This window comes from Rhinolophus hipposideros (genome assembly GCF_964194185.1).
Source record: "Rhinolophus hipposideros genome assembly, chromosome: 1".
Taxonomy (NCBI): Eukaryota; Metazoa; Chordata; class Mammalia; order Chiroptera; family Rhinolophidae; genus Rhinolophus; species Rhinolophus hipposideros.
The window spans coordinates 10,879,563-11,400,106 of NC_138047.1; the positions used below are offsets into that span (position 1 = coordinate 10,879,563).

Here is a 520,544-nt window from a genome sequence, read left to right on the forward strand (position 1 = left end):
CTTCATTCCCAAGTCCTCTGAGAAGCAGATGAAAGCAACGTGCTCTGGCGGATCAGAAAAGCCATCCCCAGATCTTCACAGTTACTCACGTGCTGTCAATCTCTGCACATCCCAGTGTGACTGAGGAGTGAAGAGAGGCCGGTTTCCTTTTTTATTCTTTTCTTTTTTTTTTTTTTTACACATGGGAGTACTGAGCGTTTGATTGAATAATTCTCTATTAGATTAAGTGCTTTATTTCCTATTTAATTGTTTACGATACGTTTTCATAAAAGCTTAATTATATCCGTCTCCAACAGGAAAGTATCGGTGTGGTATAGAATATTTGATTTTATCCTATCTACTGTTCAGCGAATATTTTCAATTAATACAAGCATAGGAGCCATGATATCAAACACTATTTCCCGTTCGGCAAATTCATACTGTAAAAGACAAGATGTCACCCATGAAGAAAATTTTAACAATTTAAACTTCAGAAAAAAAAACCAAAACAAACAAACAAAAAAAACTTCAGGGCTAGATTGCTCTGCACAGACTGGTTGACAAGCCCTGAAGAGAAGGAGCTCAGTGAGAGTTCGAGCAGCCAAAGAAAGCTTCGCAGAGAGGAGAACATGGGAGCCGGGGGTCCAGGGGCAGGGAAATAAAACACAGGCTCCCACCGTAACTTGTAAACTAATATTCACAGCAGAATTATTAATAGCCAAAAAGTGGAAACAACTCAAAGTTCCATCAACTGATGAACGGATACGTATTTTATCAACAAAGTGAAGTAACTTTGGGCAATAAGCAGAAATAACTAACATACTGACATGGGCTTTAACAAGGTTGTGCCCTGGAAACGTGATGTTGAGTGAAAGAAGCGAGACACAGAAGACCTCATATTGTGTGATTCCATTTACATGAAAAATCCAGAATAGGCAAATCTTTAAATACAGAAAGTGGATTGGTGGTTGCCTGGGGCCAGGGGACATGGGAAGCTGGGGGTGAAGGCTCAGTGATGCGGGGCTTCTTTTGGGGGTGATGGAAACCTTCTATAATTGACTGTGGTCATCGTTGCACGACTCTCTGAATGTATTAAGAGATTCTGAATTGTACATTTAAATAGGAAAATTATATAATATGTGAATTATGGCCTGATAAAGTATTTTTTGTTGTTGTTGTTTTTTTAATCCAATAGTGAATCTAGAGCTTGTCTATTATGGGTGTGTAGGCCTCAACGATCTACATATTCCCATACTTTTACAATATTTTAAAATGGAAAGAAAATTAAGGAAATGCTGACTTTGTTGGCTTGTACAATGACCTTTCTGTAAAAGTTAGCCTGAAATCCATGAAATACATACAGATGCTGTAACCATTCACAAATGTGGCAATAATAAGATAATTTTCTGGATTGTTCTATTAAACAGTACCCTCTGATTTTAAATGGCTGCCTCATCGTGGTAATGGAACTATCACTACAAAATACTGTTTGGTAGAAAAAAAAGTCTGTCGACTTCTATGAGGAATGGTGCATATTTCTCAACTTTCCCAAGTATATACGTTATAATAAAAAATATACAATAATAATAAAATAATACAAATAAATAATACAAAAAGCAGAATGAAAGCCAGAGTTTAAGGAATAAGTGCATTGTAAAGATCATAAAACTATAATGAATTAATTGCAATGAAAATACAAAAGAAAGATGCCCTTGAAAATCAGGATCCTGAAACACTTTATATTATTTAATCAGCTGGAGCTTAACTGCTGACATGTTAGGTTTCATACACAGCTGTCTTGTTATTTGTTCTGATGCCGTCATTAGCTCCTGTCTCTCAGCTTCTAGAGTCATGCGATCATGTGCTGTAACTTCCAGTGAAGCCTCTGACAGAGATTGATTTTTCAGGTTATCAGCTAGCTGTTGTTGAAGTTGTCTCACAGGCACCTAAGAAGATGTTTCTGTTACTGATTTTATATTCACGTTATATTAAATTATGTTGACAAGCTGTAACTCTAACATGTTAATATAATATGTAGCTTGAAAGAGATCACCACATGCATCAATTCACCTTCTTTTCCTCTCGTGGACAGTCTGTTGTTTACTGAATCCGCAAAAGGACACAGAAGGTGTTATCTCCAGTCACCGTTAGGTTATTTGAACGATCCATTCAGCCCCACTCCCATGCTCCCCTGATGAATCTGCAGAGCTTTACAGTCGACTGACATCTCCAAGGGAAATGGGTATGTCGGTGGCACTCGTGGTAGCACAATCTACATTGTGGAAAGTGTCCCTCTTCTTTATCTCAGGCTGACATTGACTTCAGAGGTCCTCACATATGCAGTCCTCTGCTCAAATCCTTCCTAGAGATTCCTATATCTTAGAAGAAAACAACCTCATTCCAACGGCCTTCAGGGCCCCAGGTAACCTGGCCTCGACCTCCCTCCATTTACACATGAATCCTGCCTCCCCTCACTCCTCGGAAAATGGAGACCCAATGCCAAATTAATAAACCACAGAGAGCTGCAAGTCTCTTTGAATTGAACAGACCTGTGTCCAAATGACAGTGATTGGGCCTTCTGATGAGAAATGTGAACAAATCACTGGTAAAAATAGTCAAAGAAAGTTAAATGTAGCAGTGGGAAGATTAACTCACATGTACTTTCGCTAAAACTCAGCACAGAGGTCCCAAATTGTAATTTAATGAAAATGTATCTTCCTTTAAAGAGTTGAGCGATCATAAGAGTACATTACTTGAAAAGGAAATATTTCCATATGTAAATCAAATGGACATGACTATCAACCAAATTATAACAACTGAAATATACAGGAAGCTGCTGAAGGAAAGGAGCAATATATTGAGGGACAACAACACTTCGGGTCATCTGGGAAACCTAGGATGAACTGTATAGGTAATGCACTGAATTGAACCTGAATCTCCAGAAACTTTGGCGACAGGAGCCTTTCTATTGATCTGCTTCACAATGGTATTTCACTGTGGTGACAGAAAGACTCAATTATTATTTTAGCAGTACAACAATAAATTGCTAATATCAATCTGTATCTATTAACAAATTCTGCTTTCGAATTTTAAGGGCAACACAATGTCTTTCCTCAAAGTGAAGCACCTCAACGGGTCTAATTTTTTTTTTTTATTAGTTTCAGGTGTACAAGACAAGGTAATACTTAGACGTTCATCATTTATATCCTTCACACTGTGAACCCCCATTCCCCTATCCATTAACAGGTCTAATTTTTATTTGCTGGATACAATGTATGCTTTTAAGCTGCTACAGCAAATACCTTTGTAGTATACATAGTTTTAATATTCAAGTACATTCAACATTTCACCATCATCAAAGATCTGAACATTGAATTTTCTTTCAGGAAATTTGAAAACTATTTATCTCTGTGGATACATACGTCTCTTTCTGCTTCAATATTTTCAAGCTGATGCAATCTTTCGTATAAGTGAGTGAATTCATTGATTACCTCCTTATTGGTCTCCTTCACCATAAGGGCTACTTTCTCAGCTTGAGCTTGAAATAATTTTAGGATATCCTGAATCTGGTCTTGGATATTAATTACTCTCTTTTCATTGTGACTTTTGTTGCGAGAATCGTCCAGTTGCTGTTGAAGCAACATATTTTCACTTTTTAGGTAAGAATACCTCTCCTCTAGGCATTCCAGCTTTGCAATGTATGTATTCACTTTTTCTCGTTCACTTTGATACATGTGTTCAATTTCCATTTTTTGACACTGTGTTTTGCTTAGGTCTCTGCGAACACATTCTAACACCAAATTAGCTTATTTAAGAACATCTCTTGTGTGATGGAACTCAGTTTCTCAGCTACGGAATTTACTTTCAGTATTAGAAAGTTGTTGAGAAAGAATCTCATTGTTATGTTTGAGGTTAGATATATCGAAATTCAGTTTGTCCTGTAAACCAAACAGTTCCTCTCTTGCTCTCTGGAAAGTAAGCTGTATGCCTCTTTCCAATGCCTAACTCTGCTCAAAATCTTGGATAGCAGTTGCCAGTCTACAACGGTAGAATTCAACTTCTGTTTCCAGTCTTTCTCTGTTTTGTTTTAGACTCCTCAGTTCAGAGGTTAGTCTTTTACTCTCAGCTGTCAGAACATTCAGCTGGTGATGATATTGAAATATTGTCTTCGTTAGCGTTTCCTCATGCAGTTTTATTGTGTTTTGAAGATGGTCGGTCTTTCCTTCTACAACTGCAATGTGCTCAAAATACATATTTTCCATTTCCCGTTGCTCATTTTTAGCTGTGTCTAGTTTCAGCCTTAATATGGCAATTTCACGCAACAGATCTTTTTGTATTTCATGACTCTCAGAAACCTAAGTAAAAGAAAAAAAGACTTGTAGCTAGTCCTTAATGAAATGACATATTGTGATATCCTCTCAAATTAAAGAAGAACCTATATGTTTATATAATGAAAAGCTTGCAATAAATGGCTATCCCACTGATTGCAGTAAGTAGATATCCCAAATCTCCAACTTTATACGAGCATAAATTCCCCAACATTCAAAAATTTAATATAAGATGCAGAATCCATGAAAGTGAAAAACAGAATTTTCAAAAACAGAATTTTCAAAGAAGAGAATTTTAAGTCTCAGATTTGGAAAAGATACACAATGAGAAGGCATACATGCTTAAGAAATCTCAACACACTTTGAAATAGAGTTTACAGTTTGAGAATATAGCAAATCCACAGTAAAAGTATAAACTCTGCATATATTCGGATACATTACATTTCCTAAAATTCTTTTTTCTGAGAACATTCCACTGATGTTCTAATTTCCTAATGTTTTCATAGTCAGTTATGAAAATTACATCTACTAATAACTGATAAATATAGGCATTACACTAAGTTGTTATATACATGGATGAACTCATTATTTATCACAATCTGAAACAGAGAGATGGAAAAGACCAGTACGTTCAGGATTTTCCCCAGGACTTCTTATAGTAGTTCACATAATGTGTAAAGTAGTTATAAATATGAAGTAGGGGAAAATACACTGACCTATTAGACTAGGAATAAAATTCTCATCAGTAAATTATCACTTGGGATATATCGTGGCATATCATATTCCTCAGAAGGTCATTGTACTGAAAAAGGATGCTACTAGGAGCAAACTGGTCCTTTTCCCACAAGGAGGAGAATGGATGTAATACATGGTCTCTGGCCTGGCTGCACAGCAGCATCAGCGGAAGGGAACACTAATCTCTCCATCAATACAGCAAGGGGATAAAATCTCTGCCGAACACTGGAACACCGTTGATAATAGCAGTAGTTTTGAGACTACAGAAAGCTGGTCGATTCCTACACAAATTATTGAAAGCCTTCCGTATGGATGAGACCACTGTGAATGTCACTAGTTGTCTGTTGGGCATAAATGGATTTGAATCAAGAACATCATTTACTGCAACGGACCAAAAATGTCCCTGCACATAGAACACACACACACACTCACACACAACACTCTCTCACACACAAATGCACTCTTACACACACGCACATGCACACACTCTTATACACCCACACACACACACACACATTCTTATACACACACACAGACACACACACACACAGACCCACAAACACATACACGCATACATATGCTTTTAAAATCATGAAGATTTCCCATATGTACTGTGTTGGTTTTAAAAATATATATGCACACAAATACACATGTGTTTGAAAATGACTAAACAAAATACCTCAGATTTCTTTTTCTTAACACCTATTTCTTTCTCCTTTTGTTTGCAAAAGGCATTAGTCAGAATTGCGTCTTGCAACATACTGTCATTTCACTCTGGAGAACGTCTTCTCTGAGTGTCATTTTGCTCCAGTGCTACCTAGAGAATGGAGTATGAACCAAGAAAAATGAGAATATAATTAAAATTTAATTGTTAAACTTCTTACTCCCAAATTAATGGACTACAACTAGGAAGTGGCAGATAAAGTGCCTTAGTCGAAATTAAGAGAAAAACATGAGCCCGCCAATCTAATTCTGTCCGTTTGAACCAAACAATTCGTTAGATGTTAAATCCACCCAGAAATGAATAAGCAGATGATTGTTAATGTTACAGAGGCTTCCTCCCTTAAAATATTTAACCCCACCATATCTTAATTAGTGAGTACCTACAGAGAACGTAACAACTTTTTTAAAGATTAATACCTGGAGAAGAGGCAAACTTTAAATTATTAGGAGCGAAAATCATTAACATGAAACAGAAAGAAAAACAAATTCATAAACAATCATTCAAAGTATATACTGTGGATGGGTTATGCATTTATAGAGTTACCTGGTGCCTCCTGTTCCAATTGATTCTAATACCCGCTGAGGTGAGCGGAGAGAAACAATGAGTACTACGGACTGATTTTCTACACCAAAATGAAAGGAACTACAAACTGAATACTTGTACGCCACCCAGAAGTTCTCATCGTGCAGGGTGTGATTCTCTTAATCGGCAGGTGAGTTGATTTCATGCCCCCATCCTCTCCCTGAATGTAGACTTGGAAGTCAATTACACAGAGGTCCCAAGGCAGAGTCCATCTCTAACCTCGGCCTTAGTGAGTCACCATACAAAACTCCCAATTTTGAACTACTGAGAATGATGACTCCTTTCACACGAGTCCGACTGGGTGGTCAGCATTTGCACAGTGTCCATAATTTCAACCACTTAATCGTCTGATTCAATAGTCGATGGTACCTTCTTTGTCATGTAAGAAACTGATAATAATGAAGAAGCAAACAATATTCAGGACTTTTTGTTTTGTTTTGTTTTTTGCTTATTGCCTCAATTCCAGGAATAAAATTGATTTACAAGTAACTATAGATTCTAACAATATTTCTAGTTTTGTAAGCAGTTCAAATGTGATGAAAATAATATTCAATTATGACCTATTGACTCTTTTTTTTTTTTTTTTTTAAATATCTTTTTTTTTTTTGTTGAGAGCCCACTGGCCCATTTGGGAATCGAACCCGCAGCCTTCGGAGTTAGGAGCACGGAGCTCTAACCTCCTGCACCACCGGGCCAGCCCCATGACCTATTGACTCTTAAAAGGCTACCTGGAAAGTGAATTTCAATGGCCGTGTTACACTATTGATGCATAAAAAATGACATTGTACTAGAAATTTAAAAGAAAATTTTCACGTACATGATAGTGGTTATTTTCACTTCCATCAAGCCTCACTTGCTCTTGCTCTGATTCCATGCTTACGTGTATTTCTGCAGATAAATCTATACGTTAGTTATAATGAACTACTCAGGACACTGAGATAAAAACAATAATCGCTATAAAAACAGAAAATAACATGTTATCAATAGAGAGTTTAAATTAAGCTTAGTCTTTCATGAACACTGACTGAAAAATGCTTCTGATTATCTAAACCTGCAACAAACTATTTGGGAAATAACTGATGTCAAAAAGTTGAAGGCATACAAACACGTCAAAATCCACGTATCGAGTCGCCATGTACTCTGTTCTCTACCTCCTAAGAGTAACTTTTGATCAATACCCTACGATTAAACTGCAACACCTCTCACGGTTTCCAGAATCTGTGTTACTGTTTATGCCTTTATCAGTGTACACTTTTCCTCATACCTGAAATGTTTTCCTCTCCCATTCTGACAAAGGCCCTTTCATCTTTGAGGATTCAGCACTGGGCTTTAACGAAGGACAGAGGGAAGAGGGGACAGACTACGTGGACACAGCTGCGAAGGAAGTACAATGCAGCAAATTCTCACTGATCCCCCTTACGACTGGAAAAGTCACCTCTGAAATACAGAAAGCCATAGAAAATCCAAGGAATATTTTAATATTTGGTTTCAGAAGGTTCTTTTTCAGTAACACCGATTAGAGTTATGACTAATACTTGGGAAGTAATGCAGAGCTATAAAACTAAAGTTAAGAAACCTCATTTCCTCTCAGTAGACAATCTTTAAACCTCTTCCTATGTTTCCCATCTGGTTCAAACATTCGACATATAATCCTGCCGCCCACTCCCCAGTGTACGCTCAATGTTACTCTGAAGGAAATCACACTGTCAATGCATTCTAATTCTTATTTACATACATGTTACTGCGGCTATAGCAAGAATGCAAATGTCTGGCTGAAAGGTGTACCGTTTGGATGTCTGTTGCATAAATGGGGTGAACACTAAGTAGGTTTGGCCACAAAATGATTTTGGGAATTCTGAAAACAATGGTGAAGCTGCACAGAGGTGGCATAGGGTGGAACGCGTTCTGTTTCTTTATTGTGTTCTTTGCTCTCTCTGTTTTCTGGTAGCTGTGATCCACACGAGTCTCAGAGCCTATAACATCCTAACAGAAACATACCTCCAATGTGAGTCTTTCCTTTTCCTACGAAGGTCACGTGTCCAAACTCTGTGTATGCTGACGGATTTTGCGTCATTGGGTGTGATGTGAATAAACATTGATCATCACCTTTCCAATCCCTGGGACTTTCACAAGCATCTTCACTGAAGCTCAAGATTCTAGGATGCCATTCTGAAGAATCTTAAAATAAGTTTTCATTGATTAGAATGGAAATGATGACACAAATTTGACGATCATTTAAAACTTCCTCCTTCAGATAAGCAGTCCTATATCCTCCCTTTCCCCAACACGCTACTCATAGTACACGTTACTTTATGTGTCCTATACCTGCCATTCACACAGATGCAGTCCATGAAGTGTTGCCATTCAGCAATTTCTGTTACATAATGTGTTTCCGATCAAAGCTTTGGTTCTTAATAGTTAAGATTGTTCAGGCTATGGATGCCTTTCTTATTATCAAAAGTTATATCCAACCACCTATTTTAACTTATAAATAGACATGTAAAATGTGGGTTTCAAAACTTTTCATGAATGGTACTACGTCAATAAGAGACCACTTATTCCAAGGAAATGGTCTTTTCTAAATGCACCAATATCTTCAGAATTCATCCTTTATGCCTTACATAAACAGAACTTCATATGACAAATGTAAGCCTTGGGTGACCTTATGTCTTCCAGAAAAAATAGGATCAGATTAGGTCTGAACTAGCTACCTCCAAAGGGTACAGAGTGTCATAAAACACAGAAAGGAATACAGAACAAAATTATTTTCCTTTTTTAATTAACAAAATTCTGCGATTAAAACTTTTTCAGACAAGGGCAACAGAAAAGAAACGACTCTAGAGGTGAAGCTTTAACCTGTTACATCACGAGGAGTAGCTTTGTCATGTCACATCCATGATCCCCGTATGGGGTTTCAAAAGGTAGCTCTCAATGCAATGTGAGTGTCCCTGAAGTCGCAAGATGTATCAGTTCAGGGGCTCGAAGAGGTCAAAACTATCTTCTCAGGAATACTAAATATCATTTGCCATTTTCACTCTCATTCTCTTATAAGTGTCCCGAGAGTGATCCACAACCACAATATGTGGTAACATCATATTTCTCGTGGTTACTGGGTCATATTTCTAAGGGCTGATGGAATGTATGACTACCTGTTCTAGTACTTTAAATTGCTCTGTTTTAATTTCTAATATTGCAAACATCAACAGATACTCCCGACTTACACAAAACTCTTTGGAATCTCAATAATTCTTTCTGTCTTTTTTTTTTTTTTAATTCTTAATGGCAAAAAAAAAAACTTCTTAAGACCCCAAAGTTTCCAAAGATTGTGTGTATCAAATATTCATTATGATTAATTCCTGCGGGCACTTTAAATAATCAAACACACCATACAGCTCGCCAGGCCCCCCCCCCCCCACACACACACAGAATCTGCTAATCAGAACATCAGGTTAGCCTAAGATCATTGGTGTAACAACACTAAGATGACGTAAAATGAAAATATACATTGACATGTTAACAACTGGGCGTTTCCTTTAGGTAAAGATCAATATTCAAATGAGCATTTTAGGATACTGGAAAAAAGTTCGTATATGATAATAAACATCTGGCAACCCCTATTAAATACATGAATTCCAAACTGGGAAATTTAGAGTCTCAAATCACAAATAGAAATGTGTGCTTAGTTAAAGCGCACATTTTTTAAATCTCTTCTTCTTCTTGTAAATATCTTTTTTTCTCAAACATGGATACCAGCAATGACATCTATATTATTTATGTGAAATCAATTACATTTGTAAAATGAAAAAAAGGAATTAGTAAGAAGAAGACTGTGAGCACATAAAAGATAATATTTTTTATCTGAAGACTTGGTCAATAGGAAAGCTGAGGATAGAATCCACAGCATATCTTGACTCCAATGCATCAGAAACATTGATACCATCACGCTTCAAGTGTTTATCATGTTCTTCAATTTGACTGTAATTGAACAAGCACACAGTTGTGATAAGAGTTCTGTTGAATGCATAATTCATTTGTCAAAGGACAGAGTGTTATGAGTCCATCAGCTGGGATATACAATTATAGAATACCAGTTTATAAAAATATTCATTTCTTTCCAAACCAATGTGGGCTACTAGTGTGCCTACACTTCTTATATCATCTACTTTACAGCCATCGAGCAGTTTCTCAATTTGCTCGTGCAAAAAGGTGTATCTAACTTCTCTAAGAAATGATGTAGGATGAGATATCAACATGAAATATGATCCTGAAAGAGGGAAAATTGATTCAACAACACAGAAATATTAGATATAAAAAGACTTCTACATTTCAAAATCGGTGTAACATTTACTGAAAACAAAAATCTTAGCCCTTAGGGAATGAAATCTATACTTTCTTTTTTTTCCAATCTTACTTTCCTTTGGTATCTCATGCTATACACTAAGTGGTTTTATAAAACAGCCATTTTATCAAAGAATTAACCCCTAAAAAACACAGCCATGTGCTCTATTCAAACTCATCTCTTTGGAATTACAAATACCAGAGTAACCTATGTATCTTGGCTGCCTGAGAATCCTGAGGAGTTAAATGAGTGGCTACAGTTTATCCCATTCCAGCACTTCCTCCTGCTTCCAGGATTCTCTGGAGCAGCAATGATCTCAACTTCTGTTTCAGAGCAAATACACTGAAGCCATTCAAACGAGGTCTCTCACATTTCCTCATCAAGTCCAAAATTACCTAGATGAAGCCATTTTCATTCTTTCTGTGGATTATCCCCACAACTTTTTCTTTCCTCTCTGTTTAGTGCTAGTATCTTATAAGTATCACTTCTATTTCTTCATTTTCTTGCTTCCCTTTGGTCATAAATAAGGTCAGAAAAACACACACAAAATAATGCTGTTTCTCGATCCTGTTATGTCTTCACTATCAGATGCCTCCTCTTCCAGAATTCTCTGAAAAGAAGTCACCACCCTCTCTGCACAGAGCATGGTCTGTGGAAAAGCACCTTGGTGCCCCCTCATTCCTTGTGAGACATGCAGATACGAGACCTGCTGCCATCATTTCTCCCAAAAATGCAACTGCATTTGGAGTCATGGACTCTCTCATGGACGTTTGGTCAGGTTATTGCCACCCGGAATATCCCATAACTGATCCTGCTCTCTGCTTCCGTCCAATGCTCTTCTTTTGCTCTGTACGATACTACCCTATGAAGTCACAGCGTTTTATATGGCATTAAGTTATATACATTTACAGCTGACCACGTAGACTTAAGGTGATCGATGGTGGATAAATAGAGTTCTACGTGGCCACGTATCTCACTCCGCAAACTAGTCCCAATGTGAGAAAAAGCTCGGACACGTTTTGGCACTGGAAGCTCTCTTTCTATTCTTCCCACATTTCAAAAATTCTGCTCCTCCTTTTTCCAAACAATTATTTACTACCTTATACTCTATATACCTGATTCATTTTTTTTCATTGACTCCCCATAAATTCTGCCTTTGTCATTCTTCATTCCTCTTTTATTCTTTTGTTCTTCTTTATTTCCTGACTCTCCATAGGTGACAGAATGTCTTGAAATGGAACAAATAATTGAGCTCCTGTGGTTGCACTCCCACTTGAATCGGTTGCTTATTCCAGAGCACTATACAAGTTTTGTCCTTTTCACATAATTTTCCTCAGTAGGCATCTAATAGGTGATTGTCTTTCGCTCTTAGACTATGTCATATTCATGTTTTAAGTCAACAATCAGGTGAAAGACTTTTTTGCACAATCCAGGCCTTACCTTCTTCTTCTGCAGGAAGTACAAATTTTCCACTTTGATTGGCAGAAAACAGGAAAGGATCCACATATTTCCGGGGACGTCTTTCAGGAAAACTCTGTTAATATTTATATCAATCATGTGTTGCATAATGATGTCTAATCCCTTCTAAGAATATATCTGAATTCCCCCCTTTAAAAGGAATTAGATTGAACAATAAGACAAGCATGTCTTGAAAACTAAACCATCGAAACAGAAAAGCCTAGAGATGCTGTCTAACTCAGCCTCCTCTTCCATCTTCATTTGGCTCCTGTCTGACTCTAAAGTGTACATGGAACCAGAGCAAAGGCTTCCACAGACACGACACTGCTGACCATGCTCACTTCACCAAGGAACTAACTTCAAACACCGAAATCTACTCTGCATCCCACCAGCATGGTAGGATACTTTGAAAATAAGTATGTACACAAAAACGTTAACAAGTGCACTTATTCAAAGTTTTAAATATTTCGACAGACAGAACTGCTTTAGTGCCAAAATAAGACGGTTGACAGGGTAAGAAACGGTGGTGTACATCGCGTTGCGGGTAAACAGAACTATTGAGAACCTACTTCATTTTGGTAAACAAGGGCTTGGAAAAAGCAAACTATTATTTGATAAAATATTTTGATAGGAAAAGTGGTTGAATGAAATGGCAAGAAAGTCAGAAAAATATTTTTTTAAGTTATCTTTAAATAACAGCCAAAAATTTTACATAGTTATGCAACTCTTCAAAAATATTATAGTTTAATTGAGCAGTGCGATCCACTGTTGTCTCTGTCTAGCAGGTTTTGCTTCTAGACTTTCACATGACTCTCATGTTTCACTGGGCACCTTTTGTCACACTCAGAAAGGTCTTTTCTGACTACTTAAATTCTACTCCCACTCCCATTCTAACTGTAACACCCCCTTATTCTCTAACCTAACATTCTCCATTTCCTTTATAGGAAGCATGTATTGTGAACTTGTTTTTCTGCTTCTACCACTGTAGCTTAACCCCTCAACTTCTACACTCACTGCCAAACAGCCTGGCACACAACTGGTATCTAATAACTGATATTTGCTTCAGTTCAAAACATGTAAGATCTCATCTAGAAGGCCTCTGGCCCCAAACCACTTCAGACCTTTGGGACATGGCCAGTCACAATTATCCTGAACCTTAACACCCCCAAATTAGAAATCCACATGCCCTTTCTAACTTTCCTGTTCTGTTCTTGTCACCACTGCCATTCCTTGTCCTTCAGGTTACAGAAAGTCCCGCTATTAATAAGTCACTACAAGCCACTGTGATCACTGTGTCTTATATTTCCACAGCACCCTTTACAGTTTACAAAGTGTTTCCACATTTGTTATCACATCTGTTCATTACACATACCTGAAAGGTAGGTATGACTGCCATCGTTATGAACCAGATCACTGACATGGGCAGGTTAAAAAGTTTTCCAAGGTCCCATAGCCAGTAAGTGACCAATCCAGGATACTAACACATTCTCAGCCTTCAAATACACTGCTTGAATCATTAGGCAGCAGACGCATGTATCAAAATCACTCCCTTCCTATCTCTTTCCACAGCTTTCACCTCAGATTTGCTCATCATTACTTTGTATTTATATTACCACAAGTTGGTTGGCAGAAAGTTACTCAATGCATGCTATTTTAACTGAACAAGACTGTATGGAAGGAGCGAGTAAATGCTTTCCCAGACACAATACTGATGTATGTGCACATTAAACCAGCGCTCAGCCAAAGTGCTATTAGAAGAATCCTATCTACTTATCACTATGCACCATGGTCTTCCTTCCCTGGAAAAGCTCCTTGCAGATCTACTTGACAATACAAATATAATAATACTTTCAAGTTACACGCATTATCTTGTCACGTTCCCAGTTATAAAAAAAAACTGCACTCCAAACGCTTTCTTTCTGAATCTCATTAGGACATTTACACCCCCACAAAAACCATGATCAGATATCTGGCCATAGGTAGACTTGGGACAATTCTTGAGTTTCGGGGAAAGTTCACTTCAGAACCCAAACTGATTCCTTATTATCTTGAAGGCTTCAGTGTTTTGCATTATACTACACTGCCTTCTTTCAGCGAATGTTGCAAGTTAGCAGAATTGTGCTAGGCAGGCTTATTATATTCAGCACATAGGTCTTGTATTAATAATAGGTTAAACCATGAGAAAACAATTTGTATGTGGAAATGCAGCGGTGAGAAAGTACAGTCAAAGCATACCTTCTATGTTTCAACATCACTGAATGCTGATATTTAAATAATAACGATAATAATAATAATAATAATGAAAGACATTACCTCAGAATCCCCGGGTGATTTTACGTCTTCTTCTCCTAAACCTGATGCTGATATTTTGACTATAAAATGTAGTCACAGAAACATTACTGTGAATATTTATTACTATGCATTTTAAATACACATTCAAGTCTATCTCCATTTTTGAATATCAGATAAAAGTAATAGTAGAGAAGAATTACACAGGTTGAATAGTTGTAAGAAGAAATGTTGGTAGTAGTCGTGATACATTTGAAGAAACTTAGGAAAAACAAAAGTACTTAATAGAAATGAATATCACCTTTAGATCTAAACAGGTTATATTTTTTCTACCAGCATTGAAGCTATTAAAAATTCATAGGTAGTCACTGAAATGCCACTTCTATTATTTTGGTGAACTCCATCAACGTGAGTCAAATGATCGTTATTGGTGAGCTCTTGGGAAGCACTTTGAATGATATCCATACCATTTTCTTGTTTTCTAATTGCCGGTTTTGTTGGTTTGTCCTATAAACACAAAACAAAACAAAAACCCAACTTAATAAAAGAGCACATTCATTTACTTGCTCATCGACTCACTCATTCCATCAGTTTTTAAGACCCCAAATATTAACTGTATTCATCGAATCATAGGAACTAACCCCAGAGAAGCTGAAAATATAAATAACAGATGTTGTCCTAATTCTAGTCTGGGTAGAGATACATGAGAACCGTTAGCAAAGTATCACTGGCTCTTTGGACACTTGAACTGAATAAAGCACAGTAAATGCAGCTCAGCAGATGCTGCAAAGTTAGGGCTGCACCTTGGAGCTATGCTAAGTACAGAGGGAAGGCGAGAGAAGGGATTCTAGAAAGGGCAGCAGGAACAAAAACATGAGGTATGAGTCGATACAGGAAGGGAGGGTACTAAAGGAATTGGGTAAACCAGAACCACTGAGAACAGGATGGAGAGATAAAAGTGCAAGATCAGAACCAAGCCAAGAAGGCAAGTGTCAGGTAGCACATGAATTGTACCCTCATGTAATGGAGAGCCATTCATTAAACAGAGGTGCTGCATCATTGGAAATATATGTTAGAACAGTGATTCCAGCTGCAATTGAAACGGGAACATCAGGGATTCAATGCTCCAAAAGAGTACTTCAAAATCAAATGTGAGAAAGTGAATTACGGTCATAACTTCTAAAACATGGTAGGCACGTAGAAAATATGAAAGGTGGTGAGTCACTGGATGTGGTGATTCCAGGGAGAGTTGGGGTCCAAGATTTTTCTTGCTTCGGTATTTCAATGGTGCCATTTGCAAGGTTGGGGAAAACAGATGACACAGTAGAATAGAGACAGTCAGGAAAAAAGAAAGGTTCAGGGCACTGAGTTTACTTTGGGACATGTCAAATTTGAGTCACCCAGGGGACTTAGAAGGAAAACCTGGATAGATACATTTAAGTAAACACAGATGACTTTACTCAGAAAAAGCGTGTGATTTAAGGAAATAGATTTTTATAAAACATATTCAGCTGATTTCATTCAATAATGTAAAGCCTACACAGATCTTGTGAAACTTTAAAAATAAAACAAGAGCAGAACTATAGAAACGTGGGTTTCAATTCTTCAATTACATATTTCAAAATCTAAAATATAAATACCCTTTTATGGATATATGTAACTTCTTATTTCTGGGATATTATCATAATAAACACTTAAAGTTTAATGCAATAAAGGTCAATCACCAATTCATGATGTTACTACAAGACAACTATTTAAAAATAATTTTTGAAAGATAAGTTTAAAATAGTAGAGGAGAAATGCTTATGTGATTACAGAATCACGAGTCATTTTGAAGCATTGCTATATGTATGAAAGATATACAAAACCCCGTTTTAAAATTCACGTGGTTTCCTTATTTCCCTGAGAACAAACACTACAATAAAAGTCTAATTACCTATCCACTGCATATAGCATGGTAGTTAAATATTGCAGGGAAAATCTAGGTAAATATAGTAATAAAACGAGGATTATCCAAGTTGAAGATTTAAAAGTCTTCAAATACATCTATGATTGTCATGCAGGACTGAAAGAAGAAAGGGACTAAAAAATCAAGTGACCAGGATGTCTGTGAGTTTGAGATATGAAAGATTTTTCAACTTAGCTTTAATAACTATGGACACCAAAGTTAATAAAGTTTCTTAAGAATAATATGAAATGAACCGATTGCTGAAGAGGATTTAAAAAGTAAAAAAAATCGTCTCAGAGAGAACGTTGTATACTCTGTTGGTAATGTTTTCTTCCTTATGACTTTACAAGAACGAGTATTTTATATTAGAAAAATATCATGAATTGTGATTTCATCCTTTGATGTGTGCATATGTGTCCACTAAAGTGTCCACAGATATTATTATGAAAAGATCACTCAGAATCCCTAGCCCCCAAAGCTAGGTGTCCTGCCCATCGTCTCACAGCTGGGAAATGGTCCAGTGTGGGCTCAAGCCCAGGTCGCCTGTCTCCCAAGCCAGACACCAAGTTCTGCTCAACCCGTTTTCTCCCCACCCAGCTCCCATGTCATGATGTCCTCTGTTTTGTTCCTCCCTTTTGTCCCCCCTTCCCAAACAAGGTTTGAAGGGAAGCCCTGTGCTAGACACACAGGGAACAGAGAGCCAGGGCCTGCTGAAGTCTGTGTGCCCTCGCAGCCCGGCTCAGTCCGATCCTCCCCCCGAGCACGCTGCAGACTAGAGCCGGGAGAGGTTCCCCGCATCAGTGTTGACAGTGGCAAATCAGCTGGCTGTCCATCCATAGGGGACTGAATAAATAAGTCATGTGACTTCTGCACAGTGGAAATCTCTGCAGCCACTGCAAGGAACAAAGGAGCCCCTTCAAGAGCAACATCTAGACATATTGTAAGTGAGGAAGGCAAGAGCAGAAGACATGTTTTAAATGCGCCATTTGATTGTTTTTAAATGTATACCACCATCTTAATGTCATCGACTGAATAGTGTTATGATAGTATTCTTCTTTTAGTGAGGTCACAGTCCACAAAACATAAAATTGACCATTTTAAAGGGAAAAATTGAGTAGACTTTTGTACATTCACAATTTTGTACAACGATCATCTCTAGTTCTGAAACATTTCACGACACCAAAAAAGAACCCCATTCCAATTAAACAGTCACTCCCCATTGCTGCCACCACCAGCCCCAAGAACTACTAACCTGTCTTCTGTTGTTATGGATTACCTTATGCTGCATATTTAGATAAAAGGACTCATATATTTAAAAACTTTTAAAAATAAGTTCTACTGAAAAGATAATTGATGTACTTTTTTTCTTTTAGAGTATTGCAGCTTAAATTTATTTTCTCATTCAATGAATACAGATTAAGAACCTCATTTACATAATCAGAAATTTTAATTAATGAGAAACTGTACAAAATTCTCATTTATTTGTGCTGAGTTTATCTTAAATAAACTCAAAAACTTCTACCAAATTTATACCAATCAGTAAGACAAGTTAATTAGGCAAGTGTAGTGCATGTCAAACAGTAAGATGATTTAGAAACCACAAGACGGCCAAAATTTCATAATAATCTGATAAGACCTAAAATAGACTTTACTTTGAATTATAAATGAACACAGGTTTTGCTAGATTCAATACAAGAAGTCATTGTATTAACTTTATAAGTAAGAATTACAAAAAAATTAATAAAGAATTCAATAACCAAAGAATAAGTGAGAATTAAACTTTCCTTGAGTTCTTCATGAAATCAGCTATATGAAGTTCAGAGAACTGAGCATTTTTTTCATGACTTGGATTTTTAGTCTTAATTTGTACATAAAATAATTCTCTCACATTTTATAATACAGCGAGCTCCTGCTCTCATTTAACCCACCTATTTAGGTTGGGTCATTATAATAATCTCATCTTGACTCTTACTAAATCTTAGCAGAAATCGTCAAGGTATGGAAAGCAATAACCTAAAACCAAGATTACTGTATGTAGCAAGGCTATCATTTAGAATCGAGGGAGAGATAAAGAGCTTGCCAGAAAAGAAAAGGTGGTCGAGTTTATACCAACGAACCAGTATTACAAGAAAGATAAAAGGTATGTTTCGAAGAAAGAGAAAAAGAAGGAAGAAGAAGAAAGAGAAGGAGGAGAGAATGAATGAACGAACGAATGTCTAATAAAATGGCAATACCCACATACTTATAAGTAATTAATTTAAATGTAAATGATTAAATGCTCCAATAAAGACACAAGGTGGCTGAATGGATAAGAAAACAAGACCCATACATATATGACATCAAATTAAAGAGTTTTGCACAGCAAAGGAAACCTTCAACAAAATGAAAACACAACCAAATGAATAGAAGATATTTGCAAATAATACATCTAATAATGGGTTAATATCCAAAATATATAAGGAACTCATAAAACGTAACACCAAAAACACAACAATGAATGAAAAAATGGGAAGAGAACCTGAATGCATTTTTCTCCAAAGAAGTCACACTGGTGGACAAGAGACATAATGAAAAGTTGTTCAATGATACTTATCATGAGAGCAATGCAAATAAAAACACAATGAGCTATCACTTCACAGTCAGAATAACCATCATCGATAAATCAACAAACAAGTGTTGGTGAAGATGTGAAGAAAAGGGATCCCTCGTGTGCTGTTGGTGAGACTGCAAATCAGTGTAGCTGCAATGGAAAACAATATGGAGGTCCTTCAAAAATGTAAAACTAGAGCTACCACGAGACCCAGCATTCCTGCATCCAGGTATTTATCCAAAGAAATGCAAAACATTAATTCGAGAAGATTCTTGAAGTCATAGGTTTGTTGAGCATTATTAGCAATAATCAAGATACGGAAGTAAGCTAAGTGTGCACTGAGAAATATTGGATAAAGAAGAGTGGTACCTATGAGAGGTCTCACAATTAAGTTTGTGAACTTCCCACCTAGCTCTGACGTAGGCAGCACTGTACCAACAGCTCGGTAAGGTTTCATAACCTTGGTATATCAGTGTCTCACAGTTCTGTTTGTGTCGATGGGGTGGAATCTGGCTGAGTGGTAGTCATCATTGTTGCTGCATGTTTTTCTGTGCTGTCGCGAGAATGTCTGAACTTGAATCAGAACAACAAAGAAATATTAAATTTCTTGTTAAACGTGGCAAGAGTTGAAGTGAAAACTGCGACATTTTAGTACAAGTTCATAGGAATAATGCAATGGAGAAAAAGACAGTGTCTGAATGGATTAAACATTTTACCGAGGGGACAGAATGCGCCATGATGAGGACAGGTCAGGGTGGCCAGTAACAAGCAGAGCTGATGACATAAACATCGCAAAATTCATTGAACTGTGCGTGAGAATCGTTGGCTGATTGTGACTTTTTTCTTCTGTACCAAACTAAACATCGATACAGACACAGTTAGGAAAATCTGAACTGAAAATCTTGGCATGAGAAAGGTGTGTGCAAAAATATTCCCGAAGTAGCGTGAAGTTTGCCAACACCTTTTGGGGAGGCAGGACGATGTCTTGGGCCATGTTGTCACTGATGATGAAACATGGGTGCACCAATACAACCCTGAAACAGAGCGTCAAAGTGAACATTGGATGTCAGCCAATGCACCACGACCAAAATTTCCGTCAGCCCAAAGCAACAGTCTAAACAAGTTGCTAACCTTTTTTGATATCACAGGGATTATTCATTATGAATCTGTACAACTGGACAAACAGTTAACCAAGTTGATTGTCTGTAAGTGCTGAAAAGGCTGCGTGAAAAAGTTGGATAAAAACGACCTGAATTTTTTGAGAACGATTCATGGCTCTTGCCTCACGACAATGCACCATCTTACACGATACTGTGTCTCAGGGAGTTTGTAGCCAGTAAACAAATAGATGTTTTGCAACACCCTCCCTACTCACCTGATCTGGCCCCGAGGGATTTCTTTCTTTACCCAAAGATGAAGAAAATATTGAGAGGTAGACATTTTAATGGCATTCATTATATCAAGGCTAATATGACAACTGCTCTGATGGCCATTCCAGAAACAGTTCCACAATTGCTTCGAAGGGTGAACTAGGCGCTGGCTTAAGTACATGGCTTCCCAAGGGGAATACTTCGAAGGTGATATAGTGATATTCATCAATGAGGTATGCAGCATTCAGTCAAGGATGAGTTCGCGAACTTAACTGTCAAGAGTCGTATACACTAAAATATTACCTGGACACTTAAAAATATTTGAAATCTTACCACTGGCAACAACATGGGTAGACCTAGCTGGTCTTATTCTAAGTCACATAAATCACATAGAGAAAGACAAATACCATATGATTTCACTTATTTGTGGAATCTAAAACACAATAAATGAAAAAAGAAAAGAGAAAAAACCATGAATACAGACGACAAACCGATCAAGGCCCGCCGTGACGGCTTTTGGGGCCTGGGTAAAAAAGTTAAAAGGATTAAGATTCCAAATAGGCAGTTACAAAAAGGTCATGAGGCTGAGAAGTACTGCAAAAATAGTATAGTTAATACTATTGTAATAACTACGTATGGGGGCCGGGGTACCATACTCATAGGGGATCACTTTGTAACGTACATAAATGACGGACCTCTGTGGTGTACACCTGAAGCTAACATAATACTGAATGTCAACAGAAACGGAAATAAAAAAAATTAAAAACAACAAGAAAAAATTTCTGAAAACTGACATTTTACCATACGGTTATTAAGAAGCACTGCTTCTAGAATCATCATTTTAGGCAGAACATGTATTTTTCCATTAGATGAAGACATTTAAATATATTCATAATACAATGATTTAGAATACAGTGGAATCCCTTTTAATACGGGTTTTGAGATAAAGAACTTCAGTTCTACTTTCCACAATTTCTACTATTATTTTAATCTAAATGATGGGCCCAGCACATATGCAACTAATATAAAATAATATCAAATGTTAAATGAATGTAATGGAAGAAATAAGTAACAAGAGAGAAACAAGAAGACATTTCCTCCTCACAACTATATGATACCAAAATAAAAAGTGTAAAAAAAATGAACCTATATATTATATGCTATATACTTTTAAAACTGCAAGGCTTCAGGAAGATTTCATGACTATTCCAGTAAGTAACTGGATCCATTAAAGACTTCATTTAGGCAAGTGTATAAAAGTCATCTTGGTGTAAATAAATGTCACATTGAGAATCTTTCCCTTTCATCCAATATCATATCTCCTCTACTGTGGGAAGCTTCCCAATATAATTGTCCTATCACTGTATATTTTCCAGCCCATTCTGTTTTTTCGTCCCTATCTTCAGTACTTACAAGAGTTTAAAACAAAGAAACAAACAAACAAACAAAGAACACCTCAACTGGTCCTATCTTATAAACTGGTTTACTGCACCCGATTTTCTATTACGAACATAAACCAATGCTAGGTGGACCGCTACTAAACTGTAAGAGAAAGTACTACACAAAACCAAATCCAGAGCAGGAAACTTAATTTCACACAGGCGCACTTTACCTTGGGATCAACATTGCAGACTTTATCCTGTGATGTAGACGGTGACTCCTCAATGCCAGGTTTGCAGGGAAGACTGTGGGGTAAAGAAAAATAAGTGAGTTTCTTCCTTTACAAAAGCAACAGCAACAAAAATGGTGTGGTAGTTCAGCTATCTGCGTATCAAATGAAGGGTCTGGATAGAATTAAAATTTGTTCTGTTTTAAAACAATTTTCCGTGCTCTATTTCTGCCTCCAACTCTCCCAACCTATGAAATAATGTGAAGATACACTCTAAGTTTCCATAGCAAACAGTCACAGCGAATGTATTGGCAAAGCCCGAGATTACTTTGTGTACACCGGAAGTCCTGAAGTCTGAACTGAAAATCCAATTAATGGCTGACATAACTTTTGTAACCTGAACTGTGAGGAATCTCATGACCTAAATCGTGGTGGAAAGATATGCTGGCACTTCTCCAGTGTCTGCCCCTGCTTCAAAGACTAATCTGTGTGACTCAGAAATGGCAGTCTTGCTTCTTTAACATGGAAAACACTAAGTCGACCCCATTCTTTCCTCGCACCCTAAAACAATACAGTGAGTTCCCTGAAATGTTTGCAAGTTACAAGCATAAAAGTCAAAGAACAAATGTGTATGTTGTTAGCCTTCCCACTACCAGACCTCTCATCCTCAGGGCTCCCTGGCAACCTCCAATCTTGAAATCTTCAGCCTGTGAAGGCACAGACTCCTGAAACAAGGACGACCTCAAATGAACCACTATTTCCATGCTCCTGTGAAGCAGGCTAAATGGAATTTCAGTTGTCCACTCCCAACGCAGGCATGTTAGCAAATTCCCAACTCCATCACTGATCTGACAGTCAGTCCTTCCTCTGCCCAACCCTCCATGCACCTGGGAAGGACATGAGCGAGTTGGGAAAAGCGGTGGAGGTGACGAGACACCTGCCTTGGGCCTCAGATCTCTGTAGTTCCAAGATCTCTCCAGTAATCTAGGGTTGGAAGGGATCCAAGGCCCCTCTGTAAGCTGGGGTGCAGGTAGGTGGTACCACATTCCTACTTCCTATAAAGAGAATCTTTCTAGTGGCCAAATTATTTTAATATTTCAGATAGTAACTGAATTTTCCTGTTTTGCCCATTCAACAAATAAAACAGCAGCAACCTGAGCAGTATGCCCTTGAAACCCTTACTTTAATCTACTTTCCTAGACAACTGCCAACATCCTGTGTCAATCTTATTTCGATTTGTGTTAACTTGTCACAAACCCCACTATTCTGATCTCTTGTGCCTGATTGGATTTGTGATCTCTACTCTAAAACCCGTATTTCTATTGCGAACCACTGGTGTCTTGAAACTTGAATTCTGCTACTAATTCCATTCTGATCATCTTCCGCTGGGTTCATTAGACCTTTCTATTAGTAAAACAATCACCAACAGGATGATCAAGTAGGAAAGGCATGGGCTTAGAAATCTGAACTCAAATCTCATTTCCATCACTCATTTAGAATCAAATAAGTCACTTTAATCTCTTTGAGTTACAAACTCTCCAGGTGAACAAACACTTGACCAAAACATTAATCACAGCATAAATTACTAGAGAGTGTTTTAAATAATTAACTCCTAAGCTTCCTTAAAGCCCTGAAATTCTAGATGCTTTTGCTTTGACCAAATAGTGGACGACTTAGCTGGCAGGAATGGAAAAAATAACACAACAAGAGAAACACCAAAAAAAAGCAGGTAAAAAAGTAAAAAATGAAGAAAACTCATGGAAGAAGAAGAAAGACTTTAGGCAAGAAAGGAAACAAACTTGATAGAACCAGGTAAAGGAACGAGCCTGAAGGGAAACCCAACCGGGAAGTCTGTTAGTAGAGATATAAATTAGAACTATCCTCTAATTTGATGCTGAATTTCATTAACCCAACATGGCCAATACATAGCTATTTTTCATGTACAGAAAAGTAATTCATCTCCAGAAGGGTAGATGGCATTACACCCAAAACCACCTGACTGATCAGGTCTTGCTCAGGTAAAGGCTGTGGTTTTGTGGCCACAGCTAACTCACATCTGGGCTAAATTCTGATGCTGAAAACAAGGTTCTCATTACTGCTACAACTGTCCAGTATATGAAGACAAATGCTTGGACTAACCGGCTTTCTTAGGAACAACTCTAAATCAGCATTAACATATGACTAAATTGGACTCTCTGAGCTCCTCTGACCTGCATCTGAATCCTGACTCCAGAGTTGCCCAGGAACTTCTCAGTACAGGCTGAGGGACAAGAGAATGGCTTTGGGAAGCCAGGCAGGCTGAAGGTCAAATCACAGGTCAGCCACTTGGTAACTATGGAACCATGGGTCAATTCATCAACCTCCCAGAACCACAATGTGTAATTGTGTAATTAATAAAAAGTAGCCTGAACAGCACAGCTACTTTGCAAAGCTATTGTGGTGACAAATGAGCTAACAACTGTTACGCAAATAAGGCAGGGTCTCGCCCAGAGCAGAACACTCAATCACTGTTTGGTTCTGTTATCTGCAGTCCCTCATTGAATGTGCCATTTTTAGAAATCCACAAAATCGTACCTGCTTGCAGGGTCCTTCTTAGAACACTTGCCCACTATTAAAGAAAAGAATTAAAATACGTTTTAAATCCACAATAGAAAAATGCAGAACTTTAACTTATCAGACTGATATTGTGATAAAAAGGATTTCTGGAGAGTACAGTAGAGTGCATATTAATCATACTATGGGTAGGCAATTCATACATTATGAATTTTTACTTCTCTTAGATATACATAATATATATGTGAGTAAAATCAAATGAGATCAAACATAAACGGTGTGTACCAGGTTTGAAACCTAAAAGTCAACTACTACTGCACTGATTATAAAACTCAGCAGCACTCATCAGATGGAGAGAAAATGGTTCAATTAGTAGAACGAGTATCCTACACTGACATTGGCAAATGGAAATCGCGTGACATTCCTCATTCCATCACCACGCCCACTTGCAGCAGTGTACACTTATTTTCCTGTTACGCAGTACAACGTGCCCAGCTCTTCAGCCTAGAGTGTTCACTTTGGGATGAAGCATCCTCTCATTAGGAAGCTGGGTCGATGGGCACTGTGCTTTGCAGCACCGCACAACACAGGAAGCAGACTCTTTCTGCCGTATGTCCATCGCAACATAATATAAAAGACTTTGTGAGTCCAGTGTTATCTGTTCACCCCCTGCTACGGTTTCCTTCCCCGGTAGAGAGTCTGCCTGACTGCACTGCAGTCACCGCTGCTGGCTCCCTGCCCACTAGCCACTCCCTACTCTTCATTCTTTCTGGAGAACCATGACTCTGTGTGGATATTTACTGTCCCAATACATAGAGAAGGTGGCCTCTGCCCAGCTCCAGAAAGAAAATGATTGTACTAAGATAATCACAGTGATTGGTTTACCACTAAGTGTTGTAGGAATGAGCGTGTGACGTACTCCACCTGTAAATGTTATGGGGGGGGGGTGTAATGCGAGCCCCTCTGTTTTCACCCTAATTAAAGAAACGCAGAGCTCAACCTCACTAACCATCAAAGAAACGCAAAGCAAAACACAGTGACATATGACCTCAGAGCTGTTAGATGGCTATGATCAAGTTGACAAGAAATAACAAATATGGCCGCGGAAACAGAAAACAAGTTTTGTGCACTGTTTATGGGGTTATATATTGGTACAGGCACTGTGGAAAACAGTATAAAGATTCCTCAAAAAATTGAAAACACAACTGCCACGAGATCCAGCAATTCCCCCTCTGGGTATTTATCCACAAAAAACAAACACGAGTTTGAAAAACAGTGTGAACCTCTATCTTCACTGCAAGATTATTTGCAATAGTAAAGATGTGGAAGCAACACAGGTGTCCTTCGAGACGTGATTGCATAAAGAGGATGTGTGTGTGTATGTGTGTGTGTGTGTGTGTGTGTGTGTACCTTTATATACAGTATTACTCATCCACAAAAAAAGAAGCAAATCTTTCCTTTTGCAATTACATGGATGTTCCTACAGGGTATTATGTGAAGTGAAAGAAGACAGAGAAAGATAAATACCGTGTGATCTCTCTTACATGTGGAATCTAAAATTACAAAAAAAAAAAAAACCACACCAAACAGACCCTCAGCTACGAAGAACAACCTGATGGATGTTAGGGGAGAGGAAGTGGAGGGGATGGATGACAAAGAAGGAGAACAAGAAGGACAAACTTCCAGGTATAAACTACCTCAGCCACAGGGATGTAGTGTACAGCACAGGGAGTGTGTCCACAATATCCTTGTAACTTTGCTGGCTGATAGACAGTACTACGTGCAACATGGTGATCACCTCGTAAGGTACAAATGGCAAAGCACTGTGTTGTCCACGTCAAATTAACATATATCGTATGCCAACTATAATGAAAATTTATAAAGTAAAGATGACCTCATACAGAAACGCAGTCCTTCCAGCCTTTGGATATTGTCCTGAAAACATGTTTGGTGCAGTTGCTAATTAGCTGACAAGAAAACAAGACTTAAACAAAACACTGACAGTCTCACAGCTGAAAAGGGCCAACATCGGGTGTCCTGATGGCCTCACTGAACCCCAACACCACCCTGGATCCTTCTTGCAGCCACTGTTAACTAGGTCACCTGTTATCTGCAGCTGAAAGCATTCTATTGGAATCATTTCCCAAGGCCTACAGGATCAGAGCGACTCCTACCTCTAGTACTAAAGACTTTCTGGAGCTTGCCTTACCTAGGTATTCACCTCCTTGCCAACCATCCCCTCAGCACACTTTTGACACCATCAAAACTGAGCTGCTCAGACATCCTGCAGAGTTCACTTGGACATTGGAGCCTATGTCTGCGGCTCCTTCTGCAACCCTGTAACCTTGAGAGTTGTTCCTCCTGCCCAACCGGTCCTTCTGCCTCTTTACCTGGCCCCCTTCACTCGCTCTGCATGCTTCCCTTCATCCTACCCCGATTTTTACAAATCTACTGCCTCATCATGGACGTAGCACACGTCAAAAGAAACAACATACAGTGATCATTCTAAGGCCACGGTGGGCTCTGGTGTCTAGTAAGCACTGTGTAAAGTACAGTAAAGAATAAAAACGACAATGATAATCACAACCCCTGGACGGCAGGGACTGTGTGTTTAAAACGCTTGTGTTCTGCAGCATCAGAGTAACACTTAGTACCTAAAAGACACGGGATGGACACATAGCAAACCGTGACACAGACAAACGAGTGAGTGAATGAAAAGGTTGTCTCTGAAAATGCTGTATAAACGACCACAGAAATAAACCAGGAACAGCTCTGTAATACGAGGAGCACTTTAAAAACAAACATTTCTCCCATCGCTGTGTTTCCTATAACACGAAAAAGCACCGACTGCAGTTCTGTGACAGAGGTCTCCTAAGTGAAAGGGGTCCCCAATGCAGTTCAGATCGCACAGGGCACAAGCTGCCACATCCAGCGAGCACAGAAGCGTTTTTGTCATTGTGACTCTTCTGTGCCTTTCGTGTAAACTGCTGAGTCCCGGGTTAGCCTATGGGAATATTTATTATGATTACCTTTTGACTGATGGCAACAGGGCATCCTGTTCTGGAGAAATTACACTGTCATGACATTTGTCCAACAAACACGAGTAAATATCATATTCTAAAGAAGTCAACATGTCTCATTCCGTTTTGACTTATGAGCATCGAAGGTGATAATAGTGACTTTGTTGGTATATCTACGTGGAAAAACTACACTTCTCAAAAGGCGTTGCTTTTCTGACTTGTATTCTACGAGTAGATAGCTTTAAAAAAAATGTTTCTGGGATGGCTGCACACTGGCTGGTTTTGTAGTTCTTGTTTGCAATTTGTTTATAGGACCGGGAAGATACTGTTGAGTTCCTAGTTTTCATTACATTTTTATTGAGACCAAGAACTGTGTAATAACAAGTACTCATTTGCTAGATGTAATCCATTTGCAGTAAACGTTAAAGAAAAGATTCCATTTTTATAACAAGTCCAATTCATTACAAGGTGATGATAGAGGGAAATACAACATACTAACTTAAAAAATCTTCTTTCTCATTTACCCAAAGGTCATAGGGGATTTTAGGGATCATGATAAAATAAATGAATTTTATAATAATTCTGAATGCTGGACTATTAGAAAAATTAAGTAAGAAAGGAAAAATACAGATGCAGTTTACACATTTTTTTCCTTACATTTCTTTCATTAGCAAAAATGTTTTATTTTAGCTATGGTAGGACCACCAGGAAAATTCACTATCAGAAGTCTTACCTGGTTTGCTGTTTTCAGAAATCACTTTAGAGATCACTGCTTTTTCATAATCAGTAATCTGTTGATGGATGCTATGTATAAAAAAGGTGATGATATTACTGTATTAATACTGATATGAAAAACATTTATCCAACACATGAAATTCTTAGAGTATTTCAGATAATAGCAGAGCTAATATAAAACTTTAATCATCCCATATGCTTCAAATTTGTACGTTCTACAAACTTCTTATTAAGCATGTGATTAAAGAAGACAAAGAAAGTAAGGTGAACCAGTCATGAATTGAGGGCATTATAGTTCAATTTGTGGGAGTTAGCTTGACACAAGGGCAAGTGTCTTGAACTCAGAAGTCCTGGCTCTATGATCCACAGCTATTCACAGTTCTCGGATAAAGCGCTTCTCTCTGGCTCAAAGTCCTCCTCTATAAAACAAGCATCCACTGCCTTATTTTACCAGGATGTTAGAGGATTAAATGAAATAATGAACGAAAAAGAGGCTCAGAGAAATAGTAAGGCAACGGAATGAGTTTTCTTGAGCTTTAGTTTTGGAACTATATTGGATTCCCAAATGAACCCCAGTGTGCATTTTTCATAGATTCTAACATTCAAATGTTGCAGTTTTCAGAAAACGTTTTCAGTTTTAGTTATTAGCTACTCTTTCTCTCTGGTTGTAATTCAGGACATCTCACCTATTATATAACTTGTACCTAAGTGTATTTAGAAATATGTTACCTCATTAACTAGATGACATAACAGTCTCCTATTCCTGTACCTACTCACACCAGAGGCAGAGAACTAACAGAAGTAAAACCTGGCTGGGACTGCTAGGGTCCCTTCTCTACCTCCTCCAACTCTGAACCCGCAGGCCTTATTAGAATGATGCTTAACCTCCCTGTCCATCCCCATTGACTGGGAACATATCACCCTCCTTTTACACATGCATACTGATGAGTCATGGGTGGGCTCAGCTATTCTCCTGTTAAATAACCCACTTTAGATTCCGATTCAGGGCTCTCTGTTGACTGGCTTCCCTGAGAAGCACAAGGGAAACCATTTTGAAAACTGAGGGAGATTGAAGTCACTTGAGAGATTTTCAATATTTGGAAAACAGATCAAGGTTAGTTAAGGGCGAACCTTAACTAAGGGATCTCAGGGAACTTGGTGCCTACTACTCTGGGAAGGGCGATATGGGAACTTCCGGGACCTAAGGGAAGGAGCTCTGGGGATACCAAGCGGCCTCCGGGTACAGATCTGGTAACAGAGGAGAAAGGAAAGTCTGATCTTTTCCTGCACATTATTTGACCCTCTCTGACAGCTCAGAATGGTGCCAACTGACATCTGCTAGCAGAAGACACAACAAGACGCTCAATGGGTAACTCATCGTGTAGGTCTGGGCTGAGACGTGGGCCCTGCATAGGTTTCCAGTCTGGGGCAAAGGCTGTGTGTGGCTAACGCTGGGAGGCCCAGCTGCCGGGCCAAGGTGCTGGTGCTTCGGAATAGGGGCTGAGCACACAAGTAGGAGGGTAGAAACTAAGGAATGTTGGAACTTTGAAGTCCAAATGTGGAAAACCAGGGACACGGAGGACTCCGGATCAGCAAGGGAACCTGGGAGCAAAAGTCAGTCATGACTACAGCACTCGTTCCTATAGCAACCGTGCAGCAACAGAATCAGTGGAAACAAGAGATGATCACAATGACCTTCTTTCCCTCTCCATCTGACTTGTGAAAGACGATGGTCTCCCTTGGACTTAGGGAACCCTTTGGCTTCTAGAAACATTCAAGCGGGAGAGTATAGCAGATGGCTTCCAGAAAGTACAGTATTTTCTGCAATGCTGAACCTTTCACAACCCCAAATAACTAGTTGGAAACTCAGAGAAAAGACATTATTTGTACCCAATGCACACAGGTTGTACTTGGAATGAAATGGAGAATGTTGGGAACCCTGGGATAAAGGTCTTCAAAGTTCTGGAATAAGGAATCTGTGCCGTGTGCTACTTCTAACTCGTCTGACCTTTTGTTTGGTTTCTAGCTGAGGACATCCAGTAACTCACTGCCGTTCCCCAACTGCCTGAACCAAACTGTGACATCTCACCTATTATACAGGAAGTGACAGTTAACTTATTCTAAAGCCCCTTTTGCTGATCACTAGCATTTTAATGTAAACACTTACATCTTCAAACCTTGAATACGAGCAAAGTCTTCTGCAGCCCGCCCAACACAATCTGTAGCAAAGACATCAGCGCCTTGCTGAAGCAGATGTGTGACTATGTTTGGGAAGTTATCCCTTGCAGCAAACATGAGGGCCGTTCTAAAATAACAGAGAGATAACTTCACCCTTAGGAACTTTAAGTCATGTAAACAGCTAATTTGGTAAACTTTACCAAGTTCAATACACTGCTTGTCTGGTTAGAATGGACCATTTACATTCTTATATGATCATGTTTGTAAATTTTGTCTAAGGCTTAAATGAAGGGACACAGAAAAAAACAAAAGAAAAAGAAAAAAACAAAACAAAACAAAATAACTCTTGCCCTAGCTGGGTACTGCACAGAAGTTGCTAAGTTAAAGTCCTTTAATAGACAAGCAACTATGCTGAGGTCACTTATCTGAAGTAGGTGAAGATTTCAATGAAGAATTTCCTGTTTCTTCCTTGGTCTGATATTTGGTACTTCCAAGGCAGCTGGAAGTCAGGTAACTTAAAGCTACATGGCAGGCTTGAAACAGTAATACTAATAATAATTCTAGTAATAACACTCAGAGTTGTGCTTAATTATGCTAATAAGCCTGTGCTGGGCACTATGTTAAATCCTAGATAATCTGACACACAAACACACTTGAAGGATATATTATTATCCTTGTTTCATATCAGGAAACATATTTAACGATGATCAGTAATGTTCCCTAGGTCACACACGTGACACATAGGAAAGACAGGCATTAAACCCAGTCTTGTGTGAGTTGAAATCCCATTTCTTTTTTCTTCATTATGCACCTATCACTTGTGTTCATTAAATAAAATGTTTATTCAGTTAAAGTTGTCTCTCTCCCTTCTACTCACACCAAAAAATGAAAACATCAAAATAGACTAGAAATAAAAAAAACGATAAAAACTGATGAATGTCTGCTAGTGGTCATTCATTGTCACATAGGAAAATTCCAGTAACATCAGAATTCTCCAAAGAAAACGGTTTAAAGCAGAGTCATCCAAAAGACGAACTCAACTCCTATTTATGTTTAATGTGCAACTTTTAAGGAAAATTGCATACAAAGTAGAGGTTAAAAAAACTATGAGAGAGACTAAGCCCAACGTTGTATCATAAACTAAAAGTTAGAGCCCATACTATACAAAACCAGTAAAATTAACATGAATACCCTTTAGCTAACATAAGATCATACGAACAAAAATTCCTTGACAAATAACATCAGTGAATATTATAAATAAATATGAGTATGAATCCTGCAGGGTACTTTTCTTCCTCTCGCCCAGTCAGAATAATTGCTTTTCAACCCAACAGATGACGTGTTGGTATTTTTCACTATATAATTATAAATTAATCCTCTTCTTATTGATTGAATCTGACATGAGCGATTGTTACCACTCTAGAATAATACTAAGGTTAAGAAAACGAGAAGAAACAACTATACCTTTTCATCTTATCGGCTGCATTTATGTTTGCATTTTTATTTATTAAAAATTCCACCATTTCCTCATTGTTTTTATATGCAGCACATATAAATGGTGTGAAACCATACTGTAAAACAGAGAAGCAATTTATTTAAATTACATATTTCTAAGCTGAATTTTAAAACTGACAAAAGATCCTCTGAACTTATACACTAAGGATAGGGAATAAAAAGCAGCCCCCTGTGCTGTGATCTGCTGCTCCTTCCCTTTAAAATACCCTCCTTCTAGGTCCCCAGCAGATGAACTGCAAGCTCATTCCCCAGAACTCCCTTCAAACACTGACAGGCCCAACGTTCCGAGAATCTTTGTGCCTATCACAGCCTCTATCGTAGTATGACTGCAGTTATTTTATTATTCCCCGTCTGAGCCGAGAGCCTTTGAGGGCAGGGGCTATGTTTCATCTCTGTAACTCCAAACTCTAAAACATAGTAGTAAGTGCGTTCAGTATTTTTATTGAATTGATAACTTAAATGATTATCTCTGGAGTAGTGTTTCTTAAATTATATTCCAAAGAACATGTACTTTACCAGAAGTTAAGTACTGAGCCCCAGTAGGAAGATTCCAGGAAGATTATCTCTGTGTGAAAAATATTATAAAACTGTGATTTATATGCCTATTACTAAAGAAATATTTCACTTTTGCTTAATTCCGATTTGACAACATTTTTCTGTGGCAAAGAGAAACGTTTGAGAAAAGATAGAATTTCAGGGACACAGCTTTGAGAGCTTTCCAACAGAAGTGAAGTTTTCTCCAGCTTATAGAGATGCGCTTGCTTCTCTCGAATCAATGCTCTCAGGACCCAGATGTCACTTTCAGGCTCTCTTGCTCCAAAAGGATCGCTAAGGGAATGGACTTTAAGTTAAAAAGACTTAGGCTTCAAATGAACTTTGATTGCTTATGACTAAATGGCCCATGAGTTCTCTCCGATAGAAAGATGATAGATTTTTAACTTAGGGGTCGGAAAGCTCAATATGAATTTTTTCTCTCAGTTATAATGATAATAGTGGGATGCTAATGGATATCTACTTTTTGAAAAAAATCTGTTTTTTACCTACTGTTCCATTTCAATTGCTACTTAAAATTATTCCATATTTTAGGAAAAATATAAATCAGAAATGAAACTATCATAGCTTATCAATCAACATTTTAGTACTGATTCATATAGATTATTTTTAGCATAATAAAAGTGACTAAATCACTTGCACTTTTAAGGAACAATTTAAGGAGAAAGATATAAAACTATCTGCAATATGCATAAACTCTCCAACTATAACTGTGATTAAACTAATAAAACGTATCGACATCTTAATGGTACTATTATTATATATAGGATACACAAAGAGAAAGGGTTTTAAAAAAACTTGGGAATTCTAACTTGAAAAATCCAATCATCTAACGAGACTAATATAAATAGACATAATAAGTCAACATAGACTGTCTTGAAAATCTTGAAATGTTTATCAATATAAGAGTTCTGACACACTAACCATCAGAGAAATGCAAATAAAAACCACAATGAGATACCACCTCACTCCAGTCAAAATGGGTATCATCAATAAATCAACAAACAACAAATGCTGGCGCTGATGTGGAGAAAAGGGAACACTAGTGCACTGTTGGTGGGATTGCAGATTAGTGCAGCCACTATGGAAACAGTATGGAGGTATCTCAGGAATCTGAAAATGGAACTACCCTATGATCCAGTAATTCCACTCCTAGGCATCTACCCGGAGAAATCCAAAACTCCAATTCAAAAATCTGTATGCACTCCTATGTTTATTGCAGCACTTTACACAATAGCCAAGATATGGAAACAACTGAAATGCCCATCGGTAGATGACTGGATTAAGAAGCTGTGGTACATTTATACAATGGAGTATTACGCAGCCATAAAGAAGAAAGAAATCTTATCATTTGCAACAACATGGATAGATCTAGAGAACATTATGTTAAGTGAAATAAGTCAGAAAGAGAAAGACAAGTACCATATGATCTCACTTATATACAGAATCTAAAGAAAAGAATATGTGAATGAACTAATCAGAAACAGTTTTGGGGACACAAAGAAAAAACCGAGAGTTGTTAGATGGGCGGGGGCGGGGGGTTGGGGATGGGGGGAAGGGTGAAGGGATTAGGAAGCAGCTGGTAACCACAAGATGGTCTCAGGGTTTTTTGAAAATTAATTTGGGGAACGTATTCAATAATGTTGTAAAGCTTTTGTTGGGTATCCGATGGACATGCGTGCTATTTGGGAGACCACCTCAGGGATACTGTGGATGTCTGATCATGGCATTGTACACCAGAAGCTAAACATTAATGAATGCCAACTATAATTTTATATATATAAAAAAAAAGAGTTCTGACAATTAAGTTTGAGAATTTACCACCGAGCATTTACATTGTAGCACTGTACAAAAGTTCCGTAAGGTCTCATAACCTTGTTGTGCCAATGTCTCAGACATGTGCTTGTGTCGACATGTGGCGGCGTCCTGCTGAGTGGTGTTCATCACTGTTGCGTGTTTTTGTGTGCTGTCGTGTGAATGTCTGAACTACACACATTACAGCAGCACATAAACATTAAACTTCTCGTTAAACTTGGCAAGAGTGGAAGTGAAATCAGGGACATTTTAATCCAAATTTATGGGAATAATGCCATGAAGAAAACGGCAGTGTACAAATGGGTTAAACATTTTTCTGAGGGGAGAAAACGCACCACTGATGAAGAGATCAGCGTCGCCAGTAACGAGCAGAACTGAGGAAAACATTGCAAAAATTCATCAAATTGTGCACCAAAATCAATGGCTGACTGTGAGAAGCACAGCAGAGCAACAAAACATCAATAGAGAAACAGGATAATCTGAACTGAAAATCTTCGCATGAGAAAGGTGTGTGCAAAAATGGTCCAGAAGGAGTTCACTGATGAACAAAAGAAAAGGAGAGTCGAAGTTTGCCAAGACCTTTTTGAGAGTCAAGATGATGTTTTGGGCCGTGTTATCACTAGTGATGAAACAAACACGAGTGTACCAATAAGACCCTGAAACAGAACGTCAAAGTGTACAATGGAAGCCAGCAAATTCTCCACAATCAAAATAGTTCCATCAGTCCAAATCAAGAGTTAAAACAATGTTGCTAACCCTTTTTGACATCAGAGGGATTATTCATTATGAATTTGTACCAACTGGACAGTTAACCAAGTTCATGATTTGGAACTGCTGAAAAGGCTGCATGAAAAAGTTAAACAAAACTTATCGACAACAATTCATGGCTCTTCAATCACGACAATGCACCAGCTCACAGGGCACTTTCTGTGAGAATGTTTTTAGTCGGTAAACAAATAACTGTATCAGAAACCCACCCTACTTACCTGATGTGGCTCCCAATGCCTTCTCTCTTTACCCGAAATTACAGAAAATATTGAAAGGAAGACATTTTGATGACATTCAGTTTATCAAGGGTAATATGACAACAGTTCTGATGGCCAATCCAGAAAAAAACGTTCCAAAATTGCTTTGAAGGGTTGATAGGCGCTGGCGTCGGTTCATAGCTTCCCAGGGATAGTACTTCGAGTGTAACCATAGTGATATTCAGCAATGTGGTATGTAGTACTTTTTCTAGAATGATTTTGTGAACTTAATTGTCAGACCTCGTATACTATAAGACAGGAATCATAACCTCCAGTGCTAATGGAGGCAAAGTAGTTGACCCAAGTAAAAGAAGAACCCAGGTGAGGACAGTAGCAAACTAGAGAACACATGTCTCATGTAAGAGGTGCAGCATAGTCAAGGCTCAAGGGGGACTAGGTTTGATTCTGTAAGAGATTCTTGACATTCAGATCGCTGTGTGAGTCTCCAAAATTGTCAATATTGACTCAATATATGGAGGAAACTAAACATACCCAGAGGACACGTTTTGTCTATAGCTGACATGGATTTTATATTTGCTGTTTCCAAATGTTGTGTATAATGTGCATATTTGTATGTAAAAAGAATTCCTTTCTTTGGTATCATACTTGTATGCTTTATGAAAACTTGGGCACCAACATGCAACGAAAACTGTCATTTAGACTCATTTTACCCACTTGAATAATTTTTCCAATACTTATTCAAACCACAGTCTATTTGTACTTATTTTTCACAGATTGTTAATCAAATGGAAAATTATTCATAGAACCACTGAAGCTAAACTTTTGCAACAGTTCCCACCTCTATCGGTACAAACTTCAGGTTCTTGATGTTTTGATGTTTAAACCTGCCATCCTGATTATGCCAGGGCTCTAGGAATTTAACAGACATACTGAGACAGTCTATCGCACAGCTTCAACTAAAAGGAAGGTTCACGATTTCCTACTATTGCAGGAAAACCCTGTTGGTAATAATCTGAGCATGAACTAAGACGCTAAATTCTTAAAGGGTCATATGCTACTTGTTAGAAGACCACCCATCAGCAGATTTCTAAAGATTCTCTGAGCGCCAGTAAATGAGTAATGACTGAAAGGAAACAGGTGTACTTCTTTAAGCCAGCAAATATCGCCAATGATACTCCCTTTCGCTGTTTGAGCCCACAGGTAAAGACAGTTCAAAGTCAGGCCAAGAGTGTTGGAAAGAAGAGAGCTGAAGGAAGTGTCCCTCCCAAACTGTACCTCTTCTAGAGATTTCTTACGTTTTCGAAATTTGTGAAGTGATACATTACACTTATCCATTTAGTGGTTTTGAACCAAGAGTTGTGTCTGAATCTCTGGGAACTATTTCTAAATACACAATGTCCAGGACTTATTAGATTTACTCAGTCAAAACTTTCAGGGAAGAGCCCAGGCCTCTAAATGTTTGTTCAATTCCTCAAGTGACTGTGATTCGCCAGCACAATTCTAGCTGAGAACGACAGCAGCAGCCGATCCCTTCAGTCTGTCCTTTCGCCTACGTGGCCAATTCCCTCGGTCATTTGAGGATTAGGGCAAATAACAGAAAAGTGTGAGAGACATGTCAATTATCCAAACTGCACTTAATTTCCTGGGTTGGAGTGGAAAAAAAGACTAACAACTCAAAATGTAACTGCATTTCATTATTGATAATTCTCCATCAACACATCTAGATTGCAGAGCAGAGTTTAGAGTCTTAATCTAGGTGGCTCTTTCCGCCAAAATAAGATTGTATGTCAGTTAATTATCTGTCCCTTCCTCCTGTTTGCCACTTACTCGCCACCGTTCACTGAAATCTTGTGGCCTCAGTGTCCTCCTAGAATCTATCTCCAGGCAAGCGTACATCTCAGTAACTCTCTCTCTCCTCAACTAAGGATTACTATCCCCCAAAACTGGAGAGCCCCTTGCCTAAACATAGGAATTAATGGGAAAAATAAGTAAGAACCTCTCTTGTATTTCTCCTCCCAGGCCAAACTTCCAAGCCGGTCTGCACAGTTCCTCTGAGTGCTCTCTCCTCTGCCCTCTTCAGCTTTGGCCAACGAGAGCTAAATCACCTTTATATAAATCACCTTTTTATAATATAGGAACTTGTTAAGAGTATGAAGATTTCTGTGAAATTGAGAAATGTTTCTGTTAGTTTTAGTTTTAAGATAAAGCCTATTGCCAAGGCAAATTTTGCTTTCCTGCATTGTTTCCCATTAGTTGGTCAAAAACTCAGACAGAAAAAAAATATTGGAAAAAGAAAGTTTTCCCTGTGACAAACTGTGTTTTGACAAATATTTGCCGTAAGCACATAAAAGACAGCTGTGCCTTCTACTACTTCCTTAGAAGTATCATCAAGTAAAGTGCAATCTTCGGCAACTAAGTTCAAAATGTTTTCATTCAGGGAACTGTCTGACTTGCAAACATGTAAAATTGACCCTACCGGTGCCACCCGAGAGCATTCCTGCTGGGGTTGCAGTGACGAGAGGATGTACATCCAGGAGCAAAAGCGTGTGAACGTGTCCCCATCATCTGCTCCCTCTGTACACCTACAACCCCCCAGGACCTGCGCGAGGCTGAGCAGGAGCCTCACTCTGAGGGGGGAGACCCCGAGGGAGGCCGTGGCTGGCAGAGGGGTGCCGAGCACAGGCAGGTGTCCTTGCTGGGTGCCCAGACGTGACTGACCCTCCTGCCCAGTCTTCAGAACCCCGGGGTCCTGGGGTGCCCGGGACCTGCGGCCTGCTGCTTCTCCTCCCCACACACACACCCCCAGCTCCCCCTGCCGGGTCCAGGTCTCCATTCCTCCTCCCACCCGTCCCCAGCAGCGCCCATGTCCTAAGGCCCTGCCTGCACAGAGCCACCCCTACCCACATCATTTCCCTCCCCCCAGACCTTCAGTGCTTGGTGGTCTCTGAGCCTGGCACCCTCTCCCACACAGAAGAGCAGGTGCTTCCTTCTGGAGTGGAATGGGAGCTGGGAGGCAGAGCTGGGCCCTTTCCGTGGACACCTCATTTCCAGCCTCCCTGACTTGGCTTTGGAGTTGTTTTCGTGGTGACCGGGCCTGATGTGCAGTATGCAATACCTATCTGCTAGAAACACAACGCTTGGGGCTACAGAGACGCGTATTGCAAATGTTGTGTAAATGCACCTGTTGACCGGTACCTTGTCAGTTGCTTCTATATCTGCCCGGTGTTGCAGCAGCTTTGCGGCAATGGCTGTGTTCCCAACCATGACCGCGTAGTGCAAAGCGGTGTAGCCACTCATGTCCTTTATATTGGGATCGGCTCCATGTTCCAGCAGGAAACTCACACACTCCTCTTCCTCGGCCTGTACGGCCTGTGGATTATGTGCAGAAATAGATGGTAAATTCTGGGTATTCAAAGTAAGTATTCCACAACTTTCCCCAATTAGTTCTAAGTAATCGGGACACGTTCATTTCATTCTAAATCATTAAATCCGCGTGGTGTTGACACATCTGGGTACCACGTACCTTCATCAGAGCTGTCCACGTCCTGTTGTCTTGGAGGTTCAGCTCGCATTTCCTGTCTGTTAACAGACTCACCACTCCCAGGTGACCACGAGCACAGGCCAGATGCAGAGCGGTCCTATGAGGGTGACAAGGCTTTTAAGGACATTACAGGGCATTTTCTCAAACATGCAATTCCTCACGTAACTGTGAACGTGAGATGCTATTCCTAGGCCTTCTAAACCAATGTGGAGTTTGCTTCTGGACAAAGGACAATATTTACTAGCTCTTGTCACTCACCACAGGTATGAAAGAGCAGCCTATGTGAGTAGAGAGGACATGACCTGGGGATTCAGCTCAACATGGGTTTGATCCCACTTCAACTCTGTCACTTGCTAGCTATCCCTTCGCCTTTGTGCGCCTGGATTTCCTCAGCAACAAAATGGGCATGAAAACAGTAGTTACCTCGCAGGACACAGGACTGCTTAACTGACATGTGTGCAAAGAGTTTACTACACTTCCTACCACAAAACACAGATGAATAATTGTTAGATAATATTATTATAGTGGTTACTGTTACTACTACTTCACAAAGACAACCTTTCAATTAAGCAAAATGATATCACTCTAAATACTTTGCAGATTATGTTTTAAGGATTAGGAAGGACACTGTATGTCAGTGATTCTAAGATACTCTTTTCTCAGTTTTAACACCTCTGACTTTGGAAGACAATTTATGATTCAGAATGTCTTGTAACTATGATTGGCAGCCATTTAAAACCTTTCTTATTGGTACACACAAGAGTGGACACCCTGCCGTCCATGGCACCTTAAATGGAAGGGAAATAATTGTACGTACAAAAGACCTATTGTGTTCTAGTGCTGCAATTCCCATTGAAATAAATACTGGTTCTTAAAAACACTGTGGGGAAAGAGGAGTAAAATAACAAAACAAAAGAAGACAAGTTTTTAAAAGTAATTCTTATTTTCATTTTCAAGAAACTTTAAGCCAAGGGAAACTCAGGATTCAAATGAATAGGGAGGGCTCATTTCATTCAATATTTAGTTTTATAGATTATATGAAAATCAGATGTTTCCATTGATCACTATTAGTATTTGTACACTTTCAAAATGGCCGGTTTGGTTACCTTTTACAACGTCCTAACTGCAGAAATCCTTTTGTTTGAAAGGCAGAAGGAAAAGGTTCAACTGAGATTAGCTTCTAATGCTTCCATGTCAAATTTTTCATTTGGCTCATACTGGTCAACAGAAAAATTTTAAGGAGGAAAAGAGCCTGAGAGATAGATTGAAAAGGTCCTGAATAGACTACATCTGGTACATAATAGGTATTCGGGTTATAGTTGATGAATAAATGAGTTAAAATAATGGATAACTACAAATGGAGAGTTCAATAATTTTAAAGAAAAAATTTACACAGTAAAGCAATACTTCTGAGATAGTAATAATCACTTTTATTTGCTATTTTTGATTTTTGATTTTCATACGGACACAACTAAAAAGATTAATGAAAAATCATGCACATATTATAGGCAATCAAACTATATGTAATACAAAACATAAGTGTATATAAAAACATATATGCATGAACTCTACAGGCAAGATAAAAAGGTTCCCTTTACTCGTGAAGGGGCTAAAAGTCGTCCGAAAATACCAGTCTTCAAAACTGTTAAAAAAGAAATAAAAAAGTGAGAAATCATTTTTATCTGCCCAAGATTCATATTCCTGGAATCAATGAAATGTTCTCCTGGATTATTTCACTAATAATAAGCTTTTTCTTGAATTTCTATATATGTTAATTGTAGAAATCAGTTTTTAAAAGGAAACGAAAGTTTCACTTATGAAACAAATGCTCAGCTGTCAATTTTATCCCAATTTGCACATATTTTTGGCTAACATAAAATAATAATCTGTTTGTGTGTGTGATGAAACCAATTTATTTTGTCCCTTTCCGATCTTCCCCAGTATATCTTTGCACGTCAACATACATCTATTATCTGTCCCCCCTTCAATGGTTGTATATTATTTCACAGTACGGATGCACTGCTTATATGAGTCCTTTATAATGCATTGCTGTTTTAAGTAGTGCTGAGGAAAATAAATTGTATGTAATTTATCTAATTATTTCGTAAAGATACTTTAGTATTTGGAATTGATGGGTAAAAGCAAATATATTTTTTAAACGTGGTCCTGATCACCAAGTGGCCCGCTTGAAAAGCCAAAAGCAAGTTAAACTTGAAGCAGCAGTGTAAGTTCCGTGGCTCCTGTCCTGCACACACTTTGTGGCTAGGAAAGGGAATTTCCTTTCTCTTTCACCTTAAATCCCCTTTCTCACTATAAACACGAAATATTTCCCCTGAGTCCATCGGTCACTTGTAGGTACACACACATAGGTGGACACGGATACAAAATGGATACTGGGTTTGATCGGAAAATTTTTTTACCCACAGGTCGACCTATTATGGGAATTTTCTTTCCCGTTATGCACTTTTCTATAGGATATAACATTACGTCTGAAGTTGTGAACATCACAAATAAAATGCTGTGTGCACTTAGTTCACGTCTATTACAGACACTTAGTTAAATCCCTTCGAACTTGTCAGCAGAGCGCTGTGCAAGGGGAATGATGAGTGGGTCCTCAGTGTTTATGTCTGCTGCCCGCAGAGTCGGCCTGGGCCCGGACCCCAGGTAGGGGGCGTCCCCACCGCGGGGAAGACAGCGCAGCGCCCTGGGGGACAGAGCGCCGGCGTCCTCCTGGACGAGCCCCGGCAGGGCGGCCCCTCTCCCAGGTCCCCGCCCCCCCCCGGGGCCGCCCGCGGCCACCGGCCTCGCAGGCCCTCTCACCGCTCCATCTTGTCTCTCTTATTCAAGCGTCCCGGACGGAGCAAGAGAAGCCTCTGCACTTCGGGGACGTCCCCCGTGCAGGCGGCTCTGTGGATCCTCCCGAGGTCTCGCACTTCGACCCGGTAGCGCCCTCTACCGGCATTCTTCATGATAACGCCCTGGCTCTGCGGACTGTTGGTGGATTCCGAGGGCTTCACTTGATTCTCATGCCTCCAGTGAAAACGCTTCTTCCCGGCCGAGCCTGGGGGCTTCGCATCCTCCTCCTTCGCACCGCTCATGCTTTGCAGTCAGCTGAGCCCAAACAACAGTAGCTCCGGAGCAGCCAACTACCTCTCCCACAGTGTCCCAGCAGGACAGTGAGGCGGTTTGGAATCTCTCAGCCCAGAACGCCTGTAACCGAGCAACGGGCACGGGTCAGAACTGATGTCACTGCGCCCGTGCTCAGAAGCCTAACTCCCAAGGGCCAGGCGCCCAGAGCTCACGGGCCAGGCCCAGGCGGCTCCCATCTCAGAGGCATTTGTAGGCAGCGCTGGGTTCCCTTCAGACCATGCTGGGCTTTGGCCCAGTCTTTTGCTGGGTCACGTGGGGAAAGTGAAACAGGAAATTCCATTTCCTGAATTAGAAAACCAGATATGTAAGAGGCAGAGAACTTAGGAGAAGCAAAAAACGTAAATGAGAAAATAGAAAAAGCTTATGTACTCTAAAAATGTGAAATCTATTAATTTCTAGCAATAAAATAGAAAACCACTTAAAAGTTTGGTTTCCAAAGATAACCCTTTTGTCTTTTCAAACGTTCTGTTTTGAACCTCATAATCTATCACCTAGAAAAGTAATTACCTTAGACAAGAAAGCTACTTTAGAAACTTAAAGTACAATTTGTATTTATGTGCTTCTTGAATAAGGACAGAACAGACTAAATTAGTTTACATTTCTCGTTGGGGTGGGCGGTCGCGAAGGACTGAAAAAAACGGGGAGGGGAGAACAGGCCCCCGCAGCCTCTTTTACACGTAGGGAGAGAACTCCAGTCCCTCAATTCTGCTTCAAGCACCCATTGACCCTGGTTGGCCACCAGCTGTTGGTGGCAGGGCCCACCCCCGTCGTTACAGAGGAAGTGGGCGGTGGTCACTGCCCTCTAAGCGTCTGGTTGGTTGGAGGATTTCCCAGCGGCCCCGCCCTCACGCCCATAGGGTCCTTGGGCGTTTACGAAGGGCGGGTGACAGGGGCGGGGCTGCGCTGGGCTGGGTTTCGCCCGGGCATCGACGGGGTGACGTCACCGCCGGCGGGCGGCGTGGGCGGAGCTTTACTTTGAACCCAGTTGGTGGGAGTTGCGTCCGGACGCGAGATCTCGGCGGCTGCTGCAGGCTTCAATCTGGGCCGGCCTGCCATGGAGCCCCCCGCCCGGACGGAGAAGGAGAGTGGAAGAGGCGCGGCGTCAGGGGAGTGCATGAACAGGATCTCGGTGCCGAGGCCGCCCTCCATTGAGGAATTCACCATAGTGAAGCCCATTAGCCGCGGTGCCTTTGGGAAGGTGTATCTGGGGCAGAAAGGCAGCAAATTGTATGCGGTGAAGGTAAGAAATCACGGAGTAAAGCAAGGGAAGGAGTGCAGCCCTTCGGCTCTGCTTCCTGACGCCTGAATTGGGCAGGCCCCGGGGCCGCTGCTAGACGAGGTGGCCCGGCTTGCGGACGCCGCCCAGCCCCGCCGCTGCCTGCCCCTGCCCCCTGGGGGGTGACAGCGCGGCCGAGTCGGCTGTCCTTCCTCTGCCGCCGCCCGTCTCCGCACCGCCGGTGCTCAGGAGACGCGAGAACTTCCGAATCCTTCTTCCTGGTTTGGCCTTTACGAGGATGAACTTGGACACTTTTAAGTTTGAAAGTTATTTTCCAAGTTATGTTTTAATTCTATCAGTTTAATTTCTCTAACCTATACCACCACCAGATCTCATTGCACAACTTCATTTTTTTTTTCTCTTCAAACCTTTCATCATAAATCTAGAATGTGCTTCTATTTAAAGACTAAACTGAAATATGTTCTAAATCAGTCCTTCATCCTTGCAGCAGTAGTGTAGCATTCCAAAAGCATTCCGGAGATTTCAATGTGTTGAAGGCGTTCTGGCCACTCTTGCTTATCCGCTCCCATCGGTTCAGGTTACTCACTTTTCAGCAGTGAGTGAACGTGATCAAGGGAAGAAGCCAGCAGTCTGAGTAGCAAGAGACATTTTCAGCTTTTTGTGGAACGTTGCTCTGTGAATATATAACAAGAACCTCCAAATTGTATTTGCCTAACCTTGACCGACCTGCTCCAACTACCTGCCTAAACTCTGAACCTCCTGTATTCCCTCTCCACTTAATCACACCACCATCATCCCTGTCATTCAAACTAGAAACCAGTGTCATGGTAACTTCCCTCTACTTCATGTGTATATCCTATCTCTTAACGAGTCTTGTCATTTCTGTCTCATATTCATTATTGCCCCTTCCATTCCATTTCCAAGTCTGCCCAAGTAGAGCCCTTTATTTTCCTTCCTCCATTTGTTTGTTCATCCTTTCTTCCTTCCTTCCTCTTTCAAAGTACAATTAGGTTTTTTTAGTAGATTAAAGATTGGGTAACCATCACCGCAGTCCAATTTTAGATCATTTCCATCACCCCCAAAAGATCTCTCCTGCCCATCTGCCTCCCCCGTTTAACACCGCTACCCCAGGCAACCACCAATCTACTTTCTATCTCTATAGGTTTGTCTTTTCTGGACATTGCATACAAATGGAATTATACAATAATTCTTTCGCATCTGGCTTTGTTCACTTGACATGATGTTTTTGAGGTTCATTAGGCCTTCATTTCCGTACCTAATCTATTAGAATAGCCCCTTGGAATCACTGTTTTATTTTTTCATCCATTCCTTAGGCTGTGACACAAGCTAAAGTCCAAACTTCTTAGAAAAGCATTCACGCTGTAAGTTCTGGCTCTAAACTTCCACTGTATCTTCCACATATCCTGTGTTCTAGCCTCGCCAGACTATTGACTAGTCACTGAATGCTGTGTATTTTCTTGCATCTGGGCTATGTTTATGCTGGTTCCTCGTTGAGTGCTTTCTTCCACCCTTCTCTGCTCTTCTCCACCTATGTTATTTATGTAGTAGCGTTCATCTTAGCTCCCCTTCAAACTGTCCCTGACCTTTCAGACCCATCCCATTAAAATGAACTCTTCATTGCTTCATATGTTCCCAAGATGTTTGCCTTTACTTCTGCTGTACCTACTAATCAGTCATTACATTTCAGTTGTTGAAATAAAAACACCAATTCACTTACATACATATATATATATATATATATATATATACATATATATATAATATATGTTATATATTATATATATGGAGGGAGAGAGAGAGAATCCCTTTCTTTGTAGGATCTGGGCTACTGTGATGAGTAAACCTGCCCTCATACAGTTTCCAATCTAGTGGAATGCCAGGTGAAATCATGTTACATACAGGCTTTGTCAATTTCCCTCAGTTTTCTTGTGGAAAGGATGTTAGGCTGGAATTTACAGTGTATTCATGATTTTATTAAATACTCCAATGAATCTTTAGAAGAAATATGCCTTTTTTCCTTGTAGTCCTGAGAATCGGTCTCAGTGTTACTATTCAGTTTAGTGCTCCAACTTTAATGTAGATTACAGTTTTGCTTCTGTGCCAATTACCTAGAAACTCGAAAGGATTAGTTATTTTCTATAATACATCATTAGAGACTGTTAAGTTTCAGTAGTTTTAATCATTCTTAAAAATTTTTTTTGATAGGCAAACTTCCCACATTCTTCCTCTTTCTGATTCTATTCCCATCCATCAAAGTATCAAGTAAAATATATATTTATATTAGTCACTGTTTCTCTGTGCCTAGGTTCCTGCTTATCTGGGAGACGTTAGGAACATGACTATCTTTTGACTTTGCTATAAGAGTAGCAGAAAAGCATTATGCTAACTGAAATAAGTCAGTTGGAGAAAGACAAATACCATATGATCTCACTTATATGTAGAATCTAAAGAATTGAATAAATGGGCAAAGTAAACAGAAAAAAATAGCAGAAAAGAATGTTTTTTCTACTAAGATGTACAGCAATCAGGGAGCATTTGTTTACTTTTTCCATCTCATAAGGGAGGTGATACTTTTAACACTTGATTTCAAGATGAACAGCTCTCTGTTGAAGAAAGTTCTGTTTTTATTTTCATCATATTAGTTTTTCTGGCAGAGTGTCCTTATGGCACCATGAGGTCCAAATGGCATCTGTATGTTTTCTCTCTCTGGTTGTTTCATGATGGTAACTTTAAACCCTGAGAACACTTTGTAATAAAAAAAATTAAAAAAAAATGTCTATTGTCATGTTATCTACTATAGGTTGTCAAAAAAGCTGACATGATCAACAAAAATATGACTCATCAGGTACAAGCCGAGAGGGATGCACTGGCACTAAGCAAAAGTCCTTTCATTGTCCATTTGTACTATTCACTGCAGTCAGCAAACAATGTCTACTTGGTGAGTAAACAATTTTACATTTTTTTCTTCATTCAGCAATCACTGAACCCAGTGATTTAAGATGATTTAAGATGGGCTCAGAGTCTTGGGGTTTGAATTCCAGCTCTTGCACTTACTAGCTTTATGACCTTGGCCAAGTTACCTTACCTGTCCTATTAGTCAGGGTTGTTCAGAGAAAAAGAACTAATAGGGTACATATGTATGTGGGGGGAGGGGTGGTTATAGAGAGCGGGGGGTTTATATTCAGGAATTGCCCTACATGATTGTAGGAGCTGACCAGTCTGATATCTGCAGGGTAGGCTGGCAGGCTGTAAATCCAGGAAAGAGTTGGTGATGTAGCTCCAGTTCAAAAGCCGTGTAGAGGCAGAATTCCGTCTTCTTGGTGGGGGTGGAAGTAGAAGGGGGGTGGCTACTGTGGGGAGGACATCTCAATCTTAAGGCCTTCAACTGATTGGATCAGGCCAACAAATTAGAGAGGGTAATCATCTGTTACTCAAAGTCTATGTTAATGTCGTCTAAAAATACCTTTGCAGCAACGTTTAGATTGGTGTTTCACCAAACAATCTGAGTACCATGGCTTAGCCAACTTCACACATAATATTAACTATAGTCAGGCATCGTTCGTTTTGGTCAACATTGGACCACATATACCATGGTGGTCCCATACAGTTTTAATGGAGCTGAAAAAATTCCTATTGCTTAGTGACCTCGTAACATTGTAGTGCAATGTATTACTCACATGCTTGTGCTACTGGCATAGCACTGTACTCCCTGTCATGTAAAAGTATAGCACAGGCAATTAGGTACAGTACGATATAATACTTGATAATGATAATAAACAACTATGTTAGTGGTTTATGTATTTGCTATGCTGTACTTGTTATCATTATGTTAGAGTGTACTCTTTCTACTTACGAAAACATGTTTGCGGTAAAACAGCATGCTGTGTTATACTGGCAGCACTCATACACATCTCACGTTTACCACATCTCTTGATTGCATCATTTTCTCTTTTGCTTCATTTAAGCTCTGCGGTTTTGTATGCTAACATGCTGTGTAGGCTTGCAGCCTAGGAGCAGTAGGCTATCCCACATAGCTAGGTGTGTAGTAGGCTGGAGCATCTAAGTTTGTGTAAGTGCACGCTATGATGTTTGCACAACCACAAATCACCTAATGATGCATTTCTCAGAGTGCATTCCCATCAGCAAATGGCACATGATTGTATTACACCTCAACTTCCTTGTCTGCAAAATAACATATCATGTTTCCCCAAAAATAAGACCTTGCCAGACAATCAGCTCTAATGCATCTTTTGGAGCAAAAATGAATATAAGACCCAGTATTATATTATATTATATTGTATTATATTGTATTATATTATATAAGACTGGGTCTTATAAGAAAATAAGATTGGATCTTATATTAATTTTTGCTCCAAAAGACACATTAGACCTGATTGTCTGGCTAGGTCTTATTTTCGGGGAAACACGGTAATAATATTATCTACCACAAAGGTTATTATGAAGTTTCAGTAGCTTAATATAAAGCATGCAGAATAGTGTCTGGCAAATAGTGTTAAAAATATTTGGTAAGAAAAGGACATACTTGTATAATAGAAATATGCAAAAAGTGATTGTGGTTTAAAAGGTTGTGTTGATGCAAAAGTGATTGTGGTTTAAAAGGTTAAAAATAATTGCAAAACAGCAATTACTTTTGTGCCAACCTAATATATAAGGTTTGATGTATAATAAGGAAAGATATTAGGAAGTGATGGACGTTGGGTGTGTGGACTTTGAGAAGTACTTGCTGTTCATTTAAAGCAGCAGCTTTCACTCTGTAAATTCTAATGAGGAATTACAGGGGACTGGCAGGAAGAGGTGAGAATGGAAGGTAATTTGACTACAAATTCTAGAGATTTTTCTGACTTCAGAGATGATCTGTGCATTAAATGCTTGGTAACTCCGGTAGCTTGTTTAGTATGTACAAGTGGTATCTGTGAATGGATGGGTTTTAGGATGTACTAGGTTTTAGACCTGGGATTTATGTGTTCATCAACAGAAGATTCATTCGTTTCATGATTTCATTGCCTTCAAGAGTGAAAGCCGTTTATCCTTGATACGCTAAAGATTTGTTGCAACTCTGTAAAACATATGAAAGGTTGGACAATTAAATTCACAAACTTTCCACGTACATTTACATGGCAGAAAGTTTGTGAACTTAATTGTCCAATATTTCATAATTGCACCGCACATCAACTTTTTACTATACCAGAAGCCTGAGATTGAACGTGACATACAGCTTCAAGCTATAGACCTGAAAATTCAGGATAGGTTATAAAAATAGAATCTAATGTAAAACTCTTTTGGTACCTGATGGTTAAATCCATTTCTAATCTTTCAGTAAATCTGTGAGTATATTTAGACTGATGGTAAATATGGTTGCAAAGATTTAATGGAAAAGTCAAAGAATTTTAAAAAGTGAAAAGTTTATTTAGAACAGTGTTGAGCACCTTTTTTGCGTTAGGACTAATTCAGGAAAAATAAAAGTTTTTTACAAACCACAGTTGTTTAATGAATGCATGAAAGGTGATCATATTGTAAATACTATTCTTCTACCTGTTTTTTCCACTTAGTGGTGACCTCATCCTTTTCAATGACTACATAGAATTAGATAGATTTATATATGAATTACATAATTTCTTTAACAAATGTCCTGTTGCTGAGTTGGTTTAGGGTTGTTTTTTTTTTTAACTGTTTGGGTTTTCTTTTTACTATTGTAAACAACACTCCAAAGAATACCTTAGCATGAATTGCAGTTATCTACTGGTAGTTGTAATGAACTTCTCTGTGGAACATAAGACCTGGTAATATTGGGGGACGAGGGAAGATTTTGGAGTAAAGATAACAAATTTGTATTGGAATTCATGCTCAGAGCAAGATTAAAGACAGCCCCTCAGGAGACCCCTAGGTTCTAAGAAAGCATGAGTCGGGGGTTTCCTTTTTAGGATGATTCACTTCTTCAGTCAAAAATAATATATAGTAGCTGTAAGAAGGTGAAAACCAAATACTGTAAGAATAATGACTTTCCATCTTTTAAGCCAATGGTTGGCAAACTCATGACCCATGGGCCAAACCTGACATACTCTTTCTGTACAGCCTGTGAGCTAAGAATATTTTTACATTTTTATTTTATATTTTTAAGATTTTTATTGAAAAATATAGCTAACACACAACACTGTATCAGTTTCAGAGGTACACCATAGTTGTTCAACCTTTATATACCTAAAGAAGTGATCACCCTGTCCTACAAAGTCATGTCTGTAGTGCCCTGACTTTGGACGCGTAAGAATTGGAGGCACAGAAATGTGGACTTGAGAAGTCTGGAGCCAGCTTGCTTCCGGCAGGCTCCAGACCAACAGAAAAAAAGAAAAAGTGATCACCATGAGTCCAGCAACCGTCTGACACTGTACCACGCTATCACAATATTACTGACTGTATTCTCCATGCTGTATGTTACATCCCATGACTTACTATTTTTATACCTGGAACTTAGAAACTTTTACTCCCCTTTCTGAATTTTTCAATTGCAGTTAGCATTCAATATTATTTTATATTAATTTTAGGTGTACAGCAGAGTGGTTAGATATTTGTATAATTTAAGGAGTGATCCCCCTGACTAGTCTAGTCCCCACCTGGCACTATACATAGCTATTACCATACCGAGACTGTATTACCTATGCTTTACTTTAAATCCCATGGCTAGTTTGTAACTGCCAATTTGTACTTCTTAATCCCTTCACTTTTTAAAAATTTTGTTGGGGAATATTGGGGAACAGTGTGTTTCTCCAGGGCCAATCAGCTCCAAGTAGTCCTTCAATCTAGTTGTGTAGGGCGCAGCTCAGCTCCAAGGCCAGTCGCTATTGTCAATCTTTAGTTGTAGGGGGCACAGCCCACCATCCCATGAGGGAATTGAACCAGCAACCTGGTTGAGAGCTTGCGCTCTAACCAACTGAGCCATCCGACCGCTCCTCTGGAAGCTCAGAGGCAGCTCATTGTCTTCAATCTAGTTGTGGAGGGCGCAGCTCACTGGCCCATCGGGAACCGAACCGGCAACCCTGTTGTTCAGAGCCTGCGCTCCAGCCAACTGAGCCATTCGCCCACTCATCCCTCCACCATTTTTTACCCTGTTCCTTAACTTTCCTATCTATCACCCTGATAAATCAGACACCATACATAGTTATTGCAATATTATTGATTATATTACTTGTGCTATATCCTACATACCCATGACTGCTTTGTTACAACCAATTTGTACTTCTTAATACCTTCCCCTTTTTTACTCACCCACTCAATCCCCCTCCCATCTGGCAACCATCAAAATGTTCTCTGTATCTATGAGCGTGTATCTGTTTTGTTTGTTTGTTTATTTTGTTCTTTAGATTCCACATATAAGCAAAGAAATCACATTGTCTCTGTGTCTTTCTCTGTCTGACACTCCACTTAGCACAATACCCTCCAGGTCCATCCATGGTGCCACAGATGGAGAGAACCCCTTCCCTTCCCTGGCCGAGCAATATTCCATTGTATATATGAACCACCTTCTCTTTATCCATTCTTCCGTTGATGGATACCCAGGTTGCCTCCACATCTTGGCTATTTTAAATAATACCACAGTGAACATATGGATGCAAACATCCCCTCAAAGTAGAATTTTGGGTTTCTTCTGATAAATACCTTAGAAGTGAGAGTACTGGCTCCTTCTTTGTCTCTTGTTATAGCCTTTGTTTTAAAGTCAATTTTGTCTGGTAAAATATTGCTATCCCAGGTTTTTTGTTTGTTTGTTTTTTATCTATTTCCATTTCCATGAGATAACTTTTTCCATCCCTTTACTTTCAGTCTGTGTGTTTCGTTCAATCTGAAGTGAGTCTCTTGTAGGCAGCATATGTAAGAGTTTTGTTTTTTTATCCATTCAGAAACCCTATGTTTTTAGCATTTAACGCATTTACATTGAAAGTAATTGTTGATAGATACGTAGTTATTGGCATTTTATTATTCATATTTTTGAACTTTTTTTTTCATCTTAAAGAAGTCCCTCTAACATTCCTTGTAATACTGGTTTGGTGGTGATAAACTCCTTTAGCTTTTTCTTGTCTAGAAAGTTCTCTATCTGTCCTTTAATTTTAAATGATAGCTTTGCTCCGTAGAATAATCATGGTTGTAAACTTTATTTTTCATCACTTTGAATATTTTCTGCCAGTCCCTTCTGGCCTGCAACATTTCTGTTGAGAAATCAGCTGAAGTCTTATGGGGGCTCCCTTATAAGTTACTAGTTGCCTTTCTCTTGCTGCATTTAGGATGCTCTCTTTGTCTTTAACCTTTGCCATTTTAATTTTAAGGTGTCTTGGTGTGGGCCTCTTTGGGTACATCTTGTTCAGGACTCTGTTCATTTTTTGGGCTTGTATGTCTATTTCCTTCACCAGGTTAGAAAAGTTTTCAGTCATTATTTCTTCAAATAGGGTTTCAATCCCTTGCTTTCTCTCCTGGTACCTCTATGATGTGAATGTTGTTTTGCTTGATGTTGTCCCAGTGGTTTCTTAAACTATCCTCATTTTCTAAAATTCTTTTTTCTTTTTGTTGTTGTGATAGGGTGTTTCTGCTATCTTTCTTCTAAATTGCTGATTCGATCCTCTGCTTCATCTACTCTGCTGGTGATTCCTTCTCGTGCATTCTTTATTTTAGTTATTGTATTCTTCCCTTCTAACTGGTTCTTTTTTATGGTTTCTATCTCTTTTTTTATGCTTGCTATCTCTTTGTTGAAGTTCTCACTAAGTTTCATGAGCATCCTTATAACCAGTGTCTTGAACACTTGCCTGCATTTCATTCAGTTCTTTTTCTAGAGTTTTCTCCTGTTCTTGCACTTGGGATGTATTTCTTTGTTTTGTCATGTTGGCTGCCTCTCTCTGTTTCTTACTATATATTAGGTAGATCTGCTGCATCCCCGAGTCTTGCAGGTGGCCTAATGTAGTAGATGCCCTGTGGCGTCCAGTGGCAGTCTCCTGGTCACCTGAGCTGAGTGCTCCAGGAGTGTCTTTGTGTGGGTTGTGTGTGTCCTGTTATATTTGAGCCTAGATTACTATTGGCACATCTGTGGTGGGATTGACCCTCAAGCCGACTGGCTGTGGGGTTTGGCCACATCCACAGCTTAGGCTGTTGTGGAGGGCTTACTCCATGGAGCAGAATTTGCCCCAGCAGGCTCTGGTGCCTGTAGAGACCTCCCTTTGGGCTTGCCACCTTTGGGGCTAATTGGTGCTCTGCTGTGGTCTGAAGCCAATCTCCAAGTATGTTGGTTCTGGGGCCTCTTTGGATGGGCTTCAGTGCAGGCCCAGGTCAGCCACTGCCTGTGACCAGCTGGGGACTACCTAGTAGGGGCTACAAAGTGATCCACAATTGTTCGCTGCCTGTGCTACCGTGTTTCCCCAAAAATAAGCCCCACTTAAGATCATCATCAGGACGGACGCATTTAGTATGTTATGATGATGTTCCAGAAGAAGATGACATGACTGTATTTGAATAAATGTAGATTGTGGTACATGAAAAAATAAGACGTCCCCTGAAAATATGCCCTAATGTGTCTTTTGGAGCAAAAATCAATATAAGACCTGGTCTTATTTTTTGGGAAACAGTGGAGTCATGTGGGAGAGGCCACATTGTATATACATAGTAGTTCATGGGATAGGGCAAGCATAGCATTTATATACTTCGCCATCTTGGATAATATCACTACATGTGGTCTGATTGATCAAGAAAAAGAGGTGGACAGTCACATCTTACTGTAACTTCCCTATTGGGTTTATAATCTATCCACAAGATAAACAAACTCGCTGGTTTTCTATCTTAGATAGTTTTTACATTTTTAAAATTTTAGAAAATGAAAAGAAGAATAGTATTTTGTGATACATGAAAATTATATAAAATTTATATTTCAGTGAATAAGTAAAATTTTATTGGAATACAGCCAGCTTCTTTTGTTTACATATTACCTATGGCTGCTGTCATGTTGCAACACAGACCTGAACAAACAAAGCCTAAAACATTTACTATCTGGCTGTTTACAGAAAAAAGAGGGAAACATTATGGTGTGTCATTTTCAAAGAAAGTAGGGAACAACTTGACCTTTTAATTCTTCCTCGGGCTCTCTGACGCCTTTAGCACATACTGTTTCATATGCAGTGTGTGTGCCTTCCCCAATGCCATGACTGGCTGTGGCATCAGTCGTGACAGCCATGTGGCAGCCAGGGGGTTCCACAACCCTAGTCTAACAATGTTGGTTGAAGGGCTTGGTCATCTTGCTAAAGTTGGTAGATTTTTTTTTTCAATGCTGTGTCCTAGAATTGGTGGAATAGGTAGACAGCTGTATTTTTTCTTTCCTATTCCTGGAATTAGATAAAGGACCATATCTTGTCTACTAACTTCATCACTGGCTTAGATCTTTGACACTCAAAATACGGTCCATAGACAAACAATGTCAGCAGCATCGGGCAACTTATTAGACATGCAGACTCTCAAGCCCCACTCCAAATCTACTGAATCAGAGTCTGACTTTTAACAAGATCCCCAGGCACATTAAAGTGTGAAAGGTCCTGGGTTAGGCAAAACAAAAGTTTCCTAGAAATGGGAAGTTACTCTGAGACAGAGATAAGGTATGACTGAACTTAGCCACAGTAATACACAATAATTGACTACTACGTATATGCCAGGTACTATACTAGGTATATGAAACATAAAAATGAAAATGTTTATTATGAAAACATTCAGACATACACAGAAATCAAAAGATCATTATAATGAACGCAGTCAACCTTTCATGTAATGGTTTTGGCATCCTTTGATTCATTGCCTGGATTTATTATTAAGGCTTGCAAAATGATAATGTTTACATTTTTATTATTCGTTTAGCTTTTATTAGCTGGAATTCTTCTATAAAGAACTTTCCCTTATCATCTAATTCATTATTCTGGAAAACAGCTTGTATGAGGAAGACAGAATAAATGCTTGATTCTTTTCCTTTTATCACCCGTTTTCAGAAGAGCAACCTGAAAATGTTTATAGGTTTATTTTTAGTTTTTTAAGTATCATTATGAATTCATGGAATTTTATAGATTTTATGTGTTTTAGTTCACTGTAGTCCTTATTTTCTATGTTCGAATTGTCCCATCTTTAGTGAGCAGTAGCCCCTTTGGCTAATTTGTCTGTTTGTACTATCCTAGTATTCTGAGAGCATTCTTGCTTTCTGGTATGACAAGATGCTTAAGGCTCATTTTGTAAGTGTCCTGTAGTAGACCTGAGGGAGGTAGTCTAGCTCCTTTTATTGGGAAATAGTGTTTAGAGACCACAATGTAGGTGGTAGTGAGCAGTAATGCTCATTGTCACTAGGTTGTCATTCCGTTTAGGCTTTTTGTGTGGACAGACAAGGAAACACGTAGTTTTATAGAAACAGAAAAATGTATACAGCTATTTCCAATTTAATGGAAGATATAGAATTGTTACTTAACATCTTTGAAAAAATATATAAACTATAAAAATTTTTGGAGAGAGTATTTAGATACTTTTACCCTAAGAATCTGGGATCCTGCTAACATTAACAGACTCACTTCTTCACTTTTACTTCCAATATATGTATATCTAATATTTTGAAAATGACAATTTCAGTATTGTTTTACTTACACTAAAACAATTGGATTCAAAATTAATTCAAAATGGATCAAAGACTTAAGCATAAGACCTGACACAATAAACTGCATTGAAGAAAACATAGGTACTAAACTTATGGATCTTGGGTTCAAAGAGCATTTTATGAATTTGACTCCAAAGGCAATGGAAGTAAAAACTAAAATAAACAAATGGGATTATATGAAACTGAAAAGCTTCTGCACAGCAAAAGAAACTATTGACAAAATAATGAGGCAACCAACTGAATGGGAGAAGATTTTCGCAAACAGTTCCTCTGATAAGGGGCTAATATCCAAAATATACAAGGAACTCATGAAACTCAACAACAAAAAAACAAACAACCCAATTGAAAAATGGACAGAGGACCTGAAGAGACATTTCTCCAAAGAGGATATACAAATGGCAAATAGACATATGAAAAAATGCTCAACATCGCTAATCATCAGAGAAATGCAAATGAAAACCACAATGAGATATCACCTCACCCCAGTCAGAATGGCTTTCATCAACAAAACAAATAGTAACAAGTGTTGGAGAGGCTGTGGAGAAAAAGGAACTCTCATACACTGTTGGTGGGAATGCAGACTGGTGCAGCCGCTATGGAAGGCAGTGTGGAGGTTCCTCAAGAAATTACGAATAGAATTACCATATGACCCAGCAATCGCTCTCCTGGGTATCTACCCCAAAAATATAAAAGCATTTCTCTATAGAGACACGTGTACGCCAATGTTCATTGCAGCTTTGTTTACGGTGGCCAAGACATGGAAACAACCAAAATGTCCTTCGATAGATGAATGGATAAAGAAGTTGTGGTACATATACACAATGGAATACTATTCGGCGTTAAGGAAAGATGATATAGGAACATTTGTGACAACATGGATGGATCTCGAGAGAATAATGCTAAGTGAAACAAGTCAGACAGAAAAAGCAGAGAACCCTATGATTTCACTGATATGTGGTATATAAACCAAAAAGAACAAGACAAACAAATGAGAAACAAAAACTCATAGACACAGACAATAATTTAGTGGTTACCAGAGGGTAAGGGGGTGGGGGGTGGGAAAAAAAAAAAAAAAAAAAAAAACAATTGGATTCAATTTAGGATTCTTTTGCTGTTCTTTTTGTCTTTGGGAGGTACTGTCAAGATCTGTTTTTTGACGTTACTTGAAATAATTCTTTGTGTGGTTATGCAACTTGATATAACACTAGGTTCATTTATTCCCTTTTCATATCAGAGATTTCTACTTCAAAGGGGAATCTATAAAAGTATTAGAGGAAAACTGACATGAATATTTTTATAATCATAAAATAGTGCAGGACTTACTAAGTACAAGATAAAACTTACTTAAAATTTTAAGACATGTGACACAAAATACCATATACAGAGTCAAACAACATGTTTGGAGAAAATATTTATTGTCCAGAAGACAGACAAAGGGCTAATTTTACTAATATGTTGTGGGGACAGAGCCCCAGAGAGCAGTTTCCAGGCTCTCGGCCTCACGTGGAAAGGTGCTGGCTCAGGTAGTAGATGGCCATCAGCTGTTACCGGTTAGCCATTGGCCACTGACATAACTGCCACAGCTGAGCTAGCAGTAGGGTGGCGTAGTGACGTGGCATGGTGGAGTGTGGATTACGGATTGCAGAGAGGTGCATTGCAGTTAGCAAGGGGTTGGTTGGTAGGCAGAGACAAGTGGACGGCGAGTTGCAGGTCGTGTGGCTCCTGCCTCCTGTGTCTCCAACCCAGCCGCCAGCGAGAATATAGTGATATGACTCCCCTATCTATGGCTCCGTGGGTGTTCCTTTTTGGCCTCTCCATGTCCTGCATTACTATGGGGGGAGTGGGACCAGAGACCCCGCATGCCATCCCATGTGACATATGTAAACAGAGTTTATAAGTCAGTAAGAAAGGATAAATACCCCACTAGAAAGTGGGCAAAGAATAGAAGTGGTTCACAGAAGAAATATGAAAGGACAAAAACAATGTGTAAAGATGTCAAATCTCTCTAAAAGTGAAGAACGTAAACATTTAAATATGTCCAGCTTTCTTCCTTAGGTTGACAAAAATAAAAAGGATTGATAATCATTGTTAATGAGGGCATAACATATTAGGTTGGTGCAAAAGTAATTGCAGTTTTTGCAATTACTTTCAACCTTTTAAACCACGATTACTTTTTGTACCAACCTAATAGTAATTCTCATCATGAGCTTAACTACAGTATCTGTTTATTTCCCTACTACTGAATTATAAACTCTTTAAATGCAGTGACTACATTTTATTTATGCTTATGTTCCCAGTATTAGCACAGTACATAGCACAGATTTTGTGCATAAGAAATGTTAATGATTGATCGCATCAACAAATATTGACTAACCTCTTTGTACCAGGGAAACTGCTAAAGAGAAAAGAAATGGCTTTGTTTTATTATGGTCTTAGTAGACAGTATTGTATAGCTTAAAACTATAGAAAATTTTGAGACTAATGACTAGTACATGTAGAAGGAATAATAGACCGTAGCAATAATGGAATCATCTGTAGTTACGTGATGCTAAAATCATTGATTGAAACAGTTTGTTGGGAAACAGGTTATTTACATAGTTTCAAAATATCTTCCCCAGAGTGTGTATTAAGTATGGGTTGGGGGAGGGAGAGTTCTTGAATGGAGGAATCTGAAAGTAACCACTTTACCTAAGTGATCGAAGCGAGTATCACTATCACGAGTATCACGAGTAATGGAACACGTTGATGTCAGTTAAGTGTCTCGTGTGCTGGGAGTCACTGACGAGGCCTCAGTATTGCTAATGTGGTTTTCCTGCCCAAAGTGCGTAACCTGAATCAAATCATGAAGAAATAATCAGATGCCACTCCCCCCTAAAAAATGCTAAAAACTGTTTCAGATTAAAGGATACTAAAGAAACATGACAATTCAGTTCTGGGCGTGAACCTGTCTTGACCGTGGGAGATGAGGAGAGATGGTACCAGGGACAATATTGAGATGAGAGAAATTTGAAGATGAACTATACATTAGAGAATCGCATGATGTTAGTGTTAAATTCCCTGAATTATGTCATGCCGTAGTTATGTGAGAACGTCCTTCTTGGGAGATACATGATGAAGATTTGAGTGGTGACGGGTTATGATCTCTTCAACTTTATTCTTGAATTATTTAGCAAAAAAATTAAAAGTTATACATTGATATCAGTTGCTAATGTTGCCATATAGTTTTTTAAAAAATTAAACTGTTTAGTCTGAACAAAAATGCATGCATAGGAGATATTAATATTTATGTTAATGATTAACATAAATATTTATTTTATATGTGGAAAGGAAGGAAAGCAAATGTAACAAAGTGCTAACAATGAGTGAATCTAGATGAAGAGTATATGGGAAATCATTCTGTTTTTCTTACACCTTTTCTGTAAGTCTGAATTTTTGTTCAGATGAAAGTTTAATTCATATTGAAAAATCTGTAGGGCAACATGACTAAACCTGGTATTAATGGGTACTGAGTGGTACCAAGAAAATGTGTTTTGTACAGAACCATGCTAAAATATATACAGTTGTGATGCTCAAATTATATATATTTTAATGAAATCATATTGTTTTTATTTTACAATGTTTATGTTCCTTTTTGATAGGTAATGGAATATCTTATTGGTGGAGATGTCAAGTCTCTCCTACATATATATGGTTATTTTGATGAAGAGATGGCTGTGAAATACATTTCTGAAGTAGCATTGGCTCTAGACTACCTTCATAGACATGGAATTATCCACAGGTAAAGACTGACTTTTCTCCAGACTATTAAACACAGATCATCAAATTATGTATTAAATATTTGTATAACCCCTTCCCCATCTATCCAGGTTATCTAAAGTTTAGTACTGACTTGTGTGAATTTACAAATTCCATCAACTTTAATTTTCGTATCCTGTGTTGTTTTAATACCATGTTTCCCCTAAAATAAGATGTAGCCGGACCATCAGTTCTAATGCATCTTTTGGAGCAAAAATTAATGTAAGACCCAGAATTATATTGTATTATGTTATAGTATAGCATATTATAAAGACACAGTATAATATAATATAATGTAATGTAATATAATATAATACCCAGTCTTATATTAACATAAGACCAGGTCTTCTATTCATTTTTGCTCCAAAAGACACATTAGAGCTGATGGTCCGGCTAGGTCTTATTTTCGGGGAAACACACTATGTTGCTTTGATCATGAGTATACACCATTTTATTGTGAAGAATATTGAATCCTTTTTCCACTCCTTTACCATCATACAAAAGTATTATATTTTGTAATCCCAGCTGATTTACAATGTTTTGCTCTGTACAAAGAGAGTCAGGTTAAGTGGCTCTGCTCTATGAAGGCTTAATCTTAACCTCCTTAAAAGAGGCCAATAGGATTTTTACCTGGCTTGAGGTTTGTTTTAGCTAACAAGGTTTGTTTCTTTTAATGGAATATCTAATGAATAATGTGAAAGATAATCATTAAATCAGTTAACTTTCTTGTAGATTCAGACATACAGAAGATGGTTTGTTTTTTAGAGTTGTGTTTTGCAATTTCAAAGCCACCAATGAGGGCCTTATTTTAGAGAAAATAAATAGTGTTTGATTCTTCTGTAGCTTTCTCTGTTTTTCACCAGGTAATTCTAACAGCAACACTAGCTCTTTATTAGTTATCTGCTATTTATCTTTTGTATGTGCAGGGATTTGAAACCAGACAATATGCTTATTTCTAATGAAGGTCATATTAAACTAACAGATTTTGGCCTTTCCAAGGTTACTTTGAATAGAGGTAAGAAAAATAACAAGTAAGTACCTTTTTAAAAATCCAACAAATTTTAGACACTACATTTTATTAACCTATACTGTTTTCTTTGTCAGTTTATGTGGAATAAAATTAGGTGATTATTTGTTCCAAAATAGACCAGAAAGGTATAATTGTATCTTTTCGTTTAATTAAAAATGTAAAAGTGGGTATAATTATTTTTAAATCCTCAAAGTTCCTTGAAGATCTTTGGCTCTGCAAAGAGGATTTACAATTTCTGTTCTTTTGACTTTTTATCCCTACTGAAACTGTCTGACCAAGAAAACATCAGTAAATAACTAAAATAACTACAAACTAAAAATGACTAAATTAATTGTAAACAATTAATACCTAAAGAACTTATTCAAATATACATGACCACCGCCAAGACCTTGGTAAACAAGGGGCGAAGAAAATGAACGCACAGTTCACACAGACACGGGAGTATATTAAATTCCATAGTAGCAATGAAATAGATTCTAATTTAAAAAATGAATGAATCATTTTACACTATTAAGCTAGCAAAAAATAACTTATTGGTTCATCAGTATAAGGTAGAAATGAAATTTGTTAAGTTCAAACCTTCAGTTTATCTTTTAAAAAATCTTGTATCACAGAGTATTACTTCTCTTACCAGTTTTGATCTCTAAAGAAAATAGCACAATATTATGTGTGAATGTTGAATTATTTACAGTGTTATATACTGAAACCTGATAAAAATCTGTGCCAGTTTCTATCTTGACCTACACTTGCACATGTCAGTTAACATGAAGGGTTCATAATTTGTATTAGTTCCTTACATAGATTCTGATATTGAAATTTAATTTATATTTCTACTATAGTGATTCCTTTCTGAGTTTTTCTCACTACCTCATTTTCTAATATTTGATTTACCAATAATTATTTTGTTGCCAGTTAGATAACATTCTTGTTTAGGGACTGTGCTCCCTAAAGAAGCTAAGACTTCGGGTCATTACACTGTGTTCTATTCGTCCCAGAGCAGGACTCTGTTTTATCAGACTTTAATGATTTTAATCAGTTGCTTAGTTTGATATGTTTACTCTATGGCATCTGGCTTTCCTGGGTATATTTGTGTTGCACAAGCCTATTTGTAGGTAATTTAATAATGTGGAAGGAGGAGCAAAGATCAGAACAGATGATTAGAGAATGTCATATACTTTTCATTCCGTACGTAGATATCAACATGATGGATATCCTTACGACACCTTCAATGGCTAAACCTACACAAGATTATTCAAGAACCCCGGGACAAGTATTATCTCTCATCAGTTCTTTGGGATTTGTAAGTACTTGATAAGAAAAAACTCTCATAACATGCCGTTTCATGATTACCATTTAAATTTTTAAATCTTTTTTTTTTTTTTAATAAATGATCAAAATGAATTTAAATATCAAGCATGTTGAGTTACTTCACTAGTTTCTCTGCTTAGGTGGTATAACCATTTACACACTTACGTGGTGTTTTTGTGAAGATGAATGTCAGCATGTGTATTTGTTTTTCTCTTTAATAGCATCCATCAGTTGCAGAAAAAAATCAAGACTCTGCAAATACCCTTTTCACCCATGTATCAGAAACATCACAGCTTTCTCAAGGACTAACTTGTTCTATGTCTATAGATGAAAAAGATGCTACTCCTTATTCTAGCAAACTACTACAATCATGTGAGTATAAAAGAAAAGGTAGTTTATTTCTACCATCGTTGTAATAATTTTAAAATGGAAATATTCGAACAGTCTGTGGCATTCCTGTATTTCATTATGTAGAAGCCATTTCTGATAGGGGTTGTTGCAGATCTTTATGTCAACAGAACAAAACAACTAATGACATCTTCTTCAATTAGCTATATTATGAGGATGATCATTGGGTAGATGTACTATATTGGATCTGTGGAAATCTCATATAGAGAAGATGTAGTACCTGTAGTACCTGTAAAATTATTTCCAAAAGATTTTGAACTAAAATAGTCAAAGTAAAGATATAAACTAGCTCACAATAAAAGACAAAAAAAGTCAAGTAGTAGAAGAGGAGAGCTGGACATTTGTATGGCACTTAACTTCACCCTTTATAACTTAGCAACCGTGGACAATGTAGTTTTCTGCACTCATGTTCTTCATCTTGGGAATGTGAATAATGATGCTTTGAAGTGGTAATCAGTGTTAGTTGTTCTCGTAGATGTTACCTCACTTTGAATTCGGTTCTCAACAAATCTGTACACATCTAGACATTACATATGAGGTCAGACAATTAAGTTCGCAAACTCATCCTAGGAAAAGTGTTACATACCTCGTTGCTGAGTATCACTACAGTCACCTTCGAAGTGCTCCCCTTGGGAAGCTATGTACCGACACCAGCACCTTGTATACCCTTCAAAGCCATTTTGGAACTCTTTCTGGAATGGCCATCAGAGCTATCATTGTATTACCCTTGATGTCCTGAATGTCATCAAAATATCTTCCTTTCAATATTTCCTTTATCTTTGGGTAAAGAAATAAGTCATTGGGGGCCACGTCAGGTGAGTAAGGAAGGTGTTCCAATACAGTTATTTGTTTACTGGCTAAAACTCCCTCACAGACAGTGCCGTGTGAGCTGGTGCATTGTCGTGATGCAAGAGCCATGAATTGTTGGCAAAAAGTTTAGGTCGTCTAACTTTTTCATGTAGCCCTTTCAGCACTTCCAAATAGTCAACTTGGTTAACTGTTTGTCCAGTTAGTACAAATTCATAATGAATAATTCCTTTGATATCAAGAAAAGGTTAGCACATCGTTGCAACAAGTTCACAAACTTAATTGTCCAACCCCCTCATATATGTGTGTGTGTGTATACATATATATGTGTATATATATATGTGTGTGTGTACATATGTATGTGTGTATATATATATATATAAATGCCTTCTCTTTACAAATGAGAAAACTAATATTTGAAAATGTTTAGTTGCATACTAGTGAATGGGTAAGCCAAATCCTGATTGCATATACAGTTGTCTCTCCCTTTACCCTTTCCTCCATATTCAATGAATCGTGTTTCTTCTATCAAAATCCACTCTGAAAAATCAAAATGGCTGAATTTTATATATACATATATGGCTCTGATTACAGAAACTGTTAATGTATAGAATGTGCAGATATTACTTTATAGCCTTATTCTTAAGGAAAAATAATTGCATCTCCCTTCATCAGTCTTTAGAGAGAATTCGATAGGTGAAGGCACTGTGCTGGTCACTTGAGTGGGTATGAAGATGAGTAAGAGACGTCCTTATCTGAGAAGAACTTGTAATTCTGTGGTGATTACAGGTATAAAGGGATAACAATAACAATGTTATAAAATAAGTGCCACAAGAGATATAATTGGATGTAACACAGAAAGTGACAAATGTTAACTGGAGAACTCAGGAAGAAAATACAGCAACAACCAAGCTGGAGCCAGAAAGAGAAACAAAAATGTAACAGCTCCAAGCACAGTGGGGAAGGACATTTCCTATAAAGCACTAGCATGAGCAAAGGCTTGGACACATGGACGTATATTCCATCTTCAGATCATGGGATAGAGTATTATGTGAGAATGTTTTGTGCAATGGAAAAGAAAGCTAAGCAGGTAAATAGGGAAGAACAATCATTGAGAATTGCCTAATGTCTAGCTGAAATGAAGCCCTACAACTAAGGACACACAGAAGAAGCCACGCTGAGACTAGTAGAAGGGGTGGAGATGCAGCACGGGCTGGTCCCACACCCACATATGACCATTAAAAATCAGGAGGTTGTACATATGAGTATGTACAATGGAATATTGCTTCACCATGAAAGGGAGTGCGTTCTCGCCATCTGCAGTGGCATGGATAGAGCTGGACGGTATTGTGCTGAGTGGAGTGTCAGACAGAGAAAGACAGATGCAATGTGATTTTGTTTATATGTGGAATCTAAAGAACAAAATAAACAAACAAAACAGAAATACACTCATAAATACAGAGATCTTTTTTTTTTTTTTTTTTAAGATTTTATTGGGGAAGGGGAACAGGACTTTATTGGGGAACAGTGTGTATTACTTCCAGGCCTTTTTTCCAAGTCAAGTTGTTGTCCTTTCAATCTTAGTTGTGGAGGGTGCCGTTCAGCTTCAAGTTGTTGTCCTTTCAGTCTTAGTTGTGGAGGGCACAGCTCAGCTCCAGGTCCAGTTGCCGTTTTCTAGTTGCAGGGGGCACAGCCCACCATCCCTTGCGGGACTCGAGGAATCAAACCAGCAACCTTGTGATTGAGAGGATGCGCTCCAACCAACTGAGCCATCCTGGAGCTCAGCAGCAGCTCAGCTCAAGGTGCCGTGTTCAATTTTAGTTGCAGGGGGTGCTGCCCACCATCCCTTGCGGGACTCGAGGAATAAAACTGGCAACCCTGTGGCTGAGAGCCCACTGGCCCATGTGGGAATCGAACCGGCATCCTTCGGCGTTAGGAGCTCGGAGCTCCAACCACCTGAGCCACTCAGCCGGGCCAATACAGAGAACATTTTGATGGTTGCCAGATGGGAGGGGGGTGCATTAAAAGGAGAAAGGGATTAAGAAGTAAAAATTAGTTTGTTACAAATTAATTATGGAGATATAGGGTATAGCATAAGGAATATAGTCAATAATATTGTAATAACTAGGTATGGTGTCATATTGGTACTAGATTTGTTGGGGTGATAGAAGGGGGTTAGGGGTAGGGTAAAAAAGGTGAAGGGATTAAGAAGTACAAATTGGTAGTTACATAATAGTCATGGGCATGTAAAGTAAAGCATAGGGAATAGTCACTAATATGGTAATAACCATGTATGGTGCCACGTGGGTACTGGACTAGTCACGGGGGTCACTTCTTAAATTATGTAAATGTCTAAGCACTATGTTGTACACCTGAAACTAATATTGAATGTCAAAAAATTAAATAAATTAAAACTATAGTTTTAATTAAATATGAATTGAACTGGGTAAATTTAGTCACATTCCAGCCTTACGTCACATGTGGATATAGCATATCAATAGGAGCCCTTTATTAAGAGGTGTTTCAAATTGGATAATAGATATTCAGGTGGATTTCCTCCAACTATAAATTAGTTCTCTTGTCCTGATTTTTACTTTAGGAATGTTGACAGGTTTTTTGTTTTTGTTTTTGACTTTCGGAACAGTACTTGCCCCAAACCCCGGAAGCCATCATTGTTGATTGGATCATTTTTACGCAGAAATAGTTCTGATGTGCATGCAGTACTTAAAACTTTTCCTAATGATTTGTAAAGATTCAGGCTTACTGAGAAACTAAGAAAGAGGTGACATAAGCTTCAATATTTTCTCTTCCCTACAGGTCTTGAAACAGTTTCTTCGAACCCCAGAATGCCAGTGAAGTGTCTAACTTCTAATCTACTCCAGACTAGGAAAAGGCAGGCCACGTCAAGTACCAGTAGTCAGTCCCACACCTTTATATCCAGTGTGGAATCTGAATGCCACAGCAGCCCCAGATGGGAAAAGGATTACCAGGTGAGAGTGAAGTTTGTCTTAACCCAAACCAATTGTGTGTGTGAAACTAATGATAAAAACACTTTACTTTTTCATACAAATTCTGTATGGAAATGAATTGCAGTCAAGGTAGTCTTTATTTTTCCTGCACATTCTGTCAAATTTTTTTGAAATATTTCATTTCTCATTCAAATGTGAAATTATTCTTGCTTTGTTTTTGTCCCTTTTAAAAGCTTTTAAGCTAATATTAATGCTGAGAGGAACTAAAAAGTTAAATTATAATGAAGTTTCCTTCATAAAATGCCAATAAAATGTTAGATTAGAATAATGGTAATAAACAAAGAATAAGCCTTTCATTTGCTCCTTATTCTCAGTCATATGATTTTATTCATTGTTGGATATTGGCATTTTAGGAGGAAAGTCAAATTATTTTTCAGTTAAGACAGGGTTGCTCGATTTTTATTCCTTCTCTCCTTATAGGCTGCACTATAGGTAATGTGTATATACTACAGCATTACCCATATTTGCATTCCTAGTTCTATTATTTCATTTCTTTCCTATTGAAGAAAGCATATTCTATATTGTTACAACTGTACACAGCTTTACTTTCTTCCTCCCACTTCTGCATCCCTGTCGAATGCAGTGATTGGATTATAGTGGTGCTTCTCAAGTTATGATCAGAGGAGGGGAAGCGGACCCCTGATAAACCCTATGGTAATCCCCAAATGCATCATTTTCTGTGCTTGAACGTCAATGAATTGTAATTCAGGAATTTTCTTTGGTTCGTGACTAAGTAGTCCTTGTTATTACTATGTAAGTTAATAAAGTTCGATTTTCACATGTCACTAATAGGCACTATTTGAGTTACTGAAGATTCCTTCTAACTTAGTAATCTTGCAAAAATCCTGATTACCATTCAGCAGTTTGCGATATTATGTACAAAGCTCTCATCACCCAACAGCACCTGCAGAGACTTTGAATTCAGTTTTCAAAAAAAGCAGTTTGTTATCAATATATCATCAATGCAACCTGACAATGGATTTTTCACTCCTGTTATTTTGGGTTTTTAATTATAAATTACCACTAATTTAGTTTCATCCTTTCAGCTTGGTTTTATTATACTTGTATGAAGTGATACATGTTACGTAACATTAATAATATTTTTGGTCTGTAATTTTCCATTAACTATATTTATATCAAGCCTTGTGCATTTTGCAATTCAAAACAGAGTCGTCCATACTCCTCTTGCAAAACAGATATGTACATAATGTAGCCATAAGTCCAAATTTGCCTAAATATGTTGCCTGTAAATTAGTTCTATTTAAATAACATGGAATACAGTATCAAATAAGCATTATAGAATAATTGATTCACATTTTAGAGCAGTGTTTCACTCAAAATAATGTGTATAAATGTATACTATAATTGTTTACATGGCTTTTTAATTCTCTGTTGTCATTGTTTTGTTCCATTGGAAAGTGGGAATAAGTAGCATAATAGCTTATTGAGGTCATTCATTTATTCCACCGAAGTGAACAGAGGTTTAAGAGGTTAAAGAATCTTAATTCTATGCAACTAAAAAAAGGTTTCTCCCCACTCCTAGGAAAGTGACGATGCATCGGGCACTACAGTGATGAGTTGGAATATGATTGAAAAGCTTTCATGCACAAAATCTGCAAATGCCATCGAAACCAAAAGTTTCAGTGAAAAGGATCTCGAGTTAGCCCTTTCTCCCATTCAGAACAGCAGTGCCATTCGTGCCACTGGAAGCTCTTGTGTAAACTTTGCTCAAGAATGCTTCTCTGGAGAAGTTTCTTGGCAAGCTAGAGAACTGGATATAAATAATATTAATATGGCCACTGACATAAGACAGTCTGGTTTCCATCAGTCAGTTCAGTGGCCTTTGGATTCTGGCGGTATGATTCAAGAGCATCTTGGGGAAAGCAGTAGTAAGAGAAATTTTGAGTTAGTTGATTCCAGTCCTTGTCAGGAAATTATACAGAATAAAAAAAGTTGTATAGAATATAAGCATAGCAACAAAATGAGAGGTTGTTATACAAATCGAAGTACAGGCTTAACGACTGAAGTCCAGGACCTTAAGCTTTCGGTACATAGAAGTCAGCAAAATGACTGTGCTAATAAGGAGAACATGGTCACTTCTTTTATTGATAAACAACAAACACCAGAAAAATCACCGATCCCAATGATCGCTAAAAACCTGATGTGTGAATTGGATGAAGATTGTGAGAAGAATAATAAGGACAACTCAAGTTCTAGTTTTCTTTGTTCTGATGATGATAGAGCTTGCAAAAGTATTTATATGGACTCTGATTTATCTTTTCCTGGAATTTCTCTAATGGAAAGTCCATTAGAAAGGCAGTTGTTAGATCCAGATAAAAGCGTCAAAGAATCTTCTTTTGAGGAATCAAATGTTGAAGACCTACTTACTGCATCACCCAGCTGCCAAGAAAATACTTTGCCAAAGGGGGATGATAATACTGCTGGCCAAGGCAGTAACCAAAAAATGTTAGCTCCTTCTTCTTCAGAGGTGTTGAAAACATTCACCTTCTCTAAAAGAAATGCTGTAGCCTTTCGAAGTTTTAACAGTCATATTAATGTATCTAATAACTCAGAACCATCCAAAATGAGTATTAATTTAGATGCAATGGATATTTCGTGCGCTTATAGTGGTTCATATCCCATGGCTGTAACCCCTACTCAAAAAGGAAGATTCTATATGCCATGTCAGGTATGTGATAACTTTCTACCACTTTGTTCTTTGAATTTTAGAAAAATAAACTGTGAAGGTCAAACTCTTGCCTCTCAGCTAGACTATATGATATTAAGAATATAGTTTTGCTTTACTTGTGGGAATCTATGGTTTATTGGAAGTTTTAATGTTGGTAAAGCTGGTAGTATTGTTTATTATTCTTAACTACAATGCCTCCTTCATTTATAACTATAGTGCCTCCTCCATTTGTAACTACAGTGCCTCCTCCATTTGTAACTACAGTGCCTCCTTAATTTTAACTACAGTGCCTCCTTAATTTTAACTACAGTGCCTCCTCCATTTGTAACTACAGTGCCTCCTCCATTTGTAACTACAGTGCCTCCTCCATTTGTAACTACAGTGCCTCCTTAATTTTAACTACAGTGCCTCCTCCATTTGTAACTACAGTGCCTCCTCCATTTGTAACTACAGTGCCTCCTCCATTTGTAACTACAGTGCCTCCTCCATTTGTAACTACAGTGCCTCCTTAATTTTAACTACAGTGCCTCTTTCATATGTGAAAATACTTTCACATATTTATCATCACATATTTTCACTTGATCCCAGAAACTCTGTGAGTTATAAAATTAAAGTCCACTGTATTGTCTTTTTAGGATATATTTAAATGATCTCTTTTCTGTATCGAAAAAAGTTTTAAAATGTATTATGTCAAATCTTATTTTGTTTTCATTTTCCAACCCTTTTTTTTCTTCCTTTGAGGAGACATTATAATGTAAAAAATGTAAAACCCAAATTTAGTTACAAGATTTGGGTTTTCTATTCAGAACTTAGAGGTTTCTTACCTCTCTTTCCCATCTGTCTGTAGAATACAATGATACCTGTCCTGCTGGTCTCCTAGAGTCCTTGTGAGATGACAAAATAGCTGAAAAATTTAAATGCCAATTAGCACAAGATTATTGACATTTACTTCTATCTTATGTATTAGCCCAATAATTCAATCATTTCTCAGCTGACGCCTTCCTCAGTGAATGTTCTTATGCTAGTATTAATCCATGCTATCAAAAAATTTTTCTTGTGGATTTTTTCATTGTTTCTTGCATATCCAGATATTATTGAAATAATTAGTGTTACCTAAGCTATTGCATTTCATTATCTATATCAGTATACCTTTCATAAGTATAATCAGCTATGTGTCCATTTTCAAAACTGATCAAAAGCCTAGCTTTTTGTTTTGGCATTTCTGTTCACTGTAAAAGGAATTAAGATATTTATCGTCTCTTAAACTCTTTTTAATTCAGCAGACCCCAAATCAGGTCAAGTCAGGAACTCCATATCGAACTCCAAAGAGTGTGAGAAGAGGGGCAGCCCCAGTGGATGGAGGGCGAATTCTGGGAACCCCAGACTACCTCGCACCTGAGCTCTTATTAGGCAGGGCCCATGGTAAGGCATGTGTGTCTTGAGTTTTTGAAGTGTTGTCTACCACTATATTTTCTTTTCAAGCAAAATTGTTTTAAATTTCTTTGGTACTTAGATGACCTAAAGTAAAAGAAAACGAACTCATGCAATGCTCTTTCCTCATATGTATGGCTTTTATAATAGGTAAAGAAGACATGCAATAATTTGTTCTTTGCTTATGGTTCAGTTGAAGTGATCAAGAGAATCCCCATCTCCGACCCCTTGGTTATCTTTGCTCTAAATGTCTCCGCAGGTCCATTCTGGTTTGGGCTCAGAAATATAAAGTTGGGCCTACATTTCTGTTCAGTCTGCAGAAACCTGTTCCTGTATAGAGCATACCCTCACCAGAAGGGGCAAGCCAGAAATGAGCCATCCTTCATAATGCAACATAGGGATAAAAGGATGATATTTTCACTTATCTTTTTTTCCCTTTCGCTCTCTGAAGAATTTTCCCTTCCTACATTCTGAAATAAACTGTATTCGTTTTCTGGGGCCACTGTAATAGAGTACCACAAACTGGGTGGTTCAAAACAGAAATTTATGGCCTGACAGTTCTGGAGGCTAGACGTCTGAAATCGAGGTGATAGGCACAAGTTCCCTCTGAAACCTGTAGGGAAATCCTTCTTGCCTCTTAGCTTCTGGTGGTTTGCTGGCCATCTTTGGAATTCCTTGGCTTGTAGATGCATCACTCTATAGTCTTTCCGCTTTACATGGTGTCCTCCCTGTGTCTCTATGGTCACATGGCTGTGTTCTTATAAGGACACCGGCCATACAGGATCAGGAGCCCACCCTGCTCCCATGTGACTGCATCTTAACTAATTACATCTGCAAGTACCCTGTTTCCAAATGTCACATTCAGAGGACCTCAGAATTAGGACGTCAACCTAGCTCTTTTCTAGAGGACATAATTCAACCTATGACATGAACCCCTTTTACATCTTGATGTTAATTACTCCCCTTTTTTGGGCTCCTTTGGTGATCATTTGTCTCATCTTCCCTGCCCCACTCCCCACACCTTCTTGTTTTTATTTCCTTGCTGACTTTTTTTCCTTAGTCTGAAAATAATTTTCTACCCTTTTCTTCCCCTCACCACCTAACTTCTCAAAGGTTGCCTCTTTTCTTTTCTTAATTAGTTTTGCTTTGGCAATCCGATTGTTATCCCTACTCTTTAATGGATAGTCCCCAATGACATTATTGTCAAATCTACCAGCCTCTTCTCCATCTCATTCCTCTCACTTCTATTTCTACCCCTCAGGGTTTTTTTTCCTCATCTCTTGTAAATGTGGAAGTTCTTCAAGATTCTGACCTTTGGGGGCAGCCGGTTAGCTCAATTGGTTAGAGCTCGGTGCTCTTAACAACGTTGCCGGTTCGATCCCCTTGTGGGCCACTGTGAGCTGCACCTTCCACAACTAGATTGAAACAGCTACTTGACTTAGAGCTGATGGGTCCTGGAAAAACACACTTAAAACAAATAAAATTTAAAAAAAAAAAGATTCTGCCGTTTACCCTTTTCCCTTGCACGTGCTGTTAATCTCCTCACTCCCATGACTTCAGTTGCCCCCTCTACGTTACTGTTTCCCAAATAGCTGTCGCTAATCCTTACTCTTACTAGGCAGCAGACACGTGGCCAGAGTATCTTCTTAGTACCTACTGGTCTTTCAGATGCTGCCTGTCAAAACTGGACTTGTTACCCCACTTACACTTCCTCTGTTCCCTGTCTCAGTTTCGCCATCGTCGTGGTGACATATTGTCTCTACATTCAGGCATTTAAATCTGGTTGGTTATATCTCTGCATTATTTCTCCTCACCTTGGCCTCTCTGCCATGACCTTCGCCTCATCTTTCCCTTTCATTAATTGAATAGCGTTCTTTCTGGTCTCCTCAACTTCATTCTGTTGTCTATAATCATTGCCACCAGATTTTCCTCTTAAAATATAATGTGGCTCATGCTACTTCCCTCTGTGAAAAACTGTGGTGGCTCCTTAAAATCGGATTACTGATTACGGCAGTTGAGGCTCTAAGCGCTCAAAGGCCACGTCTCTCAGAGAATCTCTTTATAGGCCTTCTATTCCTATTCTACTTGTCAGACACCTTTTTTTTTTCAAGTTTTCCTTATTCTGCACAAGTATTTTACCATAGTTTAGAAAAGCCAGGCCCCAATCTATTTCATGCTAAATTTGTTCTCATCATCAGTTCCCTTGATCAGTTCTGGACAATTGCTTATTCACTATTCTCTCACTTAATTAGAAACACTTAATTTAAAACTTATGTCATTGTCTATGTTATAATTAGTTATTATATTTGTCTCCAGTACAAAAGCTTACGAAAGTTTCTTAGGACTGTTGTCAGAAGCTTCCGTCTAGCTCGCGTGCCAGGAGTATTCCTGGGCAGCACTTAGTACCCATTGTGAATAAGCTCTGCAGTGGTGAAAGTGGACACATTTAATACTCCCCTTTCTTATTAGCCAAAGCCGTTAAGTTCCTCTGGGCACTTCACCGATTTTTGTACAGTGCTCCTATTTTGCTAAGTCACAGATTCGCTAATCCTTACTCTTACTAGGCAGCAGACACGTGGCCAAATCCCATATTACAATTTACATTTTCTGTAATTTAGGACACAGGATGAAATGTAAAGATGTACTTTATAAGATCTTGCCAGTTTCAGTGGCACATCCATCCAGTTACCTCAGCTATCTAGTGATATGTTTTAAAATGTGTATTTTCTACCAAAGTAATTTGATGTAGTGTTTTTAACATAACAAACAGTATAAAGCAATTAAAAAACACACAAAACCCGGCAATTCCCTGTTGTCTCCGTCTTCCCCTAGATCCCAGGCCCCAGGGGCAGTGCTTCCGCTCCTCTGTTTCTTGTATGTACCTCTCTTTCCCCACATCGTGCTGAGACACAGCTAGACTCCTCGGATTCCTGCTTGGCCTCCCCCCTTGGCCAAGCAGACTTAGAACTCTGGCCTGCTTTCCCAGTGCTTCTTGTGCATATTTTTGTTTCATCTCTCTTAATATTTGTATTAAAATTGTCTATATTGTCTCTCCCAGGCTGTTTTCTCTTTGGGAAAAACTTAGTCTTATTCATCTTTGTATCCCTTATATCCATCACAATACCTGGTTTCTAGTTCAATGAATGATGTAAGAATAAACTCATAATTTTAATACAATGTGCCTAACTACTGTTTTCTTACGTGCAGGATTTCTGACTTCAGGTGAGTGAACTTCTCTGTAAGGGGATATGGCAAAGCACATTAAACTCAGCAGTCAAAGTATAAGTAGATCACATTGCATAAAAACATTTTTTTCCCTTTCAGCTCATTTATAAAATACAAAAATGAACTATCTTCCGTCATTTGAGCAGGAAGACATCCAGAAAGATTGATCTTCTCTGTGAAAACAAACGTAGGCATTCGACATTTTTTGTAACTTTTAAAGGTAGCGAGAGTGAAGATACACAGCCTTTTTATTGCAACAGAGGAAAGAGGCTTGATAAAAATAGTAAAATTAGCAGGCTTAAATTTTCTAAACCATTTAATTACATTAGTATTAGAAAATAGAAAGTTATTTAAAAAAAGAAAACAGAAAGGTATAAACAGTATCAGCATACAAATTGCAGAAGTGGCTTTTGAATTGGAAAGCCAGTAGTACAAAACAAATTCGTTCCATTTCTCTGGCTAATGGTATAATTGCTATGATGTATCACAATATGTGATCTTATTAGACTTTGACTCGTGTATGGGTATGTATGATATAGTCGTAGAGGAATCTTACATTGTGGACGTGGGTACATTTTGGCTGAGCTGGGGAAAGGGCCCTAATTCCTAACCTAAGTAAAATAAATAAAATGTATGTTTTTTTCCTGATTTCCCCTTACTTTTCTATTCTTTAATTATGTTATCTAATCCATTGGAATAATTGTTTTTCAGTGCTGCTTAAAAGGTCTACTAACTGAGGTGGTTTGTATGTTTTTAAAGTGATTACTACAGAAATAGAAGCCTAGAGACTATTTGCATTTTGTGTTCTTAGGGAAAATGGGATTATGTGGCTTGCAGATTAAAAAGCACTATATGCATGCGATGACCTCTCCTAACGGCAGATTCCACAATGCTTTCCTACTTGTTTTAAAATGGAATGGTGGCAGTTGTTGAATCACAATAATGAATTTTGTGAAGTTGAACTTAAAGAATAATTTCCAGGCAAATTTAGCATTAGACTAGAATCCCTATTCTAAATTTACATTGAAGTTAACCATTTTTGGTCTAAAGTTAACCTTTGCTTAGTAAACATTTTATTCATAGAACTAAACAAAAGTATAAACTAGATTATAAAAATCATGTTTAAATAATCCTTTAAAACATCTTTGTACATAAATGATGCTTTCAATAAAGATATTATTTAGAGGGGCAGCCAGATGGCTCAGTTGGTTGGAGCGTGAACTCTCAGCAACAAGGTTGCCAGTTCAATTCCCGCGCATGGGATGGTGGGCTGTGCCCCCTGCAACTAAGATTGAAAACGGCGACTGGACTTGGAGCTGAGCTGCGCCCTCCACAACTAGACTGAAGGACAACGACTTGGAGCTGATGGGCCCTGGAGAAACACACTGTTCCCCAATATTCCCCAATAAAATTTAAAAAATACATGTATTATTTAGAAACCAGTTTTCCCTATTTATTAAGACTTATCTCCTAATTACCTCCTCAAGCCATAGTTTAAGTGAATATTCTTTATTAAGCTAATTTGTCCCTTTATGATCTTAAAAGGAATAGAGCTACATGGTAACACTGTAAGGCTTTCCCTAGTTACCAGCTATCCTCCAATTAATATAAATGTTGCTACCTCATCTCATACCTTTGTGAAATAAGTGGGATATGGAATCATCTAAATGTTGTTTCCCAATTTGAAATTGAGATGTACTCTATTTTAGAGAATAATCTTTAGATTAAATGCATTCCCTTGGTTGTGTTTTAGGATTTAGAACAAATGAGTATTCTAGAATATCAGAGGTTATTAATAAATGACCAAAGATAGCTTTAATTAGCTGTGTTAATTGCTAATTTAAACTTCTTGGAAAATAGAGAAGTAATTGCCATATTACCTACATGAAGGTAATAATGGATTTTTGCACCTTATGAAGGAAGCAGAAAGTCTTAGGAAATGAATACCTTGAATATGCCCAAATATCCGTGTATTAATATTTCAGTTGATCAAACATTTGTAGAAAATGCTTGCAAGTTCAGCTACTTCCTCTTAAATCCCAGGTCCTGCAGTAGACTGGTGGGCACTTGGAGTTTGCTTGTTTGAGTTTCTAACAGGAATTCCCCCTTTCAATGATGAAACACCGCAACAAGTTTTCCAGAATATTCTGAAAAGAGGTGATTCTTTTTCTCCTATTTATATAGATCCATTTATCTCTGTGTATTATTTTGAGCAATGATCGATAAGCTTATTTGTATTTGTAGATATCCCTTGGCCTGTAGGTGAAGAAAAGTTACCTGATAATGCTCAAAGTGCAGTAGAAATACTTTTAACCATTGATGATACAAAGAGAGCGGGAATGAAAGGTAAGGTTTTGTATTAATAAACCCTTTTACCCTTGATTAGTTTCAGGTGGTGAATGTTAAAAATAAGATCAGGTTCTAGTACACTACTACAGATAATCTGACTGCTAAATTGGTTTTAAAGAATTTGTTTATTTTTACCATCTAGGTATCTATTGATATATTTGTCCTTATTCTACATTAAAATTTAATGTGGTCAGGTTGTGACAGTCTCCTTGAATTTTATTAATCTCAAGCAGGTAACTGAAACAGTCTTACCTTGTCAGTGTCTTAGGTTTATCAGAGCCTGATAGTTAACATCAACAAGTAGAGGAAATTTTTTTATCAAAACTTTAATTGTATAATTTCTTACTATTTTATTTCTGATACCTTTATTGGTTGACAAATGTACCAGGTGCCAGGTTACCTCACATAAGACAAATTTGGAGCATTGTAACCCATTCAATGGTTTTTTTCCACTGCAGGGATATGTTAAACTCCAGTTTTGAAAGTCTAGTAAATCTCATTATCAACTGCCTTAAGATCCTTTTGTAACAAGGTATACAGAGAGACAAATAAGCATTTTGTCTGAAAATACATTTCCATATGAAGTAAGGTATATGAGTATTGAGAAAAATGTGCTTTAGTAATATTATCATTTGCATCAGCTTCTAGGTGTTCCCTCTAACAAGAGCCATAGTTTATTTATTTAACAAACCCTATAGGGTGACTTCTAGGTGCAAGGTGGTGGTGTTACGGGCACTGGAGACGCTCTACAGATGAACCAGATTAATATCTCTGTGCGCGTAGATCTTACATCCTAGTGGCAAGACAGTAAACCAATAAAACCATAACAAAGTGCCATCTAGTTATAAGTACTATGAAGAAAGATAAAGCGGAATGAGAGGATACAAAGTGATGGCAGGGGATTTCTTTTTTTTTAGATGCAGTGGTCTGAAAGACCTCTGTGAAGAGTGGGATTTGAGCAAAAAGCCTTTGTAAAGTGAGGGTGCAGACACTTGATTGTCTGGAGATATTTTTGGTTGTCACAAGTTTTTGGAGCTTCTAGTAGGTAGTGGCAGGGATTTGGTTCAACATCCTCCAATGCACAGGACAGTCCCCACAACAAAGAATTATTCGGTCCACAATGTCAATTGTGCTGAAGTTGAAAAACCATTGTTTAGAAAATGGCTTTAAAATAAGTACCTTGATTTGCTCAAAATAAATGGAAACAGAAGAAAAGCATTCTTACCAATGACCTCTGATTTTTTGTTTGTTTAACAAACAGTTTACATAGTGAAGCAGATGATAGGGTATTCTTCAGTTTAAAAACAGTTGCTTCATCAACTGTTGTTTAATCATAACCTAGATTAGAATTCCTTTGTGGATTCAGTTTAAATAAATAACTGAGGAGCGGGTGAAAAAGCATCACATCATATACAGATACCACAGCTTAAGGGTTACTGCAACAAGTAACTCTAAAATAATTCATGCTCAGATATTTATTTTGAATAATTAAAATACAAATAAATTCTCTAAATGAGAATTGTTTCTGCTGTTTTATATCCCATCCAAACAGTCTTTCAGTTTAGGAAAACAAGCAACGTGTAGATATACGGACTTCCGAACCCACCCCTGCCGAATACAGCCACATGATTCTTTCCTGTGTAGTCTTCGCCAATATTTTCTTTAATTTGATTGCTGCTTCTTTTTAACTGTTTACTGCCTTTATTGTCACTTCATTTCTTTGTTAATGTCTTCATTGTTGCTTTATGAAGTGAATGGTTGAGTAGAGGGGAGGTTATGTATAGTAACTAAATATCAGTGTGACCAAAGAGCATATTTTCATTTTAATAGGTAAAAGGAAATAGGAAAGATGACACGTATCGAAAATGTAGTTCAAGAGGTAAGCCAAGTTGAGATTTTGTAAATAGAAGCAGGAAAGACTCCGGATGTCACCATATTACTAGATCGTGTGAAGATGCAAGTCAGTAAAATGAAGGAAGTCAAAGAATCATGGAGAGAATGCGTCAGAGGCGTCATCAGTGTGTCTGTTGCAATCACCATGGATAAAGGAGCAGCCCAGGGAAGACAGCAGGCTAGCGGAGGATGAGCTTCTCGCTACAGCACAATCTAGGGCAGTAACAGTGCTAAGGATTGCAGAGGTGTAAACAGGTGGCAAGGACTTGGCGTGAGAGACAGGGCCTTCGTCATGGAAGGTGAGTGGTGTGGAAGCTCTACGGCAGAGCAGTAAGTCGGCCAAGCTCTCCTCTCTCATCAAGTCAGGGATTATGGGAGAAGATGCAGGCAGTGAGAAAGATACGCTTCTGTTATGGCAAATCATTCACTCACTCGTTTGACAAATACAGACCGGGCACCGGTCACATACCAAGTGATATACAGAATGACAGCATGCGCCCTTGTGAAGTATGTGGTTGAATAAAGAGACAGACATTAAACACGTGTCTGTGAAAGTGACATAATAAAGTAGGGCAAGAAATATGCCAGACATTCTCGTCTTCATTCCTGTGGAGCAGGACTTACTTAGGCAGTGGTGGCATTATATTCTGTTTTGTTTTATGTTTTTCCGCAGAGCTGAGACATCATCCTCTCTTCAGTGACGTGGACTGGGACAATCTGCAGCATCAGACGATGCCTTTCATACCCCAGCCGGACGGCGAGACAGATACTTCCTATTTTGACGCCAGGAATCATGCTCAGCACCTGACCGTGTCTGGATTTAGTCTCTAGCACATACATTTTCCCTTTAACCTTGTCTTATAGAATACGCTAGCATAATTATATACTCCTTAATGCTAGGTTGATCTAAGGGGAAAACAGCATTATTTTACCTGGATCGGGGAGCTTTTAATGTCTGACTAGTTTCCACAGCAGTACAAGGCTATCAAGAATATAATCAGGAACTTATCTTAATCTCAGAGCTGTTAACTTTTCAAAGCTTTTTGCATCTTATTTATTTTATTACTGCACTTTATGGAAATTCATGCATCAATCAAACTCGCAGTGGCAGTACCACCTTAGAGAAAGAGTGAGCCTTGAGCTCGGTTTTCTTTCTTGTGTTGATTTCAGTCCACCATTCTGTTTGGTATGAAAATAATGAAAACATAATACAGTTTATTTTAATGTAATTTCTTTGTATGTATTGTCTGCAAAAGCTGTAGTCTCCAAGGCTGTCATTGAAGGCAGCATATGTGAGCTCAACATGCAGCTGGAAAGTTCTTCACTCAGTAATAACTCCTTTGGGGAATGAGGAGGAAACAAAAGGACTAAGGTTTTAGCTTACTTTCCTATGAATAGTTTTGCTGCCTTGACTGCTTCTGGTATTTTCTCTGCAATACATATTTATTTATTTAAAATAGTACTGGAAAGCTTAGGTGGGATTACTGTAGCAATTTTAACAGCTTGTTTAGTTTTACTAAAAAAATGTGATGGCTTACATCTTAAAATAATTTGTTTAAAACATATGCAGCATTACCAAAAACAGCTTGATCCTTTTAAAAAAATGTACTTTTGCTTAATAAATATAATTGTAACATACTTCAAATCTATTATCTGTCAACATTCTTTTAAATATGTGTATACACACACATACACACAAACACACTACGATTGAGCTTCACAGGTCTTATCTTAAATTCACTGAGGCTCTCAACATACCCCACAAAATAGCAAAGTTCAAATTTAAATGTACCATATGTAATTCTTCTGCTTACCTATTAAACACTATTGTTCTTTTTGCACTTTGGCTTTAGTGTTTTTACTTTCCATTACCATCCCGGTAAGTGCCCTGCTAATGTAGTTGAGTGTAAAACTGTTACAGTGAAAGATACACCTTTAAAATCAGCGCTATGTAATTGAATCCACAGTTTAATATGGATTCAACTATGAATGGCTTCAATTGAACTTGTCTTAGTAAATGACTACCCAGATTTAATGCTTCCAATCGTCACCTCTTCTAATAAAATATAGAAAATAAGTTGTTAAAACTTTAATATACATTGCATCTTTCCCTTAATTAGGTAAAAGCATAGCATTATTTATTATCCTTTTTTGGTATTTTCAAGTAGTGGAAAGAACAGTGGTCTTGGACTCGAGCACAAACTATCTAAACCATTGCTCTGCCACATTAAAAGACCTTGGGCAGGTGAAAAACTCTGACCTATTGATTGTTCACCTGTAGAGTGTGGATTAATAATAAGGAACATGCAAAAACATAAAATAATAAAATGGAACAAGCCAGCTCCTTAATGGAACTGCCCAGGATACCAGTCTTATCAGGGACTTGAAACATTACCGAGTAACTGGGGGGCATGTATAGTGACCCTATTCCCAATGCAGGAGAAGAGTACCCGTAAGTGGGGAAGTTAAAAGGCTTCCTGTTAGAGACCTAGCATGGGCAGCTACTGTAGTCACCTGGAATTCTGCATGCTGTGATGGTGTTGGGAAAAGGGATTTGTTATCTAAACCTAAATTCTAATACACCTGGCAAGATGTTCTGGGTTCAGATACTTGTTAAGGAAAAATACCTGAGACAACAAGAACAATAGGAAATGGGAGTGGTTTTGACAGTTGGTGTGTATGTGTCGTGCGGGGTCTCAGCTCCTGCTCCCCACACCAGAACACAGGATATGGTGAGGCCAAAAAGGATGATCCATGGATAGGAGGGGGCGGGGGGTCACACCACTATGTTCTCGATGGCAGCTGGTCGAGACACAAAAGCAAACATCTGCCAGTACCCCAACAAGGGGTCTTCCTGCACCCCAGTCTCGCCTGCGGCTGGGCGAGACACAGGAAGTATGATCAACACAATCCGCAATCCACAATCCACTTGCTAACCACACTTGCTAGTTGCAATCCACCACCCGCTTCTCTGCCAACCAACCCAACAATCCCCTAGTGTAGCCACAGCAGTTATATTAGTGGCTAATGGCTAACCGGTAACAGCTGACGGCCACCTGCCACAGCAGATGGCCATCTGATTACAGCTGATGGCCATCTAATAACCGAGCCAGCACCTTTCCACGTGAGGCCGAGAGCCTGCAAACTGCTCTCCGGGGCCCTGGCCCCACAGTATGTATATGCATACATGTCTTTAAAGAACACTCACTGCTTCTGCCAGTAGAAATCTGTATATCTCTTGCTATATACAATTTTCACTAATAGGAAATAATTTTCTCCCCACTTTTACTAAGTGTTAAACAAATACAGACAATATGCTTGAAGAGGTACATATGGTATTTACCCTGGTGTACTTGGGTCAGAATTAAATAAGATGAAGTGTATAGCAAACATAAAAGCTGTTTAATAAATCATCATTCTTTGAACCCTAAGTACGCTGCTACTTAGAATATTTGTCTTAGTTTTCAGTTTGGGAAATGGTCACTATATAAAACTTTGCTATTCTCCAAATCATCTGGAAGGACATTCAAGTGTAATCACTTTGCCAGAAAGAACCATCTTACTTTTAGGCAATTACAAACATACTCAGAGTCTAAAAGATTGTGCAAACATTTACTGTTTCCACCTAGTCTCCTTTCAGTTACCAAGCCAGCCATGGATATAACATTCTTACAACAGTGTGGAAAGTATTAGAGCAATATTTGAAGGACGGAGACAGAATAGAAGGCTATTGAACCAACCCACCTGGATTCCAGATATATTTTAGAGGTGGAATCAGGGACTTATTGATAGATGGGATGAAGAGGGTGAGACAATGGGACGAACCCAGTTTGACACCTAATTTCTGTCTTGAGCAACTGACTGGGTCAGTTGTGGCACTAAACCCTTCAATGGGGGAGTGAAGGTCAGGCCTGGTGGACATACTAAGTTTGACATGTCAGAGACGTCCAAATAAAGAATTCAAGAAACCAGACTTCTAGGTAACATGGTGGATTGAATACATGCAGCTACATTCTTTCATGAAGTCCCCCTAAAAGAACAGAGTTGGTGTTTTTTAAGGCATAAACCAAACACGGTGGCTTTATACAATTTTTTGACTCTTCCACAAAAGAAGTGAAGTCTAACTCCCCTCTTCTTGAATATGAGCCAGGCTTAGCGACTTCCTTCTCATGAACAAAGTGGTGAAAGCAACTTTATCGCTTCCAAGGCAAGGTTGGAAAGGGCAACACAGCTTCTGCCTGGCGCTCTTCGTACATGGACCTTGGGAGCCAGAGCTGACACATAAGAAGTCCAGCTATTCTGAAGCCAACACGCTGGAAAGACCACATGGAGAAACCACACATAAATAGAGGTACCCACGGAACCCCAGCTGTGCCAGCCCCCAATTGTTTGAGTCTTCACAGAAGCAACTGCCAGACAGGTGTGAGCAAACACGCGAGGCCCCCATCCTGTCACCTCAGCTATCGTGGAGCCTGCAGTGCTGTGTCCAAATGCTGAACGCACGTAACCCCTGAACACAATAGATGGCTGTTTGATGCCACTAAGCCTTTGGATACCTTGTTCTCTAGCCTTAGTAACTGGAACACTCCTCAAGTACAGAGAAAACAAGAAGGAAAACAGCAAAATGGGTGACTAGTAAAAACTTAGAAACACTGAATCCTTGGTGAGTCGTGGAGAGAGCCAAGTCAATCCAATTTACGCTTTACAAGTCCTCAGAAAGGCTCAGTCAGCAATGAGTACCAGGAACATCTCAGAATCAGAACGAAAAGGAGTGGTTAAAATAATTACAGGCATACCCCAGAGATAGTGCTGGTTGGTTCCAGATCACGGCAATAAAGCAAATATCCAGTGACGTCAGAAACATCGTGCCGGGAGAGGCCCCTTCGAGCTCTCCCCTTGAAGTTACAAGATGAACAGCTATAATTCAACAGAGGATTCCCTGATCAACACACTGACATGTCTGAGAAACCCACACATGGCAACCTGAAGTTGGGCAAATCTGGGTGAACAAGGGAGGAGGGAAGGGAGAAGAGCAGGGAGGGGGTCCAGGGGCGCAGCCTGGCGCTCACAGCGGTCCCAGGAGAGGGGAGGAGTGAGGCGGCAGGCTCTGCGCAATCCTGCCGGGGAGGTCAGCATGTGATACAGCAGAACCCAGCAATCCGGGCAGAGAACTCGGGGCAAATACCGAATGCAGAGGAGCTACAACGCTGCACTGACAGCCCTCACTGCCGGGCAGGAAGCAAAGCCGTGAGCGTTGCCGCTCCCGCCATCCTCCCAGAGCTCGGCTCCCCACCCCATCTCAGTGCTAGCAAGGGGCCCCAGTAAAAATGGGAGCAGTGTCAGAATAAAGAGCAGAACACCTACAGCCCTGAGAATGGGAAAGAGCAGAGACACACACGGCGGCTAATCCCCGGGAACAAGGGAAGAGATACAGGGACCGGGCAGCTGTGGTCTAGCAGTTGCCATTACTCAGAGTAGAACAAAGACAAAAACACACCAGTCCCCTCTCCCAGCCCACCCCACCCCCAGCTTTCCCAGCTGGTCTCAGTGGGGGCACCCAGGGCTAATGAGGCACACAGCAGTGCATCCCGCTGCAGGGGCAGCACTAGGATTTCAGGCGCTCAGGACCCCATCGCCCACCACATCCTCCCATGGGGATGGTGCTTTGAGACTGACGCGACCTGCTCACAGAGGAGAAGCCCACTTCCCCAGGAAAACTCCCACTGTGCAAGAAGCCAGAACAGGGCAAGAGAAAATAAAACGCTCCAGCACTACCCACTGGAAAACAAAAGAAAGACCTCTTTATATCAACCTGGTGCAGAATTCATTCTGGTACTGTGTTTCCCCTAAAATGAGACCTAGCCAGACAATCAGCTCTAATGCGTCTTTTGGAGCAAAAATTAATATAAGATCTGGTCTTATTTTACTGTAATATAAGACCAGGTCTATATAACATAATGTAATGTAATATAATATACTACTGGTCTTATGTTCGGGGAAACACAGTAGATGCCCAGGAAGAGAAATAATTAATCAGTTACCATGAATAACCAAGGTAACAAGGCAGTTCAGAAAGAAAATGAAAAATCTCCAAAAATAAACTTAAAGATGTAGAAATATGTGACTTAAATGACAGAGAATTCAATACTGCAGTTCTGAAAAAAATCAACGATATAAGAAAACTCAAGACAGTTTAATGAACTCAGACATAAAATCGACAAACAAAATGAATACTTTACCAAGGAGATTGAAAACTTTAAAAAGAACCGAATAGAAATTCTGGAGCTAAAGAACTCAATAAAAGAGATGAATAATAAAATAGGCAGCTTAGGAAATAGAGCTGACCAGATGGAGAAAAGAATTGGTGATATCGAAGATAGAAATCTGGAAATGACACAGATGGAAGAAGAGAGAGACTTGAGAGTCAAAAGGAATGAACGAACTCTACAAGAACTTTCTGACTCCATCATAAAGAGCAATATAAGAATAATGGGGGTGGGGACGGGTGGCCAGTTAGCTCAGTTGGGTAGAGCCTGGTGCTAATGACACTAAGGTAGCTGGTTCGATCCCCGCATGGACCACTGTGAGCTGCGTCCTCCTTAAAAACAAACAAACAAAAAACCAAAAAACCAAACAACAAAAAGAATAACGGGTATACCAGAAGGAGAAGACAGGAAGATGGGCACAGAGTATACTCAAATAGTCGACAAGAACTTCCCCAACCTGTGGAAAGAACTGGATCCTTGAATCCAAGAAGCAAACAGAACATCCAACTACCTCAACCCCAACACGCCTTCTCCAAGGTACATTGTATTGAAGCTGTCAAAAATTAATGACAAAGAAAGAATTCTCAAGGCAGCCAGGGAAAAGAAGACGTTAACCTACAAAGGAAATCCCATTAGATTATCATCAGATTTTTCAGCAGAAACTCTACAGCCAGGAGGGAGTGGAACCAAATATTCAAACTATTGAAAGAGAGAAATTACCCGCCAAGAATAATATATCCAGCAAAGTTATCCTTTAGATATGAAGGAGGAATAAAGACCTTTCAAATATACAGAAGCTGAGGCAATTTCCCACCACAAGACCTGCATTATAGGAAATACTGAAGGAGGTTATTCTACTTGAAACAAAAAGACAAAAGGATACAAAACTATGAGTAAGATTACTAACAGACAGACAGAAGCAGGAAATGGCAACCCCTACACAGAATAGGGCACTAGACACTTAACCATAATATAAAGGGTAAAGGAGAAGAAAACATTAGAGAGAGAGAGAGAGAGAGAGAGAGAGAGAGAGAGAGAGAGAGAAGTGAATTTGCTACTGCAACTCAGAAATGAACTCACAGAATAAATAGGGATAATTTGTAAGAACAAAAACATAAAAGGGGAAGGGGTAAAGGTGACAATAATCAAAACTGCATAGTGTTGGCAGAAAAACAGGCACATAGATCAATGGAATAGAAGTAAGAACCCAGAAATAAACCCACATATATATGGGCAGATAACTTTCAACAAAAAAGCCAGAAACATAACAAAAGAAAGCCTCTTCAGTAAATGGTGCTGGGAAAATTGGAAAGCCACATGCAAAAGACTGAAACTAGACTGTTGTCACCATGTACCAAAATTAACTCAGAATGGATCAAAGACCTAAACATAACTCAGCAACATGCAGTATATTGTATAGAAGAAAGCATAGGTACTAAATTTTCCTAAATTTATAGACCTTGGGTTCAGAGAGGATTTTACGTATTTGACTGTAAGGCAAGGGAAATAAAAGTAAATGAACGGGACTATATTAACTTAAAAGTTTCTGCACGGCAAAAGAAACCATCAACAAAACAAGGAGGCAACCACCGAATGGGAGAAGATATTTGCAAACACCTTCGATAAGGAACTAATATCCAAAATAAAGAACTTGTACAACTCAACAACAACAAAAAAATCGAACAATCCACTGAAAAACTGGGCAAAGGGGAAAAAAATGGGCAGAAGAACTGAAAAATGCTCAACTTCAGTAGCTATTAGGGAAATGCAAAGCAAAATCACAATGAGATGCCACCTCACCCCAGTCAGAATGGCTATCATCAACAAGACAAATAAAAACAAGTGTTGGAGAGGCTGTGGAGAAAAAGAAACTCTCATACACTGTTGGTGGGAATGTAAGTTGGTTCAGCCGCTATGAAAAATAGTATGGAGGTTCCTCAAAATATTAAGAATAGAATTACCATATGACACAGTAATCCCTCTTCTGGGTAGCTACTCAAAAACCTGTGAAAATATTTATCCGTAAAGATATATGCACTCCTATGTTCATTACATTATTCACAGTAGCCAAGACATGGAAACAACCAAAGTGCCCTCACTAGATGACTGGATAAAGAAGAGGTGGTACATATATAAAATGGAATATTACTCGGCCATATGAAAAGACTTCAGTATACGAAGTCCTAAAACTCTTGTAATTTCCTAAGTGATAAGAGCACTTGAGGCATCCTTTGTTCTGACATTTGGTCTTTGACCCCAGTTCCTGCCACAGGGCTCCTAGAGCCCTTGGAATTCCTGGGTGATAGGAATCTCTTTGGTTCTAATGAGCTGATGCTGGGTGGGCTCCTGGATGAGGGCTGGTCACCAGGAAGACGAAGCCACGATTAGAAGCTTGGAAGGTTTACCTCTACCCCACAGCCTCCAGAGAACAGAGAGGCTGGAAATAGTAAGTGATCATGCTTCCCTGATGAAACGTCCATAAAAATCCCAGCAGTCCAGGGTTAGGAGAGTTTCGGGCGGGTGAACACTGGGAGAGCAGTGCACCCACAGAGGACAAGGAAACCCCTCGCCCCTGCCCACACACCTGGCACTACAGCTGGGTGTTCACCCGTACCCTTTACCACATCCATTTATAATAAGCCAGTGAACAGGAAGTAAGCTGTTCTCCTGAGTTCTCCAAGCCACTCTAGAAAATTAATCCAACCCAAGGAGGGAGTTGTGGGGACCTCCAATTAATACCCAACTGGTCAAAGCATAGGTGACCATCTGGACTTGCGACTGGCATCTGAAGTTGGGTGGCAGCAGTCTTGTGGGACTGAGCCCTTAACGTGGGTGATCTGATGCTAGTATCTCCAGGCGGGCAGGGTCAGAATTAAGGTCAATTCTAGGACGCACAGCTGGTGCTGCAGGATTGCTTGTTGGTGTCAGAAACCCCCCACATCTGGTTGTCTGAAATACTGTGAGTGCGAGTAGGGTGAGAATAAAGAAAAAATAGGGCTGACCCCACGGCTCAGGCGGTTGGAGCTCCGTGCTCCTAACTCCGAAGGCTGCCGGTTCGATTCCCACATGGGCCAGTGGGCTCTCAACCACAAGGTTGCTGGTTTGATTCCTCGACTCCCGCAAGGGATGGCTCCACCCTAAAACTAAGATTGAACACAGCACCTTGAGCAGAGCTGCAGCTGAGCTCCTGGTTGGCTCAGTCTGTTGGAGCGCGGCCTCTCAACCACAAGGTTGATGGTTCGACTCCCACAAAGGATGGTGGGCTGTGCCCCTGCAACTAACAATGGCAACTGGAGCTGGAGCTGAGCTGCGCTCTCCACAACTAAGATTGAAAGGACAACAACTTGACTTGGAAAAAGCCCTGGAAGTACACTCTGTTTCCCAATAAAGTCCTGTTCCCCTTCCCCAATAAAATCTTTTTAAAAAGAAAGAAGGAAAGGAAAGAAAAGGAAAGGAAAGGAAGGAAGGAAAGAAGAAAGGAAGGAAGGAAGGAAGAAAGGAAGAAAGAAAAAACAGAGGAGGAAGACTGAGTTTCTTCCTACACAACTGTTGTTTTATTTTTAACTTCTATTTTAAGTGTGTTTTTCCAGGACCCATCAGATCCAAGTCAAGTAGTTGTTTCAATCTAGTTGTGGAGGGCGCAGCTCACAGTGGCCCATGTGGGGATCTAACCAACAACCTTGTTGTTAAGAGCACCGTGCTCTAACCAACTGAGCTAACCGGCTGCCCCAACATGCAACTGGTTTTTAAAAAGCATCTGACATGTCTGCAAACTTACGAGTTACACCTGCAAGCAAAAAAGCAACAGAACAACATCTGCAAACTTCTGAAAGGAAGAATAAAGGCATTTCCACACATGCAAAGTCCCCAAATACTTTCCTCCTGTGTACCCTTACTGAGAAAGACACTGGAAATCATGAGCCATCAAAATAAGAGTAAACCAAAAGAAGAGTCCATGGAATAAGGGAAGCAGACTCTCTACCAGAGGAGGAAGGTAAAAAGAACCCTCAAGGATGATGGTAACATGTGTGCCTAGGATGACAGCTGAGTGACAGGCAGAGAGGGCAGCAAGCTCAGAGCAGGTCAAAAGTCTACAGGAGAGACTTTGAAATTGATAGGAAATCAATGAAATCGATAGAGTATCTGGTGTATTTGAATGTCTTGATAGTTTATTTAGACAGCTAGGGAATAATTAGGAATTGAATTATTATTGATAAGTAGAAGAAAATAAGCAAATGAAAAAAGAGTTAATTCCAACAATAATAAAAAGCTGTGCAGGAAAGGGAAAATGACCATAGGTTAATCAATTGCTCAGCTGTGAATACTGTTTGCATAATCTAATAATGTGAAGCCTGAGTACTGACCTGACCATAATTATAATACAAGTGTGTTAGGAGGACAATTCTCCATGGCTCTCCTGCGTTTCAGCATGTCCTGTGAGTGAGCATGCCTGCCCTTCATTCTGGACCATCTTGGCAAGGATGTTTGTATAGTGAAGCGCCTTACGAGATGCGATGGTATCTCCTCATGCACAAAGGGCAGGATACTTACAAATATAGGTAAGGTCCCTGTCCAGAGTAAAGCTCGGACTTCCTTACTACCCATTATAAAAGATTCAGATTCCTAAAGTCCTATAATGTACCTTAGGCATGTGCAGGTGTCATGAGGTCTCTTGGCATTACCCTTCGGGAACTGGGGCTTGGAGCACCAGTACAAAATACCAATACTGTAGCTACTAATATTGCTACGTGTAATAGACTCCTTCCTTCTACTGGCATCCATAAAGCTGGCAGGCAAACTTGTTAGCTTGCAGGTAGCATGAAATCTTAGACCCTTCACAGTTTTTGACAAACTGTCTTTCAAAGATTGGAGAAGTAGAAAAGATACACATGAGCAGTGACTGCAAAGGAAAGAAAAAGAATGACAACTTCAATTTCAGTAGAGCCAAGTAGATAATTCCCCAAACAGAAACATCCAAAAGTAGCAGTTCAAGAGCTTAAGTTAGGATCCTGGAAGTAAGTACCAAAACACTCAAGACAAAAGTGATGAAAGCAGTTGCCTCGGTGAAGAAGAACGTGGCAAAGTCCTTGAAGAAAGAGAGTACGCAAGGATAAGTGGAAGACATTGGCTCTTGTTTTAAAAATAAAAGTCATCATCTCCATCATCATTAGTATCTCTGCAACGTTTCCAGGGTCTATCTCTGCAAAAGGGATTTGGATTTTGAGGTCTTCTTGCCCTGCTTCTGTAAAAGTACTGATAGTGAAAAAAACCAAACTTATTAGCATCACAATAGTTCCTGGTTACAAAGTACTCACTGCACCTGAGCACTGTTGTGTGTATTTTGTATGTATTAAGCCTGAGATACTGTTATCCAAATTTTACAGATGAGGAAACTGAGACACAAGTTAAGGAACTTTCCATTGACTGCACAGAATCTGAACCTAGACAGTGTGGCTCCAAAGCCAGCACTCAGTCCTTAGAATCAAGAGCTACCTATACTAATCAGGACTCTGGGTGTGAGTGTCAGAAACCTAACCGAAACTACTTTAAGAAGGAAAATTTCTTAACCCAGGTAAACAAATTGCATAAAGAGAAGAGCAGTGTTTTCAGAGTTAACTGGATTAAGGGACTCGACTCACTGTTTCTGACTCTTGTCGAACTTCCTAGGTGTAGATGTTATCTAAGGTGCCTCTAAGTGACAAGATACTCTTACATGGCCCCAGAATCTCCAGGGTAATAACCTAACTGGCTATAATTCAAAAAGAAAGAGAATGCAACAATGATATAGCACTACACACCTATCAGAATGACTAAAATTCAAAAAATTGACACCACCAAATGCTGGCAAGATGTGGAGCACAGAAACTCTCATTCACTGCTGGTGGGGATGCGAAATAGCACAGCCGCTTTGGAAGACAGTTTGGCAGCTTCTTACAAAACTAAACATAACTTTACTATATGATCCAGCAATCACACTCTGTTATTTACCCAAATGAGTTGAAAACTTACAGCTACACCAAAACCTGCACACACGTTCATAGCAGCTTTATCCATAATTGCTAAAATTTGGAAGCAACCATGACGTCCTTCAATAGGTGAATGGATCAATAAACTGTGGTCCATCCACACAATGAAACACTATTCCATGCTAAAAGAAATGATCTACCTACATCAGAAGTCAGCAAACTATAGCCATGGGCTAAATCTGGCCCCCTGCTTATTTTGTAAATAAAGTTGTACTGAAATAGCCTTAAAGAATATAAAAAGAAATGCACTATGAAGCCATGAAATTACATGGAGAAATCTGAAATGCATATTGCTAAGTAAAAGAAGCCAACTTGTAAAGGCTACATACTGTATGATTCCAATTATGTAACATTCTGGAAAAGGCAGAATGCTCTTTCCTCGCCTCATGAAATGAACACAGAGAATAGTCTGATTGCCTCACTGATGGTCACATGCTCATTCCTGGCACTGTCCCTATGGTCAGAACGGTTTATGTACCGGTCAGGTGTCACATGCCATTACTGTGGCTTGGGGCAAAGCAGCAATGGGCATGGCTGGCTGTTCTATTTAGCAGTCTCATCAGAATCACCTGACTAGAGTGAGGGAGGGAGAGCTCTCCAAAGGGGGGAAGGGACAGAGGACAGTGGTGCTCTTATCAGAAAAAGGAGGAAAGGGTGCTGCGCAGATTAAAAAAAAAAAAAAGGCTACACCCTCCCCTGTATTATGTATATATTTATGTTTTATTTTTTAAAAAAGGAAAAGGACATTTATCATTTTCCAGGTTATAAAACGTGGTACAGAAGGATTAATGGACAAAGAGAAAGTCAGTGGGAAAACAAGGGAAGAGAAGCAGGAAGGAAAAGCAGAGAGAGAACTTAAGGGGGCATTGAAAACCAAAGACAAGGCCTTTCCTACCATGAATGTGTAAAATTAAATTGATAAAATTATATCTATATAAACTGGAATAATTTTATTTTTTAAGCAATATTTTTATAGACAATGACCTAACAATGAGACCTAGTTCTAGCCAATGAGATGGGAGGGAGTGTCCTGTGAGACTGCCAAGAAAATCAGTTTTCTGATCAGATAAGGATCTGTCCTCCTGTCGGGTAGATCTTAGACCTAGACATACAGCAGCCATCTGGCAAGCACAAAGCCAAAACCCGCACACTAACTCTGGCAGAACAGAAAGAACGAACCCGTGTACCTAGCGGCCTTGCAGAAGCACCTTACCAGCCCTGGACTTTCTACCTCCGGACTTCTTTTATATGAGAAAAAAAACCAAAACTTACTTGGTCAAGCCAGTGCACGTAGGTTTCTATTACAACGCAGTAAAACTCTGGTATCTTCAATGATACAAATAGCTAACATCACCTTTATCACTATCTGTAGAAGTTACAAGTTACATGTTTGTATTAAAAACACAAAAGCCTCTCACCATTTTCCACCTAGGACGAAAGGTATGTACAAGGTGTGATCACAAAAATATGGTATTTAAATTTTTAAAAAAAATTTATTACAGTAAAAGACACCTTGCCAAAATACTCTCAAAATACTCCCCCTTGCTTCAATTACACTTATCCCATCGTTCTTGCCACTTTCTGAAGCAGCTCTGGAAGTCCTCTTTCGTGAATGTCTTTAGTTGCACTGTCATGGCTGCCTCAATGTGCTGAATCGATTCAAAATGTTTCCCCTTCATGGTCAGTTTGACTTTGGGGAAGAGCCAGAAGTCGCACAGTGCCAGATCTGGTGAATAAGGTGGATGAGGACACACTGTAATGTTTTTATCTGACAGAAATTGCTGTACCAAAAATGATGTGTGACATGGAGTGTTGTCATGATAGAGGATGAAGTAAAGACACTCATGAAAGAGGACTTCCAGAACTGCTTCAGAAGTGGCAAGAATGATGGGATAAGTGAAGGGGAGTATTATGGGGGGGATTAATGGCAATGTGTCTTTTACTGTAATACATTTTTTATTTAAACATTCACCATATGTTTCAATCACTCCTCATATTTAAGACATCGGATTAGGGTGCACTGAATGGCTGTGGGAAGCTGTTTGTTTGGTATAAGAATTGAAACTAAGATTTTGACTGGATCAGTAACATCCCCAACTAAATAACTAAATGAGTTAAACTTCATCCCAGGTTCTGATATTTACAAAATATATGTAATAGCATGGTTTTATTTTGAAAGACGCATGATTCCTTTCTATGAATTCCTACTATTTATTCTCATTTAATCCTTAATACATATATATGTGTATATATAAAATCCATGTACTTCTAACACTAGCAAATAATAAAAACCATATCATTTCTCATTAACCTTTTATTTTTAACTTAGTTTTACAATAAAGAAACAGAAAAGAAGATCATTAAAAAAATACCATAGCTGTCGATTTAAAATTTTAAGTGAGGTTCTTGTTAAACAAAGCAGTAACAGTATATATTAACTTACATCTTTACTTGTACATATAGGAACTGTGTGTAAAGTGCTTTTCAAACTATAAAATAAAACTTTGGAATAGGATACAAATGGTTATCCCTAAGAGTTAGTTACCTCCGACTGCTTGTAATGAATCACAACTGCTTACATTCTTAATCTGCATTTTATTTCCCACCATTTTCTGATACCCAATATCTAATTTTTTAAAATAATACCTGATCCACAGGTTTAAACTTTATTTTTTACATATAATTCAGTCGTTTCATTTTTATTCCTAAATACATAAAGGAGAGTTTTAAAAAGCAAATGTTAATAGATCCCTTTAGACAGACACATTTTAATTAAGATGGGATTAAAAAAACAAACAAACATGTTATATGAAAGAAAAAAATAAGGAAGAAAAGACTCTTGGGAAAAGCAAATTGCATTCTTATAGTGTTTTCTTTAGGCAAACAAAGAACCACTCTCTATACTAGGGGTCGATTAGTTTTTCCTATCGAAAACGCTCTGATCATATAATACTAAACTCAACATCATACCTACCAAGAATGCTTAAAAAGTATTCGCTATAAGCCTGTGAATCAGAGACATCTTTAAAGCACAAGGTACATCTAAATGAGCAGAGAGTTTTTGAAGGTATACAGGAAGAATATTTCCAAATAAAGCTTTCAAGGATCTAAATAACAGTCTTCTTTTTAGTTTGAATGTGGGAGGTGGGGGAGAGACACAGTTACGTTAGTTGGGTATGCCTTATAGAGAAGCATATAGCCTACTAGCTTGCAAATCCTTTGACTACCCCGATGAAATAGATATTTTTCAAATATTATACTCTGAAGGAAAAACAGGCACTAAAGAGGTTAAGAATCTAGTCTGTGTAGTTTACCAGTTGCAGAAAAGTGATTTTCATGTTTCCTTTTTGACCTTTGTAAAAACAGTATAAATAAGTTTTTTCATGTTATAGTTCAAAGCACCCTATGAAGCAGAAACAAGTTAAAGACAAATTATTACAAAGGAATAAATGTAAAGGATTGAATACAAATCTTATGAATGATCTACAGGCTCAGAATAAACTTTCACACCTACTTTATCATTTGCACAAGCAGATTATGCCCACCCTGTGAATCATTTGTAAAAACTAAGCCTCGTATTTAGGGCTCTACTTTATAATAATGATGTCTGAACATTAAAATCAGAGCTCTGAACGCCCAACAAAGATTATGAGCAGCCCACAAAGTGGATGTGGAGAAGATTCTACCAGCAGTTTTCTACTCCTTGGCATGGCAATTCAGTGACTAACATATAAAGCCAATTTCATCTCATTTGAAATTAACTCCTGGTTTGTATTCTTTCTCACATTTAATTTAGAAAATTAAAAATACCCAGTTATAAATCTGATCTCATTATCACAACTGTACCTAAGGAACTTATATTTCTCTATGGGAGATAATCAGGTAAACATGTTACCAAACAATAATCAATAATTTATTGTCCTTCAAGTTCAGGGTAAGGTAAATCTATGTACGCTATTTATAGCCTAGTTGAGATTAACTATTCAAGTATCAGCAATATTAGTCCTTAAAATGTTATCATTTGTGTAGTGTAAAATAGATATGTATATATGTACGCAAACCAAACTACTGGACAACAAAAAGAAATGTAATCATCACAAACTAAGATTTTCTTGTGAGCTCCACAATCCATTTCATTCTGAGGTCATCCAGCCCAGTAGTCTTCTTGAGTAAAATAGCATTTTCTTCAGTTCAGTTTTCTTTAAAAAGAAAGTAAAAACCAATTTCCTATGAATAGAAATGCAACCTGAATATAAAACACATCCCACATCAAAGAATTCTCTAAATGATAACATTATCGTGATATTCAATTTCAAAATAAAACCACAACATTACAAATAATCCTTATGAAATTACATCATGTGACTTATAGCTCAATAGGAAAGATCCAATTTCAAGTGCTGACATTATCAAATGGTTTTTAATAAATAATTTAAATGTATATTCCTCCACTTGTAGTTTCTAAATTCTCATCCTTTCCTAGTCGGTTAGTCCGCAAGTCAGATTTTTGCAACTTATTCTGCAATCTTTTCAAAATGACAAAGCTGTGAAACAAAAAAAGCTTAATAAAACTACAAAAGGTTGATAGATGTACAATCTGGGCTACCCATTAAATCAACAGATATTATGTATCTGCTGCTTTTCAGGCAATGTGCCGGGTACTGGGGATTCAAACATCAATGAGGCAGGTTCTCAAAAGAGCTCTAGTTTAGCTGAGGGCTGGGGGAGGGGGGACATACAAACCAACAATTCAGATATGTATACCTTGCCGGTTTAAATGATAGCAACGTGAATGAGCTCTCAGAGAAGGCGGGCTGCTTGGCACGAGACAAGTCACATGATCTGAGTTCTGGGAAATGTCCCACACCTGTAAAATCTCTATCTCCTCCTCAGGATGCCAAAGCGCCTACAACTGTCTCATCACACATTCCTCTCTTCCGTAGAAGTGCTCTTCTGCAACCCCTTGGCAGGAGCGATGAGATTTTAAATAATGGGATCATTCCTCATCCTCTGTAGAAATCTTCTTATGTAGACCTCCTTGGTAGGAGTAACATTTTAAATAATCAGATCAGTGTTCACATAACAGAAGGAGATCACTCAGGACATGAAGAAAAAATGCCCTTGAAGCGACAGAATTATGGATGGTTCGAAACACTAATGCCTGAGTGAGGTTTTAGCTGGTATGTTAGCAGGAAGGTACACCTGAACAGTTAGCAAATTTATCAAGAACCCATGTGATTCGGATTACTACACAAGGTCCTTTGCAAATTTACAAAAAAGTACACAACTTGGGTCTATGAACCCTGATCTATCTATTACAACAGGGAAATAGAACACACACAAATCACTATTTTCAGAACTTTAGAATGTTTTTCAGGATCTTAATGAGGTCTTTCTCTTGTTTTTTAAAAAATTAACTTGTAAAATGTGGGGTACAGTGTGGTAAGAAAAGTTACAGAAAGGAACAGATAAGAGAACGGAATAAAATCCTGCCTTTGCCCCAGCCCGCTGCTCTAGCCGTACTGCGGGGCTTCTCCTCATAGCTCGAGCCTGCCTTCCTGAGTCAGGCCCATCTTCCCCAGGCTCCAGGTGAAGAATGAGTCTCCTGAGATCCTCCCCACCCCCATGCAGTTTTTACTGATGACCTCTCTAGTGAGAGCTCACTACTTCCAAGGAAACTGTATGACAGCCAATTTATGAATCTGGGCAGACTGATAAAGAAAAGGAATAAAGAAAAAGTAGATATAGAAATAGTAGAAAAGTAGAAATAGTAGTAATAGATTCAGAAAAAGTAATAGATTAAGAGCTGTCTTTTGGACTTCATAGGTCTGCTTTCAGTATTTAACTCATGGATAATTTTCACAGTCGACTATCAGGTTAGGTAACTGGGGAGAGATGGCACCACAAAAGGCTATTCAGGGCCTATCTTTCAAGAGGTCTGCAGGTGTTGTTCTTCGTATCACATAGAGAAAGAACGTTTTTCTGATCCACTGCAGAGATATGAGAAATCTTTTACTTTTACATTTATATTCTCCTATACTGGAAAAAAAAAATCAAGCAGTGGACCCTAAGTATTAATGTCAAAAAAAGTTTTTTGAAAGCTTACCACAAAGAGCCACTTATCTTACATATGCATAGGACTACTTTAGCTTGTCTGTCTGTGTCAGATGCATATTTATTAGATAAAATGAAAGCTTTTCCATGTCATGTGGTACTTCAGTTTGCCATCCTGCCAACAGTGGGCATTCAGCCATGCATTTAGCACGTATTTACTGAAAGCCTACTATGGCCAGACACTGTACCAGGATAGGAGGTACAGGATGGTCCCTATTATGAGTAGGGCACACCCTCTTCTGCCCACACTTTTCCCATCCTAACAGGATTTCTAGATCTTTTCCTTCATCTCTAACATAGACTTGTCTCCTCTAAACCATATATGTACTCTGCTCTCTAATCTTCATTCCTGTGTCAGATTAAAAACTGTTAAACCCTCCCAGATTAAAAAACACCTAAATCCCCTTAAGACCAAAATTTGTTTCCAATATAGCTCTATCTCCAACAACAGTTCATTTGTTACATACATAAGCAAACAATACATAAAAACACCGTATCTCATCAAAATGCAGTTGTGCAATGCTAAGTAATTTGCAATTTGGAAGGACTAAACACCTAACATACAGTGGAAAATTTGATAAAGATTCAATAACAACAAAGCAGAAAAATTTAAATAGTAAGGTACATTAAAAAAAAATAATTTTAGGGCCGGCCCGGTGGCTCAGGCAGTTAGAGCTCTGTGATCCTAACTCCGTGGGCCAGTGGGCTCTCAACCACAAGGTTGCCAGTTCAATTCCTCGAGTCCTGCAAGGGATGGTGGGCAGCGCCCCCTGCAACTAAGATTGAACACGGCACCTTGAGCTGAGCTGCCGCTGAGCTCCAGATGGCTCAGTTGGTTGGAGAGCGTACTCTCAACCACAAGGTTTTGAACCCCGCAAGGAATGGTGGGCTGCGCCCCCTGCAACTAGCAACTGGCAAATGGACCTGGAGCTGAGCTGCGCCCTCCACAACTACTGAAAGGACAACAACTTGAAGCTGAACAGCACCCTCCACAACTAAGATTGAAAGGAAAACAACTTGACTTGGAAAAAAGTCCTGGAAGTAATACACACTGTTCCCCAATAAAGTCCTGTTCCCCTTCCCCAATAAAATCTTTAAAAAAATTAAATAAATAAAAATAATTTTATAAAAATTGCAATTTTTTGCTGACTGCTGAAGCAAAGTACAGTTTTGTTTTTCAGTCTTTAATGAAGTAACAAGCTGCTCCAACCTTGAGCATAAAATAAATTATTAACCAAAGTAAGCTTTAGGGTTTTTTGTCTTATGTCAAATTTCTCTTCCCTCCAATTCCCTATTTTGTACATAGGAAGCACAAAAGGGAACCCAGAAATGCATTGCGAAATCTGTAAACACCTGCCTTTAGTGCCACTGTTCCCTGTAGCTTATATCTAGTATTACTACGTGTTGGAAAAAGCTTTGGTTCTTTTTCCCTCCTATTGTTTCCTATTATCAGGGAAATCAGAATTTAAAATACTGTACAGCATTAAACCCAACCATCACAAGAGAAATGTAAAATGTGTGAAAGAAGAAAAGAATGAATTTAAATTAAGGTCTACATCTTAGGTGAAATGGCACATACACACGTGGATTAGAAAGGAGTAGTATTTACAATACTGAAAAAGCAACTTATGCTTCTGAAACACTATTAAGTTTTTTTCAAGTGGGCAGGTATAGTCCAGGAACATTAATTTACCAGAAAACTTACTGAGTTCATTTATGAACATAAATTAAACTGTCTTAACATAAGCAGAGAACAAAGAAGACTGAAACAATTCACCTAATGTCACAGGTCTTTCATTTTCTCTACTACAATATATTATAATACCGTACATAGCACCTACACTAATGTGCTGAGAATCCCTTCTATATCAGAGAAGGGTAAATGTTTGGCTTTGCTTTTGTTATCACATGTATTAATTAGAAACTTGGGTTCTTTCGTACAGGAACAACATACCTGAAATCACTTAACTGTTAGATTTTTAAAAATGTGTTTCTACTCACATTTTTAAAAAAGCACTTAAACTCTTATTATCAAATACCCTATTTCTTTTCCCCATCTGTGTTACTTAAAGGGAAATGGTGACAAAACACCAAAAACATAATCAGTGAGGCCATCATTGAGGTAAACAATTATGGAAAGTAATTCAGTTTACATAGTGTCCAAAAATATGCTTTAAGAATTTTCTTGAATCCAAGAATTTTGGCCTCAAGTTATTCCCAACTTAGACAATCTCAGAATACTTTCAAGGACTCCAATCTATTATTCTCAGGCTTATTTATCTCCTGGCACCCTAAATTGGAATTTCTCGCCCTCAAATTAGAATAATCCCTATTTCTAGACATAGTCAACCACCAGGTCGAACATTTTCTGAAATGTCAATGTCTATATTTCAAAGGTATAGAGAGCATCCTAGCAACCCTATCCTTTCAAATTAGCAAAGAGCCCAAAATAAACATCAGACTTTAAGAACATCGTTTCCTCATAAGCCAAGAAATGTAAGCCTATAAGCCTTTTCTTGTTGTTGCCCAAATCAAAGATGTACAAATCCATCAGATGCTCTTAAGTGAAAACATCTGAAATCTAACGAGTACTTAGAAATCCACCAGATACCATTTCCAAGGTAGTTTCAATCTCAGCATCAATATAGAATGTTCAGTGTGACAATGTATCTTTAAAATTGGACCTATCCCTTTAACTGCAGCTGAAAGCTCTGTCTACTGTAGGGTTTACACACGACTTTGAATGATAAAACTACAGTATTACCTTCTCCTTCTTTGATAATATAAATGCACCAACCATTGGGCGATAAAAGGCCATATGATAGCAAAAGTTAATGCACCAGGAGACATCTCGAAGGGCCACCAAGATGGTCTCTGAGAAAATAAAACAAGCTGATCATCAGTCTATTACATAGTGCATGTATAAACTTAAAAACACACAATTCATAATTTTGAAAATATATAACTAATAATAAATCTGCTAAAGACAGGGAGATATTCTGTATTTCAGAGCATAATTTAGTAATTGGACTTTTGGGAGTACTACGGACTTAAAAAACACACAAAACAAACATATATATGTGTGTGTGTATATATATATATATATATATATATATATAAATATATGTGTGTGTGTATATATATATATACACATATATATTGTTTTCAATTATAGTGGACATTCAATATTATATTAGTTTCAGTTGTACAACATAGTAATTAGATATTTATATAACTTATGAAGTGATACCCCCAATAAGTTTAGTACCCACTTGGCACCATACATAGTTATTACAATATTATTGACTATATTCCCCATACTGTACTTTATGTCCCCGTGACTATTTTGTAACTACCAATTTACACATCTTAATCCCTTCACCTTTTTGATCCTGCTCCCCAATACCCTCCTATCTGGTAACCATCAGTTAAAACAAATATATTTTTAGCTTCAGAGGTTTACAGGTAGATTCACTTGGAATACTCAAGGACCTCATAAAATCTAATTGTAGCTTATTTGAAACACCAGCACTTAGATTTAAGAAGAGAATTTCTTACCTGTACGGGAGACTGTAATGTTGATGATTTTGCCTATAAATACAAATGAAAGTGATTTAGCTTTGACAAATGCAAAAAAAAAACAAAAAAACAAAAAAAAAAAACCCAGTAATTTTTCAGTTTCCTATCTTAAAAAAACTGAAACATTAGTTTATTCTCTTTCTCTGCTAATTATGCTTCGATTATCCTGAAACCCATATTGACCAAATGACAAGGTCCCTAAAATTACTAGTCAAATAAACACCTCTGGCGTTTTATGTTTTATAGTTCAAATTTTAGAAAATTATCAAAATAAAACCTCAAATTAACCTAATCCATTACTTTTTTTATATTCTTATTACTTAATCAAGTTTTCTCATTAATTCTGGTAATTTCCATACAAACTACCAATTTACAAACAAACATTTGAGAACTACAGTCTTGATTATCAATTAAAATTGGAAAGATTATGTAAATAATATTGAAAGATCTGTTTTGGAAATTCATGTGAAGTTATAGCAGAAGAGGTATCAAATAAGCTGTTACTGTTGTAGGTTTTTATTTTTTTAGTTCTCCCAGCTTTATTAGACGTAATTGACAAAACTGTATATATTCAAAATATACAACTTGATGACTCAATACATGTGTATATTGTGAAATGATTACTATAATCCAGTTGATGAACACATCCCTCACCTCACACAGTTACCTTTTTTGGGGGGAAGGGGTGAGAATTGCAAGTTTTTTAATGAGGAGTATAAACTCAGCAGAAAAAATTCAAACTAATTTAGGAAACTCAGATTCCAATTTGGCTCATCCCAAACAAGTTTCCTGAAACTAGGTGTTAGAAATTCATTACTCCAGTTTTCTCCATTTATTATAACTTTAGAGAAATGGTATGAAGATTAATGAGATCATTCATTCATTCAATAAATATTTACTGAGAGTTTACTACATACCAATCACTATTCTGAGCATTATAGATATAACAGGGAGCAAAATAATAGAAATCGCTGCCCTAATGGAGCTTATACTCTAATGGAAGGATACAGATAATAAAAGGAAAATAAAACAGGGAAGGAAGATGGGACATGTCAGAGGAGGGGAGGCTTGGAAGCAAGAGTGGTCAGGGAAGCTTTTGCTAACATCTGAGCAAGGACCTAAACAAAGAAACACTGTAAACTATGTGGCTGACTGGGGAAACAGCATCCTGTACCGAGGAAACAGCAACTGCAAAGACCCAGGTAAGAGGGAGCCTGCTATCAAGTGTGTGCGTGTGTGGCCCAGTACGACTATACCTTACAGGTAAAGCTAAGTTAATTTCCTCTAGATGTTGCAATAATCCTTCAGACCATTAGGGTGTTAAAGAAGTTACAGTTCTAGTATATTCAAGTTGCAAATGAGGAAAGAATCTAGACAAAGTAATGATTTTTATGATATTAGTTGTAATAGTACCTTGTAGGCCTAGCAATATTTAACTAAGAGATTTACCTTAATGGCACTTCTCCAGACTTAATGGAATAAAGGGGAGATTTACAAAATTGGGCTCCCAGGTATCTGATGACTTATTTAAGGTCACATTAGTCTGTCATTTAGAATGGAACTTGAGGTGACCAAATCCCAGTGTTATGACACAACTACTCTTCATTAATGTAGAGACTACCAATAAATACTAAGATAGACTCACAACTAACAAATGGAACTGTTGGTGAATTTTAAGTAATAAATGGTCTCGAAAAGCAAATGAAGAGTCCCACTGCTTATACTTAAGAAGTAACCGGCAGTAATGCGTGATTAGCAGTATCATCTTTTGCTTTAATGATATTTACTCATACATACTGTTAAAGAAAAAAATTCAATGACACTTGTTAAAGGCATGGTAAGGAAGATTTTACTCAAGGGAGCAGGGGCTATCACTGTAAGTACAGGGACCACTGTAGTGGGGGAGAGAGATTAGGCCCAATTACCAGTAGAGCAGGGGCAAGTGGGAATTTACAGTTAAGAAATAGGGTGGGGGCCGGCCCGGTGGCTCAAGAGGTTAGAGCTCCCTTCTCCTAACTCCGAAGGCTGCTGGTTCGATTCCCACATGGGCCAGTGGGCTCTCAACCACAAGGTTGCTGGTTGAATTCCTCGAGTCCCGCAAGGGATGGTGGGCTCTGCCCCCTGCAACTAAGATTGAACATGGCACCTTGAGCTAAGCTGCTGCTGAGCTCCCAGATGGCTCAGCTGGTTGAAGCCCAGGCTCTCAACAACAAGGTTGCCAGTTCGACTCCCACAAGGGATGGTGGGCTGCGCCCCCCTGCAACTAGCAACGGCAACTGGACCTGGAGCTGAGCTGCGCCCTCAAAAACTAAGACTGAAAGGACAACAACTTGACTTAGAAAAAGCCCTGGTAGTACACACTGTTCCCCAATAAAGTCCTGTTCCCGTTCCCCAATAAAATCTTTAAAAAAACACACACACAATAACAGAATGCCTTTAAAAAGAAAAAGGAAAGAAATAGTTCAGTGGATGGAAAATTATTAAGAGGGAACATCAGGAGTAGGGAGATTAAGGGAGATGCTGGCTAACCCAACCTAACAGGATTCTTGCTAAAAACAGCCGAGGGTGATTAGATATCACCTGGGAGATTGTGGAGGATGAGGAACCTAATCAGATACTGAAGGTAGGCAGTTCTTGTTAAACTGAGTTAGCAGGGTTTTTGCTAAAACTGGATTCTCTAAGGAAGACACGAGCAGATGGGCCTAAGTGAAGGTTTAGGAGCCTGACTAAAGTTTGGTCAAGCAAGAAATCTTTGTCAATATCAAGTAGTTTTCATGTAGCTTTTATATATTTAGAAATTCTATTATCATTCTAGTGCTAGATTAAAATAAAGATTACTAAATTTTTTGCTAAATCACTTTGAAGGGAAAATTCTTACATAATAGCAACCATTGCGAAACAAATCAAAGACAAAAAATTATTTAAGTTAGGTCTTCCCTAAGGCTGTGAACTTCCTTAGGGAAGAAAGCAAACTGTTTTACCATTCTTGTTCTCGTCATCATCTCGTGTGATGACAATACTTAAGTGCTTAATATGTTCTAGGCACTGTAGTAAGAATTCTATTTTATTCTCTGAACAAGCTTATGAGGTAGGCATTAATATTTCCTTTTCTAGATAAGAAAAGTAAAGCACAGAAAAATTAAATAACCTGACTCAAGATTGGATAGTAAGTGGCAGAGCTAGGATTTGAACACATGTAGTTTGCTTGAAGGTCTGCTACACTCTGCTACTTCCCTTTTCATTTTTGTGTCCACTGCCTAGAATAGTATCTGCTATGTGGCCAGTTAACAAATATTTATTGAGAAAGTAAATTTAAGGAGCTATTTTACCAAAAAAAAACCACCCAGAATAATAATACATCTCAAGCAGCTTACTGATGTGGAAACCATGTTGCATGAGAAATCAGGAAACTTGAATTACAGACCTGGCTCCGCTATTAATATGAAAGCATCTTCTCAGTATCTCAGCTTCTTCATCTGCTGAACTAAGGATGTTGGACTAAGTTTCCTTCAGTTCTACGACCTACTGCTATCCTACCATCAATGTATTTCCTTTATTTATGCAAATTAATCATGCAAAATTTAATGCATACGAATGAATTCTACAAATTTTAAGGTGAAAAGTCCCAATATGTCAGAATTTCTTCAAAGCTTGTTATATGTAAGACAAGAGTGAGAAAGATAACTTCTTTAAAAAAATCGAAAGGAAAGGGATTAAGAAATATAGATTGGTAGTTACAAAATAGTCATAGGGATGTAAAATACAGCATAAAGAATACAGTCAATAATGTTACAACAACTATATATAGTCCCTGGGGGTACTAGATTAATCAGGGACATCACTGCATAAATTATATAAATATCCACTGTGCTGTGTACCTAAAATTAATATAAATTAATATAATATTAATGTCACCTATATCTGAAAAAATAATTTTAAAAAATCAAAAGAATTTTTAGCAGAATTTAGATACATTAGACATTAGATACAAAATATTCTTTAAAAAAAAAAATCACGGAACAAGAAAAGAAAGATTACCAAAACAATAATGTTCAACTAATTTAACAAATGAGGTTTCCGGCATGGGTTAGCTCTTTTTGCTTCCTTTAGATAGTTCTGTACTAATCAAGTGATTGTTTGAGGGGATCATGGGCCTAAATTTCTCAAGCTAATATAGAATAAAATTTTCTTACTAATGAAAGATACAAATAAAATAGTTTGATATCAACAACCTACACTTACTTGGACAAACAAGATAATGTCATTTATTTAAGGCACTATTCTTTTTTTGGGGATTCATATTTGTCAACAATTTATTTTTTAAAAAGGAGGAGGGTCCTGGAGGTGCAGGGAGAAAAGGCACTGTTCTTAATCTCTTTTTCATTACAAGTCCAGTGGAAGGCAACAAACCCTCTCTAAAAATGCAAAATCAAACAGAAATTTACATATTATTTTAGGGTGTTCACACTCTTGAGAGTCTACAGATTACTAATCTAAGTGATATTAATAATAAAATATAATTGAGAATCACGGACATACGTATAATTGAGAAACCTTGTGATAATCTGAGTAAGTTAAAGGGTAAGATATTTACAACGGTTGTTTAGAAAGCCTACAGTACTAGTTTCTTCACATATGAGGTGCAATCATAAAGTACGGTGAATGTTTAAATAAAAAAATTTATTACAATAAAAGACACATTGCCATTAATTCCTCTCAAAATACTCCCCCTCGCTTCAATCACACTTATCCCATCGTTTGATGCCACTTTCTGAAGCAGTTCTGGAAGTCCTCTTTCGTGAGTATCTTTATTTGCACTGTTGTGGCTGCCTCAATGTCCTGAACAGATTCAAATCATTTCCCTTTCACATTCATTTTGCCTTTGGGGGAAGAGCCAGAAGTCGCACCATGCCATATCTGGTGATTAGGTGGATAAGGACGCACCGTAATGTTTTTATTTGACAGAAATTGCCATATACCAGAAGTGATGTGTGTTACAGAGAGTGTTGTCATGAGGGAGGATGAAGTAAAGACACTTATGAAAGAAGACTTCCACAACTGCTTCAGAAATTGGCAAGAACGATGGGATACGTGTTTTTGAAGCGAGGGAGAGTATTTTGAGGGAGATTAATGGCAATGTGTCTTACTGTAATACTTTTTTAAATTTAAACATTCACCATATCTTTTGATCACACCTCATATATCTATATTTAACGTATTCATCTTATAATGAAAGCACATTTTCTTTGATTAATCCCTACAAGTTCTTCTTAACATCTGCTACAGCGTGGTGCTTGGACGTTATATCACGTTTGAAGCTAGGTCAGACAGCAAGGCCAGTCGTCTCATTCTTTTCTCCAACCAACACTACCCAAGGAGGAATGAGTCGGGGGCAGATCACTAGTAGGCATTTGAAAGCTCTGCAGCTGAGTCCAGAGATTTTCACAGCCCAGTCAAAACTGTGAACCAGGCTGAATTGTCCTTTCCTATGACCCCCTCTTCCCTTCTTTCGGGATGTTCTCCGGGTGCACCTGCCTGGCTTTATTCAGCACAGGAAAGCAATCTGCCACAGCACAAAGGGCACTGCCCTCATTTGCATGATGTCTAGGTTCTGCTTGAGTTTCTGCAACAACAAGCTGTGCTGCCTTTTCAAAGGCTTAATACCTTTGATCCTCCAGGATTAAATAATAGTGGAGGTCAAATATAACTCCACACCACTCTCTGGCTTTCAAGTTTTGATCCTAAAACTAATTTACACTAAAAAATTAGTAGCTCAATATATCATCTGTACAGTATTTTAAGAAGAAGTCAAGATAGAGGACAAGGATTCCAACAAAAAAATGACTCTCTAATGATGAACTCTAGGGTATTAGGTACGGTCTCTTTATTAGTTCCTCAAATTGAACTATTTAAACAGCTCTTATTCTTCTAACACCAAGCAACTTCCTCGTTCCTCCAGAATGGTACTGTGAATTTTACACTCTGAAAATTTTCTATGCCTTAAATTGGCATTTAGCTTTTGGGTCTTTTCTTAAGCAATATTTTCAAAAGTACTTGTAGGTCCTATTTATTTTTTTAAAAAATCATTAAAATACACGACTTGTGTAAATCTGATCAATACAGATTACACACTGTTTTACAGGATCAACAAGTAGAAGGCAAGACAAATATAGACGCTTACCTGGGACGCCGTTAGCGTTTCCAGTTTGTGAAGTCTCTGCAGGACATTCTGCATGTCCTCCTGCAGTCGCAAGAGCACGAGAGCAATCTGCTCGTTGAGGCTGCCTCGCGTCCCTCGGTCGGAACCCCAGCGCTCCCCGTCACCTCCACTTCCCACTTGCCAACCCTTGGTTCCTTCGCTCAAATGTTGCATCCTCTGCCCTATTTTAAGAGAGCGAAACAGGTTAGTTGTAAATTAGTGCTATGATAGTAGAAATAGCGTGTTTTATTCATTTTCCTCTGTTATTTCTGAGATCTAAATCTCCAAAGTGGAATGGAGGCAATCTCAGGAAGTGCAGAAAATAAATTATTGAGATCAAAGAGTACATATGTAAACTTCTATTTATACTGATATATTCTTAGATTTTTTTCCCCCAAAGGTTTTATAATGTACCTAATGTCCTAGTACATGACTAAATGCGTATAATTCACAAACAATACATACATATTCTGGGTGCATTCCCCCCAATTTTTTACTAAACAAGGTAACAAGACTGAAAAAACTTGAAGACTTGTTTCTTTAGAATATTAAAAGCTACACTAAATAGCTGTATTTTCCTTTTTGGTTATTGTAAGCCTCCCAAAATGTTTTGAAATGCTTTTCTTATCATAAATTCCATTACACTTATAGAGATATTGAAATCTCATTACTTTTAAGATTTTGTTGTATATCCATCCATTCTTTTTTCTACGCATAGACTTATAGAATTGGCATTACCCCTTATACATGATTTTGTATCCTACTTTAAAAAAAACACTGTAAACCTTTATCTGCAACATTAAATTTTATTCTAAAAACATTGAAACAAACTCCCTAGTAAGATATGAAGTAATTTACTTGATCATTCTCCACTTCTGGATAGTCTGCAAGATTCCAAATTTTTGCCATTACAAAAAACACTGCAATGAATGTCTTTGTATATGAGTATTTGTCCAAATCTCTGCTGATTTCTTTAAGACAGATTCAAAATACTGGGTCAAAGGATAACAACTTGGTCAAGGTTCTTAATGAGTGTTGCCAAGTTTTTCTCAGAAAGGCTGAAACAGTTTTATCCTGCAGCATATAAAAGGTAGTACCATGTGACCCTACCCTCGCAGAAATGGAATAGTGCATGTTTTTACATTTACTAATATAATGGGTTTCTTTAATTTTAAATAATAAACAGGCATTTATCTACCTCGTTGCCATTTGGCATTCTGGAACCCTATAGCAGCAGCATTGCTGAAGCTGAACTGGTATTAAGCAATGTTTGGGCTTGTAAGAGAAACATAACGAGCTGTTTGCCAAGTTAAATCCCCAAGAGTACATTGAGGTGCTTGCTGCCATTTTTAAGAAAACTACTACTTTTATATCAAAATGAAGTAAATTTTGAAGTGGTCCTTGGTGAAAGGACCACTTCAGCTATTGGTATGGAATTTACATGGTGGGGTGGAGAGAGTGGGAAATCCAGTTTGAGGCTGTTTTTTCCTGCATCCTTAAGAGCTTGAGATACTCTATGAAGGCCTATCAGTGAGTACTGACAATGCTAGAGAATTATTCCTGTCTCTGCTTACTTTACTACCCACTTTAAAACCAGCCTTCACAACAGGATTACTCAGACCATTCCCACGTTACGCTAATCCCCACCTCCAGTCACTATCTAAATACCCTATTTTTTCCCCCTCAGAGCACTGATCACCATTTGCAACATAGCTGAACTATTTATTTCTTCACTGTCAGCTCCCCTATACCAGAAGGTAAGCCGCACTGAAGGAGGAGCTTTGTCGTCTCCTCTACAGCAGCTCTAGGACCCAGAACACAGCCAGACAAAGAATAAGGGCTCAGCATTTGTTTACACGAAGCTCCCAAAGCTTAACTTTCAGGGTATGCCACTTGCATGGGTCCCTGAGATTGCTGGAAGTTGTAGCACGTTGTAGGTTGGGTGAAGTCAGGATGTAAATAGGATGCCTTTCGTATAAGCAGTTTTGATAAATTGCCTAAAGAAAGGGACCTGAATTCAAAGCTCTAGAAATATGCTGTGATCTTCCTTCTCTTAACTAAATATTCACAATTCTGTTTGTGTTCAAATGGTTATTTTTTAAACTATAATTTTCTTAATCCCATTAATTCTTTTTTTTTCCCTGCCATGCCTTAAAATTTGCTTTATTTTGTGTAGGTTTTTTAAACTAGATACATAGACAATCCCTTAACATTTTATGACCTCATGAAATTAAACAGGGGTTTTCCTTTTTTTTCAGGTGTAAATTATAATCATTAGATATTTATAAATACTGTGAAATGATCCCCACAATAAGTCTAGTTAACATCTATCACCATACACGGTTCCAGATTTTTTTTTTCTTGTGATTAGAATTTTTAAGATCTACTCTCTTAGGGAATATAATCAATAATATTGCAATAGCTACGTAGGGTGCCAGATGGGTACCAGACTTATGGGGGAGGTCACTTCCTAAATTATTTAAATGTCAAACCACCATGCGGTACGCCTGAAACTAATATAAAATAACATTAACTGTCAACTGTAATTGAAAAATAAAAAGATCTACTCTCTCAGTAACTTTCAAATATACAATACAGTATTATAAACTGTCATCACCATGCTGTACATTACATCCCATGAGTTATTTATTTTATAACTAGAAGTTTGTACATTTTGACTGCCTTCTCTCATTTTGCCTACCCTGCAACTCCTGCCCCCTTTCCACCTCCGGGAATCACCAATATGTTCTCTGTTATCTACAAGTTAGGTTTTTGTGTTTGTTTTATTGTTTAGATTCCATGTAAGTGAGATCATATAGTATTTGTCTTTCCATTAATTCTTTTTTGACAATACCTATTCATTCCTTACTATAAACAATTATAAATTACTTACTTTTCTTCCCATTCAACTCTATTCTATTACCTCATCACATTACTATTTTTAATGTTTACCTTTGTATTGTTACATGTTCTTTTATGTCTATTATTTGAATTGTCAGATTTAAACATCTTTTGACTTAAGTGGGGAAATGTGGAAGAAAAAAAATTCTAATTTTTACTAATAAGTATAAAAATATCAGCATAGTTGGAGCAACTGGTAAGTGATTTTTCAGAGGGGTGATAAAACACAAACTAGGATACCTCAAAAATTTGCATAAAAGATGTAAACATAGAAATGTTCTCCCCCACGCCTTCAGAGAACACACTACTCTGCCTTGTTCAATCAAAGGTAAGAATCAGACACAAAGAAAAACGATGTTATATACGGTTAATTTTTCACATTCCCTTTGCAGATTGATAATTCTAATACCACTCCTACCTAGACACTCTGTTTCACTAATCAGATTATAAAGATCCAAAAACACAAGTAATACACACCTCTCCCTCTTCTGACATTGGAGAATTCCTCATTTTCTCCACCCCGTTTCTCTCGGTGTGGGGCCCCACTGTCACTCCTGCCATCTTCTCCTCCATGCTTTATTTCACCTTTTCCTTTGACTGCTACCACCTGCATATCCCCGACAATGCCCTTCCCAGGAGGTACCCGAACATCTTCAGGAAAACCACAATTTTCCAAGGGCTGATTGGGATCACTACCCAAGTAATATCGAAATGGTCCATTGTTTGATGTAAAGCTGTCTAAAGACTACAAATGTAAAAAAATTAGTTAAAAGCTACAAACATAAATTATACATCACAAAGTTTTCATGATAATAAAAGAATTAGTCTTCATAAAATATTTTTTCAGTTTATAATAGAAAATACTACTTTTCTAAAAAATTTCTTCAATTAATATTCTGCCTCCTACATGTAAGGGAGAAACGGGAAATGATTCATTTATGAGGAAACAATTGAGAAGTTATGGCAATGTATTGTTCTCGTGAGTCAGTCATTTGTCCAAGGAACATTTAAATAAGTGTCTAAATTAAGGAGAAATTTAAAAATGGGGAAATTAATGAGAAAAGGAAATGTTCTAATGGTAATAGGCAAACAAAAAATGTGATCTTAGTTGTCCACAAAAAGAACTTGAAAAACACCTTGATTCCCAAGGACTCCAAAATTTATCAGAGAAATTAAAAATATTTTTAAAAGAACCCACCTAGGTAACCTGTAGATGACAACCTATAATTAAGTTAGACTTGGTGAGGATGGTGATGTGGTAAGGCTCTGGTATCCTATCTAAAGAAGGTTTCCTTCAGGAAGGGATATCTGCATCAGGGTTCACAGGATATGCAAGCATTAACTTGGTGAATGGTGAATTACATTCTAGCAAAATGAATGCCAAGATGTTGGTGCTGGTGGAGAGAAGCGGAAGGGACTAGACATATTAGAGGAACAGAGAGAAGGCCCCGGTGGGTATGAGCAAAGCCCAAACAGGACAGCGGTATCAACAGCAGCCAAAAAGATAAGTAGGAGTCAGATCAGGCAGAACCCCATGAAAGATTTTAGTCCATTAACTGACTTACAGAGAAAACAGGAGCAAACCTAGAATTTAGCACCCAGATGTTTACTGAGATTAACCCCTATCCAGTCCTTTTTCACCAACCTTCGTCAACTAAATCTTCTTAAAAAGAGAAAATAAAAGGAAATCTGGATTTTTATCCCTTTTCATTTTTGATTAATTTCAGCTAATTCTCAGTTTAGCCTCCTTTCCATTATTCTTCCCATCTATGCTAGTCATTTGTGTTTGACCTTAGAAAGTATTCTGTTCATTCGTGTGTTTTTAAAATTTGAGAAAGTTAAGAGGTAAATTTAATTACATCATAAAATTTTTTAAAAAGGGAAACACAAAAAGAAAAAATTAAAATCATTACTTCAGGCAGGCAAAGGATAAATGATTTTCTATAAGACACACATGAACGATATTAGAACAGGGGTGGGGAAATAGTAGGGGAAAAATACAAAACCACCAAACATAAATACAGCTGTCAAAACCACCCCTAGCCATTATAAGAAAAAGTTGTCAAAGCAAGAAAAAAAAATTCACGTACTTTTAACAATTTTTTCAAATGTTAGCTTCCCATATTGAATCTCAATTAACTGAAATTTGAAAAGTATTTCCACTCAAAATTTCAGTTCAATGTATTAAAGTCAATGTGAAAAACAGATTCGCTTGAAGATTAATCAATTTTTTAATGTTTATCAATGTTTCAGACATACGGACTAGCACAAAGAGTTTTCCTTCTGCTTCCCCATCTCACTTTTCCCAGAATATTTATAAATATAAATATATTGTAAGTTATCATGTAACATTTAAATGTTATTTTTTGAATATTCAGGAATTCTACATACTTTTTAATTCACAAGAACTAATTTGAAATACAAATGTTTAAACATTTTAGAGGTATGTTTTCAAAGTGATGAACAACATATACATCTGCTATTAACAGAAGTTATGTACCGAATTCTGACATACCACTTTGAAAACTTACCAATTAAAAAATGTCATTTTTACCTCTTCTTGTCCAAATTGCTCCATGGAATCACAGTAAACTTCACTGTCTGAATCACTTGTCAAATGCTGAATTCCTGAAACATCTTCAACATGATCATCATTTATATCTAAATATGAATAAATAGCCAGGTAGAATAATTATTCTCTAATTGAAGAAATATGCATTTATTCAATTTTCAAAATGTATTAGCTCTACACTATTTTCATACTGGGAGACAAATTTGATTTACCAAGCCATACTTTTTTCTTTTAACTTAACAAAACTTTAAATTTAGTTGATAAATTTCATTTGAAAAGATTACAAAATATTTTATCATAGAATTATACAAAGACTGTCCAGATCAAACCTTGCAAAACTTAACATTATAAGAGAAAACTGACAATCAGCTAGGAGGTCTAAATTTAGATGCAAGTATTCAAGATTGGTTGTTAGATGAAGAAATTATATTTCTTGGTTTCTTGGCTGTATTGCAACAATGTTAATAATTCACCATATACATATTATAGGCTCACCCCTACAGCCCTAAAATATGAAAAGAGTACAACTTATCTTGCTGATTGGAGAACAAAGGTATCATATAATCAGAGGTTTAAATTAAAAGGAACATGAGGAATAAAAGTAAAAATTTCAAAATTTTATTTTAAAATGCCACACACACAAAAACAACTGAAAAATCACAGAGTAAAAATATAGTATAAAAAAATTATTAATACATTTCTTTCGAAGATATATTAATAAAACCTCCTAATATTAACAAACCTTAAGATATTACCAAATAAGTGGTTTTTAAACTCTAAATTTGCTGCTAAACATTCTGAAATTATTAAAAGAATATTTTATTCACAGGGAAGAGGCTATATTATTATTCACAGGGAAGAAGCTAAGTAATCATTATGGGAGAATACCTTGATGAGTGCAGACAGCAGTTTTGTCAGGTTCGTCCAAGTTTGCATCTACAGATTTCATTTCTTCAGCGCTGCTGCCACTCGGGGCAGAACTGGCATGAATATCACACTGTACATCCTGAATAAGGCTGTCTTCATCATAGCCATTAGTCACAACGATTTCCAAATTCTCATGGTCTGTGGGTTTCTTCACCATTTTCTTATCTTTTATGTAAAAATGGAAAAATTCATAAAAGTCCACGAGGTCAATTTCTGTATATGATGTTCTAATGTTAAGTAGTTGTTTCCCCAACCTACCATAATTCCTTTGAAGGGTTTCCTACTTAGATCACAGAGATGGGGTGCTCCTAGAAGAGGGGTTTTTTAATATGCTGAGGGCTCACCCAAACTGTGGTTTCAAAACTGCTTCAGTTCCCTGTGAATTTTCTCTCTTTTAAGAGAGAATCTCTCAAGGACTTGACATTCCCTCAGCATAGGCAAATTGTTCTATGAGACCCAGCAGTACAAAAATAGCCAATAAAAACATCCTTCAAAGAAGGTATTATCACACCTTAACGGAACTTGAAGGCAAAACTAAGTTGTGCAGTTTGTTTTGGTGTTATTCTGCCTCCCTTTTCTAAAACAGTCTTCCCCAGAATTACCAGAACTCTTACTAATAAGGCCCCCCTTACTACTAAAGCCCCTCTAAGCAGCATCCCATGATTCCAATATTCCCTCTTCATCAAAAGTTCTGCCTGTATCCTATTCTCAGGATTCTATTCTTGACAGGATATTCAGAGTTTAACTTGTCTCCTATTCTTGGTAACATATATTCATATTGGAAACAATACCTTAAATGAATATATTTGTTTTTTTATTTTTTTGCTTTTCTTTTTTTAAGGAGGGCGCAACTCACAGTGGCCCATGTGGTGATCAAACTGGCAACCTCGGTTTTATCAGCACCACGCTCTAACCAGCTGAGCTAACCGGCCAACCCAAATGAATGTATTTCTAATGCAGCATTTCAGGCATTACATTTGGAGGAATGGCCTAGTCTCGTTAGCTTTCAACTGCTATCTATTCCACCTATGAGTAAGGCTGGCTGTCCCTATAGTAGAGTCTTTTGGTCCACAGCAAACCTGATTACAGGGTCAACAGCCCACATCCCACTATACGCATACAACACCAAATCAGCCAAACTTCTCCATATCCTTTTGTCTTATTTAATGTAGAATTATTAGCCCATCATCCAAAGATTACCATTATCACTTCGTTCTGCTTCTTTCACTTCTTCTTGGGCCTCTTCTTCCTCAGACTCAGCTCCACTATCACTGCTTTCAGCTTTACCATTAACAGTTTTGGCATTTGGAGTAGAAGTTAGAACATTACCAAGATCTAAAATATGAAATGACCATTTAATCTCTAACGCTATAACATACAATAATGCTATAATTTACAACACTATAATTTACAATAACTAGTAAAATAATTTTGAAGAAAAAAGTTATAATCTGATATGTAATTAATAGTATTCTTTTGACTATAAATTATATAAATACTAGATAAATTAGTTTCAATTAGTTTACAACAAAATGATAAAGCAATCTTAAAACCTTTCTGAACAATGCAGAGGATAAATTATTTTTAGTTAATATCAATCAAAATAGTAAAGTTAGAGATGAATTATCTTTATAGATGGTAAATGAAGATAGTTGCTATACGCTAGCATACTAAAAGTATAAATATAATATTTTTGGCCCTAACAACAGTCACCTGTCAATATTATAGGTGGACTATATTTAAACATTTAAAAAAATCATTTTATAACCTTTAAGGCTTCAGGTGCACAACTTATTATTATGTCTTTATAGTTAAACTTAAAAAAAAATCAGTTAATGCTATTAATCACTTTAAAAGACAACTGTCTATTGCCCAAAGTCATACTTTGAGAGTAAACACATCAGAGCTTTCCCAGCGCTAACATGCATAGGAATCACCTGCGATCTAGTTAAAATGGAGATTCTGAATCAGTAAGTCTGGGGTGAGCTAAGATTCCGCCTTTCCATAAAGCTCCCATGTGATGCCAATGCTGTTGGTTACTTGACCACATTTTGAGATACAGGGAATTACATTCCCACAACTCTTTAAGATACTAAACGCCTCCTAAGTGGCTACTGGCCCAAAACAGTGGTCCTTCCTCCATAAGCTTTTGGGCTTTATTTTCACTATACAAATGCATTTTGGATGCTTCCCTGCATCCCAAACAACATAATAAATTTCAAAATCTCTGTATATCTTAAACAGTCAGGCCTATATTCTTATTTAAGTCTACCTAACTAATGGAACAAAAGACTACAAATTCAACTCTTATATAACGCATTGTGTTCTATTCTCACTTAGAGAATCGTGGTTGTTTTTGAATCTCTCTTACTTTCCCCCGACAACCAGAATAAAATAATAACAATAAAACAAAAACGAAAACAAAAGCACGCACCACCCACAGATATCTTCAACAAAACTAAGTAACAGGGAAACCTCATCAAACGCTTCCCTCATCAAATGGATAGCTGTCAAAAACTACTTAACAACAGCAAAAACAGCATCACAACAGTTCTGTGATGAGTTGTAGAAAGCATAGAGAATTACTAAAAAGCCCTACTTCACATCCAAAAATCAATTAATGTGATATACCATATTAATAGACTAAAAGACAAAAGCCACAATTATGACAACAGATGCAGAAAAAGCATTTGACAAAATCCAACACTCTTTCATGATAATAATGCTGAAGAAATTAAGAATACAAGAGAATTTCTTCAATTTGATAAAGGGCATCTATGAAAAGTCACAACTAGTCTCCATACTTAAGGCAAAAAGATTGAATTGTGTACTCCCAAAATAAGGAACAAGACAAAGATGTCTGCTTTTACCATCTCTTTTTAATATTGTACTAGAAGTTCTAGCCAGGGCAGTTAGGCAAGGGAAAAAAAAAAAGATTTAAAAATCCAGATTGGAAACAAAGAGGTAAAACAACCTCTGTATATGACATGCTCTTCTACATAGAAAATCCTAAGAAATCTACAAAAAATTATTAGGACTAATAAATAGTTTGGCAACGTTGCAGGATACAAGGTCAATATATAAAAATCAACTGTATTTCTATAAGCTAACAAATCAAGCCAAAAATAAAATTAAAAAACAATTCAAGTTACAAAAGCCCCTAAAAGAATTAAATACTTACTACCGAGTTTCCCCGAAAATAAGACATAGCTGGACAATCAGCTCTAATACGTCTTTTGGAGCAAAAATTAAGACCTGGTATTATATTATTTGTTATGTTATGTTATATTATATTATACGTGGTCTTATACTATAGTAAAATAAAACCAGGTCTTACATTAATTTTTGTTCCAAAAGACGCATTAGAGGTGATTGTCCAGCTAGGTCTTATTTTCGGGGAAACATGGTAATACATTTGAAAAAAGGTATAAGAATTATACACTGCAAATGGCAAAATGTTGAAATTAAAGATCTAAGTAAATTACTTGGAAGGCAATATTGTTGTGATGAAAATATTCCCCCAAATGATCTATAATTCATTGCAATCTCTATCAAATTCCTAGCTTTCCTTTTTTTGCAAAAATTGACAAGCTGATTCTAAAATTTGTATGGAAATGCAAGGGATCCAGAATAGTTAAAACCATCTTGGAAAAGAACAAAGTGGGACAGTTCCTACTTCCTGATTTCAAAACGTACTATATATGTCTATTCTGAAAAAGCCTATGTGACACAGCTACATCCTACATCTGTTCTCCTGGGCCTAAATGACTATTTTGAAAAAAAGCTTTATTAAAAAAAAGTCAACCCCACGCATCTTGGTGGTGGAGCGGCCTCCAGTGGACTCTTCTGCAAATGGGCTACGTGGCCTAGAGCCTGGGTCCCCCCCCACGCACCCGTGATCGTGTGCGGAGGAGGCCCGCTAGGAGTCGCTGCCGAGGTTTCCACAAGCAAGAGCACGGCAGCCATCCCCTCCAGCAGATCGCCAGCGGCCACCTACAACTACTAGTACCAGTGGCGCCTGGGTTCCACTTCCAGTGGAACAGCTGCTTTGGAAGTGCTGAGTACCCTGGGGAAGCCACCTCCCATCACCCCGGTCTCTCCAAGGCTGACCCGGGTCACTGACGGAAGAGCTTCTGTTTTGGGAAGTCCACTCTCCCGTTTACGGCCAGTGATGGGTGTTCCCAGAGCACTCGCCACCTCCCCAGATCTCCAGCAGCATGATCACCTATGACCCGGCTCGGGAAGCCACAAGGAAACAGGGCTGTTGGCCAGTCCAGCAAAGCCAATGCTGGGCCCCCATCCTGAGCGGCTTCCAGCAGCCACCAGACTTCCAGGGGCAGTAGGCTCTGTTGAGACCCTCCCCCCTCCCCTCCTCTCTACCCCTCTCTACCCTTTTCCCAACCCCGCCCCATAGACTAGGCCAGCTGCAGCAAGCAGAAGCAGTTGGGTTCTTTTATACCAAAAGAGCAAAACACCAAAATGGAAGTTGAGAGAGAGCATCGCTCTTTACTATCCAAGCCACACACAAGCCTTCCTGTCACCCATAACCACGTGCCTTGCACTAAGTGGAAAATAAACCAAAGCACTAGCACACATACACACAAAAGTCAAGATTGCAAACTGTCTTGCAATGTGGCGCTATCTTACAAAATTGCTAACACCCATCAAATACCCATATCCTTTGATCCAGCAATTAACTTTTACATTATTTCTTACAGATATCCTTCCACATATGTAAAATGACATTTGTATACGGTTAATTTCAGCAACATGTTCTAAAGATTAGAAGAGGAAACAATCTAAGTGTATATTAAAATGGTACAGGTTAAATAATGCTACAAGTCCATATCCCTTACCACCCTTGGATCCAGATATGATTCGAAATACAGAATTTTCTAATTTTGCAAAGGTCATACATTATATATACTGTATATTACATACATGCATAGATATACTGTATATACTGTAACATCTTCAACAGAGTCTAGGCAGCTCTCAGTAAAAAAAATTAAGATATTGGTAGCAAAGCATGAATAATCACTAGATAGGATAAATAAAGACTTAAAATAGCTTCATGTCATTTCAGGTCAGGGCTTGCTCCTCAGTTCATGTCAGGACAAGTTTTGCTGCCAAATGAGTTACAAAAAAACACAACGTTTCTCAAGCTTATTTAATTTTTCAATTATACTTAAGGGATGTGGACCTGAACCTTTATTATTATTATATTGTTATTCATTCTTCCTTGTTTTTATAATTAGTTGTTTAAACATCTGGCTCTGGCCTGTAGGCTGGACACTACTAAAGCAGGTCCAGGCTTATTCCCCTTTGCACCCTAAAAACATGCTTTATACAGAGAAAACACTTAATACTTTTTTGATTGAATAAGCATGAATAAGGAAGATTATCTGATCACATCTGACTTCTCTAGGCAAATCAGATATCGAGAGTGTGGTACGGAGTATGCCCAGTGAGCAGTCACTCTCAGTTACTACGGCAGACACGTCCTGGAGGCCTCATGAAAGAACACGATGATGGCTGAGCTGAAACACTGTAATTTCCATCAATTACTAATAAGATGCCTTTTAAGTAGGGATGACAGAAAAAAAAGGGATACCATATGTATCAAAACACATACAATTTTCATTTAAAATGACTCTATGGGCTCATTTCTAAAAAAATTTAAAAAGCAAATGATTACAGTTAATACCAGCAAATGTGTATGTTATTTTCAACTCCTGCTAGTATGTTAAAGATAGACCTTTCAATTCTTTACTGAGAACACGAAAACAGAATTCTAAAAAGAGAAACCAAGCTAAGTAAATTCATTGATGTCTTATTTTAGCTTGCTAAACTACAGTTAAACCATACTATAAATGTGTCACTTTAAAATCAGCTTAGAAAATTATTTCAGCCATAGTATTGCTAATATAATTCATTAAGCAAAATAGAAAATATAATCCATCAAAATAAAACTATGAATTCTGTTATAATTTTGAATGTACTAAGAGAATCACTTATTATGTCGCAGTAAGTTAAGGGTTCAAACTTAAGGGTTCATAATATTATTGAACTTTATACAATGTGTTTGCTTAGATTTAAAATGCTGAGTGACAGGAAAAAGACAAAAACAAAAGAAACAAATAAAACAGAAAGAAAACTCTTGAGTGACAAGCTTATAAATTATATAAATTTGAGCAGAATTCTTTGGCATGTAAATTTTAAACAAAATTTATACATGGATTTCTTTATTCCTACCTTCTAAGTATTTAGAGATTTTCTCCAGTCGGACTAGCATGTGAAATTAAAAAGAAATTAGACATATAAATATAACACATGCATAATATATCAGTTGTTGAATTTAAAATGAAGTAAAACAGTCCAACCTGAAGTTAAATCAGAACTTCTGCCACTCTTTTTGTCCTCTACAATTTCATAAAATGGGCCTATGACCTGTAGCAATTCTTCAACTTTCTCAGTCATCGGCATAGTTTCAAGAATCTATAATCAAAAGAAACAAATCTTGTGAAATCAAAAACTATTAATCTGATCTATATTAGTATCAAATAATACAACATTTATAATTTAAGTCTTGATAACTGTGAGACATGAGATTCATTGATAGACTCCCAAAGTATCTATATTAATTACATACTTAACATATATACCCTTCTAGAAAAGTTTCAAGTATATTAAAGATTTAAAAGTGTTTTCATTTTAAAGGCTATTTCACATAAGCTTCATTTGCAATTTTACACAATAATCTACATATTATGCATTAAAAACTAAGGGCACTAAGTTCCATTGAAGGTGGCGAAGTAGATGCACACATTTTAAAAATGTGTACTACATATCAAATATTTTCTTTAATTCAAATGACGACTAAAGCAAAATAAAGACACTTAATATTTGGTTACCTGTAAAAAAATAAATAACTAAGCACTAATGTTAAATAAAATAGAAAACTATGGGGTTAATGTAAATTATGTCTGTTGTTTAATACTATGGTATTGTTCTTAAAAGGGCACAAAAGTAGGAAATAATAACCACTTTCAGACACCTTTATAACTTTGGGCCAATTTAAAATCATCAAATTTAAAGAGCAAGGTATGTTAACTGAAAAGACATTGAAATAAATAGCCATCAGTGGATGACTGATAAATTAAAAGTATTTCCATATATGGAATATTTTGGAGATATTAAAAAGACTAAGGTTTGTGTTCTGATTGGAAAAATATCCATGAATTTTTTTACATACAAAAAGCTAGCTGCCAAACAGCATATTTAATATGATACCACTCTTGGTTTTCTTTTTTAATATATACATATGTATATCTATATACTGTGTTTCCCCGAAAATAAGACCTAGGTGGACAATTAGCTCTAATGTGTCTTTTGGAGCAAAATTAATTTAAGACCCAGTCTTACTTTACTATAAGGCTGGGTCTTTATAACATAATGTAATAGAATGTAATGTAATATAATATAATACAGGGTCTTATACTAATTTTTGCTCCAAAAGATGCATTAGAGTTGATTGTCCGGCTAGGTCTTATTTTCAGGAAAATATGATATATATATATGTATATATGTATATATACATATATATATATTTCAAGAGATATATATATATCAAGATATATATAGAGAGATATATATCTTATGAATCAATCTATAAAATACAATTAAAAGTAATTACTACTAAAGAGTTAAAATAGAGGGAATGGGGAACTCATCTGTCACTTTATACTTCTTTCAATGTTTGGATTTTTTTCATTTACGCATCTTACCTGTATTAATATAAACGAATTTATTATTTTAAGCAACCAAAGTCCTATATCATTCTTGCACATTTCTTCAGCTCATATGCAGTTTTAAAATGATCCCTTGTATCTTTAAAATTAACAACAACCTCGGATTTGTTAAGTCACGCTCCCTGCTTTAATGCTCATTCAGTACCTTTCACAATATAATGTAAACTCAATGTTTTTGATCACTCCTGTATTTCCAGTGTTGTGCACATAGGAGGTATTTAATAAACAATATAGTTTACAACTCTAAAATTTTTGTTCAAACATGCTTTTATTTCTAAACCAGATATATAGTCCATGGTAATCAGCAAATCTGATATGATTTAGAGCTGGGATACACCCATCACCATTACTACCATGTGTGTATGTACATGAGCGTGCGTGCATGCGTGCTTGAGAGAGAGAGAGAGAGAGAGAGAGAGAGAGAGAGAGAGAGAGAGAAAAGGGGGGTTATTGACAGAGACTATACAAAATGAACTATGTTAACAATAACTGGTTTTAGTGATTATAATTTAATTTTACAGTTCATATTAAATTATCTAATCGCTGCTCCTGTCAATGGATAGGACTGACAAGAATGCTTTATTCATAAACTGTCTTTTTGCTAAAGGAAATACTTATTATAAGGCTGGGACCATTAGGGAGAGCATTTTTATAGCTTATTATAGATACGTGATTTGTAATATATTTGAATTATAATAATTACAGTTTTCCATTCTGAGAATTAGATTCAAACCAGAAACTGAAACCATAGGTAGTGTTTACTTTGGTATGACCAAAGACACAGCTAATCAATGGCAGAGATATGATTCAAACACAAGTTAGTATCCTTTACACTATTCCACAGTGGATATAAAGACTTGACTGAGCAGAATATGGAAAGCCAAACACATGTCCCATCCTGACCCCCATTCAACACCTCCTTTGTTCCTCCTCCAAACCAGATTTCTTTTGGTTATCTCTCAATTGAAGATTATTTTTAAAATCTCTTTCTCAAATAGGCCAGTTTTGTTCAGTATTTGGGTTTTTTATACCCCATAAGGTAAGAGAGTGAATTATGGACTTGAAATGTCACAACTAAATAAATAGAGTATGTACTCTTGCTAAGCGAATATGCGGAATAATGTTTTTTTCAATGACCTACAATTTCAGTAGTCAATACAGTCAGGACACAAGTGGCCATACCAAGATACACCCAGAATTTAAGAGATTCGTCTGTGAAGAAGAAACTTTAAAAATACAAAACCCAAGGACCTTAGCCATTTGCAAAATTCTCTCCCTCACTCCAATACTGAAATAAAAGAAATGTCATACACACAGGTCTCACACACACAAACGAGACACAGGCAGAGACAGAGAAATACAAGCAGACAGAGGCAAATCCCAGTCTAGGTAACTACTACTTACCCTCAGAGATTTTATTTTTTTTAAGTGTAAATTAATTCAATACGATGTAATGCATCCAAATGAAGAACGTGTTAACAGAAATATATGGTAAGCTGCATGGACTCTAGGAAATCAGCGCTCAAAGTACAACAATTTTTCCAGGTTTATCTAGCACTTTGCCTTAGTGAGAGACACCACTGCTGTATGATGAAAACATACTGGAAAGGTACAGGTAAACTGTATTGTAAAGCAAAGACTAAATTCCTCGGGCTTTTTGTGTCAGATGGTCACATCTCTTACAGCCATCCAAATCCACTTCTCTGATCTCTGTTCAATAGACAATCTCAACAAATCACCAATCAAAGTGTCCCAAATGCCTCTGACATTCTGAGGAGTGTCCTATATCTCAACCCTGAGGATGATGATCACGAGAAAGCCGTATCACCCACTGTAAGTAAAGCAATTGGCATTCTGGTTTTTCCGTAAATCTCCAAAAGATGGTTATCATGAGTCAAGCCTTAAAAAGCAAATCAACCTTCAGTACTCAGAGAAAGCCAATGTTCTGGATTTACAGAGCAGGACCAGAGACCTGCAGTCATGGTAACTTTCATGTCCCATCCTTTCTGAGACTGTTCTAATCTTCCCTCTATTAGTGATTATCCCATCTTCTTAGAAATCCTGAAACAACTAGTCTGGGGTTTTGTCTGGGGCATTTGGTTTTTTCTTATTTTCCTTTTAACAAGAGTCCCTAGTGATTCTATCGTGCAGCTAGAGTTGAGTACAGTAGTCCCCTTACCTGTAGCTTCACTTTCCAGGGTTTCACTTACCCACAGTCAACCATGATCCAAAAATATTAAATGGAAAATTCCAGAAATAAACAATTCACAAATTTTAAATTCACGCGTGATAAATTCTCACCAAGGACATGAATCATCATTTTGTCCTGTGTTTCCATGCTGTATATGCTCCCTGGCCCTTAGTCACTTAGTAGCCCTCTCGGTTATTAGATTGACTGTCAGGATATCACAGTGCTTGTGTTCAAGTAACCCCTTAATAATGGCCCAAAAGTGCAAGAGTAGTGATAATGGCAATTCAATGTGCCAAAAAAGAAGCCATAAAGTGTTTCCTTTAAGTAAAAAGGTATGTATGTATAGGAAAAAAATAGTATATAAAGGGTTCAATACTATTCACAGGTTGAGGCGTGGATTAGGGATCTTGGACTATATCCCCCACGAATAATGGAGGACTACTGTACACTGATATCTCTTTAAATCAACAGACATACTATGTATTATTCAAGTACTAGCTGAATTTTCTGGAAATACCCATAAGATAGCTTGTAAAATTGTACAGAAAATAGAATTTCGTATTTCCTCTTGATTATGAATCAAAATAAACTTTATTTAAAAAAAACATGGGTTATTGCCCCCAAACCACATTAGTTACTCTCAGTCCCTGAAAGCTAAAATCCTATTATATTATTTTAAAACAATTTTTGATTTTGGCAAGTTTTTTGGTGATATTTCACTGAATGGTTTACAAATTATGAAAGGCAATTTTCTATAAAACATAACATATAAGTTAAATAAACAAGGTTCCTTAAATCCTTGATTGCATAGGCATGGAATTAGATTCAGACTGAAAGACTAATTCTAAAGAGCAATAGTATAGGGATTTGTGAACCATATTTAAGAATGTAATTTAATGACTGCTCCAGTTAGTAAATTATTGACATTAGATAAAGTCCCAAATTCAGTAGTGAAATCTTTGGGATAATGTACTATCCTAACTGATTATTTAGAGTCATGAAAATTTATCTACTGATGTTCACAAAGCTAAACTCTGAAACAAATTTTAAAGACTAATCAAAATTTTAAACTACGCATATCCTATTATTTTAGATTTACCTCTAAAAGTTTCCTATAAACTGTATTGTATTCACAGTATGAATTGAAAAGGTTAAAGTCTTACTGAAAGTAGTTGGTGAATTCTTTTAATTAGAGAGTTAGTTACAGAAACCTACAGGTACAGTGGAAGTATTTTAAGACAGCTAAAAGGGAGATGTATAGTCTTTGTCTTTCTTGGGGGAAAAAAGTGGAATACACATTGTTTCACATCCCTCCCATTTTAAACTGTGGCTACATCATGAATTAATAAAATTGGACAAGTAAAATGGGTAAATTTTACTTAATGTGTCATTCAGCTTTACATTGCAGAATGTCCTAACATTTATAATGATATTTAAGGTAAAGAAAAAGCAACAGTTATCAACCCCAAAAAACTTTATATTCTCTTTCTCTCTCTGCTTTTGAAAGGCTCCTTTGTTGTTGTGTTACCGATACAGTTCACAGCCAAAATAACTAAACTCTGCCCTCTATTATAAACAAAGTCCAGAAAAAAAATTGTGAAAATGTAACAAAGGGCACAATTTTGGCAGTGTAAACAGGAATAAAACAAAGCAAAAACTAGTTTGAATCTACCAAACAGAAGTTACTAATACTGTCAAACGATCTGGGAAAACGAAACAAAACAAAACTTTATTCATTTTTACAGATTTTCTTTGAGTTCAAAGATAATTTATTTAAGATTGTCAAAAAGACCTACATTTCCCACTTCCTGATTCTTCTCCAATATAAAAATGGTCCTTTATAAAAAAGGCACTCAGATTATCTTTAAAATCTATGATTTCTTCATAAATTTGTTCCTCTAAACAATTCCTTGAATGGACTTAGAAGAGCTAGTGAATGATGAATGCACTTTTTAGAAGTTACCAAAGAAACTAAAAGCATTCTTACCTATTTTGCTTTGCAGTCACAGAAATACTTGTTACTGAGAAGTACAGTGATGGGTATATCTCAATTTTGAGTTAAAATGTGTACAAGAACACTGTTTGGCAGTCTTGTTAACTATTTCTCCTAAATAAAAGGTTCTAAAGAAATGCTTTCAAGGCAGGCCAGGTGTTTCCCAGACTCCTGAGTTAGGGACTCCTATTTTTAAAGATTCCTATTTCTATACCTTCTGCAGAAGTCAACTACATAGAAAGATAGGGAAGGTGAAAAATACAAAACAAAACAAAACAAAATCCCCAAAGTATCCACAATGTGATGTATCTTAAAGAAAAAACACTTACTTGAGATGAATTTTGGTAAAACAGATAAAGAATAATTCAATAATCTAGATTGTGTATTCTAACATATTACAATCTCCTTGTTCCTTAAACTAAAGCAGCTAATTTGCTTGATGATAAAATTAAATAAGAACTGCTCTGAATCTTTTTATTTTCTCCTGTGAATTATTTTCCCTACCTTTTTCATTTCTTCAACATATGCAATCATGGCATCCTCTTTGGTCATATCACCCAATGAACTCCAAGCATCCCTAAAAATGAAAACATTCAAATAACAATAAAGACACCTGATTTTCAATTGTTCAAAATACAATTTATAGTTGACACTATAGGGTCATTATTTAAAACAAGCTCTACTTAAAGCCTTATTATATTTCCAAAGGGTCTCTTTAAATGCATCACCTTGAAGAGTATCGCAGTAATAAACTGGAAAAGTAAATAGTATTTAAAACTAATAAGTATATAACTCAACCATAGATTATACAGATTATATAAGACCAAAGAAAGTATAGACTATTCAGAAATATTTGCTAAGAACTCTTTAATAGCTTGTCATTATATAGAACAATGACAGAAATGAATACTTTAGAAGATACATGTGTTAGATAAACAGAAGTTTGGGTTAAAAGTTTCCATTAATTTGGGTCAGCCCTGTGGCTCAGGTGGTTAGAGCTCCCTGCTCCTAACTCCGAAGGCTGCCGGTTTGATTCCCACATGGGCCAGTGGGCTCTCAACCACAAGGTTGCCAGTTCAATTCCTTGACTCCCGCAAGGATGGTGGGCAGCGCCCCCTGCAACTAAGATTGAACATAGCACCTTGAGCTGAGCTGCGGCTGAGCTCCCGAATGGCTCAGTTGGTTGGAGCACGTCCTCTCAACCACAAGGTTGCCGGCTTGACTCCCACAAGGGATGGTGGGCTGCGCCCCCACTGAAAGGACAACTTAAAGCTGAACGGCACCCTCCACAACTAAGATTGAAAGGACAACAACTTGACTAGGAAAAAGGGCCTGGAAGTACACACTGTTTCCCAATAAAGTCCTATTCCCCTTATCCAATTAAAAAAAATTTTTCCATTAATTTAAATAAGAGTCTAACTTACACATTTGAAAAATGGAAATAGTTTCTTCCTTCTAACAAGCAAAAAAGGAAAATGTGAGGGGACAGGAAAATTTTAACCCCCTAGATAATGAGTATAGTCCTTTAAAATTTCTACCTAAAGTGAAAAACTCTTTTTATACCTTTTTTTCCAGAAACAGTTTAACTCCACCAAAGATCAATGTCAAGGGAAAATTATAAAGTAAATAAGTAAATTTTCTGAAAAAAGATAACATGTTGCTATTATACTTAACCTATTATTTTGTGACTATGCATAAAAATCTTAGATAAAAGTATAGTACGGGTAGTTAAATCCTCAAAGGAGTTCAAGGACTTCAATTCAGAGTGAAGAAATTTAGCCATCAACATGTGTGGCTCTTAAGATATGCTTCACCAATCAGAACACTGTTTATACATACAGTCTATATTAGACTAAGTTACGTTTCGTTAGACATTTATAAAGTCTTCAACAGTATTTAGAACATCAAATGTTAGTTAACTGGAAATATGGTAAAAGTATCTCTGGATAGTTTATGATTCTCTTAAGTATATTAAAACAACAAATTTCTATTCAAGTATAGTGGGACATTCGGCTTAGATAAAACGTTAGTATGACAGTACCTAAGTCATACTCCTAGTTAATTATTATCTTAAAGTCTCAAAGCAAACAATGTCACCTCACAAAAGTCACTATTTTTCATGGCAGGTCAAAGAGCCAGGAGAGTTTCTTTCTTTCTTTAATTTAGTTTGGGAGTTTTTCTTTGCATAAAAATGCCATAAAAAGTAAGACTGGGGAGGCCCGGTGGCTCTGGAGTGCCGTGCTCCTAATGCTGAAGGCCGCTGGTTTGATTCCCTCGTGGGCCAGTGAGCTGTGCCCTCCACAGCTAAGACTGTGAAGAACGGCTCTCCCTGGAGCTGGGCTGCGGTGAACAGCCAGAGGTCGGTGTGAGCTGCCACGGGCTGCTGTGGGCTGCTGTGTGCTGCGTGAGCGGCCAGTGGCTGTGCTGGCCGGCAGCCATGAGTGGCCAGCAGCGATCGTGAGCCGATGAGAGCAGCCGTGAGCTGCTGTGAGCAGCCAACCGATGACCGGCGACCGACTGCCTCAGCCAGGGAGGAGTGCAAGGCTCAAAATACCAGCATGGGCCAGGGAGCTGCGCCTACAACTAGACTGAGAAACATTGGCTTTAAAACCGAGGGATGGGGGCAAAAAAACCCAAAAAAAAACAAAAACAAAAAGACTAACTAAAAAGCTTATTATCTTTGATGTACCTACCCTTTTTTATTTTATTGTTTTTTTCTCTTCCCCAAGACTTCCCCATTTGTGTGAAATTGTGTTAAGAGCACATGGAGGATAAAAATTGTATCCTGTACCTAGACCACTTTATGCACAGGATAATACATAACCACATAAATAACAATCCCATGATAATTATATCCTTATAGTAAAATGCCTTTCATAGCTTTCTATGTAAAATTACCATTTATATCTTCCAATAGGATCCCAGAATGCAGGCCTTGAGTGTTTACAGGGTCCTTCGGTTGCTTGCTTGTAGAAGCTATAGAACTTGAGCATCATTTCATTTGTTGGCTGAAATGAACCTATTGGAAACATACATTAAACACAGATCACCTGGAGAACACAATTGATAACCTAAGACTAAATTATCTTAGTTATACTAATAGTGATTTTTAAATATTTCATTAATAGTTCAGATAATTATTTATTTCTATCTTATGGAAACAAAAGTTATGGCTCTGTTAGTTGCTTTACTCTTTTTTTGGTGCCCCTCCCCCCGTTGCTTTACTCTTTGAATATTAAAAAAACTCTTGAAATTTTAGAGTTTAATAACAATGTTAAACACAGTTCAATTAATAAAAGAATAAATGAACACACATGCTATAGGTGTAACCAAAAAAACTGGCAAAAGTCATTTAAAAACACAAATACAGAGAGGGTGCAAAAAAAATGTATACACATTTTAAGAAAGGAAAAAACTGCATTAAAATCACACTGATGGTAAACACTTTCAGCCTCTTTTATAATTGCAGAAGTCAAACGTGACTTGTATTCATCGCTTGTTATCGGTATATATTGAGTATTGCAATTTTAATACATTTTTTTCCTTTCTTAAAATGTGTACACTTTTTTGGCACCCTCTGTATATTAAAATATATAATAACTGTATTATGCAACTGTAAATAAGGTATTTTTATTCAAAGATTGTGACAAATCAAAAATGACTAGCATAAATAAAAAACTTACACGTATATGCTGCTTAATAAAATTGTAACAGTAAGAAATTCAATTCCTCTTGGCCAAATTTCAGTTTCTCAATGGATAAGGAACTTTGCCTGAAGCCAACCAAAGTGTACTGTGGTTGAAAAGGAATTAATCCAAGATAAAATAGATTTGTCACTGCCTACCTCTGTAATTTTGGAAACATCAATTTCTTTGAATATCAATCTTCATATATGTTTCAGCATATCTATAACCTTTTTTATGTTTAAAAATTTCAAATTGTATAAACAAGCCGTAAGTTACAATACTCTTAGTAATAGGGAAAAACTGGAATGTAAATGTTTTATATAAATACTTGGCTAAATAAATACGATATACTTATATAACAGGATAATTGACAACTATAGCCCTTAAAATTATATTGTAGAAAAATGTAAACGTCATGAGAAAAGTTCCATGATCTACTATAAAATGAGAAAAAAAATGGCAGTTTAAAAGCAGCATATCCAGTACAATTCATTTTTTCAAAATAAGTATTTACATACATAAAACACAAGTAGAAGGAAACACATCAAATAGTTAAAGACAATCTCTCTGGATAGTAGGCATACAGATTATTTTTATTACCCTTTTTGCTTACATTAAGTTTGTATTACTTTTATACCAAAAATAAAATATTGTTTATAAAAATAAAAATTAAAACTGTAAAAAGATATTTTAAAAACATTATAGGGCGGCCGGGTGGCTCAGTTGGTTACAGCATGAGCTCTGAACAACTGGGTTGCCGGTTTGATTCCCACATGGGCCAGTGAGCTGCGCCCTCCACAACTACACTGAAGACAACGAGCTGCCGCTGAGCCTCCATAGGGGTGGCTGGATGGCAGAGTTGGTTAGAGTGCGAGCTCTCAACAATAAGGTTGTCGGTTCAATTCCCACCATGGGATCGTGGGCTGCACCCCCTGGCAACTAAAGATTGAAAATGGGGACTGGACTTGGAGCCGAGCTGCGCCCTCTACAACTAGATTGAAGGACAACGACTTAGAGCTGATGGGCCCTAAAGAAACACACTGTTCTCCAATATTCCCCAATAAAATTTAAAAAAAAACAAACAAGAAAACTTTATCGATTGCGAAATAAACAGATAACATGGAGTAATTGAAAGCTAGTAGTCAATAAACACAAAAATTACAACATAAGAAGATGAGAGCTGGTGTTTCAGGTTTGGCCAAGAGTGAATAATTAATTCCAAAATCACAATAATTATCTACGTAATATATGCTCACTTAGGTATATCTACTAGATACAGTATTTCAATGATATAGTCCTTCTTTACATAGTAGAGGGAGAAAAATGGAGAAACTACAGTTAAAAATGGTTATTTATTTAACACAAATCTAAATTTAAAACACCAAAAGCCTCATCTTGTAATTTTTTCAGGAAGTTAATCAAATAAGATTTAAAAGTTTATTGGTTAAGGTGAATGATATATACCGTGTTTCCCCGAAAATAAGACCTAGCTGGACAATCAGCTCTAATGCGCCTTTTGGAGGGAAAATTAATATAAGACCCGGTCTTATTTTACTCTATTGCTTCGAAAGACGCAGTAGAGCTGATTGTCCAGTAGATCTTATTTTCGGGGAAACACAGTACGTTAAAATAGGTTACAGCAAAAACTGGTAACATATATACATATATTGAATATATTCTGTGTGGAAGACACTGGTAAAGTATAATCTCTGTCCTCAAGGTGCTCACGCATTGATAAATTTGATATGTGTTTGAAATATTATCTAAGAACTTATATTTCTAAAGGCCAAGGGAACACCAAACATTGAAGCTATAGGATTCAACACAACCTGACACGTTAGATAAAGATTAAGCAAAAAGGAACAAAAACACTGTACGATCTTACTCTTGACAAAGCAATCCAGGGCAGAGCAAAGAATTTAAAAATATTATTATAAAAGTAATTAATAATTCATTATAACAATACTTCTGCCTCAGTATCAATGTAGTTTCAGGGGACAACAGGATACTGATATTGTCCAACATAGTTGCCATTTGGCAGCGTATCTTAACTTTGCAATACCTTCTTAAATGTAAAGTTATAGAAACTTTATTTACATTTACACGGGTTTCTTAATAAGTAATATGTAATGTCAACAAAGGTAGAGGGCTAGAGATATCAAGTCTAGCTTTATCAACTTTCATGAAATATATAAAAATGTATAGTTTAGGAGAAAGGATGAAGGAACAACTTACATAAAACTCTGAGAATCATGCCTTTCTATAAATCCTCCTAATTGGGCATTTAAAAAAATCAATACCAGGGCGGCTGGATGGCTCAATTGGTTGGAGCGTGAGCTCTGAACAACAGGGTTGCCGGTTCGATTCCCACATGGGCCAGTGAGCTGAGCCCCCCCCCACAACTAGATTGAGGGACGATGACTTGGAACTGATGGGCCCTGAAGAAACACACTATTCCCTAATAAAAAAATTAAAAAGAAAAAAAAAATCCTTTAAAAAAATAAATACCTAAATAAGTTCCTATAATATTTCTTTACATTTTCTTCACTCTCATCTTTCAATTCCCCATATGTCCTTCTCCAACTTGATGTCTGAGATTACAAAAGGAATACTATTTTGTATATATTTGTTTCCAAACTTTTTGAATCTTCACTTAATGAATTTTTATTGAATGTGCTGAAGATTCATTATGTAGCCAACTGGTGATTAATAAAAATAAAGGACATGATATTAAATACTATAGTAATACATTAATGCTATATTCAGTTAGTTTTACACTCTGGCACAATAACTGCACTTTATTGCATTATTAAAAAATACAAGTTTATTGTGAAAAATAATTCATATATTGCAGGAGGATATGAAGTGAAAAATAAAAGACTCTCTCTACAAGCTTTTCTACAGAAAAAAAAAAATTGAATAATAGCCTTAAACTTCCCAACATTGGTCAAAGGCATAAAATTACAAATCAAAAAAGCTCTCCAAACCCCAAACAGGATAAGTATGAAGAACACCAGACTTAGACCAAAGAGAAAAAGGAATAACACATTAAATACAAAAGAACAGCTCCAATGACTTTTCTACCACGCTGCAAAAAAGGTCCACCCAATAGGAGTATAAAAAAGAGAAACTAGTACGATAGTAAAAAATGTAGCAAATATGTATGTATATATTAAAATAAAAACATAGTTTTACAAATGAATATAGTTGTTCTGTCGTTTCTCCCTTTATATTCAAAAGTGTTCAAAAGACTTTGTCAGTATGCACCAGGCATCCCCATGCCAGTTTTAAAATTTTTTTTTACATACAAATCCACAGTCAAAAAGTGACAAGACTTTTGTTTTCACCGACTATATAAACTACTTAAAACCGGCATAATATATTTGTCTCTGGCTTGAAAGGTCAGTAGGTAATTAATTCACATTCGATATCTTCTCCCCTTCAATTACAGTCCTTTTAAGCGCAGAAAAGAAGTCGGTAAATAAGCAAGAATAGAAGCAGAGAGGTGCAAGGAGGTTAAGGTTCAGAAACTGGGGCCCCAGGCCTCTGCAGGAGGCTTCCTCACCGGGGGAATCCCAGTGCACGTACCATTTTTCGGCAAACTCTGGATCACCTTCACCGCCGCCTCAAACCGGGTTTCATGCACCGATCTCCTGTCCGCCATCTCCAGCCGCCAGCGCCGGCCCCCGTCCCAAGGTCTGTCGGCCGGAATCAGACAGCAGCAGCACCAGCTTTCCCAGGAGCCTGCATGAAACTAGAACATGGAGCGCAGCCGCGGATCAACATGCCCAAAGGGAGGAGGCCCAGGAGCGCAGCTGGTCAGTTCCCCTGCCCTATCCAGGCCACACAGACCGAGGTGGCCCGACTCCTTCCTCCTCCCGGGGGCGTGACCAAGGCCGAGAAGCCGGCCCGCGAAGACGGACCAACTCACCGACAGGAAAAGCATCTCTAGCATGAGGCGAAGAGGCTCCGGCCACTGGTGGTCTGGGAGCCCCGCTTCCACCCGCAAGACCCAGCGGGAGCAGCCACCCCGCCCATCCCCGCGGGGTCGCTCCGTCTGCCCGCGGCCTCCTCACAGCCCCGCCCCAAAGCTGCCCCGGACCCACTCGCCGCCGCCGCCGCCGCCGCCGCCTCGCAGCAAACTCCACCCACCGGCCCGCGGCGGCGGGGCTGACGCGCGCAGTCGGTCAGTCCCGGAGGAGGAGGAAAGGAAGAGAATCGGGGTGGGTCGGTGGAGGGCCGGGTGCTGGCTTTTGGAACAGGCCGGACGGACGTGTCCCGGAGCGCGAACCCAAGCAGCACGTCGGCACCGCTGGGCAAAAAATGACTGTGGTCCTCAGCGCCTGCCCTCTGTTCGGTTAAAGTTAGAGGGAGGTGATGGGACAGAAGCGAAGGGCTGCAGGTAGGGAGAGGGTTGGTGCGAACCTTCAATTCTGCCATTTAATTTCTGTGACCTAGGTCGTTTTTTCTCTCCCGTGGCCGGCATTCTGTATGCCACCCGAAAGGGTAGAGGAAGGGAGTAGGGATGCTGACTGGAGGTGATGAGCAGTGCTTGGCTCGCACGTGTTCGACAGCTTTAGCCGCCTCGAGACAAGGGCACGCGAGCAACAACCCAAGGAAAGAAAAAGCCTCCCGCTACTAGACTGGACCTAGGGAGGGAGACCACCTTTCCCTGCACCACCTCTAGTGTCGAGACCCAGGACCTAGGCCAGCTCCAGCTCGATTTAATAGGCGACAGGGCGTGGGGGCGGGGCGAACGAGGAGCTAATAGGGATCGCCACCCCTAGAAAAGACTACCCTGGGCCTCCACCTTTCCAGCACAGCACCCCGCGTCCTCATGCAACTAGGAAGCGCCCCCAGGCCCGTAGTGGGGGAACTGATATGGGTCGTGGGGGCGGAGGGAGTCCTTGATCTGGAAACCCCAAAGTCGCCAGGTCTTTTTTGTCAGTTCGGGATGGGTTAGGAGAGTTACTAGTACAGGTTTAGACACAGACTACAAGTTACTCTCCCCTCAGAGCCGCAGTGCCGGCATTTACCTTGGTGTTGCCCTGCAAGGCCTGTCCGGTATTGTCCCCTCGCCCTGCCCCCGAGGACTTGTGGGAAATGTAGTCCCCCAGACGCGGCGCTTCCGGACACTTCCTCTGAGACGGGGGCGTTCCTCTCACCTGTTCCGGTTCGGTTTCAGGGTCCCGCAGGCGGTTGAGCCCTTCTGGCGGAAATCCCTCCTTCCTACTGCGTCGCATTATGTGCCAATTTACAATACCACATCCGCTTCCGGCGAAAGGGACACTTGGTGGCTTTCGGAAGTATCCTGGTGTGACTGGACATGAAGCGGAGAATTGGGGTCTGATTTCTTGCTCCTGATGCTCACTAACTTTGAGATTATGTGTAAGACAGCAAAGAATGACGTTCGGATAATAAAGACTATGGCTTGTTGAGCGCCAGGTATTTACGTAGCGTCTGAGATGTTCCGCAAACGCCCGAGGGTTGTTTACGGAGGAGGAAATTGAGACTAAGTTTTAACTGAGTTGCCCAAGGCGCCACAACTTAGTAAGTTGCAGAACCAGGAGTCAGTCTAAAAAACTCTCTTGCTTTAAATCTTGGACTTTTAGTGGGACACCAAAATGTAAGACTAAAAATTTTTCTAATTTACTCAAACTAGACTTTATGTGTTTAATATCTACTGCTTTCTCTTCTCGTTCTTTGATTATATATTCTTTTTTTTATTATTATTGGAGGAGAACAGGACTTTATTGGGGAACAGTGTGTACTTCCAGGACTTTTTTTTTTTTCCAAGTCAAGTTGTCCTTTCCATCTTAGTTCAGCTTCAAGTTGTCCTTTCAGTCTTAGTTGTGGAGGTCGCAGCTTAGCTCCAGGTCCAGTTGCTGTTGCCAGTTGCAGGGGGCGCAGCCCACCATCCCTTGGGGGAGTCAAACCGGCAACCTTGTGGTTGAGAGGACGCATTCCAACCAGCTGAGCCATCTGGGAGCTCAGCCGCAGCTCAGCTCAAGGTGCCATGTTCTTTAGTTGCAGGGGGCGCTGCCCAGGAATTGAACCGGCAACCTTGTGGTTGAGAGCCCACTGGCCCATGTGGGAATCCAACCGGCAGCCTTCCGAGTTAGGAGCACGGAACTCTAACCACCTGAGCTACCGGGCCAGCCCCCGATTACATATTCTTTTCAGTTCCAATCTACTCAGTCATGCATATTTATAAAAGAGCTTGGGTGTTTTATTTCCAATCTAGGACTTCATTTTGACAACTTTTCGTTAAGCTGATGTAATAAACTGATTTATGGTAAGTTGGTCTCTAGATAATGATGAATAAAGATTTTCTGCCAATGATTTCTATTGAATTTCCTTTTACTGGTAAAATAGTCAATGGAGAATAGCATGAAAAGAAAGAAAATTGAGGTTATTCAGGTAAAGGTATTTAAATAAGATAAATACACAAAATCAATAGTTTTCTTGTAGAATGTTGGAATACAGAAATCAAGCCGATGTAGTTTTAAAGACTTAAAAAGTAAAATTACAAACTTTTAGAGAATAATAATCTTGCAAAGAAATATGAATAAGATATAAGAATCAGGAAAGAATAATTAACTTTCCTGAACAATTAACTTTCCAATTTTATTATTTGCAGATGATATGTTGTCTACACAGAAAATTTAAGGGAAGCTACAATTATAACTAAGAAAGGTTTCATCAAGGTTGTTGGACAGAAGATCAATCAGTAGTGATCCTTTAAAGCACGAGTAATCAATTAGAAAATGATATCAAAAATTCATATTCCAATAGCAATAAATTCCACTAAAAATAAGTAAAAGATGTATAAAAACTTAATGGAGAAAAATTATAAAATTTACCAATGGGCATTAAAGACCTGAATAAATGGACATGATAGTTATATCCAAAATTATAAAGATAAAAATTCTTCCCAAATTAATTCATAAATACAACCAACTATTATTACTATAGGACTCTGAGAAACTTTACAAACTGATTCTAAAAACCTTATAGGAAGGCTCAGAATAGGCAAGAGGTTTCCAAAAAGAACATGAAGGAAAGTTATATTAGGGTGGACTAACTGCTACAATCAACAGCTGCAGTAACTCAGACTAAACACAATAAAGTTTATGTGTCACACAAGTCAGTCTGATACTAGTAGGTGAAAGAAGAGCAAGGGGAGGGTGGATTTTGTTCCATTTAGTCATTCAAGAATGCAGGATCCTTCTGTTTAGTGACTCCATCACCCCATAGGACCTCAGAGTCATCTGCTGTACCCAGCCAGAAGAAGAGGTTAGAGAGAAGGCACAGAGAATCTCAAGGGAGATTTTAAGCCAGATCTGAAAGTGGCAAATATCACCTTCCACCAACATTTCATTGGTCCCACTTAACTTCAAGGAAGACTGAAAATTTTCAGTTTGGCTAAATGTGTGGAGGGGGAAAAAAAACAGAAACTGGGCTTGATGAACAAACAGCGATCTCTATCACAAAGAATAGGCCTGCAAAATAGCATACTTAACAATTATTAGTAATTAATAAGAGTTTGATATTGACTTGAAGAAAAAATATTTAGTTTAATGGGACAGATTAGAGACCCCAGAGATAGGCAGGCATTAAAAGTTACTGGAGAATAAATGTCTAACCACTATGTTGTACACCTGAAACTAATATTGTATGTCAACCATAATTTAAAAGTTAGTGGAGAAAGGATGAACTATTTAATAAATAACAATGGGACAATTCCACATAGGAAGCAAAGATGATAAGATCCTTACCTTGGATATACACATAATAAATACCATAGCGATTAAGACTCTAATGTGAAAATATGTCTTTAAAATCATTAGAAGAAAAATAAAAGCTGCTGCATTGCACAACTCCAGGGGCCACTATTCATGTTGTAATCTATTTTGATTGGTGCTCTCCTGAAGTTGTGTAGCATAGGGGTCTTGCTTATGATTAAATATTAAGGAAAGATTTACTTAAACCCCAAAACTAGAATTGCAAAAAGAAAATATGGATACATGTCTTAGCTTAGGCTGCAATAACTAAATACCACACACTGGATGGCTTAAATAACAGACATTTATTTCTCACAATTCTACAGGCTGTGAAGACCAAAGTCAGAGTGCCAACATGCTGGGATTCTTGGTGAGGGCCCCATCCATGGCTTGTAGGTGGCTGCCTTTTTCCGGTATCCTCATATGTCCTTTACTTAATGTAATGTGTGTTCCTTGTGAGAGATCTTTCATTTCATCTTCTTAGAAGGGCATGGATCCCATCCTGAGAGTCCCACCCTCATGACCTACCTAAACCTAATTACCTTCCAGAGGGTAAAGGTAGCTGCTAATGTCCTGAGAGCTGAAATGGACCAAAATTAACTGCAGTTTTCCATCACATCATTTCCTGGGAGTTGCAAACAATCTGGAGTTTCCAACATAGTTACATCAGGCAGATTCTGCCAGTGAAATTGTTGTCTCGGTGGCCAGACAGATTCCTACTCTGCCATCTTCCCAGAATCCTCTCCTGAACACTCACTTTTAAACTGATGTGCTAAGTAGGTTATGGTTCATCTCATTTATTATTCTTAAAACATAGAATTTCTATAACTTGCCTAGGGTCTCACGGCTGGTGAATGATCACACTTAGACTTAAAACAACTGATTGGAGGCACTTCCAGAACAGTGGAGTAGGGATCTTCAAAGACATGCTCTTCCATAAATTCAGTAAGAACATTGGCAAAAATTGCAAAGACCACTTTTTTCCAAACTTTGTGAATTAACCAAAGACTTTCAACAATCAAGGGTTGTGCACATACCCAGGAGACACTGACAGGCCCTCATGTGTTACCTCGGGCTGAATTTGAGAACCAGGATGTGAAGGCTAAGGCAGAGTTTAAACTGCCTGCCATAGTATTGGAGGCCCCAGCAAACACAGAGCTGCTTGGTGAAGGCCAGGACACTTCCTGGTTCAACAAATGAAATTGCTATCCTATTATTTGCTGCCCATTAAAGTAACTGGGTAGATATTTTAATGGTCACACATAACAAAGAATACAGCTATTACAGAAATACGTGGAAAAACTGTTAAACAAACAAAAATGACAATAAACAGCAGCAAATCCTGGCGGGATGGAGAGAAATCTGGTTTTCAGAGTTGCTACTTATATTAATTAAAATGTCCAGTTTTCTACAAAAAACCGAGACATGCAAAGAAACAGGAAAGTATAAACAAAAAGAGCAATCGATAGAAACTGTCCCTGAGGAAGTCCAGACATTGTACTTGTGGGATTTTATCCCCTCTTTAACTCTCAGTCAGATGCTGTTGCATGAAAGTAACCTGCACAATTGTACATGGTAATCCTGGCTTGCACCCAGGGCACGTGTATGTGTTGCAAAATTTTTCCCAGTTGTGGTGGACTCCTGACACTATTGTTTTCTTTGATTATCTGCTCTCCCTGGACATCTTCCATATCAGTCTCATAGTAGTTCAAATAGGTATGTTACTGCTGTTTGAACATTGCCAAAGCTGATGATTGGGAAGAAGAGCTAATTAAGGATGGAATAATCAGATTTTCTTTTTGAGGAATTTGAGTTTGGAACTGAGAGATTTCAGACTTAGGATGGGCTTCTTGAATGGAAGAGATGAAAAACTAGGGAGCCAATTTTGCCATGATTTCCACCATTTAAAAAGGGTAGGGAAAATCAAAACAACAACAACAAAACATTTTGGCAAAGAACCAAGACACTAAATGGGTTCCTGCTAGCCTTCAAATAATTTGTACTAGTACTTTCTTAGGACTAAATGCATTTCTGTTTTAGAGTTCTATGACTAAGCCTGAATTTTCCTGATAATAACCATTTTTTTCTTTTTCTTATTTTTTCTTTTGCTGTCTTGTCTTATTTTCTGTAATTTCCAACTAAAGAAATACTAACTTTGTATGGACTGCCATTTGTCTTCAGAACTCTTAAATATTATTTTGTTCAGTTGTGTTATTCAGGAAAAGAGAAATTACTGTAGATATTTCCAACAGTAAGAGATTTATAAAACCTTTGGAAGGGTTGGAGGGACAAAGCTCGGTGAAGGGCCATCTCTAGCCCCACCCACCACTAGGTTAAAAGTGTGAAATACCTGTTATACTTGTGGATTGTTCCAGAACCCACTCAAATTGTCATAGACTGCTGCAGCATCTTACTAAAGTTGAGAAAGGGAAGTGGAGGAGGATGTGTTGATTCAGTAGCTTCCAAAATTAACAAGTGATTAATTCATTCAAATCGCACTGGAAATATTGCAGCTTCTGGAAAAGAAGAAAAACACAACATGAGATTTCACTTAGAGGCTGTATTTTTCTCCCTAAGACTCCAGGCACCTTGCATTTTTAGCCAATGCCAATTTTTGATTATTTCAAGATAATAGCTTGCTACACACTAAAATAACACTGGCATTTTGCATTCGCTTGGCTTAAGAAAGATCTTTCCCCCTGTGTTAAATGAACAATAAGCAGGCCTGCCCGAAAACTAGCGTGTGGGTCAAGCCTGCTATACAAATGTCATGACTCTGCATAAAAGGACTTCCATCATCAATTATGATAAAATTTGAAGGCGGGTTCACCATTCATTTTATCCCCTGAAATCCTCTTGTTCTCTGTGGGCCTTGCTGAACTGTCGAACAGAGTGTTCCATTAACTTTCCCCTTTTCCTGGGGATTCCTGGGTGGTATTGTAGATTCCAAAAGAAGCAAGGGGAGGTAATAATGAGGGCTGCAGAATCCTAAAGTGTCGGTTAACTCCACATAATGAACAGAATTGTGTCCCCCATACAAAAACTGCACACGTTGAAGTCCTAACCTCAGTCACCTTAGAAAGTGACTGTGTTTGGATATGGGGCCTTGAAAGAGGTAATTAAAGCTACATGAGGTCATAGGGTATAATGCAAATCCAATATGACTGGTATCTTTATCCAAAGAGAGATTAGGACACACGGGCACCAGGGAAAAGGTCACGTGAGCACACAGTCATCTGCGAGCTAAGGAGAAGACACCTCAAAAGAAATGAAACATGCCCACACCTTGATCTTGGGCTTCCAGCCTCCAGAACTGTGAGAAAATAAATTTCTGTTGTTTAAGCCACCTCGTCTGTGGTAATTTATTATGGCAGCCCAAGCAGAGTAATACACTACCATTTCTTTTTTTTTTTTTGTAAAGAATGTGATCGCGTCACATAGTTGTGGTGGATGGGAACAGTAGGGGTTGGGGGTGGACCCTGATTACCTGATTCCTGGTTTTTTTCCACTATACCACACTGGCACTCTACATTTTGGTTTGTTGACCACCTACTTCCACTTTAGTATCCTGGGATACAACATTATGAATTAACTTTGCAGAAGTCTAAGGTTTACTAAGTATGCAATATCACTCCTTGTCAGGTAACAAAATAAGCAATTTATGTACCAAGATAAACCAAATTATGATTTTGCCTGGCACATCTCTTAATTCCCCTGAAGTAAGGTATTTATGATTGTCAACAACCTGCTATCTCAAAGTGGAATACATGAAATTTCAATTTCTCCCATGCACATGTGCAGAGCTTGCAGTTACAAATGGGTTTTCATGACTAAATTGATTAGCTCAACTAGACATCCATGAAATGAAATGTACGAGGTCTGATTTTTAGCTTGAGCCTAAGAAATACATCACTAAGTTTAATACAAACACTAGAAGTTCACATTATGGGAGAGAAGTTGGATTCTGAAAAGTTCACATGATGCTTGTAATTTACTGTCACAATGGCTGCAGTTCTTAATGTTACCTCTTGACTGTTTCTTTGTTTTGTTTGGTTTTTATTTGTTTATTTTATTTGTTATTGGGGAATATTGGGGAACAGTGTGTTTCTCCAGGGCGCATCAGCTCCAAGTCACTGTCCTTCAATCTAGTTGTGGAGGGCGCAGCTCAGCTCCAAGTCCAGTTGCTGTTTTCAAATTTAGTTACAGGGCTCGCAGCCCACCATCCCATGTGGGAATTGAACCAGCAACCTTGTTGAGAGCTTGTGCTCTAACCAACTGAGCCATCCAGCCGCCCCAACTCTTGACTGTTTTTAGTCACCTTTATTACTTGGAAGAGCAAGTTGTCTCCTATCTTTTTGGAGTCTATGATTTTTCATTATATGTCAAAGACAACAAAAAAACCATAATTTTTTCCTGTTTTTAATGTTTGAAGCAAAGGAATTTTCTCCAGCCTGTACTGTTTTGATCAGCTTCAGTTAGCTGTAATTTAGTTACAATATAACTCAGATTTTAAGCGTGCAACTCCATGTGCTTTGACAAATGTATATAGTCATGTAACAGCCACTATAATCATGATTCAAAACATCTCCATTACCTCTAAAAGTTCACTTGTGTTTACTTTGGAGTCACTCCCACCCCACTTCCCCTTTTCACTCTTTGAAAAAGTCTGATCTGATTTCTGTCACTGTAGTTTTACCTTTTCTAAAATTTCATCTAAATGGAATAATACAGTATGTAGTCTTTTGTGTGTGTCTTCTTTCACTACGCACAATGATTTTGCAATTCATTCATGTTGTCACATGTATCAATTTGTTTCATTTTAGTGTTCAGTAATATTGCATTGTATAGCTATATTATAATGTTTAGCTGTATTATAACATGTAGCTATATTATAATATGTCTATATTATCATATAAATTATTGCTATATTATAATATGTCTATATGATTACATAGACATATGGTTCTTTTCAGGTTTTGTCTATTTCAAATATTTGCTTTTAAGTCTTCGTGTGGACATAAGTTTTTGTTTTTCTTGGGTAAATGCCTAGGAGCAAAATTGCCGGATCATAAGGTGAGTGTTTTACCATTATGAGAAACTACATAACTATTCTCCAAAGTGGCCTTACCATTCTGCATTCTTATCAGTAGTGTATGAGAGTTGCTCCACATTCTTGACAACACTAATATTAGCAATCTTTTAAATTTTAGTGGTTCTATTGGTTGTATAGTAGTATCTTATTGTGGTTTACATTTTTATTTACTTAGTGACTAATAGCATTGAGCACTCTTTTGTGTGTTTGTCATTGTATATCTTTGGCGAAGTATCTGTTCAAATCTTTTGATCTTTTTTAAAAAATTCAGTTTATTTTGTCATCCTATTATTGAATTGTAAGAGTCCTTTATATATTATGAGTACATATATTATGAATACAACTCCTTTACTAAATATTTGTTCTGTAATTATTTTTCTTCTAATCTATGGTTTGCCTTTTCATTTTTTAATGATGTCTTTGAGGAACGGATGTTTTAAATTTTGATGAAATCCAATTTATCATCCTTTTATTTCATATTTCATGTTTTAATGTACTTTTTAGTTTTTGCTTAACCCAAGTGCACCAAGATTTTCTCTTAAGTTCTATTATAGAAATTTTATAGTTTTATCTCTTTCATTTAGGTCTATGACCCATTTCAATTAGGCAAGGCCTTTTGGATCTCAAATTAAAATATCTTCTAGAAAATAGTTTGAAACCCACACCACTGCACAAATAAAGAACATGAACTGATGCACACAATTTGTCTCTACCCCCTTCCTCCCAACTGAAGGAGATACAGATAGAATTCATATTTATTATTCATCCTTGTAACTCCTGGACATCTGAAAATTGTTTAGTTTTCATTATTGTAATTTGTATTATGCCCTTGTTTTCATCTCTAATATTGGTTATTTGTGCTTTTGTTAATTTTACTGTTCAAATATTTTATATAAATTTTTTTGCTTGCTTCTTTGGTCTCTGATGGAGACATGTTAAAATTTTCCATGTATGAAAAATACAAATAAAGATAATAAAAAAATCTTCCGTTTATGATTGTTGATATGTCAGTTTTTTCTTGTAAAGGTTTTGCTTTATATATTGATTGGCTGTGATGTTGGCTCATAAGAAGTTATGCTTGCATCTTCTTGATGAGTTGTTCTTTTTATTATTATCTAATGTCCTCTTTATGCTTTGTAATGTTTTTTGGCCTTGATGTGATTATCTTGACATTATTATTGCTATAACAGTGTTGACGATAAACAAAAGACAGCCAGATATTTCTCTAGCAAAATTAGTTTATTTGGGAACAACAAAGAATTGCAATTTGGTTCATGTGGTGTGATGGCGAACTACATGCAAGTCCGGAGAAACAAAGGAGAGAAAACTCTTTTATAGAGAAGAGGAAGTTGGGAAAATGATTATAAACAGAATTCTTCCTGTTCTGCTCTGCAATCTATTTAGGATTGTGGCCTCCTAACTTCATTTTAAGTTAAGTTTCTGTTTATTAATTTTTACAAGTTTTCTTTAGGTTAATATTTGCATGGTAAATATTTTGCTATCCCTTTATTTTGATTAGGCTTTGGAATGACATTTAGCTGGGTTTAAATTCTAGGTTTAGTCATTTTCCTTCAGCGGTCTCAGGATATAACTTCCTATGTTTTGTATCTATTATTGTTGAATAAGAGCTCACTAATTGCAATTCTTTTGTAGAAAAATCTGTTCTCTCTGGTAGTTTTTAAGAATTTTTATTCTATCCTTGACATTCTAATAACCAGTTATTTTATTAATTCAATTACGACTTACTTTGATGTTTAAACTTTGCATTTAGATGTTTTTATCTTTTACTAAAGAATCACTGAGTCACATCAATTTCATTTCAGGATTTTATAGACTTTGTTCTACTGTTTTTTTGACATCTATTGCAAAGGAAAAGGTCACCTTGATACGTTTTCTGTTGACGGTAACCTGTTTTTTTCTACAGAAGATTCCTTTATTTTTTCTATCTTTAAAAGTTCAATAAATTTGCCAAATTTTTTCTTGGGAAATTTTGTAAGTTTTGTTCTTGATTTTGTCTGTTGATTTTCCCTTTTTGTAGATGAGATTTAAAAAAAATACTATTTTTTCTTTATTCGTTTTTAAACTGAGGTATAACATACAGTAAATTATATAAAAACACACTGCTTTTAAGTGTACGGTTTGATGATTTTTTAATTTACATATGCACCCTTATAACCACTAACCAGATAAAGGCATAGATTTCCTTATATTGCCCCAGATTTCCTTATATTGCTTCCCAATTTCCTTATATTGCTTCCCAGATTTCCTTATATTGCTAGTGCCCCAGATTTCCTTATATTGCTTCCCAATTTATCCTTTACAATGGTTGACTACTATTCTGAATTTTTGTCATCATTGATTACTTTAACCTTTTTTTGAACTTCATAGAAATCATATGGAATGTACTCTTTCATGTCTGACTAATTTCACTTAATAAAACAACTTTCATCTATGAAAGTGCATCTAGCAATGGATTCATCTATGTTGTTGCATGTATCAGTAGTTTGTTCCTTTTACTGCTGCATAGTATTCTATAATATGAATATACCACTATTTATTTTTTTCTTTTGTTGATAGGTCTTTGGGTTTTCATTTTTTTTGGCTACTATGAATAAAGATGCTATAAGCATTCTTATACATATCCTTTCATGGACATATTACTTATTTTTCTTGAATAAATATATAGGAGTGAATTGCTGGGCCTTAAGAAGGTGTATATTCAGTTTTAATAGGTATTGCCAAAGCAAATAGTCACTTCTAAAGTGATTGTGCCCTTTTATACTTGTATACATATACATAACAACATATATATTTTTATATATGTTTTATGACACATATATATATTATGTTGGTACGAAAGTAATTGCAGTTTAAAAAGTTAAAAATAAATGCAAAAACTGCAATTACTTTTGCACCAACCTAACATACTGGGTGTGTATGTGTATGTGGGTGCTAGATGTAATACATTCTTGCCAACACTAGGTATTGCTGGTGTTTTTTTGGGAGGTGGGTGGGTGGATATCTGGCTTCTTTCATTTATCAAAATGCATTTGCGATTCATCCATGACTTTGTGTGAATATATAATTTATTACATTTAATTGCTTAAGAGTACTCAATTGTTTGGATGTACCAGTTTTTTTATTCAGTAACTGGCTGAAGGACATTTGAGTTGTTCCCAGATTTTAGTGATTATGAATAAATTTACTGTAAACATTCACACCATGATATTTTTGTGAACGTAAATATCTAGCAGTAGGATTGCTAGATTATAAATTAAGTATGTTTGGCTTTATAAGAAACTACTAAACTCGTTTCCAGAGTGGCTATAGCAGTTTGTAGCCAGTAATGTTTGAGAGTCCAGTTACTCCACATTTCACTAGCACTTGCTATTGTCAGGTTTTTTAAATTTTAGCCCTTGTAATGGGTGTGTAGTGTAATCTTTTAAATTTTATACTACATCCTGGTAGAGTGTGGCGATTATGGTTTTATTTTGTACTTCCTTGATGACTAATGGGTTGAAAGCCTTTTCATATATTTATTGGCCTTTTGTGAAGTGCAATTGTCTTTTTTTGTCCATTTTTTTTTCTTGGATTGTCTCTTTATTGACTTGGAGTTTTTTTAAAATTTTATTTTGGATATGAGTCCTTTGTCAAATGTATATGTTGTAGCTTTCTTTTCCCTTTTTTAATAGTCTTTTAATGAGTTGAGTATTTTAATGATGGCTATAGTAGGCTAACTAATGGCCCCCCAAAGATGTCCACGTCACAGTCTCTATACACTGAGTATATTACCTTACGTGGCAAAAGGGACTTTGCAGATGTATAATAATCCAGTTAAGGATCTTGAGATGGGAGATTATCCCGGATTATCCAGGTGAAATCCATGTAGGCACAGGGGTTTTATAAGAGGGAGGGATGATGGGTCATAGTCAGAGAGAGATTAGAATGTACTCTGGTGCTGACTTGAAGATGGAAGAAGTGGCCATGAACTAAGGAATGCATATGGTCTCTAGAAACTGAAAAAAATCAAGGAACGATTCTCTACAGTCTCTAGAAGGAACAAAGCCCTATTGACACCTTAATTTGAGACAACTGACTTCTGATGTCCAGATTTGTAAGATAATAAATTAGTTTTGTTTTATCACTAAATTTGTTACAGCAGCGATAAGAAAAATGTCTTTTCATTTTATTAAAAAACATCAATTTTATTAGTACTTAACTGTATTCTAGTTAAGAAATTTTTGTGTAACCCAAGCTTGTGAAATTACTGTTTTCTTGCAGAAACTTTATTATTTTACCTTTTATACTTGGATCTATGATATATCCTGAACAAATTTTGGAGCATGGTGTGAGATAGATTTAATGTTCAAAGTTCTGCCAAGTTTCACAGGCTTCTCCGGAAACAGTTTCATTCCGGGGAATCACACTCTGTGGCGCCATCTCCCGGAGATGTCAGGAAACTCCGGATTTAAACCACCACCAAAGGTCGACGTTCTTAAATTACACTCCCTGGGGTTCTTTTTCGGAGGTTCCCGGGACGCATGCGTTTTTGATGGGAAGCCTGGCCTGTGAGAAACTACAATTCCCAGAAGGCCATGCTAAAGGGGGCGGAAATCTTGTGGTGGGGGAGGGGGAGGGAAAGGCATGAAGACTCGCGAGAGACGGAGGTTGAGGCAGCAGTGCGAAGTGGGTGGAGGTGGGTGGAGAGAGTGAGGAGGAAGAAGGGGAGGTGCTGTCCCACAATACCAGGCGGGAGGGCGGGGAGGCGGTTTGTATCCGGGCTGTGAGGTGCTCGGAACCTCCGCGGACCTTGCTGTTTCTGTCTCTTTAACGCGAGAGGAAGCGATGCGGAGGGGTGGAAAATGGCAGAGCTGCAAATGTTACTAGAGGAGGAGATCCCGTCTGGCAAGAGGGCGCTGATAGAGAGTTACCAGAACCTGACCCGGGTGGCGGACTACTGTGAAAACAACTACATACAGGTGAGGCAGCGCGGGCGCGCGGGCGGGCGCTGCCTGGCCGGGCCGAGGACCCGCCGCCGGCCGCCCGAGTGACCAGCCTCCTGGGCGGGGTGGGGGACAGCCCTAACCTCCGCGGCCGCCTCCAGCCCCAGCCCCAGCCCCGCCGGGGACGGAGCGAGCGGCCGGGCTCCGGGCGTCGGGCTGCGATACAGGAAGTGGCTGTGGTGGTGGAAACCGACCGAAGGGGAGAGAGACAACGGGCGCGGGCGCAGGGAACCCGCCGCGGCCCGGAGCGCCCCACCGTCCGCCTGCCTGCGGGCTCGGCTCCCCGAGTCGCGCTGCCCCCCGCAGCCTGCCGGTCGCGAGGTTTCCGCTGGAGACCCCGCCGCCACCCGCCGTCTCTCCGCCAGGCGAGGGGTCTACGGCCGAGACCGAGGGGAGAGGAAAGGGCAGGGACGAGGCACGGGGAGGAGCAGCAGAAGCGAGAGGAAAAGCGGGGTGTGTGTGTGTCGGGGGAGGGGAGGGGGGGGCGATTATGTCAGTTCAACCCCAGAGGGTGTGTCTTTTATTTATTTATTTAAAAAAATCTGTCATGAGTCACATTACACAGACCTCCCCGAGGAGAGGAGGAAGCGGGTGGGGAGTGAGGGAAGACGTCGGAAGAGAAGTTAATCTCAAAATTCCTTTGATTGAAGGTTTGTGAATCTGCCTGCCTGTCCGTTTTCAAGTCGGGTTTCTTCCCTCTCCTCGTTTTCACTTGCACCCCACCGGAACGTCTGTCTAGAGGAGGTCACAGCTGTCATTGTAAAACACAAATTAGTCTTAGCTACTGGGAAAAATGTCTTAAATACTGTCGTCCCCAAAAGTTCTTGAACTGTTGGTTTCATAAAGCGACTTAAAATAGAACGGTGTAATCGCCGGAGGCTTATTTTCTGAAGGTTTCTCTTAACCAATCTAAGTGAATGTATAGATTCTGAATCCAAATAGGTTACAGAACATACTTAGTGTTAGAACCATAACGTAAAATGTTACTGTAAATTTATTAGAGAATTCTTGGGACCTTAACTATGGCAGATGCTTGTTTGTTTTTAATGATTGAAAGTGAATTATGGTGTGATAGTTTGGTTTGTAGATCATTACTGCATAAACCAACAGTTTACAGTAGAAGCAGATAAAGTACCAGAATCCTTTCTATCAATATAAGGGCACCAAAAATTCACTTTTTAGTGGTAAAGCATGGCCAAAAAGTGCTTTGAAAGGTTAGGGTTATTGCAATTCAGAACTAAAGTATTTATAGAAATTCCTCCCATGTGATTGTCATTTTAAAGAACCAATAGTTTCTGTGTTGGCAAATGCTTTTCCTCCTTATTTTTAGAAGGAGATACTGTTTTCAGAATATTCTGAATATTTCTCAGTTTCCATATTAGTAACATATCTTCAGTAGCACTAGTAGGAATTTATCTCAAACTTTTTCAAGCTTTTACTTTAGGAATTCTGATAAACTTGTTGAATGCCTGCCACGTCTACTAAATTTCTTGTTTTTGCAAACTTTATATGTAGCCTTTAAAAAATAGTCTAAAACCAAGTAGAAATGTAGATGTAGTTTTCAACTAGAAAAGTGATCTTGTAGTTTATTGATATTAATACATACAGCTTTTATCCAATTTAACGTGAAAAATCTTAAAATTGAGGTGAATCTCAATTTACTGAAGATTTTAAGGACTTTGAAAGTCAAAGGGAAAGCACAGGAAGTTAAATTGCACCTATTCCAGAAGTCATTTCTTTGTAGAAGTCAGCAGATAAGTACTTTACAAAGGGTGGCTTCTTTTTGTTTTGCATGTTGGGAAATCTGACAAATACATGATGTGGTAACTGCTAAGTGTTGGCAAATGCAAACATGTTTTAACCTGTCTGGTGACTGTTTTTCAGGTAATTGTCTGCTGCTGTAAGGTTTTTTTTTTCGTGTTTTTTTTTTTTTTTTTCTTTTCTCCCTGACCCCTTTCCTTTTCACCTCCTGCCACCATCATGTAACTTGGAAGCACTTTTAAACTTCTTGGTAATATTCCTAGTTAAGATAAGTCATTTTATTTCTCATGCAGTCTCTTACTTTTAAACACGTTAGTACAGTGGTGCAAAGTACCACTGTCAGTGGCCCCAAGTTTTTTTTCTTTTTTTTTGGTGGTCTTAAATTGACACTAGAGAGGTATTCTGATCTTGCTGGGGAAAAAAGATATTTATCTTAGTAGCCTTTAAACTTTGGGGGGGCATGATGCAGGCCATTAGCTAGCTGCCTTTCTGAGGCTCAGACAAGGTCAGGCTCAGACAGGCTTAGAGGATGCTGAAGACTTTGTAGGAGAAGTGGGAGCTGACTTTGTGGTGTGCTGTGCTGCTAACTGTGGTGCTGTGAATAGGGAACAAAAGTACTAGTCGTACCCATTTGGATGTCTTTTGAGATCTTTCTGTATCCTTTCTATGATCCTGATTGGGTTATAATGAACAGCCTTACGTAAATGTACCCCCTCTCAGGGAAAGTATGTGGTTACTTGCGTTTTGAGATTTTTTTACCCAAGATGAGTTAAGTTACTGCCAGGGTGATTTTTATCCTGAGAATTCAGTTTTAATTTTGTTGTTTTCCTACATTTTGGAAGTATAGTCCAATTAGGTTAAGGTGTTTAGTTGACAGGTTCTTTTGGCTCTAGTGCAATTGAGTCCTAGAGTACTTCATTAGCTCTTTGGGTCCTGTTGACTTTTAAGTGTTGTAATTTACAACAGAACTTCTCAAAGGAGTACATTATCTTAAAAAGGACAGAGTTTTTGAAATTGTTACAGGGAAATAATATTCAAAATAGAAATTTTTTTTTATATAAACGTTTATGTAGACATGAAGAAAAATCTTTGCCTTTTTCCATCTTTTGATTCCTATTACCAGTTAGAATTTTTCTAGTAGATTACGTCAAGGACAGTCAACTCCTCAACACTTGAATGTAATTTATCTGGCCAGTTCTCTTTGCTCTACTTTAGGGTCCATAATGCCTTTAGCATGAGAACTATTTTGGGGAATAGGAAGCGGAGTTGATTTAGAAAGAGTAGAAACTGCTTAAGAAAGATTTCTCAGTACGCAAATTGCTAGGTTGGGTAAGGACGGAAAAGTCTTCTATGCAGCTAACCTTTTAAACTTAGTTTTCTGCTTGGAATTCTCCCAATAAAATCTTCATTTGGGTTAGCAAGTATATTCTAATTCTGGGAGTGTGAAGGGGATCACATCAGTACTTAGTTTAGCTTGCTTTCTTACTCCTATGATGTTAGCTTATGCTCATTTGTTCAATATGTACATTTGTCCTTAGAGGTCAGATAATTTTTGAGCAGGAACACTTTGAAATAGGGAAAAGCTAGCATTTCTGGTGCCATATAGTTTATGTCAGTTTATAAGTGAAGTCACTTAATCATTACAATACTTGAATGTTTTCTTCCCCCCCCCTTTTTTTTTTTAACAGATGAGCCATTTAAAGTTTAGAGATATTAAATACCTAGCCTAAATTTCCATATCTCATGAGATAGTGCCAGGAATCAAAACCATATTTTCTGATTGCATGTTCTGAGTTCCTTTTAGTGAATACTAAGGCTGCTTACCACAGCATAGGGCATAAAACCAGGTGGTACAAAGGAGGGTCGTAGAGAGAAGGGAAGAGGGTAATACATGTCATTGCTTCTGTTTGAGTACCTACTGAGTCACAGTCTCTGCTGGTTGATTTGTATTATTGTATCCTTACAAAAATTCTCCATGATAGGCAGAATTCTCTTACAAATGAGGATATTAGGACTCAGAAAAGTTAAATGAGTTTTGTTTGATGATACAATAAGTAATTGGCAGGCAGGATTTCTGCCTAACTCTGACAGGTTCCACAGGCTATGCTCTTTCCGTATCATAGTGTCTCCAGACTCGAAGAGTCTAGAGCTTGGACTAGTTCAGAAATGTCATGGAATAGACTCTTTTGGGGCCTGTCTGGGAACCTAACAACTATTTTACCATGTTTCTTCTGAGTTTGAAGTTGCAAAATTGTAAGAACAGGTATGTTTTTAGTTTGGGGACTTGCCTGGATCACCAAAGGATGGTAGTAGCTTTGGCATTTGAAGTGTTGGATTATAGGAATCACAGGCGAGTTTTTCATTGAGCTCAGCGATCCTTTTCCTTTCTATGCATCCTGGCCTATTTTTTCTATTCTGATTCAGCTTTGCAATTGTGATAAGAAAATTTGTAAAAGAATTAGTGGAAGTTAACAAAACAAAATGTTTTGAAACATTTTGATACCCATACAAACTTGATTAAGCTAAAGGTAGTCAGAATGATTGAGGAGATTGAGGAGATTAGGACAGATTGGAAGTGGTAGACTTATAATTGCACTTTGACATTTGAGTAAAACAGTGGCTAGCAAAATCAGATATACGATGGAAATCTAAATGAATTAAGCAGGGTTCTATTAGAAATGTACAGTAGCAATGTACAGCATGGTAACTATAGTAAATAATACTGTATTGTATATTTGAAAGTCGCTAAGAGAGTAGATGGTAAAAGTTCTCACCACAAGAAAAAAAATTTCTGTGTGGTGATGGGTGTTAACCAGACTTATTGTGGTGATCCTTTTGCGATATATACAAATATTGAATCATGTTGTACACTTGAAACACCTGAGATATAGAGTATGTCAATTGCATCTCAAAAAAGAGAACAAAACAAGGTTTTAGATAATTTTATGGAAGATCCTCAAGTAGTTGTTAGATTGACTCATACAATAACACACATGCTTATTAATGCTTCTGTCAGGCAGGCAGGATCTGACCTTGTGCATTAGGTCTTAGGAAAAGTCCATTCATAAGGATGCAATATTACATCAGTTCTTGCTAATAATACTCTCAATAATACTGAATATTCTTTAAGACTGTATGTCATTTGCAAGTTTGTATTAAAACTAATTCCTCTTTTTCTTTTGTAACTTTAATATTAATAAGAGCTTTACATGTGGTACTTTGATTTAGTCCTAGTGTGTTTAGATCCTCAGTTTTAGCATGTTTTTGTCTTTTGGAGAGGGTTTAAAGAAAATTGTTGAAATAATCCCTTAGGATAATTCCTCCTATGTGCTTTTGCTTTGTATAGTTGATTCTGATAGCTAAAGAATGCAAAATACTCCTTGGAGTGGAGAAGAGGTATTTGGGCAATTCGGGGGTCTGATCTGTGGCCATTTAGAATAATCCTATTTATGTTGGCTGAAATCATGTCATAGGAATTAGACATTTGTGAGTTAACACACAAGAAAAGAAGGAAGAGTACTAATATTGGGAGAAGAGGTTGAAGGAAACATTATGGGATCATTTAAATGTAATTCCATGAGAAGAGTTTTGGTATGAAGAGTAAGGTAAAAATAATAGTTAATTGCTAATTTGGGGGCATTTAAAAAGTTTGAATTTGGGGGGAGCTGTATACTTTTTCTAATGTTTTTCTGTGTTGATTATAATTTTTATTGAAGTTATGATTGATTTTAGAAGAAATAATAGTCAAACCCCGAAACTACAAACTTTTTAGACCTTAATATTTAATAAAAAATAAAGGATTTTTTTTTTTAAAAGTACAGCATTGAGAAGATAAGCCACTTGGAAAATGGCAATTATTGGATTTTGTGTTTAAAGGAAATAGCTGACCAGATCATTTTATCAGTAAACATTAATTCCTTAGAAAGGAGACTTGAAGTTTTTTAGTATCACCACTGTGTGAACCCGAATAACTACAATTAGTCTTGGATCTACTAATTTTCTCCATTTACAAAATGAAATTTTCTCAGAGATAGTTGGTAGTGAACTAATGTTTACGAAGAAAGTCTGGAAGCAAAACAAAACATCTTAAGGAAGATAATGTATATTTGTTTTCAAGTAGATTCTAATTTTGATATATATCCACAGATACAAGTTCAGCAAATGTTTGGGATTGTGATTTATGTCGACTAAAGAATATTCGTAGGACCATCTCCAATACAGCTTAAAGTATAAAAGGAAACTAATTTTAAGTCTTATTTTACTAATTATTAGTATAGTACTTAAAAATTTACGGAAAATTTCAAACATTTTCAGAAATGGAGAGTAGTGTAATGAACCCCTATGTGTTCATTGCCCAGCTTTAACGGTTATCAACTTAAAACCAGTCTCCTTTCATCTAATATTTCTCTCATATTTCTGTACCGTTATTGTAAAGCCCATCTTTGACATACCATTTCATCCATAAATATTTTAGTGTGTATGTCTAAAAGATGAAGGCTTATTAAATCCGTTGCATAATTTCTATATGTGGGGAAAATTAATGAATGCTATTATAATTTATTTGTGACAAAAATGAGAGCTTTAAAATAGTTTATGTATATATATATATATGTATATATATATATATATATATATATATATATATATATATGCACACACACACACACACACACACTTTTTTTTTTATTGGGGAATATTGGGTAGCAGTGTGGTTTTCTAGGGCCTATCAGCTTCAAGTCAAGTCGTTGTCCTTCAATCTAGTTGTGGAGGGCGCAACTCAGCTCCGAGGCCAGTCACTGTTTTCAATCTTAGTTGCAGGGGCACAGCCCACCATCATCCCATGCAGGAAGGCAATCTTGTTGCTGAGAGTTCGGGCTCTAACCAACTGAGCCATCCGGCCGCCCCATATTTTTAATTTATAGCTAATTTTGTAGTGATTTCTGCCACAGGTTGGTTAGAATGCAGATGTATTGCTTCATAATGGAACTTTGTTTGTTGAGTTATAATTCATATAATATAAAACCAACCATTTTAGAGTATATAGTTCAGTGGTATTTAGTACATTCCCAGTCTTGTGCAACCACCACTTTGACCTAGTTCCAAAATAATTTATTACTCCTTAAAAAAAAAATACCGCATACCCATTGAGCAGTTTGTTCCTATCCTACTCCCTCAGCACCTGGCATATACCAATTTGCTTTCTGTCTCTATGAATTTACCTGTTTTGTATATTTCATATGAATGGAATTATGCAATATGTGGCCTTGTATTTGGCTTCTTTCATTTACATTAAGCATAGTCTTGTATGCATATACCATGTTTTGTTTAACCATTCATCTATTGATGGACACGTTGGTTGTTTCTATCTTCTTGGCTATTGTGCATAGTACTGCTGTGAATGAATAGTCATGTATGGTATTTGAGTGCCTATTTTCAGTGATTCATTATGGTATTTTGTGAAATATGTAACTGTAAGTTTGCACTTAGATAATTTTGAATTTCTATCACTGTACTTCAGTGTAATGAGGGAATTCCAGACGTGAACACAGGCTCATTTTCAGTGTGGATTGATAGAAATTATTAAGGCTTAGAGCTTAATTTTTCACTTTATATATAAGCTTAATTTCCCCCCAACTACCAAAGTAATATTAAATATGGTTATAGCATAAATTTTAAACTTTTTTAGAAATATATATGGCTTAGACAGTAAAGTGCCTTGTAATATCACTCTTATGTATAGTCTTTAAAGAATGTATCTATGCTGTACAGTTGGTAAACTCATTGTTTATTGTAAGGCAAAATGTTTCCGTTGCAGTATATTGTAGAAAACTAAAAAAAGTTCTAACAGTTCTATGAGATTATATAATTATTAAAGCAAATGTGAATTATGTTCTTAGAGCTTAAATGAAGCATAGTATGCAAGATGTGCAGTTGGATATGCTCAGCTGCTTTTAATTGGAGCAAAATTTTTCTATTTCCTTGAAACTTAAAGGGAATAAAAATACTATGTTAATGAAAAACTTTATTGAAAAACTTGTTTACTTTTAAGTCACTCATTTCCTGAATGCTTTATATTTAGTTCCTGTTATTAATTTCTATATGCTGTGATAGAATTACATTTAGTAAATTTTTTATTTTGTGGAAAGGCAAGAGTAGTGCTTTATGAGATTCCTTTCTATTTGGGCCATGGGGAATTAATACCCTCCACTTAAATGCCAGAAATGTATGTAATGCATCATATGGGAAAAGATACTTCTAAGTTTAAATATTGGCAACCTAAGACTTATAATAATACGTTCTTATTTTAAGAAGGCAATATAGTGGAGAAAGTTCATGAGTGCCATTTAAACTTACGGTTACCCCTCAGTGTGGGCCCTCAGCATAGCCCAGCAATCCCACTACATTTTTCATGTCAGTTTATTCTTCCACTCACCATAAACTGTTTTAAATCTTATCTTCCCTTTTAAAATCTTTCCATCCTCAACTTTTGTCTTATAGAGAAAATAGACCTCATTATATAGGACATATAATTTCTTACCACTCCATCTCCAAGCCTCCTGGTGTCCTTGTCCATCCTGTTCTTCCTTTTTATTATAATGGAGGCTAGATGTCCTTCCTCCTAGCTAAGGTCAGTACTTATGTTTGCTCTGGGTCCCATCCTCTCTTGCCTTTTTCAGAAATCTTGTACTTCATATCTCTTTTTCTTTGACGTTTTTATTCTCATTTATTTCTAGGAACAATTTTATTGAGATATTATCATAAGTTTCACCCATTTAAAGTGTACAATTCAATGGTTTCTAATATTTTCACAGAGTTGTGCAACTGTATTAGTTTCCTAGGGCTGTCATAACAAAATGCCACAGATTGGTGACTTTAAAAACAAAACATTTTTTTCTCTCTAAGGTTGAGAAGCTAGAGGTTCAAGATTGAGGTCTTGGCAGGTTTGGTTTCTTTAGAGGCCATTCTTTTTGGTCTATAGATGTTTACCTTCTCTCTGTGCACAAGATCATCCCTTCGTGCATACATGTGTCTGGTGTGTCCTCATCTCTTCTTTTTAAAGAAGTTTTATTAAAAAAGTATGGTTACATACACGATTATATCAGTTTCAGGGATACACTGTAGTTCAACATTTATACACCTAAAGAAGTGATCACCGTAAGACCAGCAACCATCTGACACCGTACTACGCTATTGCAATATTATTGACTATATTCCTTATACTCTGCATTACATCCCCGTGACTTACTTGTTTTATAAAATTTGAACCTCTTATTCCCTATCACTTTTGCCCCCACCCTTTTTAATTTTTCAATTACGGTTAACATTCAATTTTATTTTATATTAATTTCAGGTGTACAGCATAGTGGTTAGACATTTATATAATTTGAGAAGTGATCCCCCTGACTAGTGTAGTACCCACCTGGCACTGTGCATAGTTATTACCATATTAGTGACTATATTTCCTATGCTTTACATCCACTGACTATTTTGTAACTACAATTTGTATTTAATCCCTTCACCTTTTTCACCTTGTCCCTCAACCTCTCCCATCTATCACCCCAACAAATCTAGTACCCGTCTAACACCCTACATAGTTATTACAATATTACTGACTATATTCCTTATGCTATACCCTACATCCATGTGACTACTGTGTAACAACCAATTTGTACTTCTTAATCCCTTTCCCTTTCTCATTCACTCCCAACCCCCCCACCCTCAATCTGGCAACCATCAAAATGTTCTCTGTATCTATGAGTTTGTTTCTGTTTTTTTTATTTATTTTGTTCTTTAGATTCCACATATAAGTGAAGTCACACTGCATCTGTCTTTCTCTGTCTGACACTCCACTCAGCACAGTACTCTCTAGGTCCATCCATGTCACTGCAGATGGTAAGAACCCATTCCCTTCCATGGCCAAGCAATATTCCACTGTATATATGTACCACCTCCTCTGTATCCATTCATCCATCGATGGACACCCAGGCTGCCTCCACATCTTGGCCGTTGTAAACAGCGCTGCAGTGAACATATGGATGCACACGTCCCCTTGAAGTAGCGTTTTGGTTTCTTCGGATAAATACCCAGAAGTGGGGTTACTGGATCCTTCTTTGTCTCTTGTTACAGTTTTTGTTTTAAGGTCTATTTTGTCTGGTGTAAGTATTGCTATCTCAGCTTTTGTTTGTTTTTTATTTCCATTTTCATGAAATATCTTTTTCCATCCCTTTACTTTCAGCCTGTTTGTGCTTTTTGATCTGAGGTGAGTCTCTCGTAGGCAGCATATGTAAGAGTCTTGTTTTCTTATCCATTCTGCCACCCTGTCTTTTGATTGGAGCATTTAATCCATTTACATTTAAAGTAATTGTTGATAGATATGTAGTTATTGCCATTTTGTTATTCATATTTTTGATCCTCTTTGTTTTCTGCTTCTTTTTCTTTTTTTTTTTTAAAGGCGACTTTTTATTACTTTTATGTACAGAAAACGCCAACAGTGTACACTCAGCCCAGCTTGGTGGCCAGTTCTTTAGCCTTTGCCTTTTCCAGCTTGGCAATGCGAGCCACCGACTTGGGGCCCAGGACGTTGCCTCCCCAGGGACGGCGGATCTCATCGTATTTGTCGTTGTAGTTGGTCCGGATAGCTTCCACCAGCTTAGCCAGCGCTCCTTTGTCTTCCGAGTTAACCTGTGTGAAGGCGACGATGGTGCAGGTCTTTCTGTGGACTAGACGCCCCAGCCTGGCCTTCCCCTTGAGAATGCAGTAGGGAACCCCCATCTTACGGCACAGGGCAGGCAGGAAGACCACCAGCTCGATGGGATCCATGTGCAATCACCACCAGCTGAGCCTTCTTGTTCTCCACCAAAGTGGTGACAATATTAACCCCTGCTCGAAGGACAGGTGGCCTCTTGGTAGGAACATCCCCCTTGCCAGCAGCTTTTTTCTCAGCCCGAGCCAACAACCTCTGCTTCTTTTCTTGCTTTGTCTCTGGTCTGTACTTGTGAGCCAGCTTAAGCAGTTGAGTAGCTGTCTGGCGGTCCAAAGCCTGGGTGAACTGGTTAATGGCAGGAGGCACTTTCAGACGCTTATAAAGAATAGCTCTTTGCTGCTGCAGCCGAATGTACCGGGGCCATTTGACAAAGCGGGTAAGGTCCCTTTTGGGCTGGATGTCCTGTCCGATGCCGAAATTCTTGGGCCTTTTCTCAAACAGCGGATTCACCACCTTCTTGGCCTCCTGCTTCTTCACGACGGCAGGCGCTGGCGCCACCTTCTTCCCCTTGGCCTTCTTCCCTTTCGGCATCTTGGGCAACGGAAGGAGAGAGTGTTTTCTGCTTCTTGAAGTCCCTCTAACATTCCTTGTGATACTGGTTTGGTGATGGTGATCTCCTTTAGCTTTTTCTTACCTGTGAACCTCTTTGTCCTTTGATTCTAAATGACAGCTCATCTAAAAGATTACTGGGTAGAGTAATCTTGATTGTAGGTCCTTGGTTTTTTAATCACTTTGCGTATTTCCTGCCAATCCCTTCTGGCCTGCAAAGTTTCTGTTGAGAAATCAGCTGACATTTTTATGGGAGCTCCCTTGTAGGTAGCTAACTGATTTTCTCTTACTGCTTTTGAGATTTTCTGTCTTTAAACGTTGGCCTTTAATTGTGATGTGTCTCGGTGTGGGCCTCTTTGGGTTCATGTTGTTTGGGACTCTGTTGTTCCTGGGCTTGTATATCTATTTCCTGCTCCAGGTTAAAGAAGTTTTCAGTCATTATTTCTTCAAATAGGTTTTCAGTTCCTTGCTCTCTCTCTCTTTTCCTACAATGCGAATGTTATGCTTGATTTTGCCCCATAGGTTCCTTAAACTCTTCTTACCTTTTGGGATTCTTTTTTCTTTTTGCTGTTCTGGTGGGTGTTTTCTGCTGCCTTATCGTCTAAATTGCTGATTATATCCTCTGCTTCATCTAATCTGTTGATTCCCTGTAATGTATTCTTCATTTCAGTTACTGTATTTTTTGTTTCTGACTGGTTCTTTTTTATGTTTTCTGTCTCTGTTATTTATTTATTTATTTATTTATTTTTTGAATTAAATTTCTTTTGGTTTCAATGGTTAGTAAAATTACATAGGTTTCAAGTGTACAATTTTATAATACATCATCTATATATCACCACTGTGTGCTGTATCTCTATTTTTATGTTTCCTGTCTCTTTGTTGGAGTCCTCACTGAGATCACTGAGCATCCCTATAACCAGTGTTTGGAACTCTGTATCTGGAAGATTGCTTGCCCCATTTTGTTTACTTCTTTTTCTGGAGCTTTGTTCTGTTCTATTGTTTGGGACATATTTCTTCGTCTCCCCATTTTGGCTGCCTCCCTGTGTTTGTTTCTATGTATTAGGTAGACCTGCTATGCCTGCTGGTCTTATGAGAGTGGCTTTATGTAGTAGGTGTCTTGTGGGACCCAGTGGTGCGATCTCACTGGTCACCAGAGCTTGGTTCTCCAGGTGTGTCTCTTGTGTGGGTTGTGTGTGCCCTCCTGTTGGAGTTGAGCCTGGGTTGTTGTTTGCATGTCAGTGGGAGGAATTGACCCTCAGGCTGACTGGTTGTGAGGCCCTGCCATGAATACAGTGGAGGACTTGTGCCGGGGCTGACCCTGCAGAGCAGGCTTCTCTGTAGCAGGGCTCTGGTACCTGCCCAATATGTCTTTTGGTTCTGTCATTCTTGGAGGCTGTCAAGATGATCTAGCTTGTTTGGAAGCTGGCCACCAGGTCTCCCAGCCCTGGGGCCTCCTGGGAGGGGACCCACTGCAGGCGAAGTTTAGTCATAGTGTTGCTTTGCCCAGGGCCACGTGGTATGAGCCACAAAGCAGTCCACAGATGGCCACTCCCTGCACTGGGCTTAGAGGTGCCTCGAGAGGCCAATCTGCAAACCGAGGCTGGCGTTGGCTAGTGCTGGCCTTAGAGCTACTCAGCCGGAAGTTTGGGACATGCCACAGCTACATGTTGCTTATTTGGGTTTTGTGAACCTTTGAGTTAAAGTCTGCAGCATGAGCTAAGACAGGTTGTACAGAAAAGGCATTGGAAGTGGCTTGGGTGTCCCCTAAAGTTGGGTGGTCACAGTCTCCAGGATTCACTAGGGCTGGGCAGACAAAAGATAGCCAGCTTGATGGAGACTTAGCTATGGCGTCTGCATGCAGAGAGAGGGGAGCGCTCAACAAAAGCAGTGGCTTCCACCAGCTCCTCCATCTGGGAGAAAGCTGCCCCTCTAGCACTCACCTTGAATTCCGATAATTCAGTTTTCCCCTCGTATATCCCTGGCCCCTTTTGAGCCACTGCCCAGCTTTGTAGCTCAGACTGAGTGAATCCCTCAAGTTATGCGCGGTTCCTTTAAGTGGAGCGCCTGGGACTCCAGCTGCTTTTCCTCTCACTCCGGCATAACCTCTGCTGGGTTCTACAATCAGAAGTTATGGAGACTTCTCTCCCTGCCAGTGGAAGCCTGGGCTGGGGAGCCTGGTGTGGGGTGGGACCCCTCACTCATATGGGGGGGGGGATTGAGTGAGATACCCATCCTGATTTTTAATGGTCATACGTGGGTGTGGGACCACCCCTTCTATAGCTCTGCTCCTCCTGCCAGTCTTGAGGTGGTTTCTTTTGTTTGTCTGTAGTTTTACTTTCAATGATGGTTGTTCCATAGTTGGGTTGTAATTGATGTGGTCCTGAGAGGAGGTGAACAATGTTTACCTGCTCCGCCATTTTGACTGGAAATCTGCATTTGCTCTTTATTTTGTCTGTTATTTCCACTGCTCACTGACTTTATGCTCAATAACCTACATGGTGCAAAATGCATTGAATATTCTTTAGTTCTCATCTCTTTGTCTTAGCATCAGTTCAAAGAATTGACCATTCCCCCTTTTTTTGTTTTTGGAAAGTTAATCATTCCTCTGGCTTGTGTGATGACATTCTTTCCTGTTTTCCCTGTTTCTCTCTGGCTCTTTGTTCTCCTTTACCTTTAAGTATTAAAGTGGGTTTGTATGAGCTCCTTTCTACACATACCACCCCACGCTGTTTTATTTATTCCCATCTGAATGATCTTTCTTCCACTGAAGTTTAGATCCATATATCTAATTGCCCATTTGATACCTCTGCTTGTTTGAATCACAAGTGCCTCAGACTTAAGATACTAGAAACTGAACTCATCACTTCCTCCCAATCTCTTACTGCTGTCCACTTACTTAATAGAAACCCGGGCATCATTCTCGATCCCTCCATTACGCCGCCTCCCCCACTAATTCATCTGTAACAGGTCCTTTTGATTATTCTTTTTAAATATTTCTTAAATTTTCTATTCCATCTCCACTGAGAGCTGCTATAGCTTCCGTCATCTATATAGCACCACATATCCCCCTCTGGTCACATCCCCACTATTTATACTGTGGCTCAAGTGGTAGTTTCAAAATGGAAATCTGATTATGTTACTCCCCTGCATAAAAATTTTTCAGTGAATTCCATAAATACACAATCTCCCACTGAGGCCTGAGAGACTCTATATAGTATAGTCCTGTCTTTCTAGTCTTGCTACATTATGTAGGGCCTTGTAGGCTTTGGAAAAAGGTTAGATTTTATTCTAAGTGTGATGTGGTTATCATTAGAGTACTTGATTTATTATTTTTTTTATTTTTTTCCTTTTTTTAAATTAAATTTATTGGGGTGACAATTGTTAGTAAATTTACATAGATTTCAGGTGTACAATTCTGTCTTATGTCATCTATAAATCCCATTGTGTGTTCACCACCCAGAGTCAGTTCTCCTTCCATCACCATATATTTGATAGATTTATTTTTTAAAAGAATCATTCTTGCTACTGAGTGGAAAACATACTGCAGGGAAGGCAAGAATATAATCAACCAGCAGGGAAGGTATTATAGTCCAGGCAGAAAATGACAATTGCTTGTACTTTAGTGGTGGGCGAGGAATTGAGGGGAGAGGTTGGGTATTTTAAGGCAGAGCTGAACAGGACTTACTGGTAAATTGGATGTGGAGTATTAGGGAAAGAGAAATCTAAGGATAACTCTTAGTTAACATTTTTTAAAAGTATGTCAGTGGATGGTAGCACATGGGTAGGAGAACATCAAAAGTTGTGTTATATCTAATTAAAATTTTGTATTTGAATCAAGATATGCTGTAAATAAAAACTAAACACTGAATTTCTAAGACTTGGTATGAAAAAATACATAAAATATCTCATTAATAATTGTTTATGTTAATCATATTTGAAATAATATTTGGGATATATTAGGTTAAATAAAAATATTAAAGTTAAAACGGTACTGTTGTGGACGTGTTAAGTATGAGATACTGACTGGACAACCAAATAGATAGGCCAGATAGTTGTTCTGGAGTTTAGGGGAGAGACTGAGTTGGACATCAACATTTCGGATTTCAGATTCATCACAGAATAGATTAGCGCTGTCTAATAGAAATACATTGTGAGTGACATACGTAATTTAAAATTTTTCTCATAGTCATATGAACACATAGGTTCAACATTTATTTTAGTAGCATATTTTATTTAATCCAGTGCATCCTAAATATTATTTCAATAAGCAATCAGCATAAATAGTTTTTTAATGTGATGTATTGCATTCTTTTATTTTTTGTAGTAAGTCTTTGGAATCTGATGTGTGTTTTATACTTTGAGCACATCTCAGTTCGGACATGGATAGTCAAAAACTGGGAGCCTTAATAGGTGGGAAGTCCTGTGATATCAAAGGATAGTTGGAATTGATATACTGGAGTAAATAAACTGCAGAGATAGAAGTTGGGTGTTTAGAATGTAGAATTTTTGAAATCTAGATGTTTGGAAATGGTATAATTATTAGTAATGACCATGGCAGTTTTTGACTGGTGGTGAAAAATGGCAGAAAAAAATTGTTCAGTTTAGGAAGTCAGGTGACTGAGAAGCAAGGGTTTTGGGTGAATTATCTGAACAAATGTTGACAGCACTAAGAATAATGATAGGGATAGTTAATTAGTGAGTTAGATATTAGAGGTTCTTAGTGGAAGGAGGGGAGTGACGAGGACGGTGGTTGATGACAGTAATGAGGTCACTTCTTGGAGACCTCTTCCCTGTTCCAGCAGGTCAGCTTATACCCTGTTCGATGCTCCCATAAAATCCTGTGTATTTCTTCTGTAGCACTCATTACACCTGTTTGACGCTTGATGCTGCTTTCCAAGAAAACAGGACTAAATTTGTCTTGTTTATTCCAATATCTCCAGTGCCTGCCCAATACCTGGCATTTAAAGCTCTCAAAACTTTATATGATCTGTACAGCAGTCTGGAAGCTTGGTTCTAGTCCTCATTTTATCATGAATTAGTTGTATTTTAACCAGACCTTAACTCTCTTTTATCTTCTATAGAAGGATGAGTTTGAACTGGATTATGTCCAAAGTGACAATTCTGATAGTTTTTAGCAGTTTGTTTCTGTGACTCCTAGCCCTGCAGTTCTGATGGTTTTCATTAGGTTATTTCTGAGTTCCTCAGTTTTTGCTAAAAAAATTTGTGATTTACTTATACCTATTCCTTTTATTTCGTTAGCAAATGTTATATTTAAATATTTACTTAGTTGTAATGAAGACATCAGGATACTGAATAAATAGGTTGTTCAGAAAATGGTTTAATTGAAATTGTTGAATTAAGATTCCTCCTAAACATTCTTAAAATCTTTACATTAAAATCAATTTTTCTGAGTCTTACTGAAGAGAGAAAATACAGGGAGGGAGTGTTAAATTAGAATATCTTTGTCTTGGGGGCTGGGCTGGTGGCTCAGGAGGTTGGAGCTCCGTGATCCTAACTCCGAAGGCTGCCGGTTCGATTCCCACATGGGCCAGTGGGCTCTCAACCACAAGGTTGCCAGTTCAACTCCTCGAGTCCCACAAGGGATGGTGGGCTGCACCCTCTGCAACTAAGATTGAACACAGCACCTTGAGCTGAGTTGCCGCTGAGCTCCCGGATGGCTCAGTTGGTTGGAGCGCGTCCTCTCAACGTCAATGTTGCTGGTTCACAAGGGATGGTGGGCTAGCAACAACAACTGGACCTGGGACTGAGCTGCGCCCTCCACAACTAAGACTGAAAAGACAATGACTTGACTTGGAAAAAAGTCCTGGAAGTACACACTGTTCCCCAATAAAGTCCTGTTCCCCTTCCCCAATAAAATCTTTAAAAAAATAAAATAAAAAGAATATCTTTGTCTTTATCCCTTGAGTAATTTTCTAAAATACAGATCAACACTGCCGAAACTTACGGTCTCAGGACTCTTTTATACTCTTAGAAAGTATTGAGGACCCCAGAGAACTTTCCTTTAGATGGGTTATATCTATCAATATTAACTGTATATTAGCCATCAAAAATTAAAATCAAGAAGTTAAAACATTAATTCATTTAAAATAATGTGTAATGAATTTGTTATTGTTAACGTAGGTAATACAGTTTTTGAAAAATAACTATAGTTTCCCAAACTACAAAAAGTCTAATGAGAATAGTGGTATTGTTTTACATTATTACAAATTTCTTTAGCAACTGGTTAATAGAAGACAGCTAAATTCTCATATCTGCTTCTACATTCAACATGTTGTGATACTTTATTTTGGTTGCAGTATATGAGAAAATCTGGCTTCATACAGTTACGTAGTTGGAAAGGGAGTATTTTAATAGCTTGTACATGTAATTGTGGACGATTTTCTTTGATTCTATATCAGAACTGGGTAGATAGTAATTTTTTAAAGATTAGTTATACTGTAGACCCTGTAACCATATCACTGAACATTTTATACCTCATTCAGTTAAAAATTGTTGCGTGGATCATTTGAAAATTATTTGTTCACTGAATGGTACGGATCTGAATGTTGATACATTTCATTGTATGTTATGGAAAAAACTCACATTCATTAATATCACAGATTTTATGATACAAGTGTTTTAAGTATTGAAAAGCTGCCAAGCTCACGTTGATGGATACAAGTTTTCTGAAGTTCTCATTTTTGCTTGAAAGCTTGAATTTTACTGTTGGCAACAAATATTGCCAATTATTTTCTTTGAAGTGAAGGCTCACTTCATTCATTTTTAGAAAAAAAATGTCTGCCAAATATCCAATCTGAATAATCATAGTTTGTCATTTGTTTTTTTGAAATAACAGTGAAGTTTTTTTAAGTTCCATGGAAAAGTGGCTTGCAAATAAATTGCACAAGTGCTGTTTCCTAAAGGCATCCATTATTCTTAGAATGAGGCAAAAGTACTTTATGTATACTTACCATTTTGTCACACACAACATTAAAAGGCATTTTAAGGGTCAAAATTTAATAAAATTAGTATTTTTTCCTGCTTCATCAAGAACATTTTAAAGTGAAGCTGGCTTTTCTTTTCCTGTGAGTGGCTGGCAGTACAGAACATAATGATTATTAGAACAGTTGGAGTCATTGCCTTGATTTATGCTAAGAGGCCAGTAGTTCAGTCACCTTAGATTTTTGTACCAGCTGTGCAAATGTCAACATACAAAAGACAGAAAGTAACATTAGTATTGTTATGAAAATAGTTGTGACCTGGTGAATCTCCTGAAAGGGTCTTTGGAATTCGCAGCCTTCTGAAGACCACACTTTGAGAAACTTTGGTATAGATGATTGGTTTAGTAGACTTAATGTCTCCCTTTTGTGGTAATAATGGGAGTCTGAATTTTAAATATCATTCTGTAGCACTATGTACATTGGGCCTCTCTGGCTAAAGTAACTTGACTAATACTTCATAAAAATCTAAAGTATCTTGTGTAGGTATTCTCTTAGTATAGCATATGAATATATTAGTTTGTCACACCTATTCAGTTATTCAGCAACATTTTACCGCCTATATTACGTACCAGAGTGTTTTGTGAATCAGATGTAATGTCTGCCCTTATATAATCTCTGCCTCCTCCACTAATCAAATAAATCACATACTATAGTAAGTTTTATCTAGGGAAGTACATGTTGACATGGGGGTACATATCAGGTGCGCCCACCTAGCCTGGTGTGTCGAAGAAGTGAGGGGGACCAAAGTTTTGACACCCCAAAATATGCTTTTTGGGATGTTGATTTTAAGCTGGTTTCTTAAAAAACAACAAACTCTGAAAGAACCTATGATCTCCCCCTTTCCCTGCTTAAAAGAATTCAGATAGAGGGCGGGCCAGTTGGCTCAGTTGGTTAGAGTGTGGTGCGTGTAACACCCAGGACGCCAGTTTGATTACCACATGGGTCACTGAGCTGCGCCCTTCACAACAGAGTGAAAACAGTGGCTTGCCTTAGAGCTGATGGGTCCTGGAAAAACACACTGTTCCCCAATATTCCCCAATAGAAATTTAAAAAAAAATTCAGATAGAAAAAGGTGCTGATAGGAAGGGAGCGGCAGCATCTTAGCTTCATAATATAAACTTAAATGTGGCAGACAGGGAGAAATCTAGCAAAGCCTGTTTGTTGAACTCCCTCTGCGTCCCATGTTTTCTGGGTGACCTAGCAAGAATTTGTTCACCATGTTTGCTCTTTCTCGTCTACCTGTAAATTACCTGCTTTCCTCCTGAAATCCCAGACCCCTGCCGCCTTTGTCCAGAATGGCATATAAACCTCAACTGCCCAGGGTGTCTTCAGGGCTCGTATCACGGCACCTCTTCGTGCGCGTCCTTAATAATACATTTTGGAATTTTCTCCAGTTAATCTGTCTCCTGTTGGTTTGAATATTAGCCCAGCTAAACAATGTAGAAGGTGGGAGGAAAATTATTTTTTGCAGCCCACAAGAAGTAATGTTGGAGTTGAGATCTGAGTATATGTATGTTAGCCAAGAAACTTTGAGGGAAGGAAAAACAACGTCCCTAGTAGAGGGAACAGGAACATTATATATACAGGCCCAGAGGTGAGTGAAAGCAGAGTGAGTTTGAACAAGACCTGTGTGCTTTAGATGATAGTGAGCAAAGAAAGGGAGTGTGATTGGTGAGAAGAGGGGACCAGAGCAAATAAGGCTTTAAGGCTGCATTAAGATGTTGGTCTTTTTTCTGAGGTTGATGACAAGACAGTGAAAGTGTTAAGTATTTAAGTAGTAGGATGACATTATCATTTTTACTTTTTAAAAAGATTGCTCGTGTTTAGAGTGGAGAACAGATTGGAGATAGGCTTGAGTATGGATTGGAAGGAGTGCAAGAAGAGTTTGAGGGGAAGCGAGGCTCGAGGCGATGGTGAATGTCTAAGATCTAGTGGCTGGAATCATCGTGGTAGACAGACTACTTATTTTTCTTTTCTAGAAAGGAGTATTTGAGGCTATAGGGATGTGTAGAAGTAGTTCAATAAATAGTTATTTGATACTCAACAAGTAGTTATTAGTTGCCTACTCTGAGAGGCTATATGCTAGGTACTGTGATAAGGCGTTCTAATGTGCTATGTGATGTGTAATATAATTATGTAGAAATCATTTAATGATACAAGATTATAAAGCCTCAAATGTAGGGAAGAGGAAATCAGTCTATAGTATTTATATTTAAATGAGGAAATGATCTACATAGAAGAAAATAATTGTTATTTTTAAAAGGTTTTTAATTTCACTTTTGGCAGTCAGTAGTAGAATTTTGCTTATAGAAAGAAAAATGTCAAGCAGCATTTTTGAAAAAAGAACATCTAAATAATTAATACATTTCCTATTAAAGATTCAAGTAATACAGTTGCATTAAAAGCAAAATCTACGATTCCCTTTTCTTCTCCCCATATTCCTATTCATCCCTTCCCCCAAACTGTTGTTAATGTTTGTTTTGTATCCTTCCATTTTTTTGCACAGAGGATGAGGTGGTTTAGGAAGGTTGACCTAGCATTGGTGTAGGATGAATTTGTCAAGGGACAGACTGGATGCAGAGTGGCCAGTTAGAGGACTGTCATATTTGTCCAGTTGTAAAGTATTCCTTGAATTGACTTAGCTGCAGTTAAAATTGAAAAGGAAGGAATAGATGCGAGAGTCAGGAATTCTTGGTGAAAGAAGTAATGGGTGGATAAGAAAGGGAGAACTCGAAGATGACTTATTTTATCTGTAGCCATTCTCTTGCAGCATAAAACTAATATGCCCGCAGAAGGTAATTTGCAGTCACAGAAGTGAATCTGTAGAGCCTCTCTTTTTCAGCCTTTAGTATACAGTTGGTTCCGACGCTTTCCAGCTTTTACTCCTCCACAATTGAATTGATTGGCATAGCAGTGGGTTGGAAAATCGGAATACGGCTTGACTGTTAGCTGGCTGTGTGGGCAGAAACAGTGAGAGGGAGGAAAGAGAGGAAAGGGACTCCGAGGTCTCTGACTGTACACTACTGGGGCGTGAGTTTGGGGTGCAAGTTTCTCCTGCTAATGTTAATTTTGGTGTTTTGTCATAATCTTCTGTATTATAGATCTTGGCACTTTTAGACATTTTTAATAAATATTTTCAAAATATGTGTGACTTATATGTGGATTGAGAACTGTCTCTTTTAAAATGAACTTTTAGAGAGAATGATAAGGAACAGTTCCCTGTTTGGGGTTTTCAGGGAAGGCTTCTCATAAAGCGTGAGTTTAGCTGAGTCGTGAGTTTACAGAGAAGGAGAAGGGGAAGTTGGGAGGGAAGAGATCGCGGTAGTAGAAACAGCATGCATACCCAGGCATGTTGGAGAAAGCTACAGGTAGCTGGCTTTTGATAAGTGTCAGATATAAGGGAGAGGGTAGTAGAGGAAATGAGGTCTCAGTGAAAATTATACCCGAACTGCTGTCGTTGAACTGTAGAAAACCGGTTCGGTGTTTCCCACATCTGAAAACAGAAACCATGTTTTAAATTTAACACTGGTAAGATGAAATTGTGCTTTTGCTATGTCCTGATACATATTCTATTCTTTTGTCTAGATACATTTGGCATAATCAACAGAGACCATTGAGTAAGTGGGTACATGCAGGAGAGATGAATTACAGATCTGAATAAATCACTTTTGTATGAACTAAGTGTCGTAACTAGGGGACTGCTTGCATTAGTGGATTTATTAATGTTTATTAATAGCTTGTGGAATATAGAACCACTTATCTCCAATTCAGTTGCGCCTTTCTTCCACCCATCTTTACTCTCTACCACACTCCTACACCCCCCCAAAAAAGAAGGAAAGGCAGCGTGGTACTATCTATATGGAAATGCTTTCATTCTTGGGGTTTTTATTTAGTTTTGTTTTGTTGTTGAGTGAAGAGGTGAGGTGTTGTTAGGTGAGGGGACAAATGATATATTTATGTCACAGAGAAGAATTGCAATAAAACATTCCTTTCCCAGTCAGACAGAAGTAGTCTTAGAAAAAAGTGTGCTTCCATGAAGATGTTTTGACTTCATAGATACTATAAATCATATAATGATCTTGTTTCTTTATCTTTGTAGATTCATGGATACCAGAGCCAAACTTATGGCTTCAATTTATTGTGTAATAAGCTGTGGTCTCTGTGGTCTGTGTATTAACATCTTGCCTTTATCTTTCATATTATTGGATATCCTGATTTTTATCTTGAATATTTTCCTGTTTCATTGTACACATTTTTGTGCTGATACACTAATAGCTAATGGTCCTACCCTAGACCAATGTGATTGTCATCTTAAGGAGTGAGCAGATGTTTTCAGCAAAGGGCCACAGAGTACTGTTTTAGGCTTAGTAGGCCATATGATCTGTCACAGCTGCTCAACTCTGCCATTCTAGTCAGGAAGCCATGGATGGTATGTAAATTAACAGGTGTGACTGTATGTTCATGAAACGGTTTGCAAAAACAGGGCCAAGTATTTGGCCTGGGGGTCATAGTTTGTTGAGCCCTGTTCTACAGCCTGAACTTCAGTTACTGTGCTATACAGGTGATGAACCAAAACTGGGTTTGGACGTGCGAGTACGGATATCTCTCTGAGATCCTGATTTCATTTCCTTGGGATATATACCCGGAAATAGGATTTCTGGATCATATGGTAGTTTTAGTTTTAATTTTTTGAGGAACCTCCGTATTGTTTTCCATATGGGAATGCCAATATACATCCCACCAACAGGGCACAAAGGTTCCCTTTTCTCCACATCCTCGCCCAAGTTTACTTCTTGTGTTTCTTTTTTTCTTTTTTTTTATTTTTTAAGATTTTATTGGGGAAGGGGAGCTGGACTTTTTTGGGGAACAGTGTGTACTTCCGGGACTTTTTTCCAAGTCAAGTTGTTGTCCTTTCAGTCTTAGTTGTGGAGGGTGCTGTTCAGCTCCGGGTCCAGTTGCCGTTGCTAGTTGCAGGGGGCGCAGCCCACCATCCCTTGCTGTGCTCGAGGAATCTAACTGGCAACCTTGTGGTTGAGAGGACACGCTCCAACCAACTGAGCCATCCGGGAGCTCAGCGGCAGCTCAGCTCAAGGTGCCGTGTTCAATCTTAGTTGCAGGGGGCACAGCCCACCATCCCACCATCCCTTGCGGGACTCTAGGAATCGAACTGGCAACACTGTGGCTGAGAGGACGCGCTCCAACCAACTGAGCCATCTGGGAGCTCAGTAGCAGCTCAGCTCAAGGTGCCATGTTCAATCTTAATTGCAGGGGGCAGAGCTCACCATCCCTTGCGGGACTTGAGTTGAACTGGCAACCTTGTGGTTGAGAGCCCATTGGCCCATGTGGGACTCAAACCGGCAGCCTTCAGAGTTAAGAGCTCGGAGCTCTAACCGCCTGAGCCACTGGGCGGCGGCCCGACCTCTTGTGTTTTTGATGATAGCCATTCTAACAGGTGTGAGGTGTGGTTTTGATTACATTTTCCTGATGATTAGTGATGATGAATATCTTTTCTTGTACCTGTTGGCTATTTGTATGTCTTCTTTGGAAAAATGTATTCAAGTCCTCTGCCCATTTTTAAATCAATAATTTTTTTGTTATTGTGTGAGTTTCTTATGTATGTATTTTGGATATTAACCCCTTGTCTAGTAGACGGTTTACAAATATATTCTCCCATTCTATAGATTGCCTTTTCATTTTGTTTTGCTGTGCTGTAGCTTTTTAGTTTTTATAGTCCCACTTATTTATTTTTGCTTTTGTTGCTTGTGCTTTTGGTGTGATATCCAAAGGGTCATTGCCAAGATTAATGTCAGGGAGCTTTTTTTCTGTTCTCTTCTAGGAGTTTTAAAGTTTCATGTTTTAAACATAAAGATTGAAGTCTTAAATCCTTTTTGAGTAAATTTTTGTGAGTGGTATAAATAGGGTTCAATTTCTCTTTTTTTTTGCGTGTGAATATCCAGTTTTCTCAACATTGTTTACTGGGTTCAATAAACTGGTCGGGTTTATTGAAGAGATTATTCTTTCCCTATTGAGTATTCTTGGCTCCCTTGTCAAATATTACTTGACTATATATGCGTGAGTTTATTTCAGGGTTTTCTATTTTGTTCCATTGATCTATGTGTCTATTTTTATGCCAGTACCGTACTTTTTTGATTAGCTTTGTAATATAGTTGAAATTAGGTGATGCCTCCACCTTTGTTCTTCTTTCTCAAAAATGCTTTGGCTCTTTGAGATCTTCTGTGGTTCTGTACAAAATTTAGGATATTATTTTTCTATCTGAAAAATGCCATTGGATTTTAATAGGGATTACATTGAATCTATTGATGGCTTTGGGTATTATGAACATTTTAACAATACTAATTCTTCCAATCCATTAACATATGGGATATCTTTCCATTTATTTGTATTTTCATCTTTCATCAAAGTCTAATAGCTTTCACAGTACTGACCTCTCTGAGGCCTGCAGATTTGAGCTGCTTTCCTGCGCATGTTCACTGGCCTTTTGCAAACGCTCACTCTTGCCTCAGGCAAGCTATGAGGTGAGGTTTTGTGTGGATCAGGCGCAAGGGGCACTGGCGGTGCCTGTAGGTCAGCTTGGGAGGCTCTGCAGGCAAAGCGTCCCCAGCAGGTCTTGGTTGAGCCTCTTGATGAAGTTCTTGACGTACTTGGTGGGATCCACGTCCCTTTGATATGTTCCATTCCAAGGTCTGGCTGCTGGTTTTCTCCCTGCTGCTTACCATTCCCTACTTGTACAGCTCATGACTTGGTGTCCTGGAAGGGGCAAGAGAGAAATGGGCGTCTTTGGCAGTGTGTCACCCAGCGGGGGACGTGGGGCCCTCCCTCACACACTCGCACTTTACCTCACGGGAGAAATCATCTGGCTGAGAAGGGCTTTCTTGGCACTAAGCGGTGCTGCCTTGGGGGGGTATTGGGAGTGAAGTCAAACTCTTCCTCTTACTGCCCTTCCCACTGCGCTGCACCTCAGCTGTTGTTTGCTCCAGCCGTGTGCTGGGGCTTCCCCACTGGCCTCCTGGACCCCACAAGGCTTCTCTTGTCTGGGGGCGATTTTCTACATCAGTGTCCTCCAGCAACTGCTGACCTCGGGCTGCGAGGGACTGAGAGGTTTCCTGGGCCCTTCAGGGTCCTCATCTGGGACCAGTGTCTGTATGTCTGTCATCTGATGCATGAGGGGGTGAGAGTCCTCCCGGGGCCCTAAGTGTATGGTGCTGGTGTCAAAGCAAAGTTAAATGGGGCTGAAGCCGAGTCCGCTGGTGTGGAGCTGGGTCCAAGCCTCTAGCTGAGACCATGGTTGAGTCAGCTGCCTGGGTGCAGGCCTGTCTTTCTAAAAGAGCTCTCCTCCATCTTGAACTCCATCGAGATTTCAGTTTCCTCCTGGATCCCACGACTCCCACAAAGGCTCTTTGGTCCGTGGATTGATGCCAGATTGTTGAAGGTGGATACGATGAGGGAGGTCTTATTTGGCTACCTTGCTGACATCACCTTTTCATCTAAACTTCAGAAGCACTTTGCTGATATTCACAAAATCACTTGCTGGGATTTGATTAGGACTGCATTGAATCTATAGATCAAGTTGGGAAGAAGTGACATCTTGACAATAGCAAGTCTTCCTGTCCATGACCGTGGAGTATCTCTCCATTTACTTGGTTCTTTAGTTCATGCATCAAAGTTTTGTCATTTTCCTCATGTAAATCTTGTACATGTTTTGTTAGATGGCTTTCTTTTTAATGTTATTGTGTCCCCTTAATTAGTATTCAGATACATCTTGGTTAAATTATTTGATTTGGATTCAGTATGTGGTAATTTATTAATAAAATGTTTTCCCCTCTTTGTCTCTATTTCATGACTGATGTGTGTGGACAGAATCTTCCTCTGCTCACATCTTTTTGGAATAGCTATGAGAATAACTACATCTTAGAATTTTATGGATTAGTTGTGATTTAGAAAATTCAATTGATTTCAGTAAAGATTTGTTAATTGATTCTTACATTTTTGTGATTGTTTTACTTTCATATAACAGATTAAGAAATTAGGGTAAATGTAGTTTGTCAGATACTATCATACTGGTCTTGATTTTTGGTTTGGAAAATGTGGTTAATGAATCACTAGCATGGAGATGCCAAGACTGATTCTGTGAGGCTGTACTGTAAGCTGGTAGAAGTGAGGAAATAGGCAGTCAGTGGTAGGACAAGGTGCTTTTGTTGGTATGGATAGGAACTTGATCTTTTTTTTTTAAAGCAGAAGTACTTTGTTTTTCTCAAGTCTGTTAATTAAGGGTGGTGCTGATTGTGACAGTGTTACCTAGCAGTTTGTAAAATGATGCGGGTATATTCCTTAAGTGATTTCCTAGCAAAGTCACATTGATTTGGGTATGAATTAAAGATGTGAACCTGTTACTTTGGTGAAGAATAACATTGAAAAGTGTTACATGTTTAATTTTTGTTTCTTTCTCTTATAGAATTCCCTGTATAGAGTATTAATTGTTTTGTAGGTCAAAAAAATATTCTCCGCTATCCTGAGAAAGTTAGTTTTCTCCCTTTATTCTCTTTTCCCTTCCAGTTAATTAAAATTCATGTGGTATACAAATTAGTTAATGAGACTTGGAGTGGTTTATCTCAGAGAAGATACTTTCGTAGTTTCACTCTGACACATTAGGACTATACTTTGCTCCCTGTTAGGATGATAGACTGGGAGGCAGTGTGGCGTTGGCGGAATGCTGGGGCCTGTGGAGGCATAGTGGCTCTTCCTTCCTAGCAGTGCTGCTTTGGGCAAGTTACTTCACCTCACCAAATTCCTTTTTCCTCGTTGTTAGGTAAAGTGGGAATGTTTAACATAAAGATGCTGGTTCCACCTGAAGATGGACATCTGTAGCCACACTCACAGGTGACTCAGGAGGGCAGTGATGAAGGGAAGTTTCCTTGTGGGTAGAAGCTTGAGCAGTGCACCTAGTTGTTAATTTTGCCTAGAAAGAAAGATGGTTAGAGGTGTGGATCCACCCTAATTCATGGCAGTAGCTAATCATTCGGCTGCTTCATTATGGACTTAAAAGGAATGTCATTGGTAGTGTGGGGAATACCTTCTGAATGGACACAGGAATATTTTTGATCTTTGCGAATCACAGAGCGACCTCAGCAGAGAAGGACAGTAATAATCACATGGATGTCACCTCTGGATTTCAGCCTCTTTTTCATCCACATCTGTCCTTGCCTGGTGGGCTCATGGAAAAGATGCCATGGTGGCACATGCATGCCACCAGAGTGGACTTCCACTCACCGACACCAGCCCGGCTACACTGACTGTTAAATGACCACCTTGCCAATAGCAAGGAGCCAACGCCAGCCCCCTGAGGCAGCACTGTTCCTGTGGGGACCAGCCAGACACCTGGTGGCAGGTGGCTTATGTTGGGCTACTTCCCATTATGGAAAGGACGACACTGTTCTCCCTGGAATAACTATTCTGGGTATGGATTTGCTTTCCCTCCCTGCATTGTTGCTGCCAAAGCGATGTGTGACTTTCAGATGCCCCGTTACGTCATGGTATTACATACCACATGGCTTCTGACCAGGCGGCTGATTTCACGCGAGTGAAAGGTGGCCTGTGTTCGTGGAATGCCTGCCCTTACCATGTTCCCCCTTGTCCTAGGGCAGCTGAACTGGTACAACAGGGGAATGTCTGTTTGAAGACTCACTGCACCAGTGGTGGCAGTTCTTTGTGGTGCTGGGGTAACGTTCTCAGCAGCGTGGTCTAGTCCCTAAGTCAGACACAGTGTGGTGTTTCCCTACGCCAGCCTTCATAGCTTAGGGAATCAAGGGGTGGAAGTGGAAGGGACTCCTCTCACTCTTAGCCCTTGTGATTCCCTAGCAGAATAGTTGCTTCTTTTCTCTACAACTCTGGGAAATGTTACTTTAGAATTCTTAGTTCCAAAGAGAGGGTGCTTTTACTGACGAATGTGGTATTGGGTCTATTAAACTGGCAGCTGAGCAGCGGGCCCCTTTGGCTTCCTCATGCTGGGGTACCAACAGGCAAAGGGGGCGACTCCTGTATTGGTTAGGGGATTGATTTATCCTGACTGTCACGTGGACATTGAATCGCTGCTACAGTGAGGGTAAAGCGGGGCAGTCAGTGCGGGTCTCTGGAGTCCCTCTTAGACTCCCAGGCACTGTGATAAAAGTTAGTAGAAAGCGGAAACAACCCACTACAAGCAGGAATACTAGTGGCAGAGAAGGTTTGAGTCCACCCACCAGGCGAGGAGCAACAACCAGAAGAAATGATTGCTGAGGGACATTATGTGTGTAGTGGAGAGTGGGAGAAGAACAGAAACACCACGGTGACCTTAGGACCAGTTACAGAATGAAAGCCCTAGTAGTTACGAATATTTCTGCTGTACCTTAGTATTTGTGTAAACAGTAACCACTTCTTTTTCTCCCCTCCCCCACCAATTCTATATTTAACTTAAGATATGTTAATTGTGGTTAAGCTAGTATTTTATTATTTAAGGGAAGTGCGACTCAGCTAGCTAGATGAAGAATGAATGTTAGAGAGTAGACTTTGTATTCTTTTTGGAGGAGATAACAGCTTCTTGGTTGTGTGAGGGACGGTTATATCATGTTAGACTGAAGCATGATTTTACTGTTGTCTTTATTCAAGAGTTCAATATTAAGAAGTGTGTCTGAGTACCATATTGACAGCGTACTGGGGCGGTTTGCACTATGTCAGTTTAGTTCAGCTGGAACTGTGTATCCTGTGGTTCCACAGTATGATGCCTTCCCCGGATGGTTGGGGGTTAGAAATTGGCCAAAAGAATTTGTGTCAGCAACACTCATTAACTTCTGAAAGGTTTTGTGGGTAGATGCCGTGAGACGCAGAGGTGTTGGTAGGCTCCAGCGTGATCTTGGTGTGATTTGTTGACAATTTGGTCAACAGCAGCATCAGGCCCTTCACCTGGGGGACACCTAGAGCTTCCCAGGTCTCCCCACGAGCCTTTTCTTTGCAGTCTGATTTCTGCAGCTGAATGTGTTTTGGCTTCAATCAATAAATAAGATCAATGGTTCTGTGATCTCTCACTTCCCTGGTGGAGCTTCACAACAGCTATTCCTATAATTGCGTAAGGTAAAATTCTATCATAAATTTATCCTTCTGTTATGACAGTGGCTCTGCTATTCAGTTTGAATACTGACTAAATACACTTGCCTTGTTGGTAACTATATCACTTTTATTGACTACATGGTATTCCAGTATATGAACATTTTTTATTAGCCGTCATTGGCCATTTAGATTGTTCATAGTTCTTTTTGCTGTTACACACAAAGGTTGTGTGACCATCCTTGAACATACAGTTTCTTTGCATTTGCTCTTTTATTTCTCTTGGGTAAATTCCTGGAGGTGAAGAATACATGCATTTTGAAGAACTGTGATACATATTGTCTAACTGCAGCCTCCAGCGTTATGTGAAAGTGCTTGCCCAGGTACACTCTTGGTCATCATGACTCTTCCAGTTCTTTTTAAAAAGGAGTATACGTGAGAAGATAGTTGGTTAACATGGAAGGAGCTAATGGAAGGGAGTGAGTGCTTGGACTAAGTATGAAATATATTCTGTCAATAATACTTAAACTCGTGACTAATTTTGTGTTTAAGTGTAATTGCTCTTTCTAAAAATCGGTTTTTACAGGTTTTGCATTAGACCTGTTTTTAAAAATATGAGTCTTGTAGTATGTGGTACAGGATGGTAAAGGAATTAGTCTGGGATAAGTGTCATTGACTTCGGCTATAATTAGGGTAAAACTTAAAATTTCAGTATCTAACTATGTAATTATTGGAAATGTCCTGTGAATATAAATTGACTTGTAAAGGTTTAAAAACATATTTTACATTAGGGTTGAATTTGGAATTTTATATAATGAGTATATTAGCTATTGATTGTGTTCTTCAATTAAAGAAGCGAGTGTGTCACAATGCCGCTTCCGATCCATCAAAAACCTGTGACACAACAGGCAGTGGAGACTTCCCCTGGGTTTTGCTGGGAATGAAAGGGCTCACAGGCCTGTTAGTAGCAGTTATTTAAGTGGGAAGTGATAGGGAGGGGCTGTGCGAAAGCTACCGTGACTAGGTTGCAATCTTGTTATGAAAAATATTTATTCTTTTTGCTGGATATTTGCTGTAACCTGGAGGGCTTTCTTTTTATTTAGTTTTCACTTTCATTGGAATGGGAATTGTGTTGAAGAAAATTAGATCCTTTCAATGTTAACTAGGTATTGAGTACATGTATCCTAATCCCCAGGACTTCATACTTAATAGATTTGTCAATATAGTGAACCAGCATTTGGCCTGTGTGCTATTTTCCCCCCAAATTCTCTCATCCCTCTCCACAAAGTGATTATGGATTCCTCCCGATATTTTTCTCAGGTCTCAAACCAACCAAATCCTTAGGTTGGCGCCTTTAGCAAAGTAGATATTTTGTATACTTTATGGTAAATAAACCTCGCTCTGTTACAGGTAGTAAACTTGAACTTTTAAATCCTTTCCATTAGCATTAGCATACTTATTTTTTTTTTAGAAGGGGTACCGTAAACCAAAAGTGTTTCATATATGCTATATTTTATCAATTCTAAGAAACATCCTCCTCACTCCCACATTTTAACATTTCTGAAATTAGGATGCGTTTTACAGTTAATGATGTCCTTACAAAGCTGTCAGCCAGGCAGAAGTTGTCATTGTTTGCACTTGTGTGAACTTGTTTTTTTTGCTGGTGACTTAAGTGGATTATTGTAACCTGTCAACAGACCATGTAGGGAAAAGACTAGATTCCTGGGTTTTGTCTTAAATTTTTTTTTTTTTTTGAATCTTCTGGTAAGATTAAGATAGCATCAGCATCGACATGTGCAGCATTGGTGTCAGCAACTTGGAAGACAATCCTGGAAGTGATGGTAGAGCCTTATTTTAAAAGATGTGTCGCCTACAGTGGGAAATTCACGGCATTAACTATATAGTGTGCCTGCCACTTTGTTTAATCTGAATCTAATCATGAGGAAACAGACAAATCCAGATTGTAGAACTTTCTGTAGAACAACTGGCCTTGATTTTTAAAATAATGTCTATGTTTTGATAGAAAAAAAAGGTTAGGGTTGGAGGGGGTATTCTAGATTTAAGGAAACTAAATAGACATTGCAACAGCTGTGAAGAGTCTTTGGCTGGATCTTGGATCATACAAAATAAGAGATGTAAAGGTTTTTCTTTCGGAAGTTGGATAAATTTGAATATGAACTCTATAGCAGGTATTATTCTATGGTTAAGAGTGACATAAAGTTCACTGCCTAAATAAATAGTGTTTTCTATAAGTACAAAATAAAAATTCTTCATAAGAAAGCATTCTGACATAATTGACTTGGCAAAGTGATACATAACAATGCTCCGTCTAACAGTGCTGCTTTGTTGAAGTCATTGAAATATGGTATTTTTAATAGATATATGTTATTTTATAATGGACTGTCATGAAATTACTTCCATAATATAATTGGAAAAACCTTACTTAAACATTTAAAATATTTCTGTGGGAAAAATACTGACTTTGGAAAAGTTTCTGAGAGGTTTGGATCAGAGGTAAGTTATTAAAAAGATATAATGTGACATTTCAAGAAAGAGGGGGAGGAAAGGTAAAGACGCAGAAGCAAGATGACAGGAAAAGATTTTTTTTTTACATGAGACTGTCTTTTGTTACCTAAGTAGGGTCATTAAATCACTTGCAATTAGGACTCAGAAAAATGATTGTTCCTTAAAGAAAGCAAATTATTTTCAAGTCCTCTTAGCAGACTTTAAGTAAGGGTTCAAAATGAGTAAGAAACAGACCATTTAAATTTAAGGCATATTGTTATTCTGAAATGTTATTATACAGGCTAACACTATAGGATGTGTTCTAGGTATAGGCTCTTTTTTTCTATCTGTCAGTAAAGTGGGGCCCTAACTTAGAAATGGTACTCTTTAAAAAAAACTTAGAAAAAATTTTCGATTATGGTTGACATTCAATGTTATGTTAATTTCAGGGTACAGCATAGTGATTAGACATAGAAATGGTCCTCTTAAAGTTGGCTTGTACGTTGGCGTTTGGAACTTACTTATACAAAATAATGTTATAGTGAAGAGTTGGAAGAAAGTGATTAGTTTTATGAAACATGTAAAATAAATAAGTACTTTTAATAAGTCAACAGTGCTAGGGTTTGAGGAAAACATTTCAGACAGGACTAGAGCAAAATGACAGTATCAGTGTTTTGGTATTTATTTCATATGGTATAAAAATATTAAAGTTGATATTTTATTTTTAAGATATTTTCTAAGAAAAGTGGTCTGAATTCATTTTACAAATCAGTGAAACTTAGTTTTTAATGTATAATATAAAACTTTGCAGGCATTATAAAACCAAGTAAAATGTGAATTTATAAAACTAAATCTGATACTTCATTGGGATTATCATATTATTCTTTCTACTTATATATATATATTAGACTATACTAATCAGGGGTATTTATAACTAACTCGACATGCTTTCTTTTGAATTCCTATAACTGCTAAATAATGCCATCCATTGTTTGGTCATTTAGAGGAAGTTGGATTTGAACTTGTTTTTTAACAGGGCGCAATACATTGATGCCCTGATGAAAATCAGGGTCTTAAAATTAGAGGAATTAAAATGAGAGTAAGCAACTAACAGTTAAGTGCTGTAATTTAAAGCTATTGGAAATTGCTTTTCGAAAAAGATGCTAAGGAAGGATAGCACATGTTACATTATTAAATGAAAGAAAAAAACACACCAGGATATGTAGCTGGTATCCCGATGCCAAATTTTACATTCTTGTGTATGTACTTATGTTGAAATACACTAAAATGTTAACATGGTCTATTTAAATGATAGGGCCGTCACGAACTTTTTATTTTTCATTATACTTCTCTCTCTTTTTTGTTAAAAATAGGCAGAAATTTAAAAACCATATTGTATTTGTTTTCATTTAGAGTGCATTACTTTTAAAACATAGTCATGACAGGATGTTCTCTTTGTCTTTTTGGGGTTCAAGTATTCTCATGTAAGAAAGAAAGGGAGAAAGATCTTTCTTATTGGTAATAAGGTAAAGATTGAGAGACTGAGGGAGAGGAAATGTAGTTAGAGGTAAATATATTAGATTGCTTATAGCTAGTAATTTCCACTTTAGGCAGTGCAAAAGAAGAGATTGCCTGTGTAGTCACTTCGAGGGGCAAGGAAAAAACTTAGAGGGGTATGTACTGCGAAAAGGCTTTTTTCTCCAGATAGCGGATCCTGACTCAGTAAAGCTTGGGTTCTGCTGGTGGATAAGAGAGGAAGAAGAGAGCTGATTTTATGTATGGGCTGTTCATAAAATTCAGTTATCTAAGGAATTTCCTGTTTAATTCTTGCCTACATTGTGTATTTTGGATTTAGCTCCTTTAAATAGTTAACTTTTTATTTTAAAGCTGAGAATGTTTATTTCCACTATAAGCAAACTTCATTAGTGGCATAAGGCAGAGGTAGCAAAATGGGCTTCATATCACACGTCAACTCCTAGAGTGCTTTGTTAAGAGTATTTAGACGTTGCCAGGAAGACTGCTATAATTGATTAACAATGTCTGTTTTAGCCCCTTGGAGAATGCTGGCTATTTGTCTCCTAGCTTCTAATCCATTTTGTATGATCCTTGGAACACACATACTAAGGCTGCTTCATAGTTATACAGTAAAAGCCTCAAAGAGTGAGGGAGACCAACTATTGGATACTAAATTTACAAACCTGAAATAAGTGACAACAGCAATTCCTGTGCAGATTAAAGTTTTCTCCCCTTCTTCTGACCCCCGCTGCCCCCTACCCCGGTTCAAGCCATTGTTTCTCAGTCTAGTTGTGTAGGACACAGCTCCCTGACCCATGCTGGTATTATGAGCCTTGCCCCGCCCCCCTCGCTGAGGCAGTCGGTGGCCAGTTGTCCGTCGGCTGCTCACGGCATCTCTCGCCCGCTGCCGGCCACCCACACTGGCTGCCGGCCGCTCACGGCGGCACACGGTAGCCTGCAGCAGCTCTTGGCAACTTACGGCAGCCCAGCTCTAGTGAGAGCCGTTGTTCATAATCTTAGCTGTAGAGGGTGCAGCTCACTGGTCCATGTCGGAGTTGAACCCGCAACCTCGGTGTTAGGAGGAGCACGGCGCTCCAACCACCTGAGCCACCAGCCGGCCCCTACATTTTAAATGGATGGTCTATAGGGGAAATTAACTGTAACTAACTACATTCTCTAGTAAGGTAGCCACAATCCACATGTGGCTATTGAGCATTTTAAAATGTGGCTAGTTTTGAAATAAGTCAGGCAGAGAAAGACAAACACCGTATGGTTTCAGTTATATGCAGAATCTAAAACCAAAACAAAACAGAAACCAAAAACAGATTCATAGAAACAGACCAAAGGGATGGTTACCAGAAGGGAGAGGGTAGGGGGACGGGCTAAAAGGAGAAGGGGAATAGAGTCAATAATAATGTGGTAAGTTTGCACCGTGACAAATGATTGCTGGAATTAGTAGGGTAATCAAATTGTTAGGTATAAAAATGTTGAATCACTGTACTGTATTCCTGAAATATAACTAACATTGTATACCAACTATACTTAAATAAAAAAATAAATTGAAAAAAAGTGGCAAGTTTAAGAAAATTTTTAAAATTTTAATTTTAATTTAACTTTAAATTTGAAATGGAAGCAGTGTAAAATATTTTCTGTTAAACAACTTTATCGTTTCAGTAGGACGGCATTTTACATTAGCTATTGCATGGAACATGCATGGGAGGTTTTTATGACTAGGCAAAGAAGTAGCACCCATTTCTGCTATCATTCCATTGACAATACTTAGTTATATGATCATGCAATTAGGCAAGCTGGGAAATAAACTAATTTTATGCCCTGGAGGAAGGGAGAGTAGATTTTAGCACAAAGCTAGCAGTGTCCACTACTTTCATGAAAGAAGAAAGTGTGCAGTGTGCAGCCTGGACAATGAATACAGGAACAGAAAAACCATGCAGATGAAACTCTAGAATATAATGGATGATTGACAATAATCAAATCTTATTCAAGATTAAATCTGCCTAGTTTGGTAAGCGAACTAAGAATAGATGGCACTTCCTTAAGCTCAAAAAGGGTATCTGCAGAAAAACCTACATTTGATGTTTTAATGATAAAAAACTGAATGTGTTCTCGCTAATGTTGGGAAGAGCTACTTCTGTTCAACATTGAAATGGGGTTTCTAGCCAGTGCAGTAGAGCATGAAAAAAAACAGAAAGCATACAGATTGGAAAGGAAGAAGTAAAATTGTCTTTATTTACAAACAGCTTGACTTTTTAGGGAAGATGGCTGTAATTGATTAACTACATTATTGCCTGTGTTGAATATCTTAAGGAATCTAGAAAAAAGCAACTACAACTAATAAATGAATTTAGCAGTGTTGCAGGATTGCAATGTCAATGTTCAAAAATCAATTCTATTTTGTTTTATTGGGGAATATTGGGGAGCAGTGTGTTTTTCCAGGGCACGTCAGCTCCAAGTCATTGTCCTTCAATCTAGTTGTGGAGGGCGCAGCTCAGCTCCAAGTTCAGTTGCCATTTTCAATCTTAGTTGCAGGGAGCACAGCCCACCAGCCCATGCTTGAATCGAACCGGCAACTTTGTTGTTGAGAGCTCATGCTCTAACCAACTGAGCCATCTGGCTGCCCCAAAAATCAATTGTATTTTTATAAGCTTGCAATGAATAATTGGCAGTTGAGATTATAGAAACAATCCCCTTTATGATACAACAAAAATGTATAAAATATGTAGGGATAAATTTAACAAAATATCTGCAACTGGTACATGAAAACTAAAAACTTTGCTGAGAGGATTTAAAGGAAACTTGAATAATAGGAGAGAATTATTGTGTTCATGGATTGGAAGATTTAACATTGTTGAGATGAAAGTTTCCCCAAATTGATATATAGATTCAGTACAGTCCCAGTCAAACTCTCATTAGGCTCCTTTGTGGAAATTTACAAGCTGATTCAAAATTTATATGAAAGAGCAATATACTTAGAATACTCAAAAAATATCCAAAAGAAAAACAAATCTGAGAAACTTATAGTACCTGACTTAAAGACTCATTAAAGCTTTAGTAATCAATACTATATAATATTAGATGAGGCTCAAGATATATTTCAGTGGGATGCAGAAGATTCCAGAAATAGACCCATACCTATGCAGTCAACTGATTTTTGAGTAAAATGCCAAGATAGTTCATTGAAGAAAAGATAATCTTTTCAACAAGTGATGCTGATGCAATAGGATATCTATATGGAAGAAAAGCATTCTGACCATTATCCTAACTCACACCATATGCAATAAATTAATATGAAACACATCATAAGCCTAAATGCAAGAGCAAAAATTATAAAACTTACAGGAGAAAACATGGGAGAAAAATTTTTGTGACATTGAGTTTGGCAAAGATTTTAAAAAGTAGGACGCAAACAAATCATGAAATATAAAAGAAAAAATTGGTAAAGTAGACTTCATCAACAGAAAAAACATTTTCTTTTTAAAAGACTGAAAATAATGAAAAGGCAAGCTACAGACTGTGAGAAATATTTGCAAAATATATTTGACAGGAGACTTGTATTCAAAATAGACTAAGGAACTTAACAGTAAGAAGGCCAACTACCTAGTTTAAAAAATGGGCAAAAGATTTGAACAGACATTTTATTAAAGAAGAAACGGATGGTACGTAAGCACTTGAAAAGATGCTCAACATCATGATTTGATGGCAAGATGGAAATTAAAACCACAATGAAATACCACGGTATAGCTATTTGAATCGTTAAAATGAGAAAGACTGACCATACCAAGTGTTGGCAAGGATGTGGAGAAATGAACTGGCATACATTGCTGGTGGGAATGCCAAATGGAACGACACTACTTTGGGAAATAGTTTGGCAGTTTCTTACAATATTAAATGTATGCAGTATTTAACTTCCCATGGATGTAGCAGTTCTACTCCTAGGTATTTACCTAGGTATTACCCGAGAGAAATGTCCAAAGAGTTGGACTCAAATATTCATAGCAGCTTTATTCATATTAGTAATCCCAAACTGGAAATGACCCAAATGCTTATTAGCTGATGAGTGAATAAGCGAATGTGGTAAACCCATATGTTGGAATGCTGTTGAGCGGTGACAAGGATGAATTTCAAGAGCAGTATGCTAACTGGAAGAAGTCAGACACAAGACTGTATACTTTTGATTCCATTTGTATGAAACTCTAAAAACTAAAGGCAAAACTATAGTGACAGAAAGGAAATCATGGGTTTTCCAGAGTCCAGAGAATTGGGAGGGAGTTGACTAAAGGACAGGAGGGAAGTGTTTTTGATGAAGCTTATGATGGTGGTTACATTACTGTACACGTTGGTTGAAAATACGTTGAATTGCATACTTAAAGTTTTTGTATAGTCTGTATTGCGTACTTTAATAAAGCTGCCCCTCCCCCTTCCCCAAATGAGATGGTCCCTAGCATCCTCCAAAACTGGCCAATGACTTTTTTGGCTTGTTTTTTATTTTTTAATATTGCTACAAACTCTTAGATACAAATATTTTGTTTCATTCCATTATAGTTAAACTCATTGATGTTTACGTTTTCCCATCTTTTGCCTATAGCAGCTTATTCCAGTTGATTCCTGAGTCCTTTTGACATGACCCTAGAGTAGTCCTTGGTGGCTTCCACATTGTTTGTGATTACACGTTCCAAGTGCACCTTGTACATTTCTTTTCCTCGACCTGTAGCCATTTAGGAGTCCTGATTCCTTGCATTGGAGAGTGGTAGTGGTATCAGAGATCATAATCTGGATAAATGGTGCTCTTTGGCTGGTGGACAGTCATTATTTTCAGACCTTTCTTTTGCTCCCCCACCTCCAGGTTTATTGAGGTATAATGGACAAACTGTAAGATATTTAAAGTATACGTTGTGATAATATAAGCATGCATTGTGAAAGGATTTCTCTTGTCTTGTTAACACATCCTCACCTCACATATTTATTAAAAGAACAGTTTAAGTTCTCTTCTAGCAAATTTCAATTATACAATATTGTGTTATCAGCTATAGTCACCAGGTTTTATATTTAGGCCATTTCACTAGACAGAGCTAGGATATTGGTATATGATACCCGTATGATAAATTACAAATTGGGTTCAAACTCATGGTTTCAGTTTAAATCCAGAACTACAGGATTTTACTTAACTTTGTTCTTATATCAGAATCTCTTTTGAGCCATGCCAAAAATCTCAGTTCTCAATGAGAAGCATAATTAATGACTTCCTCTATCCCACACTGCATAAACAACATTCTCAGGATAATAATTCCAAAACTACCGTCAGCAATGAAGTGATTGAAAACATCTTCAGTTTTTCCCCCCTTTATATTATTTTTGTCCTATGAATAAATCCCATTAAGAATATACAAATTACTGTGCTTTGAAGTCACTTTTAGACTATTTCCTCTCTGGTTAAGCCACTAATTGGATGCATATTTAGACTCAATGATTAATTTTGCATTTAATTTTGGGGAATTCCTTTTTTTTCCTTTTATTTATTGTTTTTATTTATTGGGGTGAGGATGTCCTTTTTAAAATTTAATTTTGTTTCATAATTGTATAATTTACATAGTTCCAAAAACAAATGTATAAGGCAAAGTAATGTGTAAAGAATTCTGTCCATGTTGCTTCCAACCTATGTACCCCCTCCCCCATGTTTAATTTTTTTTTAATGTTAGTGGTTTATTCTTCTTAAAAATTATAAGCATATATTTTTCTATCTTTCCTCGTTTTTTAGTTAAATGGTAGCATTCTATAAACATTGTTTTTCCACCTCAGCAATATTCCGGAGATCATGGTGCAGTGGTAATAACAACAACATTCCTTATTATAGTAGTCCCCCCTTATCCACGATGAATACATTCCAAGACCCCAAATGGTGTCCCAAAACTGGGGATAGCACTGAACCTATATATACTATGTTATTTCTTATACTACGTGCATACCTATCATCAAATGTATAAATTACTTATAGTAAGAGATTAACAACGACCACTTACAATAGAACAATTATAACAGTATACTATAATAAAAGTTATGTGAATGTGATTTCTGTTCATGTCTTCCACCCACAAATTTAATGCCTTCTCCATCTTAATTGATAAGCATTTATCACTGTGGCTGTAACTTTTGTAGATTGAGGTGAGACAGCAAAATTAACATGAATTTCTCTTTCCTTCACAATTTCATGGATCAAAGATACATTCTTAGCAACCTCAGATACAGTTTTCCTTAGGTCCTTATTAAGTCAAGAACTTCTCCTTTCCCTTAAAGGGAGCACTTGACAGCTTCTCTTTCGCATATCAAAATCGCCAGCCTCACTGCTCTTGCACTCTGGGGCCTCATTAAGTAAAAAAGGGTGACTTGAACACAAGCACTGCGTGTCAACTGTCCGTTAGATCTCTATTCCGTATTTTATACTATTGATCTTGGCCTTCATTTTTAGATTATATATTAATAGTATTTACCTTTGTGATATAAGTTGCTCCCCGCACCCCAAAGTTTATCACTTGTCTTTGAATTTAGCTCTGAGCTTTGCTTTGAACTTTGCTCACCATCTTACTCTGAGTTAGGTGCAGGAGTTTAGGAAGAATTGGGTGGGTAGGATTGGGTCATAAGGTTCACAGTTTTTGTGGAGATCAGAGGTTTGATCATAATGGATAAGAGGAGGTTGGATTTCTGATGGGGATTGAGTTAGAATGGATTTAGTCCATGTCCTTGTTAGTGGGTGTTGTGATTTTTGGGTTAACATTTGTTAAGTGAAACTCCAGGGGTGTTATCAGATGGTAAGCCAAAGTTCAACAGAAGACTGAAGGGAAAGTGAAATAGAGAAGTTCACTACTCACAGGTCTGGGGATGGGGGGCGGGGGAGGTATACAGTATGCCCCGAGGGTCCACAGGGGAGGTCAGTGTAGGCTTCACACAGAGTGAGCAGCAGGGCCCGGGGCACAAGCCTGTGTTAGGGTCTGGGGGTGGAGTGCTTTGGGGTTCCCGGGTGAAGGCTGGATGAGTCAGTTTAAACCCAAAAGGGGGGAAGTGGTAATCTCAGATTGCGATCCTGTTTTATGTAAGGGGCACAAAAGGGAAGGAGCTGGGAGGCAGGAGAATACCAGCTGTTACAGTGTGCCTCTGATGTCAGTGTTTGGTGGCTCCTTCAGTGGATCTCAGTGGACGAGCTACTCAGGAGGGAGTAATTCCCACCTGGTAAACAGGGATTTCCGCCATGGCTTCACAGGTGTCCTGGGACTATCATCAGATGGGTTCGTTAAGAGTTTTGATTCAGTTGGATTTTTCTAATAAAAAATATAACTGCCTTTCTATAGGGTGATGTTTAATGAATGTTAACCTAAGTGAGAATTGTTATTTTTGTTCTTATTTCAGGCTGCAGACAAGAGAAAAGCTTTAGAAGAGACCAAAGCCTATACAACCCAATCCTTAGCTAGTGTTGCTTATCAAATAAATGCATTGGCCAACAATGTGCTCCAATTGCTGGACATCCAAGCCTCGCAGCTTCGGAGAATGGAGTCTTCCATCAATCATATCTCACAGGTAACTGCTTTAAATTCACATTTAAGCAACTGGCAACATATTGTCAAAGAAGATAACCCTGGATGTATGGATTTCTTACTCATCTTACCTATTGACTAGAGTTATTATCACTTTTCACTGTAGCTTTGAGTTCAGCAAACCTATTTTTTTGAAAAATTTTTTTGTGGTAAAATATACACAATATGAAACTTACCATCTTAACCATTTTTAAGTGTATAGTTCAATGGGTTTAAGTTTATTCACATTTTTTGCACCATCACCACTTACCCTATTTGTCTTTTTAGGTTACATATTTTTATTTTCTTAATACTGATAAGTTTCTTTTTAAAAAATCTATAACGGCATATATTGTAAGACATTAAAGCAACTTGGGGAAAGAGAATATCTTAATGTGGTTAAAATGATAACTTTTATCAACATGCATTCAAACGCTTCTCATCTTCTGTAACTACTAACAAGTCCTCGTTGAACATTCCTCTCTCCCTAAATGTTATTTCATTTGTGGTAATATCTCTTAAATCTTTTTTTTTTCCTATTAGTTTCAGGGGTATAAAACAAGATAAGGATTAGACATTTACACACCTCACAAAGTGATCACCCAACAAGTCTACTACCCATGTGACATCATACATGGCTGTTACCATTGACCGTATTCCCTATACTGTACGTTACATCCCATGACTATATGCCATATTTTGCTGTGTATAATGTGCACTTTTTTGCCCAAATTTGTAAGGGGAAAAATAAGGATGAGCATTATACACGGGAAGTACTAATTCCATATCTATGTACATGTTTATAATTCTTTTATTTAGGCTTATGAGTTAAAAGTATAACTATAGAAATCAAAAACGATATCTGTATGCAAAATAATACTCTGGAATATGATCATAGGTTTTGTTGAATTTACGATAAACTTGCAATGACGAAGAGTTCTTGGCCTTCTATGATGTGTAAATATTGCAAATTTGTTACCGGTACATAAAATTTCTTGTACCTTGTATCTGTTGTTGTGTTTCACAATTGTTACATAAAATTTCTTATACTGTAATATGTTAACAAATAAATACCTAAATGTAAACAAATAAAATTTGAATGAAAAAAAATTAAAATTTTTTTCCCTGAAAGTTTGGACCAAAAATGTGGGTGTACATTATACACGGAAAAGTACAGTATATATTTTTCAATTATAATTGACATCCAATATTATTCTGTATTAGTTTTAGGTGTACAGCTCACTGGTTATGACCTGATCCCCCCGATAAGTCTAGTACCCATCTGATACCATACATGGATTTTACAATATTACTGACTGTATTCCCCATACTGTATTTAACATCCCCGTTACCATTTTGTTACTACCAATTTGTACTTCCTAATCCCTTCACCTTTCTCACTCATTCCCCCAATCCTCCTCCTATCTAGCAACCATCACTTTGTTCTTTGTATCTGAGTCTATTTGTGTTTTGTTTGTTCGTTTATTCTGTTCTTTAGATTCCACGTATGAGTGAGATCGTATGGTATTTGTCTTTCAGTCTGACTTACTTAACTTAGCATGAACCCTGTAGGTCCATCCATGTTGTTGCAAATGGTAAGACCCTGTTTTCCCGAAAATAAGACCTCGTTGGACAATCAGCTCTAATGCGTCTTTTGGAGCAAAAATTAATATAAGACCCGGTCTTATTTTACTATAAGACCAGGTGTAATATAATATATAATACACATGTATAATTTAATGTATATAATATATACTGTAATATATATTTTATTATATATTACAATGTTATATATACATAATATATATTATGTATTATATTATAATTTATATTATATATGTATATAATGTAATATAATATAATACAGTGGTACCTTGGTTTTCGAACGTCTCTGTTGACAAACATTTCAGTTTACGAACACCGTAAATTTTATGGATCTATGGTATCATTAGATAGTAAAATTCATGCTAAATTTGCAGTTTTAGGGGTTGATTTTAAAGGTCTGGAATGGATTAATCCATTTTGCATTACTTTCTATGGGGAAACTGTGTCTTTGTTTTTGAATGTTTTAGAACTGGAACGGTCTTCTGGAACAGATTATGTTCGAAAACCAAGGTACTACTGAGTAATATAATAAAAATATAAGACCCAGTCTTATTTTACTATACTATAAGACTGGGTCTTATATTAAGTTTTGCTCCAAAAAACACATTGGAGCTGATTGTCTGGCTAGGTCTTATTTTCGGGGAAACATGGGATTTCATTCTTTTTAAGGCTGAGTAATATTCCATTGTATATATGTACCACAATTTCTTTATCTAATCATCTGTTGATTGGCATTTCGTTGTTTCCACATCTTGGCTATTGTATTTACAATAGTGCTGTTTAGCACTGCAGTAAACATAGGGTTTATACGTTTTTTTTGAATTACTGTTTTGGATTCCTTTGGATAAATATACCCATAAATGGAATTGCTGGGTCATAAAGTAGTTATATTTTTAATTTTTTGAGGAACCTCCATACTGTTTGCCATAGTGGCTGCACCAACAGTGCACAAGGGTTCTTTTTTTCCCCAACATTTATTGTTTGTTGATTTATTGATGATAGCCATTCTTTTTTATATTTTTTAAATTTTTATTGGGGAAAATTGGGGAACAGTGTGCCCCTCCAGGACCCAAGAGCTCCAAGCCAAGTTGTCAACCTTCAGTCCAGTTGTGGAGGGCACAGCCCACCTCCAAGTCCAGTCGCCACATCAGTCTTGTTTTGGGGTGCGCAGCCCACCATGCCATGCGGGAATAGAACCGGCAACCTTGTTGCTCCAACCAACTGAGCCATCCGGCTGCCCCGATGGCAGCCATTCTGACAGGAGTAAGGTGGTATCTCATTGCAGTTTTTATTTGCATTTCTCTGATAATTAGTGATATTGAGCATCTTTTCATATGTCTGTTGGCCATCTGTATGTCCTCTTTGGAGAAATGTCTATTCAAGTCCTCTGCCCATTTTTTAATTGGATTGTTTGTTTTCTTGGTATCGTGTTGTATGAGTTTTTTAAAAAAAATTTTGGATATTAATCCCATATCAGATAATCACTGGCAAATATATTCTCCCGTTTGGTAGGATGTCTTCATTTTGTTGATGGAAACCACCAAGTTTGCTGTGCAAAAGCGTATTAGTTTGATACAGTTTCATTTGTTTATTTTTCTTTTATTTCCCTTGCCTGAGGCAATATATCAGTAAAAATATTACTAAGGGTGATGTTTGCTAGTTTACTTCCTATATTTTCTTCTAGGAGTTTTATGGTTTTGGGCCATTTAAAAAGTCTTTAATCCATTTTGAGTTTATTCTTGTATATGGCGAAAGAACGTGGTCCAGTTTTTTTTTTGCCTGTATCTGTCCAGTGCCCTCAGCACCATTTATTGAATAGATGTAAATTCTTGCTTCCTTTGTTATAGATTAAATGGCTGTATAAGCATGGACTTATTTCTGGGCTCTCTAACTGTTCTATTGAGCTGTGTCTCTGTTTTTATGCCAATACCATGCTATTTTGATTACTATGGCTTTTTAGTATAATTTGATATTAGGTAGTGTGATACCTCCAGCTTTGTTCTTCTTTCTCAGGATTGATGTGGCTGTTTGGGGTATTTAATAGTTTCGTATAAATTTTAGGATTATTTGTTCTAGTTCTGTGAAAAATGCTATTGGTATTTTCATAGGGATTGTGTTGAATCTATATATTGCTTTGGATGGTATGGACAATTTTACTATATTCTGCCTATCCATGAGTATGGCATACATTTCCATTTATTTGTATCTTTTTAAAATTCATCTCTACAATGTCTTACAATTTTCTGAGTACAGGTCTTTTACTTCCTTGGTTAAATCTATTCTTAAGTATTTTATTTATTTATTTATAAAGATTTTTATTGGGGAAGGGGAACAGGAATTTATTGGGGAACAGTGTGTACTTCTGGGAGTTTTCCAAGTCAAGTTGTTGTCCTTTCAATCTTGCTGTTTTTAGCTGCAGCCCACCATCCCTTGCTGGAGTTGAACTGGCAACCTTGTGGTTGAGAACCCGCGGTCCAACCAACTGAGCCATCCGGGAGCTCAGCAGCAGCTCAGCTCTAGGTGCCGTGTTCAATCTTAGTTGCAGGGGGCGCAGCCCACCATCCCTTGCAGGTGTTGAGGAGTCGAACAGGCAACCTGTGGTTCAGAGCCCGTGCTCCAACCAACTGAGCTATCTGGCACTGGCCCAGGTGGGAATCAAACCAGCAGCCTTCGGCGTTAGGAGCACGGAGCTCCAACCGCCTGAGCCACCGGGCCTGCCCTATTTATTTTTTTGATGCAATTGTAAATGGGGTTGTTTTCTTAATTTCTCTTTCTGATAGTTCTTTATTGGTGTATAAAAAATGCAACCGATTTTTGTATCTTGATACTTTACTAAATGTACTTATCAGTTCTAATAGTTTTTTGGTGGAATCTTTGGGGTTCTGTATAAATAGTATTGTGTCATTTGCAAACATTGACAGTTTTACTTCTTTCTTTCCCGTTTGAATGTCTTTTGTTTCTTTTTGTTGCCTGACTACCGTGGGTAGAACTTCCAATACTATGGTGAATAAAAGTGGTATCATTGCCTTGTTCCTGATCTTAAGGAGAATGCTTTTAGCGTTTCTTTCTTGAGTATATTAACTGTGGCTTAGTCATATATGGTCTGTGTTATGTTGAGACGTGTTCCCTCTATGTTTATTTTTATCAGAAATGGATGCTGGATTTTGTCAAATGCTTTTTCTGTGTCTATTAATATGACCATATGATTTTTATTTTTCATTTTGTTTATGTGGTGTATTATATGTTAATTGATTTGCTTATACTGAACCAACCTTGCACACTAGGAATGAATCCCACTTGATTCTGGTGTATGATCTTTTTAATGTGTTTCTGAATTTGGTTTGCTAATATTTTCTTGAGGATTTTTGCACTTGTATTCATTAGGGATATTGGCGTGTGTGTGTGTGTGTGTGTGTGTGTGTGTGTGTGTGTATTATTTTTTGGTAGGTAACACCTTTGTCAGCTTTTGGAATCAGGGTAATGGTGGCTTCATAAATGACCTTGGGAGCCTTCCGTCCTCTTGGAGTTTTTGAAATATTTGAGAATAAGTGTTAATTCTTTTTTGGTAAAATTCACCTGTGAAGCCATCTGGTCCAGGACTTCTGTTTGTTGGGAGCTTGTTGACTAGTGGTTTGATATCATTGGTAGTAATCATTCTGTTCAGATTTTCTTCTTGATTCAGCCTTGGAGTATTGTATGCTTCTAGGAATTTATCCATTTCTTCTAGATTGTCCAATTTGGTCACATATAGTTGCTCGTGGTATTTTCTTAAAATTTTTTTTATTTCTGTGGTGTCTTGTCACTTCTCTTTCATTTCTGATTTTATTTCTTTGCGTCCTTTCTCTTTTTTTCTTGATGAGTCTGGTTAAAGGTTTGTCAGTTTTGTTTATCTTTTCAAACCTTTTGGTTTCATTGATCTTTTGTATTTTTTTTTTTAGTCTCTATTTCATTTATTTCCACTCTGATCTTTATTATTTCTTTCCTTGTGCTCACTTTGGGCTTTGTTTGCTGTTTTTTCCCCCAGTTCCCTTAGGTGTAAAGTTAGACTGTTTATTTGAGATTTTTCTTGTTTCTTCAAGCAGGGCTGCATTGCTATGAAGTTCCCTCTTAGGACTGGTTTTGTTGTGTCCCATAGATTTTGGGTCATTGTGTTTTCATTTTCGTTTGTCTCAGGTATCTTTTGATTCTCCCCCCACCCCCATTTCATTGTTGACCCATTCATTATTAGGTAGCGTGTTATTTAGCCTCCCTGTGTTTGTGTTTTTCAGTTTTTTTCTTGTAATTGATTTCTAGTTTCATACCATTGTGGTCAGAGAGGACACTTGATATGATTTCAGTCTTCTTTAATTTATTGGGACTTGTTTTGTGGCCTAGCACGCGGTCTATTGTGGAAAATGTCCCAGATGCACTGGAAAATAATGTATATTTTGCTGCTTTGGGTGAAATGATTTAAAAGTATCGATTAAAACCATCTGTCCCAGTGCATCATTTAAGGCTGCTGCTTCTGTGTTGATTTTCTGTCTAGAAGATCTGTCCATCGGTGTCAATAGAGTGTTAACGTTCCCTACTATGATTGAGTTATTGTTGATCTCTGCCTTTTTGTCCGTCAGTATTTGTTTTGCATATTTAGATGCTCCTATGTTGGGTGCATAGATATTGACTAGGGTAATAGCCTGTAGTTGGATTGATCCTTTATTGTTATGTAATGTCTTTCTTTGTTTCTTATTATGGTCTTCATTTTGAAGTTTGTTTCATCTGGTATAAGTATTGGTACCCCAGCCTTTTTCTTGTTAATGTTTGCGTGAAATATCTTTTTCCATCCCCTTTCTGTCTGTGTGTCTTTTGATCTGAGGTGGTTCTCTTGTAGACAGAATAGGCATGGGTCTTGTTTTCTTGTCCATTTAGTCCCCGCATGTCTTTTGATTGGAGCATTTAATCCATTTACATACAAAATAATTATTGATAGGTACATAATTATTGCCATTTTATCATTTGTATTTTTAGTCTTCATTTGTTTTATCTCCTTTCTTTTACTTAAAGAGGTTCTTTTATCATTTCTTGTAATACTAGCTTGGTGGTAGTGAATTTCTTTAGCTTTTTCTTGTGTGGGAAACTCTTTATCTGTTCTGCAATTTTAAACGATAGCCTTGCTGGTTAGAGTGGTCTTGATTGTAGGCCCTTGTTTTTCATCACTTTGAATATTTCCCGCCCATCCCTTCTGGCCTGCAACGTTTCTAATGAGAAATCAGCTGACAATCTTATAGCTGTTCTCTTACTATAAGTTACTAGTTGCCTTTCTCTTGCTGCTTTTAGGATTCTCTGTCTTTAACCTTTGCCATTCTAATTACAGTATATCTTGGTGTGGGCCTGTTTGGTTTCATCTTGTTTGGGGTTCTCTGTGCTTCCTGGACTTGTGTGTCTGTTTCCTTCACCAGGTTAGGAAAGCTTTTAATCATTATTTATTCCAACAGGTTCTCAATCCCTTGCTTTCTCTTCTTCTGGTACCGCTGTGATGCGAATGTTGTTACGCTTGATGTTGTCCCAGAGGTCTCTTAAACTATCCTTATTTTTTTGGATTCTTTTTCTTTTTGCTGTTCTGATTGGGTGTTTTATGCTACCTTGTATTCCAAATCACTGATTCAGTCCTCTGCTTCATCTCCTCTGGTGGTGATTTCTTCATTTCAGTTTTATTCATTCAGGTGCTTTATTCATTTCAGTTATTGTATTCTTCACTTCTGACTGGTTCTGTTTCGTGAGTTCCATGTCCTTTTTTTGGTGCTTGCTGTCTCTTTGTTGAAGTTCTCACTGAGTTCTTTGAGCATCTGTATAACCATTGTTTCGAACTCTGTCTTTGGTAGGTTGCTTGCCTACATTTTATTTAGTTCTTTTTCTGGAGTTTTCTCTGTTCTTTTATTTTGGATATATTTCTTTGTTTCTTCATTTTGGCTGCTTCTCTGTGTTCGTTTTTATGTATGAGGTGGATCTGCTATGTCTTGTAGTCTCGGCCGGGTGGCCTTATGTAGTAGGTGTCCTGTGGGGCCCTGGCACAGTCTGTCCGGTCACCTGCTCTGGGTGCTTCAGGAGTGTCTCTTGTGTGGATTGTGTTTTCCCTCCTGTTACAGTTTAGCCTTGTTTGCTATTGGCATATCAGTGGGTGCGATTGACCCTCAGGGTTTGGTCATGTTCCCAGCTTCCGGGCTGCTGTGTGGGAAGCTTACTCCCATTGAGTGGGGTTTGCCGCAGCGGGCTCTTGTACCTATTGAGATCGCCCTTTGTGTGTGCCATTTGTGGGGCTAATTGGGCCTTGTTCTGCTGTGGTTTGGAGCCAGCCTCCAGGTATGTTGGCTCTGGGGCAGGGCCAGGTCACCCACTGACTGTGACCGGTCAGGATCCGCCCTACACAGTGATCTGCGATTTTTTGCTGCTGGTGCTAAACCTGGAGGCATGTGGGAGAGTCTACACTGCCAACTGAGGACAGCCACCACCAGTATGGGACCTGAGGTACCGCAAAAAGCCAAGACACCCTGAGTCCTGTTGCTATCTGCTGGCTTCCTTAAAGTTCCCAGTGATAAAGCTTAGTGTTATATTCATGTTGGGTGAGGCAGGGTCTCAGGGAGTCACTAGAGTGGGAAGAATGTGTTCACCAGTTTAATGTAGATTCTGGTCTGGTGCCAGTGCTGAGACTGGAAATACTCAGGAAAAGTCTCAGCGCACCCAGAGGCCAGTCGTTACTTTCCTGGTGCCTTGGACTTTGCAAGTTTTCCAGGAAAGAGTGCAATGTGAGTGGGGCTGGTTGCTAGCTGAGCCTCTTGAGTGCCTCTTGAGTTGGGGGAGTTGGGTTTGGCATGGTCCCAGTGAGTCAGCAGGGTGGAGCCCTGGAGCTCACCAGACCAGTCAGGTTCAGATTTAGCTGTAAGGGTAGGGGTCTGCTCAGCATGTTTATGATGGTGGCTGCGTGCCTGGCTGCATGGAAGGTGGACCCCACACATGGATAATGGCAACTGTCCTCAAGCCCTGGCCTTGAAGCCACATAGCTCAGTCTTCTCCCTGTATGCCTCTGACGCTTCCCTCCCCAGTCACTGTCTCTCCACTGGAGCCCAAGGTGAGTGCCTGTGAGCTAGTGAGTCCGTGCACAGGCTGTCAAAGTGGATGTCTGGGTTTCCTGCAGCCTTCCGTCCCACCTGGATGGTCGGAATCCCCACTGTTTTTCACAGCCAGATGTGGGAGCTTCTCTTCCAGACATCAGTACTCCAGGCTGGGGAGCCAGAAGTGGGGCTGGGGTTCTTTGCTCCTCCAGGGGGACCTTCTGTGGCCGAGGTACCCTCCCTATTTTCAGTCCCCACACGGAGGTTTGGGACCAGCCTCTCGCATCTCTGCCCCTCCTGCCAGTCTCCAATGGCTTCTTCTTTATGTCCTTAGTTATAAAACTGATTTTCAGCCAGACATCAGATGGTTCTGCAGGTTGATTGTTCTATAATTTAGTTTTAATTTTAATGTATTCATGGTAGGAAGCAGGCACAGTGTTTATCTCTGCCATCTTGGATCTCCAGCGAATATTCTTTATATGATTTCAGCCTTTTAAAATTCATTAAGAATTTTTTTGTAACCTAGAATGTAGTCTTATCTTGGTAAGTGTTTTGGGTGCACTTGGGAAGAAAGTGTATTTTGTTTGCGGTTGTGTGGAATGTTCTGTAAATCTCCTTAGGTCAAGTTTGTTGATAATATTATGTAATTCTTTGATATCCTTATTGATTTATTGTCTACTTGTTTTATTGATTATTGAGGAAGGCATGTTGTAATCTCTAGTTAGAATTTTGGATTAATGTATTTCTCTGTATTTTTATTTTATGTATTCTGAAACTGTTTTGTTAGGTGCATAAATGCTTAGGCTTGTAGTGTCCTATTGATAAAAAATTGACTCCTTTATCATTATGAAGACTTTCTTTTATCATGGTAAACCTAGATTTAGGTTTGACTATCGAGGCAGTTAGTACAGGCACTAGGGAGATAGTGTTGTTCCTATAATGGAATTGCTCTGGGTGCTTAAACTTTTGGTTCCTGGGTTCCCTTAGTATCTTAAATTATTGAGGATCCAAAAGGGCTTTCGTTTATAATGGGAAGATCTTGCAGGACTTATAGCAGAAATTCAACCTGATAAATTAAAAAAAAAAAATTTACCCATTTAACAATTAAATTAACTTGTTACATGTTAATACAAGTAACATATTAATGGAAAATAACTGTTGTCCAAAACAAAAAAATGTGAGATGAGTGACATTTGTTTTTTACATTTCTGCAAATCTTTTCAGTATTTTGTTTAGTAAGAGCTAGAATCTTATATGTATTTTTGAATTTAGTATGTTGGGATAAGTTGTTTTGGTTGAAGTACATGAAGAAAGTCTGGCATACCTCCATAAGTAGATTGAAGGACAACTGCTTGGAACTGATGGGCCCTGGAGAAACACTGTCCCCCAATATTCCCCAATAAAATTTATATATATAAAAAACGTCTTGCATACATAGATAAATTGAGAAGGTAGGATTTTGAGGACCACAGGGGTCTTTGGACCACAAGTTGGAGAACCATTACATTATGGGTTATTAACATAATGTCTCTATGGTACCGCGTTTCCCCTAAAATAAGACCGGGTTTTATATTATTTTTTGCTCCAAAAGATGCAGTAGGGATTATGTTCAGGGGATGTCATCCTGAAAAATCATGCTAGGGCTTATTTTCCGGTTAGGTCTTATTTTCGGGGAAACACGGTCTGTATTCCCAATATCATATACTGGCCATCATACTTTTATTTATAAAAATATCCCAAATATGTGATATGTCTCCATGTATAGTTTTTTCTCGCTCTTTGTTATACAATTCTTGGTCCATCCTTACTGACTTTAGTGGTATTTTTGGCACCTTTATCCATAACATCAAGGCTGCTAGGCTGAGTAATGACTCCCCAAAGATACCCAGTTCCTAATCCCTGGAAATGTGAATGGTATTTCTTCTGACAAAAGGGATTTTGAAGATACACGTTAAGGATCTTGTGATGGGGAGATTACCCTGATTATCCAGGTGCTATAAATGTAATCACAAATGTCCTTTTAAGAGGGAGGCAGAGGAGAATTTGATACAGAAGAGCAGAGAGCAGAAATTGAAATGACAGTGAGAGCAGAGATTAGAATGATGTTGTGACAAGCCAAGGAATAGCAGTAGCCACCAGAAGCTGAAAGAAGCAAGGAAGTAGATTCATCCCTGAAACTGTAGAAGGGAGCATGACCCTTTTGATACCTTGATTTAGTACACTAGAGATTTGGTTTGGGTTTCTGGCTTCCAGAACTGGAATAGAATAATAATTTGTTGTTTTAAGCCACAAAGTTTGTAGTAATTTGTTACAGCAGCATAAGGAAATTACTACACATGTTATGACAAATCAGTTCTAAATGTGGTATGACTTTATATTTGTGTAAATCTTCGGTAGCAATTGATTCTTGTCATCTTCATGATACGGATTCAAATTGTATTTTTTAAAGGATATTATTATATTGTATAATATCCTCAAAATCATGAGGAAAATGTGAAAAATTCTCCAGATTTCCTGCCAAAGCCCTATTATATAGAATAGTAGTTGTTATCTTTAACTTCATTATTTCAAGACTGATATCTGACCTAAACAGTTGCTCACTTTTCTCTGTTTTTCTTGTAAATGTTGAGGCCCCAAATCAAATGATTTAGGGCAAACTTCCTCAGCCCCTTTTTGGAGGGAGGACACTTGTTAAATTCAGATTAATGAAGCATTCTTGATTTAATTATAGTTATTAACAAGGTAAACTTTAGGGGAACAAACTGGTGAAGGTATACTAATATAGGATATAGATTCTTTTCTGAATGTAAATACATACTGTAGAGCATAGAAATGTTTGGGGAAGTTGGAGGAATAAAGTTTGTCTTGGCACTAAAGCTTGTCTTATTACTATCTAAAATAAAATTTAAAAATTCACTTACTTACATGAATAACTGTTTCAAAATTAGTTATTCTGCCAGGGACTCATAGCATGTAGCATAGTGCCTTGTGCCTTCATGATAGTTGATGGAAGTTTTGAATTTTAATGTTTTAAACATCTGAAAATTTTGAAGTTAAATAGAAGTACTGTAAAATGTAACAAAGATTTCTGGAATAGCTCTGGTCCTCTCTTCTTCCCTTTTTTCCCCTTCCCATTACACATACACAAACACACACACACACACAAACACATACATGTTAGTTAACATATGATTACTATTATTAAAACATACATATATTAGCCAACATACGATTTGAATCATTAAAATATATATTAGCTAACATGATTTGTATCATTAAAATTGTATGTTATTTAACATGATTTGTATCATAAAGATACATACATTAGCTAACACGATTTGTATTGTTAAAGTACACGTATATGTTTACTTTAAATTCATTTTCTTAAAATGTACTAATCCTGTCTCTAAGGCTATTAGTTATTGGTGTGATACTAGAGCTTCATGCCATCAAACAACTTACATATATTGTTTGTTTGAATAGTTACCCACTGCAGGGACCAGTAAACTATGATTTGTGTAGGCTAAATCCAGTTTACAACCGCACCCCCTCCCTTTTTTTTAAAAGGAGGGTGCAGCTCACAGTGGCCCATGCGGGGATTGAACCGGCAACCTTGGAGCTACCAGCTCCACGCTCTAACCAACTGAGCTAACCGGCCAACCCCCCCCAGCCATTTTTGCAAATTAAGTTATACTGGAATATAGCAGTGTTCCTTTGTTTACATAGTGCTATGACTGCTTTCACCACTGTAGTGATATAGTTGAATAATTATGACAGAGACCATATGGCCTGCAAAGCTTAAAATATTTACTCTCTGGTTCTGTCCAGAACAAGTTTGACGACCCCCCATTTAGTGTTATATAAACATTATTTAAAAAAATTTTTAAATGTATTTGGGATGTAACACCAATTTTTCCAATTACTTATAGTAACTTTTTTAAAAGAGAATTTTCCTGGAGGTTGATTTGCTGGTATTTCTGAAGAAGCCAGAAATTGTGAGGAATGGGGTTGTGCAGATTACATAACGATACAAATTCTGTAAGTTTATGGCTTCATTGCGTGATATCTTTAGCATATAGAGAGAGGTTAGCTTGTGTAGGAAATGATGGAAGCAGCTCCAGTAGAGCTTTGGTATTCTGACACCACAGTGCTATTTTGACACCAACCACCTGGAGTCCAGACTGCCTTCACTTCAGATGCCACTGGCAAGTTGAAGCCCCTTCTACACACACTTTGGACCATCTGGTTCTCATCTGGGGGGTTTCTACAACCCCCATCAGGTTTGATAATTTACTAGAATTACTAACAGAATTCAGGAAAACACTGTCCTTGTGATGACACTTTTATTTAAAAGGATACAGCTCAGGACCAGGCAAATGAAGAGACACACAGAGTGAAGTCCTGGACAGTCCTAAACACAGGGTTTCTGGGCCCTTTGGGAAGTCAGGGTATATCATTCTCCTGGCACTTCACTGTGTTCACCAGTCAGGAAGCTCAGCTGAACGTTGGTGTCAGATGTAGACGTGATGGGTCAAACCAGTGGCTACATGACTCAGCTCCATCTCTAGCTCTTCTCCCCACCCAGAGATTGGAGAGACTCAAAACCTTAACCCTTCCATCACATTGTTGGTCTTTCTAGTGACCAGCCTCTGTCCTGAGCTATTGTGGTAGCATAAAAGACACCCCTGTCTGTCACTGGGGAACTCTAAGGGGCAAAACCTTCTTCCTAGGAACTAGGGACAAAAGCCAGTCAAATTTTCTTTTTTATACAGCAGATACCAAATTCAAGGTTTTATGGACTGAAATAAATAAGAACCAAGGGATAATGTGTTTGTTTTATGGTTGAGTCTGTGATTTAATTCTGTTCATATTGAAGTTTGTGTAAAAGTCATTTGAGGATTGCTTTGTCAGTTTGTTTTATAAAATTTTTGCTGCTATAGAATGAACATTAGATCAAAAGATGTAGTTTGTAGGAAGTTTCTCAAAGCTACTCTTCATGTAGTGAGTGATGCTTGAAGGGTGGTGTATTTATATAAGTAGATTTCTCAAATTGATAATTCTATAGAAGAATAGTATTTTAGATAACTGAAATTCCCTATTTTAATCACATTAATGGTAATCTTTCTAACATATGTGCCTTGTTTTATTTTAGTTTTTTAGGATTTTTATTAAAATATAGCTAACATACAATAGTTATACCATAGTCATTCAATATTTATATGCCTGAAGAAGCGATCACCATGATAAACCCAGCAACCATCTGACACTGTACAATGCTGTCATAATGTTATTGACTGTCCCTGTGCTGTACTGTGCACCCCCATAACTTACTTGTTTTATACCTGGCTATTTGAACGTCTTATTCCTTTCTTCTTTTTTCCCTGCCTTTAAAAATTTTTTCTATTACAGTTGTCATTCCGTATTATATTAGTTTCAGGTGTACAGCACAGTGGTTAGACATTTATATAATTTAAGAAGTGACCCCCCTGACTAGTCTAGTACCCGCCTGGCACTATACATATTTATTACTATATTATTGACTAATTTCCCTATGCTTTACATCCCTGTGACTATTTCATAATAACACTTTGTACTTTTTAATCCCTTCACCTTTCCCACTTCACCCCCAATTCTCCTCTCATCTGGCAACCATCAGCTTGTTCCTTGTATCTATGAGTTTGTCTCTGTTCTTTTAGTTTGTTTCTTTTGTCGTTTAGATTCCACATATAAGTGAGATCAGATGGTTTTTGTCTTTCTCTGTCTGACTTATTTTACTTAGCATAACATCTTCCAGATCCATCCATGTTGTCGCAGATGGTAAGATTTCATTCTTTTTTATTGCTGGGTAGTATTCCATTGTATATAGACACACCACATTTTCTTTATCTAATCATCTATTGATGGGCATTTAGATTGCTTCCATATGTTGGCTGTTGTAAATAATGCTGCAATGAATGTAGGGGTGTATATCTTTCTGAATGAGAGTTCTGATTTCTTTGGATAAATACCGAGAAGTGGAATTGCTGGGTCATAAGGTGGTTCTATTTTTAATTTTTTTTCACCAAATAATCCAATATAATATCACAGTTCATCAGACCTTTTTAACAGTATGTGTGTCCTATTATGATGTACCGAGAAATCCTCAATATTTCTTTGTATCGCTACAAAAGGTACACAAGCTAAATGTAATCGTAAGAAAACATGAGACAAATCCTGTTATTTACATGATTAATAATAGAGAAGAGCTCTGGTTTATAGCTACTGATCATTCAGGATATTGTCAGGAGTTCCCTCCATGTGACTCTTCTGATACATACCCACTTGTCACTTTTCACAGAGGTCACAGTCATAGCTTGTGAGAGCTGAGGAATGTCTAAGACAGGTCAGTAACAGGTAGATCCAAACCTATAACAGCTTAGCAGAGAACAAGTTTTTTCTTCCTTGCAAAAGTCACAGGAAGAAAGTGTTCCACACAGTAATTCTTGAACCCTGCCTGACTCCTTCCGTGTGCTACTTTTCCATCATCATTGTAGGGAAAAGAAACAGCAGAGAATATATAGGATGAAAATGTCTTCGTGGGACTTGTTTTACCACTGATAGTCACATTCCACTAAATAGAATTTGATGACATTACCGCATGCAGAAGAAAGAGTGATTGGGAAATTTAGACGAGTCGTGGGCCTAAGGACAACAGTAAATAGTTATTGGTGACCATGCAGTATATGGGATATGGGGCTCTATTCATTAGATTTATTATTTATATATATTAATTGTGGATGGACTTCTGACAGGATTTCCCAAATCCATTATCTTCATAAGATTTCTTTCATCTGGTCCATCTACTATGAGGTCTCTACTGCTCTACGCATTTTCTCCTGTACTGAGAAGGGAGGCTTCTGCCTGAAGTTATCACACATTTATTACAGTTTACATTTTCTTCATTACGTGAATTCTCTACTCAGTGAGATTCAGTCTTTGATAGAAAGCTTTCCCATTTTCATTACACAATCAGAATTTCTTCACAGTTGAAGTTTGCTGATGGTTGAGTTCATACAGAATATTTGCTATATTCATTACTTTCGAAATGTTCCTTTCCACAGAGAATTCTCTGATGTCCCAAAAGGACTAAACTTAGCCTTAGTGGCTGAAGACTGTCTCTATACATTTCAAGCATTTCCTGCAAGTATAAGTTCTTGCTAGACTAAATGTCTGTGTCTTCCCAAAATTATTCTGTTGAAATCTTATCCCCAAGGTGCTGGGATTTGGAGTTGGAGGCCTCTGTAGGTGATGAAGCCATTAGGGCAGAGCTCTTATGAAAGAGGCGCCAAATAGTTCCTTTGCCCCTTATGCATTTTTTTCTTCCCTTGGCTTCTTTTTAAAATATATTTTTTATTAGTTTCAGGTGCACAAAACAAAGTAATACTTAGACATTTATCATTTATATCCCTCACACTGTGGACCCCCCTCCCCCATCCATTATCTCTCTGACATCGCACCGAGCCATTACATTTCCACTGTCTCCACTCCCAATGCTGTACTCTGCCTCTTGTAAATATATACATACATACGTATACATATATATATACATATATATATATATATATAAAATTATGGTTGGTGTTCATTATTGTTCAGCTTCAGGTGTACATTGCAGTATTTTTAATTTTTTGAGGAACCTCTATACTGTTTGCCATAGTGGCTATACCAATTTGCAGTACCATCAACGGTGCTTGAGGGGTCCGTTTTCTCCACATCCTCACCAATACTTGTTGATTTATTGATGAGAGCCATTCTGACAGGTGTGAGATGATATCTCATTGTGGTTTTAATTTGCCTTTCTCTGATGATTAGTGACATTGAACATCTTTTCATACGTCTATTGGCCATCTGTATGTCTTCTTTGGATAAATGTCTATTTAGGTCCCCTGCCTATTTATTAATTGGATTGTTAGTGAGGTTTTTTTGGTGTTAAGTTGCATGAGTTCTTTATAAAGTTTGGATGTTAACCCCGTACTGGATTTATCATTGGTGAGTATCTTCTTCCGTTCAGTAGGTGGTCTTTTTGTTTTATTGATGGTTTCCTTTGCTGTCCAAAACTTCTTACTTTGATGTAGTCCCATTTATTTATGTTTTCTTTTGTTTCCCTTGCCCAAGGCAGTATATCAGGAAAAAAATTACTAAGAGCAGTGTCAGAGAGTTTTTGCCTATGTTTTCTTCTAAAAGTTTTATTGATTGGGGACTTAGGAGTATATTTGTCTTTAATCCATTTTAACTTATTCTTTCTTTCACAGGATTTATTTTACACCTGTTATACCAAACCACATATTAAACACTGACATATAAACTCCCTAATAAGATGAAGCAAAGACAAAATTATTTATCTTATGAGAAACAAGATACACCATCATTTAGTCTTCAAACATTATTGTACTTTTAACTTTCATAATTTGACAGTCCATTCACAAAAACAATCTGCAGACTAGTTTTAACAAATTAAAGAACACGTTTAAACAAACATGACTGTCCTAAATTGTTTATTAGGTAAGAATTTTATAAACATTACTCATATTAGTAGTAACGGTGGAGCTGGAGAGTATTGTGTCTTCTCCAAGTTGCACAGCGAGAACCACCAATAGTGTGGTGGCCCTTTCCAAGGCCATGGCTCTTTTGGCCTTCAGATGTCAGCTTTCACGTCTCCCTTTGCTTGTGGACTGGTCTGGTGATATATTTTAGGATTATTATAGTTTTATGAAAAATGACATTGGTATTTTGATAGCTATTGCATTGAATCTGTAGATTGCTTTGGGTAGTAAGGACATTTTAGTGATGTTAGTTCTTCCTATCCATGAGCATGGAATATGCTTTCATTTATTTGTAACTTCTTAAGTTTCTTTCCTCAATGTTTTATAAATTTTTGAGTCTTTTACCTCCTTGGTTAAATTTATTCCTAGATATTTTATTTTATTTTATTTTACTTTATTTTTTGATGCGACTGTAAATGGATTTTCTTAATTTCTCTTTCTGACAGTTCATTATTGGTGTATAAAAATATAACTTATTTCTGAATATTAATTTTGTATTCTTCTACTTTACTGAATTCACGTTATCAGTTCTAATAGTGTTTTGCTGGAATCTTTAGGGTTCTCTGTATGTAGTATTGCGTCATCTGCAAATAATGACAGTTGTACTTCTTTCTTTCCAAGATGGATGCCTTCAGTTTCCTTTTCTTATCTGATTGCTGTGGCTAGGACTTCCAATACTATGTTGACTAAAAGTGTGAAAGTGGGCATCCTTGTCTTGTTCTTGATCTTAAGGAGAATGCTTTTAGGTTTTTCCTTGTTGAATATGTTACTTGTTGTTATATATGTCCCTTATTATGTGACATGTGCCCTCTATTCCCACTTTGCTGAGTGTTTTTATCATAAATGGTTGCTGGATTTGTCAAATGGTTTTTCTGTGCCTATTGATATCATCATATGATTTTTATCCTTCATTTTGTTTATGTAGTGTGTTACATTAATTGATTTGCAAATAGTGAATCAATGTTGTATACCAGGAACGAATCCCACTTGATCATGGTTTATGATCTTTTTAATGTATTGCTGAATTTGGTTTGCTAATATTTTGTTGAGGATTTTTGCATCTATGTTCATCAAGGACATTGACCAATATTTTCTTTGTTTGTAATGTCTTCATCTGTCTTCAGTGTCTGGCTTCTGGAATCAGGGTAATGGTGGACTCATAAAATGAAGTTGAGATCCTTCCTTCCTCTAGAATTTTTTGTAATAGGCTTGAGTAGGATAAGTGCTAATTCTTCTTTGAATGTTTGGTAAAATTCACTTGTGAAGAAGCCATCTGGTCCAGGATTTTTTTTTGTGTGGGGAGTTTTTTGAGCACTGATTTGATTTCATTAGTAGTGATTGGTCTGTTCGTATTTTGTTTCTTCTTGTTTCAGTCTTGAAAGATTGAATGTTCCTAGGAATTCAACCATTTTTTCCGGATTGTCAAATTTATCGGCATGTAATTTTTATAATCCTTTTATAATCCTTTTATAATCCTTTGTATTTCTGTGGTGTCAGATTTCACTTCTCTTTCATTTCTTATTTGGGCCCTCTCTCTCTTTCTTGATGAGTCTGGTTTTAAAGGTTTCTCAATTTTGTTTATAGTTTCAAAGAACCAGCTCTTGTTTCATTGATCGTTTGTATTGTTTTTTTAGACTCTTATTTCAGTTATTTTCGCGCTGATCTTTATTATTTCCTTCTTCCTACTCACATTCGGCTTTGTTTGCTGTTCTTTTTCTAGGTCTGTTAGGTGTAGGGTTAGATTGTTTATTTAGGATTTTTCCTGTTTCTTGAGGTAGCTCTGTATTGTTATGAATTTCCCTTTTAGGACTGCTTTCGCTGTGTCCCATAGATTTTGAGTCACTGTGTTTTTATTTTTGTTTGTCTCAAGGTATCTTTTGATTTCTTCCTTGATCTCATTGTTCACCCATTCATTGTTTAGTAGCATGTTATTTAGCCTTCTTGTGTTTATATTTTTTCAGTTTTTTTCTTATAAATGATTTCTAGTTTCATACCATTGTGGTTGGAGAGTTAATGCTTGGTATGATTTCATCTTAAATTTATTGAGACTTGTTTTATGGCCTAACGTGTGGTCTATCTTGGAAAATGTTTCTTGGGCACTTAAAAAGAATGTATATTCTGTTGCTTTGGCTGAAATACTTTAAAAATATCAATTGAAAACCTTGTCTAGTGTGTCATTTGAAGCTGTTTTCTTGTTGTTTTCTGTCTGGAAGATCTCTTGATGTCACTGGGGCTTAAAAGTCTTCTATGACTGTATTACTGTCAGTCTTTCCCTTTATGTTAGTTAATATTTGCTTTATGTATTTAGGTGCTTCTGTGTTGGGTGCATAAATGTTTATAAGGGTTATATATCCTCCTGTTGAATTGATCCCTTTATCATTATGAAATACCCTTCTTTGACTCTTATTATAGCCTTTGTTCTAGTCTGTTTTGTGGGATGTAAGTATTGCTACCCCATCTTTTTTTGTCCGTTTTCATTTGCATGAAGTATCTGTTTCCATCCCTTTACTTTTAGTCTGTGTGTGTCTTTTGGTCTGAAATCAGTCTCTTGTAGACAGCATGTGTATGGGTCTTTTTTCTTATCCATTCTGCTACCCTATGTCTTTTGATAGGAACATTTAATCAATTTATATTTAAAGTAATTATTGATAGGTACATAGTTATTGCCACTTTATTATTCATGTTTGTGTTCTTATTTTTCCCTCTTCTTTTCTTTTTTTTTTTTAATAAATTAGATTTGTTGGGATGACAATTGTTAGTAAATTTACATAGATTTCAGGTGTACAATTCTGTATTATATCATCTATAAATCCCATTGTGTCCCTCTTCTTTTCCTTAAAGAAGTCCCTTTAACATTTTTTGTAATACTTGTTTGGTGGTGATGAACTCCTTTAGCTTTGTCTTGTCTGGGAAGCTCTTTATCTGTCCTTTGATTCCAAATGATAGCTTTGCTGGGCAGAGTAATGTTGGTTGTTGGTTCTTACTTTTCATCACTTTGAAAATTTCATGCCAATCCCTTCTTGATCTGCAAAATTTCTGTTGAGAAATCATCTGACAGTCTTATGGGTATCCTCTTGTAGGTAACCAACTGCCTTTTTCTTGCTCCTTTTAAGATCTTTGTCTTTAACTTTTGGCATTTTATTTATTTTTTAAATTTTATTGTGAAATATTGGGGGACAGTGTGTTTCTCCAGGGCCCATCAGCTCCAAAGTCGTTGTCCTTCAGTCTAGTTGTGGAGGGCGCAGCTCAGCTCCCAGTCCAGTTGCCATTTTCAATCTTAGTTGCAGGGGACTCAGGCTGCCATCCTATGTGGGAATTGAACCCTCAGGCTTGTTGTTGAGAGTTTGTGCTCTAACAATTGAGCTATCTGGCTGTCCCTCTTGCAGCTCAGCTGTAGCTCGTTATCTTCAATCTAGTTGTGGAGGGCATAACTCGCTGGCCCATGTGGGAATCAAGCCAGCAACCCTTGTTCAGAGCTTGCGCTCTAACCAACTGAGCCATCTGGCCGCCCCAACTTTTGGCATTTTAATTACAGTGGTACCTTGGTTTTCGAACATCTCTGTGGATGAACATTTTGGTTTTCGAACACCCAGTGGATCTATGGTATCATTAGATAGTAAAATTCATGCTAGATTTGCAGTATTAGGGGCTGATTTTAAATGTCTGGAATGGATTAATCCATTTTGCATTACTTTCTATGGGGAAACCATGCCTTGGTTTTCGGATGTATCAGAACTTGAACGGTCTTCTGGAACAAATTATGTTCAAAAACCGAGGTACCACTGTATGTGTTTTGGTGTTGGTCTCTTTGGATTCATCTGCACATCCTGGACTTGTAAGTCTATTTCTTTTGCCAGGTTAGGGAAGTTTTCAGTCATTCTCTTTTTTTAAAAATATTTTTTATTATTAGCTTCAGGTATACAAAACAATGTAATAGACATTTATACCCCTCACAAAGTGATAACCCCCCTTTGTGAGGGATATAATGTACCCTCAATCTAGTACACCTGTGATATCATATATAGCTGTTACAGTTCCACTGACTATTCCTTATGCTATACTTCACATCTTGTGAATATACATATTATATATAAAATTATATTTAAATATATATATGTAAATATATAAAATTATAGTTGACATTCATTATTATTCAGCTTCAGGTGTACACTGCAGTGGTCAGGAACCTACACTGTGCATGAAGTGGTCTCCCTAATAAGACAAGTGTCCATCAAATATCCTATAAAATCTCTATGTTATTGATAAATATTCCCCAAACTGTCTTTCATATCCCCATGGCAATCTTGTGGTTACCAGTTGTGCTTTCTAATCCTCTCACCTTCTTCCTCATCCCCACCCCTCTCCCATCTAGCAACCCTGTTTTTTACCTATATCTGTGAGACTGTTTCTGATTGGTTTGTTCATTTGTTCTATTCCTTAGATTCCACATGTAAGTGAGATCATATAGTATTTGTCTTTGTCTGTCAGTCATTATTTCTTCAAATAGATTCTCAATCCCTGTACTCTGTTCTGTCCTTCTGGTACATCCATGATGGGAATGTTGCTATGCTTGATTCATTCCAGAGGTCCCTTAAGCTATCCTCATTTCTTTTTCTTTTTGTTGTTCCGAATGAGTGTTTTCTGCTACCTTCTAAATTGCTGATTTGATTCTCTGTTCTGTCTAATCTGTTGATTCTTTCTAGTGTATTCTTATTTCAGTTATGTTTTTCGTTTTTGACACATTCTTTTTTTATGGATTCTGTGTCCTTCTTTTATTCCTTACTATTTCTTTGTTGAAGTTCTCACTGCGAGAAGTTCTGAGTTCTCACTATAACTTCATTATAACCAGTATGTTGAACTCTATATCTGATAGATTGCTTGCCTCCATTTCATTTATTTATTTTCCTGGCATTTTCTTTTTCTCCCATTTGGGATGTTTTTTTGTTTCCTCATTTCGGCTGCTTCTCTGTGTTTGTTTCTTTATGTTAGGTAGATCTGCTATGTCTCTCAGTAGGGTGGCCTTAAGTAATAGGAGTCCTGTGGGCCCAGTGGCACAGTCTCCCCGTCACTTGAGCCACATGCTCCAGGAGTGTCCCTTGTGTCGGTTGTTGTGTGCCTTCCTATTGTAGTTGAGCCTTGATTTCTGTTGTCACATCAGTGGGTGGGGTTGACACTCTCAGGCTCACTAACTGTGAGGAATAGCCACAACCTCAATGTATGAACTGTGTGTGTGGGCTGACCCCATGGGTCAGGATTCACACCACTGATGTCTGGTGCCTTTTAGTGTGTTGCTTGTGGGGCAAGTCAGGTGGTGGGCTGTTGTGGTTTGAAGCTGGCCATGGGGTGTGCTGGTTCTGTGGCCTCTTGGGAGAGGCTGCTGTGCAGAACAGTTAGCCACTGACTCAATGCCCAGGGCTACTCGGGAGAAGCTGCAAAGTGACCTACAGTTGGTCGCTGCCTGTGCTGGTGCTGGAGGTGCCTGGGAGAGACCTTCCTGCAATTTGGGGCCTGTGTCACCAGTGCCAGGCCTGGGGTAGCTTAGCAATAGGCCCAGTATTGCCCCCAGCTGCCGGCTCTCCATAAGTCTCAACCGTTAAAGGAGCCTCGGGTGGTATGGGAGTGGGGTGGGGCATAGTCCTCGGGAGTCATCAGCATGGGAGATGGGTATTCACTGGGTTAATGCAGGTTCAGATTTGATGCCAGTTCTCAGCCTGGGGCCACTCCACAAAATGCTCAGAGCACACTGAGGCTCACCATTCTTGCCGGAGGCCTGCAGACCCCTGAAAGCTCTCCTAGAAAGACTGCTGTGTGGGCCAACACGAGTTGCCCACAGGCTGCTGAAACAGCTTCTGGAGGTGCATGAAATGGGTGGGGCAGGGTCCCAGGGTGGAATAAGTGGGACTTACCAGGCCAGTGAAAATTCAGATTTGGCCTTGTGGGGAGGTCTTAACACAGGAAAGACAGTGTCCGCCCACCAGCCACATGGGAGTAGGCTGCCCCAATACAGGGACAATGGTGGTTTCCTTCGTCTTGAAGCCACACAGCTATCCCTCCCTGTATGTCTCGGACACATCCTGAGCTGCTGTCCCTCCTCCAGAGCCCAGGGCGAGTGCCTGGGAGCGAGGGAGTCTATACACAGGCCCTTTAAGAGGACGCCTTTTGTTTCCAGCCACCTTCTATCTCACTTAAACGATGGAACTCCTGCTGATTTGCACAGCCAGATGTTGTGGGGGCTTGTTTTCCTGATAGTCGTGCTCCAGACTGGGGAGCCTGGTGTGGGCCTGGGACCCCTTGCTTTTCATGGGGAACCTCTGCAGCTGAGGTACCTCTTCTGATTCTCAACTGCCACACGTGGGTTCCGGGCCAGTCTGTTACATTTGTCTTCGCCTCCTACCAGCCTCGACGTGGCTTCTTTTTTATATGCTTAGTGATAACACTTCTGTTCAGCTAGACTTCAGATGTTTCTCCAGGTTGATTGTTCTATAATTTAGTTGTAATTTTAATGTGGTTATGGGAGGAAGTGAGCACAGTGTTTATCTTTTTTGCCATCTTGACAGGAACTTTCTATATGTGCCTTGTTTCGTACTTAAAAGTAGGGTATAGGAAATCTAATTTCTCCATCCTCCTCTCCTCCCCTCTACTCCCCTCTCCACTTCCTCCTCCCCTCTTTTAAACAATTACTGATCTGTAAAATTCATAGTTATAATAATCCAAGCTGTTCCTTATTCTAGTTACCGTCTAACATGCATACACACCAACCCATCATCCCCCTTCTGAATGAACAAAGAATGAAAGAGACTTGGACCATCAACCATAAAGGACCAGAGATATTATTAGTATTTTTTTAGGCTAATGAGAATAGGGGCAAAGTTTTGTCTTTAGGTTCTATTCCAGAGTAAGCCAACCAAGCATTCTTCCTGTGGTAATGATACAGTACTTGCTCTTCAGCCAGCCTTCCTCTGAACAAAATGTAAAAGACAAAGATGACCTCAGGCGAACCAACAGCAGGCAGAAACAGCGGGCGAAGTAGGTGTTAGGTGATGCTGGGAAAAAGGAAACAGCACTGATGGGTGAGCTGTTTTTATAGCCAGTTGGCATCATGCATAACTAAAACTCAGATATAAAACTGTGTACTGCTTGATGAACCAGAGGACAGAGTTCTTGTGACCACAGCAGCCAGAAAACGAGAGGGAAAAGAGACCTGAAGAAAAAGAGCCGCCAATTTAGCAGTAAAAGTTTACCCATATCGTAGATTGATCCAGAGCTATGCATGTGTGGAACAAACTGCAAGCCACCTCGCGAAGGGTAAAAGAAGTGACCGAGTTCGGCTGCTGCCCATCTTAGAGGGTACAGTTTGGAGTTTAAGTCCAGCTAAGTTTACTATCAACGCTTTTCAGAGGACTATAACAGGATTTAGAGTTTCTGCAGAGTATCATTTATTAATGTACATCGCATCCATGATTCCTAGACCTGTGAAGAAATGGGAAAACGTGACCAAAACTCAAGATAAAGGCAATTGCTAGAGATCTACCCTTAGATGACATACATTTTGGACACATAACTATTTATCTGATCTATCCTGAATTCAGGGACTTGAAACTATGGTTAAAGGGAACGTCAAGATGCTGATTCTAATTTCATTCTTCAGTATTTTTTTCTCATGTATCTGAAGGTCTAACCTACACTTAACAGTTTGCTAGTTTTTGTACTAGTACCACTCACTTTGATGTGCTTCTTCCTTTGTAAGTCATTACTTGTTTAGTTAATGTGTGAATCAAGTTCCAGAAAACAGAAACCACTCTAGGTATTTTAAGTAGAAATGAAGTCTCCACGAATAACTCCCAGAACTCTAAGAATGGACCCACTAGGGAAACTATAACTTCTGATGATGCCATTGGAATTACTGAGTTTAAGAACCTGATTCAAATATTTCAAACCAAGAGTATGAAAGTTTCTGTCACTGTTGTTGCTGCCTGAGCTGCCTCTGACACTCAACACAGCTGGTGACTGGGCACTGGAACTTGGGGGCCAGCTGTTGCGTCCACTGCAGTTTCCTCTCAACATCCAAAGAATTAGAGAAAGGATATTGGAGCCCACTCTGAAAAAAATATCTAATTTCTCAACTTGCTTGCCAATAGGAAGTAATGTAAAGGGGTAGTAACTGATTTCCACCTCGCTTTCAATTTCCATGTCCCATGCACATGTATGTCATTGACAAATCCGAAATTGCATCCAGGAGCCCAGCTGTAAGAAGAATTGGGCAATGTTGTTTTCAGGTCTTTGGCTTCTGTAGAGCAGGAAGGTACTCTTGGGGTGGGGAGGTGGGGAGGGTGAAACGAAGATTGAGTGAGTTAGTCTTGCAGCATGCATTGACATTATCTGCACTCCACTACCACTTTTAAACACCAAATGCTATATTTACTGTGGAGCATTGTGTTTTCATTGTAGTTGGGGACCTTTTGGAAGGCAGCATCTAGTACTGTTTTTAAAATTCTAGAACCTAGCACTAAACCTGCATAGACTAGGCATTGAGGTTTTGTTAAAAAATTTCATTTGGGAGGGGTTGGTATGTATACTATTAAATATAATACATGGAAATTTTTAATAGACACTTTATCAGAGTAAAAAGCCCAGTGGGCATGTAGTTTGGGTGGCATGGAAGGAGTAACATTTAAGTTGGGATTTGAAAGAAGGCTGTGTATTTATCATGTTAACCCGGAGTGAAATGCATTCTAGTCCGAGGTAATGGCATTAAACAGAGACGGGTGGCTTGTTTCAGGTGCTAGGATGTAAGGTGGAATGTTTGGAATGGGGAATGTACCTGGAGTTTAGTTTGTAAAAATAAATCGGAATTCTAAATTAACCTTCATTTTCCTTTGGTTTGGTTTCACTCATGAGGCTGAATGATGGCTTGTGTTGTCTTAGGGGAGTAGATGGTGTCCTTTTGCTTTTTCTCTGCCTCAGATCTGCTGGGTGCTGGAAATACACAGTTCCTGAATCAGAGCAACATGCTTGGAAGAAAAAGTGTCTTCTTGAACCGTTGTCGGATGGCAGACTGACATGATTAAGCCCTGAAGCAAAGGAAAGACAGTATTTTATGGAAATTGGAGAATCTGTTCTTTGCTTTCAAAGTAAACAACAGGCTAGCTTGCCTCTCTTCAATATGCTTTTTGGAGAAACGAATCACCTAAGTCCGCATTCTGCCTTAGATGGGCTGTTTGTGGTGTTGAGGAAGCAAACCTCCGATCACAAAGTTTGGGCTAAACCAGTTTTCAGTTTTGTCCTACTGAATAGTACGATAAGGGACTGTTCTCGTCTCACTTAGAGTCAGAACTACCTTTTTCAGAAAGAGACTTTGGAGCCCTCCTTCTTATAGCTTGATTATAAATAGCTAGTTTGGGAATCTCTTTCAGATTGTATGTTCTTTTGGTGTCTAAGCCATTCCCCAGCCTGTATAACTCGAGCCTCCTAATCGGGTTCTCAGTCCTCAGAGCAACCTAATCTTGTTTCAAAGCCTGGAAATGGTGTTTTATTTATTTTCTATAGTTTAAACCCCAGATTCCGTAGCATGGCGTAAAAGGCTCTCTCTGATCTGATCTCTTCCAACTCTCATTGCATTCCTGCCTTACCCAACTTCTACAAGTGTTCCAAACATAGTATGTGCATTGGTGCCCCTTTGCCTTTCTATACTCTGTCTCCTTGGAATTAACTTTGTCCTGTTTCTCTTCTGCTTAACACAAGGACCATGTGAAGTCTTCACTGATTAGCTAGCCCAGCACAGAATTCTGGCTTGCTCTTTGTGCTATGCCATCTAGCTTATTCCTACTTTTATCAGTGTCTTGAGGTACGTGTTTCTCTCCCCTTCCTCATTCTTTAAAGATAATCCATCTCTGTAGCCTCAGACTTAGTAACTGGCGCTTAAGAAGTGGTTTGTGAAGTATTTGTTGAATGAATAAGGCAGTGTGGTATGGTATGCTTTTTAGTCATAAAGATCTGGGTTTGTTCAGGTTACCTAACTTCTTTGAGTTTAGTTTACTCAGGTATAAAATTGGGACATAGTGCTAACCTTACAGATAAAATAAAGAATTGCACAGAAAGCACTTCGCCTGACTCCTGAATGTAAGTGTTGGCATTAATCATCATCCCTATTACCCATTCCTTCTCTTACATTCAACCTCTCTTGCACCCCCCTTTCCATTCAACATGCAAGCATGTTTGTTTTTTTCCATCTTACAAAAGCTTTCTTACCATCTTTTCTCTCTTGACGGTTCACAACTCAAGTTCTTGAATCGCCTATCTCCTGGGGTGAGTCTTCCTCCAATTTTGTTTTTCCCCCACTCTGTGGAGGTTGCTTTTGCAAAGAACAGCAATGATGTGTTTGCTCTAAATCTAAAAGCATGTTTCTTTTTGACTTATTCATCTTGCTTTTACTCGTAGCATGTAACAAGTTTGTAATCTTGTTTATTTGTATGTTTACTTATTTAATGGCTGTTCCTTCTATTAGAGGTAAGTTTCATGATAGCAGGAACCTCCTCTGCTTTATGCATCACTGTCTCCCAGAGGGCCTTGCAAGGAGTAGATCCTTGGATCTTTGAATGATCAATGTGGCACTTTTGAAAATCTATAGTCCTTTGCAAATAGGACAGAGGTGTCAGTGTGGTTTTGAGGAAGTTCTCCATTTCAGAGCAAAGCGAATATACCCTAGTGTCACTTTTGTATTGCCAGTGATTTGTTGGAGAATCTTAAAAAGGTTACTTAATGTGGTCACTAACAATATCTTTCCTGTTCTCTGAAAAAGTCTAACTGTGGAGAATTTGAAAAACAAAAAAGTATGAGTGGATTAGAAGTTGTAATTAGGTATTACCAGTGTTTGCATTCTTCTTCACACTCCCCTTCTTTCTTGCAGTGCTTTTGAAATGACTAGGCAATTGCTATTCAATCAAGAAATAAGAGAGAGAATGACTAATACCATATGTAAAAGAAAATCTCTGTGCCCATTGTTTTTATTAAAAACTCACACCTCTATCAGTTGATGACATGTCAATCCTTAAACTTTGCCTTCAGGATAAAGGCTGGATTGTTAGCCTGGTCTTGATGCGAGCCCGAGCTGGTCTCCCCTTGCCTCCAGCTTCATTCCTTTCCCTTGCGTGCTTTATACTGTGCTTCAGACATCCTGATTCACTCACTCTTCTAGCAGTGTCCCTTTGCAGTGGCCGATCCCCTTGCTTGGAAGGTCTGTCTCCCCTATTTCCTCTCTCTGGCTCTCTTCATTCTTTAGGCTCCAGCTTCATTGCCCCTGCTCTGGGAAACGGAAACCTTTTCCTTGGTCCCAGAAGGCCAGGTTTGGTCTTCCCCAGTACTTCTGTGCATACTCCTACATGACAGATAACTTCTGTGTGATATCCGCCCCCCACCCCCCCCTTCCCTCTGGGGCGCTTACCTGTTTGGATTATGTCAGCGAGCATCTGTGATTTCTGGCTTCAGACTGAGCGCAGCCAGGGTGGAACTCAGGCAGATCCAAAACAGCAAGGAAGTTACCTTCAGAATGTTTATTTCCTTGGTTTCTTCCCTGTGGTTTGGCTTTGTCCCAAGACAAGTCATTGCTCCCCTCAAGGTAGCCTTCTGTGTGTGACTTGCTCTTCCAAGTCACGGAGTCTCCTGCCCTGGACCCTTTTGGATTTAGGGATACTGCTCCTGCTGCTCACACTCCTTCCTGTACCTTTTGCTATGTTCCCGTCTCACCATTCCTTTAGGTTTAGCTCCTTTGTCTAGAAATGCTCTTTGAATTATTCTAATTGGAATATTTCATCAGCTTCTGATTAGAAGTCTGGCTCGTGTGACCCACTATGTATTATTTTGTGTATAGCAGTCGCCTGTTTTGCCTTTGCCCTCACAGGTAGATAGGCCCAGGTACAGTTCTAAAGCACCCTCCTTTCACTTGAGACAGGACAGTGCTGCTTTTGTTTATGTTATATTGAGATTTTTGTGTAAGAGTGGACTTGAAATTAGGATTGAACAGCAACAAAAAAAAGGTTTGAAAATCAATGACTGCAAGGAAAAAAATCTTAAAATGTTTTTAATGACATTTAAGGCTCTTTAAAGGCCTGGCATCTGATTTTATTTTTCGCCTCATCCCTTACTATTAACCCTCTTGGACTTATAAATTCCAGGGATTTAGTAAATGCTCTCCTGCCATGTCAGTGTCCTAGAATGTATTAAGACATGTTTCACCCGGCGAACTCTCTTATTCAATCTTGAGGTGTTATCCTAAATTCTATGAAAGGTTGGTTTTTCTCTAATGTACCTTTCTGTCCTGTCTCCCACCTGTACACATTATTAGGGTTCTCTATTAACTCTTTTTTATAGCATCCTATACTTTGCCTTCATAGCATTTATTATTAGAATTATATAGTTTTTTGTCCTGTTATTCAATAGCTGCCTTCCATCGTGGTCAGTTGTGATCATTGCTATCTTCCCATTGCCTAGCATTCATGCATATTCAACCAATAAAAGGGAAGGAAGTTAGAGAAGGTCACCGAAGCTCTTTAGAGGAGTGTGATTCAGAGCATTTAGGGCCATTAGAATTTGTCACAGTTTGAATGGGGCTATTCCTTTTTAATTTTTTGATTGATTGATTATATTCTTCCATAGATGAATGGAACATCGATCACTAAATACCTCTGAATCAGTGAACTAACAAAAAAAGCCCTATTCTCATTTTTATGACTAAGTAATAAAGATGACTTAAAACATTTTGGGGGCTACAATTTTTAATTTACAGAAAAGTTGCAAGTACACGACACAGAAGTTTTTGTTTTGAACTGTTTGAGAATAACTTTCTGTTATGACACAAGTATATTCTGTATAACCATAACACAATCATCAAAATCAGGTAATTAACATTGATACATTGCTACCAGCTAATCTTCAAATTTTGTTTAAATTTGCCAGTTCTTCCAAAATTTTTATAGCTAAGGGAGCCAGAATCCTTTACCGTGCTTCCCCGAAAATAAGACCTAACTGGACAGTCAGCTCTAATGTGTCTTTTGGAGCAAAAATTAATATAAGACCCGGTCTTATTTTACTATAAGACCGGGCATAATATGATATAATATGATAAATATAATATATATACCGGGTCTTATATTAATTTTTGCTTATTTTCGGGGAAACATGGTAGTTACCATGTCTCTTTCGCCTTCTTCAGTCTGTAACAGTTCCTTAGTCTTCCCTTGACTTAACCTGACCTTGACACTTTTGAAAATTATAGGCCAGTTAATTTGTAGAATGCCTATCAATATGGGTATGCTTAATGTTTCTTCATGATTACATTAGGTGATAAACATTGTGTTTTGGAGGCAATAATAGTTTCCTATTTACAAATCACTCCCGTTGTCTTAATTTTTAAAAGAATGTCTCTGTTGTTTACATTTTAAGTCTTTTTTCAAGTGTTTTTAGTTTGGGGGCTTGTAAATACATAGTAATCTTTAAAGAGAGCGGAAACCTATAAAGAACCTGGAATGTACATCACAGCATAATATCCTTAAAAATATTTTGTAAGAGATGAATGAAATTTACTGTCATAGGAATTTTTATTTCAACTACTCGATTAATTTATTTTGCTATATTTTGTCATTAAGTTCATTCTGATTTAAAAATTCTTCGGCTTCTGAATTGCAAGTGGTACTTGAGAACTCCTGACATAAATAAGTATATGTAATTATGATAGAATTTATTTCTGAAATAATCTTGGTTAAAAACAAACGTACACAATTTAGGTGTCAGTTTTAGCTCTGAAATAATTTGAAAACCCAAAGGTAGTCAGAATCACTGTTTTAAGCCTATTTTTAGATATTTTTCCTTTTAGCTGATTTCCTTCCTAGCCACCTGCAGTTTTATGTGCTGCCGAACGTGTTCATTTCTTAAAAAACTGTTCCCCCTACCAAGCTTGGCATGTAAATAGCTTCTCTTATGCTTTTGGTTTGCTCTTTTTAAAGAGCAAAGTGTAAATTATAAAACCTTCATTGAGTGTTTAAATTGATTTGAAAATATTTTAAATAAAATGCAGCATTTGAACAGAATAAAGACTCTGCCTCTAGGAATCCTTTTTGATTATAGTTTATTTTGTCTAGATATTATTATATTAATTTACTATACATATTAATATATAGAATATCTTTTCCATTTTTTTCTTTCAACTTTTTCCTGCTTTAATGATTTGTCTCTTCTAAGCATAACTGGATTAAAAAAGTACAGCATGATACTGCTTTTAACTGGGGCATTTGTTGCATTTATACTTAATGTAGTTATTGCTATATTTGGATTCAAATGAACCACCCTTATTTTGTACTTTTTATTTATGTCATCTATTCTGTTTTTTCTCTCTTGTCTTCTTTCTGGATTAACATTCTGTTTTGGATTAACATTCTTTGGAGGCCTGTGTGTGTGTGAATGCAGGTTTGCATGTGTGTATGTGCTGCCTCTTGCTTATGGTGAATTGTTTCCTTATGTGTTTTATAAATTTTGAGTGTGAACTCATCTTAAGAACTCATTTTTGAGGTATCTGTGCAGTCTGAGGGGAACAACATTAATAAAATAAACTGAAGGTATGTTCCCAGACAGTTTTGTTCTGCCAAGTGTTAGGGATAACCATCAATACAGGACTATTTAGAGTTCTGAACCTGAAAACTTCATGGGAACATGTTATATTTTCTAGGACAAGTGCCACACCCACCACATCCAGGGTGTGTGTGTGTGTGTGTGTGTGTATGTTATAGCTGCTGTAACAAATTACCACAAATTTAGTGGCTAAAAAACCATAACTTTATTCTGTTACAGTTCTGAAGGTCAGAAGTCTAAAATGAAGGTTTCACTGAGCCAAACTTAAGATGTAGACAGGAATATGTGCCTTTTGGACATTCTATAGGAGAATCTGCCCTCTTGCCTTTTTTCACCTTCTAGAGGTCTCCTTCGTTTTTTGGCTGATGGCCTCTTCATCCTCAAGCCAGAAATGGCCAGTTGAGTCTTGTCACATGGCAACGTTCTGATCAGCGCTAACCAATGCCTTCCTCTGTACCTTATAAAGACCCCTGTGATTGCATGAGCCCACCTTCCCAAGCTCAGATAACACACCCATCCAAGGTTCTTGGTTTAATCACACCAAACAGTTGCCTGTTTGTTCTGTGTCAGTTCTACCTTCCCACCATCAGCAAGCTGAGACCTTATATTTTGTTGCTCTTTGGCAGAAAAGTCCAGACCCCTTCATTAGTGCCAAAAAGTCCCTAAGAGAGTGGGTTCTTGCATGTTTTCTTCTCTGGGTTTTAGCCCTCATTCTTTCTGGATTTTCTTAACTCTTTAACATTGAACTACGAGTTAAAAAAAAACAAATGCCGTTTTCATCTACCAAGCATGTTTAGATAGTTTGTAGTAGGAGAGTTTTCAGTTACCTAATCTGCCATATTGCCTCGTCCCCGTTGGCATTCCTTACGTTAGCAAGGCATTAATGAGTTTTAATAAGACATAAAATCTGACACTTTTATTTTCCTATTATTCTTGAAAATGGTTTTGTTTTAGCCTTAATCAGAAAACAAACCTCCGTGAATCTCATTTTTGAAAAAGCTTGTCAGTTAACTGTGATTAAAATCGGTTTCTCTTTTTGAACATACTTTTACCAACAAACTTTTCTTCTTTAATCTGACCCAGCCTGTCCTGATTTAGTCTTCTGCTGCTCGACCAGACCAAGAATCCTTCACCACATCCTTCCTCCAGTCTTGACTGTCTTTGGTCAGGTGGTTCTCTTTCAATTAAAGTTTTTATTTTCTGTTTTTTTTTTTTTTTGTCTTATTTGACCTAAAGGCATGTAGATACTCTTCTGTACCCAGCTGTTATCAATGAGCTTCATTTCATAATTTCCTTCTTCCCTCTCTCCCTTCAATAATATGTGAATGTGGTTAAAAGCCAGTCAGATACTGTCTAAGGGATTATAATGAAGAGCCAAGTTCTGTGTCACTGCTTTCTATACCTCATCTTGCTCTCTAGAGCACTTACGTAGTGGATACCGTGTCTCAGGCTTTTTACACCACGAACACCTGCGTATGAATTAATTCATCCTCAGAACAATCCCATCTTGCAGATGAAGAAACTGATCCACAAAAAAGCTGTGTGACTTGTTCAGGATCATACAGCTATTAATTGACTTTATTTGAACCAGACAATTGGGTTTTAGAATCTGCTTGTTATCAGTATGTTGTACTGCCCTTAGTTTTAGACTAAAATTATTTTCCCTCAGACTTGTAAAGGCAACAGTCCATTTCTTCTGGCTTCCAGTGTTGTAACTGAGATATCTGATCTCTGTCGCTGATTCTAGATATTTGTGTGTAACTTATATTTTTCTCTCTGGAAATCTTTGGGCTTCTCTTTAGCTGTGGTGTTTTGAAATTTCACAGGGATATAACTTGTGTTTGGTCTTTTAAAATACAAGTGCTGGTACTTGGTGGGCACTTTATATCTCAAGTTATGCTACTATATTTTTGGGATATGGTGTTATTGGCTTGATAATTTCTTTCCCACTATATCTCTGTTCTCCTTTCTCTAACGTTCTGTTTAGATATTAGACGTTTAGTATTAATATTTTAGTACTGTTTTCTTTTCCTAGTTTCCATCTCTATGGGAGACCTATCAAATGTTCTTTATTTTTCACAAGCTGATTTCTTATTTCTTAATGCATTATCTTTTATTCTGCATATAATAAATCTTTTCTTTTTTTAAAAGTGTTTTTCTAGTCTGCAAAATGTTTTCTTCAGGTTTTTTGTTTGTTTTAGTCCTCCCCCCACCCCCCTTAGTTTCCTTAAATAATCTGGTGATCCTTAAGTAGAAAAAGTTCTATTTAAGAATGAGGAACTAAAATGTTTAGGTAGAAACTCCATAAATATGTTCTAGAGACTGTCATTTGGTGGTGGTGATGGGGGGTCACTGGGCTTTGAACACGGGTTCCCCAATTTTTCAATATGTAGGAGTCTTTTCTTTTGCCATTCTATTTTGCAGTGGAGAATTTTTCTAATTTCTTTCGTGAGAATTGTATTCGTGAGGGAATGCTGGCATTCTGAGAACATGGTGAGTGGAAGGACTGGGAACTTCTCTCTTTTGTATATCGACACTCACTGAATTCTCCTCACTTACCAAAAAAAAGCAGTTTTATTGGGATAAATTCACATGCCATACAGTTCACCCACTTAAAGTGTACAGTTTGGTGACTTTTGATAATATTCACAGAGTTAATGCATCTATGTCACTACAAGCCATTTTAGAACATTATCATTACCCCTGTGCTGTTAATTCTCAATGCCCGCGTCTTCTCTACCCATCCCTAAGCTAGTAGGAATCAGCTTTTATCTCTATAGATTTGTCTGTTCTGGGTATTTCATATTAATGCAATCTGTGGTCCTTTGTGATGGCTCCTTTCACTTAGCGTGGTGTTTTTAAGGTTCATCTATGTTATAGTATGTATCAGTACTTAACTTTTTATTGCCAAGTAATCTTCTAGTCTATGGAGATGCCACATTTTTACTTACCTGTTTATGGACACTTGAATGGTTTCCACTTTCTGGCTGTTATGGATAATGCTGCTATGGAAATTTGTGCACAACAAGTTTCTGTGTGGGCATATGTTTTCAATTATACTGGTTATACACTTAGGAGTGGAATGACTGGATCACACGGTAACTCTTTAACCATTCAAGAAACTGCCAACTGGTTTCCATAGCGGCTGTACCGTTTTCCATTTCCACCAGCAGTGTATGGGGGTTTCAGTGTCTCCACATCCTCACAAACACTGTTCTGTCTGTCTGTCTGTCTGTGTAGTCATCCTAGTGGATGTCAAGTGGTATCTCATTGTGGTGCTGATTCTTTCCTCACTTTTGTATTTTGTAGAACCTATTGCTTCCAAAGTCTCAGCCTCTCAAGGGTTATTTTTTTCTTTACTTTAAAAAATATTACTGAAATATTTTTTACAGTGGTGTATTAGTTTCAGGTATACAACACAGTGATTCAACATTTATATCCCTTATGAAATGATCATCGTGGTAAATCTAGTAATTATCTGTTACCACACAAAGCTCTTAAAATATTCTTGACTATTCCCTGTGCTGTACATTACACCCCTGTGACATATTTATTTATACCTGCAGGTTTTGACCTCTTAATCCCCTTCACCAACCTTTTTCACCCAACCCCCACCCCCCCTTATATTTTTCTTTCAGGATAAATTGCCTTGCAGTCTGTGAGTGTTTGGGGTTCTAGCTTCTATCCTAATTAGTTAATATCCCCAAATGTGGTCATCACTTGTAAGAAGAATTATAGGATCAAAAAATACTCCTTGATGAAGATGAAAGAAATGAAGCTCAAAAAGGGGCTACTATTGAGTATAATCCAAATCCTTTCAAAGTGTGTGATCCAACTCTTTTGATAATACTGATTTGTACTCCTTGTTACATGTTTAATATAGCTAGGGTGTCTTCAATGAAGTAAGTTAAGAATTCTTAATTTCTAAGATTACTTGTAAGAGTTGTATATGTTGTTGGCTATAAGCTTTAACTGGTTTAGTATCATCTAGTAAAATCAGAGTTAAACACTTAAATGTAGATTGTGGAACAGAGAATAATAATAAAAGCTGCCATTTATTTTGTTCTTTATGCATGCATGCAAGACACTTAAAAATCCTCTTCCCCATCTCTCTCTTCATATTCTCTCTCTCTCTCTCTCTCTCTCTCTCTCTCATTTAATCCTCATAATAACGGAGACAGATACAATTTTTTGTTTTGAAATCTCATCTGTATGGTAAGAAAACTGAGGGCTTAGAGTGGTTAATTAACCTGCCCAAGGTCACAAGCTAATAGTGGTAGGGTCTAATTTTAAATATATGCATTCTGGTTCCTAAGCCTGTTCTCTTAGTCATTAGAATATAATACCTTACATATCTACAGACTTTTAAATACATTATTTTTTTTAAGAGTGGAGAGACATTCATGAAATTTTAAAACAAAGTTAATACCTAGTAAGGAGTAGTGGGTTGGGGAATAAGTTCAAATTCATGACCTGATATTCAGAAGATAAACTGTGATCTGATTTTCTCTTAAAAGTCATATTTACCTTAGATCCTACTTTGGATCAAAAATGGTTATCACTACATTAAGCACAGATTTTTTTTTTGAGTTGGATGTCTAATTACCATGTGGAGTGTTCTGTAGTGTGTCTTCTTAAGCAGGAGGAGACAGAACAGAGTTATTGGGTGACACTGAAAAATTGGGTATGGGCCAAAGTGTTAGTGACAGATTCAGTTTTCGCAGGATAAAATATTTCAGAATAAATCTGATCCTGGTGTTTTACATTACGTTTTCCCACCAAAGTCTTTATTTTGTAGCTCATCTTTTCTAAATAGATCTATTTTATAGTGTGCATATATAGGTCATTCTGAATCAAGTTAACTTCACAGTTGATTGGGACCTTGTTTCAAGCTTATTAAACAAAGCTCTGTAACTCAGAATTTTGGGCATACAGCCATTTCTAGAGCCTGGTCCAAATAAGCAGTAACAGACAAAGATTGTCTCTTTCTTGGCTGAAGACTTTCTCTGTGTGGCTTGTCTCAGGACTCTTTTACACTTTTCCTACCCGTTTCATACTCCTCTCCTTTTTCTATTCAGGGCAGAAGTGTGTTGATTTTCATTCTGTACTCTTGCAGCAAACATTTCTTCTGCCTTTTACTTCTATACGAGGTTCTTTGCTTGAAACCTATAATGCCGTCCCTGTACTGGCAGAGGTGGTAATGAGGACAGCAGGCCTTCCAATATGATACTGCAGAAAATACGTGAAATATTAAGTAGGTTTCTTATGTCATACTTCTTTCCTGCCTGCTTTTTGGTGTTTTGATAATTAGAAAGGGTTTTTCTGAAGATCTTTAAAAGAATGTTTTCTTTTTCCCCTCAAACTGATAGGGAAAGGAAAGAACATAATTAACATAGCATTTCTGTACAATAGTTTTAAATAATCATATCTTAAAAGATAATCTTAAAATCTTGTCTACTTCTGAAATTTATCTTTTTAATTCAACATTTGTTTTAAAAGTATTTTCCTTTCTAAATAGAATCAGTTTGGGAATATTTTAATCATTCCTTTAGGACCTTTGCTTTCCACAAAATTTATTTTATCTGTTTAATTCCTAATTTGCTCATATTATAAAGGACCTGCTTGGCCCTTTAAAAAAAAAAAAGTGAGGTTTCGTTCTTCCTTAGTCTTTCTTTAATAACTCTTATATAGAGTTCAACTTATTTTTATTCATGCTATTTAAAATTGTCTCTTGTCTCTGAGCAGGTGTTGTATTTTCATGCCTTTTTGCCTTTGCTTATGCTGTTCCCTCTACTTGAATTTTCCTCTGCCCCCATCCTCCTCCTTTTTGGCATGCCAAATGTGGCTGGCTAAAATGAGGTTTCTTTTATGGAGTCTTTTAATGCTGCTCCAGGAATTTAATAATTTTTTTCTCTGTGCACTTGCAAAACTATATTATACTTAATACATTCAAAAGATTAAATATAATGTATGTTACAAAATTTGTAACAATAAAACAAACATCTGTGAATCCACTCCAAAGTTAACTGGAAAATGATGAATTCTGTTTCTTCTACCCTTTGTGTTTCAATCCATACCTCCAAGGGAATGTTTATTATTTCCTTGCTCTTAAATTTATCACCTGTATGTGTATCCCTAAACAATTGTTTAGTTTTGTTTGTGTTTGTTTTTAATAAAAACAGATTTGTGCTGTATGTAGTTTAGCATGGCTTTTTTAATTCAGTGTTGTGTAAAATTTATCTGTGTTTCATAATAGTTCATTCATTATAGTTCATTTTTTTCTCATTAATCATAATGTCTCAATTATAAATTATGCCATTTATTTTCATTTACATTTATTTAATGGATCTGGAATTGTTTTTTCCCTGTGGTGTGAGGTGGGGATCCGTTTTCAGTGTTTCTTTCTATATGGCAAAATAGTTGCCATATTTGAATAATGCATTCTTTCCCACTGTGCCATCACTGTATATAGCAAGTTTGTTTCTGAGGTTCTCTTGTGTTGAATTGGTCCATTTATTTAACCCTGTGTAAGAACCCATGGTCTTATTTACTATGGCTTTATAATCTCAATGGGCAAGTCACCCTGCCTCTCTCTTAATTTATTTTTTAACCATGTCTTGGCCATTCTTCCCCCTTTGCCCTTCTATATATATTTTGAAACTGAAAAGCCCTGTTGGAGTTTTTATTGGGAGGCATTGAAACTGTAGATCAGTTTGGGAAGATTTGGCATTAGTAGTACATTGGAGTGGGGGAAAATGAGAGAGGTGTGATTGTGAGTAGGTGGGGGTGTGTTGTACCTGGCTTTGAAAGCCAGCCACATAATTATTTTTTTTCAGGTTAATATGTCATTTAATTGCTTTCTTATTTCTTCACCTTATTCAGGGTATTTGATAATTTTTTTTGGAGGGGTAGAATATTTCTGTTGATGATCTTATGTTCCCCGTTGCCTTCATTCTTGCTCACAAATCTTTATATTATTGAGTCATATTGAGTCTGTCAGAAGAGGTTTCTAGTTGTGTTATATTGGCTCTAGATTATGCCTCGCACATTCCCCAAATTCAAAGACCTTGTTTGCGCTGTATTAGACTATTGTAGTTATGTCTTTGTTACCATGCAGTGCAGTTTCATTTTATGTGCTGAAAGTGCAATATAACATATTACCAAAATTCAGAAAAATGTTTTTTAAATGTAAAGACTTCAAATTAAAAGAATTTTGTGAACCATTCCTTAATTTCAAAACTGGCCAAAGACATTATTAAACTACTTATTTTATTGTCATTTGATGTTAAAACACTATCCTATATTAAACTTAGTTCTTGGACTTTGTGAGCTTTGCATTTATTTATAAGGTCTCAGGCATGTACTCAAGCCTTACGAGGCGATCCCCCAAACATGTTCAGTCTATCCATTACTTCCAAATTTATCTCATCTACATTCTATTTTGACTTTATCACTTCTCCTTCAGATGCTGAATCATCAAGCATGAGCTTCATTTACCAGATTTTGTCTTTGGGGTTCCATCTGTTCTCTAGTTTGTTCTACTGATAATCCACATCTGTAAGATCTGCTTTCTTCTTTCAAGTGAGTTTTTTTTTTTTTTTTTTTGCCTTTAGGGCTTGTTTACCTTGGAATCATTGAGTTTCAGGCTTCCAGAACTTGAATGCTCATTGGACTGGCTCTGAGGAGTCCTCAGAATGCTGTTACTGCTAGTGGCAAAATTGGAGATTTGAACATAATTCACATTCATAATCCTTTTTATTGTGTTTTTAAAAGTAAAAATTGTATATATGTAAGGTGTACAACATGATTAGATATACACATACATAGTGAAATGATTATAGTCAAGCTAATTAATGTATTTTCTCACATAGTTTCCTTTTTTGTGTGTGTGATAAGACCACCCGAAATGCACTTTTAGCAAATTTCCAGTATTCAGTACAGTATTTGCTGTAATCTTCATGCTGTACATTAGATCTCTAGATTTATTCGTCCTGACGTAACTGCAACTTTGTAGCCTCTGCCAAACAGCTCTCCTTTTCCCCCACCCCCAGACTCTGGTAACCACTGTTTACTCTGCTTCTATGCATTGGATTTGCTTTTTAGATTCCTTGTATACGTGAGTTCATGCTGTTTTTTTTTTCTTTCTGTGTCTGGCTGAGTTCACTTAGCATAATATGTTCCCGGTTCAACATTCATTATGTTTCTGATGCACAATGTGATGTGTCCATGTTTTCATAATAACATTTTAGAAATACTTTACCTTAATTGCTGGGTTGTAGGTTGGATAGTTTAAAATAAGATTCAGATTTGGTTAATTTTTGGGGGGTCCTTTTTTGTATCAAGCAATATTGTAGGTTCTAATATTTCCCATTCCCATTTTATATGAGCAAAATGGAATCGTAGTGAGTTTAAAAGCTTGTATAAAATTTCACAACTAGTAAGTGAAAGAGCCAGTGTTCAAACCTAGGTTTTCTGATTTCACGTTTCTACTTTTTTTTTTTTTTTTTTTAATTAAACCAGTGGTTTTCAGCTGTGCCTCATACGTCCAGGGATGGCTGCCGGGTGATCACCTGGGCCTTCTAGTTCTTCTCAACTAGGGTAACTCTTAAATTTTATCTCCAGTATATTAGAATTGAAAACTAATTTTCTTTATATCAAACTGCCTTTTTTGCTGTCTAAAGGTGAAGAAAAAAGTGTGAAAGTGAGGATGCAAGTATGTGAAGGAATTAGTCTCCCTGCGAAAGCTGACTTCGTCGTGGTGACCACATGCATCTGTTGTTACACAAATGTTCCGAGCCCGTCCCCCTCCTCCTACCTGCTGATCCACTCCCTGCCATAGGGAGGGTTGCAGTACCGGATGGATTCTGGTTTGGACTTCCATGATTCTTAATTGGGAGACTGGGGCAGAGGTAGACTCAGATAAAAATTGTCAAGTAATTTGAAGTAGTGTTCTGAATAGTTTCACAGTGTGAGGGAAGTAGGAAGGGTGAAGAAAAATGATTTTAAGGAGAGTTGTGGACACTGTGATGTTTGAGGAAAATAGGGAAAGAACTTGAGCCATTTTGAATTTGTTTTTCCCTTGAAGACTGGAAACCATGTGCAATGTTCTTTTAATAGGATTTAAGAAGGTGAGATATCTTCAAATTTTTTTATTTTGTTTTCCCAAGTTTACTGGTTTTGTAAAGATCACCATGGTTACACCATGGAGGACAGATTGGAAAGAGGCTAGATTGGACCCGTTCGAAGGCTATTGCAATAGCCAGGTTGAGTGATGATAGAAGATTGACTGGGATTAAAGTGTTGGAAACAGGAGACAAATTCCTGGTATGTATGTATGTACGTAGGTTTTTTTAAAAATTAAATTAGAGGTATAATTGACATATAACAACACGTTAGTTTCAGGTATACAACATAATGATCAGATACTTGTATATATTATGAAGTGATCACCACAATAAGTATAGTTAATATCCATCCCATACATAATTATTAAATTTCTTTTCTTGTGATGAGAACTTTAAAATTTACTCTCTTAGCCACTTTCAAATATGCGAGTCTCCATGTTGTGCATCACCATGACTTACTTGTTTTGAAACTGGAAGCTTTGCTCTTTGACCTCCTTAACCCTTTTTGACCACTTCCCACCTCTGGCAACCACCAACCTGTTCCCTCTGTGAGCTTGTTTTTATTGTTTGTTTAGATTCCACATATAAGTGACATCATACAATGATTGTCTTTCTCTGACTTATTTCTCTCATCATAATACCCTCGAGGTCTATCCATGGTATCACAAATGGCAAGATTTCATTCCTTTTTTATGACTGAATAGTATTCCATTGTGTGCGCATGCATGCGTATATACAGAGGGTGCCAAAAAATTTATGCACATTTTAGGAAAGGAAAAAACGATTAAAATTATGCTGATTGATGGTAACCACTCTGAGCACCTCTTGTCATTGCAGAAGTCAAACGTGACTTGTATTCATCTTTTTTGATCTGTATATGTTGTGTATTACAATTTTAATACAATATTTTCCCCTTCTTAAAATGTGTATATGTTTTTTTGGCACCCTCTGTGTACACACACACACACACACCACAGCTTCTTTTCCCATTCATCCATCGGTGGACACTTGGCTTGTTTCCATGTCTTGGCTGTTGTAAATAATGCTACAATAAGCATGGGGGTGCATACATCTTTTTGAATTACTGTTTTCCTTTTCTTCAGATAAATACTCAGAAATGGGTATCTAACAGAGCCATAAAATTTTGAGTCCCTCCCCTTCCCAGAGTTCTCTGGTATACCCAGGTATGTTTGGTCCTCAGTTCCCCTTGGAGACTTAGGGAACGCTACCCCCCACCCCTAATCATGTTTCTCTTTAAAGCAGCTGAGGCTGGGGTGGAGGGAGGGGTTGGGAGAGAGCAACTCTATATCAGTAAACAAGGTGCATTTACTTGCATTTTGAGTGGTGCTGTAGTTGCGTGCTGATCAACCAATTTACCCGTGTTGGTTTTGGTTCGCCCAAAGCCCTGTATTTTGCGGCAAGGTCGTCATTACTTCATTCATTCCTGTTTGGGAACACCATGATTCAGCAGCTGCAGACACACTGCTTTCTTGAGTGGGGGGCATGGGTTTGTACCCTCTGGCCGTCTTGGGCTTGACTGGCACAGTGGCTTCCTTGTTTTTTTAGGAGTCCACCTACTTTGGGCTGCGTGCTGCTCCATTGTCAAGATAACAAACATCTCTTCAAGTTTTGTTTGATTTCAGTGTAAGGATTAGGGAAGTTTTCTAAGGCTGGCAGGGCTGACAGCAAGAGTTCATCTAGACTTCTTTGGGCCAGTTTCTCATTCTCCAGTGAATCACCTTCACCAGTATTTTCAACCGAATTCAGTACAGTAAGAGCCAGAAGACTAATCAGTGCCAGGGACATTTCCCCAAGGGGGCCAAAGCTCTCTTATAGCAGACTTGACGCACTGTCAGAAAATGCTGAGGCCTTTTACTCATTCAGTGGATAGACTAGACTGTACGAGGGGCTGAGCAATATATTAGGTAGCCATCTGCTGCCATTCTTCTTTAACATGCATTATGTGCCCACCCCAAATGTCCCCAGCAAACTAGCCCAAGTTCTGAAGATTCTCCTGGTTCTGACCACAGTTGCTGCCCTTTCTTCCTTTCATGCCTATTGTAGATGCATTGCTGTTTAGGATAGAACCTTATCTGCTTTCCCCCTCCCTCTACCAGACAAATCTTAGTACTAGATGTTCACAGGACAGACCTGCTGAGGCTGGTTGTTAGCTTGGTGGAGAGTTGGCAGTGAGCAGGGCGTCATTCAGCCTGCTGCCTCTGAACCTACTCCTGGTACTCAGCTCGAAATTACCTCCTTAGTCCAGTCTCTTTCTCAGGCAATAAAATTGAGGACCATTCATTGCCTGGTTGACCATACAATTTGGGAGAGAGCAATTTGGTCAACATGTTGACTCAAATTCCCATGGAATTCTCTCAGTTCCTGTTAATTGGCCTCTCATTCCATTTCTAGAAAGCTTTGTCTCTGTCAGCATGCCATCCTCAAGCCAAAACTCAAAAATTGTGAAGGGTTTAAGATTTTACCTTTCATGCAAGCTAGCCACTTAGCTTGCTACAAACAATATCATGCATACTATTAGAAGACACGAGACTCTTGAGTCAGAGAAGAGATGTCATTACTCATGGCAATAGCAGTAGCCAGCGCGTCAGCATTTGTGCCAGGTAATCAGCCCCAATTTCCATAGGATTCTGTAGAGAGAGCCAAGAGATGCCTACACACACAACTGGGTGCATTAAAAGAAACTAACTCCCAGCTTAGGGAACCAGATCTCTTGTATAACGGGCAGTAAGCCTTCCTCACCTTTGCCCTACAGGGTGACATTATCTTTATTATACTGGACAGTAAATAAGCCTGCAGTTTGCTTTCCAAGAAGACCCTATATTTTCTAAGGCTGTTTACTATATAAATATCCAGAGCAAAGGGAGTCATTGTCTTTTCTTGTAAGATGTGCAAAAGTGCTAGACACCCAAGGAGAGTGTCTCCTCTACCTTGTTTTGGAGCTGGGAGAGCATTGTTTTTTAAAGATATTTATTAAAATATAGCTAACATACAATATTATATTAGTTTCAGGTGTACACCGTAGTTATTCAACATTTATATACCTAAAGAAGTGATCACCGTAAGTCCAGCAACCACCTGACACTGTACCATGTTATCGCGATATTACTGACTATGTTCTCTATGCTGTACATTACATCCCCATGACTTATTTGTTACATACCTGGAAATTTAAACCTCTTATTCTCCTTCCCCCCCCTTTAAAAACACTTTCAATTACAGTTGACATTCAATATTATTTTATATTAGTTTCAGATATACAGCATAGTAGTTAGACATTTATATAATTTAAGAAGTGACCCCCCTGACTAGTCTAGTACCCACCTGGCACTGTGCATAGTTATCACCATATTATTGACTGTATTCCCTCTGCTTTAAATCCCCAAGTCTATTTCATAGCTACCAATTTGTACTTATTCCCTTCACTTTTTTCACCCTGCCCCTCAACCCCCCTCCTCGCTGGCAACCATCAACTTGTTTTCTGTATCTATGAGTCTGTTTCTGTTTTGTTTGTTCATTTATTTCGTTGTTTAGATTCCACATATAAATGAGATCATATGGTGTTTGTCTTTCCCTGTCTGCCTTATTTTAGTTAGCATATAATACTTTCCAGGTCCATCCATGTTGTTGCAAATGGTAAGAGTTCATTCCTTTTTTATGGCCGAGTAATAGTCCATTGTATAAATGCACCACATCTTCTTTATCCAGTTGTCTATTGACGGGCACTTAGGTTGCTTCCATGTCTTGGCTACCGTAAATAACACTGCACTGAACATTGGGGTGCATGTATCTTTTCAAATTAGTGTTTTGGATTTCTTCAGAGAAATACCCAGAGTTGCTGGGTCATAAAGTAGTTCTATTTTAATTTTTTGAGGAACATCCATTCTGTTTTCCACAGAGGCTGCACCAATTTGCAATCCCAGCAACAGTGCATGAGGTTTCCTTTTTCTCCACATCATGGCCAACACTTGTTGTTTGTTGATTTATTGATAATAGCCATTCTGACAGGTGTGAGGTGATATCTCATTGTGGTTTTAATTTGCATTTCTCTGATGGTTAGTGACGTTGAGCATCTTTTCATATGCCTATTGGCCATCTGCTTGTCCTCTTTGGATAAATGTCTATTTAGGTCCACTGCCTATTTGTTAATTGGATTGTTAGTTTTTTTTGGTGTTGAGTTGTATGAATTCTTTATAATTTTGGATATTACCCCTTATTGGATGTATCATTGGTGAATATCTTTTCCCGTTCAGTAGGTTGTCGTTCTGTTTTGTTGATGGTTGGGAGAGCATTTTTGATTACAGGTTCTTTCCCAGTCAATTTAAAAAATTCTGATGAAATAGAGTCTTAAGCATTAATTTTAAACTTGTTTTTTTCCTAACAGTACCTTTTTCCCCCCACTCCTTGCTTCAGTTCAGTTCAGTTCCGTGCTTTTTCTCACCTACACTACCGTAATTACCCCCAACTGGTCTCCTTGCCAGTAGTCTTGTTCTGGCTATCCTCTCAACACCTCTGTCAGAGGGCTCTTTTAAAATGCAGATCTGATGATGTCACCCAGTTTTGTTATTGGTTCACTATTACTACCGTGTTTCCCTGAAAAGAAGACCTAACTGGACCATCAGCTCTAATGTGTCTTTTGGAGCAAAAATTAATATAAGTTCCAGTCATATATATATATATATATATGTATAAGACAGGTTCTTATATTAATATATAATATAATACAATACAATATAATACACATAATATATATAATGTACTATATATTATATAAGACCTGGTCTTACATTAATATATAATAATATATATCAATATATAGTATATTAATATATAATATATTAAGGCCGTGTCTTATATTAATATATAACATAATACAATATAATAAGACCCGGTCTTACATTAATATGTAATATAATATATGATATATATTATTATAAGACCCAGTCTTATGTTAATATATAATATTATATATATGTATTATATAAGACTGGGTCTCGTATTAATTTTTGCTCCAAAACACGCATTAGAGGGGCGGCTGGATGGCTCAGTTGGTTAGAGCGCAAGCTCTCAACAACAAGGTTGGCGGTTCAATTCCCACATGGGATGGTGGGCTGTGCCACCTGCAACAAAGATTGAAAATGGCGACTGGACTTGGAGCTGAGCTGTGTCCTCCACAACTAGACTGGAGGACAATGACTTGGAGCTGATAGGCACTGGAGAAACACACTGTTCCCCAATATTCCCCCCCCATTAAACACACATTATAGCTGATGGTCTGGCTAGGTCTTATTTTGGGGGAAGCACGGTAGTAGTACAAAGTTTAAATTGTTGAGTAGTTGTGTAATTATTGCTCACGTGCTATTATCCAGTTTTTAAATGTTGGCAGCTAAAGATTTTTAAAGCCATAAAAGCCAGTACTATGTAGGCTGCATGCTGCCAGTTTTTAACTTCTGCTTACTGATCATCTTTTCTATTACACCTTTGTTTATAACATGAAGTTCTTTCTGCCTTTAATAATTTCCGTTTTTGCCTCTTCTATTTAAAACCTACCTATGCTATGAAGCCTGTAAGTGAACCCATCTCAACCTCGTTAGGTATCTTGCTCTGAACACCTTTAGAGTAATTTGTAATAAACTGTGCATGTGTCACTATAGCAGACCTCATTGTGTTTTGTTTACTGATTTTTTCCTGGTTTGCATCCTCACTACATAACAGTGTAAGCGACTCAGAGCAGGACCCCCTTCCTTCCCACAAACACCAAATTTCTTTCCTGAGAATTGTTTTAGAATCAAATCCATTAAATTAGTTTGTGCTTGTAATTACCTTTAAGATATTCCCTGTTTTGAGCCTTGAGAATGTTATCTTGCTTAATTTTGAAGGGAAAGATATAGTAGTCACTAGAAAGTAGACATGTGACAAAACCATATGGTTCAACCTATATATGACCCAGTATATATATGGACATCATATATATTATTTACTATGCTTGACAACATTTTCTTGCTTTGTTTAAATTTAAAATACAGACCGTGGACATCCATAAGGAGAAAGTGGCTCGAAGAGAGATTGGTATTTTGACAACAAATAAGAATACATCGAGAACTCACAAAATAATAGCACCTGCTAATATGGAGCGCCCTGTAAGGTATATTCGGAAACCTATTGACTATACAGTTCTGGATGACGTGGGCCATGGTGTCAAGGTAAGCGCTTTAATATTACGTTAACTTGACATAATTTATCCAAGAAATATTTTGGATAGGAAAATGGTGATAAAGATAATTTTCTTAAAGAATTAATAGATGTTCTTAGCTGTCAACTCGCATTACAGTTTTCATAGTACATTTATTTATTAGTTATGTATTATACTAAGCTTGCGGCAGACTTTTACCTGTGGAATAGGTTCTGTTCAAGAAGGTACTGTCTTGAAACGGCTATTCATTAAGCCATTTGAGTCCTAGACTAATATTATAAATTTGTGTTGTGAATACCATGTCTTGCTTTCACTAATGAATAAATATGTAACAATAAAAAATGTATATGATTTCCAGATTGGCTTAGGAAATAATTTATAAATACCTTAAACCTTTATTCCTAAATATGTGCTTATATTAGTGCATCTGTGTGGATGTGGATGTAATGCCAGCAACGTAGGAAAAATAAAAAATTTTATGTAATTTTGTTCTCTGCACCATCCCCCACTCCCCACCCCAGCGGACTTTTAGGAAAGAGATTATTTTTTGTCCATGTCCATTTCTTAGCATGGGAGAATCAGCTGTTCTGGAAGGACATCTTGTAGCTTGTCAACTTTTCAGATATTCCTGGGTCGTTTTACAAACATCTAGAATGATCTGAATTCTTTAGCCGTCTCTGCTCAGGATAAACTATTCCTCTGAAATTTCATAGTCCCTTTCCTAGAGGACCAGTATTTGATTTGGTTCCTGGTCTTCAGAATATTTATAATAGTTTTTTTGGAGTCAGCTAGAATTTTGACACTTTTCCTAGGGTTGATCTGACTGGTGCTATTCCTGGACCTGTTGCATTCTGAATTATCTGGGGTTCCTGGCCCAGAGGATAGTATAGCTGGTAACACTGACCTACATTCTACTCCCTTTGAGACCGTTAGAATCTCCCCTTCACTGTCATGCTTGGAAGTTATATGTAATGTTGGAACACTTTGCAAGTGTAGCGGAGACTACCTGTTTGTTTCTTGTATTTTTACCCAGAGATGTGGCTCTGGTTGTGTAAGAGCTTAAATTCAGTTTTAAGATTTTTAGACTAGATTGATGTACAGGATTTGGATTTTGAGAGCCTGAAAGAACTTCTTTTGTATTATTACGTGCCTTTGGATTAAACATGATAAACATATACACACACGTATATGTATATGTATATATACACATACACATATATACATATACATATACATATACGTGTGTGTATACCGTATTTCCCCCAAAATAAGACCTAGCCAGACAATCAGCTCTAATGTGTCTTTTGGAACAAAAATTGATATAAGACCTGGTCTTATATTATGTTAGATAAGACCCAGTCTTACAGTAAAATAAGACCAAGCCTTATATTAATTTTTGCTGCTAAAGACGCATGAGACCTGATGGTCCAGCTAGGTCTTATTTTCGGGGAAACACTGTATACGCACACACACATACATACACTCTCATACTCTCATATTCACTTCCTCTTTTGTCTAATCTTGCTTTTTCTTTCTATTAAAGCAATACATACTCATAAACAAAAATTCTGTCACCATTTTCGAAGTGAATATCCTCTATTATCCCTCCACTAATAATTGTGTTTAAGTTTAATACATACGTAGTACTTAGTAGGATATAAGATGAAACCTAATTTTACAAGGAAATTTTGGGTGAGAATATTCAACTGTTTCATCCTACATGTATAAACGGGAAGTATAAACACAGCATAATACATTCTGAGAGTATACAGATGTGAATTTTGGCAGTTTACTTTTTGTATATATAGATATTTTAGACAGGGTTTTTTTTCTAACTTAAAAAAATTGTGGTAAAGTTTATCAGTTAACCATTTTAAGTATACAGTTTTGTAGCTTTAAGTACACTCACATTGTTATACAGGCTATTTTAAAATATATTTTTGAGTTAATAGGGTGGTCTGTGAGAACAATATGTCTTAGAAGCTATTATATGGCATATTTGTCCATATTTTGTTTCTGTGTTATACAAATATAAACACAATTATTTTTTCCCTACTAGTCTCATTGCTGCTTTGTTTCTCCAGTTTTCTGATTTCTCTAAAAGATCATCACTGACAATATTTCTAGTATATCTTATCTTCAAGGATAATAATGTTATTCAAGTTTAATTTCTAAATCCAGGTGTGAAATGTAGTGACTCGGTAGAATTCCAGACATTTATTTCCAGATAAAAATAAGCAATATCATTCTAAACAAACATTAAAGAATACCAAAATTCTGGCAGTTCGTGGAAATGATAATTTATCTAAGACAACGTACATTCCTCCTTTGGATGATTTCCTTAATGTTGTGTTTACTATCATCTGAAAAATGATAGCTACGTATTTAAAACAGCAGATGTTATGGAAAGAACTTGAAACCGCCCAAAATGTAGAAAAGGTTAATTCTACAACTGGACAATCTTTTTTCTTAAGTGGGATAGTACAAGTAGTGATGCGTTAGGACTGTACACATTATTTCATATTATTCATATGTACACATGTTCATATTATTTCATACGTACATACTATTTTACAGAAGACTATTTATGTGTCATAGAAGTAGGCTTTAAGATCAAAGCAGTTTTTCTGCAGTTTTGAATTTTGACTAAACTGGTTCAGAAGAAAACTTAGAACTAAACCTATAACTTCCTGCTAGTGTTGGCCTGCTCAGATTTGGGTTCGTGAGTTACAAATAAGATTTCCAGACCGTTTATTCTGTAGTTAGAATGTGGCCAAGTTATTGCTGTGCATAATGATTTCGTTCTTAAACATTGAGGTGTTAGGTCTTTTTCTGAATTTGGAAGCAACCTATTATTTTTCATTTTAACATTTGCAGTTTATCACTTTTTAAAATGGTATGCTACTGTTCAAATAATGAACACTTATACTTAAGCATTTATTATCCAGTGGAGTCTTAGGTCTCATAAGCTGATATGTTAAAGTGGCCTCACATTTCATGTGTTACGGCATTTATGTTTAAATCAAAGTTTATCATCTGTGATTCAGTCGGATAAAATACTGACCTAACATTATTTGACCTGTATGCGATTGGCATAATTAAGTCATAGTTTCCTTATGAATATATTCTTTAAAAAATATGTGATACATTTCCCTGCTGCTTATGGATATCGTTTTCTTTACGAAATATTGAAATAATGGCTGGGTAAAAGCTTGTTAACATGAATTGAATAACTGTAAATGTAAACCTGTCCTATCAGATGTGACTTATTTAGAATTAATTTCTACTTTTTCCCCCTTTTTTTTGCCAACGTAAAGTGGCTAAAAGCCAAGGTAAGAGATACTACTTATCATTTGATCCACAGTATTACCTCTATATTGATAGAGGCTGCAGAGCCACTAAAATTTGAAAACTCTTCCTATGTCTGTCTGCTTTTTCCCCATAGGATTTATAGTAGATTAAATAAACTCAGTTCAAATCAGCAACATTTAGCTTGGATGTGTTAATATATCAAAGATATATTGACATCTGCATTTATATAGGAACATTAATTTTGCTAACATTTATTGCTTTGCTCATTTTTTGATAGTTGCCTTGCTTTTATTGACTTACAATTAGGAGGTTTCCCAGACATCATGTATGACTTTGTTACTGAATTGTTAGGATAAAGATGATTTTTCAAATTTTAGCAAGTTTTACTTGCTAAATTTTACTGAGATCTGTAGTTTATATTCAGAAATTTTGGGAAACCCAGTACTTGAATGCAAATAAGTTTGATCTCAGTGAACATGTTTAACAAGAAAATAATATATAAAATCCAATAATCTCACCTATATTTTACCATAAATTGGTACGAATAGCACAAAATAGTAGGAAAAGCCAAGTGCAAGTTGTTTCATGACTTTTTAAAATGTGGTACCAAAGTCTGTTAAAACTGTCTGGGAATCCTTCACATTCTGATATTTAAAAAAATAATAATACATGGTATCAAAACACCAAGGGAACAATTTGATATAAAAATAAAAGCTCTTTTTTCTACATTTTAGCATGGAAATAACCAGCCTGTAAGAACTGGCACACTGTCGAGAACAAATCCTCCTACTCAGAAACCACCAAGTCCTCCTATGTCAGGCCGGGGAACTTTGGGGTAAGAATTCAACCACACTTTACAAGAAAATTCATATGCTAAAGGAAGATATTTCTGTGGCTTAATTAAATGTATGGATCCTTGCTATGGGACCTTCTCAATGTGGCACTACCTTTTATAAATTCATTTTGGTTCTTATTTTGTTGGACAGAATCCAAAATGAATTGGCCTGTTTTATAATAACATTCTCTATAGATACCTGTACCAGACAAGTTCTTTTGTATATGTATAAATGAACATTATTTATATTTTATTTTTACTTCCTCTTCTAAAAAATTATAAATTTGGCTTAAATTTATTTCAAATGAACTGACCAGAGGATTCCATGTGGTGCTTTCACATGTATTTACAATATGTATATTATAGAACTCTGAATAAGTGGTCTATTTTGTGTAGTTTGGCTCGGTAACCTGTAGGTCTCCTGTTTCCCCTACTCCTCACCTGAGTGAGACTCTACCTGGAGTACTTCTAACTGCTTCTGCTGGTAATCGTGGAGCCCTTATGGGGAAGGCCAGCTCACAGAGAAGTAGAAAAGGGAACAGTTGGTGGCTTCTTCCTTCTCAGTTCTCAATGCAATTAAAATATTGAATAATTGGTTACGCCTTTCTGGAAGATTGTTCATCTAAGCATAGGAAATAATGTATTAGAGTCCTTGTTTTTAGTGGAGGATTGGGAAATCATTATTTTATAGTAATACAGATCAATAATCAACTTTTTAATAGAATCTTGGTTATTATTTTCCTTCCATAAACCCCTTACCTCTGGGGAATAAAAACATTAAGTTGTTAAATAGAAAAGTTAAAATCATTTATTGAGAAATTAATGGCATTACATGTGGGATCAAAATGTACTTGTCCATATATTTCCATATTGAGGTAGGAATATATTGTAGAGGAGATATTTAGCTTCCATAATGGCTAAGGACAGTAGATTATGGGTGACTAAGCTAGAAATAATGTATATTTAAAAGTTTGATATTCTTGAGCATTTAAAAAAATTGGAACCAAGATTTTTAGAAAGAAGGCTAGAACTTTTAATGAATTACCCTTTCCTATGGCTTTCCCAAGAAAAGGTAACAAATTTAGTTTTTGCACAAAGTAACAAAATTCATATACCCCAATTAAGAATTTTCCTAAAACTTTATTGTTACAAGATAAAAAAGTCGTGTTATACTTGGTTACAAAGGGACAGTCACAAATTTGGGGGAAAATAGCATTTTATCTTTTGTATTCATCATTGCTCTCTATAATGCTTCTTTAGACGGAATACTCCTTACAAAACCCTGGAACCTGTTAAACCTCCAACAGTTCCTAATGACTACATGACAAGTCCTGCTAGGCTTGGAAGTCAGCATAGCCCAGGCAGGACAGCTTCTTTAAACCAGAGACCGAGGACACACAGGTAATCCTTCAGGTTGAGCGTTTGAACATTTGAGAGTGGGGGTTATGGACTGGTCACAGACTCTGAAGTTGCTGAGTAAAGTACTGCTCTAATGCTAACACAGAAATAGAGGGGAAAAGTTGGGGGTAATAGTATTGGATCTGTTCCTGTCACTTTGTGTCATAACTTCTGTTTTTTAGATTTTTTAATACATACTTATATTAGCAGATTGCTACTGTATCTTCCTTTTGACAGAGGTACAGATGTACATTTGGATCAACGCTAAAGAGTGTTTTTTAAAATAATCTTTCAAAAAAGATCAAGGCAGCCACTCTTAAATAGTTTTGGATAAGATGTTAAATATCAGAAATTATACAACATGATTTAAACTTGAAGAGATTGGAGGAAAGAAGGCTTAGCTTAGATCTGACCAAGAATTTATTAAGAGAATTGATATACTCTATATGGATTTTTATAAACTTGCTTATGGAGCATAACATACATTTAGAAAAGTATACACTTTATTAATTATACAACTTAATGGATTAATACAAATTGAACATACTCATATAGACATCACCAGGTCAGAAAATGGAACATTACCAATAACCCAGAAGTCTCCCTCAGGTCCTTTTCCCTGTTATTACCTTTCTCTTCTTTCTTTCAATAGTAGCCACTCCATTTGGGGACACTTTTTATAAAGCCAGACAAATTTATTGTATAGCTTAATTTGTTTTATTCTTCAATTTTACCTCTCACTTCATACGTTGGGCAAGAACCTCTGCTTACCTTGACTTTTAGGTTGGTATATTACACATACAACTTAGCAAAATCATTTTTACGGTTTCAACTAAATAAGAGTATCAGGCTGTTAGATGGTGTGTAATTGGCATTTGTTATTGCTGCTGTTAATAAATAAATTCTTATATTGATACCTGCCGTTATTGTATCAGGTTAAGTTCAGTGAAGACCAAAATTGTTCTTTTTTTGTTTGTTATTTGAATTATTGTATTCAAGCATGGTTTTTGTCTGCAGTTTAATCATATTTAGCAACCAGTTAAGACTTCATTAGATGCTAGGGATATACCGGTAAGATATAGTTCTTTTATTCAGAACTCCTTCTGTTAAAACAGGATCAACAAACTTCTTTATAAAGGGCCAGATTGTCAGTATTTTAGGATCTGTGGACCATATGGTCTCCGTTGCAATTACTCAGCTCCCCATTGTAGCACTAATGCAGCCATGGACAACATATAAATGAATGAGTGAGGCTGTCTTCCAATAATATTTTATATACGGTACTGACATTTGACTTTCATATAATTTTAATGTGTCATAAATTATTCCCTTTTTGATTTTTTTCCAGCTATTTAAAAATGTAGAAAATGTTCTTAGCTCATAGGTCATAAAAAATTGTATCATTAGTCAGATTTGGCTTATGGGCTGTAATTTGACAACCCCCATATTAGAAAAAAGGCAGATAAGCCAATAATTGTAGAAGAGAATAATAAATGCAAACATTTTCATATGTCTGTGATGCATTGATGGCATAAGGCAGAGAGTATTGATCACCTGGCTTAAGGGAATTAAGGGAAGCCTTCACATTGAAGCTATTTTTGTTATGTAAACAGCTTTCTGTTTTTCTTTCATTAACGTGATAATGTAATTATAGAATGATCACATTGGAGGAAAAAAATAAAAAGTTTATTTTTTAGGCAGTGCAAGTCTTTGTCCTGTTGAATTTCTGGGCCTATTGAGCGAATGATGTTGATTTTAAAACATAATACGGGGTGTAAGACTACGCATGCACATATGTACATTTGCATACATGTACATGCACACATTACAAAAACAGTTGGGTAGTACAAGGTCTTTTACCTAAAGGGACAGTAAATCCATAGGAATTACTATGGATTCCCTATTACATAGGGAATTGGCTAGAGTGTAACAGTAGCAGCTATTCTAGAATGCCTCACTCTGAAACTTCACTACTATCTTTTTTTTTTTTTTGCTCATTTTCCAGAAAATTTCCTGTTTTATCACCGTTCTTTGAGATGAGTGGAGGTTTTCATACTAATTCCAGACAAAAATTGGTTAACCTTTTTATTGATTTCTATAGCATCTTGTGCATTTTTTGTGTGTGGCATCAATCACACTGTTTTTTAATGTCTGTTTTCCCATTCTCACTATGAACTCCATGGCAACATGGTTCATGTCTGGTTTATTCACTGCTGTTCATAGTAGGTTTTAAATAAACCCTTATTGACTCGTTGTGCTATAAGATTTTATTGGTCATTCACTTCTCAATAGGATGATCTCTTCTGATACTTCTGAGTACTATGTTATGATTGTATTGGTTTCCAGTATGATTGAGAGGTAGAGTGAAACACAAGAACCATTTCAAGTATTAGGGTTAAAATTTGTATTGAACAATTTTAAAAATGTATTTTTATATATGTATCGTAAAAGGGAATATTTAGTGACTGAGTTGAATATTGTAATGTTTTTGGATAAATCTCTAGAATTGCTTTTCTCACATTTTTTTCTTTTCAGTGGAAGTAGTGGGGGAAGTGGAAGTCGAGAAAACAGTGGAAGCAGCAGTATTGGCATTCCCATTGCCGTGCCTACACCTTCACCACCCACTATTGGACCAGGTATGTTATTTATAAATCTATTTTAATATGTGGTAGTATTTATGAGCTTGATTATGGAAGTCTGAATTTAGTTTTATTAGATAAGATTATTAAATTTACGCGATTGTTACTAGAATATAAACGCTAACCACAAATTTGAAAGCATTTTCAGGTTGTTTTTCACAGTTTTGAGGGTTTTACCAGCTATTTCTCCTTACATATAAAGCATATTAAATAACTTTATTAAATAACTTTTTGGCCATTTTGCTTTAGAAATACTTGCCTTGGGCTCTAGTCAAGAATGGTATTTATTATTTTGAGAGCAAACCAATATTGTTGTTATTCTAACCAAAGGATCAGTGTCTATATTGTGAATTACGTATCAATTGAGTTTTGATGTTGTCTTACAGGCTAGTATCTCAACTCTGGTGTTAGTTTGTTCTGTGACTTTACTATATTTATATATGATATTCAATACATAGTTCAGTAAAATACCATGAATATGAAATGGGATAATAAAAATAAAAGTTCTTTTACTTTTTATATTATATAAAAAATTTAAAAACCATTGCAGAGTATTAAATTAGTCCCTTGATTTTTAGTAAATGAAATTAAGACTTTGTAGTGTTAAAAATATACATTTTAAAAGTAGTATGATAATCAGTACTGTTAGGGAAAAATTACTAGCTTCTCAAGGATGTTGTTGAAAAAAGGAGAAAAAGTTACTTATCAAAACAGGCATATTTTATAGTTAATATAGGTACGACCTCAGTGGTCTCTTTACCTAGTAAAATTTTTACTCATTTGAACATGCTTTACATATGGGTGTGTCTCTCTTTTTTTTTCTTCTTTCCAAAACATTGTACTTTCTTACTGTTTCAGAATGTTTAGTTCTCTTTCTTGCACTCTGACCTGAATTATAAACTATTTTATTAGAAAACATTTCTGTCCCTCCTCCTTCTGGAGCTCCACCAGCACCACCTCTTCCACCACTTCTCCCAGTGAACACTGTGATAGGTGAGATTGCATAACCATTGGAGTGATTTAACTTACTTTGCATAATTCATAATAAACTCCTCTGTTAGACTGCTAGCTTTTATAGTCATTAGGTTGCAAGTGGTTATACAAAGGTTAAAGTGTTAAATCTAATTTACACTAATTTCTGGTGAAAGGCCTCTGAAGTTACACAGAAAACAAATATAAAACAAATTCCTCTATAAAATGAAATGCTTCTGTGCTTAGTGTATAACCAATTTAATGTGGTTTGTATTTGTTGTTTGTTTAGAATTTTCTAGGAAAAGTATAGCAGTGATTGTTCAAAAACTGTTTTAAAATTAGTAATGTAATTTTTTTTAAAGTGAAACTTGATTTGGAACTCCCTGGTATATGCAACAGTCAAAATACTGGAGTGAAGATGGGGGACAGGATGAAGAAAAATGGAAAGGAAAATGATGTGTGTGGTATGGGGTGCTTTGAGGCTTTCCTATGGATCACAGTTTGAAAAACTCCAATATAGCCCAGTACTTATGGCATCTGAAGATGCCATGAAACAGTTTTTTTCAGTTAAAAACCTTTTAAATTGTTCCCAAGTTGAGGGTGACTGAATTGATCATATAAAGAATTCCATATATAGACTCAGTATAAAACCATTCAGCCTAGAAATACACAATAGCAATAATCTGGGTAGAAATGGATAATGAGATGTTTCAAATAATGAGAGCTGAGTTTCGTTACGGTGAAATAAAGCCGTCTAGCAACATCTTTCCAAAACATTTGCACTTGTGCTCAAAGGAAAAGGGGCAAAAGAACGTAATAAAAAAAGACCCTAATAATAGAAATTGTTGGCAGAAAGTCCGTGTGGAAAAAAAAATACCCTCAACCTAATTGATGATCAGGAAAATGAAAATTCAAACCACAGTGAGATACTACTTTTTTATCCACCAGATAGGTAAAAATGAAGACAGGTAAAAATGAAGTGGAATCACAGCCTTCCTGTGAGGCTGTACAGGGAAGCGCTTCCACAGGGAAGCTTCCACAGCCTTCCACAGGGAAGCGCATTGCTAGTGGGAGTTTACCTGGTGATGCACTCACTTTGGAAAGTGATTTGTTAGCTAGTCAAATTGAATAGATTTCTCCTTAGATTTATCAATTTCATCTGTAGTTATTTACCCTAGAGTACTGATTCTCAAAGTATGGTTACAGGATCCTGGGGGTTGCCAAGATTCTTTCATGGAATTTTTGAGGTCAGAACTATATAATAAAAATAAATAAATATATATATAAAAAAATAAAGTCATAATAAAATTTATTTACCTTTTTCATCTCATTCTGGTACTGTGGGATTTTCCAGAGGTTACACGACATGATAATATGAATGTATATATGTGTATTCATGTGTTTTAAAGATATCTTAGTTTTAATTTCTGATATAATTACCTATTGCTTTCACTCACCCAACAAAAGCTTTTTGAGGTTGTCTAATTTTAAAGAATGGACCCTAAGACCATAAAGTTTAAAAACCACTGTCATAGAGCACAAGCTTTTGGAGTGTGACCTTGGCCCCCCAGCATCATCATTGTGGAGGAACTAGTTAGGAATGTGAACTCTCAGGTCCCATTCTAGACCCACTCAGTCAGAAACTCTGAGGACAGAATCCAGCAATCTATATTTAACAGTCCCTCAACTGGGCTTGATCTGGTCAACACTGAAGTTTGAGAACCACTGTTCTAGAGAAACTCAGGAGTCATATTTAGGAATGTTAATTAGTAGTAGTATTAATAATAGCAAAACTCTGGATATAATTGAAATGTTCAAGAGAATGATAAATTGTGGCGTGTACATGTAAAGCACTAAAATTGGATGATATATTGATATACTTATCAACATGGATGAATCTTAAAATAATATGAAGGAAAAAGAGGAAGCCAACAGAATACATAATCATTTTATTATAAAAACTTTTAAATTTTCAAAATCTCTATGTGTATTGATTGTGTAAGATTATATATCTGTGATTTAAAAAAAAAAGCCATGTATAGTAAAGAAAGCAAATTTTTAACACATACCTTTTGGGGCTTGGGATCCAGAAGGGGACATATGGGAAGCTTCAGTGATACTGGTAATCCTCTTTCTTGGAGCAGGATATTTATCTTTTTTTTAAAAAAAAACTATATATTTATGATATTTATGATATATTTATGATATAATGGTATATTTATGTAAATAGGTTCTATATAATCATTACATACAATATATACTATAAGCATATAGCATATGCATTTATAATTTATACATAATATAGTTATGTATATATATCAATCACACACCCTTTCTTATTATAATTTATTTTATAAATCATTAAAATAAATTCTAAAATAGTCATAGTTTGGAACTGATAAATAGTTGGTGTTTGGTTTTAAATCACCAAGAAAAATAACTTAGATTTTATACACATTTTATTACATATCAGAGAAATGTAAAAATGATTTTACAGAGATTTCTGTTAAAAATGGTTATAGAGTTACATCTTATATTTCTAGAAAACCTAGCTGTCCAAAATTACTCATAAAAACTTTTGAATAGACAATATTTTTAAGATGTGTTTCTATTTAGAAAATGAGCTTGTGGATGATTTAAGTAATTAGTGACTGCCTATGGCTTGGGAGCTCCAAAATGTTCAATATTAGCACTGCTTCTAATGAACAACCTCTGCTGTACGGTTTTATCTAATACCTTTGATGTCTTCTAGGGGAGGTTAAATTAGACAACTGAATGAAAATAAACTAGGATGCTGTCTTTTTACTTACTCAGTTGTGGATGGATTGGGTAAAGAGGATAATATTAATCCCAAAGTTATACTTTGGAAAGTATAGTTAACTTTAGAGGCTTTGAACTTTATTAACCTTTTAAGTATTAAACTTTTGAAATGTTGGTAAAGGTGGCATTGAATAAAATTTTAAGTATTAATATTTTAGTCAGTTTATGCATTATAATTTTTTTAAAAAGATTGCTTTGGGTGTGGTATGGAAAAACTCTCCAAGTATGGAGAAAGAGAGTGGATTTTCTACACAAAGCTGCTTTACAGTTTAAAATTTTTAATAAAATACAGTCTATTTTGCAGTCTAAAATTTTTTCCAGTTTTGTCAGTTACAAAAATTTAAGTGATAGGGAAAAGTATGTTATTAAAGTTTGGAGATATACAAGGAATCTGACAACATATTTAAAAGCTTTGAATCTAGAAGTTGTACTCCTTTTAAAAATGATTCTCCTGTAATATGTATTGATAACTGTTAATACAGTAAATTCAAATAAATATAGTGCTATGTATGGAAATATGCTTACCTGTTTACATTTTATAACTTAAACTGGATTTGGCTGGATAGAATCTTACACTGTGCTTCTGAAGATTTCTCAATAGCGTGGAAGAAGTTTGTACACCAGATAGAAATACATTTACATTTAAAAACTGACGCTTTTCACCTCAGACTATATTTTGTATCTATTTTGTTGGAGAGACACAATTTACATATAAAAGCTATGTGTTCTAAAATGATACAGAAAAAAAAAATATATAATATTAGCAAAATACGATTTGGAATTATGCTAAATTAAAGGTTTAAGAATGTTACATATTTACTTTTGCAGCTTTCCACACTGTATCTGTTTTTCCTTCTGTTTGTAACTTCAGAGCTAGAGCTATTTTTTACCTTTACTTTTCTCTTTATTTTGTGCTGTGGGCTTTAAAAAGTGATAACGACTTCTTACTGAGAGTCCCTCTCTCTTTGTTCTGCTATTGGAGGTGACAAACAGTGCTCAAGTTCTTTGTTGGTTGCCTTTGACTAATGCTTTTCAGCGGCCCCGGGCTCAGCTCCTGGCTCCCAGTATGGCACAATGACCAGGCAGATTTCTCGACACAACTCTACCACTTCCTCGACTTCTTCTGGTGGATACAGACGGACTCCCTCTGTGACTGCTCAGTTTTCTGCTCAGCCTCATGTTAATGGAGGTCCACTTTATTCTCAGAATTCAAGTAAGCTTGTGCTTTGCAGGCGTACATCAATAGTGGAACTCCTTTTGAAGGAAACTGAAACTGTTATTCTTACCAGTGATAGACAGCAATGGAAACCATACTATTTCATGTTCATTTTTGCTTTTAAGAAGTTAGTTCTTGAATTATACCACTTAAAAAATAATTGCTTATCACTTTTTCTCAAAAAAATTCAGGCTTAGTATTCTTGTATACTAAAATTTACCTTTAATATGCTTTCCTATATTTTTATTACTATAACTAGAACACCACTGAAATTAAATTGAATTAATTTTTATTGGCATATTTGAAGTTCAATAACAGTAAAATTTAAAACACTGAACATCGTCTTTCTTTTAAAATAATATAACGATATTGCTGGCTATCACTTTTAAGTTTGTTAACCTATGCTGAAATGAGTTCAAAACTATTAAAAAACATTTGTGGTGTGTGCTTATTCTGTTTCTGAATAATTATAACAGTAAGGAGGATTTCCTTTGATTTCTTCCCTTTTCACCTCAAATTGCACATCTTAACACTAACTGCAATCAGTGTTTAAAGGTGATAAGATTAGAAAATAGTTTGGGCATGTAATGTTAGGAAGTTTGAATTACTTACAGTAGTCATTAATTTCGCTTTCCATAGTCAGATGCTTAATCCAAAAAGGAAAAAACAGATAAATCTGAAATGAGCCTGTTGTCCAGCATTTGTTACTGGCTTGAAGTGGTGATCACTGGGCCTAGATTAAAACACTTTTCCCATGTAGTTTTTGTAGTAGCTACTTTCTAGAGCTGTATGTTTTATGAGTTTACTTATAAAACACTGAATACTCCCCATGTGTACATAGGAAGTTGGTTTAAATTCTTTTTATTTATTAGGTTGGTGCAAAAGTAATTGCGGTTTTTGCAATTTTTGTTTGCTTGTTTTGGTTTGTTTTTATTGGGTAAGGGGAACAGGACTTTTTTTTTTTTTTTTTTTATTGAGGAACAGTGTGTACTTCCAGTGTGATACATTCTTGTTGACTTTTTTCCAAGTCAAGTTGTCCTTTCGATTTTAGTTGTGGAGGGTGCTGTTCAGCTTCAAGTTGTCCTTTCAGTCTTAGTTGTGGAGGGCGCAGCTCAGCTCCAGGTCCAGTTGCCGTTGCTAGTTGCAGGGGCCGCAGCCCACCATCCCTTGCGGGACTCAAGAGTTGAACTGGCAACCCTGTGGTTGAGAGCCCACTGGCCCATGTGGGAATCCAACCGGCAGCCTTTGGAGTTAGGAGCATGGAGCTCTAACCGCCTGAGCCTGAGCCACCGGGCAGGCGGGCCCCGGTTTTTGCAATTTTTAACCTTTTAAACCACAATTACTTTTGCACCAACCTAAAATAATGCATGTTCTGAACACATATTTATTTTAAAGCAGAGCTGGGGGAGTTACCTTATTTATTTTTTAAAATTTTAGAGTTAAAGATTAATTGTGTTATAACAAAAAAAAACTCATAAGAATTGAAAACCACTTTAGCAGAAGTGTCAGATATCCCAAATTTATACAACCTTTTTCTAGACTAAAATTGTCATCCAAGCTATAATACTAAGAAACTTTACCAGTTAGAATTTTACCTCACATTTTCCCTGGTCTCCTTTGGTGGTGAAAGGTAGCTAAAGTCTGAATATTCCACAGATTATCTGATTATTAGCTCACTAGTTTCATGAACTTTTTTTTTCATATTATACTGCATTTTTAGATCCCATCTTTATGTTTCTTATTTTTCTTCTCATTTAGATATTTAATTTACTCTGCAAATAGGACTTTTGGTGACTTTTCACCTAATCCATGTTTGTGTAGTTTTATTTTAACAGTACTTGGGTGGATTGCTTATTCTTAGACAAAACATTTTCATTACTGAATATTTATCTTTTGGATATTTTAAAGCAAATTTAGCCTTAAATTTTAAATATATTATTATATGTTGTCAGATTAATTTCCTTCAATCTGAGTTACTGTTGGTGTTGTAATAGTAGTAGATATAAATGTTGTTAGTGTTTTGATGTGCATATTTGTTTTGTCTAAATGTGGTGGTAATGATTAGTAGCTTTTCTTTTTCTTTTGGTACTAACCAGCCTGGCTAGTTAGTAAGGGTTGTTTCTAAAAACATTTTTTTAGATTTGTGGGAGTTCTTTAAAAATCAAAACCTGTAACATTTTATTCATTTAAGATCTTTCTATATACAGAGTATCAGAATGAATGAGGACCAACTTCATAGAGAGTTGAATGCTATTTTTAGCCATACAGTGGATATTATTGAACATATTGCTTTGTTAAGTAATTGCTTCTTTGAACACAACTTCTTTCCAATTTTTATGCTTACCAATAAAATTTGTAAATTGGTTTAATTGAAACTACCTTTTGATTACATGATCCTTGGGAACCAATAATTGTTTTTCTCTGTTAATTTAATGTCACTTATTGGTGACTACCAGTAAAACTGAATTTTGTGATACATTCTTGTTGACTTTTTGAGCAATCTTTGGCAATTACTGTCTTGCTAAAATGAGACAAAGTGGTAAATGTATGTATGTTTACTTCCAGTTTGTTACAATTTTTAATACATTTGCTGCTCACATAAGCATTTGGTATCAATTTTTTTATAGATTATGTCCTCTCCAGAAAGAAGTTGGAATATGTTTTCAGCTACCCAGTAACTTGTTAGAAATTACCTCAGTGCAAATAATTCCATATTTTAACCTATTGTTAGATCAGGTTTTCTTTTTTAGAACACTGATAATAAAAAGGTCACTCTTGAAGTATATCCCATAAAACTCAGTGAACAATTAACATGGTATATGAAGCACTCTTATTCTGTAGTAAATTTAGGAGTGATGTCTTTAAAATTGTCAACTTAAAAAGTAACAATAACCTTGTTTTACAAACAAGAGTTTTTCCTGGAGAGCTATGTGTAAATTGAGATATATAATAAGAACTGTCTTTAAAGGAAACCTGTGCTTAATGCAGTTATTTATACATGGAATAAGTAGCTATTTCATGACATATTTATTTATGTGGGTTCTAATTTGCAACATTACCTGAAAGTTAGACAAACCTGTTGGGTTATAGAAATATGGAAACACAATATCCTGAAAACCTCTATCAATATTTCACTATTAACTATTTTTGTTTAGTGTTTCCTTAGATTTTGCAAATTACATTGCATGAAGTGAATGTGATGGTAAATTTAAATCTTCCCCAAACAATATAACATTAGGATTAAATAAAATGTATTTGTTTTCTAGTTGGCTAAGTACAACTCACCTTTAGGTTTGCTAGTGGGTAATGAACTTGAAGAAGGTTCTGCAGGTTTTTGTTTTGTTTTTTGTTTTGTTTTGTTTCATTGGCAAACTGTTCTTTGCATACTTATGTTTGTGGTCCTTGTAACTGACTTCTGCTTTTTGTTTGTTTCCTTTTCTTTCCTTTATCTGTTTTACTTCCCCCCATACTGTGTTGTTGCTACCAGTTTCTATTGCTCCACCCCCTCCCCCTATGCCTCAGTTGACTCCACAGATACCTCTCACAGGCTTCGTGGCCAGGGTGCAGGAAAACAGTAAGTTTGGAAAAACTGAGCTATCAAAGAGTAGAGGCTGTCTCCTTATAGCATGCATGGCTGATAAGTCATCAGTTTTCCTTACTTTTTTTGGGACGCTAATCTTATCTTGAAAATAGGTGCAGATATGTTTTTGAAACTGAAGAGCACGGTCTTCAGTTTTTTTTCTCTGGTGTGCATGATTACTGACCCATCTAAATTTCAAAACTGCGACTTTCTTACGTATCTACATGATCTAAAACATGAAATCTGATCTTTGTAGATTCTTAAGGAATGAATAACCAAACACAGAAATTCACATTGGATGGAAACTGCTAGCTTCAATAATTATTAGGGAAATTAGTTAGAAGAGATTTTGTATTCTGTTGCCAGCAAATTCATAAAGGCATTTAGTTACACTGTGCGATTAAATTTATTATGTGCTTGGGACAGTTTTTTGTTTTTCCTTTTAATTACACAGGTTTTTGGAGAAAGTTTTGTAGCCTCAGAGTTTGATACATAAATAATTTTGAACCTATCTAAAGATGCATTGTTAGGATGAGAATGAATCTGCAAGAATAAGTAAATTATATCCATGATATCTATCCGTGTAAGTAAGAGTGATAATTATTGTAGAGCCCTCTTTATGTTTTTGGCTACATGCAGGCTCATTAGGATTATTTATGAATATGCAAATCTGTCAGTTATTTTTAGGTCTTCTCTGAAGGAAGGTCAGAATTAATGAATTTTGGAAATGCTTTTGAATATGTGGATTTAATTAGGATAGAGTAGTTTATATTGCTGCCTGATTAAGGCTCTGGAAGATGTATAATCCTAGTTACATGATCATAGTGAATGTTATTTGGCAAAATGAAGACTACCACGATCACAGAATTCCATTGCTGAGATTAAGATGGTAAGGTGGTCTGGGAGTAATTTACTGCTAGTAATTTGGGACCATCACCATGCAGATAATTCTCAGAATGGTTTGAACAAATGTGTAAGCCACTTGACCAGCCCATCTTCTAGGAGACTCCATTGTGGCAAATTCCATTGTTCAGCTTGTGCTGACCCTGTTGTGTTACTCTACCTATTTCCTCCTTTCATCTAGTCAAATATTTGTTTATGCAGTGCTATGTGCTAGTCTTAGGGAAAAATACAAATAGTCTAAGACCAAGTCCCTACGTTCAAGAAATGTATGTTTTAATGGATTTATAAAACATTGTACTTTCAAAATACTGAAATTTCTGAGTGTAAACCAACCTTGAAATTTGTTTATAAACTCTAATGTGTTTAAATATGTAAAAATAAGTGAATCTTATTTTTAAAATAGGTGAATCAGGGTTAATTGCTGGTCCTTAATGCTATAAGAGTTTAAAAACTAAGCCAGTTAAATCTTGTGAGCTGCCTTAACAGCCAAGAATTTTTAGGAACTACGTACTTAAAAATTACCATAATGAACATCCATTTAATGGGTTCACAGCTCATTGTCTAGCTTTTTGGTAACTCTTTTTTTCCATAGAAATTCAGAATGAATTCTAGGCATGCCTGGTTTTTGCTAAAGAGGTCCATTTGGTACTATTTTAGTTCTTTTTACCAAACATACGAACTTGAATTAATCAGTCATTCTTGTGCTGTTGTGAATGCTCAACTTTATTTGGCATCTATTTGCTTTGAAAGCATGTTAGGAAGATTGGTGAGAAACTGTGTATCAGTATCTTAAATGTTTTATGAACTACAAATTTTCTGTGTTCTCGTCAGTATTCAGTTTCTTCAATATTGAGTTCCACTAACTCAAAGTTGGTGATAATGAATGCATGTAGCAGTTAACCTATTAATAAATGTTTCAGTTTAAGACATGAGCCTTTAAAAAAGTCAGCAGTGTGTTTACATCTGTTTATGATTAACATCAGAAAACATTTTTGAACTAATTACAGCCAGTGCTAGACAAAGTATTATGCGTAGAGAATTAGATTGACCGGACTCCTGCCCCTTTGTATATAGTGAAGATAAGCCAGTGGAGATTCATTGTAGGTGACATGAGGACAACTGGATGAAAACATTAAACTAATAAGTAATATATAAAATCCAGAGTAGATGCAATTTAGGGATTCAGGCAAACATATATAATTCACAAATTAAGCCAAATTAAGGAATCAGTTTTGGCTCTTTGATGGATTCACACCTATTTTCTTACCCTCTTACGAGTAATAGAAAGCTTTATGGAGTATTTATGGATAAAAATAAAATAGATCCAAGCATTCAATGGAAAAATACATTGTAGACTATCAGAATTAGCATCACCACACAGGACTTGTTTTCTAATAGCCTTTTTCATCCCCCAGCAGGATAAAATAGAAATCACAGAATTGAAGTGGTTATGGAAATAGGGCTGTTATGCAAATGTTTTAAGTCTCGGTCCCTCAGTTACATTCTTGGCACATTATTCCAAATAGGGTGGAGTAAACTTTAAAACCTGTATTACAGATAGATTATGACTGCTTTTTTTGATCACATAAATGGCCCCAGAAATTGACATTTGAGTTAGTATATTGGTATTCTAAATTTCTCCCCTGCAGTTATTTCTAAGTCCGTATCAATTTGTACCAAAACATTTTCATGTATTTAACTTTTAAAGAAATATGTGGATCAGAAATTTAAATTAGAATTAGTTGTGTTCTAGCTTTGACTTCCTTAATACTGGGAGCATTTGTTACCTGGTGTCATAATAGTTCAGTGAACACAGTTCTAGCCTGACATTTTCCCATTTCACTGTTTACACTTTTGATTATTTAAATCACACACAGACACATACCACAACCATCTAGAATTTGAGGTATGAGTTGTTTTTATTGTTCTGCATGATACAAGTTACTTTCTGTTTGTTTTTTTCCAATTACCTTCCTTATACTTAATTTTTTAAAATCTTTGTTGTGGATGTATTCTTAGAAAATTGGATCTTTAGGATCTAGTCTCTCCCTCATCCCATCTTTATGTTTTACTAGCAAAAATGCAAAAATCTTAGCTTGCTTTCTATATTACAAAAGTTGATTATGAATACAAACATTTTAAAAAATGTTCAATGAGATTTGCTAGTTTGGAATTTCTTAATTTTTAATTTAGTTTTCTCTCATCTTGTTAAAATTTAAATAATAGAAAACCTATACGTAGAAGCGGATTTAATACCACCACCAACTTTTCTTTTATTCTCCGTTAAAAGAAACAAAAATATCCACCCACTTATTTCTGGGGGGCTAAAGGTATTAAAAGCCAAAATCAGGGACATGAATGTGCACAGTGAATGGTTATCAAACCATTAATGTAATGTTATTCATTATGATTATTGTAGTCCAAATGACAAAAGTGATGAAGGAACTAGGCTAAGAGTGACATTTGTTCTGATCTGAGCCTTGGAATAAGGAAACTTATTTACTCCTTTCTCCTTTAAAAACAGAAAAAAGATTTTTGTCTCCTAACCTCCTTCGTTCATTAATTTGTAGTACTTCCTAATACCCTTATTTTTAGCTCATTTTATTACTGCAAAATTATTCTTAAGAGTAGTAGAAGCTTTAACACACCAAGCTTTTATTTCTAATCATTGCATGTTTTCTTATAGTGCATGCTGTATATAACTTAGAGCTTTCTTAAATTCTGTTAATTTATGAATTAGTCTAATTTCTGATTCAAACTAATTATCTGAATTTCTTTAGTTGCTGATAGTCCAACTCCACCACCACCACCCCCACCAGACGACATTCCCATGTTTGATGACTCCCCGCCTCCCCCCCCACCACCTCCAGTGGATTATGAAGACGAGGAGGCTGCAGTAGTTCAGTATAATGACCCGTATGCCGATGGAGATCCTGCTTGGGCCCCCAAGAATTATATTGAGAAAGGTGAGATACAGTCATCACTGAATTGGTGTAAATGAAATTAACCTAATTATAGAATTTTAGAGTTATGAAGAACATCTTATCCAGTGTTGTTAACCTTTTGAAAAGCCTTACTAGCCAAAATGATTTCATTAACCCTTATTTCCTATACATTCCCAATGTAAAGGGAGGATTCTTAATGTTTTAAATTAAAAGTATAATGTACGTGTGCTTTTTCAAATGACATATGCTTCTAGCTGGAGATTAACTTGCCTGTATGCATTTCATCGTGAGTCAACTCAGGCAGAAAAAAGAAGTGAAATGATTTACTAGTCATATACTTAGTAAAGATTTCAGACAAAATTTCCAAGCTTATAATAAGAACAGATACCTTTCATATCTAAATATTTTAAAGTATATTGGGACTATCACAAGAAAAAGCCTCAATTTAAGGTTTTCAGTTGGTTGATCTTATAAAAGAGAAGATAATCATTTCATGAAATGATGTATAATATAACTTTAATGTCCAAATTTACCTAAATTACCTGACCACTCATTTTTAAGTATCTATTAAGAAATAGTGGGTAGAAAAGAAACAAATCTTGTTTTTAGAGACTTTATTTGCTTTTTGTCATCCAATTCTGTGCCATGTTTCTGTAGCGGTCTGGAAAATGCTTGTAATTTAGTTAATATCATTTGGTTGCATTTAAAATGTATTATTCCCTTCCATTGGCTTCACGGGATTAACTGACTTTGAGCAAGTAGGTGTAGCTCTTGAGACCTGTTGCATTCTCTCCTGTCCAAATTTTGAGTACATGGCTAAAAGTAAATTTGCTGTTTCTCTTTTTTTATATTTTTAAATAGTAAATATTCTACATGTTGTTCAGGAAGTCTTGAATATTCTGCTTTACCTTTAGATTCTCATGTACTTCAAATAGAGACATGTTGTGGTTATTATGAGAGTGAGAAACTTGAGTAGTCTTCATTTGTGTTTTTACCTATATTTTCTGGCTTGGAAAAGCAAATTTAACTTTAAGTATCTATGCAATTGGGACTATTACATTTATATAAGTTGACAAATTTGGAATTATATAATGGTTAATATATTTGGAATCATATAATGGTTAATATACTTAGTAACAGCAGGATTTAAAAATACCTTCACAAGTTGAAATGATGAGTCTTGAAGCAGGGGTCATCACACATTTTTTGTAAAAGACCAGATAAATATTTTTAACTTTCTTTAAAAATGGAGGTATAATTGACATAACGTTATATCAGTTTTAGGTGTACAACATAATGATTCGGCATTTGTACATATTGCAAAATGAAATATTTTAAACTTTGCCAGGCACAGTTTCTTGATACAACTATTCATCCCGACTGTTATAACACACAAGCAGCTATAGACAATACAGAAGTGAGTGCATGGGCCTGTGTTCCAATAAAACTTGATACATAAAAAAGGCTGTGGCTTGGATTTAGCCATAGGCCATTGTTTGCTGACCCCTCTTCTAAATCGAAATGTTGCTATTTAGTAGGATTATATTTAAAGCTTTTAATAGTCACCTTTATAATCACAAGATGAATAAAATCTGGTTTAATAGGATTTCAGTTGACTATATTAATCAACAGTATGACATGGCTGTTCGAAAAGCCAGATTCCTAGGGTACATTAGCTGAACTTCAGTCTAATATGTACCAATTTCATCATATTCATTTATGTTAACTATTTTTATGTCTAATTTTAAATACACATGTCAAGATCTTGCAGACAGGAATGCCTTCAGAGAATATTCAGGAGGCCAAAATATCTAGAAAGTGCATCTATGAGAGACAGTTGAAAGCTTTCTTTTTTTAAGTTGAGGAAAAGATTTCAGAGGGACTAGATAGTTATCTTAAAATTTTTATCATGCAGAAGTAGAATTTGAGTATTAGATTTTGACTTCCAAAGAAACCTACAATACATACAGGAGGGAGAGTTTAGCTCTCTGTATGGCTTCGGGTCCTGGCATGTGGAATGCACATTGAATTGTCAATAGGTTAAGTACTCAGCAGTAGAAGTTATTATATGAGACTATGTGCTTTGGGGGAGGGGAGGTTGGGTGCGACTAGGTTACATTTACAAAGGGGACTTGGAAAATAGAAACATTATTAATCGAGGTCAGTGCATTTACCAGCTCTTTCTACGCCTATGAGTGGAAGAGGAAATAAAATAAGAACAAGAGAAAATAAAATTTTTATTCTGCTGAGTGACCGAGGGTTTGGTCAAGCCTTTGTCATAATCAGTTTACAAGTCATCTCAAAATTTAACCCATTATGACTGAATGCAAAGAAATTAATGTTACCAAAATTAATAAATATTCATTGACAAATTAATTATCAATATTTCACTTTTTTATTATTACACTATTTTCTTTATTATCTCTAGCATTCACTCAATTTTCTTGGATGCTTTTTTAGCCAAAACTAATACTAGGATAATTTAATGTTGTTTATTCTTTATGTTTTGGAGTTTTTAAAAAACTATGTCATTGAGCTTATCACAATACCATGACTCTGCTGCAGGATGAAAATAGAGGGAATGGATTTGTTGAGTTTACGTAATATAGTAGTTTGTGCAGGGGATAAAAAGATTGCCTATTTTGATTTAGCAAATGCTGTAGATCAGTGCTTCAGGTCTCTTCCTTGTTATAATTTAATTCAGAATAATTATGGGGAGTAGCCATCTTTTTAGGGGAAAAGTGAGTTCCAGAACATCTTAAATGTCTTAAAAATCAATTTTAAAAGCTACACAAGGTAAGTCAATGAAGAAAATCCATATCACATACCATTACACATATACCGGAAAATTACGTATAATTTCAGAATTATTGTGCTAGAAAGGCAGAAGGAAGGAATAATTAAATTCATAAACCAGTAGTTTGGAAAACTAGTAATTTTTTTTTGGTAAGTTTTATTGGGGAATATTGGGGAACAGTGTTAGTGTGCTTTACCAGGACTCATCAGCTCCAAGTGAAGTCGTTTTCAGTCTAGTTTTGGAGGGCGCAGCTCAGCTGCAAGTCAAGTCATTGTTTTCAATCTAGTGGAGGACACAGCTCACTGGCCCATGTGGGAATCGAACTGGCAACCTTGTTGTTATGAGCACTGCGCCCTAACCAACTGAGCCAGCCAGTTGCCCAAAATACTAGTAATTTTTGATTCCTTTCCACAACACTGCAAAGAAAGTGAATATTTTGAACTCAAAGTAATCACAGATACCACAGAATTACAAACAGTTCTCTGGCTTAATGGGTCTTTACTCAGCTATTTCCCCTTAAAAAACCCAAAAAATCCTATGACCTTAAAGTGTGTAAATATTCTGTGAATGATTCTAAATATAGCCCCATAAATTACATGAATGTTTTCCTTCGATTGAGTAGGATGAGCTTTACGTCCCAGTATATATGTATTTTCAAATTAGATAGCTGTATTTTCAAATTAGATGCAGCTTTGCCCAGTAGTTATTTTGGAAAATGGTGTTTTGCATGTGGTTGGCACTTAGTAGATATTTGAACAAATGAATTGAAATATCTAATAAATCCTAAAATTCAGAGATCTTCCCCAATAGATAGAAAATTAATGATGTCTCTCTCTAGCCTAATAATAACTGGATTGTTAATTTGGCCCTAAGATCAAGCTAGTGATTTAGGCACATGATTTGGCCACTGCTCTACCTAAATTTATAAATGTAAGAATTAAAAATATTCATAAAAATAGTTCTGCTATATTATATATTTAATTGACATATTTTAAAATTCAGTTAAATGTTGGATGGAGTGCACTCATGTGTTATTTTGACTCTTTCTCCATAGTTGTGGCAATATACGATTATACGAAAGACAAGGATGATGAGCTGTCATTTATGGAGGGTGCAATCATTTATGTGATAAAGAAGAACGATGATGGTTGGTATGAAGGAGTTTGCAATCGAGTGACTGGTCTGTTCCCTGGGAATTATGTTGAATCAATCATGCACTATACTGATTAAACTTTTTTTTTTTCTTTTAAAGTAGGTTCTTATTATTACTGAGTCATACTGTGGGACTATTAATGGGTAACAGAATTGTCTTAAAATGTTTTAAAATGTGCCCATATTTTCAGGACATGCTGTTTTATTGGAATAATTGAATGTCTACCTGTAAGCATAAATCTTTGAGGCAGTTTGTATATTGCTAAACAGCAATTTATACAAGAAGCTGCCCATAACTGATTTTGCTTATGTACTTACTTACACAATGTTAACTTTATGACCAGCCTAAATATTCTGGGAATATGGAGTATAATATATAACAAATCATGATTCAGATTGTACCTTTACATGTTTTAGTGAGCATGGTTACTAATGCTATGTCAGACTAATATTAAAATCAGAAACTTAAATGCTGGTGCTGGTCATACTTTTTGTTTAGACTCTCTCATTCTTGAAATATAACTTTGTTTAAAGCATGCATACAAATTTATGTATTGACATATACTTTAAAAAATCCAAGATGCTTCCAATTTGTGTAATATTTACTTGGAGTACTCGTACTTAGGTCTCTTGAAATGAATCGAGTCTCTAAGCTTTCCATGTGAAACAAAACAAAAAAAAGGTTATCTGTAATGTTGTAATTTGTACCTAAGTTTTTTAATGAGTGAATTTGCATTATAAATTTTTTCCATTCATAAATATATAAGTGAACCAGAGGTTTTTGTCCTTTCCTTCACTGGTTTGCTTTAAAAAAATAAATAAAAGATACTGATTTATTGCAGAATTATGGTCTATTTTCTCAGTATATTAACTTGGAAAAAAATTTGAGCCTTATTTCAACTTGTCCCCCCATCAATGAGATGGATTCTTGCAGATTTAAAATCTGTGGTTCTTTACAATAGAATCTACTTGTTTTTCTAAAGTAACTTTTTTCAAAGCTAAGAAAATGTGTAAAAGTATACATATTCTGTGGGTAAGATTCTTAAGCACTGCTGTTATCAGTCTTTCAGTTTTCCAGTGGACGGCTGCATACTGGTTTGATGAAAGGAAATCATAAGTATCTTTTACATACTGTTTTGTAGACGTGAATGCGATTGATTTTTGAATAGGCACAAATTAATCCATTACCTGGCACTAGCAACATAAAGGTTTTTATAATGATTGGGAAAAAAGGTAGATCATATATTAATCAACAAACAAGGATATACCTGACCAACAGATTTGTATTGTCTTTTGACATAATTGAAATGCAACATATGCACTTTGTGTGTGTCCTCTTAATTTATGGGAGGTTTTGAGGGATGTTTTCTCTTGTGTATAATTCTGTATTGCTTGGGATGTTAAAGTAGAGCACCCAAGTGTGGGTTTCTGTGTATTGAGGAATTGTTTGGATTTCTAATTACAGTTACGTACTGGGCGTTACAGACTTACAACAACATAGTAAATGGTAAGGCTAGTGCAAAATATTTATTCCTGCAAATTAAAGACCATTGCTACCAAATCAGTATGACTGTTGCATATGCATTTTGCCTTTGTTAATTTTAAACATAATTGCAGTTTCACTAGTGCTCTGCTAGCTACCTTCTTCATTTTTTTGAGTGGAATATTCTCTTAACTTCATATTTAACGTCTAAATTTTATGTACAGTCTTTTATAATAAACCATTCTCCTATGTGAAGTTTTGGATATTGTTAAAATCTAATGCGGATTGAAATGTAGACCTCACAGTTCTCTGATCTTTTACTCCTATAGTGAAATAAGATAAACTGTTTGAATTTTAACATTGATTATTTATTTGTGTAATGGCTTTACATGTGAATATTAACAGTGTAAACAATACCACATATAACCATCAAGATACCTTGATTAGAATTTACAGGACCAGAATGACAGATTCAGATGGTTTAATTACATTTAAAAAATTTTCTGAAAAACTTTGCCAATAAAAAAAAAATTGCCCATCATTAAGGTTGAAATGATTTTTGGTTATCTGCACATGACGCAAAGTATATTCCACAAAATTCTTTAGGCACAGTCTGGTAAAATAGCTGCCAGAAATAACTGAAAGACATGTCATTTATCTCTTGTGAGTACAGTTTCCGAGAGTTGTATGAGAGCATCTCTTTCTGGGGATGGTCGAAGTTTACTGATCTCTCTTATTGCTTCGTGGCAGTACCGCTGGGCGAGGTAGGTTGTTTGTTGCACACCATCACTCTGTGGGGCACAGAGAAACAGGACAGATGCGTGTTACCCTGGATCAGCTCTTAAAATCGTTAGAATGAACTAAAACATACCTCTATCTAAGGTTTGGTTCATTAATAGCCAAACTATGTTTCTAAAGTTCTCTTCAGCTCAGAGTTCCAGCTTCCTCTGCCTGCTTCTCTCAGGCCCCTTCCCCAGACTGAAGCAAAGTTTCACTGTTAGCATGCAAAGCACCTACCTCCTTAATATCAAGAACCATCGATTTCCCTGTTTTTAATTTAAATACTAGAGTTTTAAAGTTCTACATGTATAAAATATCTATACAATAAATTTTTAAATGAAAAAATCTACAATGAAAGTTTAAACAAATATTACTAATAAAAGTAGACAGAAGAGCTGATGATGAAAATCAACAGGTCTTCCACAGGCGCCAGGTTTTTTATCCATGTTTTATTTTTTAATGATCAATTTTAGTTATTATCTTTTGCCTTTCTACTAAGAAAAACGAGGATTTAGCCCACCCATACTATGGTCCTAATTTGATCATTATATTGCTATTTTTAGCTTTTCATTTTTAAGATTTTTAAAATTAAAATACAGCTAACTCTCTTTAGTTTTTCTGTTGATGACTTTTGCCATCGTGTGGTATCACCTTCTGACTTGATCTTCTGTGAGAAAACCAGTGCTGCTCTTCTTTTGGCTTTTAACTAAACCTTCACATTGTAGATAAGTTTGCATTCTATTCTGTAGCCATGTTTTTATGTTGGTTTTTTCTAAAAGCTGAACACTGATAAAATTATTATTTCCATGATGTAAAAAAATGTTTACTGTAGAAGCAAGTCAACAGTTTTGTTTCCTCTCCATGGTTCCAAGTTCATGATGCCTCTTTCATTGAGAGTAAAATACCCCTAATGTGGTTGGGGATGTGCCTTTCTGTACCAGTTGACACAAAATGGGACACAGCTTAGTTTGTGCCTTAGTGTAAGTACAGAGCCTACTTCTGAGTGTAACAGCCTCCTTTGCTTCCTTTGGGAAAGGATCTCTTGATTCCTAATATTTCTAATGCCTTAAACATTCTATTCGTTACTTAGACTGACTGCTTTTTAGCTGTTGTACAACTGCCATCACAGGATGACTTTTCATTGAACTGTTAGGTTCATTTCACTGGTTTTCATACCTGTAGCTTTCTCTTACTTGGTGTTCTCACACTTGCTGCAATACATCCACAAATAGCTTACCCGGAAAAGGTGTACTGAAGCCAACTTTTATCCTTAAGTGTGATGATGACTTTTACCTCCAGAGCATACAAAATTCTAGGTCTAAAAGGTTTCCTCACCATTTGGAAGGCCTTGCTCATGGCCTTCTTGCATGCAGTGTTTTTGCTATACACTGAGCCAGTTTTGATCCCTTTGCCTTTTGTAGGTGACCACTTTTTTCTTTGGTTTCATTTTTTAATTTTCTTTCTGAAATATCTGTTACATGATTGTACTGATCCTCTTAAGAGCTTTCCTCATTTTCTTCCCTTGTTTACATTTGGGAAGATTTCTTCAATTCCACATTCCAACTTTTCGCAGTTAGTTTTTCACAATCATTTAAAATTTCTCAGAGCTTGTTCTTATTCATTGTTTAAAGATACTGTCCTGTTCTTGTTTTATGATGTAGTTATTTTTGAACTCCCCTATTTATATATAGAGGTCTTTGGAGAATTTGTTTAAAGAACATCCTGTGGATTTTTTTCTACGTGCATTTATGCCTAGGCTGGCTGGCACTTCACTGTTCTGTGTAAGAGCTACAATTAATTTCCTTCTTTGCAGTCCCACTTATCCTTTCAACCTTCAGTCACACTGCTAGTTCTGAAGCCAGGACCTCTCAGGCATAGCAACTTCTTCATCAGCGACAGCCCCCTCTCATGCTGAGGTTTTAACAGTACTGCCAAACCACCCTCTGAAAGGTGGTAACCCATAGCAAATTATGATGCATAACAGTATAAAAGGTTAAAACAGAAATACAGCCTTTGCTTTTTGAAAATTAAAAGAATCTGAAAGGTAGTCATTCGGAATTTTTTCAAGTATTGGACTAATTATAGATCTCAGATCATACTTACTAAAAATTGCTTGCTCCATCTCATTAACTAGATCTGTTGGCTCCAAATGACTTTGGATTTGGATATTAGAAACAGCTCATTCTCAAGAGTCATTGAAACTGACAATATTCAATAGAAAAGTTCTGAGGATATGTGGCAGTATATTTGAAATAAGCTTATAGCTCCGAAGGTTAAATAGTTGTTTGCCTGTGTCAGTTCAATGTTTTTTTCATGTTAACATTTCTTTAGTCACACATTTATGACAGTTATATAGGATGGGCCAGGAAAAGACCAATTTTGAGTAAATTGCTGTAACAGTCTAGCCATGGCAAGGGTGAGGACTCGGACTAGAGCGGAGAGCAGTCTGGGTGACTGGGAGAAGGCGTAACTACTGGTGGTGCGTATGGCGAAGACTGGGTCCAAACCAGTGGGTTTCAACACTGACTGTACATTACAATCACTTGGGTGACTTCCAAAAAATATTAACGTCGAAGCCCTACCCAAGAACAATTAAATTAGGATCTTTGGCGAAGAATTCGACACAAGAAAAATGAATTCTACAAGTTTTCCCTTCTTGGTTTCTGTCAAATCAAGAATGGACCGGAACTTGGTTTTGTACCTAAAATTTAATGTGAAATTTTGGTTGGTTCAAAAACTTTGTTACACTGTACCTGCTGTTGTCTTTTAAAAATAATCTTACCTGTAATACGTACTGTCGGGCTTTGTCCACATCTCCTGGCAAACTGAACCGTCTCATTATCATAGCATTCATTTCTGGGAACTAACCATAAAGAAAGAAAACCTATTTATTGCTCTTGGCAGAATCATATGTTCTAACACTAGTTTGTAACAATAGGAGATAATAAAAGGAGCAAACAAAAAGGTGATTAGATGATGTAGGGGAGCGGTAAATTGTAACAACTAAAGAAACAGCTAAGACAGGCACTCATGTTCCATGCCCAGGGCCTGGACTGGAGCACGGTGTTCATCTGATGTTCTGTTCTATCCTTGGTCCAGTGCTGAGTAAGGAAGAGAAAGAACAGTATATCTCAAAATCGTTCTGACTTCTTTACGGTTCTGGAATTTTCTATCTCACCAGAATCACCAGAGGCCAAAGCCTCTCCTCCAACTTTCTAACTCAGAAGGGGTGGGCCTGAGCATGTCTTCTAACAAGTTCCTAGGTGATGCTGATTCTGCTGGTCTCTGCTGGCATTTTGAGAACCACTGACCGAGCATGAGGGTGGGAGTTAGGCATTCCGTTTCTAGTACAGTCTTTCCCCGAAAATAAGACCTAGTCGGATCATCAGCTCTAATGCGTCTTGTGGAGCAAAAATTAATATGTAATTAACATAACATAATACAGGGTCTTATATTAAGTTTTGCTCCAAAAGACGCCTTAGAGCTGATGGTCCGGCTAGGTCTTATTTTCGGGGAAACACAATGCTAAGTTGAGTGACACTTAAAAGCTACTGAGGTTTCTGAGCTGAGGGTCTTATGAGCAGAGCTCTGCCTCAGCAGTGGGTTAGAACAGCACTACTCAACGCTGACCGCACACTGGCGTCACTTCAGGAGGTTTGTAATACAGCGGCCTGATCTGCTCCCAAAGACTGATTATATTGGCTTGTGGTTTGCTCTGGGCCTCAGGATTTTAAAAACTTTCTGGGTGTTTTCAATGTGTAACCAAGGTGGAGTACCAGTGAATTAGAGGAGACAGGTAAAAATACCCAGGTTACTGTAGTAAATTATAAAGACCAGTGTTATGCTGATGGCAATAAGGGAAAAAGAAAACAGAAACAAAAGGCACCCAAGAGAAAAATCTATATTCTGTGATACTTAGCAACAATTTAGGAGAATTGTCACCAATAACAGAATCAGGAAGCCAGGACACCAAATCACTTCATTTTCTAGAGCAGCTCTAGTGCTGGTGCCGCCACAGCTGAGTGAGTTGCATTCCGTTTCTAGTACAGTCTTTCCCCGAAAATAAGACCTAGTCGGATCATCAGCTCTAATGCGTCTTTTGGAGCAAAAATTTATAATTAATATAACATAATACAGGGTCTTATATTAAGTTTTGCTCCAAAAGACGCCTCAGAGCTGATGGTCCGGCTCTTGGGTCTTAGCCTCCTCATCTGTGTCACGGAGGGGCTGGACTACACGGTCTGACATCCATTAGCTCTAACAGCTTACGGTCCCGCAAAATAAGAGGTAAGATGATGTGTTTGTTTTGGACACATCTCAGTGCTTACAGCAGTTGCCAGTTTTTCCCTGGCAGTGAGCCTGAAGGATGAAATAAGTTGTCCTGTAACCACCACCAAGGTACTGGTAATTCAGAAGTAAAAGTAGGGCACCCACAGACAAACCTCAACCAGATGATGGCAGATTAGGACTTAAAGAGTGTTCCTTTCAGGATAAAGTATGTGTCACAACAAAGCTATAAACATGTAGAGACTTCTGATGTGCTTATCACATTTAAAGAGCCAGCAACTTGTTAGTCTTCGGGGAAAACCAGTAATTTGCTTTAGTTACTGGCCTTGTAAAAATAATTTAAATTTTATAGGAAACAAATCAGGAAAGCTTAAGTCAATCAATTTTAGTGGTTAAAAGTCAAATCAAGGAGGCAATTTATTAGTTTATTAATACCAGATTCCAAAATCGGAGTTCTAGAAGGCTATATCCTCAAAGCTGATGGGATCCTCCTCCGAGGCAGCTGGTAAAATTACCTTGTTTATGGTATTTGAGCTTTCTCTGCAGTAGTAACAAGTGTTGTAAAATGTGCTGATTAGATGGTTTTTCTGATTCCTTTTACTATAAAAAGCATTGTGAAAGCAGTTTGAAAAAAAAACATCTGCATTGAGTATGGCTACATCCTTCCTTTGAAAGATGTACTGTGTGCAGTTTTACTATGCAAATATCAAACTCTTCCCCTGGACACTCTTCTGTTCCCTTAGAGTGTATGTGGAGAAGAAATGAGAAACATAGTAGGAAGAATCATTTTTCTGCCTGCAGATTTAATGAGAAATAAGAAAATTTTTGTTTGCTAAGACTCTGTTTCATGAGTAGGAAAACCAGCTGTGGAAGAATCAGATTCTAACTCTGTACTGTGTAAACCACACCATACACTGAACTACAAAGGTGATCAATAAATTGGAGTGAGCTTCAACAAAACATGGGAAACCATGGTGCCAGCTGCTCACACTAGCAAAAGCCTGTGTGGCTGGTGCAGGGGCTGGTGATGGTGACCACAGTTGGGAAGTACAACTCCAGGCTGACATTTACGTTTGGTGATTTATTAAATAGGGAAGAGAAGCAGAAGAAGAAAGGGAAAGACCTTTTAAAGGCTATTTGAAAACTAGCTAATGTAGTATCATCAAAACACAAACAAAAACAACAAAAAATCCCACTTCCATTTTGTTTGTGAAGATCTCAAAATCTGATCTATATCCTCGTTAAAGATCTAACATGAGGTTTTGTTCTTAAGGAAAATATGTACGCACATATACGTGGAAGGATACTGTCATCACTGGGACCTCCCCAGAAATCTTGAAACTCTTCTTAAATCCCCTATACCAACTGCTATCCAGAAACCCCTTCAGAGAGATGTTAAAAATGGTGAATTCCAAAGAGGGAATTTCTATCAAGTTGCTGGCTGGGTCTAATACATGCCAAATTCCCCGGGCTAAGTTCGAAAGTAGAAGCAGTTTCCCACGATTCATGGTCTTGGTCCAGTGAGGCTGTTCACCAATGAAAAAGTTCGAAGGTTTACCTCAATCTGCAAACAAAACTCACCTGCCTCTGGAAAAAGATTATAAACATCTTTCAACTACTCCACTAAATGGGTAGGTTAATTACAAATAATGAAAGCTGACACAGAGACTTCCTCGAGTGTTGTCAGTGCATTTTCACTGCCAGAGCACACCAGTTAACCTACTTTGAGGGAAGACCTACTGGGGAGCAGACAAGCTCACCCGGTACTAGCTTTTGCAGTGGCAATATTATTGTGTGGTAAAGTGAATACTGTCTTAGACCTGGAATGTTTAACTGCTTGATGTGCTGTTTACCAAGTGTTTAATTTTCGCCAAGTTTGAGCATCACTTTATTTGCAGAACGGACTTAACACTGCAAAGACAAGTTCATTGTGAGATTAGAGATTCTTTTATAAGAATCCTTTGCACACTATGAAAACGATGCCTTGTCAATTTAATGGAATACTGCACATTCTCATGTTATTTTTGGAACGTGTTTTACCCAAATCCATTTTAGCCCTGATAAGTCTTTTGACAGACAAACTTCTGGTCATGAATCCCTATTTTGACAGTGTAATCCTTAGTGGAATCTAAACTTGATGTTTTATATGAAAACAACTTATAAATACATATTTGACTAACTTTGGCCCATGCGCCACAAGAAAGATCAGCCTACATAGGAAACAGCTCCTGCCCAGAGTCACTCACTTCCTGCTCAGCCTCCTTTCGTGTTCCCTTTTCTAAGGCTGCAACGTGCCTTTTCACTCCTCCCAATGCCTTATGGGCAGATGGGAAAAGTGGCGTCTGGTGAGGGTGAGTGTGTGCCTTGTGATGCTGGGATTTCCAGTGAAACAAAACCTGTGGTTTGGGGCGCTGTAAGCTTTGTTCCTTTTCCTTGCTCTTTTTTGTGTTGTTTTTTTTTTTTTAATTTAAAACCAGCATTTTTCAACTCTTGCAGATGAGGACAAATCAATATGGAGGGGTGGTCTGTTTCCCCGACTTTGCCCCACTATGCCTGAAGGTAAAATGAGTTATTACTCCTCTGGTTTGTAGAGGGAAACCAGAGGGAAACTGATTTGTCGAGGGAAGCAAATCAGTTTCTCTTGGAATATGTTCATAGTGAAACAATCACGAAAGGTAGCCATTCTCAATCACCTTCAGGTTGAAATAGGACTCGGCTGTTAACTTGGTATCATGGGATGCGTGACAATTATAATTGTTAAGATTTCTCAAAGGATAGCACCCAAAGCTTTTTAGGAGACAGATGCTTCTGGGAAAGGTCTGTTCCTCAGGCATCTTGTTAACCTCAGGGCCTCGCTGCACGAGTCTTTGCTGAGCTGGCAGAACCCCAATGTGCTCTGTCCAGCTTGTTCTTTGTTCACATTTACTAACCAGGCTCTGAAGAGTAGATAAAGGTTTTTAGTTGTAGAGATGGTAGCCAGTGACCAATCAGAACTTCTGATCTCGGGCATGCCTTTACATGGCTGATGAATCCTCTGCTTTTTGGTGGCTTAATGGTAAAAAGAAAATGTTCCTCACTCACGCTTTAATGTGTACAAGGGGATTTTATAATTTTTTGTCAGCACTTGGCACATGTATTAACTTTCTTGTGTTTCAGGCTGGTGAGTTAGTCTCAATAGAAGAAAAGACCCATTTATAGTACACCTTTACTTCTCATCTCTGCCTAAAAATTTTGAGAGGATATATGGAGCCTGGTAATGAGGACAGATGTTTCCACAAAGTGCTCCCATGTCTCTGTTCACAGCCCTCATTCCTCAGTTGACTGCTGTCCACCACTACTGTGTTATCCAAGGTCACCTGGCCCAGCCCCCGGGCCAGCAGCCTCCTCTGAGCACTGCCCTGCTTATGGCCCTGCTGAATGGTGGAAAAGACATGATCGCTCCTTTCTTGGATCAGAAACTGATCAAAAGCAAGGTCATGGTTTCTGTAATATCAGAATGGAATTACTGGGTTCTATGGAAGATAGGATTTATTGTTGTAAAATCTGAGAAAGAATATAGGCAGAACTCTGAAAGACTAAAAGTTACTAGTATTTTAGACCAGAGAGCTACTTTTTAATCTCATGGCGATGAACATCTCACTGCTCTGCTAAATAGTGAATTAAAGACTACTAAGGTGAAATCTGTTAAAGATGTCCAGATACTAGCCAGTGTCCCACTTAATTCCAAATATCACTTGGCACAGCCGAAAGCATTGTGGTGGCCCGGGGCCAGGGCAGGCTCTCAGAGTGTCTGCCCTGCAACTCACTCAGCACCTCTGCAGCTTCCTAAGCTTTTCATCCATACTCAGGAGAACATGAAGGCAGCTTTACTTACTTCCTTAATGGACAGCCCCTCAATCTGGAGCAAGGAGGAACTATGTGGTTCTAGTAGTTCATTCCACTGACTTCTTGACTTTTTGAGGCAGTGGCCGAGGGGCTCTCTGAGAGCAGCAAACAGTCCCATTACACTTCTAGAACTGGAGAATTTCACAGAATTTCTTATGCTTGGAGGCCCTTCCTGTGGCTTTTTAAGGGGTTCTGAGGCACACCCACCGTCCAGTCCTATAATCAAGATGTGGAAACCATTCACCTTGTCAGTGTTCCAAATACATGGAAATAATCACAATACTACCTTAAATGCATACAGCACCTAATTTACAAAGTATCTCCATGAATATTCTCTGAATCCTCACCACAGCCCCGGGGAGGGTTGCAACTTCAGCTTTACAGATAAGGAAACAGAAAGCTCGGGTGAAAGGACTGACCTCAACACCTCAGCCACAGAGTCAGGATCAAATCGAGATCCGACGTCTCACCTAAATACTCATCTAAACCTTCCCATCAACTGTGCCTGGAAGATACTGGTTCTAGAGGGCTGCACAGCTGTGTGTCAAAGGGAGTGTGTAAAACCTACCTGCCGACAAGCAAATAAGACAGGGCCAGTGGCTAACCCGAGCTTCAGATCAGCTGATGTTGGTTTGCCCATCTGGTCAGAACATGAGGTGAAGTCCAATACGTCATCTATTAGCTAGTGAGAAGAAAAAAAGGAATGTTACAAGCACTACCATCCCAACATCACAGCCACCCTTCCCACTGTACCAACAGACAGGCCACAGTCGTACAAAGAAGCAGACCAACCTGAAAAGCTATTCCCACATTTTTTCCATATTGATAGGCAATCTCATGTACCACGGGGTCAGGGCATCCTAGGACAGAGACCTGAAAGAAAGAGAATTCTGAGATAAGGAGCTGGCAGGCAGAAGCAAGGCCGCCAACCCCTGGGTGGAAGGAGTCATAAACCCATTCCCTTAAGAGGCAGTGAGGTTATGTATAATCAGGAGATATTGCTATCAGGACACCAAACATGTACCACTACATACAGCTGACCCATAAATAATGCGGGGGTGACGAGTGCTGACCCCGTGCAGTCAAAAATCCATGAATAATTTTTGAGCCCCCCCAAAACCTGTTGACCAGAAGTCTTACCAACAACAAAAACTGCCCATTAACACGTTTTGTATGTTACCGTTTCTCCAAAATAAGACCTAGCCAGACAATGAGCTCTAATGCATCTTTTGGAGCAAAAATATAAGACCCGGTCTTAAAAATATGTGTATTTTGTACTATATTAGTACAATAAGCTAAAGAAAAATATTAAGATCATAAGAGGAAATAAGTTTACAGTATTTATTGGACAAAAATCCATGTATAAGTGGACCCGTGCAGTTCAAACCCATGTTATTCAAGGGTCAATGTACCTGTGTTTTTGTTTTTATTGAAAGGACTTCAGTTTCAGATTGTTTTCTGAAGTTCTAAGAAAACTATCCCTTTTTTTCCCTTTAAAGGATCAGACCGCTTTTCCACTGCTTTGGGAAAACCAAGTTACACTAGATCAGCTATGCTGGTCAACCTTTTTGACATGCAGAAGAAACACTCCAATTTGTGCAGTACTGGCTTCCAGCACTCAGCAACTGTCCCAGTTGCGGGCTTTGTTATTTTTCTATGAGTTCGTCCTTATTTTAGTGATACCTAATCATACACAAGATGTTGCCATGTTATTTCCCCATTTGTAGTCCTTCCTTCCTTTTAATAAGTTTTAGTGATTTCAATTATTTCTGAAATGCAGTTATTTCTTGATATGTGTGTAATAGCCTCAAGCCTCATGCTTCAGACATAGATATTATTCTTTCATTGTTTCCCTATTTCTTTCACAAGTTGTAATGTAACTGTATAAAAACATTTTTCCTTTTCAGTGGGGGAGAAAATAGGACTTTTAGCTAAGTCTTTTTTAAAACGCCAAAAAGAAAACTAGCTGGCACTGGCCCCTTGAGTGCATTTCCTGCTGCTCTGCTAAGCATGCTAAGCAGCCGGCCACATTTTCAGGAAACAAAGACGATAAAAAACAAAACAGGGAGGGGAGAGGCATGTACTCCACAGGAGAGGAGGGGTCTAAATTGACCCTCCATGAGAAAGCCAGCTGGTACTCTTGCCTCCTTCCTGTGGGGGGGTCCCTGATGATAAAGAACCCTGTCCCCTGACTTCAGTCCCTCCCTCTGCTCAGGCCTCAGCACAGTACAGGAGTGTGGGCTCTGGTCAGCCTGCGGGGTGTCCTTGGCGTGTTCCTTCATCTTTCTGGGCTTCACTTTCCTCGTCTGTAAACCGTGTGGTCAAAAGCTCTTACCTCAGTGTCGCTCGCTGTGAGGAGTACAAGTGGCGCTACTTTTACCCCCGCAGCCCAGTGCCTGGCATTGTAATAACTCAGCATGTTTGCTGGTCCTGTTAAGAGTCCTTCTCCCCCACTTTCCCAAATGGGTGCAGAACCAGGACCTGGGGCGTGTCCATGCCCCTCTGCTATGTAATGCCAGACCACGTAACGTGCTCAGCCCTGAGAATGTTGGTGACGACTTAATGAAATCTGTGACTGTGCAGTGTTTGGCCACACATCCTCCTCAATAAAAATGCACACATCCTGGAAGGTTAGGTGGCCACTCACTTGAGTGAATACACTCATAACTGCTTTCAACGGCGAAGACCTCACCATAGCAGACACTAGTCCACGGGCTGTAGGGAGGGGATCCGCTTTTCAACTACACTAAAGATTCTAAGAGACCACATGGGAGACAATTTAGAAACTTTGAAAGAAGTCAGTATATCCATCATATCCATCAACTTGGCTAAAAGAATGACCGAGTGGCAAGATTTGGGCAGGCTGGGGTATACTGAGCTCAGAACACAATGATTTCCCTTTTCTCGGCAGATATAACCCAGAAAGCAATCTTGCAGATGGGTTAATGCTGTTTCTTCAACCCAAAGCAGCACAGAAATGCACTTTGTTCCTGCAGAGTAAAAGATCTTAAAAATCCATTCTGTTTCTAAACTCAATAAATTAAAATGGAGTATGTATGATGAGACTTCGCATTATCTTCCTTAAACCTGACAACATCACATAAATATGTCTTTTGTGGTTGATGAACAGACAACTCACAAAAAAGTAAAGATATAAAAATGGCCCTTAAGCTACTGAAAAGATGGTCAACTTCACCCAGAGAGGTGAGATGCAAATTAAAACTCTATGGTAATATCATTTCTTACCTATCAGATTGGCAAACTTTTGAAAGTATCACACATTTAGTTGGTGAGGCTGGGGGGAAAGAGGAAGACACTCTCACAAACTGCTGATGCCAACGGTGGAAACGCATAGCAGCGCAGCTCTTGTGGAGGCAACAAAACCACATCTATAATTACCTTGAAATATACCCTGAAGGTACCCCTCTAACAATACAAAAATACATTTACACAAGGTTAGTCACTGCTGTATTCTTTGTAACTGTGAACTACCGGGAACCTAAATGCCTATATATAGGAGTAGGTGAGTAAACCACAGTAGGTGTTTCCCTGAAAACAAGATCGGGTCTTATATTAATTTTTGCTCCATTAGGGCTTATTTTCAGGGGATGTCTATTTTTTCATGTACAACAATCTACAGTTATTCAAATACAGTCATGTCATCATCTGGAACATCGTCATAATGTCCTAAATGTGTCCGTCTGGCTGAGATCTTAACTGGGGCTTATTTTCGGGGAAACACAGTAGATGATTAAAAAATGAGGAAGAGTCTATAAACCAACATGGAATGATTTCCATAGTGTTGACTGAAGAAAGCAAGGTACAAAAGCAAGACAGACAAAAAGCAGTGCAGCATACTACTTTTTGTTGTAAGAAAGAAGGGGTTGTAACATACGTGTACGTCTACTCGTTTGTGTCAAAAGAAACAGGAAGGGGGGAACCATAAACTAATGAGCATGGTGACCTATAGGGTGGGTGGGAAGGATGGGGAGTGGGAACGAGAAAGGGGGTGAGAAGGCACTTCAGCTTTTGGTACAGCTGACTTTTGGGAGCTACACGAATGTTTCACACTCAAAACAACCTCAAAACCAAAAACCAAAATCAGTAAGAATGGGAGGAAACCCCTAAAATGGAATAAAAACTGTATTTCACCTAACTATATTTCCAATAACATAACCACACTGAATTGGGGGGAGAAAGGTAACTTTTGAACACAGAATTTTGACTATATTATCTTCGGACTAAAGACAAAAGAAACTGTAAATAAATACTGAACTCTTAGCTACGAGGCTTGTTTTTCACAGAAATGGGAGTTATCAGTTTTTAAGCTCCTGTAGTGTAGTCTTGGGTTGAACAAATAAGCATGTTGTAGAGAATGGGGGCCAGGTTTCGCACTGTTGGGGAAGGGAGTTAAAAAAACGTAAAGACAGAATGCTGGACTAAATCATGAATCCTCAATGGATTTGGAGCAATCAGCATGATACCTCATGGTTTTGAGTAGATATAGATGGATACAAAAAAAAGATATCCACATATCCACCTACATGTATTATACAGACATGTATTTCCTAGCTCTGGCCAATGGGAGGCCTAGAAACAATGACAGTAGCACCTAGATCTTGGTTTCTAAATATTATTTTCCACCAAAAGGAGCCAGGGCTCCTTGGAGAAATGACGGGTCCCAGTGCTGGAAAGGACAGGATGAGTCTGCTAGAAAAGAAGGAAGTGCTGAAAGAATGACAGGGATATGTTAACAGCACACAAGAGCCAGCTTCAAGGGCCTTTCCCTTGGTCAAATATGGGACAACTGAGCATTAAATAATAAAGGGCGATAATCCATAGAATAAAATAAGAATCCAAGAGTACATATAGGCAAGGTCTTCCTTAAAATAGAATACCAAATCTACTGTAGAAGCATGATGTAGAAGGAATGATGGAATTGAACTGCCGTTTGGCAACCAGCATAGTAATAACTGCCTCAGGAAAGAATCATAAAGATGCTAAAACCAGAGAGTGACAGTTTGATAAGAAACAGAATATTCACATAGTCTCCAAATGCCTCTCCCAAATAGAAAACAATAGTATCTTGAAAGTGAAGAAACCTGGCAGACAACACCCTGATCAAGTGACCAAAGAGAACATCGTCAGTAATAGGATAAAGGAACCGTTCCAGAATCAAAGAGACTAAAGAGTCATGACAACTAAATCCAACATGAGATCATGGATTGGATCTTGCACCAGAAAAAAATTGTTTCCCTTTGTTACAACAGTATTAGGACAACTGGCACAATTCGAATAAAGTCTATCTGTAGATTAGATAAGAATATCACAACTGAAAAATAGCGTTCTGCAAATATGACGCATAAAACAAAATTCGGTGGTGGCACTCTGTATCTTTGAGAAAACAATAGGAAGATAGCCCATTGATTCCAGGCCACACACAGCACTGGAGAGAATATAAATTCAGAAAAAAAGAAAAAAAACGAATGCAGGATTACCATATGAGTTCTGGGTTCAAATCCCAGCTCAGCCACTTTCAGACTTTCAGACTGAAAACACTGGACCTCTCAAGTCTCATTCCCATCAAATTTTCTGGAGACCAAGTCATGCCCTTCACTGGTAAACTACAGAGTGTATGTACTCTGTATGACTATGTACACACACACACACGCAGCCAATCATCTTTTAAGGTTACTTCTATTTTAATATAATCAGTGTCACAAAACAATCCTACACAGGTCTTTCTTAGATTTTAATACTATTTCCACTAAAATGCAATGAGTTAAGAAATTGTGTCCTTCGTAGAATGAATTATAAGCTGCTAAATTTCCATTAAATGCCCTAACATTGTGGAGTTCCATTAGTTCTTCTGTAACAACTGTGATGTTTAAATTTTCCTTAACCCCCGTTTTGGCATCTAATTTGCCTTGCATGCAGGACTACATAAAAATAGCGATTTTGAATATATAACATCTCTAGAATATTTCTACCCATAGGCACTTAAATATAGAAACTTGTATTCAGAGCACTATGATTTTGCTTTATTATTCTGACAGCGAGGGAGGTTAGGAGTAAGTCCCACGCAAGTGGGTAGTTCTGGGGTGATGCCAGCACGCCTCCTAGTGGACAGAGCAGACCACTTCATTTTGAATAAGGTCGGGCCACGTTAGTATTCACATCCACTGTTTTACTTGTTAATCTGCGAAGAACGAAGGGCTCTTTATAAACGGATACATGTGCTGCTACGTCTTTGGCTTCCTAAGCAGAGGACAGTGACCACAATGAAGACTCTCCTTGGGAACCTGAGTCCCTCTCCTCGGCCCCTTTCACAGAACGTGATCACTGAGTCCCTCAGTTCCCGTTCGGGCCCCAGGGCTGTGGCTGTGGGATGTCCGCTTAGGTGTGGACAAGGGCTTTGTGTTTCCTCTACCTCTAGTGCTTATAACTGCAGCCTGACGCTGGTGAAATCATCAGCGAGCCTCGCTGCATGAGGGCCTCACGAGGATGGGTCTTCCATCTTATTGGAAATTTTGGCCGTCAGTGAAAAAGCCTTACGGTGCCCATTTTAAATAGGTCATTCTTTTAGTTGGCACTCCAGTGGCTATCATCTTTTCATCCGTCTTTTTTAAAAAAAAAACACTTGTCATTTCTTGGAAATTAAAAAAAAATAATAATAACCCTTTCAATAAAGACAAAAGTGGCTGAAATCATGGCCAGCATATTCTACATAATTCACATTCCGTCAGGTTTCAATTAGGTCTTTTTTAGGAAGAAAATGTCCTCATTCTTTTCTGGCTCACAAGTATACATTTCTTGACACTTTACAAAATAGACTGTTGGCAAGGGATTTTTTTCACCTGAGGGGCCTGAGAAAAAGCTCTCTCTAACTGTAATTATGTTAAGAGTGTATGTATCATGACAGCCATGGGAGTTTGCTCCTTACAGGCCTTCCTTTCTTGTCGCTTTAATTACAGGGGACCGTTACTCGCCCAGGATCCATCTCGGTTGCTCTGTTAGGCTGACACACCGTCAGATGAAATGTTCTCTAGTGAGAACAGTCTCTCATTTACGGGTGGCACTGAAAACCACACATTTTAGTCTACAGATTAAGGATAATGCTGATTTTTTTTTTTTTTTTGACAACTATATGGAGAGTAGAGGGAAAGCAAGGGAAAGAATAAGTTAAGGTTCACACTCAATTTATAGCCTGAAGAAATATGGCCCGTTTATATTTCATTCAAAAATACTGGCAGCATCTACTATTCATAAAAAAGGATGAAGAGCACTAGTACAATCTGATACTGTAATTGGATATTTTCTCCTGGGTAAATATTGTATTTACAAGCACAGCACTAATTACCTTTTTAAAGGTGAAATGTCAGAAATAGTGTGTGGAAGACAATCATGAGAGAAGTGATTTGTGATAAGTTGTTGAAAAGGTTGCATAGCTTGGAAAGTAGATTGGGTGACTAAAGCTTATTTTGATTCGACTTGGGAGGAAAGATGAAAAGCAAATGACTGCATAAGCAAAAGAAGACAGCAAAAATGAAAAGCAAAGCAGAAATTCTCTGCTGTTTGGGATTCATTCTTTTCTCAGTGACCTCTTGGGATTTTGGTTACTATTTTTAAGGTTCTGCAGTGAAATGTTTTTCTAGGAGAATTAGCTCCCTGGAAAGAGCTATGAGGCTTTTATTTATTTTTTTAACTTGAAAAAAGACAGAACGTACATACTGCTTTACAACTGTTGGCTATCAGACTTGCAGTCTTCTTGAAGGTCTTTTCAAGGTAGTGCGCAAATCTTTCATTCTCATTCTCCTTTGACCCTAGCTGAAGAAATTCACCTATAGAGAAGGAAAGGGGTCATTTGAGACATGGTCTTATTGCCTGGCTAAATACTAAGATGGAATAAAAAAGAAGAAAAGTCAGAATTAACCTACCACGCACCAGATCTTCAATAACTTGGGTTAAAATAGATATAACAGTTGTATTTCCAATTCGTGCCAGAGCTATAGATGCTGCAGAAAGAATTAAATCTCCAGCAAGAACAGCCTAGAAAAGAAGAAGAAAAAACCTTTCAGAGAAAAGTGTCAGAGTAACTGTGCCACAAATGAAGTTACTTCTCAGAAGATACAAACAAAATGGGAGGGAGGGGTCATCTTGGATTGTTTTTACCCTTTTTCTTCATCAGTAGGATTATGTAATAATCAGTCACAGATTTGGAACACCGTTTGGACAGGTTTGGTTCTGAAAGATTACCTAGTCTATCTCTCCACCTCAGAACTGAAGAAATGATGTCTGGAGATGGAAATTCTCTTACCCTCTAGTTCACCCCTTGCCGCGCCAAGAAGCAGCTGCCTTCAGTTTAGTTACGCTGGGCCATGTGCTTTTCCCTCAAACTATCTTCTTGTGCCTTTCTTCTTGTGCTTCTTCTGCCCAAAAAGGCCTGCTCTTTCTTCATCTAGCGCTCATTTACAAAATTCGTTCAGATGGCGTCTCCAGAAAGTCCACTCAGATCCCTCAGTCTGGTCAGATACCTCTTTTTGTGGGAGCACAGCACCCCTCCTCACACACTGCTGTCTGCACTTTTCCTCAATCAGGATTTCCTATTTACTGAACTCCTTCAGGGTTCAGACGGGGAATCACCTCATCTAGTACTACCGTCCACCCCCGTGCAGGGCAGACACTTTACTCAATGAAACCAAGGAATCTGGGCCCCAAGTTCAATGCTTTCTGCACTAACCCTGTCCTACACTGTCCCTCATTCCTAGACAAAATATCTTTCCCACTAGATAATCAATATTTTTCCAATCTTCTTTAGATTGTGAGTGGATGTCTGTACGGTATTTGCAACTAATTATAAATTATACATAATTGAGTTATATGCTGTGATCAAATACACTAACTTGTATATTGAAGTATTATGCTATAAAATAGTTATGCTAGTTATAAATTTTAATTCATAGAATTTTCAACGTAACCACATTTTAAGTTTTTATTGTGACTATTGGTTTTCCAGTATCCAAACTTAGTGTTCACTATGTTTACGAATTAATCATCATGTATATGACATATCTCAATATAAATATACATTTACATTTATAAAGCCATTTTGCAATTATGATATATATGTACATGCACATATTCATCCATCTGGCTACATCACTAGCAGCTGAACGCTTGGATCTCTCGGCTTTTACCGCCTTCTTTTCCTGGTCGTGGGGATCCTGGAGGCCAGACGCTTCCAGCACATGGAACCCGATTAGGGCTGGCTGGGGTGAGGGGTTCAAGAAAGGCAGGGCTGGGAACCCAGGCAGGGTCACGGGGGCTCGTGGGGGGCTACACGCTGAATGATTTTTCGGTGTCAGGAACATAGTTGTTTTGGTTGAGACAGAAAAGGGGAGGAGACTGGTAGGTGGCCTTGTGCAGGCAGAGCACTCTCACAGCTCAAAACGGCAGGTGACAGTGGTAAACACCTTCTTTCACCCACTCTCAGAAAGAGGCGACCAGGGGGGCAGTCGCACAGGGGACTTGGTCAAGAAGACCTTAATTTGTTCTCTTCATCCTCCTCCCTGACCAAGTGCTCAAATAAGGCTGAGGTCAGGCCCTCAACACGGACAGCTGACTGCAGGGACACATCACAAAGTTACCCACAACTTCTCCAAAACAAAACTCCACCCTCTTTGTACCAACGTTCTGATGTATAGAACTCTGTCAATAGGACACAAAATCTTTTAATCAAAAATTTGAAATAAAAGGCTTACAAATGAAATTGCAGGGCTCGATTACACAACAAAGTCAAGGACACTAAAGCAAAACCAGCATGTGAAGGTAACAAAGAACATATATTTCTCTTTTAATTAGGGCAATTAGAAAACAGCAGGGACCAGGTGCCATCAATATGTGAGGGAGGGGACTGGTGAGGAGAGGGAAAGCTTGTTTCTATTAATGTTTGGTTTGGGGCAGGACGGCCAATGGAGGGGCGTGCGTGCTGGGAGGGGCCAGCTCCACGAAGGCCCAGACACTTTCACTTTTATTTGTTCAACTGCATTCCCATTCTTCAACTCATGATTTAAATATTCTTAAACAAATTTCTTAAACAAATTTCACACACCCTCTTCAAGAAACGCTAATAAAATAATATGGAAATGTGCTTTAAAATATACATATATGAAACAATACCATTCATAATGCTTCTATTTCAAAAGGTAAAATTTTCATTGTAAAAGTTTCCCTTTGATATAGTTAGTTTTTATTTTTAAAGTTTTATTTACTTTTTTGTTTTTTTAAGTTTTATGATATTCTTACACATGGCAGTCAATAAATGGTTAACGAATAAAATGAATCTGTACAATGTATGATTCCTCATGAAATGTGCTTTTTGAAATAACTACCGAGACCCCATTCCTTATAATCAAAAGGAATTCTATAGAAAACTGACTAACCGGAAATACTAAGTTTATTTTTCTACAGTATTATCTATCATCCAGTTTCTGTGTACAGATAAGACATGAATACTATTTAGAAAGTTGGAAGATCACATAGGAGGAAGCATAATTTTTTTAAAACTTTTTAAAAAAATTTACTTTAAGTGTGTTTTTCCAGGACCCATCAGCTCCAAGTCAAGTACTAGTTGTTTCTATCTAGCTGTGGAGGATCTAGATGCCGGGATCGAACCCGCAACCCTGGTGTTACCAGCATCACGCTCTAACCAACTGAGCTAACGGGCCGCCCCAGGAAGCATAATTTTTTAAATGAGACAAATCTGAAAAATAAATGCAATGCAAAGTGCAAGTGAGTTGATAGGCAAGATTAAAAAACACAAAAAAAACCCATACCTTCTTTTCACCCCAGATCTTATTAACTGTGTGTTTTCCTCTCCGAGAACTTGCATCATCGATAACGTCGTCGTGAACCAGACTAGCAGTGTGGATCATTTCTGCAATTAAGGCTATGGCACGCTGGCTGGCTTGCACATCTCTAGTTAACAGAAAGCAATGCTTTTTAACAGAGACGCCGCCTAGAACCTTCTCAGCAATCATGTTGTGAAAACTGGACATCAGATCTAGGACAAAGAATTTTATTTCTCTAAGAGAAACCGTACAAACACTTTGGCTTCCCTACAAAGCCACTTGGAGAACATTTAAAAAATGCATAAGATACTGTTTTATGCCAAGACAATGTTCTATGGATAAGAAGTAGAAGTTGTATGATGAACAAAAAAGATGATACATATCGCAGAAGTCTGGTAATCAGGCTGAAGAATCATCTTTGTGTCTTATATTAGTGGTCTTGGTCAGTTGATCAAGTTTATAATTAGGTTACAATAAAATTTCAAGGTGGATGAGGAAGATAGGTGAGAAGCATTCTAAAAAACGTGTAAAGAGACCCAATGATCACTATGTTTCATACTGTCTTAAATGTTTAGTAAAGAAGACCTCAATAACCAAGGCAGAATTTTTGTAAAAACTTTCTTCCAATTCATGACCTTTACATTAGAAATTTATACTTTTATTTCCTAGATTTAACAAACTACAGGATAAACACTCTCAAGAAGATACATAGAAATGAGTCTTACGATTAAAAGGGAATGCCCCCAGTTTCTTTTTAATCACAATTTTGATCATCTCCATTATGTATGAAAATTTTTAAAAACTGAATTTCAAGAAAATCAAACTGGAGAAATAGTCAAGTAAATTTTTTGAACTTAAACATATGCCTGATTTAAACACATGTTAACCAAATGTTTCATTTACTCCAATAGTTTACTTTTCAAACATCATCAAGTTATCTCTTGAGTGGAGAAAAGTGAGAGGGACACTAAAATATGACATTTTCTTGAAAAACTCTGAACATTTGTAAAAGATAGTGTTCCTTCTGATTCCTCAGACCTGGCAGAAAACAATGGAACATGAAGTGTAGCTACATTAGAGATGGTGGGATTTAGCTACAAACACTAAATCAGCATGAGCGTATCTTCCAATCTTGCTCTAAATATAATTTTATAATACGATGCCTTGCCCGCTCCTTTTACTTTAGAGCTAAACCAGACCCTTCCAAATACTTTTAGCCCAGAAATCAATTGTAAAGTGCTGCTCATTGTTTATTAATATGTCACCATCCTAACAGTTCTAAATACATCCAGATCACAACACATTCTTCCAAGTAGAAAAAAGTAAAGCAACGGAGGGTAGGAACAAGTCATCCTATGAAACCACTTTTGTAAATGAGAAAATGGAGGTCCAGATGGCTTCTAAGAGTTTCTCTGAGTCCCTCAGTGAGACACATACAGATGCTGGACCTTAAATATTTTTCAGGTAAATTTATTGGGCCCTATCTTATTTGATGTGAATACAGAGGCAGAGATGTAGACTTTCAAAGTTGTTTTGTAATATGAGGCTATTTTTTAGAATATTTTCTCAGCTGGATTTCCGTCTAATAAAATATACACTTCCTACTGGTTAGTGGTAGAATTTACCTTACAACAACTGTTAAGGCCTCAGCCTTTCTCATGCATTCAAAACTTGGGTATCACTTCCATTATCACAAACTGTGTCAGCAGACAAGGGTTCCCACTGGGAACTTGCAATAAAATGGCAGTGCTCACTGAGACAGTAGAGTTTTTTATAATTTGAAGATAGTAAAATAACAAAGATTTCTTAAAATATTTTTTAATTTTGTAGACCATACGTATATGAAAATGCCATTTTGCATGGTTAAATTCTCGACGGATGAAATCACGATTCTTGCTCAGAATATTATTTGGCATTGTGACACAGCCCCTACATAGAATAAGCATCCCATTTTAGATGCTTTATTATTTTATCTAGTGTACTTTTTCCTATACAATTTTAGGTTTCAATGTGTGTCAGCTTATATCTGCAAAATACCGCCACTGCTTATCCGTCACACAGCAAAATGGTGGGACAGATCACTATAATTTGCAGATTATAAAAAAAACTCACACCGTCTTGAAAATGAACTCTCCAAAGTGCCCATCTGAGTCATGCCTTCAACAAGCTGGGCACCATTTCTGCTTCCTGCTGTGAAAGATCCGCCACACTTTCCCAGCTTCTCAGAGAGGTGCTAAGAAAAGCCAGACGGGCGAGACAGCACGAAGAAAGGAGGCCCTAAGCCTTGAAGGTTGGCCATGTCCTATGTGTCTCACACCTGCAAGAGAACTCTATCAATCTGCAAGCCCTCAGGACATGTGTTTCTTCTTCTTCAGATTTAAAAACAAAAAAATGTATAATGAATAGTTTCAAGCATAGACAAAAACAGATGAAACAATAGAACGACTCCTCTATTTCTATTTCGAAATGTTCTTCTGTTGGTCTCTTCTGACAACTCTAAAAATAAGTGTTTCACTTTGCTTGTTAGAACTCTGAGAGGCTTAGTGTTTCTTAAATGTCTCCCCTGCTCCACCACATAGGGATCAATACTCTTGAAAAGGCAGACGGGGGCCTCAGACACACTGAGTCAGAATCTCTAATAGTGGGGCTCAGGACTCTCCATTTTAAAAAAGCATGCCAGGTGATCCTGACACACAAAATTTAGGGAACACTGCTCTGTTTAGTGGGGGCATTCATTTTGATTTACTGTAAGCCAGAATGGAAGCTTTTCCTAAGAAGGGTTTGGAACAGGCTCAGCTTTTATTGACCCACTGCTGTGATGCCTATAAACTCTGGGCTAACGGAATGAGAGTCTGTCCTGTCCTAAAGATGACCTGAAACTTGGGGCCTGGTACTAATGACTCTCCCGAGTCTCTTCACAGCCCAAGAGCAGGAAGTCTCACTTGCTCTGAAAAACACAATCATGGGAGGTGACACTTTCCTCTTATCCTTTGCAACACTGTGAGTTTTAAAAGGCGTGAATAGAACTTCAACAGTTTGGTACGAAACAAACTCACTGCTGAAATTGCAAAGTTCGCTCTCCCTACCTCTCTCTAGAAAATTCTCAGGATGTAGATTGCATTTTCTAGTTCTTCCCTGCTAAAAGTACACATATTCAAGTTTCAGTATGCGCAACAACATAACCTTACAGACTCAAATCGATTGTCTTTATCTGCCACTGACTTGACTTGCTACAAGTTTGGGTTCTTCAACTATTGAGATTGTGGAATGTGCTCTGATTTACCCTCTGGTCTGCTCTGTCAGGCCTGGGGGGCCCAGAAGAGGCATCTCTGGAGGATGGACAAGCCCCTCCAGGCCCACTCCTGGCACTGAGGTAATATGATGTAATGCTGGGGTTTGCATTAGCTTCCTGCGGCTGCTGGGACAAATGACCACAAACTTGGTGGTTTAAGACATTCTCTCACAGAGAGGCCAGAAGTCTGAAAAGTCTCTCGGCTGAAATCGAGGTGTCAGCTAGGCCATGCTCCCTCTGGAGGCTCTAGGGCAAAAGGCTTTCTTCACCCCTTGCAGCTTCTGGTGGCTGTCGGCAGGCTTTGGCTTGTGGCCACATCATTCCGACTGCCATCATCCCACCTCCCTGCTCCAGTCTCCCTCTGCCTCCCCTCTCATAGAAATACATGCGATGGCACTTAAGGTCCATCAGATAATCCAGGATAACCTCCCCATTTCAAGATCCATTCTGGGCACCACCTTTAAAGAGTGTCAGCTTCCACACTGGCATTCAGGTTGAATGCGTGGAGCGGAAGGAGTTCCTGAAAATCCCTCCCTCTCTGCCTCTCTTCTTCGGCCTTCTATTTCGGTTTCCTGGCCTTGGTCTCTGGTCACTGCCATCGTGTTCCCTTTTCCCGTATTCCTTCCTGGCACATTGGGCATGTAGTGGCATGACGTCAAGGTACCTTCCATTTGAGGAACGGAAGAATGCAGGAGGGGTGCCCGTGAGCTCAGACTGACTTAGCAGGTCATTACCGTTGGTCACTGGATAAACCCAAACGAGCACATCAGGCTCAGAGGGAAGTCTGTCTCTCTGGTGGGAATAGCTTGAAGCTTGATCCCAATAATCATGGATTTATTAGCAGTTTTAGTATCGAGAGAAAAGAACTGCCATCTAAGAGCAGCAGTTTCTGTACATTTTCAGATTTATTTCCAGATAAATGGATGCCTGCAAAGCCACATCATAAATGATGCAGGTTTCACGCTGTTGTTTATTTTCTGGCCACTGAAGAAGCACCGTCTAAGTGTGGGGTCTTTGCATACACAGGGAACAACCCACCACAGTGCTATCTTGGATCTATGGCTTATACAGGCCTGCTCTGCACGCGGCTTTCCCCACAGAGTCCACAGTGCTACAGACCAATGCAGCACTCGGTTTTTTCCAACAGGGCATGGCTAATTCTAAGTGTAGGAGTCGATTCCTTTGGTGATGGAATCAGCTTCACCCTGGCCTGGTGGGTGCTGGAAGAGGGTGCACACTGCACATTCAAATGTCCTGTGGCCCTCCTGCTCTCACTGAGATTCTCCTTATGCTTGGGTTTGACCTCACCAATGAAATGGAAGACCACGTGGTAATCAAAATCTCCCCCATCTCCGCAGGTACGCCTTCTCATAGACTTTATTTACCTCAAGATCCATTTTAGTAAGCATGGACACAACAAAAGTGCCATCTCCTAGTAAGACAAAAACCTTTCTTTTGGCACCAACCTTCCTGCCTATCCTGTAAAAAGCGACAGCAGTAGCTAGCTCAATTATTTGGAACACATGGAAACCAATGGTTCTAGAATCGTCAGTGGCTGGAGTTGCAACGACTGTTTTGTTTCAGTCTTCCCAGGGCAGGCTTGTGTAATTTCCTTTGTCTTTACGAGACTCATAAACGTTACCTCCTCTGAGGATAAGGTTTTTGTCACACTTGAATTCTTGACCTATTATCTAATGTGAAAACTGCACGATATACTCTGCACTATCTAATTGCACGCCTGGCTTTGTCAAGTGGACGAGTGGGATTCAGTACCTCTTGACTATTTGCACAATCAAGACCAACAGCTGTGTGCTCAGTACCACGGCAGTGACCGTGTTATCCCAATCACTGGCAGTAATCAGGGCTGGAAGATTGCCACATGGGAGGGAACGGACAGTGCCAAGGTCCGTAAGAGTCCCTTCCTTCAGTGAGGTTGCTGAGCAGGACAGCGTCGGCTTGAGAAAAGATTAGACTCTCCAGCTGTGTTGTACTCAACGCGTAGAGCAATTTTACAGAAACCTATATCCTATAAGGCTCAATTTTGTTCTGGATTGTTTGATCGAGTCAGTCCTAACATACTTAGTGGAGGCTAGTTTGGGTTTTGCTGAACTCTGCTGTGGGTGAGGTTCTCTGGGAGGCAGACTGAAGCTGAAAGTTCAGGATGTCTCCTCAGGAGTGCCCTTGGGGACACTCCTGTTGGGGCGAGAGGAGGAAACAGGCCTGGGCAGAACCCAGAACCCACCACAACGCTGTTTTCTGGACCTTTCAAGGCTGAGTCACCTGTTGTGCGCATTCCTACCTCACCCACCCAGGGACTGTGGCTATCAGGATACAGAAAGGAAAAATAAAGATTGGGGCTTAAGCTTTTGGGGATCATATTGCCCTTCAAAAATACATTGTAAGCTATGGATACTCTTCCCCAGAAAAATGCAAATACAAGGAGAATTTTGCATACAACTCTAAAGGACTCACAGACCCCATAACTCCCATGGGCCTTAAGTTAAGAAGTGCCAGGAAACATTTAGTGGATGACTGAAAAGCTGAGTAAAGGAAAAAGAAAATCCATAAAAGTCGTTTTTTCCTCTCTCTATTTCCTAAGGTATCTGTTCTATTCTGTCTTCTCTAATCCCCTCCAGAATTACTGGTGACCTATTTAATACACATCTCACAAGCAAGAAAATGGTGTGTGATAGGGGCCGTTCAACTTTGTCAAACGATACAGTGGGTCTCTCTCAATTCAGCCATCGTGAATGAGCAAGCCGGTGAAGTACTAGAATGGGTTCTGCTGACCGCTGGTGGCACTGGCCAGAAACAGAGGCTGTGCGTGGTCCTGCTCCTGAATCTTCAGCTATCTTTGCTCCATACTGTTCTCAGCCTTTCTCAGCAAGCGAAATCGGATGGCCCAGCTCTCCAGAAGCTCTCCCTGCAAGCCATCTTCTTGCTTAAAGTAACATGGAACGAATAGCTAGATGTTTAGTCCATGAAGCGGCTGATCGAAAAAGGGACCTTAGGAAGGATTCCTATTCTCAAGAGATTGGGGCGAGGAGGGTAACAGAGCTGGGATACTGTAGTGCCTAAATGCACGCCACAATTACAACTCACAGCTCCAAGCTGGGCTCAGCTCTGCAGTGTGCCTTCGCAGGCCACACGCTCCGCTTACGGCGAGAATGATGCTGCGGCTGTCCCTGGATAGGGCAGGCTTGAACTTACTTTTTGCACTAGCAATGCCTTTCCTGTGTTCTATCTCCCATGTGTCCTGCAACCAACAGTTTATACAGTGTCAGTTAAGCAAACTGAAGAACTCGCTCCTGTGAGGATAACAGCGTAGTTAGGGCAGTGCAGAGTACCTTCCTTTGCGTGTTATCTGAGACTAACGAACCGCATTATGTATTAAGCTGAGAAATTAAAACTGCAAACACATATTCTCCCTAGACCAGTGGTTCTCAACCGGGGATGATTTTGCTCTGCAGGGGACACTTGGTAATGTCTGGACACATTTTTGGTTGTCACCATCTGGGGGGTGTGGGCACTACTGGCATCTAGTGGGTAGAGGTCAGGGCTGCCACTTGCCCCTACAGCGCACAGGACAACCCCACCCCCCAACGAAAAGGAGCTGGTGCCAACTGTGAGCAGTGCCAACGCAGAGAACCCCAGCTCTAGACCACATGAGATGGACTTCGCTTGGTTTAGAGTGAGCATTTCTGCGGCTCTGCCTTCCAGGTAAAGCGAAAGTAAGACTGATCACGGTGGAAAGGTCACTGCCAGCGACGTTACCCCCTGTTCAAACTAGACTGGGAGCGCTTCGCAAGTCTCCGGGTGAGTGGGAGGCCCCAGGGCCTGGGGTGATGTGCTGGACTATCGGGAGGGGCACAGCGCCAGGGCACCAGAGGCGGGCGCTCTGAGATGCAGTACCTCATGCTCCTTCTCCCACGTTCCTTAAATTTCATGCTGACAAATGTTTGGCGTCCGGAAAGTATTAGCTATTGAGAAAAGGGAATGTAATACACATGTTCAACACCAGGGAAATGTGTAAGTCCATTATGGTCTACTGGGATTTCCACCAATTGACTCCATGATGTAAAAATAACAACTTTGAAGACACTCCAGTACCATGGTGAAGGCTTTAACAACCAATGGTAAGTAAACAAAGCAGAAAACAAAATTATTTACATATCGTATGACTGAATACAAGAGAGGAAGGGAAGAGGGGGTGACAAAGACTGCTGCAGGAGGTAATGGGTACATCTGCTTTCCTTTGAAGATTTTCTTTAATAGTAAATGTTGCAGTTTTAACATTTTAAAATTGTAAATATATTCAAAACACAAAAGTTGAGGACCCATAGTCAAAATGCCTTAAGAAGACTTCCCTTTGGCACGTCACAGGAAGTATGGCACCGCAGGGGGTGTGGTGTCCGGAATCACGGCACAGCGTATCACTTTATAATCGTCAACCTTTGCACTAAATGGCCTGTGTGGATAACGATTATATGTACGCATGCAACCTGGAAGTCTTTACTTCTGAATGAGAAAACGAGATTTAGCTTTGAAACTCCTTTCTAAAATGCTTATTTGTAGCTGAAGTTGTTCTTCCATGGACATAAAAAAGGGCAGAAAGGAAGGTGCCCAGACCAGACTCCAGAGTGACCTTAGCAACTCAAAAGTCAGAATCTACTCATCATAAAGTGAATTCTTAGATACATGCTACTCCTTAAACAGGAAACTACACGGTAACATAGGGAAGGAAGAGCTGCTGAATATAAACCGACAGAAGAGGGAAAGTAAATGTCTCACCGGGAGTTGTTATAATGAGTATTACACGCTCGAGCCATTAGCACCACAATAATTGGTCGAAAGGCTTTTCCTTTTCCATCAAAGTAGTATTGCGACATTTCCTTAAGTTCCGTTGCAGAGATGAGTAGTTCCTGAAATAAAGTTTCTGTGTCAATATGGCATCATGATTGCATAGAAAGTCAATAGGATTTCTTGTACAAAACTTGGATGTGATTTCAGTGAATTCATTTTAATTGAGAAATTCAATACTCAGTTGGAAAATGTTCCAATATGGTGTGGCCACAAACCTGGCTGCCTTGCAAAGGGGCTGCAAGCAATGCGTGGCTTGACTCCAAGCAGCGTTAAGTGCCACAGCACATACTGACCCTGCCCCCAGTGACTCTAAGAGCACGAAGGGGAGTAAAGTATTAGGTGGCCCAAGGACCTTGGGTCAGTGACAGCTGGACAGAGAAAAGAGCAGGGGCTGGTTAGCAGCTTGGAAGACGGAGGGGAGAGGACAAAGACGGGAAGTGTGGGAGTCAGTGGCTGTCCGGAGCCCATGAAGCACGTGTCCTGGGTAGGGGGCAAAACTGGGCTGTGTATCAGGCACAGGATGATAAGATGGCCGCTGGGGAGAAGTGCCACGGTGGAAGTCTGGCTCAGTCTTTATTTAGCAAAAGACACGTCAAAGGTCCTTAAATTTAGTGTAAGACGTGGTTGGCCTGACTGTGAGGTGAGGGGCTTACAAATGAGTTGAGGAGACAAAATTGTTTTTAGAAAGAAATACTCAGTGAATAATACAGTGGTAACTTGAACAGTGCTGTACATTAAACACATTAAAAGTTCAAAGAAGGGAGACATCAGTGTGAGCCAGAAAAACCCAACATTTCACAATGGCAATAAGCTTTGACCTGGAATTAAGGATAAGTAGGGCTTTGATTGTGAAGGGGAGGAAGAGCCTTCAGGTGAGGGAGGTATGTTTGTTTCATCTGCCGCTGGAGGATTTACTGGAATGAATCAGAGTTGATCCCCCAGAAGCTGTGGGAGCTCAGAATGGACCTAGAGGACCCCCAGCCAGGCTCAGGAGAACACCATACAGCTGGCCAGTCATTAATTAACTAAATAAATAGTTGACTCAGTGCTAAGTATGGTAATAAACACAGAGGTTACAAAAAATACAAAAGACAGCCCTTGCCCACCAGGAGCTCCGAGTTCAGATGGGGAGAATAAAACATTAACTGCAATAAAACACAATAGTGTGATGGGTGCTGTCCGTGAGGTAAGTGCAGTGCCGCAGTCACCCTGAGGTCACGGAGGAGGCCCCTCTGGCTCAGGATGAAACAGGCAGGACGAGAGCAAGGACAGTGGCAACAGAACTATGGGTGGCCAGACCTAGGACTGTAGGACTGAAGGCGAGAGACAGACTAGGGAGATGTGGAGGGGGAAAGAAAGGGATGAGTGGAGGCTCCCTCTGGCATGTTACCTTCAATGAATGGGAAAAATAGGAGAAAAGACAATTAGGAGAAAGTAGATTCAGCTATGTGACATTTGAGAGAGTCGTGGACTCTCCCGGGAGCAAGTAGATGTTTGGGTTTAGGAGTGACAATTCAATCTGGAACATTGAGAGATTATTTGGGAGTCGTTAAGTATGGAAATGGGTAAACTGAGGACTCAGACAGAGGAGGGGCTGACAGAACCCCAGGGAATGGCAAAATTAAAGGGGGTAGTGTGAAGGGCATAGAAAGGAACAGGAAACACACTGAAAGATGGCCTGAGAATGAGGACAACCAGGGAAGTGTAGAAACCAGGGTGGGAGTGGTCAACATGGCCCAGCGTTCAAAAAAGTCAAGGAAGATAAAAAACGAAAAGTGTCCATTGGATTTCATAGAAGGAAGCTATCAAGGAGCTGGGCAAAGGCAGTTTTAGAGAAGAAGCTGGAAAGAAAGGTATAGTGCTATGGTGGAGAGAACGTGGAGGGGCAAAATAAAGACAGAGGTAGAGCATACTGTGATGGAAGGGAAGGGAAAGGGGGGACATTGGGTCAAGGGACGGTCCTTGACTTAAAAGGGATAGAAAGAGACATGAAGGAAGAGAGCACATAAAGGAGAGCAGGCCATTGTGGGAGCAGTTCCTAAGGCACTGGGAGAAGGAGAAGGGGATGGGGCTTAACTAAAATAAATGGACTATTCTGGAAAGGAAGAGACATTTCCTTCACGAGGTGGGAGGAACGGAGGCAAGCACTTAGATGGCGCAGATGAGTTTATACATGGCAACAGAACAGGCTTTGACGGAGTTCCTCCTTCATGGTGTCTGTGTGGCCTATTAAACAGGAAGTGGTTTTGCTGTGAAAATAGCAGAGTTGGGTGGGAGCTGGGAAGAAAAAGTGGAGAACCTCCAAAGGGGAAGGAAGCTGACGAGGGGCATATGAACATTTCTGGTGGCATCTGAGAATTCGTGTGAGGTTGGGAGCCACTGAAACTTTTTGGGGAAAAAAGCGTTTAATGAATAAAGTCCTATTTGGTGCAGTCTGACACTAACATTCAGAATTAGATAAGCAAGATGGCAGCAAGAATCGCGGAAGGCTTCGGTGTTTCAACAGTCATGGAGCAGGTGATGGAATTGGAGAGGAAATGTTAGATAATTCACAGGACAGGGAGGGGCTACCTGTACCATGTTTTCAGTTTCCCAATTCTGCAACAGCCTCCTTCTGGATGGTAACATGTACTGAGTCCTCCATGTTGCCCCATAGTTGCTCAAGATACGAGCACTCCTGAAACTTGACATTCACGAAATCAAGTTTGCGATGGCACTGTACATGTCTGAAACCTGCACTGTTTTCATAATTCTAAGAGTTCAACATTACTTCACAGCAGCATTACAACTATCTTACCTTTCTAATGTCCTCATACAGACCTTTCAAGTCTCTCCTACCAAGTTTAAAAGGATCGGTGTATTTCTCACCACTCTGTGTTTTACTACAACAGTCCACGGCCGACGTTGTGTGATGGAGCCTGGGCCAAGCACAAATGCACACAATGTAAGTCTGAGCGCTATTTTATTAAGTGAGATCATTTCATTTTTAAGTAAGAATTATACACACACACATATACTTATACACGTAGTAGAGTCAGATGATGGAAAATTTAAGCCCAGATTCTTGCTGGAAATTATGCACGAATCCATAATGGTCATTATAATTTAGAAAAACACAAAGAATTCTGTTCTTGCTAAACAACAATAGTTTGCTATTATAAAAATAAACATCAATTGATTATTTTTATAACTAGGATCTTGAGAACCCACAAAATCAAAGAAAGACTAAACCATGTGTGCTGTGTTGAGTTTAAATTTTACTATATTTCCATTTTTTGCAAAGACAGAGATCACACAGTGCAAATACTGTAACAATTATTTAAACAACATATTCAATTTTTTGACTAGCCGACCACAACTTAGAATAGAAATTTACTGGAAATTTGGCTAATAATTTTAGTAGTTGCAATACAGATTACAGACTTACCGTGATATACTATACATATTTGGAAAGGCAGATGTTAAACTCTTCACAAGATTAAAATAGGACATCTATAAAATAAAAGTATTAAGAAACTTGTAAGAATATTCATGAAAAACTTGTTTATACCACTAGATAAATGAAAACGCCCATAATTCATAAACATAACCTTTATCTTTTAGTTGTGCATTTACAGGTAGATTGCAACTTTAGAAAAATGATAAAGTTTCCTTTCCTTATTACAAACGCAGTATTTGTCATTACAGATAATATAAATAAAAAAAGAAGAAAATTAAAAACATCTATAATCTATTCCTTTCCCCAAAGAAAGCTACAGTTTCCACATTCATATCTATCTTTCCAGATCTGAAAAGTAATTTTAAAACAATTTCCTTCCATTTAACAAAGACTGGTCAGAGAATGGTAAAGATTAGTGTTATTTATATTCTTTTAAATTCTTACATTGGTTTAAAACAAGGAATAGTCAAGATTCCAAAGCATCAGCCCAGATGGTGAAAAGGAAAAAGATTTCAACGTTAAGAAGGCAATTTACATTTATTGTTCCTGAACATACTTGGGAATGGTACTTCTTAAGAAGGAATGTTAAAAAACAAACAAGCTCAGCAGCATGTTTTGATAATACCGTGTTTCCCTGAAAATAAGACTGGGTCTTATATTAATTTTTGCTCCAAAAGACGCATTAGGGCTTATGTTCAGCGGATGTCATCCTGAAAAATCATGCTACGGCTTATTTTCTGGGAAACACGGTATTAACTTAATCGGAGATCAAGAACAACAAACTTCTAAAAGACTCAGTGCTGGTGATGACAAATACTAGTTCCAACAATTATTGCGCACTATTATGGGCCAGGAATTGTGACAGGCACTGGGGACCCAAAGACACAGACAGCCAATCCTGAAGAATTCAGGGGCACAAACATTTCAAAAACTACAAATCTAATGTGGTAAGAGTTCTTACTAAGTATTTGGCTTTTGTACCATCGCAAAGTTGAAAAATCTTAAGTCAAAACTTTCACGGACCATCTTAAGTCACGGACCATCTGTACAGATGTTTGCAATACAGCATAGGCACGTGCTGCATACCATTTTGGTTAAGGACAGACTGCATATATGAACACGGTCCCATAAGATTATAATGGAGCTGAAAAATTCCTATTGCCTAGGGATGTTGTGGCCATTATAACGTTGTATTGCAACATTACGTGTTTGTGCCGATGCTGGTAATAAATAATCCTGGTAATAAATAATCCTGGTGCCAGTCGTGTAAAAGTATAGCACATCACATACAATTACACTGGTAGGCTACACCATCTAGGTTTGTGTAAGTACACTGTATGAATTTTGCAAGACAAAAACGCCTAACGATGCATGTCTCGGGACATATTCCAGTTGTTAAGTGACTTATGACTGTATGTTGAAGGGGAGCAGAGTTTGCCACCCCAGAATATGCCTCTTTGTGTTATGGGTTATTGTAAACTGGTTACTTTTAAGAAAAAAAAGACTCAGAAAGAACCTCTGCCCTTGCTCTAACTCACAGAGGACCTGCTCTAGGAAGTGAACTGTCATCATAGATAACTAGAGTTTACTATGAACTAACTGTAATAGACAGGGGAACCGAGCAAAGCCCCTTTGATCAGTCTTCTCTGGGTTTCCTTGTTAAAGATGGACACGGACCAGCAAATATTTGCTTTTCTGTCTCCGTATGAATTGCCTTCCTGCTCTTTGAAGTCCCAAACCACTATCCCCCTTTTCTCATTAGGTCTTTGCAGTCCCATATGCTTATGGCGCCCCCATATGTACACATATTTAAATTTGGTCATTTTCTCCTATTAATCTGTCTGTCATTTTATTTATTTGACCAGCCAGAAGAACTAAGGGGGAAATATCAGAAGCAAAAAGCACTTACGGGACTGTGTGCATTATGTGATCCCACTAGAAATTCACACACACACACACACACACACACACACACACACTCACACATTAAATATACAGAGGATAGAGTTTGAAAGCATATACACCAGGCTATTAAAAATAGTTACTTTGGAATAAATAGGATTGTGGGAGCTTTTGTTTTATTCCTTTTTTTGTTTACATTTTCTGATTTTTCTCTAGTGAACACATATTGCTTTAGACATATTAAAAGGACAATAAAGTTTGACTTTGCCAGGCAGGCAGTGGCCAAGAAAGACAGTCTGAGTTCTATTTTTTCCACCATAGCATTACATATTCATTAAACCAGTAAGAACATTTTATGAAGTTCCAGGCAATTACAATGTCCCAAGAAAACAAAGGGATAATCTTTTGATTTTACCATTATATGACACTTAACCTACTTTTGTCAGTTTTCATGGGTAATTAATTCATATGAATTCAATATTTTATTATAATACGTGTTCAGTTTGAGACCTAACCTCCAACCTGGGGTGAAGAGTTAAAATTACACAGATAATAAGAGAGTGCTCTTAACCACCAGGCAGCATAACAGTTGTTAAAAGCATGGTCTTTGGAAGATGGATCTTGGTTCAAATGCTTGGCTATGTTACCTTGTGACATCTTTCTGATAACACCTACTTCTGGAAAGCTGCTGAGATTAATTTAAAAAGTATACGCGTATATAAATCTCTTCGCTCAGAGCTTAGTACACTGTATATACTTAATATAGTATGTATTCAATCGAGCTATTTTCTGCTTTAAAAGTACCTTAGGACAATGTTTTCCTAAGTGAGGTTAGAGGGATTCAGAAGAGCGATTTACAGTAGCCCCTCCTTATCCTGGGGGTATACGTTCCAAGACCGTAGTGGATGTCTGAAATCTCGGATAATAACAAACCCTATATAAATATTACATCTTTCCTATACGTACATATCTTTTCACGTAAAGGAAGCACTTTACAGCTTCTCTTTGGCATATATGAATTGCCAGCATCACTGCTCTTGTGTGTTGGGGCCATTATTAAGTAAAAACGGGTTATGTGAACACAATCACTGCAATACCATTACAGTCTGACAACCGAGAGGGCTACTCAGTGACTAACGGGCAGGTCCCAATAGTGTATACAGCAGGGATACACTGGACAAAGGGATGAATCACATCCCAGGTGGGACAAAGAAGGATTATGTAAGATTTCATCACACTACTCTGAACAACATGCAATTTAAAAGTTATGAATTATTTCTGGAATTTTCCATTTAATGTTTTCAGACCATGGTTGACCATGGGTCACTGACACTGGAAAACAAAACTGGACAACGAGGGACTACTGTACAGTATTAAAAGGGAGTTGTGACACCAGAGCTGTGTCACGGTGTGCCAACACTAGCAGTAGTAGCAACACTCAAATGTCCAATTCTGATTTTGTTCCCCACCCTTTACTGAGTAAGAATCAAAGACATACTCGCAAGTGATTTGGCCCAAATGCGCAATTATTTTTTGTCCTACTACAAGACTGTTAACACTACCAAGTATAGAAGTCGGGACAATGTACACACAACAGGAAGTAGCAGAGCTGTGCTTGCTGGAGACCTGGAAGTGGCTTTATTATTGTTGCTCTTTGTCCCCAAGGACTGTCAGGTCCTAAGAGACCTGAACTAACCAAAACACAGAAACCTGAGGCAGACACCAGACGGCTAATGTATTCATTTACAGTGAAAAATATCACTGACACACACATCAGAAACACGTGGCACTGGAATCCTCGGTGCAGTCCTTATTTGTGGTCCTTAAGGCACATCCTCTCCAGAAAAGCACCATTTCCATGGCTGAGAAAGTTGCTTAGGGGTCATGGAATCAAAAAAAGGAGTACCAGAGAAAAGCAGTATCCAGTGGCATCAGATGGTGGATGTATCCATCTTTCCAAATGATGTCCTCATCTGTGGCACTAGAAATATTTGCAGTCTGGCTAGGATAGTACTAAAGTGGACCCCAGCCAGGCCCTGAAGCTCTTTTCCCATATTTCTCTCTTTCCTGTTTAGTCTCTCTACTCACCCAGGTGCCATTCTCTCTCAAAATGTCCATTTGGGGTAAGCTGTGATATGGAGCCCGTTTGCACTGAAGTAGACACTTATAAATGCTACGCATTTTATATTGGTAAAAGGTGTTTGATGGGTATATGGGAACACGAAGTGTACCAAATATGAAGTGTGCCAAATCTGAAACAGAAGAGTCCTACATTCAAATAAACAGTACGGCCCTACCCTACGGCAAGTGGAGAATGAATTACTACGAATGGCAGAAAGGACTTGAAACACGTCCACTTACAGGGGCTCAACTGACCGAAAAGGGAGAAAAATGAGATTGGGACCAAAGGCAACAGGGGAGACAGCCAAGGAGCCATGGTTAGCTCCGAGATTCCGACTCTACCTCAAGAAGTCATAGGTCAAATTAAAGATCACTCCAAGGTCAAAAATCACACTGCTCGACGTCCTCAGGCCCTTTCTCCCCGCGGTGCCCCGCCCTGCGGTCCAGGCTTGCTCTGCCTCCGACGCAGCGACGGCACGGCCGGCATCCGCTCCACGCTGAGCACCAGCCTCCTCTGCTGCCCGCGGCCACCAGGGAGGCCACCAGGATCCTCCGCCCCTCGGAGCGCTCAGGGCACCTTTTGCTCTAAAACCCCCGCGAAGCTCTGTCTTCCCGAAACCCTGGCGGTAACTCCCAAAGCACCAGCTGCGGACGGACTCGGGTCTTGGCTCTGTCCGTGAACCCAGGAGACAATCTGACCGCTCGGCCTGCGTTTTCCCCGGGGACCTGGCTCCTCGCGGCTCCCCCGCCAAGCCCCAGATGCTCCCCGGACCCCAGGACACCGCCCTGCAGTCCCGGGCGGGGCGCCCCGACCTCAGGCAGGCGGACGCCCGGCGCCCATCCCTGCGCGTCCCGCCGGGCGGCCGGGCCCCATCCCGGCGCGGCCCCGCGGCGCCCCCGCCAGGCACACGCGTGGCCCTCGCCCATTCATTCCCCGCGCCGCTGTCATTGCGCGGTTGACCTCTGCGCCCGCTGCGGCGTGCGCGGCCCGGCCTCACCTGCGCGCAGGCGGTGGCGGCGGCGCGCGGCCCGCACGGCCCCGCGCGGTCTGGGGAGCCGGGCCCGGGGCTCCGCGCCGCCGGCCTCCAGGAGCAGCCGCGCCGCCACCGCCACCAGCACGAGGCCATGGTCCGAGTCTGAAAGTCGCGGCGAGCGGCGGCCCCGCCTAGGGCCCGGCGGTCCTCCTCCGGGACCCGGAGCCGGAAACCCGGCACAGGAAGCGCGTCGGCCCGACCCGCGCCGCCCCCGTCGCTCCGCCCTGGGGCTGCGCCGCCGGCGCGTCGGGGGGTGGGGGTGGGGGAGCGCCGGCCGCCTGGGCTCGTCCCTGCGCCGCCTCCGCCGGCACCGCCCGCCGGCCCGAGGCGGGAGAAGGCGCGCGCGGCGCGGCCGGAGCCCTTCGGCCCTCTGCGGGCCGCCCGGCCGGGGAGACCCTGACTGGGGCCGCCGCCGCCCGAGCCTCTTTCCCGCAGCCTCCCCGCGGCCTGCGCGGGGCCAGGAGCTCCGACAGGCGGAGCGAAGTGGACCTTAGGGGCACCAGCTGTTAGCAAGAAATGCCACAGCGCGCCGGACTGCCAGCCACTCCCTCGCTGTTCTGTGCATTCTGGCAGAAACATGGCTCGGCGACGCGGGACCCCGCGTTGCTGCCTGACCCGGAGGCTGTCGCTGTCGCTGCTGCTCGTCCTGGGTGCGACCGGCCACGCTCTGCTCGGCGCCTTAGTACCACCCGGCCGGGACGGAAGCGCCAGGCTTCTGCATCTTCCCAGTAACGAGTCACACCAGGAGCAGGGCTATTGTGACACGGAAGCCAGATTAGCCGCGTCCCTCGACTTTTGGACTCTCTCCTCTGAAAGCCTTATAGGTAGATGGTGGCATATTGGGGCCGTCGTGCTCACCGCTGATGTGGGAGGTCCACTCGCGGGTGTGCTGAGCTGTGTGACAGTGTTCACTGTGTGGTAATGTTGAACCTACTTGTAGCCAGCCCAGGGGACACTAGGGAGTGCACAGGACTAGTACCCCCTACGGGTTAGAGACACCTGGCCTTAATTCTGTAGCCAGATCGCACGGTAATGAGTGTGTTTATAACAGAAATCCATGGTGCGATTAATCGTTCAACACATGCACACAAACACAGAGCCAGGAAAGAATGTGTAAGCATTAGGGAGGCAGAAAGAGAAGAAACTTACTCTATCCTCAGGAAATTCACTCACACGAGGCACTACACCAGCAAAGAGGCAACTGCAATTCTGTGATATCTTTTCTTGTTTTCCTGAACCATGCCTTTCGCGTTACAGAGTGCAAGTACCTGTAGAGCTGAGCACATTATTTTTATATTTATCTTTAAAGTATTGGTTTTTTTTTTTTTTTACTGAACGAAAGCATAGAATAAAGACGTTTTTAAAAATAATTCAATTTTATGAGATATTTTTCCAATCTTGAAGAATTTTACATAAAAAAGACTCAGGTGGTTTACAAATAAAGATTAACAAGTACCTGTGGCTTATCTTGTTAAAGGTTTATATATTACATATTCAACAGGTACAATTTGCCAAAGTAGAGTATAGCAATAAACACTTGTACTTGCAACAATCTTATAACTTAGATGTTATCTTTTCCCTTTTTCTTTCTTTTTTTTTTTTTTTACAGATAAGGACACGGATATTGAGGAAGTAAGTGTCTGGCCCAAGCTCACATAGTTAACTGATATAACACAACACAACTCTATCAGGTCATTTTCCTTTAGAAATTGTTTCCCAGATGAAAACAAAATACCTGATTCTTAAAAGGATGAAATATGCCGAGGCTTAGTAGGAAAGACATAAAGATGAAATTCATGAAGGCTTCCAACATTACAGAATAGCTGAACTCTTGATGAACAATTACCCACAAATAGGACGTGCAGAATACCAACTAATTGTTTTGACCCAACTAGGCCAAGCGTGGGATCTAGGAAATTAAAAATATTGTCTGAGTTGTGCAAGTAACTGTTGAATAACTCCCCCTTTGCACAGGCTGGAAAGACTGCACTTACATAAATGAAACAACCAATCATGACTGATAAAAATGGAATAAGTGTACTTGAAAGCATTTTATTTTGATGATGGAGAAGGCTACACTTTAAGACGCTTTCTTTAAAGCATTATCTACGGTAGAACCAGGTTTTACAGCCAAGGAGAAATTATATACATGTTACTGTATACATACTAACCATGTCTTCATTCCCAGTACTGCATAAAAGCATCTCATCCTGATGTTATTAGATAAATGATCAATGAATTATCAAGGTAACTGCGAAGAACATTTTTTGAGAGAAGACTTAAACATAGTTGCGCTGAAAGGTTAGCAGTTTTTGTGGATTCCATATTCTTAGGCAAAACAGAACTCTAAAAAATTTAATTTTGGAATTACTGATTTCTCTGAGATGGTAAGATTATGTGCTAATCTCGTACATTTGGAATTTTCTCCGGGGTTTTTAGTATACTGAGTAGTTTGTTACAAGGGTGAGGGTTGGGTACCTCTGAAGCAGTTAACCTTTTTTGTTCCATGATCAGTGACCACATGTATTGACTGACCAGCTACCTCGTCAAAATGTGAATCAATCAGTACAAAATCATAAGTACGAATGGAAATTCTACACTGCCCATGCTTTGCTAAAATGTTAGAGCATCATAAAAGAAAACACATTAATTACATAATTTAGTCTATTTCCAGACAGGGGCTCTCCTAAAAGACAGGAAAATATTTTGTTGGATCTTCTAATGATATTATCAGGTTTTCTGTGGTGGATACAAAAATGTGTTATTTTGTTGACCACTTTTCCCGTGATGCTGCCTTATTCACCAGCATCATGGGGGAAATATAAAGAGTTAAATGTGGCCCACATTTGCCTGTTTTTATTCTTACCTGGAGAAAATATAAGATTACTCTTAAATGTTATAGCTGACATTTAGTTAATCTAGGCTAGGGTGGAATAAACAGGAGTTATTCCAAACAGTTGAACAAATTTTCTCGATGCCACCTTTCTCTGCTGATTAAAAAGATCATTTTCATTATATAGGACATTCTTACATTACTTTGGGCTGTTTCTGTGCTTTTTATTGAATCCCGTTGATCTTTACATGTGTTTTTGGGATAACAATATTTTTAGTTATTGTAATTTTTAATATGATAAGGAAACTCCCATTTCTCTTATTAAAAAAAAGTTAGTCTTTATTTTTTCAGATTTACACTTTGTCTGTTTCTTCAAAAAATATCCTACTAGGTTTTTGTGTGGATTTCCATTATGTTTATTAAATAATTTGCTGACACTGACATCTTGGCAATATAATCTCTATCCAGAAACATAGGATTTTGTGTCTCTTTGTCTTATAGTTTTAATAATACACTTACCCTCTTTTATTTTATTTTTTTAATTACTCTGCATTAGGAAAACAGATTCCGATTTTAAGAATTGTACTTAGCAGTGTATACATTCTGTTCTACACGTATGTATCTAAAGCATATTCAAACCTTTCCTCAACAGCTTTTTAAATAAAATACATGTGCTTTAGTGCATGGACTTTATGAAACAGTTTATCTCTTTAGAGGCAGTTTTTAAACATCTATCCTTGTGCACAGGCATGTATCATATTTTGTAGTTTCCGGTGGGATTGGAAACAGTTTTGAACATTTACTAAGACATCTGTTGCCTGGTATTAGAGATGTGTATGTATGTATCTTTTTCCTTTAGTTAATTATTTTCTGAAGAGCAGAAAGAATGTGAACAAGTGCCTAATATTTTTGGTTGGATTCCATTGAATTGGCCTGCATTATAATTCTAACACAGTAATGCAGCTCACCTCCGTTTTATATATATAGTCTTATTTGTATAAATATGTTGCACATCCTATTGGTTTGACATGAGTGAAAATCTTTTAAGATTGTATTTGTCTTGTTTTAAACATTTTTTTTTTGTCTCCTGTGTTCTTAGTTCCATATACTGCACATATGTATGTTGGATAGATATAGTTGAGAAGTATAACTTTAAATAACAAAGTATAAAGAAAATAGTGTTTTAAGTTGATTTTCTTGAAGAACCGTAGCCTTTCTAAGGAATGTTAATGCTGTTAAATGCAAGAAATGAGAACATTAAGAATGCTTTTTTTTTTTTTATTAGCTGTGTTGCCAGTTGATTCTGTTAAAGAAAATTATGTTCGTAAAGTGAAAAACTGTATTTTTTCAATTGCCTTCCCTACGCCTTTCAAATCAAGAGTACGTCTTGTAGCAGTTTCAAAGGTTAGGCTTAATTTTTTCACAACACAAATACTTAACTCACTATAACATTTGTCTAAAAAGACATTAATATTTTTTTCAGAATTAAATTGTTAGTTTATTGATAGATGACTATCTTTGTGTATAAAATTCAGACACTTGGAGAATTTCATTGTTAGGAATCACTTTTTGATACTTATTCCTTGAGCCTAGTTGTCAGGTTCATCTTAAAGTTATTTACAAACACAACATACTTTGTGGGGGGAAAAGGAGTAAGTGAATTAAGTTCTTAGAAATGGGCTCTAATAACAAATTTGAAATTCTTCTTTCATGATAAAAATGAATTTGGGATAAAAACAGGACATTTACTTTTTCTAGTTCCTTTAAAGAATATGTGCTAGGAAAAGTATTATTTAACCATGCATCACAAGAAATACATAAATGTTTTAAGCTAATAGAACTAATTTTCCCAAATAACATACTCATAGAAAATATAGTACATCTCTTATGAAAAATATTAATGTATTTTTGAAAGAGTTTTATTCTTTTAGTTTTCTTTCTTCCATTGAGTCTCTTTTCTCATAAATGATTAAAGGATTACTTAAGTTTGTAAGATTTTTTTTCTTGCCTCAGGAAGTTTTAGAAGATACTTTGGACCTTGACTTATCTGTCTCAGAGACAGATGCTTTTATCCAGCTTGTCAGTGGTGAAAAGATAGTATTTGGATCCATTCCATTGACTCATAGATACGGTGGCCACCAGGTAAGAGTAACATCAGCATAGCTTCCCTTATGCAAATATAAACAGGTGATGGAAATGCTATCCTATTAAAGAAGTTATTTTGCATTTACTTCTCTAATATTAGTCAACAAGATGTTTCTGGAAGAATGTGTCATCATATTTTATAGATTAGTTGATGTGATTTCATGCTGTGATAAAACTAGAGCCTAAGTTTCATCAATGGAATTGAGATGACACACATATGAAATATCTGACTTATTGCTAGAGAACTCATGCAGTGAAGTTTTGGCAAGAGATTTAGGTAAAGTCAAGTAGCACAATGAGTCAATGTAAAACCCTCAGAAGGACAAATAGATTATAAGTTTGCCAGGATAGCTGTAGAGCAAAATTTTAGAACTGCTAGAAACTGCTAGAAATTAAATTGGGATTAATTGGGGGTGTTATATATGCTGAAGCAATTAAGAAGTCACCTTCTGGAAATAAAGCAAGATGTGAAAGCAAGTTCAGGTGTGGCATCTGACCAATTTAAAAAAAAAAAAAGGAACACAGGACCAACTGTTGAAATCGCTGTGACTTTCTGTGATCTAGATAAGATTAATTTAACACTGGTTGTTTGGGGGTTGCTCAGGCGTAGTTTGTAGGACAAATAGCAAAGTATAATAGAGTTGGAGTAAGGATTAAATTAAGAAATATATGAAAAATGCGTTCACAATAGCTATTATAATGATTAGTATCAAGCCCTGGTTGTGGTGGTAGTTAATTCTTTTCAGGTTTTTATTGTTTTCAGTCTTCAGTTTCCTAAGAAGCAGAAGTAATATAGAAGCTAAGCTAACATAAGCTAAGTGACATGGACCATTAGAATTGAAAAGAACTCTAAGGGTTTTCTGTGACACACTTGAATTTCAGTGTCTTGATCTGTAATGTGCAAGGGTTGACCAAGATCATTCCAGGAGTTGAGAGAAATGCTGTGTCAAAGAAATCTGCTTAATGTTATTTAACACACCATTTTCCAAACATATTTGACTGCAGGGTTTTGTGGTTCTGCTTTTAAGAAATAACTTCACATTTTGCTGAACGATGTTTCTCAGTTTAGAAACTTCTGGACTATATGATCCTTGTGGTGTTTTCTACTCCTAAATACAGGATTCCATGATTCAAAAAGCCATTCCCATATAGGTCAAAGTTATTAGATAGCATTTTATACTGGTACTCGTATGTACTGTAAAGTGCAAATGCAAATCTTCAGATTTGCCGAGTTTTGTTAAACTACTCTTTTTTGGTACTTCTTTGGATAGTAGAATAAATTAGATTAAGCGTTTATCAATTTCACATTTCATCTTTTGCTTCCCCTCCCTGATCTGAAATTATATTTTAAATATTTGTTTATAAGGATGGTTTCACCATTTTGAATTTACAGTGCAGTGAATGAGTTCTCTTTTGTTAATGCAGAACTACCTGTTTCCCCCAGTTTCATTCCCAGTTCTTGGTTTGGGATATACCTAATATTTTGTTGACTTTAGAACTTTCCAGAATATGCTGAGCGCACCTCTTAGAGGTATTCCATAACTAAAATTAATTAATGGTGGTCCATTCCTGGTTAAGATGAAAAATTAAAATACTGGATAAATTTTTCTTAATTTCCGCTTTTTCTTCCAGAACGATTAATATCTTCCAGAACAATGTAAACATTGTTTACATATTTTACAGTTGTTTATAGAACTCCTTTTATGTGCCAGGAGCTACAGAGGTGAATACGACCTCTCCCCTTTGCTCAAATTGCAAATACTCTGGGGAGGGGATAAATAAATGAATGAATTCCAATAGTATTAGGTTGTGATAGGGGTAAGTATAGGAGTTATGGGTATGTATAGGACCATCCTCCTAAGTCCCGGAAAGTCAGAGAAAACTTCCTGGTAACATATATGTGGAGAATGGAGTGATGTCTAAGTTAACAAATAATTGTTGGCAAAAATAATAAGTACCATCTTTTGAGCAGTTGCAAATGTCAGACACAATACAAGGCATTTTGCATATATTTGCATTCATTCTTATAACAACCTGGCAAGGGTTACCCTGTTTTACAGAAATGAAAGGTCAGTCTCAGGGAGATTAAGTAACTCACCCAAATTTTCACAGCTAGTAAGTGGCATAGCCGGGAGTTGAACAACCTCAATCAAATTTTAACAGAAAAGTTTGGAAACAGTTAATTATGCAAGTTCAAAAACAATTTTTTCAGGTACAAGCATGTTGCTGATTTTATATTGCATATGAATAATATAGGCAAATTTTCTACTAATAAATTTCTCTTGTTCATATTCCAGAATTAAATAGATCAGTTCTAAGTATCCTACACCTAACAAACTTGAGCTCAGCTATAAGATGATGAATAAATTAATTACATGTCTTAAATTTATATTTTTAAAATGAATTTCACTCGTGTTTTATTGATTGAATTTTTTAGACTTTATTCTGACATTCGGTATTATTTTTTATTAATGTCAGGTGTACAGCATAGTGGTTAGACATTTATATAATTTAAGGAGTGATCCCCCTGACTAGTCTAGTACCCACCTGGCACTGTGCATAGTTATTACCATATTAATTGACTATATTCTCTATGCTTTACATCCCCGTGACTATTTTGTAACTACAAATTTGTACTTCTTAATTCCTTCACCTTTTTCATCCTGTCTCCCTAACGCCCCTTGCATCTATCACGCTGATAAATACTACCCATCTGACACCATACATAGTTATTACAATGTTATTGACTATATTCCTTATGCTATACCCTACATCCCCATGACTGTTGTGTAACAACCAATTTGTAATACTTGGGGATTACATCCCCCAAAACCCCTCTCCCATCTGGCAATCACCAAAATGTTCTCTGTATCTATCAGTTTGTTTCTGTTTGTTTTATTCTTTAGAGTCCACATATAAGTGAAATCACACTGCATCTGTCTTTCTCTGTCTGACACTCCACTCAGCACAATATCCTCCAGGTTTATTGATGCCGCCGCAGACAGCAAGAACTTATTCCCTTCCCTGGCCAAGCAGTATCCCATTGTACATAGGTACTATCTCCTCTTTCTCCATTCTTCTATTGACAGATATCCAGGTTGCCTCCACCTCTGGGCCATTGTAAACAGTGCTGCAATGAACATATGGATGTACGTGTCCCCTTGAGTAGTGTTTTGGGTTTCTTCAAATAAATACCCAGAAATGGGATTACTGGGTCCTTCCTTGTCTCTTGTTATAGCCTTTGTTTTAAATTCTATTTTGTCTGGTATAAGTATTGCTCCAGCGGCTTTTTTTTTGTTGTTGTTTCCATTTCTATGAAATATCTTTTCCCAATCTCTTTACTTTCCATTTGTGTGTGTCTTTCAATATGAGGTGAGTTTCTTGTAGACAGCATGTGTAAGGGTCTTGTTTTTATTCTCTCAGCCATGTTATCTTTTGATTGGAGCATTTAATCCATTTACATTTAAAGTAATTGTTGATAGATATGTAGTTATTGCCATTTCATTATTAATATTTTTTATCTTTTTTCCTTTCGTCTTATAGAAGTCCGTCTAAGATTCTTTGTAATACTGGTTTGGTGGTAAACAACTCTTTTAGCTTTTTCTTGTCTAGGAAGCTTTTTATCTGTCCTTCAATTCTAAATGATACCTTTGCTGGGTAGAGTAATCTTGGTTGTAGGTCCTTTCTTTTCGTCACAGAAAAGGAAACTTTCCCTTCTGCAAAGTTTCTGCAAAGTTTCTGTTGAGAAATCAGCTGATTATTTTATGGGAGCTCCCTTGTAGGTAACTAACTGATTTTCTCATTGCTTTTAGGATTTTCTCTTAGTTTTCAACCTTTGTCCTTTCAATTACGATGTGTCTTGGTGTGGGACTATTTGGGTTCATCTTGTTTGGGACTCTCTGTGCTTCCTGGGCTTGTATATCTATTTTCTTCATCAGGTTAGGGACGTTTTCTGCCATTATTTCTTCAAATAGGTTTTCAATTCCTTGCTCTCTCTTCTCCTTCTGGTACCCAAAGATGCAAATGTTGGTATGCTTGATGTTGTCCCAGAGGCCCCTTAAACTATCCTCATTTTTAAAATTCTTTTTTCTTTTTCTGTTGTGAGTGGATATTTTCACTCCTTATCTTCTAAATCTCTGATTTGATCCTCTGCTTCATCTAATCTACTGTTGATTCCCTCTAATGTATTTTTCATTTTAGTTATTGTAGTCTTTATTTCTGCTGGTTCTTTCTTATGCTTTCTATCTCCATTTTTATGTTTCCAACCTCTTTGTTGAGGTTCTCCCTGAGATCACTGAGCATGCTTATAAACAGTGTTTGAAACTTTGCATCTGGTAGGTTGCTTGTCTCCATTTTGTTTAGTTCTTTTTCTGGAGCTCTCTTCTGTTCTTTTATTTGGGACATGTTTCTTTGTCTCAATGTGGCCTGCCTCCCTGTGTTTGTTTCCATGTATTAGGCAGGGCTGCTATGCCTGCTGGTCTTAGTAGAGTGGCCTTATGTAGTAAGTGTGTTGTGGGACCCAGTGTTGCAGTCTCCCTGGTCACCAGAGTTGGGTGCTCCAGGTGTGTTCCTTATGTAGGTTGTGCCCTCCTGTTGTAGTTAAGCCTGGGTTGCTTTTTGCACATTAATAGGAGGAAGTGACCCTCAGGCTGATTGGGAGTGAGGACTGGCCATGACTAGAGTGGATGAGCTGTGGTGCAAGGGCTAACCCTACAGAGCAGGGTTAGCTTTAGCCAGGCTCTGGGGTTTTCCCAGTCTGCCCTTTGGGTGTGTCATCTTTGGAAGTAGCCAGGTGATGCTCCAGCTTGGCCCAAAGCTGGACACCAGGTGTGCCAGCCCTGAAGCCTCCTGGGAGGGGATTCACTGTAGGCCAAGAATAGCCGCAGCCTGTGCCCTGCCTAGGACCACCTGGTATTAGCCATAAAGCAATTCACAGATCACCACTCATACTGGGCTTGGTGGTGCCTTGAGAAGCCAATCTGTGAACCGAGGCGGCTGCCACTAGTGCCAGGCTTAGAGCTGCTCAGCCAGAGGTATGGGACATGCTGAAGCCAGATACTGCTTGTTTGGGTTTTGTGAACCTTTAAGAAATTTTATGAAAGTCCACAGCATAAGCTAAGGAAGGTTGTATAGAAAAGCCACTGGAAGCAGCTTGGCTGGGCCCAAAAGTCAGGTAGGGTGGGGTCTTAGGGAAGCACTAGGGTGGGGCAGACAAACATTGTGATAGCCAGCTTGATGGAGACTCAGATGTGGCATCTGCTTGAGTCTATGGGCAGGAAGGTGGAGGGCTCAACAAAGAAACATGGCTTTCACCAGGTCCTCCCTCTGGGAGAAATCTTCCCCTCCAGCCCTGACCATGAATTCAATTTCTCCCTTAAGTGCTTGGCACCTTTTGAGCTGCTGCCCCAGTGTTGGAGCTCAGAGCGAGTGAGTCTGTCAGCAAGTAAGTTCATGAGTGGGCCATTTAAGGGGATTGCCTGGGACCGTAGCCACAATCTCCATTGGTTATCACTGTCAGAAGTTATGGAGACGTCTCTCCCCAGCACTGAAACCTTGGGCTATGGAGCCCGATGGGTGGCTGGGACCCCTCGCTCCTCTGGGGAGGACCTCCACAGCTGAGCTATCTGTCCTGATTTTTAATGGTCACAGGTGCACATGGGACCAGCCCGTTTAATGTCTCTGCCTCTCCTACGAGTCTCAAGGTGGCTTCTTCTGTATGTCCATAGTTGTAGGGTTTTGGTTCAGCTAGATCTTGGGCAATTCTCAATAATGGTTGTTCTGTAGTTTAGTTGTAATTGATGTGATCCTGAGAGGAGGTGAACACAGCGTTTATCTACTCCACCATCTTGACTGGAAATGTCTCTATTGATTGAATTTTATTTTCACCTTTATTAGAGTTGTTGATTATTATAATCCCCAAAATGCAGTACCTCGTTCTCAATTTTGACAAAATAACCTTGACTATAAAATTGCTATGAAAGCTATCAAGGTTAATAAACATGGCATATTCTCTTTTTTTCCCTTTTAGTTTGGAATATGGGCAGATCAGCTTGGGGATGGCAGAGCCCATCTTATTGGAATTTACAGGAACAGGTACCACATATTTTCTTGTAAGATAGCTTTTCTGTTAAATATTAACATGAATCTTCTAATACTTTGTTGTTGTTTTTTTGAAGAAAGGGTGAAAAATGGGAGCTCCAATTAAAAGGCTCAGGAAAGACCCCATATTCCCGGTACAGTTTTTTTTTTTTTAACTTATCTAATTACAATTTGTCTTTATTACAATTGAAAATCTTTTTTTTATCTTATTTCCCATAGAAATGGTGATGGCAGAGCTGTACTTCGTTCCTCAGTGAGAGAATTTTTGTGTAGTGAGGCTATGCATTATCTTGGAATTCCAACTAGCAGAGCTGCAAGGTAACTCCTCTTTGAAGCTAACTTTCAGGAATGGATCATCTCCAGAAATGTGTCAGTAAATTGAGCAGATAAGTCTCTGTTATCATGATTTCTTATAGTTTGGGTACTTCTTGATAGCTTGCTAGCAGTTAAAGTGTAACTTTAATCGTTTGATTCTCTTATGTTCCAGTCTGGTTGTAAGTGATGATGAAGTATGGAGAGATCAGTTCTACAATGGAAACATTGTGAAAGAACGAGGTAATGACATTTTAAAGACTACTTACAGAAAATTAGACTAAGTTCTTAAACAAATATTGGACATTTTTGAAGTTTTTCTTTAAAAAATGACTCATGGTTCTTCCAGATATTTCAGTGTTTTCATGTTATAATAGAATATCCGTTTCCACATCCTTGTATCACTAATCCATCCATTTCAAAAGGCAAACATTGGAGAAGTGAATCAAAAATATTTATGGACAGCAGCAAAATGCTACAAAGCCAGTACATGAAACTTCATACACTTTCATCCCAGGAGAGCCCTTGGACCTTTTCTCAGAGCCTGGTTACTCTTACTACACGTTTACTTCCAATAGGTTCAGTTAACTTTTTCCTTAGCTTTTAGTAGGTTAGAAATAAAAAGTTAGAAAGGAGATGAGACAGTGTGCTATAGAGTAGCACAAGGGAGAGAGTGAGAGAAAGTTGATGCTGAATCTCTGGAGAAGGAGAGGTCCTGAAAATCAATAATAAACATATTTAATTGCTTCAAAAGCACAGTTATCAAGAACTACTGACAACCCCGTATGCTTTCTTGTGTCCTGTGTTCATCACTGTATCATGGGGCAGCATTATTAGTGATGCTCACAGTGATTCACCAAGAGCACATTTTATGTTGCTTGTATTTATTGCATAATGTGTTTTGATAATACTTTAATAAAAAACAGTCTCCTCCAAAGTATTCATGCTTAAAGAAATTAACACTTCTCTATCTTTATGGTATCTCTCCCCTTTAATTTCATCTGGATAAAATGGATACAGTAGGCCTGAAACAACCATTTAGGTCTTTTCTGTGTATGGTGATTGGAAATGAGTTTCCAACCACAGATTGTTTATGAGGGGCACAGCACTACTTACTTTTGTGACTGTGACATATATATTGTTAATCTGAATTCTGAACCATGATCATAATGGTTTCAAATGGTCCCAAGTATTTCTCATTTTTAGGTCATTAATAGAGTTTCTACATCTAAGTCTTCACATATATACAGATATTTCGATTCTGCTTTTACCTTACTATTTGCCCAGCAGCCACTGTGGTATACTGAGAAAAATGCCGGACAGTCAAAAATAATATGTGAAACCTAGAACTGGTTCTGCAGGATTTGATTTGTGACTAAGTCACGTTCTAACCTTGCTTCTCTATCGAAAATGAAGAGGTTAGATTAGATGATGCCTCCTGTGTCTTTCAGTGGCTATTCATTAAATAAACATTTAGAATAACTTATATAGCCGTTACATTATTTTTATAAGTGACTACATTTTTATTGCTCAAAAAAAAAAAACCCCATGAAAATAAATACCCAAATTAACATTGTGAAAAAGTCCTGACTGTATAGTAATTTGGTCAACTAGAAAATATTAATTGGCCCTTTTCTGTGTCTACCATTGGACTAAACTCTGAGGGAGGGTCCAGTAGGAGTAAGTATAGATAATAGTCCTATCCTTCAGAAGCTCAGTCTTTGTAGAGAAAAGACTGAAACCCGTGGAACAAATGAACCATAAAAAATAATGAGGTCAGTAAAAGGGGGGTCCATTTAGCTTTATGGAGGAACTGGGATTTAATCTTGTGCATAACATTAGGAAGGATTTCAGTACGCGGAGAAGAGGATGGGGGGTATGGAGAGCAGGGGGCGACAACATAAAGGCCCACAGGTAGCAGGAGGTCCTTGAGGGACAGCACCCACGCGTGGGAACTTTGGCGCCTGGGATAGTCTTCATCTTGACATCTAAACACTTGTAAGCACAGCATTGCTTATAAGAAAGAAACTTGAATTCCATTTGTTAATTGTATTACTGATACATATCTGTAATCAGTACAGAAGGGGGCTATAAGTCTACAAACCCACAGAATGCATAGATTCATGTTATTTCTTCAATATATTCATAAGTTAGGCCATATACAGACATTTATTTATTGAAGTTAATTTTCAGGTAGTTACACAAATAGAAGGCACTTGTAGGGATTATGCCATTGAAATAATTCCCTATTTCAGGATGAGGTACAGAGAAAAGTGACAGTTGAGGAGATAGTGGGAATCTGATGTTTGGAGTCTCACGGTTTGAACAGCCTTAAGCTAGGTTGGAGCCTCAGTGTTTCTAAAAGAGTTGTGATTCCTAACATTCTAATTGATTCAGATTTAAAGAAATAGAGAAAAAGAGGGTGTAAATTAGTCAATTTTTCAAATAAATTCAGTCACTGTATTCTGTTTTATTTAAATAATTTTATTTTAAGAAAAGCATATTATGCTATGATTGCATAGTTTGAAATAGTTTATGCTAAATTGAATGTTTCTTTTTCAGGTGCAGTAGTGCTGCGGGTTGCAAAATCATGGTTTAGAATTGGATCGTTAGAAATTTTGGCTCATTATGGTGAACTGGATTTACTAAGGTTAGAAAATGAAATTTGAAAAAATGGTAGAAAGCAATTGAAAAAAATGCTTATTGGGAAGTTGCTGGGAAGTTAAAATATTTTTGGTTTTCTTATAAGTAAAACCAAAAAATTCAATTAATAAGTATTTTTAACACTTGCTATGTCCCTAACATCATTTGGGTTTCCTAGGAGGCTAAAAAAAGAAGTATAAAATACAGTAGACCCTTTTCTCAAGGAATATTTTGTCTAATGTGGGACCCCGTTGCAGCTGATGGCCTTTGTGACACTCAGAGATCTGGGCTGAAGTGACTCAAACTCCCCAGTTCCGCAGACTCAAAAGGTCCAAGCTCTCCTTCTAATTTCTGGGATTTCCCAGTGTGCATCCTGTCTCATGTCTCTTTTCCTGGACTCCAGTTTTGACGTGTGTGATACCTGTCTCACGTCTGGGTCAACCCCTTAAACAGGATGGAAAAAAACAACAGACTAAATTTGCACAAAGCATTTAAGAACAGAGTCTCTGCATCTTACTGAAGATTTCTTCAGGGAAGAGAGAGGAAAAGCTTCCAAAGAGCTAAAGCAGTACATGCTTCCCCTTGTGTCATGCAGTACGGTTACCACCTTCCTCTGATATCTCGGTGCCTAAGGTATCCGTGCTCACAAAATTCAGTCTTCCGCAAGCAGACTAGCAAGACTTCGAACAAAAATATTTCCTTTTTAAAGAGGAATTCTACTACCATTTGTTATGATAATACAGTTTTAAAAAGTCGTTAGAAATATACAGATAAGAAAAAAATTCTCTTAGGCAAGCTAGAATCATTTGGAATATGGGTCCTATATTGTAGTTAACCAGCTTAGTAAAATCCAGGTACTTGGTCCATGAAGAATACAGGGAAAAAAGAAACGAGGAAAATGAATGCGCAGAGCAGAGAAGTCAGCACACTTGATATGACTCTTCTCTGAGTCTCTTACTTTAGCAATGTTTACTGAACTCAGGGTCATCCCAGCTTGTTGAGAGACTTGTCTGCCTTCACTGGGCATTATTTCTAACTTCCCATTGGTTTTTTGGGTTACTTCTGTTTGGATTCACCATGTCACTGAAATTGTTTCATCTGGTTGTCATACTTCAGTTGTGTTTCACTTCTCTCTCTGACATTTGATGTACATTGGTGACCACTTCATCCTTAAAATACCTCCACTGGCTAATATGACCATATATATACATATACACGTGTATATATATGTATATATGTATATGTATGTATGTGTGTTTATATACATGTATGTATATATGCATGCATATATATGTATATATGTATGTATGTGTGTGTATATATACACATATACACACACACACATATCTGTATGCCTTTTCGTTTCTAAATGCGTGAAATCGTTCTTGACACATAGGTACTTATTCAAGTTATTAAATGATTAAATTATTGAAAAATACATATACAAGCTCTAATCCATTCCTATTTTGACTGAGTTTTAGTAATAACCAAATCATATCTACAACCCCAATTTTTTTCTAGATTCTCTCTTATCCAATGCAATAAACTTGTACTTAGTCAACTCACTAGAATAGTTAGTTAAAATTGGGAATAAAAAATATGATACATATGCAATTTAAATATTTTAACTTCAAGCGCTGGCCAGCTTTTTCTTATCTCACTTGAAATAAATGTGACTTCTATGCAGTCATTTCCTGCTCTTTTATCTTTATACTCTTGATATATGTCTATTATTGTGTGTATTATATTATGTCTATTATTATGTGTATTATATTATGATATCATTATTTCTTTATATGTTCTTCTTCCCTGATAGACGATGTGTTCTGTGAGGGCTGGGTCTGGGTCTTGTCATTCTTCTTTCTAGAACTTGCACAAGGCTTGGCATACAAGTGCTGTAGGTACTCCATGAATGTTTATTGAGCTAATCTGAATTTGTAATATAATAAGATGGAATCTAATATGATCTCAGAAGCACATTTCCAAGTTTGATTGGTATTGAGGAACTATTTCTCTATGGCTTTTTTGGGAGTAAAATCTTATTTTGATTAAAAAAATTTTAAGCATGAATCTAATGAACTCATAAATGGCAAGGGTGGATTTAGATGATTGGATATTCAATTCTGTATTCTGAGGAACATTGATGCTCTCTCCTTTTCCTCTCCAGGTCGTTATTAGACTTCATCATACAGGAACACTTCCCCTCAGTAAATGTCCAAGAACCTAATAGATACGTGGTAAGTTTTGAAAGGGAAAGGGCAATAGTCTTGTTTTTTCTCATTGGCCTGCTAACATTAGCAGTTACAACTTAGAACTTAAAAAATTGGTATTAGGAAAGGAAATGTAGTGCTCTGTGAACACTGTGTTAGAGGAAGATAAGATGAACCACTTCATAAACAAGACATAGATAAGAAAGTTGTTTCGTTTGGAAGCTATCTTGAAGAAAAGAACAAGTGCTACTACATCCTGACTGTAACATTGTTTTTGGAGCAGCATTTGTAACTTGGTCACATATAATCTTTTCTTACACATTAGCGAGATAGCTATTTCTAGAGTTGTAGTTCTAAAATAAACATACCACATAATAGGAAAATGTGATTTTTTTTCTTGTAGAAATTTTTTTCATTTCATAACTTTTTCATTCTTTTAACAGTTGCTGAGAAGGGAATTCAGTTATTTTTCTTGGTGACTCATTTCAAAGTTTAGTAACGCACTTTGCTTGCATTTTACCTCTCTTGTGCTGAAGTCTCATGCTTTTCTTTTTCTTACGGGACATGGAGAAAGCCTGGTTATAATAATGTGTCTGAGCCTCTTATGTATTCTTTCTGGATGAATAATTCTGTTCTTCCATACATAATTTCCATTCCTTTAGTCATCGTTTGTCCCACCTTTGAATTCTTTTCATATTGTCCTTAACAGTTATCAGAAGATCCTAAAAGAGTATACATTACTGAAAATCTGAAAGTTTTCTAAATTTTATTTTAGGATTTTTTTTCCATTGTGGTATCTGAGACAGCACAACTTATTGCCTTGTGGATGTCTGTTGGTTTTGCTCATGGTAAGTTATCATATTGATGTTTCATTCTTCTGATGAGAAAGTAGAATTAATTTGTTAAAGCAGAAGACTTCTTTTTTGTATATTTCAAAATATACCTGCCAATGAGCTTCTTAACACTTACAATATATGAATTTATTTTTAGCAACAGGGAACCAATTCAATTTCCTCATGTTTAAAATGGTTTGAATAGAATAGTATACACAAAATAGAATAAGGATAACCTTTTGAGTATATACTATATTTAGGTCTCTTTAAAGCTATTTTTTAAATCCTAGTTATAAAGCAGTACATGCTTAGGATAAAGAATTTAAAATATACAGAAGTGATTCTGAGTTCTATCTCTGGGATAATCATTATTAATCATTTCATATCACATCTTCTAGACTTTTTTAAATGATATTCATACATCTACTATAAAAACAGCAGGGCTGGCTTATGTGCATTTGAAGCTATTTGTTGTACGAGCGTTGCATTGGAAGGAATAGCTGCCTGAGTTAAGGACAACTAAAACGCAAGTCACATATGGACTATCTCTAGATAAATACAAAGGGGAATCCCACATTACAAAACTTCTTGAAATGTTCTTTGATCATCACATGCATACTCTCTGTATCTCACTCGGGGTGGGATGGGGAGCAAGGTAGGTGTTTCAGAGTTTTTGCTATCACGAACTGGGCTGCAGTGACCGCCATGCACCTATAGCTTTGTATTCGGGAAGTTAAGACTTTGAGTATGAACTCCTAAAAGTGGAATGACTGGGTTAGAGAGTCTGTACATTTAACATTTTGATAAACATTGGCATCTCACTCTGAAAAGGGTTGGAACTCTATACGGAACACTATGCCACCATGCCCAAATATCCTGTTTTAGGTAGGCTATTGTTTCCATGGCTTCCTCCTGTCTCCCTCTCTGTCCCCATCCATGAGCTCCCTCGTCTAGGAGGTTACTCTCCCGCACAAATTGCTAGTGGTCGGCATCTCATGACTGTTACGGGGGTACATACCCATATTTTCACCGTTTTCCCTTCTCACAACCTTTGAAAATTAATCTTATTCTTTCACTAGTCTCAATCCCATTCCAAATAATGTATATATTTTAAACAAATGGTAGAAATTGAGGATAAATAAGAGGAGGTTTCATTTCTTGGGGCTTTTTTTCCTGTAGCATTTGAAATCTTTCGAGGAGGTAGTATAAAGCAAAAGACTAAATTTAATTTTAAAATACAGTTTTAATATATGTTAAGCTATTTGACTTCACCAGTTAAGCTTTCAATTGATAATCTAAATTTTTTTCATTTCTAAAGCAAATGCATTTCCATGACCTTTCTTATTCTGGATAATTTTATACAGTTACAAAATGCTTCATTATTTTATTATCATATTTTTGGAATTTTTTGTTGTTTTAGGTGTTTGTAATACTGATAACTTCAGTTTGTTATCCATTACAATTGACTATGGTCCATTTGGTTTTATGGAGGCTTATAATCCAGGTATATATGATTTATATATATGTGTATATATTCACTAAAAAATCATCACAGATTTATTTTAGATATAGCTAATACAGTGATGGGATTGTAGAAAGAATTGGGTTGATGCATAATATAGTCATTTTATGTGGTACTCAATCTTCCAGGTGCCATGGGGATACAAAAATGAGTCCTTTGTGGCCTCTGCCCTCAAGGAGTTACATGTTAGAGAAGATGAAATGAAAGATAGTAGGAAATATATTGTCAGACAGACATGGGTTTGAGTTCTGGCATCCAACCCTTAATGGCTCTGTGCCCTTGGACAAATTACTTAACCTCTCACCTCACTAACCTATAAAATCGAGGTGATATTAATACAATATTTACCACTGGAGGGATCAGAGCAGGCTTTGTAGATGACATGCTACTTGACTTGGAGTTTGAAATACATGTATGATGACCTGGAAATTCTTGTAGGTTAGAAATGTATTCTATTAGGCAAATATTCATATTTTATTTTTTTCAAATATTCATATTTTAAAAGACTTTCATTTATATGGGTATTAAGTATTTATATTACTTTTGAGTTAAATGTTTAATGTCAGCAAGTTTTTTGTCTAATAAATATAAATTTATTAAGTTTAGATACAAACTTAAAAAATAAAGAAGCTATTTATTATAATTATCCTCACTGTATAATGATAGTATTTTTGTTTGAAACAGATTTTGTACCAAACACATCTGATGATGAAAGAAGATATAAAATAGGAAATCAGGCTAATATCGGGATGTTTAATTTAAATAAATTATTACAAGCTCTAAACCCATTACTCGACCGAGGGCAAAAGCATCTGTGAGTAAATCTTAAATTTGCTAATTAAATCTGTGTGGAACTATATTTGTATAATGATCATTTTTTGAAAAGCAAGAAAATAACATTTTAAAAACCATCTTATTTAGTCTTTAATAATCATGGTATTTCAAACTATATATTTTTCTCTAGTACAGTTTAGGCTTTTTTCCATAACTGTCAGGATAAAGTGTTTTCTTATTTATTGCTTTTTTATTTCTTCTTTGATGCAAGAGTTAATTTATCACTGTTACTTTTTTTAAAGTTAAAATTTTTTTTTTTCAATTACAGTTGACATTCAATATTGTATTAGTTTCAGGTGTACAGCATAGTAGTTAGGTATTCATATAACTTATGAAGTGATCCCCCCAGTAAGTCTTGCACCCACCTGACACCGTCTATAGTTATTACAATATTATTGACTATATTCCCTAAGCTGTACTTTACATCCCCATAGCTATTTCATAACTGCCAATTTGTACTTAATCCCTTCACCTTTTTCACCCAGCCCCTCAACCTTCGTCCTATCTGGCAACCATCAGCTTGTTTTCTGTATCTATGAGTCTGTTTCTGTTTTATTTGTTTGTTTATTTTCTTTTTTAGTTTTCACATGTAAGTAAAATCGTATGGTATTTGTCTGTCTCTGTCTGGCTTCTTTCACTTAGCATAATACCCTCTAGGTCTATCCATGTTGTCACAAATGTTAAGATTTCATTTTTTTAATGCCTGAGTAATATTCCATTGTATAAATGTACCACTTCTTTATCCTCTTTTTTGATTGGAGCATTTAATCTTTTTACTTTTAAAGTGATTATTGATAGGTATGTAGTTATTGCCATTTTATTATTTTCTGATTGTTTTTATAGTTCTCTGTTTCTTATTCTCTTGCTCTCCTCTTGTATGTTGATGACTTTCTGTAGTGTTGTGCTTGGATTCCTTTTTCTTTATTTCTTTTATATCTTTTAGAGATTTTTGGTTTGTGGTTACCATGTGCTTCCTATACACCAAGCTATGTTTATAGCAGTGTGTCTTAAGTTGATGGTTGCTTAAGTTTGAACACCTTCTAAAATCACTACCAGTTTTACTCACCCCCTCCACATTTATATTTTTCTTATTGTATTTTTACTTCTTTTGTGTGTGTGTTTGTGTTTATCTCTTAATTGACTGTTTTAAATACATATGATCTTCCTACTTTTGCTTTTTAACCTTTGTACTAGCTTTAGTGCTGGTTGATCTACTGCTTTTATTATGTGTTTGCTTTTGTCAGTGAGAATTGTTTTCTTTGCAATATTTTCTTATTCATATTTTAAGTTTTTATCTTCTTCCAGAAGTCCCTTTATCCTTTCTTTTAATTCTGGTTTGGTGGTGATGAATTCATTTAGCTTTTTCTTGTCTGGGGAGCTCCTTATCTCTGGAGAGCGCTTTGATTTTAAATGATAGCTTTGCTGGGTAGAGCAGTCTTAGTTGTAGTTCCTTACTTTTTATCACTTTGAATATTTCATGCTATTCCCTTCTGGCCTGCAAGGTTTCCATTGAAAAATCAGCTGAGAGTCTTATGGGAACTCCCTTGTAGGTAATTAACTGCTTTTCTCTTGCTGCTTTTAAGATTCTCTTTGTCTTTAACCTTTGTCATTTCAATTATGATGTGTATTGGTGTGGGCCTCTTTGGATTTATCTTGTTTGGAACTCTCTGTACTTCCAGGACTTGTATGTCTGTTTCCTTCTCCAGGTTATGGAAGTTTTCTGTTGTCATTTCTTCAAATAGGTTTTCAATCTCTTGCTGTCTTTTCCTTCTGATACTCACTCCTATGATGCAAATGTTGTTACACTTGATGTTGTCCCAGAGGTTCCTTAAACTATGCTCAGTTTTAATTCTTTTTTCCTTTTACTGTTCTGATTAGGTGTTTTATACTACCTCATCTTCCAAATCGCTGATTCGATCCTTTTATTTCACCTGCTATTGATTCCATCTTATGCATTCTTCATTTCAGTTATTGTATTCTTCATTTCTGACTGGTTTGTTTTTATGTTTTCTATCTCCTTTTTTATGTTTCCTATCTCTTATAAAAGGTCTCATTGAATTGCTCTATTCTTCCCCTAAATTCATTGAACATCCTTATAACCAGTGTTTAGAACTCTGTGTCTGGTAGATTTCTTGCCTCCATTTTGTTTAGTCTTTTTCTGGAGATTTTCCCTGTTCTTTCATTTGGGACATGTTTCTTTGTTTCCTCATTTTGGCTGTCTCCCTGTGTTTGTTTCTGTATATTAGGTAGACCTGCTATGTCTCCTGTTCTTGGCAGAGTTGCGTTGTACAGTAGGTATCCTGTGGGACCCAGTGGCACAGCATCCTTGGTCACCAGAGCGGAATGCTTCAGGGTTGTCCTTCGTGTGTGTTGTGTGTGTTCTTCTGTTGTAGTTTAGCCTTGATTACTGTTGGCATGTCAATAAGTGGACTTGACCTTCAGGCTGATGGGCTGTGAGGACTGGCAGTGACTACAGTAGACAAGCTGTGTGTGCAGGCTGACCTCATTGAGAGGGGTTTGCTTTAGTGGGCCTCTGGTGCCTGCCAAATCCATCCTTCTGGTGTGTCATTTGTGGAGTTAATTGGATGGCACTCTGTTGTGGTCTCAAGCCGGTCACCAAGTGTGTTGGTTGTGGGGCTTCTTGGGAAGGGCTCTGGTGCAGGCAAAGGTCAGTCGGGCCAGGGACATTTGGTAGGAGCTACAGCGTGGTCTGCAGTTGGTAGCTGCCTGTACTGGGCTTGGAGACACCTGGGAGCGGTTATGCTGAGGCCAGCTGCCACTAGTGCTGGGCTTGAGGCTGCTTGTACTGTCAAGCAGTACAGGGCATGTTGAGGCCAGCTGCTGCTTGTTTGAGGTTTGTGGACCTTTGAGAGATTTTAGAAGAGTCTGTAGGGTGGGCCCCAGCCAGGCCAGCTGAATGTGTGGATTAGCCTCTGAAAGAGGTTTGGACCTGGCTCATGAATCGGGTGGGGGAGATCACAGAGAATCACCAGGGGTGTGAGCTGTGTTATCCAGGTTAATGGAGACTCAGACTTGGGGCTTGCTTGTGCCTGCCAGCTGTGTGGGGGAAGGCTCAACAAAGGAACAATGGCACCTGCTATTTAGTCTTGGAGAGCACTGCCCCTTCAGCCCTCGCCCTGAAGCTAGACAATTCAGTTCCTCCCGGTATGTCCCTGGTGCTCTTCAACCACTGTCCCTTTACTGGAGCCCAGGGAAAGAGTTTGTGAGCTAGTGAGTCTGTGCTTGAGCTGTTTAAGAGGACCCCTGGGGCTACAGCAGCCCTCCATCTCACCTGGACAGAATCCACACTGATTTTCACAGCCACATGTGTGGGGACTCCTCTTCCTATCACTGCTGCTCTGGGTTGGGAAGCCTGGTGTGGAGCTGAGACCCCTCCTCATGGGGGACCTCCATAGCCAAGATACCCCTCCATGCCACACATGTGTCTGGAACCAGCCCTCTTGTCTCCTCCCCTCCTACCAGTGTTGAAGTGGCTTCTCTTTATATCCTTAGTTATAGGAGTTCTGTTCAGCTAGACTTCTGGTGGTTCTCAAGGCTGTTCTATAATTTAGTTGTAATTTTGTTGTGGTTGTGGGAGGAGGTGAGCACAGTGTTTACCTACTCCACCATCTTGACCAGAAGTCTCTCACTGTTTTTCAATTTCTAAGTAGTTGGATTTACTTTGCCCATATTTTTATGATCAAAGAATGTATTTGGTAAAATCTGCTATTCAAAAGCGTATTAATGTTTCTTTATGGTGTAGCCCTGCTGTACCTCATGAGTGTGGGCCTGAGGCCTTGCTGTGACACACTAGGTTCTGCCTGCTTTCTCCAGGCCCTACAAGCTACTGGGCCCAAGAGTATGTTATTTGTTGATCACTGGACATTGAACTTTTTTTTTTTTTTTTTAAAGATTTTATTGGGGAATGGGAGCAGGACTTTATTGGGGAACAATGTGTACTTCCAGGACTTTTTCCAAGTCAAGTTGTCATTGTTGGTCTTTCAGTCTTAGTTGTGGAGGGCGCAGCTCAGCTCCAGGTCCAGTTGCTGTTGTTAGTTGCAGGGGGCGCAGCCCACTAACCCTTGCAGGAGTCGAATAGGCAACCTTGTGGTTGAGAGGACACGCTCCAACCTACTGAGCCATCTGGGAGCTCAGTGGCAGCTCAGCTCAAGGTGCTCTGTTCAATCTTAGTTGAAGGGGGTGCTGCCCACCATCTCTTGTGGGAGTCGAGGAATCAAACCGGCAACCTGGTGGTTGAGAGCCCACTGGCCCATGTGGGAATCGAACCGGCAGCCTTCGGTGTTAGGAGCATGGAGCTCCAACCGCCTGAGCCACCGGGCCGGCCCTGGACATTAAACTTTTTGAGGGCAGGGATCACATTCTATTCATTTCTGTGTCTCCAATGTATTTGCTAAGAGATAAAACATATTTTTCTTCATACTCTCTATACCACCATCCCCCAATCTAAAATTTACCGTTTTCAGTACAAGATTCCAAATGGAAGCCAAGTCATATAGTGATTTTATTAACCCAGGTTGCAAAAAAATTACTACAACAAAAATAAAGGTTTTTTTTCCACGTGTGCTTTCCTTAATTAATTTAACTTAAAGCTATATTGGTAATACAGTCACACAGTTCAAAATCACAGTGATATAAAATGATATTTATTAAGCAGTCTTCAACCTACCCTTGTCTTTATTAATTTTATATCCATTTTTCCCTGCAGAGTTCATTCATTCATTCAACAAATATTTATTAAGGTGCTCAGTATATGCCATATACTGTTCTAAGTGCTAATGGGACAGCAGTGAATAAAACAGCACGATAATTGTGCCCTCATTGTTCTTACTTCTGGTGTGACAGTCAATAAACAAATACATAAGTTATATAGTATTTTAGAAGGAGATAAGTATTATGGAGAAAAATAAAGTAACGGATAGGGAGTATAAGGAGTGGTTTGCAGTTTTAAAAGGATGGTCAGTGAAGAACTTGAGCAAAGGATTGAAGGAGTCACAGGAGAAAACCATGCAGATATCTGGCAGGGGTAGGGGGGAGGGGAGAGTGCTACAGGCAAGGGAATGGCCTGTGCAAAGGTCCTGAGGTGGGAGTGGAGTGTACATGGGATGTTTAGGGAACAGCCAGGCCAGTGTGGCTGCTGCAGAATGAGCCAAGGGGAAGAACTGTAGGGGATGAGGTCAGGAAGGTAAGGGGAGTGGAGCTGCAGACTGTGTTAAATTTTGTATTATTTAAAATACATTTAAGAATGTTAAGAAACAGAAACTTAATTTGTTTAAAGATGAATTTAAGGTTAAAACCTTTAATGTTTATATTTTTATGAAATATTTCTCTTATTTTCATATTTCCAGGCAAGTGAAATATTATTGTATTAGCTGAGATATTTGTAATGCATTATTTTGGGTCTAAGATGATTTTTAAAAATATACCAAAAACCCATTATATAACTCTTTAGTATTATAGAGACACATGAACATTTATCCTATAAGCTAATTATATATAGTAATGTTTCAGTAGTGACATGATTTGATCTGTAGTATATCCAAATCTTTGAGACAGTAAATTTATATTGATTTTCTCTAAGATCTAATATATAATTAACCACTAAACCAGAATCAGTAGCATATAATCTAATGTTATTTAATACATGAGAAGATTCACTTTGTTCTTGTAAAATTTAATTCAAGAATGTTAATTTTAAATCAATGCTTAACTGCCCTTTTTTATTCCCATAGTGCTGCCCAGATTCTTGAGGGGTATCCTGTTCTTTATTACACAAGGTTTGTCCATTTTGAATATAGATATTAAAGCATCCTGGTTGGTTTGAGGACAATTCTTAGAATAGTAAGAATTTGAATAGCAAATTGAATTGACATTTCACCTTTTAGATTTACAGAATTGTTCAAAGCTAAGTTGGGATTACTTGGAGAAAAGAAGGGTGATGGTGATTTAATTGCATTTCTCTTACATGTGAGTTTATCATTTTATCTTTTTTGATTAATATTTGAATTACTATTCAGCATATTCTTGAAGAATTGAGGTTGATAAATATATTTAATTTCATTAGCTCATGGAAAAGACAGAAGCTGATTTTACAATGACCTTTCGGCAGCTCAGTGAGATTACTCAAAGCCAGTTACAGGAACTCAACATTCCTCAGGTATTAATATGTGACATTTGGCTTTTTTCTTAATTCAGTTTTCTTTAACAGGTTTATTGAGGTATAATTTTCATTCCATAAAATTCCTCTTACCTTAAGTGTACAGTTCAGTGGTTTCTTAAATAATTTACAGATTTGTGCAGTTATTTATCATCATAGTTCAATTTGGGAACAAGTCCATCATACTTTAGATGCTTTGTGTCCTCTCCCAGCCCCAAACAACTAATTTACTTTCTGTCTCTCAAGGTTTTCACTTTCTAGACGTTTCCTATAAATGAAATCATGTGATATGTGGTCTCTTGCATCTGATTTTTACACTTAGCATGTCTTTGAGGTTCATCCGTGTTGTATCCTGTATCATCAGTTCTTTACTGTATTTCTAAGCAGTACTCTATTTTATGACACCATATTTTGCTGATCCATTTTCCAGTTGATGGACGTTTGGGTCATTTCCACTTTTTAGTTATTGTGAATAAATACTGCTGTGAACATTCATGTATCAGTTTTTGTGTGAACGTAAGTTTTCATTTCTCTTGGACAGATAATCGAGTGGAATCACTGGATTATTTAATAAATTTATGTTTAATTTTTTTAAGAAACTGCCAAACTATTTTCAAAGTGGCTGCACTTAATTCACTTTTAAGATTTTGTGATGTCTTTTCATTTCAGTATAATACATTGAGTACACTATTTATGGAATAATACAAGTATTACCAGAAGATTCGTACTTCTTATAGATTTTTAGAAACATAGATCTATTTATAAGGTCTTAGTCTTTTATATTGCAATCATTGTTTTTATCGTTTTTGAAATTAAAATCTATCCTTATTTTTTAAATTTTAATTTCTTCATTATATTTCAAGACATTCTCTGTATAATTAATGTTATCGTTTCATAAATTTTTAAAAAATTCAGCCTCCTTTTTGCATTTTACAAGTACTTTTTGAGAACCCACTATTATTGATACCTTCTCCTGGGACAGGCATGAGAGTAAATGCTTTACAAAAATAATGAAAAATTAATAGTAATAATATAAGAACAATAATAGCTAACATTTAGTGAGTGCTTATTATGTTCCAGGCATATTCTAAGCATTTCACATGAATAATCTCTGCCAAAACATATGAGGCAGGTACAGTTGTGATCTGTGTTTTACTGATAAAGAAACCAAGGCACAGAGAGGTCATGTAACTAGCACCAGGTCACACAACTAGTAAATGTCTGGCTGGATTCAAACACTGGCCGCTTTCTCCAGAGGCCATGCTCTTAACCTCTGGGCTTTGCTGCACCTTCCTTGTGTAAGCCCTCCTTAGCAGTAGCTCAATATAGTAATAGTAGTAAAATTGGTTGTGCTTTTAACTTATTTTCTGTCAATAGGAACGCAGCAGGATCTGATTCTCACGTCACAGGCCTGATGAGGCTCCTTCTTAAGGCATTTTTATGCTAATTGGACATTTAGTCTGTGGCTCTGGGTCATAGAATTTCAGTTAGAGAATGCTCTGAGCAGTGAGTAAGCCGTCTATGAACCTCTAATTCCCAGGCACAGGCAGCTCCTTCCCCCACCACAGAACACTTTGCCTTGGGTAAAAAATGGACTTGGGGTCCAGGGCAAAACTGTAGGATGGACCACTTCTTCCCTCAGTCTTTCGATGCAGTCAGTCGCCAAATGAAAGGTAGCCTGGGTTAAGTCATAAGGCTTAGAATTACTGTCCTGTGGAATTTGAGTCTAGATGTCATCATCCGGTAGCTAAATAAACTTGAGCATGTGATTTAACTTCTCTGAGACTCAGTTCTCTCATCAGTAATACAGGCAATCCCACGCTAGGCCCAACTTTTTAAATGTTTAAATACAGTCACATGGTTAAAAACCCTTGTGCCCATCCAGTGCATTCCCCTCTTCCATTCCTGGAGGAGGCTATTTTTATTAATTTATTATGGGTCCTTCCAGCATTTCTTGATGCAGATACAAGCATATACATACATATACGTATATATATATAAATATACATATATATACGTATATATATGTATATATATGTATATTGATATGTTCCACACACATTGTAAACCAAAATTCCCAAAGAGCTGTGGTAAAGAAGAGAGTATTCAGGTGAAAAGTTTGCAAACTGGGAAATTGCAGCTTCTGGTGGAAATGGAAAGTGTACTCCACTGAGACAAAGGGGAGGCTGCCTTTTATATAGAAAATTTCCAGCCAGGTTCCCAGTTGGTCCAATTTTATGCAAATGAGTTTCTGAATTCCTACAGCTTTGATTGATCTAAATCATGCATTGTGATTGGTTGTTGTAGAGCAGTTCTGATTGGCCTGTATAGATGTAAATGAAGATATAATTGTGCAGTTCTTGGATGGAGCAGGTCTCAGTCTGTTGGTAGAGAGACAAAACCAGGGCTTCCCTCCAGTGGTTGACCCAGATGGTGGTGTAAGCAGGCAGAGCTCAGTGCCGGAAGCCAAGAGTTCATTCTGAGGTTTTCCCCAGTATGTAGAGTACTTGAGGAACCCCTGTCAGCAAATGGCTGCTAGGCCGTTGTTATTTATAAAATTTGGGTCCTCGGTTGACCATGGGGAGTTGACCATTGGGGTTCACATCAGATGAATCTTTCTTTTTGGGGTCCACAACATAGAAGATTGCATAGTTTATGTAATGTTTGCACCTTGTATGATAGTATGTCTTGAAGATAATTTTATATTAATACATAGAAATAATCCTTATTCATTTTACAGTTGCAAAACATCCCATTTGTAAGTGTGCCATATTTTATTTAACCAGTTCCCTACAACGGACTTGTGTTGTTTCCAACTTGTGCTGTTAAAAGTTTATGTAGTTCATTTCATTTGGTACAGATGTATTTGTAGGGAATTTTTTAGAATGGATTTCTCTGTTAAAATATATGTGCATTTGTAGTTTTGCTACATGTTGCCAAACTGCCATGGACTTCAACATTTTGTATTTTTTATCAGCAAGATAAATCTTTTTAAGAGGGACAAATGTTTATTAAATACAAAGGTAAAAATAAATGCTTGAGATGTTGTCTTCTTAAAGGTTTAGTCTCCTAACATTCTTGATCCAGTTGTGAAAATAGTCTCAGGCTTAGAATCACAAAATCTTCCATTGATAAAGGACCTTAAAAATCAATTCATTTTATAATATGGAGACGAAGGCCAAGAGAGGTTAAATGATTGCTGAATTCACACAGTAGTTTTTTACAAAGTCAGAGCTAGAACCAAAATTTCCTGCTGTCCAGTGCTCTTTTTATTATGCTGGGCCTGCCAATTTTTACTTTGTTAATTCTTACTTCTTCGATATTTGAAGCTCATGTTTTACTAAAAAAATAGTCCTTGTCTTCACATAGTGAAGCTGAAGCAAGAAAAATTGATTTTTCTGTCATTTTTACTACGTTTGGGAGGATATGTACTGTGGTGACTGAAGAGAGCAGGCCCTGGGGCAGATTGGGCAGATTCAAATCTGGGGGTCCCCTTTGCCAGGCCATGCAATCCTACACACGGTACTCAATTTTTTTAACCCTCACTTGCTTCATTTGAACCATAGGGTTAATAACAATACTTACCTTATAGGTGCTCAATAATTGTTAGCTATCAGTAGTGATTTCAGACCTCTGCTTTTTCAGTGTGATTTCCAGCAGAGAGAGTCCACTTGGGGTTTGAAGGAAGGGGAGCCATTATTGGAACTGTACTAACAAGAGGCTTCAGCTCTTACCACTCATTTGTAACTACTTTCAAACAAAAATAGTTGTCAGTGTAGGAAATGAGAGTTCAACTAGTTTTCTTTGAAAAAGAAGCATAGTACGTGTTATGGTAAAGGTAGGTATGGATATTAGTATTCATAATAAGAAAATAATTAGTATTAATTGTAAGAAAAATTATTGTCCTCACAGGCATGGATAGCCTTAAATTACATTTTTAGGAGTGATTTGAATAAAAAAATGTCTACTTATTCAGTAGGAAATGCAGAAAAATGTTAACCAATAAGCATCTTTGATATAATTTGAAAAATTAGAAGTGATTTCACCTATCGGAACTAATTATCATTTAATTAGTGATAATCATTAATTATCATTTAATGTATGGAAAACTGAGACAAAGTAATGTTAAAGTGACTTGTTGAAGCTCTTGACAGGTATCAATATTTAAATACTAAGAGCTGGGAAATTTAAGTGAGATCATTACACTTTTAATCGTTTATTAAAAATATAATAGTTAATTTCTTTTTTTGAATATGAAACCTTTTCAACTCCCTAATTGCTTATTCCTTTGTCTTAGCCTTTTATGTATATTTCTGTAACATTTTTATGACACTTTAAAAATATATTTTATATTGAATTATTTGTTTACACAATTTCCTTCTTAAATGCAAGGACCATGTCTTATGAATTTTTATATCCTTCTCACCTAACACAGTTGCTAGCACATAGTTGACACTGCATACATATTTCTCAAATGAATTTAATAGATGACTAAATAAAATGTAATTGCAAATTAAGTTTTTAAAAGTAAATTACACATTAAAGTGCATCTTTTGGAGCAAAAATTAATATAAGACCCGGTCCAGGTCTTAACGTAGTAGAGCTGATTGTCCAGTTAGGTCTTATTTTCAGGGTAACACGGTATTTCTACTTGAAATTGTATATTTTTTAAAAAGTCTGGATATTATAAGTTATTATTAAAGAATATAATGTAAAGGAACATGGAGTTAAATAAATATTAATATAAAGAGCAGTCTATTACTGTATTTTCATTTAGCAATTCTGGGCACTGAAGATGATTTCAAAGCACCAACTCTTTCCTGCCTGGGTGTCCCAGTACCTTTTGAGACTGAAGAGGTAAGGTAATCTACTGATTTCTTCAGCATAGTCAGTCCATCAGATTCTTCTCTTCCATTTTTCATAATTTCCTTTTGACTCCTGGGTATTTGCGTTGGCCGAGGCGTCTGTAGTAACACCTCAGCCATGCAGAGAGCATGCATCTATTCACCTCAGCTCGCTAATAACACAGTTCCCTAAGCTTCCCAAGCCCTTGAAGAGAGCTCCTCAGGCTTTCATTCAATGCCTACTGACTGGCACATCTTATACAACTGTAAGAAGTTACTTTGTTTCAAAACTCAAAATGAAGTATAAGCAACAGACATGGAAGAGTAAAGAAGTTGTAGGTAGTGGCAGCTGAAGAGACAGACAAGAAAACCACAGGGCATACGGAAACAAACAGTCTTTCACAGTTTAATGGCCACTGAGGACTATTTATAAAGATGACTCTGAGTAATTAAGAAAAAGTTAAATTATTTTCAGAAAACTATCTTTAAGATAAGGAAAGGTATCAGCCAATGTAGACTTTTTTAATTGGTAAAAAGAAGTTTTGGTGTTATCTAAAATAATTAAACAAGGTAGTATTTTACATATTGTTTAATCAACTCAGTATTTCCTGTCTTTCAGACACTGATTCAATGTGATTTTAAAATGTTTCCCCCCCCCAATATTTGTCTTGTGAAATAATTCCTATCCTTTGGAAAAAAAGACATGATTTGGGAGACAGTAGTTGATTTTGTGCTTTATTCATTTTTAGTAACATGAATGATTCAGATTCTGAAAGAAGAAAAAGAATGACAAGTAAGTAATCCTTTTGATTTTTTCAACTTTAAATTATCACCTCAAAGCAACATTTTTGAAAACTGGAAGTAATTGCTTGAGGGAACTGAATTTTTTTAACTAAAATAATTCTACGTGAGTATATTTTAGTTGAGAGTCATATATGAGCTTTTCTAATTTCAGCAGATGACTTTTAACCCAGAGCATGATAGCTTCGCTTTCAACAAGTTTGCATACTAATATTAAAATAAGATAGTCTTAAAAGGTGGTGGAGAGACAAGGTGGTTTGGGTTATGGGGAAAAGAACGTGAGTTTTGGAATCTGACAGATAATCTCATCTTTCCACTTTTTAGCTGTATGATCTGAAAGATATCTAACTCTCCAAGTTTTAAGGCCCTAAGCTATTGTCAAATGGGGAATATTTTGCAGGGATGTTATAATGATGAGCAGTAATATATGTAAGGTATCTTGTTTTAGTGGCTGGGCCATCATACATCAATAAACGATCGCTGTAAAAATAAATCACTTTTATATATTGATTTCAGTTTGCTATGTGATACTTGGCTGGGAGAAGTTAAAAATGGAAGTTAGTTCTTTTTGTAACGTGGGTCTACCAAGATCAAAGAAGTTAAGACAGAAGGACCTAAGTGCTGCTTACTCTTGCCTTAGCACTTGTATGGAGAACTAGTGTTATCATCAAGGTGCCTGATGCTATGTCGTTGAAATAAGGATACTGTAACACTCCATGTTAGGTTAGGGAATGAGACTGCTTCTTGAACTCAGGACATTATTGTAGAAATAAAAGCAGCTTTAGTTTTTATGGGGAAGAGAGTAATCTCTTGGGGGTCAGCATGGATCCAGTTGACAACCACTTATATCCATTTGGACAATCATACAGAATTTATTGGCCAGCTCAGAATATGGACAATCTCAGCAGTTAAGAGAAAGAAGAAATTGAAAGAAGGAAGTGTGGTGGTAGCCTTTAGTATTTGGACTTGTTTGGTTATGACAGGATGGATGAGATGGTAAAATGAAAGAAATTTAGTGAACTCAAAACTGCAGCTCTGAGTTATTTTAGAGAAATAATAAATGCTAAACAATGTAATATTAAGGAAGGGAAGAAAATAAGTTTCCACATTGACAACTCACTTATTTTTTAAAGGCACATGTCCATATATTATTGTATATTTAATTGATATGAAAATGTGAAATCATAAAAAAAAGCGATTTCACAAATTCATGTAACAGTGTGTGCCCAGGATGTGGAATTAAAGAATTATATAGGCATGAAGAAATGAACCTCTTAGAAGAAGCATGTATAGTTCAGTGAAGTCTGAACCCTCACTTCCCTTGAGGAGTCTTCATTTCTGTACATGCTCCTGATCAGAGTTTATTTTCCCTACGGAGGCAGTGTAGCATGGGTTCCAGAGTTAGACTAGCTGTTCTTGAGTTCTAGTTCTGCCATTTATTTCCTAGATGTTATTAAGCATGTCACTAGACCCCTGCCCATCATCCCTCTTTTTCTGTCGCTGGTGTGTATATATATTTAAACAGCTTTATTGAGGTATAATTTATGTCCCATAAAATTTCCCTGTTTTAAGTGTACAGTGATTATTATTATTTTTCTTACTAAATTAAAAAAATTGTACAATCATCATGAAATCCAGTTTTAAAACCTTTCTTTTCACTTGTGCTCTTTTTTGTTTCCTCATCCATAAAATACATTCACTTCATGGGTTGTTGCACAAATTCAATATGATAGTGGTTGGCACATACTCAGTACTCAATAAATACCAACTATTGTATTATTATAGAATATGTTAAATATCCTTGTCACAGGGATATTGTGAAACTGGGATGAATATAATGATTTTTAGAAACAAAACAACTAAAAATATATTGCCATTATATATCATTTCAAAACATTTAAAAAATCAATAGTAGACTAGAGGAGGATGTGCTATTATTTTTGGAAATGCTTCAAGTTTCAAGCAATGGTAACGTCAAAGATGGGTGTTTTAAAAGCCTTAGAAATATATTTTTTTAATTCTCAATATTTATTATTTTTAGGGCTCCAAATAATTCTAAGATCATAGCCACCAACGGGTGTTGATCATTTTTCTTGTATGTGCCCAGCCCAGGGTCATATTAAAACTTTGTTTAATAAACATATATTTTTAAAAAGTTTTTATTGGGGAGGGGGAACAGGACTTTATTGGTGAACAGTGTGTACTTCCAGGACTTTTTTCCAAGTCAAGTTGTTGTCCCTTCAATCTGAGTTGGGGAGGGTGCCGTTCAGCTTCAAGTTATTGTCCTTTCAGTCTTAGCTGTGGAGGGCACAGCTCAGCTCCAGGTCCAGTTGCTGTTGCTAGTTGCAGGGGGCGCAGCCCACCATCCCTTGCGGGAGTTGAACTGGCAACCTTGTGATTGAGAGCCCACTGGCTCATGTGGGAATTAAACTGGCAGCCTTCAGAGTTAGGAACATGGAGCTCTAACCGCCTGAGCCACCAGGCCGGCCCCTGTTTAATAAATATTTTGATTGGTATGATTACTGTAACACTCAGGACAGCCGTCGTTTTTATATTTAAAGAGGATAGTGTTTCTGATGGTGTTTACCTTGCGACTGTAATGATTAGTAAGGAAGTAGTCATTTCCATAGTTTCTAATGGAAAGAATAAGAGCAGGCTGCCAAAAGAAAACTAGCTAATGTACCAAAATGAAATCTTTCCATTTATTTTTGTTACCCTAGGTAGCTCCAGCATTATATGATTGGGTCTATGTTGCTAGGGAGTTTTTTTTGTTTGTTTGTTTTTGTTTTTTAAATCCTAAAATATCTGCCTCTGCAATAAAATGAGGTTGGTTGTAATTCTAAAAACCCTTCAGTGTAATTCTGCTTTTCTTTGTGCCTCGTAGTGAATTTGTGGCGCAAGCTCAGAAAAATCTTTGTCTCGATTGACAGCTGATGAAAGCCTAAGGCCAACTAACTTGGAATGCTGGATTTGAACCTCCTTATAGAATACAACCCTAGGCCTTGTCCACCCTCCCATCTGCCAAATGGCAAGGGCCCAGACTAGGCTGGCTCAACACAAACTTACCGCTTTTGAAAATAACACAAAGAGAATGCTAGACTGATTGCAAGTCAGTGATATTTCTTTTGTGTCCTGAGGAGCCTCAGTGGATACTAAACAAGATCATTTGGGAATCAAGGTGAAAGTGCTGTCAGTTAAGGTAACAGCGTAAATTTAAATTGTGGCCTCAAGTAGATATTTCTTTTATAGAAAATTAAAAGAAAATGTTTCTAATTCATCCTCTTGGGCATCAAAAAAAAGAGAGAGAGAAGAAAAAGTTGTTATATGTGAGATAATTTTTTCTCTTAAATTATTTTAATAACTATTTAACAATTATGAAAGTAAAATTTATTTATGTATATTTTATTGAATTAAATAAATCATAAATAGAACTGCCACTTTCCAGTTTCATTGCCAGAGCATCAGACATTAGGAGAGTGGTCAGCTTTTTATGGCTAGTGAGTCTGCTGAATTTCTGATACATTGATATTTTCCAATTGGAGGGCAGCGAGGGCATGCTTTATTTAAAATTATGATGTAGTCAGTAAAACATGATCTTAAGTCTCTTTTCCCAGCGCTAAATTTACTTATTTAGCAAACATAGATTAAGCCCCTATTATGTTCCATTTTTTTGCACAATTTCTTTAAAGCTGGAAAACAACAAAGATGAATTAGATACCTGCCCTTAGGTCGCCTATATTCTAGTGAATCAGTGATTATCAAATCGTATTGTTTGGACATAATCCTCCTTACCCCACTGCTTAAAATTTTAATGCCAACAGAAGTAACCCATAAACAGGAAGTTCTAAATCAGGTACAAATGTACAGAATTAGATAACTCCTCAAAGGCTCTTATAAATAGGTCTATAAGATTCTGATTTTCAAGTAGTTTGTATATTTATAATATGGCCCAAAGTACTTCTGCTAGTAGCTGCAATTTCCAGTGTATTTTTTTAAAATTTCTTTTATTGGGGGACAGTGTGTTTCTCCAGGGCCCATCAGCTCCAAGTCGTCCTTCAGTCTAGTTGTGGAGGGCACAGCTCAGCTCCAAGTCCAGTCACCGTTTTCAATCTTAGTTGCAGGGGGCGCCCCCCACCATCCCATGTGGGAATTTAACCTGCAACCTTGTTCTTGGGATCTCACGCTCTAACCAACTGAGCCTTCCATCCACCCCTCTGCAGCTCAGCAGCAGCTCGTTGTCTTCAATCTAATTGTGGAGGGTGCAGCTCACCGGTCCATGTGGGAATCAAACCGGCAACCCTGTTGTTCAGAGCTCGCGTTCTAACCAGCTGAGCCATCTGGCTGCCCCTCCAATGTATTTTAACAGTATTTCATTGGCAGGTTTCTACAAAAATTTGTCAAATTTTTCAGACTTTGAATTGGATGACTCCACTGTCCCTGCCTAAACTGAGTGCTTCCACAATTTCCCTTACATGTTAGTTTCCTTTTTTGTTTAAAGATTGTATGTATTTTTTGTGTACATGGGTTTTTATTTTAAAGGAGTTCTGTGCGAATTCTTTAAATTTAAAAATGCAAACTTGTAGAAAGAATGAAAAAGATCACCCATATTCTCAAACACAATTACTGTTTACTTTTTGATGCATTTACTTCTAGTCTTTTCTGTGTGTACTGGTTAGGAGAAAATGTGGTAGTAATCATTATATGGTATACTTTCAGATCTTTTTCCTTTCATGAAAAATAAATTAAGCATTTTTTCTTGCTACTGAAAGTTAATATTTTTAATGGCTGCATAATACTTCTTTGAAAGGACATGTAATGTTTTACTTAACCTTTCCCCTATTACTAAGTATTTAAGTTGTTCCTAGTTTTCCTTAATGTAAATAATTCCTTTTTATGTTTAAATTTGTTTCCATAGACTACATTTTTAGAGAAGTAGAATTACTGAGTCACAGGGCACTTATATTTTTAGATTATCTCTCAGAGATTGTCAGATATTTAAAACCAAGTTGCAATACAATTTGTATGTTCCCTCCATTCAAGTAACTCAACAGAAAACTGCTGTTGAGAATTACAAAATGGTGATTTCTGGTGGCGTCTGGAATTTCTCTTATGCCACCCAGTTGAGAAACTATTTTGGAAAACTCTCAAAGATGTAGTTTCTGAATTTTTCTAAATGTGCCATTGTTATACTTTATATGAAAAAATGCAGTTACTATCAAAATATAAATTTACAGAGAGTTCTGCCTGCACTTCCCTTTCCTGTTTGCTCTTGGCTGCGTCAGTGGTAAGCAGTCCCCCTGAGTCAGATCTTAAGTCTGTGCTTGAAGATGTTGAAAGCAGCACCATCCCCCCACCTCCACTTAGACTGTGGGGCCTAATTCAGATGAATTCACTACTTTCTCCAGGCTTTATAAAATGCTTAACAAACTGAATGTAATCGGAAAGACAAATTAACGATGAAACGCTGAAAAGAAAAATAAAACGTAGTATTGCTCATAGTGCTCAAAACAGTTTTTTTCTGTACCATAAAGCAATAAATGCTGTACATTGTTTACAAACAATCAAAATTGACTGGTGCTGACCACTTCTTCTCATTTGAGCCTTCCAGAAAAGTTCTTAAAGTTACCTAATTTCATACAGCCTATGTCACTTTTGTAATTTATGCTTCCTATATATGCTTTTCCCTTTTATTTAAGCTGTTAATCCGAGATACGTGCTGAAGAACTGGATGGCAGAATCTGCAGTGCAAAAAGCAGAAAGGAATGATTTTTCAGAGGTAAGGTAGTTGATTTTTTCTGCATTTACTTTTATTAATTTTCAATGTGTCATATTTTAAGCACATTGATTTTGTTCGCAGACATGGTAAACTAGACCATTGCCCGCACCAGCTTCCCGGAATTCTCATTGCCTGAACTCTCTTATTTTGTGTATCATTTTGTCATATTTTCTAATTTATTCTTTAATATATTTAAATTTTTGAATATTAATTTTATATCTTATACCTACATTATTTGAACAGGTGATTCTGCTGTTTGTTGTTTATGTTTGGGAATTGTGGATTCATTCTCCAAAATCCAGTGAAGTCTGATTTGAGCGTGCATCTCTCCAGCGGGCACCGCTGCACGGGAAGCCTAGATCCACTTAAATTAACCCTGCCAGCAGTGCACATGAATGAACTAGGGACGAGTCTCACATAGAATGTTAGGCAAAATAAGCAAGTGGCGAAGGAATATATACTGTGTGTTACCACTTACAGTGTAAAACTTGCAAAAGCATATGTTACTTAGTGATACACACATGTATAATAAAAGTAGCAAAATGAATAAAGATGACAAATATAAACTTGGGACATAAAGCGATTACTTTACAGTCAGAAGGAAATTTGAGTCCGGAAAGGATACTGTTTCAACCATCTTGGAAGTATTTTATTCTGAAGCTGAATGGAAGATGGAGTTCATTATATTATTCTGGGTACCTTCTTCTGTGCCTCAAATATTTCTAGGTAATTGTTTAAAAATGCACTGCACGTAATACATTTTTTAGAAGAGGAATGGCACCGGCACTCGTGCTGTCACTCTTCTGTCCTACACCGGAGGAGGCATTATTGTGGATCAGCCCTCTTTCTCTCTAAAAATGGTCACAGCCTCAGAATCGTTCTAATCATGCATACTGTGTCCTCACTACCCCCTGATCAGAGTTGGCATGAGAGAGAAACTATTTTTGCTATTTCTAATTTGGAACTTGCATTAGCTTTTTACTTCAGTAGTTTATAGTTAGTCTGACAACTCTAGGTTCTCATTTAAGAAAATAAAGTATCATTAAATGGAAACTTTTTATGGTATTAAGGAAAAACAAAGAGAAGGGCAGTAATTCAGCATTTATCTTTAGGTAAATCAGTCTAAACTGAGGAAATTAAACATTGTTTAATAAGTTGTTTGGGTGGCTTGTTTCTTCTTTTCCCCCTCCCTTTTGTTCCTTTCTTACTTTTTTCCCCCTTCCTCAAAATTGTATTTGAGTAACGATGCAGTACCCACAGAGGTGGGGAGGTGTTTTCCTAGGTTCAAGTAAACATTCCTACTCACAAGACTGTCATAGGCTACTCTTTGCCCCGCTCGACCCAGAAGATAAAGGACAGAAACATGGCGTATGAACAGGGCAGCATCAGGTTCCGGGTTCGCAGGAGTTCTGGCTGCCATCCATGCCGGCAGGAAGGCAGGGCAGTGCAGCTCAGGTGTGAAGAGACGAGAGCCACACTGGGAAGATGCAGGGGCAGTCCTGGCTTTAAATCTTTACATTCCACAGAGACAGTATCTCTTGTAACAAGGCCGTAGGTGTAGTGTCTCATGTCCCCACAGGAGACCTGCCTTATACCAAGAGTCACCAGAGTCACCACACTAATGAAAGCCCTAAACTTTCTGTCAGGTATTTACAGTTCTTCCATTCCAGATGCTATCTGACGTAAGCAGTGTTGTGTGGTGATACGGTTGACATGCCACCTCATCAGGTTACCAGGGAACAGACCTAGAGAGTTAACTAAGGGTTACATTCCATTCAGGAAAGGAAAAAGATTTTGTTAAACCTTTCACACGAAACCTTTACACACACAGCTTGTATTTACCTCCTTGCTTCAAACTTTTCTTGAGAATCTACTCTATGTGAGGTGCTGTGGAAAAGTATAAAAATCGATTCAGGGAGCTTTTAAACTAGTAGGTGATATTAGATAGATATAAAACTGACTCCAATAAAAGGACATGTATAGAAAGTACCTGGGGAGAAGTCAAAAGGGGCTCTAAGAGCATTGATGCTGAGGCAATCTTCCTATTTAAAATATTATAGTAATATAGTACTCTACTTGATCTCTTGGCTATACTTTCTTCTTATAGATAATCATCCAACTTTTTCTATTAGAACAAGGCATTTCGTTAGTAATACCCAAGGAAGTGATAAAACCATTGGGAAAAAAATTTTTAATTGAGATATAATTGACATAAAACATTATATTAGTTTCAGGTGTATAACATAAATTCAATATTTGTATATATTATGAAATGATTACAGTAAGTCTAGTTAATATCTGTCACCATACAGTTATAAAAATTTTTTTTCTTGGGATGAGGATTTTTAAGCTCCGTTAGCAACATTCAAGTATGCAATACAGTATTATTAACTGTAGTCACCATGCTATACATTACATTCCCATGATGTATTTGTTTTATAACTGGATGAAAATACACATTGTTTCTTCCCAGAATTATTGTTGACAGTGGTGTGTTCTTTGATGCCTCAGTTTGTTCGCATGGGGCAAAACTGCAAATGAGGAAGCAGCATGAGTTGGAATACCTGCCCTTGATTTGGAAAGTTTGCAAATCATTGACATCGTTTTATTTTTGTAAATATTTTAGAAAATTATAATCCTCTTACTGCTGTAAAGGAATTTTAAATATTATCAGTCTTTGCGATGCTTTACATATTCCCTCTCCTGTTTTAGAACAAAACTCATACTTAAGGAACTTTGTGGAACAATGGAAATTTTAAGTAACAACTATTGTTGAAGATTTAATAACATGTAAAATGTTTAAACACTGTCAAACAAATTTAAAACTTACCTTGTCATTTGATAAATTTAGAAAATGAATAAGGGGTCTGAGGAAGAAAATCTATATTTATCTACTTAAATTGTTTACCAGGTCCATCTCCTCCAGCAAATTCTTCAGCATCCTTTCCAGAAGCATTCTGCAGCTGAGAAAGCAGGCTACTCCTCACCTACCCCTTCTTGGGCTGAAGGTCTCAGAGTTAGCTGCTCATCTTAATTTGAAGAAAATAAATTAAGGAATACTTCTATCCTTGAACTCAACATTGAATAATCAACTTGATAAATTCTTAATGACATCTACATTTTGATGGCAATCCTGAATTTCAAAATAATGATTATATATAAAAATATTTTTTAACCAAATAAACTGGGCCTGTTCTTTGGAACATCTTTGTGATCATTCTTGTTCTAGCTAATAACTTTAATGGGATCATAAAGCATTTTTGGTAAAACACATGAGTTATTCTCACTAACAAAAAAAATCTTATGATAATCTTTGAATGAATTTGTAAGTATTCATGTAATACATGTACCCAGCTCTTTGGGGCAATCAAATAAGTGTATAGTTTAATTGTGCTCCTAGAGGTTTTTTTGTCTATTATGCTAATTTTCAAACATTTACCAAACTGAAGAGAATAGTTTAATGAACCTCATTTACCATTCATCTGGCTTATTAATTATAAATACATGATCAATCTTGCTTCATTTATATCCCTTTACACTTCCCCATATTCCTACTTGTTGTTTTAATCGAGATATGATTTATATATCCCCAATTTTTAAAGAAATTTATATGTTTTTAAGAAATTACCAGACATTGTTTCATATAATTTACAAATATTTCTGTATGCCTCTCTAAACATTAATGACTTTAAACACTTACACACAGTACCATTATCACCTTAAGACAAATTAACAACTCCCTAATGCATTAATTCAAATAACCAGTTTTCAAATCTTTCCTATTGTTTTATAAGTTATGATCACCATAATTTATTATTTTTATAATTGGTTATTTGATTTGGGATCCAAATAAGAACTATACATTAAAATTAAATGATCAAATCTTTTAAGTCTCTTTCGATATCTTCGGGTACAGCCACCTACATCATTTTCTCCTTGCAAATTTTTGTGTTTTGTTTTGGTTGAAGAAACCAGATCGTTTATCCTAGAGTGTTTCCCAGTCTGCATTTAGCTGATTGCATCTCTGTAGTAATGTTTAACATGCTACTCTGCCCCCTGTATTTCTGTAAAGTCTGATTCAGATTCAGGTTCGATTTATTTGGCAGAAATACTTGCTATCAGGAGGCAAGTGCTGTGTACTTCTACCAGGAAGTACGTATTTGGTGGTCTCTGTGCTATCAGTGGCCATTGAGAATCATCATCTTGACCCATTGATTCCATAGGGTTGCAAAATGATGATAATCTAATCCAATCACTCATTTATTAGTACTCCTTCAATACAGGAAAACTTCCTTTCATTATTTGGATATCCTCAGATACAGAAAGGCAAAATGAAAAATTCTCAAGCAGGCTCCAAAGACAACCAATGGGCTTATTTGATTGTGTCAGGATCAGTATGAGCTATTGAATTTAAGCATATTTTGTATGTTTTATACGATTGCAGTGATTCCTTCTGCTGTACAAATTGTTCTGTATTTGGCCAGTGAGGTTTTATTCATAATGGCTCCTTTGGACATGATCCTAGAAGTTTTTGATACCTTTCTTGTTTCTGGTGTGATAAGGTGTTCCAGGTTCATCGTGTGTATTTCTTGCCTTAACCCTGGAGTCAGTCACTAGCAAAGTGAAAAAAAAAAAAGTATAATTGATGTGCTGAAAAAGGAGAGAAAAATAGAGTCATATAAAATACTTAAAACCACAAAAGGCAGAAAAAGAGTGGAAGACAAAAATAGGAACAAAGAGCAACTCATACAAAACAGTAGCAAATATGATAGACATTAATCCAGCTATATCAGTAGTCACCTTAAACACCAATGGTCTAAACACACCAATTAAAAGAAAAATTATCAGTGGATCAAAAAAATTTTTTTATAGTTTTTCCCCTGTGAAAGAAAGGTACGGTGTGAGTGGATTTGGGAGATGCAGCTGCTGTCCAGCTCTGTGGGACCGAGGGTGAGCACACCTTCAGGCCTGATGCCTTCTGTAAGTTAGGAATATGTTCGAAGTGACACAATTTGGGTCTTCTTTGAAGCCCATGACAACCACATCTCTTCCTTTCCCCTCCCCAGCACCCTGCTCCTATTCTCTGAGGGCTCTTGATTCACAGCGATGGGTCCCAGTACCTCTTTTGTCACCTTCAGGCTACAAGCGATTTGACAAGGAATGACCAGGCCAACGAGGTTCTCTTTTAGAGAATTTTCCTCTTTTGAATTTTCTGAAAATTCTGAAGGTCATGGAGCTGAAGATGGAAAATATATGAAAGAGCAACAAGACTTTAGAAGGTGTAGGATTTTGAAAGCTATTTTCAAAAGGTCAAGTATATTATAAAATAGTGTCGATACTGCATTAGATGTATACACATATTTCTAGAATGCCATCTTCAGGAAAAAAATTTAAATTTTTATTAGTTACTTTTGAACATTATAAAGTAAATGAACATAAATGAACAAAATGAACATTTTGGTTAATTTCGAAGGTAAGATAAATTCCATTGCAGTGGAAATACATGGGAAAGATGTACATTTAAGCAGATATCATAAATTTGGTGAATGGTTATGAATGTACTTAAGCAATAGTAAGACGTATTACATCATTTCTCACATGAACACTTCGGAATTTTATCTAAAATGACCAAGATACTACGAAAATAAAGTAGCAAAAAACGTACTCGAGTTTATAAATGATTATACCTATCACACAAAGGTATTTGTATGTTTCCCTTAGGACATGTTGCCTCTTTTCTTTTGCAAAGCTTTCATGAGATCTGACATGAAATCCTGCTCCTCGCCCCCTCCGGCTCTGGGCGGACCCGGGTTCTCTTGCCTCTTTGGAGGAATGGGAGGCCTTTTGGCGGCAATGGGGGCCAGCCTCGCGGACTCGGGGGCGGGTGGGGGCGGGGGCGGAGGCGGTAATGGCCCCGCATCCTCCGCAAACGAGGGCGGAGGGGGAGGCACGAAGTCTGGGGGCGCTTCTTTTAAAAAGGGGGGTGGTGGGGGAAGCTCGTCGTCCTCTAGAGGTGGAGGGGGCGGGGGCGGCGGCAGCAAGTCGTCGGGGGGAGCCGGGAGGCCCGGGCCTTTGGCTTTGGGGGTTATCACTGGGCTGCCGCTGCTGTCTGAGCACCGTCGCAGGGGAGGGGGCGGTGGCAGTCTGGACTTCGGAGAGGGATGGGCCCTGGGTGCTCCTGGGTCGTGGTTACCAAGGGCTGGCTTCTGGTCCTTCAAAGCAACAACAGCAGCGTTATCCTGGACACACAGCCGCCGCGGAGAGGGCTCGTGCGATCGCCCTGATTTAGCAGCGCCCGCCCCCCCCCCCCCCCCCCGCCCCCCAGCCCCCCAGCCTCCCAGCCCCCCAGCCCCCGAGACTGTGAGGTTGTTCATGGGCTCATCTGTGCTCTGGGATGGCTGACTGACTCCAAAAGGCCTTTCACGTTATTACTCGGGGGACGCTCATCTATCCTGTTTTCTGTAAATGGGAAAACCTCGCCTTGTTCAAGAAGCTGTCTATTAGTTTGATAGGAATTGCGTTGAATATGTATATTGCCTTAGGCAGTATGGACATTTTAACTATATTAATTCTTCCTATCCATGAACATGGAATGTGTTTCCATCTATTTATGTTTTCTTTCATTTCTTTCTTCAGTGTCGTATAATTTTCTGAGTACAGATCTTTTACATCTTTGGTTAGATTTATTCCCAGATATTTTATAGTCTTTGGAGCAATTGTAAATGGAATTGTTTTTTAATTTCTACTTCTGATATTTTATCATTGGTGTATACAAAGTATTACCTTGTCTCGTACACCTGAAACTAATAAAAAAAATAAAAATAAAAATAAAAAAAAAGGAGCTGTCTATTATATTTAGATTATACATGTGTAAGAACCGCTGCGGTCTTGAAGAGCTTTAGTGGTATAGAGTTTGGCTAGTTGAGAGGCTGCCGAAAGAACTCAAAATGGAAGCAAACTGCCTCTCCTGGGATTCCCACTTAGGTCTTGGTTCCCGAGAAAAATCCCCAGGGTCCCAGGCATATGCAGCCATCCTATGTCTTGGTCTGAGTCTAGCTGGTTGTGAAGCTCAGTTGCACCATTATTTTGCCCCTGTACCAACCCTCAGTGGCAGACAGGTGTTCAACGGGCATCCCCAAACCTTCCCCAAATCTCCAATGTCCGACTTTGATTAGCACCATGAAGATGGAAGGGAAAAGGAAAGCCAGAATAGTTCTCTCTGGGCTACAGGTAACCTCTGCAAACCCCAGCACGAAGGATACGTGTCCTGGTAAAGACCTGTCGCTGAGAACACAGGCGCCTTTTCCCTGAGGGCTTCCAGGGAGAAGCCAATCATAGCTCAGCTCCCTCTGACACAGCTTCGGGGGAGGTGGGGGGTGCGGCAGGAATGTACACACCTGGTCTGTAGTCTTAGATTGACCTTTTCCTAACTGTGTGAAAGCCAGCTGGCTAATCACAATCCCTATGATTAGCTATGTCTCTCGGAGATCAAATGAGATAAACATGTGAGTGGTTCCGAAGAGGAAAACACACGATGCCGGCTATTGGTGGGAACCAGAACACCAAACTTGGCCCAAGGCTAACTGAGCCCCAGCTCTCTGCCAACAGGAGCATAGGTAATATTAAATTATATTTATATACTGCAACTTCCCCAGGAATTCCAGGCAGCTGAATCGAATCCCTCTGTTTTAGTGATAATCATTGCAATTTACATTTTATCAGGCTTTCGTTTTCTTTCTTTCTTTGCTTAATAACCTCTTACCACTGAAGATTCCATTTAGAAGTGTTTTTCCCCAACAAAGTGTCTTATAAAGGAGTTTCTATTTTATTTAGTTTATTTGCTTAACATGATAAACCAACTGGTGATGTATTTTTAAAATTTTTCTGAACTGGCAGTTTGGGAATTGGTGTTCACGCCCAGTGATTTCTATACTGGGATCCTTTTTGTTGCTTTCAGCACTTCAAAATGTTTCTCTTCAGTTGGCATCATAGAAACCATGAAAATAATCACACTGAAAGCACACTGCATGATGAGATTGTCAGATCTGAAAAACTAACAAAAATATTAGAGAAACACAACTTTTAACAATCTACAGTGGTTTTCAAAAAGTTCAATAAATGTAATATTTAGTTGTTTCCACCACTGGCTGATAGACAAAAATGAAAGGGGGAGATGAAGTGCAAAATTAGTAAAGGTACAATTATTTAAGGTTTATTTGAATCACATGTGGGAAATATTCAGGGGAACTTGTATAGTCAACTGAGATATTACCAATTGGACTAGTAACTAAATTACAACTTTAGCTGCAATTTTTAGGGAGATTTAAGTGAATTTATCTAATCTGTACTGATAAAAAAGTTATGGATGATGTTATACCAAGTTTGGCTATTATTTTATTATTATTTTTTAAATCTATTAATGGAAACTTTTTATTAATAGGTTTTCATTGGCTATTATTTTTAAATGTGTTTTCTTCTCCATGTACCCTGAGGATGTATGTAGAATATTAACAGAAAAATATAAAACACACATTTTATAGAGGAACCTTTTTAGTAGTTTTCTAATCTGGTTTTGGGGCCCAGTTAGCATTTATATAGGGCTTATGACTAACTGGTTGCTCTAATTTATTTAGGGAAAAAAAATAAGTAAAAATCCCCAGGGCTTAAAGCTCAGCTGCCACTTTCAGGGTGACTAAAAACCAAGAAAATCACTTCAGTCTAAATAAATGTAACTAAATTCAAAATGGTTACCCATCCTCAGCATTAAAATTTTTTTTTTTACATTTTCCCAAAGTCGTGTGATAATAGTTTTAACTCTCCATTCTAGCCTATGTAATTTTAAGATAAAAAAAAAAAAATAAAGCAATTATCTAAATGAAGTTACAGTGACTTAGTTGTTGGAGTTACATTTTCTCTTTTTAAAAGAGCAGTTATTACAGCACTGCTAATGGTATGGGCTTCCAGGTGACAGTTTGATAGAACTATGTTGGTTATTCTCTGGTCTTACCTTGGTTGTGTCAACTTGTCTCTGGGCTTCTTCGAAAACAGCACTCACAGAGTGTGCAGCCTGAGGAATCTGACCATTGGCTTGGGTGGTGCCTGAGAGGGAGGGAGGAAGAGAGACAAGAAGAGTGGGCAAGGCCTTTTAACATTCTTGAAAGTTCGTCTGAACATATAAAGTGGTTTATATCTCCAAAGCAAAAGAAAGGGACTCGGCACGTACGGATTAACTGGGGGCCTTATGAAATCTCTGAGGCCCTACTGATTTTGTGCCATGAGTTCAGGTGAAGAATTTTAAAGAACTGAATTTTAAAATGGTGTCATTTCAAGAAGGTCTGTTGCTAAGATATTATCACACTCACCGTGTATGCATATGTGTGTATATGACTGAAACAAATGAACTTCAACTTCTATTTGAAAGTGGTTTCACTTCCTTCTAAGCTTACCTTCACTTCCTTCCAGGCTAGTTACTAACAGTAGCTCTTTAGAGCTTAAAATCCAACACAGCAGGTGGTCATGGCAATACATTCTAAAGCATAAGCTGAAAGAAAGTTTAAATTGAGCATTTTGTTTCTCTTTGGATGCTCACTGAAGCATTTTATGAATAACCAGGGATGGCTCCCAGTATGGTTTATTTTTAAAATCTCAGTATGTTTGTTCCCTGTAGGGATAGTATCAGTGACAGAACTTAAGAATTTTTGATAAATAAAACTCTACAGCAGCACGAACATGGGCTAATTTACTATCTACTAAGGGATATTCCATCATTTGCAAGATCCCTCCTTTTTATCAATGGAAATCTCATCTGACTGCTGCAATGGTATTCTTCAAAAATTGGTTTTAAGTGATTCATTTAGGAGAAATGGAACTAACATTTATTGAGCACTTAATATTGAGGATATTAAAATACTTCATTTTATTTCATCCTCAGAGGGACCCGACAAGGTATTAATTCATTTTTTCACTAATTGTTCCAAACACCTTTGCATTCTTCCAGGCATTGCGCTCAGTGCTGGGGAGATCACCATACGCTACACGGAAGTGGTCCCTGACCTCATGATTTCCATCAGGGTCTAGAGGAGGGAACAGATACTAAACTAATCATCACACATTATCAATTATGATCAGCCTACAAAGACAATTCATTTGAGACCTGAGGATAGGTAGGAATTAGCCACATGAAGGAGAGAACATCACAAACGGGTCCCTGAGAAAGGATGGTGCTGATGCTTTGAAGAACTTTCAGAAAATAAATGACCTGTGTGGCAGCAACAGGAAGGCAGGAGACGTAGGCAAGCTCATACTCTGCTCAATGGCTTCAGCTGTGTATATCACAGACACCTCAAACTCTATTATGCAGCTTTCTTGGCCTTGCTACTGATTTTGGACTTTATCTGAGAGCAGTGGGAAGCTTCTGAAGGGCTTTAGGTAGGGGAGAAACAGATTTACATTTTAAAAGGTGACTCATGTGGACAGAGGCCTGCATGCAGGGAGCTGGGTGGCAGCACCAGCTCAGGAGTAAGAGGCCAAGTGAAAGATCATGGTGGCTTGGATTTAATGGCAGTGGAGATGAACAGGCTAGACCAGATCTGACCAATATTTAGAAGGTAGAATCAACAGGATTTCGGAGTGATTAGATTTGGGGGTGAGTGAGCTTTTCTTGCATGTTTTCTCCAGGAGCAATTGGGCAGATGATGGTATAATTTACGGAAACAGAGAACAACAATGGAGGAGCACGTTTGGAGGGTAAGATGTGAGTTCAGTTTTACTGATGTTGAGTTTGAGGTGTCTGTGATATACCCAGCTGAAGCCACTGAGCAGAGTTGGATACATGGGTTTTGAGGTCAACAGAGAAGCCTGGATTGGACTTGTATATCGATAGGTGGTCAGCACATAGAGGGGACTGGGAGTGAATTAGCTCATTTACAGAGATTGTGCAAAATGAGAAAAGGATTAGGCTTGACTGGGCCTTGGGTAATTTCACAGTGAAGTAGAAGAAGAAGAGTTAGGAGACGAGATTAGAAAAGAGTGGCCAGGGAAGGTGGGATGGGGTGGGGTGGGGTGGGGGACCTGGGGTGTGTGATATCTTGAAAGCCAATAAAGGACATTGTTTCAAGGAGGAGTGGTCAATTGTATTAATGTTACTGAAAGGTCAGAGAAGAAGAGGGGTTTGCAGTAGTACCATTTAGCAACATGGAAGCCACAGGTGAGATCCCCAGGAGAGAAAGGTAGGAGTGGAATAAAGCATGAGTCTGGTCTTTGTCCTGGGTTCCCAACACAGAACTTCTAAAACCCTTGGTATTTATTTCCCAAGTGATGTGAGTGTCTTTGTGATTCACGGGCCCCCAGGATCACAGCTGAGGTTATGCTAAGGACATGGCTCAGGTTGGGGGCTGGTTACCAGCGGGACCCTAACCTCCAGGGAGAAGTGGGGTGCTGAATTCAGTCATGTGGCCAGTGATTCAATCAGTCATGCCTATGAATGAAATCCCAGTAAAAACCCTGGACAGTAAACTCGATGGAGCTCCCTGGTTGTGAACACATTGCAGTACTGGAGGGTGTCACACCCTAATTCCACAGGGCGAGGACACGGAAGCTCTGCATCCGGGACTCTCCTGGATCTCACCCTCTGTGTCTCTTCATTCGGCTGGTCCTGATTTATATCTTTTATAATAAAGGTGCAGTCCTAAGAATAGCACTTTCCTGAGTTCTATTAGTCATTCTGGCAAAACTGTTGAACCTGAGAGGGTCATGGGAACCTCCTATTTGTAGCCAATAGGTCAGAAATGTGGGTGGCCTGGAGATCCCTGAAGTGTGGCTGACATCTGAAGAAAGGGCAGCCTTGTTGGGGACTGTGTCCCTTGCCTGTAGAGTCTGGTGCATCTGAGTTTTGCCGCAGTACACCAGTTGGTGTCAGAATAGACGAGAGCGTGCATGGAAGCATTGGACCTTGTTAGGAGGTAACATAATGGATGCAGGCTAGGATGAGCTCAGAGGCAGGTAAGTTGTTGGGTTTGGTGGTAGGAAGTTGAAGAAGTTCCCCTTTGATGGTTCCATTTTCTCTGCTGAGGGTAAAGGAGTTGGAGGTTGGGAAGTCTGAGGAGAGTGAAGAACATCTGAAATAATTAGGGAAACTAGGAGAGTGTGTTGACGGCAACAGGTTTTCTCAATATTATTGATATTTGGGACCGAAAAATTCTCTGTGTGTGGGCTGTCCTGTGCAGTGTCAGAGAGGCAGCCTCCAGAGGATCTACCCATTGGGTGACAACAGCACCTCCCAAGGTGTGACAACCAGAAGTGTTTTCAGACATTGCAAATGTTCTCTGGGGGGGTCAGAGTCACCCTTGGTTGAGAACCACTAGTCTAGAGAAACAGTAAGATCGATAGGCAGTATTAGGGGCCCATTTGTGGTTGAGGTCCACAGACTTGTGGTGGAATCAATATGTCTATTGTGTGTAGAGCCTTCTAGGAGGAAAGGCTGTTTCAAACCCTCTCCCCTTCCTAGAGAAGCCTTGCTCCTGCCATCTTCTCCTTTTCCCTCCCTCCAGGTTTACTAGCTTAACAGTGGGCAGTGTCACTGTGGATGAATGGCAGGCCCAGCCATTTTATTCTCTTCCTTTCTTCTGTTATCCTGTGCTCCTCCCTCGCTCCCTTCTTCTTTTCCTCTTTTTCTTTAAATCACTGGTATTTCAGTTGCCTCTGGCTGGGGCTGGTGTTAATACTGAGACTGAGGGAAGAGAGATGTCCATTTCAGGCTTAAACCACATGCTCTAGCTTATTCTACCAGAAAGCCTTGAATCAGGAGTCATGGACACTAGCCCCGCTAATCTTTCCCATCGTTCCTTGTATGTATATCTCTTTCTCTTGGGAGCTCCCCAGGAGGGATGCCTATGGCTGGATATGGGATCTGTGGGTGTCCTATCATAATGGCATCTCACAGATCCCCAAGTCCCCAGTGACCTCGGACATATATACAGAATTAGTAGACCCAAGGCCCTGGCAGGGAAAGTGTTCTGTTTCCACTCCAAGTGGAACTTGGGTGCAGTTCAAAAGTGGATTGCAATTCAATTCAAACACTAACCACCCAGAGTTGGCATAAGACTCCACAGGATTAAAGGCTCAACCTCCATACGACTGCCTTCATTTCAGATGCCAGCCACCCAAACTTCTGACCAGCCCTGTACAAGTTCAGGGGTTCCCATGACCCGATTAGTTCAGTGATTCACTAAAATGACTCACAAAACTCAGGAAAGCACTATACTCACAATTACGGTTCTATTATAAAGGACACACACAGGGCAAGACCTAGGAGGGCCCTGGATGTGGAGCTTCCATGCCTTCTCCCTGTGAAGTCAGGGCATGTCACCCACCTGGCACATCGATTTGCTCACCAATCAGGAAGCTCCCTCAAGTCTCAGTGTCTAGAGTTTTCTCTGGGGCTTCATAACATCTATACCACTGATGAAATCACTGGCCATGTGACCAAATTCAATCTCTAGTCCACTTCCCCTCCCTGGAGGTCAGACAGCTGAAGGTTCCAATCCTGTAACCATGTGCTTGGTGTTTTTGGTGACTAGCCCCCATCCTAAAGCTACCTAGTGGCACACAGGAAATGCCATGGGCTGTTGGAGCTGTGTCAGAAACTGAGGCCCAAGAGCAGCTATTTTCTTTACTGAACCACAGGATGGGTTTTGTGATCTGAACGACCTGAATGCCGAAGTCAAATCTCCAGAGAGCCTAACTGGGTGTGGCTCTTCCTAGCTGCTAAACAGAACACTTCCTGACAGATACATCTAGTGTCAGCCTACGACACCTGTCTAGGTGGAAATATGATTGTCTGTGCAAAACACTACTTGCTTAATTCTAGGAAACAGCTGATATCCTCAAGGTATCTCAAGTGTTCTCAAACAGTTCAGCTCATAATTCAATCAGCTTGATAAGAGGTAGGGTGATGCTTGTGAAAAATAACTAGAAAACTTACAAGACTTAGCAAGAAATAGAACTATTTGCTAAAGCCAGTGATCCTACTTTCTGAGAAAAACACTCAAAAGGAAAAAAGTCTGGCTGGTCTGGAAAGGAAAGGGATCGGAGTTCCCCCACATCAAAGAACTAGGAACCTAGGGCTCACTCTCAATGAGTGAAACTTGAGGCTGCAGTATCTGCCCCAGAAAGAGCCCAGGGGTCTTTACCGGAAATGGGGCCTATACACCTGAGAAAGGTGCCTCAGAGGGATTGAGGATGCCTCTCCTACAGAGTGACACCATCTTGGGGAGGGGAAACATGACAGTCCAGGAACTTCAAGTGTTGTTTCACCCAAGCCGAGGATTTCTTTTAGGGTCATTGAAACCCAGCTCCCAATCAGTCTCAGCAACCTTTTGTGCATTAACTCAACAAATATTTACCATGTGCCTGGCTCGTACATCCTGGGAACACAATGTAGAACAAGCAGAAATGATCTTTGTCCTCTCAAGACTTAGAGTCTAGTGGAGAACATGGGCAACAAATAATGAATACATAAAATCATAACAAGTTGCGATGAGTGCTCTGTAGAAAACAACTCGGCACAAACACCTCCAGGAAACCTATCGTTCACAGAGCAGCCGGAATGGACACAGCTAATGAAACCATTTTCCAGGGTTGGGTCAAACCTACGTCAGTGCATTCACCCTTTCAAGCTGCTTTTACCCGTTGAAGCAGCAAAGAACACATATACCGTGTTTCCCCGAAAATTAGACCTAGCCAGACAATCAGCTCTAATGCATCTTTTAGAGCAAAAATTAATATAAGATCCAGTCTTATTTTACTATAATATAAGGCCGGGTTTTATATAAGACCAGGTCTTATATTAACTTTTGCTCCAAAAGATGCATTAGAGCTGATGGTCCAGCTAGGTCTGATTTTCGGGGAAACACGGTAGTAGCCTTTGATCTGACCATCCTTTAACAGTGGAAAACAATGATCAGAGCTCTTTTGCCATAAGTGGTTCCAGTTCTTTCAACCATTATTTATCATAAAGATACATGTGTTTGAATTATAGCTCAGTCACTGAGAAGATACTAGATACTATCTTCTCCCAGCTTCAGTGTCATCAGCTGTGGTGTGCAGATAATCTTTAGTTTGCAGGGCTGTTGTAAGAAACAGAAACAGTATATGTAACGCTGCATGAAGTCCCCACTCCATCGCTCAACGTCCTGTCCTCCCAGAAACATAAACAAGTAGCTGTTATGCTGCCGTTAAACTGTGATGTCCAGAGGTGGGTACGAGGCTCCAGCCATGATGTCAGGCAGAACATCAGGGAATGACCTTGTCCTTGGGCAGTCTGCTGGGGACGAAAGGAACCGTGGACAAATACAACATTTATACTCTTATGAGACACAGCTCCCTACCAGTTTACCCCAAACGGTGATCACCATCTTATCCACAAGCATATCATGAAAAAAAGTTTGAAGCGTTCCTGAAAGTCACTTATAAAGAAACAGATATAGGTGTGTGTATGTGTAGTTCTCTGACCATCAGAAGGGAAATGTATATCTGTAGTGCCTACAAAGTTCTGCTTTTATCAAATGTGTCGGATAAGTTTGAACACAAGCTCTGAGCTTTGAACAGGTGTCAGAATTTCTGCTCTGTGCGGTACCTGTCGAAGGTGGAGGCGGTGCAGCTGCACTGACAGTGCCCAGGTTTGTCCACCGAGACGCCAGCCCGGCCCTTGCCACTGCCCGCTGATAGTTATCATAGAGAGTCTTTCCATACTAGGGAGGAAGCACAAAAGAAGAGAGACGTTCATCTATTTGTCTCAAATATTCTGCACCCAGTTGCAATATACATATTGAGGGAAAAATACGTGTTTCATAAGTACTCTTTTTACTCCTTTCCTGAGGTTATTTTTATTTTTATTTATTATTATTATTATTATTATTATTTTTTAGTACAGTTGACCCTTGAACAACACTGGTTTGAACTGGATGCATCCATTTATATACATTATTTTCCAATAAATTCTGTAAACATTTTCTCTTATTATTTTCTTAATACCATTTTCTTTAGCTTTATTGTAAGAATACAGTATATAATACATATAACGTATGACATATGTGTTAATTGACTGGTTATGTTATTGGTAATTTCAGTCATTCAGTTATTGGTAATTTCAGGCTATTAGTAGTTAAGTTTTTGGGGAGTCAAAATTTATACTTGGATTTTTCAACTGCATGGGGAGAGGGGGAGTCCGCACTCCCCGACTACCGCATTGTTCAAGGGTCAGCTGTATTAGTATTTCAACAAAAAATTCACAAATTGTTTTTTCATGTGTTCAGTAATTTTCCGGATTAGCACAGTCAGTTAATACTTTTACCTAGACATGAGCCACACAATTCTGATCACATATATCTTAAATAATGCTACACCTTGTGTATGTAATCACACCTCACCTCATGTTTCTTAATTACACACTACACCTGCAATGTTCTGCAGGAGTAAACAAAGATCTGAAAAGTCTCATGTGAAAGTAAACCCTTGATTCTCAGGTCATTGGAGAGGTCCACGTTTCTATCCCTCTTACCTGTTTAAAAAACCCAACGGGCAAATAAATAATGTTGGCAGCATTGACCCACTAATGGTATTGAACCATTAAGAACGAGTCAGCTGTTTCACAGGGGCACAAAGACTGGAGCCAGGTTAGGAAGCCAACTGGTAAATTCAAGATGGTGGGGGAGGGAATCCACATGCTCTCTCACCTTGGCAATCCTTATTCCCGTGACCCACTGGTTTAGAGTTCTTGCGTCATCACAGCAGAGATACTTGATATACTGGGACTCCTTCTGAATTTGGGGATGCTAGAAAAAGTCATTTCAAAGATCGTTTATAAACTCTTCATTCATTAGTGCCTTTCAAAAAAATTTAAACTCTAACAATGTATGTGATTTCCAGAGATTGTGGCAAAAATTACTGGGAGCAAGTTTAGGTTTAAGAAGAGGGTACTTTTAAAAAGGATTTTAAAAAAATTAAAAAAAATAAAAATAAAAAGGGTTTAAGAACTCTGGGGCATGATTTATCCTAACCACCTCTTACTATTTATCAACAATAATGTTCATTTCTGCTTTTTTAACTTTTGAAAGCTTTCCCATCTATCATGTCTCTATTCCACAAGAAATCTGAGTCATTTCTCCGTTTATCAAATAAGGGAACTTACCTGATGTAATTCTTTTTTTCTTTTAATTAAAATTTATTGGGTGTGGCAGTGGTTAGTAAAGTTACATAGGTTTCAGGTGTGTACAATTCTGTAACACATCATCTATATATCACATTGTGTGCTCACCACCCAGAATCAGTTCTTCCATCACCATATATTTGATGTAATTCTTATGTCACAGAAATAGTAATGTTTCTGTGACTCCCAGTGAATCCTGGGGTAATTTCTGCTACCAGGAACTAGCCTTTCTTAACTGTCATCTTCTACCCAAATGGGCCATTTCTGCCAGTGGCTTGATGGATTGCAGAAGGAATATTTCTGTCTATTCTCAAGTGGCAATGACTTTGGGTGCTGCCCCAGGGGTCACACATGCCTTCCGAGAGCTCACAGTCAAAGAGAACAGTGCTACGGGCAGGCACGAAGGGAGACAGACACAGCTCATCCTGCACGCCTCTTTCATAATCCTCATCGCCTTTGTAATTTCTGCTTTGCGTTTCTGTATCAGGTAGACCTTGCGCTCCATCAGGGTGGGAACCATACTTGTCATTCACTGCTGAAGACCCCAGTGCCTAGCACATGGCCTGGCCTAGGCTGGGTATTACGGTCCAGAGGTGGAAATAAGTGTTGAAGGAAATCAACAAATGCAAGATTTCCTGCTCAGCCAGAAGTCTTGTGGCCATAAGGTGAGGGGCAGGCAACCAAACCTAGATTCTAAGAGGTGCACCATGTGAATTTTCATGGGTCAATATATAATGTTCAATAGAAAAATAATTACCAACATAACCATTGTGTGTGTGTGTGTGTGTGTGTGTGTGTGCTACTACCTCTTTTTTCACCTTTCTCCATTTCTCAGAGGAGTTTGTTAATCCTTCTAGGATAAGCATAAATTCCTAGTGGTACCAAAGGTGAAATGGAATGCCAAGAGAAGGAAGCCATCTTCAGTGGGCGGGAAAGGAGTAAAGCTGTTCACTTCCTTTCTTAGGGTATTGCATAGACCGCTCCACTTCCCTTTTGCTCTCAGCCTAATCACCAACCTTCAAGGAAATGGCTATTTTCAAATTTGGTCTGAGCCAAGGGCATTGTACCTTGAAATTCAGTTTGAATCTGAGAGGCAGCATCTGGACTAGTCACTCACCTTGCTGGTCTGTCTAATGACCCAGCCAGCAAGAGCAAGTGGTTTTGCTGAGTGTGCCCAGAAAGGATAACAAGATCCATACAGACGCTGAGAGCTTGATGAGAGGTTAGTCATTTTGGGTTTTACAAGTGGGAAAACCAAGGCTCAGAGAAGTTACTATATATTTTACCTCATGGTCCACTAGAACCTTGGAATCTTGTCCCAACCCCTAGAATTTATGCATTTATATTAAGCCAAAATTCCAGACTCTAAAGATACCTCAGAAAAACTAAGAAATTATAAAGAATTCCTCCTTTTGGCCTTTTGAGTCAATTGAGGAAAGTATACCCTTATACTTTTATCTTTATTTAGACTGTTCCCTTTATTGAGGCCATTCAGCCCTCAGAATTTGTGTCAGCATCACTTGAAAAACGGCCAATTCCTATTAACTTAGGTACCACAGGTTCCCCTCTTTCCAAAGGGTGACAGCGCCACATTAGGCTTCTGAATATTGCCTGTAGTTTTCCACTGTGACGGGCAGATGGCAGCAAACACTTCTGAGTGGTTGCTGCATATTTCCTTGATAACGGGGTTCAATGCTTCCTCATTAATTCTGAAAGTTAGATTTTATTTTTTTCAGATGTTACCTCAATAATCATCCTCTTTAGAGTCCCTTAAAGTTAAAACTATCATCTCAAATAATGTGACTCAATAGCCAGAAATGATTTGTTACATTAATTAACTCAAAGTTAACTCAAATGAAAAATACACTAAGCTGAGGATTTATTTCCTATATGAAATGTGACATTCTCAAATTCCCATAATAGTCCCTCACAAAGCCAAAACAGCGTCCTTGCCTTTTAACACCAGACACACAGCTCCCTAAGCTACAATAACATTCTTGTTCTGACTGTCATGAAAGATGGACAAATGTGGGTCTCTTCAGCAATTTCATGTTTATAATCGTTCTTAGAAAGCAGTTATTTTTTTGATTTGTTTTGTTTTTTGGTGCATGTCATGTGAGACCCAGGAACAGACTCTAACTCCCATTGTGCTTGCGATGAAATGCACAAAGCAACTGTGTGGAGGTGTCCTCTTAAACAGCACAATACACAATTTCTGTTTATCCAAATAGAGTAAAATGCAGTCATTCTCTTCAAAATATTGCTTCTGAGTATAAAAAAGAGGCAAGAACTCTTGAACTTGAGTTCTAACAATGGCTCCTCCTATGGTGAGGCAGATATACAAACCTTGGTTCATTTTTTTTTTTTACAACACTAGAGGGGCAAGGCTCAGTGATTTCCTTAACAGCCCATGAGAACTACAAACATATACAGTAGAATTAAGCATCATTTGACCTCAAAAGGTCTTTTGCAACCCTCAGACTTTATGGTTCTAAGATGAGCTACTTGGTGAGCTGCCAAAGCTGAGGCTCCTTTCCGGCTCCCTTATTAATGCAGAAACCCTCGGGGCTCCCAGGACATCATATCACAGCCCCTGTGCTGTTCTCCAGTCACATCTTGGGACCTCGCCAAGGAGTTTGCTGCCCAACTGAGCCTTTGGTGAAAAATAATTTGCACAGTGGTTTAAGGAAAAATGCTGGTTCAGCACCACTGGCCAGACGCTTCCGCAATTGGTTTGATGGTTCCTGACCATAAAAAGAGAAGCTCTCATAGGACATGCAGCACAGCACACAAAGATCAGGGCAGTTGCAGAATGTCACTGTTAGAAGGGAACTTACAGATCCCCTAAACTTACAAATGAGGAAACTGAATGTTAAGACATTTGTCTAAGCCAAAGAGATTGGCAGAACCATAACTGGAACCAAAGCCCCACACATTCAACAAACACTTCTGGGTGCTAAGAAATATACCAATCCCTAGTAAAGAAAGATGAGTAAGATAGGCTCACACCATAATTAGAAAGATGACTAGAGATGTTGATGGTGGGGGAGAAACAAATATATGATTACTCTATGATGTGGTAAATTTCACATTAAAAGTTTGAACACAGGCGCCAAGAAAGGCTTTTTGGAAGAAGTGATAGGATGTTGTGATAACATTCGAGGAACATCTAGAAATTCTGTGTGGCTAAGGCCTGGGAGCCGTGGAAAGAACAGACAGAAAATAAAAGGAAGAGTTCTAGAGCCTGTGTCAAACTAGCATCTGGACTTGTCCTCTCGGCAGTGTGCCCATCAGACTTTTTAAAACAGCAGAAACTGGTGGCTGTATGAAAGGTGGGCCTGGAGGAAGGAGGAAGGACAAAGAAAAGGCGGGAAGAGAGATCTCTCTGATGGAAAATCAGAAGAAATTGATGATGGATTTGACGAGAAAGGGAAGAGAAGATGATTTCTCTATTCCTGGCTTGGAAAAGTAGGTGGGTATTATGGTTTAAATTGTGTTCCCTCCAAAGTTGAAGTCTGAACTCCTGGTACCTTTGAATGTGAAATAGGATCTTTGTAGATGTGACCAAGTTAAGATGAGGTCATACTTGATGAGGGTGGGCCTTAGTTCAATGTGATTGGTGTCTCCTAAGAAGAGAAGAAACACAGGCACATGGAGAGAAGGCGAGGTGATGATCGAGGCAGGGATTAGTGTAATGAAATACCAAGGATTGCTGGAAATTGCCAGAAGCTAAGAGAGGCATGGAACAGATTCTCTCTCAGAGCGCTCCAAAAGGAACCAACCCTGCTGGCACGTTGCTTTTGAACTTCTGGCTTCCTGAACTGTGGGAGAATACACTTCTGTTGTTTAAAGTCACCCAGTTTGTGGGACTGTGTTATGGCAGCACCAAAAACTAATACAGTGGGTGATACACCATCCATCTTGAGAGGGACTGCAGAAAGATGGAGTTTGTGAGGGTGGACAGAGGGGTGAAATCACCATCTGACAGGTTATGATTACAAGGCCAGGACTCAAATCCCAGTCTTTGTGACGGCATCACCCTCCCCCTCCCCCTCCCTCCCCCCACCACCGCTGCCATGGACTGTCACAATCAATAAGCTCATATTGAATAAGAACCTTGTGGCCTGCACTCAGTCAGTGCCTGTCCATGGAATCACGCCCCCTTTTAACATGCTTCTTCGTATCCTGAATTCCTTTCGCAATGTATGTATATATTTGCAATGTATTGAATTCTGTGAATCTGCACGTCCTAATGAGATATCTGAATATTAAGATTTTTTTCTTCCAGGGGACAGAAAGGGAAATTAGTGACCAAAATGTTCATGAACAAATTAAGTTCTCCAAACAGTGACAGAGCCTTTTACTCAGCAAATTAATGAAAATTCCCACTATTTTTGGGAGGAACCGACCAGCATGTTCAAGGGCAAAATGAGCAGGGTGATTACGCATGAAAAAATGGGCTTGAGGGAAGAACCGATCACTATCCTGAGGGGAACAAAAAATGCATGCTCTGCTAGGGTTGCTCCTGACTCCTGTTGGTTCTTACATCCATCAGGCCCGTTGGCTTCTCCACCTCTGAGCCTTCTCCCCCACTGGGGAGGCCCCAAACTCTCTCCTGTGACCCAGGCCTTGGATATGAGGGTTTTAGAAGTTCTAGCCCAGCGCTCTGAATCCTAGCATGCCATTCTCAGGGCAGTCCCGGATAATCTGTGTCCCACTCCGATCATTCAACTCAAGCTACAATTTTAGGACCTAGTCCCCAACGTCTGAGTCAGCACCAGAAATCACGTCCCTGACCTGCTCACTGTGTCTAAATCTGCATCCTGGGAATCTCTACGTCTGAGACCTTGTCTTTCTCTTGTCAGACATCCCTGCTCTGGCCTCTGGCCCTGGCCCTGGGTTTTGGGCCCTTGTTCCTTTTCATAACTTTCATCCTATTTGCCCACTCTGAAGGGTATTTCATCACCAGCTAAGCCCTGACTGTTGGATGTTTAGCGTTAGTATACTTTCTAATACTCTGAGTGCAAAACTTGACTGTGCTTAGGAAAAAACAAAGATTCCTGGGCCACATCCTTAAACATTTTGAGTCAGTGGGTCCTGAACCTGTATTTCTAACAAGCCTCCCCTGACTCTGAGTCAGCCGGTTTACTGGCCAGCATTTCAGAACCTCTCTCCGAAACCTTCTCTCTACTTAAGAGATGCGGGCGACGCTTCAGAGGTGAGGTGCCCTGGAATGCCCATACAGAAACGAGGGCCTCCGTTTTGGTACTTTCTCAGGGTCTCATGATTCCAAACAAGGGCCACAGGGTTGGATAGGAACACAATGAAGACAAGGTTCAGGTATGGCTGGCAGCCTGCGTGGCCGAGAGGATATTTTGTGTCCTAGTAAACTGTCTGAGAGAGTGGCCTCTGAGCCACCTCCCAGCTTTTCATCCTGGCTCAGGTTCCACATCTAGGAAGAGCTATGGCTCTCACCTCATAAGATCGATAGAAGGATTAAATGAGTTAATATATGTAAAGTGTGCAAAACATCACTTTCTAGATGCTATATAAGCGTTTGCCATTATTCTCATTACCCTTTCTGTGCCAGGAGCAGAGAAGGAGTCGCGGGAACCTGAAGTAGGCAGGACGTTCTCCTCATCTAGCTCTTCCTTCTGGCCCAACAGGCCCCACCTCAGGGCCTCTGCACTTGCTGTTCTTGTTCCCAGAAGTCCCTTCCCCCAAGTAATTCTTGTTCCCTCACTTCACTCACATCTTTTGCTCAAGGTCCCTCCCTCAGAGAGCCTTTCCCTGGCCACCCCACCCATAGCAGCCCTGGTCATCGTCCTGGTACATCTGTCCCCTACCCTGTTCATATTTATCCACGGCTTCGTTACTTCATGACATCACATTACGTATATTTTTTTGTGTATTGACATTTCCCTTGCACGGCATGTAAAAACTCCATGAGGACAGGGATTATTGTATGGTCGGCTCACTTCTGTATTCCCAGCTTTTGGGACAGTGCCTAGCAGAGAGCTGGCATTCAATAAATATTGAAGGCAGGAAAGGAGGGAGGGAGGGGAATTAGAAAAAGGCACCCAGCTCTTCCTTCCTCCAGTCCCTTCCAGGCCATTATCCTGGGGCTGTTCTGTTTAGGGCATGTTTTTCAAAAGCAGCACTGTTGCCATCCGTCGACAGATAAGCCTTTGTGATGGGGTTTGCCCTGTGCATTGTAGGATATTTAGCGATGTCCCTGGCCTCTACCCCCTAGATGAAAATAATAACAGCCCCTCACCCCAAGTCATGACAAACGGATATGTCTCTAGATATTGCTAACAGTCCCTCCTCTGGGGGCTAAATGCTCCTGGCTGAAAAACCACTGGGGGAGCGTCAGGCGATTGAGCTAGTAGTAGAATGGTTATTATTATTATTTGTAATGAAACTAGATGCTCAGTAACGACAAAAAGAGGGCTATGTCTAAATGAAAACTACACATTATCCTGAGTCCTCAGTGAAGCCAATCATTTCAGCCAATTGTTATTTGATAACTACAATAATAAGTAATAGTAAATGTGCACAGAGGGGTCATTTGGAATTCAAAATGATAAATAAGATTGAGACCAATTATTGCCTTTGACTACGAAAAAAACCCAAAAACGCACCATAGACCTAAACCCAGGGCACTGTAAGCATATAAAAAGACCCTCGGTATATCATATATAACAACCCATTTACTGAGCTGAATGATAGGAGATTCTGATTAAAAAACACCCAAAAAACAAAGTAACAATTCTGTATATATAAATGATTTCTCAGTGACTTTTGAGGGCTCTGGAAACCTTTCTCACGTGCCTTTTGTTCTTCATTAAGAAAGGTAACATTCTGAGAAAATGATAGACATATAGAAAAGATGAGTGGTTGCCAGGGGTAAGGACGGGGTGGGGACAGGAGGGCAGGGGGTGTAGCTCTGCAGGAGCCACGTGAGGGATCCTGGTGGTGAGGTAATGTCCTGAATCGCTGCTGTATTAATGTTAACATCCCGATTATGACGTGGTACTACAGTTTTGTAGACGTCACCGTTGGAGGACACTGGGGAAATGGCACAGGAGACCTCACTGTGTTACTTCTTACAACTGCCTGTGCTTTACCATTCCAAAAATATAAAAAGGTTAATTAAAGAAGAAAAATCATCTCCTTAGAACTGCTATATTTTTAAAAGACAAATGGGAGCAATAGAGGGGAGTGGGCAGGCTGCCTGTGCTCGGTCAGGATGCAGGGAATGTGCGGGTCTAGGGAATAGCCAACTCCTGAAGTAACGTGTGTGTGACAATAGCACACTAGTGTGGGCGCCTCTGAAATGACAATGTGGCCCTTGACAAAGACTGTGTCCGTTACAAACGTAAATATAACTGTTGTCCCTCGTTTGTGAAAATGATGCAACCTACAGCGTGCACTTTGGACCACTTCCTCAGGAGAGTGACGGCTTTGCGAGCAGCACACGCATGCACACAGGGAGTCCAGTGGCATACATTTCTAGGAACACGTTGACGGGGTTCTTCCTGGGGGGAGGTGACTGACCTACAAAGGAACCTCGCCAGGAACATGGTCTCGTTAACACCTGCTCCACAGACTTCCATCCCAGATGGTAAACGAGGAAGCCTGACTCTGAGAAAGGACAAATTCTGCACACAGCCTTGCGCCGTGTCTAATGGGATCATATCATCCACGCTCTCTGGTATGAAATGGACGTGAAGGGCTGTGAAGGGAAAGGAATTTATGGCATTTGAGGCAATGACCTGGCCAGAACAGCTGCATAAATTCCTCGAAGTCATTTCTAGGTGTCAGTTGTTACATTTGGCAGATAAAAGTTACTTCTGCCCAACCTCCAAAGTAAGGTGGCAACATAAACCTTATCAAACTCCTGATAGTTCATAATCCCTTTTGATAATACACACTTTAAAAAGTTTCAGGATCCAGTAATGCTAGTTTAAAAAATTTTTTTTTCTATTTTTCGTATTTTCTGTATTTTTCTAGGAAATCTTACCAAGTTCCTAATTTGTAAAAACTTCTTACAGTGTAATAAGAGGCCTATAAACAAAGACCTAAAAAAGGTTATTCAGTTTTATCAATAGAATTGTAAATAAAATTTGTTCAACATGTAGTGCTTTCATTTTCATAAGTGCTGAAGAAGCCCAGACAGACGCATGTTACAGTTTTTGACAAAGATATAAGGGAAATGATCTGAACTGGAAGAAATGTTCCCCTCTTTCCTGTTTTGGCTTAAAATGAAATGCTTATTATATTATACTTATGGTTAACTATATAACATTTAGCATTTTTTCCTTAAAAGGAAATATTAACTCAAATGGTTTCCAGATATAAAGTAAGGACTTCTTACAACATACCTTTAAAACAAAACAATAGTCAGTGGGTGCTTTATATTTCATTTTACACTGAATCCCATAGTAAATGTTGACATTTTCAAACTGTATAAAACACGCCAGATCTCGAGATGTCTGAAAGAGAAGGAAAAAAAATAACCGAGTTGACAGTTAATATTTTCCCAAGGTTGTTCTTGATGGCACAACTAAGGATGACATTTTAGTAGAAAAATATTGAATTTTATGTAATTTATTGCAGCATCTACCATGCGTAGTTTCCTAAAAGCCAAGCCTGTGTTTTAAGAGGTAAAAGAGTACACCCAAGGCAAAACAGCAGGCCACAAGCTGGGGTGTGGAGTGAAAGATTATACTGCTGTTCTAGCGCCTGCACGTGGACTTCCAGAGTCCTGGTTGACCTTGAGACATCATTATTGATGCTGTCAAAACAGGTGACTGGCCACTTTGTCAGAAATTTCATTTTGGCTTTTGCCATTCTAAGTCAGTGATGGATTTCACGATTGAGCATTTGAAAAAAGAAGTCCCCCTCAGGAGGAACAAGGAGAAGTAAATTTGATGCTCAGTAAATTAGCACGCATGTCATGCACTTCTTCCTGGGAAAAAAGCTTCCTTTCATGCTTTCTCCTCAGGGCTGGCGGTGTTGCTATGGAAACAGAAACCTCTCCTCCATGGATAATATATTTGTGAAGACTGCAACCTCTAATCTACATATTTGGTTACACTTCAATTACAAATTTGTTCTATTACTTTTTTCCCACCACAGTCTGTCATTCTTTCCCCAGTTAGTGAATAAAGGGCAGAATTGCTGTATCTCAGTGCACAATTCCTTTATATATGGTTGTACATTTTTTCCTTGTAAGATATTCTGGATTTTCAAAGTTTTAATCAGCGAAATGAAACATATTTATCATAATTTTAAAAACAACGATTATATATGTGTATATATAATAAAATGAAAATCTTCCTTCATCACTCCTTTTTCTAATTCCACTCTTTTCTCTAGAAGCACCATTTTGTAAATGGTTTGATAGTATTTTTCCAAATGGCTTTGGGTAAGCATTTATACCTATGTATCTGTAGACATCCCTACATATGTACATACATATACTTCTATAGATGCAATTTTTAAAACACGAATAGGATTTTACTATAAATACTGTTCTGTAAATTTGCTATTTTTTTTTAGCATTATATCTTGGAGTCCTTCTATGTCAGGATATATGAATGGATATATGACATTCACTTTATTGTTGCATAGCATTCCACTGCATATGTGTAACGATTTTTTAAACCTGTGTACTATAGATGATTAGAGGTTATTTCAGCATTTTGCTGTTGCAGAAAGTACTGTGCATATGAGCAGACATTTCTGTGTGATAGATTACCACAAGTGGAGTTGCAATTTGCAAGAATATTTCCTTTTATATTTGCATAGAGCTTGCTAAATTGTTCCTCAATTTGGCTGAACCAGTTTACATTCCAACCTCTATGCTTGAGAATGCCTGTTTTTCTCACCTACTCCTGCTGAAATTTGGATATTATCAATATTGTTAATTTTAACAATCTCATGGGAGAAAATATTTCACTATTTAATTTACATTTCCATGATTACTAGTAAGATAGAGCAACTTTTAAATCATTCAGTGGCTGTTGATATTTCTTTTTCTGTGAATTTTCACTTATTAAGTTTTGTGGTATTTCTACGACTATATTTATCTTTTTCTTACTGATTTATTGAAGTCTTTATATTTTATGGATATTCATACTTGGTTATACATGCTGCAAATATACTCTGATTCAATAGCTAGTCTTTAGCTTCTTGTTTGAATCTTTGGTCATGAGGAATTAAAAACAACTTTATATAGTCAAATCTGTCAGTTTTCTCCTTCATAATTTTAAGTTTTTAGTCTTGCTTAAGAAACATTTCCACCCCCAAATTATGAAAATATTAATCTATATTTTCTTCTAAGATTTTTGTATTCCTTTTTTTCTAAATATATTAAATCAATAAAGAATTTAATTTGGAACATGGTATGATGTAGGAAACTATTTTTTCCAAGTGGACATACAATTATTTCAATGTTATGTAATGAATAACACCTTCTTTTGCCACTGCTATAAATGCTCACTTTAATTTCCTTTATATTACACAGCTCTTTGTTCATCTGTTTGTCTCTACCTGTCTTGTTTTTATCTAATGTTTTCACATCTTGGAGAAGAGTTTTACTTCAATGTTCTTCAAAATTTTTTTTGGAGGGGGTGTATTTTGGAACAATGTTGCTTTCGGATGAATTTTAGAATCAGTCTGTATACTTTAAATGAAAGGAATCCTATTGAATTTTTTTTTAAATTGAGATTGAAGCTATCAAAAAATTTTGGGGAAAATTAATATCTCATCACCTAGGAACATGGTACATTTTTATTTATTCAATCCTATTTTAGTTCCTTTAGTACACTTTATATTTTATGCAACATATGAAGTGTGATCAAACAGTATGGAGAATATTTAAATTAAAAAAATTTATGACAGTAAAAGACATTGCCATTAATGCTCTTCAAAATATTCCCTCTTACTTTGAACACACTTATCCAATCATTCTTGCCACTTTCTGAAGCAGTTCTGGAAGTCCTCTTTCGTGAGTGTCTTTAGTTGCACTGTCATGGCTGCCTCAGTGTCCTGAATTTTGACTTTGGGGAAAAGCCAGAAGTTGCATGGTACCAAATATAGTGAATAAAGTGGATGAGGACACACCATAATGTTTTTATTTGATAGAAATTGCCGTACCAGAAGTGATGTGTGAACTGGAGCCTTCCACTTTGATCACAAAATGCGGTGAGTGCTGCTGCCGAGTGCCATCCAATGGAAAGGCAGGGATCTTCAATACAGGAAGCGGTGTATCAAACCTTAGTAACAGTGTGTGACAAGTTTCAACTTGTTCTGTGCAGTCAGTCAGGTATGAGCTACGATTAAGAGAAGGTGTGCTTTAAAGTGTGCCGTAAATCACCCTCCATCATGACAACTCACCGTGTCACACATCCCTTCTGGTACGGCAATTTCTGTTAAACAAAAACATTATGGTGTGTCCTCATCCACCTTATTCACCAGATCTGGCACTGTGTGACTTCTGGCTCTTCCCCAAAGTCAAAATAACCATGAAAGGTAAACATTTTGAATCAATTCAGGACATCGAGGCAGCCACAACAGTGCAACTAACAACACTCACAAAAGAGGACTTCTAGTACTGCTTCAGGATAAGTGTGTTCAAAGCGAGGGGGAGTTTTTTGAGGGGGATTAATGGCAATGTGACTTTTACTGCAATAATTTTTTTAAATGTAAACATTCATCGTATTTTTCAACAACACCTCATAAGTCTTAGACATTTTTTGTTAAGTTTAATGTTAGGTATTTCGTATTTTTCATTCCTACTATATATGGAACCTTTTGCAATATATTTTAATTTGCATATTGTTTGTGTAAAAGACAACAATTTCTTATTTGGTAAATTCATTTGGCCCTAATAGTTTTTCAGTTGTCTTATATTGTTTCTTAGACAATCAGGTTAACTGTGAATAGAGACTGTTCATAAAACTGTGATTAAGTGTGCCTCTTCTTGTCCAATAATTCTTCTTATTCTTTGTCTTGATTCCAGTGTTAATGGCAACAGTGAGAGAAAGTATCATTGCCCAGCTCCAACGTGAACATTTCTAATTTTTATCATTGAATGTGTTGTTTGTGATAGGTTTATTTATGTGTCTCATTTATATGTAAGACATAACATTTCAAAAATAAAACAAGTTAACTGTGGGTCAATTGTTATATCACCAGTGTTAGACTAGACTGAAGATGGCACAAATGGGAAAGTATCAGTTCTAAGACTGAGACTAAGTATAAAAAGCTGCCTTGGACCAAGCTTTACCCATAATGCCTCTCCTGCATTCCAACAGAGATAACAGAGGCTTCTAATGAACTCTGGGAGCAGACCTGGACACTCACCATAATTTCACCTGCATTGGATTGTAGGTCAAACCTTATTAGAAGAAGCCTGCAATTTGTAAACATGCCATTTAGTGCCATCTTGGAATGGGCAGTGAAGGCAAAATGCTTCAGCTTACCCCAGATACAGAGGAGAGAGATATCCTAAAGTTTTTAAATGGTAAATAAAGATGGAAATGCCCCAATCCTCTAAGGAAGGTCTTTTAAAAAGCTAATGATCAGATTGCAAGTTAAAATTACATTTTGAAGAAGAATTTACTAGAAAATTTGAAGCAATTATCCTAAATCACCAAGTAGAAGTTAAATGATGTCTAAAATACCCTGCTAAATTAGGCAGGCAAATGCATATAGTACACCTCAGAGAAGAACTTAAATGTTCAAAGTGGTAGGGCTAAAATCTAAATGAAGGTCTCTCAAGATTCCTAACACTTCTGATTCCAGATAAAAGAAGTTTTACTATAGTGACTATAGAACAAGAGAGTAAATAATGGGGGGGGGCAAAGAGGGGGCGAGGGGAAGTCCTTAGAAATGGATATATAAAGTAACAAATTAATCTCCAGAAAAATGCTTCGTCTATTAATTTTTGAAACCTGGATTTAAAATAGGTAAAATTCTTCACTTTCAAGAGAGAGCTATAGGAAAAATGACAAAAGGATTCCTGTAATTCTGTCCTAATAGGATATGTATTTGTATAAGCATTGTAATAACATGACTCTAAAGCAAAAGAGAGTGTATTTAAATTGCCACTTGAGGATTTCTTTAGTTTCACTTTCATGAAATGTTTTTTTGCTAAAGTGTTGTTGTTTTTTTTTTTCTTTCTCACCTTAGTCTTTCCTTTGGGTACGTAATAAATTCCAGAAGCTCTTAAAAGAAAATAGCGCCTTTTCCAGGATTTCTTTCCATCTTCTTTCAAATAAAGAGCTCCTTCAAGTTCTGGTACAATGATGGATGTGCCACAGAAACTTTCCTGAAATTGAGATTCTGATTATATAAACACATGAAAGATAAAACACAAATTTTGTTCACATTTAAACAAACTGACAAACTGGCCTTTAAGCTAAACACCATTTTTGCTTACAACTCTGATTGAATGTGTATGTTTACATTGCATGCTGTTTGCCAAAAGATTGGGAGAGTCCTGGCTCCAGAGTTAGACTTTAAGGTTTCTTGACCACTAGCTCTGTGATCACGGGCAAGTCACTAACCTGTGACTTTACCTGCAAAATGGAGTAATAACAGCTCCAGCTCCATAAGTTAGGTTTTGAGTACAATTTTGGTATATTGTAAAATTAAACATTAAATAACGGCTATTACTGTTATTATAAATTGGTAAATAGAAAAGTTATTACTTTTCCTGTAAGCAAAAAAAAAAAGTTACTATTTCACTGCTAGGGAATAGAAAAATTACAATATATTGGGATGGTTTTCTTATTATAGAATGAAGAAGGCAATTATTAATACTACAGTGTCAGAGAAGAATAATGCCAAAGTACATTTTCTAGGTGTAGATTTTCAAATGTCAAAACGTGCATGGATTTATAATTCTTAGTAAATTTCTTTTAAAAAGCAGTGAGGTAAAATTGTATATTAGTCCATCTTCCAGTTCAAATACTCAAACTTCTTCCTTTCTTTTTATAACTCTCAACTTCCTTTCATTCAGTCTCATTAATGTATAACTTAATTTTGCATCCTTCAAGTAAATTTTTATGCAGTGGAGCTGGGATACATTTCTTTTTTGTTCACATTTCCCTCAGTTTCCTCCAAATTTAGCTGGTATTAGTTGTCTTGTCAATAATCTCTTAAATTCCATCAGATTTTTTTGGTGCCAAATTAGAAAGCAGGATAGTGCTGATTTTTCATAGCATAACATACTTTGTATTTACGTTCACTTCCAGGTTTTAAAACACTGCTGAAGTTTTATAACAAGAACTCTTCAAGCAATTGTATTAATCTAGGCATAGCTAGTCCCTGACTTACAGACAGCTGGTACATAAGCACTGAATGAAAAAAAAGTTGTCTGTGTGGCAAACTGTTCTCTCCCCCTCCATGTCTGTTAGTTTCCATCACTGCTAGACATGCTCAGAACTTGAATCTCCTTCTGCTGGGGACGCCTCGTGTCTTATCTTTCTAGACTCCACTTGGAGTCTATTTGGCAAATGCAGAAAGAATGTCCCCATTCCCACTGTTAGGCCTTCCTGGGAAATGCCCACTGTGCTCTTGGTCCCAGCAACCAGAACTTGTTATGTGTTTTCAGAACCTTGGGCATGGCAGCAAAGTTCTGGTGCCTGCTCCATTGTTACAAGGCTGGGAGGACGTGATGGTGACAGAAACAAGTGTGCGGGTCTCGGCAGGACCCTGGTGAATAGTAGAGGGAGCTCTTTAGCATCAGCACACTAGCTCCAGGTGGGAATGTGGGCCCAAGCATCACTAGGTCTTTTGTTTTTTCAAGAGAAACCCGAAATCCACTAACTCAAGGAAAGGTCAACATGTTTTCAGGGGCAAAGAAAACCTGTCTGGGGCTCCAGCATGCCCATTTATGATCCGCGATCTGGCATTCATCTATATTACATACTGGGAACAGAGCCTCCATTTGTAGCATAGTTACTATTGAAAACTCATTAGGAGTTTCAAAAAAATCAACCATCAAATAACTTCTGGAACATAACCCTCCAGGGATAATCACAGACATTTGTACAGTAATTGACACACTGAACTTCTACTACCTCCCTGGATCTCTGTAATAATTCAATACAATTCAGGAAACCATGGTTCTTGGTCTTGCCCAATAACACATGAACCTCAACAGGCACATTCAACATTGTATTGGGTCTCTAACTCCAAATCTCTCACTACTACACCTGGCTGCTGGAAGAGGAGCATCTTTACACTGTAAAGAAGATTTGGAAATCCTTTCATCTGACTTATGTGGAATACTTAAATAATGAAACATATGGAATGTTAGCTGATGAGTTTTATGTGGATTCATGCCTTTTAGTCAAGAATTACTAATTCAACTTCATGAAAAGTAAAATATATGGTCTAAAGCCATACTTTTGAACAACTGACTCAAAAAACCAGATTAATTATCTAAACAGCTGTAATTTGGTAATAATTTGATTTTAAAATCCCAAGTCAAAATTTCAGTATGTCTTGGATCTTCCATTGTTCTGAGAAGCAAATAATTTAAAACCAGATGCAGTTAACATCTTTCTCTTTTCATTTACTCTGCAAAATTAAACTTACCTCAAGTAAGCATTCTTTGTTCTTAGCATTCATTTTCTCATTTGTTTCCTTGCTTTCTTTTTTTCCTTTGTTATCCAAGTAAAAATTCTACATAAAAGATGAAAAGATCAGATCAGTAATTCTGCATCAACGTGCTAGCCACTGCAAGGAACTCATGGCCTTGCTGGAGAGAGGAGATGTACCTGCAGGAAATAAACTGGAAATCACAACGTATGCTGTCTGTCAACCAAGTGCTTACTTACCCTGGGCCTCACCAAGTGCTGACTACCACATAACTGGGCAGAAGTAAAACCTTCCCTTCCACCCCTAGTACATAATCAATGAGGAGACAAGCATAAGATAGAAAACACTAGCAAAGGATATGATGTAATTTAATTGTTAAATTCCATGGTCTACAACACAATGGCAAAAGTTGGAAGCTGAGAGACCTTGATGCCCTGGGCAGAATCTGGGGCTGGAGTGAAGGTGGAGCCCACGTCCCAAGTCCAAAAGGGGAACTGCTCCATTGAAGAATGCCATGTAGGATCCCAGGGCCCTGTGGACTAGAGATTCTGGATTATCAAGAGAAGCTTGAAATCTGGATGTCTATAAATGTCGGCAACTAATTTTAATTTAAAATAACTGTGTGTGTCACTCACAACACAGAGAGTGTGTTACTTGGCAACTTCTAATGATAGACAGAAGAAGAAAGGGCATTTCTCGAAAAAGAGTCAACCTAATAAAGTCAGGGAAGATCATGGCTACAAAGCACTCAAGAATAGGCACTTGATTGAAAGCAGGATTTGTATTAATCTATGTATCATCTTGATTTCTGGTCAAGGTGGTGGGGTAAGTAAACACTGTGCTCACCTCCTCTCAGGACCACAACAATTACAACTAAACCACAGAAAAACCATTATTGAGAATTGCCTGAAGTCTAGCTGAACCGAAGTCCTACAACTGTGGACATACAGAAAAGCCACCTTGAAACTGGTAGGGGTAGAGACCCGGAAAGGGCTGGTCCTACACCCGTGTGTGACCATTAAAAATCAGGAGGGATATCTCCACTGTGGAGGAGTGAGGGGTCCCAACCCCTCCCCAGCCAAGGGTTTTAGTGCTGGAAAGAGAAGTCCCCACAATTTCTGTCTGTGAAAACCAGCAGAGATTGTGGCAGAGTGAGATGGAGAGTGGCTGGAGTCCCAGATGCTCCTCTTAAAGGGACCACACATGGACTTACTTACTGATGGGCTCGCTCTGAGCGCCAGTGCTGGGGCAGCAGCTCAAAAGGTGCCAGGGATACATGGTAGTAACTGAATTCATGGTGAGGGCTGGAGGAGCAGCTTTCTCCTGGAGGGAGGAGCTGGCAGAAGCCATTGTTTCTTTGTTGAGCCCCTCCCCCACCCAGAGTATATACACACACACACACACACACACACACACACACATGCAGATGCTACATCTGAGTCTCCATCAAATTGGCAATCACCTTTCATTTGCACTGTCCTAGTGATTTCCTGAGACTATGCACAACCTAACTTTTGGGCATACCCAAGCCACTTCCAGCATCTTTCTCCTATAAACGGCCTGCCTTGGCTCATGCTGCAGATATTCCTAAAATCTCTCAAAGGTTCACAAAACCAAACCAAGCAGCATCTGGCTTTGGCATGTCCCCTATCTCTGGCTGAGCAGCTCAAAACCCAGCACTAGTGACAGCGGACCATGGTTTGAGGCTTAAACTCCCAAGGCACTTCCAAGCACAATATGGGCAGCGGCCATCTCTGGATTGCTTTGTGGTCCTGGAAAGGGCACAGACTGCAGCTGAAGTGGGCCTGCAGCAGGTCCCCTCCCAGGAGGCCCTGGGTCTGGCAGACCCAGAGGGCAGCGTTGAAGTGAGCCAGAGCATCACCCGACCGCCTCCAAGGATGACATACCCAAAGAGAAGACTGGCAATGCACCAGAGCCTGACTAAGGCAAAACCTGCACTGTAGGGTCAGCCCCTGAACAACAGTTCCTCTACTGTAGTCAAGGCCAGTTTCACAACCAATCCTCCTGAGGGTCAATCCGTCCTATTGATGTTCAAATAGCAATCAAGTCTCAACTACAATAGGAGGACACACACAACTCACATAAGGGACACACCTGGCTCTGCTTACCAGACAGACTGCATGACTGTGTCCCACAGGACACGTACTACATAAAGCCACTCTACTAAGACCAGCAGGCATAGCAACCGTACATAGAAACAAACACAGGGAGACAGTCAAAATGGAGAGATAGAGAAACATATCTCAAATGAAAGAACAGAACAAAGCTCCAGAAACAGAACTAAACAGAATGGAGACACTCAATCTACCAGATGCGGAGTTCCAAACACTGGTTATAAAGATGCTCAATGATTTCAGGGAGAACTTCAACAAAGAGGTTGGAAACATAAAAATGGAGATAGAAAACATAAAAAAGAACCAGTCAGAAATAAAGATTACAATAACTGAAATGAAGACTACATTAGAAGGAATCAACAGTAGATTAGAAGAAGCAGAGGATCGAACCAGTGATTTAGAAGATTAGGTAGCAGAAAACACCCAATCACAACAGCAAAAAGAAAAAAGAACACAAAAAATGAGGAGCATTTAAGGGACCTCTGGGACAACATCAAGCGTACCAACATTTGCATTATAGGGGTATCAGCAGGAGAAAAGAGAGCAAAAAATTGAAAACCTACTTGAAGAAATGATGACTGAAAACTTCCCTAACCTCGTGAAGGAAACAGACATACAAGTCCAGGAAGTGCAGAGAGTCCCAGAGAAGATGAACCCAAACAGGCCCACACCAAGACACATCATAATTAAAATGCCAAGTGTTAAAGACAAAGAGAGAATCTTAAAAGCAGCAAGAGAAAAGCAGTACTGTTGAATAGCTATGACATACACCTGAAGCTAATATAATATTGTATGTTTCCTACAAGGGAGCTCCTATAAAACTGTCAGTTGATTTCTCAATAGAAACTTTGCAGGCCAGAAAAGATTGGCAGGAAATATTCAAAGTGATGAAAAGCAACGACATACAACCAAGATTACTCTACCCAGCAAAGCTATCATTTAGAATCAAAGGACAAAGAGCTTTAGAATTGAAGGACAGATAAAGGATGGCTGAATGGATAAGAAACAAAACCCTTACATATGCTGCTTACAAGAGACTCACTTCAGATCAAAAGACACACACAGACTGAAAGTAAATGAATAGGAAAAAGATATTTCATGAAAATGGAAATGAAAAAAAAATCTGGGGTAGCAATACTTATACCAGACAAAACAGACTTTAAAACAAAGTCTTTAACAAGTAACAAAGAAGGACCCAATAATCCCATTTCTGGGTAGTTAGTGGAAGAAACCAAAATGCTACTTTGAGGGGACGTGTGCATCCATACGTTCACTGCAGCATTGTTTACAACGGCCAAGATGTGGAGGCAGCCTGGATGTCCATCGATGGAAGAATGGATAAAGAGGAGGTGGTACATATATACAGTGGAATATTGCTCATCCATGAAAGGGAATGAGTTCTCGCCATCTGTGGTGGCATGGATGGACTTGGAGGGTGTTGTGCTGAGTGGACTATGTCAGAGAGAGAAAGACAGATGCAATGTGATTTTGTTTATATATGGAATCTAAAGAAGAAAACAAACAAAGAAGAAGCACACTCATAAATACAGACAACATTTTGATGGTTGCCAGATGTGAGGGGGGTTGGGAATGGGTGAAGAAAGGGAAGCGATTAAAAAGTACAAATTGGTTGTTACGAAGTAGTCATGGGGATGTAGGGTATAGCATAAGGAATATAGTCGATAATATTATAATAACTATGGTGTCAGATGGGTACTAGATTTATTGAGGTGATAGATGGGAGGGGGATTGGGGGCAAGGGTGAAAAAGGTAAGGCATTAAGAAGTACAAATTCGTAGTTACAAAATAGTCACGGGGATGTGAAGTTAAGCATAGGGAACAGAGTCAATAATATGCTAATAACTAGATATTAACATGCTGGATACTAGACTAGTCAGGGGGGTCACTTCTTAAATTATGTAAACATCTAACCACTGTACTGTATACCTGAAATTAATATAAAATAATATTGAATGTAAACTGTAATTGAAAAAACAAGAAAAGGGAGAAGGGGAAGGGGAATAAGAGGTTCAAATTTCCAGTGTGAAACAAATAAGTCATGGGGATGTAATGCACAGCATAGAGAACATAGTTAATAATATTGTGATAATATGATACAGTGTCGGTTGCTGGGCTTATCATGGTGATCACTTCTTTAGGTATATAAATGTTGAAGAACTATTGTGTACACCTGAAACTAATATAATATTGTATGTTAGCTATATTTTAATAAAAATGTTAAGTATAATTTATGTATCATCTTGTTAATACTGAGTGTCACTGAGGTAGCTGAAACTAAATGTTAAATGCATGAGTTTCCAAAGAAAAACTCATGAGCATCCAAGGGCTACATTTTACATTGTCAATACAGCTGAAGCGTCAATATACAAAGGGATTATACAAAGGAGTGACCGTTGTCATAATTAAACCATTGAGTCTTTTGTGTGAAATGTAGAGTTTTGTTAAATAATGCATGAGAAAAATGTATTAAAACTAGAACGTATGCCTCTGGAGCACAGTGACTAAATTAAGGACCCTCCTGAATATAGACAGTGTTTATTTACACCACAGGAGTGTTTCTCCAAGTGTCATCTCCAGACCATATTGATGCTCAATACAATGCACGGTCCTAGGCTCCCAACCTCCAGTTCTGGAATCTCTGGGACGGGGCCTGGAAATCTGCAATCCCCCATGTTTCCTGCATGATCTTTATTCACATAGAAATTTAAGAACAGAGTATACTGGACAGAGAGGAAGCAAACTGCAGGCAAAGAAAATTTGCAAAATTAGGATATCTCCTAGAAAGAGAGTGCATAAAAATGTGATTACTAACTTACATAGGGGAAATAAGTCAAGTATAACTCCTTTGGTAATTCTTATTGAATTATCTTTCAATATGCTTTTTAAGACTTTGAATTTTTACTTGTTACTTGAAAGGACAGTATATTGTGAATTATTGTGATTATTGCATAGGGTTCAGAAATTATTTTAATTTTACATGTTTGTCTTGAGGACTATGACTAGTTATCAGAGATACTGATTGTCTGGGATCCACACCAAGATCTAATAGTTAGGCTCACATGTGTTTCCTGCCTCTTGGGGGTAAGGTAAAAGAATGACTGTCCCAAAGAGCTGACCAGTCTCTCTTAAATGGAATAGGGCATGATAGCAACTAGTAGGGGAATTCTTTGCTCTGGTTGCTCCTCATTTTAAAATGAGGTGGTCTGTTAGTACCTCCCAAAGTATATAGACCAGTCATTCTGATGGAATTCCTTCATAATTAAGAATCGCTGGGTCCACAGAGAAACCTCTCCGTAACTTTGTTATAGACTACTTTATTATAGATGACTCCCAACCTATTTCTCTTCTGGTGCTTCTTACCTCAGGGAATGACGTTGGAACCTACTCAGTTCCCGACCCTGAAACCAGTGTGTCATCCCTACATCCTCCTCTTCTGCCGCCCTAGTAATCACCATATTCTGCAAAATTCTTCATCCTAAGAATTTCCCAGCTCCCTCCAGTCCATCATCATCTCCTCTTTCTGGGCTTCTGTAACCACCTCTCTACCACATGGTGGCTTTTACTGGGCTTTCTCCAAATTCATCCTCCATTGCGCGGCCACAGTGATCTTCGCCCCTGCTCAAACCTCAGGATAAAGTCCAATCAATGTCTTTGACAGAGGTTACAAGGCCCTCCACCATTTTGTTCCCGCTTCTTTCCCGGCTAAATGAAACCTTGCTAGGACCATATGATTTGGTTAAAAATAATTTGATCACAAATAAACTCACAGCAGAAGTAACTAATTGATTAAAATTCTCCTCTGCTACATGTTTTTTCAGGTGTTAGTGATTCTGATGCCCTAAGAAGTACTTAGTTTTTATGCATCTTTAAGTCTTTGGGCCCATGCTACAGAATTTTTCAGGTGTTTTTTTTTTTTTTTTAATCTGTATTTCACTCTTAGCCAATTTTGCTTGCGTGGCATCTCTTCCTAAAATTTTGGATCTTGGGTGAGGTACTGGAGAGTGAAGTGAGTGTGAACCAACAGCTCAATGCTACTGGCCTTGGCACTGCTGCCCGCCGGGAAGACAGGACCTATTCCAGGAACGGTGAGGCCTAGCCAGGGGTCAGGTCTCCCTCAGCTCCAAGAGGCATTGCGATGGCAGGAAGGAACACAATACACTGTAGGAAATACAATGAATGATACTCTGGACTACTATAAGTGGCTCCAGGATCTTCCATCACATGATAACCTTCTGCTGATGGCACTTCACTCATGATTTCTACTTCTATAAATCATTTTTCTGCAAGAACGAAGCCTTAACCCTAAGGGAAAAAAATGTCCACTGCCCAGATGCATAGAAAGTTAGGCTAGGGGCACACCACAGATTTTACCTCTTGACAGATACTGTGGAACAATCTTGCCCCGATTTAGGACGCATGAAGAGGAAAATCCAGCATCGTATTTATGGCAACATACTTCAAGACCTGATGGGAAATAGTATCTGAAAGGCTTTATGGACAACATATCTATACAATTAATGAACTGCGGGATTCAGAAGAAAATTGTTATCTTCAGAAGGCAGTAAGATAAATAGAAGTATATTTCCAGTGGAAGTTTCTCACGCACATACAACCCAGCAATGGTCAGAATTCACTTCCCTCACTCTAAGGTTCGCATGCTGAAGACACAATCCAGGTGGAGTACTGATCAGAAGATGGATTATTCAACCAAACATTGAGAAAATGCAAGTACTTAAAATCAATCACATCAAAAAATGCATCCACCTCAATGTTGATCCTTAAATTTAATTGTTGATCCTTAAATTAGGAGAATCTACTTACTTGGTTTTAAAGAATATATTATAACTCAGTAGAATCCATGAGGAGGATTTCTGCCCCCTCGTGTGATATAGTAGCTTGCAGTTAGACCATATCAGCTAGAAAATCTGGATTTAAAAATCAACTAGAAAATCTGGATTTAAAAAAAAAAATCTGTATGAAGGGTTTGGATAGCTGCAGAGGTAACCAGGACTCAAAGGGTCAAGATCCAAGAGAGAAAGGAAAACAAAGAGGTGTCTAGATGTTCTGAGAGCCACATCTCCCCAGAGGGCATTTGTGATGTTTGGCCTAAGGTGAGAGGCTAAGAATCATGGCAGACAACTTGAACAGGCACTTCACAAAAATGGACATTCAAATGGATAATAAACATTTGAAAAGGTACTCAAATCATTGGTAATAGGAAAATTCAACTTAAAACCACAGGAGATGGCACTACACACCCACATAGAACTACTAAAAGTTTTGTGTTTTTTTTTTTTAAATGTCAACACCAAGGTCAGGCAGCATCTGGAACAGCAAGAATTCTCAGGTGATACTAATGGGAGGGAAAATCATAGAATCACTTTGGAAAACAGCGTGGCACTATCTCCTAAAGCTAGGTAGATGCATAACTTATAATAGCAGCTGCACTTGCAGGTCTATATGCAAGAGAAAAGTCTACAAATGCCCAACAGAAGACATGTGCAAGAATGTTTCCAACAGCATTCCTTGTTAAAGCCCCAAGCTAGAAACAAATCATACGCCCATCAATCATACAATGGATAAACACGTTTTGGCAGCATCACACAATAGAATACTAAACTGCAGTGAAAAAGAATAAACTACTGCTATATGCAACAACATGAATGAAAGTTGTGTGGAAAACAAAAAGCTAAACACAAAAGAGTACTACGACATGATTCCATTTTATAGGAAGTCCCCAAAGAGGAATAGGCGATAGAGATTGAGTTGGGATTACCTTTGTAATGGTATTAATGGCTGGGAATGGTGTGAAAGGAGAGAGGCTGCAGGAACCCTGCTAACATCGTGTATTTGATGCGGGGAGAGCGTAGTTATGTTTTGTGCACTAATTCATTAGACATTGGCAATCTGCAGATATCCACCAATACCCATTCCTCCTCCGCCTGCTCTTAGTTATACAAGAGTACAGCCATGCCACACAATTCCTGGGCACTATTCTTACAGACGCAATGTGAAGGGTGCCTCATGAAGGAGTTGTGCAAAGTGGTGGCCTGAATATCACTCCCCAATCTTAGCTGTGCATGTGGTTGTTCAGATAGAAACCACTCCTCAACGTCTCTCACCAGGTAACTAAATTCTGGCCAACGGGATGTAAGCAAGTGCCATTTCCAAGTCTTTCCAGTGAAGAGTCTGGTTGTGAACTCCCCTGGCTCTTTCTACAGCTCCTATGAACTGGAAAATGGGCAGATGGAAAAGCTGCCTGGGACCCACAGATGGAAGCCACGTGTTTAGGATGGCAGAACCATCCTACTGAATCTTCCCACCTATGTCTGGACTGGTATGTGAGAAAGAAGCTTCTAGTCGGCTCAAGCCACTGATGTAGGGTATTAGTGGCTTCGTTATACCAACTTAGATGGCACCCTAACTACCATGTTTCCCCCAAAATAAGACCTAACTGGAAAATAAGCCCTAATATGATTTTTCAGGATGACATCCTCTGAACATAAGCCCAATACATCTTTTGGAGCAAAAATTTATATTAAGACCCAGTCTTATTTTTGGGGAAACACAGTAATATAGGCACTAAAGCATAGTATTGAAGGTAGTCATGGTTTGAAAACTTTGTACTTTTTTTGTTTGCCGTTTGTCACAAACAACAGTATTTAATTGCTTTGTTGCCTGTCTGCCACCATACAACCTAGAGAAGACGCTGGAAAACAACACAGTAGAGGGGAAAGGGCATTTTCTCTTGAGCAAGCTGCTCTAGAGTAACTTTTCATTTCATCTCCCATAATTTGGGGATTGGTTTTGTTAATCTGTAAAATATAAAGGTGTCTGGATGTTCCCAAGGCTCACGTCTGTGTTTCACGCTCTTTGACTTTCCTCTACAAGACTTAATTACTTGCATGCAATTACAGTTGGCTGGATGCCACAGTGGGGAAAGGCCTATACTTCCGTGACTTCCTTGTACACATGACTTGAAGGCAACTTGTTCAAATATGGAGAACAGTGCTTTTCATTATGTAGACTGTAGAACTAAAGCACAGTAAGTTGCACATTCTCCAGGTGCTCCATTTAGTAATCCCAGCATCAATAAGCACCAAATGTGAACAACAAAGAAAAGCATATTTTCAAAATATGAAGCATTAATTATTCAGAGTGCATCAAGGTATAATGGATGAATGTAGTCAGTTAGAAATAAGGACAGATAAGGAGGATTAGTCAACCTATTGATATGTTTTAGATGCTGGATCAAAAGAAACACAATGGATTCTTTTCCTTCAAGGGACTCTTAGTTTACATCTGACCTAAGAGTTGAGTTTGTGTTTCTTTGAAAGGGTTGCATATGTGGTATTTTGTGAGATAAACGATGTGGTTAACACACAGGTGACATTAAAGAAATCCTCCATACTTGATATGGTTTAACAATATACAAGTTATCTTACCTGGGGGTTTTTAAATACGTCATATTTTTCCTCTTTCTTCAAAAACACCATTTTATTTTCCGTGTCTCTTGTCCAATCTGATAAGATTTCAACAACATTTTCATGGTCTTCGAAAAACCTTTCTAATGAAACAAAAAAGAGCAGTCTTTCAGACCCAACACATCAGGGTTTCCAACAGAGAAATAAGCTAGTATTGACTTAAGCACAATGCTTCATACTTCTCATTGGTTTTTAGGAATTCCTAATTCTTACATGATGTCATATTGTAACACCTCTGCTACATTTATTTTTCAGTGTCAGGTCTTCAATTTATTTTTCATAAAAGACATAGTGATAATGGTAAGCCATTGCACTTTTTTTCAAATTAGCATTTTTTTAATTAGCTTCAGGTGTACAAAACAATGTAATAGATAGACATCTACACCCCCTTGGAAATGGAACTACCTTATGACCCAGCAGTTCCACTCTTAGGTATCTATCTAGAAAAATCCAAAACTCTAATTTGAAAGTATATATGAACCTCTATGTTTATTGCAGTGTTATTTAAATTGACTGTAAGTAGTTCTAGGTAGAAGTAAACATCCTATCTGTAAGGAGAAAAAGTTTAAACAACTTTGAATGACACTGTAAGGTATGCAATAAGTACTCTAAAATATCATTCCTTAAACTCTAAAAACAATGCATGAATATTGGAACCAAACCTAAACCCAAAAGAAGGCTTTCATTTTTCTGTTTGACTCAGAGAGTTGAAGAAAACCTCAAGAGGTTATTGTAGTGTAGGCCATTTCCTTCAGAAAACAATTTCACGGAAAGCTTCTAAAACAACCAATTCTATATTCCACCAAGCTCTCCTGGGAGATAATCATTCTGTGAATGGTATTAAGATGAGAAATAACAGAGTATTTCTTTAACTGCTTTCTTTGTGTTTTTTTTTGTGTGTGTGTGTGTGTTTTTTTTTTAACTCCATCAATTTCTACCAACTGTCCTTTGCTCTTTGGGGCCGAGCCTCTTCTACCAGACAACGTGTCAGGCATTACGTGAGTGGGAGGGAGAAAGGGGAAATGAACTGTGATGTGAGGCAGAGTTACACTACAGTTTAATAAAAGCGAACACTAAGGAGACATTAGCTGACAGATACCCAGGACCTCCTGCAACCTGCTTAGCTTACTAAGCATGGAGTAAGAAGTATCATCCCATCACTTTCTTTCCCTTAGGAACCACTAGAGAAGTGACAATAATAATACTTACATCCCCCAAGGTCTGGCCACCTGCTATAATCTGAGTCTCTTCCTCACAAAGAAATGAAGAGGCAAGAACTAAGTCTGACAGAAGGGAAGTGATGTATGGGAAGTCTTGATAGCCGTAAAACAAACTCTTCTTAATAAGAGACCAAAACCCATAATAAAGCAAACCCACAGGTATGGGAGTACAGCCTATCGCTGGGGATGAAACTTACCAATTTGTAGTTCTGGATATATTTCATAAAGACACCAGTCTACACTGCAGTCACAATGGGTTTTCTCAAACAGGTTGTCTAGAATGTCTCGGGCCAGTTGTCGTTCATCCACCATCAGGGACTTCGTGCTGTTATCATTCATGTGCACCTTGACAACGAGCTGAGGATAAAGCCACAGAGCAGCCACTAAATTTCAGCAACTAAAGAAGGCCACAAAGATTAAGGTTTCAAAGTTGCTACTGCTTCTGCGAATTTAAGTAAGAATGTATCCTGCCAACTAACTCAATGTGAACTCACATGCCAAGAACTTGTTTAGGCATGTGTTAGGAATATAAAAGTGGAGAAATCATTTCACAAAAATGAAAACCACACAATAGACACAGTCCTTGCCCAGCCCTCAGAGACTTTGCATTCTGGTGACGGAGAAAGAAGACAAATAAAACCAAAGAAGTGCTGACTTCCTGTTTACCCGCCATTTTTTAAAAAAAGATTTTTATTAAAATACATCGAACATACAATATTATATTAGTTTCTGGTGTACACAATACATATTTAACATTTATATGCTAAAGAAGTGTTCACTGTAAGTCCAGCAACCATCTGACACTGTACCACGCTATCACAACATTATTGACTGTATTCCCTGTGCTGTACAGTACATCCCCATGACTTATTTGTTTTATACCTGGAGATTTTGACATCTTATTCCCCTTCTCCTCTCCCCTCTTTTTAAATTTTTTCAATTGTAGTTGACATTCAATATTATTTTATATTAATTTCAGGTGTACAGCACAGTGGTTAGACATGTATGTAATTTAAGGAGCGATCCCTAAGACTAGTCTAGTACCCAGCTGGCACTGTGCATAGTTATTATGATATTATTGACTATATTTCCTATGCTTTACATCCCCATGACTATTTTGTAACTACCAATTTGTGTTTCTTAATCCTTCACCTTTTTCACCCTGTCCCCCAACGTCCTCCCATCTGGCAACCATCAAAATGTTCTCTGTGTCTATGAGCTTGTTTTTGTTTTGTTTATTTATTTATTTTGTTCTTTAGATTCCACATATAAGTGAAATCACACTACATCTGTCTTTCTCTGACTGACACACTCCACTCAGCACAACACCCTCCAGGTCCATCCATGCTGCCGCAGATGGCAAGAACCCATTGCCTTCCCTGGATGAGCAATATTCCACTGTATATACCGTGTTTCCCCCAAAATAAGACCTAGCTGGACAATCAGCTCTAATGTGCCTTTTGGAGCAAAACTTAATATAAGACCCGGTTAAATTTTACTATAACATAAAACCAGATCTTATGTAATATAATATGAGACCAGGTCTTATATTAAGTTTTGCTCCAAAAGGCATGATATGAACCACCTCCTCTTTATCCATCCATCCATCAATGGACACCCAGGCTGCCTCCACATCTTGGCCACTGTAAACAATGCTGCAATGAACTTATGGATGTACACCTTCCTTCAAAGTAGCATTTTGGGTTTCTTCGGATAATTACCCAGAAGTGGAATTACTGCGTCCTTCTTGGTCTCCTGTTACAGCCTTTGTTTTAAAGTCTGTTTTGTCTGGTATAAGTACTGTTAACCCCAACTTTTTTGTTGTTTGTTTCCATTTTCATAAAATATCTTTTCCCTGTTCATTTACTTTCAGTCTGTGTGTGTCTTTAGATCTGAAGTGAGTCTCTTGTAGGCAGCACATGTAAGAGTCTTGTTCTCTTATCCAGTCTATCTTTTGATTGGAGCATTTAATCCATTTATATTTAAAATAATTTTTAAAGTAATTCTTGATAAATATGTAGTTATTGCCTTTTTATTATTCATATTTTTGACCTTTTTTTCCCCTGTCTTAAAAAAGTCCCTCTAACAGTCCTTGTAATACTGGTTTGCTGGTGATGAACTCCTTTTGCTTTTTCTTGTCTGGGAAGCTCTTTGCCTATCTTTCAATTCTAAATGACAGCTTTGCTGGGTAGAGTAATCTTGGTTGCATGTCATTGCTTTTCATCACTTTGAATATTTCCTGCCAATCCCTTCTGGCCTGCAACGTTTCTGTTGAGAAATCAGCTGATTGTCTTAAGGGAGCTCCCTTGTAGGTAACTAACTGCTTTACTCTTGCCGCTTTTAGGATTCTTTCTTCATCTTTAACCTTTGGTAGCTATGCTGTGTCTTGGTGTGGGACTCTTTGGGTTTATCTTGTTTGTGACTCTTTGCACCTCCTGGGCTCATATACTTATTTGCTTCACCAGAGTTGGGAAGTTTTCTGTCATTATTTCTTCAAATAGGTTTTCAATTCCTTGCTCTCCCTATGATGCAATTATTGGTACACTTGATGTTATCCCGGAGGCCCCTTAAACTCTCCTCATTTTTTGGATTCTTTTTTTTTGCCATTCTGATTGGGTATTTTCTGTTATGTTGTCTTCCAAATCACTGATTTGATCCTCTGTTTCGTCTAGTCTGCTGGTGATTCCTTCTAGTGCATTCTTCATTTCAATTATTGCATTCTTCACTTCTGACTGGTTCTTTTTATGGTTTCTATGTCCATTTTATGCTTGCTATCTCTTTGTTGAAGTTCTCACTAAGTTCCTTGAGCATCCTTATAACCATTGTTTTGAACTCTGTCTCTGGTAGGTTGCTTGCCTCCATTTCATTTAATCCTTTTTCTTGAGTTTTCTCCTGTTCCCTCCTTTGGGATATATTTCTTTGTTTCCTTATTTTGGCAGCGTCTCTGTTTGTTTCTATGTATTAGGTAGATCTGCTATTTCTCCCAGTCTTTCTGGGTGGTCTTATGTAATAGGTATGCTGTGGGGCCCTGTGGCATAGTCTCCATGATCACTTGAGTTGGATGATCCAGGAGTGTCCCTTGTGTGACCTGTGTGTCCTCCTGTTATAGTTGAGCCTTAATTGCTGTTGGCATGTCAGTGGGTGGTATTGACTGGCTATGCAGTTTGGCTATGTCCACAGTTTAAAGGCTACTGTGTGGGGGCTTATCCCACAGAACATGATTCACTCCAGCAGGTTCTGGTGCCCGTTGAGACCACCCTTTGTGTGTGCTGTTTGTGGGGCTAATTGTGTGGTGCTCTGCTGTAGTCTGAGGCCAACCTCCAAGTATATTGGTTCTGAGGCCTTTTGGGAAGGGCTCTGATGCAGGCCCAGGTCACCCACTGCCTGTGACTGGCCAGGGACTACCAAGATAAGTAGGAGCTGCAAAGCGATCCACAGTTGGTTGTTGCCTGTGCTGTAGTTAGAGATACGTGTGAGAGGCTACACTGTGAACTGAGGATGGCTGCCACCAGTACCAGGGTCTGAGGTTACTTTGCAAATAACCAGGACACTCTGAGACCTGCTGCCACCTGCTGGGTCCCATAGTGTGCAGCCAGTAATAAAGCCCCATGTGGTACACAAATTGGGTGAAGCAGGGTCTCAGTGAGTCAGAAGGGTGGAACAGTGGAGCTCACCAGGCCAATCAGATTCAGATTTGGCCTGTGGGGGAGGGCTCAACACAGGAAAGATGGCACCCACCTGCTGGCTGCTTGGGAGCAAGGCCACACACAGGGAAAATGGGGGCTGTCCCTCCAGTCCTCATCCTGAAGTTACACAACTCAGTCTCTCCCCATATGTCTCCAATGCTCCCAGAGTCACCATCCCTCTGTTGGAGCCCAAGATTAGTGTCTGCGCCGGCCCTTAAGGGGATTTCTGGGTTTCCCCACAGCCTTACATCCCACCTGGATGGTTGGAATCCCCACTGTTTTTCACAGCCAGAAGTTGTGGGGGATCCTCTTCCTGGCACCAGTACTCCAGGCTGGGAGGCCTGGAGTGGGGCTGGGGTCCCTCGCTCCATCATGGGGAACTTCTGTGGCCAAGATTTCTCTCCTGATTTTTAACTGTCACATGTAGGTGTGGGACCAGCCTGTTTTGCATCTCCACTCCTCCTACCAGTCTCGATATGGCTTCTTCTTTATACCTTAGTTATAAAACTTCTGTTCAGCTAGACTTCAGATGGTTCTCCAGGTTAATTGTTCTATAATTTAGTTTTAATTTTGATATGTTCATGGGGTAAGGCAAGCATAGCATTTGTCTACTCCACCATCTTGGGTCTCTCCCTCTAGATTTTCTTTCGGTGGTCACACATGGGTGTGAGATCAGCCCATTCCATGTCTCTGCCCCTCCTACCAGTCTTGAGGTAGCTTCTTCTGTATGTCAGTAGTTGTAGGGTTTGGGTTTAGCTAGCCTTCAGGCAATTCTCAATAGTGGTTTTTCTGTGGTTTGGTTGTAACTGATATGGTCCTGAGAGGAGGTTAGCCCTGCGTTTACTTACTCTGCTATCTTGACCAGAAAACCTCCTGACATCTTTCTATTACTTATTCAGGTTCATCCTGGAGCCAGAAGCATTTCTTGATTGAAAGCCATGCCCATGTCTTTATAATAAAATTTTCTCTTTTGCTTAGCTGGAGTTGGGTCCCATTTCATGAAACCCAAGAGTTCTAAGACCCAGTAAGACAAACTTGGTTAACCTACAATTCTTTGAAGGTCAGGAATGCACAATGACATTATGTCATGGAGGGGCCTTATGGAGAGCCAGATTGTATCACAGCAGAACACAATTTAGACTAGAGGTAGATTAAGCAAAATGACTGTAGACTGAGAAACAACTGTTATGGAGGCATGCAGGCAAATTAATGATCTAATTGACTTTTTCATTCTATTTGTAATAATTCTACTGCACTGAGTTCAGTCAAATTGGTAGTTATCTCATTCTAAATCTGGATGGTTTTGTGGGAGCAGCATTTACTCATCTTCAAAAAGGATATAGGATTTCACTGGCTTTTCCCAGACAATGTGTCAGAGTTATTAAAACTTCTGAATCCCAAGAGAGATCACAATTCTGATGCAATATAACAGAATTAATTCATGATGTAATGCAGCTAGCATGTGGCTCTTCTTTGATACGTGTGTATTTGTAGCATATTTTAATGATAGTAGTTTGTTGTTTATGAGTGTTACAGGTTATTATGGTGCTATATATCCAGTCTTGACAACTGGAACAGAGGAAATGTGCCCACTAGGCCCTGAGTTATTACACTGATCCTACCTAATTAAGTGGGGATTAGTCTAGTCAAGTTAGAGTCTATCTTTGAGCACAGTGGAGGAAGTCGGTGCTGCCTTTGCCCTTCCAGACAGTCATTGCCCAGTCTCCAGCCTGTGGTGCCCACAACTACTCCACACACAACCAGCGGCGACTCCACAGCAACTCCACACACAATCATCAACTAGAACCACCTGACATTCTCGCTTAAATTTCTGTTCTATTAGGTGGATGCAAAAGTAATTGAGGTTTTTGCAATTGTTTTTAACCTGTTAAACCACAATTATTATTATTATTTTTTAATTTATTGGGGTGGCAATTGTTAATGAAATTACATAATTTCAGGTGTACAATTCTGTATTATATCATCTATAAATCCCAATGAAACCACAATTATTTTTGCACCAACCTAATAACTTAAAAAGAGAAATGCGAAATAGCTAAAGACAAGTTCTGCCTATGCTGTTTGCCTAGAGTTGGTCCTGATAATTCACAAATGAGACTTATTGCTATTTAAAAAGTGATTAAATGGACTGGAGAGACAAGCCATACAACTGGTAACGTTTCTTCCTCCCCAAAAGTTTGGGTTAGATTCTGAGCAGTTGTGATACTGCCCCTCCTGTCCCATTTCCAATAGAATCTGGAAAATGTTCTCTAGTTAACAGAGTGAGAGTTCAGTTCCTATGGATTGTTATGCAGAGTTATTGATAAGCAATCAAGGGTGTGGGTGGTGATAAAAATCTGGGTGAGCAGAAGGCAAGGATCACAAGTTGAAACTTCTGCTAGTACCTTCTCTTCTCAAGAGTCAAAATGTAGAAATCAGACCAGTAAAAGCACATTTCCTCCTCCTGGGACCACTCAAATTCAGCCTTATCTGAAGAATATATATATATATTCTTCAGATATATATATATATATATTTTTTTTTCCCTTGAAAATCTGTAGCCCAAAACCTCTAGTTGCATAGTTGCTTTTTAAAATATGTCTGTCTTTTAAATATATATTTAAAATGAATAATGAATGAATAAAATGAATAATAAAATGAATATATTTAAAATGATAAGCCCAAATACCTCAGTATCAAAGATACATTCCTCTGATCTGAGAAATGAGGCATGGAGGATTGCATGGAAAAACAGAAATTCCTCAAATAATGGTCTTTACTATGATTTATTTTCTGTAGAAGGCATGCCTGCTGCTCTCTGCTGAGAATTTTTGCTATAAAGTAGCTACATGTCCTGAGAAACAATGCCAATGTTGGGACTTAGAAAACTTAATCTTCGTGACGGAAAAATTATTGATGTTTGACCACATTTCATTCTTGCTTAGGAATTCTTGAGAAAATAAAATATATGGGTGTTTTCTTTTGCTTTTATAGAAAGAAAAGAAAAATGAAAATGAAACCACATAATTTGACAATGATGAAAGGTTTGTTTCTTTTTTGGCAGAAATTGCAAACTAAATTTAATCCACATGTAGTTATGAATGTCCACAATTATAAAACTTAGAAAATAAAAAAAAAAAACGAAAGAAGGCTGGTGACTTTTAGCAAGAAGAAACCATATTTACTGTTATTCATAGCTTCCATCACATTTGCAAACTGAAGAGTATCTATACCAACACATAACACCACTAAATTACAGTTACGTGATTTAGCAAACTAAGTACTTTTCATATCTACGCTATGTGACATATGGTAAAATGATTCAAGAACGAAGAAACTCCCCCTTTCTAATTCATTACAGTAAAGATTTTACAGTTTTTTATAATGTCTTCTTGTTCTTTTGCTGGCTGTAAAATATAAGAATATCTTATCCCTAAAGCATTTATTAGGTTGGTGCAAATACAATATTTTTTCTTTTATATTAAAATTTACAAATACAATTGTTCTCCTGTGTCACAGAGCTTTAAAACAAACAAACAAACACAAACACAATGAGCAAATGAGTCTGATTGTGTTTCCAGTTCCAAAGCTTTGTCCTACAAGATGTGTACATCATTCATAATCCAAAATGATGTCAACACCCCACAGAACACTGGAGGGCAAGGTACTTCAGATAGACTTGATCTCCATCCTTTAAAAGCATGGTGTAGATTATGTGTGAATACATTGTAGTTACTTTATTAATGTACAGTGTTTCCCCGAAAATAAGACTTAGCTGGACAATCAGCTCTAATGCATCTTTTGGAGTAAAAATTAATATAAGACCCGGTATTATATTATGTTATATTATGTTATAAAGACCCAGTCTTATAGTATAGTAAAATAAGACTGGTTTTATATTAATTTTTGCTCCAAAAGACACATTACAGCTGATTGTCCGGCTAGGTCTTATTTTCTGGAAAACATGGTATGAATATGTCACAGTTATGAATGTTCTGTGCCACACACAGGCTTTTCTTTTAAGAAACATCTGGAGTGTCTGAAATCAGAACAAATATAGCACCTGGCTTAATTTCCCTTTCCCACTGGTCAGAGTGGCTTTGTTTCACAACTTCTTTGTTGAATCAAGGCAGGTTTTGCTTTGGGTTTACTGTTAACGATGCACCTCAACTAAATTATGACCATGTTCTTTTTTTTTGTGACATGCAGGAAACAGCTGCTTTCTCCTCCCTGTTCTCTTAACTTTCAGTTGAAGCAAACAGACTGAGTATGCCAGTTGTCTTACCTTTTTATCTCAGAATCAACTTCTCTTTCATTTCCTCTCTGAAAATATATCCAATGTGACCTTCGTTTTATACCCAGTGGTTTGTTTGGGCACTATCACCCCTTCTTGCTTTATTTTTTCCACAGCACTTATCTCCCTGACTAGAACTGAACTCTCCACAAGCAGAGACCTCACCTGACTTGTTCACTCTCTATCTCCTTAGCACCTGTTCTACCAGGTGGGGGCGCATCAGTGAGGAAAACACGAGATGCCTGGAAGAGCTTCTGTGGGGGTGAGGAGGGGATGTAGGCAGTGAAGATGACAATCAAGTAAGGTAGGCAGTGTGTTGGAAAGTGATAGGCACAAAGGAGAAAAAGGAAATTGGGAAGAGCAGGGAGTATTGGGCGTGCATACGTGCAATGTCAGATGGGGAAGTCCTCACTAGGCAGGTGACCAGACCTAGAGGAGGGACAGAAAGGACCCACTGGAATCTGGGGGAGAGCTTTCCAGGCAGGGGGATCGCAAAGAACGAAGGCCCCGAGGCAGGTGTGTGCCTGGAGCACTTGAGGAGTAGCGGTGAGACCAGGTAGCTAGAAAAGGGTGAGTGGGGGAGAGAGCGGTGGGAGATAGCAGGCAGCCAGATCACAGACATTTAGGCCTATGTGAGGATTTGGGCTTTCCTGTGAGATGTAAGCCCCCGCAGGGGTTTGAGCAGGGAAGGGACAAGGAGAGAGGATGGGAACTGGAACACAGGGGGAGGGACTGGTTTTAGAAATGTGACAGTCACCTACAGTAACAAGAAAGACTATGGACTCCATGTTCCAGGTGCAGGCAGGCAGGTGGGTAAGTGTTGGGAGCTTGTGGCACCGTTCTTTTGATATCTTCTATTTTCTCAGTGTACTGGGCAGCAACACCATTAGGTGAGGGAATGCGGATGAGGAGAGAGGTATTAGAGGTTTTTAAAGAGGGGACAAGAAAAGGTAGAAACAGTTTTCTAGGTTAGTGGGAGAGTGACTGGACTGGAGAAGCTCAGGCAGCACGGAGGGCCCAGGCTCAGGAGGGGGAAAGCTGGACTGAACCAGGGTTTCACAGAGTGAGTACAAGGGGAGGAAGGGCCAGACAACCAGGATGCATGATTTCAATTACTGATTATGGAATTTAAGCACATGGAGGGAACAGGGAAGAATAATGATGGAGAAGTTCATGCATGTTCGAATGAATGGAACCAGACTGACAAGGAAATACTCATAGATGAACCTTGAAAGTCTGGAGGCAGGTATAGTCAAGGAATATTTATTGAATATCAATCAACATGTATTGAACATCTTCATCCAAGGGAGCATGAACATAAAGTCTAATGCCCTGTATGAAAAGAGCTATTCACCCAGCAATACGTGAAAAGTTCTTAAAGAGTCTGAGATGATATATGCTTCAGAAATTGAAATAAGACAAAGATTTTTTCATCCTTCCCTTAATTTACCAATTAACTATCAGTAACACTTAATTATTAGGTGTATGCTTACACTAAGGTTAAGTACAGGCATTTCTGTTATAATATTATATATGTGTTCTTGAAAAACCTATGCTTTACAAAAAAATGCACAATAAAGTTGCAAGCTTATTTAGGGGCAGGTACCTCAAGTCTATGCAACTTTGAAACCAGAGCACTAGCGAAGCAACATTTGGTACCTCAGGAAATAACCTGGACATCCAGGTCAGGCAGCGTGGCTGGAGGTTGCCCCAGGGGAAATGAAATGAAAAATGCAGTCACAGAAATGCTGAGATGGAGGCGAGGCCAACTGAAGCTGAGCTCTGACCCAATTGAAATGGGCCAGCAGGGGGCGCCACCTGCTATTAGCTAATTGTTGAGCAAAACCAGAGAGGTGGGCACGGTGGCTGGGAGGGAGCCCGGGGTATAGAGACTTGAATTCTTCCACATTTATACTAACATAGGTCCCCTATTTATCAATCACAAATGAGCTAACTAATGTCATAGAAAGAATAACTACGTAATTTATCTTTCTCCTTAAATTAAAAATGTTACAATTATTTGGAAAGGACCACTTGAAATGTTAATGTTTTAATCATTAAGCACAGTGAAATGTCACTAATTCAACTTCCTCTTGCAAAACTGAGTCATAACTTACCTTCTTGACCTTGGCCTCCTTCAGTTTTTCCAATGCCATCTTAATTTTATCAGCCTTTGCTTGGGCTTCTTCTTCTTCCTGTGAAGTGGCAAGACATACAGTACAGTTCGTTAAAGAATAACAACAAATAAATAGCCTTGCTGTCATTAGTGTCTTAGTTACTTTATCTTAGCAAAAGGCTGTATTATAGGGCTCCAAATTTCACATGATCGAGTTTGAGAATTTAAGTGACTACAATAAAAATCTTCAACCCAGAGATATAGGAAGCAGTCACCCTCACGATGTTAGGAACAGTAACTTAACAGATGAAATGATGACACTAACAGAGCTTCATGTATTTAATCCACAACAATCTCTGCGGAATCTGTAGGGGGATCTCAAGAGATCTGAGCACTTCCTAAAATTATATTATTATTTTGGGTCAGTATGCATTTCCTGGGATTCCTACCATAGTTTTCATTAGATTCCTAAAGGGCACCGTAATTCCCCCAAAGATAAGATTTAGACTGAAACTTAAACATATAATTCACTAAAAACCCTGAGAAACACACATGGGAAGGCAGAGAAGAGAGTTCAATATCTTATGAACCCCAAACCCTTTGATGTTTGTATTTTGAGAGTAGGAATATTAAGGCTCTCCTACGTATGAGTACATTTAGAACGATGAGGAAATGAACTGTTCTGGTTAAATCCTAATTACTTGAAAGTAGACATATATTTTCTCACACTAGTGGTTCTTAATTTTTCTTTTTGAGCCACAAAAATATTATGCCTTCCCTAAAATCTTCATGAACCCTACATTAAGAGCTTCTGCTCATTAGAATGGCTGTTGTCCAACAGACAAGAGACAACAAATGTTGGCAAGGAAGTGGAGAAAAGGGGACCCTTGTGCAGGGTTGGTGGGAATGTAAATTGCTTTAGCCACTATGGAAAACAGTCTGGACTTTCCCCCCCAAATTAAAACTAGAACTGCCAAATGACCCAGCAATCTCCCTTCTGGGTATATATGCAAAGGAAATGAAATCACTACTTTGATGAGATTTGCACTCCCATGTTCACTGCAGCATTAGTCACAACAAGACTTGGAAACAACATAAATGTCCGTGGGTATGACTGGATAGTGAAAATGTGACATATAGGAAATGGAGTATTACTAAGTCACAAAAAAGGAAATCCTGGCATTTGTGACAACATAGATGAAACTTGAAGGTATTATGCTAAGTGAAATAAGTCAGACAGAGAAAGACAAATACAGTGTGATCTCACTTACATGTGAAATCTAAAACAGCTGAACTCATAGAAGCAGAGAGTAGGATGGTGGTTGCCAGGACTTGGGGGATAGAGAAAATTGGGGAGATGTTGGTCAAAGGGTACAAACTTCCAGTTATAAGGAGAATAAGTTCTGGGGATGTAATGTACGGCATGGTGACTATAGTTAGCAATATTTTATTACTCTGTACTTGAAAGTTGCTGAAAGAGTAGATCTTAAATGCTCTTATCACATGCACACACAAAAGGTAATTATGTGAGGTGATGGAGGTGTTAACTAACCTTATTGTGGTAATCATTTCACAATATGTGTATCAAATCATCACGTTGTATACCTTAAACTTACACAATATTATATGTCAATTATAGCTCAATCAAGCTGGATAAAAAACCCTCTGCTCTCTATGGGTCACCAATTTTGAAATAATTTTTCTACAATAAATACATAACAGAGCAATGAGTCTGATTCAATATTTGATTTATATTTGCTCACTCAAAAGTCACTGTAGGAACTTCCAGGGTTACTAAGGTCATGCTTAAGGATACTGACCATCATCACACAGTACAACAAATGTGGAAGCCACGGGAAATGGAGCTAGGTTCTTGTTCTACAATATTTTTAAAGTGGCTTACTCTTAAGAAAAATCCTTAAAAGTTCTCTTTTCACCTTTATGAGAGACATATTGTAAGTTAACATTCCAAATATTGATCATATGAACTTTGCCGTTGTTTGTTTTCCCAGTAGTCAGAAATTTAATAACATCAAACACTCATCACCTGCCTGCCCCCCAACCCCTCTTCCCAACTATGACATTACAGGTGATACATATCCTTGCCCTATTGAACAAAGTTGCCAAATTCAGCAAAATTCCATTTAATTCAATTCAGAAATATGTAAGGAATGACTTCTGTTCTTCATGTCCTGGGCTAGGACCAGGGCCAAAAAGATGTATAAATTAGTCCCACAGTTCATACCAAGTTAATAAAACATTACCCCCCAAATTGAATATTAGCAGGAAGTGTTACATACAAATATAGATTTTAGCCAAATTTAATAATTCCTTAATATGGCCCTAATATGTTCTTTATACACACCTATGTATCTTGTTTTATGAAGACTCTGCCTTTGCAATTAACATACTCGGTGACCTTGCTTTTTAGTATCAGCCTTGGGAGTCCAAACTTAGAAATGGAACTCTCACTTAGAGGAAAGTCAAAGAAGATGAGCAGCAGAGGTCAAAGGTCCTGCCCTTTCTGGCCCCTCACACTTACCCGAGACAGAGGTTCGGGAGGTGGTGGTGGCAGAGGAAGATCTAACATGGGGTCAGCTGGTGGGGGTGGTAAGTCATCCTCATACGGGCTCATAGTAGTTTCAGCAACATTTGCTCCAAAAGCGAGAGAGGCCGCTCCACTGAAATCTGGTACATCCACAGGTGCTGAACGCTGCTGATTCTGAGAAGACTCTTTCTGTGTCTGGATTGTCCTCTGTTCAGCCTCACTTATGTCTGCTACCAAATCTGCCATGAGCGCATCTAAATCTTGGTCTTCCAGTGCATTTAGGGATTCTGATAGGGAAAATCACATTAGTGATCAACACAATGATTTGTCCCTAGAAAAACTAAAAGAAGGTCATTTTTTAAAATAATATTTGAATACTGGTTGCCAGGAGCTGGTGGAGTGGGTGTAGGGGGAATTGGGAGAAGGTGGTAAAAGGGTACTAACCTTCAGTTATAAGATGAATAAACTCTGAGGATCTAATGTACAATATGGTAACTAGAGTTGATAGCACTATGTTATATAATTGAAATTTCCTAAGAGAGTAGAACTTAAATGTCCTCACCAAAAAAACAACAACAACAAAAACCAAAAGGTACATATGTGAGGTGATGGATGTGTTAATTAACTCACAAGAAGGAAACTTTCACAATGTATTCATATATAAAATCATCACGTTGTACACTTTAACTATATTACAATTTTATTTGTCAGTTACACTTTGATAAAGCTGAAAAAAAATCCCTCCCCTGCCAAAAATAAAAAAATAAAAAAATAAAAAAAAAGAGAAAGGAGAAAAATGTGTTCCTTACATTGGGGGACCTCACAGACCAGCTGTAAAGTTAATACCAAGTGCATGATTAGCTGCCTAAGTAGAGAATTCTTATATATTCTGGTGGAAGGTCTTATAGAGTTTTAGAAAAGTAGGGGAGGGGAGACATTGGAAATGAAAGTAAAGTTCTTTCCCAGCCTTTGCAGAGCAGACAGAGTACCCCTGATGAATATATTTGGGAGAAAATGGGTCTCAATGAACTGGGTTTAATATGCTTTGAGACTTTGGGGTGAGGACAGAACTTCTGGAGGCACACCACCCAACTATAGGAATTCTCACATTAAAAAAAGAACAATTAATGATAAATAGCTGAAAATTAATCACTAAAGGGGTTGAGGAGTCAAAAAAAATTTATTAAATTATGATTAAATAGTAATGACTTCATAAGATAGTGAGCTGGGAGTTAAATTTAAAAATTTTTTATTAAATTTATTGGGGTGACATTGTTAGTAAAATTTTATAGGTTTCAAGTGTACAATTCTATAATACATCATTTGTATATTGCGTTGTGTGTTCACCACCCACAGTCAGCTCTCCTTCCATCACCATATATTTTACAGTTAACTTTTAAAGGAAAGGTGCACATGGATTTTCAGAGAGAGGATGAAGGGAGGACAATTCTAATTAGATTTTCTTCCATGTGTGAGATTACTATGGAAATCAGACGTGTGATCCTGAGAGTTGATTAGACTCCGTGGAGTAGGAGTGGTGTCGGTGAGAGAGCTTTGGTGGTCAGGTATACATTGGACGGCAAATTAATGAAAAAAGGATGGGCAGGATGGAAGTGATCCATTAGAAAGAGAATTCTAGCTCTATGTGTAGGATGAATTGGAATGAGGAAATGGGAGTGTGGAAATGAAGCCTACTCAGTAACAAACAAGCATAAAGCTTGGTGAAATAATTTATTGCCAAACATCATCATCATAGTAAAAACCATGTAGCACATTATATTAATATTAACAGTTTTAGAATGCAGTTCTAGGACTGAAGTTTAGATCTCCTAAATGTGTAGAAAGGGTTTATTTTCTTCTAAGCCATTTTTACATATAACTTCTTTATAAAATTAAGTTAGATTAACTTAAAATGTTTTCAGAGGTAATATATGTAGAACTAATGAAGCATATTCATAATTTCCTAATGTTACCAATTCCACTGTGATTGTTGACATATAAGCAAATGATTTTAATCCTTTATAAAAATTTTAGGGACAAAATTCCCACAATAATACTTATATTAACAATTCCCAAAGCAAATTATTAGAAAGAATTAGTTGAGTTGACTACAATTGAACTGAGGTGTTGATTAAATCTAAATTTTAATGGATCTGATTTCAGCTGTTACAAGTGTGTGCAAATATATGTTATCAATGTCATAATTTTACAGAAGTGTATTACTTTTTTGAAACTTCACGAATGTTACCATCTTTCAATGTTACAATGGAAATGATGGAAAAGAATAATCAATTTATGTAGCAAATAGAAGCGAGAATGGAAAAAAGAGAAAATCGGAAGACTTGTATCATAATTTATCAAGATACAGACTTTGGCACCTAAGGGTTTATCAGAAATTACTGAAAATGACAGGCACAGAAACAGAGAAATCTAATGAGTGACATAAATAGAACTTGGGACTCTGGATTTCTGTAATGGGCTTCTCTCTTATTTAGCTTTGCATTCTTTTGGTAGGCACTGCCAGTTTTGGGTAAATATTTTTCAAGAGTTGCAATGAATTCTCATTAATTTGGAAGTGATGACCTAAGATTCATTGTAATCTGAATAGCATGTGGGCTAAAGATCCTCTCTGCACTAAAAGAGAGATTTCTGTTAACAAAATAATGTGATGATCTCAGGAAGAATAAAATTGTCAAATAGAGGAAATATCATATTACATATTAATTTATATCTAAATTAAAATATATTTGGAAGCAGTCATTCAAACTGTTCATTATGAAATGGACAGTTTATCATTATCCATGAAGAAACATTTCCTTATTAATATTTTCTTATACTACTATTCCTTATTATTTTAAGGGCTTAGAAATAAGAAGAAACTCCCTTTACTTTTTTTTTTTTTTTTTTAAAGGTAGTCTTGAGACTTTGCACAAATGCAGGGTAGTGTTCCCTTTCATTATTAGCAAAAGTACCTCCTTGGTTTCTCAATTTAATCCAGACTCAGAAACACACACTCTGAAATCCAGGACTATGAAAATTAGACTTATCATTATGTCCAAGCTCCTTAAATTTTGTTTTCAAATTGTAGTTCTATACAGATGTTAGTCATCATTATGATTTCATATTACTTAAGGAAATAAATGATCATGCTTACCGTTTAAATCTTTAAAACCCACACTGTAGTTAAATTCAGCTCTGGGTGGGTTAGGGTCCGGAGGAGGAAGAGTGTCAACTCCTAAACTCTGTGGAAATAGATCCCCGCCCCCAAAAGTTAATCATGAGACAATCATTTTTGCAGCACATTTAATCATTAAGTCAAAAGCCGTTTATTGTTTACACATTCTCTCTTTAAATATGTTCTTTAAAAATAGTATTTCTATTTGAAAATGTTTTATGTGATTTTTTTTCTACTACAGAAGATTAGAACTTAAGGTACGTCTTGAAATAAAACAGGTCAACTGAGAATGATACAAATGAGATAGTTAATTTTTATAAGCAGCAGAAAAAAATCTCCTGTAATGATCCATTTGTGACATCTACACTAGACAGTATTCTTTAAAAATATAGACTATTCTTCATTTATTTTGTAGTAAAGTTTAAGATCCCTATCTCATTTAAGGATAGTGGACCATTTTTATTTCATTGTTTTACACAGAAAGTGATGAGCTAACTCCTCTCTGAATCTGTGAGACACTGAGACTCACCTGACTTTGTAACTTGGGTCAGTGGCTCTCAGGTCAGCAGCCCCTGAACTCCAGTCTGCCTGACAGTGATTGACCTCTGACCTAATCTGGTGTTGGTGCCAGTGGCCTTTTCTTAGACTTGGAGACTATGGCTGAGTGGCTTTCATGCTCCTTTGTGGGGACTAAGTTCTTCCAGTGTAATCAAGGGGCCGCAGTAACTCCTATTTAGTTCTTTAACATGCAGCATTTCCTCAAAAATTGGTGGAGAATCTTTACTAAAGATCATGTAATTTTTCTTAGCTAGTCTTTATATAGAGATAATCGCAGGAGAAATTGGTCAATGATGGTGATTGTGGGAGGGTTCCACCTGGGGAAAATTCCTCTATTAGCCAAATATTTGACCATGATGAGCATGAGAATTGCCATAACAGAATTTATGTGTGACCAATGTATTCAATTAACTGAACTCAAAAGGGTATAAACAGGAAGAAAGCTTATTTTTTTCCCCCTACCACTGTCACACACATCAGGAATACATAATATCAATCTTATTATTTTTTTAAAGATAGCTCTCTCATTATATTAAAACAAATTCTGTGACCCCATTTTGTTTTTTTTTCAATTTGAAAGTTAAAAAGGGGAATTTACCTGGGTCAAAAGATCCATCTCTCCCAGCAAATTGCTGAACATTTGGTCTATATCATCATTGGACTCACCCATCTGAAAAAGAGAGAAACCCAGATATAAACAGTCTAATAAAGCTTGATCCCTGGGTAATTGTCCCATCGTTTTCTCCAAGTGCCCTATCCGTGGGTAAGTCGTGAAGAGAAGGCTATGGAGAGGAAGGTTCATTTTCAGTCTGGAATTCCATGCCTGGCCTCTCTCCAATTTGCTCGATCAGAGATTGAAACAAATCCTGGGAACTGCCTCAGGGCGACAATCAAACTAAACTTGTCTCCAGACTAAACTAGTCTCTTTGGGGCAACTAGACAAAGTGGACATCGTTCAGGAATGCATGTCACCATGGGACACCCTTATTAAAAGAGGAGAAAGCCTCATGCCACAAATGATTGTGTCGGAGAAATGGAGAACTTCACCTCCACTTAAAAACTTACCCAGAAATGGTATGTCAGGAGTGGGTAAGCATCTTTACCAAATGATGCCTTACTTTACAAAGATCTCTCTGAAATAGCAGCTTTTGGTATATTTATTTGGAAGTATTGGGGGGATAAACACTTAGAACTAAAATGGCCACACAATCAAGTGATAAGAAATGAAAATAAACCCCACTGTATTTTACATTAGAACTTTTTTTTCTCCCTAAGACAAATGAAGCAATTGTCCAAGAGAGGAAAAGTGTTTCCATAAATTGGGGCGGGAATGCCCTGTGAGGCATAACTAGTTGCTCTCTTCCTGACATTTTTGGCAAGGCTGAATTACCAGGAAATTAGGAGACCTGATTACTAATCCTCCTTCAGCTACTATTTAGTAGGGCGTTGTTTGGCAATGGGAATCAACTATTTCATCTGTAAGATGAGGAGTTAGCCGCAGATAACGTCTAAGGGTCCTAAATGTTCTGAAACTTTGAAGATTAAAGTTACTTACAGTTCAGGCTAAGAAGTCTGGTGAGAGTAGAGAATCAGCATGTATTATTTAAGCCAAACACTAATTATGTGTGTGTGTGTGTTTTTATCATTTTTTGTGAAAAATTTTAAACATATACAAAAGTAGAGAGAATAGTATCATGTACCCAAAGTCCAGCTTTAACAATTGATCTTTTAAATTTAAATATTGTGTGTATATGTATGTATGTATACATACATATGTATATATATGTATACACATATAGAGGGTGCAAAAAAATGTATACACATTTTAAGAAAAGAAAAAACTGTATTAAAATTATAATAATATATACTGATAACAAAAGATGAAAACAAGTCATGTGTAAACATTTTTTTTTGGCACCCTGGTATATAATTATAGTCCCCCAATCATTATTCTGAGGCAAATATTATTTTTCTGTAAATATTTCAGTATGTAGCTCTAAAAGGTTTTTAAAAATATAACCATGTTACTCTCATCTCTGTGATGACTGTTAATTATCCAGAACAACCTATCTGGCTGCCAGAAGAGGACGTATCTTGCAGGAGCATGGGTAGCTACGAAACTGGACTGGCTAGGAAGGGGACTTCAGTTAAAATAAGAGAGGTCTATGATGGGACAAGCACATTCCTAAGGGGCAGACACACCTGAGGGAATCAGGTATGCAAACACATGGGACAGGGAGGCACGTGTTTCAATCTAAGGAAGTTGTTCACTGAATGCTCAGGGTCAGACCACACAAGTTAGGCAGGTTGAGCACTCAGGGGCAGAAGTGACATACATGTAAGGCAGACACTGCAGGTGTGGAGTTATGTGTGCAGGTCTAAGAGGTCAGGGAGAACCCAAACATAGCATCAGTGAAAAAACGTGGAAGATTTCATCTTATATTATGCGGGCTGATGGGCTTAATGTTGGTTTCAGTCAGAAGAAGGAAAAAGAGCCGCAGGTGGGCCCTGCCTCTGGTTGGGGAGAAGAGTCAAAGCTGGGGTGTCTTTACATGTGGTTTTATCTGCTCCCAGCTGCTTACAAAGTATCTGAATCATACCCTCTCTTCTTCAAACTACATACAAAATGGAAAGAGAGGATTTAAGTCAACAAAAAAGCCATGGTTTCACAAACTATCCCCTCAAACAAAATGGTATTCAAAATTTTATACTGGATAATTCATTCATTATTTTAATAAGAAGAAATCAGCAGAATAAACAATAAAATTCCAGAACTGGCCATGTGAATTGATTTTCATCAGAATATTATGTAGTACAATAATGGGACAAAATTAAGGAATCCTTCAGATGAATTATTATTAACAGGAAAAGTTAAGATGTGAGTGTTAACTATTTCAAATTTTTCATAAGAGAAAAGTAATCTGTTCAAAGTGGAAAAAATAGATTTATGTGCTGACCTCAAAACTGCCAGCCAGTGTTACAATAAACTCACAGGAACCAAAGATGACGCCATTAATAGTTTCTCTTAAATCATTAAATTTGGAAAAGAGCTATACTGACGAAGAATAAAGTCTTGAAAGGAAACATGGCATCCATGAATCAGAAAAAACCACTGAGCCCAAAGACCTTAGTTCCTCAGCCTGTACACACCACTGATACATAGTGGGTTAAGGATGGTCCACCTAAGATGGATAACTCAAAACAGCACATTCTCATGCCCTCTGCTAAACTCTCCATATGTTCATCTGGTAAAAAATCTTTCCCCTTGCCCCTTCAGTCCTTTTCCCCCAAGTCTGTTGATATGGAATTATAAAAAGAAGTCGACATCAACATTGTGTGGTAAGTCTACAGTCGTAAGTAAATCTGCTACTGCATGAATCACAGTTTGAAAAAGTTGCATCTTTGTTGAAAATAATGACATTTATTTGAGTTAAGGGCTATTAGTAACCTAAATTCGTATTAATCTGTAAATATAATCATTTTACATACTTATCTCCCAAGTCCTGCAAGAAAACCTTATTTTTGGAATGTAGAGAACAAGAGTCACGTGGATATATATATAGTGTACACACACACACACACACACACAGACACACACAACACACACACACATACACACAACACACAGACACACACATACACACACAGGCACACACAGGCACACACACACATACACACACACAGACAAATGTGTGAGAAAATAGGACTGTGTCTATTTGTATGTGTGGTGTTTTCCAAAGGTCAAAATTAAGATTAAAGAGAGAGAGAGAGAGAAAACACCCAGCCCTGAGAGCTCAAAGTGTTACTTGGGTTAACAGCTGAGAACGGGTGGAGTAGCTTTAGTGAAGCAACGGATTGCAAAACAAGCCACGTGCACATTATGTTGGGTACAATTAACAACATTTTGTGAGTACGTTATTTCTGAGTTCCTTTTGTGTCTTGGGAAGAACTGCCAACTTTTGAGTAAAAGAAAACTGGAATAATATTTTATCAGATAGATTTTGTTGTTTTTTGGGGTGGAGCGGGGAGTGGATAGGAGACGGGTGGGGCTGTTGGGGCTGCACATCCAGGGCTTTGATTCCTTGAATGGTAATGGAATTTCCCCCAGTGCTCAATATTTCCTTAAGGCTCAAATTTCAGTTTCATCCTCAAATCGTTTCTCTTCAGATATATAAGTTTCGTATATAAAATTCATATATACATATTTTAAAAGTCTATCCATATCAAAAAATAGTCACTATGTGAGGTGATGAATGTGTTAGCTAAACTTATTGTTGTTGTGATGTGATTGTCATTTCACAATCTATGCATATATCACATCATTATGTTGTACACCTTAAAAGTATACGGTGTTACGTGTCAATTATATCTTAGTAAAGCTGGAAAAAATTAATTCTAAGTGCTCTGACATATATGTTTAACAGGACATGCATTTATATCTATGGAAAAGTTAACCCCATATATTTAATTCGGTTTGGATGCAGGTTTCATTGCCATTTGGATTGGCAATTCCAGCCATGATTTTGGACATAGATCAGGGAAGACCTTCTTTTATCTGTCAGAATAGCTTGCCTCAAAACAGCCCATTAATATCCAACAGACATTTCTACCATATTCCCCCTCTGGTTCGTTCTCCCCCTGCATGCTCTCACTTGGCTAATGGTTATTATTCACTTATTAATCCAATTTAGAAACCTTGGCATAATCCTTGACTCCTCCCATTTTTCCATCCAATCAGTCCAAAAATCCTGCGGGTTTTTCCTGTGGAGTGCTCTCCTCGCCATTCTCACTGTCAAGCTGTAGTTGAGACCCTCATCAGTTCACCTGGCCTCCCAGATTCCCCATCAAGCCTCACATCCATCACTGGGAATTTGAAATACAAATTTAAATGTGTCACTCTCCTGTTTAAAAACCTTCCATGGCTGGTCAAGATGAAGTGGAGAGACTTCAGGTCTTAGCATGTCTTTCAGGCCCCTCAGAATGTACCCACAGCCTACTTTTCAGGGGTCAAGTCTTGCCAGTCAGGGCCCTTTACATTGTCTGAAGAGGCTTTAAAAAATTCTCTTTGTCTTTGTATAGACTATTCCCTTTGAATAATATCCTCCTCTGTCCACTTCTCATTCATAAAATCCTATTTGTCATTCAAAATCAAGCTCTCGTGTCAACAATTTCAATGGTGCCTTCAGACCCAGTAGTAGAGAGATCTGCCGTCCATTGCACCTGGTAACCGTATCAGTAAATCCTGGCCCCAATAACAACCTTGAAAAGGGTTTTTTCCTTGTCTGTAACATGAGGTGAATAATACATAATTATAGGATTATTGTGACTTTTAAACAAAGTAATTTATGGTCCTTGGCATAAACACTCCATAACAGCACTTACCATACTGAATCATGCTCTTTTTGTTACCGTGTTAGAACCTCTTTCCAGACTGGGAGCTGTTATTAAGTAAGGATTAGATTTTGTTCATCTTTGTGTTAAAAAATGCTTTGTTGAAATCCCACAGAGATTAAATAACGTCCCAGACTAAGGGGAGGAATTCTAGAATGCAGGTCTCAGGCTGTGTAGAAAGCTCTATGTTCTACCTCCTCCACCCCAGACGTGGACCCTGTTGCATTGCACGCAGAGACGTGACGTTCCAGGGCTGGGCAGTCATTATAGGTTGCCAAATTCCATGTTTCCTATAACGATGAAACAGAACATCTGCTCCCAAGCTGCTGTGCAGCTTGAGAGATGTGGCACCTCACTTACCACAGCACGAGTTCTCTTTTTTCAGTGCTTGCCAAGTGAGTAATACTGATAGTTATACAGGCAAATTTTGTTGGTAAACACAGAGGTTTCCTTGGAGCTCATATCTATTTAAGCTTGAATCAGGTTTCAAATCCAAAAATTTTGAGCAAAATCTAATAGCTACCGTGGAACTTGAATGACATTATCAATGGCTTTCCTTCTTATTTAATTCAATCTAAAATCAGTTACTATTTCAAGTAGTAGGTTAATTAAACATTATTTAACAAATAAAAATAAGTTATGTCTTCTATCTTAATTATTCCTTTATTCACATCATATATCTATTTTTAACCCTGTAAATATATATTTATACCTTATTTTAAAACAAAAGTGTAACAGCTTAATTATACAGTGATAGATCAGGTTATCTTTATCACTTTAATATATAATTTATAATATGTATGTGTATTTTACTATTTACTTAGAATTATATGCCTCTGCTGTGCATTGGGTTTCAAAACGGAGAATGAATGATACGTGTGTGTCTATTTGCCAATGCCACCTTTTTCACGTGCTTATATTTGAAGCTGTGAATTTGTAGGAACAAAAATGAATACACACACATGAACATGTTAAATACTCCTCTCTTATAACATATATGTTATACTTTCTTGCTATGAACTGAGTTTAGAGCATAATAGTATCAAATTAAGGGGCTATTTGATGCATTTAAAACAAAAAGATTTAGTCATAAAAACATACAGGTTTAAATACTAAATAAAATAGGTAATAATAAACGTATAAGAATGTTTCATAAAACAGAAAACAATTAAAAAGATTACACTTCATATAGATTTTTAAAAAGCGCACCTAACAACTTCTGCATGAAGTTAAAAGGTTAAGATTTTTCTCTAGAGCTTACCAAGTCTGGGCTTTACAGAAATGATATACATTCAGTGACAGCCAGCGTCAATGAAGAACCTCACGTTATTTCAAGTTTGATAAGGAGCTTGTTTGTCTAAATTCTGCTTTCTTGTAGCACCCAATTAGGATATTATGAACTCAATTACAATATTATGGATGGTCTAATTTGAATGGTTGCAGAGCTCATCTTTTCAGCTGTGCTCTTAGTTATGCATAATCTTTATTTGCATTGAGGTACTGATACCAATAACAATAAAAATTTTAGAGCCGTAAGAATGAAAAGAAAAGACAGAATACTTGTTAGTAAAACAATATAAAGGAAACAACAAGGGATGTATTAAAATAATCAGTCAATTAAGTTCAGACGAGTTAGAGTTGGGTTCAAAATTCCATCAGAACAGTTGCTCCCTGTCTAACAAGAGAAAACACCCCTCTCTGTTGCTTCTGAGCATGGCTGTGCATTGAGAGCCAGTGGACTCTCTCCATTCCCTCTATCTGCCTGATAATAAAAATAATAGCTAATAACTATTAGGTGTTCTCACCCTGTGCCCGGCCCTGTCCTTGTGCTTTGCATGTACTGACTGTTTAAATCCATCCTCACAACCATGTTAGGTAGGAACATTTTTATTTTCCCCATTTTACAGATGAGGAAACTAAGGCATCCAGAGATTAAGTAACTTGCCTGAAGTTTCACAATTTAAGTCAGTCAACAAACATTTATTGATTTCAGACACTTCTAGGCCTAAATAAACCTCTGGAAGATTTTTCTCTGTGGGTTTTCCACAACTGTATCTCTCTTAATCGAAGTGCCAAGGATGAACTTTCTAGACTTTATCTACATAATGGACCTCTTTCCATTTTAAAGATGATTAAATAAAAATGTTGGCATCCTTGCATTGAGACCGTTCTTTTCTTTACCCTAACTCCTATCACGTATTTCGTAGTGCAGGTGAACAGTGTTTTTATTTTTTTTTTAATTAATTAATTTATTTATTAGTTTCAGGTGTACAAAACAAGGTAATACTTAGACGTTCATCATTTATATCCCTCATACTGTGAACCCCCCTCCCCCCATCCACTATCCCTCCGACCTCACACTGAACCATCACATTATATATATAAAATTATAGTTGGCATTCATTAATGTTTAGCTTCTGGTGTACAATGCCATGATCAGGTATCCACAGTATCCCTGAGGTGGTCCCCCAAATAGGACGCATGTCCATCGGATACCCAACAAAATCTTTACAACATTATTGAATACCTTCGCCAAATTAATTTTCAAAAAAACCCTGAGGCCGTCTTGTGGTTACCAGCTGCTTCCTAATCCCTAGGTGAACAGTGTTTTGAGTCTATAGATAGACTGCCGAGCTAAAATATAACTAGAACGAGAAAGATGGTTGAAAAATCTGAGGCTCTGTCAGTATCAATTTGCTTTGGTATTTTCATTATTCTTAAATTTAAAAAATAGTCGGTCATGTTTATTTTTTTTCAAGGAAAAAAAATCAGCCCATACATCACAACTATAGATACAAAGGGAGAGACAAATTTAAAACATCTGTTCATGATAGGGATGACAGTTGGTGTAAAATATGTTGGCAGAATCCAGATAATCACAAATGCTGCTGGAAAGAAGTAGCTAGAGTACAGTCTGATTGGGACATAACTGACAGTATTGGATTTTACCGTGTTCCTTCAGTATAGTTTGTTTTTCAAAATGCAGTGAAGGTACTTATCAAGAGGAAGTGGTTCTCAGAACAACACACGTGGTTAAAGGTTCTTGCAATGTTTGGGGGAAGGGGGGAAGCTAAAGCTTCTGTGTAACATAAAACAGGAAACAGAATACCTCTGAAATTACACATAATATCAAACAATACTTAACAAAGAACTAAGATGAAAAAATCTCTTGGACCAACTTAACTAGCTTCGTACAGTATACCTGAGCTCAATGAACATTTTAAGAAATAGACTAAGAAACAATTATTAAGTCATGAGGGTAATCACTATGGTCATATGAACAATACTGACCAACACAACTACCAATCGCAAAGGAAATCTGTGTGGGCATTATGGATATGCACACGTACAGTCATGCAAAAGGAATGGCAAAGACAATAGGGTTCTTTGGTAAGCAATATTGTGATGGCAAAAGTCAGATGGGAAAACATTTTAAAATGAAAAAGTAATCATGAGATGACATGAACTATTTCAATAATTTAAAAACTACTAAGGGGATGCTTTGAAAAACTTTAGAATTTTTCGTAGTGTGGAAACACACATACACACACACACACACACACAGACTATGAGATGAGCTGCCATTAATTTTTTAAGGTATTATTTAATTTTTAAATTCACTTATTTCCAAATTGCTTTGCTTTTGAGTGAATGCAGGGTGAACTGGGGCTGAGCAATGCACTCTACTAAGTCAAGTTCCAGAGTAGGTGGAAAGTGAGATGACCCAAAAATGTTCAACAAGACTCAGAAGTAAAGAGCACGTGACGCGGGGAAACAAAGGTCAGCTCATGTGAACACAATATTCTCACTTCCATCTATCCAGATGGCTTTCCTATGTCTCTGGGAGACAAACTGTAGACTAGTTTCATTTGGATATATTACATGGGATAAAAGAGATGAGATTTTCTTAAGTTCCCTTTTTATTCTGTTTTTAGCATCTGTATAAGGAATGGGGAACTGCTTTTGTATTTAGGATTTACTGTGACATTAAACCAAAGTGATAACATAATTTAGGGTTTTTTTTTGAAGAGATGAAAACAGAAAAAATGTTATTCACTCATGTGTAAATAAAAACTATGGATGTTCTGCTCTGCTCCTTGCATGGGGTCGCCCTGACCCAGGCTTCATTCTGGCTACCTTACATCACCCCCAGGACCAGACTAGCAGTGGAGAGGGGTCAGGCACTGATGGCTGTGTGGTCCTAGCTAAGCTGGGCCTTTGGGAGCCATAGGGAGCTATGCCATATTTAATGAGAGAAAATTCTTAAGTTCTCTGAGGTCTTGTTCTGGGGCAAGAAGAACCGCCAGAGTAAGAAACCACAGAGGAAGTCACGGATGAGGCCTTACCGGAGAGAGCTGTGAGACTGAAGTCAACTTTTCCTGAACTATCAATAATGAAATTAGTTTTGAACAACCAGGCTGAAGGAAAGACTAAAGTATTTCCTCCATAGAAAATTGTATTTCAAATTCATCCTCAAATAGAGAGGTGATCAAAGAATAAGCAGTCAAAATGTAAGAAAAAAACATATCAGACAGTTAATTAGTAATAATAACAATTAAGGTTATTTTTTGGATTTTGTGATGTTTGTAATACGTGTTTTAAAGAATTAGTGATTTGTGGGCAGCCAGTTAGCTCAGTTGATTAGAGCGCAGTGCTCATAACACCAAGGTTGCCGGTTCGATTCCCACATGGGCCAGTGAGCTGCGTCCTCCATAACTGAAGAGGAAACAACAACTTGACTTGGAGCTGATGGGTCTTGGAAAAACACACTGTTCCCAATATTCCCTAATTAAAAAAAAGTCATAAAAAAAAGAATTAGTGATTTCCTTTCTCTTAAATTTTGTGTTTAAAAGGGAGTCTCTCCAAATTATGTAAGACTCAGGCCCCAGGGATCGTACCTCACTCCTCTCCTTTTAGTCTCCTCCATTGGTTTGTCCTGATCTCCTAGTTTTCCTCCTGGCCTCCATCTACACTCACTTCCTAGGTGACCTCAGGCTTTAAAGACCACATACGTGCTGCCTGCCAACTCCTAAGAGTGTATCTCTAACCCAAACTTCTCTCTTATTTCACATACTCAGCTGCTACTTAGCACTGTCCTGCCCCTGCCCCTCTGATTTTATCTCTTAACTCAGCTCACACTGGCCTTGCAGCTGTTCCTTGAACACTGTCAGCACACGTGTGCACACGCTTTTCTCTCAGTCTGGAGCACTGGTTCCCCACTTCCCTAAATGACATGCTCTCTCACTCACTGCCTTCTTTGCTTAATGTTCCCTCATTACTGACGTCTTCCCTCACTCATTTCAAAATCGACTCTTTCCCACAAGCCCGGTGTCCCCTGTTTATGTTCTCCTGTTTATGTTTATGTTCTCCTGTTTATGTGCTCCTGTTTATGTTCTCTCAACTTACCAACTAGAATGTAAGCCCTGTGAGGGCAGGGGTTTGACTGTTTTGTTTACTGCTGCACTCTCAGCAAGTAGAGCAATGTAAATACATGCTAGACACTGAATTAATACTTGTTACGTGAATGGATGAATACAAAATTAAATTGTAACATATTCTTCTAAGCTTTCTGAGGGTGGGGACACCTTTGTATTCCTGGTTCTGAGCACCGTGCCTGCCTCAGTCATGCAAGACATTCAAATGTATTTGTGAATAAATGACTGAAGAGACAGTAGTGGAGGGGAAATGAAGCTAGGAGATATAGAGAGGGATAGATAGATAGATAAGGGAAACGATTCTACAACCACCATAGTGGGTGGCAAGAATAAACAATGGATGTGACACCAATGGGTGATAGAAGCTTGGGGAATGATATTCACTCAAAGTATCACCCTTGACTTGCTAAGTCAAGCTCTAGGGTAGGTGAGAGGTGAGATGTTGAATATTACCCTAAAATACTCAACAGAATTCAGAAGTAAACAGTAGACACAGAAAAACATATTACTTAACACTTCCAAAGGGAATACCTCGAAATGGAAAAATATGATAGATACCCTTTAATCAAATGATCAAACTTAGAATCGTCATTAATAAGAATTCTAACATCCCCTACCCCTAATATGATGAACTCAGGATACGACATCACCTCTATAACACCACTGCCTGAGTGTGTAGCCTGAGTCTAGTCAAGAGGAATCAGACAAATCCAAACTGAGGGACATTCTGTAAAACAAACAAAATAACTGGTCTGAACTCTTCAAATGAAAAAAAAAGACATTTTTGGGATAATTTGGAAATTTGAATACAGACTGTATATCAGAAAATGTATTAAATCAATTAAATTTCCTGAGTGTGATCATTGTGTTGCGATTGTATAAGAGAACGACAGACACAATTTTAAAAAACAAAGCAAAACAAAAAAGAAAGAGGAAGAGTGGAAGAAAGAAAAGTAGATTTAGGCAAAGACAAAGTAAAAAAAAAATCTATCCTGTGCATTGCTGATATGTCATCTCATCTAATTATCATAAAACCATATAAGGCCCATATCTGGCCATGCCTTGAGACCCACCCCTCATCTAGGTGAAAAAGGAGAGGCAAGCATAAGCCTGGGTCTAGGCATCTTGCATAACAAACAGGTTGAAATGAAAATTTTCTGGTAATCCCAAGGTGCTGATTGCTGGTTTTAAAAAATTAGTCTTCTCTCTTCTTCCAAAGTCCAAGTTGAAAGTCGAAAAGGATGAAGGAGAGGAGAAACACTGGCTTCAATTGTTCATTTTGTTTTGACAGTGAAGACCAACATGTTCTGGTACAAGGAAGATTTCCCTGTGAGATTGCTAAAATTCTAAAATATCCAAGCATGGGATTATTCGTGTCAAATGGCTTGTTAACTTCTAGGAGTGTGGAGGGAATGTTTGCTAAAGATTCTGAAGAATTAAAAGTCATGATCTTGGCCATCCCGGGAGTAATAAGAACCAGGCATGGCTACTGAGGCTTGAGAATCAGAAGGAACTAGGGAACATATTCTAGGCTTGTGCATAGAAAGCAGTGGATAGCCACTCAGGAGCTGAACCTACCACAATATACAGTCACTGAAGAGCTGACTCTACTACAGTACTACTCGAGGACTGACGGTCTGTTTTGTGAGATGTATTATAGAAATGTATACTTGAAACCTATATAATTTTACTAACCAATGTTGCCCTAATACATTTAATAAAAATTAAAAGAAATTATTTGTTTTAAGCAACTGAAAAAAAATAAATCTATAGGCTGCTACAGAACATAAAAAAACAAAGAAACATAGAAACCAAAAGGAAAAACAGAGGGAACCTATTTCCTCAACTTAAAACATATTTTTTTACATTTTAATGCTTCTGAAATCATGATTAGTTCAGCAGAAAATGAAATTGGGCTACCACCACCAAGAATCAGCTATGATGTAGTTTTTATGTACAAACTGTGTCGATCAGAATAGGTGTTTATTCATGTAATTGTCATTTCAGTTGAGTTATCTGCATTGGTAGTAGAATACACAGTTCAACTTAATTTAAATTTAGATCCCCTGTTGTCATTTAAAAACCTTTCAAGAAGATTCACAGTGATGCAACATTGAAATACAAAATTATCATCTGGAGAAGATTGCCATTCACAGACCAGGACACGCAATTAATGGCAGCAGAAATTTCCAAAGCTCTGATTGTAATTTTCAAAGTCAAAAGAGAATGAATGATATGGCAGATTTATGCATCATTCATAATGATTATCTTTTAGGTACCAAATGCCTACCTATCAAATGTTTCTAATTGGAATTCAATAGGAGTTGTTCAACTTCCAATGATACTAAAGAAAATAAAGAAAATAAGTCTTTGTTTAAAACAAATAAATATAGAAAAAATCATGACTTTCTATGATAAGCCTAAAAATTATACTGCAGACTCTAAAGGCTGTGAGAAACAAGACTCCGTATGGGCTTGGGTGATGGACAGCCGAGTGTCCTGGCAGGCGCCACACATCTTAGAATCTTTAGATCTTCACTTTGGAGAAGTGAAGACATATTTCATTTGTAATAGGAACTGTAACAAGAAATAATATGATGTAACTCCATGAATAACTGTATGCTGTTATGTCCTAAAATGTTTCTGAATATTTAATGCAGCAGCCCCCCACCCCACCTCCCACAGGTAAATGTTAATGAATTAATCAATGAAGTAGGATAACAGTGTTGAATGTTCTCAAGACCAGAACTGAAAAATGAACTTTGGCTTTAATGGCAGAATTAAATGGCAGAATTAAATTCTGCCATTGGCTTTAATGGCAGAATTAAGTCACTGCTTATCTCTGGAGGAATGATGAGGGTGACAGACAAACCGAGTGCTTTCAGAAGTGAGTGGGAAATAGAGATGAGAACTCAGATAACGTTTCTGAGAAGGTGGGGTCCACAGCAATTGTAAAATGCTTTTCCCTCTATCATTTGGAATTCTTTCACAGTCATTTTCATGACTCCAAGCATCTTTCACGTGGATGTTTTGCACCATCATTTAATCAGTTCTCTATTGTTATAAATTTATAATTTGCTTTTCTTTTTAAGATATGATAAGAGCCAGATGTTTTCATTTGCAGAAACAGTATATGCATCATGGCTTAAGGATAAAGTTGAAAATATCAGTCAATTCTTGCCTTTCTGTGGGGTGAGTTTTCTGTTTTTGCATCTTGATCAGTGGTCTGCACCTGACACCAGAGCCCCCAAAGGACCTTGGCTGTTGGTCAAGATAACGGTCAAGTGCAAGTAAACTCGACATTAATGAGCGACATTAATGTCCCACTGTGCCATTGATTTCTATTTGGGAGTATTTACAACCATTTCTGTGACTGCTGGTATGTCCATAATCTATAAGGTGATATAAACCATGCAAATAACTTACATCAGAAAAATTGAGGTACGTTTAAGGTTTTTCAGTGGCAGCCCAGTTTTAATTCTTTCCCTCAGTCTCTTAGTAAGTTTTTTCTCTTCTCCCTCAAAGATGCTACTGACAATACTTTTCACTCTTATCTTACAGCTAGAAAGAAACAAAATTTTTACTCCCCCACATTCAAAGTGATTCATCCCTTAAAATAAAACAAAACTCATCTAATATTTTTCTCCACAATCATCTTCTGTAAATAGCCACGGTGTGGTGTGTGTGTGTGTGTGTTTCTGTTTTGTGTGCATTTCCCTCATGACAATGTGGGCCCATCTAGGTGGGCTTGAGGCTAGGGGGACCACTGAGCTACACAGGACAGACAAGACCCTCCTGAAGAGACACGAACAGAGTCTGGAACCAGGATTTCTGCGTTCAAAACCCACTACTACCACTTGTTGGCTGTGTAACCTTGGGAAAGTTACTTGACCTCTCAGTGTCTTAGCCCTCTCATCTTTGAAAAAGTGTGATAATAAACTACCTCATGGGATCAAAGTGAGAATTCTAGAAATGAATACATGTAAAGTGCATAGAACAGGGTCTGGCTTAGATCTGAGAGCTCAGTAAGTACGGGTCCTAATACCATAAAGCAATTGGAACTGCAGCCATCTTTTAGCGTCCCAGAAGCCTGGACGTCCCATGTGCAAGGCACAGGTTAAGAATGCAAACCCCCATCACGGTTTTGGAGAGGGGAATGATGGAGACTGCAGCATGCCATGTTATTAGAGCCAGCTTTCGCCCGACCTGCATCTCATTTCTCACCCCATCCTTTCCCCATCGGGGAAACCACCTGGCCCCAGCGACGTTCTTGGTTGTAGTTGGTGGGTTGGGGAGGTCATGAATTGAAAGAAAAGGGAGAAACTTAAAAGAAAGATAAAAGGGACTGGATATTTTGAGACCCTAAAGGAATCTGAGAGCACAGGTCTGTTTTGTGGATTACGTTGGAATTATTCAGAGTAAAAGTGAGGGCTGTGCAAACTGCAGAGTGATCAAAAGAGGAAGGCAGAGCTGCCACCTCAGGAAGGGCGGAAGTGAAGCCACCACAGGAACAATGCGGGACCTGCAGGGACAGCACCAGTGTCGTAGCTGGGGAGTCACAGACAGTACAAGAGGAATGAATGCGATCCTTGGCACAGGACAGTCATGGCTCAGGGCTCACATGAGACATGATCAGGACTCTGGGAAGGAGCCAGAAAGAGCCTATGAGCTGAGCTTGCAGACACTGTTGAGGTTGGCTAGATAATAACCACGCTCAACAGTGGTTCCCTTAGGTTAGCATGACCTGGAGAAATGGGTGACACACAAACATATACAAGCAACGATCACTCGTTTATTTTCACACAAACTCATTTACGTGTACAATGACAGTTTTGTTTTTGCCATGATTTTTCACTCATGAATTCATTCATTTATTAGCTCAAGAAGCATTTAAGGAATGAACTCTCTGCCAGAACTTATGGTACTTGCTAGAATCCATACATGGAATATTTGCTAAGTGAATGATGTTCACATTCTAAGAGGGACGACAAACATGAAAATAACACCATATAACAATAATACACAAGACACAGATAAAATCATAGGGGATCAGAGAAGAGAGACCATTAATTCTCTGGGGGTGAGGAGTTGCTCTTGGCAGCCTGAGAAGATGGTCGGGTATACAGCAGGTAAGAGCGTGAACATGTACTCTGCATTCTGAAAGATTTGGGTCCAGCTCTACACTTACTGTGGTATGATGTTGGGAAACTTAGCCTTAATAGCTTCAGTTTCCAAATCTATTACGTGGCACTATTTCACTGGGATTTGGTAAGGCTTAAATAGAGTGTGTGCAAAGGGTTTACCATATGCCCGATACATGTGAAATGCTCTGTAAGTGGGGAAAGTGGTCGTATTGTCATTGTCATTGTTTAGACAGTACATGTATCTTATTAGAAGATTGTCAGATGCTTGAGAGCACATGGCAGGTTGATATAGCTGAGTAATCCAGTGAGGCTGAAGCTAATTTTTGGATTTGGTTCTGCATTTTCTCTGCAACAGTGGTTCTTAAAGTGTGAGTCTTCATACCAGCAGCGTCAGCATTGCCCAGACACTTGGGAATGCAAATTCTTGGGCCTCACTCCAAAATTACTGAATCAGAAAATTTGGGGGTGGGGACCAATGATGTGTGTTTTAACAAAACGTCCGTACAATTCTATTGTACACTAAAGTTTGAAAACCACTGCTCTACAAGTAGGTGGCGAAGCCCCCCTCTCCCACCCAGCAGGCACAGGAAAACGCAGAAAGTAGAGGGATTATGGGAACCAAAATTGGTAGCCAAAACAACTTGTGTTTTATGACAAAAACAGGGAAAGAAGGCACTCCCCATATCCTGCATTATCTCCATGTTAAAAATGCATTAAAAGTTATCTCGTTAAAAGTGCATTAAAAGTTATCTTGTCTTTTTATTGTTTAAGGGTACAGAATGCAAAAGAATCTGATGTTTAACCTAAGATATTGAGGTTTCAGGCTTATTTTTACTGTTAGTGTTCCTGCCCTGGGCAACTGTATAACCTCTTGCAGCAAATAGTCACTCAATTCCTGCAGGATTATGAAGCACTTCTTTTCCTTCTTCATGCACAGAACGCATATTCACAGTATAATAATGACAATGGTGATGACGGTTGGTACTTTAAAACATGGCCTCCAGTTTTTTGACACTTCCCATTCAGACATGGTGTCCACGTCCCCTCCCTTGCATCTGAGCAGGCTGGGTGTGACTGCTTTGATGAATGTGGGATGATGGAAGTGACACTGTGTGGCTTTGGAAGGTAGGCCATCCAAGGCCATGCCCCTGAGCCTCTCAGAACTCCCTCCAGACGTTCCTTCTCAGAGCCCAGCTGCCATGCTATGAGAAACCTGAGGCACGTGGAGGAGCCACAGGAAGCACTCTGGTCACCAGGCCCCGTCCAGCCCAGGGACCTAGCAGGTGAATTGAAAACCCTCCAGATGAGCCTGGTGCCCAGCTGTTTAAGTCACCACCAGGTGTTCAAATTTTCCCAGCTGAGGTCGCAGACATCATGGAGCTGAGACAAGCTAGCCCTGTTGTATTCCTGACCCACAAGAATCCATGACCATAATAAAAGTGTCTGTTTTACACCACTAAGTTTGGAGTGGTTTGTGACGCAGCAGTAGAGAACCGAAACAAACAATCCTAATAACTCCCATTTCCAGAGTACCTTCTGCGTGTCTAGCAGTACACCGTGCTTTATATGCTGCACCTCTCGTCTTTTCGACGGCATTGCAAAGTGGATTATCCCCAATTGCAAGGGAAGAAATGGAGTCTCTGAGAAGATAAGTTATCACGGGAAAAGTTTATATCAAAATTCAGTGCCTGAAACAATGCCCAAATGTCAGTCTTTAGCCACCTAATGAGAATTAGGAGATGGCAAACATTAAAAATTAATAACGACACAACACACTGTTTCTTTAAAATTTAAAAAGGTTAATACTTTTTCTATGGAGAGTTTAAGCATTGTATTTACTCAGCAGGAGGTGCAAAGATTATTAATGTATTATTAATTACAATTAGTAATTATACCATTATAATATACAATCATGTCAGCATTATTTGATTTAATTTCTTTGTTCATAATTATGAAATGTTTGTCATGAAAAACACAGAAATCGGTGCACTGAATACGCCAATGAGATAGAAATCAACCTATCTCCAGAGCATCACTACCAGGAAACTAGTTAAGATCTGAGCACATTTATGAAGCATAGAAGAAAGCCCATCAGCTCAGTTGACATCTGATAATATCTGAGTTTCTTCCATTTGTTTCTGAAGGACAGTTACACAATTTCCTATAGGTATGATTTTTATAGATGGCAAATGAGAGCCTTTTAATTTAATTTTTCTCCACACGATCTACATGTGATCACAACAAATCTACAGCTACTGCACTTTACATTTCTTACCTCCAGCTATGAGAAAGCACAAGTATAGAATAGAAAGAATGTACTTGAAAACACAGAATGCTCCACGGTTCTCAGTCAGTTATATTTACACCATGAAACCAATTCTCTGTTTTATTCATGTATCAAGAAAATAAAAACAGTGAATAAAAAACTTGGAATTACCCTTGATCATCATTCAAGTGGTACTTTTTGAGGCTCTGCTCTATCATCAGAAAACTTATTAGGTGTGAATGAGATAATTGGATGAGTCAAACCTGAGTTCAACTACTGCATGACCTTGAGCAACTTACTCAACCTTGGTAAGCTTCAATTTTTTCATTTGTAAAATGGGAATAAGAAAACCTTATTCATAAAATTGCTGTGAGGACTAAAGTAGCACAGTCAGGTCCTGGCACAGTACCGGCACATAGTGGTGCTTGCATGTAGGTAGGTCTATTTAAAATGCACTGAAAATCTCTGGTTCCAAAGAGTAGGTGGTGAGCATACACTCACTCTTAAAATTCCAATGAAGTGACTCTACAACAGTCTGGAAAGGAAGAAGGATGGCATTACTAGACTAAAATTTTGAGGAGTATCTGGAAGATATTCAGGAGAAGGGACTATACAGACTGAATGACATATCTAAGGAAACAGTAGTCCAATATGGGTCTAGAGAGGGCTGCAAAGATAGAGCCAAGAAAACACCCCAGATCAAGGTCAGCAAGGATGGGAATCCTGGGACACCTAACTGGATAAGTAATTATTTAAAGGACTGACTGCTATGCGCCATTTGACTTGGCGAAAAAATGGAATGGCCACAAGAAGAAATGAAAGGCCACAATTGCCTCTAGTCTAAAATCAGTAAGAACCCTGGCTTTAAATAAACTGGGCAAAGTATCTCACTAAGGTGGGTCTTGACCCTTACCAAATCAAGTGCAGCAGTGCTTAGAATGTTTGGGGCCCCATAACAGATAGGCAGACCCCAATCCAACCTGTGAACTATCCAATCAATCAATCAATCAATCAATCAATCAATCAATCAAAAGGGAGCAGGAAGAGAAATGTCCATACTAAGAACTCTCAGGTGCTCCACCTCCAGCACAAAGCTTTGCTTGCCTCAACAAACAGACTTCATGCAGGGCTTAAACTTACATGTCTGACTGTTATCCGAACCAAAGGGGAAAGCCACCTGTCTATCTGTCCCCACATTCATCTACAGAATCCTACACTCAGCCTCCTGGTCAAGAAAGAGGCTTGTTACAGCTGCTATGTAAATCCATACCACCTTCCTATATTATTCTAGTCCTTCAATTAAAACTATGACTCAATAGCCAAGGATCATGAAGTATTTGAGGGAAAACAACACTATGGGAGCATCAAGAATCAGAACCAGAATATTGACTCTGAGGAAACAGAGCTGATGAAAAAAATAGAAGATAAAATTTTAAAAATTTCAACTGATGTCTTCAGAGAGATTTAAGATGACACAGGCATGAGAACGAGTTGCGATTAAAAAAGCAATCAGAAAATAAGAAAACAAGTTAATATTACTTACAAATACAGATGCAAAAATCCCAAATAAAATTTTAGAAAAATTAATTCCAGAAGTATATTAAAATAATAATACATAACAACCAGGAATACAAGAACACCTCACCTGTGGAAATATATTAGAGTAATTCATTAAATTAAATATTAAATGATAGATCATATGATCATCTCAATGTATCGTGCATAGGCAGTTGGTAAAATCCAGTACTCATTCCTGATAAAAACCTCTTATTAACATTGAAATGTTTGTACTTTCCTTACCGCAGTAAAGAGTAGCTACCAGGAACCAACGACAATCATTACTATAATTGTAAAACACAGAAAATGTTCCTATTAAAGTCACACACAAGCCAGAGTCTTATCATTATTGCTACTATTTAAGTTTGTTCAAGTGGTCTCAGACAAGAAAAGTCCAGAAAAAAAAGATCTCAAATTTATAGATACTCTACGGCAGGATTTGGCAAACTTTTTCTATAAAGGGCTAGAGAGTAAATATTTTAGGTTTAACAGGTCAAATGGTCTGCTATTGTAGGGAAAAAGTTGTTGTGGACAATATGTAAACAAACAAGCATGGGTAGTATCAATAAAACTTTATTTACAAAAACACCACAGTGGATTTGGCACATAGGTGCCAAAAACAAAATTAACATAATGTGTAGATGATTTGATTGTCTATATGAAACATTTAAGAGAATCAAGTGAGAAGTAGAACTAATAAGGCTTATGTGAAGTGAATATATACAAAACAATAACATTCTTATATACCCAATAATAAATTTTAGAAAATGATATGGCAAAATGATCCAATTTACAACAGCAAGAAAAGCTCTGAAAAACATAGAAATAATAATGAGCGATTTGCCAATTCTAGATAAAGAAGATTACATAGCATAAAGGAAGACTTGAACAAGTGGAGAAAACCATCATGTTATAGTAGGAAACATTTAATATGGTGAAGATGTCACTTCTCCCTAAATGAATATAAAACTTTTTGCAATTCCAATTAAACCTCCCAATCGATTAAAGCAACCAACCAAACAAAAGCAGACAAACTGATTCTAAACTTCATCTGAGGAGAAAAATGATTATTTGTAACTAATAACAAAAAATGTACTTTAAGGAAAAAAATATTTGGCACTTTAGGATTTACACAAATAAACCAATGGAAAAGAACAAGGATTGCAGAATTCAAATTTAATATATAAAAAGTTGGTAGTTAATAAACAGTAGAAAAATAATAACTATTTAATAAATGATATGAAAACAATTGACTATCCATTAGGAAAAAATAAAATCAGAGCTCTACCCCATCACCATATACAAAATAAAACTCAAGTTGGATTAAGAATCTAAGTGTAACACTAAAACTACGGGAGTCAAAGAAGAAAAAAGTTTTTATATCTTCCCTCCCTCTCCTCCTCAAAATTCAGTGCCGAAAATAACAGTCAAATGGTCTCCCTTGTTCCTTCTTCATAATTTGACGGCACATATTACTAACTGGCTTTCTTAACACTCTCTCCAAATGCCTTTTACAATGAGTTCCCATAAGTTTCAAGCTGGAAATCTAGAAATGACGTTTCCCACACTCCCTTGCAGTTAGGGTTCAACTTGTGATCCAGTCAAGAGGGTACACTGAAGTCTCAACCTAGGTAGACACGAGCAACGTGAAGTGAAAGCCCCACGTGCAGAAACAGACTCTTCTGGGGGCAGTTGTCCTGTCCCTGTCATCTTACATAGCGTAGTGGATGTTGGCAGCAGTGAGGTTTTGCCAGAATGGTCCTGAAGGTATAGTTGGGCATTTCTCCTGGCTCTGTGATTCCTGACTGTTAACATTAAATAGAACTCCCTGACCAACCTGGTTTTGTATGCAGACATATACCTTGTAATAAACGCTTTCCTGGTTAGAGTAGATTCTATTTTCTTTTTCTTTATTGAGGTATAATTGACATACAACATTATGTCAGTTTCAGGTATACAACATAATGATTCATTAGTTGCATATATAACGAAATGATCACCACAAATAAGTCTAGTTAACATCCATTACCATATATAGTTACAAAAAATTTTTTGTTTGTGATGAGAACTTTTAAGATCTACTGGTTCTGTTTTCTGATTAAAAGTAGTGAGGTGTTTTCCAAGCATGATCTAAAATCCAAGAGCTCTAAAGATATTCCTTTATGTTCATTCATTCATCAATGAATATTTATTAAATATCGAACTATCATGGAAATGTTCATTCTCTTTGGCTCGCTAATTCATCCGTTAGGAATTTACAATGAAATTTCATAAACTATGAAAGAATTCTATCTGTCTAAAGATGAAACTGCAGCATTATTGGAAATTAAAAAGTCTAAATATCCAACAAATATGGGAAGAGTTAATTATTGTAATACACGCAATGATTTTTTTTTTTACCATTAAAAATGATGGCTATGGGGGCCGGCCCAGTGGCTCAGGCGGTTAGAGCTCCATGCTCCTAACTCCGAAGGCTGCCAGTTCGATTCCCACATGGGCCAATGGGCTCTCAACCACAAGGTTGCCAGTTCAATTCCTCGAGTCCTGCAAGGGATGGTGGGCTCCACCCCTGCAACTAAGATTGAACACGGCACCTTGAGCTGAGCTGCCGCTGAGCTCCCGGATGGCTCAGTCGTTGGAGCGCATCCTCTCAACCACAAGGTTGCTGGTTTCGACTCCCGCAAGGGATGGTGGGCTGCGCCCCCTGCAACTAGTAACTGGCAACTGGACCTGGAGCTGAGCTGCGCCCTCCACAACTAAGACTGAAAGGACAACAACTTGACTTGGAAAAACGTCCTGAAAGTACACACTGTTCCCCAATAAAAATAATATTAAAAAAAAGTCCTGTTCCCCTTCCCCAATTAAAAAAAAAATCTTAAAAGAAAAATTGATGGCTATGAAGACTGCAATAACATTAAGTAAAATAAGTAGGATACAAAGTAATTTATGTTTTAATATTACAATAGTATAAGAAAACCAGGGGATAAAAAATACTAGAAGATAATAAATCAACATGTGAAATAGTGTTTGTATTAGAGTGCTGGTCTCTCTCTATTTTCCAGATTTTCTAAAACGTGCTATTTTCATAATTTAAAAGAGTTGAGTCACAACTGGTTTCAAGTTCATAGAAGTGACTTAAAGGGCATGTTAACAAAACCAGAAGTATATGCATATAAATGTTACATATTTAAATTAAGATTATTGACACATAACATTGTGTATGTTTAACATGTACAATATGTTGATTTGATACATTATATATTGCAATATGATTAACACTATACTGCTAGCTAACACTTCTATCATGTCACATAGTTATCATTTCTTTTTTGAGGTGAGTACAATTAAGACGTTTCTTAGCAACTTTGAAATTTATAATACAGTATTATTAACTATAGTCATATGCTGTGGATTAGGTTTCCAGGACTTACTTATCTTTTAGTTGAAAGTCTGTATCCTTAAACAATATCTCCCCAATTTCCCCACCCTTCAGCCTCTGGTAAGCACCATTCTCCTCTCTCTGTTTTTATGAGTTCAGTTTTCTTTTTTTTTAGATTCTACATTTAAGTGACATCACACAATATCTTTCTCTGTCTGACTTATCTCACTTAGCATAATGCTAAGTCCATCGATGTTGTCACAAATGGCAAGATTTCCTTCTTTCTCATGAGTGCATAATATTCCATTGTATATATACACCACACCTTCTTTATCCATTGATGGACATTTAGGTTGTTTCCATATCTTGGCTCTTGTGAATAATAATGCAAAGGACATGGGAATGCAGATATCTCTTCAACATCCTGTTTTCATTTCCTTTAAATATATACCCAGAAGTGGAATTGCTGGATCATTTGGTAGTTCTATTCCTAATTTTTTTGAGGAACCTCCATACTATTTTCCATAGTGGCTGCACCAATTTACATTCCCACTAACAGTGCACAAAGGTTCCTTTTTCTCCACATCCCTGTGAACACTTCTCTTGTCTTCTTGATGACTGCCGTTTTAACAGGAATGAAGTGTTGATCTCATTGTGTTTTTGATTTGAATTTCCTTCATGATTAGTGGTGTCGAGCATATTTCCATGTACCTATTGGACATTTAGATGTATACTTTGGAAAAATATCTATCCAGATCCTTTGCCCATTTTTTCAATCAAATTATTTTGTTGCTGTTATTGAGTTGTATGAGTTTTTGTATATTTTGGATATTAAATCTTTATCTGATGTGACATATGGTTTGCAAGTATTTTCTCCCATGCCATAGGTTGCCTTTTTATTAAATTTCACTGGGAATGCTGCTCACAGAAAGGGAAAAAGAGACTTTTCTTTACCCCACTCAATTGTGACTTTACTTTCTGAAACATTGCTGGGGATCAATTTGAAATGGAGGACAATTTGATGTGGAAAGCGCATTGCAACAGTTCCTTGTCTTTCCTGCTTCGGCTTCAAACATTCTTAGTGAAAAGAAAATGCTAACTAAAATGTATCCTTCATGTGTTGTTTCTTATTGGCAAATTTTATGATGATTATTTTATTTGTAAAATTGGTAATTTATTTATTTTTGTTACTATGCTCAGGAACTTGCCAGGGAGAATTTTTCTTGTCATCAGTTAATTATTTTCTTTCTTATGGAGGCAACAACTTCAATGAAGAATTTAGCATTATTTGTCTTGTTTCACAACTGACTCATCATTTAACTTTCCAGTCAAGAATCTAGTCTTTTATTTACACAAATTATCTTGAAGATTAAATCAATGTTTTAAAGAAAATAATACTGAAAATTTTGGTTATAAAATTTGACTTTAGCATGGTAACACACTTCCTCTCTATATTTAATTAACAGGGATGAAAAATAAAGACATTATAGAGGATTTGATTAAAAATTAGGCTTATCTTATAAGATATTTTTTGAAAATTAGTCATACACCAGAAAAATCTCAATAAATTCCCTAAAGAAGAAATTGTACATCCTCTACAATTAGTACATCCTCTAAAATGTAATAAAAATAGAAATTAATAATAAAATATTAAATACATTTTAAAATCCTTAAGTAAAAAGCATTTTCCCAAGAATTTAGGGATCAGAGAAGAAGATCTCAAAAGGACTATTTCAAACTATCTAGAAAATCACCATAATAAAATCTATACACACACATATATAATTTAACCAAAGTCAAATTCAGAGGTAATGTTAGAGACAAAAAATAATGAGAGGATTTGGGTCCAATATGGTGGATTAGGCAAATGCTATGCCTACTGGCTACCAGGATCACACCAAAATTACAAATAAATTATACAACAATCAACCTCTAGTATCATCTGAAGATCAGCTGAACAGAACTCATATAAATAAGGATTTAAGAAGAGGCCATATCGAGACTGGTCAAAGGGGCAGAGATGTGAAATGGGCTGACGTTAAACCCACAGATAGTGATAGAACACAGGGAGGGACACCTTGGTGGCTGGGATCCCACCAGAAGAGGGAGGGGTCCCAGTCCCACAGTAGGCTCCACAGCCCAGGGGTCCTGTACCAGGAAGAGGAGTTCCCACAACATCTGACAGTGAAAATCAGTGAGGACTCTGTCTGTCTGTCTGGGTGAGACAGAGGTGGCTAGAAACCCAGATACCCTCTCAGAGGGATGAAACACAGACTCACTCACTTGCAAACACTCACCTGGTCTCTGGTACAAGGTCAGCAACTCAAGAAGTGCCATAGTTGTATGAGGAAAGACTGAGTTGTGGGGTTGTGGGGCAAGGGCAGGAAGGAGAGACAGCAGCCATTATCCCTGTGTGGAGTCTGTCTCCCATGTAGCTTACAGGAGGGTGCCATCTTTTCTATGTTGAACCCTCCCCAAAGAGCCAAATCTGAGACTGCACTGGTCTGGTAAAATCTGCGCATGCACACAACCTTGGTGATACTCTGGGTCCCCACCCCACACAGCTAGTACTACATCACCCAGGATACTCTCAGCTACTGAGCGGCCAACCCCGCCGCACAAGCCATGAAGACTTTTATAGCAGTGGACAGCCCGCGGCTGCTCAGAGAACTTTAGCAGGTGGACAGTGAGACACAACATGCACTGCAGCGTCTCTTGGGCAGCTTTTGGGGACCTGCTTACCCGAGGCAAGCAATGGCTGGCTGTGGTGTTCTCAGGGCATTTTTCAAAGTGGTCACAGGCCAGGCACTGGCTCAAGAACTGAATCTGCATGAACCTTGTAAAAATCACTGGCCATGCCTTGTGACTCCCTGGGACTCCACCCCATCCAGATAATGCTGCACTGCTGAAGACACTCTCAAGACTGGGTCAACCAGACTGGCATGCACACTCAAGTAGGGTCTTTTAATGGCGGAGCCTTAAAGGCAGCCGGCAGGTGGCAATAGGTCTAGGGGCCCCTTTTGCTAAGCTGCCTCAGGCCCACAGGTGGCAACCAACCTCACTTCAGTGATGTCACCCCCACATGCCTCCAGGTTCAGGACAGGCAGCAGCCAAGCACATAGCTTGGTGGTTCCTATCAGATAGTCACAGGCTGGTCACAGACAAGGCTGAAATTGTTCTGCATGGAAGCCCCTCCCAAGAGAAACCAGAAACAATACGCCCAAGGGCCAGCTCCAGACCACACCAGAGCACTACCTAGTTATCTTATGAGTGGCACACCCAAAGGATGGTCTCAACAGGCACAAAAGCCCATGGGAGTGAATCCCCCTCTGAGTGGTCAGCCCCCAAACATCACTTCATACACTGTGAGCATAGCCAATCCTCACATTCAGTCAGCATAGGAGTCAATCCCGCCCACTGACATGCCAAAAGCAATCAAGTCTCAACTATAACAGGAGAACACACACAATATACTCAGGGGACGCTCTTGGAAGGCACAAACAAGAGATCAAGGAGACTGTGCCATTGGACCACACAGAACACATACTACATAAGGCCACTCAGCAAAGACTGAAAGATATAAGAGATCTACCTTATACATAGGAGCAAACACAGAGAGGCAACCAGAATGAGGAAACAAAGAAACATGTCCCAAATAAAAGAACAGGAGAAACCTCCAGAAATAGAACTAAATGAAATAAAGTCAATCAACCTACCAGAGACAGAATTTAAAACACTGGTTATAAGAATGCTTAAAGAACTTAGTGAGAAATTCAATAAAGAGATAGTAAGCATAAAGAAGGACACAGAAACCATAAAAAAGAACCAGTGAGAAATAAAGAATACGATAATGGAAGTAAAGAATACACTAGAAGGAATCAAAAGCAGATTAGGTGAAGCAAATGATTGACTCAGTGATTTAGAAGATATGGTAGTATAAAACACCAATCAGAACAAAAAGAAAAAGGAATAAAAATAAACAAAGATAGTTTAAGGGACCTGGGGGGCAACATCAAGCGTAACCAGAAGGGGAAGAGAGAGAGCAAGGGATTGAGAAACAATTTAAAAAAAAAAAAAAAAGACTGAAAACTTCCCTAATCTGGCAAAGAAAACAGATATACAAGCCCAGGAAGCACAGAGTCCCAAACAAGATGAACCCAAACAGGCCCACACCAAGACACATCATAGTTAAAATGGCAAAGATTAAAGATAAAGTATCACCCATAAGACTCTCAGCTGATTTCTCAACAGAAACTTTGCAGGCCAGAAGGAGTAGCAGGAAATATTCAAAGTAATGAAAAGCAAAGGCCTACAATCAAGATTATTCTATCCAGCAATGCTATCATTTAAAATTGAAGGAGAGATAAAGAACTTTCCAGACAAGAAAAAGCTAAGGGAATTCATTACCACCAAGCCAGTATTACAAGAAATGTTAATAGGATTTCTTTAAGTAGAAGAAAGGAGAGAACAATCGAAGATCAAAAATATGATTGATAAAATGGCAATAACTATGTACCTGTTAATAATCACTTTAAATGTAAACAGATTAAGTGCTCCAATCAAAAGACATAGGGTAGCTGAATGGCTAAGCAAACAACACCCATGCATATGCTGTCTACAAGAATACCACCTCAGATTGAAAAACACACAGACTAAAAGTAAAGGGATGGAAAACGATATTTTATGCAAATGGAAATGAGAAAAAAGCTGAGGTAGCAATACTTACGTTGGACAAAATAGACTTTAAAACAAAGACTATAATAAGAGACAAAGAAGGACATTATATAATAATAAGGGGATCAATCCAATAAAAGGACATCACTCAAGTAAACATTTATGCACCCAACAAATATTGACCAGCATAAAGGAAGAGATCAACAGTAACACACTCATAGTAGGGGATGTTAACACCCCACTGACACCAAAGAACAGATCTTCCAGACAGAAAATCAACACAAAGTTTTAAATGACACACTAGAACAGATGGCTTTAATTGACACTTTTAGAGCATTTCACACCAAAGCAGCAGAATTCTTTTCAAGTGTACATGAAATATTATCCAAGGTAGACCACATGTTAGGCCACAAAAGAAGTCTCAATACATTTAAGAAGATTGAAATCGTATCAGGCGTCTTCTCTGACCACAATGGTATGAAATTAGAAATCAATTACAAGAAAAAAAATGGAAAAAGCACAAACACATGGAGGTTAAATAACATGCTACTAAATAATTAATGGGTCAACAATCTCAAGGAAGAACTCAAAAGATACTTTGAGACAAATGACAATGAAAACACAATGACCCAAAATCTACCAGACACAATGAAAGCAGTCCTAATAGGGAAATTTATAGCAATGCAGGCCTACCTACAGAAAAAAGAAAAATATCAAATAAACAATCTTAACTTTACACATAAAAGAAACGGGAAAAAAACAACAAACAAAGCCCAAAGTGAGTACAAGGAAGGAAATAATAAAGATCAGAGTGGAAATAAATGAAATAGAGATTTAAATAAATAAATAAATAAAATACAACAGATTAATGACACCAAGAGCTGGCTTCTTGAAAAAATAAACAAAATTGACAAACCTTTAACTGGACTCATCAAGAAAAAAAGAGAGGATCCAAATAAATAAATTGAGAAACGAAAGAGGAGAAGTGACAGTGGACACTATGGAAATAGAAAAAAATCTGAAGAAAATACTATGAGCAACTATATGCCAACAAACTGGACAATCAGGAAAAAATAGATACATTTCTAGATGCATACAATCTTCCAAGCCTGAATTAAAAGTAAACAGAAATTCTAAACAGACAGATTACAACTAATGAAATCAAATCAGTAATCAACAAGTTCCCAACAACCAAAAGTCCTGGACCAGACTGCATCACAGATGAATTTTACCAAATATTCAAAAAAGAATTAACATCTATTTTCCTCAAACTAATCTATAAATTCAAGAGGGAAGGCTCCCAACCTCAATTTACGAGGCCACCATTACACTGATTCCCAAACCAAAGACATTACAAAAAAAGAAAACTAGAGGTTGATATCCCTAATGAACATAGATGCAAAACTCCTGAATAAACTATTAGCAAATCAAATTCAGCAATACATTAAAAAGATCATACACCACAATTAAGTGGGATTCATTCCTGGTGTGCAAGGTTGGTTTTATATCCGCAAATCAGTTAACGTGATACACAACATAAACAAATGAAAAATAAAAATCATATGCTCATATCAACAGATGCAGAAAACGCACTTGAAATAATTCAGCATCCATTTCTGATAAAAACTCTCAGCGAAGTGGGAATAGACGGAACATATCTCAACAGAATAAAGGCCATATATGACAAACCCACAGCTAATATCATACTCAATGTGGAAACGCTAAAAGCATTTTCCTTAAGATAAGGAACAAAACAAGGATGTCCACTTTCACCACTTTTATTCAACATAGTGCTGGAAGTCCTACCCACAGCAATGAGACAAGAAAAAGAAATAAAAGGCATCCAAATAGGAAAGGAGGTAAAACTTTCATTATTTGTAGATGACGTGATACTATTTATAGCGAACCCCAAAAACTCAGCCAAAAAACTATTAGAACTGATAAATGAATTTAGTAAAGTAGCAGGATACAAAATTAATATTCAGAAATCGGTTGCATTTTTATACATCAATAATGAACTAGCAGAAAAAGAAATTAATAAACAATCCCATTTACAATTGCATCAAAAAATAAAATACTTAGGAATAAATTTAACCAAGGAAGTAAAAGAACTCAGAAAATTATAAGACATTGAAGAGAGAAATTAAAGAAGATACAAATAAATGGAAACATACCATGCTTATGTATAGGAAGAATTAATACAGTTAAAATGCCCATTCTACCCAATACAATCTATAGATTCATTGCAATCACTATTAAAATACCAGTGGCATTTTTTTCACATAACCATAACAAGTAATCCTAAAATTTATACGGAACCATAAAAGACCCTGAATAGCCATGGCAATACTGAGAAAGAAGAACAAGGCTAGAAGTATTACACTACCTGATACCAAATAATCCTACAAGCCCACTGTAATCAAAACATCATGATATTGGCATAAAAACAGACACATAGGTCAATGGAAACGAATAGAGAGCCCAGAAATAAATCCATGCCTATACAGTCATTTAATCTAGGTCAAAGAAAGCAAGGATTTGCATTGAGGTAAAGACAGTCAATTTGATAAATGGTGCTGGGAAAACTGGACAGACACATGGCAAAAAAATGAAAGTAGACTACCTTTTTTATGCCATACACAAGAGTAAACTCAAAATGAATAACAGACTTAAGTGTAAGATTCAAACCATAAAACTCCTAGAAAAAAATATAGGAAGTAAACTCTCAGACATTACTCTTAGTAATATTTTTACTGATACATCTCCTCAGAGAAGAGAAACAGCAACAAGAAAAAAATAAACAAATGGGACTACATAAACTAAAAGTTTTTGCACAGCAAAGGAAACCATCAACAAAATGAAGACATCCTACTGAATGGGAGATGATATTTGCAAATGATACATCTGATAAGGGATTAATAGCTAAAATTTATTTTTAAAAATTCATATAATTAAACACCAACAAGCCCAAACAATCCAATCAAAAAAATGGGCAGAGGACCAGAAGAGACATTTCTCCAAAGAGGACATACAGATGGCCAATTGACATATGAAAAGATGCTCAATGTCAGAAATCATCAGAGAAATGCAATGAAAAGCCATGAAAATGCAATGATACCACTTCACTCTTGGCAGAATGGCTATCATCAATAAATCAAACAAGTGTTGGAGAAAATGTGAAGAAAAGGGAACCCTTGTGCACTGTTGGTGGGATTGCAAATCGGTGCAGCCATTATGGAAAACAGTATGGAGGCTCCTCAAAAAATTAAACGTAGAATGACTTTATGACCCAGCAATTCCACTTCTGGGTATTTATCCAAAGAAATCCAAAACACTAATTAAAAAAATATATGCACCTGTATGTTTACTACATCACTATTCACAATAGCTAAGATACAGAAACAACTGAAATGTCCATCAATAGATGACTGGATAAAGAAATTGAGGGACATTTATACAATGGAGTTTTACTCTGTCATAAAAAGAATGAAATACTACCATTTGCAACAACATGCATGGACTAGACGATGTTATGCTAAGTGAAATAAGTCAGACTGAGGAAGACAAATACCATATGATCTCACTTATATGTGGAATCTAAAGAACAGAATAATGAACAAACAAAACAGAAATAGACCCATAGATACAGAGAAAAAATTGATGGTTGCTAGATGGGAGGGGGGTTGGAGGGATGGAGACAAAGGTGAAGGGATTAGGAAGTACAAATTGGTAGTTAGAAAATAGTCATGGGGATGTGAAATACAGTATGGGGAATATAATTAATAATGTTGTAAAAATTATGTATGATGTCAGATGGATACTAGACTTATCTGGTGGATCACTTCATAAATTATTTAAATGCCTAACTACCGTGTTGTACACCTGAAACTAATATAAAATAATATTGAATGTGAATTATAATTTTAAAAAGAATATATGTATGTATGTATGTATGTATGTATTTATTTATTTATTTATTTATGAGTTGTAAGGTAAAGCATAGGGAATATAGTATGGTGTTGTAATAGCTATGTATAACGTCAAATGAGTAGTAGACTTATTGGGGTTATCATTTTGTGAGGTGTGTAAATGTCTAATCATTACGTTGTTTTGTACACCTGAAGCTAATAATAAAAAAGAAAATAACGAAAGACTTCCAAATGACAATAATTAAAGCAGAACACTAATAATGTAGGAATAAAGTAGATAGTAATGTCACCTAGAATGTAGAAATATATTCAAGAACATCAAAGGATTTGGTTCTTCATAATCTTATCAGAATCTCAAATGTAAGATAAAATACTGTCCTAAGTCTTTTGGCTAACATATTATAGTCTTTGTTTTGTATCTACTTTACTATTAATGACTTATTTCAGAACTTTGCAACTGTCCAATGATGCCTTGATGTGTGTATTGACATGTGTAGTGATATGTGATGACCAAGTATTAAGGTACAACTTTGTTTTTGTTTTGATATAGACACTGAGAGAAAAATATACTGTACTTCGTTAATTTCTTTGGTCAGATATTCATGGACTTTTCCAGATAACGTCTCAGTAAAACTTCCAAGAAACCATCCATTAAGTCCGTGAACCTTCCATTCCATTCATCTTTCCAAGGGGGGGAATGGAGGGTGTCATGACAAAGATATTAGTTAGACAGTACAAACAGCCATATTTCATAAATATGAATAAAAATGCAGCTTTACTTACTTTCTGAAATAAAGGTGGCCATAAATTTGCCATTTCATAAAAATGTCAAATCATTTCAGATGCAATTCAGGTTATTTTTCGGGTAGAGCCTCCCTGATCTTTTTTCTTTCTAGCATTTTTGTTCCTATTATCTAGTCTCTGCAGATATTGCTGCAGAATGAAGCAGAAACATCTTACTTATCTGTGTCTCCATATCTCGCCTAACTTAAAGCCCTGCATCTATATTTCCTGTCGTCTGCAGGGCATTTCCACAAGGCAGTCCCATCAGAGGTTCAACCACAACATGGCCCTGTTCCAGCTTCCTTTTCTCCACCCCACACTCAATTTCCCTGGCTTGCTAATATAGGCGCAGCCAGAGGTTACCTTGGGAACTAGGGAGAAAATCAGCACAGAGAGGCTCTGCGTGAAAATCAGAATTTGGGGGGAAGGAGTGGATCAGTGCAGTGAAGTGAGACTGAGATTGGATGTCTGGGCAGAAGACACCAGTCAAGTGAAAGAGCTACCAGAATAATGAAACTGAAACAGAAGCCCCATTTAGGAAGTGGGTAAGCATTTGAAACAAAGGCAAGAACAAGCTGGGTGAAGAAACACAGTTAGGGTGTGTTAACTTGATAGCTGTGGGTGTCTGTGATGACCAGGCTCAGACTTGCTGCTAAAAGGAGCCACCTAGACACAACTAACTATCCCTCTCCCCAGGTAACAACTCTCCCTGCCTTCATCCAGCCTACATGAGTCTTGACCTATAGCCAGATTAGCTCCCCTCCGTCATTCTTCTCAGGAACTCCAGGGCATCTTGTTAGCCTCCTGTTCCTAAGGTCCCCAATCCTACCAGTCAGTGTGTCATGTCAACTTAGCCTTCCTAATGCCCTTGAACTTAAACCATTCTTTCCATAACTACCACCCTAGTTCAGTTCCTCCACAGGTCTTACAAGGACTCTGCCATCTGCTTACAATTTATCTCCCTAACTCGTCTTTCCTGCTTGAATCCAGCATCTATAATGCCACCAGAGTTTTCTTTCTAAAATCCAGTTCTGTTCATATCCTTTCAGTTAGCAGAATTTTCCAGTGGCTCTCTATTATCAGTAGAATATAATCTAAATGCTTTAATGTGGCTTTTACATTCTTCCACAGTCCAACCCCATCCAACCTCATCTTTTAGACATTATCCTGGTCTCCCCATAAAACCTACTCTGCTGCTGAACTACTGTTTCCTTTATAATCCCCTGGTATCCCAAATAATTTCATTTACTGTATTGAAACCAGAGCTCAGATTGCTTCTAAAGCATCTTTTCATCTTCCCATTGGTTAGAGCAGCCCCTTGGACACAGGTCTTGTGTTCCATATTTTAAAAAATAGCTTTATTAAGATGTAATTCACATTCCATACAACGCACCAATTTAAAGTGTATAATTCAATGGTTTTTGATATATTCACAGGGCTGTGCAACCATCACCACAACCTAATTTTAGGACACTTTCTTCTCCCCTAAAAGAAACCCAATACCCTTTAACAGTCACTTGTCATTCCCCCTATCTCTCTTCAGGCCTAAGCAATCATCAATCTACTTTCTCTCTATATAAATTTATTTGCATATTCTGGACATATATACAAAAACATACAATATGTGGTGTTTTACATCTGGCTTCTTTCACTTAGTACAATGTTTTCAAAGTTCATCCATACTATAATATGCACCAGCACGTTGTTTCTTTTTATTGCTAAATATTTCATTGTATTGAAACACCACATTTGGATTATCCATTCATCCATTGATGGACATATGGGTTGTTTCTACTTTTCAGCTATTATAAATTATGCTGCTATGAACATTTTTGTACCAGATTTTGTAGGGATATATGTTTTCATTTTTCTTGGGATTTCTAGGAATATAACTGCTGGGCTACATGGTAACTTTATATTTAACTTTCTGAGGAACTGCTAGACTATTTTCCCAAAGCTCTAGAACCATTTTACATTCTACCTGCAATATATGAAGGTTCAAATTTCTCCACAGCCTCAGCAATACCTGTGTCTGTCATTTTGATGCTGGTCATCCTAGTGAGTGTGAAGTTCTGGTTTTAATTTGCATTTCTCTCATATCTAATGATGAGGAACATCTTTTCATGTGCTTATTGGTCATTTCAATATCTTTTTCAGAGAAAAGTCTACTCAGATCCTTTTCCCAGTTTTAAAATGGATTATGTGTCTTTTTAATATATTACTATTATGTTGTTGTTCTTTTTTAAAGAATTGTTTTTCAATTAGAGTTGACATTACAATATTATATTAGTTTCAGGTGTTCAATGTAGTGATTAGACATTTATATATCTTACAAAGTGATCACCCCAATAAATCTAGTACCCATCTGACACCATACACAGTTATTGCCATGTTATTGACTACATTTCCTAGGCTTTACTTTACATCCAAATGACTATTTTGTGTATTCTGGATACAAGTCCCTTATCAGATATGCTTTGCAAATCAAATATTTTCTCCCCTTCTGTGCATTGTCATCATACTTTCTTGACAGCACTGTTTGCAGCACAAAAGTTTTAAAGTTGAATGTAGCCCAATTTATCTATTTTTTTTCCTTTTTCAATTGTGCTTTTGTATATATATATATAATATATAATGTATACATAGTATAATATATACATATATACATACATATGTATATACATTATAGTTACTATATAGTAATATATAGTAATACATACATTACTTTACCCAAGGTCATAAAGATCTACTCCTATCTTTTCTTCTAAGTTTTATAATTTTATCTCTTACATTTAGGTCTATGATCCATTTTGAGTGAGTTTTTGTGTACAGTGTGGGTCATTATTTTTTAACGGATGTTATTGAGAGCATCCATTTAGGTCCTTTTATACCTAAAGGACCACCCCCACCCCAAAGGCACATTCAGTCAAAATACACTCATTGAATCATTTGTGCAAACGTATGTAGCATTGAACCAGGCACTATGACAAAAATAAAAAGAAACTGTAGCAGAAAGTACTATACTACTATAATCCAGGACCAATCCAAATGGATTTAGGGTAAATTTATGATTTCTTCCTGCAAAGAACTGGACTCCTCCAAAACTGGTTTAGATCAGGTCCATCCATAGAAAGATTATCGATTAACCTGGCATGAAAATTAATCCTTGATTTAAAACACACAGCACCAAACCAACCAAACAAAAACAAAATTAAAAAACCCCAAACCTCAAGAACCGTAAACGGCTGAATCATCAGATATAGAGTGAAATTCAACTTCTAGGAACATACATATTTTATGTTTCACATAACAGTTACCATGTAACTTTACTAAGTTGAACTAAAAATCCCCAAGCACTTTATGATACAGTCACAGTACTTAAATCATGGCCCGCATTTATATTTCAATTAACTAAGCAATATATTGTTTTTTCTTGGCATCTCTATCATTTGTTTGCCTCTTGGTGAAGAATCTGAACCCCCTGCACCATTTGGCTCATTGTCCTAGTAGGTTCCTGAGCAACATGAACAAAGTTCATGTTGTCTACAGCAGAGACAACCACTCAAAAACGAAATTATTCTCTCTTCCCTTCATAATGTGGTGTCCAATGTGGGGGGTCATTCAGGCCCTCCTCTGTCAATATCCACGAGGGTAACTGCCCCCTGATACCTTTTCTAGTTGTGATCAGGGTCTGTACTACAGCCCAGAGGAATGTTAGCAATCTCCAGGGCCAGGTCATTCGGCTATCTGAGCACTCCTGGTCCAAAGGGTTCAAACACCAAGTCTGGAAAGCCCATGCCAATCAGAGAAAGGCAAGCAGAAGGTGAAGGAGTGGGTGACAGGGAGGCCAGCACTTGTAGTCAAGGAGAGAGGGTAGATGACTGATCCGTGGCCCTCATTGTCACCATGTGTGCAGGCCGGTCTGGCACCTCCCCAGCGAGTTAGAAGAGCTGCTCAGAGCGAACACCAGCTAGAATGAGCTTATCCACAATCCACCCCCACAAACCACTCTAAATTCATCATCTTTCTTTCATTAAACCTTTGCTTATAGTGAAAGTCGTTTCTTTCTCTTCCCCATACAACCATTTGTCTTACCTCTGTGCTATTTCTCCAACATTTCTCCGCTACTATTAGTCCCACACACTATCAAGGCTCACAGGTGGGTCCTGGCAATCTACCCTTATCTGAACTCCTGCAGCAGCAGTTAGGATCAGCAGTTTGACAGTTCACACGCTGACTTATGGTTTATCTGTCTCCTAATATGTATGTTTTATCTTTTAAACTATGTTGAGAGGGGAAAAATTTACACCTCAAGTTTCTTAGTACTCAGCATAATGCCATGATTAGTTAGCACTGAGAACTCAATGTATGGTAGTTCATATTTAATATGTATTAGAACCCACTTTAAAATAAGAATAGAAGTTATAAATATAGAACAATTACTACAGGTCAGACACCAATAGTATCTCATTTAAATTCTCAAAACAACCCTATTAGGTGGTGACATTATTCCAATTTCATAGGTTATAAAACTCAGACCCAGAGAAATTAAATAATTTGTGTGAGCGCATGCAGCTCTAACTCAGAAGTTCACGTTCACAACCACAGTGCCTTCTGAAAACAAGGATTGTGATTATTAAGACGTGGAAAGTGGTAGCTTCTTTGCTTATGTTGCAGTTACAGTGTCTGTATGTCCAGATCTCATATAAATAGTTGCACGTCTGTCTTTCACATCACACTGGGAGTGGAAGCATGGAATCTTGTATTTTCACCCAAGTGTGTGACACATGGCGTGTACTCAGCAAACAGACTTAGCTGCTGAGTGATCTTGGACAAGCTATTCAACCTCTCTGTTGGCTTCATTTCCTCATTTGTGAAATGGCAATGAGAAGAGTCTGTACCTCAGTGGGATGGCGTGGTGCCTGTAAAGTGCTTAGGGTAGTGTCTGGTGCATATGAAGTTTACGAGTTATACTAATCTCAGCTATTACTGTCATCACCATCAACATTTTTATACATTCCTGCTCTGAAATTATCAGTGGAGACACAAGTTAGTCACTTATTCCTCCCCACCCCTCATACGCACACACATGCATGCACACCCCCTAGTCCATACCTGGTAGTTACTTCTGTCTGTTGGATTTCTGCGTACCTGGCCACACTGAGTGGGACGGCCATTTTCTCATAGGCCAGGCACATTTTTAAAAGATTAAGCCGAGGACATCTGTAAGCAGTGATTCTAGGACAGAGATTCTTAACCATTCTGAACAACAGAGGAACAATATCAGAATTTCCCTGAGATTTTTTTTTTCAAACTATATCATGGCACCTCCAACTCCACATTTGAAATCTTTATCCCTACCTCCCTCCCCTGAAAGGGAAGTGTATTTCTGGAATTGAGAACCACTGCAAAGAGAGTTGTTGATGAGGGTATGTTATGCTTGTGAACTAGCAGGTGGAAGCCAAAAAAAAAAAAAAAAGGAGTTGACAACCATTGTTGCCTAGGGTAACAGATGACAGTCTGCCGGATGTGGGTTTAGAGTATACTGCTCCATTTATTTCCATCCTTTTTCAGTCCCTGTTACTATTTGGCAGAATCCAGCAAAGAAGGGGCGGCAGGGAATGGAGAAAGAATTCAAAGGAAAGTAAGCAATGACAATTTGAGGTTGTTTGTTTTTGTTGCTGGAGCCCTACTAAAGCATTCTGGTTATAAGTTTAAATATGAATTAAAATCAGGTTCCAGCGACAGGCCCCATACTAACCGAAAATGCTGTTCCCTTCCTTTACCCTTTAGCTTACTTCACAATTCATCTAATACTCTCCATGCAGCTGAATAGTGAACACACAGGATACAATATTTGTGTAATTACCTACATAGAACTGTGCTGTCCGTTAGGCAACCACTAGCCAAGCTACCGGCTACTGAGCACTTGAATTTTGGCTAGTCCAAATCGAGACATTTTGTAAGTGTAAAACATGAATATTATTTAAATTTAATGTAATTTAGTATGATATTAATTAAATGATCATTTTTGATATCTATTAAATAAAATTTCTTACTAAAATTTTGATGTCACTTGTATTTTTCTACTGTTCCTAATGTGGCTTTTTGAAAATTTAAAGTTACATTATGCGGCGTGCATTATATTCCCTTTGGAGAGGGCTGCAGTTCTGTTATTACAAGTGCCTACGCATTTGACTCAAAGATGACAGACTGTGGTGATTGTATCCTATAAATGCAATCTGAATATTACTCACCGAGTGTCAAATCAGCATCTCCCCATTTCCTTTCCCACTGCACTTTGTGCTCAAGTACAGCCAAACCATCTTACACATGTGGGGCCTAGGGTAGCCTTCTTTCACTGGGACCCCTGGAAACATCTTTATCTTTCAAAGTGCCTCTTGGTTACCCCCCATGACACATTGTAATGTATTTCTTTACAGGCCTGTCTCTCCCATTAGACTGGAAGCTTCTTGAGGGTAGGGGCCATATGTTATTCTGTTTTATACCCTCCAACACTGGCATGTGGGTGGTCCTCAACAGATGTATGTTGAACAGAAAAAAAAGTCCCAATTACATTATGTTGAGCATATTTTATATCTATCTATCTATCTATATATATATATGAGCATAATGAGCATAATATATATATGAGCATTATATATATGAGCATAATATATAATATATTATATTATGTTGAGAATGAATATGTATTCATTCAACTGAAGTGTAAGTGTAAGGACCTATGCCCCTTAGCAGGCCTCCCCTTAGGGAACGCTTCTCTGCTCTGACAATCAGTGTAGTGAGCTACCTGGGAGTTTTAGCATCTCTATTCATGAGACATATAAATATCCAGTCACTATGTTGTACACTTGAAACTAATGTAATATTGTATGTCAACTGTAATGGAAAAATAAATTTTAAAAAAATTTCACAATCAAAAACACCAAAAAAATTAGTGCTCTTACGAGCCATCTGTTCACAGCATTTCACTGTGTTTACCCACATTCATGGCTCACGGAATTTCATTTCTGTTTGTTGCTTATAATAGAGGAAATATAATGCTGCAGCATTAGTAAACAGCATTAATAAAATTAGGAAATCATCTTGATTTGCCAAGCCATAGCGTTTATGGAATTTCATCAGAAGGAAATCACGCTCCTAAAAAAAAACCAAGAATAAACCAACCAATACTACATCCCAAACCTAATCAGTCCACTGACCTGTCAGTGGTGAATTTGATGTTATCAGCAGAGATGAAAGAGTTTGTTAATACTATAAATACAGTAGCCTTAGATAAATTTACTCAATCAGTGAAGTAATTGAGATATTAGGTTGGTGCTAAAGTAATTGTGGTTTTTACACACAATTAACCTTTTAAACCGCAATTACTTTTGCACCAACCTATTAATACACTAAATCACCTGAAAAAAATTTTGTGGTATTTTTTCTGCCACATAATTCATTCTCTCCTTTTTGAGATGACACCCTAATAATAAACTGAACCGAAAACTGGACTTTTGCCCTGTGAAAAACATAGACTGCTAAATGGAAATCAATGACTTAAGCAGCATTTTACTAAATACGACTCATTCAGAATTACACTGCCTTGATAACTAAGGCAAATGAAGTGTCAGTTATCTCAAACTCAGCAGCTCCTAATAATCATTTCCAGCTTTCCAAATATCATAACTGTGCCATCTAACATTCTTCAGCAGCTACCGATGAACCTTTAGCCCTGCTCCAACATTTGCATCCATTTGAAATCCAGATGTGCAAAGAGGAAGCCCCCCCCTCCCCCGCCAGTCTCTTCCAAATTTGGTTTTAGATTTTGAAAATGTAAATATTTTAACCTCTAGGCATAAAAGGTTCCTTTGTGGAAAAGGCCTTTGTCCTTCATCCCTCAGAATCCTGCTGTTAAACTCACAATCATAAAATCCTGGTCCTGCACATGTCCCTGGTTATGCATTTATGTATGGATATGGGGCTTACTATTTATTTCTTGTTCTTCCATTTCTTAAAAATAATTTTGATTGTATTGAGTCTCATGGGGGTGGAATATTACTGATTAGCTGACTATATTCTTATTTTAGCAATACAATAAAGATTGCTGGTCAACCCTTCTAGCAAGTATTGAAAGAATGGTGAAAGTTTTAGGACCCCCCCAAATGTGATTTTATATTCCATTTATAAAGCTGTGTAAACTTGGGAAAGTTTCTTAAAACTCTCTAAACTGTCATTTTTAATTTTGTCACTGAGCAAGGGCTCGCTGTCTGAAGCGCACAGAAGCCAATACTATGACATTGGCTTTGGAGAAAAGAAAGCTATTATTTGTGAGTCCACTGAAAAAGACAGGAGGCTCAAATCTGTCTCCCCTCTCCAGGGTTCTTGGCAAGATTTAAGGGGTTTCAGCACTGTACCCTTTGCTTCTGAAAGGGTTCCCACTTCCAGGTTCAGGTCATGTCTGGTCCTTTTTGTCCATGGAGAAGGGGGTGAGAGCTGTTAAGGGTTCATATGTGTTACTCATGAGTGGTGTTCACAAGTGTTACTCAGGAGTGGTGTAGCCAAGACTTAAACTTTAGTTCCCGGTCTTGTTAGAAACAGGATTTGACCATTTTAAGCTAGTTCTGCAGTTACACTTTTGTAAAATGAGAATAATAACAGTATCTTCCTAAATATAGTTACTTAGCCTGAACAACCTTAGCTTGATATATAAGCAAATGGTTATTGCCAATTGGTATTTCATATCCATATGCAATAGCAAACTTCTGATGTCTCCCCACCAACCTCTGCATTTTGGTTGATGCCAATTCCATCCTTCCAGTTGTTTAGGCCCCAAGCTTTGACTCCTCTTTCTCTGACACCAAACATCCACTCTGTCATGAAATCCTATTGGTTCTACCTTCAAAATACATGCCGATTCCCAAAGCTTCCTAATGGGCTTCTTACTCTCATCCTTGCTGCTTCGTTTATTCTCAAGCAGTTGGAGTGAACCTTTTCAGTGTCAGGTCAGATTACTGCTCAGAATGCTACAATGGCCCCTCAATTTCACTCAGAGTAAAAGCTAAAAATTTTACAATGGCCTCCAAGAGCCTATGTGATCTGATACCTCTCCACCCACATCTCTTGTTACTCTCTCTGCTAACTTACCTCTAGCTACAGGGGCTTTCGTGTTCCTTGAATACACTCTGGCTTGGCACTGGCTGCTCCCTTTGCTTGGAACACTGTTCCCTCAGATACACCCTCTTTTTTTTTTTTTTTTTTAAAAAAAGATTTTTATTAAAAATATAGCTAACATACACTATTATATTAGTTTCAGGTATACAACACAGTTAATCAAGGTTTATATACCTAGAGAAGTGATCACTATGATAAATTCAGCAACCATCTGACAGTATATGATGCTATCGCATTATTACTGACTATATTTCCTATGCTGTACATTAATTACATCCTCATGACTTATTTGCTTTGCCTGGAAATTTGAACCTCTTATTACCCTTCACCTTTTCCCCCCTTTTTAAATTTTTCAATTACAGTTGACATTCAATATTATTTCATAATAATTTCAGATGTACAGCAGAGTGGTTAGACATTTATATAATTTAAGAAGTGAGCCCCCTGAATAGTCTAGTACCCATCTGACAAAATGTGTAGTTATTACACTATTACTGACTACATTCCTTATGCTATACCCTATATCCCCATGACTACTGTGTAACAACCAATCTGTACTTCTTAATCCCTTCCCCCTATTCTTCCACTCAGCAAAATGCCCTCCAGGTCCATCCACGCCACCACAGATGGCGACAACCCACTCCCTTCCATGGCCGAGCAATATTCCATTGTATATATGTACCACCTCCTCTTTATCCATTCATCCGTTGACGGACACCAGGCTGCCTCCACATCTTGTCCATTGTAAATAATGCTGCAATGAACATATGGATGCTCATGTCCTTTCGAAGTAGCGTTTGGGATTCTTTGGGTAAATACTCAGAAGTGGAATTACTGGGTCCTTCTTAGACTTTGTTTTAGAGTCTATTTTGTCTGGTATATAAGTATTGCTACCCCAGCCTTTTCACTTCTCTCTCTCTTTTTTTTTGTTTTCATTTTCATGAAATATCTTTTTCCATCCCTTTACTTTTAGTCTATGTGTGTCTTTCAACCTGAAGTGAGTCTCTGATAGGCAGCATATATAAGGGTCTTATTTTCTTACCCATTCCGCCACTCTATGTCTTTTGATTGGAGCATTTAATCCATTTACATTGAGAGTAATTGTTGATAGATATATAGCTATTGCCATTTGATTATTCATAATTTTGACTTTTTTTTTCCATTTTAAAGAGTCCCTCTAACATTCCTTGTAATGCTGGTTTGGCAATGATGAACTCCTTTAGCTTTTTCTTGTCTGGCAAACTCTTTACCTGTCCTTTGATTTTAAATGATAGCATTGCTCAGTAGTCTTGGTTGTAGGTCCTTGAATTTCATCACATTGAATATTTTGTGCCAGGCCCTTCTGGCCTGCAAAGTTTCTGTTCAGAAATCAGCTGACAATCTTCTGGGGGCTTCTTTATAAGTTACTAGTAGCCTTTTTTTTTTTTTTTGCTGCTTTTAGAATTCCCTCTTTGTCTTTAACCTTTGGCATTCTAATTATAATGTATCTTGGTGTGGGCCTGTTTGGGTTCATCTTGTTTGGGACTCTGCACTTCCTGGGCTTGTATGTCTATTTCCTTAGCCAGTTAGGCAAATTTTCAGTCATTATTTTTTCAAATAGGTTCTCAATCCCTTGCTTTGTCTCTTCTCCTTCTGGTACCCCTGTAATGCTGTAGGGTAAATGTTTAAAAAAAATTGCCTTCATTGGTTGATGTGAGATTTTGTCTGTTCATTTTTTGTTCCCTCACATGAGAGACTCCGTGTGAGTTGATGGTTAGCTTTTGGTTTGCCTTTTGTTCCATCACTTGAGAGACTGCATGTGAGGTAATGGTTAGCTGTGTATAAATTATTTCGTGTTGTTTACAGTTTTATCAAGTGTATTAAAATACTACTCATATACAGGTGGCAATAATGACTTATTGCCAATGAATACAAATTTTAATGCCAAATTGTAGGGTAGTTGAAGAAAATTTGCTTTCATTGGTTGATGTGAGCTTTTTTTAAATTAGTTTTTGTTCCTGTATGTGAGGTGATTTCTGTACTGTGATCAGTGGTTGAGTAAATTCCCCCTTTGGTCTCATTCTCCTGGGTAGGGGAGATACGAGAGGATGTTGCTTTCTGTCTGTTTCACCCACATCAACAGATAAAGTAAAAAAAAAAAACAGCTAAGTTATATCAGGATGATGTGACAGGCACGTTGCCAGGCTTTGGAAGGCCTTGGGCCGATGGGCCCAAGCAGGAACAAAAGATGTTGCTTGTCCAAATGAACTGGCCCTTCAGCCGGATAAGCAATATTTTTATCGTTGACTGCCGGAGCCTCCCAAAGCTGGCCCTTCCCAGAGAGGGAGGCAGGAACAAGAAGCTTGGCTCTAAAGTACATCTGAGAAGATATATAAGGCAGACCTGAGTTGGCAGTGTAATTTTTGTCATTTTGTCTTTTGTTATTGGTGATTCTTCATCATTCTAGGATTCTAGAAACTTCCAGCAACATACACCTGGAGACGTCCTGACTTCCAGCCGCGGACCTGGTGAGGCCTGGCTGGTTCCCGACCTCTCCAGTGTTGTTCCCCACGGATGGCCCTCTTGAGAACTGTTAGTATTTTAGAAGCTTGTATGCAGCTTGCAGCATCAGAAGACACCCTAAATTCCAACAACAACAATGGCAACAGCAGCAACATTTTTGAGAACTTGTTAGCCATGACAACAATAATATTCTTGGGAACTAACAAGCAGCAGTGTGGGAGACGCCTGAGTTTTTCTCAGCTACAGACCTGGCAAGGTTTTGATTTATGACTTTTCCAGCCCTGTTCTCCCCCGGGTTGGTGAGCTTTTGGCATCTACTGTAATAGTTACTATCCTATAAAGCTTATTACTGCTTTTGGATACTCCTTACTGATGTTATTTGTGTATTTAGCCAAATGATTTTTGATCAATAGTAAACATATGTTGGGATCTCTAAAACTTATATGTATGTGTACTCCTTTGACATGACATTGTTATCAATGTATATAGTTTAGTCTTAACCACCTTTACTTTCTGTCGTTAACACACATTTTAAAAGTGTTTTTGCCTTTTGTTATTGATTAGATATTGCTAAATAGATAAATCAATTAGCCCCTCCCGAGTGTGCTCCTCCTTTTTCTCTCCCCTCCCCCACCTCCGCTTGTCATTACAGATGTGAATGTTTTTATGTTTGATGTTGTCCCAGAGGTGACTTAAACTATTCTCATGTGGGGGGATTCTTTTTTCTTTTTACTGTTCCAATTGGGTATTTTCTGCTACCATGTCTTCCAAAATGCTGATTTGATCCTCTGCTTCATCTAGTCTGCTGGTGATTCCTTCTAGTGCATTCTTCATATTAATTATTGTATTCTTCATTTATGACTGGTTCTTTTTTTATGGTTTCTATGTTCTTTTTTAAATACCTGCTATCTCTTTGTTGAAGTTCTAAATTCCTTGAGCATCCTTATAAGCATTGTTTTGAACTCTGTATCTGGTAGGTTTCTTGACTCCATTTCATTTAATTCTTTTTCTGTAGTTTTCTCCTGTTCCTTCCTTTGGGACATATTTCTTTGTTTCCTTATTTTGGCAGCCTGTTTGTTCCTATGTATTAGGTAGTTCTGCTGTGTCTCCCATTCTTGCCGAGTGGCCTTATGCAGTAGGTGCCCTGTGGGGCTCTAGCATAGTCTCCTTGGTCACCTGCTCGGGGTGTTCTAGGAGTGTCCCTTTTGTGGCTCTTCTGTTGTAGCTGAGCCTTGATTCCTGTTGGCACACCAGTGGGTGGGATTGACCTTCAGGCTGACTAGCTCTGGGGTTTGGCCACGTCTACAGTTTATGGGCTGCGATACTACTGAGTGGGATTCGCTTCAGCAGGCTCTGGTGCCTGTTGAGTCAGCCCTTTGGGTGTGCCACTTGTGGGGCTAATTGTGTGGTGCTCTGCTGTGGTCTGAAGCCAACCTCCAAGTATGTTGGTTCTGGGGCCTCTTGGGAGGGGCTGCAGTGCCCCTTTGTAGCTCCCACCAGGTAGTCTCCAGCCAGCCACTGCCTGTGAAATAACCACTGCCTGTGACTGGCTGGGGGCTACCTGGTGGGAGCTACAAAGAGATCCACAATTGTTTGCTTCCTATGCTAAACCTGAAAGCATGTGGGAGAAGCCACTCTGTGAACTGAGGATGTCTGCCACCAGTACTGGGTCTGGGGTAGCTCCCCCAAAAGCCAGGACACTCCGAGGCCTGCTGCCACCTGCCAGCTCCCTTAAGGTTCAGCTACTCATAAATAATCATAAATACTCATGCAATATGCGAGTCGGGTGAGGCACGGTCTCAGGGAGTCACCAGAGTGAGAAGAGCTGTGTTCACCAGATTAATGTAGATTCTGGTTTGGTGCCAGTGCTGAGCCTGGAGCTACTCAGAAGAGTCTCAGAGCACCCTGAGGCCAGTTGCTGCCCATCTTGGGCCAGTGGTCTTCGATAATTTTCCAAGAAAGAGTGCAATTCAGGTAGTGCTGGTTGCTCACTGTGAAAGTGCCTCAGGCATTGGGCAAATTGGATGGGGTAGGGTCCCAGCAGAGTCATTAGGGTGGAGCCAGTGGACCTCACTGACCAATTCAGATTCAGATTTGCCCATGGGCATGGGGGAGCGCTCAACACAAGATGGCTCTCTGCCATCTGCATGGGAGAAGGCCCCTTCATAGGGAACATGGTGACTGTGTTCCAGCCCTCACCTGAAGCCACAAACCTCAGTCTGTCCCCTGTATGCCTTTGATGTCCTCTGAGTCATCATCCCTCCACCGGAGCCCACAGTGAGTGCCCGGAGTGAGAGAGTCTGTGTGCAAGTTGTTTGAGAGAACATCTGAGTTTCTCCCAGCCTTTTTTGTCCCACCCAGATGGTTGGAATCCCCACTGTTTTTCACAGTCAGATGTTGTGGGGCTCCTCTTCCTGGCACCAGTACTCTGGGCTGGGGAGGCCGGTGTGGGGCTGGGGTCCCTCACTCCTCTTGGGGGAACATCCTTGGCTGAGATATACCTCCTGATTGTCAACCACCATGTGGAATTTTGGGCCAGCCCATTTTGCATCTCCACTCCTCCTACCAGTCTGGACGTGGTTTCTTTATATCCTTAGTTATAAAACTTCTGTTCAGTCAAACTTCAGGTGATTCTCCAGGTTAATTGTTCTATAATTTAGTTGTAATTTTTATGTGTTCATTGAAGGAAGCAGGCAGAGTGTTTATCTACTCCGCCATCTTGGATCTCTCCCCTCAGATACCCTCTTAACTTCTTCAAACCTTTGCTCAAATCTTATCTTTTCAATGAGACCACGTCTTACCAACTTCTATAATATCACAATTTTACTTCGCTCAACTTTGTCTTTTTTTATAACACTTTTCACTTACTAATATCTATATTATTTACTTTTATGCTCATTGATTATTGTCTGTGTCTCCCCACTAGAATATAAGCTCCATAAATGCAGAGATCTTTATCTCTTCTGTCACCAACATGTCCCAAGCACCTAGAATAGTGCTTGGCAAATCTTTTTGGAATCATTGAATTGTACTTAGAGAGGAAATCTAAGTAATATGGAAATATTAGCAGTTCCTAAGTTCGATATTCTTATTACACTTAAAAGTTATAGTGTTCAGAATAATAATTGCCTCTATCAAGATAAAAGGAGAATGCTACTGAAAGTCAGAAGATACATTGGTAATATTTGACTTCTTAAGCTGGGTAATAGGTATCCAGATGTTGGCTTTATTGTTATTTATTATAATTTACATATACATCATACACCATATTTTGTGTGTATTAAATACTTCATAATAAAAATGGAAGGAAAAAATTAAATCTAGTCCAGTGTTTACTTGTTTTACTACCACTCTTTATTGTCTCTCCAGTTTGATGTTATAACTCTCTGGACATAAATCTTCTAGCCAGTTTGTGGAAACATAATTGCTGTGTGATTTAGCATTTATTCTCCCTTCCTGGCCCATAGGTGTCTCACTGATGAGGATATCAAATCAGAAAGATTCCCTGCAGAATTATAAAAATATATTATATTCACTGCTTCATTGATTTAATCAACCCTGCAAGCTATCAAGAGGGATTAGAACATAATAAAGATAAAAATGAAAACACATGATTGCTACTAAAGATTGTTTTTTCAAAAGACGTATATAAAGATAGCAACTTCACAACTGATTATACTATCTTGTCTTCCCACTAAGAAGAAACTAACTAAAGAATTAACAAGGCAAGTTCTTTGCTTTCTTACCTTCCTTTCATCTTCCCGTCCCAGACCCCAGTGTGGAGTAAGGGTCTGATACTTCTCCCCCACTAGACTAGAAGTTCACTGAGGAAAGGCCCCATGTTTTTCCACCATTTGAGCCTTTGTCCCTGGTACAGCACCTTGAGCACTGGTATCAGACTGGCTCGGGTTAAAGGTCAGCTGTGCTTCTTACTCCCTGTGTAAGCTTCTTAACCTCTCTGTGCTTTCATTTCCTCAATGATAAAAGGGGGATAACAATACTAGAAGCTCAGGATGTGAGGATTAATGAAAGGATACATCTAAAATAGCACAGGGTCTGTACAGAATATCAGCTAAACAAATATAATAATTATTTACGATTACCATTTGGTGATAAAGAGGAAACTGAGTTGACAAAAAAGATAGAAAATAGCTTTTAGGAGTTTTAATGATTCAAGTGCATAGTCAATATTCAGGAAATATTTGGAAACTGAGTTGTGAGGAGGTGTGGTGCCTTGGAGTGTGACATCTCTGCCTGCTCATGCCTCAGGGTTGTACCAATGGGGTCAGCTGGGTCTCGGGGCTTGCAACATTTTGATGGTACAACCCAGAAGCGGAACTGATATAGTATTTGTATATTTAGCAAACACTTCTAGAGTCCTAACTATGGTGCCAGGAATTTGGCTAGGCAATAGGGATGCGGTGGTGGCAGGTCACATCCTCTAGTTCTTAGAAGCTGTCCTCTGGCTCTACTTTGCCACACCTCATGTACAATCTAGCCACTTAAACTGTTTATAGTTCATTCAACGCCCTTCCTTGATACTGCTATTCTCTCTTCTCAAGAGAAATCTAATTGCTACTCTTCCAAATATATAGCAGTTTCCTCTAAAAGTCATGTTTTTTATGGTAACTATAACTCTAATACATATAAACATTACTACACAACGAATATACCAATCTAATACCTTACATCCTGGCATTTATCATGTACTTGAATTTATAATAAACGCATATACTTTAAGTCACTTGCTAGTTAAAATGATATGACTGATATAAAATATATATTTTCAAACTAAAACATGATTATGTTAATAAGAATTGCTCTATTTTGAGGTGAGAATTACTAAGATTGTTCTATTGCCTATAAAATAAACTCATGACATTCTATAAAATTGAAAAGATTTTGGTGTGATAGACTATAAAATGCAAAGTTAATTTATTGTAAGATCTGTGGAATCACTAAAGGGTTTTAGGTGTAAAAATAATTAAAACAAGATTGAAGAGGATTAGAAGTAAATAAAAATGATAATGCTGTTTGAAAGTAGGATGGTTTAAAGAAATCCAAAGTGGCAGATCAAACACAGTCATTTATGACAGTGAATTTTATAAATAGCTCTTTCCAATAATCATATGAAAATATCTAGAACTTTTTATTTATAAGTGAAAAAAAGGCAAAAAACAAACAAACAAACACAAAACAGTGGGTGATTGGTATACCTTCTTAGGATATAATAATACGAAAAAATTTAATGGACACTACATACCCTAGTAAGTAATGTGTTTAAGATTTTTTTTAAAAAAGATTTAAAGTAACTAAATCATAGAGTAAGCCATATTACAAAGTTATATTTTTTGAGAAATGACAATTAAAAACTTTCAAATTTAATATTGACTTGCTTAAGCTTAGGGACATCAACTCCCTATGTCAGTTTGTCAGTAGAATGGAAATTCTTACATATAGGCCAGAAATTGACTTTGTTTTTAGAGGAACTTCTCAGAAACAAAAGGCCTCAAAAGTGTTGATATTTCAGAATCTAACCAAATGTTTTATCATTATTTTCTCCATTCTCTTTTGTTAGTGGTCAGCAATTCTAACTTTGCCAGCATTCCAGACAAATTCAAAGAATTGAATTGACAAATTCAAAGAATTACAGTAATTCCTCAGTTTCTATTCTAATGACAGACATAATGTAGTCCAACAATCTTACTTTACTTATAAATTTTCTCAGGTCCAGAGAGGTTAAAGCAGCTTCATCAAGGTCATCTTTGTTCTAATTAAAGGCAGATATGGAACTAGAACCCAAGTTTCCCAAACACCCAGAAGAAGAGAAGACACAAATACTAATAATATTGTGAAAATTATTAAGTACTAATAGTCTGAAGATGACGTTAAATTTCTTAGACCTTTCGCAACACACTGAGCAGACAAGAAATACCATCTGGAAATATGATAGAAGATTTCTTCGTAGACTCTCTGTTAATTTTGCCAGCCAGCATTAGGTAAGACTGCCCATGCGTTGTTTCAGTATTTCAGTGAGGCTGGAAGGAAAATTGCCACTGGAGGTTTATTCAAAGGGACAAAGGATCTTTATCTGAAATTTCTGTTCAAAGGCCTAGAATTTATCATTAGTAATAGCGAGTACACTTGCCTTTGTTTAAACCACATTATACCAACAGAAATAACAACCGGGTGTAATAAACACATGTCCCCTTTCCCTGTACATTAGTTACTCCATTTCTTTTTCTTTAATGATCACATGAAAAGTTCTTTTTGAACTGCTTTGCTGTGAGTGGCTAGGTAGCAACGCATTTAGGGTTCCACGTGGTATGAATGATAAGAAATACCTCCCCAGAAGGAAAATAAGAAGCCTACAGGGCAAGGTCTTTAGCGGGACCCTTGAGCTAAGGCCTTCCAGGATATATGGCTCCCCACTGAGTTTCCTTCAGTCTATAAAACGGCACTCTGGACATTAATTTCTAAGACAAATGACGAAACTTGTGCTTGCTGTCTAAATCTCCTCTATCTTATTTTAAAACGAAAAGGGCAATAATTCGGAGGAAAGGTTATGTTTAAAAATAAAAACAGTTATCTGAAAGTTTTAAAGGGAGGAAACACTCTAAGGTGCGTCAGAAGCACTCTCAAATCCTCACAGGACTCGCATTTAATCTGCAGAGTCGGTGAGGCTGCTGGCCCTGCCGGACAGGCGGCGGTTCATACCCGTGCTCGGTTTGATCTTGAAGCAATTTTCTGGGCAGGAAATCAAATCTGATATAACCGAGGGCGGGGATGGCGATCCGAAGCCCCAACCCCCCGCGGCGCTGGGTCAAGTCTGGAGATACACGGTGGGGACCCCGGGACTCACGCCCCTCGAAGACGAAGCTGGAGGGGGTGCCGGAGTTCACCCGGGGACGCTGGGCCGGGCCTTTGACCCCAGGGGGCTGACACACGACCCATGACAGCCCCGAGGGCCCCGGCTGCAGCTCTCAGCGCTCCCGGGCGGATCGGCGCCGCTTACCTCGACGGCTCTGCGGGGGCTTGGCCGGGCGCGGGACGGCGACGGGGCACCAACCAGGGAGGCGATGCGGGGCACTGGGCTGCGCCCGGCTCGGGTCCGCGGCGCCGGGAGGAAGTCGTGTCAGCCCTGCCCTGCCCCCGCCGCGCAGACGTGGGGCGCTCTCCGCTCTGCTTTGCATGGAGGTGCAAGAGGGGCGCCTCGTTGGGGACACACCCAGAGGAACACGTGGAGAACGGCTCCGAACACTCGGGGCCGTTCTGTCCCGAATCATCGGGTTTGTTCCTTTTACTTCCCCCCTCTACACCACAACCACGAAGAAGAATAAAAATTATTTTTATTTTTTTAATTCTGGGGAAAGTTGTGCCTTCCTGTTTCATTCCTCCTCTACCTGCGCTGCGCGCTCCCTTTTCTTCGGAGTGTCCCCTGGCGAAGTGACAACCTCCTTTTGTCGCCTGGAAATATTATCAGTGGCTAAGGGATTTGGGGCCAGATGATGGTTCCATAAAAGCCCTAGGAACCGATTTCTTTCAAAACGGTCTTCCTAAGTGTTGACTCCAGCCCTTTCTGTGCTTCCTCTTTCGGGCCACTTGTGCAAAGGCCTGCATTGCCGCAGCGGGTAGCCCGCCCGCAGGGGAGGCTGCGCGGGAGTGGGGCGCGGAGCGGTCCCGCGCGTTCCGCCCTCCGGCCCCCTGGGAAAACGCCTCTGCCCTGAGTCCAGCGGTGTCTGCCAGAACCCCGGGAGAGGGTGGGGGGTGGGGGTCGGGGTTGGAAGGGCGCGCTCCACACAGGCCATTTCTCAACAATCAGATTGGCAACCCCCCCAAGATTAACCACACTCAGTGGGCGGGCGAGGCTGTGGCCTCTCACATGTTGCTGGTGGATACCCAAAATGGTATGAACCCTGGGGGCGGGGGGGGGGGGGCGAGGGGGGAGGGCGGGGGGGGGGGAGGGCGGGAGGGAGTTGCATTGGGCAATAGCTGTTTAATTTACATATGCAATTACCCTTTGACACAGTGATGCCACTTCTAAGAAGGTATTCCGAAGATTCAGTGATGAAAAGAAGTAATGCATATGCACCAGGCCGCCTGATTTGTAACAGCCAAAGACTAACCGGAAATAACCCCAGACTGCTGGGAGTGGAGTTTTCTGAGAGGAAAGTGGCGAGATCCGAAAATACAGAAGTTAAAATCAGTTACGATTTGTAAATGTGGGTGAACGAACCTCCTCTTCCCCTATGCAGCTGTGTCTTCAATATGTGGGGAGGAGGTGGAGACATGAAGATATGAATGAGAAATATAAATTAGATAATTTCAGATACTTCAGTTATTTATTTAATGAGAAACCATTAAGCACCTACTCTTCTAAGAACAATGAAAACAAGTAGTGAAGGAAATAATTTTTCTTCTCTCACAGAAGGTACATTCTATTGGGAGAAAACAAACGTGTAAAGCAATGTAAGTATTTTGAGAAAAATTAAGAGGTGAGGGATTGAGAGTGACAGGAGTGGGGATGGAGTCACTGTAATATTAATTAGGGTCATCAAGGAAGCTCTACCTGGTAAGTGACACCTGAGTCAGACCGAAAGGCATGAGAGATTAATCCATGTGGATTTCAGGATGAGAATATTCCAGGCAGAAGGACCATGCAATGGTCCTGAGTGAGGAGGGCATGAGATGTTGGAAAAACAGCAAGGAAGGGACTTCTGGCTTTAGCAGGGACTTTACTGTGAGTGATGGGACGCCACTGGAAGGTTCTGAGCAGAGTCATAGCGCTATATAAAAAGTCAGGTCAAACAATGGAGTGAGTTTCATGGGAAAGGAAAGAAGGTCAGGGAACACCTCTTTGCAAAATAATATAACAGGGCAATCATTCAGAGACTTGGAAAAACTTTCCAAGAGAAGGAAGAGCAAGAAAAGGTCTTAAGATGGAAAGGTAGAAGGTTAGAAAGAAGGCCAGTGTGATTGGAATGTAGCACAAGAGTAGGGCAGAGAGGTAGGCAGGGGTCAGATCAAGTAGGGCCTTACAGTCAGCTTTGAGGACTCTGGGGTTTATTTTAATTGCAATGGGGAACTATTGGAAGGTTTTCAGCATCATTGAAAACATGATTTAACTTCTGCTATATGCCATCATGCTGGTTGGGGACTGGAAAATTGAATGGGGAAAGAGAAAATGCAGTGAAAGATCACTCAGACTGAGACAATAATAGTACAAGTGAAAGATGATGGTAGCTGTCATCAGGATTTTTACAGTGCGGATGGGTGAGAAGAGTTTGGATTCAAAATACAGTTTCAAAGCAGAACCAACATCGTTTGCTGATGGGCTGGCACAGGGTTGGGGGAATGGCGGAAGGGATTAGAATTGAATGGAAACCAGTGTGACTGGAGTCCTGGGTACCCTCCTGTGAGACAAGGCCAGTTAAAGGTCAGTAGGGACAAACTGTGTAGACCATTTGCACCGTGTCAAAGATTGTTTTCTCATCCTAGATGCAAAGAGATTGTGTTAAATAATATTTTAGGCTGGCAGTTGGTGGGATTTGTTTTAGAAACATCACTCTGGCTATAGTTTTGGGAATTGATCAGGTGAGGAAAAAAATGGGTACAGGAAGAACAGGCATCTACTTTAGGTACCCAGTTCAGATTGACCTCATGTCCCATCTGAAACTCCAACTGAGTTCCTATGTTCCGCTTCCAAATTCCTAGGAGTGGGAATCTGGCAGGCCATATTTGATGAGGTATATTTCTCCTGTTCTGATCAGTTCTGGCTCTGGAAGTGAGGTCCGGGGGCATATTATCTCCTGGATATTAACTCATATGTTTGCTAATATCCAATTACCAAAAAGTTATAATTTATCTTTGATTGTAAGTGCAAATCAGTAAAGATTTGGTAATCAGTCTCTAAGGTAGACACTACTTAACTAACATTTTTGTTGAAGAGCAGTTATGTTTTGTTGAAATAGTAGCAAACATTCAGATAAATATAATTCCAAAAGTCAAAATGTTTATGCATGTAGGGATGTTTTGGTGTGTAGAAGGGTTATGTAAAAATGAAAAATCAAGCCCATATTTATAGAAGACAGACTGAATAGTTACCTTTTAACAGCATTTTTGTTTACCATCTCTATAGTTTTGCCTTTTTCTGCATGTCATATAAATGGAATCACACAGTAGGTAGCCTTTTCAGATTGGCTTCATTCACTTACCAATATACATTGAAGATTTATTCACGTCTTTGTGTAGCTTCATAGCTCTTCCCTTTTTATCACTGAATAGTATTCTATTGGGTAAATACACTGCAGTTGGTTATGCATTCACCAAAGAAATCTTGATTGCTCCCAGTTTTCAATGATTGTGAGTAAAACTGCTATAAACATTCACATGCAGGATTTTGTGTGGACATAAATTTTCAAATTAGTTGGGTAAATTCCTAGGAGCATGATTGCTGGATTACATAAGATTGTGTTTAGTTTAGTATGAAATTGCCAAACTGTCTTCCAAAGCAACCATACCATTTGTGTACCCACTAACAATAAATGCTCCTGTTGCTCTGCATTCTCACCAGCAATTGGCATTGTCATTTTTTTTTTTTGAACTTTAGCTATTTTAATAGGTATGTAATTGCATCTCATTGTAATTTTGATTTGCATTTCCCAAATAACTAATGATGTTGAGCATCTCTTAATATGCTTATTTATGATCTGTAGATCTTCTTTTGTGAGATAGTCACTCAGATCTTTCCCCCATTTTTGTTTGGTTTTGTTGGTATTATTGTTGAGCTGTAAGAGTTCTTTATTTATTTTGAGAACATTACATTTTTAATATCCAATTTCTGTTCACTCAGTATTAACCTTACCAAGGCCTGAAAAACCTCTTCTTTCACCCCCATTTTCTTTCACACAGGGGTGGCCAATAGCAGCTACCACCAGTCAGCTTTTGTATGAAAGACCAAATTTGGTGAAAGGTGATATGGAGCTGTCCATGTAAAATGTGTGAAAATGCAGGCTATAAAATCTATATTTAAAATATTTTCTCTATTAAAAAAGGTCATGTGTTTCATCCAGTGTGACTCTCAAGGTACACAATAGAACCACAGAGGGTGCCGTAAAAATACTGCTGTCTTAGCCAAAATCTTTTTTTAAATTAATTAATTATTTTAAAATATTTTTATTAAAATATAACTAACATACAATATTATATGAGTTTCAGGTGTACACCATAGTTATTAAGCATTTATATACTTAAAGAATTGATCACCATGATAAGTCCAGCAACAATCTGACGCCATACAATGCTATCACAATATTATTGACTATATTCCTTATGCTGTGCATTACATCCTAATAACATTTGTTTTATACCTGGAAATTTGAACATTTTATTCCCCTTCACCTTCATCCCTTTTTAATTTTTCAATTATAGTTGACATTCAATATTATTTTCTATTAATTTCAGGTGTACAGCAGAGTGGTTAGACATTTGTATAATTTAAGAAGTACTAGACACGATGGGTCTAGTACACATCTGGTACTATGCATAGTTATTAGCATATTGTTGACTCTATTCCCTAAGTTGCTTTACATCCCCATGACTATTTTATAATTACCAATTTGTACTTCATAATCCCTTCACCTTTTTCGCTTTGCCCCCAGCACCTTCCCATCTATCACCCCAACAAATCTAGTATTCCTTATGGTATACCCTACATGTTCATGATTACTCGTAACAATCAATTTGTACTTCTTAATTCTTTTCCGTTTTCTACCCGCTGCTAACTCCCCTCACATCTGACAACCATTGAAATGTTCTCTGTATCTATGAATTTGTTTCTATTTTGTTTGTTTATTTACTCTGTTCTTTAGGTTCCACATATAAGTGACATCACATTGCATCTGTCTTTCTCTGTCTGACATACTCCATTCAGCACAGTACCTTCCAGGTCCATCCATGCTGTCGCAGATAGCGAGAACCCATTCTCTTCCATAGCTAAGCAATATTCTGTTGTATATATGTATGTACCACCTACTCTTTATCCATTCATCCATCGACAGACACCCAGGCTCCCTCCACATCTGGGCCATTGTAAACAATGCTGCAATGAACATATGGATGTACATGTCCCCTCGAAGTAGTGTTTTGGATTTCTTCAAATAAATACCCAGAAATGGGATTACTGGGTCCTTCTTTGTCTCTTGTTATAGTTTTGGTTTTAAAGTCAATTTTGTCTCTTATAGGTATTGCTACTTCAGCTTTTTTTTTTTTCCATTTTCATGAAATATTTTTTTCCCATCTCTTTACTTTCAATCTGTGCGTGTCTTTTGGTCTGATGTGAGTCTCTTGTAGGCAGTTTAGGCAAGAGTCTTCTTTTATTATCGATTCAGCCACTCTATTTTTTGATTGGAGTATTTCATTTATTTACATTGAAATTGTTTGTTGATAGATATGCAACTATTGCCTTTTATTATTTATATTTTTGATTTTTTTTTTTTGGCTTAAAGAATTCCCTCTAATATTTCTTGTAATGCTGGTTTGATGATGACGAAGTCCTTTAGCTTTTTCTTGTCTGGGAAACTCTATCTGTCCTTCAATTCTAAATGTTAACTTTTCTGGGTAGAATAACCTTGGTTGTTGCTTCTCACTTTTCATTGCTTTGAATATTTTATATCAATCCCTTCTGGCCTGCAAAGTTCAGAAATCAATTGACAACCTTATGGGAGCTCCCTTGTAGGTAATAAACTGCCTTTGTCTTGCCGCTTTTAAGATTTTCTCTTTGTCTTTAACCTTTGGCATTTTGTTATGATGTGTCTTGGTGTGGGCCTGTTTGGATTCGTCTTGTTTGGGACTCTGCACTTCCTGGGCTTGTACATCTATTTTCTTCACCAGATTAGGAAAGTTTTCAGTCATTATTCCTTCCAACAGGTTCTCAATTCCTTGCTTTCTCTCTTCTTCTGGTACCCCTATGATGTGAATGTTGTTACACTTGGTGTTGTTCCAGAGGTCTTTTAACTATCCTAATTTTTTTGGATTCCTTTTTCTTTTTGCTGTTCTGACTGGGTGTTCTCTGTTACCTTGTCTTCCAAATCGCTGATTCAATCCTCTGCTTCATCTAATCTGCTGGTGATTCCTTCTAATGTATTCTTCGTTTCAGTTATTGCAATTTTTCATTTCTGACTGGTTAATTTTTATGTTTTCCATCTCCATTTTTATGTTTCCTATGTCTTTGTTGAAGTTCTTCCTGATATCATTGAGCACCCTTATACCCAGTATTTTGAACTCTGTATGTTGTAGATTGCTTGTCTCCATTTTGTTTAGTTCTTTTTCTGGAGTTTTGGTCTGTTCTTTCATTTATGACATGTTTCTTTATCTACCCATTTTGGTTGCCTCCCTGTGTTTGTTTCTATGTATTAGGTAGGTGCTATGTCTCTCAGTCTTAGTAGAGTGGCCTTATGTAGTAGGTGCCCTGTGGGGCCCAGTGCGCAGTCTCCCTGGTCACCTGAGCCGGGTGCTTCAGCTGTGTTTCTTGTGTGGGTTGTGTGTGCCCTCCTGTTGTAGTTGAGCCTTGGTTGCTATTTGCATGTTAGTGGGAGGGATTGACCTTCGGACTGATTGATTATGAGAACTGACCATGACACCAGTGGAGGAGTTGTTGTGCAGGGGTTGACTCTACGGAACAAGAATCACTTTAGCAGTGCCTCCCCAGTGTGTGTCATTCATACTTGTGGTTGAGTGGTGCTCTCGTGTGATCTGATGCTCTCCATTGGGTGTGTTGGTTCTGTGGTCTCTTAGGAGAGACTCTGTTTCAGGCCAAGTTCAGCTGCTTCCTGTTTCCTGACCAGGCCCTCTTGGTATGAGCTACAAAGAGATCTGCAGATGGTTGCCACTTGTGCTGGGCTTGGAGGTGCCTCAGAGAGGTTAAACTGTGAACCAAGGCTGGCTGCCGTTAGTGCCAGGCTTGGGGGTGCTTAGCAAGATTTGCTGGGCATCTCAAGGCCAGATGCTGCTAGTTTGGTGTTTGTGGAACTTTGAGAGATTTTAGGAAAGTTCTTAGTATGAACCAAGATAGGTCATTTGTATGGAAAAGCCACTGGAAGTGGCTTGGGTAGGTCTGCAAGTTGGGTGAGGTGGGATCTCAGGGAATCACCAGGGAGGTGAGAATGAATGGTGTTAGTCAGGTTGATGGAGACTCAGATATGGCACCTGTCTGCATTTGTATGCTGGGTGGGGCAAGAGCTCAACAAAAGAACAGTGGCTTCTGCCAGCACTTCGGGCTGGGAGTAAGCTGTCTCTTCAGTCCTTGACCATAAGCCAGACAATTCAATCCCTCCCCATAAGTCCCTGGCACCTTTTGAGCTGCTGTCCCAGCATTGGAGCTCAGAGCAAGTGAGTCCATCAGCAAGTAAGTCCATGTGTGGGCCCTATAAGAGCCTGGGACTGCAGCTGCTCTCTGTCTAATTCAGCCACAATCTCCCCTGGTTTTCACAGTCAGAAGTTGTGGGGACTTTTCTCACTGGCACAGCAACCATGGGCTGAGGAGCTTGCTGTGGGGTTGGGGCCCTTCACTCCTTAGGGGGGACCTCCATAGCTGATATATCCCACCAAATTTTTAACTACCACACTTGGGTGTGAGACCAGCCTGTTCTGATTCTTTGTTCATTCTATCAATCTCAATGTGGCTTCTGTATGTCCTTAGTTATGGTGCTTCTGTTCAGCTAGACTTCAAGCAGTTCTTAATGATGGTTGTTCTGTAGTTTAGTTGTAATTTTGATGTGGTCATGAGAGGAGGCAAGCACAGTGTTTACCTACTCTGCCAAGTTGATCAGAAGCCCCTAGTTAAAATCTTGTTCATCAACAATAAGGGAAATTTTAAAGATCTGTAATGTTAATAATTATAACAAATATTGAAAATAGGGAAGAATCACTGCTTAGATTTTTCATAACTGGACATTTTGTTATTGGAAGCCTGGATCTAAAATAAAAATGAGAGAGAGAGAAAACGCAAAATTGTATGGGAAAATTTATGAAATCAAATACTACAAATTTCCCAGAAGCTCTTTCTAATGTCATAGGCCACAATTAGCTATTGGATGTTGCAGAGCCTTACTGTACTGTAGGAAAGTAATGAATTAATAGCTGTGTTTCTACAGTACAGAGGGTTTTGTACCAGGACTGAACACACTGAACAAAAGCATAGGATTTAAGAATGCTAGTGGTACATATTTTAAAAATTTAAAACACAGATTTTACTACAGGTTTTTTTTTTTTTAAATCCAGATTAAGTTCTTTTATCTTCCTTTTTGCTCAAGCCATATGAGTACTGGCAGTAGAGGCCAAAAGATAAACTCTTCAGCCTATCTAGTGATACTCCATTTAGAGGAATAGAAGAATTCTAACTGCTTCCAATTTAAATAGTTAATTTTTCATTTGTGTGTCTTCATGGAAAGATGATAATAGCTGGATTGATTAAAGTAAGAAAAAATGTGCATGAAAATTTATTGTAATAGACCTTGTTCAGTGTTTTAGAACCTCAAATTAAGATTTAGCAGATTTTATTGGGCACAGAGTCATATTTAAATGCTGGCCATAAACATTGCCCAGCTGGATACAAGATCAATACAAATTATTTCCCTAAGGCATTGGATTAAAAAAAAAAGTCTTATTCAATAGAAGCATTTAAATTATGGTTTGCATTACATTAAATAATTTTATTTATCCTTTTTAGAAGTAAAAGAAAGATATTTTGACAGAATTCCTGCACTTTAAAATAAACCTCAATTTTAATGACAGATAGTATTGGAAACTTGTGAGATGATAGTTTGGGCTCTGCACATAATAGTAGTAACTACTGTTTAGTTTTAGTCTTCTGTGAACATTAGCTGATATGCTCTATTATTACTTTTTTTTTTTACTTTTAAACAAGATGAACAAACAAAGAAAACAGAAACAGATTCATAAATACAGAGAATGAACTTGTTACCAGGTGGGAGGGGAGTTGGAGGGCTGGGTGAAAAAGATAAATAGATGAAGAAGTACAAATTGGCAGTTACAAAATAGTCATAGGGATGTAAAGTACAGCATAAGGAATATAGTCAATAATTTTGTAATAACTATGTATGGTGCCAGGTGGGTACTAGACTTATTGGGGGAGAATCACTTCATAAATTATATAAATGTCTAACCACTGTGCTGAAACTAATATAATGTTGAATGTCAATTGTAATTGAAAAAATTTTCACTTTTACAACATCTCTTTTTTAATTGAGGTATAATTTACACACAGAGAATGCACAGATTTTAAGTGTGAAAAAAATTTTCACTTTTACAGCATCTCTTTTTTAATTGAGGTATAATTTACACACAGAGAAATGCACAGATTTTAAGTGTGAAAAAAATTTTCACTTTTACAACATCTCTTTTTTAATTGAGGTATAATTTACACACAGAGAAATGCACAGATTTTAAGTGTACAACTTAATGAGGTTTTCTTCCCCTTGATGATGTTAGTTTTGATGGTTTAAAGTATCATTTTTTTCTTTTATGATGTCATTTTTTTGTGTCCTATCTAAAAATCTTTGTCTACCCCATGATCATAAATATTTTCTCTCACATTTCCTTCTCAAAGTTTTATAGTTTTAGCTTATTCATATGATCAATCTTGAATTAATTTTTAGGAGTGGTATGAAGTAGGGTTGAGATTCATTCTATTTCCATGCATTTATCCAAGCATAATTTGTTGAAAAGATTTTCCCGGTTCAGCTGTGCCATGACTTGGGTGATTGACCTAATTCTTGGGTTCAGTGAAAGAAAGTCCATTTGGCTCTCATACTAAGTTACATCCCCTAATCTATATCATTATGAAGTGACATTTGGGTCTCCAGTAATTATTCACTTGTGTCATGTTCAATATTTTCAGAACTCAGGGGTTGAAGAGAGCTGTTATTTATAAGCTCTTTCCACTGGGAGCACTTTCCAAATTCTCAAGGAAGAGATCCAGGTTGAAAGCTAGGGAGTGGCTTGTCTCAGGTCTAGGCTGCATGAACATTTCATTTCCTTTTTCTTTTATAGATATTGATTTACATGCAGGCCGTAGCCATAGGCAGTGGTTGGTTGAGGCATTTTTTCCCCCCTCATTTTCTTTTTATTGGACAGTGTCATGGCTCCTCTTATAGGATATATTTTTTTAAAAGATAAAAATCATGATTCTCATACAAATATAAAATCATCACTTGTCAAGGATTTTATTTGATTCATGAATTAATGAGGGACACTGTAAGATGTTACAACTGTTTCTAAGGATAATTTAAAGAAGCACATGTTTATATCCAATAAAGGAGAGCTGAAATGAATTTACAAGTAGATAAAAAAGACTAGTCTATCCCCAAGGAAATTGTCAATTACATTTCACCAGATACAAGTAATTTGCATTTCTGTGGCCAAGAATTATTTGTATTAACACTGGTAGTTTATAGTTTCAAAGAGTTGCAGAACAACTCACTGATAATGAAAGATGACGGTAACCAAGATTACTAAACTAGATAGGACACCTGCTAATCTTTTTGCCCATTTCAAAGTCCTTCACGGTTTTCCTGACACTTTCCACTTTCTCCCTGTTTCATGAGGTGAGCCTGGTTCTGTTGTCTGCCACAAGATTCTAACCAGCTTTAGCAACACTTCCTGGTTTTATGTAACTATCTTCTTGACCTTTCCACTTCGGTATCCAACAGGTACCTTAAACTTAATATGAATAAAACAGAATTTTCGATTTTTCCCTTATTCCAATTCTCCTCCCAGTCTTTCTCATCTCCGTAAAGGGGATCTCTTCTTTCTAATACCTCAATACATAACCCAGGAGCCATGATTAATTTTATTTGTTATTTCTTCCCCTCGTCTAATGCATTATGATGCCCTTTTGGCTCTACTTCCTAAATACATACCTTTATCTCTGTCTCTATCTTCACCTACTTAGTTCAAGCCCCATGAACTATTCCTTGGGTCACTTCAGTAACTTCCTAACTGGACTTGTTGCCTATCCTCTTGCACTCAATCAATTATCCACACGGAAGTAAGAATTATGTTTTAAATAAAACAAGCAACATTTACCAATGCTTACTATACAGCAGGGGCCATTCTGTGTTTTACAATGAATTATTTCAATACAGCCCTATGCTGTGCTATCGTTATCTTTATTTTATAAATAAGGAAATTGACATATATGGATATTAAATAACATATCTTCATTTATACATTTAATAAATGGTAGAAATGCTATTTGAATCTAGGTGGACTGATTCTGGAGTTTAGACTGTTAACCACTATATGTCCTGCCTCCCTGAACATATCAGATTTGTCATTCTTTGTTTACATACCATTTAAATTTGCCTTTGTACTTAGGATAAAATCTGAACTTTTTGCCATGACCTCCAAGGCTTTACAAGATCTAATGTCAACCCCACCTCTTCAAACTCATCTCATAGCTGTCTCTCCCCATAGCAAACTAAGTTCAAGACATACTGGTGTCTTCCTTGCTCTTCCTTTACTGGGAGCTCTTCACTGCCTAGAATGCACTTCTCCTTGCTCTTTGCTTGAATGGCATCTTCTCATCCTTTCAGTTTCATGTTAAAGATGACCTCTTGACCCTGTTAGGTAAGCTCCATGAAGACATGGAGACGTAGCTACAGCAGGAGCGTAAAGGCAGGTGGGAGTTAGGGGATTGAGGGAACTCAGATAGTCTTCATTTTTCTCCAAGCACATTGTCCTAAAATGTACCTTTTCTAAGGGAAGTTGTGTGAAATATTCAGTGTAAACAGCCATCATAAGACTGTGAAACCCTGGAGTTCAGAAGGTGGCATTTTTTATGTTCTCACCCCACCCTGAACTGTAAAATGAGGCCAATAATAATGTCTTCCTGCCCAAACCACAGGGATGTGATGCAAATAACAGATGCAGGATTAATTTGAAAACTGCAAACAGGAACAGATGTTAGTAATTTAAGGCTAATGTGGTCTTTACACTAGAGTGCTGCCTTCCCTTGTGAATTCTGCCAACGATGAAATGAGCTCAGCGTGCTCAGGGGAGAACCTGGTAGGCATTTCAGTGTCTGCTCTGGGGATGCCAAGGGTTTCCACACTCCATTGCTGCTCACGCAGCAAATTCAGAAACTGAGTTAGTAATAGTAGGTGTATTTTATTCTTTCAATGAACACAGCAAAGAAATACATTTTAAGTGGGAAACTTTTCTCTAGCTCATTTTAGTCCAGAATTCCCTCCTTCCTTCCCTTTCTCTCTCCTTTACCTTCTTTTTCCCTTATCCTTCCTTCCTTTCTTCTTTCCTTCCTTCCTTCCTTCCTTCCTTCCTTCTTTCCTTCCTTCCTTCCTCTCTCACTTCTTTCCTTCCTTCCCCTCTTGGCCAAAGTTGAAAAAGGAATCTGGTCAAAGTGGAAAACTTCATATGAACCAATGAATTTCAAGCATAATAAAATATGTGGCAGTAGATATTTTCAGCGTTAACCATTAATATTATAATATTAGAGGAGGCTGGTGTAATCAAATGACCAAGCAGAGTTCCTAAGACCCCACAAAAGCTACCTCAACTACTTCTACTTTTCTTTCCTTTGTTCAGTTTAATATCCTGTGATCTGAAGTAAAAATATAAAATAATTCATTGCTGGAAATTTAAATTTCTAATTAGAGTTATATCAAAAGTATTTCTTCACTTTTTAGTTGTAATTTATTCTCTATAAGGGACAAATAAGAGAAGCACCATATTGTTTTTCTCTCCTGGAGCAATGCTTGCAATCAGTCAATGAGATGGTATTTGGTAAAATCACCGATTTTGTCAACAGTTCTCTTTTATTTCTGTTCCCATCCTCATTTCAGCTGATTCTAAGTTATTTAAATTAATATTTTGAAAGCAATCTTATGTAAATTATTTCCCAGAATATCTTTCATGATGATATGATTCTTTTTCATTTGAATCTTGTGAAGCTAATTCCAGCCAACTCCTAAGTACAGGGTCACACGGTCTTTGTCCGCTGGCCCTCTCCCCGTGCTGTCTGTGGGACCTCACGTGGGTAAATGAAATAAATGTGATATTATAGTTTCCTGATATGTGCTAATTTTCATCTAAGCAGAACTCGCTATATTATTTGTTACTGAAATATTTCTATGGAAATTAATTTACTTTGGAAACTAAAGAAAATTTACTAGACAGAAGTAATATATGGCTTAGATTAGACTGTTATATTGTTATTTACATCGAAACATATGGTTACTATAATGATTATTTGAGATAATGTATATAAAGCCCTTAAGAAGTATCCAAATAGTTGCTAAATAACCCCCTTTACCCTATACAATTAAGTCTTTTCCAAAATGAAGACCTGTTTGTTCACAACACAAGTTTTTCTATCCTTTTTTCTTTAATACATCCTCCTCCTCCCAATTTTTCACTTTTTCTCTCCTAGGAATCTCCGGTTGTTCTTACTCGGTGGTTATAATGATCTAGAGCATGGAACTCACAGGGAGTGGGGTTTCAGCAGTGATGTGTCCTAGTGATGACCAGTATGTACGGGCACTGGAGTCTGCCAGAGTGAAGGTTATCGCCAGGTTCCCTTTTACTAACTTGTAAGAAAGAAGATTGTAGATTTTTCACTCTCTCTTTTTTTTTTTAAAGAAAAAGTCACCAACTTAATAATTACAACAATGTAGCATGAGCAGTCAATGCCAGGACACTGTATGTGGTATTTACGTAATAGGTTCCCACAGCTGTAAATGAGGACTCTGTATGTCCTAGAGAAATGAAGGGCATCAGAAAGTCCATACAAAGCCAGGGGGTACTCCATGTCCCAGACATCCCAGGACGTTTGGACAGGCGCACACACCACGAAGCATGATGGACAGAGTCCAATGTCACAGCTCAATAACTTATTATTTTTGTGTGATAAGGTGATTTGTAATTCAGGCAATGTACTTTTTAAAATTATTTCTTTTTTTTTTTATTAGTTTCAGGTGCACAAGACAAAGTAATACTTAGACGTTTATCATTTATATCCCTCACACTGTGGACCCCCCACCCCCCACCCACTATCCCTCTGACATCGCACCGAGCCATTACATTTCCACTGTCTCCACTCCCAATGCTGTACTCCGCCTCTTGTAAGTATGTACATACATATATATACATATACATAGATATAAAAGTATAGTAGGCATTCTTTATTGTTCAGCTTCAGATGTACAGTGCAGTGATCAAGCATCTGCATCATCCCTGAGGTGGTCTCCCAAATGGGACACGTGTCCATCGGATACCCTATAGATCTTTACAACATTATTGATTACGTTCTTCAAATTAATTTTCAAAACCCTGTGGCCATCTTGTGGTTACCGACTGTTTTCTAATCCTCTCACCTTCCCCCTTATCCCCACCCCCCCCGCCCATCTAATAACCCTCAATTTTTCCTTTGTCCCCAAAACAGTTTCTGATTATTCATTCACTTATTCTTTTCTTTAGATTCCGCATATAAGTGAGATCATATGGTACTTGTCTTTCTCTTTCTGACTTATTTCACTTAACATAATGTTCTCTAGATCCATCCATGTTGTTGCAAATGGTAAGATTTCTTTCTTCTTTATGGCTGCGTAATACTTCATTGTATAAATGTATCACAGTTTCTTAATCCAGTCATCTACCGATGGGCATTTCAGTTGTTTCCATGTCTTGGCTATTGTGTATAGTGTTGCAATAAACATAGGAGTTATACAGATTTTTGAATTGGAGTTTTGGATTTCTCTGGATAGATACCTAGGAGTGGAATTACTGGATCATAGGGTAGTTCCATTTTCAGATTTCTGAGATACCTCCATACTGCTTTCCATAGTGGCTGCACCAATCTGCAATCCCACCAACAGTGCACAAGCATTCCCTTTTCTCCACATCGGCGCCAGGACTTGTTGTTTGTTGATTTATTGATGATAGCCATTTTGACTGGGATCAGGTGGTATCTCATTGTGGTTTTTATTTGCATTTCTCTGATGGTTAGTGAGGTTGAGTATTTCTTCATATGTCTGTTTGTGATCTGTATGTCCTTTTTAGAAAAATGTCTCTTCAAGTCCTCTGCCCATTTTTTAATTGGGATGTTTGTTTTTTTGGAGTTGAGGTGAGTGAGTTTTTTATAGATTTGTGATATTAACCCCTTATCAGATATATCATTGGCAAATATCTTTTCCCACTCAGTAGGATCCCTTTTTGTTTTATTGATGGTTTCCTTTGCTGTGAAAAAACTTTTTAGTTTGATGTAATCCCACATGTTTATTTTTTCTCTTACTTCCCTGGCTTGAGGGGATATATCAGTAAAAATCCTACTCCAGGTAATGTCTGTAAAGTTTCTTCCTATATTTTCTTCTAGGTATTTTACGGTTTCAGATCTTACATGTAAGTCTTTAAGCCATTTTGAATTTATTTTTGTATATGGTGTAAGAGGGTGGTCCAGCTTCATTTTTTTGCATGTGTCTGTCCAGGTTACCCAGCACCATTTATTGAATAGACTGTCTTTACCCCACCATACATTCTTGCTTCCATTGTCATAGATTAAATGGCCATATAGGCATGGATTTATTTCTGGACTCTATTCTGTTCCATTGATCTATGTGTCTGTTTTTATGCCAGTACCATGCTGTTTTGATTACTGTAGACTTGTAGTATAATTTGAAGTCAGGTATTGTTATACCTCCCACTTTGTTCTTATTTCTCAAGATTGCTGAGGCTATCTGGAGTCTTTTATGGTCCCATATAAATTTTAGGATTATATGTCCTATTTCTGTGAAAAACTTCGTTGGTAGTTAGATAGGAATTGCGTTGAATATGTATATTGCCTTAGGCAGTATGGACATTTTAACTATATTAATTCTTCTTATCCATGAACATGTTTCCATCTATTTATATCTTCTTTCATTTCTTTCTTCAGTGTCTTATAATTTTCTGAGTACAGATCTTTTACTTCTTTGGTTAAATTTATTCCCAGGTATTTTATAGTCTTTGGAGCAATTGTAAATGGGATTGTTTTTTTAATTTCACCTTCTGATGTTTTATCATTGGTATATACAAATGCAACTGATTTCTGAATATTAATTTTGTATCCTGCTACTTTACTAAATTCATCTATCAGCTCTAATAGTTTCTTGGTGGTCTTTAGGGTTCTCTCTATATAGTATCATATCATCTGCATATAATGATAAATCTACTTCCTCCTTACCAATTTGGATGCCTTTTATTTCTTTTTCTTGTCTGATTGCTGTGGCTAGAACTTCTAGCACTATTTTGAATAGAAGTGGAGAAAGTGGGCAGCCTTGCCTTGTTCCTGATCTTAGGGGGAATGGTTTTAGCTTTTCCCCATTGAGTATGATGTTAGCTGTGGGTTTGTCATATATGGCCTTTATTATGTTGAGATATGATCCCTCTATTCCCACTTTCTTAAGGGTTTTTATCATAAATGGCTGCTGGATTTTATCAAATGCTTTTTCTGCATCTATTGATATGATCATGTGATTTTTATTTTTCATTTTGTTAATGTGGTGTATCACATTAATTGATTTGCAGATGTTGAACCACCCTTGCATACCAGGGATGAATCCCACTTGATTATAGTGTACGATCTTTTTAATGTATTGCTGAATTCTGTTCCCTAATATTTTGTTGAGGATTTTTGCATCTACGTTCATTAGAGATATCGGCCTGTAGTTTTCTTTTTTTGTGGTGTCTTTGTCTGATTTTGGGATCAGAGTGATAGAGGCTTCGTAAAAAGTGTTTGAGAGTCCCTCCTTCTGGATGTTTTGGAAGAGCTTGAGGAGAATAGGTGATAATTCTTTTTTGAACGTTTTGTAAAATTCACCTGTAAAGCCATCTGGTCAAGGGCTTCTGTTTTTTGGGTGACTGTTGATTACTGATTCAATTTCCCTGGTGGTAATCAGTCTATTCAGGTTTTCTGTTTCTTCTTGAGTTAGCCTTGAAAGGCTATACGCCTCTAGAAAATTGTTCATTTCTTCCAGATTGTCAAATTTGTTGGCATATAGTTGCTCATAGTAATTTCTGAAAATTTTTTGTACTTCTGCGGTGTCTGTTGTCACTTCTCCTCTTTCATTTCTTATTTTATTAATTTGGGTCCTCTCTCTCTTTTTTAATGCGTCTGGCTAAAGGTTTGTCAATTTTCTTTATCTTCTCTAAGAACCAACTCATGGATTCATTGATTTTTGTTTTGTTTTTCTGGTTTCTATTTCATTTATTTCTGCTCTGATCTTTATTATCTCCTTCCTTGTGCTCCCTTTGGGCTTATTTTGCTGTTCTTTTTCCAGATCCCTTAAGTGTGAAGATAAACTGTTGATTAGTGATGTTTCTTGTTTCCTTAGGTAGGCCTGCAAAGTTGAATTCCCCTCTTAGGACTGCTTTCGCGGCATCCCATAGATTATGGGTCATCGTGTTTTCATTTTCGTTTGTCTCGAGATATCTTTTGATTTCTTCCTTGATCTCCTGCTTGACCCATTCATTATTTAGTAATAAGTTATTCAGCCTCCATGAATTGGTGTGTTCCAGTTTTTTTCCTGTAGTTTATTTCTAATTTCATAGCACTGTGATCAGAGAAGACAATTGGGATGATTTCAATTTTCTTAAATTTATCAAGACTTGTTTTGTGGCCTAACATATGGTCTATCTTGGAAAATGTTCCATGTGCTCTTGAGAAAAACGTGTATTTTGCAGCATTGGGGTGAAATGCTCTGAAAATATCGATTAAATCCTAGTGGTCCAATGTATCATTTAAGGCTATTGTTTCCATATTGATTTTCTGTCTGGAAGATCTGTCCCTTGTTGTCAGAGGTGTGTTGAAGTCCCCTACTATGATAGTGTTACTGTTGATCTCTGTCTTTATGTCAGTCAGTATCTGTTTTATATATTTAGGTGCTCCTATGTTGGGTGCATAGATGTTTACTAGGGTTATGTCCTCCTGTCGGATCAATCACTTTATTGTTATATAGTGTCCATCTTTATCTTTTAATATGTTCTTCATTTTAAAGTCTGTTTAGTCAGATATAAGAATTGCAACTCCAGATTTTTTCTCATTTCCATTTGCATGAAATATCTTACTCCAACCCTTCACTTTCAGCCTGTGTGTGTCTTTTGATCTGAGGTGAGTCTCTTGTATACAGCATATACAAGGGTCTTGCTTTCTTATCCACTCAGCCACCCTATGTCTCTTGATTGGAGCATTTAATCCGTTTACATTTGAAGTGATTATTGACAGGTACATCGTTATTGCCATTTTTAAATTTGTAGTTAGATTGTTTTCATCTTTCTTCTATTTACAGAAGTTCTTTTAGTATTTCTTGCAATGCTGGCTTGGTGGTAATAAATTCCTTTAGCTTATTCTTTTCTGGGAAGCTCTTTATCTCTCCATCAAATTTAAATGATAGCCTTGCTGGATAAAGCAATCTAGGTTGTAGGCCTTTGTGTTCCATCACTTTGAGTATCTCCTGCAACTCCCTCCTGGCCTTCAATGCTTCTGTAGAAAAGTCATTTGATAGTCTTATGGGAGTTCCCTTGTATGTAACCCTCTGTCTTTCTCTTGCTGCTTTTAGAATTCTCTCTTTGTCTTTAAGCTTTGCCATTTTAACTATAATTTGTCTTGGTGTGGACCTGTTTGGGTTTATCCTGGTTGGAACTCTCTGCACTTCCTGGGCCTGTATGTTGGTTTTCTTCATCAGGTTAGGGAAGTTTTCGGACATTATTACTTCAAATATGTTCTCAATCCCTTGCTTCCTCTCTTCACCTTCTGATATTCCTATGATGTGCATGTTGTTGCGCTTGATGTTATCCCAGAGGTCTCTTAAACCATCTTCATTGTTTTTTATTCTTTTTTCTTTCTGTTGTTCAGTTTGGGTGATCTCTGCTAACTTGTCTTCTAAGTCGCTGATTCAATCCTCTCCTTCATCTAACCTGCTGGTAATTCCTTCAAGTGAGTTCTTAATTTCGGTAATTGTGTTCTTTAGTTCTAACTGGTTGTTCGTTATGATTTCTACATCCTCTTTATGTCTTCTTTAAGCTCCTTAAACATTCTTATCACCAGTGTTCTGAACTCTGTCTCTAATTGGTTGGTTACCTCTGCTTCATTTGGTTCCAGTTGTGGAGGTTTCTTCTGTTCTTTTATTTGGGACATGTTTCTTTGTTTCCCCATTCTGGCTGACTCTCTGTGTTTACTTCGATGTGTTAGGTAGATCCCCTAGAGTTCTTAGTTCTTGCTGGGTTATCTTATGTAGTATGTGTCCTTTATATTTGACTTGTACTACTTCGTTCTTCTCCTCTGCACGTGCTCCACAGGTGACTCTTGCGTTGTGTATATTGTCCTGTTAAAGAAGATCTTTAATTGGTTTTCGCTTGTGACTAGGTGGGGTTAACTCCTAGGCTGACTAGTTGTGAGACTTGGCTCTGCCCACTGCAGGGTGTTCTGTTGCGTGAGGATTAAATGTGGTTTGGCCTCTATGGGCTCTTGTGCCTGCAGAGAATTCCATCTGGGTGTGTGACTTGTAGGTCAAACCCGGTAGTACTCTGGTTTGGTCTGGAGTTGGCCTCTGGATATGTTGAATCTTGTGCCTCTTAAGCTGGGCCCTCCTGATTTTTGTGTTGTCTGTTCCACCCTGGGATCACGAGCGTCTCTGGAGCTGCGGATGCTGCCTCATTTTCGCTGCCGCGTTTCTACCACCGCAGATGCCTGCCGCCGGGCCACGATTCCACCGCGGGAGATACCTGCCGCGCGTTTTCACTCCGCTCCCTTCCTTCTTCCCCTGCTTCGCCCAATTTGCGCACCTTCAGGTAAGTGGCAATGTACTTCTTGAAACTCATATTGTGATTTCCCATTTCATCTGCTGCAGATGCTATTTGTGGAAGTAAAGAATACATGGATGAAGAGAAACATAATGAACTATCACTGGGCTAAATAATAAAGACTATTAGAATATATAAAACAAATTTATAATGCATTGCAATACAAATAAGCAGTATTTTAGCATAAAAATTGCATTTGCACGAAGAAGCTATTTAGTAACAAATATGATTAAACTATGTTGGAAACATGTCAGAGTTGTATGAGTCACACAAGTTCAATGTCACAGTTCACAAAAAACATGACTGAGAATAAACCATCTGAAGGCCACATCCTGGTCTGAAGCTCTCAAAAGCCTTTCACTGACTTGTAAGAAAAGGGTAGATTTTGCTCTCTCTTCCTGGCAATGCTTTGGCCAAGTAAGTCTTCCTGTCACCCTGCCAAGGGGCCACTTCTGTTACCACTCATTTCCTCACTGCTTTTGCTTACTGTTTAGCTCATTTGCCTGGATGCTGAGTCTATTTTCTGCATTATAAGTTTATGTATTACTATGTGGGTGATGGTGGTAGGTGCCAGTTCAGTGATTATATAGCAGTGCTTTTTGCTTCTGTCTGATAGAGTCACACTTAAAATCTTTTGCATAGTTTTACAGTCTCTTAGAACCACTAATCTCCTACTGTCAACTTCTTTTTAAGGAAAAGCGGGTCAAAGTCAATGGAGAGAAACACAATGTTTTATAGGGACCAATATGAGAACACCTCTGGTCTTTTTCTATGATATATTTATAAAGGCCTCATAACTTTTTACATATTTTTGAAATTCTGACACATATCAATTACAAATTTAATCAATATAAGTGCACCCAGACGGAGGAGGAAAACGTGAGATTGAATTTAATTCTTCATATTAAATGAATCAAGATTAATATCTTTAGCCAAATGATCATTGGGTTTTGCAGGACTAATAAGTAACAGCCTTCTCTTCCTCTCTTGAATTCTGAGTACACTGAAGGATAGGAGGAAGAATCTGACCGGTTGGGACAAAAAGAGCAGCTTTGTGATGGGTAAGTCTAAACTGGAGAATTCAGCTTGAGTTAAGGCAAAAATAGCTTCTTAATATTTCCCACAGAATTGAACTCACCTGGTACCAGGCTGAGCAGCTGCTGGTGGTTTTCCACTCTGGCTACACCTTCTTTTTATTTTTTTTCTCAGCAAGCAGTATCTTTATTAATTTTTTTTCAATAAATAATAAATGCACATGGCAAAAAACAAAAGTACACAAAAATATTTAGTCAAAAGTCAGTCACCCAGCCATCTGTTCCTCTCCCCAGAGGCAACCAGTTCAATCTAATGAGATACAGTGTTTTCCTCCACAGATAGAATATATTTATATGTGCACAGATTAATTTTAATAGAGCAAAGAATCATCAGATTTGTATGGAATCACAAAAGACCCCAAATACCCAAAACAATCCTGAAGAAAAAGAATAAGACCAGAGGTATCACATGCCCTGACTTCAAATTATACTACAAATTATTCTAGAAAGTGACAATAATCAAAACAGTATGGTACTGGCAGAAAAAATAGACACACAGACTAATGGAATAGAATTGAGAACCTAGAAATAAACCCACATATATATGGGCAGATAATTTTCAACAAAGGAGCCAAAAATATACAACGGAAAAAAGAAAGCCTCTTCAATAAATGGTGCTGGGCAAATTGGAAAGCCACATGTAAAAGAATGAAACTAGGCTACATATTCTTTTTTAAAAGCACCAATACTCGAACCCCTACCCCCAGACCAGTTGAATCAACATCTCAGAAGTGAATAAGGAGATTGAGCATTTCTATTTTTGAAAAGCTCCCGTAAAGATTTTCAGTGAGTACTGAGAACCTCTGATGGTTGAGAAGCATTAAATTTGATAATTAAAAAGGCAGGGTGGAGAGTAGGTTGCAGAACACAGCCCACCTCAGGGCAGACAAGCCTGAAAATGGAAAAGGGGATGTAACGGTGCGCTAATCTTCCCAGTAGAGAAATGAGTGAAAAAATGAATCTGTGGTTTGATGCCTTTTTGTCAATTTTGGAAAATTCTCAGCAAAAGTTGCTTTGTCCACCTCTCTTTCTGGGACTCTAATTACATGTTATCACAGTAAATGTCTTTACTGAGTAAATTACAGTAAATGTCTTTACTGAGTTATATACAGCTCTTATGTTCTTTTCCGTAGTTTTGAATTTTATTTTTTCTTGCTATGCTTTAATCTTCTGATCTATCATCCAGGTTACCTGTTTGAGCTATCTAATCTATTAAATCCAAATGATTTTGTCCATAATTTCGGTTCTAGCATTTCCATTTGATCTTAAAAAAAAAAAAATAGTTTCCAGGTCTCTACTGAGATTTTCCATTTTGTCATCTACTTTCTTGAACATACTAATCATAGCTATTTTTTTCCAGCTTTACTGAGCTATAATTGACATACGGCATCATGTAAGTTTATGGTGTGCAGTGTGATGATTTGTTTCACGTCTGTATTGCATGATGGTTACTATAGTAAGGTTAGTTAGTACATCCTTTACCTCACATAATTACCATTTTGTTGTTGTTGTGATGTTCAGAAAATCAAAGTTCTACATTTATAGAATTTTCAAGACTATAATACAGTATAGTTAACTGTAGTCACCATGGTATACATCAGATCCTCAGAACTTATTCATCTTAGAAGTTCGTGCCTTTGACCAACATCTCCCCATTCCCCACACCCTTCAGTCCTTGGTAAACACTATTGTATTTTCTGTTTTTATGAGTTTGATTTTTTATTTAGATTCCTCATGTAAGTGAGATCATGCAGTATTTATCTTTCTCTGTCTAACTTATTTCACCTAGCACAATGCCTGTAAGGTCCATCTATGTTATTGCAAATGGCGGAATTTCTTTTTTATAATGGGTAAATAATATTCCATTATATATGACACACACACATACACACACACATACACACACACACACACACAAAAGTCAATTAAATTCGTGAACTTTCCACTGTGTACTTACTTGTCTGAACTTTCGTGTGTGTGTATGTGTGTGTATGTATCACATTTTCTTTATCCATTCATCCATCAGTGGACCCTTAGGTTGTTCCATGTCTTGGCTATTATGAATAATATAGCCATGAATATGGTAGTGTAGATGTGTAGCTATCTCTTCGAGATAGTGATTTTGTTTCCTTCAAATATATACCCAGAAGTGGAATTGCTGGATAATAAAGTAGTTCTATTTTTAATTTTTTGAGAGACCTCCATACTGTTTTCCATAAGGGCACCAATTTACACTCCCACCAGCTGTGCACAAGGGTTCCATTTTCTCCACATCCTCACCAGCATTTGTTATCTCTTGTCTTTTTTAGTAATAGCCATTATAATAGATGTGAGGTAATATCTCATTGTGGTTTTGATTTGCATTTCCCTGATGATTAGTGATGCTGACCCTTTCATGTACTTGTTGGCCACTTGTATGTCTTCTTGCCAAAAAATGACTATTCAAGTTCTCTGTCCATTTTTAAATTGGATTGTTTGTTATTTTGCTGTTGAGTTTTCTAAGTTCCTTGTATATTTCGTATATTAACCCCACATCAGATATGTGGTTTGCAAATATTTTCTCCAATTTCTTAGGTTGCCTTTTCATTTTGTTGATGGTTTCTTTTGCTGTAAGGAAGCTTTTCAGTTTGATGTAGTCCCTCTTGTTGATTTTTGTTTTTGTTGCTTGTGCTTTTTGTGTTCATATCCAAAAATTTATTACCAACACTGATGTAAAGGAGCTTTTCCCCATATGTTTTCTTCTAGGAGTCTTATGGTTTAAACTCTTACATTTAAGTGCTCAATGCATTAATTTTTGTGAGTGGTATATGATAGAGGTCCAATTTCATCCTTTTGTATGTAAATATCCAGTTTTCCCAACACTGTTTATTAAAGAGACTCTCCTTTTCCCATTGAGCAGTCTTGGCTCCCTTGTCATATATTAGTTGATCATGTATGCATGGGTTTATTTCTGGGTTTTCTATTCTGTTCCTTGATCTATGTGTCTGTTTTTATGCCAGTGTCATATTGTTTTGAATACTATAGCTTTGTCATATAGTTTGCAAGCAGGTAGTGTGACGCCTCCAGCTTTATTCTGTCTCAGAATTGCTTTGGCTACTCAGGATCTTTTGTGGTTACATAGGACTGTTTATTTCTGTATCTGGAAAAATGTCGTTGGAATTTCTATAGGGATTGCACTGAATCTATAGATGTCATTGTGTAATACAGCTATTTAAACAATATTAATTCTTCCTATCCATTAATACATGATATCTTTCTATTTATTTGTGTCTTCAGTTTCTTTCATCAAAGTTTTATAGTTTTCACAGAACAAATCTTTCATTTCTTTGGTTAAATTTATTCCTACATTTTTTATTCTTTTTGATACTATTGTATAACATCAATACAAATACAATACCAAAAAATTATATTTTATTGCCTTTGATGTATTGTTTTGTATGCATTGAATCTGTAGATTAATTTGGGTAGTATGGACATTTTATTTTATTTTATTAATTCTTCCAATCCATGAGCATAGAATATCTTTCCATTTATTTGTGTCTTCCTCAATTATTTTCGTTAATGTCTATAGATTTTTTGTATATAGATATTTAACTCCCTTGGTTAAATTTTTTTCTTAGTATTTTATTGGTCTTGATACTATTGTAAATGGGGATTGTTTTTCTTATTTCTTTTTCAGATAGTTTTCAGATAGTTGTTGTATAGCAATGTAACTGATTTTAGTATGTTGGTTTTGTATTCTGAAAGTGTAGTGAATTCTCTAATTATATCTAACAGTTTTTGATTTTCATGGAGTTATTTGGATTTTCTATATACAAGATGATATCATCAGCAGAGACAATTTTACTGATTTGGATGCCTTTTATTTCTTTTCTTGGACTTCCAGTGCTACGTTGAATACGAGTGGTGAGAGTGGACACATTTGTCTTGTCCCTGATATTAAAGGGAAAGCTTTCAACCTTTCACTATTGAGTATGATGTTAGCTGCAGACTTGTCTTTTATGGCCTTTATTATGTTGAGATATTTTTCTTCTGTACCCAATTTGTTGAGAGTTTTTATCATGAAAGGATATGTTGAATTTTGTTAAATGCTTTCTCTGCATTTCTTGAGATGATCATATGACTTTTGTCTTTCGTTCTATTACTGTGATGTATCACATTGATTGATTTCATATGTTAAAAAATCCTTGCATCCCAGGAATAAATTCCACTTGATCATGGTGTATGATCTATGTAGTATGCTGTTGAATTTAGTTTGCTAATATTTTGTTGAGAATTTTTGCATCTATGTTCATCAGGAATATTAACCTGTAAATTTTTTTTCTCGTAGTGTCTGTATCTGAGTTTGGTATGACAGTAATTCTGGTCTCATAAAATGAGTTTGGGAGTGTTGCCTCATTTTCAATTTTTTGTAGAGCTTGAGAAGAATTAGCATTAATTTTTTTCAATGTTTGGTGGAATTCGTTTATGAAGCCATCTGACTGTGGGTTTTTCTTTCTTAAGATATTTTTGATTACTGATTTACTCTCCTTCCTTGTTATTAGTCTGTTCAACTTTTTTATTTCTTCATGAATCAGTCTTGCTGGATTGTATGTTTCCAGGAATTTATCCATTTTATTCTTGGTTGTCCAATTTGTGGGCATATAATTGTTCATTGTAGTCTCTTATGATCCTTTGTATTTCTGTGGTATCTCTCTTTCTCTCTCTCTCTCTCTCTCTCTCTCTCTCTCTCTCTCGCTCGCTCTCTCGCTCTCTCTCTCTCATAAATCTAGCTAAAGGCTTGTCAATTTTGTTTATCTTTTCAAAAACCTAAGTCTTAGTTTCATTGATCTTTTTATTGTTTTTCTATTTTCTATTTAATTAATTTTTTTTCTGATCTTTGTTATCTCTTTCCTTTTTCTAACTTTGGACTTAGTTTGTCTTGTTTTTCTAATGGCTTAAGGTGTAAAGTTAGATTTTTTATTTGAGATATTTCTTTATTCTTAATGTAGACATTTATTGCTATAAACTTCCCTCTGAGAACTGCTTTTTCTGCATCCCATAAGTTTTGATATGTTGTATTAATATTTCCATTTTCATTGTCTCAATAAATATTTTGGTTTCCCTTTTGATTTCTTCTTTTACCTATTGGTTGTTCATGAGCATGTTGCTTAATTTCCACACATTTGTGAATTTTCCAGTTTTCTTCCTGTTACTAATTTTCAGTTCCATACCATTATAGTCAGAAAAGATACTTGGTATAATTGCAATCTCTTTAGTAAGGGAGTACTTTCACTTGTGGATGAGGGGACACTGGCACATGCTGTGACGCTAGGTCTAGTGGTGCAGGTCACCAATTGCAGGGGTGTGTGTGGGCACTGGATCTAGGGGTGTGTGGCAGCCTGTTGGAGCAGGCTGTTGGGTTCCACAGCATTGACAACCGTGTAGTGCTTGGTGGGCACTGTGGAGGCAGCAAGAGAAGGCTCACAAAGACTTCAAGGGCTGTTGGGGTCCTTAGCAGTGCTTCCAGGTCCAGTGGCTAGGGACCAGGGCAAGTAACAGTAGTAGGTGGAGTGGTAGCATGCATATGCTTGGTTGCAGGGACCAACTGCAGGTGCCTATGGGGTGACATCTGTAAGAGGTCTGTGGTGGCTGTGCTGGCTCTTGGTTTCTTCAGTGATGAAAGCTGCTGGGTTTGTCTCAGTGCAGGTCACTGGGAAACCGTGATCACTCCTGCTGTGTGGCTGCTGTGGGTAAACCCTGTTTTGCTTTCTTGTTCCTAGCCACATCTATACATCTCAGCTGTGCTGGTCTCTAGGTGGAGTGAAACTGAAGAGGGACCTTTGTGCAGTGCCTCAAAAGACTGGGGAAGCTGGTCACCACCCCCTTCTTCTCCCTTCAAGGGAAACTCTTTCTAACTGGGGAGTTTCCTCTTGGTGCTCAGCAGTGCCAGCTTGGGGGGTGGGATGATGCATGCAAATGAAGCTGCATTCCTTCCCTTTTTGTGTGGTTATTCTCAAGATTTTTCTTCCACTGTGTGACTAAAGTTTCTTAAGTGGACTCCAGAGCTCTCCCAGAGCTATTTTTGCTTGTGGATAGCTATATAATCATTGACCTTTGTTGGGGAACAGGCTAGGGTCCCCTACTCTGTCATATTGGTTATATCACTGTTCCTGATAGACATTAAAATATATGTAATATACTGTGGGTGCCAAAAAAAATGTATAAAGTGGACTCTTTGGTCAATGTTGCTCAAGCAGTAGTTCACCGTAATCAGAAGTGTCTGGACGCTGATGGTAACCACTTTGAGCACCTCTTGTAATTGCAGAAGTCAACCGTGACTTGTATTTATCTTTCATTATCGGTATACAAGTAAATTGAATATTACAATTTTAATACAGTTTTTTCCTTTCTTAAAATGTGTATACATTTTTTGGCAACCTCTGTACAGTCATGTGCCACTTAACTACAGGGATACACGTTCTGATAAATGCATAGTTAGGCAATTTCATCTTTGTGTGAAATCGTAGAGTGCACTTACACAAACCTAGATGGTCTAGCCTACTACACATCTAAGCTATACGGTATAGTCTATTGCTCCTAGACTACCAGTGTATACAGTATGTTATTGTACAAAACAACATGAAATTAAATCAAGTACAAGAGAGGGATGCAATCAAGAGACGTGGTTAACACAAAATGTGTTAAGGCTGCTGTTGGCATAACAGCAAAACTGTTTTTAATAAATAGAAAAACACACTAAAATAATGATAAAAAGTATAGCATAGTAAATACATAAATCACTAACATAGTCATTTTTTATCATTTTCAAGTGTTATGTACTGTACCTAATTGCATGTGCTATACTTTTATATGACTGGCAGCCCAGTATGTTTACACCAGGGTCACCACAAAAATGTAAGTAATGCATTGCACTACAGTGTTACAATGGCTATGATGTCCCTGGGTGATAAGAATTTTCGGCTCCATTATAATCTTATGAAACCACCATTGTATGTGCGATCTATAGTTGACTAAAACATTGTTATGTGGTGCGTGACCATACACACACACACACACACACACACACACACACATTATATATACAGTATATATATAATGTATATACATTGTATATACATGTATATACATTATATACATATATTATATACATATATATTTCCATATATATATATATACATATATATATATATGGAAATAACAATAAGAACAAAAAACACAAAGTTAGGCTCCTTTCTCGTACCATATACAGAAATAGTAAAGATTTAATATTAGAAAGCAATAAACAACTAAAATAAAATTTTAGAGAGCAAATTTTGGAATAGGGGAATCCTCCAAACAGTCCAAGAAGAAACCTAGTATTTAGAAAGAGAGGCCTGTCTTTCTACATACAAGTATATATTTTATAAGTTCATGACAAAAATAATTATACATTAACTAAAAAAGGTAGACTGGAAAATATATTTCCAATGGATATGACAGACAAAACTATTAAAATTCATAATAATAGTTTCTCTGAATTAATAAGAAATAAAAAACACATAGGAAAGAAAGGGAAAAAGGTGATTCATAGAACATAAAATTTAAATGACCAGTAAATATATGAAAAGATACCCAAACTTGCTAGAAGTCAAGTTGCTGAAAGTGAAGCAGGGAATTTCACTTTGGTATGAGGACAGTGCTTGTATTATTTGAGTGCATGTCATGCTTTTTGTATGCTATCAAAATGGAAGATTTAAAGATGGAGATTTGTTATCCCAAGTGTTACTACATAATTTCTTTGAACATCTGTGTTGGATAAGTGCTTCCATAAAATGATTTGTCGAAAACTTATGTACTCCTCAAGTGGACTTTATTTTTTTAAAAATCTGTGTGGGATAATGAGACTTTTATTAGGAAAATCATTAGCAGGAACCCATATCACTTTTTCTCCTCCCCTAAAAAACCCATTTAAAACTATAAAATTACTTCAGTTGTTAGGCCCACTTAGTTACTGATTTTTCTGTAGAATTGGTTAGTAATTGTAATTAAGTTATTTTACATCTCCAGGCATTAGGTAAAATCTCTCCTTCTTTCTGAAATTGTGTGATTTCTTTCAGCTTGAACTGTCTGAATGTTAGCAGTCAACTGTCTAGCCATGTAGTTACGCAAACAATTTTTGTGACTGTGAGTAGGAAAAGGGCAGGAATGTTAGTATATTATGGTTATCATATTAAATTAGCCTTCCTAATTTATCTTCCTAATTCCTTCCTAAGTTGGTTTTGGTGTCCACTAGCTGTGTGTCTCCCTTCCTCCCTCCCTTCTTTTCTTCCTTCCTTCCTTCCTTCCTTCCTTCCTTCCTTCCTTCCTTCCTTCCTTCCTTCCTTCCTTCCTTCCTTCCTTCCTCCTTCCATCCTCCCTCTCTCTCTCCCTCCCTCTCCCCCTCCTTCTCTCTCTCTCTCTTCTTGATTCCATGAACAAACCATTCATTTATGAATAAAAAACACACAGAGCCTGTATCTCAAGAGATTGGTCATTCTCTGTCGAAGACACTAAGTGAAAACACACACACACAATGCACACACCCTCACGGGCACACATATAAACACATACAAACATTATGATTCCATTATCCTTCTCCTCTAAATGCCAAGATTAACCCCCAAGTTAGCATTGTCTGCGTAATGATATTCTCTCTTACGGTTAATTCACTTTTGTGGCTTGATTTGCATCACCACAGGCTAAGTGGCATTGTGTTTTGAGCTACGCTTATACGTGGAAGTGAAAAAAACGCACAGTTTTTATATCAAGGTCTAGTATTTTTGAATTCCAGAAGCATCTATTAAATTTTGGTGTTCTAAATTTGTAATTTAACGTTTTTGTACATGTAAATAAGTGAAGAGCCTAAGACGTCACAGTGGTTTATAGGTAGAATGTTTGGGAGACTTAGCATTTTTTTAAGTTTCTGAAATAAGAAGTCATACCATTAAAATTGCCGTTTTAAATTCAACATATAGCCTTTTCATAGTGCTTAAGCTAGAGTGAAAAAGGCAAGTGGTTATGCAGGAGACATCATTGTTGTTCCTACTGTTACAGGAAAAAATGAAGTCCCATCTGAGGATGCAGTAGTGTTACAACTAGAGCCTGCAAAGAGACAACAAAATGTGTTGAGATGCTAAGAGTCAGCACAGGGCAGCAGAAATTCACAGAACCACAGCAAATATTGATTAGCCAGCAATGAGCTGCTCTAGACCAGCCAAAGAGCAAACAAGTCTGGTCAGTGTAGTGTAGTGTTTGATACTGGGAAGCAGATGTCATTCTATAGCTTGCAGGAGGACATCCAGTATTATTTTGAAACTCATCTTCAAGAACTACAGAATCAAGCCAGAAATCATCTCCAGAAGTCAGAATCTCTGCAGAAAGTTGATGCAAAAGTGAGTAATGTTGAGGAAAGTTCCCTTGACAGCGGCCTTTGTGAAAGTGATAAATTTTGAAATTTTTCAAGAGATCATCACAGTGTGAAAAATGCACTCTCTGCCCTGCTGATTTCCCCCCAATGCCTGAATGTTCCACAAATATGGATCAGATTTGTTAGGTGAAATATTATAATGAGTGATTTAAAAATACCACTGTAAGGCAGTGGGCTGAATTCCCTAGAGTTATTGAAGTAATTATGACTTTCAAGTTCAGTTTTACTTGGGTAAATGTAAATATGTTACTGTAAAGTATTTTAAATTAAATTTTTAAGGGGGCAGGGGTGGTAGAAGAGGGTAAAAGGGGTCAAATGAATATAAAAAATCAATTTATTCTTAAGTGGTACATAATGAACAACCTGAGAATTTTTACTTGTCAAAATTATACTGGTAAAAATAGTGCAACCTAAATAACCTCTTATGTGAAGATTGCAAACAATGTATCTAAACTCAGTATTAACAGTTCCAAGTTTTTTTAACCTTCCAGAATTTAATGAGAAAGGTACATCATTTCTGCAAAGTAAGATGACCAAATCAACACTACAGTGCCCTTATATTATTTCTGTTTTTGTAATTCACAATGTGATTATTATACTTTTTAGGATAGAAGTGAATGCATTGATTTTATAAATATATGAGGTCAGAAAATTACATTTGCAAACTCGTTGCTAACATTTTTTTATATCAGAGGGATCATTCATTATGAATTTGTACCCACTGGACAAACAGTTAGCTAAGTTTACTATTTGAAAGTGCTGAAAAGGCTGCGTGAAAAAGTTAGACGACCTGAACTTTTCGCCTAAAATTACATCACGACAATGCAACAGCTCACATGGCACTGTCTGTGAGGGAGTTTTTAGCCAGTAAACAAATAACGGTATTGGAACATCCTCCCTACTCACCCGATCTGGCCCCCAATGACTTCTGTTTTTACCCGAAGATAAGGAAAATATGAAACGAAGACATTTTGATGACATTCAGGACATTAAGGGTAATACAATGACAGCTCTGATGGCCATTCCAGAAAAAGAGTTCCAAAATTGCTTTGAAGTGTGGACTAGGCGCTGGCGTCGGTGCATAGCTTCCGAAAGGTAGTACTTCAAAGGTGACTGTACTGATATTCAGCAATGAGGTAAGTAGCACTTTTTCTAGGATGAATTCGTGAACTTAATTGTCTGACCTAGTATGTGGCGGAATGATAAAGTATCTGAATACTCCAGATAATCTATTTATGAAGTGTCTGTTTTTCATAACAGTGTAAGAAGGATAATGGCAGGCCCAGATTTGATTACTTGAGGCTTTTCCAAACATATACACGTTCTCACAAACTCAAACATGCAGGCTGTTAATTTTCGCTCAACTGCACATGAAGTAGTAAATTTCTGGACTTTTTGGGTGGGGGAAAATTCTGGTTCTAAATCGCCTCTTTTTACCTTTCAGCATTCTTTTGGGAATTCTTCAATATCTGCCTGTGAGTTCTTAGGACACACAAAGGTATAGTTACCAAGGCAGGATGTAATTTCAAAGATAAATTGGATGTAAAGGAATTGAACAATGCATTTAAAAGCCAGATTGACTTGAGTTAGATTGTTTGGGTTTCCTGAATGTTTCTTTAATTAATACAAATAACCGAACTTGTTTTAAAAAGTTAGGACTAGTTCTCTGATGAAACGGGAACTCCCTTATGGTTGATGGTAAGAATTCATTATTAGGGTTAAGTTCGATTTCATTTTCTCCCTGGGGCAGAATCCATTTTTTCAGTGATAGAAAAGAGGAGTGAAAGAGTGTGGTCCGAGAGCACGTCCCTTTGTGCGATGAGCTCACTGAGCTGATGGAAGAGAGCCTGGGAGCTTCTGCTTTCTCCTTCTACTCTATGGTCAAGAGCAAGGACCTCTGATTTTTCATCATTCCTTTCTATCATTAGTTGCTAGGAAGAAAGAAGATGTTTCAGGGTGGAAAACTGCAAATGTGAGGGAGGAGTGTGTTTTGATTAGAGATGAGAAAGCTGAGAGGGGACTTGATTACCATCTTAAGTTTATGAGAATTTTTATTGAGCTATGTATTGGAAAAGCTGTTGATTGAAGATAGAAGCCTGAGAACTTGAGTCTAGACTGATTGATGTCCTGAGGTTCCTGTGGTACGTGTCCCATTTATCAACAAATGACCTGGAAGTTACGTGACTGTGCAAGTCCTTTCTGAAAGTGGACAGCTATTATTGGGTAAGCCTGCTGCCTGATTAGGTTAGGTTGTCCAGTGGGCCATGTCTACAATTTTTGGAGTTCTGCCTGAACTTGGAAATGTATTTAGCTTGAATTTGATATATTTAGGGGAGTTCATTGGAATTTATAGTATGGTTAGCTCACAAAAAAATTTTGCATTAAAAAGATTGGTATTTGTGGTTCAGCAAGTTTGTTGGTTTTGATTTTGCTTTTGGTTGTGTGTGTGTGTGTGTGTGTGTGTGTATGTATGTGTATGTGTATGTGTGTGTGTGTGTATGTGTTCCCTCCCCTTGGGCTAGTTATATTTTGGACTAGTTAATAGTTTTAGCATCTTTTGGTAAAAAAAATAACAACAACAAAAGCAAATGAAAAAGAGTGAAGATAGTTTAAGGGACTTCTGAGACACCAATCTTAAGGACAAAAGAGAGAGAAAGGGACAAAAAGCTTATTCAAAGAAATAAGGGCTAAAAACTTCCCTAACCTGGCACAAAAGATATCAGATCCCGGAAACGCAATGTGTACCAAATAAGATAAATCTAAAGAGACCCATATTGAGACACATAATTAAATTGTCAGAAGTTAAAGACAAGGAGGTAATCTGAAAGCAGCAAGAGAAAAATCAACCTGTTATGTACAAGCGATCCCCAGAATCCCACTGGTGTCCATGAAGGCTTTTCTTTGATCTCTTATATCAGCAAGAATGGTACTAACGTTACTAATGTGAGACTGATCAACATATGCAAATCTGATATAAGTTACCCAGACGCGCTGTCTCTGGAGCAGCCAGAATCAAGGCTGGAGCTCTGATCAACTTTGAGATTTTCTCCTCTGCTCAGTGCCATGTGTGGTATTTTTGGAGACAGCTCTCATGCAGTGTGTTTAGCTTCATCTTCATGGTATCAGCAATTCCTATGGCTCTTTCAGCCACCGTTTCTAAGACAAGATTGCGTACTGGAGCTGTCAGGAACAAATTGTTGTTTTAACTCTCTTAAATCTGATGGGAAACAGGTACAGGTGGATTCTTCCGGACGGTTTATTCAGAAGTGTTTTAGATTTACTACTAAGGGCATTGCTAACTTTACCTTTAACCTAAGGCTGTTCCACTCACGTAATATAATTTAAATTACTTTAAATCAGTTGGTTCCTGATGACAAGCAATCTGCCACAATTGCTCGGCAAATTGGTAGTCAGATGCCTCAGTGAAGCCGTGTGGGCCAGTGTAAATTTCTGTTCTTTCTTTGGGGTTTACAAGGTTTACTGTTTCTCCTGAAATATGTGTGGAAGGACCAATCAGATAGCTCAGGAACATGGTACCAGTGTATTTCTTTTATGGATTGCCTCCTAACTTGCTTGGAGAACAGAAAAACCTGATGGACAGCTCTTGGATTGTTTTACATATTGTGAAACCAACATGTAGAAGAACTGCTTTGTAAGAGTATCTGAGACTTGAGCTGGCTCAGTACCATAACAAGGAGAACCAGTCTCTTTAATCTGCGCAGAAGTTAGTCATATTTATTGTCGCGTCCAGCACGACAAGAGCGGTGTGTGAAGCGAGAAGAGCGGCACAAGGTTAAGAAAGACAGTAGACAAGAGTAGAGTGCAAGCAGGGCCAAGGGACTGCAGCCTCAAGGACTGAGCCCCGAATTGGGCCAACGCATGGCTTTTATTAGTTAGGTGTGGAAGTAAAAGAAGTAAAGCATGTCAATCTCAAGATTTGTGAATTCCATACATTGCAATAGGAAATGGATTTAAGACAATCACCCTTGCCTGCAGGCAGCTGAACCGTAAGTCTCAAGATAAGTACTTCCCCAAGGAACAAAACCTTTATGCATATGAATAGATGGAGAGCACATCATTGAGTCACTTCCCCTGCAGGTTGTGGGAAGGAATGCAGCCACAGAGGCAGAGGTTCCCCTTAGCTGGGAGAAGGTGGGGGGCTGTGCCCACCTCTATCTACCCTGTGAGTTCCCCAGATGATCCCCACATGGCTGTGTCTGGCTGGGGTTGCCCCCCACCCCCATGGGGAGTCAGACGCGTCTTTGACTAGCCAGCCATCTTTCTGGGGCCAAACAGGGAGACATAAGGTGTAAGCACAAAGGTGAAGCAAGGTCCCTGAAAGGATCCGTCTCACAGACTCTCCTTTCTTTAGGGGCAGGTACAAGGAAACAGACAAGTAGGCTGCTACCTGGCAACAATTTATAGTCTTATTTCTTGTGGGTTGGAGTTAGCATTGGATTAAACATAAACTCGAATTTTAGCTAGTTATTGTAGTAAATTCAGGACTTTCTTATATTTGTTGGACAACAAAGCACATTACTAAATCACTGCCACAGAAATTTTGTAGATCAAACTTCAGCTTCAGTGAACATGTGCCTGTTTTAATTTACACAAAGCTCCTAAGAACACATTAAGACACTGAGGCAAATGGTTTGATACTTCTCACTTATGTTAACTAAGTAACAATAAGAAGGCTTTTTATGAATTAAAGTTGGATTTAACAATGACTTTCAACATCTAAATGCTGAAACTATCGATCATATTAGTTATGTTGAATTTTACTGATTTTTTTTTCACATTTATACTTTTGCTCTTTATTTTTTGCTTTTTAAGACTAATTTGGACTTTCTTTCACACATTTGGTTATATTTTACTTACTTCCTTGTTCTTAGAACTTTCACAAATTCTTGCCATTTGTCAATTGCATTTATTTCTACTTTGTTCCTTTGCATTTTGTCCTCCCTACAAGGCACTCTTCAGCAGCTAGAGTGTAAAGATGATCATAATTGCCATGCTTTTTTCTCTCTATTGACTCTGCCCTGTGAAATTGCACTGCTTCTTTTTAAAAAATTATAAATTTGTCATACGTGAAGGACTGGGGAGAAAATACCTATCCAGCTTAGCCGTGTACAGGATCAGATGGTAGTGACTGTTCCTGATGCCTTCTGTAGTTGTCAGGGAGCTTTCTGGTTGGCACCTACGTAATCTGATGTGTTTACTGTTGTCTTGATGCTTAGGAGATCAGCAAAGTGCCTTGTTTCTAGCCTCTCACTCAGCTCATGAACAAAGAAAGGCAGACTTCATGTCCAGAGAATAATCAAAGAAGCTTTATGTGACGGATTGAAATGTTCAGTACCAAAGTCAAGTTAGAAAATTCTTCATTGTTTCAGGTTGAATAACCAAAATCTCAATGCTACTCAGTGACACTGGGCTGAATAAGTGGGACGTATAAGAGGGAGCCTTGTGTCTTCCATGTGTCTGTGAAATAAAGCCTTGAGACTGAGTTGAAGGGCTGATAAGTAAAAGTTTCTAATCTATGTATGAGCCAGTGATTCTTAAACCTGTGGCAGACGACACGCTTGGCTCCGTGTGTGGCTTATTTTCACCACATTAAGTGGCAATGTGCCTTCCTGTCACATTTGACATCAGCTAGAAACACATTCAATGCGTGAACATGAAAGCCACCACAACTATAATTTATTAAAAATATTATCAAAGATAGTAATCTAGGATATGTCCGAGTTCATCTACCCTCAGGGAATTTTTATTCAAAAGACATGCCCATTACTTTATACTGGTTATTTAAATTCTGACATGCGGAAATTTCTTCGTACTTTTAATGCAATATTTCTGATTCATATATTTAATCCTGTAAAAGCTAGTTTGAGATCAAGTGGTTTCTGATTGAATATATTTCAATATCCCTAGCCTTTTAGTATTGGCAGGCATTTATTATTCACTTAACTACTTATACAAACTGTAACTACTTGTACAGTAAATTATTTGTTGAAACATCAGGGATGTTAAGTTACGCATGTTACACATTTAAGTGAGCTCAACTGCTACATATGAATTAAGGTTACTCAAGGAATAAGTCATTTTTTTCTGAGGCTTATAGTTCTTTCAGGTACACTTTTGTAGTTGATTGGTATCTTAGCTTAGGCCACCATAATGAAGTATCACAGACTGGGTGACTTAAACAACAGGAGTTTATTTCCTCACATTTCTAGAGGATGGAAGTCTAAGATCAAGGTCTCAGCTGATCTGGTTTCTGGTGAGAGCTCTTTTCTCTGCCTTGTTTCTATGTCCTTGTTGCTTTCGTGTCTGTACTTCGGGGGTGGGGTATGGGACAGTGGGAGGTTAGCAGAGGGGATCCAAAGAGTTCTCTGGTATCTCTACTTCTAAGGACACTAATCCTATCAGATCAGGGCCCCACCCTTAAGACTTCATTAACTTTAATTATTTCCTTAAAAGCCCCATTTCCAAATACAGCCTCACTGAAGATTAGGGTTTCAGCATATGAATTGGGTGGGGACATAGACAGAAGGCAAGCTACTCTTACTTTATGGCAGCTAGATGGAATTCACATATAATTTTCACATATATTTGGGAGAAGTAGCTTATGAGATGCTGTCGTAATTGATATTTCAATGATAAGCATAAACATATCACAGGTGAATATGAAGTTGCTTTCATTTTTTTTAGCCATTTACACCTAATGGAGTAATATTAATATGATTCTTTCATTGTATGTGAGCTAATCAACTTTAAACAACATTACTGTGTGATTTATTCCCATCACACTCCTAATAACCATTTGTTAAGCACTTAGCATGTGCCATTTGCTGGTTAAAAATTTTATATTTACTAATCTGGACTGTATTGGGTAGGTAGTATTTTACCCTTTATAGTGATCTAGAGAAGTGAATCACTCACCAAGTTCATGAGGTTGGTTCTGGCAGAGGCCTCATTTTATCTCTCTTTGGCTATCTCAGAGATTGTGCCTTTTCTTACATGACCTCATCTCGTAACATAGTGTTATATGTCCACGGATGTAACGGAACCAAAGAGGTACTACCTTGGATTTCCTCTATCTTGGGATTCTGGCTTATTTCATCTTGTTATTAACTTATAAAAATAAGAACATTCTATTCAACACATGACCGATATTGAAACCCCTACCTATTGAAATTCAAGAACGATTAAACACACACACACACACACACACACACACACACACACACATTTCAAGGAACCACCTTGAGAGCAGTAGCCTGCATACAACTTAAATGATAGCATCGAAGTAACTCAGGTCAGGCTGATTTTTGCAGGGCAAGCTGGAGGTTGGCCTGAATGCCTTGACAATCCTATTTAAGTAGATCTGGTTGTAAAATTTCATTGCTTTATGTTTTACTTGCGTTAGTGTGGATTAATGACTTCTTAAAATTTAAGTCAGTTCCCTCTGGTATCTGGTGATGTTTCAGGGCCAAAATGCTGTATGTAGTAGGGGAATTCACATCAGGATTGACCAGCAGTTATGTGTCAAGCAAGAAGTGTCAAATGAACTTCATAAAAGCATGGAGTCAGCAGATGCCAGAGCAAATGCTGGCCCCTGGGCATGAATGTGGACTTCTGAAATGTAGGGCAGCTTTAAGGAAGTGGGAAGATAAAAATAAATCAGAGAAGGAGTGGGTCCCATGCCTGCCCCAGGCTGGCTTTCTGTAGACTTGGCTGTACTAACTGATGACACTGCAGTGCCACTTCCTTGGTTTCCATTAATATCAACTTGGTCAAGTTCTTATTAGTCCATTTTCTTTTGTTTCATAATCTAGTACTTTCTATAGAAAAGCTTGATCTTGTGCCAGCTGACAAAGAAAAAATGTTTACAAGGTCTACCTCCATTATTACAAGAACTGCAAAGGAAGGGTGAATTCCACAGTAAGATATCACTTCACACACATTAGGACGGCTACAAGTATAAAAAAAGATGTAAAAAAGACAAATTATAACAGTGTTGGCAAGGGTGTAGAGACATTGGAACTCTCATATACTCTTGGTAGGAATGGAAAATGGTGCAGCTGCTTTGGAACAGTCTGGAAGTTCCTTAAATGGTTAAACATGGACTTACCATATGATCCAGCAGTTCTACTTATAGGTGTATACCCCAAAGAAATGGAAACACATGTCCTCACAAACACGTGTACATAAATATTCTAGCAGCATTATTTCTTTTTTTTTTCAAGTTTTTTTGGGTGACAATTGTTAGTAAAATTACATAGATTTCAGGTGTACAATTCTGTAATGCATCATCTATAAATCCCATTTTGTGTTCACCACTCAGAGTCAGTTCTCCTTCCATCACCATATATTTGGTCCCCCTTACCCTCATTTCCCACCCCCACCCCCTTTACACTCTGGTAACCACTAAACTATTGTCTGTGTCTATGAGTTTTTGTTTCTCATTTGTTTGCCTTGTTCTTTTGTTCTTTTTGGTTTATATACCCCATATCAGTGAAATCATATGGTTCTCTGCTTTTTCTGTCTGACTTATTTAGCTTAGCATTATACTCTCAAGATCCATCCATGTTGTCACAAATGGTCCTATATCATCTTTTCTTACCGCCGAATAGTATTCCATTGTGTAGCCTACATACAACTTAAATGATAGCATCCAAGTAACTCAGGTCAGGCTTAGTTTTGCAGGGCAAGCTGGAGGTTGGCCTGAATGCCTTGACAGTCCTATTTAAGTAGATCTGGTCATAAAATTTCAGTGCTTTATGTTTTACTTGCGTTAGTGTGGATTAATGACTTCTTAAAATAAAATATACCACAACTTCTTTATCCATTCATCTATCGAAGGACATTTTGGTTATTTCCATGTCTTGGCCATTGTAAACAAAGCTGCAATGAACATTGGAGCACATGTGTCTTTATAGATAAATGTTTTCAGATTTTTTGGGTAGATATCCAGGAGAGGGATTGCTGGGTCATATGGTAATTCTATTCTTAATTTTTTGAGGAACCTCCGCACTGCCTTCCATAACGGCTGCACCAGACTGCATTCCCACCAACAGTGTATGAGGGTTCCTTTTTCTCCACAGCCTCTCCAACTCTTGTTACTATTTGTCTTGTTGATGATAGCCATTCTGACTGGGGTGAGGTTATATCTCATTGTAGTTTTTATTTGCATTTCTCTGATGATTAGTGATGTTGAGCATTTTTTCATGTCTATTTGCCATTTGTATGTCCTCTTTGGAGAAATGTCTCTTCAGGTCCTCTTCCCATTGTTCAATTGGGTTGTTGGTTTTTTTGTTTTTGAGTTGCATGAGTTCCTTGTATATTTTGGATATTAGCCCCTTATTGAAGGCACTGTTTTCAAAAATCTTCTCCCATTCATTTGGTTGCCTCTTTATTTTGTCGATGGTTTCTTTTGCTGTGCAGAAGCTTTTAAGTTTCATATAGTCCCATTCGTTTATTTTAGCTTTTACTTCCTTGCCTTTGGAATCAAATTCATATTTTCATTGTCATTTGTTTCTATGTATCTTTTGATCTCTCCTCTAATTTCGTCTTTGACCGGGTCATTCTTTAAAAATATGTTATTTAATCTCCATGCGTTTATGTTGTTTCCTGTTTTCTTTTTACAGTTGATATCCAATTTCAAAGCCTTGTGATCAGAGAATATGCTTGGTATGATTTCAATCTTCTTATTTGCTGAGGCTGATTTTATGTCTCAATATATGGTCTATCCTTGAGAATGTTCCATGTACACTAGAAAAGAATGTATAACCTGATGTTTTAGGATGAAGTGCTCTATATATGTCAATTATGTCCATTTCATCTAATGTGTCATTTAGGGCTGCTATTTCATTATTTATTTTCTGTTTGGATGATCTATCCATAGCTGTGAATGATGTATTTAAGTCCCCTAGTATAATTGTGTTTTGGTCAATTTCTCCCTTTAGTTCTGTTAGTAGTTGCTTGGTATATTTCGGTGCTCCCTGATTGGGGGCATAAATAATGATGACTGTTATGTCTTCTTGTTGTATAGTCCCCTTCACCATTATGAAATGTCCGTCTTTGTCTCTTGTTATTTTTTCACCCTGAAGTCTGTTTCATCTGATATCTTTATGGCTACACCTGATTTTCTCTGGATACCAATTGCTTGGAGTGTCAATTTCCACCCTTTCACTTTGAGTCTATGCTTGTTCTTATAGCTGAGATGTGTCTCTTGGAGACAGCATATGGTTGGATTTAGTTTTTTGATCCAACCTGCTACTCTGTGCCTTTTCATTGGTGAGTTCAGTCCATTTACATTTAGGGTGATTATTGATATGTGAGGATTTCCTGTCATTCTATCTTTAGTTTTCTGGTAAGGCTGTGTCTCCATTGTTTCTTTGCCTTTTTGTTGTTGTCTATTATTTTTGTGTGGTGGTATTCTATGATGTTTCCCTCTGTTTCTTCTTTTATTACAGTATATATTTCAGTTCTGGATTTTTTTTTGAGTGGTTAATTTTAAGTTTATGTAAAAGAAAGTTTGATATTTAGAGTATTCCATTTTCTTCAGAAAAAAGCATTTCTTCAGCACGCTTACTTTCTCCATTCCCATATTCTGGTTCAGGCCTTTATTCTCCCCCTTTTTATGTTTTGGTTGCCATAACTTGCCCCTGTTGATGGTGGTCTCAGAACAGCAAATATTCTGTTCTTTTGACCTGACATTGCTACTGTTCCGCTTCTAGCACCGGGCAGGTGGGGGCGGGGCGAGCTCTGAGAGGGAAGGGAGGGGGCGGCTAGTCTCAGTGCCTAAGGCTTCCGTTCTCTGCTCTGTAGTGAGGGCTTAAACCACTGTTTTCAGCCTTCTTCCCTCAGTCTTTTCTCTGAGGTCTCTGCCTTGAGCGTTGGTTTCAGCCATGTTATATGCTGCCCCATCAGCCCTGTGGGCCATAAGCGGAGCCCTAGCAGTCTGAGTTCTTCCCTCTCCCGCAGCTGCAGTGGTTCTGGGATGCAGCGAGCTCGGAGCACTGAGCTAGGTCTGCGTCCTGTGCCTGCGCCGTGTGGCCCCGTCTCTGCACTTCTCCCTTCCCTCCTCCCCTGCTCCGGGGATTCTCCCACCTTTAGGTGAATTCAGGAGTGGGCCTCTTCGTCTTGCCTGTCTGCTGTGCAGGGAGTCCTTTGTGAGTTATAGTTGTTAGATTTGTTGTAAATTCCTGGGAAGATTTACCGAGGCTCACCTCATGCCGCCATTTTGATGACGTCTCAGCAGCATTATTTCTAATAGCCAAGAAGTGGAAACAACTGAAATGCCCAACTGATAAAAGGATAAATAAAATGTGGTCCATCCATATAATGGAATGTTGTTCTGTATTTAAAAAGAGCGAAGTGCTGATACATACCACAACATGGATAAAAGTTGAAAAGAATTATGCTAAGTGAAAGGATCCAGTTCGAAAAGATGACATATTACATGATTCCATTTATATGAAACATCCAGAATAGGCACAATGTAGAGACAGAAAGTAGATTAGCTGTTGCTAAGGGCAGGTGGGATGGAGGAGTGAGAGGTGGTGGCTAAAATGTATTAGGTTTGTTTTTGGGAGGTGAAAATATTCTGAAATTGATTGTGATGATGGTTGTAACACTGTGAATATTCTAAAAACTATTGAATTGTTTTGTGCACCTTGAATTGCACATTAAGTAGGTGAATTGTATGGTATGTGAATTATATCTCAATAAAACATTATAATTTTTTTAAATTAAAAAGGTGGATTTGGAACTGAGAGTCAATAAATTGATAATTGACACAAATCTCAAAACACTTTGGACAAAAATGTAGCCATTTTAGTATGTTAAATTTGACAGCTCTTTTTTTTTTTTTTTTTTTTTTTTTTACGAGAAGCTGGTAAAAATATCTGAAGGCCAGAGAGGTTAGGTGAGTTGCTCAGAACATGGTTTTCATGAATCCCAATCTATTGTTTGTTGCACAAGACAACATTATTTCAAGAGTCTTTAGGAAAGGATTCTAACAACTCCCGTCTTTCTAGAGAGAGGCGCTCTCTGAGAAATATGTAGCAGAAATTATTTATCTCTGACTTGGAGGTGTCAGAGGGGCAATGTATCAAACAGTTTCTTAAGGTGAAAAATGCATGTCTGAGAGTGAACTTGGCTTCAAGTCCAGCTATGAAAAACAGCTGGTTGGAAAATACTTTGCCAGTCTGAAGATGAGAGGACTGTTGATGGAATGTAGGTAGCATTTTGAATGAAATTACCAAGTTGTTGAGTTTTGATAAATATAGACTCCTTGTTTAATACAAGAGAAAAATCATTTCTTAGATGCACTACTATTGTAGTGCCTTACGTTTTAAACTTCTAAGACATAAATCAGTACAGACACATGGATCATGCTTCAAATAGCTTTTCTCTGTGATAATTCAAATCCAAGCATGTTTAGTTGTAAAGTTTATGTTCATCTGTAGATGATTTGTAATGTTTTTCTCATTTCCATTGTATTTTAACACAGTCTCTTTTTTCTATCACTTCTATTTTGACAAACCATATGGCACATACTGTAGTAATGTTGTTCTAAATACATTGATTGTAGTTGTATTTAAAGAGAGCACTTCTTTTCTTGAACAACAGAAATATCATAACTAACAAAGTTTTTATTATATTTTGGAGGTTAACTTTTCTGAAAAGATCAGGAATGTAGAAATTTTATTTTTACCTTCAAAGGAAGAAAATATATACATTTCATATTAAGGGAAGAAGATATATATTTTAAAACAATTTTTACATTTTTAAATGGTTTCAAATATACTGAAGGTTTCAGTGTATCCTCTAATGTTATCTTTTTAACTGATTATAATTTTTAGAGTTTGAATATTCCTCTGCAATGGAACAAGTCTCATGCCATATTAATAAAAGATTCAGAAATATTAAAATACAAATTTTGGGTTATATCATAGCTAATACATCAAAAAGTTTTAAAATTCAATAAAAATATTAGGCTGCCTTGTAATCTTGTCATGTGAGCTGTTGTTTGATCAGGAGAGTTATGTTATAAAAGGTGGGGAGCTCCTAGGTCTGTCAGAAGAGTGAGGAAGAGGCTAGCCAGGGTTTTCATTCCTGTTATTTGAGGCCAGCTCTGCCTCATTTATCCAGACCATAGGCTCCTGAATAAGGACTGCATCAACTACTAGACTGGTGACTGTACTGAGAGACCAAGGAGTGATTTTTCTGAATTGAATTGAATAATACAGTCCAGTTAATAAATGCTTCCAGATCTTTGGAAAGCTGGCAGAATGCCCTCTACATAGGTGTTTAAAATTTAAATTGCCTGTTTCTGAACAAAAGGGGGGGGGCAATGAAATAGACTTACATGAAATCACATAAATGTATGTGCCTGGCAGTTCAAGTTACTTATAAATGTAGGCGCTTTCAAGTTTTAATTAAACACGCTTAGTGCGCATACTTTGATGAGAAAATTTTGCAGCTAGTTCTACAAAGATAACCTGAAAGGTGAAGTTTGCTAAAAGAAAGGACATCAAAAGCTGAAACAGATTTTCTCTCATGTCCACTTTGCTGTTATCGACATTTCCTTACTCCCCTCGCTGAAGCAGAGTGGATTTGTCCTGTGCTGGTGGCACCACCTGGGAAGTGAAATGGCTCTGAGGACACTTTGCTTGTAGGTTGCAGACAGGAAGGGGAGCACCGTAAAGAATAAGTTTACTTGCACTATTACCCCAGCAGTGAGAGACCAGCAGACGTCAGCATAAAGACACAGTGCCTGCTGATTCCCATCTCACTTCGCGGAAAAGCCTGGGTCCTGTTGCTCATGGAAAGCAGAGCAGCTGGGGCTTCCTCCCCCTCCCAAAGGACTAATTCCCCCTCTAGGGATGGAGCAGCACTTACAGCGACTGATGGAGGAATTATTTCATGCCCTTGGAAGCCCCGTGTACCCATTCCCATATACAGGCCACATCCCCACTCTCAGGATTCTATTCTACACTTCTGGAGTAGCATCTTGGATTGTGCACTTTCATTATAACAACATCTTTGAATCATTCTCATGAGCAGCCAGGGTTGAGAACTGATGTCTGAAAGGAGTAATAACAAATATGTGACTTTTGCTTGCACACTTGTTTTATCAAAGTGTGTCCTTAGATTCTACTCTTTTTCCTGAAATCTATTTGTTCATTTATTGAGTCAGTGATTCATCTATTAATTCACCCATAATTTACTGAGTCTACTATGCTCCAGGAATTGTGCTAAGGAGGATACCCTTAACTGTGGTAGGGGAGATAAATAAGAAACAAGTATTTCGTAAAAGGTAGCAGCTATGATAAAGATAAACTCAGCAATGAGGAGGAGCTCTTAAGCTAAGGAACACAGTTATGGCGTGACTAAAATATCCATGGGGAGAAGAGGGCAGGGAAAGAAAGCTTGGACCCACACAGATGTTCCTGTCCTTGGTGCTGAACCATCTCTCCACCTGCGAGGGTCAGGAGTTTTTCCCAACACTTGGCTGCTGATGTTTTCTCTGCCACCTCTGCCACTAATTTTGAACCGGATGAGGAGAGAGGGTAGAGAAATTGGAGGAACACAGATACAAGCAGATTAAAGAGTTTGTTGAAGGGCCAGCCACTGAGTTGCTGACTCAGTGATGTGGCAATTTGGGGAAGTAGGGAGTAGAAATTTCAAATAATTAATTCCCAAGAAGAAAGTTTCTCTTTTGGAAAAGTAAGCTCTCCAATACTTTCTGCAATACTATACTTATGAAAGCAGAGGCTCTCCAGAAGTGTTAACAATCTGAAATTAGTCCTGAAATACACCTCTAGGGGAAGAGGGTATGAGAGGCATTCAGGGAGAGAAAGCATTATTAATTTTTTTTAAATGAACTTGCTCATGGACCTACATATGAAGGTCTGACAATTAAGTTCATGATCTCATCCTAGAAAAAGTGCTACATACCTCACTGCTGAATATCACTACAGTCACCTTCAAAGTCCTCCCCTTGGGAAGCTATGTACTGTCGCCAGCACCTAGTTCACACTTCAAAGCAATTTTGGAACTCTTTTTCTGGAATGGCCATCAGAGCTGTCATCGTATTACCCTTGATGTCCTGAATGTCATCAACATGTCTTCCTTTTAATATTTCCTTTATCTTCAGGTAAAGACAGAAGTCACTGGGGGCCAGATCAGGTGAGTAGGGAGGGTGTTCCAATACAGTTATTTGTTTACTGGCTCAAAACTCCCTCACAGACAGTGCCATGTAAGCTGGTGCATTGTCGTGATGCAAGAGCCATGAATTGTTGGCGAAAAGTTCAGGTCTTCTAACTTTTTCATGCAGCCTTTTCAGCACTTCCAAATAGTAAATTTGGTTAATTGTTTGTCCAGTTAGTTGGTACAAATTCATAATGAATAATCCCTCTGATATTAAAACAGGTTAGCAACATAATTGCAACAAGTTCACAAACTTAATTGTCAGACCTCATATAATTTAATATAGTGGAAACATACAGTGTGATGATACACTATAATGGTGAAGGTGTAGCTAGGAGTTATATCATTATATCAATGTCCCAAAGGGGAGGGTTGTACTAATCACTTAGATGCAGGCTGACAGAAGCCAGACCTTCAGATAGCAGCTGAGAAAGTGTGTAGTTAAGCTCCTCGCAGGAAGAAACTGGGAGATGGGCATTTTTGTCTTCTCCATCTGTGTCTGGAAACATAGCTGCAAGGGGGTGCTCCTGCACCCATGAAGGGCGGTTTCTTTGTTTACTACAGTCCTATGGGACTCTTAAATGCAGCCTTATTGATCGACATTTATTTAGGTGATTTGGGGGCTTGTCCCAACTTGGGTGGCCACTGAAAACGCTGAGGTTCCAGTTGTAGAAACTTCTTCTAAGTGAATACTGGTGACCTGGAGTGGGTTAGAGGGAGAAGGTGAGAGAAATATCCCCTGGCTTTCCTGGTCCCTAGTGGCTGCTGAATTAAAAGCCTGACCCTCAGCAGCAGCTTTCAAAGTATGCAAACAAACATTTTTCAGAGAGGCCCTGGGAGATGGGTGACTCACCTGTTCCTTCCGGGTGAGGCTGGGGGTAGCTTCAGTCAATGAGTGCTCCTGCAGCATTAAGAATTGCTGTATGCTTGTGGGTCTCATGGACATGCACCTCATTGACTTTCAAAGATAGATGTTTTGGGGGCTCATCTCTCAGGTGCAGGTTTTAAAAGCTAGGGTACCAGATATAGGGTCCAAACCCTTCACTCCTCAGGGTGAAGCTAGGAGTTGGGGGTTTCTTCCCAATTGTATGGCGCTGTGCTAGAGGTAAGGTTTATGGTGAGATAGTATGTCAGCTTTTCCTCTCTGTTTCGATGTGCGTATTTTCTCATTTGTCTCATGTGTAGGAGTCACTCAGTTTCTGGATTTCTTATAGAGGAAGTTGCTCCCTTATACCTCCTACAGTGCTTTGTGGGAGGAAGGGAACCCAGGAGCCACTTATGTCACATTTCGGGTGACTCTTCAGTCCCAATTGTCTCTCAAATGTTTTAAGTTCACTTGTTAGTTTAGGTTGGTTATTTTAGTCTCGTGAATAAATGGGTTTTTCATATGGTTTATATGTTATTATTTTTATTGTTGCTCATATTGCCCCATATTTGGACAGTGGGAGCCTCTTCAAGTTGACATGATGTATTGTCAAATTACTGCATTTTAAAATCATTTAAAATAATTTGTGTGGTTAAGTCACCAATTTGATACACAGATGACTTCATTTGTTTCACTTTGCTTTTGATATTTAGGGATTGTTTATTTTTACTTTGATTTGTTTTTAAATTACGTAAAATATTTATGTGAGTCCAAAGTCAAGTTTACAACACATGTTATATTCAAGAAAATTTAGTTCCTATCTCTGGCCCTTCCCTCACCCTACAGATAATCCTTTAATGTATTTTATATAAATTTTATTCTGTAGGTGTGTATATGAATGAGAGTATATGTATGTATTTATTTTTATATTCTCCCTTTTTTAGATAAATATTATATTGCACTCTTTCCTATCTTGCTTTTATTCAGTTAAGATTATATTTTGATGATCACTTCATAGTTGTGTAATGAAGTAATTCACATTCTTTTTTTATAGCTGTGTGAGTTGTAATAGGACATTTAACTTATAATCTGTTTCATAGTTTGTAATAAATACTTTTACATTTATATAGAATAGATTCTGTTCTCTGCAACTACCCAAACCAATAAAATACCCTAGAAAAATCTCTCAAATGTACACTAAGAGACATCAAAAAAAATGTTCATAGAGGCATTGTTTGTAATAGCAAAACCTGGAAACAACCAAAATATCCATCAGTGGTAGAAAGGATAAATGCAGGCTGCTATAGTCATATAATAGAATACTGCAATAGTGACAATTAGTGAACCTTAGTCGTGTGCATTTAGCATGGATGAATCTCACAAGCCAAAAAAGCAAGTTGCAAGACAATGTATGATTTCATTTATAAAGAGATAAAAATGTGCAAAATGAAATCATATATTGCACAGAGATACAGTGCTAAAGCCCTAACTAAAAGGAAGGGAATGTAAACAGAGTCTTTAAAATGGTGAAATACCAAAGGGAGTGGAATGGGTAAGCTGGGGGAGGGGAGTGAGCTTAGGGAGGGGCCCACAGAGTGCTCCAAAAGGCAGGCCATGTTCATTTCTTAAGACAAGTGTGGGATGCATCAGTTTTTTTCTTTTGGCTTATGAGTCCTTATAACTCATACACATGTTATACATATTTTGTATTTATTCAATATTTAATATATTTTCTAAAGAATTATACATCTACCTCCCCCCTTATCCTCTGGTAACCACTAAACTATTGTCTGTGTCTATGAGTTTTTGTTTCTTTGCTTGTTTGTCTTGTTCCTTTGTTGCCTTCAGTTTTATATCCCACATATCAGTGAAATCGTATGGTTCTCGAGGCGGGTGGTAGATGAGGGTGAATGGTGTCAAATATATGGTGATGGAAGGAGAACTGACTCTGGGTGGGGAGCACAGAATGTGATATATAGATCATGTATTACAGAATTGTACACTTGAAACCTATGTAATTTTACTAACCACTGTCACCCCAATAAACTTTAATTTAAAAAAAAGAATTATACATCTAGTGGGAGTGTATAGAGACCAAGAACATGCACCTGTAAGATGAATGAAAAAGTTAACTGACAGTATTCTGTGAATGGTTATTTGTGGCTTGGGATAAAGATTTCAGAGCCAGAATCATGCATATAAAATGGTAGCAACAATGTGCTCTGGAAAACTGTACTCGATGACTGTAAAAGTGACTCAAGTGTTGTTGAAGATGATGATGTCAAAGGTACGGATGAATAATATGAATACATTTTCAATGGAATGTGAGAGTGGAAAATATTAATATTGCTAAATTAAAAAGATTTAAATAATATGTGACTTAAATATATATATGTATATATACATATATATATATATATATATATGTGTGTGTGTATATATATATGCAGTTGGGTTAGAAATGAAATATTATCAGCAGGTAGACATTTGATGATTTCCTATACATCTGTCATGTTTGTGTATCCAAGTTGACCAAAAATCTCAGTAGGATATCTCCTTCCCCTGATGTAAGCATAGAGTGGTGTTGCATTTATGAAAGGAATCATTCCTTCTCTCATCCCTCTTCCCCTCCTCTTACAATCGGCCAAAGCTCAATTTCGTGGTAGTTGTCATTATTTTTAAATGACGTGTCTTGTTTTGTCACTTAACTGTTTGTTCTCTGAAGCTAACTGAAGAATATAGGCGCCTGGAACTGGCTGAACTCAAAGGCCAGGGTATGGATTTGAATAGTGGAAAAGGAACCTCAATGCTTTTTGGGGGCTGCGGAGGCTCTTGGAGGTCCTGTCTGCACGGCTTTTGAAAAGGCTACTTTTACTTCCACAATGTGAGAAGGCACCGAAAGGTCTTCTGAGCATTGCTCAAAATCATCTAGGTCACTCTAGTTCTTAGTTTTGTGTTCCCAAACTCTTGGCTGCCTTCCCATCCTAGTGCTATGCATTTTCACAAGATATAGTTTTAGACTACCAATTTTTTTAGCTCATTTTTAATTTACGCTTTATTTCAGCATTTTTATTTCTTATTATTGTTAAAATTTATTGGGGTGACAATAGTTAGTAAAATTTGGGACCAAAACTCGTGGATCTTGAGATTATCATACTAAGGGAAATATGGTTATTTCAATATTTCTATGTTTACTTCTTTTTCTTTGTCTCTTATCCACTTTATAGATTTATCAACTTCCTTTTTCTTTTTATCATTTTCTGTGAGTACTCAACTGATTTTTTTTACCGTCTCAGATATTATTGTGAAGACTCTGGATTACTTAGACAGGTCCTCATGGAGTGTCATAGATTCTTGATAAATATCTGGTGACAAAAAAGATATGTTACTAAAACCACCATCCTAACTACATATTATACCTATGTTATTCAGACAGTGTATTACTAGGCACCTCCTGCTAAGTAGGAAACTCTTGTTTGGTCATTTAACTTACAATTTTAAATTGTACAATTCTAATTTTTTAAGTTTAAGAAGCAAGGTTCTCCCAATTTCCACTTGTCCAAAAGGAAATTGAGAGAGCCTTGCTTCTTAATGTGAGCAAAAGGCATGTTAAGAATACATGCAATACAAAATATTGATGTAGCTAAGCTCTTGGATTCATTGTTCCATGGATTTCCAAAACTAGAGCTGATAGTAGTAGTAGGTGTGTACCAATGGGACATCTGTTCTGGTTGGTTGGGCTTCCAGTATAAGTGATCAGGACCCACTCTCTACCAAATGCTAAAGATTTTGATTGTCATATCTGCCAAAGATGCTATAAACTCGTGACACACAGGGTTGATATAGAAACTGGAATAGAATATAAAACAGTTTAAACAAATTTCAGTGGCAGGTAATTTCCAGGATGAAACACCAATCCTTCTAAAGAGCTAAAGTTACCTCAGCAGAGGGAAGGGTCATGACCACTTACTGCTTCTTGAGTTTTTCCTCTCAGGTCACTTCTCATGACTGGCCAAATTTAAAGCACTCATAAATACAGAAAACAGATCGGAGTTTGCCAGGGGCAAAGAGGGCTGAAGGGTGGGTAAGAGAGGTGAAGAGGGTCAATTGTATGGTGATGGATAGTAACTAAGCTTTCGGGGGTGATCACTCTGTAGTGTATACAGATGGCGAATTATAATGTGGTATACCTGGCAGTTATTTGTATATTAAAACAATATTCAGAATGTGATGCAATAAGTACAGAATCATTTCCACATTATTTAAGGACACTCATGTATACATTATATACCTTAGATTAGCCCTGCTGCATTGCAAATGCAACTTTCCAACAGAAAAATTATATACTGAGTTATATACTTGAAAATGTTTCCATTTTAGAATGTTACCTTTTTTTTTATGATTAAGCTTGGACCTTTCATTTAAAAAGCTCTACAATGTTTGGAAATATAGATTTTCTAAGGGTAGCACTCTTACAAATAATAAATGTATAAAGAGCAAATTGCCTGCATAACAGAGGAGGCGCAATTCCTCTGGCTGGTAGATGTTACTAATGTGAATTCAGAACTCTGAGGCCAGGACCTCCCCACCAGCCTCGAGGGTTAGTGAGGTTCTCGGGGAGAATGAGAGCAGAGGTGTGTAGAGATCCAGAGGGTGACTTAGGACATCGGTGCAATCTAAGTTCATGATAGGGTGACTTAATGTGGAACCATTGTGAATATCTGATATTTTCTCAATTGGTTTCCCAGACAGAAAGCTCACATTTGGAGGCCATCTGATTCAGAATCACATATTTGGTAATGCTTGCTGCTTGGCAAGTATTGTAGTTAAAACTTAGGTTGTGGCAGAAAAGTAAATGAAAAGAAAAGAGGAAGAAAAATTGGAAGAGAAAAATGAACGTAAAATGAAAAGAGACATAGAAACTGACAAAGTAAGAGGACGAAGGATCAGAAGATTGAGATGGTAGAGAAGGGCTGAGAGGAGGGAACAACCACCAAGGATGTTATTTTTAAGAAATAATATGAAAGACTAACGGGTTAGTGTGGGGACAGTCAGGAGTGCAGTTTCCAGGCCCTCGGCCTCACGTGCAAAGGTGCTGGCTCAGGTGGTAAATGGCCATAAACTGTGATTGGATGGGCATCAGCTGTGGCTAGTTGGCCGTCAGCTAACCCTTGAGCCATTGGCCACTAATATAACTGCCATGGCTGCGTTGGGGATTTCAGTCGTCGGTCGGTTGTCAAGAAAGCGGACAGCAGGTCGCATGTCGTGTGAATCCAGCCTCCAGTGAGACTATAGTGGTATGACTCCCCTACCTATGGCTCTGTGTGTGTTCCTTTTTGGCCTCACTATATCCTGTGCTCTTGTGTGGGGAGTGGGAGTTGAGACCCCGCAGGCTGACCCACGTGACAGAAAGAAAGCAAGGGACTAAAAAATGATAGGTGCACTGTGAGATTAGTGGAGCATTTGGGCAGATGTGAGGTACAGGGAAGGAAGAATATGGATGGGATTTCCCAAGGATGATGTTCCTAGTATTTACTGTTTTAGCAGGGAGCCTGATTCTGAGATTCCACAGAAGCAGAACCAGAGCTGGGTCCGAGGAGAGCCAAGTCAAAGTTGAAAGAACAGAGGCCACATAGGAAATGGGTTAGTCTCAGAAAACTACTTAGAAGCAGTGAGCAAAGGAGGGTCCTGGAACAAGATAAACAATTGGATGGTGAGAAAAGACACACAGAGAGCCTGCCCCAGCTAGAGAGCCTCTTGTATATTCCCATGGGCTCAGAAATGAAATCCAAGAGTAGAGCTGAGCCTGCATTTGAAAGCAGCTAACTAGGTGGGAAATATGGGGTTTGATGTCAGAGTATCGTCAGATGGTCTTCCATCATTGCTGTTCTTCCTGGAAATTCGGTATTGATCCCAACTGAAATAAGTCCACTGGAAACGTCTCAACACTAAAATGAAATTTAAAAATAGTTGGCTCTGACCATGTAAGTGTAGTATTAGTTAAGAGTAAATGACTCTAGTGATTTAATTATATAATTAAGAACTCTGTACTTTAAGAAATTTAGGACCAACTAAGGCAGTAAATGAACGTGAACCTTTAAAATTGTGTGAAATTCTGTGCAAAACAACTCTACACTCTACCGGACTCTTGTCTTAAGGAAAAACAGGTAATATTTAGAGTGCAGGCTGAAGGTACAAATTTCAACGAGCAAGTTTTAAATCAGACCAACAGCCATATGTCAGGGGAGGCTATGTTAGTGTAATTTGGAGTTTTAAAGGATGCAGAAACTGATGACTATCTTCAAAGATGTTGGATACACATTGAACCAGCGGTTCATCTCATAAATGTTTACAGGTGTGTCAAAAGGCAAGATAGACAGTGGAGGATTTTTTATGACCCTTTTATCTCATAAGTTTCTCTGAGAAATATTGTTCATGGATAGGTCTGTCTCACAGAGAGCTCAGAAAAAATATAGACTGTAAAGAACATTTATTGTTTTTATGATTTTCAGCATTGATTGTGGTGAGATTAACCATTTTTTGTTCATTTTTAGAAAATTTCTTGCTTCCTCTTACAAAATCATTTTGTCTTATACATAGTAGATACTTGTTATTAACCAAGGTCTTCCAAAAAGAGAGAATTGATGTTTGTTGCTTTTGAGCAACTCCCATATAAAGACAGGTTAAATTTTTGGGAGAAGATTTTGTGAACCAGAAAAGTAGAGATAAGAAAAGCATTTCTTACTGTTTCTTAAAATTTCTTAAGAAATTGTTCTTGAAGATTCCTCATCACAGAACGCTTTCCCCAAAACCACCTTGCCTAAGGACACTTAGCACTTCCTCTCTCAAGCTCTTGAGAGAGGTTCCAATGGTTATAGAAGAATTTCTATATATCTAACTAGAAATTAGAAGATATCCTTTCAAGGTGAAGCTTAGGTTTGGCAAAGTTTGAAGTTCAGGTTCTCTGTACTGTCCACATTCAATTTGATGAACTATTTACATACTTTCCATCTCATACTCTTTTAATGTTATATTTTATTTTAAATTTTCAGTTGTAACTTTCACTAAACTGGCATGGGTGGAAGGAGATACTTATCCTCAAACTATTTTGAAAATCTCTTATATACACTAAAGGAGCCCATGAACCAGGGAGTGAGTTCTGGAGTCTTCTTAAGTTGTGAGAAATTTTCTTCTTAAGTTGCAGAACTTTTTCATCACGCTGACTTGCAATGAAAGTTTGACAGTCAAGTCTCTGAATATTACTGGAAGCAGAATGCTCATTATATTGAAATGAACAGAAATAGAATATCATTCACATGCAAATATACAACTGAATTTCCAGTGAGTTTTTCCAAGTTGTGATGTTTTTTGATACATTCTAAAAATGTTTCTCCTTAAGAAAGGGTCACATTCTTTCCAAAAAAAGGAAGATACATTTTATTAAGAGAGTCACATAATTTGCAGAACTCATTTGGTGAGCGTAGAAATGGAATATCAAAAATCTGTGCGTGTCTACTTTCATACTTTACCCTTGAGAAAATTAAAACGATATGCAACTTCTGAACAACAGTGAGTATTACCATCTGTTATTGCAGACAGATGTAGTCAATAAGCTTGTGCTTTTGGCTGACTGATTTTTAAAAACATTTGTCTTTTAAACCCACATTGTTTTTTGAAGAGGTCTGAGCCTTCTGTGGTATTACACTAGACAGCCAAATTTCTATTTAAAATATTTTCATATGTGATCTGGATAAAGGAAAACAAGAACATGTGTATCAGAATTGCATATAATACTGAACTGGTTGAGTGTGAAAAACTATGTTAATTGTACTGATACTTTGTGATATTAGAACAAAATTTAAATAAAAATTGAGAAATTAGAAAAGTAGTCACACACAAAAAAGGATAGAATTTGGCACAAGAAGTTCATCACTTCTTTGATGCCCACACCCTGTTTTCTATGAGCCCAACTGTCCCCACGGCCCCAAGAGGGCTTCTTACTCCTATGTGACAGTGACCCTTATCCACAGCTGATTGGAATGAAAGTTGAACACTTTCCAGGACTGCCTAGAAGGGGAGCAGTTGGGCTTCTGGTACCCTCAGCAGCTGTGTATCCCCCGGGGAAGACTTTTGGAGTCCAAAGACTTGCACCTTTGGCTGTTCTGGATGATGTTGCTAATCTCTTTGCTGTGTGTCTTGGCTGTGCTCTGTCCTGCCTATGGATAACCTTTTTTTATTTATTTTTTTTAATTAATTTTTTTTTTTTTTTGAGAGCCCACTGGCCCATGTGGGAATCGAACCGGCAGCCTTCGGAGTTAGGAGCATGGAGCTCTAACCGCCTGAGCCACTGGGCCGGCCCCCTTTTTTTATTTTTTTAGAGATCATTTCATAACTATTTGAGACAACTGAATTAAAATAACTGTGAGGATAACGTAATAATGGGTCATCCAGATCGGGGCCTGGAGCATAACACATTTAAGTCAGTTGTTCAGCGATGAGGAAACACTGATGGCTTCTAATCATGGTGTTATGTCACTGAATTTGAATGTTTAGCAAAATAATACAAGATATTTCCTGGTAAGGGCACTATTTTCAAAGTTGGACTGTGGTAACTTCTCTATTGTGAAATTCATTCTTTTTCTTTTAATTTAGTTTTTTAATTAGTTTCCAGTGGACAAAACAATGTAATAGTTAGTCATTTATCATTTATTATGGATAACCTCTTTGATATACTTAAATCCAGTCTGTTCCTAAACTATGGAAATCTGAGACAACTATTGACATTTGTCAAAATGGTATCAGTTTTCTCAGGGATGCTGTAGATGCCTGATCATGGCACTGTACACCGAAAGTAAACAATAATGAATGCCAACTATAATTTTATATATATAATGTGATGGCTCGGTGCGAGGTCGGAGGGATAGTGGATGGCGGGAGGGGGGTTCACAGTGTGAGGGATATAAATCATGAACGTCTAAGTATTACCTTGTCTTGTGCACCTGAAACTAATAAAAAAAATAAAGAAAAAAAAATTATTCTGAGAAAAAAAAATAAAAAATAAAAATAAAATGTTAGTTGAATACTACCAAAGACAACAATAAAATAACTATTTTTGCAAAAAAAAAATGGTATCAGTTTTATTCATATTTTTATTTCTGGTCTGTTCAGGTTTTCTGAAAGCTATACCATGAAGTAGTACGGGGATTCAATATTTTCAAATTGTCTTTTGAATATTCAAGAAATAGATAATTCTTTTTAAAGTATTATTATTATTATTATTTAACTAAATTTCTGGGATGATATTTGTTAATAAAATTACATAGGTTTCAATTGTACAATTCTATAATATATCGTCTATATATTGTATTGTGTGTTTACCACCCAAAGACCATCACCATATATTTGACTCTCTTTACCCTCTTCTACCTCTTCCTCTTCCCCCTTCCCCTCTGGTAACCACTAAACTGTTGTCTGTGTCTATGAGTTCTTGTTTGTTTGTTTGTTGCTTTGAGTTTTATATACCACATGTGAGTAAAATCATATGGTTCTCAACTTTTTCTGTCTGACTTATTTTTCTTAGCCTAATAATCTCAAGATCCATTATGTTGTTGGAAATGGCATAATTTCATTTTTTCTTATGACTAATATTCCATTGTATACATGTACCACATCCAATTATCTATTGAAGAAATAGGTAATTTTGATGCCTTTATAGCTGTACCAGAGCGTAGAAAAAGTTTTTATAAAATCATCATATAAATTTTGATAAAAATAGCACAAAAAAAAGAAAATTATAGGCCAATCTCTCATGTGAATATCTATGCAAAAATCCCAAATAAAAAGGCAAATAAAATCTAGCAATAAATTTAAAAATCTAGTGGAATTGATTCTGGGAGTTTAAGGAAGGGTTATTATTAAGATATTTATTAACACAATTCACCAGATTACTAGGTTGAAAGATAAAAAGATATAATTATGTTGATAGGTATAGAAGAAGCATTTGATAAAAAGCCAATGTCTGTACCTGACATTAAAGAAATTATAGTAAAATAGAATAGATGAGTACTTCTTTAATATGAAAAACATACATCTGTCAAACCAAAATGTAGGAATATACTTATGGCAAAATACTGGAAGCATTCATATTAAAATCACAAATAAGACTCGGATGCCATTATTCCTATTATTACCTGACATTAATATTAAAAAGTTAATAGTTTTCTTATATAAGCAATAATCAGTTAGGAAATAGAATGGACACACCAAGTCTTGTCACCATAAAGATGTTTTCAGACCTCTCTAAAGAGGGATTTAAAAGAAAACAAATAAATAGAGACACATACCCTACTCATGGATAGGAGGGCACCTTACACTTATCAATGCTTTCTAAATCAATGTTTAGATTCCCATGTAAAAGACCAAGATTTTGGGGGAAATTATCAAAATTAATTTTGAAGTTCACCTAGAAAAATAAACATGAAAGTATATTCAGGAAAATTGAGAAAGAGGAGTCACAGAGTAGAATAGCTTTATGATATCAAGTTGTGTTATGAAACAGTTGAGAGTAATAGCTAAGAGATTATCTCTAGGGCCCTTTTCTGGATGGACCCCCACCACTAAGGTGTGCCTCCTGGTGTTCAACCATTATCTGGGGGTTTGGGGTCAGCCTGTTTCATGTCTCTGCCCCTTCTACCAGTCTCAATGCAGCCTCTTCTTTAGATACTTAGTTTTATGAGTTCTGTTCAGCTAGTCTTCAAGATGACTCTTGAGGTTGATTGTTCTAAAATTTATTTGCAATTTTGGTGTGATCCTGGGATGCAGTCAGCATAGCATTTACCTAATCCACGATCCACAAATGGCTTGCCTTAGTTCATGCTACAGACTTTCCGAAAATCTCTCAAAGGTTCACAAAACTCAAACAAGCAGCATCTGGCTTTGAGTGTCCCATACCTCTTGTTGAGTCCTAAGCGTGGCACTAGTGACAGCTGTCCTTGGTTTGTAGCTTGACCCATCAAGGCACCTCCAAGTCCAGTGCAGGTGGTGACTATCTGTGGCTTGCTTTGTTGCTCATGCCAGGTGGTGCCAGGGATGGCATGCTTGGTGGTTAGCTTTGAACTGAACCAGAGCATCATCCAGCTGCCTCCAAGGATGACACACCCAAAGGGCAAACTGGGCAGGCACCAGAGCCTCTCTAAAGCAAATCTTGCTCTATAGGGTCAGCTCCTGCACTACAGCTCCTCCACTGTAATCACAGCCAGTCTTCACAACCAATTAGCCCAAGGATCAATCCCTCCCACTGATTTGCAAACAGCAACCAAGGCTCAACTACAACAGGAGGGCACACACAACGCACACAAGCAGCACCCCATTCAGGTGATGAGGGAGACTGCATGACTGGGCCCCACAGGACACCTATTACATAATGCCACTCTATTAAGACCAGCAGTCATAGCAGCCTTACCTAATACATAGAAACAAACACAAGGAGGCAGCCAAAATAGGGAGACAAAGAAACACGTCCCAAACAAAAGAACAGAACAAAGCTCCAGAAAGAGAGCTAAACATAGTGGAGACAAGCAATCTACCAGATACAGAGTTCCAAACACTGGTTATAAGCATGCTCAGTGATGTCAGGGAGAACTTCAACAAAGAGATAAGAAACATAAAAATGAAGATAGAAAACATGAAAAAGAAGCAGTCAGGAATGAAGAATACAATAACTGAAATAAAGAATACATTAGAGGGAATCAACAGTAGATTTGGTGAAGCAGAGAATCGAATCAGTGATTTAGAAGATAACGGCAGAAAACACCCAATCAAAACAGAAAAAAAAGAAGAGTCCAGGAAATGAGGATAATTTAAGGGGCTTCTGGGGCAACATCAAGCATACCAATATTTGCATCATAGGGCTACCAGAAGGAGAAGAGAGATAGCAAGGAACTGAAAACTTATTTGAAGAAATAATGACCAAAAACTTCCCTAACCTAATGAGGGAAATAGATATACAAGCCCAGGAAGAGCAGAGAGTCCCAAACAAGATGAACCCAAAGAGGCCCTGTGGGGACAGAGCCAGGAGTGTAATTTCCAGGCTCTCAGCCTCACATGGAAAGGTGCTGGCTCAGGTAGTAAATGGTCATCAACTGTGATTGGATGGTCGTCAGTTGTGGCTAGTTGGCCATCAGCTGTAACCAGTGAGCCATTGGCCATTAATATAACTGCTGTGGCTACGCTAGCAGCAAATGGGGGCTAGCAAGAAGATGGTGGCTGAGCTAGCAAGAGTGGATTGCAGTTAGCACAGTGGATTACAGCTACCAAATGATGTTGGATTCCAGAGAGAAGTGGATGGCAGGTTGCAGATCGCGTGGCTCCTGCTTTCTGTGTCTCCAACCCAGCCGCCAGCGAGAATATAGTGGAATATAACTCCCCTATCTATGGCTCCCTGGGTGTTCCTTTTTGATCTCACCATGTCCTGTGTTCTTATGTGGGGAGCGGGACCAGAGACCCCGCCTGACATCCTTTATGACAGACCCACACCAAGACACATCATAATTAAAATGTCAAAGTTAAAGTCAAATAGAGAATCGTAAAAGCAGCAAGAAAAAAGCAGTTAGTTACCTACAAGGGAGTTCCCATAAGACTATCAGCTGATATCTCAACAGAAAATTTGCAGGCTAGAAGAGATTGGCAGGAAATATTCAAAGTGATGAAAAACATGGACCTACAACCAAGATTACTCTACCCAGCAAAGCTATCATTTAGAATCAAGGACAGATGAAGATCTTCCCAGAAGAAAAAGCTAAAGGAGTTCCTTACCACCAAACCAGTATTACAAAGAATGTTAGAGCGAATTCTTTAAGACAAAAACTAAAAAAAAAAAGATGAAAAAATATGAATAATAAAATGTAAATAACTGCATGTCAACAATTATTTCAATGTAAATGGATTAGATGCTCCAATCAAAAAATAGGGTGGCTGAATTGATAAGAAAACAAGTCCCTTACATATGTTACCTACAAGAGACTCACTTCAGATCAAAAGACGCACACAGACTGACAGTAAAGGCATGGAAAAAGATATTTCTTGCTACCTGTTCATCTGGAAAAGTTATGAAAAATCAGTTTGAGGTATTTGTTTTGTTCATCTGAAGGTTAAATATTTCAAATTTGAATATAAAAACAGAACATACCTGCTGTAGCTTTAGGAAATTATAACCCAATGCCTAATATTTTCTTCAGATTATTTTATTAAAAATAAAAATTTTTGAATCATTATTGATTCAAAAAATGGCACCTAACATGTAGTAGATATTCATTAATAATGATTTTTAAAATTAATTAATCTCTTGTGTTACTTTGTCTCCTGTAGATATACATATCTTCAATGTCTCACCTCCTATCTCAACTGGCTTTGCAAAAGATTTTTCTTAAACAAATGCAGCTGTAATTCTCAGAGAAATTATGATGCTAGAGATAACAAATAAATATGTAAAAAATTATACAAATATTATACATTATGTATACACACACATTCACACAAACACAAATATGCCTAGAAATATAGCCTCACACATCTATGTGTTTCCCAAATTTTCCCTTATATATTTTTTCTATGTTTAGTATAAATACAGAAAAACACACATAGACTATTATGTTTATATATGTGTATATATATATATATAAAATTTGATTCTATATCTTTATAAATCTATACATTGCAAATGTATAAAAAATCTTGTATGATACAGCCAAATCTCACCACAAATATATTCTCTAGTGTTTGTGAAAGGGCTTTTAGCTTCCATTTTTTAAATTTTGTGTGTCTGTTGGATTTTCCATGTTTTATTATTTTGATGAATAACTAAACTTAAAAATTAAATAGAGTGTTTGGAAGGACTGAAAAAGGTAAAACGAAGATAGAAAATATTCCCAGTTTTCAAATTTTCAAATTTTCAACAAAATACTTGAAGTCATTTTATCACCATCATATTCTAAGTGAATGCAGGATGGCTTCTTGAATCTGGAGCTCTCTACTTAAAAAACAAACAAACAAACAAACAAACAAACAAACTAAACTAAAAAAGAAGTTTATACTAAATTTGAAAAAAAAAAAAGGTAACAATGAACCAACAACTGAGAAAGGGCCAGTAACACTCTCTGCTCAGCAACCTGAGCCCTGCAATGGGGTTTTGTGCCACATGGAGAAGCATGCAGCCAATTAATTCTTCCATCCCTCAGAAGCTCATTCTGGTTTATTCAGTATTATGACCTCTCCCCTGTTCTTACTATTTCTTATCATCATTTGGAGGGCAGGAAAGAAAAATATAAAGAGAAAGAATATAGAGCCCAATATATTCATTCATTCTCTCCCCACCCATTGTATGTGTGTGTGATTGTGTGTGTGTGCGTGTGTGTAATTGTAAGTGTTTTTGTAGTAGACTCTCACAGAAGCAATGGGTTGCCCACTGCAGACTTGAACACAGGGAGTAATATAATGACTCGTATACAGCATTTAGAGATTACAGACTATTTTGCTTTTCAAAGGAACTATTAATTATGATTTGCTAACCTCAGTGGTAGCACTCATCAGTATGCTGGAAATGTGACTCAGAATACAGTTTCTCTTGATTTAAATGCGTTCAGTTCCACTCTCTGCTTGTGAAAGGAAATTGAGGGGTCTAATTATATATGAAGAATAGATAAATGGCAAAAGAAAAGATTTGGCTTCCAAGAACCACAATAGAGAATTAGAAATGGAAGATGAGGAATTGTCAAGAATACCAAATAATAGTTTTCTGCATGTCCTTAGAAAACGAGGTGAAAGATGTGCACAAGCCAGAAATTTAAAAAGATGTGAGAGCTCACAGAAACTGATGGTTATTGAGGGAAGACTCCCCGCTCTCAAAACAATGATTTCTGAAACAGCTGAGTCCATTCTTTTTAAGTGAACACTGGACGGGAATAGTACAAATATAGATGTCTGAATTAAAATGCACATGCAAAACAAGGGACAAAACAATACGAATTCCTTGAGGAAGAGTCTACTACTGCGTGGCACTGCCATTTTAACAGGTTGTGACTATAGAAGTGACAGCAGGAAACTAGATTCCAGAACGTGCTCTCTGCAATAGTAATAATATTGGTACCAGTTTCCAAGCATCAACTTGGTGCCAGACATGAGCCATAAAGATGCTGATGAAAGAGTCAATTTCAGGTGTCTTCATCACACAGTGAAGGGAGAATGCTTGGGGGAAATATTAGGACCACTGCATGTGGGTGTGGAATTTCTATAGGCTGATTATGGGGGTGGAGGAAAGGATAAGGGTGAAAAGAATTGAGAAGACATTTAGGCGTCAAGTTCAATGTTGGTTCACGCATCTCCTGCAGATTTCTACTGGTTATATGTGCAGTCCAAACACTTCATAGTTTTTCACTTTGTGTTACACTGTTCACTAAGGGAAAGTAAGTTCACTGGGAGGGTTGAGTGATTCAAGTCCAACTCTGTCAATGTAGTTGTATCTTCCCTCTTTAATTTCTAAGAAAATGTAGTTATGTATTGCAAGTGCAGCATTATTATATGAAGTCTTGGTAGCAAGGCTCTAGGAAATAATTGAATTATAGTTGAGAATTTCAAAGCCCTGGTGAGAAGTTTTCTGTGAGAAAAAGATGGTGTTTTTCTTAAATACTGTATTCTGGAAAAAGTTAATGAGGCTATTTGAAAGTTTCTTATAGGATTTTAGGAAGATGTCATAGCATTTTGTGCATAAGCTCAGAGGCTTCAATACAATTTTAGATGATACAAGTCTCAAGTTATTAATGATAATTAAAATGTTTCAGGAACATCTCTAAAACTTGAGGTTTGCTTCACATACAGTAATCATGTTTTCCCAATGTTAAGTCTCTCGGTGTCACTCTTAGACACATAAACTTGGGAAAAATCAGGTGGCAATTCTTGCTTCAGTCAATACGTACTATAGTTTTTTCATGGTTCTGAATCCATCTAGTGTCTAACAAGCCAGATTTAGCAAAACTAGGGTCACAACAGGGCAGAGTTAGGCAGAGATGAAAGAGATGACAGGGAGGGGTCAGAAAGGAAATGAGTCGCCATGACTGCGAATTGCTTTGTACGTTGGTAGAGCTAATAGTCTTGTTCATTGTCATAAACTGAGGCATTTTTGGAGATACAGATTCCTGGCTGAGATTACCTTGGAAGCCAGGAAAGAATTCTAAGTGGCATCAGAAAATTGGTGAAGAATTCCCACTGAACAAGTGAGGTTTGGAATAGGGATCCTGGGTTCTCTTTTCCTTTTCTTGAAAGTTACTTCTCATTCCTGTGTCAGGCGATCCAACCTTAGAGCTATACATCCTGTATTCCTTTTTCCTTTGTGCTCGTTTGGAATACAATGAACTACATTGTAGCAGTAAAGGCAGCTGGTAACTGTTGTCCATAGTTTGGTGATATGCATTAATCAGGTAAGACAGCAATTAGAAGGGAAAAAAAATCATGTGAATAATATTTCAGAATCCTTTAAAATTCAGAATGTCTCAAGCTTGCTTAAGTAAACAATAGAAGCTATTTAGGGCAAAATAATATGCTTTAAGATTTAAAAAAGTCTTTTCAAAGAAGGAAGTGGCCAACTTGAGAGAATGCTTGCTGAACTGTGCCAAATATATTTTTGTGTGAGGACACCTGGGCCACCAGGTCTCTGAGACAGTAACTGCAAGGAAAGGAAATTTAGGGAGACTGCTAAGGTATTCAGTATTCCCAGAATTTCCCACATGAGAGCATTGCAAATACAGGGCTATATCCTCCACGAGGGGAGTTTTTCGTCTGGTATTTCTGCCACAGGGATACTTTTGTCCAAGTTCTACCTCCAAGTGTTTGATCCTAAAATAGGAGTGTTATGCTTAGTTTCATCTCTAATTTTGACAGGTTCTAAAATAAATTTTATTCAGGTAAGAGTGATCTGTGAGATGAAATATATTTTAGTATAGATTTTGGGTGTAACCAAGCCCCTTTTAACCCATAAGTTTTGAGAAATGGCATGACCAGTAGGATATTTCAGTTAACTGGGTTCCTATAAAGGCAGAATAAGTATCAACACATTTTTTTTAGTCAGTAAAATGCATTTGCCACTAATGCTTTGTTTTGTTTAAGATGTGGCTTAAAGATGGATTCACCTTTTTTGGATTATTCATAAGCATCTGAAAAACCAATTGTGCTAAGTGTTGTCTTTGTTATCAATAATGTACAGCAACAAATAAAATCCCTGGCCCTTGTGACTTTCTGAACAATTCTGTGTAACTAGTTCTTACAAATTGGTTGGCTATTCTCATTGCTTTCAATTATTCATAAAATATTTATTGAGTACCTACCACATGTCAGCCACAATGGTGAGTGTTGGTACACAAATATGAACAGAACAGAATCACTGGCTTCAGAGAGGTCACAGTCTGGGGAGGAAAACAGCTAAGTAAACAAGTAAATTGCTCACAAGTTTAGGCGATGCAGCCATCCAAGGCTAGGCAGGAACAGAGCTAGCAAAAGGGGAGGACAGACATTTCATCTCCTTCCTCCCATGAAGTCGTGAAACCAAAGTTCAAATTCACAAAGTTTGACAAGTAAACTCAAAGGAAAATGGTTTAGCGTTATGCTTACCTCTCTGGATTTCTACCTCCACTAAGCTCCTGACCTGAGTATTTTTTTATTCATTGCCAGATTATTGATGTTTTTAAGATGTTTTAAATATAGTATCCAATAATTTTAGCTGTTTTCATTTAGAAAGTAGGTACGGGAATCTAACCTCATCCCTCCCTCCCCCATATAACTGTAAAGGTTTCATTATATCCTTGATTATTTTCCTACCTCCAGTTTTCTCTGTTCTGTTTTCCTGGACTCTTGGCTTGAGTCTATAATTCTCTTGAATTGTCTCTTGCATTTTCCATCTATTTTTCTATTGTTTCCTACTCTTAGAGATCTCCTCAAATTTATTATATCTATTGATTTTTTATTTTAAATATTTGTTTTTATTTATCTTTTAACTTATTTATTTATTTTAAGATTTGTATTTAAAAATATAGCTAACATACATCATATCAGTTTCAGGAGTACACTATAGTTGTTCAACATTTATATACCTAGAGAAGTGACTACCATGATAAGTCCAGCAACCATCTGACACTGTACCATGCTATCACAATATTATTGACTCTATTCCTCATGCTGTACGTTACATCCTCATGACTTATTTGTTTATACATGGAAATTTGAACCTCTTATTCCCCTTCACCTTTTTAAAATTTTCAGTTACAATTGACCTTCAATATTATATTGAATTCAGGTGTACAGCACAGTGGTCAGACATTTATATAATTTAAGAAGTGACCCCGACTAGTCTAGTAACCACCTGGCACTATACATAGTTATTACCATATTATTGACTATATTCCCTATGCTTTACTTTACATCCCTATGACTATTTTATAACTACCAATTTGTACTTCTTAACCCTTTCACCTTTTTTACCCTGTCCCCCAACTCCCTTCACATCTATCACCCTGATAAATCTAGTACTCATCTGACACCATACATAGTTATTACAATATTATTGGCTATATTCCTTATGCTACAACCTACATCCCCATGACTACTGTGTAAACCAGTTTGTACTTCCTAATCCCTTCCCATTTTCACCCACCCCCTCAACTCCCTTCCCATCTAGCAACCATCAAAATGTTCTCTGTATCTGTGTGTTTCTGTTCATTTGTTTATTTTGTTCTTTAGATTCCACATATAAGTGAAATTACATTGCATCTGTCTTTCTCTGTCTGACACTCCACTCAGCACAACACCCTCCAGGTCCCTCCATGCCACTGAGGATGGTAAGAACCCATTCCCTTCCATGGCTAAGCAGTACTCCATTATATATATATGTACAACTTCCTCTTTATCCATTCGTCCATCGATGGACACCCAGGTTGCCTCCATATCTTGGCCATTGTAAACAATGCTGCAATGAACATATGGATGTACATGTCCCTTGAAGTAGCGTTTTTGGTTTCATTGGATAAATATTCAGAAGTAGCATTACTGGGTCCTTCTTTGTTTCTCGTTATAGTCTTTGTTTTAAAATCTTTTTTTCTTTTCTGGTATAAGTATTGCTGCCACACCCTTTTCCCCCCATTGTCATGAAATTATGTTTGCCATTCCTTTATTTCTGTCTGTGTATGTCTTTGAAATCTGAAAGTCTCTTGTAGGCAGCGTATGTAAGGTTCTTGTTTTCTTATCCATTCAGTCACCCTGTGTTTTTGATTGTAGCATTTACTTCATTTGCATGTAAAGTAATTATTGATAGATACATAGTTATTGCCATTTTATTACACATATTCTTGATCTTTTTTTTTTTCATCTTAAAGAAGTCCCTCCAACATTCCTTGTAATACTGGTTTGGTGATGATAAACTCCTTTAGCTTTTTCTTGTCTGAGAAGCTCTTTATCTGTCCTTTGATTCTAAGTGACAGCCTTGCTGAGGACGGTAGTCTTGGTTGTAGATCCTTGCTTTTCATCACTTTGAATATTTTGTGCCAATCCCTTTTGGCCTGCAAAGTTTCTGTTGAGAAATCAGCTCACAATTTTGTGGGAGCTCCATTATAAGTTCCTAGTTGCCTTTCTCTTGTTCCTTTTAGGATTCTTTCTTTGTCTTTAACCTTTGCGATTCTAATTATAATGTGTTTTTGTGTGGGCCTGTTTGGGTTTATCTTGTTTGGGACTCTCTGCACTTCCTGGGCTTATATGTCAATTTCCTTCACTAGATTAAGAAAGTTTTCAGTCATTATTTTTTCAAATACATTCTCAATCTCTTGTTTTCTCTCTTCTCTTTCTGGTATCCTTACAATGTGAATGTTGTTACACTTGACGTTGTCCCCAAAATCTTCACTTTTTGGATTTTTTCTTTTTGCTGTTCCATTTGGGTATTTTATGCCACTGTGTCTTCCAAATTGCTGATTCTATCTTCTGCTTTATCTAAACTGCTGGTAATTCCTTCTAGCGCATTCTTCATTTTAGTTGTTATATTCTTCACTTCTGACTGGTTCTTTTTTATGGTTTCTATGTCTTTCTTTTTATGCTTGCTGTCTCTTTGTTGAAGTTCTAAGTTCCTTGAGTATCCTAGTAACCAGTATTTTTAACACTGCATGTGGTGGATTTCTTGCCTTCATTTCATTTAGGTTTTTTTTTTGGAGTTTTCTCCTGATTCTTCGTTTGGGACGTATTTCTTTGTCTCCTCATTTTGGCTGCCTCTCTGTGTTTGTTTCTATGTGTTAGGTAGATTTGTTACATCTCCCAGTTTTGCCAGGTGGTCTTATGTAGTAGGTGCCCAGTGGCACAGTCTCCCTGGTCACCTGTGCTAGGTGCTTCAGGAGTTTTCCTTGTGTGCGTTGTGTGTACCCTCCTATTATAGTTGAGCCTTTATTGCTATTGGCATGTCAGTAGGTGGAATTGACCTTCAGGCTGACTGGCTGTGGGATTTGGCCACATCCACAGCTTATGGGCTATTGTACAGGGTGCTTACCACACAGATTGGGATTTTCCTCAGTGGGCTCTGGTGCCTGTTGAGACCTCCCTTTGGATGTGTGTCTTATAGGACTAATTGGGTGGTGCTGTACTGTGGTCTAAAGCCAACTTCCAAGTATGTTGGTTCTGGGGTCTTTTGGGAAGGGCTTTGGCACAGGTCTAGGTCAACCACTACCTGTGACCAGCCAGGGACTATTTGTTAGGAGTTATAAAGTGACCCACCATTTGTCACTGCCTGTGCTGGACCTGGAAGCAAGTGGGAGAGGCCATGCTGTGAACCAGGTCTGGGGCATCTCCACAAAAAGCCAGGACACTCCAAGACCTACTGCCACCTGCTCGCTCTTGTAAGGTTCGGATGCTGATAAAGCCGCTGCAGTACAGAGTTGGGTGTGATGAGGTCTCAGTGAGTCACCAGGGTGGAGCATGCAGAACTCACCAGACCAATCCAGATTCAGATTTGGCCATGGGCATGAAGGAGGGCTAAACACAGGTAAGATGGCACTTGCCTGCCAGCTGCACAGGGAAACTGGCAGCTGTCCCTCCAGTCCTCACTATAAAGCCATACAACTCAGTATTTTCCTGTATGTCTCTGATGTCCCCTGAGTCCCTGTCTCTCTATTGGAAGCCAGGATGAGTGCCTGTTGGCTCTTTAAGAGGATGTCTGGGTTTTACAGCCTTTCCTCCCACCCAGATGGTTGGAATCTCCACTGTTTTTCACAGCCAGATGTTGTGGGGGCTCCTCTTCCCTGTACCAGTACTATGGCTGGGGAGCCTGGTGTGAAGCTGGGGTCCCTGACCATGGCTGAGATATCCCTCCCAATTTTCATCCTCCACATGGAGGTTTGGGGCTAGCCCATTTCATGTCTCCGCCACTCCTACCAGTCTCAATGTGGCTTCTTTATATCCCTGGTTATGAAATTTCTGTTCAGCTAGAGGATTCTTCAGGTTGATTGTTCTATAATTTAGTTGTAATTTTGATGTGTTCACAGGATAAGGAAAGCACAACGTTTATCTACTCCACCATCTTGGACCCCTTCTCTATTGATTTATTTTTCAGCCCACATAATTATTTTTATATTGGTTAATTTTTATTTTATAAATGAGATAGAGCCTTGGGTCTTTCTGGCCCAGGGGTGATCATAGATTGTTTAATTTCATTAAAGGCCAGACTATCAACTTTAGTTAAGTTACTCGGTAGGTATATGTGGGGCAATGAGTGTAAAGGTTATCTGTATAACTGTTTTGATGACATTCCCTCTTTAATAATCCTGATTACTGACCCCTCCCTTCTGCTGTCCATATACCCACTGAGGTGGAGTTTAGACCTTGACGGTATTCTGCTAGCTCCCTCTTTGTTGTAGTTTCTTCAAGGCCATTTTGGGACTGCTGCTTTCTCTTCACTGTTTCAGTCCCTCTGCTCTTTTTTCAAAAATATGTAAATTCTGGTCCATTAATGATATCCTTCTCCTGTTAAAACTATTGTGGATTAGTTTTTTTTAGTACCAACTGCTCGCGGCGCCACCTCCGGCTCCTCCCACCGCTTCCCTGAGTCACGCCTGCACAGCTCTGGCTGCCTGGTTCCCCGTGCTGGCCACCAATATTTGGTATTCTTAAAACATGGCAAACATTGACAACAGTCAAAGAATAGTCTGAACTTGATCAAGATTTGGATGATGTTGAAAAAGTAGAAGAAGAAGAAGAAACTGGTGAAGAAACAAAAATCAAAGCACGTCAGCTGACTGTTCATTTGATGCAAAATCCTCAGATTCCTGCAGCCCTCTAAGGAAGACTGGATGGTCTGGTAGAAACACCAACAGGATACATTGAAAGCTTGCTTAGGGTAGTTAAAAGACGAGTGAATGCTCTCAAACCCTTCAAGTTAGATGTGCACACACAGAAGCCAAGCTGTATGAGGAAGTTCACGATCTTGAAAGAAAGTATGCTGTTCTCTATCAGCCTTTATTTTATTTGATAAGCAATTTGAGATCATTAATGCAGTTTATGAGCCTATAGAAGAAGAATGTCAATAGAAACTAGATGAGGAAGATGAAATTTCAGAGCTGAAAGAAAGGGCCAAGATTGAAGATGAGAAAAAAGATGAAGAAAAAGAAGACCCCCAAAGGAATTCCTGAATTTTGGTTGACTGTGTTTAAGAATGTTGACTTGCTCAGTGATATGGTTCAGGAACATGACGAACCTATTCTGAAGCACTTGAAAGATATTAAAGTGAAGTTCTCAAACACTGGCTAGCCTATGAGTTTTGTCTTAGAATTTTACTTTGAACCCAATGAATATTTCACAAATGAAGTGTAGATGAAGACATACAGGATGAGGTCAGAACCAGATGTTTCTGATCCCTTTTCATTTGATGGACCAGAAACTATGGGTTGTACAGGGTGTCAGATAGATTGGGAAACAGGGGAAAATGTCCCTTTGAAAACCATTAAAAAGAAGCAGAAACACGAGAGAAACACAGTTTCCATTGATTCTTTCTTTAATTGTTTTGCCCCTCCTGAAGTTCCTGAGAGAGGAGATCTGGATGATGCTGTTGAAGCTATCCTTGCTGCAGACATTGAAATTGGTCACTTTTTACATGAGTGTATAATCCCAAGATCAGTGTTATACTTTACTGGAGAAGCTATTGAGGATGATGATGATGATTATGATGAAGAAGGTGAAAAGGTGGATGAGGAAGGAAAAGAAGAAGATGAGGAAAATGATCCACCCAAAGAAGAATCAAAACCCAGCAGAGTGCAAGCGGCAGTGAAGCAGGATGTATGTGGCCTTGAGGATAACCTTCACTGTAGTATGAATTTAAAAACAACTATTATTTACTTACAGCCTTATGTTTTTGTATTTTCTTGATAGACTCAGTAATAAATTTTTTTTAAAGGAAAGGAACTGATATTTTAAAGACCAATTTGTTCTATCTAGCATTTTAACTTTAGTTTTTCTGCCAGATAGGTTGAAAGTAGAAATGTACACATTTTCATTAATTGCTACATAGTTTGGTTCTTCTGGAGTATTTTTATCCTGTAACTATTAGATTACAGCTATGAAAATAAACAGCACTGTTAAATGAAAAAAATAAAATTATTGTGGATTAAGTCCTCTTTTTCCCCCCTCTTCTTTCAATGGAATCGGGCTTAAATAAAGTAAGAAATGCATGTGTTCAGTCGACTATCTCATACAAGAATTTGAATAAGAAAGCCTTTTTCCATTTTAGAAAAAGATTTACATTATTTTTTCCCGTCTTCTTCATATCTTTCCCCTAATTGATAAAAGTGTATGGGTGGTGGTTAAATTTATAGGCCATAGGCCACAAAATTGTGAGTGGGGAGCATGAGGACTAGAGAAGAAAAGTCATTCCATGGAGATCAAAGCCTCTAGGAACAGAGGACCCAGCCTGTCCATGTCTGCCGTCACCACCCTAGTCTGAGATACTGCCAATCTTTTCTGGACCATTGGAATAGCTTCCCATCAGGTATAGCTTCTACTCTCCTATCATCACTCTTCACACTTTACACAGTTCTCTTTTCAAATACAAATCTTCCAACCTACTCTTCTTTCTTTTAGGACAAAGATACAACTGCTTGAGGCTCTACAGGGCCTGGCCCCTACTTCTCTCTCCAGCCTCACCTTGACACAAGCTTCTCCTTGCTCTCTACTCCTTTAGGAGCCCAGGTGCTGGTTTTTCTTTTTGATGCTGGGGCGACAGCAGTAGACAATACAGGTAAGACTGTGTCTCTCTAGTTGATAGTGGTCAACAAAAACCAAACATTTGAAAAGTCTCTTTTGTTAGCTATGCTCCTGCCCCCCACAGGTTGCTCTCGCGTGCAGTTCCCTCTTCCTGGAACACCAGTCTTTCCATTTCAGTCAGGTTACTCTTATTCATCTTTCAGCTCTCAGCTTATAAATTAATTTCTCAGGAAAGTGATGGCTTCATCATAGGTTCTCATTATATCAGGTACCACTCCTTTCTGAAGTTGTAATTTTATATTTGTTTGTTTTATTGTCTTCTCTCCACCTAGATGTATCCCCATGATAACAGGAACCATGCCTGTTTTTTATTCCCATTGTATTTCCAGGGCCAGACCTCATGGGCACTGAATAAATATTTGTTGGCTGGATGAATGATTGAATGGGTGGACAATATTGCCTGTGGATAGAGACACTGAGTGTGTGTGTGTTTGTGTGTGTGTGTGTGTGTGTATACATGTGTGTATGCGCATTAAGTAACCAACAGTGCCTATCAGGATGACTGCCATGCCTGCAAAACTCTTGAACTACCCTCCTTCCCCTGACCTCAGTCCCTGATCCATAGGGGTGGGCCCTGGGAGCCATATTTGTACTAATGATTCCATCATATTAGACCTCACCACTTTGATCAGGGTGAACATTTGACGCAAAGCTCACCCAGTCAGAATCTTCCTTAAGAATAAGAAAAAAAGACAGACACTGGGAATTCCGAGCTGACTCAGGTCATCAATGGCAGGGCTCTAGAGGGAGCAAGCATAAATTCATGCAGCTAAGGTCTTGGAGTACCCTGATTGTTACCCTTCCCAAATCCTAAGTATTCCTGGGATTTCTTGGACTCTGAGCTTTTCCAGTATTATACCATTTTTTTTCTAAGCTAGTTCAAGTTGGTTTTCATTACTGGCAACCAACAGTACAGTAACAGACAGTAACATAGAAGTTAATCAGTATTATAACATTCCAAGTTAGAAATTAAGGCCAGAACTGAGAAAAGTATAGTAATAGAGAAGTGATAGATTTGAAGAAGTAGAACTAATATTGATAGAGCTTAGTGACAATTAGGTATAATTCAGGATAGTTCTGCCTGAAGTGGAAATGGATGATTTTTAATATGCTCTGTGGGAGAGGGACCCTGGAGGTAGTTTTTGTGCTTAAACATTTCATTGCCTCTAAATTTAATAGATTTAACTACATGAAAACTACATTTCACTGGACTTTTACTTCCTTGGAGCACAATAAATTGGTAAGGTTTTCTTCTCCTCTATTAAACATGGTTGAACATCTCTTAGGTTTATGGCATTGAAGGATTACTGAGCCCATGGCTGCTTCTAAAACTGTATTTGTTCTAATATCATCAGTCTGTAGGAAAACATGGTTTCTAAAGAAGCAAAATTTTCCACTGAAAACTTCTCTTTATGCAGTACTCTGTAAAGGACCAGTGTTCCAACCTTCAAAGCAGGGATTGGAGTGGACATGCTGGAAATATCTCTCGCAGAACTGGCCTGGGGACTCTGCTCTGGCCCCAGGAGCTTCACTCAGGAAGCTACCAACCTAAATAAATGCATATTTGTCTCCCACCCTTCAGACCACTCCCATTTTTCATAGATGTTTCCAGAACATTGATTATTTTAGGTTTAATTTTTTCATGCCTGATAGCCAACAACATGCATTTAGTTCTCTTTATGAGCAGAGCACCTTAGTAGGCAGAGCTCTCCTAAATGACGTACTGGATTGTCAGCTGCACTCTCTCTTAGAGTGCTGCTCCTGGGGAGGGCCTCCCATGCCTTTCTCATGCTGTACATGAGACAGACACAGAGTGCCTCACTCCCTCCTGACCTTTGGGAAAGCGTCCTTCAAGATAGAGCCTTCTCTGCGCCCCCACGGAGTCATCCTCGCAGAATTCAGGTAATTATGACAACGTCATGTATTGACTTACCTCTTTGTCTCTCCTGCCACACTGTAAGCTCCTTGAAGCCTGGGACTATGATATTTCATCCCTCTCTCCTAGCAGCTAACACATCACGGATATTTGTTGTTTACACTGACTTTCTCTTGACTTACTCTTTCAGTAGCTTTACCATGACTCCTGGAAGGCAAGAGTCTGGAGAAGAAAAGTGGAGCTGTGGGCATAGGAAGTTTAGATATATGCAGAGCTTGTAGATATATTCTTTAACATGGCAGTTTTATATATGTGTGTATATATATGTATATATATGCATATACACATATATACATATACACACACACATACATATACACACCCATATATATACTCACACACACACACACACATATATACGTTATCTCTTATAATATATTTACAAGCATGATGGGACAGCACAGTGGTCCCTAAATATAAATATATTCCTGAAGCAAACTGTGTGTTACACAGCCTCAGAAGGGAAGGGAATGACTAAGGCCGTTTCCATTTCTTTCATCTCCTCTTTCTTGGAGGAATCCCTTGACTGGACACAGGGAGAATGAGGTAATTATGGTTCCTGTATTAGAAGAACCTAGGGTGTTCTTAGTTGACAGGGATTCTTGTGTGTGCGCCTGTTAAGGGTCCTGGGGTGAGTGGCTTCCTCTAGCCTGTATGTGTGGCGAATGAAAGCAGAATGAGACTCTTCCTCAGCACCAGTGTCATCGTGGCGTAGAATGTGGGACACGCAGTCTAGTTGATCCCGTTCCTTGCTTGCTGAGGCTTCCCGTGGCTCCCATGAGTCATGTCTGTAGCAAAGGCTGCTGCAGTAGCATTTGTCACCCTGGGTCCTCTGTCTCAGGTGGCTGCTGCTCACCAGCTAATAGGTGATTATCTCCTCTGCCCCTTGTGGGGCCCTGTCTAAATAGAATCCAATAAAGTCCTTATAAATGAGCTGACCAAATACAACCTGCTCCCAGTGTGCTCAAGCCCATGGCTCTTTGCAGAAGTGCATGGTCCCCATTGATGTTTTGTTTAAGCAAACAAGCAAACAAACAAAACCTTTTTAATTTCTATGAAAAGCTACCCAGGGAAGCAATCAGATTCTTAGTGAATGTTGATCTGGTGGACTCCCCAGCAGCCATTCCATCAGGAGGCCATTCTAATACAGAAGGCAGGGCAGGTATAGGATGGAGCTGGGGACAGAAGGGAACAGTCACTGGCAGGTGATTATTGCCAAGGGCCTTACAGATGGTTTTTCATTGAATCCTTACAACCCTCTGCAATAAGTATCACTAACCTAATTTTACAGATGAGGAAAAGACATTCAGAATTTATAAAAAGAAGGGATAATATATTACTGAGGATTATATTACTGAGGATTCTTTTGCCATTAGTCCAGGAAGTATTGAAGGGGCTTCCGGATTTTTAGAATAGCTGCCTCAGATTGAGGTAGAGTAAGGCAAAAGAATTAGGTCATTCTTCGCCCGTTCTTCCATTCCTCGTTTCCTTCATTAAATATTGCTATAATTATTAGATTAATGATGTCAGTTGTTTGGGATCCTTCATGCATTGAATTTACTCCTAGATTACATTATCTCTTATAATAAATTATATGGCTCATTATGACAGGAGCAGAGAGAATCACTCAATGTCAAAATTTAATTTCCCACCCAGGCCTAACCATCAATGGTTAATTCTTGATACATATTTTACCTGAAATTCCATCCACCCTTTCAAAAAAGGGAAGTGAGTGGATGTTTTGTATTTGCCACATTAACAAGTGCATGCAGAGAAAGAAGGAAACTCATTTTTTATCTCTTGGCTGCTAAGTAAGAATTGGTAACCATATGCTCTTTCCTGCATATAGTTCAGCCTGGGCCCAGCCAGCTGTGGAGACGCACAGCGAGAAATGGCTTCTCCCTCTAGAGTATGTCTCAGTAGGACAGAGGAAATGTATGCAATCTTACGCAACAATTTAAATAAAAATAAACACTAAAGAAAATTTCTATGCCTTACTTTCTTGATCTCCACAATCCCAAAACAGACATAAAAGGAAATAAAGAGAAGGCAAAAGATTTCGCAGCAAGATTTCCTTTGGACTGACTAAAATCTGAATTGGAAGAAAACTCTTTGAATCTTTCCTTTTCTCAAGTTTGTATAATTGAATTTCCCTGGAATTTACAATGTTACCATGTTTAAATAAATTGAAATTCTTCTGGCAAGTTCTTTTCTTGCGAGCTGTAATAAGCTTTTTATTACTTTTCTTCAACCAGACGCCTCAGTTCTGACACTTTCATAGAGACCACAAACATTTTTTCCAAAAGTGGGACGCAGGGTTTCAAGTAGAGAAGTGGCTGTGCAGCTGCTTGAGTATGTACTTTGTGTGTTTATCCAGGTGCACGCTCCAAGGCCAGGGCCAATGACAGCAGGTCCTGGGCAGCGATGACCTTCAATTCAGAACTTTTAGTGTTTCTTTGCTACTTGTTTTTCGAGGCATTGGAAACTCTTTAATGGCTTGAGGAAGACTAAGTTACTCTTCCTTCTGGTATGCCCCCAATGATTGAGCCTCACTATAAATGAAAGTGACCATATTGGCAATTCCAATGAAGCTGAACCTGACGTCCTATGTCATTTCACTCTAATTCTGATGGCAGCCTGTCTGAGGCAAGGATGTGCCCTGGGGAAACAGGTTAGGAACACACACTGGATAATTTGTCCCAACTAAAGTAGCTTACTTCCTCTTGCTCTTCCTTTTTTGCTCAGCTATCTTGCCCAGGCTTTCTGGGTCTCTTCCCATACTCTATTAAAGCTAGGGCTAAGGCTGTGACGGAGGCTGCCTCAGCCACCAGCCTGCTGTCCTTAGGGAGAATTCCTAACATGGCTTTCTACAGGGAGATGCTGCTGTGGTCTCCTCTATGTGTTTAGGACGATCTCCTCTAGACGAGTTACGGAGCTCGAAGGGCTTGCATCTGAAGCCTGGTTCTTATAGGCAGCAACGCAGAATAAAAATAAAATGAACACATACCGTGGTAAACATTCAGCATGTTGCAAGCATTGAGTTTTCTTCTCATTTGAATCTTGATTATCACCCTTGAGAAAACTGCTATTTTTGTCCTCACTTAACAGATGAGTGAACTGAGAGTTGGAGAGGTTAAGTGATTTGCGCAGGGTCACAGAGCTAATGAATGGCAGAGCTGGCATCTGAGGCCTGGCAGTCTGAGGCCAGCAGCTGCTCCAGGAGATGCCTCATTGGAGGAATGAAAACGTGAGTGCATGGATCCGACCTTTCCTAGCAGGATTCTAGGTTTCCAGGCCACCCTAACCCAGTCCTTTAGGATGATACCTCCTCCCATCACATTATAGCACTCATAAACATTCGTAACATATACTAACTCTGATTTGTATTTATTTGGCCACAGAATACCCTGACAAGGCATATCAGGATATAGTCCACTGATTAAATTCCCATGGCTTTTCATCTGCCTGCGCTGCAATAGCTCACGTGCATACAGCGTCGTTTTGTGCACCTGAATTGCATGTGCCCCAGCTGTCCTGAAAAGTGTGTGGGGTCTTCCTGGGTTTCTTGGGCCACAGGCCATGGGCCATAGGTTTTGCTATAGAATTGAGAATTAGAGGAATGAGAACTCTAACTGGGTATTTCATATCATTATGGCAGTATCACTGTTACAGTTTTAGTTGGGATAATTGCATTGAGGACTTATTTTTTTTTAGGAGTTCTTCTTTTTTACAGATTCATATAAAAATAATTTGGTGTTGGGGAGGATATGGAGTGGGGAATAAATGAAACAAGATTTAGGCTCTGAATCAGCAAATGTTGAAGCCGGATGAAGCCTTCATGGGAGTTTATTGTACTGTTTTGTCTACTTGTGTATGTACATGCAATTTTACACAATAAAAAATACACATATTTTTTTAAAAG

The 520,544-nt window shown here is 38.1% G+C and overlaps 7 protein-coding genes and 2 pseudogenes across 47 annotated transcripts; 4 read left to right on the plus strand and 5 right to left on the minus strand.

Moving 5' to 3' along the window:
- Positions 1–219: 219 nt before the first annotated feature.
- On the minus strand, positions 220–42,234 carry LOC308489967 (uncharacterized protein). Its single transcript, XM_081031575.1, has 14 exons — positions 41,667–42,234; positions 38,829–38,943; positions 38,501–38,674; positions 31,902–32,008; positions 30,427–30,564; positions 28,258–28,328; positions 24,526–24,559; positions 21,955–22,027; positions 12,128–14,941; positions 8,347–8,526; positions 7,166–7,236; positions 5,722–5,859; positions 3,402–4,334; positions 220–1,925 (listed from the first exon to the last, which is right to left on the minus strand). Exons 1-9 carry the CDS (start codon positions 41,942–41,944, stop codon positions 14,753–14,755), a joined length of 1,179 nt encoding a protein of 392 aa, XP_080887701.1. The 5' UTR covers positions 41,945–42,234; the 3' UTR covers positions 220–1,925; positions 3,402–4,334; positions 5,722–5,859; positions 7,166–7,236; positions 8,347–8,526; positions 12,128–14,752.
- Positions 42,235–42,921: 687 nt separating this feature from the next.
- Positions 42,922–78,730, plus strand: MASTL (microtubule associated serine/threonine kinase like). Of its 6 annotated transcripts, none has more exons than XM_081059952.1 (13): positions 42,948–43,236; positions 46,055–46,192; positions 58,564–58,703; positions 59,647–59,735; positions 60,944–61,050; positions 61,280–61,430; positions 65,091–65,263; positions 66,846–67,991; positions 69,272–69,413; positions 72,630–72,644; positions 74,691–74,804; positions 74,892–74,993; positions 77,563–78,730. In XM_081059952.1, the coding sequence occupies exons 1-13, from the start codon at positions 43,051–43,053 to the stop codon at positions 77,718–77,720; spliced, it is 2,661 nt and encodes an 886-aa protein (XP_080916078.1). In that variant the 5' UTR covers positions 42,948–43,050; the 3' UTR covers positions 77,721–78,730. The 6 variants fall into 6 exon arrangements, with proteins under 6 accessions (XP_080916083.1, XP_080916078.1, XP_080916079.1 ...); XM_081059953.1 differs by having other exon boundaries at positions 69,275–69,413; XM_081059954.1 differs by lacking the exon at positions 72,630–72,644.
- A 12,747-nt stretch (positions 78,731–91,477) lies between these two features.
- Positions 91,478–132,526, minus strand: ACBD5 (acyl-CoA binding domain containing 5; the record flags this gene model as incomplete). Of its 13 annotated transcripts, none has more annotated exons than XM_081060036.1 (14): positions 91,478–93,380; positions 98,060–98,169; positions 98,854–98,886; positions 105,056–105,255; positions 108,452–108,719; positions 110,529–110,635; positions 111,435–111,638; positions 112,674–112,808; positions 117,729–117,761; positions 117,857–117,971; positions 123,973–124,045; positions 126,367–126,487; positions 130,743–130,908; positions 132,191–132,526. In XM_081060036.1, 14 exons carry the CDS (start codon positions 132,395–132,397, stop codon positions 93,368–93,370), a joined length of 1,785 nt encoding a protein of 594 aa, XP_080916162.1. In that variant the 3' UTR covers positions 91,478–93,367. The 13 variants fall into 13 exon arrangements, with proteins under 13 accessions (XP_080916162.1, XP_080916158.1, XP_080916166.1 ...); XM_081060032.1 differs by having other exon boundaries at positions 91,478–93,408; positions 132,191–132,397; XM_081060040.1 differs by lacking the exon at positions 132,191–132,526 and adding an exon at positions 131,086–131,312.
- Positions 132,527–144,653: 12,127 nt separating this feature from the next.
- On the plus strand, positions 144,654–259,624 carry ABI1 (abl interactor 1). 15 transcript variants are annotated; one of them, XM_081062603.1, is made up of 12 exons: positions 144,759–145,009; positions 185,642–185,809; positions 232,866–233,042; positions 236,350–236,364; positions 237,079–237,179; positions 238,440–238,580; positions 241,113–241,213; positions 242,129–242,209; positions 246,045–246,221; positions 249,712–249,798; positions 253,488–253,673; positions 257,504–259,624. In XM_081062603.1, exons 1-12 carry the CDS (start codon positions 144,893–144,895, stop codon positions 257,677–257,679), a joined length of 1,527 nt encoding a protein of 508 aa, XP_080918729.1. In that variant the 5' UTR covers positions 144,759–144,892; the 3' UTR covers positions 257,680–259,624. The 15 variants fall into 15 exon arrangements, with proteins under 15 accessions (XP_080918740.1, XP_080918736.1, XP_080918742.1 ...); XM_081062610.1 differs by lacking the exon at positions 236,350–236,364 and having other exon boundaries at positions 144,687–145,009; positions 232,866–233,048; XM_081062611.1 differs by lacking the exon at positions 236,350–236,364 and having other exon boundaries at positions 144,709–145,009.
- LOC308498002 (large ribosomal subunit protein eL8-like) lies at positions 155,242–156,089 on the minus strand (annotated as a pseudogene). The gene has a single exon. The product of its transcript is annotated as a large ribosomal subunit protein eL8-like (transcript).
- PDSS1 (decaprenyl diphosphate synthase subunit 1) lies at positions 259,434–296,116 on the minus strand (the record flags this gene model as incomplete). 4 transcript variants are annotated; one of them, XR_013994156.1, is made up of 12 exons in its annotated part: positions 259,434–259,875; positions 262,647–262,727; positions 268,026–268,252; positions 268,605–268,718; positions 268,829–268,909; positions 275,768–275,877; positions 275,974–276,085; positions 278,872–279,013; positions 286,970–287,100; positions 289,839–289,959; positions 290,469–290,533; positions 295,502–296,116. XR_013994156.1 is itself a non-coding variant. In XM_081062253.1 (11 exons), the coding sequence occupies 11 exons, from the start codon at positions 296,114–296,116 to the stop codon at positions 259,735–259,737; spliced, it is 1,713 nt and encodes a 570-aa protein (XP_080918379.1). In that variant the 3' UTR covers positions 259,434–259,734. The 4 variants fall into 4 exon arrangements, 3 of the variants coding, with proteins under 3 accessions (XP_080918379.1, XP_080918381.1, XP_080918380.1); XM_081062253.1 differs by lacking the exon at positions 268,026–268,252; XM_081062255.1 differs by lacking the exon at positions 268,026–268,252 and having other exon boundaries at positions 278,872–279,098; positions 295,502–295,697.
- LOC308503023 (protein adenylyltransferase SelO-like) lies at positions 295,774–337,217 on the plus strand. Of its 5 annotated transcripts, none has more exons than XM_081061742.1 (19): positions 295,818–296,361; positions 297,147–297,169; positions 300,384–300,512; positions 306,544–306,608; positions 306,692–306,748; positions 306,834–306,932; positions 307,102–307,169; positions 309,489–309,576; positions 311,737–311,806; positions 312,555–312,627; positions 314,033–314,116; positions 314,819–314,948; positions 320,719–320,763; positions 320,872–320,953; positions 321,051–321,143; positions 325,921–326,000; positions 326,737–326,780; positions 332,485–332,564; positions 335,476–337,217. In XM_081061742.1, the coding sequence occupies exons 1-19, from the start codon at positions 296,115–296,117 to the stop codon at positions 335,596–335,598; spliced, it is 1,680 nt and encodes a 559-aa protein (XP_080917868.1). In that variant the 5' UTR covers positions 295,818–296,114; the 3' UTR covers positions 335,599–337,217. The 5 variants fall into 5 exon arrangements, with proteins under 5 accessions (XP_080917869.1, XP_080917868.1, XP_080917867.1 ...); XM_081061741.1 differs by lacking the exon at positions 297,147–297,169 and adding an exon at positions 299,656–299,774 and having other exon boundaries at positions 295,862–296,361; XM_081061743.1 differs by lacking the exons at positions 297,147–297,169; positions 300,384–300,512 and adding an exon at positions 299,656–299,774 and having other exon boundaries at positions 295,774–296,361.
- Positions 337,218–337,940: 723 nt separating this feature from the next.
- Positions 337,941–444,144, minus strand: APBB1IP (amyloid beta precursor protein binding family B member 1 interacting protein). Its single transcript, XM_081035075.1, has 14 exons — positions 443,881–444,144; positions 393,227–393,298; positions 392,050–392,137; positions 388,890–389,182; positions 386,349–386,426; positions 376,449–376,608; positions 374,993–375,114; positions 365,389–365,475; positions 362,969–363,112; positions 358,158–358,268; positions 349,298–349,396; positions 348,199–348,313; positions 341,572–341,663; positions 337,941–338,776 (listed from the first exon to the last, which is right to left on the minus strand). Exons 2-14 carry the CDS (start codon positions 393,296–393,298, stop codon positions 338,282–338,284), a joined length of 1,956 nt encoding a protein of 651 aa, XP_080891201.1. The 5' UTR covers positions 443,881–444,144; the 3' UTR covers positions 337,941–338,281.
- A 68,533-nt stretch (positions 444,145–512,677) lies between these two features.
- Positions 512,678–513,694, plus strand: LOC308496852 (nucleosome assembly protein 1-like 1; annotated as a pseudogene). The gene has a single exon. The product of its transcript is annotated as a nucleosome assembly protein 1-like 1 (transcript).
- The last annotated feature ends 6,850 nt before the right edge of the window (positions 513,695–520,544 follow it).

Bases quoted from the DNA above. Each gene is read 5' to 3' on its own strand.
- LOC308489967 (XM_081031575.1), bottom strand. From the start codon at position 41,944: ATGAGCGGTGCGAAGGAGGAGGATGCGAAGCCCCCAGGCTCGGCCGGG. The intron at 38,944-41,666 runs GTGAGAGGGCCT...TCACCCTCATAG, and splicing joins AAGAGAGACAAGATGGAGCG to GACCGCTCTGCATCTGGCCT. The intron at 38,675-38,828 runs GTACGTGGTACC...CATAATCCACAG, and splicing joins CGTGGACAGCTCTGATGAAG to GCCGTACAGGCCGAGGAAGA.
- MASTL (XM_081059952.1), top strand. From the start codon at position 43,051: ATGGAGCCCCCCGCCCGGACGGAGAAGGAGAGTGGAAGAGGCGCGGCG. The intron at 67,992-69,271 runs GTATGTGATAAC...TTTTTAATTCAG, and splicing joins GATTCTATATGCCATGTCAG to CAGACCCCAAATCAGGTCAA. The intron at 74,994-77,562 runs GTAAGGTTTTGT...GTTTTTCCGCAG, and splicing joins AAAGAGAGCGGGAATGAAAG to AGCTGAGACATCATCCTCTC.
- ABI1 (XM_081062603.1), top strand. From the start codon at position 144,893: ATGGCAGAGCTGCAAATGTTACTAGAGGAGGAGATCCCGTCTGGCAAG. The intron at 238,581-241,112 runs GTAATCCTTCAG...TTTTCTTTTCAG, and splicing joins CAGAGACCGAGGACACACAG to TGGAAGTAGTGGGGGAAGTG. The intron at 249,799-253,487 runs GTAAGTTTGGAA...GAATTTCTTTAG, and splicing joins GGCCAGGGTGCAGGAAAACA to TTGCTGATAGTCCAACTCCA.
- LOC308503023 (XM_081061741.1), top strand. From the start codon at position 296,115: ATGGCTCGGCGACGCGGGACCCCGCGTTGCTGCCTGACCCGGAGGCTG. The intron at 299,775-300,383 runs GTTAGGCTTAAT...TTCTTGCCTCAG, and splicing joins GTCTTGTAGCAGTTTCAAAG to GAAGTTTTAGAAGATACTTT. The intron at 332,565-335,475 runs GTAAGGTAGTTG...ATTGTTTACCAG, and splicing joins AAAGGAATGATTTTTCAGAG to GTCCATCTCCTCCAGCAAAT.
- APBB1IP (XM_081035075.1), bottom strand. From the start codon at position 393,298: ATGGGTGAGTCCAATGATGATATAGACCAAATGTTCAGCAATTTGCTG. The intron at 365,476-374,992 runs GTAAGATAACTT...TCTTTTATGTAG, and splicing joins ACGTATTTAAAAACCCCCAG to AATTTTTACTTGGATAACAA. The intron at 358,269-362,968 runs GTGAGAAAGAAA...CTTCTCTTTCAG, and splicing joins TACCCAAAGGAAAGACTAAG to ACATCTCGAGATCTGGCGTG.